Here is a 437,284-nt window from a genome sequence, read left to right on the forward strand (position 1 = left end):
ATCATTTCTTAATATGTTCAACAGTACTGTGTCCAGTACTGATCAATGAGGGATCCTGCTATTTACCTCTCCACTGTGAAAATTGACCATTTATTTCTACCCTTTCTTTCCTATTTTTTAACCAGTTATTGATCCATGAGACGACCTTCTCTCTTATCCCATGACACCTTAAGTGTCACTGTGGAGCAAGCTATGAAAGAATGTTAAAAGACTAGTCTGCAGCCTCTTACAATACATCAAATGAAATCAACTATCCTACTATATGGCTTTTGATATATTGTATTCATAAGAAAATTAGTAGAATGAACAAAATATGCTACACAGCAATATAAGAAAAAAGTGTTTATTATTAGTAGTAAAAAATGACAAACTGGCTAAATTCTGCATTATTACATCAGCAGATACTCATAGTAACTGACTGTAAAAAGTGGTAAGTCAAACCCAACCTTGGTGTAACTTTGTGGGCTTAAATGGAGATAAACCAGAGATTAATTTGGCCCAGTATGCCTAGTAGTGTATGCAATTGCTGTTATTCAAAACTAAATAAAGATAAAACTCAAAGTGACTGGAGGTGTATAAAAGTCTTAAAATATTCCCTGCTACACTTAAGCCTGACATAGGATTCTACCGCAGTTTGGAGGCATGTGAAAAGTGAAATTATTGTTCATTAAAAAAAAGAAAAGAAAAAAAAAGTGAAGATGTAATGGAAAGGGGAAGAAGTAATTGCTAGGAACTATAGTTTTCGCCTAAATTTAACTTTAGCCAGTTCTACCAGTCCTAAAATACTCTGTACTACATAAACATGCTTAAATTTCCACACTATTGCTATTAACTGACAATTTTTAATTCTAATCAGATGTATATGTTGCACAAAATCACGAGAAGTGTAACACTTGTGTAAGTCTGTTTTCTGGCTGATGAAGATTTAACATCCCAATCATGTTAAAAGATGCATTTCAGACATTACGTGCATTTATTAGATGTAAAAAATTATCAATTTAGGACTTAACTGTGCTCTTAAATATGTGGATTTCTATCACCAAAGGGTTAGTAGAGATCATCTCCTATCGAATAGTGTGTAAACCGCAGGAACTGATTTTTACAAGATAGAGGGATTCTTATCCCATGTTTCAGATTGCAGTTGAGGATGAAATTCTGATCCAACCGAGACCAATAGCAAGGTTCTATGATTTAAGTGGGACCAAAATTTCACCCAGATCTGAGATCTCTCTCTGTGATTTTGATTGATGTAATTCACTTCTAATTATAATATCTTGTTCTCATGAAAACACTACAGTACACAAATAATATTTAGAAAATACTGGTGATTCTTCAGCAAAGAGACCATCATTAAACCTGGACTATTCTGTATATTATGAGTTCAACACAAGTATTTTAATTTTTCAGTAATCTGTACTTTTAATGCCAATTTTATAGCTTCTGTTATGTTCTAAAATATCACATAACAGACACCTAACTACACTGTCAGTGCTCATTATAGCTGTACTATGTGCTACAATATTTAAAAAAAACATGCTTAATGCATACAAATAAAATATTAAGTTTACACATATACTTGTACTGTACAAATGCTGTTAGCATTTAAAATTAAAGTTTTCCAATAAAACCTTTATATTTAGAAATATTTAAGAAAAGTATAAAAAATTACAAAAATAGGTCTTCTTAATTCAAGAAAAATACTAAAAGTATTTCAACCACTGTCATAAATAATATACATAGAGTTAAACAGTGTCAGTGTAAAAACTGTTTGGACTGAAGCAAATGTTTGGTATTTGCATATCAGATAGAATATTAACTACAATTTCAAAAAATACTAACCATAACATTCAAAAATTAAATTTCTCTGTTCCAATCTCTTAAGAAAAAGGCAGCCCCTGGCCAGCAGGAAGTCAAGGCACATTTCTGCAAAATCAGATGTGAGTAGTGTGTTTTATACTGGCCTGTCACTGTGGGTTGAATTTTACCCAGTTATTCAGAATTAACTATAGATCTTGACAGCCTGAGGCAGAGCCTTTGTTCAAAAACTCTATTTAATAGCTAAAGACTCCATAATCACACGTAAAAAATTCTGTTTTAATTTTTTTATTAGATGTCAAATGAACACCATCATATCACATTTCTAAGAGTTACCTAAAAACTTAATATATTAGTGTCAAATCCAGAGACACGACAACCAGTGAGGCTAAAGGGCTGTATACTGGGTATCTCTAGTAGGCAGAGAGGAAAAAAATCCTGCACCAGGTCAACACCATAGAGCCACTTCACAGTTATTACCTTAACCAGCCATTTAACCTGCCTTTTGTACTGCAGAACCATGCTGTTTCCATGGTTTCACAGTCAAGCGAGCTCTCAGTGGTCACTGAAATGGGTAATTTGTCCTTTCATCTATGTATTTGGGTTTTTAAATCATATTAGGTAAGTCTTGCTGTTCATTAAGGACTTAATCCTGCACCCATAGAAATCACTAGGAAAACTCCAGCTGACTTTATGTCCTAAAAAAAAAAGATAAATTTTGATGTAATAGACTGGCAAATGTAAATTACATTGTCTTCTGGGGTAAGTGGTTACACTTCAGAACATTATGCAGTGTTCTGTATGGTATAATCAGTGACAAATCTATATAGGCATCTAAAACTAAACATCTTCAACAAAGAAAAATTACAGTAAACAATGCTGAACCAAAAAGTTGTCATAGGAGACTGGTTTCAATATCCAGGATGAAAAGATGCCTGCTGCCAGGGAGCTGGAAACAAAGAAAAATATACTTGAGAAAAGATTAGGGCATAGGAAATAATGATTCCTCTTTCCACCGCCAAAGCCCCCAAACTAGGAATGTTAAATTTCAACTAATCAGCTAATTTGAGTTGTCGATGGATTTTCCATTTGAGTTGATGGATTTTCTGCTTCAGTCCCCACTTGCACCGGATTCCCCACTTGCCTCTGCCTCCCCCCCATGGAGACAGTGCTGGGGGGAACTGGCTTTCAAGCCGGCTCCCCTCAGCACTGACTCCTGCTCTGCCCCCCTTGCTGCCTCTAATATAGAGGCAGCAAAGGGGGCGGAAGTGTCTAGTCAAGTAGTGACTCAACTACCCAATAAGCCTAGGCTTATTGGGTAAGCGATTAGTCACTTACATCCCTACCCCAAACACCATTTATCATTAAGCACAGAAATACTAAATAGAGTGCTTGTCTTCCAGTGTAAATGTAACAGCCTAATAACTCAAATGGAATGTACAACTAGATCATTAATTAGCATTAGACACTGACCGCTAGGAAATTATAAGGCTAGGAATGTTCAACTAGTCCAGGTATCTAATGGCTGAAAAATGCTTAGTGTTATTTTTATAGTAAGGCACTCGTTGGAGGGGGACATAGTGGAGTTCCCATTCCTTAGCCTTTATGTACTTAGTGTATTACTCAATAATCACTCTATATATGGCTAGAAGAGACTTCACAATCCCAAAAGGAAACTGTTAGCACTCCGTCATAATACAGTGAAGCAGTAAATAAGGATGGATTTATGAAGACTGAAACCAGGGGTAAAACTACTATAGATACATGCTTGCGCTGTCCCATTTTGAAGATACTGAGCCAAATTCACAGGTGATTCACTGATTCTTAGAGAGTCTAGTTTACACATCTGTATGCGGCATAGTGTATCATTTGAAAAATCAATTGATCAAGGCCAAGTATTTGTTCTACCCAAGCTTTAGGCAGCAAAGCAATGTCTAAATTTAAATACCTGAGGTCACTGCTATAAAACTATGGAAAAAATACTGAATTTAGTAGTTAGTTATTTACTTACTGCTGGTCCAAACAGCTTCTGAGGATGATTCTGTATTGGAAGGATATAAAAAAGGACCTAATGACCAAGGCTGACTTGCAGCATACTGTGGTAAAGATGGCATCTGAGAGTTGTAAGGAAGGGGCATCTGAGAACTAAAATATCCTTGCACTGGATACGTTTGACCAGAGCTAGAACTTTGTTGCTCACCAAGAGCAGTGTAACTATATGCGTGAGAGTAAAACACATTAGAGTAAGCATTATACACATTATTTGCAACAGCAGACGTCCCAGAATGTTGCACTTCATAAGTTTTTCCCTGGTAACTCTGGGCTGTGGAACTGCCACTGTTATCACTCTGATGACAAGAATAAAAAGAATAGTCAGGATAGAATGTCTCATAACCCTGCACTAAGGAATCTTGCACTGGAAGTGCTGATGGTGCAGGTTCGTTTTGAAAGAGAGCAGAATGTTCAGCGGGGCTTTTTGCTTTTTCACTGGAAGGTTGTTCCAAAAGAGATTCTGCATTTTTATTTTCCGTAGTCACAGTTGAATCTGAAGTCGTGGCTAGCACACTGCTAGGACTCTCTGAGTTCTTCTCATGTTTCGTTTCTTTTCTATCAGGTTTTGTGGCTAAACTGTTAGTTGTACTATATACAGCTAGTAAACTGGATCTTGATATATTACCTGTGGCTTCTGATTCTTGCACATGCTGTAGATTTAGTGCAGCAGCAGAACTATCACCTAGTTTTGTTGACCTAAAAGATTTTTGTGTTGAACATAAAGCATTCTCAAGAGGCTTCTGAAGTAGTGGCTCTTTTTCTGAAGACAAATGAGCATTTTCATGTTTTTTGTCACGGGATGCAAAACCTTCATGATGTTTTCTTGTAATTTTCTTAAAATTACTGTTTCTTCTGCTCATGTGCTTTAGGTTTGCTGAGCTTTGCTGGCTGGCTAAGCCTTTTAAATTAACAGATGAGCTTTTCAAACCATCTGGGGTAGATTTAACATGTGGAGAGCAATAAACAGCTTCTGAATCCTTTGAATGCAAAGGTGAGTTCAGTAATTGGTCTTGCACAGCTTTTTCGAAAGGCTTCTTTTTTCCTATCTTATCCACCAAGATACTTGGCACTGGATCTTTTTGATTTTGGGGATTAATTCTAGCATTCTCTCTAAAAAGAGCAAAACATAATTATATACTTTTACAGACACACTTTTTTTTATCCCACTGGTAATAAAGAATACATATATATAATTATCGAATACTAGTACTAAAATAATTGTTGACAAGAGAAATGCATAAAACATTTGCTTTAATCCTTTAGATAAAACATGGATTAATAACTCATTAGTCCATGCTATTTTTTAATTACAGGATGTAATATTGCATAATATTATTCCTCACAACTTTATTGTATTTTATAGCCCAGGCATATGTTACTCAACATTATAATGTTATTCACTTGGACATTTGTCTATAATTTCCTCAATAATGTATAGTTTGTGCAGCTCAATGTGGAAGTATTCTACCTGAGCAAAACTGAACCATGGTCCAAAATACACACCTTATGCCTCAGGAAACCATGAAGGAACTCTGCTCCTTGCTTTTCTCTGTTCCCTAATTACTGGCCGGTAAAGAAAATGAGGAGAATTCCCCCTGTTATTTTCCTGAAATACCTGTTAAGTTCAGTACCTTTAACTGGTGCTCTGATCTCTGAACTCAAATAGAGAGTGGGGCACCAACTGACGTACTTCATCACCATCTCCTATGAGATGTAGGCAAAGTGAGGTTACATGTTTTGTTAGTCTATAAAGTGCTACCAGACCATTTGTTGTTTTTTTAGAGTGATCTGGGATTCCAGATTAGGGACATCAAATATAAATATTCTGGTTTGAAATCAAGCAGCTAGTAGCCCTATTAATATATTTTAGTAGTCCCGAAAATATTTACTTGCAAGGTAAGAATTTGATAACTCCACTATAAGTATTGATCTATCATTGGAGCACAGAAAACAATAGCATATGTCTCATTTCTAAATTTACTGATTTGATATACTACAGAATTTAAGCTTCAAAGTGTACACTCTCTTCCAGCCTAAAAAATTGCTGTTAATCTTCATTCCTTTTCTGACACTACACCAATAACTCTCTTCTTCCCACCTAGCTCCTTCCCCCATTCCAGATGCAACAGATTTTCTTTCTTTCTTTGAATTTAAGCAGCTGGTTAGTGATTGAACTGAAGATCAAACTGGTATCTGGAGCTTTAAGATCAGTAGAGTCTATGATGGTGTGCAATAAAGTTTAAAAGACTTGTTAGTTGGTGGCAACTGAACCAAGTGTTAAAGACTAATTCCTAGAATGAAGTAGATGTAGCATGTAAGAAAAAAGTCTAATTCATCTCAAATGTTATTTTATTTTTCTTGTTATTCTGATCAAACTGAATTATAGGTAATTAAAATGCCACATAGCTTACTGGAAAATCAGGAGTCAAAACATGAAAATCATTGGTGGGGAACCTTTGATGGTATTCTTGAAACACTAAGGTTAGTAAGTGATGCTACACATGAAGAGATGTCAAGTAAAAAAAGGGCAAAACTGGCTGTGTACGGAAAATGAACACTTCATTTTGATATCAAAGTTGAAAGGCTGTGTTTGTATTTTCGTGCCAATGCCACGGAAGTCAATCCTAAGCCCCAACTCTGGAAAGAGATATCTACAAACTTATGTTTCCCTCAAGAGCTGGATGACATGAACTAAGAGGACACGAATTACTTAAAAACATTAGGTATGCCAAACAGATTTACTAGATAAGAGATACATTTCACTTAAGATGAAAAAAGAAGAAAACAGATCTGATTTTCTGGCTACTCTGAAAACTGTCCATAATTTCTGTCATTTCAGTAATCACTTAGAAGTTCTTCTCGGACTGTTCTGTAATTCAAATCAGAAATCCAAAGTTAAGAGAATGGCTTTGAGCTCATAAAAAGGATCTTAATCTGGAAGGAACAGCATATAGAGCTTTGGTGTTTGCTCTGTTTCTGTAAGTTATCTCCGTTTGAACAGTATGTCTGCTTAAGTGTCATAGAAAGTAAGACAAGCACAACCATCAGGCAAAAGGAAGGATAGAAGTCACTACAATGAGGAAGACGACATCTGCAAGTAGGCATGATCTGTGTTTCTGTTGTTTGGAAACACATCAGCCAGAGCAATGTTCAGCGTCTTTCCAGTGAGCTGAAGTGCAGACGTTCACACAAAAGATCATGCAGCTGATTTATAGGTTTAATAGAAGACTTACCTGGTGTTGCCCAGGTTCTTGAGGGCAGGTGGCTGGAGGTTTGGGGGATGCTCCATACTTCCAGCCCTCTGCCCTCAAGATTTGGGGGACTCCGGGCTGTGGGATGGGAAGCCTGGGAGTGCTCAGAACGCCCCCTGTGGTTACTCTGCAATATAACTGTCCCCCACGCTTGCTCCCTCCAGTGGTCATTGCAGAGCATAACTGCCCCTGCTCTCAGACCCTTCTCTTGCCATGTTATGGAAAACAATCGGATTCCAGGCCATGCCATTTTCCTGGCACAACCAAACCAAGACCTTGCTTTTAGTTAGGATAAAAGGAAGCTACATGCCAAATTTGGTGTGCCTAGCTCTTACCAGTTAGGAGGAGTTTGGGTATTTTACAAATGGATCATGGGCTTGTGTTTCAGGCCACAAAAGAGACAATAGTTATCATTATAAAAAAAATTAATATTGCTTACAAAAAACTTTCAAAAAGTCATGAGTTAGGCCTCAGAAAGTTACGGGACTGCTTAAAATCATAATTGACATGAATAATAAATTCTGGTTTTCAAGCCTTTAGGGCATCAATTTTTTTTAAGAATCAAAAGGGCAAGAAACATACTTAAAAAAAAAAGTAAGCTGATATTTTCATGTGATCAAATGACTCCATGAAACTCCTAATAACAAGAGCAAGCATTGCTGACCAACCAGTACCACACTGTAGTATCCACAATACCTCTATACATTTGAATAGGAAACAACTATGTGATAATTGTATGACAATACTCTACCTGTAGATAATATTAAATTTTAACTATTTAAATTATGCTACCTCCCAAAGGTTCAAACTAACACGTAAGAAACTATGCTCTTGGTAAATGTATGCATTCATTAATGATTCTTAGGTAAGGAGAATAAGAGTCATAATATCAAAAACTTACATGCTAGCATATTGGTTTAATTATACTGCCATGCAGAAGATAAAGGGAACATGAAAAGTTTGGCTACAATGTATTTTTCATGGCCAGAGACCAAAAGGAGAAAGAGCTTTCCATGATATCAATCTGATTCTGTGGAATAAAATCACACAGAAACTATGGACCATCACAAATCTCTCCATCTTCTACATCAAGTTCTAGACACTCTTCTCTGATCAGCCCCACCTAACAAACATCCAGCAGCATGACCATTTTCAAAAAATCCCTGAAACTAGAACAAAATGCTAAACTGCCTAGCATACACAATTCTCCTCCTATGGGACAGGACGAGAGAAAGAATGAACCACAGATGCAATCTGGAAACATAATGCAGTTAAAATCTCATCCAGTGGGGTAAGTTAGTGATAGAAAGGTAAGGGACATGACTTTTGATTGGAAAAAATCTACAAAATCATAATTTTAATGGTGCCATCCTCTGCTGCATGGCAGGGGGGATCACTGCACACATCCCACCCCAGATCCAGTCCTCCGATTGGTGAAAAAATGAATGATATATAATGCCATCAGGCTGAGTTAAGTATTATTTGAAATACTTTTCTCCCACAACTGCAGTAGTACCACAATGTGCTACAAAAAACTACAAGAACATATATAAAAATCAATTATTTTTAGTCATGCTTAATACGGAAGTGCATTGCTTATATTAAAAAAGGACACTGATTTTTGGTATCCTAGAGAACTTAGACTTGATAGGTAGGACTGGCAACTTTTATTCATAAAAGCCATCATTAGTCTCATCTCCTCCTAGGTACCACTGCTACACACACTGTTTCTAGGCGGCACTTACGCATCTCCATACAAGGCAGGCTGCTGGCCAAACATTTATGGGCAGTGAGCATCTGGTCTTTGCACAAGAGAATGTAATTAGCTGAAAGACTAATTCTGGAGAGCAAATGTCAGGTGTTAATAGTCTGAGTTGATGAGAGCTTGCACAATAGCCATATCATCTATAGTCATTAAGATGGGTGGGGTATGCTAGCATAAGGTACCAATCACGATGTTAGTAGGTGTTTGGGGAAGACCGTGCAACGTGTGCATTAATTTGTTTTTCATCTGTCACAGAGGCATTGTTTCATTGCAGTTAGACCCTGACCATGGTATCACAGAGAACTCATACTTTCCCATAAGCTGTCTGCGGATTGCCACAGGTTTTGAACTGAATGGTTGTGTAGATAAGATGAAGTCACTAATATTGGCACAGCTGGTCACTCTGGACATCAGCTATAGATTCCCTGAAACTCCCACATGGTATAAGAAAAATGCTCTTTCATCAAAATGTAGCAGTTGCACACACAGAGTCTTCATATTACTGTTGAGATCAGCATTTATTTCCACTTTTCATAGCACTATGGCTTTTGCAGTTTAAGCACAGGTGCTGTGATTAATTTCTGTAGATAGTGTTGCTAAAAACGAGGTCCATATCTCATAGTTCATCTTCAATAAGAGCGGTAGAGAGTCTTTCTGCTAAGCATTTTTCCTCGTCAGTCCCATTCAAAACCTGTACTTCTCTGTACTTAGCTTCTCATTGGCTATCACCACCACACTAGCATTCATTAGAGCCTCCGCGAGGGAATTTATCAACTCCAGCTGCATTGCACTTGTAAAATCAGTATTTGTTTCTGTTGCTTTTACCTTTTAACACCACACATTATACATGGTGCAGTACTTGATGTGATACACAGTGTTGTGTGGGTGTATTTTGGGTATATACACTCTTTCTGTGCAACATTCTTGCTAAGAATTACTGCTGCATTGTTTCTTTCCTGCTTTGTGTATTCAAACTATGCTTAATAATTGTCTTCAGGCTTTCTGTTTATTGCAGAAGAAGCAGGTGTTTTTAGAAATATAGAAGGTTAGGTTCAGAGCTGATTAGGGTTGGAAGAGACCTCAGGAGGTGGTTCTTGAACTGAATGGTTTGAGACCTAGTAGGTGGTGAGTCTTGCCCACTGCTGACACTTTATTCCTACATCTTTAACTTTTTGCTGATCCTCACTGTACTTCCTTTCCCATCTTGCTAAATTCAGTTAATGGGTGCACTTTTTATAGCAAGTAAGGTACCACAGAGCACTGAGTTTAAACAAGTCCTCCACAGAGTATTTTCCTAAGATTCAGCTACTAGCCAATACCTTTCATCTCACTGTTGATCAGAAGAACAGTGCTATTGGGTCAGACCAAAGATCCAACTGCCCACTACCCTGTCTTTTGACAGTGGTTAATAACACGTGCTCCACAGGGAATGAACAGAACAAATAATCATCAAATGGTCCATCCCCTGTTACCCATTCCCAACTTCTAGCAAACAGAGGCTAAGGACACTATCCCTGCCCATCACAGCTAATAGCTTGATGGAACTATCCTCCATGAATTTATCTAATTCTTTTTTGACTCTGTTATAGACTTGGTATTTACAACATCCTCTGGCAAGGAGTTCCACAGGTTGGCTATGCAGTGTGAAGAACTACTTCCTTTTGTTTTAAACCTGCTGCCTATTGATTTCATTTGGTGACTCCTAGATCTTATGCTATGAGGAGTAAATAACACTTCCTTATTTTCCTTTTCCACCTCCATCATCTCTAGCATAACCCCTCTCATGTTCTCTTTTCCATCCTGAAGATTCTCCATCCTGTTAATCATTTCTCATATGGAAGCCATTCCATATACCCCTAATTATTTTTGTGGCCGTTTTCTAAACCTTTTCCAATTCCAATACATCTTTTTTTGAGATGGGACAATCATATCTGCATGCAGTATACCACAGATTTCTATAGAGGCAATGTCATATTTTATCCTATTATCTATCCCTTTCTTAATGAGTATCACCATTCTGTTAGCTTTTTTGACTGCCTCTCCACACTGAGTGGATGTTTCCAGAGAACTATCCACAATGAGACCATGATCTCTTTTTTGAGTGGTAACGGCCAATTTAAGACCCATCATTTTACATGTGTAGTTGGGACTGTGTTTTTCAATGTGCATTACATTGCATTTATTAACAATGAATTCAATCTGTCATATTCATGGCATCATAGAACTGGAAGGAATCTTGAGAGGTCATAAAGTCCAGTCTCCTGCACTGATGGCAAAGACCAAGCACCATCTAGACCATACCTGACAGGTGTTTGTCTAACCTACTTTTAAAAATCTCCAATGATGGAGATTCGACAGTTGCCCTAGGCAGTTTATTTCAGTGTTTAACCATCCTGACAGTAAAGAAGTTTTCCTCATGTCCATCCTAAACCTCCCTTGCTGCAATTTAAGCCCATTGCTTCTTGTCCTGTCATCAGAGGTTAAGAAGAGTAATTTTTCCCCCTCCTCCTTGTAACAGCCTTTTAGGTACTTGAAAGCTTCTATCATGTCCCCTCTCAGTCTTCTCTTTTCGAGACTAAACAAACACAATTCTTTCAGTCTTCCCTCATAAGTCATATTTTCTGGACCTTTAATAATTTTGATTGTTCTTCTTTGAACCTTCTCCAATTTGTTCACATCTTTAATGAAATGTGGTGCCCAAAACTGGACACACTCTTGATTCAGATTTAGCCTGTGGTCCACTATAACACCTAAATCCTTTTCTGCATTACTCCTTCCTAGACAGTCATTTCTCATATTGAATGTTTGAAACTCATTGTTCCTCCCTAAGTGGCGTACTTTGCATTTGTCCTTGTTGATTTTCATCCTATTTAACTCAGACCATTTCTCCAGTTTGTCCAGATCATTTTGAATTATAATCCTATCTTCCAAAGCACTTGCAACCCCTCCCAGTTTATAAGCATGCTCTCTGTCATAAATCATTGATGAGGATATTGAACAGAAGTGGTCCCAAAACTGATACCTGCCAAACCCCGCTTGTTACACTCTTCCAGCATGACCGTGAATCATTGAAAACTACCCTCCAAGGACAGTTATCCAAACAGCTATGCACCCACCTTATAGTAGCTCTATCTAGATTGCATTTCTATAGTTTATTAATGAGAAGGTCATGCAAAACTGTATCAAATGTTTTCCTAAAGTCTAGGTATTTTCTTGTCTAATCACTCAGTTTTGTGAAATCCCTGTGTAACTCTTTGCAGTCTGCTTTGGATTTAACTATCTTGAATGAAGTGGGTCTTTCCCCACAAAAGCTTATGCTCCAATAAATCTGTTAGTCTATAAGGTGCCACAGGACTTCTTGTTGTTCTTGAATGATTTTGTATCAGGTGGCAAAATTTGCAGATGACTGTTTATCTCTTTTTTCAGATCATTTATGAATATGTTGAATAGGACTGGTCCCAGTATGGACCCTAGGGGACATCATCATGTACGTCTCTCCATTCTGAAAACTGACCAGTTATTCCTACCTTTTCTTGCGTATCTTTTAAGTAATTACCAAGCCATGAGAGAACTGGCCCTCTTATCCCATGACCACTTACTTTGCTTGCTTTGGTGAGGGATCTTGTCAAATGCTTTCTGAAAATCTAAGTACACTGTATTCACTGGACTCCCTTTGTCCACATGCTTGCTGAGCCTCTCAAAGAATTCTAGTAGATTGGTCAGGCATGTTTTCCCTTAACAAAAAAACATGTTGACTCCTCCCCCAAAATCATGTTCAGCTATGTCTGATAATTCTGTTCTTTACTATGGTTTCAACCAATTTGCCCAGTAGTGAAGTTAGGCTTACTGGTCTATAATTGTCAGGATTACCTAATGGAGCTCTATTTAAAAAATGGTGTTACATTAGCTATCCTCCAGTCATCTGGTACAGAACTGGATTTAAATGATGGGTTACATACCACAGTTAGCAGTTGTGCAGTTTCACATTGGAGTTCCTTCAGAACTCTTGGATGAATACCATCTGGTCCTGGTAACTTATTACTGTTTAGTTTATCAATTTATTCCAAAACCTCCTCTACTGACCCAGCAATCTGGGATAGTTTCTCAGATTTGTTAACTAAAAAGAATAGCTCTCATTTAGGCATTTCCTCCACATCCTCAGCTGTGAAGACCAATGCAAAGAATTAATTTTGTTTCTTCATAATGGCCTTATCATTCCTGAATGCTCCTTTAGCATCCCAATTGTCCAGTGGCCCCAATGGTTCTTTAGCAATCTTTCTACTTGTTATGTGTTTAAAACATTTGCTATTATTTTTTGAGTATTTGGCTAGCTATTCTTCACATTCTTTTTTGCCTTTCTAATTATTATTTTTACACTTTACTTGCCAGAGTTTATGCTCTTCTCTATTTTCAATAAGATTTAACTTCCACTTTTTAAAGGATGCCTTTTTGTGTCTCATTGCTTATTATTTAGCTACATTGGCATTTTTTTTGTTCTCTTGCTATGTTTTTTAATTTGGGGTATACATTTAACTTGAGCCTCAATTACGTGTCTTTTAAAAGTTTCCATGCAATTTGCAGGGATTTCACTTTTGGCATTGTACCTTTTAATTTCTGTTTAGCTAACTTTCTCATTTTTGTGTATGTCCCTTTTCTAAAATTAAATGCGGCCACAGAGAGAGGCTGTGGTATTTCCTCCCCAGGAAAGGATTTTATAAGAAACTACTTGGGGATAGTAATTAATCATGTTATGTAATGTAGGTTATGTAACTATGTGCATACAATTTATAGAAGATTCCAGTAATTGCTGTCTGAATACTATGACCCTATTTAGACACAGAATGGCTAACCTAGTGAGGAGGGCTTTAAACTAGGTTCGACGGGGACAGGTGAGCAAAGCCCACAGGTAAGTGGAGAACATGGAGACCTGGGTCGGAAATGGGAGGGAGCATGGGCTACAATGGCAGAGAGAAAGGAGGGTCAGGGCAAAACTTGGAGGCAAGGTCAAATCAGTATCTTAGATGCCTATATACAAATGCGAGAAGTATGGGAAATAAGCAGGAAGAACTGGAAGTGCTAATAAATAAGTACAATTATGACATTGTTGGCATCACAGAAACTTGGTGGGATAATACACATGATTGGAATGTTTGTACAGAAGGGTACAGCTTGTTTAAGAAGGATAGACAGAAAAAGGGAGGAGGTGTTGCCTTATACATTAAAACTGAACACACTTGGAGTGAGGTGGAGATGGACATAGGAGACGGAAGTGTTGAGAGTCTCTGGGTTAGGCTAAAAGGGATTAAAAACAGAGGTGATGTCATGCTAGGAGTCTACTATAGGCCACCTACCCAGGTGGAAGAAGTGGATGAGGCTTTTTTTAAGCAACTAACAAAATCATCCAAAGCCCAAGATTTGGTGGTGATGGGGAACTTCAACTATCCAGATATATATAGGGAAAATAACACAGCGGGGCACAGACTATCCAATAAGTTCTTGGACTGCACTGGAGACAACTTTTTATTTCAGAAGGCTGAAAAAGCTACCGGGGGGAAGCTGTTCTAGATTTGATTCTAACAAATAGGGAGGAACTGGTTGAGAATTTGAAAGTGGAAGGCAGCTTAGGTGAAAGTGATCATGAAATCATAGAGTTCACAATTCTAAGGAAGGGTAGAAGGAAAAACAGCAAAATAGAGACAATGGATTTCAGGAAGGCGGATTTTGGTAAACTCAGAGAGCTGATAGGTAAGGTCCCATGGGAATTGAGACTTAGGGGAAAAACAACTGAGGAGAGTTGGCAGTTTTTCAAAGGAACATTGTTAAGGGCCCAAAAGCAAGCTATTCCGATGTGTCGGAAAGATAGAAAATATGGCAAAAGACCACCTTGGCTTAACCATGAGATCTTGCATGATCTAAAAATAAAAAAGGAGTCATATAAAAAATGGAAAGTAGAACAAATTACAAAGGATTAATATAGGCAAACAGCACAGGAATGCAGGGGCAAGATTAGAAAGGCAAAGGCACATATAATGAGCTCGAACTAGCTATGGGAATAAAGGGAAACAAGAAGATGTTTTATAAATACATTAGAAGCAAGAGGAAGACCAAAGAGAGAGTAGGCCCACTCCACTGGTCAGTGAGGAGGTGGAAACAGTAACAGGAAACTTGGAAATGGCAGAGATGCTCAATGACTTCTTTGTTTCGGTCTTCACTGAGGAGTCTGTAGGAAAGTGTAACATAGTGAATGCTAGTGGGAAGGGGGGTAGTTTTAGAAGGTAAAATAAAAAAAGAACAAGTTAAAAATCACCTAGAAAAGTTAGATGCCTGCAAGTCACCAGTGCCTAATGAAATGCATCCTGAAATACTCAAGGAGCTGATAGAGGAGGTATCTGAGCCTCTAGCTATCATCTTTGGAAAATCGTGGGAGATAGGAGAAATTCCAGAGGACTGGAAAAGGGCAAATATAGTGCCCATCTATAAAAAGGGAAATAAGAACAACTCAGGAAACTACAGACCAGTTAGTTTAACTTCTGTGCCAGGGAAGATAATGGACCAAGTAATTAAGGAAATAATCTGTAAACACTTGGAAAGTGGCAAGGTGATAAGGAACAGCCAGCATGGATTTGTAAAGAACAAATCATGTCAAACCAATCTGATAACTTTCTTTAATACGATAACGAGTCTTGTGGATAAGGGAGAAGCGGTGGATGTGGTATACCTAGACTTTAGTAAGGCGTTTGATACGGTCCCGCATGATCTTCTTATCAATAAACTAGGTAAATACAACCTAGATGGGGTTACTATAAGGTAGGTGCATAACTGGCTGGATAACCGTACTCTGAGAGTAGTTATGAATGGTTCACAATCCTGCTGGAAAGGCATAAGAAGTGGGGTTCTGCAGGGTCCTGTTTTGGGACAGGCTCTGTTCAATATCTTCATCAATGATTTAGATATTGGTATAGAAAGTACGCTTATTAAGTTTGCAGATGATACCATGCTGGGAGGGGTTGCGACTAATCTGGAGGATAGGGTCTTAATTCAAAATGACCTGGACAAATTGGAGAAATGGTCTGAGGTAAATAGGATGAAGTTTAATAAAGACAAATGCAAAGTGCTCCACTTAGGAAGGAACAATCAATTTCATACATACAGAATGGGAAGCGACGGTCTGGGAAGGAGTACGGCAGAAAGAGATCTAGGGGTTATAGTGGACCACAAGTTGAATATGAATCAGCACTATGAAGCTGTTGCAAAGAAAGCAAACATGATTCTGGGATGCATTAACAGGTGTGTTGTGAGCAAGACACGAGAAGTCATTCTTCCGCTCTACTCTGCGCTGGTTAGGCCTCATTTGGAGTATTGTGTTCAGTTCTGGGCACCACATTTCAAGAAAGATGTGGAGAAATTGGAGAGGGTCCAGAGAAGAGCAATGAGAATGATTAAAGGTCTAGAGAACATGATCTATGAGGGAAGACTGAAGGAATTGGGTTTGTTTAGTTTAGAAAAGAGAAGATTGAGGGGGGACACGATAGCAGGGATGGTCTAGACAGAATTTGGTCCTGCCATGAGGGCAGGGGACTGGACTCGATGACCTCTCGAGGTCTCTTCCAGTCCTAGTATTCTATGATTCTTAACTAGCACCTAATTACAACCTTTTGGCATAATAAACAGACCTGACAATACTACTGAACCACGTATCTTTTGCCAATTTTGGCGAATCAACTAGGAATATTCTTTCCATTCATAGCAACCTGTAACATTAACAAAATTAATCAGGATATTGTATCTCAAGCATTAACTGGTAAGGTGGTATCATCAGATGAGGACCACAGTTTAAACTTTGGGAGGGCTGCATGTTTAACACAGACACGTCAAAGTATAATTTTTGTAAAAGTTGATTTTTAAACATTTTCTTGAATGTATCTCTACATAATCATTCTAGGTTTGTCTTGTTGGATACCATTGTGTTCATGGGAGAAGGGCTTTTGAATGATACCCAACTCAACCCATTTCCATTGACATGATATTAACAAAAGATTCATCAAATGTAAAGTCCTTGGAGATGGGAGCAGGGTTGGGGAGACTGACTCTCACATGTCACTCCACAGAGATGTGATACTATTGAAATTATGATTCTGTAAATTTTTATGAATCAAAAGACACCTCCCTTTCCTTTCTATCATTAACTTGCAGAAGTTAATGCTCACAAACTATTACATGTTGGTCACATGGCTCACTATATGACTGGAAAGCAATCAGCGAGTATGGTAATGAGTTTGTTGGATAAGAACCTCTATAGAAATGAAGGCAGTGAACAAAAAACTAATACATGTGCTAACTTTACTTAGTGTTCACCTAAATATGCCATAAAACACTGCTTGTCATTCTGGGAAATGGATTATTTGGCAAAGATGACATTGATATTGCAGAGAAGAATACCAAATTAACTTAGCTGTAGCGAATGCTTTGGTCACCTGGAATAAAGTAGTACATATGGCAATCACTTCTGCTGCCAAGATTGTTGAGGTACTGTGGGCTATCTATGCTCACATGGTTCAGCCAAAGAGACTACTTTAGACAATGGTCTTCAATTGCTGAAGAATTCTTTCCTCAAAAGAAATTTTCCCACACACATTAAGTAAACTGCTTATCATCCTGCATCAAATGATTTAGCAGATTGCATTGTGAAGGCTCCTTAAACAACAATAGAGAAAAATGAGGGAAGAAGTCTACAGTGCTGTTTTGGGAACTTCCTTTTATCATACAACTCTAACACCTGAGACCTTCGCATAGAAACAATCTTGAAAAGCTAACATTGCACGATAAATGTGTGTCATCTACGGCAATGGAAAATGACCAAAGAAACATCACTAAGCAATGCCAGAATGTCACATCATGGTAACATGATATATTCATTTGACACAATAAGCTTCTCTATTACTGTTCTCCTGGTGGCTGAAATGTTCCCATCAACTCTGATACATCACTTAATGCTTCCTCTCCAGTTTCAGATGTGCTAGGAAGGGCAAAGAGTGCTACTGTGATTGGAAGTCCACCCGTTATGTCTGAGAATAGGTTGAGTGTGAGAGTTGCTCATGGACTCTACAAGAATGCCTCAAGAATTAAATGGCTCTCTAATGCTACAAGTTGAGTAGTACTGTGTCAAAGTAAAGGGGAAAGGTATCAGTCTTTTCCCTGTCATTATTCTACAGATCTTGAGATGTTCTGCACAAGTGTTTTTACTATTTTAAATCCTAAATATACCTTATGTGATTGCATGTTTCATTTTCATCTCCATTTTTTGAGACTGCTGCCATCAGAACACCAACCTAAGAGAAAATAAGTGAAATTCTTATACTTTTAATCATTATTTTGTGCACATTATTCCTGTTAGATATTTTCAAAATGTACACACATATCTTTGTTTGAATAACATCCTATCTTTTTATTACAATCACAGTAAAGCACTGCCCTTGAGATCCAGGCATTTTGGGAGTTACAGTTAGGCTATGTCTATACTGCAGCGTTATTTCAGAATAACTGATATTATTCCGAAATAACATAGTCCGTGTCTACACAGCAAGCCATTATTTTGACATAACGTGGAAATAATGTTGAGCTGGGGAACTTCTTACTCTGACTCCCGTAACCCTCATTTTACAAGGAGTAAGGGAAGTCGGCGAAAGAGTGCTCTAACTCAGACTTCCTGCTGTGTAGACAGCACCAAAAGCGAAATAAGCTATTTTGACTTCAGCTACACAATAGCGGCAGCTCAGGTTGCATAGCTTATTTTGGCTTTAGCCCTGCTGTGTAGACGTGCCCTTACTGTATAATGAGAGATTCACAAGAACTATGGTGGAAAGACACCTCCCTGTGAAACAGCCAGTGCCAGTCACTGTCAGAGAGAGATACTGACCTTGATGAACCACTGGTCTGATCCAATATTGCAATTCCCATGAGTAGGCCCAGACATCGCGCTGGGCAGTGCTGTCCTGCTGATATTTTGGACAAGTCCAGAGCACCGCTGATGCTTTCATTTTTCTACATGAGGATTATCTCATCTCATCTCATCTTCAGGCATGCTGCCTACAACATGAGGTTTGCTTCCAGAGTGTGTATGCACAGGTCTAAATTAGGTTTCATAATGTTCTTTGTACTTACCCATAGATGGGACATCAGCATGTGATCTGGGAATAGATGCCCAATTCTGCAGTGCATTTTACACACTGCCACAAGGATTTATCAGATTCTGAATCCCAGAGTTCTCACACTCAAAGTAAGGACTATACCATTAGGCAAACAAGACACTTACTAGTTTAGAATGATCAAAACTTGAGTTTTCAAATTTCTGCCTCCAGTGTCTTTTCTCTTACGATCTATAGGAACTTAGAGAAGAAGTCCCATTCAACAGTGCCTTGCACCTCTGGAACTACTATTGCACTGGCTTTTTAGGTTCACTGTCTAGTTCTCCATCATCTGTGAAATTTCCTTGTATCTATATAACAGTTTCATTTCACCCAGAAATCGCCATTCAGATCTTGCATCTCTGGAGTCTTACTGCATAGCAGGCTGTTTAGGGTTCTCCTTCCTGGAAAAATCATATTACTGCTGTTTGAATCATTCCACAGCAGACTTTCCCTGCAGGAAGCTGCAACAAGGCCCAGACTTGCCAGTCTAACTCAAAAGCCCTGTGCCCTGGCAGCGTAAGGATCAGCTGGTTGGCAGCACCAGGGCATTGCTCACCTTATGAAGCTCCTAAAAAGCTAAACACAATAGCTCCTGGACATGACTTGGTACTGTGGGGATGGACAGAAGGCTGAGGAAGATGACTAGAGAGATTCAGAACTGGAGAAGTCCCACGGGCCTCAATGCTCAGTGACTCTCCAGCAGAGTAAAAGGTAAGGCGCTGGAATATAAACTGAGATCTCTACTGCACCACCAACAAATACAAACTGCCATGCTAGAAGATGAACCACCATCTCTGACCACTACTGGAGGCAGAATTTCTGGGGCTAAGAATAAAGAAGGGGGCTAAAAATTGCAGTTTCCAGCAAAAATTGATTGTTTTCCAATTTCACAACACACACACAGCCCATTAATTAAGAATGAAGTAGTAGCTGAGCAGCAAATACAAGATATAGCTACTATCTATTAAAGGTGGAGATCAAGTGTAAGAGGTTGAGGGCAGAGCCAGATCCCTACAGTATAACAATGGTGCTGCATACTTCCTGTTTTCAACTCTCTTTGGGGTTTAGAGATGAGATCACAACATCTTTTTAAAGATCTGATTTTAAGTATTTTAATAGGAATCTAGAGGTTTACAGAAATAAGGTAGTACAGAAATACAGTTATGTATTGTTCACATTCAGATTTTACACAAATATTAATACAAGAGAAATATGAACACTGAAAATATTAAAAAGTACTTATGACACACAAAAACATTAGTTGGATACCATTAAAATTAAGAGAATAACATTTGAAAATGTTGTAAGAATGACTGAAGGATTTGAAAACATGCTTTACAGTGCCACACTGAAAAACACAACTTACTTCGCCTTCCAGACAAAAAAGAACATTCTATAAATGGCAACCAAGGAGCTTAGCTGATCATCCCCACTTCCAGCAGTACTAGGAATGCAGACTTTTGAGGTATACTAGGAGTGAGGTTTGTTTGCATCTGAGGCTGGAAATAAATCTCGGGTGTTTGTGCCCTCGTTTTTGAATTTTTGGCTTTGCCAAGACAAGGGTTCATCATATTGCACGCTGTGCTGTGAAAAAGTCCTCAGCTATCTGATGCTGATAGAGCATTCTACAAGCAGCAAATTCCAGTTTTTTTAAATTAACTCTCTCATCTACTATAAAAAATTTATTTTAAGGCTGAAAGAAAAATGGCATTTGAGATGTTTTAGCTCTAATACTCTGTTACAAACTAATGACATTTCCTCATTGGTCAATGACAGGACTGTCACTTCTTTCTGACCAGTTTATGCCCTGGTAATAATATATATGAGAGAGTTTTCTTTTTTGCTCTAAATTCAAGCTTGGAATCATTCATCTCCACAAAGCACAATCTGATTGACACATCTGCTTTTAGCTCATGTACATAACTAGCACTACAATTCTCCTTTAACAAAAAAGCATTTTGAAGACGTATTAAAAAATTGTCTTACCTTTTGTTTCTTGCAGCTGGAAGGAGAGCTTTCTGTATGCTCGGGAGTGTCTTTATGTGAGGACACAAAACTAGATCTTTTTTTCTGAGGCTCAGCGCTACTTTTGATGACAGACACCGAAGCTTGAGTTTCACAGACTCTTTTTTTAGTTTTAGTCAGATGCATTTTCATGTTTCCCTTTCTTTTCATCTGGCAGGTTTTTCTCCAGTTATTTAGCATTTGATATATCAGAAGAGAGAGGACTGATTTACCTTTTTTGGCACAAGCAAACTTCATATGCTCAATGGTTTTCATTATTTTCATAATATGAGCCATTTTCCCTAAATCCTTCCTGGCAGCCAACATTAAATTTTCAAGCAACAAAGAAAACTGCTGGTAGTTGTAGTCTAATTCAGCCACCGTGCTCCCATAGTTAACAGATATTGTATAAGGTACACACTCAACATATGTGAAGATAGAAGGCTTCGAATTTTGTATGAATGTTCTTATTTCCGAAAGTTCTGTAAGTTCTCTGGTCAAAAGGTGAAGTGCGTAAGAGCAGTTGATGGTGTCTGCATAGTTGTAAATAACATCCAGCTCACTCTTAAGCTCAGAGATGGCAGACTCAATAGTTTTACGAAGGTTGTCCATTGAATTATCTTTCAGAAATGAAAAGGAAGACATTTTCTCTTGGCAATGTACCAACTCAGGAAGAAGTGATAAATCAAACCACAATAAGCTTCGAAATCTTTGTTCATCTACTTTTTTTGCTATTGAATTTTTAAGAAAGTGAATTGTTTCATACATCATTAGTACTTCAATGTAAGTCTCAACAGCTTCAGGCTTTAAAGTTACAGCATTAATGCCATCATTTTTCATTGTGTCTAGCACATTTTGCTGTGTGATTAAGATTTTATCAATGTCCTCCTCCTGCAAAATCTGAAAATACATTTTTAAGGTTTCTAAATGTTCAGTACATCTGAACATTAGCTGCTCTAACTTTTTGAGGTCGGCAAACTGAGCTTCATCTAATATTTCTCCAACACAGCAAATATCAGGATGTGAAAGCAAAACATTGAGGCTGAGGCAGTCAGCGTTTTCATCTCCGTGTTTGCCTTCATTTTCACAATATTTTGACTTTTCTGCATCATTTGTCTTCTTAGGAATATTGTTAGATTTTTCAGTTCTAAACTCTTCAGCCACATATTCATAAACCTCATACAACCTGGAGAGGGCATCTTGGTTTATTGTGTTCAGAAGCTGTTTTTTCTCATTGGGAGAGACTGTATTTAACACCACACTTCTGTCTTTCCAAACAAGACTTCTGGCAGCATCAAAAAATATATGCTCAAGGCCAAAGAGTGATGCTTTCATATTAATTGATTCACAGGTCTTTATAAAGCTTATCTTTGTAGCGATAATTTCCATTATAATCCACAGATGGTCCTCTTTTTCTGCATAGGAGTGAACATCTGGAAGGTTCCTATACGTATTTATCAGTTCCACGGCACTTTTCCTTACAGTTTCCAAATCTTCTAAAGTATCTCCAAAGTTAACACCACAAGTAAAAGGCACAGAGAGAAAAAAATCTAAGCAATCAGAGTTACGTTGTATCACAGCTTCACACTCATCAAGCTCTCGCCTGAATTTCAAGAATGCATAGTACGATTTTTTTTGCCACTTTGTTTTTTCAAAGAGCTCTAATAACTGTCTACGGTAGCTCTGTAGCTCACGAAAAACATTGTACTTCAGCCTTCTTTGGAAAGCTGGATAGAAATTAGATTGTTGTTGATACCCTGATGGCCTCCCAAACAGTTCCCCATAGAGTGAACTGTCATACCAAAGCAAACTTCGGAAAGTTGGCTCCCTTTCCAGAAAGCACTTTTTGTTTTCAATGAATTTAATTGTTTCCATTATTATTTGCAGTTCCACCAGCGAATCTACAGCATCTGACTTTAACTTAGATTTACAGTTAGTCCATTGCTTTCTTTCAACCAGTAACTCTCGGGAAATCAAGATGTGTTTATATGAGCACCCTTGCTTTTCCTCAAAAGCCTTAATAAATGAAGGAAGAAGGGTGTCACAAACTGTAATCTGTTCCTGTAATATTTTCAGAGATGATGTTTCATCTGCTTTTTGTAAAATCTTTGATATTTCAGTTATAAAAGCAAGAGATTTCAGTTCCATCCCCACTTCTCTATGCTTGTTTTTACCATTGATGCCCTCATATTTGTTCAGAGGATCACCTGCGAGATGATTTACATTCAGCTTAGTGACATGGGCTGTAAAGTTCTGATGCGTTCTGCTTGGTGAGCCACCGCAAGTCTTCGTAATTCTTTGAATATCTTGTTCAACTACAATTCCTGATTTCAGCTCTGAGTTAATCTGGCAATCTTTGTTAGTGCTTTCTTTCCAATCTTTATTACTTTGGGCAAATTTCTTATCCATGGGTTTCCTTAAGATAGGTGGAGTGAGAGCCCTTCTGTTGTTTGAAGAATTCTGAATGCAGCTGTATTCCTTATTACACCTAAAGTGACCTTCTTTTTGTGTTATGCACTTTTGTTCCAAAACTACCATAGCAGAGGATCTCCCAGGTACATCTTTTGCCAGATACAGATTTACAGGTGTTTTTGCTTTCCTTTCCACTGGTCCTGTTTCCTTTCGTTTTAGAAATGTTTTCTGTCTAACTTCTTGTGGAATATATTGATTTGAAAAGGGGGCCAGAGCATTGCATAATAGGGACACAGACGATACATTTTTTAAATAGTTCTCTTTCTCTCTGTTATTTTCTCTCTTATATAAACATTTTGCCAATGGTTCCAATTTCATAGTCTCGGTAACATGTGTCTCCTTTTCAGCTACTTTTCCGTAATTACTCAGACGACCCATTTCTGAATTTGAAGTTTCTTCTCTGTCACTCCTTCTATCTTGAAGCTGTCCACGGAGAGGTAGTGTGGGTGTTTCAAAAGACTGGATCTCTAAAATTCTCTCAGATAAAATGTTTGAGCTCATTTTCAAAGATGCAGCTTTAGCACTAATAATTTGGTTGTCTAATGGAACTTGAGATATGTTGGTCTCATGTTTTCCTTCTGTTGCAGGCATCTGCTTCATTGAGCCTGAAGAACAATTTCCAATATTAATACTCTGATTTGTGGAAATATCTCCACTACTAGCAGAAAACATATTCTCTTTTTCAGAAGAAAGAATACCTTCCAGCCTTTTGTGAGTGGCAGAGAGTGTGGAAACATCTTGCTTGTCGGTGTTTGCATTTAAACAGTGTTCTGCAGCTGCTTTTAATTGTGACGTATGTATGACAGTGTCTATCTTTACATTACTCTTACAAGCTCCATCCTTTCTTTTGTCCATACAAAATTCAACATAATCATCCCTTCTGAGAGGCAAGCTCAAAGTTTCTGAGATATTTTTGTTTGCAGATGTATTTGCTTCAAAGATGTGGTCTTGTCTTATATCTTGTACTACCCTGCCACATTTTCCAGCAGTCCCTTGAATATGAATTTTAGATGAAATGTTTACAAAAACGTTGTGTTTCTTAGTAGTTAGTTCCATATCTTCTAGTCCAATGGTGTCTAAACCTACAGAGTTGTCAGAGACTGTTTGAAGTTCCGTTATTCTTCTTGAATCTCTCACATTGTTATTCTGAAAATCCATATATTCCTTGCATGTGGCAGCTGAAAACTGACTACAAGTTACCGAAGAAGCCACAGTTAAGTCAGATTTGCAATGATGTATCTGACTTACAATATCGTTCAACACAACAGGTGCACAGCTCATAGTAGATCTCACTGGCAGGTCATTCTTTGAAACTATTTTTCTCGTTTTCTTCCCTTTATTTTTAAACCTTTTCTTTACTGGCATATATGTAACAGTGTCACTTGCTTCCTTAAACTCCACAGCCCGTTTATTTTCCTGTATGTTAGACTTTCTTTTCTGAGAAAAGTGAGCAAAAGAATACTTCCCAGATGTCAAGAAATTATGACCTTCAAGATCACAGCTTTCCCATAAGTCATTGCATATTATTTCATAACGTTTTGGTAAAGGACCCTTTTGTCTTTTTTCTCCAACTTTAGTTACGATTTTTAGAGATTTGAGAACTCTCCTCTGAGCTTTCCGTAAGTGAAACAGAGCACCATCTATTTTTTTGGATAGACGCCTACTTTTGCATAAGGATGCTTCATTACAAAGAGTATTTAGAACATTTTTAATGTGTTTTTCAGACTGTGCAAGTGTTTTAATCCGTCCCTCAAATAATGAAGAAAACATCGCAGATGAGCAGCGTTCTCTCTTTTTACCACAACATTTTGAATTTCTATATATAGATGAACATGTTGAAGATTTCTGAGGCTTCATTTGATTTGTTAGAGATGCATTACGTGGATGTTTTCTCTTAACTTTTGATCGCACACCTTTTCTACTGTTACTTTCCTTACTAGTATCTTTTGGTTGTGCACAGTAAAAGCTACTTCTTTTATTCAATACATTGGAAACGGTAATAGGTGCAGTAAAAGTACTGTTCTCTTTTTCAGGCATATGAGGATCTGTGTTATGAACATAGATAGTTAGGCATGTTTCCATTTTATTTGTAAGATCCAAATTCTGCATATTTTCTTCACTTCTTTGCTCTCCTGACAATTCCATATTGATTTCTGGTCCTGCAGGTTCAATTGCACATGTGCACATCTCTCTCGCTGTGTCAATGATTGGGCAGCTGAATCCTGATTTAAATATATTGGTTACTGTAATCTGTAAATCAGGCCACGCAGTTGTACTTAAAGATGCTGTTTTATCTTCCTTTGTGCAAGATTTTTCCCCCAGTGGAAAGTGATCTTCATTCCTCCCTGATATCTTCCGGTTAGTGTTGCCAAACAAACTTTCCCAGTCTATACGATCAGTCAAGTACTGATACAGTGAGTCAACCTCCTCACCAGATTCATCTTCATGACTATGTGGATTTTGTGGTGCTGAGAGAGATTCCTCAGGCTGTTCTGGTTGAATTTCAATCTCACTTTCAAATTCCAAGTCCTGGAGAAAAATATCCTCACATTTTTCCTCTATTGTCTGTTTTAATATTTCCCGCATACTATTTTCAAGGCAAGATGAGTTTTTCTCAGAAGCATATGTTTCCTCAGGTTGGAAACATCCTCTTTCTTTGTGTTCCACATTTCCAGAAGGTATGGATATGGTGGTGATTAGCATAACAGCATTCTGCTCTTCCCATGCATGAGTCTCTGGCAGTGCTGAAGGTCTACAAAACTCTGCTGTGGCAGACAGCTCTTCTGAGACTATTTTGTTATCTGGAATAATTCCCTTTTCCTTGGAAACATCTGTTTCCATCAAACAGGCTTCTGTTAATGCACATCCTTCTTCAAAAGTTAAGTTTAAACCAGCAGCTGATCTTTCAAAATCCAGAATAGGAGGAATTTCACAAACTTTCATCCAGTCTCCTGGTACATTGATAAATTCCTTTTCAAGTCTGCATGTGTGCATTTGGTTGAAATCATGAACATTTATGTCAGTCCTCTTTTCCAGATTACAGATCCGACTCGTCTCCTTATCTAAAGATGCAGCTTCAGAAGCTCCACACTCTTTGCTATCCCCACAGAAATGTTTGTCTAACGACACTGGCTCATTTTCTCCAAGGAAACACAGGGATTCTGTATTGCAGTAATCTGTCAATACATTGTCTGTTCTGCAGACAGCATGAGATAAATATATCTGGTCATTCATTGTGTCTTTGATGAAAGAACTGGCTTTGACTTCTTTTGTAGCATCTTCTTTTTTATCTATGCAATTTTTGTTTGTACTTCCATTTGTTGAACATGTTAATTTATGGGCCATTATAAGGTTTTCACCCACAGTGCATTTTTCTGAAAGCATAGTATCTTGAAGTTTACTCTGGTAAGCGTTTTCTTCACGAATGATTTGATCACTAGCAACAGATTCACAAGTAGCATGACAGGCACACCTGTCTTCTTCCACTTTCACATACTGTTTTCTCATAGCATGTCCAGAAAAATGCATTTTTCCAGGGACATCACTGTCTAAAGTATGATCCTGTGTATTAAAACTCTCATTATTGACTTTATATTCGCTGTTTGAGGTCAAAGTATTTTCAGCACCCGCTATGTTAGAATCTGTTGAACGGTTTCCTATTTCAGAAGTATAATTCTTTTCTTGTAACTGGGTATGCATTTTCCCAGTATATTCATCTGTCTTGCCTTCCTGAGATTTAATACTTTCTGGATGTTGAATGCCCATGTTCATGCCTTTATCATCATGCAAACACTGTTCAGTAGTATGTGTCTGATTATCCTGAAGTGATACTAAATGAATTGATCGTGATTCCTGAAATTTCTGCCCTCCTTTCCCTGAAGCATACTTATCCTGTTTAGAATAATTCTGTGGTGCTGAATCCTGTCCTTTATCATGTTTCTTAAGTGAGTTAAGGCCATTGCCCACTTGACTGAAAATCTTCGATTTTTTATCTGCATTAGTTTTTTTCTGACCTACTGACATTTTTCCCTGCTTCCATGCATGCGACAGAGATAAGTGTGACCTTTGTTTTTTTCTTTTTGGGGGGTCCTCTGCAGGTACTTTCTTAGAATTTTTCTTCTCACAATCTTCAGAGAAAAAAGAGAAAATATTTCCTACCATTGATGGCATATGGTGATCAGAACACTTTTGAGATCTGGAATTCAGACAACTGCCTGAATCTATAATGCTGTCAGGCACAGGTTCAGAGAGTGTGTTGCAGGCAAAGTTAGCAGATAGCACTGATGAAACTGGCTTTCCCATTGAGACAGATTGGCACTTTTGATCAGGAGGAGACTCATTATGCCCTGAGTTTTTAGTGAAACTCAAGTTCTTTTTGCTACCGTGAACAGGTAAATGCTTTGTGTTATTCTTAGGAAGACTGGAATCTTTTTCTGTGTAGCAGTGGTTTGCTTTGTCTTTCATTGACAAACTCTCCTGCGAGTCTGTCTCAGGTTTTGTATCCCCAAATGGCAAAGATGAACATTTCCTCGGTTGTTCTACTACCTGAATCTGGTGCATTTTTAAGTCTTTTCTCTCACAGATAAGGTTCTCATTTGCTGTGACATGCTTTTCTTCAATAAAGATTTTTGAAGCAGGTTGTGTGTGAACATCTTGCAATGGGAATGGCTCCATTATTCCTTTATGAAGTTTTGTTATGCTACCAGCCACTTGCTTGTCTTCCATGGAGTGTTCTTTGTTTGTCTTTAATGTTGACGTAAACTCTTTTATTAAAACTGCCTCTTTCCATAATTCTTGTCCTGCATGTCTCTGTCCAAGTGGATCTTGTTTTGGGTCATTAAGCAGAGGAGGTTCTTCAGGCAAATCTAAATTTAAAGTGGCTGATATTTTCATTTCTGAGTTGAGATATTCCAGCCCATTCTCAGACATTGAATTCCTATGAAAAACTGCTTCAGAGTTTTCTTTTTCTGGGTTTCCTTCTCTTTTCTTCAGTCTTGGATCCATAATGAGTCTTGAAGTAATTACAGTACTTGAGCCACTACTACTGTTGGCAGCAGTGTCAATGCATTTTAGATTCACCATCTGGTCACTGTTGATGCTTCCATTGGCATCTACACCAGCCACAAGTGACAGACTCAGTTCATTTTCTTGTACTTGTGATGAATCCCACCTTCCTGGTATGTTATGTTCCACTTGGATATCGTGGGCTTCAGCTACCAAACCATTCCTGTTCTGTGTATTTTCGCAGGAAGAACGAACTTTGGGGCCAGAAGTATTTTCCTCTGAATTTACTTCACTGCAAGAAGAGCTTTCCTCAGGTCTGAAAGCATGTACATTTACAGGTTTCCTGAAATGCTCATAGATTATTGTAGCCTGAGCGCCTTTACCAATCCTTTTGGCTACTGTGCAGTTTTTCCATGAGCCTCGTCTTCCTGTGGAATCAAGAAGAGAAAAGTGACAATATTTCAGAATTAAGGCTGCAAGAAAAATTTGACCCATTTCTAACTTTTAAAAAAGTGAAAAAACTTTTTTCATGTTCTGCCTGAATCACAGGAGAATTCAAAATAGTTGTCCAATGAAGAGAAAGGTTTTTTAACACTTACATAAAGGCATGCATTTTCTCATCCAGGCCCTTGTCAACTTACATCTTTATTACTGCAACATTCTTTCCTTTGGCCTTCATAAAAGTTTTGCTTTTATTCCGCTATGCAAAGATCATTTTCTTTGTTCCTAGCTTTGATCATATCAACACTTTCTTTACATCCTTCCATTGGTGCCTTCTTTTCCAGTGCATCAAACACAATTTACCTGTCTTCCCTTCCTGGCCCATCCCCATCTTACTTCTCTTTCATCTGCTGTCAGTGTATCCACCAAGACCTCTCCTTTGTTGGTGATACTAGTTTCCATCACCCACTTGTAACATTTAAAACAAGCCCCTTTGTGCTTTCTTCTGTTCTGCCAATCATACATGAGAAGAGTCCCCCAACCCCCTTCCCAACATAAAATCATAGAAATGTAGACCTGGAAGAGATCTTGAGAAAATTTTCAGTCAAGCCATTTGTACTGAGGCAGAACCAAATATACCTGATATCATTTCTAACAAGTGTTTGTCTAAGCTGTTCTTTAAAATTTCCAATGGTGGAGATAGAACTTTCTTGGAAACCTTCTTCAGAACTTAATTACCAGGAGAGTGAGAAGTTTCCTAATGTTTCACCTAACTCTCCCATGCTGCAGATTAAGCCCATTACTTTTTGTCCTACCCTCAGTGGATGTGGAGAACAATTGATCACAGTATTCTTTATAATGGTCCTTAACGTACCTGAAGGCCTCTTAGGTCCCCTCCTCAGCCACCTTTTTTTCAAGATAAAGCATGCCCTGTTTTTTAACCTCTGCTCATAGGTCAGGTTTTCTAAATGTTATCATTTTTCTTGCTCTCTTCTGGACTTTCCACCATTTGTCACATCTTTCTTAAAGTGCAGCACCCAAAACTGACACCAGTGCTTCGCAGAACAGGACAATTACCTCCCATATCTTATATATTTGTTAATACATCTGTTGGAGAAGAAACAGGCTGACCCAGGAGGGATGGACTAAACAGACCTCTTTATTGCAGATACTCATTCCACCTTGGACCCTCAACACAATGTTTCGGGTGAGCAATGATCTGGCACCAGTTACACTCCTGTATCCATTTTAGTATGTTAACTCACATGTCTATCACTACTTCCCCCTAATCCTTACTTAGTAATGTTAACTCCTATACACTGACAATTAATAGGCAGGGGATGAATATTATTATACCTGCCCCCATTTACTGTTTACAGGATTTTCAGTTAGATCAGCACTTTTCAACATTACATACTTTCTGAATCAGCAGGTTACAGAGATTACAAAGGATGTGCCCCTGGAAGTATTTTTACAGAGCAAGTAAGAACAAACAAGAAAAACAAAAACAAACAAAAAAAAACCAAAGACAACACTGTTCTTTCTAGGCTGCAAGGATGAAGGGAAAGAGCATGTTTATACACCAGAAAGGACAATGTCTGCTCTGGCCAGACCCCTACCACTACTGTAGTGCTTTCCCAGACATATTCCAACAACATCCAGAATATTAACCCATTTTGCAACTGCATCCCATTTTTGGCTCTCATTCAACTGGTGATCTATGATAACTCCTAGATCCTTTCAGCAGTACTGCTGCCTAACCAGTTAATCACCATTTTATATTTGTGCATTTGTTTTTTCCATCATAAATGCAATAAATAAATGCAGGCAGGGAGGCTCCCTCCAGGCTGTGGCACTCAAGAGAGTGCTTGGAAGAGGCTACTGGGGAGGGGAGGAGCAAGGGCCCCTCTCCTTCCCCTGCCATGTGTCTCCAATGGAAGAACCAGATGAGACTGGATAAAAAGGGCTTCTCTTCTGCTAGCTCACTGCATGCAAGAAACTGAAGAGAGAAAGTGCTCTGGAAGGCTTGGGAGAAAAAAGCACAAGCAGGTACCAGGGGAAGAGTCTGAATTAAGGAAGGTGCTAGGAAGGACTGTGGGGAAGTGGCCCAGGGGATTGTAGCTGCCATGCAGCTGATATTGGACACATTACAGGCAGCTGATGTCGCAGGGTCCATGAGCTGGAACCCATTGTAGAGGGCGGATCTAAGGTCCCCCACCACCAATTCCCCATTTCAGCACCGGAGAGGACTAGTTTTGGTAAAAGGGTCTGTCCTGCCCATACCATTTGAAGGGGCAGCAGAGACTATGGAGTTTGGTCATCCCTCTTTTCCCTACATCGGCCAATGATGAGAGTGGCTCAACAAATGGCAAGCTGGTGCCCTAGGGAAAGCGTATAAACTGAGGGCTGCTGTGAGCCTCTGAGGCAAGCCATCCGCCTGAGAGTGCGGGATCCAGCAAGGTCCAGGGGTGCTTTTTCACACCTCCAATGTACTTGCAACCTCTCCCACTTTAGTGTCATCCACAAACTGTATAAACACAATCTCCTCTCTACAATCCAAGTCAATAATAAAACTATTGAGTAGTATCAGATGCAAGGCAGAACCCTGCACGCCCCCACTAGATAACCTTGTCAGTTTGACAGCAAGCTACTGATAATTACTCTGAGTATAATCTCTCAACCAACTTTAGAGCCATTGTGGCCCAAAGCACCCCTGTATGAACATCCTACACATTACTGTAATAATCTGCGTACAAAATATGCCTTGTGAGGTATCTTTTGAAAAATTACTTCCTAGTTAATATCATGGTGAAATGTATGTAGCAACAATATAGACACAGTTCTGAAATCTCTCTATATGATATCATTAGCACATGTTCAAAACCAGACTCCCCTGATCGGGCAAAAGTTGTTAAAACAGGCCTATCCTAAACATGTTTATCTCAGTTAACATGTAAAACATAAATAGGCTCATCCAGACTGCAAGGGGATGAGATGGCAGGAAACAGAACAATTTGCATTTCAGCTAACACAAACGAAAGAGCACGGTGCTTCCTTGATCACAAGACACTGTGTTGCCTTCCTCAGTTTGAACAGACTTTACTTTGAGGGGTAACATTCAGAGAACCCATTTAAAAGATTCAATGGACTAAAAACAAAAACAAAACACTCAAGATGAGTAAGGTGTATCAGAGACAAGCTTCCGAGCCACACAGAGCTCTGCCTTTGGGTGTGGGAAAGGTAATCTGAACATCACAGCGAAATGCAAGGTGGAACAGATTGTTTAACATAAATAAGTAGCACATATTCTAGGGGCTTATTCAAGGTCGAGTACACCTTTCCCAGCAGAGTGGAGTACCTTTTCCAGACCTGAAGAAGAACTCTGTGGCTCAAAATCATGTCTCTCTCACCAACAGAAGTTGGTTCATTAAAAGCTACTAGCTCAGGTACCTAAGTCTTTCTAATATCATGGGACTGACATGGCTGCAACTATGCTGCATAAAAAAGAAAGGGGCAGAGAACCCCACATTTTCTTAACTAAGATGACAAAGCATCTTTGGGCCTCTGTGAGAGATCCTGACCAAGGGGAGGGTCAACCACTATCTTGCTGGGAAACGGTGCATAAGAAAGGCCATTGTAAACAAAGCCTTGAACCAAAACTTGACAAAGTACGTTTTAGACTTTTAGATGCATATTTTCATTCTAATTTGCTTGTAACCCCTTTTAAACTTCATCTTATACTTGAACTTATTTAAAATGCTATATTCTTTTGTTAATAAACAAACAATGGTCTGTTATTGATCTAAACCAGTGGGGCTGGGTTCATGCTAATGTGAATGTCAGCTGCAGTTGTTCTCTTTTGCCACAGAGGGCAGGACAAGAGGCAATGGGCAAAAGAGATACATCAGATGTATCTTGAATCTCAGGAAAAACTTCCAAACCGTAAGAACAGGAGGACAATGGAACAAACTGCCTAGCGAAATTGTGGCAGCTCCTTCACTGGAGGTTTTCAAAAGGAGGGTGGATAGCCAGCCATCTTGGATGGTTTAGACCCAACAAATCCTACATGTTGGGTTAGACTAGATGATACTTGTGCTCCCTCTCTAACCCTATGGTTCTGTTATTCTAATTACTCCCAGTTAAAACTGTATATACCTTATTTATAGCCTAAATGTATCTAGTTCCACTTCCAGCCACCAGATCAAGTTACAGCTTTCTCCACTAGTCCTAACAGCCCATTGTTAAATGTTTGTTCCCAGTCAGCTATGTACACTATAACCAAGTCACCCCGTAACTTTCTCTTTGATAAGCTAGATAGATTGAGCTCTTTAGCCAACACTATATGGCACGTTTTTTAATCCTTTTACCTTTATTGTGGCTCTTCTCTGAACAGTCTGAAAAGTCTCCATTTTATCAGCATCTAGCACTACACACTGTATTCCAGAAGTAGTCAAATACAGAGATAATATAACCTCTTCGCTCCTGCTCAAGTTTCCTCTGTTCCCAGGATCCCCTTAGCTCTTGGCTACTGGGAGCTCATGCTCAGCTGATTATCCACACAACCTACACATTTTTTCCAGAGTCCCTGCTTCCCAGGACAGAGTCCCTCAGCATGCAAGTACAGCCAACATCCTTTCTTCCCAGGTGTATACACTGACATTTGGCCTTCTTAAAATGCATATTGTTTGCTTGCACCCAGTTCTCAAGTGATCCAGATTGCTCTGTGTCAATGACCTATACTCTTCATTATTAACCCTTCCGACAATTTTTGGGTCATCTACAAACTTATCAGTGATGATTTTATGTTTTTTGCTAGATCACTGGTAAAAATGTTAATACAGCATAAGATCAAAACCCAATCACTGTAGGGCCCCACAAGAAACTTGCCCATTTCATGATGAATTCCCCATTTACAATTACATTTTGTGGCCAATCCGTTAGCCAGTTTTAATCCATCTAATGTGTGCCAGGTACGATTTACATCTTTCTATCTAGTTTTCCAATCAAAATATGTGGTCTCAAGACAAATGCCTTACAGATGTCAAGTATAATTATATCAACACTATTCCTATTAACACCAAATTTATCATCTCATAAAAAGATATCAAATTATTCAGATATCACCTATTTTCCATAAACAGCTAGAGATTGTGAAATCCCTATTATCCTCCATTAGTTCTTTATTAATCAGCTCCCATTATTTTGCCCAGAACTGATGTCAGACTGACAAGCCAATACCTGCCTGTATCATTCCATTTACCATTCCATTTTAAACACTGGCATAACATTAGCTTTCTCCCAGTCTTCTAGAATTTCACCAGTGTTCCAAGAATTATTGAAAATCAAATGAAGTAAACTCCTCCCACGGATCTTTTACAAAGCTTGGGTGCTGTCTTCACCTGCTGATTTTAAAATGCCTAACTTTAGCAGCTGCTATTTAACATTTTGAGGGAGACTCACTCCAGGTCAGTTTAAGATACTCCGGGCTACAAGCAGATAGAAGCTAATTCTGTACATTCACTGCCTCTCCTATGTTATATCCCTTCATACAATCTCACTGATACAGGAACAAAAGTCAGTGTGGCATGTGCCCCTGAAAACCGCCTTACTGCCTCAGAGATGCACCATCAAATTGCATCTGAAAACCTCTCTCCTTTGCCTCTAGGATTCCAATGTCTCTCACTCTGCTTACTTATTAACTATATACACTGCTTAACTGTGCAGGCCATTCTGGAATATAAATTGAATGAAAAAAGCTATACAAAATACAAATCCTACTGGATAATGATCATATTGTTCTCATGTCCAGAACTGAGGTCCAGAAGCTTCCTAGGGGTAGCCAAGTTAATCGGTAACAGAAAAAAATTAAAACACAACAAATAGACTAGTAGCACCTTAAAGACTAACAAAACATGCAGATGGTATCATGAGCTTTCGTAGGCACAACCCACTTCTTCAGAGGTCATTCCTCTTATTGCTCTTTAAAGCAGATTCAGAGTTTTCTGTGTATAACAGTCACTTGATGCAGAAAAAAAAATCTCAACCCTGCCAAACCACAGAAAAAAACCTTTCTGTTTTGCAAAATGTGAGATAGCATGTCTACTTCTGCTTCATCTACAGCCAAACATTGCTTACTGGGGCCAAGGCAAAATTGTTGAGTTGAACAAAGGGGCACTACTGTGGAAGATAAAACTGTTAAGATCGTAAAATGACCTAACAAATTTGAAAAAAGCATAAAGCACAGAGGGACCTGGAGAGAAGAGAGTTAGAGAGTGGACAGGAGCTGATGAGGACAGCACATAGCATGTAGAAGATCTAGAGTTGCCGGGTGTCTGGTTTTCACCCGGGTAGTCCAGTATTTGTGGCCCCTGTCCAGTTAAAAAAAAACAAAACCAGAAAATACCAGACATGTAAAATGTTTTTCTGGGACGAAATACCTTTTTTGGTCCCCCGGGTTTTTTTTGCTCAACCAATTTTTTTCCTACCGTGTTCAGGATTTTTTGTGAAAGTATCTGGCAATCCTAGGGAGATTGCTGCTGACGGGAAGAGAGAGGCCCCTTCCCCTGGAGCTTTGTGCTGCTGCCAGCAGGGGGAAGAAAACCCCTTTCCCCAGAGCTCCATGATGCGGGCAGGCAGAGAGCTGGGGGTATGTCCTCTGGTCTCAGGCCAAGGACAATATGCCTGCACCCCAAATGCCTCATCTCCAGACCCACCCTAGAGCCCACATCCCCACCTAGAGCCCTCACTTCCCCACAACCCAAACCTCTTCTCCAGCCCCAAGCCCCTCACAACACAAATCCAGGAGAAGTTTGCCTTGGACAAAAATGAAATTGCAAAAAAAAAAAGAAGAAATATTTTAAAATAGATACAAGCAGGGGACCCCAAACAGCTTTTACGAGAAAGGGCAGCAGAATACAGTCCCACGGGCTACTTGTTCATATATGTAATTTTTGTCTGCATTCAAATACCACTGAGATAGGTACATTGCAGATAAGATCAAGATTTTCAGGAGGTAGGAATCTGTGGTGAGACTGTATCTAATAATCCTACAAAAAGAAAATGGGCAAATTTATGTTTTTATGATGCTTCCATTAATTTGAACAGCAGCTTGGATTTTTAACTCTGGCGAACGCTATCTGTAACTTCTAGCCAACCTGTTAAAGAATAAGCATCATTATCTCTTCTAAAGACATTACATCAATATTTGATAGCTGCTGTGACAAAAGCAATAAAAACGAAGTGTACTTATTTGTAGCGAGAGCTTTTGGAACAGATTTCCAAATACTTCAAATCTAAAGGTAAAATCCTTGTGCAGGAACAGTGCAATACAAAGGCTGAGCACTCCTCTTAGACTTAGGCAGCCGCCCTGGCTAACATATGCAGCAGCAGCCCAGCACCCCTAAGGGAAGCATTCCCTTCTCCCCAGTATACTTGTTGCCATCAGCAGCTGGAACTAGGCTGTTCCACTTTGAAGGGGTAGCATGGAGTGCTGCACAGAATAATTTTGACATTAGAGGGTGAGATATCCATGGTGGAGTGTGAACAATGACAACACAAAGCTATTTAGAGAATTAGCTCCCCACTGCACTTATTCCTTTTAACATCCTAAAGTTACTATATGCAGCTAAATGGATCTTACCAGAATACTTAGGAAATCCTTTAGACAGAAACCTCACAGATGTTGTAAGAGGGTCAGTTTCCACCTTCGGCCCAACAAACCTTACTGTTACTATTGCATATGGAAGGCACTGCCTAGGCTTATCCACTGGTTTCGAATGTATATTGTATTCATAGAAGTAAACCTGCAATTTAAAGAAGGAGGTCACAAAATGTAAGTAGTTTGTTTTATCAACAGCTACAACTGCATGAATTGCAGCATTTTAGTATAGAAAATAGGAATGGCCCTACTGGGTCAGATCAGTAATGCATCTAGATCAGTAGCCTGTCTTCCAGCAGTTGCCAACCTCAGGTGCTTCAGAGGGAATAACAGACCAGGCAATCATTGAGTGATTCATCCCGTTGTCCATTCCCAGTTTCTGGCAAGCAGAAACCAGGGACACTCAGAACATGGGGCTGCATCTCTGACCATCATAGCTAATGGCCATTGATGGACATATCCTTTATGAACTCAGCTAGTTCTTTTTTGAATCCCATTATAGTTCTGTGATAGAAATGTAGCCGTATTAGTCTGGGGTAGCTGAAGCAAAATGCAGGACAATGTAGCACTTTAAAGACTAACAAGATGGTTTATTAGATGATGAGCTTTCGTGGGCCAGACCCACTTCCTCAGATCAAATAGTGGAAGAAAATAGTCACAACCATATATACCAAAGGATACCATTAAAAAAAATGAACACATATGAAAAGGACAAATCACATTTCAGAACAGGAACGGAATGCGGGGGGGGGGGGGGGAAGGAAGGAAGGTAAGTGTCTGTGAATTGATGATATTAGAGGTGGGGAGAGTGGGATGTCTGTGAGCTAATGGTATTAGAGGTGATAATTGGGGAAGCTATCTTGGTAATGGGTAAGATAGTTTGAGTATTTGTTCATTCCTTCCCGGAGAGTGTCAAATTTTAACATGAATGACAGTTCAGAGGATTCCCTTTCAAGTGCAGATGTAAAAGGTCTTTGTAGCAGAATGCAGGTGGTTAAGTCATTGAGAGAGTGTCCTTGCTGGTTAAAATGGCAAGAAACTGTTTTTTCTTTGTGATCTTGTCTGATATCTGTTTTGTGGGCATTAATCCTTTGGCAAAGTGTCTGAGATGTTTGTCCAATGTACATAGCAGACGGACACTTTTGGCACATGATAGCATAAATTATATTTCTGGATGTGCAGGAATATGTGTTCTTGATCTTATAACTCACTTGGTTAGGTCCAATAATAGTATCAGCAGAATGAATATGTGGACAAAGCTGGCAACAGGGTTTGTTGCAAGGGAATGTACCAGGGTTGGTATTAGTGTGGTATGTCCTGTGGTTGTTGGTAAGAATCTGGCCTTATAGTTCTGGCCTTCACTACATCCCCTGGCAAGGAGTTCCACAGGTTGACTGTGTGTTGTGTGAAGACGTACTCCCTTTTGCATGTTTTAAATCTTCTGCCTAGTAATTTCATTGGGTGACTCCTAGTTCTTGTGTCCTGGGACTCATTCACTTTCTACATACCCCACATGATTTAATATAGACCCATATCAGATCCCCTCTGAGACAGCTCTTTTCCAAGCTGAAAAGTCCTAGTCTCATATGGAAATTGTTCTATATGCCAACTGATTTTCCTATGGGTCAGTAGCCTGCGACCTGAAAAAGGTCCCCACCCCGGGTCTTAATGACGCTTAGTCCTGCCATAAGTACAGGGGACTAAACATGATGAGCTCTTGTAAAAACATAAGAACGGCCGTACTGGGTCAGTCCAAAGGTCCATGTAGCCCAGTATCCTGTCTGCCAACAGTGGCCAATGTCAGGTGCCCCCAGAGGGAATGAACAGAAAAGATAATCATCAATGATCCATCCCCTGTTGCTCATGCCCAGCTTCTGACAATCAGAGACTAGGGACACCATCACTGCCCATCTTGGCTAATAAGCATTGATGGACCTAACCTCCACGAACTGATCAAGTTGTTTTTTGAACCCTGTTAAACTCCTGGTCATCACAACATCCTCTGGTAAGGAGTTCCACAGGTTGACTGTATGTTGTATGAAGAAATACTTCCTTTTGTTTGTTTTAAACCTGCTACCTATTCATTTCATTTGGTGACCCCTAGTTCTTACGGGAACAAGTCAATAATGTTTCCTTATGTTCTCTCTCCACACCACTCATGATTTTCCAGAGCTCTATCATATTCCCCCTTAGTCTACTCTCTTCTAAGCTGAAAAGTCACTGTCTTATTAATTTCTCCTTATATGGCAGCCGTTCCAAACCTCTGATCATTTCTGTTGCCCTTTTCTGAACTTTTTCCAACTATAAGATATCTTTTTTGAGATGAGGCAACCACATCTGCATGCAGTAACTGACCGTTATTATGAGTCAGTGATAAGCACAAAGCAGAGAGAGTACCACTGAATCTAGCCCTACCATTTTATTCTAATATTGTGCTTCCCATGGTGGGAACAAGGAAAGATGATTTATAGAATTTTATTTAGATCATGAGTAAGCAAATCAAGTCAAATAAAAAGTCCACATACCGATGAGCCAATGGCCTGCAGATCAACTGGATCTTTAAGTGTAGGAGCAATTCTAGACATATGGCAATCAAAGTTTGGTGTAGGATCCAGAGCAATTTTCTTTTTACCCATGGGAGGCTGAATTTTTTTTACTTTTCCAAAGAGAACCTGCCAAATAAAGCAAAAGATTTTAATAAGGATATGCCTAATCAATTTATCATAGTTTAGGTTAAAGCAAATATACATTACTCATTTCTAGTGGAAAGCAGGAAAATTCGGAACACAAAAGGGAACTATTTCCAAGAACTAACAACTAACTGTTAGGAAACATAAGTACTAAAAAAAACAGTTTTCAAGGCTTCTACTGTCAGCACAGCTAGATCCTTAGGGAAGGATCTACTTGCCTACCTATTTTTATTTTAAATAATCTCCATAACTTCTTGTGTTTGTGGAATGTACAAATAGCATAGCTTAAAGAGGCAAAATGACTCACGAGCACCACAAAGCAATTAGCTTGAAATAGTATCCACTAGGGTAAAATCTTAAAAAGCACTTACATGGCCTAGGAAGCTAAGCTTTGTTTTCAGAAGGAACGTAGGCCCGTATGAATCTAACTCCCACTACAAATCAATGTGGCTCTTCAGTAACATATAAAAATAGGATTTAAGCTCTGTGACTTAGTGCTGAGAACCAGCATGTGACCTAGCACTCTGGTCAGTAGACACCAACTTTTCCCACAGAGAAGCCCTAATTAAGAAGACTATTAGCTAATCAGACTGCGGGCTGATGAGCTAAGGAGCTAATTATCCAATCAGATGAGAAGGAAGCACAAGGGGAGGAGAGAAGACTAGCAGATCCCAGGGGAAGCCAGGTCTCTGGCTGGTGAGGCTGCTTATTCTTCCTGCAAAAAGAGCTGAGGAAAGGAGGACGCAACCGGTAGACACATGACGCAGGACTGTCCCAGTGGCTGAGGACGCTGAAGGTGGACATGCTGCCCAAGGACCATGACTGGGTGGACGTGCTGCACGGGGATCCGAATGGCTGAGGGCAGAAGGATGCTGCAGACGGAAGTGCCACACAGAAAAGTGATGGCAGTGGAAGGACATTATGTGTAGAAGTGTTGCTAGTGGACTCTGCGGGTAGCAAAAGGACATGGAAGGTGGAAGGGCTGCATGGGGACTATGACATAAGACTGCTGCAGGCAGACGTGTTCCACAGGGCCAGTGATAACAGAAGGGCACAGTAATTACAAGTGCTTCACAAGAACAGAACAAATAAAAACTCACAGCGGTGTTAGTGACAATCAAGCTGTGCCCAAGACTGTTTGTGAGGAATCCTGCCCTGTTACGGGTGCCTAGAGCACTTGTGCACTATTGAAAATGCCCCCACCCCATCTCTATGCATGGCACCTACCTTGAAAACCAAGATGTGTTCTGCACTGATCCATCTCTTCTTTGCATAATTCAAAGCAACATCAACATGTCTGAACAAATAAACTCCAAGGAGGGGATTTCCTAATTCTTTCATTGTAGATTCGCTAGTATGTATTCCACCCTGGTAAATTTTTGAGACCTCATCCCAAGGCAACACTAAAAAGCAAAAATGTTCCTCAAGTTCTCTGCCTTGCCTTCCTTCTTCACGCATCTTGGCCCTAGCAAAGTAATAAAAAGAGGTTATACACTTTGACAGCTAACACAGCCATCAAGTGTCAAAGGCTTGCATAGAAAAAACAAGTCTATACTATAACTAGCCCAGGGTCTTAATGGCATTGTTTTGCATCCCCCCAATTTGTAACAACTTCTCATGGGGTACATCTACACTGCACCAGAGATCCCAAAATAGCTACCCCGCGTCAACACAAGTCACCCATTATTTCAAAATATTTTTTGAAACAATGGGTTCGTTATTTCACCATCCTGGTAAACCTTGTTGCACAAGAGATAAGGGATGGCTCAAAATAGCATGGCATTTCAAAATTTGGCACTGTGTAGACAGGCAAAATTTCAAAATAAGCTATTTCAAAATAGATTAGAACTAAGATATGCAATTTGCATAGTGCAAGTTGCATATCTTATTTCGAGTTTAGGGTGCTGTGTAGATGCACCCTTAGTGTATTAGGCTCAGCTGGTGTGTTTTATTTATTTTAGCTTAGTAACTTACTTTGATCCATTCGTCATCACTTGCAACTGCTTAAATCCCACTATTTATACTTAATAAAACCACTTTTATTACTAAACCCAGCGTAAATAACTGTTACCTGGTGGGGGGACAACAGCTATACATATCTCTCTTTCATTGATAAAGGCGGCAAACTCTATTGGCTTTCTCTGTGTAAAACCTGTGTATAGCGTAAGATGGATTAATTTGGGGGTTTGGTTCCATTGGAGCTGTGCTCCTGGGTAGTGACGAGTCACTGTAACTGAGCTCTCCCAAAGCTGTGTTACTCTGCTGGGGGGGGCTTCGGACTCAGCAGGAGACAGAGGGCAGGTAGGTGAATCAGGGTATGGCTACACTACCCCGCTAGTTCGAACTAGCGGGGTAATGTAGGCATACCGCACTTGCAAATGAAGCCCGGGATTTGAATTTCCCGGGCTTCATTTGCATAAGCGGGGAGCCGCCATTTTTAAAACTCACGAGGAGTAACGGTAGTTCGAACTAGGAAGCCTAGTTCGAACTACCTAGTTCGTGCCCCGTGTAGCCGCGCTGCACGGGGTTCGAACCAGCGGGGTTTTAAAAATGGCGGCTCCCCACTTATGCAAATGAAGCCCGGGAAATTCAAATCCCGGGCTTCATTTGCAAGTGCGGTATGCCTACATTACCCTCCTAGTTCGAACTAGGAGGGTAGTGTAGACATACCCTCAGTGATATGATCAGCCAATCAGGAGACAGGCTCAGGGGGTTCTCTGTGACCCAAGCTGTCACAGGACAGACAAGGCCAGACTCTGCAAAGCGAATGTAGCAGGACAGAGAACCTGAAGATCTTGTAAACAAAGAACAAGTAGATGAACGGAGGTAGGAAAAGCTGGGACGAGATTTAAAACAAAATAATGCCATGGAAATCACATTACGCAGCAAGCAAAATCACATAGGACACTTTGTAAAGTGAGCCCCATGACATCCCTAACTTGCTACTGGAAGAAGCTGGTCTCGAATGGGAAAGAACGATGGATGACTATTAAGAGTAGAGGGTTAAGTCGTGAAAAGTCACCATGGTGAATTCACTGCATTCACTTCACAATACCCACCTTTTTCCAGCAAATTTTTTTTCCAGATCTGCATTGTGTACAAGTTTTATCTCACCAAACTGCCAAGAAGACTGCAGGTCACATCCTGTGTTGAGACGGGACTGGCTCAGAGTATGATTGATGCTACTATACTCCCTCTCATTAGTCTTGCACGGTGCTAAAGAAACTAGAAACACAACAAAGGAAGTGATGAGTATCTGACACACTGCCCGATACCCGCTGCAGATGGACATAAGTAGATTTTCTTGATTGCAAGGAAATTGTGTCGGGAAAACTCTGTCACTCAGAGATGGGAAAAATCCTCACTCCTGACCAATGCAGCTGAACAAACTTAGCCACCTGTGTAGACAGGCAGGTTGATGGCAGAATTCTCCTATCGACCGACCGACTGCCTCTCAGTGAAGTGAATTCCCCCTCCTGTCAGCATAAGTAGTGTCTTCACAGAAGCGCTGTGCAGCTGTAGTGATTTATGTGGAGACAAGTCCTAACTCTGTTAAATTAATTATGGCAAACATTAGCCAAAGGTGATGCAGTATGGCACAAGTTAAAACAACGTGTTTTCCCTGTCTGTTCTGAGACCATTTGTCAAGCTAATTACTTTGCCCAAGACTCTTGGCTCAGCTGATGAGAAAGTTGTCTGAATATTTCACGTAGCAGCAGAGTTTGTTGCTTTTTAGGAACATTTCTGTGGCACGAGTTGGTGCTCATAGTCAAGAGACTCTCCCAGGTAGCCGGGCTCAGTCCCGTGGAAGGTTATAGTATCAGAATTACAGTCATGATCAATGTTTTAAAGGTACAGTAATTTGGGCACTTGGCAGGAGCAAGGCGCTACCATACCAAGCAGGACAAAGGAAGGGTGAAGCTGTGGGCCTAAGAAAAGATCTGGGTGCCAAATGACTGATACCCCAATCAGGAGTGTTCAATCCCAGTTTGAGGTATTACACTCCATTTTCTCTCCCTTGCCCACAGCTCCTCAGAACTCCCCATGTGAGGGAGACCTGGTGGTGCCCACAGAACCGAGCCTACTTGCACACAGCTTCGCAAAGCGAGGGAGGCGTGCAGCTGGGACTGGTGCTCCACTGGACTGGGCCAAGTTCAGGCAAAGAGGAAGGACAACTGAATATTGCACAGCACAAAGCAATAAATTGGACTATCTGCCTGGCAGACCAGAGAGAGCCTGGCAGGAGGCTACACATGTTCACTCGCCACAGGCATACTGAAATATCTTAATGGACATCACCTACTCAAATTAAACCTTTCTACGTGATACAAAACACCACAACACAAATATGCAACCCCCCACAAGAAATGGTACCATGCTGCTGGTGCAAGGGCAGGCAGAGAAAATAAGGAGGGGGCAATCCCACCTTCTTTTATAGCCAAGGCCACAACCCTGTGGGTAAGTTTCAGGCCAATGCCTCGATAGGTCTGATTCCCACAGAAAGCATATCCTTTATTTCAGAAACTGGCCAACTCTCTAACCCCAATGCATTGATGCTCATATGGTATAGAATACATGGCATTTGAGAAGGGTTTTCTGGGTGTGTTAGCGAAACTAGACAAAAAAAATTTAAAGTCAACGTATTTGTTATAGTCTGAAGAAGCAGGTTTTTCTGAGCTTTAATCAGCTCAGTTCACAACATCTCACAGGTGCTAAATATGAAACAGGTCAATTGATTTCAAGGCTGTGAGGTGTTACCATTTACTGATGGAGTATTGGAATAACATACCTCACTTACACTCAGTTTTGCACTTTTCACTTGACAAAAATGCTCGGTTTTGATGTTGTTACTAGTTTACCATACCTTTATCAGCAGTCCTCCTTATTTTAGGGATGGTAAATGTTTTCAAAGGATTTTTTTCTACCCCAGCAGTTGGCACATAAGGCAGCTTCTCATTTGATCTTATATTTTTCTGCACTTGAACTCTTTTAGTTTCTTCAACTTCCATCTTGTCACCAGCCTAAAATAAGAATGAAAGCCATACGTAACAATCTAAAAAACAGCCCTTTGGTCCTCCTCCTCAGCTCTATCCATCCTGTCATCTCATCTTCGCAGCTGTACTGTGTGCTCAGAGAGACATCAAACTGTACCTACTTAGCAGACAACTAGGGCATCACTTCCTATCCAGAAGTCCCCAACTTTCTTAAGTTCCTTCAACAATAAATCCTCGTGCTCTCTGGAAAACAGAGGTGCAAGGACTGTAAAAGTTTAATTTCCACCTCACTGTTCCCCACCCCATTTGTCTGTCCTGTCATCCTGTTGAATCCTCTCACTGTTGTAAACTATAAGATCTCTGGGGCAGGACTTCTCTTCCTTATGTTAGTACAACATCTAGCTCAATGGCACCCCGGCCCACCAATACAGTAGCCAGGCACTATCACACTACAGTTAATAAATTATTAATAGCCAACTAGCCAACTCCCTTGTCTAAGAAAACTCTGAAAACCATTTTGTTTAGCAACATTTCGGCTAGTGTATCACACAGGATTTTATTTCCACATTTTTGAAGTATGATTCCATACACTGTATACAGGGTCTTTGCCACTTGGGGAATTCTTAGATCAACAGCAGCAGAGACAGGAAAAATCCTATGACATTATACCCCAGAAAGAAATTGTGTTTATCTTATCACAATTCTTTGTTTATCAATTGCTAGAAAATTTTTAAAAAGTAGTTTACATGTCTAGGTGGCTGTTCCTCTGTAATGTGTATGGCCCTGTCCACGCTAGCAGATGTAAAACACTGGAAGTTACAGCGCTGTTCACAGAGAGCTGCAGGGAAACTGCTGTTGTGTGTCCACACTGTCAACTGGTAGCTGTGTTAATCTGTCACTTAAAAAAAAAAAACCCTTAAAAAAAGAGTGGTCCTATAGCACCTTAAGGTATGTCTACACTTGCACCCTCTTTCGAGAGAGGGATGCAAATGAAGACATTCGAATTTGCAAATGAAGCCAGGATTTAAATATCCCGCGTTTCATTTGCATATTTGCATTATGGTGCTATTTCGAAATAGCACTATTTCAAAATAACAGATGCTGTTAAGATGCTGTTATTTCAAGAGAAAACCCTTCTCTTGAAATAACTGGTAAACTTAATTGTATGAGGAATAAGGGTTATTTTGAGAGAAGGATTTTTTCTTGAAATAACCGCGTCTTAACAGCGTCTGTTATTTCGAAACAGCGCCATAACGTGAATATGCAAATGAAGCATGGGATATTTAAATCCCAGCTCTATTTGCAATTTTGAATGTCTTCATTTTCATCCCTTTCTCGAAAGAGGGTGCAAGTGTAGACATACCCTCAGAGACTAACAAAATATGTAGATGGTATCATGAACTTTTGTGGACACAACCCACTTCTTCAGATGAATGGAGCAAGTGGCACAGAGAGGCACAATAACCCCCAAATTTTGGAGTTTCTGTGCCTCTTGCTCCACTTAGCTCAAGAAGAGGGCTGTGCTCACGAAAGCTCAGGAAACCATCTATGTTTTTTGTTAGTCTCTAAGGTGCTACAGGACCTCTTGTTTTTTTAAGTTTTTCCTTACTTGTCTGTATTATTTTAGGGATAAGTCACGAACTATCACACACATTCATTCTTGTTTTTTCAGTGTTATTTTACAGAACACACACACATTCTTACTTAAAAGAAATCTAATGGTGTCAAATTGGTTAATGCACCTCAAGTTGACAAACTACAGAACTAGTTTAAACTATTTTATGTAGGAGTTAATTACGCTTTTTGCCAGTGTGTATGCTAATTCTCTCCCCCAATACACAAGCACAAATCACCAACATTCACTCTTTCCTCCTCTTCCCACAACAATTAAGCATGCATTAAAACTAAACTGTACAATATTGTATAAACTGCCTGACAAGTATATTCATATTATTTTTGCTTTATAGATAAGTCATTCACAAGTTTTCCTAACTTGTTTTTTAGCATTATTTTCTACAACACAAACACACAGCCTAATGAAGGAAATCTGTGGCATGTCTGAAGTGACAATTTGAGATTGCTAAGGTTAATTATTAATCTTTCACATCCCTAATGCAGTATATGCCCAAATCATAGCAATCGATTTATGTGGGTTTTGGTTTTGGGGTGGGATTTTTTGAAAACTCAATAATAAAAATAACGTACAAGTTGTTTCTTTACTGGACATAAACAAAATAGAAACACAAATAAGATGCTTTGCATGTTCTCAGAAGGGATATAAAAAGTATAGTCGATTAACTGATAAGCAAAAGCTTGTAGATTAATGTTACACGCATCCCTCCCCTGCTTCCCAGGAAATTTTTAGCAGGCTGGTCTGCAGCCCCAGCTCAGACCACCCCCTAGACAGGGGCTTCTGCCACCCTGCACTGCTGCCTCTTTGTCAGAGGCAGCAGCACGGGGATAGCACAGGTCCACAAGAGGAGCTGGGTTTTTAACTGGCTCCCCTCACAGACCAGCTCCCACCTAACACCCTGTGCTACTGTCTCTGATATGTGGAGTGGCAGGGGTCTTCTCGGGAGTGAGGCTAGAGTGCACTGGCTGCTGGTCCCGCCCCCAGAGACTATAGAATAGTTGACTAATAAGAATTCATGAGGTTACTCAACTATTCAGTTAACCGATAGTTAACATCCCTAGTTCTCAGCATTGTTTTTGGTTGTTTCTTTTGTTGTTAGTTGTTGTTGCTTTTTAAAAAGACTTGCAAGCCAGTAACCCTGTTTCTGTAAAACACTGTATTTGTATGAAACAAAAAACAGGACTAGGTAGCACTTTAAAGACTAACAAGATAGTTTATTAGGTGATGAGCTTTTGTGGGTCAGACCCACTTCCTCAGATCAAATTGTGGAAGAAAATTGTCACAACCATATATACCAAAGGATATAATCAAAAAAATGAACACATATGAAAAGGACAAATTAAATTTCAGAATAGAAGGGAATGTGGGCGGGGAGGGGGAGGTAAATGTCTGTGAGCTAATGATATTAGAGGCGATAATTGGGGAAGCTATCTTTGTAATGGGTAAGGTAATTAGTGTCCTTGCTAAGACCTAGGTGTAAAGTGTCAAATTTAAGCATGAATGACAGTTCAGAGGATTCTCTTTCAAGTCTGGTGTTAAAAGGTCTCTGAAGCAGGATGCAGGTAATCAGGTCGTTGAGACAATGCCCTTTCTGGTTGAAATGGCAAGAAACTTGTTTTTTCTTTGTGATTCTGTCTATCATCTCTTTTTTTGTGTGCATTGATTATTTGGCGAAGTGTCTGAGCTGTTTGTCCAATGTATACAGCAGACGGACACTTTCGGCACATGATAGCATAAATTATATTTCTGGATGAGCAGGAATATGTGTTCTTGATCTTTTAACACAATTGGTTAGGTCCAATAATGGTATCAGCAGAGTGAATATGTGGACAAAGCTGGCAACGGGGTTTGTTGCAAGGGAAAGTTCCAGGGTTGGTGTTAGTGGTGTATGTCCTATGGTTTTTGGTAAGAATCATCTTGAGGTTAGGTGGTTGTCTATAGGAGACTATGGGTCTGTCTCCCAGAGCCTTTTAATACCAGACTTGAAAGAGAATCCTCTGAACTGTCATTCATGCTTAAATTTGACACTTTACACCTAGGTCTTAACAAGGACGCTAATTACCTTACCCATTACAAAGATAGCTTCTCCAATTATCACCTCTAATATCATTAGCTCACAGACATTTACCTCCACCCCACATGCCCTTTCTGTTCTGAAATTTGATTTGTCCTTTTCATATATGTTCATTTTTTTGATTGTATCCTTTGGTATACAGGCAGTCCCCGGGTTACGCGGATCCGACTTATGTCGGATCCGTACTTACGAACGGGGCTTTTCTCACCCCGGAGGACGCGGGCGGCGGGACCGCCCAGACGCACCGCGGTCCAGCGCCCGCATCCTCCGGGGTGAGAAAAGCTGCTCCGCGTCTCCCTGGTCTGCTGGGGGTCCCCCAGCAGACCAGGGAGACGCGGAGCAAAGCCGCGGAGGACCCGGGCGGCGGGACCGCGGCGCGTCTGGGCGGTCCCGCCGCCCGGGTCCTCCGCGGCTTTGTTCCACGTCTCCCTGGTCTGCTGGGGGCCCCGGGCTTGTTCTGCCCCAGGCTTCCTGGAATCAGCCGCTGATCAGTTTCAGCAGCAGCTGACTGGGGTAGAGCAGCTGGGGTGCTGCCGGTTGGTCCCCGCAGCGCCGAGGTGCGGCGCTGCAGGGACCTACCCGGCAGCGCCCCAGCTGCTCTGTCTCAGGTGTCCAGATTCAGCCGCTGCTGAAACTGATCAGCAGCTGATTCCAGGAAGCCCGGGGCAGAGCAACTCTGCCTCGGGCTTCCTGTAGTCAGCCGCTGGTCAGTTTCAGCAGCGGCTTAATCTGGACGCCAGTTCCAACTTACATACAGATTCCACTTAAGAACAAACCTACAGTCTCTATCTTGTACGTAACCTGGGGACTGCCTGTATATGGTTGTGCCAATTCTGAGTCAACTGAGCCAGACTCCGGGCTGAGTGCTGGAGGGTTTTTTAATGTGATGTAAACATAAGGGCCACCAGAGGGCAGACTGGCAGGGTCACTCATTGCTTCTGCTGCTACTATGAGAAGCAAGGCAAGAAAGGAAAAACAGTGAGGGAGGTAAACAAGGACATAAAAAAGGAACATGGACAGGGCTGATTGGAAAGAAGGAAAAAAGGAAGGAGGAAAAGAAGGTAACACTTAGAATGTGAATACCAAAAATGTCTGCATCCCCTGATCTTCAATGAAAAGGAAGTTTTACATTCATTGTTTTCATAAAAGTCTTTTTCTGCAGAGGCATCCACTAAAAAATTGGTGACACTCCAGCAATTGTTCTATAGAGCTAACCCAGCACACCCAGAGATTCCCTGTAACATCCTGTCTCCCCAGCCCAGGGGCACCAATACCGTCTTCATGCCTTTTGAGCTGTTCAGAAGCCCTCAGTCTGTAAACCTCATTTTTTAAGGAATAAGGGTTCTTGCACAAAAGGGTTTTTTTGTGCAAAGCAGACCCATCTACACTGCTTTTTTTTTTTTTTTTTTAGCAAAAACCTCTTCCACAAAAAGCATCGGAAGAGATTATGCAAATGGAGCGCGAGAAGTTGCTAATGAGCACTTCATTTGCATTGCCTCTTCCGCAAAAAAGAGGCAGTGTGGACGGAGCGTCACAGGGAGAAAAGTAGAATCCTTTTATTGCTACTCAAGGAATTGGGTCCAAGTTTCCAAATTAACATAACTTGTCAAGGTTAAGCACTAACTATTGCTACGTTGTAGTAAGCACTATGTTAGTTAACACAACTCCCTCAAGGCCATGTTCCATTAATGTCATTTTTTATTGAAGCCAAGATTGTGCTAACACTCATCCAGGTGAATAAAACCTACACTTAGTCTTTTGGAAGGAACGTCTCTTTGCCACAGATATACACAGACTAGCCCCGTCTGTGCCAAGTTCTTTGAGCAGGTCCTGCTTCTTGCTCACAGCTAGGGTTGCCAGATGGTTTCAACAAAAATACCAGACCACTTGACATTACATCACAATCTACATGACATCTTATTTAGAAAATACCGGACATTTCTATTTTCTCAATTTGTTTCCCAAACAGAAATCTCAAATACTGGACTGTCCAGTTCAAAACTGGCAAGCCTACTCACAGCTTAATTTTGCTTTATATTAGCCAAATCTTGACTATTGTTGGTCAAGCCTGTGGCTTATGTTTTAGGTTCTCATGTTACGACACACATCAGTGGGCTGATCCCTGCTACACACTCTGACCCCTGGCTGTGTCAATGTGTGTGAGGGGTGAGAGAGAGAGAGAGGCTATTCTGGCTAGTCACATTAACCTAGTTTTCCCTCATGCACACGTGTGAACAAGAGACGAGATGCCCTTCCCCCAGAGCAATTCAGTGGAGTTCAAGAGAGAGCAGGCAATTTGAACAATTCCTTGAAAACGACAAGAGATTTTATATATAAATATGAGCATAGGCTACAATGACAGCTAAATCTCAGTATGCTGTTGGGTTGTCTAGCAAGGTTGTAGTCACACAAATCTGTTTTGTCTGTCTGGAACAGGGGTTGGGAATCTTTTTTGAGTGAGGGCCGCTGACCCACAGAAAAATCAGTCAGGAGCCACACACAAGTGAGAAGCAAATGAAACAAAAACAAAACCCTCGCTGAGGCGACTGTGAAGGAGAAAGGCATTCTCCACATTCCTCTCACATACCAGAGCTTTGGGGAGCCCAGGCTAGTAGACTTTCTGTGCTCCAGCCCTGTGGCGGGACGGCAGGGAACTGGAGCACCAGCGCAGGCTCCCCAATGCTAGGGGGGAGCCTCAAGCCTCGGGGGCCAAATCCAGGCAAGCTGGGAGCCGCATCTGGCCCCCCAGGCCTTAGGTTCCCTATCCGTGGTCTGGAATCTGTCACCACTGCACAACCCGGCCTCTGGGAAGCCGCCGCACACTCATATACTACAGACAGGCTTGACTGACAGTTTACTGTTGTTAACTGTCAATTCTATTTTTAAACTTGCAACAGTTATTTACATCACAGTGTTAAGATCTGCTGAGTCATCACTGTTTACTACCCGTTTCCCGATTATTTGGTTTTCCCGCCCATTTTTAGTGCTGCCTGTCCTACAGCCTTCATCTAATGGTGGAGTCAGATGGGTGCTGACTTTTATTTCTCCTCAGGTGCCCTGCCCCGAGGCCTGTCCCATTCTCTGTCCCCACTCATGAGATACAGCCCTCGCTCCACCTCTTCCTGATCCTGCTGTGCTCCTCTGCCAAGATCCCACTCACCTACCACTCTCCATCCTCTTCCAAGTCCCTCCCCCTGCTGCCAAACTGCAGTAGCTGGCTGGGTACCCACTTGATTTTTTTCTGCTTGAGCCCTGAAACACTCCTGGAGTCGGTGCCTTGCTCATTCAAGAAGGAGGCCAGGGATACAAGATGGAGTCACTCAGTATCTTCTGTATCAGCCAGCACCATCTCAGGGCGCTGAGCTTCACAGCCTGTCTGGCAGCGCCATGCCCTGTTTCCCCAATCCTCCCCAGTCCGTTATGGGTGTGCTCCCCACCACTGCCACCCCCTGCTGGGTGCAGCACACTTGGGGCAGCAGCAGGCCTGGCCCCACATGCCACAGTCAATTGGTGTCAGAATGGGGCAGGGCAGCACCCAGAAAAACCTACTGCGGAGTGGGCACAGACCTGCCCAATGGTACCCTCTGCGCTGTAACCCCATGTCATCCTGCTCTACCCCAAGTCATTACACTGCCACCATAGCTCCTTCCCCCACTGTACCTGTCACTCCACTGCACTGGTGCTGCACCCGCTCCCCACTGCACATTCTTACTGCATTTCTCCCTGCTGTACAACCACTGCACCCCTGCAGCCCACTGGGTCCCTCATGTCCCCCTCCCTTCTGCACCCTCCATGGCATTCCCTCACTGTACCCCCCATGTCACCCTCTCCCCACCTCACTGCACCCCATGTCGTCCCCCTTATATAATACCCCTGGTCAGGACACAGGGTGAGTAGCTTTGGGGACACAGGGGAGTAGCTCCAGGAGCAGGGATGGGGGAGCAAGTCAGTGGCACACAGAAGATATGGGGAGAAGATCAAAGAGACAGAAGTTAGGGGGTCACTCTGCCTTCATGAGCATGGAGCATGCAAGGAAAATCATGCCACCAGATGTGGGCACCCTGGCCGGCATCAGCAGTCCTGGGATTTTCCTCCTTGCTCAACTAGCAGCCCTTCCCCAATCCCTGATCTGCTGGACACTCATTAAACTCCCCGATACCCTGCTCACAAAGGGACAGCTGATTAGTTACACCTTGGACCCACCAGCCATACATACCTCTCCTCCCCCCCCCCCCACACAGATTTCAATTTATTTACAGTGAAAATGGGAATAAGATTCCCTTACAAACAACAGGTTCCTATGAAAGCAAGTAAGATGAATGACCAGAAAGGGTTACAGACAAGATCAATGCCACCGCATGCATTCTAGAGCTCAAACCCAACTGACAAAATGCTTGCCTCTTATCCAATACAGCACTGCTCACTCAAAGCCTTTCCCATCCTTCAGCCAGGGTGGCAGAGACCCGCCTTTCACAAGTTCAAGCGCCTCACCCAGGCAGCTTGACTTCCCAGCTGAAGGAAGCCAGGAGGTCTCAGCCCCCACAGACCAGCAAACTGGGCAGGCCTTTGATGTTACATCTGAAAATTCTCCCTTCCTGTGTTCTTTTGAAAATTCTGTCTCCCAACAACCTCTGATTGTCAACCACACAATACACCCTGCCTAGTGACAGCTGCCTGGAGGCATGTACCTCTGTGTGACCTGCTCTGAAGGCCCTGTGAATAGTTTTTCCAATAGATATGCAACTGCCACTGGCCCTAGCAGTCACACACGCTCCTTGGCCTGATGGCAAAGAGCTCTGTTGTACTGGCTTCCTGCAAAAAGTTGATAGGATGCACCCCTGCATACACATCACACCCAAGGAATACCTGTATCCCAGGGGTGTACAGATGCCTTTCCGGTGATCCTTCGGTCAGACCGGAGCTACACAATCCCATCACCTCATCTCCACTGCACCCTGTGTCACCCCTCCCCACTGCACACTCATGTCACTCCTTCCCCATGTCACCCCTCACCATCGCACCTCCTTCCCACTGACCCAACAAACCCTCACCACTGCCCCTCATCCACCCCCCCACTGCACCCCCATGTCACTCCCTCCCCACGGTACCCCCTCCCCACATCACCCCCGTGACACTCCCTCCCCACGGTACCCCCTCCCCACATCACCCCCATGTCACTCCCTCCCCACGGTACCCCCTCCCCACATCACCCCTGTGACACTCCCTCCCCACGGTACCCCCTCCCCACATCACCCCCGTGACACTCCCTCCCCACGGTACCCCCTCCCCACATCACCCCGAGACACTCCCTCCCCACTGTACCCCCTCCCCACATCACCCCCGTGACACTCCCTCCCCACGGTACCCCCCTCCCCACATCACCCCGAGACACTCCCTCCCCACTGTACCCCCTCCCCACATCACACCTCCCCACTGCACCCCCGTGTCACCCCCTCCCCACTGCACCCCCGTGACACTCCCTCCCCACTGTACCCCCTCCCCATTGCCCCATCACACCTCCCCCACTGCACCCCCGCGTCACCCCTGCCCACTGTACCCCCTCCTCGCTGCACCCCCGTGTCACCCCCTCCCCACTGTACCCCCGCGTCACCCCTGCCCACTGTACCCCCTCCCCACATCACCCCCGTGTCACTCCCTCCCCACTGTACCCCCTCCCCACTGCACCCCCGTGTCACCCCTCTGTGCTAGGCCTCCCATATCGGCCCCGCCCACACAAGCCCCTGCCCCCGTGTCCCGCTGCCACGCGAGCTGGCCCAGACAGACAATGGGGAACCGTGGGGCGAGTCCCTACGCAGGGGCGCGGGGGGCACCGACCTCCCGGACGCGCTGCGCGAGCCGGCCCCTGGGGGGCAGCCCCCGGGTCCCAGATCCCCCCCTCAGCCCCTACCTGCAGCCAGCACCATCTCCCAGCCGCGGGCCGCTGCCGCCGCGCCAGCCGCCCACGTGCGCGGCCCCGGGGTGGGCGCGCCGGAGCCTGGCGGGGCTGGGGCCTCGCTGCCCCCTGCCGTGCAGCTTCGCGCCTGCCCCCCGCACCTCCCGGCGTCACGCGGCCGCACCCCCTGGCGCACCCCCTGATTGCTGCACCCCCAGTGCACCCCCTGGCGCACCCCCTGATTGCTGCACCCCCAGTGCACCCCCTGGCGCACCCCCTGATTGCTGCACCCCCAGTGCACCCCCCGGCATCTTTGCTGTGGCCTAGGGTCAGCTCACTGCTTCCCCGCTGTATCCCGTCCCCCTGCCTCTTCCCCACGGCATCGCCAAAGCACCCGGACCCCTCCCCCGTGCACCCTGCTCACCCCCTGCGGCTGCACCCACTGCAGCCAGGTTACCAACTGGCCTATTCCAACACCAAATCCTTGAAGGTTCCCCTGGACACTGCCCTGCCCCTGGCTCTACTGGACACACCCAACTCCCAGCTGCTCTCTGGCTGAGGGCACTGGGTGGCACAGCCAGCTAGCTATGCCTGAGACCCCAGCTTCCCTCCCCCCCCAGCACCGGAGTCTGTTTAAAGTGAAAACAAGCATAAGGGTATTTGACAAAGAACAGACTCAACTGATAGCAAGGAAAGTTAATGGAAACAAAGGATTAACCCCCCCCCCCCGCATCTCTTTGCACCCACGCCACCCCACTGAACTGCCATTATAGTCCCCTCACCACCCTCACCTCACAAGCAGGACAGCCAGTAGAAAGGCAGCTGGTGCCTAGTGTCAGAGACCAGAGATGGATGGTAGGGAAAGATATGCCAGAAGTAGCATCATGGTCATACAGGGCACTGGGGACAGATGTACAGGACAACTGTACCACCACCACAGTCCTCCTCTCCTGCAGTCACTCAGGGAGCAGCTGCTCTTAAAGAGATAACCCCGATGAGGCCCCTCACCCAGGGTTGTGTGCACATGCAGGAAAGGCTCAACCCTGGGGAGCAGATAAAGGAGATATCAGAAAAATCTTGTGGCAAAGAACAGAAGGAAAGAGCTCAGGCTATGTCTACACTGCAGAGTTTGTGTGCAAAAACTTGTAGAGCATCCACACCTCAAGCATGTTTTTGCGCAAAAAAATGTACAGTGAATCGACAGAACAGGGTTTTTTTTTTTTTTTTTTTTTTTTTTGCGGTATAGGTATTCCTCTTTCTACAAGGAATAACTCCTTTTTGCGCAACAGCTCTTGCGCAAAAAGGTGTATGTGGACGGGAAATGGGTTTTTTGTGCAAAAACAGCCTATCAAAAGACGCACAGGTGCCCCGGCGGACATTGTGTTAATGGCAATCAGAGCTTTCTTGCGAGAGAGCGTCCATGCAGTCTGGACGCTCTCTTGCGGAAAAGCACATCGCTTTTGCAATGAGGATGCGCTCTTGCGCAAGAAGTTTTTTGTGCAAGAAGCCTGCAGTGTAGACATAGCCTCAGAGTGGAATGCAGATGATCTGGCAGAGATCTGGAGAAATGGCTTAATTGTTTAAATACTGTATAGTTTATTACCTAGTGTCCATGACAGGAAGCAAGATGTTTCAGGAGCACTGGATGGTTGTAGAGATGTAAATAATTAATGAAGTGCCAGTAGATGGCACTCAAGTACATACAGAATAATTGTGTGTGTGAGTAGCACTTGTGCACTGCAACTGACTCTTCTGGTTTAGTCTTTACATAAGCTCTTCACAATACTCACAGAATCCCAGCCCACATCTAGCGAGATGAAGGTCCTGGCTCTGTAAGGGTGCATCTACTCAAAATTATTTCAAATCTATTTCAAAATAGCTTATTTTGAAATTTGGCACCTCTACACAGCTCCAGATTTCAAAATAACACACTATTTCGAGCCATCCCCTATCCCTCGTGCAATGAGGTTTACTAGGATGGCAAAATAGCCTGTTATTTCAAAATAATGGGCAGTTTGTGTAGACACGGGGTAGCTATTTCAGGATACCTCTAATATTCTGAAATAGCCATGCAGAGTAGACGTAGCCTAAGGCTTTGTCTACCTAGGCAACTTTTTACAGTCATACTGGTGCAGTTACTTATTTAACTCCCTGTTATTCTCGTACGAGGCCTTGTGTACATAGGAGATTTTTTTGCGGGGGGAGCATCTGTAGGGGTTTTTTTAAGCATGAACTACTTTGCATCCCCACACAATTTTTTTTTTTTGGTGTGCTTTGACTTGTGTTTTATCTAGTTGTAATTAATCCACTTTGGAGATGACATGGCTATTTCAAAGTAAATTATACAACATTAAGGTTTGGGTTGACACAGCCCACTTCCTGTTTCAGGTAGTCCCTCTGCTATCCCATGTTGCATTGCTTCACATCTGGCTAAGCTGGTCTGGTTACCTATGAGATCTCCATTGCTCCAGGTTCATCTTGTCATGATGTCTCCTTCTCCCCTTCTTCCTCCCCCAATTCCAATACATTGCAAGTTCACAGACCCAGAGCCCGTTCCAGCCACTCTGCCTGATGCTCCCACAGAAATTTTGCATCTCCTTGCCCTCTGAGAAGAGAAGCACGTTCAGTCTCATCTTTCCAGTAGGCACTGGAGAGATTCCCAGCAGTTACCACAGTTAATGGCAGAGGAGGGAGACCAAGACATGTGCCAATGCCTGGCCAAAGCCAAGGAATTGAAATTGAATTATAAAACTGCCGGAGGGAGAGGGGGGAAGAAGTCCTATGCTAATGCTCGTAGTACATCTGTGTACTATAAAATGGTGTCCTTGGCCTCTGTTTGTCAGAGGCTGGAGAGGGATGGCAGGAGACAAATCGCTTGATCATTGTCTTCGGTCCACCCTCTCTGGGGCACCTGGTGCTGGCCACTGTCGGCAGACAGGATACTGGGCTAGATGGACCTTTGGTCTGACCCAGTACGGCCGTTCTTATGTTCTTATGTACTATAAGGAACGGCCACGAATGTACCATTACCACCCAACTGATTGATGTTTCCTATCTCCACCCCTCAACCATCTCTGCCACACCCTTTCTTCCCTTACCCCATGGCAAAAAAAATAAATAAATAAAAGACAAACACATAGTATCCAAGGCAGCTTTAGTGTAGCAAAAACAAAGCAAAAATACCACAGTGGAGTATCAAAACTCTAGTTTGAGCATTATTCTTGTAGGCTGCACTAACAGTGTAAGACCAGTAGAGTGAGTACAGACAGTCTCAGTTAAAATGTCCATTGTCTGATCTTTGTGGATCTGCATATGTGCAGAAGGGACCCCTAACCTGAAGAGTGTAGGTCTCAAAGTTACAATTTATGTGAAGGGTATTAGTCTTACTCTGGCTAGCAATAGTTACTAGTTTACCCAGAAACAATTCCTAATGTATTAATCTATTTACCTATCAATAATTCCTCATGCTCTGTACATATTAATCATTGTTCAATCAGTTATTTATATACTGTATCCCATTAGTCACTTCTTTGGCATGACCTGATTAGTAGCTAAGTAGTTGTCTGGCTAGGAGTTATTTGCTAGATGGCTTGTCCCACAGTGAATGACCAACAGAGTTTCAGAGTGTTGTGATTTCATTTCTGTAATAAAAACTTGTATTTAAATGCTTACCTGAGAGTCTGGGATTGGATCTCAAACCAGGCAGTTCGCAGGAGGAATCTGCAAAGGAGAACTAGTGCCTGTTTAGTTTAAGTTTTCAGAAATGTCAAGTTTTAGTTAACAAGTGAAGTGCTGAATGGATACTCTGATTCACAAGGGAAGTTGTTGCTGAAGCTGTTTTAGACAAAGCAATGTGGATAAGACTCAAGGATAAGACTCTTTTAAGGGAAAAAAAACTGTTGGGGAAAAAAAATTTCCTGTGTCGATGAGGCTGCATGTCGTTTTTCCACTATTGGCCAATACTGTTGTTGTGTTTGGGAATACTATATAAGTGCTGGCTGACATGCAGGTATTACCCTAATGGACACTCCAGAAAGACCAACAACAATGTTCAAAAAACTCTTTGTTAGCTTTTGTTATTTAAAGCATCCAGGGACTGACTTTTTTTTTTTTTTTTTTTTTTTTAAAGTAGCAGCAGTGTTCATGGTCAGCCAATCCTGCCGAAGGACACAGCTTCTACACTGCCGTCTCTCAGTCATACCATGTTATGCATGGTGATAAATGCAATGCTTTATCTAGGGTCTTCCTTGTGTTCTAGCCAAGAATTTACAGATTTTTTTCTTTCATTGTAATTGTTAAGTAATTATATGTAATGGTATGGTATTAACTTGTTATATAGAGCTTTCTTAAGGGGCGAAGTCATTTCTTCCTTGGTGTATGATGAGTTGCTCTGGGTTTACAAAATCCCATTATGGCCCACATTCACCACAGCCCTCTGTTGGGTGGAATGGTAGCCAATCATTTCTCCTCTGGTGCCTGTCAACAAAAAAAACATCATTCAAAGGAGGCATTCAAGGAGCGAGGTCTGCAGGCTTTGTACTTCACCATGACACACTGGCTAGCTTTTTCACACTTGAAGAGCAGCTCTGTGAAGCCCAAAAGCTTGTCTCTTCCACTCACAGCAGCTGATCCAGTGAAAAATATTACCTCACCCACCTTGTCTCTCTCACTGTGTTGATCATTTCTTAGAGCAGTGCTACAGTACTTATCAGGAACTGCTTTAAGAATTCTGAGCCTGCCACCAAAACTTATCCTTTTCCCTCTGCAGGAAAGGTAAGCCTATCAACTGGATATTAGGAGAGGTCATAACATCATATCTGGGCTATTGGGGTTTCCTGTGACATCATCCTAACGTTCCTACGTGGCCTTCTTCTGCTGCAGATGTTACCCCATGTGCTTCATCCTGCAGCAATCTATTCCCCTCCCCACCTTCCCAACTGAAAGGGCAAGAAGCAATAGGGAAGGGGGCAGGCTTTTGCGTGGATCCTCTGTGTCTTTGTACAAATGTAGAGCAGGGCAAGGTAACTCAGAGGAATCCAGAAACATCCAGAAGGATGTGGTTAGCACTAGTCATGTTCCATATTTGTTTCTGAAGATGTATAGAAAACCACCGTTATAGGTAGAGCCCTGCAAATCCGCGGCTATCTATGGCTCATTTTTGCTGATACAAAATGTTGTATTTGCGCAGGGCTCTAATTATGGGCATGCAGTTTTGCATGTCTCACATAAGGAACAGCCTGGGAGCTGAGGCAATCAGAGCTTTATACATCTGGGCATTCCTGGATGCCAGAGGATCAGGGGGTGCAGGCCTCAGAGAAGAATCAGCTGCCACGTAAGGGCTCACTTTGAGGACAGTATGGCTTAGTCCAGCAGTCACCAGTTAGGGAACCCTCTTTGACAATCATCTGTGGTCCTGAGTGGTGGATAGGAATATAATTAGCGCCAGTGAACATAGTTTTATGGAAAATGAGGGCTGGCAAACAAACCCATTTTCTTTCTTTGACAAGATTATATTTGGTTGATAAAGGTAACTGTTTAGCTGCCACATCCTTAGACTTTTGATGTTTGAATTAGTACCACATTCTGATCACGCAACTAGCACCGCACAAAATCCATAGGGAAGACGCTAAAAGGTACAAGAACTGGCTAGCGGTCACTGGCGTGAGGCCTATTCAATATTGTTCTAAATGAGGGGTGGCCAACCCATTTAACAAGGAGAGCTGAAACAGTGGCACCAGAATTGTCAAGCAAAAAAAAGAAAAAGAAAAAGAAAAAGAAAGGAGGCTGCCCCTTTAAGAGAACAAGCTTAGGCTTTTTGGCCATATCAGGCTCCCGTCGACAGCTGCCATCTTGGGCACAGGGGAGTCTGGGGTTGGGGGCGAGGGGAAAGGGAGGGAGCCAGGGATGGGGGCTGTTTGGGAGGGAGACATAGGAGCAGCTTTGCGTGCCGCACTTTTGGGGGAGAAGAGCTGCATGTGGCTCACGAGCCATGGGTTAGCCACCCCTGTTCCAAAAGGTCTGAAAGGGAGTGTAAAATCATTGCTGATAAAATAGGCTGATGACTGAAGGAGGTGGTAAATAAAGGCGAGGGCATGGCAGTCCCGCAAAGCAATCCGGATCACTGTGTGGGCACATTCAAACAAAAGGTGTTTTTCTATAGTCAAATGCAAGGTCATACTGCTAGGAACAAAGAATTCAGGCTAAACCTATAGAAACTGAAAGCTCTCTCTCTAACAGTGACTCTGAAAAGCACTTGGGGTCATGGTGAACAAGGAACTCAACATAAGCTCGCATTGTAATGCTTTCCCAAAAAAGGGTGATGGAACCTGTTGATGTATAAACAGGGGAGTAGAGAAGAGAAGAAAGGAGGTTGTATTATCTCTGGTTATGATATTGGTCGGTTACACTGGAATACTACGTGCAGTCCTGGAACCCACATTTTTTAGAAGGATGTTGATAAATTGGAGAGGGAACACAGACCCACAAAAATGGTTTGTGTACAGAGACAGACTTACTAAAAAGATTGAGCAATGACTTGATTCTAGTGTAAGTGCTGGTCCGGGTGAAAATGCCAGATACTTTAAAGGTATTACAAAAATCAAAGGCTGCAAGTTGAAATCAGACACATTCAAATAAGATATAAAACATAGATGTTTAACAGTGAGGATGGTTAACCATTAGAACAAACTCGAAGGGAAGCAGTAGATTCTCTCTCTCTTGATAGCTTAAGACCAGACTGGAACCTTTTCTGAAAGAAATGCTTTAGCCAAACACCATTTATTGGTCTCATTCCAGTGATGATCAGCTGAAATGTGATACACAAGATGACCAGACCAGATGCCTTAATGGCTCTTTCTGGCCTTGAAGTCTTACCAGCAGAAATCCTGTATGAGCAGCTGACAGTGGCCATGGGCAGGGCTTCTCTACAGCACAATGCTTAGTGCTTCATTTATGGGGACCCTTCCTGTAAAAGACGGGTGCTTGTAGTTATACTATTCAGCCACTACATGTCTGTGTGTATGTTATACAGAGCTCTCAGCATGGTGTAGTCCCAGATAACTTGTATTTCAGCTTTGTCTTCTGTTTTTATGTGGAAGCCTATTTGTGCCTGTAGCTATAACTGATTTCTTTGTGGAGGGAAATGGGTAACAGTTGTGTATAACAATGAAAGGAATATTCAACTGTAGGGCTACATCTACGCTGCGGAGCTATTTTGGGATACTGGAAGCATCCTAAAATAGCTATTCCGCATCTTTTGAGCAAGCCCGTTATTTCAAAATATAACGGGCTCTCTATTCCGACGTTCCTGTAAACCTCTTTCCATGAGGAGTAAGGGATGCTTTGGAATAGCACTTATTTCCAGCTCCGGGTGTAATGAAGACACACCCTAGGAGACCAGAACTTTCTTGAAAATCAGCCCAAAACTATTAAACTGTGCCAGGAACTAAGTACCCATCATGAACCTCCCTGCCTTCCACTCCAAATGCTAGGTACGTGTTTTTGACCTGCTTTCTCTAGAAGACATATAACATGTATGTTTGAAAAAAGCAAAACTGAAGGTACTCTACCTGCACACACTTTTCCCCTTGGGGAGAAACAAGTGACAAATATTAGACATTTTGCTCAACTCGTGACTGGAAAGCTCACCCATACCAGTGATGAGCACAGTATAAAAGCCTATAGCCATCTAGTTTTTGTAGGCACTTCTACTGTGCATACCAGTGCAGTATCAGACATACCTGTTACCCAGAGATGCAGGCTCAGTCAACTGCACTGATAACTCTGATGCACCACAGACAGTTCATAGCAAATCACAACCCCAACAGCGTATTTCACACATACCTCTGTCCATTAGATGTCTGGTAAATTTTACAACCTCCGTTCATGAGCAAAATAAATGCATTAAAAAAATCACAATTAACTTGTTCTCAGGGTTGCTCACCTTTGAAGGTCATCTACCAGTACTCAGCACTTCCTAGCTGTGGATGTCAGAGTGCTTAACAAAACCAGGCAGTCAATACCATTTCTATCTTGCAGTTGGAAAAACGAAGGCAAAGAGAGGTTAGTTGGTCCAAGGTCATGGAGTAAGTCCCCTGCAGAGCCTACAAGCGCATGGAAACTATGATGTACAAGGACTTAAAAAAACCAAAACAGATTAGGCTAAAGTGAGAGAAGAATTACTGAAAAGGGTTCATTTGCATTAAAATGGGGAGAGAAACTAAGGAAAGCATGCTCTGTCCACATACTAGGGAAGCTGACCATCCTTGTGATCAACAATGGTCCCCTGCATTATTCCGTGGTGGTCACCTGTCTTCAACAAACCAGGGAACGATGTAGCATGGCCAAAAACTTGTAGACATGGTTAGTCCCCATCCCAAGTGGCCTGCCAGCCTCTGTATGTGTGCTGAACTGGATTAAAGTGGTTCCTGGTCAGTACATAGGACTCCTGGCCTAACGTCTGAAAATGAAGTATTTGAGCAAGGGAAAATGAAACAGGTCAATATTAGATAAAACTGAATCATAACATTTGTCCATGGGTGTTAGCAGTAGGAGTGGGTACCACCAACAACCTCTAGGCCCCCCAACAGGTTGACCTTTAAAACACACATTCTCTAGTGTTCACTAAAATATTTGGACCCTAAGAATTACCTCAGGCTCCACTTCTTTCAATGGTGGATTTTTCCCTCAGCGATTGGTTGTAAAATTCTTCTGTATATATTAGTACAGGAAAGAACATTATATTGTATTTGCATTTTAGACAGATGATTTTGCAAAATCTTCCCATGTTTTTTGTTGTTGATGTTACTCTCAGTGAACTCATTTCCATAAATAACTTAACTACTAAAGCAAAAAAATAAGATTAGAATTTAATCTGAAGGTCTCTCTCAGTAAATATCTCAGTTCTTAACTCATTAAGATATTATGCAACAACACTTACAATGCAGATGAGTTCAATGATGAAAGCTACTGAAAAAGCAGTAAAAGAGGAAAACTGGCAAAATGAATACCAAAAATGCAAAGAGTTTGGTATTCTCCCCCTTCTTAGGCAGATGTGTTTCCTTGTCCTTTCACAGAAAGAATCCAGTTAGATGAAAGACACATACACCCCAATGAATTTTCTATGAAACCCACCCATATACAAATGAGATTCAAAAATAAAAACCAGACAGACTGTTAAGACTACACAAGTAAGCAAATTTATTTTAAGACAGAACAAATATTGTGGCAAACAATATATAAATTCAATTGATAACAGGGGTAAATATCAGACTTTGTTTTCAAATAGATATAAAATATATTTGGATTTTTTTCTCCAAAAAGCAGCTCCTTTTCCTCCCCCACTACTCTAAAACCAATAGACCAAAGGACTCATCAGAATATTGGCTCCTCAGCTGGCAGGGAGTGTTGAAAGTCCTATGGGGAACCTGGAGATTTCCCTGCAGCAATTCTAGTTTCTACTAATTTTACAGTAGTGTAAAATGTATGTGGGCAAAAAACAAGTGCAGTAAAAATGCTATGGAAATACTCTGTGTTCTTAGTGTAGCTTTGGTCATTTCTATATGTACTGTCAAAGGCAAATATATTCCCTCTTAGGTTTAGGTCACCTACTTATCCTTTTCTTTCTTGGCTTCTTGCCCTAGAAACTCAGAAGGAGAAATCTATTACCACTGCAGACACTGCCTTTATTTTGACAGAAAAGGGACACATGATGGGCACTTTCTAGTGATCAAAACTGGAACAGACTTAGCTACATGAGTGCTCAGAGAGATAACAAGATGCATCCAATGCTTATTTGTGGAAAATGAATATTCACAAAGAACCAGGACTATTCAGCTCCAAAAATTAAATTCTCTTGTCCTCTGCAATTCAGCGATGATGGAGCTGCCTCTGTCACTGACTTTGCATCCTACCAATCCATGCCATCCTGAAATGGAAGAACTGATTTTTGAGAGCTGAGGAAATTCATTGCTTAAGCCTAGTTTATATAGTTAAATGGTGTCCAGTGTGACCATCCAGAGCTAGCAGAAATCCACAGAGCCTGGTACTGCACTTTTCCATTTAACCATTAACAGTGTTCTAGTGGGCAAAGCTGGGGCTAATGTAGCTACACAGGCACTCACATGCTACAAGGAATGAGCACAGATTTCAATTGTGTATTGGTAAATCCTCCATGTTGCCAGTATTTACCCTTTGCAATGCAAGGTCCCTGCATTGGGAATACCCTGCATGCAAGTTGACAGCATTACTCCTGCTTGTGGCCAGAGGAGTGCCTGCTGTGTGATGCAGATTATTTTTTTCCTGCAGTGCTGAGTGAGGAGCCCCTAGATTTCTCCTATTCCACTGGCACAAGAAATGAAATATCGAGTGTCTTAGCACTCTTGCATGGCAGAGAGAGCTGCACTGCTGTCTGGTCACTTACCTATCCTGTAGTGGTTGTAAGGACCGTATCCATGCCAGATAGTTCATGTAAGTGTGTGCTATGCAACAGCATATTTGATATAAATCTATAGTGCCCAACCAGTCCTGAAGCAGTAGCCATTAAAGTGGCTACTGCAATAGTGAACGAGTCTCACTCACCCAGTCAAATAGCCACATGTTGCTAGCGTGTTGGACACCATGGATATATAGTGGAACTGGAACGAAAATCAGCTAAGGTTCAAAGAATTTTAAACACCTGAGGAGTAACCTAGATTCTTGGCCTTGCTAGGACTACAGAGCAAGTATGCTGAAACCATCTCCTAGGGGAAATACAAGAGCATGTTGTATAGAAACAGAGCTCCTTTTTGGAAAAACAATCCTGAACCCAAAGAAAGCACACATAGAAAACAGTAGATTGTCAATGGTACTTTGAAACAAATTCAAGTTTATCATTTTGTGTGTTTACTTCATACAAACAGACGAGAGAGACTTTAAACTTCAAGCTTTGTTCAGCATGTGTGCAGTTAGCATCCACAAAAGCACCATCGGGTATGGAAGAATTAGCACCACATAATTTTAGGACCTAACTGGCAACATGCATCATTAAAAAACTTGGAACAAGGAAATTTTTGTGGTACATGGTACAATCTATTATAAACAATACAAGGCAATTTATGATTTTTCATATAGTACAATACAGTCACTGATCAATGAACCCTTTTAGTACAGTACATGACAAGTCACACCTTGCACCCTGTTAACACTAGAATAGGCTGCAAATTTTAAAATGTTTTATGTGAGAGGGTTAGTTTACCTTCTTCCTACCTTCGAAATTCAGGGTCTGATAGTTACATGATCTCAGAAAGAGTGCCTAGATTTGCTGGTCTTTGTTTCAATACGGGCAAATACCAAATGTGTATTTTGCCAACAAAGACAAATTAAATGTCAGAACTACAAAAACAAAAAAACAAACAAAAAAAACCCCAACAACGAAGAGCTGTTACCCTTTAGCCTTCCTGAAATGTAGGCGATGCAGTAGCATCCCAATGTGGAAGTCAAGGAAGTGCCCCAATGGGCATCTGAGTAGATTTGCGGATATAGCTAGGAGTGCTATGGAGTGGGCAGCCTTGGGATGATGGAATGGCCTGCCTCAGTCTGAACATGAGGTCATGATGTGGGGCTTCAACATCTGATGTTACCCAGCATAGGAGGAATACGACTGCCCTGCTCTGCAGCTGGGAACCAGACTTAGGGGCAGAGTTCCAGAGCCAAGAGCTACACTGGGAGGTACCCAGCCCCCTATTCCAGGATCAAATATGTGAATAACCCTGCTGCCATCACTTCCTCCTATGTCAGTTAATAACTTGCAGGGACCTTGGACAACCAAGACGTAAAGAGTCAGGACCTGTACAGTTGTCTCCTCCTTGCTGACCAACTGGCCCTTGCTCTCTCAGCCATGCTCCTCCTCCCTTTCATTTCTCCTCCTCCCATCTCTTCTCTTTCCCACCCCCACAGTCCTGCTGTTCTCTTTCCTCTACTGCTCTCACTGGCACTACTGTATATTGTTGTCCTCCTTTCTCTCTCGCCCTCAGAACGTGCTCCACTCCCTCTTTTGCTGCCTCCTTCTCCTCCTCTCTGGTGACATCTGCCTTGCCCCTACCTCTGCCCTCTCCTTGCTGGGAGCTACCTCTTATTCCAGACATGGATTTGATTGCCACCTTGACCCTCCCACGGCTCACAAATCTACTTCTTGACTGACAAATAATCACCCTCCATCCAGTCCCACATCTCAGTCCATCTATGATAGTTCTTCTGCAATGCCCTGTTGTCTTTTTATACCCAACATGCCCCAGCTGGGCCCTTGATCCTTCTCCCATTTCCCTATGTCACCCTAGAGATGAACCTCCCCTGACTCACGCAGGCCCATAACCAGGGATCTTATTCTGTCTTTTCTCTCCTACTTTCCTGCATATTGAGAGATCAGACCCTCAACCTCCGGCTGTTACTCCCGTTGCCTCGTACCCCTCAGATGCTGCTGCCCCGACTCATCGCTTCAACAACATCAGCTCCCTCCATCGTACATCTACTTCCTTATTCTCCCCAGTTCAGTCGGCCAGGCAGAGTGAGCTGATTGCTCCCGCTCACACCTGTACCTCCCTATTCCTGACACTACCTCGCTTTGACTCTGTCCCCTTTAAAAACCACTAAAAATATCTGACACAGCCATGTCAATTTTTCATCAGATTCATTCCTGGATATTCTCTATTCCTGCCCTTGATTTTTAGTCACTTATCTACATCTGAGCAGCCCCTAGGGCAAAACATGGGCCTCTGGGTATCACCTTCTTATATTGGTCATTGCCGCTGCTGCTAACAATAAAGAGGCTGGGGGAATAGAAAATCTAATTTAAATGGATTAGTGACACCTGCAGGGTTAATGAAAGGTAAATTGCACATGGGTCACTTGACAACATGCGGGAGCTAACCACCCTAAGCATTAGTTTCTATTTTATTGGGGCACTTGCATAGCAGATTTTGATAACCATGAGAGCTGGGATAAGCTTAGTTTTGACTCAGAAAACACACTCTGTGCTATAATGGCCAGGCCCATCTGGTTAGGTGCACTTGAGGATAAAAGAGGTTAAAGGCATATTCACATTATTACTCTAAAGCTAGCTGTATGATTGCAGAGACAGTGGAATGTACCCTCCCCTCCGCCGCCCCCACACACACCAACTTAGCTGGCAATGAAATGTCTTTCTGGAAACAGATCATGCAAAGAGACTCTGAATTTTTAGTTGCATTTAGACCAATTTTGGCTTCCTGCAAGATACTGTATTACAAACAAGTAGAAAGAGTAGCCAGACCCACGCCAGTACCATTTCATACCTCTGACGTAGTGAGAACAGGGTCCAATGGGAAAAGTGCTAAATTACAGTACATTTGCATTTTTATATGTCAACTACTGAACAGCAAAACAGATTGTTTGAAAACAGAATCAGTATCGTACAGTAAGTTCACATTTAATTCTTCACCATTTCTACACTTTTAACACATGCATTTTATTTCCATTATTTTAATTCCAGTAGGACCAAAATCCTTCAGAATAATGATCTAACATTAAACAAAAAAGAAAAATATTAAGCATCACATAAGTTTCCGAAAAGTCAGTTAATTAGCATCACAACATACTCAGGTTTACATTTAAGATTTTTCATGCCATGACTTTAAAACACCTTTTGGTTAATAATATTCTACTGAAAAAGAGTACTGTCGGGGAATATACATATATCTATCTATAGTTTTAAATTACTACCTGCTATACACAGGTTTCTGATAAACTTGACTCATTTCAATGTCATCCTATTAATGTATGTAGCTGTGAAATTAATATATTTATTAAAAGAATGCGAAATGATTATAGTGACCTTAAATGTTGTTAAAAAGATAAATTACAGGAAAACATTGCCTGTGTGCCATTACAATTTACTTTTTGACTATCAACAAAAATACTTAAGAATTTTATCCCTTTTGAAATATTTTTCTGATGAAAAAGGTGCTTTGCTATAAATTACACTTGGGCTTGTCACGTGTGCCACGTACTAGAGAACTTTATGTACTTTCGACATCTTGAAGGAAGAGATGCCAACTAAAAGAGGGCAGCAAGCGTACTTTGAAGATAAGCTGCTCCCTGCTTCCCATATCCTGAGCTAACATAGTATGCCTTCACTACAGGCTGGATCGACAGGCAGCAATCGATCCAGGGGAGATCAATTTATGGCATCTAGAATAGACACAATGAATTGACCACTGAGCGCTCTCCTGTTGACTCCAGGACTCCATCAGAACGATAAGAATAAGCAGAGTTGAAAGGAGAGCGTCAGATGTTGACTTGTCACCATGGTAAGCAGACCTAAGTGCGTCGACTTCAGCTACATTATTCACATAGCTGAAATTGCATAACTTAGGTCGACAGCCTGCAGTAGTATAAACAAGGCTTGAGTAAATGGCACACCATAGTCATTTTAGCTCACTGAGAACTTTCAATTTTCAAAAGCACCTATGTGGCTTAGGAGTCCAAATGCCTTGCAGGTCTATCTAGAGTCCTGAGTCACACCTTTTGAAAATGTTTCCCTCTAACTAGCTATGCCTATTGCTAAGACATGCCAATACTTCCAGCTGTTATGGATTTAAACCTGGATGTGCAGAATGAATTGAGCTATGAAAAACGCCCCGTCCTTAATTTTAGCACCACAGCTAAAAAGATAGAATATAAAAGCATGATCCTATTTGACCACCAATACTTAACATTTTTAAAATCACTTCAATACTTAATCAAGCTACCAAAACAATAGAGAGTTCTATTCCAATGAAAAATCTAATCAGAGCTGAGAGGAAGAAATCATTAAAATCTATGGTTTGTTAGGAAAAATATTTTGATTGCTGCAGCAAAAGAAATGTAACTGATATATCTACTTTTAGAATTAATACACCATCTTCGGACTAGTAGAATTTATCACGCTATACTCTTACAAGATTATTTCTGTTTGTCAGCTGGTTTATAATGATGTATGAAATCCCAATTTACATTTCATACTTTAGACTGAATGTGCAATTTACTACACTAAGCATGTGGCCTTATCTAGCATATTTCACATGGGAAGAACTCTCACTAGGAGCATTGCCAAAATAAGAAATGACTGGACCCGTAACTAGTAAAGTAGGAAAAATATACATCCTGTAGTGATATTTAGATACCCACAGCATAAATGCCTTCACAACCAGATAATTTGTAGAGCCCTGAATGAATACAAAATCTGTATTGACAGCCACATCCATATCTGCAAAAATGAGCTGCGGGATATCCACATCCGCGGATGCGGATACTCGTGGATATAAAGTGGATATCTGCACATTTTCAGGGTACTAATAATTTGTTCTTTACTAGAACAGAACCTGAAGGCTTTTTAAAGAAGCTAAACATCAATCAAGGGCTTGACAGAGTGCAGCGTGTGATGTTAAATATGTACAACCTACATCTGAGGGTATTACTTCATTTTCAAAATCATATAGAATTAATGCTTAGCATATGGTGACAAAATATCATATTCAATGGAGTGTCTTTCCAATCATTCTCTGAACAGTGCCACTCTTCAAATTCAACAGCAAACCCAACAAACATTCTTCCCAATATGCCGTCCTCCAAGTATTCTATAGTTCCTCCCTTTGAAAAAGACCTTTTTTTTTGTATAAGCCCATAAAAGGTCTAAATTGAACTTCCTATAGAGGCACACTAACGGTTTTTATTGCAATGGCTTAAGCACAGTCTGCACTGACAATGCTGTCCAATAAACCTCAAGAATTTTCAATTTGCTTTCCTGGCTACCATTGATAGACACAAAGGTAAAATTGCGATACCAAAAGCAAGAGTATGTAGCCACATACTTAACTGTATCTGTTATTTCACAGCCAGTGGTCTGGGCAATGCAAAGTATAAAATACAGGGTCTTGCGCAGTTCTTCTCCCCCATAAGATTTCACCTGTATCTTTGGTGTTTCTAAAAAGCTATATACTCAATGGCCTCAAAATTTAGAACAATCGCATTTGCCTGGACACCAACAATACATTGAAGATACATTACATATGTTTGGATTGTTTTGTTTCAGTAATGTATATAATTTCTAACATATTTACTGATGTCAAGTGCCAGACAGTGGTCGTATTCACTTAAAATTCTTTGCTGATTGCCACTACATTTTTAAAACATACAGCCTGCTATAGGCTACACAAAGTAGGAAAAACAAATAGCATAAAACTCAGTGCTAATAGTACTTATAAAAGTGCAGTGCTCCATATAGTCAGAAGCAAAATGACTACTAATACGTAAAGTGCTAGCTTTAAAGTTGGTTTGGTTCAGCATCCAAAACCCGGTTAGAACACGTATGGTACTTAGGGACTAAATAAAGAGTAGAGAGCACTGAAATTGCACATGCCACACCAAAAGTGCTCCAGATTACTTCATCATTTAGAGATGCACAAAGCTACTGTTCAGCTAGTGAACACATACAAAAAAAAGCAGCTGACATCTTCTAGTTTACAATAAAGTACATTTCAGAAACTTCATTAGCACAAACCAATTCAGAAAGAAATTATTACAACTTACAAAAACAACAGTCTTTCAGAACGTTTACAAATCTTTGCTACCATGATACGCAAAGTCTAGTGAAAGCTTTCCTGGAAAGCCTGCCAAACGTCAGCAGCAAGCTTCACAAATGCTTTGACATGCAGTTCACAGAGGAGTCGCTTTAGAGACTGCCTCCTTTTTCACACGGTCTTACATTTAAGCCTATTTATTTTTAGCTTTCCAATCAGGCGTTAAACTGACATTGTCTCTTGACCACTGTAGCAGTGAAAAGACAATTAATGAAATAACAAGTTTATGAATGTAATCTTAATGAAATTCTCAATATTAGCTCTTAATTTCTATAAAGCAAAGCATAGCCAGTATGTTTTTGGATTAGCAGGTATTTTCTTTAAGCTTCTAGCATTTCACACTGCATAGCTGTGAGAAATGAAATGACATGAAGTGAGCGTGACAAACACCGATATCCAAAACAATTGTGATACTCCCATGTCATTGCATGGGTGACCTCTAAGACTACTGCAATTTACACATTTTTTGAGATGGTTTGAAGAATACAGCATTCCACTCAGGAAATGACTTTGTCAGATGTCTTGCAAATTAATGAAGCGTGCACCACAATGTATTTCAGTTCTTAGTGCTCGCTTTATTGTTCTCTGTAAACACTTACGTCAAACTAAAAGATCTAGGCCAGCTGAGACAAAAATCTAAACATCAGCAAGTCCAGATCAGAGAGAGTAACAAGTGTATCATTAGTTAACATCTAGTATACCAGCTACTTAACTCTTGTGAGATCTGAGAAAGTCATCTGGAGGAGGAGAAGGGAGTATGAGAACACATAGTACACTGGTATCGTTACTTCTTATTAGTCCAGATAAGCAGAAAGGTTGCTTTTTCTTACCGTTTGGTAACACTGCATTACTTATCATGCCAATGTAGACACAATGAATTGAATGGTAACATAACTCACTTATAATTGTACATTTCAAACAATAGTACCAGTCTGTTGTCTTTTAAACATGGAGAAAATGCATATGGAAACTAAATCTAGAAATAGAAGAAGTTATTAAAGAGAAGCAGGGCTCAGAAATTCAGTGCCTCGCTGGTGATTTAAAACTGTCAGCAGCTCCTCGTCCTGCAGCTTTACCAAGTTATATAGCCACAGACCTGATCCCTGGTGGGTAGCGACACTTCCCTTTGGCAGTGGCCTCACAATACTGGAATTGGAATTATGTAGCTGCTTGCGACTTCCCCTTCCCAGGGAAAAAGTCTGGGACACTATTGTATCTGGCTGTCCCATAGAGCGTTGGGGCTCTGGGGAATTCTCTGGCTTGAGAAAAAGATAGACTGTGCATGTGACAGGTGGACATTTAGGGAGCCAGGAGAAAAGGTGTTAAAGATGAGTGTCCCTGGCTAACTGCCCCTTCTGGAGCCCAATCAAAAAGCAGCCGCAAGCAAAACACAAATAGGGAGAGGCAAGAGCCTTCCATACAGCGTTACAGAAGCTTTTGGGCGTAGTGCTCCCAGGAGATGAACCACTGCTGGCTCCAATAACCCCCTCAGGGCCAAAAAGATTTTTTTTTATTCAATTAAAACTATTTGCAGAGATTTCTCCCATGAATCTTCCCTTTTGGAGCTGGGCAGGCAGCTGGAACAGCTTCACTGTTTTAGTAACTATGAGCTGCAGAGATCCAGCAGGCTGGGAAATGGCTGGGTACAATCAAAGCTGCTGCAGTGAGCTTGTTAATTTCAACTGCAGCAGCTCTGCTCTGGAATTTACGGCTGGTATTTATGGCCTTCTTGGACTTTATAGCTATTTTTATTACATGAAACTTAGGAACCTCAGCGGAGATGCCCCATGTCAAAAAGGAATGGAAGGCAGTGCCTGCTCCAGAGAGCATACATCATTATAGACAGTACTGTCCCAAAAGCCACAGAAATTCCTTCTGGACCAGGCTTTCAATATTCTTAAACAAAAAAACACCCCAAACTCAGAGTCTCTTTCCTCTCACAGCTCTTAGGCAGCGGTTTACAATCTGGGATCCACAGCCTCTCTCTAAGATTTCTAAAGGGATCTGCACCTCCTTTCAAAAATGTTAGGGGGGGTCTGCAAACGAGAGGTTCAAAACCTCTGCTCTAAAAGGAAAGCTCCCTTCCTCTTGCAGGATCACTTCACCAAACAGTCTACTCAGCAGACACAAGACATAGGATTTTTAGGAGCTCATTGTGTATTTATTTATTTTAAAATATTTTTACCCCAACTTTCTATTTAAAATATTGGAGGTGGCTTACAAAATTTTAACAGACAATATATATAAAAAGTAGAATAAAAGACCCCAAGAGGGAGGCATAAAACCTACTAACACACACCAAGAGGAGGGCCGCGAGTATTTGTGCAAGAACACTGACTTTGTAATGTACAAAATCAGTGGTTCTTGCGCAAATACTCCAACGCTCCCGCTCAGGGATAAGCCCTGTTGCGCAAGTATTCTTGTGCAAGAGGGCCAGTGTAGACAGCAACGTTAATTTCTTGCGCAAGAAAGCCCTATGGCTAAAATGGCCATCGGAGCTTTCTTGCGCAAGAGAGCGTCTACACTGGCACGGATGCTTTTGCACAAAAGCAAATCTTTTGCGCAAAGGCACATGGCCAGTATAGACGCTCTCTTGCGCAAATACTTTTAACGGAAAAACTTTTCCGTTAAAAGTATTTGCGCAAAATCATGCCAGTCTAGATGCAGCCCAAGAGTTTTACAAAGACATATCAAACAATAGCAGTCCAGGCTTACATGATTCACACTGAAATCATTCTACAGAGAGAGGAAAGTTCTCTATAAAAATGAATTTGTAGCAATGCCATAAAATCAGGTTCCATGATTTGCATTTTATTCTACCATTTCCCCTTCTGAAAAAGAAAACATCTCTTCTGCCATGGTTAAAAATGCCAAAAGTCTTACTAAGATCTTACTCTGTGGGGTGGCACCTCTGCGCCATCGCTAGTAGTTTTCTGCAACTAATTACAGGCCTGTCACCAGCAATGGAGCTAGAGAAGCAGATGGTAAAAAAGTTTGTGGGATGGGAAACAAGGAGAGGTCACTCTCCCGCAGTAATCAGGCTCTCTTGGTAAGATGGGTGCAATCAAATGATGTGATTTAATACTACCAGACATGATGGTCACATATCCAGGAACAAAGCATGCAAGTCACATTTGGAGGATAGGGGACCATATTCGGGAAAGCAGTGACTCTGAAAAGGACTTAAAAGGTTATAGGGGCCCGAACATAGGTCCCAGCATGAATATGATAGCTAATACAATTCTTGGATGTATAGACAAGATAATACTGAAATGGAGATGGGAAGTGTTATTACCTATGTATTCAGCTATAGTAAGACCATACTGTGTCTGGTCCTGACATCCAGACTTCAAAAAGAAGATGAGTAAGTCAGATTGGATTCTAATAAAACATATAAAAATACTTTGACCTGGAAAATCTGCTTTGCTGAGAGAGACTAGAGGGATTTAATCTATTTAGCTTATCAAAGAGAAAGTTAAGTGGAAATGTAATCCTGATCCAAGTATCTCCACAAAAGAAAGATGTCTGTAGATTAAGACTAACTAATATCACAAGTGACATGTAACAAGATCCACTGTCTAGAAGCTCAAGTTAGGAAAAATGCAAATTGGAAGCAAACTGCAACTTCAAAGTAAGGATGAACTACTGGACAATTGATGACCTGACTCCTCATCTTCAAAGTAGCAAGATGTTTATACTCATAGAATTTACTTTTTTTTTTAAAAGCATCAAAGCTGGAACGGAAGTTTTTTTTCTAAATGAGAAAAATCAAAACACCTTTTTTATTTGTAAAATGCCTTTGCTCTTAAATTGGAATGGTCCATGTGGTAGATTGTGGAAGGAAAATAGTTACTCTCCCCCCTTGATTTGACCCACAAAGTATAGCAGTTCCTTTACTGGAATCCAGAGGTCTGATTTTTCAAACATGGCTGAGCATTTGCCATCCTCTTGCTCTCACTGAGTTGTGTGAGTGTTCAACACCTTTGAAAGTTAAACACAAATGCTTAGTGTCTAATAAAACCGCAATCTATTCAGGGAGTATTTAAACTCTTAACTGTGCAATATATTCACATACACACACGGCTATGTGAAAATATCCATGTGATAGATTAATTTTTTTTATGTCTGTGCAGTTTAACATTTCTGACTGCCTCTGCTGCTCTACTTAGTCATTTACCTGAGGACTCATTCTAACATATCAACCTCTTGGGCAGCCTCAGACAGCTACCATTTAAAACCAAAGTCAGAAATATTTCTATGGCAGGCTTTCTGCTCCCCAATAGTTGCACCTGCCCAAGACTGAGGGGAATGATCAATTTTCTATACTTAAAATGGTGTTGAGGCTTTCTAGGACTAGACGTTAAGTGCTAGTCCCTCTCTCACTCTCTTATCCCATTGGGAAGCTGGAATCTCCCCTCCCAGGATTATAAACTTCCCATTTCCAGAACTGAAGGGCTGTGACATGCAAACTTTAAACTCATGGCATTTTATGTTCGGATCAGCTATTTAATGTATTTTGTAGAGAGTTTTAGGGTTCTGAGCCCTATTGTTTTAGGCATGTGGAAATTATGTCACCCAACACGTGGAGGTAGAACAATACAAAACCAACCCTGATAGAATTTTTAAATGCTAACTGAAACAATTCTAAACTATTGTATTTGTATGCGCTATGGAAGATATGAAATACATGATGCGCTATAAAGATTTTAACCAGCATTCATTTAGGTTCACCTGTATAATTCACTTGTTGCCTTCTCACCCCACCATTAAAATCATCACCAATCCAGCTTGATAGAGATTTTTATCTCACTACATCTTAACGAATCCATGCTTTCTAATCAATGCACTTGAGTTAAGGAATTCAAGGGGTTAGCATACTAATCTGAAATGTAATGACATTTCATTGTTAGAAAGCCTACAAAAAGAGCTGCTATTCTTGGCCTGCATTGGCAGTCTTTTTGCAAAATTATATAAACAGCTGTACTGCATTTTCATGGCAAACCTGAAACAAAAACAAAACACTTGCCACAGATAGGTGTAACACATTTTAACTTGCACTGTTACACTAAGTAAAAAGATGAATATACAGTTCTTACTGCTTAGATAAGGTTTTATACTGATTATTAATAATGTTTTTAGCTTTTTAAAAACACATTTTGGATACTGAAGGTTTACTACTATCAGAACTAAGGTATAAAAGTTATCCAATTCTGCATTTTCCTTCTTTTTAAAGAACAGGAATGATCACATGGTAATTTTTTCTAACTTTTGAGTAGGTATTGGAACATGATTTTTACCTTGTTTATGGCATCGGTGAGACTGACACTGGAATACTGCATCCGATTCTAGTGGTCACACTTTAAAAAGGATATTGAAAAACTGAAGAGGGTGCAAAAAGGAGCCACTGAAATGATGTGAAGGATGAAAATAAGAAAGAGGGAATGCAATTTGTTAAGCTTATCAGAAGGAAGTTTGAGGAGAGACTTGACCAAGAACCAATGGGTGAAATTAAAGATTGACATATTCAAAGCAGAAATAAAGGCACAAGTTTTCTTTGCCAATAACCATTAGAACTGGGTCTGTTGACTGAAGGGTGAATTTCACTTAAGCCACAGCAACTGTAGTCATCACTTTGGATTACTACTGAAGTAATCAAGTAAGAATCCTTAATTTTCTGATTTGAAATGTCTCTTTCTTATTTGCATCTGGCATCTGGCACCTGGACAGCTTTCCTCACTCAATGGAGGGGCTAAGGCTGCAGAATCTAACTTCAATGTTTAAAATAAAAATCTATCCCCTTGGGGAAGTGGTGCAGCATCATGCTTCTGGCTTATGGAAGCAAATGAGACCAATGCCTGTGGTGCTGCCCATGGCTGTCTCAACCAACAGCAGTATAAACAGTATCACAGGAATCATCTGTGGGAAAGCAACAAAAGCAGGCATTAAAGGTACTCCCAGAATGACAGGAAGCACCAAGCAAGCTTGGGAGGAGGAGGAGGAGTGAAGAAACTCTCTTTGCAAAAGCTTGGGGATCAAGGGAAGAGCAGAGGAGAGAAGCCCTCCACTGCAGCAGTCAAAATGGTTGGGGAGGGACAGAAGCCCAGTAAGGATGAACCAGAAGGCTCTTGGAAGACTCTTTTCTTGTCCAACATGTAAAGGAGTGCGTGATACCTCTGAGCTGCAGGTGGATATGAAAGAAACAGCTCAAGAGAAGAGCACAGGGCTGGCTCCAGGCAAATAATCTCAGCACTCTCCTATTCCCGGCAACTAGAAGCAAAGGTTAGGCTTCCCATTGGAATACCGCCCTTGGACCTCGCTGCTTCCCCCCTAGGATATTTATTGCCTATTTACTCCTTCTCGAGAAATACTCCAAAGAAACCACACTAAAGGAATAGAAGATGTAACTGGAAAAACATTCTACATGAATACTGAACAACAAGTAGATGCCATCCATCCAACCGTGGGAAGCTTTGATACCACAAACTGGCTTTACCTCACCTCAATATTTAAAATTTAAGGAATCAATTGAATTTATGGTAAGTAATTTAAAAGCTAATGGGAAAGTTTATTACACATGAAGAATATAAAATTAATGTCAGTTATAGACTATATTTACACACTTACAATTTCTCTACAAGTGCTGAATCAAAGGAACACCCAAAATGTACAAACTCCTCAGGTAGCCTAACCACAAAGGCAGTTCTACAGTACTGACATCACTGAGACAAACACAACAGAAAGAAGTCTCAACAGCTAGTGTCACAAATCAACAGCTTGAGATGCACACTTCTAAGGGAGAAAGAGATGTTCTTCTGAAGAAAAAGCATTCCAAAAGGCAGCGCCTTTCACCACAAGACCACAGGTCAAGATGCTGACAAGTTAGGTGGGTGAGAAGTGAATGTACAAAGAAACAGACAATTTTTCTCATAAAGACGCAAGAATAGGTGACTTTGGAGGTACCTGTCTTAGAACATTGAGTTAGGCATAGCAAAGATCACCAAATGGATCTAGTGAAACTAAGTTCTAGCTCCAGTCAGTACTTGGAAGAATTCATTAGGCATACAAAAAACACAAAGACTTCGTTCATGCATAAATAACGTCTTTTAGCTCTAACAAAAATGCACTCTGGGTATACCTGAGAAAGGGAAGACTGGTACCATGACAAAGGACTGATTTTCAAGGAACAAGAACTTATCTTCAAAGTGTTTATTTACAAGTCAGGTTTATGCATTTACAGAAAAGCCTAATTACAAACTAGACCACTAACCACTCAAATTAAATATGCTTTTTAATATTATATATAAACATTCTGTTAACTGCTATAGAAATGAGCTATTTCCATCAGCATTATTGGAACAATGAAGATAGGTGCCTTAGAAAAAAATATCCATCCTTTTCTTTCTCGTTTCTTCTTTATCTTTTTTAAAGGATTTTTAAATTTTTTTAAGTGTTTCTAACATTTGATGTTTTCATTTCTGTATTGAAATATTTCAATAATTTCCATTTAGATAGTCAACATATTTTTATATCATTGTGGTCTGTGCATTGACAACATGATCCTAAACAAAAGAAAACTTTCAAATGGGTAAAATTGTTGCACCAAGTAATTAAATGTCTTGGTTTGCTACACTGAAAAATTACTCTGTCATTTTTACTTCACTTTTTACTTTAATGCAATGAATTTCCTTTAAAAACACATTCATTATTTGGGGAAGGGGGCCAGAGACTCATTTAAAGTATTTAATTAAACTATTGTAGCTTTTTTTGATGCACTGAAAACAAATTATTTTAAAGGGTCTATTTTGTTAACAAATTGTGAACTGAAACAGGCTCCTTTGTGTACCTTAGTTTTTAGTATGCTAATCCCACTTCCTCTGAATAAATTCCAAAATGGAAAATCTGTAACTTTTTGTACAAAATGAATAAACTGATGTGTCCAATCTGCAAAGAGGTGAATAGACCCCTGGAACTTGGAGAAAAGCCCATTTAACAGGTAATGTTAAAGGCAGCCTTGGCATTAGGAGATAAAGGAGAAAAGCTCTCTGAATATGATTGGCAAGCAGAGGAATCCAAGCATCGCACAGTGCTGCTGCAGACATTGGAGCAAAGAAGAGCTGCACACTAAGATGTCATCTTAGCAGGGTGCTTATGCTTATAGTGATGTCCAAACCTTTTCAGTTTAACCGAGACAGTCTTATATGGAATGTTTAAACTGGAGAAAGTTTCAGAAGGACATTCTGCTCCTCACGCATAATGGAGCTGTCAGGGTGATGCTCCTCTATGCAGGAGACCGAGCTTTCTTGGGGCCATTCAAAGACTACGAAATAAAATTCCTCACCATCTCCATTACAAGTGTCTTCAGCCTACCTTCACTGACATAAATATCCAGGCTGCTATGTGTACGTTAAAAATACAAAACACTATACTGCATGTGCAACTGGGGAGAAGATGAGAGAAAGGACAATCCTTATGTGACAGGTGAAGACACAGGCTTAAATGCACTTCTGAAAGGCACTCAGATATTATGGTGTTGAGGGCAGTCTCTGAACTTGTATCAAACAGAAGGAAAATGTATCTTGTTTTATCTACATTATATTATCACATTACCTTGATTTACACGACTGGATGAAAATTAGACTGGGGAGAATCCAATCAACTTTTCAACACAAATGGGCAGTTGAATTACACTCACCATCACCAAAAGAAAACAAAAACAAACAAACAAAAAACCTAACCAAAACAAAAAAAAACCCAACCCAAACCCAAAAAACCACGTAGAATAGTAATAGAGATGTAGCTGTGTTAGTCTAGTCTAGCTGAAACAAAAAACAGGACTATGTAGTCCTGTTTTTTGTTCCAAAAAGCACTAAACCCAAAAACCATTCCCATATCAAATAAAAAAAATTCCTCAGCTCACAGAATGGGCATTGAATCACAGCTTGAAATAGATTTGGTCATGAGAGTCATGGATAAAATGAAATCACTTCAAACACTTTTTGAATAGCATAAACACAGTATATCACTTGAGACTCAGCAAGAGTTGCCTAAAGCAGTCTTTTGGTTAGAAGCAGTAGCTCAATTATAAAAATGGAAAGTTAATGGGTGACATCCTGGCCTCACTGATGCTTATGTCAAAGCTCCTTCAACGTCTATGCAGTCAGGATTTCATTCAATGAGTGTAGTATATATTGCTTCCAATTGTCAATCAGATCAGCCTGTAATATGTCACTGAGAATGTTGAAGTAGTTGCAACAATATTCTTAAAAGAAAAGTAATTACTTACTAATCTGCCAGAAAAAAGTTTTTTTTCCCCCAATGAAAAACATTGGTTTAATGTTAGATGCCCTAAAGCTCCTGACAATTAAGATCTAACATTCCTAACAGAAGAGTATGTGCAAGGGAATAAAAAAATGCACAGGTCTATCTCCAATAAGCAGAGAAAGTTGTTAGATGCAAGTTACTTGAGATGAAACTGCATGAAGCACTACACAGAAAAGATTACCTCCAAAAAGGTCAGCCTTTTTAAAATCAAAGGCAGTGTTTTCCAAAAAGTAGTTGTGAAAAGTGGGTCCACTTGGCATAACCATTCCCACCATATTTCCCAATCAACTGCTGGCTATCCGAGGTTACTGAAAAAAAGAAATTATAGTATGCTAGACCATGAGCAGGCAGTGTGATAAAACTAATACACCTACAGAAAAACGGAACCTAAAATTTGTAAATATGTAGGGTCCAACTCTCCAGCATGTTTCCTTTTCTTAAAGCAAGGTTCTTATTAAGTTGAGATGACAAGGGTTCTTTTTATGCTGTTTCTACAGTGTAAGACCAGACCATCGGAATGTGGAAGAGTTGAATTTGTTACTGTCTGCTTGGGAACTTTAGTCTTTTAAGACCCCCAGTTATGAAACTAGAGGTACTGGCTTTGGATTTCTGAGTTATTTTTGCAACATTTTAAATATATTTTTGCAAGATGATCCTAAAAAAGATCTTGGTGGATCTCATGACCAAGAAGAGCTGATGTGAATGGACTCAGCCTGTCTGTATCTCAGAATGGACTTGCTCTGACACCCACTGAAATCAATGACAAAGCTCCCAGCCACCTTAGGGTTGCCAGATGGTTTCAACAAAAATACCGGACATGCCTGACATTACATCACAATCTACATTACATCTTATTTAGAAAATACCAGATATTTATATTTTCTCAATTTGTTTCCCAAACAGAAATCTCAAATACTGGACTGTCCGGTTCAAAACTGGACATCTGGCAACCCTACACCTTAATGGTGCAGATTCAAGGGCAGAGTTTGTGGCTCTGCTACGTAACTGCTTGGCCACTGAGCTGCAAAATTTCCAGGACAACAGTTACCAAACTGGGAAAGGTTCTTCACTTCAAAAAGCGGCTATAAATCAAAAACCAGTGGATGATACCAGTAACATAAGAGGGGAAGTGCCAATGAATTCCTGAAGAGCAGGTATGTGGGGAGAAGCAAGCCAGGCCACTATCTTTAGAAGTGGCTGAAAAGATGCAATTGTTGCTTCTGGATTATAAGCAATGTGATGCCACCACTTCTGACCAAAAAAGCTTCTGCTTTCTCCATCGCCAGGCCTGGCCACCAATGGGTACTAGTTCAACATCTTGTAACATCTAAGACTGAATACCTACAAGCAAGCAGCTTCTAGCGAACAAGCAACTCTCTCACATTAACCAGCTGAAACAAGAAAACTACAGGATAATCTTTTTAACGCCTTCAAAACCTGCCTACAACCACAAGAGTAGCACTTGCCTAAATATCAACTTTTTTTGCCCTTCCAATTACTAAATTACTATATAGCAAGGGTTTTCAAAGTTCACTGTACCGTAATCTCACTATAAAAATTACTACGTGACCCTAGGAGGGGGAACTGAAGCTTGAGCCTACCTGAACCCTACTACCACAGGTAGGGGGCCTGTAACCCAAATCCTACCATGCAAAACCAAAACACTCAAGCTTCGGTGTCAGGTGGTGGGGCATGGGCTTCAGCCTCAGGAAATCTAAGCCAGCCTGGTGACTCCACTGGGGTCCAGGCACATAGTTTGAGAACCACTGCCATATTGTTTACTCCCCAGTCCAGAAGACTTTGGCATGCACGAGGAGGTATATGTTAAAAATAAATCCTCACACAAATCTGTACATTCTCCCTAGAAATTTCACTGATACTTAAACCTTTACCCTCTAACTTCCTTAAGACACTGGAAGAATTCTGTGATGTCTTGAAAATACAACAAATAGTCAGTTTATCCAACAAAATTATTTCTGCAGTCTGATCATTGTGAGGTCCTTCATGAGTGAGATTTGGAAAGGCTGATTTACAGGAATAAAAATTTTTACCACATGAAATATGCCCGGTTAACACAAGACTTTCAATGCCTTAAGGAGAGCACACAGATAATACAACAATGTATCTCAAGCTCACGAATGCTGACACAATCTGTATGAGTTTGAAGTAATTAAAAATGGGGTTAAGTGAAAACAACATTTCAATGCCAATAAGACAGCACAGTAAATTCAGTATTTCATATCTGAAAAGCATGGAGAAGGGCAACAGTTAGAGGAGCTAGAAAAACTACAACTTTTTTTTGCCCTAACACCTTTGTAGACAACAGAGTTTTATTATGTAGGTTAATGATAGAATAAATAGATGTAGTGCAATGACTTATGTGAGAATAAATGTTAAGCAACTATAATTCTGCATGCCACCCTTCTTGGTTAGCAGGGAGGAAAGGTCATTTAAGCCTTTGGTAAAAATGCATCAGGCAGATTGCTTGTGTCTGTATCGGAACTCAAGGCAGAAAAAGATCAGAAGGATCCTTGTGATTCAGCATGATCACACTGTTGCTCTTAGGAATAATTAAAATACAGGTTGTGTTATAAAGAGAACATGATACATGAATAAAAGTTTGTGCTAACAGAAGTTTTGTATTAGAATTAGGTTGTGTACCTTACAAAGGCAATTATATCCCTTTGCCTATGTGAAGCAATTACGTAGTTTTTGGGGGTAGTGAATGAGTGAGGAATCTGGGTGTTTGAAGACAGAGAAAAACTTAAAGGCTACCTCAGCATCCAGATGGCCAAAGGAGGAGCTGGAGCCTCAGAGGCATCAAAATACTATCAAATGGCCCTTTGTAAAAGAAGACCAGGGCAGGACAGACAGATGGCCTTGAAGTTATAAGGAAGCACCCCTAACCAAGACAGATAATGCAGCTTGAAACAACACCAGGAAGGAGGCACCAATGTACTGAAACTGGGTTACAATAAAATACAACTTCCAGATAGACAGATGGAACATGAACTGATTGTGACTGATTAAGAGCTGACAGAGCAAAAGGTATAGACCTGAGTGGAAGTCCTATAAAAGACAGGGTATCTTGCATGAATCTTTGGGTCTCATCTCTGGAATAAATTGCCTAGGGTGTGTGGGGGGGGGGTTTGTGGAATCTCCATCACTGGAGATATTTAAGAGCAGGTAGATAGACACCTGTCAGGGATGATCTAGGTGGTGCTTGGTCCTGTCATGAGGGCAGGGGTCTGGATTCGATGACCTCTCGAGGTGCCTTCCAGCTCTAGTGTTCTATGATTCTATGATCTCGTCAAAGCTCAGAGCTTTGATCCAGGCCAAAAGAAGTCCTGCTCTTCTCTCTCTCCCCATTGCATTTAACTCACCTGACCAGTGAGTAAATACGAGCAACAAACTGGTAACTATAAACAATGAAAAGACAGTGTGCGTACGTGTAAGTAAGTGGGTATAGTATACTATATGCGTATTCCAGAATAATGTTACATTATCAACAAATGTGGTGTTTTGCCTTTTCCTCCAGAAAAAGATCTTCTGTAATTCTTTCAAGTACAACACCTTCTATTATAAGAAATTCCCATGACTTGGAGAGGTTCTCACACCTCCATAGTTTGCAACAGGCCTCTGAAATTCAGACAGGGAATACCCATGTGCAGCTGCAATAATTTTGATAAAGGGGATGCTGAGAGCCGATGATCCAAACTGTAAACCCTGGATATAATAGAAATCACTTCAAGCCAGGGGGTACGATAGCCCCTCCCCCTTGTTTCAGCATGTATGGGAACACCTGTAGGCTAGAGAAGTGCCTTTTTTTTGTCCTGTTAAATTCTATTAAGAGATATATACACCTTTAAAAATCAACATTTTCTGGCTGTTGTTTGTATTCTTCAGAAAATTTTTGGCAGTTAAAAAAGTTAATGCTTAACAGTCAAGCATTCAGAACCTAGGAAATACTAGAATTAAGGTTGCTCATGCAACCTTAATTCAGTCCTCTTGTGTATATACAGTATAGTGTTTAGTTTATAAATTTCAGACCATTTTTTCCAGTGAAACCCTTCCTTATTCACAGCACAGGGTGCTCTATGAATGAGGCAACTATTGTTTTTATAATTATCATTCAATGAGCAACTGTAGGCCTAATTTATTACACACTATTCAAACTCTGCACTGAATATTTAATAAATTCCTCTTGGGATTTTCCTTGGTGCTCATTACAGTAGTATTAAGTGCTTTGCAAGTATTAATGAATTTATATTTTACAACACCCTTGTGAGCTAGAAAGATATTCCCCCCATTTTACAGATTGGTAGCTGACGCGCACACAAAATAGAGCCAAAATTGTCGAGTGCTCATTAATCAGTTTCTCAAGATGGATGCCTAAAATTAATGTTTCAGGGGATGTAGTGATGTTATATATAGTACTTTATAGGTTCAGAATCCCATTGACTTCAATTGCAATTGTGTTCTACCCTTCCACAAATTAGGCCCAGGTGTCCCTCAGTGGGCATCCTGAGAACGAGGAACACAGTTAATGGCCACCTGTTAAAAGCTTAATGTAAGTGACGTACATAAAATCACACAAAAACTCTGTGGAGGATAATTGGACAGACACCAATTATCCAGGATAGTATTCAGCTACCTTAACCAGGAAGAGAAAGGATGGTTTTACAAAATCCTCTGCCTCAACTGCACCACATCTTCCACCTTTTGCAACAGACGAGGCAGGGGTCATACAGACAACATTCTCCTTCACTGCAAAACCCTGATTCATTCCCTGTTCCTGGACTATCATGTGTATTGAATGAGGCACGAAATCTATTGAAACAGAAGTATATAATCATGTAATTAAAGACTGTGTCAAAAGGTATACACAAAAGGATACCAAATAGCAAGTGCAACCTTAATGCTGGTATTTATTAACTTTTGAGTACTTGACATTGCAATCTTAACATTCTTACAATGTAGATTTTTTTTTTAAATTTGAATTTCCTACAATTTTAAACAACCAACAAATTCCATCTTTTGGAACTTATTGACTCCCCTCTGACATAAGTCAGCAGCAAGCTTGGAACTTTTAAATCTATCACACAGACCTCCACCATTTGGGTTAATGGAGTAAATGGTAGCAGTAGTAGGCTGCTATTTTCTATGTGGACTACAGGTTGAACCACTCTAGTCTGGCACTTTCTGGTCTGGTACCATCTGTGGTCCAGCGTGATTTTAGTTAGCTGGATGGTCACTTAACATGGGTGTGGCCAACTTTCCCACACTCCCATAAAGTTTTTACAGCCACCAATCCTAGCTCTCAGTGTTCTGTGCTGATATTTAGCTCTAATTTACCCCTAAACATCTTGTAAAAACCTAGTAAGCGATAGGAATGTTAAAGAGTGGGTAACTGGGTAATCGTGTAACCGGTGAAAATCTCAGCAATAACACCGTTACCTGTAGCGTGGGGCAGCAGCCAGGTTCCTGGGAATTGGTATGTACTGGGATCTGTCTTTTAAGCTGGCTCCCAGCATGCCCTAGCAGTTACCTTGTTCTGCTGCCTCTGATGTAGAGGCAGCAGTGCAGGGCAGCAGCTGGCTCCTGCCTGCACCCCGCTCCCGGAGAACTGGCTGCCACCAGCCTGCTGCTTCTGATACAGAGACAGCAGTGTTGGATGGCTGCCAGTGCGTGCTGGGAGCCAGCTTAAAAGCCAGATCCCAGCACACACCAGAGAGGGACAGGAGCCTGCGTGTAACCGTGAACGTTAACTAGTGCACCCAGGCTTATCGGTTAACCGTTTGCACTGTTATTCTTTCACATCCCTAGGAAGCAGTGGAAGCATTGGTAATGCTGATTTGGCAAATTCTCTGATTCGGCACCAGTCAGGTCCCGAGAGACGTTCAATCTGTACAACATTGGGGGGGGGGGAGATGAGGCATTTACTTTTCCATGAGTTACATAACTGTTTATAATCATAGAAGAATGCTGAAACTCAGGAATGCTGGGTTCGAATTCCAAGTTTTAGAGAGTCTCTCTCTCTTTCCCCGGCAGGGTGCTCCTGTTCCTGTCTCCCTCTGTTCCTCTCCAGCGGAATGTGTTATGAATGGAACATGAAAAGTACTTGTATGGGTTTAAAGTTTACCCCCAACTGTAAGTCTATATACTCCTGAATATTTTAATCAGTTTCAGAGATCCTGTTTGTTGTGCTACCATTCTGAGTAAATGTACTTTGTGCATTAACAATTAAATGTTTTATGTTACTTAAAGCAAAGCTTGCTATTTACAATATGTACTGAATATATCTGATTTAATAAACAAACTACTTGCTAGAATATTTAGCATCCTTTTGAAAATTAGTGTATTGTTAACATCAAATCCGTCCCAATCACACATACCTTCTCTCTCTCCCCCCAGTGTATTTGTGTATATACTACATATAGCAGAGGGAAAATGCTTAAAAGTCAGAAGTCTTAGAGTAACTGATATACACTTCGCTTCCCCTCTCAGAGGAATCTAACCATTTTATAATTATCCTGTTTGTGATCCATATGGCACATAGGTTGAAATTCACATAGTTAGATCATGAGGGCTCTAGTCTGCCCACTGTGTAAGGCCGCTGATGGGGTGGGAAAGGGGGCAGTTGCCCTGGGCCTGATGATTCAAAGGGGGCTGCGACACCTGACTGCTGCTACTTCAGCAGCAGCTGGAGCCTTGGGTTCTTTAAATCATCACCTGGAGTGCCATGCCTTTGGCACGGCTCTGAGGTCTGGGGGAGTCCCAGAACCATGGTCAGGGTAGCACTGCGATGGCTTCCCTGGCTCTGCCTCTTCTAGGGCACAGAGCTGTACTCCCCCTCCCTTGCCCGGGACCCTGCAGAAGCTGTCAGCCCCACTGCCACTGTGTGAATTTTTACTCAGTAATTAACAAGCCAATTTAACTGGCGGTATTTAAATTAACAGCCCATATCCATGAGTTGCATGATTTTCTGAGTTTAATATTAAATATAGGTAAGATAGGTGATGCATTTTTAAAACAGAAGTATTTGCACAAGTGTATGGGGTAGAGTTGTAGGTATGTGTGACAACTCTCAATTTCTATCAGAGAGAACCCTGCCAAACGGGGCAGGGAGAAATGTACATCATACAACTGTAGCCGGGTTGCCAACCCTCCAGGACTGTCCTGGAGTTGCCCGGAATTAAATATTAATATTTAATTAAAGGCTGTGTCATGTGATGAAAACTCCAGGAATATATCCAATCAAAACTGGCAACCCTAAACTCCAGTTTGCTAGGTCTTGATATTTTTAAAATACTCCTGGCCTGTATATGTATAAATACAGGTGCTCCCCAGATCTCTGGTGTGGTAAAGTTTCAAGAAAAGCACTTGGTTATAGTGAGAGCTACTAATCCCATAGCATTTAATAGGCTGCCACCAACATTTAGAACGTCCACTGATTTATTTTTCTGAAAACAGCTGGTCTAAAGGTCTGTTTTTAATATTTCAAAATACCTGATTCCAGGGATGCCTTGTCTCCTAACCCAGATGCTTTTATTCTGTGACTACCACAAATTCTGCCATCATTATGCTAGATTTTATACAATAAACAAAGTCACAAACTACAATTAAATAGCACCGATAGACTTCTAACATAATAATGAACTGCAAGTATTTGCCATGTAAAGAGAAATCAACAACTTTTACAAGAATTGTAGTCAGATATAAGTTTTGGTTCTATAAACAAAAAACTCTAATGGATACATCTCATGCTATTGTTAGATAATCAGACTTGCTTACTTTTCATTTTTGTAGCAGTACAATAAAATTTTAATGACTCCAGATGAAAGCAAAAGCAAAATGGGATAACACAAGAGACTACCTTGGATAGTACCCATAATGTAAATAATTATATCCATTACTGAATTGAGAATACAGAGTACAATAATTACTGCAGATGAAGGATTCCAAATTCAAAAATATCTTTTTGATATTGTAGTGCACAGATGCACATAAAGAGAATCCAGAAATTGGCAAAACCTTGTTCCCATTGAAAACTTCCCACCTCCCTCAATAGGATCAGAATATGGGTCAAAGCCTAAAAGCAAAAGAGCTACCATCAAAAAATAATTATTTTATGGGCCCTATTCTGCAATCCTTAGTCATGTGACTACTTGCATTAGGATTACTTCCTTCAGCAAAAGTTGCAGGCCTAGGACTTCATTTGTACTTAAAATTGTCAATATGCCTATCCATGTATTTGATATGTACTATATTACAAATCCATACACACATATACTTGATCCATAAGTAATTTGCTGTAATGCATTCTAGGATTTCTGCTGATAGCATGTGTATATAAGGGTACGTCTACACTTGCTCTCTATCTCAAGATAGGAATGCAAATGTAGTGTACCGAAATTGCTAATGAAGTGCAGGATTTAAATATCCCATGCTTAATTAGCATAATCGCATCAAGGCACCATTTTGAAATCGCGTTATTGCAAAATAAAACGCCACGTTTAGCAGCATTATTTTGAGAGAAAACCCTTCTCTCGAAATAACTGTTATTCCTCATTGTATGCATTATTTCGCAATAACGTGATTTCAAAATGGTGCCCGGACACGATTATGCTAATTAAGCAGGAGATATTTAAATCCTGCACTTCATTAGCAATTTTGGTACACTACATTTGCATCCTTATCTCGAGATAGGGTACGTCTACACTTGCTCCCTAAGAGAATAACTCAAGTTGCTTGTGAAAGGCATTTTAAATGTAGTGTACTTTTTCATTCTCATTTGAATAATGAAAATTGTTCCAAATCTGAATTTTTAAAAAAGAATATAAGAAAGACAAGGTGATTTTTAAAAGCCATGACACACAAAAGGATTAAGAGATTTTTCACTTTAAGAGAAAATATAGAAAATAAAATGCAAGATGTATTAATTTTTAGGACTTACTTTGCAGATTTCATATATAGTTTATTTACAGAAAACATGTATTTGTATCATTGCAACGGGACCATAGCCTGCTTACTAACTCATTTTCCACACTGTGAAAACACTGTACAGTAAAACGAAACAACAAAATAAATCCATTTCCACTGCACAAATTACTACACTTTTGGTTAAAAGGGTTGTCCATCAACTGAGCTAAAGTTCATCTAATTCTCCTCCCCACAGAGTTTAAGTCATTCTAATAGGCCCCTGAAGAAAAAGGATGCAGCTGTTTGGCTAATATACCTTTAGCAAAAAAGTGCATTAAAATTGTTTTTGGTAATTTTGTTTGGGCCTTCACACAAATAAACCAGTTTTAAACTCTTCTAGCAGCTTATTTGGAATTTTACATTTATTCTACCTAAAGATTTCGAGCATTTGGAGATTTAAAGACAGATTTGAAATACTATGGCAGCTTACAGTAAACCTGCATACAAAGCTGCCTGTAAACCTAAGACTACTTATTTCACACAAGACACCTTGAAATAAGTTATTTTATTTTTTCTCATATTTTTCTTCAGCTCTACTGAGAGTCCTATACCATCCCTTTCTCCACCAAACTCCAAATAAATAATACATCAAAACATTTAAATGCAGAAATCCTAAAAGGGATGTAATAAATAATATATGTAAGAGCTCTCAGTGAAATAACACATTTAACCAAACTGTGTTCCTGGCAGAGACTGATTTTTAAGTCCCATCTTTAAACTTGTACAGATAAATGTATTAGATAAATATATTATTTCGCTTTGAGCTACTGTGGATTTACAATATACATATATTAGATTTATACATATTAAATACACATATGAAGCATTTATGATAAAGAGTAGATTGCTCCTACTTTAAAGAACAACTTCTTTCTGGATAAAGTACATGCATATCATTGATCTATGTATGAAATGTGTATTTGCATTTGAGATGCAGTTATATTCAGAATTTTCAAGTTTTGTTACATTAAAATAAATTCCCCACTCTCGTAGGTGCAGGAGTAAATGTTGTTGCTTCTGAACGTCCTTAATCAAGAATTTCTTTTAGGTTTGCTAAGTTCTCTGAATTTCATGAAACTGGACAGTCTATTTGGTCATGGTTGGTGAGATGTCCTACACAGTGCCATGGTGGTAATCCTTACCATTCTAGTGCAGATCACTTTCCAACTCTCTGATAGCACTATTACAACCAACAACATACTACATTTGTACTTTAACAAGAAAGAAAATTTACACACTTTGGGCTGGAGTCAATACAAACTGGCTAATTTCAATACCACAGTAGGCCACCCAATCGCCATTACTCCATACCAACATTTCTCGGATTATGAGGGCTTCTGTGACAGCCATGAAGAAAGGCAAAGTGAGATGGAGTTATTGAACCTGGCTCTATAAAGATTATGAATAGAGAACCTATCTTTACATTCGTTACAAAATGTTTGGAGCTTGACTTTTCAGAGACGCGGTGCACCAACAACTCCAAATTCAGCAAATGGGAGTTATGGGTACTGAGCACCTCTGGGGTGGGGTGGGAAATCAGACTCATGGTTTTGAAAGGAGTTTTAATAGTGTCTGCCTTTTCTATCATACTGATGTAACTGGATCAAGTGATTACAACAGAGCTTTGACAGACATGCATGCAAGAGACCATCCCTTACAGGTTTAGACTATATATTACTGAAGCACATCCTACATGACTAATAGCAGAAATGTGCTTCTATTATTTACAAAATATAAAGTGCATTATTATTTAATTATAGAACTGGCAGAATTTCTGCCTGGATCACACAGCTTTAAAACAGAGGTGAGGGCTTGACTATATAAAATTCTCTCATGAGAACCTATTAATTCAAGAAATTCAGACTGATGCTTTTCACCCTGTCCTCCTGGAATTGTTTTTGGCCATGCTCTTTAGTGCAAACAAGCTTGTGTTTTTCTCAAGTTTAAGGGTCATGGCAGTTTTAGGGCTTAAAGAATGACAATATTTAAAATGCACTGGGAATTCAATATTCCTTTGTGTTATAATGGGCCCTTCTGCACATAAGCAGTATAATACTGCTGCTCTCAAAAGCTGGGAACACACTGCCAAAAATAATGAGGAACCCGTTTCCAAATTTAACCATTATGAGTTTGCATTTTGAGTTTTTTAGCATTACATTTGAATCATAATATTTGCAAACATCAGAGCTTTACAATTTATATAGAAAACCAATAGTCAGTGCTTTAACTGTAGATGGCTGGCTCAAATGTAGTCCTGGATACTCAGGTGCGTATCACCATGTGAGAAGAAGTGGATTAGTTGATTTTACAAAATACAAGGCCACACTTACCTGTGTATCAGAGCTGAGAATTGAGCTTGTTCAGCATCCAGCAGATACTGACTTCCTGGGGTAATAGTTACAATACATCAATGCGTTTCTGAAGGCCAATTAATAAATACAGGAAACCTAATTATGAAGCAGTGGTGCAAAATGACACAGGTCTACATCTTCACTGGCGCACTTTCAATAGCTAAGACGCAGTCTGGCTCTAATTCTCCAAAATGGCAACTTGATAGTAATAATAATGCCACTTTGCACCTGTTTGTTTTTAAAACCTGTGAAGGAAACGTATTTTTTAAATTACTAATTACTTGAACAATTAAAATATTTGTCTCTATTAAGAGCAAAGGAACACATGTAATGCAAGATTATCTGCATTGCACATATTATGTAGGAATAATTTCAACAAATTAGCTTTTAATATTGAGTGCTGAAAAATTATTTTAGACTGGAAGATGCTGAGTATAGAAGGGACAAAAACCACTTGAAGGGGAGAACTGAGTATAAAAAGTTCTTACATTCCTAGCTCCAGACTGGTGGAAGCTTTGACAAGTTCATCATTACTTCAGGCACTGTGATGGGCAGCAGCAATTAGTGAGATGGTAATTTAGACATTGATGAATCATTCACTAATATTCTGCTATCAAGCCAACAATAGTATAAATTGTTATTTTAGTATGATTTGGACTCCTTGAAAATTTTGTTAGTACTTCAAAATCCAATAGGAACCATAAGCCCTAGGACTATGGTTAAAACCTTCAATTGATTGGTCATGGTCCAAATAACCCATAAGCAATTCAAATGACCAAAGAAGAAAACTTTGCTTTGGATAAGAAAATATCTGAAACATCAATCAATACATTAGTGATTAGTTTATGGTATATTTTGACACCATACCAACTGGTTATTAGCTCTAAGGGGATCACCTAAAACAGTGAAATTAACTTCTTTACATCTGTTGTTTTCTGTCACAGGTGTAATATGTTCCTAATAGTTCTTTGGTGACTTTGGTGCACACTTTTTCATAGTTTAATTGATCATATTTAGCACCCAAATAAAGGCCAGATTATTCACTTAATCCCCACATAAAGCCATTCTTGATATTACTAATAGCATGTCAGATCAAAGACTTATTAAGATGTTTGAATTTAGTGTGGATTTGAAGCATGGGGGTAGATTAAACTTAAGACTGGGTTAAATTTTGGTTGCAGATAAATGTGCTTGAGCAGATTAAAATTTACCATTTTGATTAAAAGATAGCTCATCCTCATGAACACTCAACTACATGATTAAAACCATGATTTGGGTGGTGATACTTTTTTATATCTTGGAACACTAAAACCTATAAAATTAATAATTTATAATGCACATGCTAACACAGCTTTAATCATGGCATTGCAAATGTGCTACCAATAAATATGAAAGTCTTAGAGGGGTAGCTGTGTTAGTCTGTAACTGAAAAAAACAACTTATGGTCCTGCAGCACCTTAGAGAAGAACAAAAAATGTAGATGGTATCATGAGCTTTTGTGGGCACAACCCATTTCTTCAGACAAATGGTGTAAGGAGTCCAGGGTACAATGTACCTTGCAGGACCATTCATTGTTTTTTAAGTTTTTTCAATAAGTATGAAGTTAGAGAAGCATTTTTATACCAATGAAGTGGTGCACCAAAATCTTCCAAAGGTTTTTTTCTCAAAGTGAAAGGACAAAACCAGAAGTTATCGTTATATTGTACTATTAACATTATACCTGTGTTACTCGCACATTTGGGAGGAAACCCTAGAAACTCCCTTCGAACAATCATTCCTCCACCAAAATACTCACTCTCCAGCTTCTTACTAGAACCCCCAAACCATCAACAATACAAAAATAGTTTTTGAAATTGAGAACACATTAAAAATCCTCAACCTTGTGTGGTGTAGTATGTAGATGAAGAATGGATTATTTTAATTAATTCTGAATAACCCATCACAATTTAAACACAGTTTTGCTTTTTTGTGGCACTCAAATTATTTGGTTGTCACAAAATTATTAGGTTAAGAAATTAATATTTCACTCTGACAATCCTTTATAAAGGCTTGACCTGCTATCAAGATTTTAACCATACAAACCATTATTTAAAATTCAGTAACTAGTAGACGTTGTTTTAAAATTTCTATCTTTCCTCATACAAGTAGATAAAATTCATACAAAGTCAATTTTTGTGGAAAATGACCTGTAATTAAGCTTTTTCAGACTTTAAACTCAGAATAGACAATATTTAGTTCTGGAAAACATGTCATTAGCAGAAACTAATACTTTTCAGCATAAAGTAAGTCTGGCTTTTTTGGTACCTCATCTAGACTATTTAAAGGTCAGAAAGTCAGATTTTTGTGCTGATACACTTACTTTCATAGTCTTCAATACGAAGCAGCTGATTCATATAGATTTGGGAAGCTGATATTTCCATAAAGATTACAGAGATGTCAGGTGTCATTTAACGTAATCAGACTTCAGAATTATTATATATTTGGAGATGTTACTAACAACAGGAAAAGGACTTACAAAAAATGAGGGGCAACTTCTTCAAATTGCTAATACTCAAACTACCTCAAGCCAATTAATGGTTTTCTGTTTTGCTTGATGACCAGTTCAAATGCACTCTATTCCAGACCCTCTTGTTCTTCACCACTGTCACCTGTGACATCCATTCTTTTCTCTTTATGGCTGTTGTAAATTCTCCTCATTTCTTCTTCATACTTGATAAAGTTTTCCCCAAACCTTGTCCACGCTTTGTATGGGACAGTGATGGTGTTACGGTAAGGTGGTCTCACCTCACTTACCTTCAGAAAAATGCCATACCTGTTAGATCCTACATCAAAGTAGAACCGCTTGTTGTCCACCCTGAAGGAAGTCCCCTCTGGGAGTTCAAGGGGCTCATCATTCCCACCTCTTCGTTCTTCTATATCTCCCTCCCCATATTCTTCAATTAGCTGGACCAAAGCATCCCTGAATTCAATCATCCCTTGGGCTGGAAGGACAATAGTCTGTTCCTGTCCCAAATTGTGGCCAAAATAACCTATCATGCCCGGTCCTCTAATCATGGTTTGTCTAATCCTTAAGAAACGTCCTCGTTGATTCTCCTTCAGGTCTAGATAATACTTCCTGTTGTCTCTTTCTATATACTCAGTTTTCAAGACACTGTGAGGATGCTCTTCTGATTCAACAGATGCTGGAGGAGAAGACAGATGATGCTGTTGTCGCCTTCTCAAATCTTGCTCTTTACCATTACTGTGTTCGTGTCTATGACTATGACCACCTTTAAGGCCCAAATGGGCATAGTGCTCTATGAAATCTCCCAGATAATCCTTCAGCTCAGCAGCCACGGATAAGGAGAGAGTCAGTTTGCTTTTCCTGATATTTTCTTGCCTGCCTCTTCCTATCCAGACCTCCGCTATCTTCAGAAAGCGGCCTCGGGAGCTCTGCTTTACATCCAGATAAAATCGCTTTTTCTGGATGTCCACCCTTTTCGAGGCTAGCTCCTGGATCTCCATGCAGCTCCCCTGAGAGGAGGCAGGATAGTGATACTGTTGTTGAGACTGGGAGTATATGTTCCGGTGCAGGCCAGAGCCCCCCACACTCCTCCTTCCGCCACCTCCTCCTCTCCCTCTCTCCATCTTTATCAGTCAGCTGCAGATGACAAATATAACAGATACAGACCATAACATCAGTGCCAGGTACTTGTGCTGATTCTCAGAATATCTTGACTCAGTGTTACTTTCCCCACAATGATGCTGACACCTCAGTCTCTTACCATGACACACAGTAACATAGGAAGAAATCGCAATCTCAGTGTCTCCTCCTATCATTAGACTTTATGTACCAGCTTCAAGCTTCTCCCACAACCATCCCTTCACAGTTCCCATCACTATTACCCTCCCCCAACAGCCATCCCACAACTCCCCATTTCTTTGATAATCATCCCCACAATTCCATTACTGTCTTCCTTCCCCCAGTATCTCACTAATCTTATTACAACCCCCAGGGCTGGAGGGTTCCACCAGGGACTGGGTGACACTGGCATAGCCCCACTCTAATGCCAAACAGTCCTCTGTAATCCCCCCCCCCCAACCATGTGACTCTACTGCCCCTAATTTGTCCCTGAATGCAGTAAACTTACATCAATCCCCCATTTCCTCCAGTGATGACCCAAATCACCCAACAGTCGTGGAACTGCAGAGCACTCTTCCAGTGACTCCCCCTCCCCCAGGGCGGCAGCCCCCCAATGACCATGCTACCCGCAGGCTGCAGCCTGAACTCCCACACTCCATGACTCATTCCTCGAAGCTGAACCCCACCCAGTGACCCCGATCTCTTCTCTCAGATTGTAGCTGCTCTCAGTGACCCCCCATTCCCCCTAACCCCTCCCCCAGGATGCAGCCCCCCCAATGAGAAGACCCCATAGTAACCCCTGAGGCTACGGCCCCCCCTGACCCTCCCCCCTTCAGATTATGGCCCCCCACTGACCCTCCTCTGCCAGGCTACGGCTCCCCACTGACCCCTCCCAGGCTACAGTCCCCCCACTGACCCTCCCCTCCCCAGGCTATGGTCCCCCACTGACCTCCGCCCCACCACCCTGCTATGGCCCCCCACTGACCTCTGCCCCACCATCCTGCTATGGCCCCCCACTGACTTCCCCCTCCCCAGACTACGGCCTCCCACTGACCCTCCCCAGGCTATGGCCCCCCACTGACCTCCGCTCCACCACCCTGCTATGGCCCCCCATTAACCCCCCCTGCCCAGACTACGGCCCCCCCCACTGACCCTCCCCAGGCTACGGCCCCCCCACTGACCTCCACCCCATCACCCTGCTACGGCTCCCCACTGACCCCCCCCACTGACCCCCCCCTCCCCAGGCTACGGCCCCCCCACTGACCCCCCCACTGACTCCCCCTCCCCAGGCTACGGTCCCCCCACTGACCCCCCCCCAGGCTACGGCTCCCCCACTGACCCCCCCACTGACTCCCCCTCCCCAGGCTACGGTCCCCCCACTGACCCCCCCCCAGGCTACGGCTCCCCCACTGACCCCCCCACTGACTCCCCCTCCCCAGGCTACGGCTCCCCCACTGACCCCCCCACTGACTCCCCCCTCCCCAGGCTACGGTCCCCCCACTGACCCCCCCCTCCCCAGGCTACGGCTCCCCCACTGACCCCCCCCACTGACTCCCCCCTCCCCAGGCTACGGTCCCCCCACTGACCCCCCCCTCCCCAGGCTACGGCTCCCCCACTGACCCCCCCACTGACTCCCCCCTCCCCAGGCTACGGCCCCCCCACAGACCCCCCCCTCCCCAGGCTACGGCTCCCCCACTGACCCCCCCACAGACCCCCCCCTCCCCAGGCTACGGCCCCCCCACTGACACCCCCCCCCACTGACCTCCACCCCACCACCCTGCTACGGCTCCCCACTGACTCCCCCCTCCCCAGGCTACGGCCCCCCCACTCGGCTCCCCCCTCCCCAGCCAGGGCCCCCCCACTGACGCCCCCCTCCCCGGCCAGGGCCCCCCTGCCCCGCGCGGCGGCAGGCGAAGGGGGCACTTACTCCATTGCTGCAATTGCCCTTCACCAACCGCCGCCGCTCGCCGCGCACAGACGCGTCTGGGGCCGGGTAGGAGCATCCCCCGCAGGCCGCGCGGCGACTCCGCCCCGCCGCGGGCTCCGCCGAGAGATACGGCGGCAGAGCAGGGCCCGCGCCTCAGGGCTCGCGGGATGGAGCGGGCGCCGCTTTCCCAGGTACCGATTCGGCCCTGAAACTACAGCCCCCGGCATGCACCGCGACAGGGCCGCCCTGCACATGCGCGTGCCCTCGCCTGACCTTCCCGCCTGGGCAGCGGGAGGGTGACGTGTTCCTGCGCGACGGGCGGCGCGTGAATGACGTTGGTCCGTGCGCCGCCGCGGGCGGAAGGTGTCTGAGGTGAGGGAGCAGCACAGGGCAGGGGACCCCGGTGGGGAGAGGGCTGGGCGCCGGCCTCCCCTCTCCGGGCGGGCGGGCGCTTCCCGGGCCCGCCAGCGCCGCCTGGGTCTTAGCGCGGGGCTGTTCCCTTCGTGGACCTGGCTGAGCCGCGCACCCGCCTTCCCGCCTGCTGGACTTGGCGCGCGCCCGGCGCCCGGCGGCTGCTGAACTTGGCGCGCGCCCGGCGCCTCGCGGCTGCTGGACTTGGCACGCGCCCGGCTCCTTCTGGACTTGGCGCGCGCTCCCCTCCCCTCGTGGCCAGGGGAAGCCGCTTCCTCCCGGGGACTCCAGCTGCGGGCCCCGCGGGGCTTTGCAGCTGGGGCAGGCGCGTCCGCGCTGCTCGGATGCGCGTGCGCTATAGCCCGGGGCGCGCTGGGCCACTTGCCCCTCGCTGCAGTGTAGCCCTGCCTGGATGCATTCCTGCAGCCGTCCGTACCCCGCCCCATGGGCTGGGCCGGGCCGTGGGGGGGCCCGTCTGTCACCTGTTTGCCAGCTGCAGAGTTTGTCTGCCCGATGCTTCGCAGTCAGGAATACTCCCGCAAGCCACTCCCTGGTTCTGCAGAGTGAACTTCGGGAGCTTTTGGGGGGGACTAGGCTGGGCCTCCCGAATTGAGGCGGGAGCAACAGGGATGCACAGTTTGGGGGAGTTGAACGGTCAAGTTCCTCTAGCAGGCCTCGCTGTGCGTGCACACAAATGAAGCGAAATACATTTTCTGCAAGATAATTCTAGCATTTGAACTTACACAGCACATCTGGGTTCAAGCTACTGCTGCTGATGGACATTGTCAGTATACAGTACATGACGGGCTGAGACCAGAAATGTCAGTGTGTAGGTGAGTACATGATTAACCAATAAGCCTGAGCTTATTGGTTAATCCTGTTAATTACACACATTTCCCCCCCTCCCTTGCTGCCTCTGATACAGAGGCAGCAAAGGGGAGGAGATGGGATCCAGTAGTTCCATCCCTGTGCTGCTGCCTCTGATAGGCAGCAGTGCAGATAGCGAGGAGGACAGGTAGGAACCAATACGCGCCAGCTCTGTGGACCCTCCTCTCTCAGAGGCAGCAGTGTGCGTGGGGGGTGGAGAGTGCTGCTTTTCATAAATTATCCTCTTAATTTCTGTTATTTTAATTCTTATTACTATGGGAACTTGTTGTTACATGTGGCTGCTGCAGTATTTTCCATGATATTGGAGTCAGGTGCCTTGCGGTCTAGCTGGGTACATTGTGGCACGTTCTGTTAAAAATCACCTTTTAGCATGTGTTTATAGTAATATTGTAACTTCACCAGCACAGGATTGTGTCAGCCCTTCTTTAGCTCTAAAGCAGTGGTGGGCAACCTGTGGCCTGCACACCCCGTCTGCACCCTCCATCATACTTCTCTTGTGCACTGGGGTAGTGAAGTCTTGCACTTCCTATTTCACAAGTGCTGTGAGGGAAGGGGAGGAGTGCCATGAATCTGCTGAGTCGTGCTTTATCTCTGTGCCTCCCCCTTCATCCCGAGATAGGATGCTGTGAATCAGCTGTTTACAGTTGTTCAAGCTGGGGGGAGGGAAGGAGGAGGAGGAATCGGAACACAATGCGAATCTGAAAATTCATGGTGCTCAAAAAGTGCTGGGAAGGGAAGGGAGTAGGAAATGTGGAGCTCCAAAGGCGTGGGGGAAGAGGTAGAAGAGGTCTGTGGGTCTCCGATGGAACCCCAGTGGGCCACAGTTTGCCCACTACTGAATCATGCAGCCCACTGAGACAAAGGAGGGCCACTCATGCAGCCTACTTACTAGTCTTGGTTGCCCATCGCTGGTCTAAAGCCTAGTATGACTGTTACAGTTGTACCAGCCTCAGCCTGTAAACCTTGCAATACAGTCTTTTGTTTATATACCTATTACTGAAGATTTTCCCACCAATGCTCAGATCCTTAGCTCAAATAATTTTTGTTTTTTTTCATTTAAATCATTCCTCTGGAATAGGGGATGAGGATGAAGTGTTCAGTATGCAGACTGTGTCGGGGACAGAGAACTATCCCAGTTCTCTCACCACAGCAGCTTGAGGCCAGGTGAGAAGTGCCTTTCCATGGCTACTGCTGCTCCATTGGGCACAGCTAGGATGAGGACTGCAGCAAATTCTGCACTTTCCCTGTGTTCAATGAAAAAGGATAACAGCCAGCAATGTTCCCATACCAGGAGAATTGGTTTAAGTCAAGGTGATTTAAATTGATTTGTATCTCAATTTAAATCACACACACAAAAATCGGTTTAAATCAAGTTTCCCGCTGATTCAAACAGTGGTGCATATCTGATCATTAAAATGTTAATGTACAGCTCAGTACAGCATTTTACAGCATCTAAGAGGGTATACTGTGTGTAATTTTTTTGGATAATGAATTTTATTAATTTAGGAAATAGTACATAATACTTATTACCTGTGTCAAGCTGCACATGCAGCAGTAGTACATAAGGAATGGTGAGAACTAAATCTCACACACAAATCAATAGCACTTACATTTTATTAAACTAAATCTTAAATGTTATGTAAATGTTTCACATTTGCAATTGAAGCAGTCTCCTGAGTTGCTGGCTGATGTCAGTTCTTAAACTCTTTTATTTTCAAATTTTATTAATTGTAACAGACAAGTCCTTATACCACTATGGCTACGTCTACACTGCAGGCTTCTTGCGCAAAAACTGTTTTGTGCAAGAGCGTGTCCACACTGCCATGTGCTTTTGCGCAAGAGATGTGCTTTTGCTTAAGAGCATCCATGGCAGTGTGGATGCTCTCTTGTGCAGGAAACCTCTATTGCCCATCCACACTGCCTTCTTGTGCAAGAGGGCTTATTCCTTGTGGGGAGAAGAATAACTCTTGTGCAAGAAGCTCTGTTCCCACGCTTATTGTAAATTTACTTGCTCAAGAATGCACGTGCATTGTAGACGCTCTGCAAGTTTTTGCACAAGAACGGCTAAGCCTGCAGTGTAGACATTGCCTACCTGTACGGTGACCTTAAAACTTCTATAAGTAGCACTCACCTTCCCCACTCCCCTTGTCTCTTTGATGCAGATCTGATTCCAAGTTACTCAAAAAGCTAAGACTGACTGTGCTAACAGTGCACTTAATTTTGGAGTAAGCCCCATTGAAAACAAGTATAGGATGGAGTTCCTTTGGAAAAGCTGAGTTGTGCTAATGTAAAATAGGGAATAGACTTACGGCATTACCATTATGGTCTGTGATCATGATGTTCCAAAATAAGAGGTATTTATTGTTTAATATAAAATAAGAAAATGACACTTGGTGACAACCAGCACCTCTAAATCTATCATATTGCAATTTTCCATATTGTATTCTATGTTTAGAATCTATCACCAAAGTTAACTTATTAAACAAGCCTTAAGGATTAGCTAAGACAAACTTTTTTTTCTAGCAACATCCAACATGACAAACAACTTGGGAATTTACTTGTTAAATCACACTTTTATAATAAAAGGCTTAGCGGGAGTCTTGAAGAATGATTAATTGCAAAGTTGATCCACATTGTTATTCAGACAGATCCACATCATTTTCTCCCAGTAAAGCAGTTTTCCTTATGATTCATTCTTGCAGCGAGGCCCTGCATCATCTTCTTGCGCTGCTTACACGTGTTCCTTTTTTTACCCAGGGAATGAATTTCTTAAAAACATTCCCAGGCACTTTTACACCCAGAAGCCATGATAGTTTTTCTATGGCAAAAGTTTAAGGAAGTATAGGAAGCTGTGTATGTGCTGAATATCTTCCCTTTTTCTTTGCAGTGCACTCCACTGTTCCTTTCTGTATTGCCTCCATCCATTCCTATATATTGTCTCCATCTTTAGACAGTCTTAACTAACTCTGCTTTGCCCACATAAGCACAGAACAAAAACATTTCTCGAGCCTGTGTCTGTCTTTGCGCCTGTTAATCTGCTGAGGAGCGAAATTGAAGGCCCAGAACTTTCAAGAAGCAAGAGCTGGTTGTTAGGCTGCACAGATGAGAGCCATTAATTACTTTTTAAGACTGTATGTGTAGCTATAGCATGTTCATGATAAGATTTAATTGTAACTTATTTTTAAATGAGAAATTTAGTATTTTATTGATTTTTCAAAATAAATTCAATTTAAATTAAAACAGATTTTTTTTGAATTTTTTTAAAAATATTTTTTTTTATCCACCCTATCCAATATGAATGGAGAAGGGGCGCTTTACTCCCCTGCCCTTCCTAAAGGCCACGGAGTGGGGAGGGCAAGAGAGGCTCAGGGCTGAGGCAGTCCCAGATAGGGTGGCAGCATGCTCCCAACCAGCTCCTTTCAACTGCCTGGTGATTGTTTCTGTTCTCTATAGTTGTACGTGTCGCTGTATATATTGGGTGGTGGAGCAAAGCTCTCCCCCCTTCCCTCACTAAAGGGTGCCAGTGCGGTGGGAAGCTCAGGGCTGGGGTAGTCCTGGACCTGGGAAGTGGGGAACAGCCCCAGCTAATCCCTGTCCCCAGCCAATTACCTGTCTGGTGATTGTCTGGTTTTATGAAAAGCAATCCTGTTTCAGGCACATCCCATTTTCCTGGCACAACCAAACCCGTATCTTGTTTTAGGGTTATGATAAGAGGAAGCTGTATTCTAAATTTCGTGGTCCTAGTTTTTATCATTTGAGGCGTTCTTGAACAGACAGAAAAACTCTCAAGTACATCATTTATGAAAATTTGTCCGCCTTACACACCTATAATACTATTAAACTTATTTCTGTACTGGTATCTTCCTCTGATTATCACACATTGATTACATATGAATTAGCCATAGCACAAATAAATGTATGAAATAACTGGATACAGAAAACTACAAAAAATACTTAGCAAAATGTCATCATTTTGTCTTTGAAGGATGTGTTTTTTGGAGACATTGGACAGCTACATTAAAAAGGCAGGGTCACATTTCTGGAGAAAATATAATAAGCCTTAATGATATCAGGCAGAAGATATTTTGAGTTACGCATTATTTATTTCTGTATAATAGTTGAAGATTTGTTGACAGAAGCAGCACTACTTTCTAGCAATAATGTAACAGTGGCATTGAGTGAAAGAGGCTAACTTTCTGTGCATCACAGGCTTAAACTGAATTGTAGGAAATAAATAGCTTCTATATTGATAATTACTGCTTGTTGCTTTCATCGTGATCACAGAAAAGATTTGAAAGAAATACCAGAGTAGCCTGTTAAAGAAAGTGGTAATTACTAATACTGGTAGTTAGACCAAATGTTGAATGAGTTTGATTAAATGAGCCTCTGACTAAATTTTTTACTTACTCAACTTTATACTTATTTCTAACAAGAATAATTTTTGATTGCTGGCATTAAATCAATTGGCGATTTGTGATGTTAGAGGCAGCTGTGCTTGGAGTTTATTTTAACACACAAAAGAGTACTGAAAACATCAGTTTTTCTTCATCAAAATAGTGTTTATTATAAGAAGAAGCAGTAATAGGGTTTTAACAAAAAAGACAAATTTCTTATTTGTACTGTACCTTGAATCACCTTAATACTAGGGATGCTTACTAGTTACCCAGTAAGCATAAGCGTTCCTGGGAAAAGGGCCTGTTGTGGGTAGAGGGCTGTTGTAGCCTTGCTGGGTCCTAATGCAGAGCTGCTGGGTGACTGGCAGCAGGGGCTGGGAACTAGTGCCACACAGGGCTGTTCCAGCCAGGCTGGAGAGATCCCTCACCCAGGATTCTACTTAGTTAAACATGAGGTTAACCTAACACTTAACCAGTTAACTAATTAATCAGGATTTTACATTCCTACTTGATACAATAAACTTCATGTAAAAGGTCTCTTCTCCCAGGGAGTTATGTACATATCACATTCTTCTAGTGCTTGAGGTTAAGGCTACGAAGTTTTCTCACCGATATCACAGTTGTTGTTGAACTGAATTTGAATAAAGTCCATGAAATGCCCCCCAAATTAAGTGGCAGTATGAGCTAGTCCACTCAAGTTCAGTGTGTCTGCTTCTCCATTTCTGACCAACTTTCTGTGCATCAACACTGTGTCGCACAACCTTTCCGAGCCTTGGGCCACACTGCTCTCCTCAGAGGGAGTGAGGGACGGTTCTCTCCACTGCACAACCGCTTGGTCTCCTGCCCTGGCCTCCGCTCCGGCTTTTCCTGTGCGTGCATGCGTGCGCTTCCCCATGATGGGGTGCAGGAGCAGGCGAAGAGTAGGGTGTCTAGTCAGGGGGAGGGGGCAGGAGCAGGCTGTGGGTGAGTGTCTGGCCGGGGGAGGGGGCTGGAGTAGGTTAGGAGTAGGTGTCTGGCCAGGGGGGAAGGGGTTGTAGTAGGTATGGGGTAGGTGTCTGGCCATGGGGGAGGGGGAAGGTTGGAGTTGCAGGGTCTTGGCACAGAAGTAGGGTGGAGGGTGCAGTGTCTGGGTGGCACTTACAATAAATATATCCTGTTACAGACCCTGGAGAAATAAAGTAACAGTCACTCCAACATGACAACCAGACACTGCTCCACACACGGAATAAGTTAGCGGCCCATGGGCCGAGTGCAGAATGGAGGCCATGACTCGCCAGGTGCGCAGGGAATCTGGCTGGCAGGTCTGGGCAGGCTGGCCAGGATCCAGCCTGCTGGCACCTGGATGACAGACTCCAGCAGCCCCACGGGGCATTCTGGCAGGTGCAAGTGCACAGCAGCGGGGACACAGTCTTGGCAGCAGCTCATCTTTCACGGGCAAGAGGGTGTCCAGGTCTGTTTTTGCCCCCCGCTTTCACTGCTCTCAGACTTTCTGTCCCAGGCATGGCTTCCCGCTGCTTCATTGGCCGGATTCTGGCCAATGGAGCAGCTGGAAAAGCATGCAGGCAGTGTGCAGGTGCATGCTTTGTTTCTCCAGCCGGGGGCGGGGGCGTGCATGCACACATACATGGAGCACTTACTTCATGGCTCCAGCTTTTTCCCCAATTACACAGCGAGGCTCGAGGCTTTCTCCGCTCTCCTGCCTCAGTGTGCCACACACAATCATCTTGGCTGCCACTTATGGCATGTGTGCCAGCTGTTACCAAGCCCTGTGTCCAACATGTAACACAATCAAATTTGTCCTTCTGTTCCTCTATCTCTGGAGAAATGGATGTGCCAAACCTGGGTGGTGGTTTAAGTGTGTGGGACAGGTGCAGAGACCTGGGCAAGCTCTGTGGTACAGGAACCATGCTATAGGGTGAATGTGTGACAATCATAGCCCTACTTGTGTGAACTAACAGTATCTGAGAATTAGACACTTGGTATGCTGACTAGCAACGTACGGAGGTGGAGGGAGGTGTTTCTAGTGCAGTATCACACATTCAGACTTATTCTACTTATTTATAAGGGATCTAGAAGAGGAACCAAAAGGTCATCGATGACATTTGTAGAAGATATAACCTTATGAAGGAGGCTCTTTGTTGCTTTAAGACCTCATGTCATGGGCCAAGGACTTACTGTGCTAGGTGCTATACAAACACGCTGAGAGATGGTCCCTGCTACAAAGAGCTTATAATTTAGGACAAATGAACAGGTGAATTTAGACAAGTAGGTGGAGGGGGGCACAAAGTTAGTTCTGCATAGCATGCAGGCATTGGGCTTATCATACCAGCTGCTTGATGGTTGCCAAGAATTTTGTAGGAATTGTTGTGACATGAGAATTGAGAGAAATGAAAGAGGACAGTGAAGTGACTTTGAGAGTATTTGAGGAGCTCATCCCATATGTACAGCATTATGAGAGAGGGCCTGAAGGTGCTTGTTTAACGTAACAATCAGGTGTTGAAGGCTGGCATTGGCAGGATGGAGGTGGGAACTGACATCTTGATGATGTAGGAGAGAAAAGCTGTGAAGGGCTTTGGAATGTGTTTGATGAAATGGAGAACAGGGAGCCAATGAGGGGATACAGTGAGAAGGGAACATAATTCTTGCAAGCATTTTCAAGTAAACACAGGATGGGAGATAAATTGTGTGGAGTGGTGTGAACGTTGAAAAAAACATGTTGGCTGACTCTTCAGAACAACGTTGACACAGTGGAATTGTTGGAATTTGCATTGCTTAAATCTCTCTATATATTTTAAAATAGTGGCAGATGGTAATGACAGGAACTTAAATATTACAAGAAAATAAGATGAAATACAAATATTAAGCTATATGTGTTTGCTGCAGACGTTTTAAAGAGAATCAGACCACTGAACTGAAGGAACTCACTGGCTAAGCAGCTGGAACCAGAGTGTATTCAAGTGCATAACCAGCTTTTGATAGCAGGAATGGTAGGTACGAAGAAAATTTTTCTTAGTTTGAGTTTATTAATCTAATACAGTCAATGACTTTCCTCTTCCAATCTATAATTCAACCCTTCGTGTGAGAGGATAAGGTCCTTTTCCCCCTTCAATTTTACAGAACAAAAATAACAGAAATGCAGCAGAAGTGTTAATCCAATAGAATTGAAAATGACTTCTCCACATCATAAACTTCCTCAATGGATGACTGCACAGAGTAAAGATGATGTGGGTGAAAAAAAGGTAGGATTTGATGTGAAATTTTAGTTGTGTTACATTACACAGATAGTTTGGACCTACATTCAATTTTACTACATTTTCAGCTCGTCCCATTGTTCAAGTATTCTTTGTTAATATACTTACAGCTTGTCTGTAGATTAATTGTATATTAGAACTATTGAACGATTAAAAAATAACGATTAATTGTACTATTAATAGAATCTCATTTATTTAAATATTTTGGACGTTTTCTACATTTTCAAATATATTTATTTCAATTACAACACAATAAAAAGTGTACAGTGCTCACTTCATATTTATTTTTATTACAAATACTTGGGCATTGTATGAAACAAAAGAAATCTTATATTTCAGTTCACCCTAAATACAATTTCTACAGTTCAATGTCTTTATCATGAAAGTTGAACTTACAAATGTAGAATTACTTAAAAATAACTGCATTCAAAAACAAAACAATATCAGACTTTAGAGCCTAGTCTTGTTCTCAGAAATGGTGAACTGTTTGGGCTGAAATTTTACAAAAGCAAGTTAATAAAAGACTGACACCTGCCATGGAAAATTTCAACAAATGGTTAGAGTTTGACAAATTTGTAAGTGCTTGAAACCAGGGCTATGAGCTCTGTTTTAAAGTTTGTAACTTTTCTGCTAAATATTTTTACAGTGGGGGCTGTGTCTAGACTGGCCAGTTTTTCCAGAAAATCAGCCGCTTTTCCAGAAAAACTTGCCAGCTGTCTACACTGGCCGCTTGAATTTCCGCAAAAGCACTGACTTCCTACTGTAAGAAATCAGTGCTTCTTGCAGAAATACTATTCTGCTTCTGTTCAGGCAAAAGTCAGGCGAAAATGGCGATCGGGGCTTTTTTGCGGAAAAGCACGTCTAGATTGGCACAGACACTTTTCTGCAAAAAAGTGCTTTTGCAGAAAAGTGTCCATGCCAATCTAGACGCTCTGTTCCAAAAATGCTTTTAACGGAAAACTTTTCCGTTAAAAGCATTTCCAGAAAATCATGCCAGTCTAGACGCAGCCTAACAAATTAATCCCAAAATTGTTTTGATAGCTAAGACTATTGTGCAACAATTGTGCTAATGAATGTATTTGCAATGTGGCTGAATACACATTATAACAGATCCAGAGGAGTGTTCTGGAAAATGACCTGCCTTTCTTAGAGTTCCATGGCTCTGTTGTTTACAGCTACGATGCCAGCGACTGTTCCTTTCTGTCAGAAGATATCAGGTAAAAGCTTACATGTTTTCTTGGTGTGTCTATCTCTATCTCAGAGAAGGGTTTATGTTTTTAATACACAGATCTATACCTGTTGTGTAATTTTCATACACAGACTGAGTCAGCCATTGAGCCATAGAAAATGTCTGTTGATAGTAGATGTCACGTCTTTAGTGTAAGTAGCAGAATTCTGTCTGCCTTTACATACTGTTAAAGTGCACCAAGTGAAGTTACAGATTCTTAGCTCTAAAATTATTCATAAATGCTACTGAAAGGTGTCTGTAGTGAGTGGATATTAAGCAATAAGCTTTATTTAATTTAGATGACTAGTTCTGCAATTGGTACTCTTTTTCTGAGACTTCATGTCTGGAGACAGTCTTGAATGGTACAGGATTTGCACATTGAAGTGTGTAACTTTGCACAGTGTGACTAGCTGCAGGGGCTTCAATAATTTCAATAGGACTATAGTTTGTAAAGTATGTGTTTGGATCTCTGCAAGATTGGGACTTAATATTTTATCGATTCATTATGTAAATAGTCTAAAATAAATTGGGAAAATACTTCTACACAAGGACTTCCAAGAAATACAGAAGGAAGGAGTGATCTACTTCTCTCTCTTGGGGTGAATTTACTTGCAGCATAGCAGGCCAGCAAAATGGCTGCCTGCCCATTTTTTCATGTTGGCTCTTCCTACTAAGGTGAATTTTACCCTCTGCATGGAGGCTGTTGGACTACAACTCTACTAATTCTGGTGAAATTTTCACAGCCCCTAAAGAGAGTAAGAGAGTTTTTTAGTCATTCATTTTCAAGGAAGCTATTCTGTTGTCAGATGTCATACTCGATATATGTGTAGTAGAATATTTAAATGGGAATTAAATCAACCTATTTTCTCTTCAGAAGAAACTTATCTGATGGAGGAGTGATAGGATTTGACATTGAATGGCCACCATCATTTACTAAAGGGAAAGGAGGGAAAGTTGCCCTAATCCAAATATGTGTGTCTGAGAAAAAATGTTACTTGTTTCACATTTCTTCAATGAGAGGTTAGTACATTCTTTCTGTGCCCTGACTCATATGAACATGAATTGCCTTCCTGATTCAGGTTACTTAATCTATGCTTTTGCCTCTTGAAGAAGTTAGTACTTCCTGTTTCAGCTAATGCAGAGAACTATGCATTTCTACATGAGTACCTCAGTCTATGTTGGCCCATATAAGTAGTTTACATCCTGAAAATACCACCATTAATATAACATTAATGTAATTAAAAATTCCTTATCTGTATTATTAAAATTGTAAATTAAATCCGAATAAATGTTAAGAGCTAGATTTTTTTTTCATAACAGTTTAGTATCTTGCAGGTCCCAGATGGCATCTAAATGAAGTGGTCAGATCTTCAAAAGTGCTCAGTCTCCAATAGCTCCCATTGTTCCCACAGCAGGAGGAAAAGACGTTTCCTTCTCATTTACTGTGCTAATGTTTTCATTTCTCTTTGAAGATGACTATCATAGCTTATTTATGCAATCTCTTTCTTGCGTTTGTGTGCTGCCTGCACATGACTCTTTGGATTCACAGCACAGCTGAGAGTTTTAAATGAAGAAAATAATTTTTACTAAAATAAAAAATTATTTAACAGTCATACCTATTTTGGGGGATTTTATTATGTACCTACTTGCTCAATATAATTTTTCTCCTCTCCACAGAAATGAAACTGTAGGCCTAAATTTTTCTGACAGTGTCCCTTATAAGGTTTTTAGCTAGTTGAGCCAGGATAATGGTTCTTAAAATCTGTGTGTTATACTGTATTCCCATTGGGGAGGTATCAAATATCTGCTGAGAAGGTCAGTTCTCTCTCGCTTGATGTATTTGTGGCAAACCTTATATATACAGTGTCTATAAAATCTAAGCATTTGTGGTTATAAATGAAAGCACCTACATGCATAGATAGCAGACTGATACAAAGTTATTATCATGTGTCTGCAGATGTTCTGAAACTGTGTGTTAATCTCATTGGAGTGTTCACTGATGTTTAACGGTGGCACTTTAAATGTCTGTATTTAATTGCTTATGTTAGCAAATGTGATGGGGCGGTACTGAAGGGTAGGAAAGAGGGAAGAAAGGTACAAAGATATGAAACAGGGAGAGAATGAAAGGAAAATAGAAGGAGAAAAGAAACAAGGGCAAACATGCTGGTGATCATAAAGGTTGAAATTTCCTACTGTGAGATGATAAACGTGATGACATTGAACGTAGGTTGGTTATGAAAGTTGAGTTACTAGTTCTCAACCTTTATGCCAACCTTCTGTTCATACCAGTAGGAGATGCCCTGTGAATTGAGGAGAATATATAGAGTCCTAAATACAAAACCTAGTCCATGAACTATCATTCAGTATAAATTTTGGAGTCTGGGCAGAATGTACACCATAAAAGTACCAAAATTATATCATAAAATGTAGGCAGTGACACATGGTGAAGTGTTGAGTCTTCAGATACTTACTAAGTTAGTGTAAAAGTCAAGTTTGGAATGTAGAAATTGAGCAAGTTTCTAGGTCTTGTGCCCCTGCCTGCAGCCCCCAGCGCTGTCCAGGACTCGCCCCCTTACATAAGCGACCCTCTTCCTCCCCCGCGCTGGCACGCAGTGCCCTGACCCCGCCCTGCCTCCTGCAGCTCCGACACCAGCTGGGGCGCCCCTCCCGCGTGTAACCTCCCCTCCATCTGGGGTCGCACTCCCTCCCTTTCCCCCACCCTCTCGGGTGTGACGCGGACCTATATTTTAATCCCTATAGAAATCAGTACAATTTTTCGACCATTCAAAAAAAATAATGGACTATTGTTTTTCTACATTTTGTTCCTCTGGTTTCCCAAGCAACGCTGGGTAACTCCAGCTAATAGTTTAATAATTTGGAAGTAAATATATGAAAAACATTGAAATAGCACATTCAATTTTAGTGATCATTCAGCTTTATGGAGCAGAAATTATTTTCCAAAGGTCGTTTCCTGTTTTTGCTGGTTGCCATTCATGCTGATGAATGAGGCATTTAGAAGTAAATATCAGCTTGGAAGCCACTTTTTGATCTGTTGTTTCCATAAGCAAAAAATAACTTTTGCGTAATTTCAGTGTTATTTGCCTCCAGATGAAAATATATTAGAACCATTCAGAGCTCCAGCTAGCAAAAAACCTAGAGTGACTGGCCTGCCTTGGAATTGAAGTGCAATAATAGATATCACATGCATTTGTATGGTGGCTAGGTTTACTGCTTTATAGATACATATGTAGCAAGGATTTTGATATTACTATAAAAAATAGATTGCCCAAATTTCTCCTTAATAGGATTTCACCTATTTTCCATGTGAAATTATAACCTGGCATCTTTTGCCATATAGGTGACTATATTTGAACTTAATCTGTTTTAGGTTTTCCCCAGGGACTCAAAAGATTGCTTGAAGATGAAGCCGTTAAAAAGGTTGGAGTAGGAATTGAAGGAGATCAGTGGAAGCTGATGAGCGACTTCGAAATCAGACTGAAGAGCTTTGTAGAACTGGCTGATATAGCCAACGAAAAAGTAAAAATTCAATGTCAGGGTGGGGAGTGTTCTCCATTATGCTAAACAAAGGGAAATTTTTATTATCATAAAAGTGCAAATGTGGCACCAATCATACACTGTAGATGAGTTACCAGAGATAAATATTAACAGGTAACACTTTTTAAAGTTTTTTTTGAATGTTGAAGGAACTCACGTAATACTACAGTATTAAATGCCTTCATTTTTATTGCACAGTATATTTCATTTTCCTACAGATTTTTTTCCACTTCAACTCTGTTTCAAGGCCATTTTCTTCCATTTGGAACATCATTAAAAATCAATTTAAATTTTTTCCCTTTTATGTGTACTAACAGGAGTGGCCAAACTAGATTAGATCCAAGGTCCATCTAATCCAGTATCCTGTCTCCAGCAGTGGCCAGTACTAGGTACTACAGAAGAAGGTGAAAAAAAACTCTACAGTTGCCCCAGGGAAAGTGTCCTTCTATCCCCAATAGTTATGGGCTGGCTTACATGGTGAAGCATGAGTTTCCAAAACTCGCATTTGTTAAAAATTTACTGTCACAACTGTAGCTATTCTTGCTGTCCATATAAATGTTTCATCTTTTTGTGATCCTGCTAAACTCTTGATTTCAGTGATCTCTTGTGGCAGAGAACGCAGTAGATCAATTTCTATTTGTGTGAAAAAGTATCTCCTTCAATTTGTTTTGATTTACATGTGTGTTCCAAATACTTTGTGCTTATCTCAAAGAAATCTTTGAATTTGGGTAAAGGTGAGCCTTAAGCCGACGGCACAAATCTTAGGAACAAAAAAAAAATCAGTTTATATCACGGAGGTCTTCAAAGGGTCTGCTTTTTACACATACTCTTCCAGAGGACTGGAGGATAGCAAATGTTGTACCTATCTCTATAAAATCCTCTGAGGGCTAGTCAGCAGTAGAAGTGATATCTTGTAGTGCGTCTGGAAAAAGTTCTCTATGCTGCTGGGTGAGAACTGCCCCGTAGACACAGTAAATCCATCTTTGCAATACGTGGTAGCAATGTTGCCCAGACAAGGTCACCTGCCAAAAATAGCGCTGTCCCCGGTGGCGCTTAGATCAGTGTAACTTACATCACTCTGGGGGGCAGTTTTACATCCCTGAGCAATATCATCGAAATAAGTGGTATTGTAGACATGGCCTAAGAGTGTTATGGTGAATTGCAGACCTCAGAAAGCCTTAACTATTGCCTGATCCATTGGCTGAAACAATAATTAAAAACAGAACACCTAGAAAGTCACAATAGGATAGGGTCTAACTTGCATGGGTTCTGCAAAGGAAAATCATGTTTGACTAATATGTTAGAATTCTCTGAGATTATATCAGAGAGGCAGTGGATAAAGGAGAACCAGTTAAGAACATAAGGGGGTGCAATACTGGCTGGGATATGGTTCACAGAAAGTAGTTATCAAGTGGTTCACAGTCAAGCGGAAGGGTTTATCAGGTGGGGTCCCAGGCTTAGTGCCAGTTCTGGTGACTTATTACTGTTTATCAGTTTGTTCCAAACCACCTGTACTGACTCCTCAATAGAGAGCAGTTCCTCAGATTTTTTACCTAGAAAGAATGGCTCAGGTATGGGAATCTTGCCCCCATTCTCTTCAGTGAATAGTGACAGAGTGTATCCGTTTAGCTTCTCTACAACAGCCTTGTTTTTCTTGAATGTTCCTTTAGCACCTTGAGCAAACTAGTGGTCCCGCTGATTGTTTGGCAGGCTTCCTGTTTCTGATGTACTTAAATTTTTATTAGTTTTTGTGTCATGTGTGCTCTTAAAATTCTTTTTTGGCTTGCCTGATTATGTTTTTAATCTTGGCTTGCCAGAGTGTATGCGCCTTTCTATTTTTGACAGTAGGATTTGACTTCCCAAGGTTACTTATTGTCTCTAACCATCTCTTTTAGTCTACGGTGCACACTCTACTAAGCATAGTGGCACTTTTTGGTTCTTTTTCTGTGTGTGTTTTTTAACGTTTCTTTTATTTGGGATACACACATAATTTGAGCCTATGTTGTGGTATTTTTTTACATTTTTTTTCTGTGCACCTGGCAGGCTTGTCACTTCTGTGATTATTCCTTTAATTTTATTATAACTAGCTTCCTTGTCTTTGTGTAGTTTCCTTTTTAAAAAAGTTAAATGCTACTTGAAGTGGGTTTCTTTGGCTTTTTCCTCCCTACAAGAATATTAAATTTATTTACATTATAGTTGCTACTGTGGAGCAAATTCAGGTATATTTATCTTTTGGACTAGATTCAGGTTGGCAATAATTTTTTTGGAGGGGCCACTCCAAGACTTTGGAAAGTGATCAAGGGCCGCACTTTTCTGTGGAGGAGATGCGGAGTCTAGGATGGAGGCTAGGTGCAGAAGGGCACCCGGGGTAAGGGACTGGGATGCAGGAGATGGTGTGAGAGGGAATTTGGGTGAAGGAGGGGTTGTGACCTGGGTCAGGAGATTAGGGTGTAAGGTCAGGGAGGGAGTATGGGTGCAGGACAGGATTCTGGCTTGGCGGAGGAGCTCTAGGAGGAGGTGCACAGTCTGGGAGGGAATTGTGACCTAGAAGAAGAGGAAAAGGGGGTGCAGACTGCAGAGGGTTTGAGTAGTGACCTGGGGCGAGGGAATGGGGTGCAGGTTCTGGGAGAGTGCTTGGGTACAGGAGAGGACTCACCAGGAGGGGGAAGAGGCTTGTGCTGCCCCCATCCCCCGGGTCAATATCTCAGTTTCTATTAGCTGGTTGTTTCCAGTCACACACAGCCTCTCCCTCCCATGGAGCAGTGAGCCGCACAGACTGTGCTTTAAACCGCGGCAGCTGTGTGCCTGAGGATCCCAGCAGCGTGGTTCACGGGCCGGATCTGGCCCCCTGGCTCTATTTTGCCCAGCCGTGGGCTAGATCCTGTGTATCACTAGGAACAAACGGAAGACTTGCCTCTCTCTTTATTGGTACCAGGACTAGTTACTCTAAGAAGCTGTCATTCGTTTATCTGCATCCTGTCCTGAGGGGACATGATCTCTGTTAGTAGAGGACAGTTAAAATCCCCAGGTGATGTAGCATTTTTTGTTTCTGTAACTGCTCTGATTTTCTTGAGCATTTCACAGTGACTGTCATGATCCTGGTCAGGTGGTAGGTAATATATTCCTTCTGTTATCCTCTTATTAGTCAAGCATGGAATTTCTATCCATTGAGATTCACACAAGATTTTTACTGTATTTCAGTCTTGCTTTCTTTCACATACAGGGCATCTCTCTTAGAGGTGTGAATGAGTACTTGCATATCAGAAGCAATGGGGGGAGGAGGGGCGAAGGAGCTGGTGCTGCCTCTGCCCCCACCCCTATGTGCTGCTGCCTTTATCAGTGCAGGGGCAGGGCAGAGGCTGCTTTGCGGCGGCAGCCCCTGCATCCCAGCTGGAGCAGTCTCTGTCCGTGGGGAGCTCAGACCCCCTGCAGTTAGGGGCTGATGCCAGAGCAGCTTCTGTCCACTGCCAGCCCAGGCTGCTGTGGACAGAGGCTGCTTCGCAGCAGTCTCCCCTGCCCTCTCCACCCTCACAGCAACCTCTGTCTACAAGGAACTTAGATCCACTGCAGGCAGAGGCTGCTGCCACCCTGTGCTGCTGTGTCAGAGGCAGCAGTGTGGGGCATGAGGGGAGCTAATTTTTAAACTGGCTCTCCTTGTGGACCGGCTTACACCTGCCACCCTGTGCTGCTGCAGTGCAGGATGATAGGGGGCTCCTCGGGAGTGGGGCTGGAATGCACTAGCTGCCAGCCCCTCCCCAAGGGACTGTGGAATAGTTGACTAAGCCTAAGAATTCATGCGATTAGTCGACTATTCTATTACCCACTAGCTAACATCCCTAGTATTTCTCCCCAGCACAACCTACTGTATCTTAAGTGGTTGCTTTGTACCATTAATGGCATTTTAATGTATTTTTTATTCTTTATTGCCAATCTGGAAAGGGAGGTGATTCCTGAAGTAGCACAATTTGCAAACAGTTATTTGTTAGTCATGAGCAATGTAGAATTTCAGAGAGACTTAACCAAGCTAGGTGAAAAGGAAACACAATGTGGAATAAAAGCCAGTGTGGCTAAATGTAAAGTAATGCGCAATGGAGGGTAGCATTTAGAACCCTGTAAAATGTACCAGTACTTTTACTGTATGAACTCAGGAAAGGAATGTGGATGTCATAGTAGGTGTTTCATTAAAGGTGTTGGCTTAGAGTACAGCAGAATTGTGGAGGCCAGCAGTTTATAATGGTCCAAAGAGGGAGCGACTGGACAGTTTTATATGGATAGCAAGAATATTCAGCATTAAAAGAGATAATACTAACAAAAACCAGCATTGGAAAGGGATATTAAGCATACTTCAGCCTTAACTATCAAGACCAAGAAATGAGACCTGTTGTGGGGAGCAGATTATCCCCCTCTGCCCACTGTGGAATTTTGTCTATCTTTCTCTGAAGCATCTAATACTGGCTTCTGTTGGAGGTGGGACACTGGGCTAGGTGGGCTGGGTATCTGTTCCTCTGTGGCAGTTCTTAGGTTTGACACCCTGTTCTTCTGAATAACCATTCTTTCTCGGAACAGGGCCCATTAACTGAGTACTTAATTGCCTCTGTTCCCTGTAGATAGCATAATGCATGAAACAGTGTTTAAATTCCCCAAAATGCTACAACTGATGCAGTTCACATTTTCAAGTCTGAGTATTTACTGTTACAGCTGCCCTTTTCTCTGTTCTTCCAGCATAAAACATTACAATACCAACCTCTGTCCAGAGCCCTAATGTAGATATTGGTAATTATTGATTGATTGAACCCTCAGATATCAAATCCAGATGTGGACATATGTTTGTATTGATGCGTCTGGTCGCTTAGGGAAATACCTGTGTGCTAGATCAGTTGACTCAGGGAGCAATCTGGAGCAAACAGTTCTATATCTGGGACAAGAATGAATTATTGTGGTCTCTTCTGGTCTAATGTCATATTGCTAGAATACAGATGTAGAGAACATAAATTCTGATCACCCTTACTTTTCCTAATGATAGGCACGGCATACAGAATTTTAAGTCTTTTAAGGTGAAGTCTTAATACTTAGTAGAAGGTTGTGCTTTTGGACCTGGTTTGAGAGAACAATGCCACATTAAACTCACGGAAACTACTGTTTAGTAGAATCAGAAACCATATGCTAAGAAGCTGGAAATAGGTATATAAGAAATACATCATCTCAAGAAAGCATCATAAAAGCTTTTAAAGATGATGAAGTGGAGAGGTTAGAATCAGTGCTTTAAAACAGTAGTTTTCAAAAAAAAAATTCTCGTGACCCAGTTGGGAAAAATCATTTATGCCCATGACCCAATAAATTATATCTGTTTAGAGCCCCCCACCCTCATTCTGTGGGGCTCCCCTTGCAGCTTCCAGGGAGCTCCCCCCCCACCACACACACACTCACACAGACCTCCCCTGTGGCTATGGGGGAGCTCCTCCTCTGCCCCCCTAACCCCTCCACAACGAGCTCCCCGCACAGCTGCTAGGGAGCTTCCCTCCCCAAAATGCTCTGGCTGCTGACCCAGTTCCCCATGTCGCAACCCTAAGTTTGGGAATCGCTGCTTTAAAATGACCCTGTATGGAGCACTTGTGTGGTGTATTTCTCTTTCTTGCCATGCTGTGGACACCAGCTCCTCATTTCATATGCTGATGGTGCCCTGATGCAGCATTCTAGTTGGCAAGAAGGGAACGCTGTACAAGACTACTACGTCAGGGCACGAATGCTGAAGTTTTTCAGTTATAACACTGTAGGAGGAGAATCAAGCTGTAAATCTGTAGGTCTGTTGAGAAATGAGTGAATTATGATTTATTCAGAGCTTCCACTTACATTGTTGAATCAGCTTTGTTACTGATTCAACTGATTTGTTGAATCAGCTTTGTTCTGAAATTTTTTTTTACCACATACAATTGCTGTGAACTTAATAAATATTTCTTATTTTTAGCTGAAATGTAAGGAGATATGGAGTCTGAATGGCCTAGTAAAACATCTATTTAGCAAACAGCTTCTGAAGGACAAGAATGTACGCTGTGGTAACTGGGAAGAATTTCCACTCAGCGAGGAACAGAAGTTGTATGCAGCCACTGATGCTTATGTGGGTACAAATAGCTCCGTTCCATGTTTAACTATTTAATTCCTCTTAGTACATTATTTGCTGTCCTTTTTAATGTCTTGCAGTTGTGCAATTCAGATTCCTTGCAGCAAAATTGTTAGAATGAAATCCACCCCACAAAACACTCTATAAAACGTCATAGTGTTGGTGACTGAACTGTGAGCAGTCTGGCCTAGTCTTTGGATCAAGAGGCTGGCCTACCAGTTAGAGCTGAATTCAAATGGTGGGGATAAAGAAATGAAGACAAGGGTTGTATCCGGGAGTCAGAATGAGACAGTGAAGGCAAGAAAAGAACTAAGTGCAGTTGTGGGCTAGGAATATGTAGAACAGCTCCTGAGCTTAAATATCAGCCTGTTGACTCCTTCTGCCAATCAGGTGATGCAGTTGACTCCCTCAACCAACCAGGGCCATCTGTACTCATTAGCTTGCCAGAGGAGTGGCTGTACTGCAGGCTGGCCTCTGACACATTGTGTATGCTACTGCCCAACATTTTCCCCTCTTGATTGCATTTTAACCATGTATTCGTTGGGGGCTGTTCTCCAAGGTACTGCTTTCTATCTTAAAATCTGGGTCTGATCTGTGAATATGCTAGAGCAGTGTTTCTCAACCAGTGGTACGAGTACCCTTAGGGGTACTTGAGAGAAGTCTGGGGGGTACGTCAACACAATTGTAATTTGGAGAAAACTGAATTTTTGTTTTAAATTTGACAGCGCTTTATTATTTTTGTACTTTGTACACTCCAAAATTTCTTCACCTGCCCGCCTACGATTAAGTTGTTTAAACATGTGTTGTAATGGCAGAACAAAAATGTGTGTCTGAAAACTAGAGGTACTGGAGGTACTTATAATTTAAAAAAGGGGAGAGGGGTTATGAAAAAAAAGGTTGAGAAACACTGTGCTAGAGAATTATGCAGTTTAGAATTATAAACCTATAAAAGTCAAAACATTAGGATTAAAATTATATAAACAGCAGCATTGCATAAAGACTTGCTGCATTTTCAATAATAACTTCAGTTCTGTGGATTAGGATAGGAGTGGCAAAGAAAAGTATCTAACTTGTCAATTTCTATTGACCAGAAATGTTACCATCCCAATATACACTTGTATCATTTGGCAGGCTAAGGACATAGTCTATTAGCAGGAAACGTTATCCCTCAGGGTGTGTCTAGACTACAGGTTTTTTTAAAAAAAAGTGGCCTTTTTTCGAAAAAACTTCCCCTGCGTCTAGACTGCTGCCTCATTCTTTCAAAAGTAAATCGAAAGAACGCGGCAGATTTTTCGACCGCGAAAAACCTCGTTTTATGAGGAATAATGCCTTTTTTCAAAAGTGCTCAAACTGTGCTTTTTCGAAAGAGAGTCTCCAGACTGCCTGGGTGCTCTCTTTCGAAAAAGTGGTTTGCTTTTTCGAAAGTACTGGTTGCAGTCTAGACGCTCTCTTTCGAAAGAGGCTTTTTTTAAAGTATCTTTCAAAAAAGCCTCTTTCGAAAGAGGTTTGCAGTCTAGACGTAGCCTCAGAGAAACAGCAAGGGCCAATTTAGTCAGGCATAATATCCAGTTGAATAAGGGTTCTGTTAGTTTTAGAAACAATGCTTAATTTTCTGTTGGGAAAGGGGGCAAACAGAGGAGAGGAAAGGCCTTACTTCACTGAATAATTGCATGTGGGAATGAAGTAATTACAATATCTGGGACATTACATGAACAGATCTCAAAGTGCTTTGTCAAGGAGGTTAATATCATCATGTCCATTTGATATAATTTCTCTGGCCACAACTCCTGCCAGCTACCCAGAGACTCCCCTCACATCCCAGCACCTCAGCTTTTCCCTACACCAAAGCTTTCTCCCTCTTTTCCATGGAAAGTTCATGAAACCAGCCAAACCCAAGAGTTTGACTCCCCCTCTCCCCAAACCTTGCATCCTTCCCTTTGTCCCATACAGGCCCCTCACTCCATCAAGCTGCAGTACTTAGGGAAAGGTGCCTGCTTGGGGTACTTGTTCTCAGCAGCATCAAATCCATCATCATATTTCCATCTCAAACAATGACCAGGCCCCAGTGGTTTGTGTTTCAACATTTCCAGGCTAGAGTATTGTATTTCTCTCTCTGAGGCTTAGGCAAAATGTTGAAAGCAGCTACAGCTAGTGCTTGATGCAGTAGGCTGTCTCCTTACTGAGATGAGCTGAAAAGCAAATTGTGTTCTTCTACATCTAGCTATAACCTTGCACAAGGCACAGGTAGAGACTTATCAAGAGCCAGCTCCAAGAGTGAGGAAGCAGGAACAGTTATTGTAGTTTTCTTTAATATTGTATATAGCACTGTCCATAAGGCTCTTTATTAAATGAAAATAGAGGACGTAGTCTGCCCACTTTTTGTGTGCCATGGAGCACTGAGGCAGATGGTACTAATCTATTCACCATGCCATAGTCCAGTGGCTCTCGGCCTTTCCAGACTACTGTTCCCTTGCCAAGAGTCTGACTTGTCATGAGTACTCCTACATGTTTTCCCTCACTTAAAAATTGTTTGCTTAGAGAATCAGAATAACAATACAAACCTGTCACAGTATGTTATTACTGAAAAATTGCTTACTTTCCTGTTTTTACCGTAAAATTATAAAAATAAATTACTTAGAATAGAGATACTGTACTTACCTGTCAGTGTATAGTACATAGAACATTATGAACAAGTCATTGTTTGAAATTTTATTTGTACTCACTTCCCTAGTCCTTTTTATGTAGCTTGTTGTAAAACTAGGCAGATCTCTAGGAGAGTTGATGTTACCCCCCCCCCAACCCACCAGAAGACCTTTATGTCAATTTTAGCCAGTAGCGTAGACATGGCTCTAACTTTGTACTGTAGACTGCGTCCATGGGTGTAGAGCGAAGGCAGTTTGAGTTACTTATTAAAGCACGAGGTTAGCTCAGCATTTGCTTTGTTTCTAACTTTAAGTGAACAGACCTCTAACATCTTGAAATAATGTTCACTAAAGTCATTGATATGTTCCTGCACCCATACCTGTACTTTAAGAACGTATTAGGCTAAATTGTACTTTGTATCGAGTTCTCTGACTTAATGTTCCATTACTGACATTGTTTGGAATACAAATCCTTCACTTAGTGTTAAATAGATTTCATGTCTTGGATTTGAGAAGAAATGTGTAGCTTGTTCAGTTTTAAGCTTTTCTAACCATAGAAGGGAAAAAATGTAAAATGTGATCTGTATGGAGTCCAAAGCATTACATTTGTTTTGCTTCTCTTTACAGGCAGGCCTCCTCATTTACCAAAAACTGGAAAACATGAATAACTATGGTCAGAGGCTCTGTTGTATAAAAAATGGTAAGTTGCAAATGAAAAGAATAAGGAACGTGTGTGTTCTAATCAGACATTGAATTGTTTGGAGTTTACAGACAGCTTGCAGTGAGAGTATTCTCTTTGGGTTCTTTGATGACCTGTATTACCTTGGTATATGAGTGTTTTCCTATTTAGGCATCTACATATATGCCCAGATTTTTAGAAAAGCTTATGTCCCATTTACATGTTCAGAACTAATGAGTTAAGCTAAAAATCTTAGTGTAGCTTTTGACCATGTTGTTTCCAGGGAAAGCCGCGTGGAAAAAGTTTTCTTCTCTGTCTGTGCAGGCTGTACCCTTCTTTTCACTCTAATGACCATCCAGCAGTCACACTGCCTTCTAGATCACAAGGTTTAATTTTTGTGACCTCTCTTAGTGGCTGTCTCTATATTTGCAGCTTTCATAGGATGTAGCTGCATGTTTGCACACTTACTTGTGAGCTTTAACAAATAAAACACCTTTTAGTTTATGATGCTAAAGTCTGTGGAGATACTCATGTTTAAGTTGCATAAGTCTTTGTAGGATCGGGGCCTAAGAACACTTAGTCTAAATGTGTGGGCTGTTCACTCTGTTTGTGGCACAGTAGCATGCTGATGTGCTTGTTTAAATGAAACAAGTTTCCTGTCCCAAAGAGCCTTGTGTCCAAATTCTTAAAAAATAGAACCTTAAAGCTAAACTACTTTAATTCCATGCTGAAGCACATACATAAGTGGCCACACCTCAAAAGTGCCATGATGCAGCATCTCCCATTGCCTTAAAGTGAAGAGACCGTGAGTGAGGGGTTGGAGCAAACAACTAATCACCACGGTGCAGAGAAAGTCTAGAGTCAAGACTGTCTGATGACTGTGTTGGTATCTGCTGGTCACTGTGGTAATACTTAGAAGGCTACTTCTGTGTCTGTTCCTGCTGGATTGAGTTTCTTTCACCCTTTGGCTAGCTCCCACATGGCTCAGGACAGAGGTGCGGGGGCTGTGTGAGACTTGCTGTCCCTAGGAAGCAGTGGAGATAACCTCTGGGCCCTTCTGGGCCTCCAGATGGTGCTCACAGGGATGGTTTGTCTCTGCTGGGTCCCATTTTCTATTGTGCAGCACCTTATCAGGCTGCTTCTGAAAATAGGAAGTAGACAAAGCTAATTATTAACTAAAGCATCCGTTGTTTTTATTGGATCAGTAACTATTTAGTAAGTGTTTTTGTACATGTAGAGAAGAGAAGTGAGTTATAGGTAAAGGAACTTCACTGACATTGACTTTTACAGATGGGGAGATGTTGCCAAATGAAGTCAAGAAGCAACTGTCCTCATTAGCTGAAGAAATGATGGAGCTGGCTAATCATCTTCCCAGCACTTTTGGACAACTTAAAAATACACAGAGGTAAGATGTTGCTTAAATCTGTTTTATCTTTGAAATCCCTGTCAGTGGTATGCTCTTATGTTTGTACTACTGGTATCCAATCCAGTGCACTGTATCTGTATTTACAGATCCATGTGTCTGTTGTGGTGGATGAGGACTTCCCGGGGTCCACACCAGACCACAATATCGGCTGCTAAGAGTCCTTCCTTGCTTAAAGCACATAAGGGATTCTCCCAACAAAACAAACAAAAGTTATTTTTCTTTGGCCTGCCCTGGGAGAGGGAGAATCAAAGAAAAAGATAAAAGGTGGTCATTCTGGTCACCCTTGCTTTATGCCTGGTCCATAAGGTCTGAGGAGTAGTAGAGTTTGTGACGGTCTCTTTTTCTTTGCCATTCTATCCCTGTTGCCAGCTGTGTCCAAGGCAAAGCAGTCTTCCCCTAGTCTCCGCTCTTCCTGTTCCAGGCTTTCCCTTTTTAAGCTTCCTGCATCCAGGCAAGTTTTGCAGTTTATCTTGTTAGTGCTGGCTGACTCCATAAGAACATGTTGGAGCACCCCGTCTAGTCCTGTTTAAAAAAAACTTCAGCCCATGAGAAAGCTTCACTTTTCAGAGGCAGAATTAAAACTTTTCCTTGTGTAATAGCAGAGGATTTGTGGTTTAGCCTCCCAGCCATGTCTTGTAGGAGTCTGAAATATACGATGAAGCCTGTGACCCTTAACTGTGACAAAGCCCACCTTAAGCAATTGCTCAGATGATCAATGAATTTTGAATATTATTGCAACTTTTAATCAGCGTGGGTATAGCTCTGCTCAATATGTTTGGGAATTCTTTAGGTCTCAGGATAGGTGGGAGCTTAAAGTGGTCTTGCACAGATTTTAGTTTACATAGCTAATGGACAATTCTTGCAAGCAAAGTCAGCTAGTTCATGTCTGCATCCCGATTCTCCTCATGCTGTACTCCGAGGATCAAAGGGGTCGATAGACTGATTGCCCTCCCGGTTCTTTCTCACTGCATGGCCTGTGTGGGAGCCTATAATGCAAGGATGGGCAATAATTTTTGAAGGGGGGCCACTTCACAAATTTCTGAAGTTGTTGTGGGCTGCCCTGGAAGGGGTGGTGCCTCAGGCGGAAGGGGTGGTGCCAGGAGGCTTCCCATGCTCCCCTGTCTGCAGACCCTGGTTAGCTTGGGGATGGGGGGAGCATGTGAAGTCTTTGCCTCTGTCCCCCAGCACCTAGAGACACCCATCAGCTGTTTTGAACAGCTGGTGGTTCCCTCTGATGCCGTGCGCCCCTGGCAGGAGGAAGAAACTTCGCACACTCCCCCATTCTCAAGTCTCAATTGACCTGGGGGCAGGTGAGCAGCGGGGCAGAAGCGGGCCGGATTAATTGGCTTGGTGGGCCGGATGCGGCCCACAGAGGCTGTCTTGCCCACCCTTGCTCTAGTATCCGGAGCTTATATGTTGGAGCAGTGTAACTGCATGATGAAAACCATTTTTCCTCCAGAAATATAAGTTGTTTGTATTTATTTTTGGTTGAGGAGAATTTTGTATACATGTAAAGATTATTTTTTTTACAGCTGAAACAACAAATCTGCATCTGTGATGTTTTGAGGAAATAGAACGGGTTATTTTGCTGTATGTTAGCATTATCTTTAAGGGCAAGAAGTGCCTTTAAAAAGCTGCTGCTAAATTAGATACAATAACATGTATTTACTGCTTTTTTAATTCTCCTTTTTCTCCAATAGAGCTGTAGAAATATTAAATGATGTGACGGAAAATATAGGTTCTCTAAGAAACATGTTGCTTGGTGATCCCAACTCCCAAGCAGAACTGGGGAGCGACTGTGTTGCAGCTCAAAAAAAATCTGAAGTGGTGTCTACCATTCTTGAAGAAGAAGAGGCTGAAATGCCTGAATTTCATGCAAGATTTCAAGATGATTTAAATAATTACATTGATGATGATATGTTACTCAGTGTCAATGGGGGACACCTGAATGGAAGTGAAATGGAAATTAGTACGCCTGAGCAGAAAGATGGAACTACAGACACAGGATCTAAGGATATGACAGAGAGAAACTGCCTAATGTCACTGGACATTACTGAATATGATCTTCAAATGTTGGAACTTAAGGCCAAGGAAGAAATTCCAAATGAGGCTGCTATGTCTGAGGTAATGGAGTAAAATACATAAAAGTGATGAACATTACCAGAAAAAGTGATCCTACTGTTAATTTAGCAAGGGATTTTAAAGAGTTGACTCACAGAATGACAGCTAATGTGTGGGAGAGAAAGGAATATTTAATTGCTTCCCCAAAGCTGAATGTAAAGCTATAGTTTGGTCAATATCTAGGAAACCAGTCAATCTCTGAGCCTCTCTTTAGTGCCACTACCACTTAGCTCCTGGTTACTTCAGTACATACACAAACTCTAGATTCGTTCTTTCTACTGTGAGTATGAATTTGAGAGGGTAGAGGGCCAAATTCTGCCTTTAGTTGCTGGAGATGAGCAGGGGTATCACAAGGCACAGTTTGAACTACAGAGTTCATAAATTTAGAGACTTCTCCTTAATAGAGAGAGATTCCCTTTAATTTCTGTAAGGGTACGTCTACACTGCACAGCTATTTCGGGATACTTCCAGTATCCCGAAATAGCTACCCCGCCTCTGCACAAGCCGCCCGTTATTTCAAAATATTTTTCAGGATAATGGATGCGCTATTTTTCCATCCCGGTAAATCTTGTTGCATGAGGGATATGGGGAGGCTTGAAATAGGGTGTTATTTTGAAATTTGGTGCTGTGTAGATGTGCCAAATTTCAAAATAAGCTATTTCAAAATAGATTTGAAATCAGATACGCAATTTGCATAGTGCAAATTGCGTATCATATTTCAGGTTTAGGGTAGGGTTGCCAGATACTTAAAAAAAAAAAAATCAAACATGGCGTGGCAAAAACAAAAACAAAACAAACAAAAAAACCCCCCAAAAAACCCACCATACACACACAATAACTGCACCTTTAAATCCCAGCACTCCCTGCTCCCCCCGCTAAATGCAGCAGGGAAGGAATGTCCCAACCGGCCTTCCGGCCGACAAAAAAACCAGAAACTACTGGACATTTTATAAAACAGTATTTTCTGTTTTTTTTACCGCACAGATACCGGACTGTCCGGGCGAAAACCGGACACCTGGCAACCCAAGTTTAGGGTACTATGTAGACACATCCTAATTGATATAACTGTTTTCTTTTGAGTGCTTTGTCTGTATCTGGGTTAAGTGGACTCTTATAACATCTATGGCAATTTTCTGTGTTTGCCTAAAATATTTTTTAAACATGTTTTATTATGGGAAGGTCCAGACAGAATTGTTTAGCTAAGAGTTATCTCCAGCTAAAGCTTGAATGATATATAAATAAGGTGTCTGTTAGAGGAATGGATGGGTGGTGGACTTCCAATAAGATAAAGACTTATTTTGAATCATTCCTTTAGGACCCGTATTACAGAGAGAATGAACAAAATCTTGGTTGTGTCATTGAAAGTGATGAAGAACTGGAAATGGAGATGCTTAAAGTAGGTGCCATAATGTTTGTTTCTCTCACCGAGGTAGTTGGTAGTCATTTTGGTTGGGGGACGGAAAAGAGGAAAGAGACTGTTTATTACAGTGTGGAGGTTTTCCAGCATATTCCAGATATTTTTGACAAAAATCAGAAATCCTCCTGTCAGACCTATTCTCTCCCTCTCACTGTGGCCCTGATCCAGAAAGCACGTAAGCACAGGCTTAAAATTAAGCCTATGAGCCATCCCATTGAACTACTCACATAATTAAAGTCAAACAGTGCTTTCCTAACAAGCACATAAGATTGGCCGTGCTGGGTCAGACCAATGGTCCATCTAGCCCAGGACTGGCTGATGCTGGATGCTTCAGAGAGAGTGGCCAGAAAACAGCAGCTATCTACTGATCTATCCCTGTCACCCAGACCCAGCTACTGGCAGTCAGAGGTTTAGGGACTCCAAGAGTTGCATCCCTGATCATCCTGGCTAATAGCCATCGATGGACCTATCTTCCATGAATGGATGAATCCATGAATTCCATGAATCAAGACCTTTGTTGTGACTCTCATATCTCTTCTGTTCTGCTCCTGTCTTGATTTTTCCTCTTTTCCTTTCACAAGCTGTCCCTACTGTGTTCTTTTCTTTTGTATACATGTGGCAGAGTGAGCTTTATTTACATTCTAGTCTTGGAATACTGGCTGATTCGTGTTTTCCTGAGGAAGAAGGGATATCTTAGTTGCAAAGTACTAGTAAACTACTCAGTAAGCTTTTCATGTTTTACTTGTCCCATTGAATGTCACACTACATCACAACGGCATCCTTTCTCCATCTATTTTGCAAATCGTTAATAAAAAACAAGACTTTCTCCATAGAACCTCTCCTAATCATATTCATGAAACAGAATCCCAAAGGGAGGAAAAGAATCAGAAATGAGAGTTGTTGTCCAGCAGCTTAACCACATGTCCTGAAAGAAGCTATTTACAATGTAACATGATGCTTTTAAATTTTTGAAAGATCACCTCAGAGGAAGGATTGGAGAGATTGTAATGTAACTGGCAAATGAAAATAACTATTTCTTCTTCAGATGGTGTTCTCTATATGTATTCCAATTATCATTGTATGTCAGCTCAGAGCAGGAGGGATGGAGGGCAGGTATTGGAATACAAATAGAGACCACACATCTCAAAGAACCCCCCAGTTACAGGTAAGTAAATTCCTCTTATAAAACGTCATATTTAGTGGAATTTAAATTAACAAAACAGTAACACTTGAGGGTATGTAGCTGTCTACTAATGACAGTTTCTCACATACATGACCTGATTTGTGCCTCATGATGAAGTGTCTAAGGCAGACCATAATTGGAGTATAATTCACATGGCCTTGAGCAATATTACTTAAAACAAAATGGCAGGTTCTGTTCATTATTATTTCCCCTGCATGCAATAGTGGTTAACTTTATGCTTCCAATTTTCAGTCTGTAGAAGATGTAGACGATTCTAAAGTCAGTCGAACTGACTCTGATTCCACTGAAAGCAGGAGAATTGATGGCACAAAATTGCACCTTTCTCCTGATGATGATGAAGATGAAGGCATTGAGGAGGAGGAGGAGGAAGAGGAGAGTTGGGGTAATATTGAATTACAATACCAAGTATGAGTAAAAGTTGATGACAACTCTGTATTGTGTGTGAAAGCGGATTCAGGAGGTAGCAAAAAGCCCTGTGTTTGGTTTACTGCAGACAGGGACACCAAACAGACGTTGAAGTTCTGAAGTAGCGCTCACTGGTACTATTGAGACCAAAAAGATAAGTTGGAGTCCAGTTTTGTCTTTGGCTAACTGTAGGTGACTCCTTACAAACTAAAACTGGAAACATATTGAGAACAAGGGGGATAGCGTGAGGAATTACTTGTCCCACACTGATGCCCTCTTCGCAGCCTGTCTTCCTCTCATCACAGCAGTCTCACTGTTCCATCTGTGGACCTTGGCTGGTCAGTCTTCTCCCAGGTGATTTTGCCCCTGTGGTTGGGAACTGGTGATGTGGAAACAAGTCCTGTGGGGAGTGCTGGCCTACTCACCCCTTGGTGACTGAAATCCTCCCTTCCTCTAGCCAGTCTCCAAATTAACCCCTTGACCAAAACCCAACTATTTTCAAGGAGTTATATTTAACTGATGTGTTACAAATAGAAATTGGCAAAAATATGCTAAGTTTCTTGGTTGCTAGTATTCCATGTGGTTATATAGGTTGAGAGAAATAACCTTATCAACTTGTCATGGAGAAAGAGATTCATGGTTTCATTCCTGACAGTGTCTTGCAAATTTGCTAGATTTTCCGGTTAGAGCTGCATGAGTCCAGGGTTCAGGAAATTAATAGCAACAGACTTCCTGATCTCTTTCTGTCCATTGCTTTTCACTTCCCATAGAGCTAAATATGCATGCGTTGTTTTTCTTTCAGATCCTTTGTTGCCTGTACCTACTGAAATACAAGTCACGTGCTTAAAGACATATTTTGGGCATTCTAGTTTTAAACCGTAAGTATGTTCTCAATTATCATACATATATATGTCCAGTTCCTTTATTTGTTTAATTTAGACTGATTTTTTTAATTGCTTATGATAAGCACCAACAATAAGCTTATTGGTCTAGAACAGAGTTTCCCAAAGTGTGGTCCACGGCCCAGTACTGGTCCTTAGAAAAAAGATACCTGTCCTCAGAAAAATGTTTGTGCATGATTCTTGGGAGAGAGCCCGTCGCTGCAGTGTCTCTGCTGGGCATGTTTCCGGGCGGCGGGTGCTAGGATCCAGGGAGAAGGCTGGGCACCGTGCACATCGATGCAGAACACCGGATGCAACGGGGGGGCCGGCGCTGGCCGATAAAGCGGCCGGGATTGGGGCCAGGAAAGGGGGCGGAACAACCCGCCGGCCAGATAGGGCCAGCAACACACCCGGGGGCAGGTACGGCCTGCGGTTTCACCCACGAACGCAGGCGTGACTGGGGGAGAGAACACGGGACTACTCACCTAACATCCAGGTCCCATTCAAGCTGAGTCACCCTTCAGGCCTGAAATGGACTTTCTAACCTTACCGGTCCCAAACTGGAGTGAAGTAGATACGTTGGGGTTGGGGTTGGGAAACCGTCCAGGGCGGTCGACCAGGCCTGCTCCTGTTGGCACTGGGGGCTTTGGGAGGACCAGAAACAATTTATTTGCATATTCATCATTTGCTTAATAAATATGCAAATGTGCAAATAAATATTACCGGTCCTCCAAAAGCTTGTGAATAGGTTTACTGGTCCCCAGTCTCAAAAATATTGGGAACCACTGCTCTAGAACACGCACAAATAGGCACAACCCCTCTGTTGAGAAGCTGTCAAAGTAAACTTCATTGCGAGGTGGCTAAGGATGTAAAATCCCATTTAATTAGCTAACTGTTTAAGCGGGGTGGGCAGGGGCTGCTCCAGCCCAGCTGTGACCCTGCACTGGACTGCCGGCTCCCAGCCCGAGCAGGCTTGTGGACTGGGCGTTGTCAGCCTTGCACGGGGTGGAAAAGGCAGCCGAGGAGGATATCCCAAAATACTTCAAACAAAAAAGCAACAATAAACTTTGACTGAAGTTTTGTATTTGCACTTTTTTTATATTTGTCTTAGACACATAGAGTATGGCTACACAGTGGGTTGGTTTTTTTTTTAAAAAGGAGGTATGCAAATCTCACTCGAATTTGCGTATCTTCTGATTCTTTTCCTGGAATAGGTTTTTCCGATATTTGACCCAACTACACGGGGCCAAATGTCTGGAAAACTCCCTCTTTCGAAAGCTCCCTTATTCCTCGTAAAACGAGGTTCACAGGGGTTTTCAAAAGAGGATTTTTTTCAGACATTTGGCCCTGTGTAGATGGGCCAAGTATCAGAAAAACCTCTTCCAGGAAAAGAATTGGAAGAAGATATGCAAATGTGAACATGATTTGCATGCCTCCTTTTAAAAAAAAAAAAACCCCACAGTGTAGCTGTATCCTATATAGTATGGAAGAACATTGTGGTGATGCATAAATGTCAGTGATAAACAGATTGCTCTACAAATAGTGCTAGTATACGGAGGATAGATTTCTAGTGCATCGTAACTGTGCAGTATTGGTGTACATACATCATATAACAAATTATGTAGTATTTCAACCCATTGGCATGTAGCAACTACTTGATAACCTAGATATCTGCCTTCAAAATGAGCAGATTCCTGTGCTGGTGTAGTTATGGGTGTTCAAGGATACTAGAGAGATGGGTGAAGTAATATGTTCTGTTGGATCAATAAAATATATTCCCTCACCCACTTCATCTTTCCAGTAATGTGTATAACTTCTGTGTACTGCAATGCCTCCAAAAATCTATCAGTGTTATATCATTATATGGTGGTATTTTCAATATAAATAGGGTAAAATAATTCTTAAAATGCTGTGAGGTTTGCAATTTGCATCATGCAGCAAGTTTTATGAAAACTTTGGGAAAAATCAGTTTTCTTTGGGAAAAATCAGTTTGGTAGATTCTGAGACACAATAAGGCAAATCTGGAGTTTTCTCAACTTTATTTATGTTAATACCCTCTCTCACAGAATGGACCCAAAGCTGTGTTTGGCAGCCGAGTTTAAGCATTTCCCTACTTTTTTTATGGTGAAAATGACTGATAAGCCTATCTGAGGATCAGCTTCTAATAATCTACTGGGCATCGGCTGCATTTGTAGTCTTTCATTAATGATTGAGACAAATCCTGCTTGCCTTACTCCTACACATAGTCCCAATATGACTTCAGTGGTATTGCTTTTCTCCAACAAGAAAGTCCGGTTTGGCTGTGAGTAGTGTGTGAGGAGAGAGAGCACACTGAGAATACTGAGGAGATGATTTCAACTGTGGTTTTATGACCTGACAGATTTACTTAAGATCTAACATTACACATGTGAATGCCAGATACATTGCATGGTAGCGCAAGATACAGTTGCCTATAAGCAAATAAAAAATAATCAATATGTATTTAATTTCAAGGGTCCAGTGGAAAGTGATCTCTTCTGTTTTACAAGATAAAAGAGATAATCTTGTTGTCATGGCAACTGGTAAGTACACACCTTATGTTAAAGACACGTATGTGAGCTTCTTTTCTGACAGGGTTGAGGGTTCTAGTCACACCTTCTCCCCCGCCCACCCTGGGAGAGACCGAACAGTCAGCACAGGACAAGGGACATCCTGAAGGTAGAGAGAGGTGTGTGGGTTCTGGCATGGCTTAGGTGATAGGGCATTTGCCTGGGGAGTGAAGGGTGGTGGATTCGAGTCTCGCCCCTCCCTCCCCATCCTGGAACCATCGGACTGCCAAAACTGGATAAGGGATGTCCTGCTCTAAGAATGCTCTAAAAATTGTCATGCATTGATCTGTTGGGTGTTAGGAGGTACAATAATGGGGAAAGCGAGATACCAAATAAGCCTGTGGGGAGGAATTAGACTTTCAGTATTTAACACTTGTGGCATTAGGGGGTGTATTTTCTCTTTAAGGATATGGGAAGAGCTTGTGTTTCCAGTTTCCACCCGTTTATACAAGCGGCACAGGAATAGTCATCTCTCCTCTTATTTCTTTGATGGAGGACCAAGTGCTGCAGCTTGAGTAAGTAGTATAACAGTAGCAGGCACGTGCCATGTCCCCACAGAAACCCAGGGATGCTTTTTCTGCCATTTGTTGGTGTGAAAGGCTGCAGCTTTGACACTCCCGATTAGGCCTATCTCATCTGACCCCTGCATAGCACTGGCCAGGAAACCTCTCCAGTGATTCCAGCATCCTGTCCAATAATTTCTAGTTGAGCAAGAGCAGATCTTTCAGGAGGCAGCATCCAGCTGTGATTTAAAGATGTCAAGTGATGGAGAATCCAACACATCCTTCACTTTCCCTGTTTCAACCTTGGGAATAAAGGGCAGTGTGGCTGCACCTATCTCTGTTCCCTCCTGACATCTGTGACGGTCAGAACTCACCAGTGTTTTCCCACTAGAGAATAATAAGTGAATGTTCTGTAAATAATGCATTGTAACATTAAATATTAGGCTATAATTAGTTAGTTTAGCAGTTGTTCTGCTCATTTGGCAGCATCAGGTCCCCCTTTTTTTGTCCAGTGAGTTTTTTTTCCTGCAAATGTTCCCACCTTCCTGCTCTTATGGTGGATACTAAGCCCTTGAGGTTTAAGCTCTGCCTTTCTGGTCATCGACTGATTCCCTGGTTTGATTATGAGTGCTGCAGATGCTATTTCTGCTTAAGGAGTTCTCATGGACCATATTGCTGTTCAGTCTTCAGCTTCTGTTTCACTTGGGCCAGAAAATCAAGAGAATCTCTCATAAAATAACTCCTGCTAGAAAGTGCACGAGGGATACTTCAGACCCTGAAAGTTCTTCTCTGGACTCTAAGCAATGATGCCAGAGCCAAAAGTTGTTTGGAGACATTCAGACTGCAGTTAAGGCACAGTTTTTTAACGGGGAGGGTAATTAACCATGTGGACAACTTACCTGGAGTGTAGTGACTTTTCCATCACATGATGTCTTTAAATCAAGATGTAATGTCTTCCTAAAAGTTTTATTGATTTCTTGAAAGAGTCACTGGGTGAAATTTTCTGACCTGTGCTATGCGGGAGGTCAGACTAAATGATCACAATAGTCCATTCTGCTTTTAAATTCTATTAATATTAATGTTGAATTTTCCTCAGGTAAGTGGGTTTAGCCCACAAAAGCTCATGATACTTTATATATGTTTTTGTTAGTTTCTAAGGTGCTACTGGACTACTTGTTTTTTTAAGTTACAGACTAACATAACACAGATACCACTCTGAAATTATCAATATTAATGTAGAATATTCTGGATTTACGCTGCCTCTTTTTTATATAACTACAATACATGTGCCATTGTTTCCCCTATACAGTATTACTGAGCTGTACTCTCAAGGAGAATTATGCTTGCTCAGTCTCTTCCATCCTTTGCAAACCAGACAGGGAAAATGCCTTTCCCAAACATGGAATTTTTGTATTAAGCACTTTCCTTATATTTGCTGTTTTCTGCTGCAAATTATGGTATTATGTAGATGAGAGGCTCGACAGACTTCCCTTGCTGCCCACAAGCCTCCAAGGACAAATATTGGCCAGAATATGTTTGTGTGTCTAACTCATTATCTAGACATTTGCTCCCATCAATGTAAAATGAGTGTCTGTTTATTTACCACCTGCTCACTGGTTCATTAATTTTGGAGTCTGAAGGTATTGGATCTCTGCAGTCTCATATGCCCACTAATTCAACTGTCAGTTTGGATGAGGTGCTATCGGAGATTGAAGTGTTCCAGAGCTGGAACTAATGGATCATTTAAAAAGCAATAAATCCCAGGCCCAGGTGGTATACATCCAAGAGTTTTGAAGCCGCTCAAGTAGGAAGGAGTTGATCTGGTAGCAGAAATATTGAATTGCTCATTTAAAAAAAGCTACTTTAATGTTCCTGTATGTTTTAAAAGCATCTAGAGAAGACTCAAAGAATTATAGACCAATAAGCCTTACATCGCCATCGGGTAAATTGGCTGAGACAATAATTAAATAGAATAGTAAAACACCTGGATGATCATGGTATGAGGGGGTCTAACCAGCATGGTTTCTGCAAAGGACAGTTAAGTCTCACTAATCTGTTATAATTCTTTGGTTTGTAAAGTAGGGGTAAATGAGAGCTGATTGACATGTATTTAGGGTTTCAAAAAACCTTTGATAAGGTCCCTTACAAGAGGCTAATAAAGAAAAGTAGTTATGAGTAGAGAGGCAAAACACTGTCACGGATCTAAAACTAGCTAAGAGACAGGAAACAAAGAAATAATTTCACATGAACAAACCATATCTTGTTTGTGCTTTCTTCATATAGAATGTCAGGCATTCCAGCTTGCTTACTCGGATCAGCTCAGTCAAAAAATGTGAGAGGGGACATCAAAGCGTAAGTTTCACTACTTTTTAATCTCTCAACTATCAGGTCCTGAATACAGATACTTGAATTACTGGGAGGAAAAAGGAAAAGAATCTTGCTGATTTAGCTGAAGTCATTGAATCATAGAATACTAGGACTGGAAGGGACCTCGAGAGGTCATCGAGTCCAGTCTCCTGCCCTCATGGCAGGACCAAGTACTGTCTAGACCATCCCTGATAGACATTTATCTAACCTACTCTTAAATATCTCCAGAGATGGGGATTCCACAACCTCCCTGGGCAATTTATTCCAGTGTTTGATTACCCTGACAGTTAGGAACTTTTTCCTAATGTCCAACCTAAACCTCCCTTGCTGCAGTTTAAGCCCATTGCTTCTTGTTCTAACCTCAGAGGCCAAGATGAACAAGTTTTCTCCCTCTTCCTTATGACACCCTTTTAGATACCTGAAAACTGCTATCATGTCCCCCCTCAATCTTCTCTTTTCCAAACTAAACAAACCCAATTCTTTCAGCCTTCCTTCATAGGTCATGTTCTCTAGACCTTTAATCATTCTTGTTGCTCTTCTCTGGACCCTCTCCAATTTCTCCACATCTTTCTTGAAATGCAGTGCCCAGAACTGGACACAATGCTCCAACTGAGGCCTAACTAGCACAGAGTAGAGTGGAAGAATGACTTCTCATGCCTTGTTCACAACCAGGGCTCGACAAATAAGGCAGTCTACTCGCCAATGATGAGTAGATTGCAACCCGGAAGAGCCAGGTTCGGGCGATCTGCGCATGCGCAGAACAATCTGTGCATGCGCAGATTGCTGGACAGCACGGCTGGCAAGCAGGGCTTGCCGCAGTTCAGCGAGCTCTGCTCACAACACACCTGTTAGTGCATCCCAGAATCATGCTTGCTTTTTTTGCAACAGCATCACACTGCTGACTCTCATTCAGCTTGTGGTCCACTATAACCCCTAGATCCCTTTCTGCCGAACGCCTTCCTAGACAGTCGCTTCCCATTCTGTATGTGTGAAACTGATTGTTTCTTCCTAAGTGGAGCACTTTGCATTTGTCTTTATTAAACTTCATCATGTTTACCTCAGACCATTTCTCCAATTTGTCCAGATCATTTTGAATTATGACCCTATCCTCCAGATTAGTCGCAACCCCTCCCAGCTTGGTATCATCTACAAACTTAATAAGTGTATTTTCTATGCCAATATCGAAATCGTTGATGAAGATATTGAACAGAGCTGGTCCCAAAACAGACCCCTGCGAACCCCACTTGTTATGCCTTTCCAGCAGGATTGTGAACCATTAATAACTACTTTCTGAGTACGGTTATCCAGCCAGTTATGCACCCACCTTATAGTAGCCCCATCTAAGTTGTATTTGCCTAGTTTATTGATAAGAATATTATGCGAGACCGTATCAAATGCCTTACTAAAGTCTAGACTTTACATTGGGCTCATGTTAATGAGCAGTGAAACATGTATGACTTTTTCTTTAAGAGACAGAAGAAGAGCCTCAGAGAGGAGTGCAGGTAGAGCATCGGACTCTTAATCTGAGGGCCCAGGATTCAAGTCCCTGCGTTCCTCTCTGGGATCTTCCTCGGGAGTCTTCTGTCTCTTTCTTCCCCCTGACATCTAGGGAGTTTTTCTTTAAGTATTGACTTTGTGGCTCCCCCTTGTGATGTCCTTGGCCTCCACAAGTCTTACTGCGTGCATCAGAGAGTCAGATGGCAATGGTGTTCACTCTGCTGCCTGCACTGTTTGTTCTGTCAGACTTCGCCTCTAGCTCTGAATGAGAAGGAAAGGTCATTACTCAGCATTGGTAGCTTTCTCTGCTTCGTTGGCAGATTTTAGTTTCCCTTATTGCTTGCTGGTCATGTAGCTCTCATCCCATTTTTCTATCTTCTGGTTGAGACAAAGGCTACTCAGGGTTGTGTGATGAATTAGTGACTGTTATGGATAGATTCACAAGGTGAAGGCCCTGTCCTCAATAGAAAGGTGGGTTGCCTATTCGTCTCTTCCAGGACATGATGTAGTAGAGCAGCTGCCTGAAGCACCATCTCATGGAGTGTTTTGATGGGTGGTGTTGGGTTGGGGGTCTGAGCCTGTGCTGAGACAAAATCCCTTAGTGCCTGGTGAGCAGGTGATTCTGCTCTGCAGTCCTGACTCTGTGATCCTCAAACCAGAGAAGTTTATGGGAGTTGGTCAGTTTTGGGGACTGGAAACACTTCAGCTCTGCTCAGGCCAGCTCCTTCACCATCCTTGTCAAGCTGCCACGGGAGGCCTGAATGCCATTCAAAGAGGATAGTGGCACTGGACCTCCTGCTTGGAACCAGGTGGGAGGAAAAGAGGAGTTTTGAGCCGTGGGATTTCCCTGCCCCAGAAAGGCTGAGTCTGATTGCACTGTGTCAGCCTGTGCTGTGCAGGTGACAGCTCTCCATCGCCAGGGTAGCACTGACTTTCTTAAGGGAAGGCCATTTCAGGGTTGCTCTGCCAAAGAAACAGTGCTCATCTTCAGCTGAGTGCAGTGTGACTCCAAAATTCTGACACGCATCAGTCTTGGATCTGTGTTTGGAAAGGTGAACCCTCCCTGGTCTAGGACCAGGTTACCACACAGAAGGCCCTGGTCTCCCTCTCTGAAATGGTCCATGAATGCATAGGCTCCCAATGAGCAGGAGAAACAGGGAGAACATAAGAATGATAAATCTAGCCTGCAGGGCTTCTCTTCTCTAGCTGTGAAGGGCCTTGCTCTTCAAGTCCTGGCAGATAATACCACAGCAGCTTTGGCAATTGCATATCCATGCAGCAGGGAAAGGTTTGCTCAGCCCCTGGGATGCTATGTGTGTAGTCCAGTCAGCATATAGGAGCTGCACGAGGATACTGTGTGCTCAGTGAGGACAGAGCCTTTGAAGAACAATGCTGCTAGTTCCTCACCTCTGCTGACGGGCATGTGCAAAATGAGATTTTCAGACACTCATAACGTGGTCACACTTGAGGGAAGTTTCATGAGGATGGCAAAAGGCATATCATTATCCCTCGCACCAAATTTCTAATCCCTGTTCCAGAGTGTGGAGACACTAGAGATTCTGTGAAAATAGTCGTGTTTTTTAACATGGGGGAAAACATTGTAATTTTTTCTAACCTCTTTCTCAGAAGTGGTTGAACTGTTTTAACTAAACCATTCCAGAAAATTGAGCCTGAGACAGCGTTGGTGTAGGGAAAATTGCCGTCTGAATGGTTAAAGCTTGTCAAAGGTATAAGCAACTGAAAACCGGGCCTGAACCTGGAGAGTGTTAGGCAAATTTAAGTTTATACATTGCTGCCGCAACGCAGCCTATGATTTTCTTTGTCTTTAATCTATATTCTCTTCAGTATTACTTTTCTGTTTTATATAATATTTGATCTTTCTCCCTTTCCCCTTTGGAGTCTTGAAATCAAGATTGGACATCAATTTCTAATGCTTTAACTCAACCACAGGTTATTGGGCTGAATGCAGGAATCACTCAGTGAGATTTTCTAGTCTGGGGTATGAAGAAGATCAGACTAGATGGTCAAATAGCCCCTTCTGGCTTCAAAAATCTAAGAAATCCATTTCTTTTTTCTCTTCCTTCCTTCCCTCCTTTGTTTCCATTCCCTCTCCCTGCATCTTTCCTTTCCTCTCGTGTTCTCCTTTCACAACCTTTCTGTATTGTCCCCATCTTCATTTTATCCAAGGCACTCTTTCATTGCAGTTTAATTAATTGTTTGAGATCTCTTTCATCTGCTGCATATGACAATATATTTTCCCATTTTGTAGTGGCAACTATAGAGTTGTGTATATAACTCCAGAGTTCTGCTCAGGAAACTTATCATTGCTTCAGGAACTTGACAAAACCATTGGTAAGTTATGATAATTTAATTTTGGGAGCTTGTGGGGAATTTACTCCTGAGGAATTCTGGGCTACTGTGCAATGAAGAATTTGCACCAAATGAATGTTTCCCCCAGAATTTTATTTTTTCACACAGAGTTTGTGATTTCCATCAAAATGCTTGCTCTTGGTAAAAATCACAAATTTCAGTCTCTCACACTGTGAGGTTCTCTCTGACAGCCTGAGCCCCGATATGTGCAGGATTCATAGCAGGGGCCCCAGCTTCCTGGGGCAGATAGTCCTATTCCTGTCCTACATGGGGCTGACATCCAGAGCAGCATTTTACAGTACGGATTGAACATCTCTAGTTTGGCACTCTTGGGACCTCACTGGTGCTGAACCAGAGAACTTGCCAAACCACGGGAATTCATTATTGTCTAGCACAGGGGTCGGCAACCTTTCAGAAAGGGTGTGCCAAGATTTAACTTATTCACTTCTATTTATGGATCTGTGTGCTAGGCGGAGGAAGGGGCAGGGGCAGGCTAGGTATGGTGACCATATTTACTGAACCAGCTACAGCTAGAGATAACGGTTTAATTTAAACTATTAAACAGATTAAGCATTTTTACTTTCTCATGTTAGTTTATCACACTTCATTTTAAATAAAGTAAAATATCAATTTATGTCCAACAGAAAAGGTTTCACTGTTTTCTTTATTTGTGGTGGGTTGGGAAACCTTTTTTGGGTCAGGGGCCACTGACTCACAACAAAAAAATCAGTTGGGGACCACACAAGTGAGAAGCAAAAAAAGCTTCCTCCCAAAACCCCTAACCCTCACTGATGAGGTCCCCAACTGAGACACCTCACTCTTCTGGCGCTCCAGCCCCATGGGGTGAGTGGGAGGAACAAGGAGGACTGAGGTTCAGGGCTTCCCATAGGCCAGAATGACTTTTTCTGGGGTTCCAGAGTTAGTGGATTTTGTGGACCCCCTTAGGCTCTGGGGTGGGGACAAAAATAAGGGGTTCAGTGTGCGGGACAGGGCTGCCAGCCAGTGGGATAGTGATGCAGGAGGTGGGGTGCAGGAGGGGTTGAGGAAAGCAGGGTCTGGAAGGGAGTTTAGCGGCAGGAGAGGGTGTGGGGTGGGAGTATAAGAGGGAGTTTGGGTGGCAGAAGGGGGTTGGGGGATGAACGCAGAAAAGGTGAAAGGGTGAGAAGTAAGCCAAATAGCTAGTTGGGGAGGTAGGCAAAGAAGTGGGGAGTAAAGGAAAGTGCAGCTTCTGCAAAGTAAAATTGTATCCTTCCCAACACATCTTCCCTCTGCTCCAGCTTCACTTCCCTCATCCCCATGATCCCTCTCCCCCCCCCCCCGCAGCTTGATCCCCTCAGTGTAACCCCTACTCCCTCCCATCCTGCCCCTGCATCCTCCTTCATCCCCCCTTCTACCCAAACATTCCTGTGCCCTCAGCATGCACACCAGCAGGGCAGCAGCGCTGGGACTCGCAGCCCCCCCGGGAGCAGCGCTGGTGTGGAAGGGGACAGAACCACTTCCCTACCCAGCCCAGCGCTGGGGCTTACCCCTCACCTGCAGGCTGCGGTGCTGGGGTGGGCAGAGCATGGGGCTTGTTTGAGCTCAGTCAGGCGCAGCAGGGCACTGGGAAAGGGACTCCCCACCCCCGCACACACCGTGTGTGGAGAGCAGCACAGTGCAGCCTGGGCCCTGGTACCTCATGGAGGCTGCAGCAGCTTGTGATCGGCCACCCTGCCCTGGATCTGCAGAGCAGCTCCAGCCCCACTGCTTCTGGAGCAGGGAGCAGAGTGTTAACCCCTTTGCTTCTGGGAGCTGCACACCCAGGCTAGGCAGGGACAACCCCAGGACCGCAGAGCCAAGTGCAGGGTCATGTTGCCTGCTCCGCTTGCCAGGCTGTCTTGGCCCCTGCGTGCAAACGCCTCCCCTTCCCCTGCTTATCCTTCCAGTAGAAAGCCGGAGCTGGTTCTCCAGCCTCCAGCTATGTGGCAACTGCAAGACTCCAGCCCCTGCTGGGGGAAGGAGAGGGGGTGCTTTAACTCAAGCTCCCACTGCGCACACCACTCAAAATCAGCTCTCATGCCACTTACATCAGGTCACATGACCCCTGGTCTAGCAGCATTACCCACACTTCCACTGCTTACTTAGCTCTTGGAAGACATTGAGGAGTAAATTAGAGTTCAATAGCAGCCCAGAACGGTGACAGCCAGGACTGGTGGCTGTAAACAAACTTTATGGGACTTAGGGAAACTTGGTCACACCCATGATAAGTGGACATCCAGCTCACTAAAATCATGCCACCGATGTTGCTGGACCAGAAGGGTTCAACCTGTATAGGGCACAGAATTTTGTTGGCGCAGAATTCCCCTGAGAATAGGGAATGGATTGTGTTGCTTTTATTCAAATGTCTTACCAACAATGTGTTTAGGTGGGTCTTTTTCCTCTGCATTTGTTTAATATGCCCTGTTTTGAGAGTTTCTCAGCAAGTTCTGAGTCCAAAATGGCAATCCTCACTAACTGGTGTCGGTACACTCTGTTAGAGTAAGATAATTACCTTTACTAGATATACATAAAGAGAGAGAGGCCCTGAGCAGATACTACTCATAGGGATAACACAAGGATGAGTATAGGCTGTGCAATATCAGCAGTTGAACGTGCATTCAGCATTTTCAGAAGTATCTTCAAGAAATTAAAAATAAGCACATTTTAGCATTCTAATTTTTCAGAATATTACACTTGATAAATGCATGTAGCATGAGTATTGTGGTTAACGAACTATTTCTTACAAAATACGCTAATGCAGCTGATGCCCCCAAACAACCACTGCAGCAACTCAAAATAAATTAAACTTCAAAAAAATTTTTTTTGATTCCCCAATTTAGTACCCAGTGTTTGTGAGCTGCAAAGAGCTTCCTGAACTTCATGGGAGTCAACAGGAGTTGAGTGTATTTCGTACCTCCAGGACAAAGCCCTTAAATTTCAGAGCCTTTATATTACAGGTTGATGAAGACACTGGTTATAAAGACAAAGTGACAGAGTTCAAATCAAAATATATGATGCATGTGTTAGAATGAAGAGTTGCTTTAGAAGTTTCTCTCCATCAGATTTACCTATGCTTACATTTCCTCTTAAAAGAGATGGAGCAATTCTGGGAATCTCAGGCCTCATTTTAGTACTAAGCAAACCAAATAGAGAGTATCTATAAACAACTAGGTGAACAGCCTGAAGTCTTTATTGGTACCAAAGAAGAGAGAGGAAGTAGAAGGGGGGAGCTGTTGTTCGACCCATCTTATGAGCAATGGGCGTGAAAGCCAGGGACATGGTGAAGAAAAAAGGGGAGTAGAGGAAGAAGGTCTGTGACATCTTTCATTCTGGCTTCATATGAAAAAGGTGAATGTGAAAATGGATTTCCACTGGTCATTAAGCTACCAGCCATTTTAGAAACTCAAACAAACTTCTCTGGCATTCCCAGGGCTCCCATCTGGGTAATAGCCAAGGGCTGATCTCCACTTGCTCAGACTTCTCACTGTAAAGTTTTAACTTGAGTAAATGAGGCTTATATTTTCTAGAACATTTTGTATCCTTTCCTGAAATTTCTGTGCTCATTGCATGTGTGTGTTTTTCCACCCCCAGGTATCACGCTGATAGCTGTTGATGAGGCTCATTGTATTTCAGAGTGGGGGCATGACTTCAGAAATTCATTTAGGACTTTGGGTTCATTAAAGAAAGCACTGCCTTCGGTGAGGCTCCTGGGTATATCTCATATTTACATAAGATAACTGGATATTGCAAATTATATTTAAAAGTACATATGTATAGTAGGCTTAGGACTTTTCTTTCTGACGTTACTCTTTATGCATGCTTGAAGCATTGAGAAATTTGAAAGAGACCAGAATGCACACTAGATATATTGTGTGCTCAATGTTTTTGAAAATTAGGCCATTTATTCAGGTGATAAACGACCGACTATCTGCCAAAATTTCAAAAATAGAAGTCTCAATCTAGGTGCCTAAGGGTAAGATTTTGAAAAGCACCCCATGGATTTAGAAGCAACAGTCTCATTGACTGCTGGCCTCACAGGCATATTTGAAAATCCTAACCATTAGTGGCTAAAATATGGACTTATGAACCGAACATTTGACTCCTCTTTCTGTAGATTCTGTCCTAATGTACTTAACCTTAGGCACCCATATTTGAAAACTAGTAGAATCCTACTGAAGGTTCGATAAAGACAACTGGCCAAATCTAGTTTGGAAAAATATGTTTAAACGTAGTTTCTGTTTCCTTTGTGTAGACTGGTGAATGTCAGTTTGTTTTTTATGGAAATGCCTCTAAAATCTATTTCTTTGTGACAGCATAAAGCTCTAGCAAATATAATATTGTCTCTTCTTCTGGGGACTGTAAGCAGAATGGGATATCTAGTCTTACCCTGTTTTCCTTAACTTTGAATCACAATAAAATAAAAAGGAGCAAGAATGACAGGTCTCCATTTGAGTCCTCTTCCTCCCATCATTTCCCTCTTCGTTTCATTTCAGGTTCCTATTGTTGCTTTAACTGCAACTGCAAGCCCTTCAGTTAGAGAAGACATTGTGCATTGTCTCAACCTAAAGAATCCTCAGGTCACATGTACAAGTTTTGACCGACCTAACCTATACTTAGAAGTTGGACGAAAAACTGGAAAAATCCTTCAGGATTTAAAGCCGTTCCTTATTAAAAAGGAGAGGTGAGGCTTTCCTAGCTTGCTTGTTCTATCGGCTGTTGCTTTTGTATCTCAGATATTATCAAAGGTGTGCTTGCCTGGGAGTCAAAACTAAGAACAGCAAAGTGGTTCTCTTCCTGATTCTGCTGCATGACCTTGGGCAGATAATTTATCCTCCTACCTTTTGTGTTGTCTTTTTAATAAGCTGTTCAGGGTGTGGACACAAGCCTTAGTGTAGTGCAAATACTGATTTCAGGTTGGACCTCCCTTATCCAGCACCCTCAGGGCCTGACTGGTCCCGGATGAGGGATTTTTCCAGACCAGGGGAGATCATTTCAGGCCCCCTGCTGTCCCCCCTCTCCTCCTGACTCGCCTCGTTGAGCCACGCACCGGTTCCCAGGCTCCCACCCCCTGCAGCACACCAAGACTTTCTGATCCTGGAACATCCGTGGTCCTCCCAGACCATGGATTTTGCTAGACCAGAGAATCCCAGATTTTAGAGGTGCAACCTGTATTTAGCTGCATAGTGAATGACTTCCTATACCATATTAAATGGAAAATAAGGCTAGGGTTATGCACAGATTTGATTTTGGTGTGGCGATTTTGATTTCTAGCATTATGTTTTCATTTGCCTGGCTGAAGACAAAAAATCCCAAATGTGTTTCTTTACAGGTAGTCGGGTACAGATAGCTTCTTTGTTTTTAAATTACTTGCAGATACAGAAAAACCAGCATGAAACTATGGAGTGGTATGTAGAGTAGGAGGAGGAAGGTTGGACTTGAGAGGCAGCCTTTTGAGTTACTGATGGATCACTACTGTTCTGTTGTGATTTCATTCATGAAGTTATTTTCATGGGAGGGCTCAGTTTTGTTTCGAAGGGCAGCATGGCTGGAGAGTTGGAAAACAGAACATGAGGGCTGTTGATCTGAGAGAGATGGGGTGAAGGGTGCCAAGCAGAGTGGGTTGGAAGGAGTGTTTGTTCAGCAAGGGGAAAGAGAAGAGCGTGCAAGGCTGGGTGGGTCGGAGTGAGGGGTTATATTTGTGTACGTGGGATTAGGGAGCATGCGTGGTGTAGAGAAGGGGAGTGAGTTGAGAGAGGTGAGAGGCAGGCTGGTTGCCGCTGAAAAGATTTTCATTCGTTCTTGGCTCTTTTTAAAAATGCTGAACATCCTTTGTCACAGCAAGTGTACGTGAAAATAGTACTGTGATTCACACGAGAAGTGCACTTGGCAGAACATCACTGAAGAGTTGTAATGTGACAACAAGATATGATATTGGTAAACCTTTAAAATCATTCTGGTACCAAATACTGTGGAAATGAGAGAGATCTTCTGAATGGCTTTCTGTCTGACAAGATCCTACCCTTGTTGAGAAGCCAGGAAGAGATTTTTAGCTGGTATTAATTGTCAGAGTTGTATTGAAGTCAGTGGAGTGGGGACAGTTTAGATCAGCTAGAAATCTGCCTCCTAGAGAGACCATATGAAAACAACAGAGAATAATGAAGAGTTGCAGCAAAATCTGCAACCTGACTGTCCTTAGTCTGTTGACTCAGGTGTTGAATGTGTGGTTCACACACGACCTTCTTATCATTTATAAATATATTTACCTGTTATTTTATTTTCCTTAGCTCTAGGTATGAGTTTGAAGGGCCCACTATTGTGTATTGCCCTTCAAGGAAGACCACTGAACAAGTAGCTGCTGAGCTGACGAAATTAAATTTGTCCTGTGGCACATACCATGCTGGCATGGGAATCAAAGCAAGGAGAGATGTTCATCACAGGTTCATGAGAGATGAAATTCAGGTATAACTGTGTACTACAGGACTATGTTCTGTAGGAAATGGGTTAGTTAATGCTTTGACATGTACAGACTGAGAGAATTTTGAAATATCAGTCTCTCTTTCACAATTACTTTGTACCTGTCACAAAATGGGCAAGAATGGGCATCCTCTACCTTCATCAGTCTGTCTGTAGAAACAGTGACATAATTTGTGACCTTCCGGTCAACACCATGTACTTTATTCTAACATATTTCAGTCTTTCCTGACTGTACAATCTACAGAGTATGAGAAGAAGTGACTTTTTCTCATGCTGATGTGCAGTCACTCTGTCACATAGACCACAATAATGTTGCAGGAAATTAAGAATAAGCCACCCCACTATTTTGTATGATTCTACTTAGGGCTGTTTGGTGTATAAATTGTGTGTTTTTAAATGAGCTCCTCTGTGTATGCTCAGCTTCATTCAAATATATTCTTTCTTGTGTCTTTTTAGGAGAAAGGCAAAGTAGGAGATGCATTTCAGTCCATGATGATATTTTCTAAATAATACTGTATCTTCAGGCTTTGACTAGTCTCTGAAGTGGAGTATTATTTTGCTTTCATGCCGTGCATTTCTGCAACAGTAAGATCTTCATGTTGCCATGGGAAATCATTAGAAGTCTATAGAAAATGCCTCGTGAATTATTCTGGTTTAATGACTGGAACATTTCTGATTTATTGTGGTTGTGTGCTGTGGTGATAGTTAAGCCTACAACTTTATCTGAATTGAGCTTCACTATAAAAAGTGTAAAAACTCATAAGGCATATCAGTAGCCTGTAGTAATGTATGCTAACAGGAAAAAAAAGTGTAAAAAGGAGACAGAATAACTGCATTAGTTTAAACAAAATGGCCAAGTTGATATGATTCAAAACCTGTGTTGAAATTATGCTTGTTAAAAACAGAAGATGTGGAGCTGAAAGTTGATGGGCCCAAATTGAGATGTTGAATATTAGGCCTAATTGGTAGACAACATAATGAATACAGGGGGTATTTTACCCATTACTCCCCTTTCGAGTCCTTAAAAGAAAAAGGTTTGGTAGAGAAAGTATGACAAATCAAAAAGAAAAACAGACAGAAGCTACTGGAGCAAGCTTCACTGTCATGGCCGCCACTCCTGCTATTTCTTGGGATCCAGGGCTTTCCTTATTCTGATTTTAAGAGGTGTCCTGATGAGAATGGGCCGAACAGATAGGGAACCAGCTGACATCACCAGCTTGTGCTGCATCCCAAATACCACCTTGAATGGCAATTATTATCGTCTTCAAAGTCATCTAAGACTTTCAAGAAGGTGTGGGGGGAGTCCTTCTAAGATTAGACTTCAGCAGCTGCAACTACAGCTTCTCTTTTTTTTCCAAAATACACGGTGTGTCTAGACTGCAGGTTTTGTCGACAAAAGTGGACTTTTGTCCACAAAACTATACTTGCGTCTACACTGCCGCTGAGTTCTGTCAACATAACATTGACAGAACTCAGCAGTTTTGTCGACAGCTGTAAACCTCATTCTACGAGGAATAACACCTTTTGTCGACAAAAGGCGGTATTGTATCTCCACTGTCCTTTGTGTCTACATTGTCATGTCGACAAAGCAGCTTGCTTTGTTGACAGAACTGGATGTAGTCTAGACGCTCTTTGTCGACAGTGTCTGTTGACAAAACTTCTGTCAACAAAAGCTTGTAGTCTAGACGTACCCACAATTATTACCATCTTTGCTCCTACCTAAAAGACTATCAAACAATGAGGGGAAGAGGGCGTTTTCCTACTAAAAACTGTTTACAGCTAAACAAAAAGGCAATAAGCTGTGAAAATGAAAACCTTACTTAACACTTTACATTTCAAAGGCTTTAATTGTTTTTCTGTATCTCTAATTAAAGGTTTTTAATCGTTTATTTGCTATGGTGCCAAGTAGGGGGGTAATTGTGATTTGACACTACTAAATTTGGGGCTGATTTGAATCCCTGGCACAAAAGTCATTACACAATGTTGGCATTAATAGACATATTTTTACAGCTAAATTAAATATGTTTGTTGTGATTTTTTTCCCAGTGCATTGTGGCTACTGTAGCCTTTGGAATGGGTATCAATAAAGCAGACATCAGGAAAGTTATTCATTATGGTGCCCCTAAGGAAATGGAGTCCTACTACCAAGAAATTGGAAGGGCTGGCCGTGATGGGCTTCCTGCTGCTTGTTACATATTGTGGACTGGTGCTGATATGACTTTTAACAGGTATGGTACTGGGAGCAGCCTGGAGCATAGGAAATATTTTCATTCTGTAGCCAGAATTTATTATTATGAATGAGCAGGAGGGAGTGGGTTTAAAATGTTTGCCGGTAGCAAAGCTACCTTGTTGTTTTGGTGTGTGGTGCATACACTTAATATACTTGAAAAGGCTTGCTTTGCAATGAGCTCCTCCAGGAACGGTGTATGCATCCAGCAACCCTGCGCATCATCCCACCCAGGGTCCATGATGTGAAGGCAGGTAGTGCTCAGGATGCTAAGTAGAAGGCCTGTGGTTATTTTTGGAAAACCTTCACTGTACTTAAAAGCAATGTGGATTCAGTCTTCCCCTAAAACCGACCAGTTCAGGCTTGGACTTCTAGCCAGCAGGTTTGAATTCCAGAGGTGAGCAGCCCCACTCAGATATTGCCTGGCTCACACAAGCTTTGTGCTTTTGTGACCAATACTAGTAGCTGTGACCTGACTTCCAAGCTCAGTTGTTACCAGTGGGACTCAAGGACAGAGGTAATGTATGAAATAACTATGACCTTAGACTTGTTCTTTGAGACCATTCAGCAGTGATTTGGCTGCCAGGGTATAGAGCGTGGAGCACAGGAGTCGAGTGTGTTCATTGGTTTGTCCTACCTGGAAAGATGGCGTGGAGCTGCATTTTGCAGTATCTGATGTTTGTGTGCGAGACCCCAGATAAACTGCATTGCAGTTCTCTAAATTAGAAACAAAAGCAGATGGATGACAGTGGCAGGGACATGAGTGCAAACACTTGGTTATTTAAAGGTGAAATGGAAGATGTTTCTAGCTGCTTTTACTGCCTGGGGTCCAGGAGCAGAGGGATTTGGTTCCCTGAACTGTGAACCTCTGTGTTGGTCTGGCAGAGGCCTACAGAGGAGATAATGGTTGTAATCTTTGACTTGTTTAAGAAATATCAAAAGTGCCAACTCCTTTTTACTTCCTCGGAGTCTAAACCAGCCAGCTTTCTTCCTGGTCCCTCTCCGTGCCAGACACTGAGAGAGCTGTTCCTTCCAGGGTGGCAGCGGAGGAAATTTAGAACTGTGCATTTTGGGCATAGCGATGCTATTATAGGCCCACTATGCCTCACAACTTCCTCTCACTGCTTCACAAATATCCGGTTAATGAGAAGAGTGGCAAGGCTGAACGTCATGGGACTCAACAGTTGAGAGCTCTCTGGGAGGAACAACCGTTGCTCAGTGCTTCTCTAAGAGGAAGGCCTGGAGCCTCTTAGTTCTCTCTGCATTTGTCGGGCCCTCCTGTGCTTATTAATGTCAGAGGTTGCTGGAACAGAATTGGCCTGACTGTGTGATCTCCCCACCTTTTGCTGAGAAGTCTGACCAGTGAGGCTAATAGTGTTTGCCATCTCCTGGTCTCAAACATGCCTCTCAGGGATCCAAAAATTGAAGGCTATCAGAAGCTCCTGGAGCTGGGCCTAATGCCCCTCACTTGGTTATCTTCCCCAGAAATAGAAGGGTATAAACTGGACAGATATTGGCATGGTCATCCTTTATTGTCAGCCTTTTTTGTTCTGAACAAGCACTGGGCGACATACAGTTCATGAGCCGCTATCAGCTTGTCCTATTTTAGGGACGCCTCTGAAGATCCCAGTCATGAGATCCCTGCTTATCCATAGCTTCTATCCAGCCACAAGAGGCAAAGATACATCTTGTTGGGGACTGAGTAGAGTTCCCAGGGTGATAGTAACTTCTCAGTGTGAAAGTGAATGAAGCTCACCAGAAAACAAAACCATTTCTCCTCCCGCTTTGACAGGCCTCCATTGGTTCCAGGGTATCCTTGGAATCTGTTCAGCTTTTCTGTGATGAATAACAGGCTCCCTGCAGTGGAGACCTTCTCCTTAATAGGTCCTTTTGTCCTTCACTATGGTCAGTGTAGGATGACAGCAACTTCCTAAAATGTAGTCATTTAAATTGTAAGCCACCGAGCTGCCAATGGCACTGAAATCTCCACACTTCTCGGTTCATCTGTTGTATGTTATCATTGGCTTATGTGGGCGGTGCAAAAATGGGGGGCACTGTTGTTTGAAGGCAGCATCCCACCATCTAGATGCAGAATGGTGATGTCCTTGAGAGTTTTGGTATCCAGCTGGATCCATACAACTCTGGGTATGCCTGCATACACTATTTCTTTTGGCAGTGTGTAGCATATGTACCCAGGTAGCCCCCTTGCCTGGGTATTAAGAGAAAGGTAGGTGGTGAGGCACATCTTAGGTGAGTAACGGGTCCCCTGAAGGTTGTGGGCATGTACCCAAGTATGTGCTCTACACAATGCTCTACTCATCCAGGCCACATCTCCACATCTGCACTGCCTGTAGCAGGAAAAGACTCTGGGAGCAGGGACTAGCTCTGCCAGCTTCCTGCTTCTGGAGGCCTCTCCCTTCCTTTCTGCAGGGAAAGATTCTGCCAGTGAAGAAAGGCTCTGGCAGGGAGGAAGTAGCAGGGGAAAGGTACACACATAGCTATAGACCTGCGTGTTGGCACACTTGCTTTTCACTGAAGCCTGCAACTGCACATTCTCTACATACTTCAGGAAGCAGTGTGTAATGTACACGTAGTCTCAGACAGTACACCATACTTGCATCCTCTTCGTCTAATTGCCACTGATGATAACAAAGAAGCCCACAGAAAGGAAGATGAAAGAAAGGTCTCTCCATCCCAATACCACTTTGCAGCATTTCGAAGGGTTAGTGTTTTTGTGCTGAAGGGAAAGACATTTTGTGGAACAGTGTCCAGCTACAGATTGAGAACCACTGCTGTGTATGGAAGAGGTGGAATGCAGTAGGTGGTGAGGGTATGCTGTCACTATAAATTCAAAGAGAAACTTGTGGACAGCTTTAAAACAAGTGGTGGGTTTTTTTCTTTTAATTTTTCTAGATTTTCAAATTATTTTTCTTCAGATAATTGAGTGGCATGTATTCTGTTTTCTTAGAGGGGAAGGTAGTGATCAGTGTTTGTTTATTTCTTTTTCGTTTTAATGGCAGACATCTTCTAAGTGAGATACGCAATGAAAAATTCCAACAATATAAGTTAAAGATGATGGCGAAGATAGAGAAGTACCTTAACTCAAATAGCTGCAGAAGAAGGTGAGTATTGTATTTTACTGCACGTTTTCTGTAAGTCCACAGTGCGCAATTGATGTTGGCCGTTGCCATTCAGTCACAGCTGAAGTTGTAGTCAAGTAACTGAAACTCTTTGCAAAAATACAACTCTATTTTTAAAAAATGATATTTACCAGCTTCTAAATAACTAAATACCAGCATTAGGAACTACTGAATTACATTTTAAAAACAAACGCCTTTGTCTCTGGTGAAATCAAGTGCAAATAATTGGTTCCCAGGTGAATCAATTAATGATGATGATTTCAACTCATTGTTTTCTGCAATGAATTTAACATGTAAATTCTTGTTCTTTTATTTAATTCTCAATGTTCCCTTGGGTAGAATCATCTTGTCTCATTTTGAAGATAAACAACTCCGGAAGGCTTCCTCTGGCATCATGGGAACAGAAAAATGCTGTGATAATTGCCGGTCCAGGTAAATGTTCCTCCCTAAAGACTACAGTGTTTAGAATATCTACCTTCCTATAACATACAAGACAAGTGAAAATAAGCACTTAAGTAATTTCTACTAACACAATAGTCTGGGTTTCTTTTTTGTGCACTTAGTTTCTGAGTATTCTGATCAATACGAAACGTCTCCTGACATTTGCTTTTATGTTTGAACAGCGGTATCTGTCATTATGGGCTTACTATATCAATAGTGGGGTATGACAGGTGGAATTGCATACACACGACACCAAACCTCAGATTTTAGTAAAGCTGGAATAAAAGATGACTGCTGGTTTTAAAATGTTTTTTTTTTAAAGTGACTTCTTAAGGCTGTAAAATAAATGTTACATTACACACATTTTTTTAAACTTTCGATATCTGCCTATTCCAAAGAAAGTTTTAAACCTGGATGTGGCAGCGTATTTTTTCGTATAGCTTGACTGTCATAAATTCCAAGGCCACAAGTGACCATTCTGGTCATTTAGTCCAATCTTCTGTATAACACAGACCATACAACTTTTGCAAAATGACTCCAGAACAGGCCTTGTAGGAAACAATCTCAGTCTTGATTTAAAATTATCAGTGATGGAAGATCTATCACAACACTTGGTATGTTGTTTCAGTGGTTACTTACTGGCAAAAGTGTATGCCTGATTTCCAGTCTGAATTTGTCTAACTTCAGTTTTTAGTCATTGGATCATGTTATACCAGGAATTTTCAAACTGGGGGTCATGACCCCTCAGGTAGTTAGTTGCGAGACAGCCCCGAGCCCCAAATAAATTAAATTAAGCCCCCCCCCTTTTTAATTTATAAAGGAAGCCACACTCACAGACTTGCTGTCTGAAAGGTGTCACCAATACAAAACCATTGAAAACAATTATGTAGTACGTTTCTCTGCTAGATTGAAGAGCCTAGTATTAAATATCGGTTCCCCGTGTAGATACTTAAAGACTGTGATCAAGTCACCCCTTAGCCTTCTCTTTGTTAAGCTACCAGATTGAACTGTTTGAGTCTGTCTGTATAAGGCATGTTTCTATCTTTTAATCATTCTCCTGGCTCTTCTCAGAACCCTCGCCATCCTTCTAGAATTATGGGCACCAGAATTAGATACATTATTCTATCAAGGGTCGCACCAGTGCAAAATAAAGCAGTAAAATAACTTCTCTTTTCCTACCTGATATTCACCTGTTTATGCATCCCAGGGTGACATTAGGTTTTTTGGCCGTAGTATCGCACTGGGAGCTCATTTTCAGCTGATTATCCACCACAATCTCCAGATTGTTTTCAAAGTCACTACTTCTCAGGCTAGAGGCCTCCATTCTGCAAGCTTGGCCTACCTTCTTCTCCTAGGTGCATACACTGATGTTTAGCATTATTAAAACTCATGTTTGTTGGTGCCAGATTCCAAAGCAATCCAAGTTGCTCTGTATCAAACTTGTCTTCATTATTTATCTCTCCCCCAACTTTTGTGTCCTCTGCAAATTTTATCACTGACAATTTCATGTTTTATTCCAGGTCACTGATAGAAAAGTTAAATTAGCATAGGGGCAAGAACTGATCCATCTTGGACCCCACTGGAAACACAACTGCCCAATGGCTATTCCCTGTTTATTTATGTTTTGAAACCTATCAGTTATCTAGTTTTTAATCCATTGAATGTGGCATGATAATTTTATATCTTTTTAATTTTCAGTCAAAATGTCATGCAGGGCCAGGTCAAACGCCTTCCAGAAGTCTAAGTATTTTACATCAACACTGTTAGTTTTATCAACCAAACTTCTTATCTCATCAATAAAAGATACCAGATTAATTTGTCATGGCCTATTTTGCATAAATTCATGTAATTAACACAAATTGACATTATCTTCCTTTAACTCTTTATTAATCAAATCCTTTATCAGTCACTCCATTATCTTTCCTGGGACTGTGGTCAGACCAACCAGCCTATAATTACCCAGATCATCCCATTTACCATTTTAAAAAAATTGGCACAACATTAGGTTTCTTTCAGTCTTCTGGAGCTTCCTCAGTGCACTGAGAGATACTGAAAATCAATATTAATGGTCCAGCAAGCTCCTCAGTCAGCTTCTTAGCTCTTTTAAAACTCTTGCATACGAATTATTTGGACTTCATGATTCAAAATGTCTGATTCCTCCTGAGATATTAGTGGAATGAAAAGAGTAGTGTCATTACCATATGATGAAACTAATAGTCAGTTTTTTCCCCAAATCTTTTGTATTATTGATCATTCTTCCTTTCCATCTAATAAAGGACTAATACCATTCTCAGGATTCTTTTTGTTCCGAATATATTTTTAAAACTCTATCTAATTGTCCTTAACTCCGCTGATCATACATTTCTCCTTGTGTCCCTTTTACTTCCCTTATCAATCTACAATTTCTGTCTTCTGATTTAAATTAATTACTATCAACTTCCCTTTTATCCATTTGCCACACACACACACACACACACACACACACACACACACACACACATTCTCTCTCTCTCCTTACATATGTGCAAGCTCTATAAAGCAGGTTGGTTTTTTAACCAGCACAGTCTTCTTTCTTGACAGTGGCTAGTATGGTGTCGTTAAGTCTGCTCTTTGGGATTTACTCTCCTGATGCTACAATATATGTTCCATTAATGCTCGTATTAGTTACATGAGATGAGAGCACTGAGTGTTTGAGTAACATCAATAAAAGTAGAAATGTCTTACATTCTTAAACTTGTAGTAGACTGTGTATGTCTGTGTTCCCTGGCAGTGTAAGAACTCTGGTATAAGTAGTCTAGTCTTCACTATGTCGCCTTCCCATCAATCTAAGCTACGCAACTTCAGCTATGCAAATAACTTAGCAGAAGTCGGCATACTTACTATAGTGTCTTCTATGTGATACGGTCGGGCGGTGCTGCTCTCTCAGTGACTCCAGCTACTCTTTGTGTCCTGGTGGAGTACCAGAGTCAATAGGAGAGCGCTCGGAGGTGAATTTATTGCATCTAAGCAGAAGTGATAAGTCGGCTGCCAGTGGATCGATCACTACAGCATGATCCACTGTGTAGTGAAAACAAGCCCCTAGAAGTATTACACTGTTTTGAGAAGAATGTAAACAATTCAGCTTTGCTTTCTGTCCACAAATTATGGGATAATCCCTTAGCTGCACTGTAGTTATGATTAGAGTAGATCTTTATTTTAGAGATGATTTTTCATTGTGTTCTAAATCTACATGCAAAGTCACATTGGCTTTAAAATTGCAATACCAGTAAAGGGTTGTGGATTGAATGTGTTTTAATGTTGGGGTTGTTTGGGAGAGACAGCCTTCCTCATGCCTACCAAATGACCTGCATTTAATCTTTTCTGGTACTGTTTTTTTCCATATACCTGAAGAGAACTGTGGCTATCTTCCACATGAAACTTGTATCTCAAAACTTCCCTAATCCCAGGGTAGTTAAATGCAAAAAGAACTGTAAAAGCAACTTTAAATATGTTGGGTAAAATACTAGAATACTCAAAGATATTCAAAGGGTTAAGATGGTTTACACAGTGTTAACTCTGCTACATGTCTTCTGGCACAATCTAATGGTACCAACAGTTTTTATCTCTTGGAATTTTGACTTTGTATCTTCAGCACTATATTTGTGCATTTAAAGGTGTACTTTATTGCATATTTAAAAGTTATAATTCAAATGCAATGCACATTTACATTTAAAATCTAAATACATTTTAATAATTCCCATTATTTCTGAGTGTTCAGCTCTTTCAGGTTTTTTTTTTTTTTTTTTTGCATGTTAGAACTCACTGCTGCACTATTAACAGTGACACAGAAGAGAATTTGGAGGACTTTGGTCAGCAAGCATACCAGCTGATGTCTGCTGTGAGTGCCTTAAACGAGAAGTTTGGAACTGGAGTTCCGGTTTTGTTTCTCCGAGGATCTGTAAGTATGGTTAAAATGTCATGTGTATTTTCGGGGTGGAGGGTTAGTGTTCCTGTGATAGCCCCGATTCCTACTCCCCAAACCAATGTGCACATTTTACTTTAGAGTTCCTCTCTCCCCATCCCCAGCAAAGGCCAGTTTTACAGTGTAAAGAGCCTTTTTGTAGAACACACTAACTCAGAAGCATTGATGTGTTAGCCCTGAAGTTGCTCTTTATTATTATGGTGAATTACTTGTATTTCAGTAATGCCTATAAACAGGGCTCGCCAAGCAGCGGCGAGCCCCACTCGCCAGCCGCACAGTTTCGTGCAGTTCTGCGCATGTGCAGATCACTCTGCGCCGGCTCTTCCGGGTTGTATTCTACTCGCCATGGGCCCTTACTGTGTACAATAAATAGGCCTTGGAGGAAAGGCCAATCCTTGCCTACAGCCTCCAACCACAAACAAATTCTTTCCAGTAACCACACAGCACACTTCCATCATAATCATGCAGGAACGTACCCTGGTGCCAACTCTGCCCACACATCTACACAAGCGATTTCATCACTGGACCCAACAACATCAGCCACTACATCAAGAGCTCATTTAACTGCACATCCACTAATGTGATCTATGCCATCAAATGCCAGCAATGCCCCACTGCCATGTATATAGGCCAAACTGGACAGTCTCTATGGGAAAGAATTAATGAACACAAATCAAATATCCAAAAAGGCAATACACAGAAACGTAGTGGAGAACACTATAACCTGCTCGGGCACTCATTAATGGATCTCCAAGTCACCGTGTTGTTTCAGGCCAATTCCACAAGCCAAATACACAGGGAAGGGTTGGAATTTAACTTAATTTACAAGTTTAATTCTTACAAGAATGGATTGAACAGAGACCTCGCACACTATCTTTCACATCCTAAAACTTTACCTACCAACCAACCAACCAACCAACCAATGGAGGTGCTAATTGTTCTTATCAGCCTCTTGTATCTTGAACAATCTATTCACTACTTTTTTTTCATTCTCCCCTTCCTCCCTCCTTCCCTTATTTATTCTTGGATCTGGACTTTTAAAACTCCAGTCATCTGCAGAAGTGGGTTTTGCCCACGAAAGCTCATGATACCATCTACATGTTTTGTTAGTCTTTAAGGTGCTACTAGACTATTCGTTGTTTTTAATTAATAAATTGATCATCTCTGCCCCAAAGTGTTTATAATTTTAGGCTCCTTTTTCTAAAGGTTAAAAATTCAACATTCTCAGGCCTTTCTAGCCCAAGAGCTTGGATCCATGCAAAGATCCTATATTTAGCAGTGTAATGAGTTCTCTCTTAACTGATAGACTGTCTCTTTCTGATTTGTTTAGAGTTGACTTTTGAACAAGTAGAAGTAATCACGAATACTGCAGGGGTTACCAAAACTTTTCCAGTGGTTATGAACACTTTACCTTGGATTTAATCAATTGTATTGTTAATAACAGCTGAAATATCTTTCCAAACGAAGGAGATATTCCTTTCTTCAGCAGTTATGTAACTGCCATTAACACTAAAAGGGATTGTTTTTGTATAGTGATTGAGTGGAAGAGAAGATTATGCTTGTGATGATAAGCACTTTTGTCCTGCTGACTTAATCTGGTAGCCTTGTTGAGGCAAGACATTGAATGATCCTTGCATACAAAGGCTTTTTAAACATCCTGGGAAAAAACAATCCTTGAAGAATGAAATATAAAGATAGTCACAAAACAAACATTTTGAAAAAGTTTGGTTTTTAGCTTGGAAGAAAATTACTTTTAATAGTATGGAAATCCCTACTTGATTAATTTTTTCCTTTTATTAGGAGTAAATTTTGTTAAAAACTTGACATTGATATATATTTAATAAAATATCAGGATCACAGTTTATATGCCTCTGGACTTTTTTAAGTTAAAAGGCTATAATGCAAAAATTGAAGACTACTTCAAATGGCAATGAAAATAGTAATGAAAAAAATATCTCCAGCTGTAAACCTCAGCTCAACTGCTTTGTTTCTATTTTTTCTAGAAGGTGTTTGTAAGACTTTGAAAGTTGTGAGAGGGCTAAATATCCTAGAAAATCCTAGGAAATGACCCATCCTTATAAGATATGTACATTCTTTAAAAGGTTTGTGTAATGTCCATGAAGAATTGTTTTGTCTTAGATTTTATTTAACCTAGCAGTGTCTTTTCATAACAAATAGGAACAGGTGGGCTCATAGACAGACTTCAGGTGGTCACAAGAGAGATCAGATTTCACCTATTATTTGAAAACTGAGTCAGTATACTGTACTGAACAAGTCCTCCTGGGAATCTTCAAATTAAGAAGTTGCCTTGACTGAAATTTTATACCACCCCTGTTAGAAAAATATGCAACTTTAGAACATGACCACATTAATCAACTCAAATAATGCAAGACGCTCTATGCTCCATCTTTTTGGCCACTTATGTGAATGTCTTTTAATCATAATTCTAGTATTTTATAATATCTAAGATGTTAGTCATTATTTTGGATAATTCCTTGTTGAAATACTCTTAATCCTATTTAAATGGCCATATCTAGTAAAATTCTACATGAAAAATCCATTGTATTACATATATTTATGTGTTTTAAATGTAAATGTTGTTTTCATTGAGCATTTTTTTGAAAGAATGTATATCATATTACATATCCTTAGCATATATATTTTAGCAAATAATGTATTTGATGCAGTACCTGTTAATAAAAACCCATTCTTTTGTATTTCAAAAATCAGTAGATTAAAAAGTTTTAATGAAGGCCTTATAAAAATAAAACCAGGAATATAAAAGACTTGAATAAAGATAGCCCAGCATAACAGTATGAAAAACTGGGAGAAACGCATGTTTCAGTGATCTTTAGAGTGTCACATAAATTTGGTACTCTGTGCAGTCAGTTATCCAATTCACAGTTTATTAAGTATCCGTTTATCCCAGAAATTGTTTGAGGTCCTTTTCAATCTTACGTTTCTCTGATTCTGTGTCTGTTGCTGTGGGTGATGTTTGAGTTCCACTACTCTGGCAGCACATGTGCATTTAAACAAGGCCACTCTCATCTGGTTTGTGGCTAATCTCAGATTAGGACAGGTGAGTTGGAGTGTGCTTAATTGAGCAAAATGCTCTTGGAATACAGAGTCTCCCACAGGGCCAGATAGGGAAATTAGAAATGTCTCTTGTTTGATTGTCCTGTGATTTTATGTTTGTATGAGTTTGCCTAATTTGGTTTGTTTGCTTAATGTTTATAAAAATAATATTCCCTTTTTTCCTTTCGGGCACACACAGTTGCAACCATTTTAAAAACTGAAACAACCAGTAGTCAACTCTTGGAAGAACTGCTTTATCCCCACAACAGAAACAAGCCTGTTCAGGTGTCCTCCCTGTGTGAATAGTACAAGTGCCAGCTATGCCTGTGAATTAACGACATCAGGAAAGCAGATTCCTGTCATGTCCTCCACTGACAATGTTCTGCTTCCAGTCTCTTGAAGTTGAAATCTGGGGACAGCACAAATGTCTGAAGTGTCTGAAGATGGTGCTTGGAGGGGTGGGATGGGGAGTCAGTGATGTTTCTGAAACACATACCCTAGAGGTCTTTTGTAGGTAAAAGTCAGCACCTTGCATTTTACCCAGAAGCAAATAGGTAGGTTTCAGCACAGTTTTCAGGTGGGATTTGCTGCATGTGGCAGTGATCACTAAATGAGCAGGTATGTAATGCAGCTTGCCATAACTTAAGGTAATCCAAGATGCAAGAAGGCTCACTGAAATAGTTCAGTTTGGATGTGAAAGGCATAGAGGACTGTGATACAGACATAGAGGAGGTATCGTTCTCTTTTCTTCTCTCTATTGCAGAAACCCACACGTCACTCACAGAGTCCTTGGTCTGTGATGGTCCTCTTTGTCAGTTCTGCCCTCCACACAACTAGGCCTTGACTCAGTCCCCTGGCGAGTGGAACAGTACTGTTCCCTTGTGACCTGGTGCACCGTGACCTTACCCTTGCCGCCCCCTAGGTCTGCTCTTAGCCTGCATTCATCCCAATTACACATAATAGCAGGAAGTAATAGGAGCTAACTTGGAGTAGGAGACCTTAGCCCGTACCCAGAAATGTAGACAACGCCATCATCCTACCTGTCATCACTGTAGACATTGCCAGCATCCTACCTGTCACTCAGACCTGTGACCTGGGTGTCATCTTTCATTCAGACCACTCTAGATCTTCACATCTGAGGTACGCCTAAATCTTGCCTATTGTTTCTGCATAATATGTCTCGGATAAGGCCTTTCCTGTCTGTTCACACAGCTAAACTCTCAACCAGGCTCCCATCCTCTCATATCTTGATTACCGCAGCATCTTTCTCTTTGGCCATGACAGATGTGATCTTCACCCGTTGACAATGCTGCTTCATGGATCACTTTTCTAGCCCATCACTTTGACCAAGTCAGTTCTCTCTCTGACTCCCTGCACTGGCTTGCCCTTTCTCTATCACATCAAACACAAGCTGCTTGTCTTCACTTTCAAGGCCCTATTACCCCGACCTACTATCTTGTATCCACATTAAGGATGTTGACTGCAACTTCAAGTTGGGCCATGATGTCAGCTTCCATCATCCACTTGTTAAGTTTAGAAGCACATACCTTCGTGCTTTCTCCCATGCTGCCCATCGTGCTTGGGAAGAACTATCTCATTAGCTGCCTTCAAACTTCCTTAAACCTCTCCTCTGTGGCGCTGCCAACAAATGCAATCCCCTTCCCCTCCCCCTCCCCAGGCCACAGCCAGTGGTCCTAGTGCCCCAGAGAGTGTGTGTAGGATCTCCCCTGAGCAGTTCTCGGTCCACAGGGGTGCTGAGAGAAGACTGGCCCCAGCTGAGACCCATTTTACCTTTTTTACCCATAGTGCAACAAATCACTTTTTTGGCTGCTTTTGCCTCTACCGGCTGGAGTCTCTGATTGGCTCTTTTCTGCAGCCCACACAAGGGGAAAAGCTACCTGAGTCCTTCTGCCTTTAGAATTGGGAGTCTTGGGTTCAGGAGTTGCTGGGGGAGAGGTGGCCCTGGATCCTAAAAGACATGCAAATTCTGGCCACAGTCCTTAGGAAGGCCCAGAAGTAGAATGAACAGGCCCAGAGGAAGAAACCTGGTCACTACTCGAGGTGAAAGCAGTGAGACACATGATCATGGACCGAGCTCTAACAACGGACAAAGGGAAGGATTCAGACTCAGCTGTTTCAAATTCAGCCATTTTAAGGGGTATTAAATGACTCTGCCAAACATACTCAGACTTGGAGGGGTTCTCCCATATTTCTGACATTTTCAGTTCCTAATTTTAGTAACGATGGCTTTCGTTTGTACAGGACTGCATGACTATTTCTGTGCTTTGTCAGTTATGGTTGAGTACTTTTTTAGGAACTCAGGAATCTGACCAAAATGTTTGAATGATTTCAGAATTCTCAGCGTCTCCCAGACAGATACCGAAATCATGCCCTCTTTGGCAGTGGAAAGGATTGGCCAGAGAATTGGTGGAAGGCTTTGGCCCGACAGCTCATCACCGAGGGGTTTCTTAAAGAAGTTTCTTGTCGAAGCAAATTTGCAACTGTGTGTGAGCTTACTAAGAAGGTAATCTTGTGCCTGCCCCCTAAGCTTCACTCTTCTCCAGACTTTCTTCTCCAAGGTTTCTTTTGGCAATGTAAAGTTGAGTGGATTGCTCTGTATCTCACAGGGTAGAGACTGGCTCTGTAAAGCTAGGAGTGAGCGCTGTCGGACCCTTCTGCTACAACTCAGTGAAGAACTATATCTAAGGAAACCTCATACCCAAAGGTAACTACAGCCATATATATTATGCATTTGTCACTTGTATCTCGGGAGAACAAATATGTGAATCCCACTATTGAAGACTGCCTGTGCATAGGAGGAGATTCCCACACTAAGTTTTTGTTTGTATGGTTGGTTCTTTTGGGGGATGGTCTCTTGGGCACAGTCTTGCTTGCACAAGAAGGACTATACCTCTCAGAATTAGTGGTTCCCTCCTCATTGGGACCATCCCAGTTTCCATATTACCTCTCACACAGGTCTTACTGGGGCTGTGGGATCCATATACGTGACATCCAAAGTCTATACAATCACACTCAGTCTAGACAGCCCTCATCATGCAGAGGATATCCTGAACCTCAAGAACTAATGGAGGAAGAGGAGGAACCGTATCATGTGGAACCGGCAGCTCCAATAAGATGGTCATCTTCATGACCACAGAAGGGTTGTAGTGGCTTTACTGACACCCCCTTATGGCTCCAGGCAATTTCAGAATCTTCTGAGGAGTGTCATGCACATGCTCCAGACCCTTCTAAAGGTAGTGTAGGACACCCCGCATAAACAACTAGACTGGAATTCTCCAGTCAAATGACACTGATCTACAGTAGAAATGCTGTAGCAGCACTGCTCTGCCAATAGAGCTACACTGTTGTAGCATGTCTGGTTAAGATGCTCTATGCTGACAGGAGAAGGCTCCTGTGGGCCTGATAAAATTATCTCCTTGAGAGGTGGTAGCTGTGTTGGTAGTAGAACCTCTCCCACTGACACTGGTGCCCAGGTGGGTGTAACTTACGTCGCTTGGAGGAGGAGGGTGGGTTATTCGCTGCCCTGAGAGACATAAATTATACTGACATAATGTATATGTAGACAAGCCCTTAGAACCAGCCAAGATATTTGACCACTTGTGCTCCTGCTCCACATACAACAGAAAAGTGGTACTTTGTGTCATCTAAGGAGGCACCCTTAGCTTTCATGTTCCTTAGTCCACCTGCTGATGAAGGTTGCTTTTCTGGTTGCCATCTCCTCAGCTAGAAGAGTAGATGCATTTGTGGCCCTTAGGGCTGACCCAGCCCTTACACATTCTTCCATGGGGATGGAAGACCACACTCAAAATTTATCCCTATCTATTCCACTAACCTTCCACATCCCTTCTACTGTGGAGCCTTCTGCTAGGTTTATTTGCAGTAGAAAGGTAAATAGAGAGATATTCAGCGCAGGCCACCCCTATGCCATCAATTTGAAGCATGAAGAGGAAAGGGGCCAATTGATGTAGCTAGCAAAAAATCTATGGTGGACCACACATTGTAAAGAACTCTAGTTACTGCATATGGTATGTAACCTTTCTTTGCTCTTAGAGTTCTAAACCATCCTCTCCCAAGGTTTATTTTGAAATATCAGCCTTTAAGTAAGAGTGATTATTTTTCTATATGTTATTACATTTGAATTCATTTTCTTACAGCAAGAGACAGACAACATTGGATGCAGGATCACATTCTCCAAATACGATGTTGACAAAGCTGACACCAGCAAAACAGGTCTGTATTACAGAAAAATAGTACTCATCGTACACTTCAGTATTTTTTTTAGTGATGAGCAAGTGAGGAATGCAACAAACTTACTGCAGATCAGCAAGTTTAACTACAAAGTTTTGTTCACATGTCTGAAAACTTAAGGTGCACCATAAAGCAACACAGTCTAGAATTTACAAATCATTTGTACGACAGTTGTGAGTTGTCTGGTGAACAAAATAATTGAATACACTGGAATAAACTGTGAACACATTAACGCGTGAAAGTAAAGTGTAGTATTAACACCCAAATATGCATTACGTGCCTCACAAAAGACATTGGAAAATCACAATCCCTTCTTCGGGATTTCATAATCCAAATGTTTGCAAATTACATGTAACGAGGCAATGAGAAACAGCAGTAACATTGTATATTGTGTGGTCTCAGCCATAACTCTGGGTGAAATTATTTATCTGGGATTAAATTAAATGTAAACTAAATGGAAAGAAAGCCCTACAGTTTCTAAGGAGTTTCAAAAAATGGGGTGAAATGTCAGTGCTTACATTGGTGCAAGAGCTAGAGATGGAACCCTTTATTCCAAGTTTTGTAGCTTTTCTTAGTTTTTTACAACATGAACATATTTTACCATAGTGACCTGTTTATATGAAAGCATCCATTGTTTCTGTAAATTGTTGTTTTATTACTATTTCCTCTTGTACGGTGACTAAGGTTAGAAATTGTGAATTTGTTTTCTAATGAGAATCAATATACTGTAACACACCTGCTGTTTACTTATGTATCGTGTATATTTGTAATAATATACTAGAGGGAAGCCAGGTATTAAGAGGGAAATATTTTTCTATCATGCAACAGACTGCAATGTGTTTTTTAAAATATCAATCTCTTTCTGCACTGAATATCTTTAAACAAATTGGTATAAACATGTAAATTAATATTTTACTGCTAATATTTGTGTTGTGGTTACCTGCTGTGATTTTCTGACTTTTTTTTTTTAACAGACATATTTTCATGAAATGTTTTCTTATCAAGGAGCAGGTAACATTTCTTCAAGGAGAAATGTTTCAAATAAAAGGTACAATGTACTAAATTTTTTCTACTCATCTCTTTATTACTTCTTTCCTGTGTTGCAAAAGTGGTATCTGTAAAGCAACTGTCAGAGAAGAAAGAAAGTAATTCTATTTGTGGTGTAAACATGACCTTTGTTTTCAATGTTTAAAATCATTTATATGAAGAAAAATGCTGTGCAGGAGCCAGACTTCATATATCTTTTAAGAAGCCAGGTATAACCTCTCTGCCTGAAACCTTAGTTCTAAAACTGCTGTAAGAGAGCAAATAATTTTGATAGGTAAATTAGGTACACGGTTTTAATTTTGCCTCACATGACATGCTAAAATGCCACAAAATATACATTAGATCATGCTTGGAAGTAGCTTATACATTTCACATTAATTTCAAAAAGTGACAGTAAAATGCATTTATTGCTGATTACCTGAGCTGAACCAGTAATTGAACATTTATATCATACTAGAAGATTTACCTGGCATTGTTAAGATCCTTAGCTCAATTAATTTTTGTTTTTCTTCATTGAAATCATTGCTCTGGGGTGTGACTAGGGATGAGGGTTCAGTATGCAGGCTTCCCCGGTAAGAATGGAGAGTCCCCTCCCTGTCACCCCAGCAGCTTGGAGCCAGGTGAGAAGTGTCTCACCATGGTTGCTGCAAGTCCAGTGGGCACATCTGTGGGGAGTGGGTCTAGGTTTGTCTGCCCCCTGTGCTCACCAGCCAGAGTGAGGAATACAGCCAACTGTGCACTTCCCCTTACTCCCTGATGAAGGGGAACAGCCAGCAATATTCCTGTATGAATAGGGGGAGGAGCTGAAGTTCCCCCCCTTCTCTCCCTAAAAGGTGCTAGGGTGTCAGAGGGTCAGGGTTGGAGCAGTCCCAGATAGGGAGGTACCACAGCCAGTTTCTTTCACATGCCTGGTGATTCTGTCTCTTTTTTGTTCTTCCACCTATGAGAAATTTGTCGCTGGAGTCCACGTACCTTAAACCGAATTCCTGGGACGGCCCCACTTCAGGAGATTAATGGGAGAAACTTTCACATTGACCTCCTTTACTCCTTGCGACCCCATAGAGTACTGGAGTCAACAGGGTCACCCTCAGCATTCAATTTAGTGGGTCCTTTCCAAATCCCCTAAATCGAACCTCGGAAGATCAATCTCCAGAGCATTGATCTTCATATAAGTGTAGACGAGGCCTTAACCTGGAGAAGTTAGAAGTTAAGTGAAGTCAGAGTCCACTCTTCACATCAGAGGGAGAAAGAGCTTGTTCTCTGGGAAAAGTATAGAATTAAGGTTTGTCTAAATGGAGAGATTTAGTAGAGTAGCCATACTGGTATAATTATACTGCTGGGCTGCGTCTACACTGCAGGCTTTTTGCGCAAGAACAGTTGTTCTTGCGCAAAAACTTGCCGGGTGTCTACACTGCACGCGTGTTCTTGCGCAAGTAAATTTACAGTACAGCGTAGAAAAACAGGGCTTCTTCCAGAAGAATTATTCCTCTCCCCACGAGGAATAAACCCTCTTGCTCAAGAGCTCTTTCACAAGAAAGCAGTGTAGACAGGCAACGTGAATTTTTTGCGCAAGAAACCCCTATGGCTAAAATGACCATCAGAGCTTTCTTGAGCAAGAAAGCATCCACACTGTCATGGATGCACGTGCGCAAAAGCACGTCTCTTGAGCAAAAGCATATGGCAGTGTGGACGCGCTCTTGTTTTATACCAGGATAACTGTCACTATGGATTCTGGTGTATCTTTGGAGATGTGTTTTAATGCAAACCTGCTGAGACCACATGTCTGTCTGGCTCATCTACATTAGTGCTTTCAAAGCTTCTTATCTCAAATGAGCCTAGCTGCTGTAAAGTAAATTGATCATTTGGAACATGAATATGATATTTGATTTTTTTTTAAATTTAATAGTGACATGGAGCAGTCACCAATCAAACTTCTTCCTGTGCCACTGAAGTCCCCAGAACCTGCTGTTTCATCCAGAGAGAAGGAACTGCACGTAAGTAGATTAAATTGAAATGGTGTCTGATTGTGTAAGACATGTATTTGAATTGTTCGTGTGTACATCTAACACAGTTCTAGAGACCATTCCTTGTTCCTCCAAAAGATCACCAGAGAAACTGTTGGTAACTGGATTTCTCAGCTTTCACATCTAACATTAGAAAGGTGCCTTGAACTGAAGTCCTTGATGAGCGCTTAAGCATGTTGAGTTTATAGTGTGGATATGGTTTAGATTATGGCTGCTTATCAGGTTTGGATTTGTACTGTAGTTTGCTTTCTCTTGTAGAAGTTTTCATTCCATACTTTAACCACCTCTAAGTTCTCGACCTAAAGTGTTTTTTTAAAGTAATGTCTTACATGTGTTCATACATTGGCTTTGCTCTTTACAGACTGTTCTGTATGGCAAGCTGCTGGCAGCCAGGCAGAAGCTAGCCAGTGAGAAAGATATTCCTCCAGCTGTGTTGGCAACAAATAAAATACTGGTGGACATGGCAAAAATAAGGTAAAGTCTTCAGTTCAGAGGGGCTCTGGCGTCTTCCCCTCATACCTGTAAGCCAAGTTAGTAACAAAAAATGACGACTCTTTAAGTGCTTACTCATTGCCATTCCTCGTTAGGCGTGTGTGCTCACCACACACTGGTGACAAAAGCTTCAAAGAAGAGAAAAACACAAAGAAACAGGAATACATTGTAAAGGAAATCCCTTTCTGACCTCTGCAAGTGACTGGCTGAAGCCCAACTTTTATAGCCAGTATGTCATGATAAAACATAAAAAATACATTAGATATAGTTGCAAAATAATCTGCATGCCAGAAAACATGAAGCACTAGCAAAAAGCCACTCACTTTTTCCACAGTCCTTATTATAAGACCTTTGTCTGCGTTTTAGTCATGTTATTTCTCAGTGTCATGATGGCAGAGTCATCCCTGTCCATGTAATCTGCGTAGAACAGGGATTGCCATTCCTGTTCTGTACTACATATAACTCAGCACTACACTGTAACTCTCCATTGTTTTCTTGTTCCACCCAAAATAGGCCGACGACTGTTGAAAATGTGAAGAGAATTGATGGCGTATCTGATGCAAAATCTGCCATGTTGGTTCCTCTCCTGCATGATATCAAGGAGTTTTGCCAAGAAAATAATCTGAAGGTAAAATTTTTTCCTTAGCAGGGCCTTCAGCTTCCCTGCTGGAACCCTTGTGATTTACCAGTCCCATTTTTCAGGCTTTCTGGCATGGTCCCCATCCTTCCTCCAGTTACAGGACAGGACTCTTGTTGTAGCCTGTGAAGAATCCTCCTGAATCACCTCAAGATGGTGGTTCTGAGCAAAACCTGCCTCTCATGCCTCCTCAGGGCTGGTTCTGCTTCCTCTGCAGCAGACCCAGTAAATGCTGGCCCTGGGCAGTGGCCTGCAGCTCTTCTGGTTAGCAATGTGAAGGATTCCAAGCAGAGCAGAGGAGGTGTGCTTCTAAGCAGGCTTCTTAAGAAGTTTTCAAAATACACTCTCAGATCCTCTCTTCTCATTTCTTCTAGCCCTTGTTTTTCTCTTTGGCTGTGTCTACACTGGTACCTTTTTCCGGAAATGCTTAAAACGGAACAGTTTTCCGTTATAAGTATTTCCGGAAAAAGAGCGTCTACATTGGCAGGATGCTTTTCCGGAAAAGCCCTTTTTCCGGAAAAGCATCCGTGGCCAATGTAGACGCGCTTTTCCGAAAAAAAGCCCCGATCGTCATTTTCGCGATCGGGGCTTTTTTGCGGAAAAGACTACTGTGCTGTCTACACTGGTCCTTTTCCGGAACAGTTTTCCGGAAAAAGGACTTTTGCCCGAGCAGGAGCAGCATAGTTTTTCCAGAAAAGCAGCTGATTTCTTACAGTAAATCATCACTGTTTTTCCGGAATAAGTGGCCCAGTGTGTAGACAGCCTTTGTGTTCCACTGTTTCCCATCTTCTCTCTCTCCCACTTCTTGCTAAGGATTCTTGCTTTCTCTTGCCCAGTCTGTATGTGGCAAATTAGATGCCCTCCTGATGGTTGCTCCTGAGATTCTCATGTACGTCATAGCTAAGTATCCTGTAGGTTACTCAAAAGGCTGTCTTCAACACTTCTTCGATAACTGACCAGGCTGGCGACTGGGATGTGGGGGAAGATTGGTCTTCCTCTCCCTAGACGTGTCATGTCATATGATTACAAGCTTCTCTGTAGCCGAGGCTGCTGGAATAATTTGTAAAGTGGGGGTGGTGAGAGCCATTGAACAAACTATATGTGACAGAAACTACTTCAAGCCAGGGCATGTGGCAGCACCACTAGTTCCCACACCTATGTTTGTAGCTGTTCATTTTTTCACATATGCAGTGGAAATCATTGTTATCTAGTTCCAGACGTTCCAGATTACACAGTATATGATGATACTAGATATGTGCTAGGTACTGTGTAAATACGTGTGGAACCTACTAACAGCCTGGAGAACAAGGAAAACACAGTGGTGGTAAGAGCCTCATTCCTCATCTAAATCCCATGTAGACTTCAGCAATTTGGTGCTTGGCTTGATCTCTCTGTCTGGCAAAAGGGCTACTAGAAGGTGAGGAAACACTTGGCCTAATCCTCCTCCTCCTGACAGCTGTGGAGTAATACTTGCTGTGAGTACACCAGCCCTGTTGGTGACAAGAGTCCAAGTTTGTTTATTTTGTTCCAATGGAACCTGCTAATGGAGACAGCAGCATGCTCGTGGGTTGCTGGTAACAAAGAAAGGAACCTCACTGTTATTTCTTCAGGAAGAGAGGCCAGATGGCAGCACAGGAGAGGTTGGAAATTAGTCCATGCTTGATACACCAAGGTTGTTTGGCTGTAGTTCCCAGCCAGACAGTTCTGGGAATGAAATCTTCTGAGTATGGGATAATTGGGTACATCTTGTAACACCTAGAAGAGGCCTGATTATTCACCAGTTCCCCAAGTTTGCTTTCTATTCTTTTAGAACCCATATATAAACTCACTAGTGTGTGGCAGGCATCCAGTTTTTCTTAAAATAGCTAGTAAATATTCAGCCTAGTTTTAGGATTCATGGTAAATTGCAAACTGAGCTCTTTTTGTCATCAGTGCTTTTTTTTTTTCAAAATGGCTTAGTCTTAAATAAAATCAGCATTCCAGCTCTTGAATTTCAATGGCCCATATTTGCGAACAAGCAAAATGGACTTGGTCAGCCATCATTTTTAAACAATGTATTCATTTGTGGTGCTAAATGTGGATCAAAGCCTGCACTTAGGCAAAACTCCCAGTAAAGGCAGACTGCAGAATGTGGCCCTAAACAATAGTGTTTGGAAAATCTGTAACTGAAAGAAATGAATATTTCTGTTTACAGTTATCTGAATATTCTGATGTAGAGAACGCTAGAGGAAAAGCTGTACAGTTGAGGGTATAATTCTTAGATGTTTGATGGGAGCCAGTTAAATTCACAGTAGGCGAATGTAGGCAGCTGCCATTAAATTGTCAGTAAATACAATGCACAATTACAATCCTTTGGTACAGCTTAAAATTAGGTTTTAAAATAAATTCCCATCTTTACTTCTATAAAAAGAACATACAGTGGTTGAGTATTGACCTACTGAAACCCTCATCAGGTATTCTAAAGAAAAATTTTAAAAGCAGACTAGAGAAGTTAAATTATTTTGACAATTGTATTCTTTTGAATAAAGTGGAAAGGATCTTCTTATAAACTTTTTTTTCCAAAAGCCATCCAACGTGGGTTGAAAACAGCAGTAAACTCAGTGGAGAAGGTGCAGATGGACAGGATGAGGCTGAGAGGTTACAAATGAATAATCACCATGCAGTTAACTGCAGGGAAGCTAGACCCATAGTGTGATACCCCAGAAGTGGATTGCTAATGTGTAGTGCAGGCTATTTAAGGCAAGGTCACAAGCTGGTAAGGTTCTCTTGCTGTGATTTAATGATGGAAGAAACATGGCCTGGAACTTGCTGAATGACTACTCAGGTCCTGTCTCCTTCAGGACAATTGCTACGTCATTTCTCTTTTGTTAGGTACTTACCGTGCTCGGTTCACCATGCTCCTAGGCAGGACTGAGGAAGTCTAGGACTGTGCACTTTGCATCTGATCTTAAATGCAGGAAGCTTTCCATCAACTGCCCAACACACACCCTTCCCCCTAAACTTCCTACCCCATAACTGAACTCCTGACAATGTCCATCTTGAGTCTGAGAGCCAGTCTAATATGTATCTGTACGTGCCATCTTTCTGCCCGCAGGGTCCCTTGCTGAGCTGATTGAATTCTGTCTGGTTGGTGCTTCTGGCACTGAGCTGATTGTCCTCAGGGTCATGAATGTCCTTACAAAAATAATAGTCTGGATGGGTCCATTATCTCATGGCTGCCATGACAACCATAGAACTGTTTCAGATGTTTCTGGCTCAGCACATAAAGCTGATCCAGGTTTGATCTTCCATTTGGAGATTTGGGCATGTGGATTTTGCTTTTGTCGGGGTCAGAGTATTGCCTGTTCTGGCTTGAGGGTAGGGCTCACTTCACTTCCTATTTTATGGGCCCATCCTGGGAGACTGGTGGCCCTTACTCTGCTGAAGGATGCTTTGGCCAATGGACACACTGTTTCATGGAACATTGTGATACCCTCTTTGTGGTCTCGGAGACAGAGCACTGGACTTAGATTTGAGAGCTCTGTCCCCAGCTCTGTTGCTGATCTGCTGTGACTTTGGGCTAGTTGTTTCACTGCTCTGTGGCTCAGTTTTGTGATTTGTAAAATGGAGATCATGATACTGACATCCTTGGTGAAATGCTTTGGGATTTATTGATGAAAAGCGCCAGGGAACAGCTCCATATGGTGGCACCCTGGCCCCGTGTACTTTCTTCACTGATCACTGTGGCAACAGACAAAGCACAGAGGAGATTCCGTGCCACCGGTGACACAAATCACATACTGAGTTTTGGCACCCTTATGCTACCCTGAAGGTGAAAAGATTCTTCTCCTCCATCCTAGCGTCTGTAGAATCCAACTAGCAGATACATCCAGGCAGGAAGAGTGTCTGCTGAATTGTCTTTGCTGGGGTAGAAATAACTGTTTCTCACTGTTGCAGAGAGTTTTCTCTCTGCTTCACAGATTAGGTTGCTGGGATGCACGCTCTGTTGGCTACTTCCATGGAGGCAGAACCGTGTGTGTGTGTGTGTGTGTGTGTGTGTGTGTGTGTGTGTGTGTAGTGAGGGTGAGAGAAGGCGTCTTGTCAAGACATTTTAAAAAATTCTTAATTTAGAATATATAATAATACTTATTTATTTAAAAATAAGACAAGTCTGCACCTCTGTATTGCAGCACACATGAGCATCAAACTCTCTTAACAGTGCAAACTAATTCAGACTCACCAACCAGTCCAGTGTGTGCCAGTCCAGACACCAGTTATTTTGTGACCCCCTTAGGCAACGTTTCCTCTAATTCAGCCATAGCCAACCCACAGCTCACGAGCCGCATGTGGCTCTTCCTTCCCTCCCTCCCCCCGTAGCTCATAAAGCCAACCCTGTGCCCCTGAAAACGGCCTTCTCCTCCTGGCTCCCTGTTCTCTCCAGGGCAGAGGAGCTGTCCAGTGCGGCCATTAAAGACAACTTTGCCCTGGCTCTTCATGCTGGATCCACTGATATATTGGCTTGCACGGAATGGGTTGGCTACCCCTGCTCTAATTTTTCCCACCTGTGTGCGGAATGAAGTTTATTGCGCACATCGGTAGGGAATTAATGTGTAACACATCACCTCACTGTTGTGTACATAATAGAATGTGGTGGGGATGTGGTCAAGAGGTTTGGAGTATGGGGAGGGGAAGCTCAGAACTGGGGCAGAGGGATGCATTGTAGGGGGGCTGAGGGCTCTGGTTGGGAGTGTGGGTTCCAGGGAGGGCTTGGTATGGAGGCTGCCTGGGGGCCAAGACAGGGAGAGAAGACTCCCTGCACCTGGGCTGGTGGGGGGAGAAATGCCATGGCAGCAGCTGCAGGTTACATGTCCCTCTCCCAGCCATGGCAGGTCTGGTGCTAGGCTGCATTGGGGTTGGGGAAGAGGCGTCTCTCCCTAGGCCATGGCAAGTCGGGAACTAGTGGGGAGAGGCATCTCTCCCCAGAGCAGTAGGTCCAGGGCTCATGGAGAGACCTCTCTCCCACCCAAGCGTGAGCGCCTGCATAATCACACAGCATATCGCAAACTTAGCACTCGACTAAGTTAAGCAAGATGAGAGTTTGCTTCAGCATCTGTCTGTTTGTGCGTGTGCGTTGAATTATAAGCACTCGCCTTGGGCTTGTTCTTCTCTTTATGTGTGGAGCACAGTCTAGTTTGCTCAAAGTCTAGCTCTTCCATTTCCCACTGTAGAGCAGATGACCTGACAGGACGATTTTGCAGGTGGCTGTTGCTGGGTTTTATTCATGCTAACTCTTGCTTGTCACTTTACAGACTGACACATTCCCTACTTGCGGATCTAGGGAAAAGCAGCCAGAAGCCCTGCAGAAGAGAGGTGGGGGCCACCCCCTTCCGCAGTCAGAGCTCATAACATACAAGCTGTTCCAAGAAAAGAACCAGTCTTTGGTGAGTTATTTCCCAGTGGCTGGGTGTCTAAAATAGAATGTAATGTATCGGGGGGTTGCACACTTGTTAAAACATGAGACTTGGGGCCAGACTGGATCAGTTGCTGTTGTCTCTCAACTCCTCCCTACACTGCCAATGAGCCCCTGCTTTTGGAATACCAAATCCTTGCGTTATCTGGAACAGAAGGCCCCATCCATACTGGCTGGCCAGGCAGCACTGGGAACTGTTTTTTGCTATAATTGTGCCATTTCCACCTTCCACTGGACTTCTCTCTGGATCCCATCAGACACAAATGGAAGATAGCAGTATGGCTTAAACACGGTACATAGGGCTTCATGTAGACATTTCTCCTGGGCTGGTGAATACCGTGGCCCTGTTCTGGATACAAAAACAGAATCAAACCATTCGCATTGTATCACCATGTAAGATTTGAATGGCCTGAAAAGAGCCCACAGTACAAAATTGAAAGCCTAAATATCAGTGCAACTTTCTGATTGCTGTGACGCTGGCTGCACCCTGATCTCAGCCATGTTACTCACATCTGCTAAGATAGGTGCTTGGGAGATGGAGGTTGCACCAAAAACTGCATATGCATGCTTTTGGGAACTGTGACTTGGAATTACCTTTTGTGCATTGAAGGGCAAATCTGCCCTTGCAGCAGAGAACGGTCCCTGAACATCAGACCAAGTATAGTTCTTCTACCCAAGAGAGAGGATCTAGAGGTCTGCTCACCAGATAGGCATCTCTCTGTGTGCATACAAGCGGTGGGCAGATGGCATCAGGACAGTAAAAAGTGAAAAAGTGTAAGTGGAGAAGATTAATTATTTGGGCAGCAGACAGGAAAGGTGATCCAGATTCAGCCCTTATACCACTGGTTTTGGAATACTTGTTATGCTTAAAAACAATGGGTTCAATCATCTCTATTAAAGTCTACCTAGCAGCAACAGCAGCAGTCCATAGTCAAGTGAAGGGTAAAGCCACCTTCTCTTACAGACTGGAGAAAAACTTAAAAAAAAAGTTTATTGAATCCATATCCTTTGGTTCATGACCCAGTTCCACTATGGAATTGGAGTTAGTATTAACACAACTTATCTTTGCTGTTTGAGTCTCTGTGGGATTGTTCTTAGTTTCATCTTTCTATAAAGATAGCTGTTTGTTATAGCAATTTGTTCCAATAGAAGAATTATTGAATTATATACATTGATGGCAGACTGCCTGCCCTCTCCATACTACTTTTCATAAAGAAAGTGATCTTAGACCAGTGTTTCTCAACCTTTTTTTGCTCATGGCCCCCTTCTGAGCCTTGTTTACTTCTGTGGCCCCCCTCAGAGCCGCTGTTAGTTGGGAAAAAAAGGTGCGTCATTTACCTAATGTTCCGTTTTTTCCATGTGGCTCCCTAGAGGTAGGGCGTGGCCCCTGGGGAGCCATATTGGCCCACGGTTGAGAACCACTGTCTTAGACCACATCCTCCATTCCTTCCAAAGGTAGTCTTGGAGTTCTGTATCAGTATAAATTTACCTGTGTTTTTTCTCTAAACCTCATTCGAGTGAAAGGGAGTCTAGGTTACATTGCTTAAGGGTGCTCTTAGTTTATATTACATGGATAGAATGAAGAATTTTATGTTTTTGTCTAAGTTATTTGTGTCATTTGCTAGTACTTCTAAGGTTCTGGATATTTCAGTCCAGTCCCTATCCAGATAGGTTAGACTTTGTATTGAGGGATTTTATCAAAGAGTTTCCCTTGCTCCTTCTGGTCCTCTTAGAACGCATTGTACTAGAGCAGGAGGTACATCTGTAGCAGTCTCCAAACATACTCCTTTTATTGAACTATGCAGGGCTGCTCCATGGAGTCCAGTTCACACTTTTATAAGACATTATGCATTGGAACTGGCATTCAGATCTGAAGCACAGTTGGACAGAGTCGTGCGTCACTCATTCGTTAAGCTCCCTCCTTCCTTATACTGTCTTGTCAGACTTTCCCAAGTGTGGGAATATGCATAGGATATGCAAAGAAGTAATGAAGCTTGGGTACTCCTAATCAGAGTTCTTTGAGGTGTAATCTGTGTAATCACATTCCCCACTGCTGCAGCGTCTTAACTTCAGTGTTACTTGGTATTCTGCTTTAGTAGACAGAAGGAACTGAGGTTGCAGTAGCCCCAAGCCCGCCTTTTATAGCCACACCCACAGAATGCTCACCAATGCCGGGGTTGATGGTGGGATGTGCACTAACATGTAGAAATAGAAATAGAAGATTGCACAATCCTGGCTTCATCGCAGGAGTGAGCATGCAGAGTCTCTGGCAAAGAACTCCACTTACAAGGAGTCGACCTTCATTTCCTAATTGTGATTAAGGATGTTAAATAACAATTAATTTTCTAGTCGATGGAATTTCCATTGTCTACTCGACTAGTCAATAGACACTTCCGCATTCCTCTTTTGAAATGTACAAGAGCCCCAACTGAGGCTCTTGTGCATTTCAAAATTGGAACTCCGCGTGCAGCCCAGGGCCAGTGGGAAGTACCACTGGCTGATCCCAGGCTCCGCTCGGCATTTCAAAGCGGCAGCGCCTCACAGAGCCCAGGATCAGCTAGGGAATCCCGACTCCATGCAGCGCTGCCGCTTTGAAACGCTGTGGCAACATTTCAAAGGGGCAGCACCGCACAGCTGATCCTGGCCTCTGTGCAGCGCTGATCCTTTGAAATGCCACCATGGCATTTCAAAGTGACAGCACCGCACGGAGCCCAGGGTATAGGCTCCGTGCAGCACTGCCGCTTTGTAATACAGTACCCCCTCTTCTCCCACTTGCTGCCTCTATCTGATAAGAGGCAGCAAAGGAAGGGAGTCGACTAGTCCTTAACATCCTTAATCGTGATGTGACCTTAACATGGACTTGGCATTGAACTCTTTATTAATTTGTTGTATAGTCAAAGAACCATAATACACTCGCTGAAATACGCACTTTGGTCTATGCCCTTTGAAGGCGTGTTCCGTAATCCATTACTTTTATATGGTTTGTTAAGCAGCTGACTTTTTATCAACTCTTTGATCCTTTGGCATGATGCTGAAATAGCTTCAAGCTTCTGTTATCCCTCCCAAGAGTGTAAGAGTGAGCCTTGTCAGGTAGTCACTAAATTAAAATGCCCAAGGACTAATTAACAAGACGCAATAGTACAATTAGTGTTAGGTAATTTGATGCCCAGTATCAAATAACCATTATTATTGCATTTCCCCTATGTGTATTGTCTGGGGAAAAGTCAATAAAAGAAACATAAAGCCTGATTCTTTCAGGGAAAATAATTAATTTTAAATCTGTTCTTTAAAAAAGTCCAACTTTAGTAAAGGAAAATCAAAGAGGTTCTCCTAAGACTGTGGTAATGGAGTCCACTTAAAAGAATGTGAAATAATCAATTTTGTGTTGGTTATTTCTATTCTGGTAGTGCCACCCGTGTTCTTCAGCGGCATAAGGACTTGGCAAAGGTTGCTAAATTCACAGATCTCTTGCAGTTAAGATGTGGATAATTAGCTGCTTTATGAGGTGATGTTTTAGGCTTTAACAAACTGACCATAACATGTGAGTGGAGCTGATTACACAGCAGAGCGACTACATTACCATAAAACTCTCTCTCTATGACAACGAAGTCCTGGAGTCCAGGAACAGCTGTGGAAGGCCCCATATACAGTGACAATAGGATTCCCTTTGCATGGTGTAGATTGCCATGCTCAGGGATTGATCCACTTCTTCCAGAGAGCAGAGCAGACCCTGGTGATGTCTGTCTCCATAGCCATGTAGAAGGGATTGTGAGCAGGCCAGAGGTCTGGAGCCAACCATAGAGATGCAGCCTCCCAGAGTAGCATATAGATCCTGGCAACAGCTCGTTGTCTCTTTTTGCCCTAACCCCAGTGTAGCAGAGTCTGGAGCAGCTCCATGGCCACTGCTAAAGGATGGAGCTCTGGGTTCTGCTCCTTCGACATACCGAGCAGCACCGTTTCTATGTCTGGGGGTCTCAGGGCCACAGTGGGAACTTGCTCTCCAAGCCAGAAATAATATTTTGAAATGAAACCTTTTGACAAATTGGATCCAGTATCTGAAAGAGATCAGAAAAATGTGCCCAGCGAAGTGGTTTGGCATTCTTGTTTTGCAGCCAAAGGCACTGGTCTCCAATTCATGCTGTTGGTTTGTGAAGTGGCATGCACCAGGCATTATCATTTACTGTTTGTGTTACCACAGTGCCAGACTACAACACTGCTGTGCTTGGTGCCGTACAGACACAGAACAGACAGACAATCCCTGCCCTAAAGAAATTACAATGAACATAAGAGAAGAGACAACTGATTAATACTGACAGGCAGGGGAGTACATGTAAACATCAAGGCGTGACAGGCAATGGTCTCAGTGAACCATCAGCCTAACCATTGTCATATTTTTTGTAGGCATCTTAGTGGGAGACATTTGAGGGCAGATCTGCACTACACATTTATGTCGGTGCAGCTGCTGTAGCATGCTGCTGTAGCATGTCTGGTAAAGAAGCTGTAAGTTGATGGGGAAGTGTTGTCCCGTCAGCTTGATAGCACTGTATCAGCAGTTCTTCCCTGTCAGCGTAGCTACCACCTCTCGCAGAGGAAGCGTTCTCTCCCCAGGGGTTTAAGGTCGGCATAACTAGTTTGCTTAGGTGGGTGGATTTTTCACACCCCTAAGCACTGTAGATAAACCAGAGTGAGTATGCCGTTTAGACCAAGCCTAAGGAAGATTTTAAAGGAGAATAAGAAGATAGTTTCCCAAAGGTTTATGAGGAGCAGCTCCCAGGCATGCAAGGCAACATGGGAGAAAACACCAAAGTGCTAGTTTGAACATTTAGCAATTGGTGATAAAGGGTCTAGCGGTGGGCCAATAGGAGGCAGTGAATGAACGATCCAAGGTAAGTAGGAATAGGCTGTGGATGGTCTTGGAAGTGAACACAAGAAACTTGTGTGATACAGCAGAGAAAGGGGAAGTCAGTGATGGGATTCAAAGAGGGCTTTGGTTACTTTTTGTTAGATCTCATACACGTTACCACTTCAGATTTCTTCTCTCATTGTTTCCCCAGAAGAGTATAAGTGCAAGCAGGTCTCTGCCTCTCTCTGTGGTTGGCACTCATTTGTTCCAAGCCATGAAAGCTGGCTATCCAGTCGACCTAGAACGAGTGGGTCTGACTCGTGAGATCCAGAAGGTGATTACTGATGTCATCCACGACCCTCCCATAAACTCAGGTGAGAAGCACAGCTCCAGTCTGAAGGTATCAGTGACTGTCATTGGGAATCTGCATATCCTGTTTCTTCTTTTGCTGAGAGTCCGTCATTCAGAGGACTCATTTCTGAGCCCAGCTGAGCAGGGCAGGGCAAATAGCCTGCCACTTGGGTTTGAAGTCAATGGGGGAGAAAGGGTGCATGGCAAGCCACCGCCTCAAGCCATAGAAGTAAGGAAGAAGAGAGCTTTCTTTAAGAACTTCTGAGTTGAGTGCAGACAGAAGATTGGTGTCTTAACAATACGTAAAAAGATCCAGACATAGTTGTGTCCATATTTAGGCACCTAACTTCAGCTTCTGCCTTTGAGAATGTTGGCCGTAGTGAATAGCTAGGCACTAGTGGCATGCCAAGTGAATCCTTGAAAAGTTCTTAAATTTCCTCACATCATAAACCTGGGTCAGTTAAGATACTTGGGTGACAAAGGGAACCACATGCATAAATTAATAAGTTACGTGCATTTTAAAACTTAGCAGAATTATGTAATGTTATCTAGGCACCTGATCTAGTGATTGAAGTCTATAATGATAGCCCAAAAGCAGGGTTTCAATTCCCAGTTCTTCCACTTATTTACTGCATGGTTTTGGGCAAGTCATGTCATTTCTGTTGTTTTGGCTGAAACAGATTAACATGGCTACCACACTGAAACCTGAGCTATGTACTTCTTAACTAGCACTATCAAGATAAGTTTCTTATGTGTACTACAGATAACCTCATCCAATCTGAATGACTTGCACAGTGTGGTGTGTTCACTCAGCTGGGACACCTGACTGCTACCTTCATAGTCCTTTATTTCCATGTGCTAACACAATGCTGTGGTGTTTCGGCTGCTACACTCTTGTCGCAGAGCTTATTGAAGAATCTAGTTTCATTTAACTACAAAAATTAGGAAAACACTTCTGTGCATATTAGGTTCGGTTAAGTGTCTCTTTAAGCTAGGTTTTGGATGTAAACTGCTAATGTCCCTTTTAAGTAAAATGAAGAATATTGGCAATATTTACCAGAGATGATTCAGTTGTATTCTGTAATTACTTTATTTCTAGATAGCAGATTGAGAGCAGTTGTTAAGTTATAAGCAAATATCAGATTAGAAATAAAATACTTGCTCAGGCACTCACTAGCGGATCTACAAAGCAATTTCAAAAAAAAAGCTGGAGAGAGAAGCTGTGGAACTTGGTTTCATTTACAAGTTTAATACATATAATCAGGGCTCGCCGAACCGCGTCAAGCCCCGCTCGCCAGCCGCTCTGTCCAGCGATCTGCGCATACGCAGATCGTTCTGCGCATGCGCAGATTGCCCGAACCCGGCACTTCCGGGTTGCAGTCTACTCGCCACAGGCAAGTAGATTGCATTATTTGTCAAACTCTGCCTATAATCAAGGTCTGAACAAAGACCTGAACTGGATGGGCCGCTACATGTCACACCCTAATGACATAAAAAGCTAAATTCTGGGTACTTACAGCCCACTCTGTTAGCCTCATTTAGCACAGAAACTCTAATTGACAATATTTGTTCCTATTTTTTATCCTTCTCTTTACCTCCCGAGCCTCTCTTCTCTGCTATTTATTTGTACCCTGAACCTCTTACTCCATTCATCTGAAGAAATGGGTTGTGCACACGAAAGTTCATGATACCATCTACATGTTTTGTTAGTCTATAAAGTGTACCAGACTTTTTGTTGTTTTTTCAGTTTACGTCTACATTTTTGTTAGTCTCGAAGGTTCTGTAGGACCATTGGTTGTGTTTTAAGTTTTTACACTTTTAACAGTGAGGGAAATCACTGGGTGGAGCAATTTACCAAGAGAGGTGGTAGATACTCCATCACTTGGCGTCTTTAAATCAAGGTTGTGTATTTTTTAATCATAGATCTGCTCTATTCAAACAGGAACTAATTCAGGGACGGTCTCTCCCCTGTGTTCTACAGGGGGTCTAACTAGATGATCATAATGGTCCCTTCTCAGCTTACCTCTCTGAAGCTGTGGCATTGCTTATGAAGGGAACCAGTGCCACCTTGTGGCATGTAATGGTTAGAGGGTCAAGGCAGAGTTGAGGAGGAGATTGCCAGTGACAGCACTCGACCACTGGAGGTGTGATGCTGAGGATGGGGGAAGAAGCTGCAGGGGGTGCCTTAAGGAGAGTTCAGGCAGACCTGTAGCACGACATTGGGTTTGTAGGAAGTGCTGACACGAGGTTGGCTGACTTGATGACAGAAAAGTCCCCCTTTTATCAAAATAAGAGCAAATTATATTTGTGACAAATGAGGGCCTTCCTCTCGGGCCTAAATACAAAGGAATCTTAGCATACTAGCCCTGTCACCCATTATATGTGATATACTGCCTAAGCACTTGGCTGAGTTGGAAGTGGTCCTGTTGAAAAGTGCCTTTCATGACCTTAACATGTGGTTAAGGAGAACATGTTACTCTGGTTAGTTTGCTATTATCTGGTTAGTTTGCTATTATCACAAATACTTGTAGTGACAATGAACTCTGGTAGTTATTGAGGTAATGCAAAGAGCTGCCATGATGCAAAGCTCTGTATTCACTGTCAATGCTAAACCTTTGGGATTTCAAATATACCTCAGGAAGCTGAGCACAAGACTTCTTTGGCAATCCCAGCCTGTGTCTAAGTGGGAATGATAAAGCTCACACAGCGCTGTGAGAACGTCGGGTGGCAAGCATTCTGGAAGTGCTGTTATGTGTTGCTTATGCTGCGGAAGCTGATGGCTGTTCCGAATCAATCCAGGGAGGGTCGTTCTTTATCCCAACACTGACTTGGAGGCCTGCTGCTGGCTTTAGGACTGCTGTCTCTCTCTCTCTCTCTCTCTCTCACTTTTAACTGAGAAAATGACCTCTGCTCTGGATGAAAATGAAGAAATAACAGACGTTTGTTATTTTGTGTTAAAATTGATACTGTGATTGAACACGGTCCTTTTCTAATCTATTTTGTTTAAATAAAACAATAAAAATGCCATGCCATCTTCTTAAACACCAATTTAAAGGTACACATTCTTACGCTATGAGAACAAGAGCAAATATAAAGGAGATAGTTTTATACAATTTTAAATGTTAGGTGTAGACACACACACACACACACACATACTCTGTCTCTGTCTCTGTCTGTATATATATATGACCTGTTAGCTTTTGGAGAGGTTTTGTTTCTCTGCAATTTCCAGACTCCTTCATACTTCTGGTGTTTTCAATGCACTGAGAAGTATTTTTAGGAGCAGTTAGAGGGAGCTATCCAGGCACCTTCAACTCACTTTCGGCTGCATAAACTCAACGGGGTGCTCAGAGAATCCCAATTTCAGTGTAACAGAAGGTGAGGGTTGCAATGGCCAGTGCTGCAGAAAAGCAGCAAGATCAGTGAGAGAGAAGAGTTTGAAATGACTTGTTTTCTGCTGCTGTCTACTACCAATCATAGGTGGCCAGACTCCTACAATACTCCTCTTTGGCAGGAAAATGAATTCAGAGTATTGCCAATGCAGTGTCTTAAAATAAGAGGAAAACTGTAGAAGAGCCTAGCTGCCTTTAAAGTACAGCAACAGGCTGGAATAGGGGTAGGGAAGATGGGGAGAAGAGTGCTAATGGGATGAAAGTTGAATGCAGTGGGGTTGCATGATTGTAAATGAGGCTAATATTTTCCTTTTTGATGAACATAACGCTGCGTATTGTATTGTATTATTTAGTCCCTTCCATGCCATAAAAGATGCTGTGCTTTAATGTGGGGAAAATTCAGTGGCTATTGATGTGGACTCTTTCTTCCCCAAAACTCAAAGGAGTGCTCTCTGAACTCTAATTTCGTGAAACACTTCAGGAACTTGGGGAATTGATCACAAATGTACATTTTCCCTCCAAGATGTGACCAGAATGACAGCAATAAAAGAACTTGTTCCTGCAAATATCGAGCTGTACCTGATCAGGATGGCAATTGCCCTGCTGCAGAAAGGGAGTGAAAATGTGCATGTGGGCCAGCCGGGTAATTCCGGCAAGAAAAGCTTATTGTCTGAGTCCGATGGGCTGCGAGCCAGTACAGGGCCAGCCCAGAAAAGCAAGGAAAGAATCTCATGGACTGAAACAGAGGTTAGTAAACAAAGTTATAAACCAGTCTGCTTCAATAGCCTGTTAGATTTAAGGTGTTTTTATAAAGCCATTAAGTGGTGTTCTAATTAACCTCTCAAACATCGGGTACCAATGAAAGTAGTTGCATTATTATTGCAGCTCAAGTTCTGAACCTGTGGTTGATCACTTAAATCATCTTTGTACCGGAGAAACATCCAAAAATAATGTGTTTAAGATTCCAGATACACCACAGAATGGAAGTGTGTTTCTAGAAGACCTCACAGCGCTGGGCAATATTGGAAGTGCCTGTAAGTTTGCACTTCCTGATAGCTGCTGCTTTAAGTGTGTGTGGTTTGCTCAGGGCTTGAAAGTACAGGTGTCTAAGGTACAAAAATTGTAACTGACATTGGATGGCAGCCATATTGGCGGTATCTGAGTAGCTAATGGAGACCGGTTTCCCCCATTACCTCTGGGAGTGATCCCTCCCATTGTAATTTCAAGGCATATGGGGCCAGATAATGCCCCCAGCAGCCACACATGGAGGGGGACCCTTCTTAGTTGACAGCCTCTTACCAAGTGGAAAGGGGAAAACCAAACATCTCTGTTCCTCCCTCCTTCAGCCAGGTGGCTCCTGTGTTTTCCACGAGAAGGGCTGTTTGGAGTTTCAGGTGGAGAAAGGAAGCTTTTGCGATCCCATGTTCTTTCCTGCCCTGAGGTTAAATGATATGAATGCTCAGAAGTGTCTCTCCTGCATTGTTCATACGCTACCTTCTTCTGGCTGGAATTATGAAGATCTTATACAGACTTCCTGTGTGACCTTGGCCAAGTCACGGAGGCTCCCTGTGCCATGGTCCCCATCTGTTAAGCAGGGATAATGCCCTACCTCACAGCGGCGCTGTGACGGTAACACATTAAAGATTGTGAAGTGCTCAGATGCATAGCGCAATGGAGCCTTATGAAAGCCTCGGATAGATTGAAGACTGTGCTGGGCATTTGGGAGCACAATGGACTTTTGGACACTGTGACCCTCTGGCAGCAGAGATCAGAAGCGCTACATGACAGGTCATTCATAAGCACGGCCACACTGGGTCAGACCAGTGGTTTGTTTACTTAAATACATTTTAACATCCCTAATTTGTTATTGTTTTTAAAGGGGAAATCAGTGAAGCCAACCACACACACATACAAGTTTGTGTCCAGGAAAGAAGAAGATCATCCATATATTGATTCTTCACCTTGGGTAAATCTGTCTAACACATGTAATTGTTTTGCTGGTAGTGAGCGAGATGGGTAATCTATTTCAGCACCCTAGTTTTGATTGTGCGTCTTTCTGAATAGCTTTATTTTGGGCTGAAATTTCCCAGCACTTAAAGAGTAGGGTGATCGTTGTTGTACAAAAGCCTTAGTGGATAGAAACATCTCAGTCAATCTCTCTGTGTTAACTAGGGATGTCAACCCGCAATTGACTGCATAATTAACTGATAAGCCTGGGCTTATCAATTAATCCTATTGACTACACCCACTCCCCATTCCCCCACTTGCTGCCTCTGTATCAGAGGCAGCAGCATGGAGTGGGGAGGGGCCGGCAGGAGCCGGCACACTTGGGGAGCTGCCTGTCCCCCACTTGCTGCCTCCCACATAGGTGGGTGGGGAGAGAGGCAGGCAAGAGCCAGTGCTTGCAGGGAGTCAGCTTTTAAGGGGTTATACGTTTACACAAATACCCAAAAGTTAATATCCCTAATATTAACTATCCCTTTCACTGAAAAAAACACCTCTGAGCAGTAAGAAGTGGATACAGTACCTAATGTTACCAACAGGGCTGTTGAAACACACATTTCAGCGGCTAGTATTTGAAATAATGGGGCTCCATTTCCCAAAGTTCTGATTGGATCAAAAAGTTGTAAATGAACTAGCGATTTAATTCATTAGAAGGCACTGTATAGCCCTCCTTTACTACAATGTAAGCTTATTTTCAAAGTAAAGAACTTTCCACATATGCAATATTAAGGATTTTGAGTCTTAATGCTTTAAGTGGAAAGCTTGCTTTAACAGGCCATGTTTTCTTCTAAAATGGGAAGTTTGTGAAGAGCAGCAAGATGGATGACAGACAACTCCCGAATGCAGTACGGGGTGGACCAAGCCATCAAACCTCCCTCCATTTAGCCTCCTGGAATCAGCCTGCCGTGGATCCTGATGAAGAAGAACTGTTCAGTGACTCCCAGTCCAAGGTACTGCTCTGATCTGTAATCTGTTAGGCTTCGTGGGGTCCTAGACCTCATGCCCCACCCCTACCCTGGAGTGAAACAGCCCTGCAGCCTGATTCCTCCGAGCCTGACTTGACTGGCATGGGCCAGCTGCAGGTTTTTCTTTGCTGTGTAGACATATCCATACAAATTACTATTTTTCCCTTTGAGGTAGACTCATAGACTCAAAGGTCAGAAGGGACCATTATGATCATCTAGTCTGACCCCCTGCACAGTGCAGGCCACAGAATCTCACCCACCCTTCTGCAGTGCACTCATCTTCACAGAAAATAAGGCCTGCCTGTGAAATCACCAAAATGAGATATGGTCACTCTTGTGTGTGCAGCTTCACCCCTCTCTGGCTTGGCTGCTCCTGGGTGGAGCTTGTACATGCTTATGGCTCTGCCAGACTCTGTGGGCTTGGTTGGGAGACATGCTGGTGCCTCTCTCAGGCCACTGAAAGGAGCTGTCACTCACAGGGAGTGGTACAGAGCTCTCCCTCCCCTTTGTTATGTGCCATGACCAAAGAAATAGTTAATGTCAGCATTTAAATCAGTGTTTTTTAAACTTTTTAAGACCAAGGAACACCAAACAATAATTTTTTTTATGGAGAACACCAAGGATTTTTTTATGGGGGGAGGGGGAGAAAGAGGCTTGTCCCTTTAAGGGTGGCCATTTTGAATTCTATTCTCTCTGCGGCACACCTCCGACTGTCTCGCGGCACACCGGTGTGCCACAGAACACACTTTAAGAAACGCTGATTTAAATTGTCCTCTCTAGACAGCTGTGTGAACCCCTCATTGGGCTGAGTGGGGCAGAGGGTTGTGCCAGGCTCTGAAGACTCTCATACAAGTTGTTGCCCCAGGGACACTTATTCATATTTTTGAGGTTTTCTTCGCAACCGCAACAGCTAGAGGCTTTTTTTAAAACACAAGCTGAGATTCTGAAGAACCGCTTCAGAGAGATGCTGGTATGCTGTACTGCCACGTCCCAGCGCATTCTGTTGCTCTAGTGGTGGATTGTACTTTATGTTCACCAAGGTCATGGTGAAAATATGGCACCTTTTGCTCATACAGCATGTGTAGAGTCTGATAGTGATGTAACATCATTGCGTTTCTCCACATGCACAATTCAGGTGAGGTGTGGAATAGTCCCTATTATTACTGTAGCACCTTGTATTATACTATACTAACTTCTCTCCTTCCAGACTCAGCTTGCAAAGAGGAAGCTACCAGAATGGTTTGAAACTTCAAAGGGAACTGAGTCTTCAGTTACTACTGGCAAGAAATCCAAAGTGGGAGCAAAAAAAGGTCTTTTTGGTTGAAGTTGGAGATAAACAACCTTCTCTTCTAAAGAAGCTCTGTGAGATCATATATATAAGTCTTCTGGCTCGATTGCCATTGAGAATCGAATGGAAAGCACTACATGAAAGATGGGTTATTTTTAGCTTCCAGGACAACTACCATTCTGAAGTACATCTTTGTTCAACGCTGAAACTACAACTGAGCTTGGACTGGAACTAGAGTCCCTCAGTTTTTGAACCTTGTCACTTTGTGGGAAGTGACTACATCTTGAATTCAAGTACATAAAGGACTGACTCAAGGGTTACATTAGCTCACATTAATATGGTTTATACAGGCTGTTACTTTCACTGTTAGGATAAAACTTTCCAAGATTTTTACTGTATCAGTTTATTTTCTATTACCATCTAAATGTGAATATTTGGGCAACTTCTGTGAAGTCATTTCCAGATTGTCTCAAGTGCTATTGTGTTCAGCGGAGGATAAATGCACATGTTCATCATCTTATTCTCGTCAATTCCCATTGAGCAGATGCCAACTTTTTTTTCTGAGGATGGTAGTAGGCATGGAAGAAAGTGGAAAAAATTGGAGGACCTTGCAGCTGCTTCAAAACTGCAAAACAAGTAAGTGTTATGTTACCTTGCTGCTAATCCATATTGGACATGTCAGATCAACATTCTGCATCTATCAAAGTTAGATCTGCTCTGATCTGATAAGATGGTGCAGTATATCTAAATTAAGAGGTAGTGTATAGAACCCACTGTATTATATGGGGAAACATGAGACTAATACCATTTAAAGTTCTGTTATGCATTTTCTGTGGTGTATTTTTTATAATAAAATGTTGCATTAACAGTCCTTACAGTAGATGTAGTTTATTGTTCATTTCTTCCTGTAATCCTGTTCGCTTACCTTTTTTGAGAAAGCAAACTTATTTGAAATTTTATCTCATAAGACTGATGTTTGGAATTTCAGTTTCTGAAATGTGTGGACAGCGTGGGTTGGATTTTTTAGGGAAGCCCCTTTTTTCCAAGGTCACAGGTACTTCAGGATCCAGAGTCTGTCATGGCTCTTTCTGGTGGACAATTGATCACAGGGGTCATGACAGGTGGAAATGAGTCTCAGTTCATGAGAGTAAGCACACCCTGGTGTGCAGCTCACAGAGTTAGCAGGGGATCCTGTGTTACTTCCAGCAGAGAAGTGAAGGAGTTCAGACTCTCACTCCTCCAGCCAGTCAGGTGGTTAGTGCTCAACAGACTGAGGCAGAGCTCTGTTCTTCGAAGAGGCAGGGCCTGACACTGCATTGCATCTACTGCCCTGGCCAAGGTCGATCCACAGGGGCACAGCTAGGACGACAGACTGGGAGATGGATCTTTCAGTCTCTCTTGACCAGTCTTCCTAAGATCTAGGGTAAAATTGCCCCCGCCCCTCCTTGTGGGGCTTCCCTCCAAGATATTGTGGAGTCTGTCCTATGTCTGGGGACTCAGCCAGCCAGGATCTCTGGCAAGATCTTGTTCAGGGCCTGCAAAGCAAGGGAGAGCCAAGGGTCAGTTACGGAAACTGGGGCTACACCTGCCACAGGATGTGGGTCTCTGTGGTCTGTGGGATGCATTATTGAACCTTCCCTTCCCCCCACCCCACCAAACACATGGCCTGGCCTTGCTCGTTCACACCCCACTGCAGGCAATTAGCAAGGGTTCTGGGCAGGATGTCAACTGGTTCGTCAACCTATGACCTTGGCAAATCTCTATGGAGAGTCTCGTAGGCAGCAGAGTAAGGAAGCGCTAAGCTGCTATGGGTGGCAGTTGGGCAAAACACAAAATGTGCATGGAAGGAAGGGATCCCCCAGGAGATAACTTGATCCCTTCTGGAGGGAAGGAGCCAACCCTGCTGCTGTTTCTTCCATCTCTGCCACCCAACCGTCTCTGCAGCTACAGCCAATCAAGGGACCAGGGAGCTGAGGCTGCTCCTGGCAGAAGGGAATCAGAAGAGGCAGCTCTACCTGGCCTTGGGAGGTGTCCTGTTCTGTGTCCAGGACCGTGTTCAGAGCAGCTCTCAGGAAGTGCATGTCCAGGTCTGGCTCTAGGGTGGGTTTCATGGTGCTGGCAAGGGAGAGGAGCTGATATTAGACTGTGCAGTGCAGGGGTCAGACTGTATCTGACCTCGGGAGGGAGCCTCTCCCCAAGGTCTCTTTGGGTATGTCTAAACTACATCCCTTTTTTGATAAAGGGATGTAAATTAGACATATTGAAATTGTAAATGAAGCCGGAATTTGAATTTCCTGTGCTTCATTTGCATAATGGCGGCCACAACTTTTTTTTTTGAAGCCACTTTTTGAAAAAAAAAAACGTGGCTAAGACAGGGATCTTTCGACAGAAATGCCTCGTTTCGAAAGATTCTGTAACCCTCAAAAAATGAGGTTAAATAAAATGTGACAAGAAAAAAAAGACAGTATACAAAGTTTGTGGTTAACAATAGGTAGATTTACACAGTAGATAGTAATGAGGTCACTTGCTTTTCAATTGTATGTATCATGTTAGTTCTGTTTAACAAATGTAATTGATTGATTATAATTGATCTTGGCTTTCACAACATCCTCTGCCAAGGAGTTCCACAGGTTGACTGAGTGTTCTGTGAAGAAGTACTTCCTTTTATTCGTTTTATTTTTAGAAACTTATTTTAGTGGCATGAGAATGAGGACTGACACTGAAAAAAGAGTCAGAAAAAGAAGTGCTCGGAAAGCTGAAATGAGTGTATTTCACTTTATAGTATTAAATAGTAAGCAGCATATTTTTAAAAACATAATCACGTTTTATCAGAGTGCAACCTCACTACAGTATCCTACTTTTGTTTTAAATAAAAGTATTTAAGTTTGTAGTTTAGCAATGTGACAATAAATGGAATTCTAAAGGAAACTAAATGTATTTCTAACTCAAATTGGTGATAGACATATAAAAGAGGGTGAAAACTGTTGTAGGAAGGAACAACAGTGATGCTATCTGACCTCTTTTCTTTGTAGATCAGTAAAACAGTTTTAAAATATGCCATACTGGTCCCAGCATTATGGATAAGGAATATCATCTTGGAAAAGTATTACACGGTGTAATAAAAGTTATTTTGGGAGTGAAGATTCTTTAGAAACCATGCTCTACTAGCTATGCCAAAACTTTTTTTGTATGGGGCTATCTCAGGTGATTGGATCTCTGCTGTATACAACTGCTCCAAACTGAAACTTGATGTACAAGATCTTATCTTCCCCTATTGAATGCAAGGACAGTCAGATTTCTTTTTAAACAAAACTTCCTTTCATACATTAATAACATTTTAGCTTCTTAAAACAGGGAATTTTAAAATATTGAAAAGATTTTACAGTATTTGTATTGTTTACTTTTTGCACTTCACTTAGATTGGTCAATTTTTGTTTATAGTCAGGTTCACTTAAACATAAGAATGGCCATGCTGGGTCAGAACAAAGGTCCATCTAGCCCAGAATTCTATCTTCCGATAGTGGCCAATGCCAGGTGCCCTAACGGGAATGAAAAGAACAGTTAATCATCAATTGATCCAATCCTAGGAATGCGTCTACACAACAACGCTGTTTCGGAATAATGGACGTTATTCCGAAATAACTTTGCGAGCGTCTACACAATTCTGTTATTTTGCAATATCAAAATGACGGGCGGCTTATTCTGGATTCTGTAAACCTCATTCCACAAGGAGTAATGCCTCTTTTGAAATAATTTTTTTTGGAATAGCAGTAGTGTGAACACTCCACTGCTGCTATTTCAAAATAGCTCCTCCCCCAGGCCCATTCAAAGTAATTACTCCCTAGTGCTTCCTGGGGCTCTACATTGAGGTAGTACATCCAGATTAGGGGAGCCTGCCCGAGACTAATTTTGAGGCTTCCCTGTAGTGTACATGCACAATCTCGAAATAAGCTATTTCAGAGTATTTCTTCCAAAATAGCTTATTCCAAAATAAGTGTGCCGTGTTGATGTAGCCTGTTTGCCCAGTCTCAGTTCCTAACAGAGGCTAGAGACACCATTCCTACCCATCTTGGCTAATAGCCATTGGTGGACCTATCTTCCATGAATTCATCTAGCTCTTTTTTGAACCCTGTTACAGATCTTGTACTTCACAACATCCTCTGCCAAGGAGTTCCACAGGATGATTGTGTGTTTTGTGAAGTACTTCCTTATGTTTGTTTTAACTTGCTACCTATTAAGAACTTTCTTCTTCCCCTGCATAAGCACAATATTTCAGCCTTTAGCTTTCACACATTACCAGAGGATGTTTAAATAAAAACAGGGAGTTAGTATTTTGGTTCTGAGTAAATGTAGACCATTTTCTTAAAGTATTACCGGTAAGACTTTTTGTAATAGAGGCTCCAGTAGTGAGTGATTCCATAAGTCAGGTTGAGTTGCACTTAGCATTTAAAGCAACTTCTCGTTATGCATAAAAAGTACAACATATTCTCCCCAAACTCACTACACTTAATATCTGAGTTTTTAGTGAATTTTCTAAGAATGTGCAAGTAAATTTTCTAATTAGAGTTAAAATTGTGCATTAAAATATTCCACATTTTACCAGTCTTCACTGTGACTTAAATTATGTTAATCATGGAATATAATATAGATTCTTCAAATTTTCCATATAGTTACAATTATAAAATATAGGAACATGAACTTTTGAATGAATCGATCAATTGTTATTAGTGGCCAGATTCACCAGTACAGTTCAGCTGCTTTTGGATGCTCAGCTGAATTGATTAATCTGTTCTTAAAACTAAAATATATGGGTTGACCCACTCTAGTCTGGCACTGTCTGGTCTGACAACATCCACAATCTGGCCTGATTTTTGTTATATGGATGGGTTATATGGATGGGCATAACCAAGTTTCCCACTGTCCCATAAAGTTTGTTTACAGTCACCAGCCTTGGCTGTCAGTGTTCTGTGCTGTTTAGTTCTAATTTATCCCTAAATGTCTTCTAAAACCCCAATAAACAGTGGGGCTACGTCTACACTGGCACCCTTTTCCAGAAATGCTTAAAACGGAACAGTTTTCCGTTATAAGTATTACCGGAAAAAGTGCGTCTACATTGGCAGGATGCTTTTCCAGAAAAGCACTTTTTCCGGAAAAGCGTCCGTGGCCAATGTAGACGCACTTTTCCGGAAAAAAGCCCCGATCGTCATTTTCGCAATCGAGGCTTTTTGCGGAAAAGACTACTGTGCTGTCTACACTGGCCCTTTTCTGGAACAGTTTTTCCAGAAAAGGACTTTTGCCCGAATGGGAGCAGCATAGTTTTTCCGGAAAAGCACTGACAATTTTACAGTAGATCGTCATTGCTTTTCCGGAAAAGCAAACGGCCAGTGCAGACAGCTTTCAAGTTATTCTGGAAAAGCGGCTGCTTTTCTGGAATAAGTGGCCCAGTGTAGACACAGCCTGGAAGTGTTGGTCATGCTGCTAGACAATACTGACCTTCTATCAGATCCTAAGGGTGCTGGACTAGAGCCACTCAACCCGTATTAAGATTACCTTTACTTATCCTCAAATCATTGGAAATATTGTTAGTGCTTTCAATGGGCTGCTTGTTTCGTACTTATATAGGAACATTTAAAACAAAACAAAAATCCAGACCATACCCTTTCTCTTCTCTCTCCCCCTCCTCCCCCCAAACAAATACTTTCTACATGTTTTCAAGTATCAGAGGGGTAGCCGTGTTAGTCTGAATCTGCAAAAGCGGAGAGGAGTCCTGTGGCACCTTATAGACTAACTGAAGTGTTGGAGCATAAGCTTTCGTGCATCTGAGGAAGTGGGTCTTTGCCCACGAAAGCTTATGCTCCTACACTTCTGTTAGTCTATAAGGTGCCTCAGGACTCCTCGCCGCTTTCTACATGTTCTGTAAGTTTACAAAGTGCTACCAGACTATTGGTTGTTTTTTCAGTTTACCTTCTATTGTGATTGTTTTGGTCTGGGGGTTTAAATAAAAGCTCAAATGCTTGGCTCGAGCAAAGCTGCCCTTACAATGGGTCACCAGGAGGGGCGTGCAATTCAGGGCATCACAGCAACAGCTAAGACAAATTTAGGAGCTATGATGAGACTTCAGGTACAAATGGATAAGAGACTTTTAAATCCTCCCGGGGGTTACAGGCTGGCTCCCTCCCGCGCTGCATGGCCTGGGGGAGACGCTTAGGGCATTGCGGCTCCTGTGCTGCTGGTACGAGTCCCCCCTCCGCCCCCAGCCCGGCTTTGCACAATCCACACGGGGCTCCCTTGCAGCCCCTGCTCTGCCGCTCGCTACAGTTAATTGACGCGCCGCGAGCCACGTGCGGGCCGAGGGAGGGCAGCGGCTCTCACGGCGCCTGCGCAGTTCCAGTGCGCACCGCGCAGGCTCCCTGCGCCCCACGTATGGCGTTCTGAGCTGACGCTGTACCCGGCCGCTGGGCCAATAGGAGCGCAGCAGCCGCCGAAGCCAGCGTCGTCCCCCCCTCCTCCTGCTCCCCCGTGCCCCCCGCCCGCCTTCCCGCGTCGGGCGGCCTCGCGCGCCGGTGAGTTCTCGGGCGCGAGCGGGGCGGTTGGAGCGGGGCAGCCTGGGAGCGCGAGGGCGCCCCCCTCCCACCCCGAGCTGCGTAGGCGGATGGGTCCCGTGTCTGCCCCTCCCCCCCCGAGCTGCGTGAGCCGGGGGGGGGTCCCGAGTCTGCCCCCCTCGAGCTGCGTGAGCCGGGGGGGGGTCCCGTGTCTGCCCCTCCCCCACGAGCTGCGTGAGCCGGGGGGGGGGGGGTCCCGTGTCTGCCCCTCCCCCACGAGCTGCGTGAGCCGGGGGGGGGGGTCCCGTGTCTGCCCCTCCCCCACGAGCTGCGTGAGCCGGGGGGGGTCCCGTGTCTGCCCCTCCCCCCCGAGCTGTGTGAGCCGGGGGGGGGTCCCGAGTCTGCCCCTCCCCCACGAGCTGCGTGAGCCGGGGGGGGGTCCCGTGTCTGCCCCTCCCCCACGAGCTGCGTGAGCCGGGGGGGGGGGGGTCCCGTGTCTGCCCCTCCCCCACGAGCTGCGTGAGCCGGGGGGGGTCCCGTGTCTGCCCCTCCCCCCCGAGCTGTGTGAGCCGGGGGGGGTCCCGAGTCTGCCCCCCTCGAGCTGCGTGAGCCGGGGGGGGTCCCGAGTCTGCCCCCCTCGAGCTGCGTGAGCCGGGGGGGGGTCCCGTGTCTGCCCCCCTCGAGCTGCGTGAGCCGGGGGGGGGGTCCCGTGTCTGCCCCCCTCGAGCTGCGTGAGCCGGGGGGGGGGTCCCGTGTCTGCCCCCCTCGAGCTGCGTGGGCCAGGTGTCCTGCTTTCTAACCCCCCCATTGCATTGGTTGGGGGGTTCCCTCCCCCACCAGCGCTGCACTCCATGGCTCGGGAGAGTCTCTCTCTTGCCACCGAGCAGCAGGGGGGTCCCTGCCTTCTCACCTGCCCCTACACAGCTGCGGGGGCCACAGGGGGTCCCTCCTTTCCCCCTCTTGCACAGAGGCGACTAGGCCCGCCAAGAGCTTCCTTGCACCACCCCCGCTGCCCCCAGCTGCATATTCCCAAGGAGAGCCCTTCCTTCCCCTCCTCCCCCAAGGGTTGCAGGGCCCAAGGAGAGCCCTTCCTTCCCCTCCTCCCCCAAGAGTTGCAGGGGCCCAAGGGGATCCCCCTTTCGCCACTCACTCACAGTCAGAATTAGTTACATTGAGTCAAGCTGTTGTGCAGAACTGGCCCCAGGGATGCTGTAGTCCTGTCTCGACAGCTCTAATAGAAAACAACAGCAGGGCTCATGGGTTTGCTACTTATTGCCAAGTGTCACTCAAACCAGAGGAGCTAGAATAATTTTTATAATGTGGGTGCTGAGAACCATTGACTTTAACTGTAAGTCCTGTGTAGATATAATGGAAACCACTTCCGTACCCTCTACTTCCAACATCTGATTCGATCATCATGTTCCTATCCGAGTCTCTCACCAAGTCCATGGCTTCTTCCTGTAGTGGTGGCTTGCTCAAGTGTTGTGACAGTAGACAAGTGATTAAACTGATGGTGTCCTGTGTAATTATCCATGAGCACTAGCAAGGGGGAAGCACAGAGTGTAGGGAGTCCCCTATCTATCCTTGGTAACCTATAGCATAAGGTAACGAGGTGCTATTCCATACCATTGACATCTTGAGTCCTATAGGGGTCTTGGTTATTTAGACTGGGACTTGGGCGTCTAGTAACATTTTCCAGTTGTATGGGACCATGGGAAACATGGCCACACTCATGATGAGTGGACATCGAGCTAACTAAAATCATACCAGACCAGAGAGTACTAGAATAGGTTCAAGCTGTACACATTTCAGGAAGGCCAGGGAACCTTCCTCTCCCCACCCTCCAATCCAGTCACGCACACACCTAGGTGTGCAGAGGAAGGGAGGTGGGTGTGCATCTCTCCCTCCAAAGTCTATGCATCCGCAGTTTATAGATAGCAAGTTGCTAATATAGTTGTAAAATATCCTTTGTCTTTTGTAAAGGTCCTAGAATGGGGCAGTGGCACATGAACTATACTTGTCTTTGTTGTAAGATATTTTCTACTGTTTGTTTATTCATATTCCCATAATGCTTAGCAGCCCTAATCATTGAGCAGAAGCCTATTGTGCTAGATGCTGTACAAATAGAAGAAAAAACAGTCGGTACCCCCAAAGAGCTTCCTTTCCAACCTTACTAACAATTTAAATAATCAAGCAGAAACCTGGATGTAATTCAGTTTTCGTTGTCCATTTGTACTTTTAGTTATTTTCCCAAAGAAAAGTTGATTTTCCGTTTACACTAGATGTGGTGCTGCTTATTGCTAACTAGGGGTATATGGTGTAGCTATTTACATTTAAGCACTTATATAGCTTGATTTACATTTAGTTCACATTTTTAGTTTTTACATTTTGATTGTTAGAAAATCATGAATGATACATTTATTGTTTTACAAGATGATTATTTTTTTATTATTTGTGCCAAGCTCTATTGGCAAGGAAATTCACATTTAAATTAAAGTGCATTAAGTGGAAATAGCATTTTAAATTGTCCGAAGTGCTGAATTCATAAAAAATTAAATTTTCTCAACATGTTTTGTATTTAAAAGTAACTAATATATTAAAGGAAGTTGTCTGTAGTTTATGCATTGACTTGTGATCAGTTCTGGTCACCATGTCCTTGTAGAACCAGTACATCCCATCCTCTCACACTTTGCTTTCCTTTTTCAGTCTATAAATAAAAACTAGCTTTTATTCAGCTTCAATTCCCATTTGATTTATTAACATTGAATAGACTAGTAATTGAACTGAACTAGTTGAATAAATTGACATAAAGATAGATTTTTTTTTTTGCGCCTGTATCAAAGACTATTACTGTCAAAATCTGGTTTAGCAGTTCAGCAAACTTTGCTTCCAGCTGCTTAACCAGTGACTTTCACTGTTGCAGTGGTTAGACTTTCTTTAAATAATTTGCTGGTTAATATTATTTTTGTATTTAATTTAAATGATTGTAATAAGTTTATTGCTTAACATTGTCATCTTCAAATGTAATTGTAAATGTTTATTTAAAAAATAAACCTTTAAATTTAAAAATATAAAAAATTCGTGTAATTTTTCTTAATCGTTGATTTTTTTTTCCTCTCTAGGTTTATGTTAAACTTTTAATCCTACTCTTTATATTGTACTTCCTAGTTTTCAGGCTTTGTGAATGGCTTTTCTGATAAAGCGTTTTCTTTAAATTATTGATACATAAGTAACAATGTTTGAGACCATCCTTTGTTTAGGGCATTTTCTTTGAAAGCCTGCCTGGTCCGGGCTTTGTAAATTGTACCAGAGTCCATGCAGATTTGTATAATATGTTCATGGAAGCTGGCAGATGGACTCATTTAGGACCTAGCAATCCCACAGAATAGCACCGATATGCAGTTCTAGAACCTTGCCAATATTGTTGTTTATACCTAAATAACACCACAAAACTAGAAGACACCAATATAATATTAGATCTGGAGTATTTAGTTTCTGACATATGAACAAGAAAATGTAAAGACTACAGAAAACCTTCTATCACAAATAATTTGTCCAGTTTTCTTTGTAACTTCCAGAGCCAGAAGACCCAATGTCATCATTAAGTCTGTTCTCATGTTTAAGAGATGCCATAGAGTTTCTCTAAAATAATTCCTACAGCATGTCTTTCAGAAAAATATCCAATGTTAATTTAAAAATTGTGAGTGGCGGAGAAGCCACCACAACTCTTGGTAATTTTTTCCGCGGGTTATATTCGCTAAAATACGGTAGATATCTAGACTGTGTTGAAATCAAATTTTCTCTTTATTAATCTAAATAAAGTGAGCACCTCGAGAATCTCACTACATGTAATGTTTTCTAACCTTCTTGAATTTATTAACATCATCCATTAGCACTGGATGCAGTATTCCAACAGTGGTTGCACCAGTGCAAAATATGGAGGTAGAATCTCTTACTTCGACTCAAGATTCCCCTGTAAGGAACACATTAGCCTTCTGGGCTATAGCATTTTACTGGAGCTCATGTTCTGCTGGTTATCTAGAATGATCCCCACATCTTTTTCAGAGTCACTGCTTCCCAGAATAGAGTCCCCCATTGCATAAATATGGCTGGCGTTCTTTGTTCTTGGTGTATGTACATTGTGCCATATTAAATTGCGTATTGTTTACTTGTGTCTAGTTTACCAAGCAATCCAGATTGCTTTGAATCACTGGCTCTTTTTATATATTATTGCTCTGAATCACTTCTCCACTTTTGGAGTCACATGCAAACTTTATCACTGATGACTTTACGTTTTCTTCCGGGTCACTGATGAAAATGTTAAATAGCCTAGGATGAAACCTGATCCCTGAAGCATTGCATTGGAATCACACTTGTTTGATGATTTCTTCTTTGATTATATTTTGAGACCGAACAGCCAGATTTTCATCCATTTACCGTATGCCATATTAAAAAATGGAAAGTTATAAAATCAATCAAAATGTTCTGTAGTACCATTTCAGATGCCTTACGGAAATTAAATATTACACCAACACTGATACTTTTCTAAATATAACTTGTAATGTCATCAGAAAAAGACCTTGTTATGTTGACAGGATCTATTTTCCATGAACCCATCTTGATTGGCATTGACTATAGTATTCTCTTTTAATTCTTTATTGAATCCTGTATCAGCTTTTCTGTTCTCTTACTCAGAGTCGATGTTAGACTGACAGACCTACAATTATCCGGATCATCCCACTTTACCCTTTTAAAATAGTTCGAACATTTACTTTTTTTCTAATCTTCTATAAAGTCCTGGGTTTTCCATGACTTATTAAGAACATTAACAGTCTAGTGAGCTCTTGAGCCATCTTTTAAAACTCTTGGATACAAGTTATCCAGAGCTGCTGATTTTAAAATGTAGCTTCTGTTTAACATCCTCCTGAGAGAGTGCTGGAAAGGAAAGAGTTTTCTGATATGATATATAACTACAATAGAATCTCAGAGTTACAAACACCAGAGTTATGAAGTGATCAATCAGCTGCACAATTCATTTGGAACTCAACGTGCAAAGGCACCAGTAGAGAACAAAAAAAACCCCACCCTGTACTTTGTTGAACACAAACTACTAAAAGTAAATGGAAAGCAGCATTTTATACTGTGTTGTAAAGCTTCAAAACTATTAAGACAATGTTCAGTTGTAAACTTTTGATAGAACTGTTTTGTTCAGTTATGAATAACCTCCATTCCTGAGGTGTTCGTAACTCTGAGGTTGTATTGTACTTCTGTCCCCCCACTTACCCAATACAGAACAGGAATATTTATTGAACACACTTGTCTCTTCTGCATTGGTATTGATAATTCTAAATAGCAAAGTACAAGAAAAGAGACAAAAAGGCATCTTTTAAAAAAAAATCAGGAATTCAGGTCCTCATGAGGATGATAAAAAGGAGAATAAACTCGGGCAAGTTAAGTGTAAAATTTTAATTAGGTAGGCCAAAAGAATATGAAGAGCAACTAACAAAGGATTAAAAAACTTACAGCAAAATATTTAAGCAGAAAGTCTTTCAATCAGTGGAGCAACTGGATGATCAAGGATTCTGAAGAAGCACTCAAGAAAGAAAAGGCCATTGCAAATCATTAATTTAGCTTCTCCTCATTGGTCTTCTTTACAGAGGCTGTGTGTGAGAGTCGCATACCTGAGATATTCTTTTTAGGTGATGAATCTGAGGAACTGTCCCAGACTTAGGTGTCAGTAAAGGAGGTTTTGGAACAAATTGATAAATTAACAGTAAAAAGTCACCAGGACCGGATGGTATTAGCCAGACAGTTCTGATAGAACTTGTATACGATGTATCAGTAGTACTACCTGCGATAGGTAATCTGTAATGTAAATGATCCTCAGTACCAGATGGGATTCATCTCAAAATTCTGAAGGAACTCAGATATGAAACTGCAAAGCTAACAATTGTGGTATATAATCTGTTGCTTAAGTCAGCCTCTGAACTAGATGACTGGCAGATAGCTAATATGATGCTGAGTTTTTTTAAGAAGTTTTCAGAGAGGTTCCTGACAATTACAGGAAATGGTGCTGGAATAATCTGTATAGTGAGAGTGATGAGAGCCATTGAATCAAACTATAAACCCTGGATATAATAGAAACTGCTTCAAGCCAGAGGGTCCAGCAACGCTGCAGAACCGTTAGTTCCAGCACCAATAATTAGAGACCAGTAACTAATTTTAGTACCTGGCAATTTGATTGAAATATAGTAAAGAACAGTATAATCAGAAACATAGATTAACATGATTTGTTGGGAAATATTCAATGTGACTTTTGTAAAAGGAAATCAAGTCTTGCTAATCTATTAGAATTCTTGGGGGGGGGGGTCAGCAAACATGGACAAAGGTGATCCTGTAGATATAGTGTACTTAGGCTTTCAGAAAGCCTTTGCCAAGGCTCTTAAGGAAAGTAAGAAGTAATGGGAATAGAGGAAAGGTCCTCTCATGGATCAGTAACTGTTTAAAAAATAAGAAATAAAGGGTAGAAATTAAGTATCAGTTTTCATAGTGGACAGAGGAAAAAGTGATGTCCCTTTGGGATCTGTACATGGAGCAGTGCTATTTAACATATTTATAAAGTGTCTGGAAAAAGGGGTGAACAATGAGGAGGCAAAATTTGCATACGTGTTAATTTACTCAGGACAGTGGCCCAAAGCATTCTGGAAGAAGTTACACCAGGAATTAAAAAAAAAAAAGTGACTGGGTAACAAAATGGTAGAGGAAATTCAGTGTGGGTAAATGTAAAGTTATGCACACTGGAAAACGTAATCCCAATTAGATCCCATCCTTTTGTATATATAACTTAGCTATTACTACTCAAGAAAGAGATCTTCGAGTCATAGTTGTCTGTAAACATCTATTCAATGTGCAGCACCAGTCAAAAAAGCTAAGAGAATTTTAGGAGCCATTAGGAAAGGGATATATAATTAGTAGTTTAAGTACAGTGTCACTATATAAATCCATGATATGGCCACATCTTGAAGATTGCATGCAGTTCTTGTTGTCCCATTTAAAAAATGATCAATTAGAATTGGAAACGTTACCAGGAAGGGTAGCAAAAAGCAGTAAGGGTATGGAACAGCTTTCATATTAGGAGAGATTAACAAGAATGGGACTTTTCACGTTGGAAAAGAGATGAATAATGGTGAGAAGGAGATCTCTCAGAGGTCTATAAAATCATGACCGGTGTGGAGAAAGTGAATAAGGAGGTGACACAAGAATCAAGGCTCACCTGATTAAATTAGGTTTAAAATGGAAATACTTCTCTACAAAGTTCATAGTCAACCTGTGGAACTCCTTTCCAGGGGATACTGAGAAGGCCAAAAGTATAATTATGAAAAGAATTAAGTAAGTTCATGGAAGATAGGTCCATCAAAGGCTATTTGTCAAGATAATCAGGGATCTAATATTATATTCAAAGTGTACCCAGGCTGTGACTGTGGAAAAACTAAGTTTGGACAACAGGGGATGGATCACTCAATAATTGCTCTGTTCTGCTCATTTCCTCTGAAGCAGCTGGCATTGGTGAATATCTGAAAACAGGCTACTACGTTAGGTGGACCATTGGTCTGACCTAGCATGACTGTTGTTCTACTTCTCTAGTAATGGACTAATAGCATTGTCAGGAATTTTTTTGTTCCTAATATGCTAATAAAAACCTCCTTCTTGTACTTAGCTGTCCATAGATTTTTCCTTGTGTTCCTGTTTCCCTTATCAATTTTCTGCATTTTCCATCTTCTGATTTATATTCATTACGCTCCATTTCTCGTTTCTTTTGTTTTAGTATAGGTCTCTCACCTAAATCTGACCAGTTTTTTAACAAATATGGCCACCTTCCGTGATTGTGGTTTTTTGGGCATCTGGTATGGTGTTCATAAACAATTCCCAATTATAGTTCAGAGTTTTCTGATTAAATTCTTCCTCCCAGCTGGTTTGTCTCAAGTGTTCATATGTTCCATAAAACAAATAAAACAAAAAAGAATAAAACAAAAAGATTCAAACACCATACTTCCAGAAGTCCACTAGGTTTAGCATTAAGAAATGCAGTTTCCAGTGAGTTAGTTCAGTTGTTGTTCATTATTTGTTTTGTGCTCATGCTTAGGAATCTGTTTTCCTAAAGTTATTAGGAGGTGGTAATTCAAAAATTAGGGGAAGATTTATAGTGGAAAACTAGCCTCAACGGAGAGACTAGTATCCTTATCCTACCATACATTATTGAGGTGAGATTATTAAAACAACAAGATTGTGAAAATATCTAATTTCTTTTTTACCACATATGCTAATCATAATGGATTTCCCTAATTCTGAATAGTGAAAATCGACATGTCACTTTCACTTTTGTTTATAGTCAGTCTTGGTTTTTTTCCTGCAATGACACAGTACTACCAAATAGATGAATTGTAAACAAACCCAAAATAAAATTTGCTTCATTTGTACGATAAAGATTATTAAAATGTTTTATTAATATTTTGTTTGGAAAAACCTTTGTTTTTTGCAAAGCCTGAAATTCAAAGTGAAAACTAAGATGTCTGTTTTTGTTTTCTGCATATTTATAGACTCAGTTACTAAGAGTTATCTCAGAAAATCATACACTAATGTATTAGCTTTTCAAATGCTTGTTTTGGAGAATGACATCTTGGTACATTTTTAAATTGCATTTTGAAATTACTCCTCTTCCTGTATTACCTTTCAAAAAGAGGCAAAATATGAAAATTTTGTACACTTTAGATACCCTGTTGACCTTTTTGATTTTCATTTTCCCTATTCCTTTTTCTTGTGACAGAATTATGGATCCAAGCTTGCTAAGAGAACGAGAGCTATTCAAAAAACGAGCACTCTCCACTCCTGCTGTAGAAAAGCGTACAGCAGCTTCTGATTCAGCATCTTCCAAAAAGAAAAAAGCAAAGGTAGAGCAGGGTGGATCATCGAGCTCAAAACAAAACACAGGTTGGTTAAAGTTCCTCTGATTGTGTGAACTTCTACAACTCTGAAGTAATTTTGACTCTTGAGGATGGAGGTAGAGTGTGGGTGAGGCCCTCTGGATGGTGTAAATCAGTGGTGGGCAACCTGTGGCCAGCAGGGGTCTGTGTGTGGGCCTCAAGATGTTTTGTTTACCGTTACCCACGCACAGGGTTGCCAGGTTCCACTGTTTTCCATTTACATAGTTTTTTCCTACTGGTTATTATTACAAGCAAGGGCACATGAAATGAGGTGCTTGCTGATTGCATGCAACGTTGACTGTGAAAGTCATGTGCTCCCTCTGCATCCCATTCCAGCGCTGCTGTGGTACAGTCAGTACAACCTGCAAATTCTAGGTACACAGTCACAGGTAGCAAAACTACCCTATCCTGGGAGACCATCTTGGTAACGACAATTTTGCAGCCCACTAAGATGGAGGGCATTAGCCTTGGTTGCCCATCACGGGAGTAAATGCTGGCTTCTGAACTTTGCAGCCAGTTTATGCTTGGCTCTGCTTCATGAAGAAGCTTCTGGTGTGCTATGGTAGAGTGTCATTCTAGCTCTTTCTATTGAATGCTTTTTAGCATTTTCCTGTCTTCTCCTCACCCCATTCCCTTCTTTCCTTTTATCTAGGCTTTTATATGGGGTGTTCATAGCCGTACCATTTCAGGTCTGATTTACACTTAAAACATAGATCAACAAATCTACAGATCTCCTGAATAACATAGCTATGCAGATATAAACCCTCATTGTTGACGCAGGTATGTTGATTAAAAAACACTCATGTTGACCTAGCTATCCTCATTCAGGGAGGTGGAGTTAGTATAACAATGAGAGAACCCCTTCCGTCAGTGTAATGTATATCCAAATCATCAGTTTACAGCTGCATAGCTACAGTGTCATCACATTGCCACTGTAGCCCATAATATAAACAGCATTTGAGTGTTTCCCAAGAGTAAAGTCAATAACAATGTGGGGTGTCTCTCCCTTTCTTGCTAATAGGTAGGCTGAGAATTTGGATTTTTTTTACTAAGAAGATGGGAGTTTGACCTAGTTTCCACTTTTTGTGGGGCTATTTTTTCAGATCATTGAAGATCTCCTGTTTGTCAGTATAGTTTCTTACCATACTTCCTATCTTTCCTGCACAGTGGGATAGGTTGTTCTTGTGCCCTTAATAATGTCTTTGGAAAACTACTCACTCTCTTGAATTGTTAGACTTGCTTCCCTTGGAAGCTTACCTACTACCGCTGCCCTGAGTTTGCTAAAGTCTGTCTTCTTGAAGTCCAGACTCTTTATTGTGCTGTTTTCCCTCCTGCCATTCCTTAGAATCATGAACTCTATCATTTCATGATCACTTTCACCCAAGTTAGGACCTGGGATCTGTCAATAATACATTTTATTGCAAAGAAAGATTGATAGGAGACTATAAAATAGTCAAAGTTAGCTGACTGTGGTCATCGGGAGCTTGATCTATGCTACAGAGTTAGGTCGACCATAAGTAAGCTTACATTGACCTACTTCTGTAAGCATCTGCACTAAAATGTAGCTCCCACTGATGCAACTCACCCACTGCACCAACTTAATGACTCCACCTCTGAGTGGCATAGTGCTTTCATCAATGTAATGAGGTTAATGCAGTGTCAGTGTAAACATTGCGTTGCTTACTCTAACTGTTCCTGCCTCTCAAAAGCCACCCCACAATTCCCTACACTGACAGTTAAATCGTTGCAAACTCTCCTGGCGAGGATGTGCATCTCTGACACAAGGAGAGTTGTGTGGACATGCAAAATACATTTAATTACTGTGGTGGCTGTACCTCAATAACTTAATCTGTAGTATAGACTTGCCCTAAGACAGGAACTCAATTCATCTAGTATGAAGGTGTATTCTTACTTCTGTAGCCAAGAACAGTAGATCAGTAGCTCAAAAGACAATGCCCCTGACTACTGAGGAGTGTGTAGTCGAGGTGGAGATTAGAAATGATCTGTGAAATCACAATCTCAGAGACAAGAAGATGGAGGCAATCTCTTAGGTGAGATGTTCTTGTTTTGGGGGTGAAAAGGCACTCATTTGCGTCAAGACAGAACTCTTGACTGAGCACTCCTTTGTGGAATTTATGGAGGTGACCTCACTCTGATGTGATAACAAACTCTTAACACTTAGGAATTGATAAGCAGTTTGGGTGAGGGTGGGGCTTCTCTGAGCTACAGGGAGAAACTGTCTGGTGCTACCAAGAAGTGACCAGAGGGGTACTTCTTTTCTAGGGATGAACATTTTTTTCTATATAAGAAGAAACCCTGCCTTATTGGGCTTTGCAAAGTATTCAGATGCAATATGTAATGAAAACCATTTATTTTGCTTACTGAGGTTTTTTTTCTTTTTAATAAATTCGTTTTAAAGAAGATTACTATTGTTTGGGTAAATGTCATACCGACTTTCTCCAAAAGGAGAGCTGCTAAAGGGTAGGGAGTTTCTGGAATTGTAGCCCCTCTCCCCTGATTTCAGCCATGCATGGACAGAAATATCCTTTCACATTGAGGTGTATTGCTTGAGGCTGACAGACAGACAGACATATGGAAGAATCCAGTAGACCAAGGAGGAGACAGACATGAGATGGCAGGAGTGAAGGTGATAATCAGGTCGATCTGTATTTTTCCAATTATACAACATTGTGAATTGTTCTGATGAACAAATATTTACTCTAGTAATTAAATATAGATGACAAAAGTTCATTTAAAACAAAAAATCTTCCCACATAACATTCAAACCGTATACAGATTTTGCTAGCCATTCAGGTTCACATCCAGAAGTGAAATAGTTGCTGCTTATAATGATATTTAAGGCTCAAAAAGCACACAACTTGCTCATGAGATGCAAGAGGCTTCACTTTGTTTGTGGATTCTTCTGTGATTTCTAGTTATTACACCACTTCTGTTTCTCTCTTTCTAAAGGTGTCCATCATGGTTCTCACCGGGTTGGATTCATTATCTAGGTCTTTCATTGTTTTATTTTTCACACAGCAGCAACAGTCAAGCAGCTCGTAAAGGAAGGCCAGTGCCACCAGAGAAACTACAGTAAAGATAAATATAACCAGAATAATAAAGCAGGCCGTGTTCCAGTTATCATGGAAAGGGTAAATCTTTTGCACTTGGAAACCAAGATATTGGTAAAGGGATGTAGTCTCGTTCCAGTGACTGGTGTTGAAGGTTGCCATCCTTGGGGAGTCCTTTTATTGTGCTCACTGCAGCAGATCTGTAGGCTAAAACAAAGATAAATATGATGTTTTTAGCTTCTAAAATTGTCAGATTTGTTTTTTTCTTTTTCCAACTGAGTTGGAACTCAGATTATTTTCCCTAGTTGGAAAAATTTACTTTCAGAATGGCAGCTACTTTCCTGTGGCAAGCAGTGAATATTTTTGAACTGGGGAGCTTTGGCTATGTACGTTACCTTTGAAGTGACGCTGCATTAACCTGGCTCTTTATTTTGCTTTAACTCAAAAATATATTGGATCAAAATGCACAGCTTGCCTGCATGATGACTTTTTAAAATATATTTTATTGCAAGACTAATACACTGTAGCATGCATCAATATAAACGCTAGTAAAGTTTAAGAGCATCTTTCATTTATTCCAAGGATATTGCAAAGAAGCAGTCTTGCAGAAATTATTTACATCTACATGGGATGACTTTAGAAACATTCTATTTGCTACTCTTAGTTTTTAGTGGTTTGAAAACGCACACTGTGCACATGACATTTCTAGCAAAACAAAGTACCCATGTGCTGTTACAGAATGCGTGCAGCCGAACGACTAGAACGGTTAGCATTTGGCATTCTTTTGAGTTCTTCCTTTTTAGGCTTATTCTGTTCCAGCTGTGTGAAAGTGTTTGTAGTTTTAAATACAGTACAGTTCTGTTTCTTAGAATGGTCTGTGGGGCATCTGATTCCATTGGGTAACTGCATGTTTGGGTAAATGGACATGCTTTGTTAAGCTGCAGGATTTCTGGGGAGGTGGCGAGGAGAATGGAAGACAAAGAGGGGGAGTAGTAGCTGCAGGAAATAGGAGCCTTGTTAGTGCTACTTTAGCACTTCCCAGCACAAACAGCATTAGGGGAGGGAGTTGGCTGTTCCCTCAGTATTTATATTGGTGCCTGAAGAGCCCAGGGCTGTCAGTGTTGGGAAGTGTTCAAGCAGCATCAAGGAGCATCCTGTCCCCAGCAGCTCCTCCCCCTACTCCCGTTGTCTTTCCTTTACCTTCTGTCTCCTCTGCCCTCCTCTTGGCCTCTTTTCATTTCCATTCTCGCTTTCTTCTTCCTATTCAGAAATCTTTCTGTGTCACAGTTCCCACCGCCATAACGTTAATCAGTTGGTATTTAATCGACAGGGCTATGTGGGGATGCAATGTTGTTTTGCTGTCTGGGTCATTTGAATTTGGTTACATGGAATCCTATTGCACTTAGAAATTGTAACTGTTTTGGGAATGAGTTTCCAAAAGCAAGATTGAACTTTCAGTTGCTCTCCTAGTTTACAATACAATTTTCTCCTTTGTAAGTGCTATTATTGCCCTTTCCGTTAACATGCACGCTTCCTAACAAGCCCCAGTCCAAATTTTCATTGCTTCCCAGAAGTGGCTGGCATGTCTCTGCAGCTCCTGGGGGAGGGAAGACCGGGGGGTTCCTCCATGCACTGTCCCCGCAACTCCCATTGGCAGGGAGCTACATGGGCAAAGCTTGTGGCAGGGGCAGTGCACAGAGGAAACCCCTGGCCTTTGCTCCCCCTAAGAAGTAGGGAAGTCTCCTCAGGTAAGCACCACACCACATCCCAATCCCCAGCCCTACCCCTCTCCCAAACCCAAACTACCTGAGCAGTGGCCAGTATGACTGATCCGGGGCTGCCTGATTGGCTCAAGCAGCCTTGGAGCCAGCCGCATCATGGAGATCACAGAAGTCAAAGAATTCTAGACCTCTGTGACACAAATGTAGCCTTACTTATGAACAGTTTTAAACAGCAGTCTTTGTATAATATTGTAGCTTTTGCATAGTACAGAGGACCGGGAGTGACTCCATAGTTAAGAGCTTGTCTAGGGACATCCAGGAACATTAATAAGAATTTACTAACGGTAGGAATTTAAAGTGGATTAATCAAACTGCATTAAGCCCCTGAGTGAACAGCCTCATTCGAAAGTGAAGTGGTCTTAATTTTGTTTAAATTAATACACATTATAGCCCCAAATTAAAATCATACAGGCAACTTCATTCTGGTATTTTAGAACTCTCGAGAGCATGATTGTGCAGCCTTAAAGTTTTCTTAATATGTATTTTGTATGTAAATTAATATATAAATTCTCCTACACAAACTTGGTACAAGAAGACTGAAGATTAGGCAAGAAAATCTAAAGGTCTCTTGCATGCTATACTCACACAGGAAGGATATGATATGACATTAGTTATGTAGCTCTGATATTAACCAACTAGAAGATTTACTCAGCATTGCTCAGGTGCTTAACTCAAATATTTTTTGTTTTTCTACATTTAAGTCATTGCTCTGGGGTGGGTATGGAGACGAAGGGTTCAGTATGCAGGCTGCCCCGGAGAGAGAGGGCAGCCCCAGCCTTCTCTCACTGCAGCAGCTTGTAGCCAGGGGAGAAGTTCCTGTTCACGGTTGCTGCTGCTGCAGTGAACACAGCCAGGGGAGGGGAGCATGTTCCCCGGGACACACGGACAAACACACACAAACAGACACGTTCTCTGAAATGTATGTTAGATAGCTGTCCCTTTTGTCACCTTCCCCCTGCTGCCCCAGCGGAGTGTTGCTGTCCCTGTCCCCATCCCCATCTCTGGCCTCTTGCTGTCCCCTATGGTCATTCTACAGTATAACTGTCCCTACTGGCAGAGCCCTCCCTTTCCATTTTATGAGAAACAGTCAAATTCCAGGCACATCCCATTGTCCTGGCACAACCAAACCCTGACCTGGCTTTAAGTTAGGATAAAAAGAAGCTGCCTATCAAATTGTGGATCTTACCGCTCAAACATATAGTAGACTAGAAGACTTGCCCAGCATTGCCCGGGTCCTTCAGGGCAGGGCCTTGGGGATGTGGGGAGGCTGGGGTATGGGGGGGTGAGGGAGGAGCTGAGGGCAGGAGGTCCCATCTGGCGGAACTTTCTCTCCCCTCTCTTCCTTGGTCAACAGAGGCCTTTTTCCCCCCCTCCCTCAGGCTCTGTGGCCAAGGGGGAAAGGGTTTGAAGAAGGGGGGCAGACAAGATGGTGGAGCCCCAGCCCTGCTGGCCACTCGCTTGATGGTGCGGCTGCCCCAGTGGCCACACTCAGTATCACATCCCTCTTCTCTCTGCCCCATGGGCAGTTGGTGCAGCTGGGGGTGGGGCCTGCCTCCCCTAACCCCACCTACAGCCCCGCCCCCCCCATAGGGAGGGGAGGAGGTGGGGCAGCATACTGAGCATGGCCTCCCCAGGGAAGGAGACGAGGCAGTGCACTGAGTGGTTCCAGCCTTCCCGACTGGAGCATGGGAAGGGTGGGCACTCTGGGTGGACTGTGGGCCAGGGCCAGGCTGGCAGTTTGGGAAGGCAGAGCCTGTGCCACCGAACGCTTACATTCTGCCCCTCCCTTTCCATGTTATGGAAGGAAGATAATCCCATTCCCTGCGCTTCTTGTTTCTTTATTACAACCAACCCCTGACCTTGCTTTAAGTTAGGAGAAGAGGAAGCTGCCTACCAAATTTGGTGGCCCTACTGCTTCCCATTTAGGGGGAGTTCTTGAACAGACTCTGACAGACATTTCTAAACTATATAGATAGATTAATGAAAGATGACTGTAGAGCTGTGTTTTATACCATATGCAATTACACTGAATATGAGGCAGATTTGCTCACTTAAAATTTCTTACAAAAATCTTCAGATACATTTTTTGTTTGGTAAATAAAACAATGAGTAAAGGTATAGCCTGCCAGGAAGTCTGCCTGGCTAGGGGTGTTAAATTTAATCAACTAATCGGATAGTCTATGGAATGTCCATCAACTATTTGATTAGTTGATAAGGGTGCTTCTGCTTTGAAATGTAGCAAGAGCCCGCCCGGCTGTTGCTACATTTCAGAGGTGGAGGTGCTACTTGACATTCCGCCTTTGAAATGTACAAAAGCCCCAGTAGGGTCATGCCGCATGGAGTCCCCCATTGGCCCTAGGCTCCATGCTGCACTTCCACTTTGAAATGTACAAGAGCCTCAGAGGGGACTCGCGTACATTCCAAAGGTGGAATGCCACCGCTGCGCCCCTACCCTCTCCCATGGAGGTGGAGCTGGGGGGAACCGGCTTTTAAGTCAGCTCCCTCCAGCACCCTGCCTTGCTGCCTCTTTCTGATAGAGGCAGCAAAGGCGGGGAGAAGCAACTAGTCGATTAGTGTGTCAGCTATCCGATAAGCTTTTATCAGATAGTTGACTAGTTGATTAGTCATTTACATCCTTATGCCTGGCTACATTTTATTTAACTTTACTTAATCAAAATGCTACACTACCAGAAAATGCTTATTGTAAAGAAAGCAGTAATAGTTTGTTTACAAAATTGAGAACCACTATCTATAGATAATTGAAAGGAAAAATGATAAAGCCCAAATTTCATATTACTTACTCTAAACAGTTTGTCTATATGAATCTACCAATAGATTGTAAATTTGGGCCATTATTAATTTAAAACAGGAAACAGCCAGTATGCAGTTAGCTTACGTTGTATTGCATTGCTATTTTGTATCTAGTGTACATCATGTGATTTGTGGGCTTCTGTTTGGCCGAACTGAAAACCAAAATGAAATTATGACATCAGTGAGATGTCAGAGTTTCCCTGTCAGGACGAGTACATCGATGGAAAATGTGTTGTGGGAGCTGAGGATAAAGGCTAACTAAGAATAAAGAAAAGGACTATTTACAAATATTAATAAAAGTTTTTATAAACTGAAATAATTATTTAGATGCAGATTTCTTCAGAATATGATTTTTAAGATAACAGATAAAATAAGATTTCAAAATTCTTTTTCATCTTGCCCTTTCATCTCTTTTTGGGAGGATGTGTGGAGAATGAATTGCAGTGGTAGTGTTAGCCAGTGGTGCCGGAGTGGCACCTGGGAAGTGGAATATGTCTATTCACAGGGCTGTAACCGTGGTGGGAGGTAAGTGGAGAAGCTACTCGGGGCACAAAGCGGAGGATGGGACGTGCAGAAACATTAGGGGGGAAATAGTAGGGGATAGAGCCAGTAGTGGACATGGTATTTCCATCTTCACTTCTGTGCTGCTGTGGCAGTAGCGCTGCCTTCAGAGCTTGGAAGCCAGAGAGCAATGGTAGCTGGCCAGGTCCCAGCTCTTGAAGTCAGCTCTACCCCCAGCAACAGTGCAGAAGTAATGCTGGCAATCTCTTACCTCAGCAGGGCTCTCCTATTCTTTCCCTAATTTTTTTCTGTGCCATTTTTGAGCCTCTTGTGCCTCCCCAGCTTTGTGCCCTGGCCAGCTGCTCCATGCAGTCCACCCTGATTACAGCCGTGGACTTGCACCAAAGTGTCTGATGATCCCCCCCCGAAAAACCAAATCACAAGCACAGCATAATAGTTGAATGTTTATATTGTTCCAGCAAATTTTTCTTAAACGAATAGGTCTACGGTGGTTTTTCTAAATTACCGAAATTAATACAAGTCCTTTATTACTTTCCCACAGTTTTCCATGTCTTGTCCACAACTCAGCCACTATTATTTTAAGATCATCCCATGATGCAGCTCGGGTCTTAGCTATAATTAATGTAATAATGTAAGTTGTAAGACAATATTTGTTAACCTCTTTGATATTTGTTAGCTAGCAATTCAGGTACATGATATACGAACTGATGTTCTGAAGACAGTACTTCTTAAATGGTGGCTAGGAAAATTAATTTTATCCATTGAAGAGAGAATTTCATATAACTCTACGTTATAAATACATTTGGGGAAGGAGGCCAGTTACTCAGCTGTGGGCTGATTTTTGATAGAATTCTAGAGGTGCTGGCTGTCTAATAGAGACTATAATCCCCCAGACATGACTAAAGCCAAGGCAGTTGTTTAGTCATTTTCAAACACTTGTAATCATGAACTACCAGACTAAAAGCTTCATTGCAGATCCATCAAAATTAACTACAGCACTGACAAGAGTAAGAAAGGGCACATCTTTGAAAACTGTCAGATAAACTGTGTTTCCATTTTTTTTTAGGAATATTTAAAATTGACGTTGAGCCATTTTGATTTAGTATGCATTGCAGGTATTGTGTGTGAACAGAATTTAGTAGCAGTTAAGTGTTTAATGAATTGAGTTCTATAATTTCTATTCTAGGTTTTTTATTCAAAAGTCATTCTGTGGATGCTGTGGTAATAATGTAAGCTTACTTGGAATTGTATTCAGAGGAGCAGAGGCAAAATGACTCATTTTAATGCAGTGTTGAGGAAGTCTCAAATAAAAAACAACTAGACAAACATCTTCGGGTGATGGTATCTAGAAACCTCTCATGGACTCTGACTTGTCTGCATTGTGCAGATGGATTAACTATCATATATTTACTCTAGTGATATGTTAGGTGATGAGGTTGATTTTTGTGCTAGTCTAACAAACCAGTTCTCTAGAACACATTTGTAGCCTAGCTAGGCACCATGCACTGTCATTTCTAAGCCATTTAGTGATTATTTTATTGTTTATATTTGAAAAATAAATACTCTAACATATTTTGTTTTTCTTTGTTCCAGAATTAGCTTTTTCTAAATAAAAATATTTCTATTAGCATCTGCTTAGAAAAAATTGACTAAATAAGGCTGCAAGAAATTAGCTACTAGCTAGCAAACATCATATACATTTTATTTACTGTGGATTGGCTGGGTGTGTTGGGTTTCTTGTAAGATGGAGTGGTCATCAATTTTCCATTAATGCACAGATGGTAAAAATGCTTGTCTGATAGTAGCAGATTAAGGATTGAAGCAGAGTAAAATCCTGCTTAAAACACAAAGAAAATTTGTGCTGTCTTTTATAGGAGAAAGGCTTTGTAGAATTCTTTTCTAGACCAAAGATATATTTTCTTTCAATAATCAATATAAACATAAGACAATTTTTAAAAAAGGTACAGACCTACCTCTTATCTGAAAGGATGCTGAAAAAGCGCTGGTCTGCTCTGTATTTTAATGCAGCCTATTGCACAGCTAAAATGGAGCTCTACTACTATTGGCTAGGGTAATGCTGCTGACAACTTCCTTTATGCTCATTTGCATCAAACCCACCACCCCAGGTGTAAATCATTCATAAATTTAAACGTTATTGTGTAGGATAACAAACAGTCTTATCCCATCCCTTATCTTATTCCTTCGCCATATGAGCTGATTAACAGTGAGTATGTTAGAAATACAGTGATTGTGAGGACATGCTTTGGCTTTGAGCTGGAAGACAGAGCATGATATTTGAAATGTTAATACGGTACCTGCTGATTTCTGTTTCCATCCAGTGTTAGGTATACTTACAATACATGATAAATGCGCCATGGCCAGGTAGATTAAACAGGTTAATAGAGAACAACGTGGTTGCCTTTGATTTAATTCTTTGACAGGATTTTTACATAATGTGGTGTTTGAACCGTAAATTATCAGTTGTGGAGATAGAGGTGCTCTCTGATCTTGATTTACTGATTTATTAGGTCTGTAACCTTTTTGGTAAATTTTCTTCATACAGAGGATTTTTATTTTTATTCATTTTTTTTAGTGATACAAAATAAAAGCAGCTTGCTTTTATTTCTTTGTTTTCCAACTTTTCAACTGAAGTTTCTGGAGATGGTCTATTTTGTTATATCTTGACTTATGCTATGTATAAACACTCTTATATCATAAATAATATATAACAATTATTTGATTCCACTTCCTATTTTGGTCCATGTCCTTCTTGCTAATCTGCAGTGAAGTCCTAAACTTGGAGTTATGACATGAGAATCTGTTTGAGTTTTTGACATGGCATTCAATTTTAGTATGTTTATACCCTTTTGTAAAATCTTACCTAAGCCCCTGATTTTAATGTTAAGTCTCTACAATAATTAGCAAATGTGTCAAGGAAATTATATATGAAAAACAAAAAAAGTAAACACTTAAAAAATCTGACAACTTTGAAAGTTTGTTTCACAATCTTTTTATATAGTGACTCGCAATTAAAATTAGTACATAACTAGTGGTGTGCCAAATGCTTCCCGCCTCTTCTGAAAAGACAACGTGGATAGTGTGGGTGTAGTCGTAGATTAAATTTTGAAACTTAAATTACAGTTCCCTTTAATGAAGCAAGGGGATGCTAAATTTAAACACAGTGAATAGAATATGTTTTCTGTGAGTCTACCACCTAATGTGATAATCCACTTTCTGAGTCTACCACCAGTTACTGACTGAGAATGATGGGTCCTTAGCAAAAGTCTTAAATTTATTACAATATGATAGTGTGTTAGACTGGATCCACAAAATATAACATTGCTGGTACCCTGTTGTGGTGCCTTAATGAGGGGGTAAAAAAAAAGACTTTCAAAAGTTGTTGATTTTGAAATGCCTTCACTTTTGGATAGGCATTACGTTGCTTTTCAGTGGTAGGTTTTGAGGACTGGGTTCAGATTGACTTGCTTATCGGTGAGTGTGTTTTGCAGATTGTTGATGTGTGCCAAGGCTTAGAAGAAAGTATTCACCAACTATAGAATTCCCAGTTGGAAATCAAACACTCAGAAATGGTACTAGAGAGTCGTAGGCCTTGTCTGTGCCAGTGATTTTGCTAGCTACCACTCCTACACTGCACTTGGGCAATCATCAGTCAAAGCAATGGTGGAGCCAGGGCAACAGCATTTTACCATTGTATTGTATGAGCCTGTTTGGAGCATTGTCAGACTTAGTTTTTAGTCTGGGAAGGTCTCTGCTGGAGTGAATTAAGGCCAGTTATAAAACAGTAGGTTACTGATGGAGTTGAATTGAATCTTCTCTTTCTGAAGTGCTCTGTGTTTTGAGAATTGCATCAATTTATTAATTTATATTATGTCAAACAAAGATTATGTTAAGTGTTTACAGTTACATAAGTGCATATACCAGCAAGCCAACTGTAAGAAAGACTGGATGTTGCTATTTAAGTTCTCCCATCCCCATTGCAACCTACAACTACAAATTTGCATCCTTTACATTCTCATCCATACCACAGATGACTTTTCCTTCCACACAAAATGTGCAGAATTTAACTCCAGCCATGATGACTAGTTGTTTAACATGTTAAATTGGTGCTGTACTAATTTGGAATCTTTGTATCAAGAATAGATGGCTTTCTAAAAGATGTGCTATAGTTCAACCTGTTAACATTCAGGAGTGACTAGGTGAAATTCTTTGGCCTGTGTTTTATTCCAGATGTCAGATATGATTAACAAGGTGGGCCCTTCTGCCCTTAAAATCCATGAATTTATGTGGTAGTAATATGTGTGCATACTTGAGGGGTTTTGTATTGGTTGGATGGTGGATTTTTAAGTAGCAGTCGTTTTAGTTTGTTGATCTTTTGGGGACATTGTTTGTAACATATCTGGTAGTGTTATTGAGTAATGTAATGAGGAAGTGGCCTGTATTTTATTTCTTCAGTGCCTGTTTCTGTGAAGGACTCATAATTGGCTGAAGGGAAGAACATGTTGTGAGGGATATGGGGCAACACGTTGATTTACATCCTTGGGAGGGCAGGCAGTGGGGGCCCGTGGCCATGTCTGGGGGATAGGGCAGAAAGAAAAGGGGAAACTGGGAATGGAGCACTGTGGGGGAGGGAGAAGAGTTTTTTGCTGAAGTGGGCTTGAGAGAGAGAGAGAGGTTGAGAGGCAAAGGACGGAGGGTCTGTGGCTGCCTGAGCAACTCAGGTGTGTGTGGGGCGGGGGGTACTCGCAGAACTACTTGCCTGCCTTCCTAGCACTAATGCCTTGAGGCAAAAACACTTTGCTCCCCATAAATTGGGAGGCAGGCACCGTAGTAGACAAGGAATGTCTGCACCAGTGTGTCTTCACAGAGCCACTAGGTTACCTTGAACAGATACAAAACCGTTATCTTGAATAAGGGGAATAACTGTATGGTTGTAAAAATTCAGAATTGGCCTGTGTCTCTGATAAGAATGGATTTGTGAGCTCTTGTTTGTGGGACTGTAGGATGGGGTTTGACTTCAGAGCTTACGTTCTAGACAGAAAATCAAAGAATCAGGGGAAGGGAGGAAACATAAAGCAAAGTCATGCTGTGGATATGTTCTCTCCTCTTTCATCACTGAAGGTGGGTTAATACTCCCACCTATGGACTGCCTCCAGATTCTAGGGTTTTTGGAGTCTCTAGGACTAAACCCTACCCTTCCATTCAGGCCAGTAGCTTTTCTGCCTCCAGCTGAAGAGCAGGTCTGTGGTTTCTCCCAAACATTTTGTTTAATAACTTGAATTTTTCTTCATTTTCCTGAAGTAGCAATTTATAATCTTTCCTTCTCCTCTCCTGAATCAAGTATTTGGTAGCACAGTAGATTCAGCCATCCAGATCTGTCACTTCAGCATCTCCTCTTTGGAGCGCCTTTGGCCCTGCTCAGCTATAGAGCTGTTCAGGCTCTAAACAATAACTTCACGATAGTGTGTTGGGGCCAGAGTTCAGGTAGTTGATGGATTAGGGCTGAGAGAGAGAGAGATTACATAAAATAACACACAATTTAAAATGCAGAGATCCATTCATTTTTTTCCCATCATCCCATTTTGCTGCTTATCTGTGGTAACTGCTGTGACTGTTTACATGCAAAAGTAATAGGAAAGTACTTAATGTATTTAACTGTCTTTTGGTTAAATTTAGTAGGTAGAAATTAAGAGCCTGTGTCATGGGACCAGCCATCTAGCTATGAAAATTGTTTAGTTTGAAAACCTCTGCTATAGTTATTTTTAATTTCTATTTCTCTGGCTGACATTTGTGCATATGTTAAATTAGACATTTATTTGCATAAGACAAGAAGACTGAGTATTTTTAGAAACTTATGCATATGTATTCATTAATGTACATGTTTGATGTAACGTTCATTAACTACTGTGCATGCTACAGTAACTGCTGAGAGAGCTGTTCATTTGTGTGACGGATCCTGATACCTAGTACTATATAACTAGTTTTATGACTGATAAAGTGGCCGATGGTTAAGAGGAAAGCTTTGCTAGAACTGCCTTGTAGTTTAATTGTAAGTTTCTTTGGTCAGAGATGGTCCTTTATTCTGTATTTGTACCGCACTTTTTATATTAGAATCCTGGTGTATGATTCGGTGCTTGGGTACCACAGTAACACAAATGATTATTATAAATAATAAAGAGCTATTAATGCAGTAGTAGATGGTTGTTCTGTACACAAGTAAATTTTACAGTCAAAAGACTTAGATGGAAACAGTGCCAGCGATTATTGAATCACAGTAATGTCGATTGGGGGGGAGGGGATGGACTCAGAAAGTCCTGTCCCCTGAATTATGGCAGAATCATAGGGTTCTGACCGTTTGGTTGAAAACTAGCTACCCTACGTTTATTTGGCAAGTAAACATAGAAGTACAACTCCACTCGCACAAGTTTGGTCCAGTCAGAGGGGCTGGACATGATCAGGGTCTGAGGTTTCAATGCCCAGAACAGAAAGCCAAGCTGAGCGCAACTAGCCTTCTAGCACAGGAACGTCAGGACTGAACCCTCTTCCTCCCTCAGGGGCCAGGACTTAGCTGACCAAAATCATCAAGAGCCTCTCTTTACTGGGTTGTGGCAGACCATAAACATTTACAAACAAGTCCTGAGCCCAAAAAGGTTAATAACCATTAACTTAGACCATCCCTGACAGACATTTGTCCAACTTGTTTTTAAAAGCCTCCGCTCATGGGGATTCCACAGTCTCTCTTGGAAGCTTGTTCAAGAGCTTGATTACCCCTATAGTTAAAAAGTTTTCCTAATGTCTAACCTAAATCTCCTTTGCTGTACATTAAATCCATTACAGGCAGTCCCCGGGTTACGTACAAGATAGGGACTGTAGGTTTGTTCTTAAGTTGAATCTGTATGTAAGTCGGAACTGGCGTCCAGATTCAGCTGCTGCTGAAACTGACCGCCAGTTCTGACTTACATACAGATTCAACTTAAGAACCCCAAGCGTCCCCAAGTCAGCTGATGCTGAAACTGATCAGCGGCTGATTCCAGGAAGCCCGGGGCAGAGCAACTCTGCCTCGGGCTTCCTGTAGTCTGCGCTGGTCAGTTTCAGCAGCGGCTGACTTGGGGACGCCTCGGGCAGAGCAGCTGGGGTGCTGCTGGGTTGCTCCAGTAGCACCGCTCCTCGGCGCTACTGGACCAACCCAGCAGCACCTCAGCTGCTCTGCCCCAGGCGTCCTGATTCAGCCGCTGCTGAAACTGACCAGCAGTGGCTGAATCAGGACACCTGGGGCAGAGCAGCTGGGGTGCTGCCGGGTTGGTCCAGTAGTGCCCAGAGTGGTGCTGCGGGACCAACTGGCAGCGCCCCAGCTGCTGTGCCCCAGGGTCCACAACAATAGCCTGGTCTGCTGGGGGGGGCCACACTAGCTGCGCCCCCCGCCCCCCCCAGCAGACCAGGGACACGGGGAGCAAAGCCGCAGGGGCAGCGGGGTGCCGCGCCTCTGAGGCTTTGCTCTGGCAAAGCCTCAGAGGCGCGGGACCCTGCCGCGGCTGCGGCTTTGCTCCCGGTGCCCCTGGTCTGCTGGTGACCGTCTCCAGCAGACCAGAGATACCGGGAGCAAAGCCGCAGCCGCGGCACGGTCCCGCGCCTCTGAGGCTTTGCCAGAGCAAAGCCTCAGAAGCGCGGGAACCCGCCGCTACTGCGGCTTTGCTCCCGGTGCCCCTGGTCTGTTGGAGACGGTCCCCAGCAGACCAGGGGCACCGGGAGCAGCTTTTCTCGCCCCGGAGGTCGAGGTGACGGACCGCTGCCTGCGAGCTCTGGGGCGAGAAAGCCCCGTTCGTAAGTGCGGATCCGACATAAGTCGGATCCGCGTAAGTCGGGGATTGCCTGTATTCCTACTTTCTGTGGACAGAGAGAATAATTGATCACCTTCCTCTTTGTAACAGCCCTTAACATATTTGAGTACTGTTATCAGGTTTGTCATTGGTCGTCCTTTCTGAAGACTAACCATGCCCAGTTTTTTAACTATTCCACATGAATCAGGTTTTCTAAACCTTTAACATTTTTAATGCACTCCTCTATATTTTCTCCAGTTTATCCCCACCTTTTCTAAAGTGTGTTATCAGAATTGGGTGCATTATTCCATCTGAGGCCATACTCATACCAGGTAGAGTGGGAATTATCTCCCATGTCTGCTATATGGCAGGTCCTGTTACTGCACTTTAGAATGATTTTAGCCTTTTTTTACAGCTGCATCACGTTGTTGACTCATATTCAAGTTGTGATCTACCATGTCCTCCAGATCCTTTTCAGCAGTACTACCACCTACCTAGTTATTCCCCACTGTATAGGAGTGCATTTGAGTTTTCCTTGATGAAGTACCTTGGATGTGTCTTTATTGAGTTTCATCTTGTTGAATTCAGTGCAATTCTCCAATTTGTTAGAGTAGTTCAGAATTCAAAACTTACCTCCAAAATGCTAGCAACCTCTCTCAGCTAAGTATCATCCACAGATTTTATAAACGTATACTCTCCATTCCACTAGCCAAGTCGTTAATCATATTATCTATGTGAATAATTGTTTTCATAACAGCCACTTAGCAGCTGCTACTTATAAACAGGAAATTGGTCATCTATTTCATTCTTCATGAATAAACATGGAACGTTTTTTTAGATTGTTTAGAAGTTTGGCTTCAGAGCTCCCTAAATTAATGTAAATCTGAAAAGTATAGATAGTATATTGGGTCTAGTTTGCCAGAAGATTACAAATTCCAGTCTGAAGATTGGCTCAGGTATAGAAACCAGTAACGATGGCATTTGATTCTGATATAGATGATGCAGTTTTTGCTACAGTGATCAGTTTTAGGTGGAAGAAGTTCAGATTAGAAACCACATGGGAATAGAAAAGGGAAGAGGTGCTGGACTAGGATTGCTGTGGGCTCTGCTGCCCCCTGTGGCCTGACGTGGATTCCACAGTACCCAGGGTTTATAGTTTGTTTCAGTGATTCTTTTCACCCCCACGAGAACAATTGTGAATAAGGGTCGAAAATTAGGTTTCCTGCTTGGTCATTTTGATTATGAAAAACCCCCTCAGTGAATATGAAAACAGTGAGACACTGTGGAAATTGACTTGTGGCTTTTCTTAATGGATTGATTATAATTATGCTGAAATGTTACATTATGAAGTTAATATTCATGAGTTAAAAACAGTTATTGGGGCATGTGTATAGAACAGTGTTTTCACAAATTTAAACTTTAATTTTATTGAAACAATCTTTTTGTTCTCTTGGAGGGGTATCCCTCCTCTTCTCCCCCCCCCCAAAAAAACCCCTTGTTCAGATTCATACTACATCATGGGTTTGATCACGGCATAGTGTCTTGAGCACTCAGTCCCTGATCCAGCAAAGTACTTTTCTCTTATGTTTCTTGATAAATTTTCAACTGGACCTACTTTCAGGGCAGGATATGAAACTGAATCTCAACTTGCTTGCCCTAAAATCCTTGGATACGTTTTATTTGGTATTGTATTGCTTGCCATTTTAAACTAACATTACTACTCAGTCAGGTGGGTGGGAACCATGACTGCCTGTAGATGATATTCAGTGAATACAAGTTTAAAAATTGGTTTAAACAAAAGTCAAACATGAGCTATTAAGCCTAGGAATTAAAATTTACTTCTTTGGTATCGATTTATGCTTCAATTGCTTACTTCCTCCTTAGAGCATAAATCTGAACATTTCTGCTCTTACAGAATTACATGGGGGCCATATTTTCACTCACAAAGAAACCTCTGAAAATGCCCACGTCTGACTTCTGAATTATGTATACTTTTTATTTATGATAGTAACTCCAAAAAGAGAGATGTAATTTAAATAGGGTTAAGTATAAAACTAATAATCTATGTCTGAGAACATGTTCTGCTTCTTTCGCAGACCACAACAATGGGTCGTTTAATTTGAAAGCCCTCTCAGGAGGCTCTGGCTACAAGTTTGGAGTCCTTGCTAAGATAGTGAATTATATGAAGGTATAGTCGTTTTATTTCAAGTATAATTTTTCATCTCAGAAATGTGTATATATATTTTCGTGTGTGTCTGTGTGTTCGTCTTGAGAGTCTGTTTATTCAAGAACTCCTCCTAAAGAGTAAGCGCAAGGGCCACTAAATGTGGTATGCAGCTTCCTCTTCTCCTGACTTACAGAAGGTCAAGGTTTGGTTGTGCCGGAAAATGGGAAGCACCGGGAAAGGGACTGTTTTTCTATAACATGTAAATGCAGGGCTACTGTTCAGGGAGACAAGATACTAAGAGTGGCTATTGGGGGCAGCAAGCCCGCAGGGGAGAGCTAACCTGCAGAGTGTCCACTTGGCACAGCCATACCACTAAGGGCCTGGGGCTCCACCATTTTGCCTGCCACCACACCAGGTAAGTAGCCCCTCTGCCCCCAAACCCTTTCCCCCCCTCTTGCCCCTTGGCCAAAGCAGAGGGTATGGGGGAGAAAAAAGGCCCCTCATAGCTCAGGGTGGGAGTGTGTGGAAGAAAACACCTCTGGTGGCTGGGGGAGGAGAAAAACCCTGCAGCAGATACTCTGCTCTACGCCCCTCCTCACTTCCCAACCCTCACTTTCACGCTCTCCCTGCCCCCAGCCACCTCCTACTCTGCCCCACAGATCCCCAGAGCCCTGACCTGACTCTTGCACCCTCCACGCCCTCAGCCCCATGCCCTGAAGGACCTGAGCAGTGCAAAGTAAATCTGCAAGTATTTATGTAAGCTGATCTTTCAATGTAGCAGTAGTATTAAGAACTTTATCAGACATACAGAACAACTTGTTGAATGTCAGAAATGTTGTTGAGACAAAAATTATCTTTGTCTCAGTGACTCTAGCTCAAGTTAACAGGTAAGTAGATGGCCAAGAGACTGCTGACTTAAACAGAGATGGGAACTGAACTGCTATTCAGGAAGCTTTTATCAAAAGCTTTCAGAGCTAATTTCTATCATCTGTTTAGGAGTATCAATTATCCTTTATACTTAGACTCATTTTAAGTGCTGCCTTCATCACAACAGACATTATAGATTCATTTTCTTACTACGATTCCAGAGCACAATTTCAAAGATTCCAATCCTTGAAGTAATATTTATTTAAATACCGTGTGTCATGTCTTTATTTAAAAAAAAAAAAACCAGCTAATCCTGACGGCTGGAGGATTGCCCTAATATGTTATCAGTGTTAATAAATTGCTATAAAGTTCCACATTTTACTAAGTGCATGCAGCGCAATAATAAACAATATTTATTTTATCAGACACGGCACCAGCGTGGTGATACACATCCATTAGCTCTAGAAGAAATTTTGGATGAAACGCAACACTTAGATATTGGACTCAGACAGAAACAATGGTTAATGAGTGAGGTAAAGAAAACAATTTTTTAAACTCTAAAGATGGATTATAATAATTAAACTCATATATATACATACTTAATGATACACATAATACAACTGTTCAGCTAAGTATACAGTGTCCGCTTTACCTGTATTACTTCTCAAGAATAACCCAACGCTGTTGCAATGCTCACTCTGAAATTAAAATTATTGTAAACTTGTGAAAGATTGTATAAAAGAATCATGTGAAGAGCATTTACTAATCTAGGTATAAAGTTAAATAATTTTTTACTAATGCAATGCAATGAGCCAATAGTTGTCAAAGAATCTTCATGCATATGTTAAATGCAAGACTGTTTCATGATTTGAAAATCTTATACAGGTGTTAATAAAAGAAAAAAGTTTGACTAAAATAATATCTATATATTCACCATTATTTTCTGGTCAAAAGCTTTTTACAGTTTTCATAATATTGGTGAGCTAAGGACACAGTGATAGCATTAGTTGGGGATTTTTTATTTGTTTTGCATGACAAGGGTCTATTAGGAGGTTACTGTTTTGTATGTACTCTTCCCTTTTATGGAAATACAATATATGTTACCAACTTGCTCCCATCCTCCTCCTTGTAACACACTTTTTACCTAATGGGACTGAATGTTTTTATGATCCTTCAGAATGCTTTAGCAAAGTAAAATAGCAAAGTAAAATTCCATAAAACACAATGGTTGGAGTCTGTTTGATGTCTTTAAATGCAATCAGCATAATACAGCACGGCTTCTCTTCTTTTGCTTCTTTTATTTAATACCACCTAACATAGACAAATAGCAAGAAAACAATCAGTAGTTACATTAATAAGACAAGCTATAGTAACAGTAGTGTGACTGTAACAAAAATATCTTGCAACATTTCACTGGCACTATACCCCTGCTAAATCCCAGAGGATGTGCACCTGTAGAGTAAAATCCTGGCCCTGATTAAGTCAATGGGAGTGTTTTTTTATGATTTCACTATTAGAGCATTATTCTGTAGAGGCTAAGAAGAAAACAGTTTGTGTTAAATTATTATTGCATTTGTACATGATCAAGTATGAACAAAAGCCCCAAGAGCATGGTGGTCTAGTAGGCTGTTAACAATCAAATTATGGCAGTTCACCTTAAAGTTTGAGGCTTAAAGCTTTGGTGGTTTACATAATCTCCTGAAAATTTGGTAGGCTACCAAAATTAGTTAACTTTTTTTTATTATGACTGTGTGTTTTCCCTCCTTTCTTCTTTCTGTGTCTCTTCTCTTTCTCCTTTCAGGGTCAGGCTGGCAGCTGCAAAAGAAACTAAGTAGAGTTGCTCTCTCTTGCAGAAGAACTTTCTTTGTGGTACTGGCTGTGAAACAGGAACATATCGATTTCATTTCAGTTGCCCATGAAATCAGTGTTCAATTTCACAATGAAGCTGCCATCATGGGTAAAGTTCTTCTGTGCAGGAGATCTGCTCTTCTAAATTTCTTCTACATCTGCCGGTGCCAGTTGACACCACTTGGGGAAGACTGACTACAGATTTGTTCATCCCAGGGTAATGTCTTTCACATTTGTAACATCAATATAACATCAGTTCCATGCAGTAGGTAAATAGTTTTCTTTGGAATTTATACCCAGAAAAATTGATTTTTTTTAATCCTCTGATATTTTTATTCCTCTCATCTCCTTTCAAAAAGGGAGTCTGCAGCTTTTTGTAACACAGCTGCCAGAAGTGTCTTTATGGAATTTCCAGCCTAAGGTGTATTGTATAAATAGTACACAACCTCCTCTGTGAAGTATAAAGTGCCATCAGGATGAATTCTACCAGTACTGGATCTGAGATCCTTAATCCCTCGTCTACTTCCTAATTAAGCCTGTTAATTGTCAGCTACGATATGTTGCTGTTAAACTTGTCATCTTTCAATGACGGCTTGTTGAGTGAAATATACATATACGTGCATGTTATTTCTTATGTTTAAAATTTATGTCCCTATTCCAGGCTCTAGTCAGCAATCCTAAAATAGAAGTTATAGATGGGAAATATGCTTTCAAACCAAAGTACAATTTGAAAGATAAAAAGGCTCTGCTCAGGCTCTTGGACAAGCATGACCAACGGGGACTCGGAGGAATCCTTCTGGAAGATATTGAGGAAGGACTGCCCAATGCACAGAAAGCCATAAAGGTAAGTAACACTTAAGATTCACTGTTCAATCTATTCGTCTTATCAAAGAGTGGGCTAGCGAATGACTTGATCACAATCTATAAGTTCCTATATGGGGAGCAGAACCTGTGCAAATTTGGATGTAGATGCTCCTATTTTGGTTCTGTAGTGGTTTATTTTGATTTAGCTTAATCTGGTTTCTTAATCCTGTATTTTGCATTATTCGCTGTTGTCTGGTCCTAAAAAGTTAACAGTTTGCCAGCTATTGTAGTTAACCCTTTAGTTCAAGTACTTGAGGTCAGTGCTGAAGGTCCTGGAGCGCTCCCCTGCCCACCCACTTTAATCGGTTAAATGTTGTGTTAGCCAGTTAAACAGGATTTTACATCTGTAGTTCATAATTTTCTGGGTGCCTTGCTTGGGACACCTGGGTTCTTATTTTTTTAAGTGCTGAGCTCTCATGATGGATGGCAGCTGAAATCAGTGAGAACTGAGGACAGTCAGTACCTCTGGCAGCAGAGCAGTGTGGTCTTGGAAGAGTGATCATAATAGTCGAAAGTTCTGCTACGGATTCACTCTGTGACCTTGGTCAAATTACTTTGCCTCTCTGTTGCAGTTTCCTTGTATATAAAATGGGATAGTACTATACCCTCCTCGCACCCAGGAGTACTGGGGTGACTGGTTAGTTAATGTCTGAGCATGCTTAAGCAGAGAAATACGAAATTATCTCCTACCTCAGAACTCCCTTTGTAAAATAAGTTCCTCCTGAAACATTTTCTAATGCTCTCTGGGAAGTAGAGGAGCAAGAACTCCCTGTCTCTTAAATTGTTAATCCTTGTGGATCAAAGAATGTAAATCAGTGAGCAATTGAAAATAAAAATCAGATCTTTTAAAACTACATATTGATATGTCATCTTACATATAAATAGTGCCTGCATTTTAAAGAGCAAGTCTTTTGTGGGAGACCATATTCTCACTGAACAGGTTCATGTGCTGGGACTTACTTTCTGACAAAGTGCTTGCAGGTTCAGGGGTCTCTTTGTTACAGCAGAACACGCTGCAGATAAAAGCCCTTTTGTCACTGCCGCACTTTGTTGTTGAATTTTCTTGTTTCTCCAGTTTCCTATGGAAGTTGCCACAATGATCTAATATAATCTAGACTCAGTCTTGCAGGCTCTGGCCTTGGAATGCTTTATTATTATTATTATTATTATTATTATTATTATTATTAACTACTGCTGGTTCAGTGACAATTTTAAATTAAAGCTTTCGCCCATGGTGTCTTTTCTACTGAGGATCTTTACCCTGCCATTGTGAACTTATTATTAACTGATACCTTCTCTTTTTTGCTTGCACTGTTCTTGGTGGCCTGCATGGCATTGCACAATGTCCCGTTTTGTGGCATCCCTTACCCACTGCTTCCTTTACTGGACTTTGTTTTTTCCAGATGTGAATTGGTATCTTACTACATCTTTCACAATTTTCCTGTTCTTTGCTATTTATAAAAAAATGTTGACCTCCCATTCTCTAGTTTTATACTGTTTTTACATTGTGAATTTAATCCCATTGCTCTTTTCAATTTGTCAATCTCATTTTCACTTTGTCATAGTTGTCAGATGTGCTGTTCATTTTGCTGCTATGATCTAAGTCGGTGGTTTTCAAACTTTTGTTCTCATGATCCAGTTGAAGAAATTGTTGATGCTCTGCAACCCAATATACTTTCAATAGAATGAGGAGCTGAGGAAGAGAGCTTTGGAGCTTAGGAGGGGGCTCTGGCTTTTGGGGAGGTCAGGGCTGGCGCAGGAGGGATTTAGCTTGAGTGGCTCCTGATCAGCTGTGCAATGGGGGTGCTGAGGAGCTTCCTGCTTCTCCTAGCACTGCAGACCGTGCTCTTCCCCAGAAACAGCCAGCAGCAGATTCCCAGTCTGGAAGTGCCAGAGCCCTGTGCACGCTCTCCCCACCCCACCTAGGAGCCAGGCCTGCTGCTGGTTGCTTCTAGGGTGTAGCACAGTCTGCGGTGCCAGGAGAGGCGGGGAGCTGCCTTAACACCCCCACTGACCACCTGATCCCCCTGCAGCAAGGAGCCCCAGTGCCTGACATTCCACAATCCAATACTGTTTCATGACCCTACGTTTGAAAATCACTGATCTAAGTCAGTATTCGATTGTGAACCTTTGAGAGAACAACCGAAACCAACTACCGTTCCCAAGTCATTCATTTCTGAGGTTCTACTGTAGAACCAACCTATTTAAATTGTTAGTAAGTTTTTGAAAAATTCTTAAAATAAAGATTTTTGCTATATAATTATTTAAATGAAAGGAAATTTGCATGGATTATATTTTATTCAACACATTGTTCATTAGTAAGCAGAAAGGAGAATTTTGGTATGATAATGAGCATATAATTTCAGATCTAAATCTACAAAATATGTAGATTCCAGTCATCTAAATACCATAATGTAATAGAAAAGTCACTCATCAATGTAGTGAAAAGACATATCAAGCTCATGATAATATAAAACAGATAAACCTCTAATAATCCAGTAATAAGTGTCTGACCAGAATGTCATTTCCACTTGTATGGCCTTCTTCATCCTCTGAATTGTCCTCCATATTGTCAGACCCTCCTCATCCTCATTGATGTTCTCACATGTTTGCAGCCTACATACAGAGAGCATTTGGCAGGTTGGAGAGCAATGAGGATATGGGAAAACATTATTGAGCTTCCCTATTTAAACTTCAAGTGCAAAGTATCTTTCATTACTTTGACTTGTGTCAGGAAAATAATTTGGAATTCTACCAGGTGAAACAGGAAAATGATGAGTACTTTGGGGATGCTTAATAAAATCCATGGAGTCATGTATTGTTAGCTTGGGCAGCAATTGTTTTTTTCTGGAAGAGAATAGATTAGAAAATGCATTCGCATTCCAAGTATGTTCGGATAGTAGTTGTCAGATTCATCAAAGGGGCAAGAGTCTTTTGAGCAGAGGGCAACCCCTCTGCCTCTCCACTTCCTTCTTACCAACAGTGAGGAGCATTGGAGCAGTTCTTTTGCTATGGCAAGTGATCCTCTAATGGTCTCGTTCTATGTAAAGAGTTGAAAACGTAGTATCAGTTCCTTTGAGTAGTTCTTAGTAATTGATGCACCCTAGCTGAGGGATACCATGTGGTATTCAACACTGTATGGAAGAGGAATGGGTTTCTTTGCTGATGGCTCTATCTGGCCTGCCTCCTTGCTGCTAGCCAGGCTCTTTTTCAAAGTGATGCACAAATCCAAAGCTGTCTCCCTTGGGATTAGTTTGGGGAAGGTCACTCTGTTGAGGTGGAAAATGGTTTTCCCTCCCTTGGAGGACTGTAGATTGACAGCTGCAATATTCTTACCTTCTCATGACTGAATCTTCTAAAAATTCCTACATTTGTTTTTTATTTCTGGGAATAAGTTATTTTCATTGTCTCACTTAGGGATATTAATGGGTACCCAATTAAATGCTTACCCAGTAAGCATCACTCTTAAAGGGCAATGCTTACTGGGAAATGGTTACCCAGTAACTGGGAGCAATCCCACTTGGATCCCCTGCATAAGGTTGCTGGGAGCTGGGAGCCAGCAGCCCCTGCTTGGGGAGCTGGGAGCTGCAGCGGCAGCCCCTGCAGGGGCGCTGAGAGCAGCTGGCCTGGAGCGGCTCCTATCTGCAGCGGGGGCTCCACTCCTGCCCACCCTGCTTAATTGGCTAAAAGCAGTGTTAGCACTGTGTCGAACTGTTTAACCAGTTAAATGGGATTTTACATCCCTAGTCTTACACAGCTTCTTAGTACTTTACACAAAGTATTATTTTGATCAAAATAGAAACCCACGTAAGCACACCAAGTTTGTGCTTGGTTCCACTCTTGTTTTGTACATGTTTTGTACCCAATCTAATGCCATAATAATTTTCCAAAAATGATATTTCACTGCAAGGTGAGGGTTTTTCTTACCAGATATAATGTTGAAGGTGGTGGCATTCCCTCTCTGGATTGTGCTTTTGGGTTCTAGTGTCTTGAAGTCGTCACCCTGGGCTTTCCCTGCTCGCTAGCTAGTTTGACACAGCAACAAATAAGGGTTATGTGCATTTTATAAAAGGAAAGGCAAGAAACAACTAGTAGTTTGACTTCTTTTTTTATTTGCATTTGAGGCTTTAGGGGACCAGATTATCTTTATTACTCGTCCTGATAAGAAGAAAATCCTTTTCTACAATGATAAGAGCTGTCAATTTACAGTAGATGAAGGTAAGTGTGTCCTTCATAACTTTTTCATTTGTAATTGGTCTGCATGTGTATTCCATTTGTATTTTTAAAGCACCTGTTTATAAGAAATCTGTAAGTATTATGGTCTCTTAAAATGCCTTGATTAATTAGACTGGGATTTACTTAGTATTTTATCTCCATTGCATGTTTTTTAAAATCTGCATTACCTAATAGGTCGATGAGTGGGTTCACAACTCAGAGTAGCAAGTCTCCAGTTCTTTGAGAGGTTGCTCATGTCAATTCCAAGTAGGTAGGCGCACACTGCATGCCCAGTCGCCGGAAGGTTTTTCCCTAGGTATAATCGGCTTGGCTGTGGAGCCCCCTGGAGTTGTGCCTTCCTGGCAGTGTATACAGGTCTCTGCGACCCTCTGCCTCTTCAGTTCCTTCTTACCCCCAGGGACAGTCATTTAAGCAACACACCTCTAGCTATGGCAAGCGATCCCCTAATGGTCTTTTTCTACTTGTACATCTGTAAATAGTTGAAAACGTCGTATTAGTTCCTCTAGGTGGTTCTTAGTTAGATGAGTTTCCCCTCACCAACACATTTCCCTTCCTGTAATGAGCAACTTCTTATGCAGGAGGTACCAATGCTTCTACCACTAGGGACAGTAGAGGAGGTCAGAGGGTTCTGTTCATGATATTTCCTAATCCCATAGGCCGGGTGGTCTCAAATCTGTTCTAGACCTGCAAAATCTCAACAAATTCGTGAAGCAGATGAAGTTTGCCTTGGGTGTTCACCATGTGCATGTTAGTCATGGCAGCCTTCCTGCCCAAGTGGAAGTGCAATGGTTCCATATCTCTACAGCTGGCTAATCAAAGGCTGTTTCAGAGCCCAACAGGGGTATCCATGTAGCCTGGTTTGGACACGTTCCTCAGGCTCAGCCTAATACTGAATGTGGCGGAGTCGACCCTCACCCCAGCTCAGAGAGTAGAGTTAATCGGCGCTTTCCTAGACTCCGGGCCTTGGATATATACTCAGAGGGAGCAGTGAGTAGGGGCAGCTGCAAAGGAGGGGAGCATTGATTTAACCTCTGTATAAGGCACTGAGGAGATCAGTGCTGCTTACAGTCCATGTTCCCTCTTAATTTTTTCCATCCATCAGCAGAACAAATTTTGTTCTGTGCCCCAAGGCACATAGAGATGTGCACCATCTGTAGAAACACACGCTGCGGGCTGTGAGTGGTTGCGGGCGCTCTGCTAATCAGCTGGGTGGCATTTGAATCTCTTCTGGTCAGCCCCTCCCCCCCCAGCATTCAGCTGTTGGGGAACGCTGTTTACAGTCCTGGGGTCCCCGTTTGAAAAGGGTGTTGAAAAATTGGCAATAGCATGAACATTTCTTTCCACTGCAGAGAAGTTCCATAGGTTTGGTACTCTGGGATAGAGCAAAGGCCTGGCCATCTTCACAGTGATATATAGCGTATGACTCAATTTAACAAAATGTATGTGCTGAGCAGTTTGAAAAATAAGCTTTTTACTAAAATCAGGTACCTGGTGCTGAATTTTCCCCTTTTCTTAGATCACACGCTCCTCCCAGTAAGTGATAAAAGTGTCTCCTGAGAGAAATTGTTTAGTAGATAGGGGGAAGGAAGCTTAAAGCTAGTTAAGATCTTGTGGTGATGTCTGACAATTAGACATTTAAAACAAATCTATGATAAATGGACTAAAATTGACATTATGACAACATGTAAAGTTGGGGTCCAAATTAGCATTTCTGACTTCGATCTGCAGGTGGCAGTCTAACACCGTATTTTCATACAAAGGCATATTTGTCCTGCCCTCCACTTTTCTTGTTAATGCGATGGTGTTCTGCAGTGATCCCTGGAAACTACATGCATGTGCGGCCCTGCAGGAGGCATTCAGATGCTGCCCAGCTGCTTAGCAGAGTGCCCACAGCGAGGCTTTTTATTTCTGGTGGTAGTGCACATTCACACATGCCTCGGTGCACAGAAAAGTGTATTCTGCACGTAGATAGAAAAAATCCACCCATGAATGGAAGAGATTCGAGGGCGCAATGTCTGGGAGAGACCGAGCAGTTTCTCATCTGTGGCTTTTAGGATACATCTGGGCAAAATTAATTTAAAAAAGAAAAAAGGTAGAGCTTATTAGCCAGCCATTCTATGATATTTCAGGGGCATAGCTGGGGTGGGCCGTGGCCCACCCAAATCAGGACTGGAGTCTCCAGAATCCACAGGCTGGGACTCCTGACCCTGGCTAGGTGCCTATCAGCTTGGCCCCATCGCTTTCCTGCCTGCATCACGTGCTTCAGCCGCCGTCTCCAGCCCTAGTGCTAACCCCTGGGGTGTGTCCGAAGGTCTGGGCGGGGCTAATGCTGGGGCCAAAAACTGGGGCAGAAGTGCATGACAGGCCGGCAGGAGAGGGATGCAGCAAGGCTCGCAGACACTGAACTGGGGGAACTGGGGGTTGGGAGAGGTGGGTGGTGGGGTCCCACTCTGCCCCATGAATGCACCCTGCAACCTGTGCATTCCAGGTGCCTGCTGAGCGGTAATACGAGTTGAAGGGAGATGCAGGATTCCTCATTCCTCCCACCCCCTCTTGCTACAGCCCCGGCTCCCTTCTGCGCCCCCTCCCCATAGCACTGGATCCCTCCTGTTCCCTCTCCTTCCTGCCTCCCCAGAGCACCAGATCCCTCCCACCTCTTCCCAATGGCACTAGATCCCTCCCCCCTCCCTCTCATGGCCTTCCATTCCTCTTCCCCACCCTCCATCATTGCCTGCCTACTGGAAAGCTGGGACCACCCACTTTTTCTGTCCTAGCTATTCCACTATATTGCGAAACCTGTACAAGAGACTGCTTCTTCTTGGGCAATCTTTTGACGTGAGACTGCTTTAGTGTCCTCAGGTGTATTTGCTACAGTTCTTCTCAGTGATGAGAGCCACGTCTGTTATTAAGGGGTCAACAAAAAATGTTTTGCATATGTGGTCGCTTAAGACAGGTTTTACTGTGCTCACCATCATATTTCATCTAATTATGTACATGTCAGTAGCCTTGATGTTATAAACCAGTTCAAAAACCAAACCCTGAAATGTTGGCAGACTCAGCCTGACTAATTTTTTTTATCCATTTGGTGACAACCTAAATCCAAATTATTAACATATATGGGCATAGAGAAGGGGTGATAGGAGCATACTCAAACTCTTCTTTAAATTGTAAGCTCAGAACTAAACAAACCCATTAGTGTCGGCTATTTGCAGTAGAAAGCATCTGCAGGAATTCTGACTGTCCTAAACAGTGCCAGTATAATTTTGAGATGCTTTAGTGCTAAGGTTCATCTGCAAATAAACATGGAAAAGGCAGCCTGATGTAAATATGCAATTAAAATAATAACTCTGTATGCAATTTGATTTATAAAGCTACATAGTCTTAAAAGGAGATGCAGTATATTACAGACCTAGTCTTCAAGAGCAAGTTCCTTTATTAAATTATCTGTTTGCACGCAATGTCATTTTTTGTTTTACAGTTGACTCCCAGTTGATTTTACATTCTTGTTGGTCATTTGCTTTAAAAAGATGGGCATGAATTTAAAACCATGTTATAAAAAGTAAAGAAACATGAAATATAGCTGAAGAAGAACCATAGATGCCAATTTTTTGTTCTGATCTTTGGAACATCAGAAGTTGTCTATTTTCCGGTGTTATTTTTTCACTTTGTTCTTGAAAAGATTGTACAGTGTACTTAACTCTTCCACCCGGCCTGGGGACTCTTCTTCGCCATAATCCATCACTGAACTATTAATAGATTGTGTACTTGTATTCTTCTGTCTATGCAATGTGAACCCTGATATGGAGACAAATGATGTGTATTCGTTGTAGAAATAACAGTACATTTTCCTGTGAAAATTTAGCATTTTGTCTATAAAGAAGGGGTGTATGTTTCACATAAATGATAAAAGCATTTGATCCGCATGCATGCAGTCTCCGTAGCAGCCATTTATTGAATAGCCTAGAAAGGCAGTATAGCATACCACAACCAGGCTCTGCGTATTTAACTGGTATTTATTCTGTATGCTTATTACGTACATTTCTAGATTGCTTATTCCTTGGCATTGTGGACAAATAAATGATTTGAGGAAATAGTTTCTCACAAATTATAGAGTAGTACTTTGCTTTCCTGTTCACATCATTCAGTGCTACTTTCCTAATGAGACCATCCATGTTCTGGTATAGCCAGCCAAGAGACTGCTGATCAGGGGAATCACGCAATGGGACACAGCCAGAGACACTTATTTTTCCATGTTGTAAAAGGGGTAGGATTTTCATCCACAACAGGCTTCTACTGAGAATTCTATTGCATTGCAGAAGTGAATGCCAATTATGATTGTCATCAGATCCTTACTAGTTGAGTGAATCAGGAGACCATGTCATCTGAGGAACTATCCCAGATTGAGACACCAGTAGAGGAAGTTTTGGAACAAGTAGGTATATTAAGCAGCATTAAGTCATCGCGACCCAATGGTATTCACCCAAGACTTCTGAAGGAATTCAAATATGAAATTGCAGAACTATTAAATGCGGTGTGTAACATATCACTTAAATCCACTTGTGTGCCAGATGGCTGGTGGATAGCTAATGTGACACAGTAGGTTAAAAAAAAAAAAAAGAGGCTCCATCGATGATCCTGGCAATTTCAGGCTGCTAAGTTGAACTTCAGTACTAGGCAAATTAGTTGAACTAATTAGTTTTAAATAGTTATCAGATGTATAAATGAATAAGATTTGTGTGGAGGAAAGCCAACATAGCTTTTCTAAAGAGAATTCATGCTTCACCAATCTTTTAGAATTCTTTGAAGGGGATCACCAAACATGGAAAACAACAATCCAGTGGCTAATAGCGTACTTGGACTTTCAGAAAGCATTTGATAAGGACCCTCAATAAAGACTTAAGCAAAATAAGAAGTTATGGGATAAGAGGAAAGGTCAGTAGCTAGAATCAGTAACTAGCTAAAAGACAGGAAATAAAAGGTAGAAGTAAAGAATGGTTTTCCAAATGGAGAGGGGTAAATAGTGGTTTTCCTTGGAATCTGTAGAGGTGTTGACCATTGGAAGAAGCACATAGATGTAGGAGACAGGATCTTTCCAGGGTATGGACCAAGACAATGGAAATCATTCTTGCAAAAAATTAATGATTGTGGATTTCGCTGGCAGACCGGGAAAGGAGAGAGAGAGGATTTCTATTTTACTTAATTGGGAGGTACCTGTGAGGGCTGTATAAGTATACGGTCATCAGCTTCAGCCTCCAGTATGACTGTTATTGCCACTCTGGAAAAAAATGCATTGAAGAAATTAGAGAAATTTTACTGAAATACATTCTATGGGCAGTATCACAAATGACTTTTTCAAGTTTAATCAATCCATTTGTAGTGGGATTCTTCATCCCACTGACAGAAAGTAGGATTGCTTTAAAACTAAGCTTGATTATGCTACCAGACGCAGTCATCACTTGGTGACATGACCAGAAAAAGTTACTTTGTATTGTTAAAATGTCTTATCTTTGTTTTATGGAAAGCTTAAAATAGTTCCTTTGTTACTGGTGGGGAAAAGAAAGAAAACTGGTACTAGAGGGTGTATGATGTAGTCTTTTAACAGAAATGTTCATGTTTCAGTAACTGAACTTATGAAGTGCTGGAGGCCTTCCCCCTCCTACCTCAAAGCAACCATATTCTGGATTTAAACAAAGTAAGGGCTAATGGAGCCAGTGTGTCTGAATCAGGTAATGTCACTGGCTGTTTACCAGCATCGGGGTTTTAAACCACACTGCATAAAACAACTTTTTAGGGACTTAGGAGCTGCAGTTGTTTTGACAACCGTATATTAAATATATCTGGAAATTCAAAAAATCTAGTCTTGCACAGCATAGTGTACCTTCTATTTAATTTATGGTTTGTTAGCTGAACCTGCTGACAGGGTGTATCTCACTTAATGCCCATGGAATGAAGGGAGGAAGAACTGTACCAGTCGCTTCGTGGATAAGGCATTCCAGAGCATCTATTAAACTTCATATGATGCACAGTGTTTTCATTGTGGATGACAGCTGCTCCAGTTAGAATAGAGGGGCAAAGTCTTTTTATTTTCGTCTTCCAGGTTTCCAAGGGTAGCTTTTCACACTCTTAACACAAGAAGGATTTTAGAAATCCATTAACTCTATGGCATTGTTTATATTATAGTGGTAATATCATCCAGCAAATTGATGCAGTAAATGTCACAAGTCTTCAATAAATTAGAGTAGGAGGCTGACAAGTCTCCCATGATAATGGCAACCAGCTTTCACAAAATTAAGCTGCTATCTCTGGCTGGAGTTAATGGGTCATCAGGTTATATGAACTGAGGTATGTAAAGTGCATTGAAGATCTAAAGATCAGCATACACAACAAGCAAAATTCTAAAGTAATTATTGAATTAATATTAAAATGTGTTGTATAGAGTGCTCCTCACTGTCCAGGTTCCGGGGTGTAGTCAATACAGAAGTCGGTTTCAATTGACCTTTATCATTTAATCTTTTCCCTCAGAAATCCAGCTGCCATTTACAGAGTGGCTATCTATGTGCTCATTGTGTTTTGCTGCTACTACTGTGGTTTTCAATTAAGACTTATGGTATCTGAGTTGTCATGGCACAATGTGGAGGAGTGTTGGGGCATTTGATGGTTGCATATTCATATTTTTCACAAATTGGATTGAGTCCTTTGTTTTGCATTTTAGAATTTCAGAAGCTGTGGCGGAGCATTCCTGTGGATTCTATGGATGAGGAAAAAATAGAGGAGTATCTGAAACGACAGGGTATTTCTTCCATGCAAGAAGCCGGACCAAAGAAAATAGTAAGAGTTATAAATCATAGATCTTTTCCTCAACTGCCACTGTTTTAATTACAATGGAAAAGAATCAGTTGAATGGGATGGTGCATATGCACAATTACTGTGTGTAACTCTTGCTTATGTAGGGCTGGACCTAAAGATTTCTGCTGTTGCACTATGAACTTCCCCCATCATGTTTTTAGAGCTTTTATGACTTTTTGGGGGTTGGTGTTTCCACAAGACATCAAGGGAGGAGGGGGCACAGTAAAAAGCCACTTCACATTTACAAGTTGCTTTTTCTAAAAGTTGTACTGTTAAGTAGTGAGGCAGTGCAGTCAATCAAAATGGTGGGGAGAAGGATTTTCCCCAGCTAGCCAGCTTAAGCATTGATACAACTCCACCGCAAAAGCTGGGGTTCAAATACCAGTGTTTTGTATGGAGCTATGACCACTCCATAATGGCCGTCAAACTTAAAATAAGCTTTTGACATTGATTCATATGTAGCAGATTGTGTCTCTGCTCTCCTATCTTAGGCCTCAGACTTAGTCCTTCTGGGGAGTGATTTTTAATGTGGTAGTGAAGAAAGAATTTGTCCCTGGTTTTTGTTCATCTCCACATTAGATGGTTTGGTGCCTGTCAACACATAGCTGTTGCCATAGGTTCATACCAGTCCCTTAAAATTTTAAATGTAAGGTTGTTGGGAATAATCCGTGTTGCCATTGCCATTATCATGTTGTAGATTTAGAGAGCATCTGTAACATTTTCTATGCAGTGTACGGTATACTCTATATAGACATATTCACTCTGCTCTGGTGCTCAAAATGGAGAGGAGAATATTCTGTATGGCCAGTACTCACTGCAGATAATTAAATCAAGTGACATTTTGTATGTACCATTGCTTGTTTTTAGAGATAACATGCTGTTTTCCCCACCGGAGCACTGGTTTACCGCAGCATTTCAGATTTTAGTGAATAATGTTGAAATCTGTAAGGACGTCGGACCCCGTGTACATCTGGGTGGCAGTCTTGTGATAACTGTTCCCTTCTCTTTTTAGGCTCCTATTCAGAGGAGGAAGAAACCTGCTTCTCAGAAGAAACGGCGGTTTAAGACTCACAATGACCATTTGGCTGGAGTACTGAAGGATTACTCTGATGTTGCTCCTGGCAAGCAGTGAAGTTGGTTCTGGAACAAACGTTTTATACAGGCTTTTTGCCGCTGGGGTTGAATGTCTGCTTGAAGGCTGACTGACTGTATATAGTTATGTGGTGTGTCCCCATCCCTTCATCTGTCAAGATGAAACAGTTCTGTTTAAGAGCACGTACACATTACCAAATGTAGAGTTTTATTTTAATTTAATTAGCTAATGAGAACTGTGACTTTGCAAGAGGTCTGAATGGGCAGCCTCTTGCCACTGGGGGGGTAAAAGGTACACAGCATGTAAAGCTACAGCTCCTGGTGTGCTTCTCAGTGATTTAAAGGAGATTTTTCTGGTATTGCTTTAGAGTGGACTTGTAGGTAGAAGTGAATACAATATTCATTTTATTTGTTCCAAGAGAACAGACAACATCTTTGCAGAAGCATTTGTTTTAGAGAGGCAAGTGCACTCTGAGTTTGTATATTTCTTCTTTGCTTTGGCATTGAGCTTTAATGAAAGTTGATGTTGTCTGAGACTTTGGCATGGAAAAACACCACCAATATTCCCACCAGGCTGTGTGCTGGAAATGTGGCTGCAACCACACAATATTAATCAGAGATTGCCCTCAGGACATTGCTGATGACATTACTGTAGTGGATGCATATGTGTTGCACAATTCTGTGTTGTGGGTTAACAGGTCACACGATAAACACAATGACAATGTAATGCTAAAAGGGACTTTTTTTGTAAAAATAATAAAGAATATAAAGCTTGTGTGAGTACATTTCTTCTTCAGATACAACCTGGATTAAGAGAAAATCAATATCTGTTGTGATGGGATGTTTTCCTTCACAAGTTGAAGGATAGGAACTTTTGAGTTAAAAAGTCCAAAGTATTAGTTTACTTTTCAACGACTTATTGTTCAGGACTAATGCCTTTATTTTTTCTTTTTGGAAAAAAATAACTCCTTAAATGTAAATATGCATAAGATTCTATATGTATGTGTTGGCTTTTGTGAAACTTAACAGTGGTATGTAGACAATTGGCTAATGTACAATGAATGGGAGGGCAATCATTGTCAGTCTCTCTTGTTTTAATGGGATCACAAGTGAGCTGCAGATGCCCCGCCCCTTAAGAGGTAATAGTCGATCTTCTCAAAATTAAAAAGTTGGGATGAAGGAGCAGACTGGTTTAAATCAGTGATCTAAATCAGCAAACAGTAAATCTTAATTTCATTCATCAGTTTTAATTGTATTTTGCATTTGTACTTTTTAGTTAGTTTCCTAAAGAAAGATAGATATGTGGTTACTGTTAAAACAGTATTTGTAACTAAAAATAGCCTTTACACAAAGATGGTGCTTTTTGTTGCTAACCTAGAGGATACTATATACATTTAGTAAAGAAATTGTAACATTTAAGTTACATTTATTCAGCTTCTCAATTTTTGATTTTTTGGTTTAGAAAAAGGTGAAATCCTTATTTACTAAATTACTATTAGGTATTTACTTGTAGCTCGTGTCGTGCTCTATTTGGATGGCAATTCAAATGCACTGAACAGCATTTTAATTTTGTATTAAATAAAACTACATGAAAAGTGCTAGATACATAGGAAGAAAATTGTCTAAGTTTATCTAAAATCTTTTGTATTTAAAACTACATAATTTATTAAACAAAGAGAATATTTGTCGTTAGTTAATTGAATTGATTGATCCTACTTAGCAGGTCTTTCAAAATTTTAGAACTAGTAGATCTTATCTTCTCACACATAGGTTTTATTCATATATTGGAAAACAAGCTTTCCTGCTTTTTCAGCTTTCATTTGCGCATTAACTTTCTTTAAAACTTGACAGAAAACATGTTCTGCTTAATATTAGGTATTGTGTTTACTTTAAATTATTGTAATATTTTAGATTTTAATGCGTTGTCATAATTTCAAATTTAATTTTAATAGATTTATTTTAAAAATCTGCCTGACTTGAAATCTGGACTTTTTACTTAATTAATTTTTATCCACCCAGAGAAGAATGGAATTCTGCTGCAGGTAATTATTTGTTTGTATATACATGTAAATATATTTGTAATGTATGATGTAATATTTATGCTTTACTTTTAAAAATCATGCTGCCAGTTTAAACTTTTTTCACAGCACATACGGAATTCCACATATCGGTCCTATCCAGTTTTGCGAGTTGTTAAATGATTGTAAGAGTCTTCCTTTTTCTCTCTGAGTCTCACAGGCAGCATGAGAGGTTCTTTTGTCAGTGATTCCCAGTGATGGATCATACAACCCCAATAGGGTCATGCCCTCAGAGAATAGGGTTGTAGTGATCCTGAGTGTGCCAAGTATGCCATTTTACTCCAGATGGCATGACCTCACCCACACTGCACATGAGGTCATGCCTTGTGGAGAATGCCATTTTGTTCTACAAAATAGGGTCCTCCAGGCTGTCTGGGGTTACAGGAAATAGGAAGTCTGAAAAAATGGAGTCATGCAGGCAAAAGATTTGCCGTGTGCTTGTGGAACTAGAGGCACATTGCTGACTAGTCCACTGTTTCTGCATTGAGAGGCAGAGAGACTCTGTTTAGACTGCTGCATTTTCAGGCAAACATTTTTTAGTTTTCCAGGTGACACGCCCCTTAGTAGGGAAAAATGTATGGCCCTGTGAGTTAATGACATTATTTTTACTCATTTAAGTTCCTTTTAATGATCTCCAGTATAATTTCTTAGTGAGCACCCATGCAAGTTTGCTTTATAGGGACTCCATGGGCAATTGTGTAATATGGAGGTCTCTTGAGCTCCAGAATCATCTATTAATAACCATTTCCATCTTGTGTCCACAGCCTCCAACTGACACCCCCTGTAAAGGAAGAGGTATCCCCAGATCTTGGAATGTCTGCAGAGAAATATTTTATTCCTGTGGGCCCTGCAAGAGGCCAAAAGGTGAGAACGAAAATCTTACAGCCCTTGCACAGAAGGCCCAGGGCGATGACCCAGGCAGAGAGATAAGATGATGCAGACACGTTACATATCAAGGCCACAATACAAGTGCTTTTATCATCTCAATTAACTTCTCCACCAGCACTAGCAGGATGGGTGAATGAAGCAGAAGGGAGAATATCATTGGTGGAAGGTCAGGTACAAGGGTCGTTTGCTCAGATGCAGAGAAGCCTAACCAATTTATCTTCTCTGAACTCTGTGGTGGCACGCCTCAAAGGGAGTTCTCATTGCAGTAATCTGAGACTTGCTGGAGTCCCTGAGGGAATAGAAAGAGACCAAGCCCTAGAATTTGTTCCCTGGCTCCTTACAGAAGTGCTCAGCCTGTCATATTAGTTTAAATTTCGTTTAGAAAGAGCACAGAGATCTGAGACTCCTAAAACAGTTTCAGATGACCACTCTGGTGTAGTGGTTGTAAATTTTGAGATTATCGTGAAAGTAAAATAAGGCACTTAGTGCATGGAAAGAAGATAGTGAACAACTGTTTTGGGGAGGCCATAAAATAAGATCACAAATTTCCAAGATTTTGCAAAAAATGTGGCTGAACAGAAATCAGCCTTCAGAAGGTAGAGGGGACTTGGCAAGCAACAAGTTTATTTCTCAGTTGGTATGTCTACCCTTCCTGCAGTTCGGAATGTATCTAGTGACCACCAACTTATTTATTTAGATTATCTTTTGTGCTCTACACTTACACTTTATAAGTGTAGTCTGGGACATGTATATCAATTCTCATCAAATGGCTGAATGTGAAGTACCCTGGCAGGGGAGTTAAAAGTGAACAACTCATCCCAAATGGATCTCGTGGGAGTGAACTGACTGGAAAGGATTTATTTCAATTGTGCATTAGCAACAGTAAGTGACTTTGTTCCTGTATTTGTGTTGGGGAGTTAATGAAACATTTGACAACATCCCTAACTGGACAGATCCACAGGAACCCTTTGTTTGTGATTATACAAGGTCTGTGAGTTAGTGCGGCACCAAAACACACCAAAGAGATGGTATTGTGCCTGTTACTCCAGCAGGCTCCAATTCTACTTTTTAAAAGTGGAGTTCTTCCTTTGTCACCACATGTCTGCTGGGGGGGTCATCAGATCCTGGTGGCAACTTGACATTGCAGGTGCTGAAAGTGTGAGAGATGGCTCGTCTCCCCTCAAGACATTGTGGCACTCTGCATAGGTCCTGCGCAACAGAACCATCCCCCCCCCCCGCCCCCGAGAGAGAGGAGCAAGGCAGGTTGCTGAGCTATACAAACCAGTGATTTCTGCCTTCTCCTTATCACCACCTCCTTTTGCCTGGTCCTTTTCCTCACCTCCCTTCCCTTCTCTTCTTCTCCCCTCTCTATCCTCCCACGTGCCCCACCCCTTGCAACTTCTTCAGCCCCTAAACCCTTTTATCAACTCAGGCCATGACTGCATGGGCAAGGAGTCTGACACTGGACTAGAAGAGTGACTTGCGCCGTTAGAGTGCTATGTTCTTTGGCTCAGACACGGGCAGTTTGTGCGAGCAGTTAGATTTCTCCTGTCAGTTAATATGGAGGAGGGAAACTTAATGTTTGTCTGTCAACCAAAGGGAGGGGACTATGTGACCTCAGGAAAACAATTCCCGCAGCATGCCTCTCCTTCAGTGCAGCAAGCCACACCGACAGTCCCCAGGGCCAGTGGGGGAGGCCAATGCTACAGGTCATCCTGATTGACAAGGCAGGCAGGCCAATGAGGGAATCAGGAGGAATGAGCAAGAGCAGGGCTGAGCTAAGGGGAGAGCAATAGCTGTGCTGGAGACAGCAGCCGCAGCAAGTGAGCTGTGCTGAGACAGCTGCAGCAGCATAGTGGCAGAGCGGGGTTGGGGCTGGAGCAGTCCAGAGCCATGTGCAGTGAGCAGCTGGCCAGAGAGCCCAGCACAGGGAGATGTCCCCAGCCAAGAGACTTTGCAGGTGGCACTGGGAGAGAGTTGTGACCCTGACATTGGGAAGACAGGTCCTGCCGCCTGAGGGCATGTGGCCATCCCCAGAGCAAGTGCATGACCTGCAGCATCCCTGCCACACAGCCAGAGCCTGGGGGGAGGCTGTAAACATCCCTTGTGTCCCAGGGAACATAGAATTCTAGAACGGGGACCTCATCAAGGCCAGTCCCCTGCCCTCACGGCAGGAGCAAGCGCCATCTAGATCATTCCTAGCAGGTGTCTATCCAACCTGCTCTTAAATATCTCAGAGGAGGGAGCTATCGCAGCCTCCCTGGGCAATTTATTCCAGTGCTTCACCACCCTGACAGGAAGAGATGTCCGGTTGCGGTCTCCCTGTGCCTGCAGAGCGGGGTTATTTCTCTCCACTAACTTTTCCCATTTTCTTTATTTGTTACTAGTTGCTGTTTAATGAATGATATTTGCTTTGAACTGTAGTGATCAGGGAAATGTCCAGTGCAGAGAGAGCATACTGGAGTAGGGACATCCTGGCCTCTGCCTGAGGTGACCATGGTAAGACTGGGGGTTGAGCCCACCTCCCGGCAGCCTGGACCCAGCCTTTTTGGGGTTACAAAGACTCTGCCACATTCAGAAGAGTGGAAGGGAAGCCCCTGAGGTCAGGCAGGCCTCTGGGTCAGGGGAGTGTGAGCGGAGAATCGGATACCTTGGCTAGCCAGTTCCACTGGAGTAGCATATAGGCCAGGAAAGTCCCCCACAATAGCAGGACCATTGCCCCGCTTACACTTGTTGGAAAATGGAAATAGTGACTATTGGTAGAGCTCCTGGCCTGGAGCAGGGTTTTTCACGTCCTTTGGAATGTCTAGTTGGTTTGGTTTTGTGTGTAGTGTTCAGCACATGACAGCTGCTGCTTTTTTATGCTGATTCTTTGAGAGGGGAGTGGCAGAGAGAGCACTCGGGACAGAGTTGGCCTGCGATGCCCAGCAGTACACAGCCAAGACAGCTAGTCATGTTTGGCAGTAGGTCAAGCTGTCGTGTATGGAACGATCAGGCGTGTGTTATGGGTTTACACTAACCTGTCTTTTTGTGCTCTTTCCTCTCCCTGTAAGGATCCCACTGATCCCCACGTTTAACCTTCTCCTAGATCAGCAATGTTCAAGAAACTTGCATGTATTCAGCGTCTGCAGGTGGCTGCAATTAATGCTGATTTCCCCCCACCCACTCCCCCCAAAGTCTCCTGCGTCTACCTTATTCCCTAGAGGCTTGGCAAACGGTGAGCATCTGGTAAGGTGATCCAAAACCTGGAATAAGTGTCGGAGGCATTTCATCCAGACTCCTCCCTTCCCATCCACCTGGTGTGGGCTTCTGTGAGGGGAGCGAGTGTGCCCGCATGCAACGGAGCAAATGACAGATATTCCATCGTCTCTTCTATAAAGTCACACGTCACAATTCTCAAAACAGCCAAAGGGTCCTTGGCTCTCAATTGAATTTTCTGGAATGTGAAAGAACTCAGCCCTCCAGAAAGGTGAACTCGTCCCCACTGACTCTGTGGATGCTCCAGGACGAGTATTCAGGAGAAAACACAGCCCCCGACTATTGCCCCCACATCAGCTTCTCCCCTTATCCCCAGAGCCTTCCATCTGCTGGCAGCTGCCACCCCCCTCTCCCTTCAGCATCTCTTCCTTCCTCTCAACACCTTCCTCCTGCCATGGATCAGCTGTTTTGTGGGATACAGGAGGCGCTGGGGGGGGGGGGGGAGTGAGGCTGTGGCATACTTGGGGGGCAGGGTGGATTCTTTGAGGAAGGGGTGGGGCAGAGAGGGGCTAGCTCAGGAGAATCCTACATCCCCCCCACCCCCACATTGGAACAGTGGTAGGCAGCCATTGAGCCAGGTGCAACCCATGGGGTTCTGTGTGTGGTCCACGAGACATTCTGTTCACCGTTGCTCATGCACAGGATTGCCAGAGTCCACTGGTTTCTGTCTTAATAGATTTTTTTCCTACCAGTATTACAAAAATGACATGTGTAAAGCCAGGGCACATGCAGTGAGGTGAGGGTGCTTGCACACAGCACTGAGTGAGAGCCGTGTGCTCCCTCTGCATCCTGAGGGTCAGAAGCCAACAAAAAATAGAATGGCTCTGGAATTGCCCATTAAAGACTTGGGACCATATCGTACATCTAGTGGGGTGGGACTATTTATGCTTTTCTCTGGTACATGTGTCCTGTTCTTGTGTGGATTCCTTTTGGACCTCCACAGACCGAGTAAATTCTGTAATTGGTTTCTCCATTGATTCAGTTGCTGTCCCTCATCATGCCCTAATAATTCTTTGAGTAAGATCAGACCTAGGTATGAAATAGCCTTGTAGGTGGAAATTGATTCCTTCACTTTTTATATAGATCCCTATTCAAAGCATTTATTGAAAGAGAAATTGGCCTGTTCCTATAGACCTTTTGTTTTCAACCTCTTTTTCATTAGTGAGCCCCTAAAAAATTCCAAATGGAGGTGCAGACCCCTTTGGAAATTTTAGCCAGGTTCAAAACCTGGTAGGGACAGCCTTTCATGGACCCTTAGACATAGTCCACAGACCCCAAAGTGAAAACTGCTGCTGTAGATAAATGTACCCTCAACATAGAACTAGAGAACACTAGAATTGGAAGGAACTTTGAGAGGTCATCAAGTCCAGTCCCCTGCATTAAAGGCAGGACCAAGCACCATCTAGATCATCCCTGACAGATGTTTGTACAACCTGCTCTTAAATATCGCCAGTGATGGAGATTCCTCAGCTTCACTAGGCAATTTATTCCAGTGTTTAACCACCCTGACAGAAAGCTGTTTGAGTGTCCATCCGAAACATCTCATGCTGCAATTTAAGTCCATTGCTTCTTGTCCTCTCCTCAGAGGTAAAGAAGAGTCATTTTTCTTCCTCCTCTTTGTAATAGGCTTGTAGGTACTTGAAAGCTGCTCTCATGTCCCTTCTCAGCCTTCTTTTTTCCAGACTCAACAAACCTGATTCTTTCAATATTCCTTCATAGGTCATGTTTTTTAGACCTTTGATAATATTTGTTGCTCAGCATCTTATACCATTCTGTTGCAGGATGTGCTCAAAGCTGATCATTGGGACACTCCACTAGAAACCGACCGCCATCCTGACATCGAGCCATTGATCACTACCCGCTGGGCCCTGCCTTCTAGCCATCTTTCTATCCATCTTACCGTCCATTTATCCAATCCACATTCCCTTAACTTGCTGGCAAGAATATTGTGGGAGACCGTATCAAAAGCCTTGCTAAAGTCAAGGTGTGTCACATGTTTTCAGAGAATGTCCAGATAACTCCAAGATCTCTTTCTTGAGTGGTAACTGCTAATTTAGGTCCCATCATTTTGTACATATAGTTGGGATTGTTTCCCAATATGCATTACTTTGCACTTATCTACATTGCATTTCATCTGGCATTTTGTTGCCTGGTCACCCAGTTTTATGATATTCCTTTGTAACTCTTCACAGTCTGCTTTAACCTTAACTATCTTGAGCAATTTTGTATCATCTGCAAATGTTACCACCTCCTTGCTTACACCTTTTCCCAGGACATTTATGAATATGTTGAACAGCACTGGTCCCATGACAGATACTTGGGAATCACACTATTTACTTCTTTGCATAATGAAAATTGACCATTTATTCCTACCGGTTTCCCCCTATTGTTTAACCAGTTACTAGTCCATGAGAGGACACTGACATGCTGCAGTAAAAAGCTTACTTTGCTTAAGAGCCCTCGAGGTGGGACCTTGCCAAAGGTTTTCTGAAAATTTAAGCACGCTCTATCCACTGGATCTCTCTTGTCCACATGCTTGTTGATCTTTCAAAGAATTCTAGTAGATTGGTGAGGCATGATTTCCCTTTACAAAAGTCACATCGACACTTCCCCAATGCCTTGTGTTTATCCATGTGTCTGATAATTCTGTTCTTTGTTATAGTTTCAGCCACTTTGCCTGGTGTTGAAATAGCCTTTTTAAAAAAAAAAAAAAAATTGGCAACACATTATCTATCTACCAGTCATATGGTACAGGGGCTGACTTTTCCCCATGTTGACACTTGGACTGTAATTGAAGTCTCCCTTTAACCTTCTCTTTGTTAAGCAAAATAGATTGAGTTCTTTGTGTATGTCTAAACTGCAATAAAAGACCCACAGATGCATTAACTACTTCTTGCAAAGTTGCTGCAATTGAAGAATTCTTCCGTCTCCTCCCTTGTCTACAGAACTGCTTGGGAGTGCAGGGAACAGCTGGATTTTACACGGTTGAATAAGAATACTAACATGCCGCAGTTTGTAGTGCCTCTGATATATAATTCATCACAATCATTCCAGGTTCTTAGAGAAAGTAGGAGACAAGTTAGCTTAGAGTCAGCCCAGCTATGGAAAGAATACTCAAGTGGCTGCAGTAGGCCTGCTCCTGTCATTTCTTATATGTGCAGACAGATGTAGGCCAGGCACAGGGGGCTGCTGAGGAGGGATTGCAAGCTAACGCTGATTAGAGGAGGTAATGGCAATGACACCTGATTATTTCCTGCTTTGTTTGCTCGCTGCTAATGTTCCAGCCTGGCATTCAGGCATGTGCGGTTGCCTGGAGAGTGCTAGCAACAGCAGCCACATCCTGGGGAGGGGCGGTGGCAGTGAAAATGGTGTTTGGCTGATAACTTTGTTTAGCTAGTTCCTGCACACAGGGACTGCCCTGACTGCCTGTCTTCACCGAAGCAGTGCACAGGATCTTTTTCAGGGAAAGCAGCAATATGCAGCGTTAAGAATACTTAACAGCTAGTGTATGCTCACACACACACACACATTGGTATATATGGTTGTGACTACTTTCTTCCACTATTTGATCTGAGGAAGTGGGTCTGGCCCACGAAAGCTCATCATCTAATAAACCATCTTGTTAGTCTTTAAAGTGCTACATTGTCCTGCATTTTGCTTCAACTGTCCTACCAGTCATTGTTCTTGTAACCAGTCCAGGGTCTGGATCAGTCTGGTGGCCAGACAGGTTGATCACGGGTAGAGAGGAACCAGGTTGTGTCAGTCGCAACACGATGCTCTAGGGGAAGGCTTGGCGCACAGCTATGGTTTTGTTTCTACTGGTGGTGCACTTTTGCACATGGAAAAGATTAGCACAGCGGTTCCCAACCTTTTCCAGATGAGGACCCATTTTGACAATTCAGGAAGCCTTGGTGACCCAAGGCAATTCAAAAACAGGGGGAAGAGGAAAAGCAGAGCCACCTGGGAAGAAACTTGGCGACCCTTTTGAAATGTAATGGTGACTCATATTTGGGTCCTGACCCATAGGTTGGGGAACCCTGGAGCATTGATCCGAGGCCCAATTGCAAAGACCTACTGCTACTAAGCTTCCTAAAGGGGACTGGTATGTTTAATTAGCATTAGTCTGTATATTGGTGATTTTTTTTACACATTGGGCAGATTTATATCTGTATATATTGTGTGTAATAATGTGGAGCCTGTCGGGGGCTGTAAATATGTAGGTGGCGTAACAATGACTTGGGACACTTAATGAGTGTATTTTTCTTATGTACAGATGTTCCAGCCTAACCAGTCTCCTGGGATTTTACCTGGTGTTAAGAGGCCAGCATTGGCCCTGGGATTCCAGCTTTCCACCGCATCCTGCTGTCATTGGGTAAGTACCCCTTTTTCCAATACAAAAAAATATATAAGTACCCCCAGTACCTACCGTTTTCAGACACACATACACACAAAATCTACCATTGCAACACATTTGTTTAAACAACTTAATCATAGCCAGGCGGGCGATGAAATGTTTGGGTGTCAAAAGTACAAAAATAATAAAGCGCTATAAAACTTAAAACAAAAATTCAGTTTTCTCCAAATTTCAGTTGTGTTGACGTTACCCCTCCCCCCCCGAAGTCTCTCAAGTACCCCATAGGGGTTCAGAAACACGGGTGTAGGACATTCCAGCAGTTCCGCAATGGGTTCCCTTGGTCTTTCAATACCACTCTTGCTTGTGGAGACCCATGGAGATGTTAGGTTTTATTAAATGTGAGGCATATGAGCTCTTGCAATGCCAGGCATTGGAACAGCCAGTGCCAGTCGACTACCTAAGCTGGTTACCCCTCCTATAGAATTAGCAGTTTTACCTCATGTGACTTGTACTTTGCTCTAGTCTAATGACATGCCTAACCTCCTGCTCTGTGTCTGCCAAAAATTCTCTTCTGAATGGTAACTCTCCTGTTCACCTTGGGGCTTCCTTAGTGTGTTACAGTGAGAATAGCTTCCCAGATCCTGATTCTCAAGTCCGTCTGTAATGTGGCACGCGCAGTGCTTTCCCCACAGGCGCAGGCCACGTTTTAATCTGTTTTGTGGCATGCCAAATTTGTGCTGTGGGTCTCAAGGCTCTTTCACCAAGATGGCTCTTTTCAGCAGTATGTTGTTTTAAGCATCTTAGAGCCTGGTGGAGCACATAGGGACACAGCCGTTGTCAATCCCTTTTATAAGAGCAAATTCTGGTGCAGATTTACGGCCAGTGTTTGAAATGTGTTTGGCTCCCGGGGGAACACTCCCAAGTTGCTTTTCTCAGAGGGAACTGCTGGGCACTTTTGAAAAATCTGGCCCTTAGGGGCAGATATTTACTGATATTTATGTGCCTGGAGATACAGGTCGACACATAGTGGGTTTTCTCCAAATTGCCTCTTACCTAAGTCCCACTGCAGTCAAGTGGAGTTAGGCACCGAGCGCTAGCTATATGTGGGGTTCAGGGCACTATGCACAAAAGGTGGGTCCTCAAAACTGTTGCTCAGCTGCCACCTAACTCTTTATGCACCAGGAATGTCCATCAGCGAGCATATGCAAAGACTTCTAAGTCACGTTGCTCGGTGCCTGCTCACACCGAAACCCCGAAGGTTTCATGAATGTGGCAATTCCCGTGCTTATCTTGCCCACTCGAGTAGGTGTGCTCAGATTTCAGCCTGTAGCCTTCTGGTTAGGGCACTCACCTGGGATGAGGAAGACCCTCCTCCAGCTGTCATGATGTAAAGACTTGAACCTAGATCTCTTGTATCATGCATGAATTCCCTACCCACCGGCCTACCAGGTATTCTAGGGTGCAGCTTTCTCAAACACTCCTGTGGATGATGCTCCACTTTGTGTGACTACTGAAATAGTCACTGGAGTAGAGCCAAATAGTGCCCTAAACATCAGTTTAGAGAGTCCTTCACATGCTTTCTGTGAGTGTTTAGGCCTTTGAAGCTGGCCCTTAGTGTATGTGTCTATGCATTTACCACGGCTAACACAATGGGAAATCACATCACAGCCAAGCCAAATGGGCCTTAAAAATCAGTCCATAACCATTTTAAAAACATGACCTCCATGATGTACGTGGACTGGCCATCCTGCCATAAGTAAATCAACACCCAAAGCTGTGATATGTTATAATAATAGTTTTATTTTTTAAAAATTACAATAGAAAAGTACCTTTAAACATATTTCAAAAAAGCAGAGTAGACAATGGATGTTTCTTTCCCCTATTTCCCAAAACAAGTACAGAAAATCAGTTTTCTAAAGAACTAGTCTATTGGTTAGAATGGTTAGACCCTTCTGTTTAGATTTCTTTAAACATGTGTAGTAGAATTTAATTTGTTCTCTCAAGGTAGAATTGGTATTTTTCTGTTTTCTGCCTTCAACTACTATTGTGGTTTTAGGAATGAAGAATTCTCGACATCTGCATTTCCACAAAAAACTATTGTGTTGTTATAAAAACACTGACATCACTAGGTGTTCAGCACAATCTGACCAAAACTATGGGGGAACTTGTGAGCACGCTTTCACAAAACTTGTCAATAGTCAGGTCCTTCTTGAACCAGTCAGTACAGTCTGCAGCACAGCATTATGGGAGAGTGGTCAAGAAAACAAGAACTCATTTTTATATTATTCCTATGCAAAGGGAAAAGCAATAGGGAAAAGGAATGTACTGTTAAAATAAGCTTCTTGTTGCTAATACAGTATTCTCAGTAAACATCACAAATATTGCTTCAGGATCATGACTGTAGTAAAGAACAGAGTTAGCAGAAAATGCCAAAGCCTCCCTTCTTGGCTTCACTTTTTCATTGAAAAATACCAGTATATTACCTAGATAACAAGGAGCTGGACAGGAATAAACTATTTAGAAGGCCACAATTCAACACAGCACTGAAGCATAACTAAGTATGCACTTATTAACTTCAACTAGACTCTAGCACGTTCTTGAGTGTGTTGCTGAATTGGGGCCAATTTTTCCCCATTACAAACAGTTTACATTGCCAATACAAATTTCAAGCAGTTACTGGAACCAGCCCTCCCTGCCCCTGAAAAGATGTGAGCCAGCAAATGTAACTGTGCATGCAGTAAGCACAGAGAAAGTTCTCGTTCATAGCAGTCTCCATGCATGGCTTTTTCCAGCTCTCTGCTATACTAAAGCCTCATGCAGCAAGCTGGAACTGTACCCGTAAGGTAGAAAAAGTATACTAAGTTGTTTTCTGATTGTCCTGCCTGAAAGAATATGGTACACTTGGGACTAAAACCCTAATACTGTAAATACACTCAGATCTGTAGTTCAGCACATTTTAACTCGGCTCTCGCCGAGAACCAGGTCTATAAAACTAACAAGACACTTCTTTAAATTTGAACGAGATTTAAAAACATGTCTTGAAACATGCAGCTTAGAAAAAAGAAAAAAAAAAGAGAATCTTAATTGCACGCATTCAAAAGTCAAGCACAAAAACTGTGATCCATCCCAGCATTAAGATTGCTACACGCATATTTAGTATAAAAATACTTGCTCTTTTTGCTTTGATGGTTGGTTTTTTTTATGTTCTTGTTTGAAAATACTTTTCAAACTCTACAGCAATGACAGTCCAACCATGCTTTCACAAGTAACACTCTCTTCCTTACAATAATACAGTGTAGAAAAGGAAAACGTTATTTTGTATGCTTTTTTTTCTTCTATGAGAGCAGATGTGTGATAGAGGCTGTGGCAAAGTCTTGAAGGAATCAAAACTTGTGTGAGGTTTTTCAAGCCTGCAACAATGGAGAGGAATGTGTGTTAGAAAGGAGTTTGAGATCTTGGAATGGGGGAGATTAAAAGTAACTCCATTTGAAGAATGCTTCCATGCATCTGCATGCCAGTAGTATGTGTCTGAAGAGCTGTCAAACATATCTAAATGAATGAGCTCTCTGGGCACCTGTAACAGGGAGAGAATATTTGTAAATGAAGACATGGGTATGTTGGGGGGAGGGGTGTACTTATGTACAGGGAATAGAAGGCTGGTAGAGAGGGAAGGTATTACCATATAATAGACACATACACTCGAAGACCAAGTTTTGTTTTAAACTTGCTGCCTATTGATTTGATTGGATAGTCTCTGGCTCGTGTGTTACGTGAAAAGGTAAACAACACTTCCTTTTTCTTTATACCTATTGTGAATGTATAAAGCTCTAGCATTGTCTGCTTAACTGTTTCTTTTCTATGCTGAGTATTCCCAGTCTTTTAATCTTTTCTCATATTTTCCCTCCCCCCAGGGTGGTAAATGTACATTGTGGTTATTATTAACATATCTGCGTCTTGGCCCAAATGCTGTGGACCACTCAGGACTAAATCAAGAACTGCCTCTCCCCTTATGGGTTCCAACACCAGCTGCCCCAAGACACAGTCATTGCTGGGATCTAGAAATGTTACCTTTGCATCCCATCCTGTGGTGTGATACAGAGCCAGTAATGTGGGGACAGTTGAAATCAGCCAGTATTAATTACTGAGTGTTCAATATTTTTTAGCCTCTCATCTCCTTGATCATTCAGACTCCATCACAGTCCTGGTGAGGTAGTCTGTAGTATACTCCTCCTGCTGTACTCTTTATTATTCAAGCCTGGAATTTCTATAGCGGTTCTGTGATGCAGTTTCATTCATTTAAGAGGTTTACTGCATTTGACACTATGTATTCTTCCTTTCCATATAGTGGGAACTCTCCCACCAACATGACTTATTTCTTACTCTTCCCCTGGTATTACTCTGTCATGTAGATTATCATCAATGTCACCAAGTTTTGGTGATGCCTCTTCTAACGCCATTCTCATTTAGTGCCAGCTGGTGAAGTTCACCCGTCTTAGTATCGAGACGTGTAGCATTTGTACAGAAGCACTGTGTTGCTGCTGAGTTGTCATGTGATGTAACTCTTTTACTCTTTAATAGGATTCTTTTTTCAAACAACTTTCTCTTCAGTGGTGACTTACACTTCATCAGCTTCTATCCTCTCTGCTTTAGCAGACTGTACAGAATCCCTATTTAATAGAGTCTTCCCAAAGGGTAGCTCTGTCCGAACTGTGAGCGCCTCCCCATCTGTAGGTTTTCTCCAGCCCCTAGTTTTAAACATCCTCTACTGCCTTTTTAATTTTCCATGCCAACGGTAGGGTTCCATTTGGGTTTAGGTGTTGCCCATCCTTCCTGTACAGCCTCCTCCTTTAAAATACAGCTGCAAAGTGCTTTGCATGGCAGACAGGTGGCTGTCCAGCTCAGCGCCCAGCACATGAGCTAATGGAGTGTATCTCCTCTCCGGGCCCCTGCTACTGCCTCTGTGCTGTTTGCCACACTGAAGCAGAAGCCCGGTGAAGTGCCAGTCCCATGATTCACTGCACTGGACGCTACATCCACAGGGCAGACCCGAGACACTACTACTCCCACGTTCTGACTGGAAGCACCACTGCAGCTTAGGGGGTGAACAAACTGACCCTGCTTGTTTGCTGCCAGGAGAGTTTCATCTCCAAAGCAGAGTGTGGTTTCACGACTGTCTCTAACTTACCAGCACACTGTAGTTTTGCAGGCAGGCACGAGAAACCAGTAGCCATGTTCATCAAAGGCTCCATTAATACCCACAAGACTGATTGTAGCCACCATCACACACCTGATACCTGTGAGAGGAAAAAACAGTCAGAAACTGCAGGGGAACCATGTGTGTCCCTGAATTGACCCTGAGTCTGGAAATCCAAGAGGAGGAGCACCAAATAACAATGAACTTGTTGCCATTCATACTACACTGACTGTTTCCACACTGGGCTTGAATAAGATATTAACTGATTAACGCACGACAAAGCCAATTTCCCCTGCCTTTCACATTCACATTTTCACATCAAAAACTATGAATGGGACACAGCCAGCCCCCTTAACTTAGCTTCATTAACACAGGACCTAGAGTTGGCAGGTTATACACACACACACACACACCCCTCCCCCCCTTTGGATTCTGTTATTTCCACGCCAACTCATCTGGTGAAGTGGCTTTTACCCACAAAAGCTCATAATCCTGTATATTTCTGTTAGTCTCTAAGGCAGGGATGAGGAACCTTTTTTGGGTCAGGGGCTGCTGACCCACAGAAAAATCAGTCGGGGGTAGCACACAAGTGAGAAGCAAAAGAACCCAACCCCTCACTGAGGTGGCCTCCAACTGAGAAGCAGACTCCCAGACTTAGGAGGGCCATGGTGATAATCCTGGCCGACTGGCTGGAAAACAGGGGCCACAGAATGTCCTGTAGGACATCTAAGCAATTCCCAAGGAGCGCTGTCAGAAAAACATCCCCCTTCACTGAAAAACTGCCAGAGATGGAGAATCCATCACAACCTCAGTAAACGGTTTCAAATTTCCCTCATTATTAAAAATGGACACGATTTCCCATCTCAGTCTGTCTGGCGTCAACGTCCAGCCGTTGGTTCCTCCTAGATCTTTCTCTGCCAGATTGCGAAGCACATTATTGAACTTTGGTTCCCCCAGGTAGGCGCTTATAACCAGTGATCTAAGTCATCCCTGAACCTCTCTATTAAAATCAATACATTGAGCACTTTGAAGTGGTCACTGGAAGGCATGTTTGCCATGAATTCTTCTTGGAGCTCTTCTCCGACCCCTCTCCAATGTATCAACGTCCTTCTGGAACTGTGGGCCCAGAACTGGACACAGGTTCCAGCCGCAGTCAAACTAGTGCCAAATGAAGAGGTAAGTAACCTCTCTGACTCTGCCTAAGCTTCCCTTGTATGGATGTTCCAAGATGACATGAATTCCCTCGGCCACAGTATCCCGCGGAGAGCTGATGTTTAGCTGATTACCCAGCACGACCCTCACTGCTATCCAGGACAGACTCCTCCATCTTGTAAGTATGGCCCACATCCTTTGTTCCTAGATGTACGCAGTTAGATTTAGCCATATTAAAAGCACACTGCTTGCACCCGACATACCCAGCAATCTAGATAGATCTGATTCAGGGACTTGTCCTCTGTGTTTATCCCACTCCCCCCAATGTATGCCAACTTGATCAGAGTTGGTTATATATTTTCTTCAAGGTCATGGGTTAAAAGTGTAGGGCCAAGAAGTGATCCCTGAAAGACCCCACTAGACACAGTCCCACTTGAGGATAATTCAGTGCTTACTATTAGATGTTGAGGCTTGTCAGCCAGGTAAAGGTTTTATTCTAGCTTTTGAATCAAAATGCCCTGCTGGGTCTACGATTACAGCAACAGTGTTACCTTAACCAAAATTGTGATCTCATCAAAAACAGGAATCAATCAGTTTGACAGGATCTATTTTCCTTAAATCCATATTGCTTGGTATTCATTATATTCTCCTCCTTTAATTGTTTATTCATTATAATAGTACAGTATTCTATGATTTGACTACATCTGTTTTTTCCCAACTACAGAATGGATATATTTCTTGAACTTCTTTTTTATGCATTCTTATTATGGCTACTGTTTTGATCTAAAAATGGTCTAGAATTCTTTTTGTTTCGAATATACTTAAAAATCTCATCTTATTGTCCTTAATGCTACTGGCCGTGATTTCTCCTAGTATCCCGTGGCTTCCCTGATCATTTTTTTACAATTCCTAGTCATTACTACCAACTTCCCCCTCCTGCCACTGTAATGTATTTTTATTTTTGACACTTGCCTTTCTTTCCCCTCTAAACCAGGTCAGTTCTTTAACCAGTATGGTTTTCTTCCTCTATTGTTGGATTGTGTCTTTTTGTGCATCTTGTTTGGACTCTCTCCCTCCCTCCTCCTCCCCCAATATCCCTTTCTCAGTCTTTCTGTGCACACGCCTCATGGCCATGCCTGCAGTTTAACTCTGTAGCTGTGGTGAGGGCTGCTCGAATACTGAGGGGGAGCATGTGCTGTGCTGTGTCGGGCAGTGATGCCAGTGTGTGTGAGACAGACAAAAAGGCCACCTTGAAATGGACTGTGTGCACAGTGGCTGCAGGGGGAAGCTTTGCTGCAGATGGTGCTTTGCTGCTTTTCAGGGTTTGCTGTTTTGTGATAACAGCAGGCACATGATGTTCAGACAGAAAAGTGATTTTTATGCCTTGGTGGAGCGTAGTTTTCAGATGTGCGCAACCCCTGCAGCTCCCGCCTGCTAGCCAGACACCTCACAGCAGCAACGCTGCCCAGCTCACAGCGTTAGAGGAGCAAGCTCTAAACCCAGAGGCCTGCCAGCAGCATCTGTCCTGGGCCTGCCAATCCTCACACCCTGGCCACAAGCACGGGACACTGGACCAGTATGGAACACGAGTCGCTGGCCAGATCAAACACAGCAGTGAGCCCAGCCGCCCTGTCACAGTGCAAACCTCGGGCAGCCTCTCCCCAGAAACCATCAGTGGCTACACAACTGAGGTACAAATCAACAAGCTGAGCCCAGGAGGAGCAGCTGTGACTCCGGGTCAGTAGGACACAGAGGAGCCTCCCCCAGGACGAAGTGGGAGAGAGCGACAAGTGGAACGTCAAGTCGCTGTCTCCTGGGCAGCGCAGCAAGAGGAGGGAGCCGGGACTGGAGAGGGCTCCCCATGGAGGCGGCCTGCAGAGTCTGGACATTTACCGCTATTGCTCGCTTTGAATGGCAATTTGGGCCTCTGTGCCGAGGGCATCCGCAGCTGTCCTGCCCGCACCCCATCACCAGGCTGCTGTTTCTCTCTGCCCCTTGTGTGCGGAAGGAGACGGGCTCCCTCCGGTGAAGTGCAGGGGCTTTTCTCTTCTGGGTCAGGTCGTGCCACAGCTGCTGGAGGGCGGCAAGGGAACTGCTAGTACCCCGTTCCCAAATACGACTTTGGGTCCGTTCCGACCAGCAGTGCAGGGGCGAGCATTCAGGCTGCTTCCCGAGCATTCAAACCCAATTCTTCATGCATCCCTTTCGAACGGGCAGGGATGGAAATAGCCCCGGGACACTGTGTTCTTTTCTACAAAGTACCAGGCCGTGGAGGCTTAAATGCGACAGCCATAAATTGAGGTATCCGCTAAGAGACGTGGGCCTTTGCCAAGTGGGGCTCGTTCCAGCAGTGCCAGTTCTGATCTGTTCCCAGGGCTCCAGCTGGCTGAGCAGGCCTGAGAAGAGCCAAGCTACAGCTACAGGTGGGCGGGGGCAGGCCGGGACTGGGAGTGGCAGCATCTCGCCAGCTGTTCTGCAATCTGTCCAGCTGCTGAGCTTTGATGTCTCACTGGGGCACAGGACCCGCACCTGCATATTACAAGTGAGTGGGGGGACAGGGACAGCCCCTCTTGTTCATTTCTGTGGGGCAGGCCAGGAGGGTTTTTTGGAAGGTGCAGCTAGATGATGGGAAGGGGTAGGTGGGTTTGGAGCGATTTGGTTTAAAAGTACCTCCCAACATGTGCCTTTGCCACTGGCATTTCATCTGTCACTGCCATGGCCGTGTAGGCTGGCTGGCTTGTAAGCTCTTCAGGGCATAGGCTGCTGCTTACCCTGTGTCGCGCAGGGAGGCCCCTGCAGGAGTGCTATCCTGCCTTGTGGGCATGCTGGGATTGAGTCTGGAAGGAGCTTGTGAGTCAACAGTGTTGTAAACTGCCTTGGATTGGTCCTTGCGTCGGGCGCTGGACAGGGAACGAAGGCCCCATGATCTGAGGAAGACCATCCAGGAACAAAAGGGACAGAGAGTTGCCCGTTGTACCAGGGCCGTCTGCTCCTTCGGGCAACCCAAAAGTGGGAGGGGGTGCGACCGGGAGAGCTAGCAGACTGATGTGGGGAAGCAGCCCATCAGCACCTCATGTTTGTCCCAAACTCAGCTGGCCAATCTAAAGGGGGAAAGCCTGGAAGAGGGGCTGGTAACCACAGCAGGCAGCTGCAGGATCAGAGAGGGCCCGAGCTGTAACCAGACTTGAAACCGGACCGTCACTTGTGTGGCTTTTCGCACACTTGTCTGTCCTGTGTGTGAAGACACTAAACAGAGCCCTGAAGCCGGAGCAGGGCCCTGGGCATGGCTGCTTGTCTAGTTCCAGCTGGTGCCTGAGAGCTGCCGGAGGATACAGAAGGCAGAATGCGAGGGTAGCGCTCCACGGCCCCGGGAGAAGCACAAGTCCTGGAGGGGCTGCAGCACAGGATCACTGGGCGGGACGCTCCGCCCAGACTCCAGGAGCTGGCAGCGCTGGGTGACCTGGACGTGTCTGGTGAGACGACTGCTGAACCCTTCGATCTGAGCTGACTTGCTAGGAGCTTAGGCTGACGTGCTGTGAAAGAGGCTGAAACCTGGGAACAGCTGGGTAGAGGCACCAGCAATTACTACTGGCCTGGTCGTCTCCCTTCTCGGTTTTAATTTCCACCGTTTATTTACCCACCACTGGCTGCAATATTTGCAGACTCTGACTGCTCTTCCAAGCCTGACAGCATCAAAAGACAACGCTGGTATAAGAAAATCAAGTCCCCCCTGTGCTCAAGGAACCACATGTGGTTTTCATTTGTGGGCACTGGTCTGATCGGCTCCAAGAGAGTTTTCATTAACTTTTAATAAGACACGCTGGTTGTCTTTGGTCAGGGATGATGTAAAGGGGAAGGAAGGATCCAGGCATTTCAGGGACAATGGAGCCTCCTGGCTTCCTTTGCAGAGTCTGTCCAAGCCGCATTCTGCATGCAGACGTAGAGTCAGAGATTTTGAAATGGTCTCCTAGCCTGACCACCTCTCTGTTTGCACCAGAGCACGTATTTTAGGAGAGCAGCCAGACGTCAAGTGATGGAGAATCCGCCTGCCCCTCGGTGGTTTGTTACAGCAGGCAATCCCTGTCGCTGTTCAACACTTGCGCCTTCCTTCTAGTCCGAGCTGCCAAGCTTCAGATTCTCGTTCTGCCTTAAGGTTAGAGCCCCCAGCTCTCAGCAGGTGCCTCCCCGAGCAGGTACTCCTCCGCCTCCTCGGGAATGCGCACACACGCCTGAGCTGTTTCAGTATCTCGCTGACGGTACATCAGTCCTGGGGCTCTTCTGTGAACCCTCTCCAATTTGTCAGCAGCCTTTGGACACCGTAAGCAGCCCTGGTCTCGCTGGTGTCACAAGCAGAGATCGCTGTGTGCTCATGCAAGGATCTTCAGCAGGGTGGCGTTGGTGGTCTCCATCCCACTAGAGCTGCTCCGGAAGATTTATGCGACTCTGCATGAGTCTGGGCTGTATCCCCCCAGAGCGTTCACGGTGGCTCTGTCTCTCAATGAAATGTGCGCCGTGCTTCCTTAGCAGTGGAGGTGTGGGGAGAGGGGAGCCATTTTCCAGCACACTATGGTGCAGTATTGCTGAAATGGGTATTGGTATCTCAGGTAGGCTGCCTTGGATGCTGGGGCCATTGGCAGGGAAAATCTCTTCTCCTGTCGTTCTCTCCCCCCCGAGCTGGAAAACTACATGAAGGGCTGCCCAAATATGTCAGCCATTGACCAGGGCAGCAGCGTGTGGGGTGCCCCTCAACAGGGCAGGGCCTGCGGTGGGCACGCGGGGTGAACAGACCCCACAAGGGACTCCTCATGACAGAAGTGTTGAGCACTGCAAGCCCCTGCCCATGCACAGCCCTCTCTGTACCTCCCCACAGCCTCCTACCAGGTGCCAACAGGAATGTGACCGGGGGTCCCAGCTGCGCATGGGGCACAGGAACCATGGTGCTACCATGAGCCCTCCGCACACCCCCGCCATGGTCTCCGGCGCCCACCCACAGCTGCGGGTGCTCCTTGTACAGCTCCTCCCATGCCTGGGACCTTGCAGCACTGCCAGGAGCAGCGGCACAAAGGCTACTGTGGCAGGACATGCCTTCCCTGTGGGGACTGGGGCCAGGAGCGCTGCCCGCGCCAGACACTCACACAGCGTTCAGCAGAACTGACGGGACTTCCAGCCCTGAGTAGCAGCCTCGGAGGGAGGGAGCCAGCGCATCTGAAAAGACAAAGCGAGGAGAAGTGAGACGTGAGCTGGAACGCCCTCCCCCCACACCTCAGCTCCTGCCCAGCCCCCAGCCTGGGTCTCAGCCAATGTGGCCAAGAGCTAAACACCCGCCCCCCCAGTTGTGGCAGACCCCGCATTACAGCGTGCAACTGTTTCCAGTGGAGCCCTGTGGCACGGCTGATTTACCCAAGGGCCAAAGGCGGCACTCCCTCGGGGGGCGGAGCTGTGCCGGTGCCCAACCTGCGCACCCTGAGTTGGAGCGGCGCCTTACAGGTCATCTTGTGCTCGCTCCCCTCTTCCCACCGCCACCGTGTGCCACAAGGGCCCCTGCAGAGCCCGTGCCTCCTGACGGCAGCGCTGACCCAAGCAAGAGGCATCGGGGTGGTGCCTTGCTCCCTTGCCTTCGGCCATGCCCCTCCCTGCCCTGCCAGCAGAGGAAAGGAGAGCAGCAAGGCCTCTACCACCGCAGAGGCCCCCTTTGCACTGGCTGACCCGCCCGGTGCCCGTCACGCCAGCCTTCGGGGTGACTGCCGACACCGTGCCCTGCCGCAGGCTCCCGCCACGCTGCGGAACCTCGTCTGATCGGCCGAGTGCCTGCAAACAGGCTCCGCTGACCAGCACAGAGGCTCTGCCATCTCATGTTGAGCTCAGGTCTTGGGGGGGGGGCCCCCCCGAGAGCCCAATGCTGCAAAAACCACCAGAGAGACTGATTGATCTGGGCCGACGCTTTTGTGGGTCGGCTGCATCTGATGAAGGGGTTCTACCCACCAAAGCTTAGGCCCAAATCCATCTGCCAGTCGACCCCTCGCTGTTTTACTCTACGCCCTGCCAGCGGGCAGGGTCCGTTGTCACTTGCCACACACGTGCTGCTGTCCTTGTAGCCACGGGCCAAGCCCACCGTCTTGGGTCGGTTTGCAGAGCGGTAACTCCCTGGCACTCCATCCGCACCCCCTTTCCTGCTGCCCAAGGGGGCAGGGATTCCGTTAGCTCCACAGGGCACACGGGACTGACAGTGGGACACCCTGTTCAGCGACTACAGCCGGGCTCTGCAGAGAGGGCAGATCTGCTGAGCAAGGAGGCGGCATCATTTTCACCCGGCCCAGAACTGACTTGTAGCACGTACAGGTGACTGCAAGCTTGAGGAACTCTGGAGAAGCTAGTAAAAGGCTGGCTTCTCCCTCCTTTGCTGGTGGGTGCTCCTCCCTCGAGGGTGGAGCGTCTTCCCACGGAGTACCCACCACTACTCCAGCACCGGGTGAAGAAAGAGGGAACACACCCTGAAAACTGCTCCGGAGAATTTTGTCAGGGTTGGCCTGGAAAGTTGCTTTTCCTCTCAGAGAGAGAGCACCACGTCCCACAAGGGCTGCATTAGGACTGGACTCTGCCGTGTGAGGCGCTACCCTCATGTCGCCGAGCCTGCTGCAGTAGACTGTGCTAATCAGAAGAAGGCCCCGTCTTGCCTCAGCGTGTGCCTCTTGCTCTCTGTCCCCGGCCAGGCTGTGAAGAACAGAGCCCACCGCCCCCAAGCAGAGGCAGTGGAGGGAATCGAAGGACGAGACAAAATCCAAACCTGCTGCCGTAGCTTGCGCAATTTACCTCTATTCGAGGGTCTGAAAGTCTGTGTCCGAATCCTAGCAGTGGAGGCAGACTTTCTAATACAGCTTCACCCTCCAAGTATAAAGCTTGCAACCAGCCCCGGCTTTTCTGGGTTTCGTGCTAAATGATGACCAGGTCACTCGGGTGAGTTCGGCGCTTCGACTTCGAAAAGGCCTATGGTAGCTGTCTGATGCGGGACGATTTGGACTGTGTGGTTGGGTCACTGGAAGCCAGGGAGTCACTGAGAGATGCCAGGATGTAAACACTGGTGAAGTAAAACAGGTGAGGGTTTCAGGGACCCTTCCACATTGTTCTGAACCTTCATAATGATGCTGCCAGCTGATTTCATGACTGCCCCGTGAGGCTGCTGTGCACGAGTGCTGGAATTTCCAACTTGAAAGCACACTTGTGCGCACACAATTTGTGCATGCAACTACCCTGCTAGATGTCTAACGGCTCATTTGGATAGGCAGCAATTACCTGGACAAATGATGAGCCACAATTTTGTGCATTCATTTCCAAATACACCTTTTGATATTTCATTGTTCTCCCTTGGCACGCGTCAGTTTTTGGCTTGCAGGTCAGTGGCACAGAAGGGAAGGAGACGCTGAGGGATAATGGGACTCGGAAGAACCTCGGTACCATGTGCAGCACCTGACATGGCCGCCCCTCTGCAATGGAGGGCAGAGATGTCAGGAGGCTGCTCTGCTCATGGCATTGACTATTTGTGCCCAGGTGAAAGCCACGGATCTCGCTGAGAGCGCTCTCCTGACGCAGATGGCCTGGAAAAACATTGGTAAACTCTGAAGTATCCTGATAACCACTGGCCTGAAAAATGGGGAAAGCTGCTCTGCCAGTCGAAGCAGTTGTGCTCAAGAAAGGTGGCACCGATTCGTAGGTCATGAGACGATCTAGCCTAACCACCTGCAAAGCACAGAGGAGACACCCTCCCCCCAGGGAGTCCTGCAACCAGCCCGGTGGTGGAAATGGGGCATGTCTCTCTGAAACCCAAGTTCTATCTTAATTTAAAGACATAATGTGAGGGCGAAGTCACCATATCCCTGGATCAGTTGTTGCAGTGACGAGTTACTCTGGACAGAAGATAGACATTTTTAACAGCAAGTCTGACTTTGTCTAGCGCCAGCTCCCAATCATTGGCTCTTGTTCTGCCTTTGTCTGCAGGACTGCAGAAACCTTCACTATCCGAGGTCTTCACGTGTAGGCCTTGATTAAGTCACTTTGGAACCTTCTCTTGGATAAATTAAATAGCTTGAGCTTCTTCGCGCTCTCCTGTAAGGTTGGTTTCCTAGCTATTGTCTGTGCCCTCTCTGATGTATCAAGATCTTGTCTGGTTGGTTTTCTTCCCAAGTGCAAACACCATCTCCTGTAATGGTCTTGTTGAGGTCACAGACACAGGTAACATTGTCTCCTGCTTGATACTCCCCTGCCTACATATTCCAGGCTCATGTTCGCTTTCAGACCACACCCCATACCATGAAGTCTGGTTCGGATTGTTTACACCAGGATTAACAAATCCTGTTCAGAGTCAGTGCTTTCCAAAATAGCGTTAAGCGAAAACTCCATTTGGCTGTTAACACGCCTGTCATTTTACATCCATGATGTTATACAATTGCTTTTATCAGCTGATCTTGTCAGCGCATCCAATAGCAAGGTTGTTCGACAATACCTGTTGTCCATAAACTCGTGCTGGTTGGTCTGAATTCTGCTGCCAGCCTTTACTGATTGATGTCGGGCTAAGTGGCCTGTAGTTACCGTGCTAATATTAATACCGGCTCAGCATTCGCTATTTTCCAATCGCTGCAATGCTCCCAGTGTTCCAGGGATTGTTAAAATGAATAGCAGTGTTCCCGAGAGCCTCTCATTCAACTCCTGGGTGCAAGGCAGCTGGTCCACCTGACTTCAAAATATTCAACTCAAGCAGTTGCTGTTTGTGGTGCTTTCGCTTATGGAGAAAGGCCCCAGGGCAGTGTCTGTATGTAGCTGGGGCCGAAGTTCATGGTCGTCTCTGGGCGTAGACACGGTGTCCTCAGCCCCGAGGCTCTTGCACAGCCCGGAAAATCACCAGGTGTCCTGCAGGTGCTGGAATCCTAGGACAGAACCCTTTGCAAGATGCCAAGCTGTCTCGTGCTGGCTGCTCCCGACCCCACCCAAGGCGGTGGCATTGCCATTTGATCCCATCCTTCTCCTCGCCCCATGTCCTTGCCACTATTAAATCAGGCTCCCGATTCCCTTCACATTCTCCCTCATGGGGTCTCTGCTGCTCCTCACAGTCCCCATGCCCATCAGCCCCACAGGCAATCTCACTGGAAACAAACAGCAGCTCATGCTGCCTGGCTCCTAAACAGCAGCCGTATCCGTGCTGAGGGAAACCCGAGTGCCAGTCAAACATTCAGACAGGGCACCCGGCGTCTGGAGCTAGGGTTATTGCCATCGCGTCTCTCCTCTGCCTGGCCTTGCTCCCCAGAGGGTGAGGTCATGGCTGCGTGTGAAGCAGCAGAGGAAATGGGAGCTTGGCTGGCTGCTTGGTAGAAAAGTCTGGGCTGAAAGGAGATGCAATTTGTTTAACGGCTACTGAGCTTCGCGGGCACTGCCTGGGCCCCCCTGCAATATTGGGGGGGGACCTCCCCCTGACTTATGGCTTGCTGCCTCTGAGTCCAGGAATTCAAGAGCAGAGCTGGTTGCCTTGCTGGGAGGGGGCTTGCGACTGCCGCGGGGAGGATAACGGTGTGTAACTGCTGTCAAGTGTCTGGGCGTAGTGGGTGGAGGTCGGTGCCACGCGGGGACCCAAACGGCTGAAGAGCAGATGGTGTTTTACAGCGAGGCAGGGCGGAAAGGGTGACGAGGCAGGCTCCTGGCTGAGTCCCACGGCTGTGCCTGTGACAGCTCTCTTCCACCACGCTCATCTTGGGACCTAGCAGCAACAGAAAGGGGTCTCGCCCTGGGTACGTGCTAGCCCTGAGTGAGTGGCTAGAAGCCAGCTGTTCTTGTGTGGGACTTGGCTGCCTTTAAGCACCCTGCAGTGTCCCTGCATGGGACAGGCCGGTGGCTCTTTTACCTAGCGGGGGTGCCATGCCGTGCAGCTCTGACCACCCAGCCTCCGAGGGGGGTGCGCAACTTCTGCCCCAGCCTGCATGTGGGTCGCTAATTATGGCAGCTGCTAATTACTGCAGCACTGCTGGGAGCCCATGTCGTGCACCCGGCACCTCTCTTCTGCCCTCAGCATGTCCCCTACACCGGGCATCACTGGGGCTCCTTGCCCCCCGACGTAGGGCTGTTGAGGCCCCGTTATGGCACTGGCCTTTCTAATTGGCATAAGGGCGGGCGTGAGGCGCTCGCCCTGGGAGTGTGGCCAGGGCCTGCGCGATTGGTAATAGCCCCAGGAAAGGCTCCAGTGTCAGGACAGTCGGTTGCTTAGTGAATACAAATCAGCAAAGTACTGGGTGGGAGCACGGGCACAGACGCGGCCCCTTCACCTCCCAGTCACACGGGCCCAAGCTTCTGCTCTGGTTTGCCATGGGCCCAGCCACACTGCTCATGTGAGCTACCTTTTCCCACAGGCAGTCAGGGAACGTTTTTACCCCCGGGTGGGAATTAAGGGAGGCATGGGACAGTTTTTCACTAATTTGTCATTCCTCTCCTGGGGGCTCTCAGCAGCTCTGGTACTCACTTAGACGGCGACTCCTCAGCTGTTCGCCACTAGGAAATCGTGTAGCCAGCCGCATCTGTAGAAGCTCTTGACCATTAGCCCTGCAAACCATTAGGGCTGCAGCTGTGTTTTCATTATGCTGAAAAGGAGCTTACGTGAAGAAATACCAGAGATAGCAGCAAACGTTTTGGCGCTTTCCCTTCTATGACGACGACTGCGGCTGTAAGTGCCCTTCAGCTTGAAGAATTTCAGGCATTTGCACAAATTGAAATGCTGGCACAAGGACGATTTTTGACAACACACGGCAACGCTATACAACAGTTAAAGACAAGAGGAAGCAAAGGATTTCCACCCCTAAATGAGTAGGTGGGATGCCTAATTCTGCCAATTAAAATGTGGGACATTAGATGTGAGCTCTAATGGCAAGAAACGACCATGATGCTCTGACACCACACCCGCTAGAACCAGACCTGTCCACAACTGAGCGACAGCATCCCAGGGCCACACGTAGGCATGTGTAGTCAGGCTCCTCCTCCAGCAGTGACCCGGCCTAGTCATGCTTCACCAGTGAGCACTTGCTCAGTTAGTGCCAGAAGAGTTGTGCAGAGATCGTGCTGGCTTTTACATTCATCTGTGCATGACCTACCCCTGACTCTGCTCCATTTCCCAGGACTCTGTACAAATAAAAGCTGTGAAGTGGCTGATAAAGGAGCAATAAAGCTCTCTCACACACGGTTAGACTTGCCGAAGGTGTCTATTAAATAATTCTCGAGAGAGAGAGAGAAGGGAGAATTGCATTGCTATCTGTAGTCCCTTGTAATTCACTAACCGAGTAACTTTTTTCCTTTTTTTCCCTGTGTCTCAGCCACACTGCAGATGCTACCTGCCAAATGCTATTTGACAAGGCAAGAACATATCTGCAATAATATTTAGCATCTTTCTTCCTGTAATTAGCAGTATCTGAAAATATGGACATGCGGCCAAATCGGAAGTTTGTTTTTAAAGCAAAGCCGCTTGCGCAACCCTATTGTCAAATAATGTTGGAGTCAACTCTCCTCCACACAAGTGCTTTCAGGTCACCAGCTACCCCACTGCAACGGTCTCAAGGGCTCTACGTTATTTAACTTTCTTATTTAAGTTAATTGGGAATTAAATACTAGCTGAATGTTGCTGAGCAGCTTTAGCCGTTGTTTGCCTTGACAGGATAACAAGCCTTGTGGATGGGGGGAAGCGGTAGACGTGGGATACCTAGACTTGAGTAAGGCTTTTGACAGGGTCTTGTGTGCTGCTTTCATTAAACGAGGGAACTCCCACCTCGATGGAGGACTATAAGGTGGATGCAATAACTGGCTGGAAGCCTGTTCTCGGAGGGTTGTTCTCAGTGGTCCACAGTCACGCTGGAAGGGCATTAGAAGCGGGGTGCCAAACAGATTAGCTCTGGCTCAGGGGCGCTTCAATATCTTCATCAATGATCTAGATGACGGCATAGAGCAGCAATTCCCAACCGCCAGGCCACGTACTGCTCACAGCCAGGCCACGGCAGCTGTTGGGAGGGGTGTGTCCTGCCCCGCCTCTCAGCCAAACAACCAGCGCCAGGATCTGTTCCTGGACACGGAAGAGCACTTTGCTGCACAATGGGAGGGCAGCACAGCATCCTTAGAGCAGCTGTGACCCAGGCAGCAGTGCTCAGCTGGGAGGCAGCCCAGGGATAGGTGAGGGGAACAGGGCAGCCTCTGCAGATGGGTGCTCTAAGAGGCGCTGGCACTGGGGGGCTCTGAGGGTGGGAGGCTGACACGGGGGAGGACGGGTTGGGTGCAGAGGATGCTGGGGTCAGTGATCTGCGCTGGGTAGGATGCTCGAGGGGTTAGGGCTGGGGCTTTTGGTGGGCTGGTATTTTATTTGCATAATGAATATGCAAATAAAATGTTGCCAGTTCACCCAAAGTTTGTGAATGGTTTTGCCAGGCCCCTGTATAAAGAGAGTGGGGACCACTGGCAGAGCGAGTACACTTACAAAGTTGGCAGCTAACACCAAGGGGAAGGATTGCAAGTGCTTTGGACGACAGGATTAAAATTCAAAATAATCTGGAAAACCAGAGCACTGGTCTACAGTAAAGAGCATGAAATTCAAAGTCCTCTGCTTAGGAAGGAAGAGTCAGTTGCACAGGAACAGAATGGAAAATGCCAGCCCCCCAAGCAGTACTTCTGGAAAACAAAGCAATCCATTCTGGGCTCTGTTAGCAGGAGTGTTGTGAGCAAGACATGAGAAGTCCTCCTTCCACTTTACTCTGCGCTGATTAGGCCTCCAGTGGCATATCGTGTCCAGTTCTGGGTGCCACATTTCAGGAAAGATGTGGACAAACTGGACGGAGTTCAGAGATGCACAGTAAAAATAATCAAAGGTCTAGAAAACATGACGTATGAGCAAAGATTGATGGAATTGGGATGATTTCGTTTGGAAAAGCGAGGGGACCATAAGAGTTTTCAAGTACATAAATGGCTGTTACATGGAGGAAAACTGTTTTCCTTCACTGCTGCGGATAGGCCAGAAGCAACAGGCAGCAAGAGAGGGTTAGTTTGAACATTCAGAAAAGCTTCCTGTCAGGGTGGTTAAACACTGGAATAAATTGCCCAGAGAGGCTGTGGAATCTCCATCGCTGATGATATTTAAGAGCAAGTTATCCAGGCAGGGATGGTTCAAATCCCTGCTGTCCAACAACACTGTAGTTACATGTGGCTTTGTGGAGGGAGCTATGCCAAGCTGAGCAAGGGGCAGCCAGGCGTGCTGAGCCTGGTGGCAGGCCAAGCCCACAGCGAGCACTCGTCATCCATATTTAATTAGTGCTCGCGCTGGTTAATTTTTAATTACTGCACTCCTGCTGTCGAGGGCCATTAGGGGCTCCAGCTGCAGGTCAACGAGCAGAAAAGTGACTTGCGCCAGAGCCTACGTGCGGTGGCGTTTCCGCCTTCCACTTGGCTGCGTTCGCCCGCTGCCCGCGCCCCCAGCGGTGACTAAAACATGGCTCGCCGCACAGCCTTCCTTTTCCTTTCCATCCCTGGCGTGGTCGCTTTGCTTCAAACTCTTCATGCTCTCGCTGGAGTTCCTGCGTTTCCGTCGACTCTCTCTGTTTCCATAGGCACGGTCCCAGCCTTAGCAGCTGGAAGTGCTGCACTGGGCAAGCCAGCTTCAGGGATGTTAAGTTGCCACGGGGCAGGAAATCCAGGGTCAAGTGTTTTGGCCCCTCCAGGGCCTGCTAAGTTACGGAGTCAGCAAGCAGTGGAGCAGTCCCCAGGGGCAGCTTGTGCTTGCCGTCAGCCCTGGCCTGTGCCCCGGATCATGGCGTCCTGTTCCGGCTCTTGAGACTCGAAGAACCAGCCAAAAGCTGCCCATCGCCCCCATGGGGCGCACAGTGATTAGTTATGGGCTAGTTTTTCAGAAGAGCTCATCAGCGTGTGTATTTAGAGCAGGGCTGGGGAACCATTTTTGGGTCGGGAGCCGCTGATCCACAGAAAAATCAGTCGGGGGCCGCACACAACGCTCACTATGGGCCCCCGACTGAGAAGCAGAAACTATTCGCCTCGCACACCAGAGGTTGGGGGGTGGGATGGTCCAGGCTAATACATTTTGTGTGCTCCAGTCCCACTGGGAGATGGCAGTGGGGCCAGAGTGTCAGCGCAGGCTCCCTTAGCTGAGGGGCGCCCCAAGCCTCAGGGACCAGATCCTGGCAAGCCACAGGCCACATCCGGTCCCTGGGCCTCCTACCTCTGATTTAGAGCCTCCCTCTGCAACTGCCATGGTCTGAGCACTGACCTCCGCCCTTCCTAGGCCGAGGGAAGGAGGGAAGAGCTGGGGTTTTACACCAGCTGGAGGGCATCTTGTCGAGCCTGCAGCCCTGCCGGACACCCCAGCATGGCTATTTGTCCACAGTGGTGCAAGTTGGCAAGGGGGCACCAGCCAGCCCGTCCCTTTAAAGCTGCTGTGTGGGGCAACAAGAGACATTAACGTTTCATTGCTTGAACAGCAGCATTTCCTCTAGGTCTGTTTTAGACGCACACACACAGCCTGTCACCAAAGCATCTGTGCACCAGGTAGAACGTGAAGCAAATACACGTCCTGTCTGCAAAGGCACAGGAAGGATAAAGTACTCTCTATGGTGCTGGGTCCAGGGGTGGACGAGAAGGGAGTCGCAGACGGCACTCGGATTGGCCTTACTGCTTCTCTCAGTGTGAACGCTCCCGGGCACTGTCCACACACCCTCTTAGGAACGCAGGCCACTCTGTAATACGTTGGAACAGGGTCTCTGTCCCTCCACGAAATGCTCGGACTGCCTCTGGGGCTGTGGCCTGCCCACAGGCGCGGTCACAGAGACCACGGGGGTCTCCCGCTACCCAGATGCTTAGCTCCTCGCATACTCCTTCCAGGTGGCCCACTCCGAACGCACACAGCCACCCCCCCCCCACACACGAATTGCCTTCCGGAGAACCAGCCTGGAGTGCCAGCGTGCCCAGAACACATCTCCAGGGAGAAGCCAATGGCCGGGGCTCTACGCTACCCAGTCGATTCTACAGCTGCCTCCTGGGCCCTTTGTGTGAAGGGAAGCGAAAGGGTTAGGAAGAGAGGTGTCTGGGAGACATCAGGCAGCAGGTGCTGTCCCCGCCCGCCCGCCCTTGAGGAGGTGAGATCATCCGTCTCCTGGAGTCGTGTCTGCTAGCCGGGCAGGGGTTAGTCGTACAGTGTGCCCAGGGGCCCAGCGGCAAGAGGCCTGGTGGGAGAGTGAGCGCAGTTGTGGCCGGGTGGTCTCCGTTACCTGGGCATGCAGTGAAGCGGGGTAGGTGAAAGCAGGAGGAGGCAGAGCAGGCGCTAACTCCGCTGGGTACAGAGGGTACGGCCCCCACACTTCAGGGCTACTGGGGTAAAGTGCAGGTACTGTGAGCTCATCTGCAAGAAAAGAATAAGGAGAGGTCACGGTTACCAAGCAGCAGCGTTCAGAGCGCCAGCGCGCGCATCCCGAGCCACAACGCGGCCCTGCCGGTGGCTCTGCCATCAGAGCAGGGCTGGGCGCGGACGTGACAGGGCAGCTGTGGGGGAACAGGCGAAGGGGGGTGGCAGCTAGCTGAAAAGCCTCCCCCTCGGCCGGACTTCTCCGAATAGGCCACTGTGCGGGGACCATTTACCTGCCATGACGTAGTTCACTGTCCATGTCCCAAGCTCAGAGAGCTAAACTGGGCAACAAACTGACAGGTGAAATTCAGTGCTGCTAAGTGCAAAGTAATGCAGCTTGGAAAACAGTCCCCACTGGACATGCAAAGTGATAGCTGGGGGCTAAACGAGCGGTTACCCCTCAGGAAAGACGCTGGTGTCTCTGAAAACATCGGTTCCAGCTACAGTGACAGACAACTGGCAGCCACCATTAGGCAGAGGCTAGCTAGTAAAACAGAAAAGTCACACTGCTGCTGTACAGACCTGGGGCACACCCACACCCACACCCCCAACAGTGACAGCCCTTCGCAAAAAGCCGTATTGGAACAGGTCCAGAGAAGGGCAGTACAAATTATTACAGGCGTGAGCCGTGTGAGGCGAGACTGAAAAGACGGGGATTGTTCAGCTCCGAAAAGGGGCAGCTAAGAGGGGGAAAAATCATGAATGCTGTGGAGAACACGAGCAAGGACGTGTTATTTACCCCTCCCCATAACAGAAAAACAGAAAAAAGGGGACTTTTGTCGACAAAGCTATACCTGCGTCTACACTGCCGCTGAGTAAACTCAGCAGTTGTGTCGATGTCTGTAAACCTCATTCTGCGAGGAATAACGTCTTTTGTCGACAGAGTTCTGTCAACAGAAGGCGTTACTGCACCTACACTGTCCTTTGCGTCTACACTGTCATGTCGACAAAGCGGCTTGCTTTGTCGACAGAACTGGATGTCGTCTAGATACTCTTTGTCGACAGAAGCTTTCTCGACAGTAGCTGTCAACAAAAGCCTGTAGTCTAGATGTACCCCAAGATACGTTCCAAAACACGAGGACTGATAGCAAAACAACTTATAGCGGGAAATTTATTTCCTGCAGCCAACTTGCATTTGCACAAACTGTTTGGGGTTGGGGTTTTTTTTGCGCGACTTAGCGGAAAATGGGAGGACTTGTAACGCATCAGTCCCTACAAGCATCAACGACTGTAGTGTGGGACGGATGTATAGCAGGGCGACTGAAAGCAGGGACACCCTGGAGTGTATACCTGGCCTGTGATTACAGCAAGTAGCATTGTGCTCTAATAGCCCAGCCTATCTGGATCAAAATCCCCATGTCCAACTTTCTCCCATGGACAGTTTATTTATGCTTTGGATCCAAGTGGCCAGCGCTGAACCACGACAACTGTGCACTTAGCCTGTTGTTACCCTTCCGTACAAACGCTCTGTGATAATCCAAGAGTGCCTGACGGCAACCCTCTGCCAACAAGTACAACACGTGCAGGGAGGAGTGGGGGGGTGGATTGACGGGGCCAAGGCCGGGGTGGTAGCTGGAACAGCAACCTGGCTGAGGTCACACTAAAGCAGGATGCAGGAAGCAGGTGGGTCCCTGGGCAGAAAGTCAGCTGGGGAAGTGAGCGCCCAGATGCGGGTTGGGATCTGCCATTTGGGAACCGCACGCTGTAGAGAGTCACTGCACGCTGTAGAGAGTTGCTCTTTGGGGCTGGCAGGAAAGGACACATCTCACGGCCACCTTCTCTCACGGTGACCTTCTCCTGCCCATTCCCTCTCGGGCACAGCTGCTCACCTGCATAAATACCGCCTGCTGCTCAAAAGGAAGTGGTGGACACTTTCTGTCTGGCCCCCAGGTGACGAGGCCTTGCAACTGGCTCACTAGGGAGGAACAGGCCAGGCCCCCTCAGCTGGGCTACCAGAGAGCACCCACTGGAACGTGTTTTTCTCTCCTCCGCCGTCCCCACCGCCAGCGTGACCTCGTTTCGCCCCCTCCTGCTCACCAGGCTGGCGTGGGCGCTGACACCTGTAAAGCAGCGCTTGCATTTTTCATGTGTGCCCCACCCGTAAAAAAGGCTCCTGCACTACCAGCCGCTGCCTGGGATTTTCAGGAGCCGTTGCTTCCGGGTGTTTAATTGCCCCAGACCCGGGCCGGGCCACCCCACCCCACAGCTCAAGAAAGCACAGTCTGTTCCCTGTGAGCACTGGCGCAGGGAAATGCAGAGCACTGTATTCCCCATGCGTGGGCCGGTGGGCAGAGGGCTTGGCTCATACAGAAGTGATGAAAATGGCTGCTGGCCAATATTTTAGGGGCGGCTTTGTGGGTGCTCACAAACACCTTCCTCCTCAAGCCATACCAGGGAGGGAGACCGTGGAAAAGTGCCCCCCAAATGAGCCCTACTGGGTTTAAAATAAGCTAAGCTAAGTAGGAAAAGATGCTTCCTTCCACCAACACCGCCGCCTCTCCCCCTCCAGCATGACCTACTTGCGCACGCCAATATAGTCTGGTACCTGGCATTCCTGTGCCTCACTGATCCTGTTGTTCCAAGTTCTGTTCCCAATACCCTCAGCTAACGCCAGGCACTCACCATCGTCCACGCCCTCCGCGTAGAACTAGTTTTGTCTCTATTCAGTCGTAGGGTCTAGCGACGTTCCGAACAGGCGTGTGATGTGTTACCGACGTGGTTCTAGGCGTGCAGCGGCCGTCGCATTGCCCTGGTACTGCTCATTCCCTTCCCAAGCCGGGAGTGTCTTTATCCCTGGATCGTTGCAGCCATGCTAGGGATTTCGCTCACTTCAGCTACACCCGTACGGTTAACGCAGACAAGCCCTAAGAAACCTCTCCCGCCACCGACAGTCCCTCTCATCTTTTCCGTCCACGCGGGTGAATAGAATCACAGAAGGGAAGGGACCTCAAGAGATCATCAAGTCCAGCCCCCTGCTCTCATGGCAGGACCCAGCACCATCTAGACCATCCCTGACCGGTGTCTGTCCAACCTGCTCTTAAATATCTCCAGAGATGGAGATTCCACAAGCTCCCCAGGCAACTTATTCCCGTGTTTAACCACCTGGACAGCTATGGCAAACGTTGGGGTGGCTATAGCCCCACAACGCCCCCTCCCCTCCCCCAGCACCACTCCTGGCAACCGAGCCCAGTGCTGCAGCAGAATGAGGGCCAGTTGTCGCAGCCAGCCAGTAACTAGAACAACTGGATGTCGATTTTAGCAGCATCCTGCTAGAATCCTTCAGCTGCCCCCACAGCCTACTAGGGGCAGCCTGCTGTCCGCCCCCCCCCCCATAATGGCCCTGAAATCATCATGCACCTTTGTTCCTTGCCTTGCTCCAAATCATTTTCCCTCCCCCCCCTTACTCCCAGCCAGAACAGCAGAAAGGGCCCCGGCAATACCCTTCCCCCGCAAACCGAGGAGGAGCCGGGGAGGCCTTTGAATGACACAGGAGATTAAAACTTTACACTGTTGACTTTAAAGTAAGATAAACAGTGAAAACTTGGCAAGTGCTAGGGTAAACAACTCCCTCTCCCACCACTCATTCCTCAGGCCCGGCTCATGGTGGGGGAAGCACACGCCAAAGCCATAGCACCCTGACCTTCCCCAGGGGGAATGAGCCTGAATGCTAGACAGCCAGATGGAACGGGGATTGGAACAAGCCCCTGGCGGCCCTGCCTGCGAGGGAGCCGAAAGCCCCCGCAAAGGGCTCTCCCTCCAGGGCACGAGGCATGACTCAGCCATGGTGCTTGGAGAAAACAAAGGGTTGGGGGTTTCCACCAGACGATGAAAACGTTTAGGGTGAAACCGAGCCCCATGCAGCATGAGCACGAAGCCACGGTGGCATCTAGCCCCCACGTACGTCCTCCATGCAAGATGCGTGCCGCTCTCTTCACAGAGAGATGCTCACTACACGGCCACGTCTACACGAGGAAACTGTTTCGAAATAACTACATTCGACCTAACTCCCGCTATAACACATTCGAAATGGCACGTCCTCACTACGAGGAAGCCTCGAAATGAGTCCTGAGGCAGGCTCCGTTAATGTGGACGCGCTACCTCAGTCTCGGGGCCCCAGGAAACCCGGGGGAGCCATTCGCTGGAATGACTCTGGGGAGTTGGTATTTTGAACTGGCGCGTCCCCACTACCGCTATTTCGAAGTAACTCTTTCGGAATTGGTGCTACTCTGATGAAAAGCAGGGGCACAATTTCAAATTAAGCGGTAGTGTGGCAGCTCTGCTTAGAAATTCAACCTAAGGGGGGTTTGTTCAGTAAAGTCCTAGCATGGACCGCAAAGGTAAAGGGAAAAATGCCTCCCTTCCATCTGAAGAAGTGGGTCTGGCCCACGAAAGCTCATCATCTAATAAACCATCTTGTTAGTCTTTAAAGTGCTACATTGTCCTGCATTTTGCTTCCCTTCCATCTGTGCTAGACAGCATTGCCAGATGGTTTAACAAAAAATACTGGACAACTTCTCCCTCCCCCCTGAAAAAAAACACAGGGAAAAAATTCTGTTGAGAAAAAAAAAGGAGAGAGACCAAAGTTGTCAAGCAAAAAAAGGGGGGGGAGGAGAGCAAAGTTGTTAAGCACTGCGCCTTTAAATAGCCCTGTACTCCTCACTCCCCCACTCCTGCCAGGCGCAGCAGGGGAAAATTGTCCCCGCCAGGCTTCTGTCCAAGGGAAACAGGAAATACCAGACGTTTCACGTGTCCGGTTTTTTCTTTTTCTTTACCGGACGGGACAGGGAACCCGAATAATGGACAGTCCAGGTGAAAACCAGACACCTGGCAACTCTAGGTAGCAATTACACTGTTCTCCACACTGACTTCGAAGGATCTGAATCCACAGCGGGTCACTCCTACATCAGGACTACCTGCGAGGCACTCGGCTGAGGCTAACCAGCCACACAGTTCAGACAACTGGACTCCTGTTGAAATTAATGGGACTTTTGCCTGGAGCCAGGCCCAAGAAGATGCTCCGTTGTAATCTCTTGCTAGCTCACACGAAACTGAGTTGATTATGACTAATTGCATCACTCGCGGGACTTGTTTACACGGCTGAAGGAAATGAAAATGAGTGATAACCATTTTGCACATGCTCTTGATAACATCTGGGTTACAAACATCCACACAAACGTCACTGAAACATCCACGAAGAGAGGCAGCTGGCTCCATTCTGGAACCTGCCCCGCAGGTTTGGAAGGCCGATGTTCCTCATCGAGCCACATTTCCATTGTCCAGCTGCGGCTGCCGTGTGCTTACGCTCGGAGTCGGTTCAGGTTCGAACCTGTGGATGTTACATGGTGAAATGGGCCCCTTTCACGGTTACATGCTGGGGGTCGGAGAGCACAAAAGGTAAAATGATCTGCTCCAGCTAATTCCTGGACACAGGAATCCCTGGGTGAGGTTCTCCCTACCTTGTGCTGTACTGGTGCTCCTATTGGATGATCTGAGATCCCTCCTGGCCTATACAACTACAGATATTCCCGACATACTGCACCACGCCAGGCTGCTCACAAAACTGGCGTTCCATGCTAACCGGAATATTTATCCACCTTGCTTTCCCCCTCACCCATGCTGGCGTTAGAGCATTCCACATGAAACACCCCAGCGTTTAGGCCTCATTGAGTTGCCATCTTCAGGCCCCAACTAAACCCTGGGGTTCACAGGCCTTTCAACTTCAGAGAGCGCAACGAAGATGGGAACTGAGACCAACCACTAGCTGGGAAGAGCTCCCGCCTGCTAGTTCTGTCCAAAAGGATTGTTTAGGAGAGGAGAATGGGAATACAAATTGCTCAGCTGAACTCTTTATCTCCATCTCTGCCCAGCATGCTGTATTCACCAGGGATTTGTAATCCCTTTTGAAAACTGGATTTTATTCCTGGATTTAGCAGCATAATTCCATTTTCCACCCCCGCCCCTAAAGCAATGCGTATTTTTGTTGCACAGAAAAGTCCAATCATCCTTTTAAAAAAATTGAAGCGCTATATAAAAGTCATTCGTGGTCATTTTTGTTTTTCATTCACTTTGTCTCTTTCTAATGTAGCCTGGGAATTTCTTTGCTGTTTCACAAGTGAATTCCATTTGTTTTCTACATCAGCTGCCCCTTAAAATACCTACTTGAGAGGACAGGATGAAGCTTGTACTTGGATTTCTTTTTACATAATTTAATACTCCTTTTAGTGAATTTTAATTTTTTTAAGATGATTCTGCTTCACTGCACTTGTAAAAAAATAACCAAAGTATTTCCAGACAGTAGGAGTTTGCAGTAACTGGAGGTTCTCATTTTTTAGTGTCCTCGTTCTCCAATATCAGAAATTTCTGCCTGAATTTGCAAAGAGCCTGCAACAGTAGCTCTGAGCTGTGAACTGCCCCATTCAGAGTGTTAATGCGGATGCCAGTGTATGGATACTATACATGCTAATAGTTCTAACAATTTCCCTGAGCAATGCAGCCTGTTAGAAAGGAGATTGTCATGTTATGCATGTTGTACACCATCTATTTGCAGCAAGAGCTCATTCTGGGGGCAGAATTCGTTGGCCTACAACAGGGGTGAGCAAAAGGGCCTCCGCGGGCCAGATCCACTCTGCCCCCAACCCTGCGAGCATGCAATCAGGGCCTGGGGGTAGGGGAGTGCGGGAAGCCTCCTCCCACCTTGCCAGGAGCATGTGGCTCTTTAAAGCACCGTGCACTGCGCACAGGGCGGGGGGGGGGGGGGGGGAGAGCGGAGGCTTCGCATGCTCCCCCGCCCCCCAGACCAATCAGGGCCTGGGGAGCTGCAAGAAGCTTCCTTGAGCCTGCAAGGAGACCATAGCACATCAAAGTACCACGTGCTACCCGCAGGGCGGGAGGAAGCTTCCGGCGCTCCTGTGCCCTGATTGGCCTGGGGGCGGGGGAGCATGCCAAGCCTCTTCCAGGGCATGGATGCCTAGTGGGAAGGGGGGGCAAAGGGGCTGCCCCACCCCCAGACCAATCATGATTGGGGGGTGGGGTGGCCCCGCCCCTTCCTGTTTAGACCCCGCCCCTTCCACGGTGTCCTGGGCAAAAATTATTGCCACCCTGGCCTACAAGAAACCATCATTTATTTGTGTCTTCGATCAAGAAGCCAGGCCCAAGAATCCCATGGGCCACCCATGTCTCAGACTCATAGACTAAGGTCAGAAGGGACCATTATGATCATCTAGTCTGACCCCCTGCACAGTGCAGGCCACAGAATCTCAACCACCCCTCTTAGAATAATCCTCTCACCTAGGTCTCAGATATTGAAGCATTCAAATACTTTGAAGGACCCAACATGCAGAGAGTCCTTCAGCTGTGATCTGTGCCCAATGCTACAGAGGAAGGCGAAAAACCTCCAGGGCCTCTGCCAATGTACCCTGGAGGAAAATTCCTTCCCGACCCCAAATATGGCGATCAGCTGAACCCTGAGCATGTGGGCAAGACTCACCAGCCAGACACCCAGAAAGTTCCCTATAGCAACTCCTATCATCCCTCCATTGACCTATTTCCAACTGATAATGAATGGTCAATTAGTTACCAAGATCCTGTTATTTCATCCAACCATCCCCTTATCATAGAATCATAGAACTGGAAGAGACCCCAGAAGGTCGTCAAGTCCAGCCCCCGCTCTAGGCAGGACCAATCCCATCTAAATCAACCCGGCCAGGGCTTTGTCAAGCCGAGACTTAAACACCTCTAGGGATGGAGACTCCACTACTTCCCTAGGTAACCCATTCCAATGCATGTCCTTACTGTGGAGCGGCCAGGCCCAAGGACCTCACAGGACATCCGAGTGCGGTGAGGACCCGAGGACAGCAGTGCGCATCGGAGAGCCCATGTGATCATCATTTGACCATGTGCACAATCTCCTGACAGCAGCGTCCGATGCTGGCATCTGGAGAGGGTAGAACTTGGTTTGTGGATGGACTTGGACGAGTTCCACTTCCTGCATCCTCCCAATCTGACCTTGGGATTCATCTAATATAAAGAGCTAAGCAAAAAAATACAAACCCAACTGACTTCAGAAATTGTTTCTGAAAAACTTCCCGGAGGCCAAAAGTTTCCACGTAAAATGGGCAACGAGGGCATCAGTTGTGGGTGTTTGTTTTTAGCTTCGCACGTCTCCATTAACCACTTGCAAAGAGTACAAAAAATAACATGACAGTGTCGACCTTCATCTGACAATATTTGCGTTTTGCAGGGGGGAGCCTGTGTGAATAATAGCCGATGCAGAACCATGGAAGCACAGAAATGCCAGGCTAACCGGAACCTTGAGAGGTTATCTATTCCAGCCCCCTGCACTGAGGCAGACCCGTGTAAACATCAATAATCCTTGACAGGTGTTTGTCCAACCTGTTCTTTAAAACCCCCCAACGAGGGGAATTCCACAACCTCCCTTGAAAAACTATCCCAGCTTTTAACCCGCCTCGGAGTCAGTTTTTCCTAATCGTTAACCTAAGTCTTCCTTGCTGCACATTAAGCCATTTACTTCTCCTACCTTCAGTGAACATGGAGAACAATTGCTCGTCTTCTTTATAACAGTCTGTGACGTATCTGAAGATTGTCATCAAGTCCCCCTTCACTCATTTTTAATCAAAACTCAACTTTTTAAAACTTTCCTTACAAGTCAGGTTTACTAAACTTTTTGCATTTTATTGCTTGCATCTGGTCTTTCTCCACATTTCTAGAAAGAGGTGGAGAAACGGGATCGTCCGGAAAAGAGCAACAAAAATGATTAAAGGTCTAAGAAAACATGAGGGAAGACTGAAAGAATTGGGCTTGTTTAGTTTAGAAAAGAGAAGACTGAGAGGGGACATATTGGACATTTTGTGTTTTGCCCGATGTCTTTTCCAAAAGATGTCTGGGAAGTTCAAGTCCCTCATCCCTACCACATCTTGTGTTTTTGTTATTTCTATTATCCATTCTAGAAATACCCCATCCACCTCCTCCTCCTGCCTGGGTGGTCTATAGTAGACTCCCTACCACGATGTCATCCTGGTAGATATTGACAAGTGTTTGTCTGGAGAGACTTGTATTGGCTAAGATTTAATGTCACTATTAACGAGATTTACAAATTAAAGAGAAGTAACACTCCCTGGTACCCCTGACTGAGTATATCCAAACAGGGTGTTTTTAGCTTGGCTGTTCTTTCACAGCTGTGTTCACAGGGGAGAAATGGTTTGTAGAGATTGAAAACTTAAAGTGAACTCCAGCTGATTTACAGAAATTCAGACAAACTATGTTTACGACGGTAACGTGTGCGACTGTAAAAAGACACCCATCCTATAGAAACAATGATACTGACACTATAGAGTCAGTTTCAGTGCAGCACAGTGATTAAGACATATGCTTATTGACATCACTAGCTCCCTAATGGCACGATCCTTCCACTAACAAACCAGTGTGATAAGGAAGTGCCTGACCACCAAACAATGCCACTACACCCAGATTTACTGCAAGTAAGCAGGTGTGCAAACCATGCCTCGCACACGAGCCACACAGCAGAGTGGCTGCAGGGTAGTTCCTCTATCAGGGTCGAGAGTCTGAGCAAGTTCTGGACTCCCAACCTTCCAAATTTAAAAAAAAACCCAGCTTGGAACTGTTCTCAGTGCGCGGCACCAGGGGAACATCGGGACAGGGCAACCAAGCGCAAGGAGCCCAGCTGAGCTCATGGGCATGTTCATCTGCATGGTCGTGACTCCTTGGTGCTGCTTCCAGGCGGCACAGAGGGAGCATGCTGTTGCCAGTGTGCCCTGTAAGCTGAGCGCTTGGGCGGGCACCCAGGAGAGATTCTAATGCTGCCCAGCTGATTAGAAGAGTGCTCACAGCTGGCATATGTGTTTCTACAGGCGGTGCACATCTGCACATGCCAAGGTGCAAATAACTAAATTTATTCCGCACATGGATGGAAAAAATTAGCGGGAACACTAGCTGTTACCTCCTCGGAGCGTGTAACACTCATTTTGCACAGGGTTGCACAGCTGTACAAGATGCTGGGGAAAGCCGGCCTGACCTGTGAAATGCCAGTGGGAGCCAAGAAGGGACCGCCCCCATGATGGGGTAGGGATGGAGTTACAATCCCCTAAGAAACGTCCACCATTGGCCACTGTGGGGAACACAATCCTGAACTGCACAGCTTGCTCCAGTGTCCTCCTATTAGAATCCCAGAAGATGCGGCTTTCAACATCCCCTCTTGATTTAAAAACGGTCCGCGATGGAGAATCCATCAACTGTTCTAACGGTTAATTACGTTCACGGTTAAAAATGTATGTTGCATTTCTAGTCTCAGTTTGGCTAGCTCCCACTTAGACATTACATCTGCTATACCTGTCTCTAGGCCTCTTAAACACCTGTTCCCTAGGTAGGCACGTGTAGACTATCACGTGCTCCCTCAAACTTCACTCTGAAAACACACTGAGCCCTGAGAATGTTTCTAAGAGGCAGGTTTTTTAACCCTTCAATCATTTTTGTGGCTCTTCTCTGAACCCTCTCCAACACCCTTCTCGAACTGTGGACACCAGAAGTGGACACCGCCTGCCAGCAACGGGTGCAGCAGTGCCCGACACAGAGGTGAAATCACCTCCCTGAGATTCCCGTTTGCACAGCCCATGACTGCGTTAGCCCTTTCGGCCCCCAGCACAGCCCTGGGAGTTCACGGTTAGCTCATTATCCACTATGACCCCCGAATCTTTGTCAGAGTCACTGTCCTCAGGATAGAGTCCCCGATCCTGCAGGTGTAGCCTGCGGGCTCTGTTCCCAGATGTACACACGGACGTGTACACCATTGCGTCTTCGCTGTGGGGTGGAAACGTTCTAGATGTGACCGTGCATAGATCCACAGAGCGCCAGTAGCAACAGCCAGAAAACAACAGCACAGGCACCAAGCGAGGCCACTCGTTTGTACCTACTGCCTAGGCTCCCTTCCAGAGGAAGATGATCCCCTCTGACTCCTGGTCTACCAAACCGCCTCATCTTCCCACAGGCGTGAGGGGGGCGCGCTCCAGTCACACCGAGCATTGCTCTGCACAGACACCGGCCTAGCGCAGCCATTTCTCCCCTGTCCGGTTGTCTACGTCACCGAGTGCCACACAACCCGGCTCCTTGGCCATCTCTCCCCGCTGTCTGAATTCAGAAGAGCATAAAAGCAAACACTTACATGACTCCCTGGTAATGAACTGAGGTACAGCGCTGGGGAGAGGCGTGCTCGGGTTCGGGGTTCCCACTAGCTTGCTCTTGGCCATCTTGGTGTTTGCCTTGGCGAACTCTAGTCGTAGCGTTTGTGGGATTTCGGGGTCAAAGCGAATTCCCTTGATCAAAGCAAGAAAACAAGAGAGCGTGTCAATTATCCGTACAGCCAACAGGGAAAACTGCTGAATAGAATCAGCTGGGGGGGAGGGGGATTCCCGACACAGGAGGGAGAAGCCACTGGGGGTGGGGACACGAGCACCTCAAAGCAAAACACAAATCACTAGGTTCTCCGAGCCGGCAGTGAGATCTGCCCTGGCAGGACCAGCACCTCCGTAGGGATTCAGGATCCAGGTGCCTGGATCTGACTGCAGGATACGGGCTTTCCCCCACTTTGCAGAAAGGAAAACACACCCACATTCCAGTTTTAAAGCTGAAGCTGATGACTGGTTTGCAAATTCGTATCTTTACTGACTCGGCTGACACAACCGTCACCGGGAAGGGCTCGGTTTTCCTTCCTTTGCTACAAAGAGCAGCACCGGCCCTCCTCCGGCTCACAGAACAGCTGTGACAAGCTCACAAGGCAGAGAACGCTGCACACACACACCAGCCTTTGTAGGCTGGCACCTTCCAGCCAAGGGGTGTCCAAACGCAGCAGCATTCAGTTACATGGGCAGTGTCAAGGACCCAAGGCCGGGACTGGTTCTCAGGACTCCGGTGATCAGTAACCGCACTGCACAGCGGTAGCGGAGCTGGCCAGAGGCTTGTGAAAGCAACGGCAAGTTGGCCACACGCAGAAGACAGAAACCCTAAAACCAGAGGAATGGAGAGCAGCTGAAAGGCTCCGAGTTTGCCCCGAGGGAAGGGCTGTTTGCAGAGTTATTTTGAGAAGTCCGGGGATCAGGAGAAACAGTCACGATTAACTCAGGCTGGGCTCCCACACCGCAGAATCAAACCCACGCGGGATGCAAAAAGGCAAGGAGGAGAGAGGGGGCGAATAAAGGGAAAGAGAAACACCTGTCCCCTGGCTGTGAACAGTTACACGTCTTACGGCCAGGGCAGAGGGCTCCGGGAGTGGGAAATGACGGGGTGGACAGACCCTTCCCACTGAAAGCAGTGAAGGGCACAGCCCCAAGCTGGACTCAGAACCACTCTGAAGTCGCTAAGACCCAGGTCTGGACGTGGGAGCTCAGGGCACCTCTAGCTGACATGTTCTTTAGCTACAGCAAGCAAGGGAGGTTTAGGTTGGACATTAGGAACAAATTCTTTCTGTCCGGGTGGTTACACACTGGAATAAGTTGCCTAGGGAAGTTGTGGAAACTCCATCCCTGGAGATAGTTAAGAGCAGGTTGGACAGACACCGGTCAGGGATGATCTAGACAGAGCTTGGTCCTGCCGTGAGGGCAGGGGACTGGACTCGACAACCTCTCGAGGTCCCTTCCAGTCCTGGTGTTCTAGTCGTCTATGCTGATGCTCAGCTTCAAAAGAGGTGGATTGCGCAGGACCCAAGGGATGAGAAGGTCTCTGAACTCCCAGCTAAGCAGAAGGGAGCATCGTATGGGAACAGGCTTGCTTGTGAGGTGTCTCCAGAACTCCCAGCTGAGGCATGGCCCACAAATACCCAGCCCCAGAACCGCCTCCCCTCTGGAACTGTGGCCCTGTCACCGCTAGGCGCTCCCGGGAGGGCAAGGCGTGGGAGCAGGGTCAGGAGACGGGAGCGCCTCCTACAGGACGCACAGGGCGTTGGGGACATTTTGCTCCTCATGTCTCCGTACCTCACTTCCCATCTGTAAAATGGGGAGAATGTGCCTTCCTTCCCCACCCCCTGTCTGGCTCATCTAGCTCCTTGGGAAGTTCCTTGCTCTGGAACCCTTGCACAATGGGGCCCTGACCAGTGACCTAGAGCCATGACTCCCGCGGCTCGCTGGCGATCTGTAACGGGAGCGCCGATCCTCTCTCCTGCATGCTCAGCAGACCTGCGTCCACCCCCCCGACCTCTCAGACCCCTCGCGGAACTGGGTCTCCTGCCCCCTCTGTAGAGAGGCCAAGGAGCGGGGAGGCAGGGAGAAGGAACAGGAGGGGGTGGGAAGATGCCCATCACTGGCCTGCCCTGCATAAATAAAGCTGTGTCACTTCCAGAGCTACGGTTCTGGCGTCGCCCGCAAGCCCGGCAATTCTTTATTCGGAGGCCGGTGTGCGTCCGCGGGACATGACAGTGTTTATTTGTACCGGTCCTGCTGTCAGAGAGGAGTGAAAACCACGCCCAGCAGGAGAGGGGGCCCCGGTCTCTCCAATCCGTAACTCACAGGACCAGTGGGGCCGTCTCAAAGTCCCGTCTTCTCAGGCAGTCAGACCGACCGAGGAAGGAGGGGCTTTCCCACGCAGACCCACCCCTCCTTTTTCAAGTGCCCTCCGCAGTCCGTGCACCTTCGGCAGAGTGAGAAACTTCCAAGGCCAAGTCGCACAGCCAAGCGAGTGTCGAGAGAGAGAGAGAGAGGAGAAAAGCGCAAAGAGGCGGGTGGGGAGCGTGGCGAATGCTGCCACGGCTGGGTGGCAGGATGCTCCTAGGGACACAGGAATGTCACCGCTCCCTGGCTGGCCAGCCCCAGGGAAGGCCAGGGAGAGCCAAAGGAGCAAGACGGATGCAGCGATAGCGCAGGGCGCGCGACAGCAACTTTTGCTGGAACTAAACTCCCAGGCATAACCGCTCGGGCATGGCAGCATTCGGAGACGCTGACCCGGGCATGCACTGAGTGTCACGGTGGTCTCCTCCCTCCTGCGCAGCTCCTCAGCTTCTCGGCTACGTGGCCAGACGCTCCAGGCCCTAACCAAGTCCACATGAAATGAAAATTTACCGTCCCCCCTCATCTATCCTACATGGGGGAATGGCTGCTGCAAACTCCCATCTTGCTGCTACAGACTCGCCGGGCCTCGGGACAAGGCAGGGGAGCCGCCTCGTGCCCCATGTAAGATGGAAGGGGCAGGGCTGGGGCTAGCCCCCCCTAGACAGTCCTCTGCACTGTGGGGGGCTCTAGCAGGGATTTCAAGAGCCCGGGACCCTTTTGAATTGCCAGGCCCTGGAGCTACTGCCCTCTTTGTCCTGCTCCCCGCCCCTCTACCGGTGGGCCCGAACTCCAGGTATTATCCACAGCCATTTTCATCGAAACGTGAGCAGGATATAAAGAGCCTCGCTCCCAAGAAGTCCGATAAGTATTTGCGCGTGTAAATCCACTTGTGCGTGTGAACGGGTCAGCTGTGCACCTGGCTGGCCGCATCCACGCACACACAAACGTGCCACAACAGGGCACATCCACGGGGCTTGTGCAGAGTCTGCGTGTGCTCAATGGAAGTCAATCCAGATCTTACTCAAGCTGGGACCGATGGCCACACGGGGGGAAGTGCCAAACTCAATTCCCCAGCCCACTACGTCGTTGAGCAAAACAAACCCCCGATTTCTTCCTTCCAAATTAAAGTCCCGACGTCCTTTAAAGCCTCCGAAGTTTAAATGACCTAATTTGTTTGGCAGCAAATTCTGAGTCGACAGGCTTAGAACAAGTCACATTCCTCTAACATCTCTCGCATCAGCACCATATTTGGGTCCTGTTCCACAGAGCCCTTATCCTTGGGGATTAGCCGAGCCAAAAATACTTTACATTTAAAAAAGACGACCAGGAAAAACAGAGAAAGAAACTAGAGACGGGCTGTTTGCCATTATCCCTGCGTGATGTGATTACCCCGGGCACACAATGATTTCACCCAAAATGGCATCAGGAGATGAACTCTTACGGATAGCGGGGAGCTGGGCTCGTTGAAATCCATTTTTTTCCATGTGAAAAAGCAGGCTAAAAAATGAGTCAATCGCTAACTGGGAGGTTAGAAAATGGCTTCCTTCAGGGCAAGGTTGCTGCTTTTTGGGGTCCGAGGGGAGTCAACAGTGTGCCCTTATAGCCAAGAAGGCTAATGGCATATTAGGGTGCATTAGGAGGAGCATTGCCAGCAGATCCAGAGAAGTGATTATCCCCCTTTATTTGGCTCTGGTGAGGCTACATCTGGAATACTGTGTCCAGTTCTGGGCCCCCCACTACAGAAAGGATGTGGACACATTGGAGAGGGTCCAGCGGAGGGCAACCAAAATGAATAGGGGGCTGGAGCATATGACCTATGACAAGAGGCTGAGGGAGTTGGGTCTGTTTAGTCTGCAGAAGCGAAGAGTGAGGGGGGATTTGATAGCAGCCTTCAACTTCCTGAAGGGAGGTTCCAAAGAGGATGGAGAGAGGCTGTTGTCAGTAGTGACGGATGGCAGAACAAGGAGCAATGGGCTCAAGTTGCAGTGGGAGAGGTCCAGGTTGGATATTAGGAAAAAAACTATTTCCCTAGGAGGGTGATGAAGCACTGGGATGGGTTACCTAGGGAAGTAGTGGAGTCTCCATCCCTGGAGGTGTTTAAGTCTCAGCTTGACAAAGCCCTGGCCGGGTTGATTTAGTTGGGATTGGTCCTGCCTAGGGCAGGGGGCTGGACTTGATGACTTTCTGAGGTCTCTTCCAGCTCTATGGTTCTATGATTCTGTAACTAGGGACAACGATCAGGTCTAGATTTGTTGCCCAGCACAAAGCCAAGCAAAACGCCCCCGTTTTAAATTTTCATGGCAAGGTTCAAGGGAGGAGTCGCTTCAGGGTTTGGCTGGGATGCCCATCCAGATGCAACTCAGCTGTTTCAACTGGGTTGGCTTTGAGTTTTGGAGCCTCACTGTCCCCAAGCTGGAATTTCAAGGGCTAAGCTCTCCGGCAGGAATCAAAGCAGAGCCAAGGGCTGACTCTGCAAGGGGGGTGCTGGGTTTTCACTCCAGTTAGGATCCTATGAAACCTGGGGGGGGAAGAGGGGAGGGGTGTCCAACAATCAGGGTCACAGACAGCCCAGGCCACCACTTGTGACCCCACCTGGCACTGGGTGGAGCCAGCACACAGCCCCCAGTCCAGGGCTGCCTCAACTGGGGCAAAGGAGGAGGAAGCTCGCAGGCCTGCTAGTGCGTGAGGGAAGGTGCAGGGGAGCAGAGCTAGAGAAAGGCGGAGCTGCGCGGAATTGCATTTCCTTGCATCTGGGCTGAATCCTGGCCCGCTTCCAGAGGGACTCCGTCCACACGCCCGTGCCCCGCTCCCTGCCGGGGAAAAGGCCGATACACTGAGACAGGCACCCCACTGCACCGCAGGGGTGAGTTCGGGTTCTCCCCTTGGGATGGCATGGCCATGGGCTTACGCCGGGTTGGGGGGACGATGACATGGAATTCAGAGAGCTGTAACCGGTGGGTGTCCTGCGGGACAGCGCCCGCTTTGCAGAAAGACAACACCCCTTTGGACCTTGCCTCGTATGGGAAAGGTGGAGGGATTCCGGTCTGCAGGGAGGCAACAAGATGAGCTAGTCTAGATCTGGGCTGCTCCGTACCCAGCCGCCTTCCACCGGAATGCACCGGATACCCTGCATTCTCGTTTTCTGGCCCATCCCATCCGATGAGAGAACCAGGCCTCGTGACTGACGGGAACGCTAGGAAACGAACAAGGTGCACGCGAGGGGGATTAAAAACTGGCTGGCAGACAGTGATCGCAAGCAGGGAATTTCTAGCACGCGGGCGTCCAGCATCTTGGGCCTATGCTATGGAATATTTTTATCAGTGACTTGGAAGAACACATCAAATCATGGCCGAGAAAAGTTTGCAGGTGACAACTGGGGGACTCCGTGCTGACAAAGATTTAGGGGCTGGGGTGGGTGATACGCAACCCCGGTGCGATGCAGCAGCCAAAAGGCTAATGCAGCCCTCGGATGCTCAAACAGGGCAATCGTGAGCAGGAGCAGAGAGGTTATTTCAGCTCTGCATTCGGCACTGGCTATTGCGCTGGGGCTGAGAGAGCAGAGCTACATTCATGGTGCTATAACCTTGTTTTACTGCTTCCCTTGGCTTTCCCTTGCTGCTTTGCTCCATTCATCCCTCTGTACATATTTCCCACTCTGTGTTCACTGTACTGTTCTGTTGGGGGGGGTTACTCCCAGGAGGAGTATAGGGAACAAGAATCCCGGGGGGGGGGGGGAGAGCGGGAGTTTCCTCGCTTCTTTCCTACACATCCTTTTCCTGGTCAGAGCCACCTGCAGAGCAGACTCATCTTGGCCACAAATGTGTCCCGTGCTGGTGCCCACAATGCAAGAAGGATGCTGATAAACTGGAGGGGTCAGAGAAAAGCTGCAAGAATGAATAAAAGGCTAGAAAACAGCGAGGGATGTTCCATCTACTTCACTTCCCAAAGAGAAGGCTAACAGGAGACTTGGTTACAGTCTATAGGTATCTACAAGGGGGAAAATATTTACTAACAAGCTCTTCAGTCCAGCAGAGAAAGGTATAACACCGTCCAATCTGGACACTGAAGCTAGACAAATTCAGACTGGAAACACAGGGCGATTTTTTACAATGAGAGGCGGGGTTCCCTGTAAGATGAGCACTTGGACGTCCACCCAGGAGAGAGTCAAATGCCACCGCAGCTGATTAGCAGAAAGCCCACAGCTGACAGGATGTGTTTCCACTAGCGGTGCACATGCCTCGGCGCACATAAAATTTATTCCGCACATGGATGGGGAAAACTAAGAGGGAACCTTGGTGAGTGTAATTAACCTTTGGAACGACTTACCAAAGGCTGTGCTAATCCAGCACTAACCAGTTTTACACCGAGAGGGGATGTGTTTGTAACTCATCTACTTGAGGCACGATATGGGTGAAGTTTCCTGGTCTATGTTCTACCCAGGGTCAGATTTGATGATCCCAGTGGTTCGTTCTGGCCTTAGCACCTACAAAAGTATGACTTAAAGACAGAGGTTTTTAGAGCAAATAAAAGGGTCAGGCGCCGCTCTCGGGTCCAGCAGCCACTCCCGGAGCCGGATTTTAGCAGGGGCTAGATAATTCCTTCCCACTAACAACATTTGTATTTCTCTTGAAGGCTGAGGCAGGCAAACCCCATTGCTTAGGCCTCTGCTGAGTCTTGTCCCTCCCGCATCTATTGTACAACTTGCCTAGGGCATTATGGGTTACCGGGGTGTTTGCTCCTTCCTCTGCAGCGTCAGGCCTAGGCCGCCGACGGTATCAGGCAAGATTAGGTCTGGTGCCCAGCCAGTATTTAAAGGAAAAGGCCCGACTCTCTGGGATGGGAATGCAAAGGAGAATGTGAGGGGGTGGGAAATTGTTTTGTTAGCTCCCCATCACGCCCAGCGCTGCCTGGGGGCCCTGTCCCGGGCTCCCCAGGACTCTGATCCTGCCTACTGGGTCCAAGCTGCGGCTAGATTAGCGAGAGAAGGTGGGAGAGCAACTTATGCATCAGTGGATGCTTTGCAGGGGACGGACAGTTCTTATGGGCATGAGCAGCGGCGGGGAGGCAGAACGTGACACATGCACGCAGCCAGCCAGCTCGCCGCACCGCTGCCCCAGCTGGCAGAGGTCACGGGGACTAGCACAGGACGGACCATTGGTCCCATCTGCTATGACGGCGGAGGGGAGATCCTAGCAGGTAAGGCAGGCCGCCGTGCACGCTATCCCAGTGAATGGGGGGGAGCAGATCCAACGCCATCTCTCATTCGTAGGAGTCTGGATAAGACCTTCACGAAAGAGCAGTTCTCTCCTCCCCCCTGCCCACCAGCCTAGTGCAGGGTCTTTTGCACCCTGAAGTACGTGGTACTGTCACGGTCCGAGGACACGGGGCTAGATGGACCGGGGGTGTGATTCCGTGTGGCTGTTCCCACGGCTCTTTATTTCCTTCCCTGACGGAGCCCCAGGGCGCTGGACGGGATGGGACACTTATCGGTGACTAACCTCCTGGCCCCACTTTCTGCTGCCGTGTTCCCAAAGCTACAACCACCACAAAGCGCGGCGCGGCGAACCCTGCATTCCCGGAGAGGAAGGGGCTTTCCTACCTACATGGACTAGCCTTGGCATCGTCTGCTTTTACCTCATTTCTGGTGGCGCCGTGCCCGTGAAAGCCAGGGCAGCCAGCAGGAAGTGCAGAGTTCTGCCGACTTTCCTCTCACATTTTTTCCTCCCTCTGAAGCTCTCCCACAGTTTTAACCCCTGCGCGGCCAACAGAAGACATGTGTGTGAAAGGAGCCTCTTACTCGCTAACGCACACGGCTAACCCGACCGGAGAGGAAGCTTTGAGCCGCTCAAGAGGAGAAAGATCGGTGAGCTGGTCGGATAATTTTATGCCCCATAATGTTTGCACTTCAACGTGCTCAAACAGGAGACATCTACTCTCATGCTTCAGGGCACCGTTCCATTCCACGCATCAGCTGATCAGCGTCAGGGTCAGGAAGGAAACTCAACCCCCTGCTCCCTTTATCCTGCACAGGGGAGTGACAGAATTGCTGGGCCTCTGGACAAGGTGGGGGGCAGCTCTGCACTCCTGGAGGGGTGGGGCAGAGGCTAGTCTCTCCCAACGCCTGGAGTACCCTGCCTGGCACTCGGGCGGCGATTGAAAGGGCTCTAGCCACGGGCGCTGCTGCAATAGCAGCCCCGGGCCCTTCAGAATTGCTAGGCCCTGGTGCAACAGCTCCCTTCCCCCCGTCCATCGGCAGGCCTGAGCCAGCAGTGTAGATATGAGCAAGTGCAGCTTGCTGAGGTTACAACCCTTGCGGCAATTGAGAGGGGCTGCTCTCAGAATACTCTCTCAGTATGGCGGGGAAGGAGCAGCGTCGCCAGACTCTTGGGCTATGTCTACACTGCAAGCTTCTTGCGCACAAACTTTTTGCGCAAGAGTTCTTGTGCAAGAGCGCGTCCACACTGCCATGTGCTTTGGCGCAAGAGTGTCCACGGCAAGGAAGCTCTGATGGACAGTTTAGCCACAGGGGTGTCTTGCGCGAGAAGCCCCTGTTGCCCGTCCACCCTGCCTTCTTGCACAAGAGCTCTTGCGCAAAAGGGCTTCTTCCTTGTAGAAAGAGGACAGACCTGGCCCAAAAAGCCCTCTGCTCTTACGACCAACGTTTTCTTACGATTCTGTACTTGCGCTCGTAGTACGGACGCGCTGCACGTTTTTGTGCAGAAACTCTGCCGTGTAGACGGCGCCTTGCAGAGAAAAGAGAGCAGAGATTTAAAAAGCCCCCGGGCGCGTCTGTGGCGAGGCGCCCCCTGGCGAACAGGTGCAGAGCTGCCAAGTCTCGTTCACTTACAGGACTTTTAGGGCGGCTCTACAGGTTTTTCTCCCCCCAAAAGAGGACTCGGTGCATGGTTCAGGGGATTGGCCTCCCCTCTTGCTACAAAGGCCAGCCACTGCCTTCAGAGGCAAGCCACGGAAATCCACGCTCTGACTCACGGCAGCGCTCTGACTTTCTCCTAGGGCCTGAAACATGGCTCCCGTTTCCTCAGAGCCACCAGCCTCTCGCAGACACACCGCTGTGTCCTGGGACCAGCGCTCTGCCGGCCTGGCTGGCTCAGCCGCGCCACGAAAACAGGCTTCCCGCAAGCAAGGGCAACCATTCTGAATTGCGCCCAGCGCCCCATGTGAACCCCTTCCACGAGGGGACTAGCTAAGAGCACTAGGAGCGCGCCCAGCGCCATTGCCGGGCTCACACTGGCGCTTTACAGCGCTCGGGGCTGGAGAAAGGGGAGTGTTTTCACCCCCGTGAGCCAGAACGTTACAGGGACTGTAAAGTGCCCGTGTAGACGTGGCCTGAAATAGAAACCCAGGCAACAAAGGGAGAAATTCTGATGTGGAGCGAGTTAAAAAACAATGACTGACACGATTAAAGCAGCGATGCTCTATTAAAACCACGGCGGGCAGACATTATTTCAGAAGTATTTCTCTCTTAAAACAAACAAATGAATCAGCATTGATCATGTGAGCCTAGTTTTAGTCTCTGTAACTGCAGGTGACCTCTCAGAACCTCTCTACAACTCCAAGCCTGTTGCTTAGCATGCAAAGAGACTCACTGGGAAGTTATTTGTGGTGATTAACTTACATAGGGCTGCGTGGGGGTGGCACTTGGGGGGGAAAAGGGAACGTGGGGGAGGTGTTCTTTGAAAAGCCCAGCTCCTGAAGTCAGGCGATTCGGGCGGAATCTCGGTTTTATTTTGAAAAAGGAAAGTTTCCAGACCTCGGAGTCGCAGAGAAAGCCTGGAAAATGTGACCTCCTAAAGGCTCAAATGCTGGGAAATCTATAGCAACCCACTGATCCTTTTTTCCAAACTCATTTTTTAAAGTCACTCTCTTCATCGGGGGGGAAGGGGTGTCTGACTCCTACTTTGGGAACCGCATCCAATATCCAGCTGAGTCCACATCACTGGTTTCTATACCAGCATTGTAATAGTCTCCTTCCCATTCCTCCTGCGTACGGACGGCTTGTTTGCTCCTTGGACTGCAGCTGCAGGCTGAGCCGAGATCCCCACTGGGCTGTCGCCCCCCGCAAGCCCAAGGCACTCGGGGAGCTGCCAGGATTGCGGCAGATCTGCAGGGAAGATTCAGGAAGCAGATGTGGAGATGCTGCTTCCGGCGCCGGGTGGAGGCTCCCTTCTGCAGGTCTGACATCTGCGTGGCCCCTTGTCTAGGCTAGCCATGGCCTGTGCTATGTCTCCGCGGTGCGTCCTCCGCACAGCTCCACAGCTCACTCTGCAACGCTCCTCACACCCGGGTTGTTCTCCTCCCCTCCAGTTTTCACTAGCGCTCTGAGCCCGGGGCTCCAGGTGGCGGAGCCGGACCGAGCTCGGCGAGGGAGCAAGGCGGGGGAACAGCTGTTCTCCCGGGCCACCCGCATAGGGCTGGGGAGCACTTCCCCGGGGCGCACGGCCATGCTGGGCCTGAATCGGGGCAGGCGACTCAGCCGGCGCAGAAGCTTGAGAGAAACCTGATCTGGGAGCTGTCACTAGATCCACTTGGTCGAGATTTATTGAGTGTTTAAGACACTTACAAGGCTTGGCCCTTGAGCTCCAGCCCCGTCTCCTCCCCGAGGCTGGGACGGAGCCCGCCCGAGCCAACGCGGGGCCAGGCTTACGCTAACGCCGGAGCGTGTGAACACCCCAGTACCGAGTGGGGGGCAGGGCTCTGGGCTGAGTGGGAAGAGCTCCGCGTGGCGGCTTGGCCAGCAGGACAAGTGACAGGGCTGCCCAGGTGTGCCGGCCAGCGACACGCTCCTCTGCAAAGCGGCAGGAGCTGCCTGTTCTCCTCGTCGGGAGGGAGGTGGCAAACAAACCACCATCCTCCCTCCTGACGGGACAGGCCGGGGGCCAGATCCAGCCCAGCTGAAGGTGGCTTCAATTCCCGCCCACCCCTGGCTCCCCCTCTACAGCCTCCACTGCGGTCTCTCCCCCTTCCCGGCATCTCAGCCTCGTGCAGTGCCACGCTGGCCCACAGGCAAGTCACAGCCCCACAGGGCACTGCCGCAGGGCAACACACAAGCTGGCGCGTCCGCACAGAGCCTGGGACCGGGCAAGTGCCTCTGGGTCCCCACCCCCCGTGCAAAGACCCTCACCACGCGCCCAGGATACACAGGGCGAGGCTGAGCCAGCCACAGGGGACGAGACCGCAAGGAACTCCTAGGCAGAGGGAAGGGTTTCCTCAGAGCCTACGCGAAGCCACAGCGAGTCAAAACACCCCTTTGCCCTCCCTGCAGCCCTACCAAAACCACTGCCGAGCTGTCTTCTGCTGAGCGCCTCCAGGGAGTCGGGGCCACGCGTTCCAATTTCTCCTCGGAGAGGGAAGAAGAAATCCCTCCATTCCTTCAGATGTGGACCAACACTTCCCCGGGCGGGGGGGGGGGGTCACAGGCCACTCCGAGAGAGAGCAAGGGCCCCAAACGAAGTAGCGAAGGAGGGAATATGGTCTAAAAGCTGCCTGGCAATGCGGGCACGGCTATCTGGGGTCAAGACGAAAGGGCCATTTCTCCCGGCAGCCCCCTCTCGCCAGCCCGGGAGCCGGCTAACCTCCCGAGAAGGGTGCCTGTGAGCAAGTGGCAGGCATCAGGCATTCCTGAAGGGAAACTTTCCCCACCCCCAAATGACGTTGCTACCAAATACACCTCCCTAGCCGGGGACAGCCGCATCCGGGTCCCCAGCGATGGGGAGCGCACACGAGCTCACAGAGCAAAGCAAGATGCCATGGGGCTGAAGACGGGGTGGTTTAGAGTTTCCTCGCTGGCACTTTGTGGGGTGGGCAAAATGAGGACAAAAGCAGAGGGGGTGGGAGAAGGAGACAGGGTGTTGCATTGAAGTGGGTGTTATGGACTCATCTGGATAATGGAAGGGGCTTGGGTAGGAGCAGAAACAGGGACTAGGAGCGAGGACGGGGTGGGCACTCAGTTTTAAAAATTTACTCATTTTCAGACATTTCTGAAGTGGCCTCAGGCCACCCCGGAAGGGGCAGGGCCAGGAGACCTCTTGTACTCCCCCCCCCCCCATCAGCCACGTGTGGGGGATTGCGAGAAATCTTCCCCTTCCCTCCCCGCCCCCCAGAGAGAAACACCAGCTGTTCCCTCTAGACACCTAGCGGAAGGAGGCCTCGTGCACATTCCCTGCCGGCGCGTGTCTCTAGCCCAGGAGCGGGCAAAGGGCCCTCTGCGAGCCAGCCCCGGCCTGCCAAAGCCAGTGGATCCAGCCCACGTCGCCCTGCCGCTCCCCCAGCCCCATGTCAATCAGGGCCTGGGGGCGGGGGAGAGCGTGGTGGCTAGAGACACACCCCGGCAGGTTTAAAACTGCGGGGGCAAGGAGACTCGGCGCGCTCCCCCGCCCCCAAGCCTTGATTGGCCTGGAGGTCAGGGAGCAGCAGGGCAGCCACGGCCCAGATCCACTGGTCTGGCAGGCCTGGTCTGGAGGCGAGGCAGGGACAACATCAGCCTCTCTGCTCGCCTGACCCTGCACTAGTGGGAGCCAAATAAGCTCTGGTACAGCCCTTCACGGGCAGGGGAGGAGCTAGTGCTTAGAGCTAGCGTTAAGCCAGCTCTGGATTTCCCTCTATCAGCACACTCGCCCTGCCCCACAGCTGCCTCTGGGGTCACAAACACCTGGACTGGGGCTGAGTCTGGCCTAGCTATTAAAAATACCAGACGTCTAGCCCAGTATCCTGTCTTTGACAGTGGCTAATGCTAGGTGCTCCCAGAGGGAATCATCAAGTGATCCTACCCCTGTTGCCCATTTCCAGCTTCTGACAAACAGAGGCTAGGGACACTATTCCAACCCATCCTGGCTAACATCCTCCATGAATTTATCCAGCTCTTTTCTGAACCCTGTTAAAAGTCCTGCCCTTCACAACATCCTCTGGCAAGGAGTTCCACAAGTTGCCCGTGCACTGTGTGAAGAAAAACTTCCTTTTATTTGTTTTAAACCTGCTATTATTAATTTCATTTGGTGACCCCTAGTTCTTATGTTATGGGAACAAGTAAATAACTTTTCCCTTTCACTTTCTCCACACCAGTAATAATTTTACAGATTTCTATCATATCCCCCCTTAGTCTCCTCTTTTCTAAGCTGAAAAGTCTCAGCCTTTTTAATGTGATACTAAATCAAAAGCCTTACAGAAGTCTATCACATCAAAACTATTGCCTTTATCAAGCAAACGTATCTAGTTGTAGATGCTCACATGGTTTTACCCACGAACGCTCATGATGTTCTAATGTGCCACAGGACTGCTCATTGTATATACAAAAAATAAAATGTTAAACTTTAAAGCCCACAAGTCCATTCAATCCTATATCTTGTTCAGTCAATTGCTCAGACAAGCCAGTTTGTTTATGTTTGCAGATGATAACGCTGCTAACTTCTTGTCTACAATGTCACCCCCAAGCAAGAACTGGCGTGTTCACAAGGCACTGTTGTAGCTGATGTTGCAAAATATTTACATTCCAGAGGGGCTAAGGATTCGTATATTTTTCATGCTGATGACAGGTTCTGCTCGACAACAATCCAAAGCAACACAGACAGTCTCATGTTCATTTTCCTCATCTCACTCAAATGCCACCAGAAGGTGGTAGATTTGCTTTTTTGGTGGTTCAACTGCTGTAGTTTCCACATCAGAGTTGCTTTTTTAAGACTTCTGAAAGCACGCTCCACATCTCTTCCCTCCCAGATTTTGGAAGGCACTTCAGATTCCTAAACCTTGGGTTGAGTGCTAGAGCTATCTTTAGAAATCTCATATTGATACCTTCTTTGTGTTTTCTCAAATCAGCAGTGAAAATATTCTTAAACACACACATGTGCTGGGTCATTGTCCAAGAATGCTGCAACATGAAATATATGGCAGACTGCGGGTAAAGCAGAGCAGATTTACAATTCTCCCCCAAGGATTCAGTCACTAATTAATGCATTTTTAAGTGAATGTTATTAGCATTGAAATATGGCTTCTGAAATGCTGTCTGAAGCATGAAAGGCCATACAAATGTTTAACGTATCTAGCATGTAAATATTTTGCAATGTCAGCCACAACAGTTCCACGTGAACACCTGTTATCACTTTCAGGTGACACTGTAAATAAGATGAGGGCATTATCTCCAATAAATGTAAACAAACTTGTTTCTCATAGCAATTGGTTGAACAAGATGTAGGACAGAATGGACTTGCAGGCATGAAAGTTTTACGTTGCTTTGTTTTTCAGTGCAGTTATGCAATAAAAAAAAAAATCTACCTTTGTAAGTTGCACTCCATTCAATAAAGAGATTGCATTATAGTACTTGTATGAGGCGAGTTGAGAAATACAAATATTTACACTGTAAAAATGAAAGTAATAAAAATATAGTGAGCACTGCATGCTTTGTATTGTGTTGTAATTGAAATAAATATTTGAAAATGTTGAAAAACATCCAAAATATTTAATTTCAACTCATATTCCCATGCAGTTAAACCTGCAATTAACTGTAATTTTAAAAAATCACGATTAAGTTTTTTTGGTTAATTGTCAGAGTTAACTAAGATTAAGTGGCAAGGAGTCCTGTGGCACCTTATAGACTAACTGAAGTGTAGGAGCATAAGCTTTCGTGGGCAAAGACCCACTTCGCCAGATGCAGATTCAGACTAACACGGCTACCCCTCTGATACTAAGATTAAGAGATAGCCTTAAGTTTTTCCTTGGGGGCTTTGGCAGGGGGTGGGGATGTCTGAAACAGTCAGAACCTAAATTCAGTAAATGTTTCTGGTTGACATGAATCTGCATTTTTTAGCCAAAAAATGAGTAGAAATTTTCCAAGCATGGAAAAATTTCAGCTTCCAAAGTGAAGGCTTCAGAAAGTCCGAGAAAGTGACACGAGGCGTGGACTGGCAACGGCTACTCGCCTCTCACAGCAATAGCTGTTTAGCTCCTTTATGTTCTATTACAGTTTTGAAAATAGGCGGATGCTGCTTTAATTCGAAGGCCAGGCCCTAGTCTGAGAGCCCCACATCTGCCCTCTGTGGGACTCGCTTGCCACCCTATGCTGAAGCACTGTTCTGAGGGAGGGAGGCCTAAACTCAGTCATTCCCTCCTCTGAGTGTTAACAGCTGGGTGACGGGGACGACCCTTACATCCCACAGGCCGGCATGGAGAACACAAATCCATTTCAACAATCCCCATGTCGATGCCCCCCTGCCTTGAGGCAGAGTCTGGATGACTCTGACCACAACTCCCACAAGCACTCAGCCTGAGAGGGGCAAAACGTGTATGGCAAACGTAGGGAGCAGCAGGAGCAAACTCTGAGGCGCGGGGGGAAGCGAACGGGTCAATGAAAGCCACAAGCTACTAACCATGGCGGGGCAGCCTGTGGCCCATCGGGCTTCTGGGTGTGGCCCACGAGACGTTTTGTTTGCCGCTGCCTACGTGCAGGGTTGCTAGATTCTGCTGGTTTCCACTGGCAGAGTGCAAGCGCAGGGAGCAAAACTGCCCTCTCCCCAGAGACCGACTTGGATACCACATTCTTACAGCCCACTGAGATGGAAGGCTACTCATGTGGCCGGCTCACTCATCTGGGCTGCCCCTCACTAGCCCAGCATGCAGACAGCTGTTTGGGGCGGACACATGCTCCATGCAGTCGGCACACTTGGAGAACTTTGCACCACAACTTCAAACAGCTCAACGAACCAGGCGCCACTGGCTGTTTTCAGAATCGCTTCATCTGGCCAGGTCTGGCCTTACATAGGAACAAGAGTGCACAAGGCACATTGCTGACCCCGGGACTCTCCCCTCACAGAGGTCAAGTTTCTGCTACAAAGCATGTCAGTTTCAGAAACACCCACGTTCTCAGAACTGGCTGAATCATTTTTGCAGACTCGTAACAGAAAGGAATTTGTGGGGGTCAGAGAGCTAACAAAAATAATCTCGGCCCAAGTGGTTAAAGTTTGGCAAAAGTTAGCAACTAAAAATAATTGTGACGACGGAAAATGTAAAGCAACATTTAATTCAGGAATCACAACTAGCCCCACCCCTAAGAACTTGTACATGGGGTCAAAGCTAATGGAAATTGGCTTCAATGAAGCAGCTGTGATGAATAGCAGCTGCAAATAGACAGGGTACATCTGTAACAGCGTCATCTCTCAGGTGAGTTCCCGGAGTCAGCAGACAAAGTATTCCTGAGAACTCCACGGGTTCAAAATTCAAATCACTGGACTTAGTTTTGGTTGTAGCCATGGTTTGAAAGAGTTGGATCGTGATCCAACTGAAAGATTCCTAGAGTAAATCTGATTTCTCTCTCGGTCTTCACATGCCTGATGTCAAAGATCTCCTTGCGAACAGCCCCCTGATTTGCACAAAACAGCAGACCGCTGATTTCTGACATTTTTAGGAAAAGAGGCTGAGTTGAGTGTGTCCCAATAAAGTGAGGAATTAGGACAGCAAAGGGAGGCCGGAATAAAAATCGGAAAGAGACCGACACTTAGGAAGTAGTGAGGGCTGTACCAATAGCAGCTGACAAACACCAGAGCAGGAAGCGCTCGGGAAAACGGGATATTTACAAATCAGCGAGTGCAGAGGATGCACATCCCCGTGTTGAAGGAATTGAGAGAACTATTGGCAATCATTTGGGGAAAGTCCTGGACAGCTGGGGCAGGAGAAAAAAAAATGTTGATCTTCTCCAGGACTCAAACACCATGTGAATCAGTAAATCTAACTAAAATCCCTGGGAAAAAACAATAAATCTGTGAAGCGTCACGCTGGGGGGGGAGGGGGAGAAATGAAATCATGGTCAATCAGCAGCGTGTCTATGAAGATAGGAAGAGCGACCAGCGTACCATCCATCGCTCTGCTACTTTGGATACAGACATTGAGCGGAAGAGGAGAACGCGATCAGTATCAGCGCTTAGCTAAATGCTGGATACAGCATCTCCCTACGCCCGTAGCAGAGGAGCTCCGTGTTCTGCATGCACCACTCAGGAGTAACTTTAGAAGGAGACGACACTCATCTGCTATCATGGGGCTCGCTCACCCCACAGACGTAGAAAGGTATCCAGATCCTCAGTTCACTCCCTTGTCCATGCTGCGCCCCTCGCCCCCAGCCCTCCTCCACAAAGTGCTGCTGCAGCATCAGGTACTTACATTCAGGGCATTCTTAGCAGCTTCTGCTTCGGAGCGACTGTCAAAGCTGACAAACCCGACCGGCTGAGGAGAAAGGAGGAGAGAGGGTCAGGGGATGACTCAGGGAAGGAGCAGCATCCCTTGCAGACAGAAACAGGGACCCTGCTCACTACCACCCACCAAGGGTACTTGGGACCTGTCGTCTGCACCAGCCATCTCTGTTTCAGAGCGGAGAACTACCCTGCAGATCTCCAGGGGCTGTATCTACCCGATGGACTTTGCTTTGGGCATCGATCACCACCTGGGCTGCCTTCCCCACCTCCCTGAGGAAGGCCTACGTGGGCGGTGTCTGGGGCATGAGTGTGGGGAGGCATGCACTGTGTGCCCGAAGCGGGGCAGAAATAGCAAGGGCTTCAACAACATCCTTCCAAGTGTAGCCTTCTGAGACTCTCCAGCCTTCTTCTAGGTCTAGCGGGAGTGCAGCCAGCAACGCACTGGAAGGCCACAAAGCAAAGACTAGAAGGTCTGTGCTGCGACTGTGCAGGAAACCTGTATTCGGGGGCACACACAGGGATCTGGCTCTTTTCAAGGGCATGGGGGAGAAGATGCATCTGGACTCTGCTGGCTAATCCTGCCTCCTTGCTCCCCTCCATTTTCCCTGCTGGGTAATCCCGGAGGAGCTCTGGCCCAAAATGGTGCACTCTGCCCTGCGGATGCAGCTGCTGGAGCCAGCGGCTGAGTGCCAGGCCGCTCTCCCTGCACCGGGCGGGGCACCGGGCTGCTCTCCCCACACTAGGAGAGTTAAAGGGACGCTCTCCCCGCATGCACGGAAAAAAAAATCCCATGATGTGTGTGGCTGGACGGCAGCGCTTTTCAGAAGGCTGGCGTCTGCTAGGAGCGCGAACCAAGGCAGGCTCTGCCCTCGGCCGGTCACCCCGGCTGGCCTGAGTAAACCCGCTGCTAGCCAGCAGGGAGGGTGGAAGAGGGGAACTCCCCTAACCTGGCAGTGGGGTGGGAACGCGAGGCGTGGCCGTTTGCTGTTTGTAATCAGTGCTCCGCCCCTCAGCATGGCCGCTGGGCCCTTACCTGTTTGGAGGTGAGTTTGATGAGAGAGCCTTCGTAGCCCTGCAAGGAAAGAGAAGGGCACGGTTCAGCCGAGGCGCGCGCCGGACCCAGGCCAACAGGCCGCACTTGGCGCGAAGGCGGCCAAAAGCGCAGGGTTCTGACTGGTGCTCACCGCGAACCGTGTCGCGGGTCTGCCTGAAAGGGCCAGCACGCCCCAGGGCTCAAGGTGGCAGCCGAGAACAGTGCCACGCTGGGCACGGGGGTGACCAAGCCATACGGGACCATAGGCCCACAGCAAGGCCCGCTGGGAGGGGACGCTATGTGGAGGCAGCCTCCTGTACCCTCAGTCAGGGACAGGCCAGGGGAATGGGCCGAGAATGGAGTAAGCAATGAAGCTGGGGCGTAAGTGCCGGCAGGAAGCCAGTTTCCGGGGGGGGTTGCTGCAGAACCCTGAACTGAACATAAGAACGGCCAGACGGGGTCAGACCAAAGGTCCATCCAGCCCGGTGTCCTGTCTGCCGACAGTGGCCAATTCCAGATACCCCAGAGGGAGGGAACACAACAGGGAATCCTCATGTGATCCCTCCCGTCACCCACTTCCAGAGAAACAGAGGCTAGGGACACCATTCCTACCCATCCTGGCTAATAGCCATTGATGGACCTAACCTCCATGAATCTATCTAGCTCTTTTTTGAACCCTGTTCAAGTCCTAGCCTTCACCACATCCTCTGGCAAGGAGTTCCACAGGTTGACGGTGCCCTGAGTGAAGAAAAACTTCCTTCTGTTTCATTCAAACCTGATGCCTATTAATTTCATTTGGTGACCCCTAATTCTTATATTGTGGGACTAAGTAAATATAACTGACTCTTGGTCTGCCACATGAGTTCCCTAACCAGCCGCCTCTGGATAGAGCCCTTGGTGGATATACATCCATGTCTGCAGATGCAGATATTCACGGATATACATCAGCAGAAATGCAGGGCTGTCTGGGAAACTGCAGGGGTGAAAGGCACAAAACAGGGAGCCACCCACCCCCCAGGAGCTAGCACCCCATGCCGGAAGCTCCTCCGGTGTGGTTCTAATGCTCCCAGACCCACCCTCAGCCCTACCCTATCCCGTCCACACAGCTGTCTGCATCTCCTCTCTGGGGGCATGCCAGCAAGCCAGAGCTGGGGCAGTACAGCCAGGCTAGAGGAGCTGCTGGTGCAAAACACTGGCTCCTGGGAGGGGCAGCTCCATGTTCTTCTCCTTTTGCAGCTGCACTTCCTGGGAAAGGCCTGTGGTCCCGCGGGTAATGATTTACACCCATAGGTACATTTGTCTCTGCTCAGGGGTCTGCCTCTGGAGCCCATCTCTCTCGCTTTCTCTGGCCCAAGGACAATAATTCCTCCAGAGTGGAACCTCTCCAGCAGGAGCGATTGAGGCCTGTCCCAAAATGGGAACAGCCTGGTGGCCTGTAGCCCCGTGGCATGAGGAAGAATGATGGGGGGGTAAATCCCTGCTCTGCATCTCCTACATCCCGGCTGAGTGCCCCTGGGGTTACTGGCTGCTCTGGGGACTCTTCCACTTCTGACCCGAAATTCCACCCTGGATCCAAGACGCCTCCCTGTCCAGAGTTCTGTCAGACCCGGTACATGCTAGCTAGAAGTTTTAGTTTCAACAATATCTCCTCTGACAAAACAATTCCTGGCCAGCTCTGGAGGTTAGGTCCACGGAAAACTAGAAGTTGGAGTGGGGCTTTTGACAAATTCCTCTTTTGGTTGATCTGTCTTGACTTTTAAACTGCTGAATCTTTGGGGCAGGATCTGATCTGGGAGCGAGGGAGAGGGAGGGGGAGAGGGAGCGAGAAGCTGTACAGATCTGCTTTCACGTTGAGGTGAAGTTCACAGATCTTTGGGTTGGTATCCCAACGGGGTGGACATCTGTGTGCTGGGGCAAGTCCCTTACACTGAGTCTTCCCAGAGCTGATCTCAGTGTCTGTACTTCTGCAGCTGGGGAGGGTGAGCTTTGCTGGAGGGGGCTTTAGTGCCTGGCTCAGCAAAAGAGGGTTTAAAGGGGATGTTAAGCTGGCAGAACTGACTGACTCAGTGATGTTTCAGCACCTCAATTGGCATCCTAGGGATCCCAAACTGCCACTGATAGAATGAGAGCCCCGTTTTCCAGATGGGGGAAATGAGGCACACGTTAATGAAGGGCTAATTATCCCCTGACTCAAGTCAATGGGAGCTGCAGCTCCACGGAACATCAGCCCCCCCCAATGACTGGTCCAATGCCACACAGGGAGTCCATGGCTAGTCCTGGAACTGACCCCCAGCTCGCCTGAGTCCATCCCAGGCCTTACCCACAAGCCCATCTTTGGCCAACTGGTGACCTCCCCACTCTGTACTCAGACATTTGGTTCTCCCGCAGATTAACATCGCTTGCTCCCCTTTTCGGCACCGGCTGTGGAACAATGGGGCCATGACAGTGGAGAAGGGTGACAGACCCAACAACACGTTCCTGAGGGGCCCTGGTGGTTTCAGCTCCCAGCGTTCCTGCAGGGCAGGCCAACGGTACCTTGAAGGGTCTGAAGAGCAAGTAGAGCTCCCGTGGTTTGATGTCCAGGGGCAGGCCGCTCACAAAGAGTGTCCGGACCTAGACAGCAACAAAGACAAATGTTCCATTGAGAGCCGCACCCAGAATCAATGACAGGCTGTGAAATAACCCAGATATCCCCCCCGCCCCCCAACAGAACCTAATTTAAACTCAGTTCAGGGGTAAACGTAAGTGCCTCCTGGGTGGGGAATGAGAGAGATGCACCAGGAAAGATTCTTTTGACCTTTTTCTGAAGAGCTCTAAGACTCATAGGCTACGTCTACACTGGCATCCTTTTCCGGAAATGCTTAAAACGGAACAGTTTTCCGTTATAAGTATTTCCGGAAAAAGCGTGTCTACATTGGCAGAATGCTTTTCCAGAAAAGCACTTTTTCTGGAAAAGTGTCCGTGCCAATGTAGACGCACTTTTCCGCAGAAAAGCCCCGATCATCATTTTCACGATCGGGGCTTTTTTGCGGAAAAGAAATCTGTGCTGTCTACACTGGCCCTTTTCTGGAACAGTTTTCCAGAAAAGGACTTTTGCCCGAACGGGAGCAGCATAGTTTTTCCGGAAAAGCACTGATGATTTTACAGTAGATCGTCAGTGCTTTTCCGGAAATTCAAGGGGCCAGTGTAGACAGCTGGCAAGTTATTCCGGAAAAGCGGCTGATTTTCTGGAATAAGTGGCCAGTGTAGACACAGCCATACTGTTTATAGGAGCAATTTGAAATCTGGCAGGAGGGTGTTCCTTGGGTCGGGGAGGTGCCTTTTGCAGGCGTCAAGAAAATCTGTCCAGCTGGGGCTGCTAGAAATGGCTAATAATGGCCAGTGCCTATCAGGCTGCTGACCTAAGCTACACAACCACAGCAGTAAGTCAACAGCTGATGCTCTTCTATCGACTCTGCTCTTCTGTTGACTTTTCATTTTGGTGGAGTAGCAGAGTCAACAGGAGAGTGCTTGGTGGTTGATTTATCACATCTATACTAGACGTGATAAATCAACCCCTTCTGGATCGATCCAGTCTGTAATGAAGACGTGCCCTGAGGTTCACACAGTATAGCTTGTTTATGGTAGCACATGAAAATCCCCCACTATTAGGGAAGCTGGTGGCTGGCTACTCCATAGGGCTGAGTTCTAAATCAGGCTTGAAATGGGGGATGAATTCCTGGGTTCCCCTAAAAGAAGGCTGTCAATTAATTCCGCACAGGATTCATTTGTATGGGCTGATGAATTTTCCATAGTTAGTTTGGTTCTTCTACATAAATCTTTGACCGTGGGCTCAGGTCGGAAGGGGCGCTGAGCAGGAAAGATATTACTTTAAACATAGCGTTTCTCCATGCAGCATTTTACAGAGAAGTGGATCCTGAGTAGATGGTGTGTCACTGCTAGCTTAAAAACACCGTTTGGACTGATGGTCGCTTTTAATTGCTACGACTGAACATTTATGTACCGTGCACTTAAACCTGATTGAGCATGGCTGGGCACACAGAAACATGACTGGGGCCAGGCGCATGCAGAATCTTCTCCATCAGGAGCTGCACTTTGCTTTGAGATTCCGACAACGGAGAAGTTTTCATCGGCAGCTGGATAAAATCTCCACCAATAGCTGCACTTCTCTCCCACCGCCCCAGAGGTGTAGCCCCCTCCTATCCAACCTCCCTCCAATTTAAGCATTTAAAAAAAAAAAACCAACCCTTAGAAAAATACACAAAAATGTGTACCCTTAACTCTGCCCACAGAATGCAGCCTTCCATCATCCCCCTTCACTGCCATTGTGTAACACCCACCTTGCCAAGCAACCAGCTCCCACCAGAACCCATGGCTCTGGGAAAGGGGTGCGTGCGTGTGACGAATGGACAAAGGGAGGCAGAGTTAGGATTACAGGGTGTCTCTGGTGGGGGGTAGCTGAGGTAACGGTACGTTATGTGCTTATATGATTGTGCTGGGTGCATCCCATCAGCACGCCTCTGATCTTGCCCTGTTCTGCATTCCACACCCGGCACGAACAGTCAGCCTGGTCCCTCCTCTCCCCTGGCAGATGCTACTCCCATCACAAAGCTCATTGGCCATGGGGAAGTGTTCTGTGCGGGGGACCACCAGTCGTACCTCCCTCCCCAAGGAACATAGGCATCTCAGCATGCAGACAGGTGCCGAGTGACCCCGAAGCAGATGAAGGCGCCTCACTCACTTATGCGCTGCAGGGAACCCTACTACGCTCTCCGCTGCTGCTGGCGTTACTGAGCCTGCTCCCTGCACACCGCTCAGTGCTGGGCAAGACCTCCTGGGCGACCCAGGCTGGGACTAGACACCCACTCGCTCATATGGCAGACCCTCGTTGCAGCCAGATAGCCACGCTGCATTCGGCAAGAGCAGAGTGTTCTCTCAGGCAACACGGATGGGGGGTCGCCAGGCCTTAAGACTACACACAGGGGGTCTTCAAAGGGCCCGATTCCCTCCCTCGTCTCCAACAGCTTTCCGCTACGGTGCTCACTCCCTGCGAGGGAGAGGGTGGTGTAAGAATCTATCTGGAATGCAATGGGATAGGGCTACACCCTGCCTGGCATGCGGTGCCAACCGGCCAGCTAAGAATGCCCCAGTATGTGGGAACGGTCAGTGGATGCAAGACCAGTCTAGCTGGCCTTCTGCCAACTGCGCCTCCTGGCACCCAGCATAGCAGTAGAGCGCCTCTCGGTTGCATCAACATGCAACCCCAGCACAGACCCTTGGGTGCCACAGCCAGCTGCCACATGTGGAATAACTCCTCGGCGGTCAGACCTTATGCTGCTACCCAGGACCTGCGCCCAGCCCAGCTAGAGAAGAATTCCTGAGTGCGAACAGATGCCCCTTCTGAAACATGGTCATTCGTAAGCTAGCGAGTGCGATTCATTCATCAAAAACGCTACGCTGCTAGAGATCATCTCAGGACAGGGTGCGACGCCACAGAGCGCAGGCTTTCATTTCCGTTCCCCGTGCTCCTACGCGGTCTGCGAAACAAGTTGCCCTGGGGACTCTAAAGAAAGACCACTGTTCTGCAAACAACGCCCACCGGCTCTTTGAAAATTAACCGCTGAACAAGTTCATTTTAGTTCCCATCCGCCGAGTCCACGTGGGGGAGATACAGCGTAGTCCGAAACGGGGGGCAGGTTCTGTCCCCTGCGACTGCCAGATCTGAAAGGTCACAGCAGCGCCCGTTCCTCCTCGGCTTTCCCAGCAAGTTAGCTCCAAATCGCTGGGACATTGATTGGCCTTTCCCGTGCGTGTCCAGCCAGCAGATACCAAACCTCCACATTTCCTGGCCGACAAACTCGAGGGTAAGGAAATGAAACAGTCCCAGCTTGTGTGTCCAGTGTGTCCCCCCCAGGCAGATAAAGAGGGGAGCTCGCTCTCGCTCTCTGAGCGCCTCACTTTTAGCAAATCACACTGGCCAATCGCTGAGCCAGGTCCTGCGCTACATTATAAAAGGCAAAGGCACAGCGCCTCTGCCTCTCTGCCCCCCCGCACTGCGGAGACAGTGCTGGGAGAAACTGGCTTTTAAGTTGGCTCCCCCCAGCACCGGCCCCTGCTTCCCCCACCCCCAGAAGCAGCAAAGGGGAGGAGGGAAATGTAAGTAGCCGACTTGACTCCTCTTTTCCATCCCTAGCCACACTGCTGCTCAGATGCCGATACACCTGCCAAGCCAGGGCAATGTCTCTCCTTTACGTTTGCACCTTGCCAGGCAGGTAACGGGACTCCATCAAAGTCTCCGGCGCACTCTGGAGCGGGCGCATTCCTGGTTCGGGTGACAAGCGACCCCTGGCTGGCCTACAGGCAGACGTCTATTAAACAGCAGTGGGTATCCCAGCCTGGCTAGGCAGCCCCGGCCTGGTGAGCACAGCTCTTACGTCAATCGTGAAGGGGTAGCTCATCCGATACCGGATGGCAACGGCCAAGTTAGACGTGACCAGGCCCGCTGACAGGAGGGAGGGGGGCAAAGGGAGGAACTCCCACAGGACCTGGCGATTCTAAGGGGCTTGGGGTGCCTGGAGGGCAGCAGCTGGAGCCCCAGCCCCCTTTGAATTGCCACTGGAGCACCCCTCTATGTGGCTCTGAAAGCTGGGGGGGAGGCGCTGAGGGCTGGCTGCCCCTTGCCCCCGCCCCTTCTGAAGTCAGCACCATTAGCCCATCGTGGAAAACCCTGTGGAGCCCAGAGCAAGCCCACCGGCTGTGAGGAAACGTGGAAGGAGATGGGCAGACGGGCGCGGCTGCTGTTCTCGGTGCCAGCGCAACAGGCAGAGGGAATCTTTCACCCAGTGCTTCACAGCCTCTTTGCAGTCCGGTAATGAGCTTTTATCAGGGCCCTAAAACTGCCCTTAACCAGAAAGCTTCATAGAAGTGCCCGCAGGGGCGGCAAGGCCGGGCGGACACCAACAGGCCTTTCTTTCTCCTGCATACTCCTCCATCTTGCTTTCGACTCCCAACCCCAGGTGCTTAAAGCCAGGTGCCTACGTTTCCGTGCAGGTACCGAAATGACGTGGCCTCGTTTCCAGAGGCGCTGAGCTCCCAGCCACTGGAACGTAGCTCGACGCAGGCTGCCAGTTGTTCTTGCGGCTCCTCCCAGAGCCTTCTCTGAGTTTTCGCTGTCCATGTCCGAGCCACGTAGACTCCACTAATGATCTAACCCACTGCCGCATGCTAAGGTAACGCCATCTCGTTCCTCCTGCTTTTACACCCGTCTCCTCCCTTCCAGCCGGGCTGCTACGTGGAACGCAAGCACGTCCCTGCACCCCCCGCCCTGTCAGCTGTGTGCTAGCCGGGTCCGCAGGGACACCTAGTGTGTGGCAGGCTGGTGCACTGCCGAGTTACCCCCACATCGGCACAGACTCTCCCGGACAGGCGCCCGGAACTGGAAAAAAACAGCCTGGCCAGGGGTCACCTGACAAAAATCACTAGGAAGTGGGTCTTTGCCCACGAAAGCTTATGCTCCAATACATCTGTTCGTCTATAAGGTGCCTCAGGACTCCTTGTCATTTTTTGCAGATCCAGACTAACATGGCTACCCCTCTGATACTAGGAAGAGGGGCACCCTACCTCATCCACGATGCAGCCTGGTCAGCAAGTGGGGCAGAACTGTGATGGATGAAGTGCTCAGGGAATGAGCAGGGGAGGGACACACAGAGGAGGGGAGAAGGGCAGAGTTAAGCTGATCTTGGCTTTTCCGGTATCCAAGTAACGTACAAAGGGAGCAAAGCACCGAGTGCTTTACGAGCCCAAGCCAAACTCCCTGAAACACACACAGGAGCAACCACAGGTTCTCAAGTCTTGGCTACAATTGCAGAATGGAAACCTCACTTCCAGTGTGGACAAGCCACGTGGGCAATTCTACCTCCTCGCAAGCCACTGGGAACTCTGATATCACTGGGGTCCAGAGCAGTGTTCCCTGTAAGCTAAGCACTTAGGCGGCCACCCAGAAGAGATTCAAATGCTGCCTAGCGGATTATGAGAGCACCCACAGACAGCAGCATGTTTTTCTACTGGTGGTGCACCTCTGCCTATGCAATGGTGCATGCAACAAAATGTATTCCACACTTGGGTGAAAAAATTAAAGGGAACACTGGTCCAGAGCCCACCCAGGATGCCCAGGGCCAACGGTGTACTTTGGAGGAAGGTGGACAAGAAAGAGCCATCTACAGCATTTCAACAGCGATACACCCAGGATACAAACTCAGTTGGTGCCCACTCGCCCAAACGCAGCCGTTTCCACAGGCAGGGCCTTAAGCATAGTGTGCAATTCTCTCCAGTGCTAAGGGGAGCATGTGCACCCGGAGCCCATGGCTGACAAACTCATTCCTCGCCCAGACAGGCCTGGCCGGATTCCTGGCTCAATCATCCCTTCCCCAGCGACCCCGAAACGAAGCCTCAGGAGCTGAGTCCAAGGAGCAAGACTCGGTCCTTTGTCCCCCGCCGCTACTGCTGCTCCGGAATGCGGGGCTTCACCTCATGCCCTGGGAGCTGAAAAGCGAGAGGGAGGCATTGGCTGGGCAGGCTCCTCCGGCCTTTGATGTGCAACCGTTTCCACTTGCAGCACACAGACCAGCCAGACTCCAGTTAATAGCAGACCCAGCTCTTCCCCGCAATCAGCAGCCAGGGTTACTGACCCCTGACGACCCCGGCCCCTTGTAATTACGATCGTACCGCCAGTCACAGCCCGCGGCGCTTCGCCCCGGCCACCAGCTCTGCAATAGGTACACTAGCGCTGTCCTTAGTAACCCCACATGGAGACGACGGCTGCACTCAGAGAGCTGTCCAATGCTTTAGAACAAGTTCATGTAGGCCTAAGCCCCCAGCCCAGCGGAATGCTACCGCATTACATGGGTTACAGAATAATCGATATAGAGCACAGCAACGGGAGAAAAACGTAAGATCAACCAGACTGGCTCAGACAAGTCCATCTAGGCCAGTATCCTGCCTTCCAACAGTGGCCAGTGCCAGGTGCCCCAGAGGGAGTCAACAGAACGGGGCAATTATCAAGTGATCCCTCCCCTGTTGCCCATTCCCAGCCTCTGACAGAGGCTAGGGACTCCATTCCTGCCTATCCTGGCTAATAGCCATCAATGGACCTATCCTCCATGTATTTATCTAGCTCCTTTTTGAATCCTATTCAAGTTTGGCCTTCACAACATCCTCTGGCAAGGAGTTCCACAGGTTGACTGTGCATTGAATGAAGAAATTCGTCCTTTGGTTTGTTTTAAACCTCCTGCCTATGAATTTCATTTGGTGGCCCAAAGTTCCGGAGTTTTAGAAGGAATAAATAATGCCTATTTACTTTCTCCACACCTGTCATGATTGTCTAGGCCTCCGTCGTATCTCCTGATAGTCGTCTTTTTTCCAAACTGAAAAGGGCCAGTCTTACTCATCTCTACAATATCCTCCCTTGGCGGTTCTCTTTTCCCAACTGAACCGTCCAATTTTTCCAACTGAACCATCCAAGTCTTGTTCATTTCTCCCCACAGATGCCACAAACATGGGAGACCCAGCTGTTCGGACTCATGCCTTGGCTAGACCGTTCCTTACGCTGGAGCTGAGCCATTGAGCACTTCACACCTGGAACAGGCCTGGGCTGCCTTAGCCAAGGAAGCCCCTGGTCCAAAGGGATTCCTTGGCAGAGTGCTTAAGGCTGCTTTCTGACATGTACTGATGGGCTACGCTCCTACCTGGACATTAGGGCCAGTTTCTGCCACATTCCCTGCCTTCCTCCGAGCAGCACCTTTCTCGGATGGGGGCAGAACTGGGACTCTCTTCCAGATCGCAGAGCCCCAGCTCTGTGGGTTCTCGCCTTGACCCCCAAAAGGGTAGACAGCCCAGGACTGGATGACAGCAGCAGGCACAGCCTGGCGGGCGATGTTACTCTGAGGACTGGCAGCCCGGCCCGACAGACAGAAGCATGGGTTCAGACATCAGGCAGCTGAATTTTTCCACCAGCTCCACTGGCTGCTGACCCAAGCATCCATACAGCCTCGTTACCTAACACTGCAGCTTCCCTTCCAAGGAGACCCCGGCCTTGCGTCCTTTCTGCAGCAGGAACTGGAGAGCGGGGGGGCCATGCTGGGGCAGGCCAGGCCCACGCAGAAAGGATCTGGGCAAGGAACGCAGCAGCTTTGGGCAGCAGCGCAGGAAGCATTTGAGCGAGCGAGTGTGGACAGCCCTTTAAGGAGCAACACTTCCAAACTAAAGCAAGTGGCTTGAGACTTGACACTGAAATTCAACTACATTGTATCTTTGTTGCAAGCTTATTTTCCTTTCTTCTTCCTTCCTTTCTGGAGAACTCCAGAGCATATCTGGACAGGAGATGAACAGCTTCAATGAAATGCAACGAGATGGTCAGTTTCTTCCAGGAAATCAAGAATCACCAAGCTAACCAAGACAGAAAACCTTTCTGGCCTTCTAGCCTGAGCTCACTTACCCAAGTGGTCAGTCACTCCAGATAATTAGGGAGGCCTCATTAAACAACCCTGTCGTTAGGGGGCAGTTGAGATGTTCAGTTAAAGCAGAGTTTAAAACCCTTTTTTGCTGTTCACATGCTCATCACGTGAATGTGCAGCACTTAGACCATGTCTTCACTGCAGGGACACTGCCGTGGTCGATTGTCTGGCGTTGTACTTGGCAGGTCTAGGAAAAGGGCTTGGTCCCCACATTGTCACCAGCTGGCCAGAGAGCTCGGCTAGCATCTACCTGAAGCGGCTGGTTGTCAGATGTGTGGGGACCCAGGGTCTCCCAATGAGACCAAAGGGGGATTCCCTCCTCCTCCAGTGAGCGTCCTCGCTGCTGCTGAGTTCTGGCCTGCCCTGCCAGCACCACTCGCGGCCAGCCGGACCGAGGTGGCAGCAGAGATGTCACAGAAGTTCACCGGGGCCCATGCGGACACAGCCCCGGTGAACGGCGGCTGGCTCGCAGAGAAGCTGGCGGGCTGTAATCTCCTCTCTCATCTCCCTGGCCCGGGGCCAGAAATACAGGGCGAGATGTCAGAATCCCCATAAAAGGAAAGAGAGCCAGTCCCGGCGCCTCTGTCAGCGGGCACGCGGGGTGTGCGTTGGCCAGGCTCGCCTCCGTGCAGCTGTGCACTTTGACCTGACGTTCGATCGCTTGCCGGGACAGCTTCAGCCGCACGGGTCCGCATCCCATCCCCGCGCCGACCGCACGTCCCAAGCGGGGCTTCAACGAGCTGCGTGGACACAAGCACGAGGCACGCAGGGCTCAGCCACTGCAAACTGGTATCTGCTGCCGCAGGAATTCGGACTCCAAAGTGGCCCGGTGCTTGGGGGAAAGGGCGAGGCACCTTGCACGGTGCTAATGGGCAGCAGCCCTCTCCCGCTGCTATTCCTCACAGGGGAAGACCAGCTGCACAAAGGGGTGTGCTGGAGGGCTGCTGCCGTGTGTGAGCTACACAGCTGGCTCTAAGCCCTGCCCTGTGTGCACAGTGGCTGCTCTGCTCCATTTGGCGCTAATGCAGGGGGCTCGTTTGCAATCTAAGCTCACCCCACTGTGTTTCACTCGCCATAAACGCTGGGCCAGGGCTGGAGGAGAGAGATCTGTCCCGAGCAGCCAGAGATGCGTGCTAGGGCCACACAGCATGCGAGCCAGCAAACCGGACTTTGCATGCCAGGAGCCAAGTGCCACCTCTTCACTAGCACCCTCCAGAACCCCGCTCCTCCTGCCACTACCTGCGGGGTGAAGGTGTCACCCACACCCCGCTGGCTGCGCTACACCGTCCCATTTAGTGGCACTGAGACCATCACAGAGAGAAGACTGAGCCACTCGACAGCCTTAGCTAATACAGCTTTGAGCTCAAGCGATAGAGACTCGTGCACTAAGCTCCAGAGGTCCCCGGTTCGGTTCCGCCCACAGACAATCGGGGTCTAACAGCATTACAAAGGGTTACAGCACCTGGGCAAAATGTGGCCAACCCACCCCGCCCTTCCCCCCCCGCCCCCCCCTTTCAGCTGAATGGAACAAAGCTACAAGCAGGCACTGGAAATGCCACGTGCACTCCAGGGACACGGCCAGGGTGGGTGGGCCTAGAAGCAGCCACTGTTCGGATGAATGGCACGTCCCAGGAGTCGCAGCGTCAGGGAGTGGATGGGGGTCAGCACCCTTTGGCCGCTCTTAGAAATCGGAGCCCAACAGCCGTTAAAAGGTGCAGTCAAAAAGAAAAGGCAAACTTTGTAACCCCAATTATTTAAAAAGCAGCATATCGTGATATCATGTACAAAACTCGGACCCTCCCCCTCCCTCCCCCCGCTTCCTAATTGGCCCTGAATTCTTTCATGCCTCATCTACTCACAAGATAGACAGGAAGCAGCTGGCCTGACAGATCACAGTTTATCATTAATTTTTTTTTTTTAAAAATCAATCAGTAATTCAAGCCAGAACTTGTTCACTCATCCTGCACACTTTGTTTTAGTCATTCCTTCTTCTTTGCAATGATTCAAAGTGACTAAAATGTCTTCTATCACACCAGAGTGTTCTTTCAAAACCACGTTTACCAGTGAGCCCCCTGCAGTAAATTGCCAACCCCAGACATTCAAAAATCATGAGTCTATAAGGTTGCCAGATACCGTCACAAAAAAATCCCGAACAGGCAGGGAAAAATTGGTTGGGGGGGAGAGGGGGGAGGGAAGGTCACTGTGCCTTTAAATTACCGCACTTCTCGCTCCCCCCCCTGCCCTCGCAGACACCGCCGGCCTTCCGTCGGAGGCAAACAGAAAATACCGGACATTTTACGAGTCTGGTATTCTCTGTTTTTTTACCGGACGGAAGACCAAAATACCCAACTGTCTGGGTGAAAACTGGACACCTGGCAACCCTATCAGTCTACCTGCAAAAATTTAAAAGGGACCGGCTAAAACAGGAGTTGGGAACCTAAGGCCAAAGGGCTGGATGCAGGTCCCGGCTTGCCTCGATCTGGCCCCTGAAGCTCAGGGCTCCCCCTCCCCAGGACTGGGGAGCCCGCGCTGGCTCTCCAGTTGGAGCACCCAAAATCTACTAGCCTGGGCCCTGCAGGCTCTGGTGTGGGAGTGGGATGTGGGGAGTGTCTCTCTTTTGCTCGGTCAGGAGCCAGACACCTCAATGAGGGCTTGGGAGGTTTTTTACCCCTCTCACTTTTGTGCGGCCACCAACTGATTTTTCTGTGAGTCAGCAGCCCCCAACCCAAAAAAGGATCCCCATCCCTGTGCTAAAATATCACAAGATGTTTTCTAAGCAAGAATACATTTGGGTTCCTTTTCTTCGTCCTCTGGTGCCTGAATGTTTAGATCACAGGTCACATTTTCAAGCTTTCCTCTGCAACCACAAAGGCTAGAGAAACTTACTTTTTTAAAAACGGAAGCTGAGATTTCCACATAATCCCAGGACTCCAGGAGCCACGACTTCACGGAAGTCACCCAAGAGCGTACAAACAAAATACATCCCATATGGAAAAACACACGTCAACGTGACATTATAGTCCCTCTTTCTCCTCTCCAGTCCTTACACCCTTCGGTTTAATGCTCCGGCTAGTTAAAAACACAATGGATAGATGGTACTAAGAGAACCAGGTTCTACCAGCCTTGCTCATGATGAATGGAACCTCATTTTGTTATGAGCACAGGCAGCAGAATCAGCCCCGTATGTAAGGGAGCGGCATACAAAAAACAATCCCCCAGAAAATTCAACTGTTCTCTAACACTCTAAAATCTGACACTTGGCTCGCTACTGCAGCTGCGGCACTGGAGAAAACAGAATGGGTTTTCCCCGAGAAGCGTTCAGATAGTAAGACTCTATTGTCCTAAAAAAGAACCCCAGGGACCCACGGAAATCATGAAATTCAAATCCTCCACTCCTCAACTTCTTGGAGTTTATCATTCTGGCCCACAGTGATGTGGTAGGTATTAGAGAGAAAAGTGCGGAGAAGTCCTCTGCAATTAGGCCTCAGAAAGCCATGGCATCTCCTTAGTAGTGCCTTGTTTTCTTTGAGAGTTCACAGTCAGGTCAGCCAAGTTTTAAACTATAAAATTATATTGCAGTGTTAATCAAGGAGGGGAAGGGGGGAGGACCGGTTAGGAGCGGTATTTAAAAGCTCTCTATCTAGTGTTTCGACTGAAAAGAGCCTCTCTTCTGAGCCCATCAGATCATCCACGTTTGGGGCAGGAGGGGACAGGTATTTTCTATGGCCTCATTTAATCAAAACGCCACATTCCCCTTCTACAGACGCCCCCACAGCCTGCGCACCCGGACGTGAAGGTTAGTTTCTGGGCTTGTCTGGCTTTGTTTGGGCTTCCATGGTGCAGACGTTTGAGGAGAACTTAACCGAACCTGCAGACACGGCCACCCTTCCCTCAAGAAGTGACAAGAGGAGCAGCCCTAGAAGCGAGACGATGGCCGTTACTGCACCGTAATTTGCTCCGTTCCCTCAACAGGTGCCCGGGCCGCTCAAACTCGGGAGCAAGCCGGAGAAACTCTTCTTGAATCTGCCCCTGCTCCGTAGAGCCAGGAAGTAAGGTACGCGGCCACGTGCAGCAAATCACGTTAACACTACGAAAACGAGCCACAAGGAACAACTACATCCTGCCAGGGCACAGACATTTTCTCACAAATGGCTGCAACTTTATGGGCCTGATTCTCCACTTCCTTCCGCTGGAGCAGAGGGGGAAGCTGGGTGGCACAGATTGGAGGAGCAGGGACCTAGTCCGGCTTTGTACTGCCGCGAGTGAGCGACTGCACTCCAGCCGGGGCGTGGCAGACGGGCCCTGCGCATCTGGCTCAAAGTGCCTTCAGTGTACTGGCTATAAACCCATGGAAATCAGAACTAACTGGCAGTGTTGGGAATTTGTTTCGCGTTTTCTAATAAAGAGACACCTGGCCAAGATGGTAACAGCATTATGTTACGGTAGCGGAGAAGACTGGAGAACATTACTTCTAATCTAAAAGGGAAACTCTCAGATCTTCTAGACCTCACGCTGATTCAGATTTACAACAGAAAACGTGTTCTTCATTCTCCGGTTGTATTGCACAACCCTATCCCCTGCTCAGATTCAAACAGCAATTAGTGTAGGTCCTACAAAAACAACCCTCTGTGAATCTGCGATACCCAGGTGCCAACGCGGTGGGAAGCTGGCACCTAGAAAAAACGAGGGGGAGCCGATACCGAAATGGCATTTCTCCACAATAATTCTTGACCAGATGTGCAGATGTTTTCGCTAAACACCGAAAACATGGAAATTAGAGCTTCCAGGGACTTCGGCATCCACATGAAGGGAGTGAAAAAAGTTCCAGAGATAAATCTTTTTCCAAAGCCTGATAAAAATAAATGGCAAGTCTGACAGCCCCTGTCCTCAGAGCGGTGTTAACTTAACCTGGGAATGAGCCAGGGAAGAGCGTGACTAATTGTGGCTCCCTCCCCAGACAGCCACTGAGCCCTAGAAACAAAACAGGCGCACAGAAACCAGACAGAGCACAGGTTTGCATTGGCATCGGCTGGAGGGAGGCGGGGGGAAGAAATCCTGCAGTTCGTGCTCCTTTTCAGGAGCCCGCAGAAGGGATCGCTAGGGGGCCTAGTGCAAGGAGACCAGATGGCACTGCAGACCTGGGACCCCGACCTCCTCTCCCGACAACTCACTCCTACCCTGGCTACCTACTCGGCATCTCTTCTAAGTCCTGGCTGAGACAAGGTGATTGCAGACCCCACTACAGGCTACATTACGTTACCCAAGTTCAAAGCCATATAACCGGGCGGGGAGGAGGGGTTGGATGGTTCTGTGCCCTCACCGCCACCAGGTCCACTCCACCCCCCAAGTCAGGCCTTAGCTCCGCCTGGAGCACGGCACCCACAGCTCCAGCGGTGATTTCAAGGGCCCGGGTCTCTGGCAGTTGCCGTGGTATAGGAGGTGGCAGCTGGGAGCCCTGGGCCTTTTTGAATTGCCAGGCCCCAGCCCGGTCCGCGGACCTGCATCCAACTAACCCCACAGGGTTGGCACTAGCACAGCTCCAGTTCAGCAGTGAATTCAGTGAAGCTTCAGTACGGGCAAGCGCCCATGAACCGAGGCCGCCATGCTCTCCCTCATGCCCCAGCCCCAGTCGTGGGGGCTCACGATTCAACAGTGACAGTTCCGTCCGTCCCCAAGACAGATGCCCTGCCTGCAAAGTGGGGCAATCGCCAGCATCCGGTTGGGAAATGGCTTGTTGTTTGGAAGCCTGTGGTATTGGAATCAATTATAAAGCCATATAAAGAAAGAAAAACAGTGCAAACGGGAACAAAACATTTTGATTTTTCGTGTTTCCATTGGCCCGAGGCAATTTCTTTTTCACAATTTTCAGTCCATGGGCCGTTTGTTTTCATTCCCCTTTGGAACAAACATCAGTGTCAAAAAGGGGGCCGTTCCCATGGTGCCGAGTTAGGGTCATTAGGTCTCGTAATTACACTGCACTATCCGTTGCCACATGTTTGGTACTACGGGGCCCGACGTTACTCGCATCCAGCATGCTAGTGTCTTTCTATCCCTGTCCCCAGCGGGGTCTCTCTGCCCCGTTTCTCTGTACTGAGCTCTGCCCTGCATGGGATCGGCGGGGAGGCTGGCTGCTCCCAGGTGACCAGAGACAGAAGTAGCAGTTTGCATGCACAGACCTCGGACATGAGATTTCCCATTATTCCCTTCACATGCTGGGGCTGGCTCTCTCCTGTTCTGCAGCTTGTTATGGCCAGGTCTATACTACACCCAAAAAGGCTGCCACTCCAACTCCAACTATGTAAGCAACAGAGCTGGAGTGGACAAACCTTAAGTGGAGCTCCGTCTTCACAGAGGGAGGTTGATGGGAACAAACGTTCCCATCAACTTCCCTTACTCCTTGCAAATCGAGAAGTACAGGTGCTGACCGGTGGGAGGGGGTGCCCTCAGCGTTCGATTTAGTGCAGTGTTTCTTAAACTTTTTAAGACCGAGGAACACCAAGGATTTTTTTTTGAGGAACACTAAGGAATTTTTTTGTTGAGGAGCAAAAAAAAGAGGTCAGAGGAAAGTAACTGAGGAAAAAAGAGTCGGGGGAAAGTTATGGAGGGGAAAAAAGGGCCACCTGCCCCTTTAAGATGGCCATTTTGAATTCAGTTCACCACAGCACACCAGCGTGCCACAGAACACGGTTTAAGAAACACTGATTTAGTGGGTCCTTACTAGACCCACTCAATCAAATACCAAAAGATTAATCTCTGTGGCATGAGAGCAAAGGCAGTGAAAAATACTTCCAGATCAGAACAGAAGCATTTGTCAGCCCTATGCACAGGCCTCCGTGGGACACAAGACATTTGTCAGCCCTGTGCAAATCCTGCTGGGGGTTCTCAGAGCACGTGCTAGGTAGCTAGACAATGAGGAGGCCCAACCACCGCAAATGCAGCCAGAAGGTCCTAGTATCAGCGGTTGCCATAGCAGTTGACATCCGATAGATCACTTGGAAAGCCCCTCCCTCCCACCTCGTCTGCATTTTCCGACCCTGGGAGCAATTGGCCATCCGCAAACAGCTCCAGAGACATGGGGGGGGCGGGGAGATAAGCTTGTTTGCCAGCTTATCCCAGTAATTCTGCCACCTCAAGCAGTCCCCCAACACACAATTGACAGAAAAAACACCATCAGGCTGCCTGGCTCGGTAGGACATGCTAGCAAGCAAGCTAAGGGAAAAGGCTGAAAGGTGAGTATGAGTCACCCGCCAGGCACTTCCTTAACTATTCCCAACTAAGACTGTAGAATGGCCACACTTCAGCAGAGCTGACTTTAATCTTCTACTTGCGGTTTAACAGGTTGGCTGCCCACTGCCCGAGAACAGTGACCGGCAGGTCAGAAGCCGGGCACCCTGGTTAAAGAATACCACGTGGGCAGTGGACTATTTAACCAGAACGGCCCTGCCGTCACGCGGCCTGGCATTTGCATTTGTCCACCTCAAATCAATTTAGGAGGATGCTCCAGCGATTCTAAGGTCTGCGTTCTCCAGTGGGACCGACAGCCTTGCCAGGCTGCTGGGAAGGAGGGGGGGGGGAGCCGGGATCTGCACTGTGCCCCCAGACAGGGTAGAACCTCCAGCAGAAGGGGCAGGACTGTGGCTAGGCAGCCCCACCCGCCGGCAGTCCTCAAGGGTGCGAATGCATGCGGCAGGCGGGAACCGAGCAAGCCCAAAGGAAGACACAAGATTTGAGCCCTAAAGGGCTGGCAGGTCCCTAATGTCTGGCAGGCTTCTCTCCTGTCGGCAGACCCGGGGCCTGAAATGGACTTGTAAAAGGCGTGGGATTTCACAGCCCGGCACGGCATGCCCGGCGCTCTCCAGCCGGGACTTTCCGTCCCCGGGAAATGGCCCTCACATAAATACGCTGGTTTAGATTACCAGGCTCTGTGTAAGCACGTCGCAAACCCACAAACGCACGGACATAAACAAACCCGCCTTCGCTGGGGCCCGACTGGGATTTGCTGCTCAGTGTTGCTATGGGTTTGGGTGCTGGCCTCGGGTCTCACCCCGGCCAGCCAGGGCCTGATGCCTTTAGAACAGGGGTGGGGAACATACAGCCCAGGGCCCGCATCCAACTCCCAGCTTGCCTGGATCTGGCCCCCAGAGGCTAGGGGCTCCCCCCCCAGCATTGGGGAATTGGCACAGACCCCACACTCCCAGACCCCACACCCTAAGCCCCCTTCCCAGCAGCCCTCTCTCACACACACTGAACTCATTTTTGGCTTCACCCCAGAGCATTGGGGGGCCCCCACAAAATCTACTAGCCCAGGGGGTCCGCTCTGGTGCGCGAGGGAAATGTGGGGTTTTGGGAAGGGGGGGCGTCTCACTTGTGTGTAGCTCCCAACTGATTCTTCTGAGGGTCAGCAGCCCCCGACCCAAACAAGGTTCCCGAGCCCTGCCCCACAGCCTCTGGCCGACGGACAGGAGTGGGGCACTCACCCCAGGGTCCTCTCTCAGCGCTCCCCACATTTACCCGTTACAGCCTGTGCCGTAGTGGGGGGGCTGTCTGCTCTGTAACCTGGAGTTCCCCTGCGCTGTGATGTGTGATTGCCGCTGACTCACCCACATGTAGATTAGCCCCGACACCCAGGATCAGCCTGACCAGATAACAAGGCTCTTCCCAGGGGAGAGACAAAGGAAGGAGGCGGAGACGAACACCTGGTTTGGGGGCAGGGTCTGGGAGCCAGGCAGTCTTGGGCTGGAGCCATGAAGGAAACAGACTAAGGAGGGGGCTGGAATCTAGGGGCCCTGGGACCCCATCTCAAGGGGGCTGAGATATCCTGGCCCAGACTCCTGTAGACACATCACGTCTGTGCCGTGCTGTATCCCGGAGAAGCAATAAACCCTCTCGTTTCTACCGGCTGGGAGTCTGTCCTTGCTGCCACGGGGCTGCAGGATCGGGGGGGGGGGACCCTGACTTGCTGTCACACAACATATGCCAGGAGAGGCTCCGTCAGCCCCTACCGGCTCCGCCATCCCAAGGAAGCTGATGGAGGATTGTACAGCATTCTACAAATACCGTTTCAAGGGCCTGGTCACGGGCCCTTTGTACAACGTCAGAACTCTCGAAGCCAACTCCTGGACAGGATGCCATTTAGGTTGCTAGCCAGCCAAAGGTTGGGGGCTGCTCCGTCTACTGAGTGTTTTGCTTGATGGCTTTCCTGGAAACAGGGTTAAGCCCTCTGTGAGTAAAAAAACACCCCAAACCAATCTATAGCCCATTTAAATGCAATGAAAGCCAGGCATATCTGCAACTCCCTGAGAAGACAGATGTGATGCAAAAAAGAGAGAAAAGCATTTGGTCACAGCCTTGCAAAGGTCCCTTGCCCACTCACCTGGGAAGTCCTGGTTTTGTGGACAAAAGTAAAGCATGATTTGTTATTGATATCATCCATGCAAAAGAGTGGGCAAGTACAAGCCAGATTTACAGCCTGCTTCAGAAATAATGCATTTGTCCATGTAATGCGTGTTTGTCTTCTATGCTACATTCCAACTGAACACAGAAAGTTTGGGGCTGGAATGACCACCCCAAAGGCTGACAAGTTTGATAATTACTCTGCATTTGAATCTAAATTATAATCATCAGGTGCCCATTGAGAAACAAACAGCTTAAGAATGCTGCCATTATCACGTTCGTTATCTCGGTGTTCCACTGACCGGAGACCTTGATGCAAATGCAGGGGAGCAGTGGATGCAGATTTGCTAATGCCTAGCAGAGAAAGGGATAACATGACCCAGTGGCTAGAAGTTGAACCTAGAGAAATTCAGGCTGAAAATGACACACCCATTTTTCACAGTCAGAGTTTTAACCTTTGGAACCACTTACCAAGGGTCAGACAATTTTCAAATCAAGATGGTGAAGAGGGTTTCCCTAAAAGATCTGCTGTAGGAATGATTTGGGGACAGTTCTCTGCCCTGGGCTATGCACGAAGTCAGGCTAAAGGTCTCTGGTGACCTTTGAATCTATGACTCTGTCCAATACGACAAGACACATCCTTCCTCTGCTGACGGACCTGGAGGAACTCACGCCTGGCTGCTGTTACACTCCGGATACCTAGATCAGCCTGGCTTCCCATCCCAGCTTAAAAACCCACAAGCTTATTGGACATCTAGAAAATATTCCCTGTCCAGTGAGCCACGAAGGGTCTGGATTTCACCTCAGTCTAGGACCGGTTCGGGAACCTTCGCAGGGTACATTTAATATTTAAGTATTTTGCTGAGATGGTTTCAGATCCGGACACACACACAGCATGGGGGGGGGGGGGCACATACACACATGTAGGCCATTAACTCAGTAAGCCACTCCCAAAACAAACCTCGGTATTTATCCTTTAAGTGGGTGAGTCTGACCCAGGGATGGGAGCCCTCTCCCAAGCCGGGTGATTGCTTTGCAGAAAGCCACAGCTCTTCCAGCTGGCAAATCTTCTCTATGATCTACCCCCCCCCCCAGCAAAACTGGGGGAAGAACCCAGAACTGCCTGCTCCCCCCTCCACTCCAAACCCCGCTGCTACCCAAAAGACAGGCCCTGAGATTTAAACCACTCCCATTTATACTCCTATCAGGGTGACCAAATGGCAAGTGTGAAAAATTGGGGTGGGGATGGGGTAATAGGCTTCCATATAAGACAAAGCCCCAAATTGTGGGACAGACCCTATCAAATAGGACATCTGGTCACCCTCACTCCTGTGTGCTAGAAAATAGCACTGGCCACATGGGCGGACATGCGGAGTAGGGTATGTTCAGGAAAACGGAGCTGCTGCCTGAGAGTGACTTCATTATATGAAACTCCTGCAAACTCCTTTGCAGCCCTCTCCTGGACCTGGGCAGGAACATATGCCAACAGCCTACTGACCAAAAGGTGGGTGAGAAAAGAGACGGGAGCGATGGGCCTGGCCAGCAGGAATCCCACCCTCTCCAGAGCTCTTCCTTCATGCACCGCACCCTCCCCAAGGTAAAAAAAAAGCCCAGAGGTGTGTTCTGTTGACTGGGAGCAGCTCACAGCTCCCACTGGGCGTCTGGGGCAGGCAAGCAGCTCTGGACAACAGGAGAAGCAAGGCAAAAATGAGCATTTCTCACTTTGGACAAGAAGGCCCAGAGCCTGCCCTGGATAAGCGGACACAGCCCAGCGGAACGGGATGGCTCCTGGGGGAAGGGTTCTCTTTTTGCAGCAAGCTTTCTGTCCAGTTTTTAAAGAGCAGGAGGAAAGCAGAACAATGGAACCGCGCTGGCAGACAGGGTGGGTTGCGGGGCTTAAAAAAAGTGAGGTGGGGCTGGTGAGCCTGACCTGGCTGGCCCCAGAAACACACTGAGAGGAATTAAGCAGAGTTACCAACCCTCCTGAAATGCGGCCAGGCAGTAGGTGCGGGGTGTGCTTTGAGAGAGGCCTCGCCTCCCGGGCGTGCCTGCCTCTGCACTCCACTGCATGGAGACCCTATGTAACCGCACTGCCCTGGCAACGCACAACAGCATGGGCCTCTCCCCTGCTCACCCTGCCATGCAGTGCTTCCTGGAACGGGCGTATGGCACTCCCCTGCACTGCTGCTGTCTGGGTGCTGTCCTGGGATCCCCCAGCCGGGCAGGGCAGGCAGTGCCAGCCAGGCACACAGCCCCAGAGCGCCCGGGGCAGGGCAGTGCCAGCCAGGCACACAGCCCCAGAGCGCCCGGGGCAGGGCAGTGCCAGCCAGGCACACAGCCCCAGAGCGCCCGGGGCAGGGCGGGCAGTGCCAGCCAGGCACACAGCCCCAGAGCGCCCGGGGCAGGGCGGGCGGTGCCAGCCAGGCACACAGCCCCAGAGCGCCCGGGGCAGGGCAGTGCCAGCCAGGCACACAGCCCCAGAGCGCCCGGGGCAGGGCAGTGCCAGCCAGGCACACAGCCCCAGAGCGCCCGGGGCAGGGCAGTGCCAGCCAGGCACACAGCCCCAGAGCGCCCGGGGCAGGGCGGGCAGTGCCAGCCAGGCACACAGCCCCAGAGCGCCCGGGGCAGGGCGGGCAGTGCCAGCCAGGCACACAGCCCCAGAGCGCCCGGGACAGGGCAGTGCCAGCCAGGCACACAGCCCCAGAGCGCCCGGGGCAGGGCGGGCAGTGCCAGCCAGGCACACAGCCCCAGAGCGCCCGGGGCAGGGCAGGCAGTGCCAGTCAGGCACACAGCCCCAGAGCGCCCGGGGCAGGGCAGTGCCAGCCAGGCACACAGCCCCAGAGCGCCCGGGGCAGGGCAGTGCCAGCCAGGCACACAGCCCCAGAGCGCCCGGGGCAGGGCAGTGCCAGCCAGGCACACAGCCCCAGAGCGCCCGGGGCAGGGCAGTGCCAGCCAGGCACACAGCCCCAGAGCGCCCGGGGCAGGGCAGGCAGTGCCAGCCAGGCACACAGCCCCAGAGCGCCCGGGGCAGGGCAGGCAGTGCCAGTCAGGCACACAGCCCCAGAGCGCCCGGGGCAGGGCGGGCAGTGCCAGCCAGGCACACAGCCCCAGAGCGCCCGGGGCAGGGCAGGCAGTGCCAGCCAGGCACACAGCCCCAGAGCGCCCGGGGCAGGGCAGGCAGTGCCAGTCAGGCACACAGCCCCAGAGCGCCCGGGGCAGGGCAGTGCCAGCCAGGCACACAGCCCCAGAGCGCCCGGGGCAGGGCAGTGCCAGCCAGGCACACAGCCCCAGAGCGCCCGGGGCAGGGCAGGACGGTGCCAGCCAGGCACACAGCCCCAGAGCGCCCGGGGCAGGGCAGTGCCAGCCAGGCACACAGCCCCAGAGCGCCCGGGGCAGGGCAGTGCCAGCCAGGCACACAGCCCCAGAGCGCCCGGGGCAGGGCAGTGCCAGCCAGGCACACAGCCCCAGAGCGCCCGGGGCAGGGCAGTGCCAGCCAGGCACACAGCCCCAGAGCGCCCGGGGCAGGGCAGTGCCAGCCAGGCACACAGCCCCAGAGCGCCCGGGGCAGGGCAGTGCCAGCCAGGCACACAGCCCCAGCAGCGCGCAGGGGGACTCAGCCCGCACACGCTGGCTGGGGGCTCTAGCTGGAGCCGAGCGGCGCGGGGCCACGGGAGCTGAGCGCTCCAGGGCACCACGAGTCCCGCCGGCCGAGCCGCCCTGCGCGGCGGGGGGCAGCGGGAAGGCGCGGCCCCGGAGGTGGCGCTCCGCGGCCCGGGCGCCGTCCCCGCAGCGGGCGAAGGCGGGGCCCGGCCGGAGCGGAGCAAACACCTGAGTGAGCCCGGCGGGGCGGCCGGAGCGCCCGGGACAGACCGCGGGCACCTCCGGAGCCTCCTAGCTACTCCCCAGCCCCGCTCCCCTCCGGGATCCGGCCCCTACACCGCTCCCCCCGCCCGGCCCCCCTACACCGCTCCCCTCCCCGCCCGGCCCCCCACACCGCTCCCCTCCCCGCCCGGCCCCCCTACACCGCTCCCCCTGCGCCCCAGCCCCGCTCCCCTCCGGGATCCGGCCCCTACACCGCTCCCCCCGCCCGGCCCCCCTACACCGCTCCCCCCAGCCCCAGCCCCCCACACCGCTCCCCCTGCACCCCAGCCCCCCACACCGCTCCCCCTGCGCCCCAGCCCCCCACACCGCTCCCCCTGCGCCCCAGCCCCCCACACCGCTCCCCCTGCACCCCAGCCCCCCACACCGCTCCCCCTGCACCCCAGCCCCCCACACCGCTCCCCCTGCGCCCCAGCCCCGCTCCCCTCGACGCCCCGCCCGGCCCCCCTACCCCGCTCCCCTCTAGCCTCCCCACACACCCCGTCCCGCTCCCCGGCCCCCGCACCTCCTGCCCCGCTCCCCCCAGTAGCCACACTGCCCGCCCGCCCCCCCAGACCCTGTGCCCCGCTCCCCCGGGGCCCCGTCCCGCACCTCGTCCTCGGGCAGGCTGGGCTCGGCCGGGCCGCTGTCCTTGTCGGCGGGGAGGCTGTTCATGCTGCCGTCCCGGGGCGCGCGGAGCCGGCTGCGGAGAGGCTGGTCCCTGCCGCTGGCAGCAGCATCCAGGCGGGGCGGGCGGCGCTGCTCTGAGCCCCCGGCGGCCCAGCCCGGCCCGGCCCGGCAGGGAGCAGCGGCGCGGGGGCGGGGGCAGCCAGCGCGGCCGCCGCTGGGGCAGGAGTCCGGGGGCCGTGCGCCTTGCGCGCTCCGAGGCCAGCGCCTCCCGGCCCCCTGGCGTGGGGACGGGGCGGGGCCGGGTGTGGGGCCCTGCGCGCCCGGGGCCCGCTCCCTCGTGGGCTGCCAGTCACAATGGCGCAGCCCCGAGGGCAGCCTCACCGCCGGGGGGTGGAGGGTTCTGCTGTTGTGGCCACTCATTCAGCCCCTAACCCTGCTCCCTTGGGCACCAGCCGCCAATGGGCCTCGCCCCCTGGGGCCCTGGCACCTCCCCCCCATGTACTGTTCTAAGGCACCAGGCACCCGCCGCCAATGTTGCACATCGAGGTGCCCCACTCGCTAGAGCAGAGGTGGGGAACCTCAGGCCCGTGGGCCGGATGCAGCCCCTGAGGCTCAGGGCTCCCCCCCCCATCAGGGAGTCCCTGCCGCCCCACCATGGGGCTTGAGCGCACAAAATCTACCAGGCCAGGGCCCCCTAGACTCTGCCCAAGGAGAACGTGGGGACTGTCTGTCTCCTTCTGAGTGAGCCCCCCATCAGTGAGGGTTGCTCAGGTGTGTGGGGGCTCAGGTGTGAGGGCCTCCCCAGCTGCCATTGGTCAGGAAACAGCCAATGAGACTGCAGATCTGGTGCCCGGGGTGGGGACAGTACATGGAGTCCCATGGCCACCTGGCCTAGGAGTTAAACCTTCTGCTGGCCGCTTCCGAGGGCCCAGTACAGTTTCTGGTGCCAGGACAGACAGGGGGCCTGCCTCAGCACCCTCACTGGCCACCCTACAGCACGGCACCCCAGTGCCTGGCATCCCACGACCCAGCGCTGGGCTGCAACGTGTACTTTGAAAATCACAGGATCACATTATAAGGAGCAACTTTACATTGAACCAACTTTGCACTTGTTCTGAGTTTCTCCTCTTGCATCCTGAGCAGGAGAGCACTGGTGCAGTCCTGGGCTATGCTGGATCTACACTGAGCCCCACTGAAGGCTGGGCACTCCCCTGACAACAGGCTATGCCTCCACAGATCCCATTGCAAGATCTAGCCATAGCCCCCCACATTCACATATTACTTCCCCCTTACCAATGTTCCCTCTTTTTCCATACCTGTGCAGAATAAATGTTATGTGCACCACGTCACGAGCAGCTGTGCACCCATCAGTAGAAACACTTGCTGTGAGATCTCTGCTAATGAGCTGGGCTGCACCTGAATGTCTCCTGGATTGCTTTCAGGAAACACTGATTCGCAACCCCCCTTGGTCTCAGCTCAGCCCATTGAGTGCAGTCCAGAGGTGACAGTAAGCAGGTGTGCCCGGGTGTGCAGCTCCAGCAAGGAGCTCTGGAAAGAGCTGGCAGGGACCAGGTTGCAATAGGACAGTCCCTGTAAGACACTGTCAGTTGGTTTCAACGCTGGCAGTCTGAGCTCGGACCAGAGTGGCTGTGCCGGAAGCAGGGCAGAGGAGAGACTGGACAGTCCCCCCGCACTCCAGTGCCCTGACACCGGGGGCAATGGAGAGAGTCCCTCAATTGTCAAGGCCGAAAGAGGCACCTCATTGAAACTCAGCCGGCCCCTGCAGAAGAGAGAGATGTCACACAGCACAGTCCCAGCACTGGGGTGGGGACAGACAAGGGTGACAAATGGGCCCGTGGGCTCCCCCCCAGCATACAACATATGCCTCTTTCCCTAGAGGGGTACCTATCCACCCTCCCAGACCCCTTCCCAGCACCCAGCTTCCTTGGTACACTGGTGGCACTTACAGAACTTGGCCAGCACGGCAGATACACAGGGCAGCACAGGCTGTCTGTCTCCATGCGCCAGGGGATGCTTGAAGGAGGGTCCAAAATGAAGCATCTTCCCCGACCTGTGGGTGTTGCTTTGTTCCCTTAGAGGTGACTGTTGGGGGTGACCTGCCCTGGGCCCCAAAAACACACTACTCTGCTTTATCTTGAATACTGCATACAGATGTGGTCACCACATCTCAAAAAGGATATCTTGGCACTGGAAAAGTTCAGAAAAGGGCAAAAAAAATGATGAGGGGTTTGGAACAGATCCCATATGAAAAGAGATTAAAAAGACTGGGACTTTTCATCTTAGGGAAGAGGAGATTAAGGTGGGGAGGATGATAGAGGTATAGAAAATCATGACAGGTATGGAGAAAGTAAATAAGGAAAAGTTTTTTACTTGTTCCCATAACATAAGAACTAGGGGTCACCAAATGAAATTAATGGGAAGCCGTTTTAAAACAAACAAAAGGAAGTTTTTCTTCATGAAGTGCACAGTCAACCTGTGAAACTCCTTGCCAGAGGATGTTGTGAAGACCAGGAATTTAAGGGTATGTCTAGACTACATGTCTCCATTGACAGAGCCATGTAGATGAGTTTACTAGACATAGGAAAATGAAGCGGCGATTTAAATAATCACTGCTGCATTTACATCAAAATGGCCACCATGCTGTGCCGATCAACTGTTTGGCGGCACAGCGGGGCAGTCTGGACGTGCCGCGGTCGATGAGGGAAGCCTTTGTCAACCGCTCCGGTAAACCTCATTTCATGAGGCATACCGGGGTGGTCAACAAAGGCTTCCCACATCGACCGCAGTGCATCCAGACTGCCCCGCTGTGCCATCAAAAAGCTGATTGGCACAGCGCGGCGGCCATTTTGATGTAAATGAAGCAGTGATTATTTAAATCGCCGCTTCATTTTCCTATGTCTAGTAAACTCATCTACATGGCTCCGTCGACAGAGCAATGTAGTCTAGACATATCCTAAGGGTGCATCTCCGCTGCACCCTTACCTTGAAATAAGCTACGCAATTTGCGCTAATTGTGTAGCTTATTTCGAGGTAATTTCAAAATAGCTTATTTTGAACTTTGGAAATAAGGTACTATTCCAAAACATCCCTTAACCCTTGTGGAACGAGGTTTACAGGGATATCAGAATAGCGAGCCCATTATATTTCAAAATAATTGGCGCGCTCAAAAGACACAGATTAGCTATTTCGGGATACTACCGAAATAGCTTTGCTGTGTAGATGTAGCCTAACAGGGTTCAAAAAAGAGCTAGATTAAATTCATGGAGGTTAGGTCCACCAATGGCTATTAGCCAGGATGGGCAGGGATGGCGTCTGTTTGTCAGAGGCCGGAAATGGCTGACAGGAAAGGGGTCACTTGAGGATTCCCTGGTGTGTTCCCTCGCTCTGGGGCATCTGGTATTGGCCACGGTTGGAAAACAGGCACTGGGTTGGATGGACCTTTGATCTGACTCAGCGTGGCCGTTCTTATGCTCTTGTGCTCTTCTCTCTCACATTGTGTGCACACGCTTCTGGGGCTACCTCTCTTATTGCACCTCTGCACAAATGGACGAAAGACAATTCGCATCCCATACAAAATATTTCTCCAGGCCTAATGCAATCTCAGGCCCAAGCACATGGCAGTATGCTGATTGGGAGGGGGGTCGTGTGTGTAGGACTGTTATGAATGATATGCTTGACTCAGGGCTAGCCTTACCCATATGCAGAATATGCAGCTGCGTAGGGCCCCCAAAAATGTGGGGCACCAGTGGGTCTTAATATCCACCCACCTGCCTCTTCTTAGCGCTGTTCTGTGACTCCGCTTCTTCCGGAGAGGATCTAGTTAACGTAAAAATGAAAAAGCCAGCGCAGTTAACAGACATTGAAACTGTGAAAGAGCCATTCAAGGGAGAATGAAGTAACTGAACAGGCATTTGTCAACTCCAGGTATATACTGTCAGGTTCTGAATTTACTTTCATTCGGGTGTTGCTGAAGTGTATAAAATTCACAGCTCTAAAAGTTCTCCCCCCCCCCCGCTGCTTTGGGGCGTAGGGCCCCACAAGTCCTGAGGACAGGCCTGCTGCGGCTCGGAGTGGCTACCCCACAGGCATAGAAGGGTTAAGCAGCTGCAGTGGGGCAGAGCAGGAGACGCGAGGTGTGTCTCTTACTTCCCTGTGCTGGCGGGAGGGGGGATGAATGGGCGGATTGTGAGTGCTCTGGCTGAAAGGACCCCTAGTGAATTGCAGAGAGCTGCTCCTGCCCTGTTCACTGGCTGGGCAGGATGCCTCTGCTGTCCAGTGTTCCCCGAGCCGCACGGACCACCTGGCAGGAGTGCAGGACGCCTGGGGCTCTATGGATCACAAGGGGCAGGGGGGAGGGCTGTGTCTGCATGGGCAGAGGCTGTACCACTGGCTTCTTCCATACTGTACGTTCAGCGAAAGGGTCGGCTTCACCTTGTCTCTGGGCTCTTTCACTAACTTTCAAGCCGTAGCGTCCTATGGTCCCCTGGCTGCCTTCTTCTTAGCCAGGAACTCCTGTGCTGCTGCTGCTGCCCACGCCACTTAGAACAGCCCCTCCGCGCCAAATGGAGCCCCAGCCTGTTCAAATTTCCTCTCCAAGCCCGTCCACAGCCAGCGCAGCTCCACACGCGTCATGTCCTGCTCCGGAGCCGGGCGGCCTGCCCTCTCTCCCATTCCAGCCCTCCTGCTGCCTCCGCCCTGCCGGGTGCTGGTAAAGGCCTAACCCCAGAGGTGACCTGAACTGCCCTTCGACGCCAGCCTCTAGTGCCACCTCCGGGGGTGCAGAGACAGCACCCTGACGGTACGTGGCATTCATCGCCCGACGGGGGGCAGCCAGCCTGTGCCGCGAAGGGCAGGCTAGTGCCGAGCAGAGCCTCCCAGCAGCTAGGAAGGACAGCCTGATGAGCAGAGCACAGGCCTGTGACTTCCAAGAGGTGGGGTTCAAATCTCAGCTGTCAGCCTGTCCCACGGAGCAGATGGCTGCGGGCCCCACTGGGGTAAGAACACTGCCCCCCAGCACAGAGGTGTGCCTGCGCTGCAGCTCGAAACCTGTGGCAGCCGACTCGGGGATGTGGGGTTGGTTAACTGCGGGTAATCTGGCACCTTACAAAATCCTAGAAGCCTGCCACTGCTTTTTGCAGCCATGCCCTCGCTGGGCCTTGTGTGTGGAAACAGCATGAGCCAGCCCTGCATTTTAACAGCGTGTTCAGCTACTGCATTTCCTGAGCAGAGCAGGGGCCGATATCTCCCCCTTCCCCTCCCCGCCTCCTCCTCTGCCTCTCTCAGTGACCCACACCCTGGCTGGTAGCAGATGGCTGAGATGGGCTTGGTTTCAATGCAGTCCAAAGCTCACGGCTGCCGGCTCTCAGCCCTGTGAGCAGGTGATGACAGGGCCTTTGTGTGAGCAGTGGAAGCCAGCATGCCTGGAATCTGGGCTGACCGGGCGGGGAGCGGAGAATTCCCTCCGCCTTGACTTTGGACAAGGAGAAACAGAGCCTTGCCGTGGTTTGTAAGGCTGAAACCTGCCCGGCCGCCATGCCCTGGAGCGCTGAGCCGTGCAGGATGCGTGAGGAAGGGGCACCACCAACCATGCCCCGCTCTGCAGCCCCCACGGTGCCCCCTGCAGCCATGCTGAGTGAACAGGGAGGCAAATGGTTCATGGCGGCACAGACTGACTTGTGATTCAAGCACTAACACGGGCCTGGGCTCTGCTCTCCCCTCTGCCACAGACTCTGGGCTGCTGGGTGAGCCCCCCCACAGCTGGATTTGCAAAGGTGTTCAGTGCCTAGAGCTGCAGCTAGGTGCTGGGGGTAGGGGGGTGGATTTCCAGGCGAGTTAGATGCCCAACTCCCAGGAATTCTAGAAGGAAGAAAGAATGGGTGCAAATGTCCAGTTAACCGTAGCGAGGAACGATGGCTCAGGGCAGTTCATGCCCGGCTTCCTCCTGCCCACGGAGCCTAGCTAAGCCACAGCTCAATCAAGACCAGATGGAAGTGTGTCCCCACAGCACCCCGTGCGCTTCCTGGCAGCTCTCCGTGCACCCAGGAAGGACGTCAGCTTCTCTTGCCCATACACCTCACACCGGTCTGGTAAATTCCTCAATTGATAAACCAGAATAACCAAAGCAAGGTTGCAAGTCAGCAAGTTCCCTTGGGCTGGGGGGGGCTGCCCTGAGAAAGCGACCCCTGGCATTTGGCTTTGTCCTCCTTTGTGAGGCCGGTCGGCTTTCTTTCTCCATCTCTTGGCCACCTCCCCTCTCCCCCAAGCCCCATGCCTACACCCAGCATGATCAGTGTCCAGCTTTCCCATGAAAGCAAACGGAACCAGGAAGCATGAGGAAAGGGAGAAGAGAAAATATCCGAATGGCGTTCTATAGATCTGCGGTTCTGCTCCTGGAATGCTATAGTATACGGTGGTGGTCACCCCATCTCAAAAAAGGTCAGTCATAATTCATTCTGGTTAACACTACCTTCCCGTCCTCCCCTTCATTTCTGGCTCTCTCCCTGTCTCTCTTTTTCAGACTCTGCCTCTCTCCAAAGGCCAGTTCTTATCCCATCCCCTGACAATCAGGCCATTGTCTTCCTGCAGAGCTGTGTTTTGTTAGATGGGCTTCCATTGTCTTGATCCTCCATTGATATGGATTGGTTTCAGCTGGTCCTTTAATGACCCATTCATACCCCACACACACGCCCCCCACAGTTTCAGGACAACACCTCATATCTCTGGCTCTACCTGGGGGCATGCATTTAACCCTTCTTCCCCCTTGGATAACAATGCCAAGTACAGAAAGAAATAGAGGCACACATAAAAATTACTGAAAACCTCATGCTACCAAGTGAAAAATATTTTCAACTGTTGGCACAATTTTCTTTATGGATCTAAACAGAGCAGTCTCTGGAGCAAATTGTTGTGTTTTTTTTCTGGCTTGCCAAAAATGCAAAGATACTTTCTCCTTTAGGTTTTTTTAGACGGAACATTGAGTTAAAAAAACAGTAGGGTGGGCACATAACATTGCCTTAGTGATAGAAATGTAGCCGTGTTAGTCTAGGTTAGCTCACAGATATTTACCTTCCCCCCCCCCCCCCCGCTTCCCTCTTCTGTTCTGAAATTTGATTTGTCCTTTTCATATGTGTTCATTTTTTTTAATTGTATCCTTTGGTATATATGGTTGTGACAATTTTCTTCCACTATTTGATCTGAGGAAGTGGGTCTGGCCCACGAAAGCTCATCATCTAATAAACCATCTTTAGTCTTTAAAGTGCTACATAGTCCTGTATAATGTTGCCTTAGAATCTCTGTTATGTCCTTCTACTCCAGCTCACCAGGTCCTTGTGGAAGACATAAGGTTAAGGTGGTAACTGTGTTTTTTCTCTTCAGTGTTAAACCAAAGGCTGTTTTCCTCTCAGTATTTGCATAAAAATGCTGCTCAAGTCTGTATGTTGCAAAATTCTTTTCATTACATTGGAAACTGGCCTTATCACCATGGGCAGCCATTTTATCTTTACTCTCTCCTTTATTTTTTATAATCAGATCCTTGTTGCCAGCTTTTCTCTGGTGTGTGCACGCACAGAAATTAGATCATGGAATCCTAAGGCTGGAGGAGACTTGAGTCATCAAGTTCAGCTCCCTGCCCAAAGCTGGAAAAACATAAATACCTTGCTGAAGGTTGAAGTAGAATTCAGAACTACTCGAGTATCCACAAACCCAAACATCGCAGAGAGAGAAAAAACAGGCTGCTGCTTAAGACAGAGGCACAGCTCGTCCCACCTGGCTTTAAGGGCTTTTTCCAGATTGGCTGCTGCTAGCATTGCCTTGCAAACAGCCCAGGAAACACCCTCTAGAAATGGAGTTTTTACAGCAGAGCCGGCCAAACCCATCGCTGCCTCGCTGTGCTGGGGAGCCAAGGCTCCTTATGGCATTTACAGCCTGTGGACCCAGAACGTATCCGCCCTAGAGCAGGCCTTTGTGACCTCATGGAAACCGAGCAGAGCATCCTTCTCTGCCGGCCGGTCGCTGCTCTGAAAAGTGGTGTCTTTGTTTTCTGCCAAAGGCTCGTTGCAAGCCAGTCCGGCTGGAGCCTCAGCCTGGTCACAGAGCTCCAGGCCCACCAATTGGGGGTGTAAGGGGAGGGCGGGGAAGGGGGCAGCTACTCAGAGGACCAGCAATTCAAAGGGGCCCGAGACTCTGGCCACGGCTGCTGCCGGAGTAGCAACAGCGGCAGCTGGAGCCTGGGGTCCTTTAAATGGCAGCTGGAGCTGGTAGTGGGGGTGCTGCCCTCCAGGCAGTGCTGAGGGCTGGCCTGTGTCAGCCCAGCCCTCCACAGCCTTGGGATTCAACCAGCAGCCTTTGCAGCAGGACCCCCGTGGCTTGGGCCTTTACAGGGTTTAGTTCCAGGGTGCGTCCGTGGCTGGTCTGAGGAGGGCAGGCAGCTAGGCAGGGTCTGCGCAGCCTCCACGGTGGGTTAGTGGGGCAGCGCTAGCAGCAAAGGGGCAAGAGACAGAGATATGGGGAAGGGGGGAAAGGGGTGAGTGAAAAGCACCTTAGGCAACACTACCCCCCAAACGTCAATTCCCTCACTGGATTCTGGGCCTTACGAGAAGGCCGCCAGGCAATGGTGGGGCAGCCCCAGTGGAGATGGATGTGACTGTCCTGTGAGCTCACCTATCCACTCCCATGCCCCAGCATCCTGCTTCCCTGGGAGTTCAGAGCTCTTGGCTCACTCTCCGCAGAGTCAGACTGGAGGGGCGGGGGGCACCGTGCACACTAGGGGTGTGTTTAGACTACAGGGGTTCTTTGAAAAAAGTGGCCTTTTTTTTGAAAAAACTTCCCCTGCATCTAGTCTACTGCCGCGTTCTGTCGACAGTAAGTCGAAAGAACGTGGCGGTTTTGTCGACGGCGGCAAGCCTCATTCTACGAGGAATAACACCATTTTTCTAAAGTCATCTTTCAAAAAAAGGCGCTATTGCACAAAAACAGGGCTTTTTTGAAAGAGAGCATCTAGACTCTTTTCGGAAAAGCGAACTGCTTTTTCGAAAAATCTTCTTGTCTAGACACTCTTTTTCGAAAGAGGCTCGCAATCTAGACAGCCTAGTACTCCAGCCGGCCCCAGCGCCAGAGAAAGGCTGATTGTGTGAGGCTGCCAGAGATAAGGGAGATGAAAGGCAGCTGCTGCTGTCACCCCGAGGGCCTTTCCCCACATGTGTGCTGGCCTGTGCTAGGACTCAGAGAAGGCACATTTCAGGCAGAGGCAGCTCAGTGTAGCTCTGCGCAGGGACCCGGCCTTTCTCTGGTGCCCTCCCTGGGAGCAGTTTTCAGATGCAGGGTGGCAGGAAAGAAGAGAAGCAAAGATCAGGATTGGCTGTCTTCCTGCAGGGAAAAATCCAGCCTCTGAAACAAGCCCACCCTGGCCTTGATAACTGACCCTTACAAGCAAAGCTAACCACTGCAGCCAGACCTGGCACCTGAGAGCTTCTCCTGCAGCCTCTGAGGTGATAACCCAAGGCCTCTCAGGGACCCCTGCACTGCTGATATCATCAGCAACAGTGGCCTAAGAAACCACATGGTCCGACAGCCTGTTCCTAGCTCTCCTGCCCCTACCTCACAGGATAGACACTGAAACAAAAAACAGGACTGTGTAGCACTTTAAAGACTAACAAGATGGTTTAATGGGTGATGAGCTTTTGTGAGCCAGACCCACTTCCTCAGATCTACAGAGTGCTACACAGTCCTGCTTTTTTGTTTCAGCTGCACCAGACTAACACGGCTACATTTCTACCACTATTCTAGGATAGACACTAGCGCCAACATTATGAAAATGGGGCATTTCAGCTGCATATAGCGGAAATCAGATCCACAAAACCTCAGGAGATGGTCTTAAAAGTCATGAATTTGTTGCTGTTTTTGTAATTAAGACACGTGGAGGTCCTTTACTTCCCCTTCTAGCTTCTGAGTCCCAGGCCACACCAATTTTAAGCTTTGTTTTCTCTGCAACCAGGAGGGCCAGAAACATGCCCCCCCCCCCTTTAAAGCAATGAACACTGATATTCCCTCATAAACACATGACTCCAGGAACTGGAGCATTAAATAAAGTACCAAAATAGTGAGACTTGCTTTAAGATTGTGCACGTCGTCAACCTGTTAAAGGGAGGCCTTGAAATCCATCGCGGACGACTTCGTAAAGATTGAAGAGCCAGATTTTTAACAGGATTTGAGCATCTAAAGATGCAGATAGATTCTGAGTGCTTGGGAAATCCCTTCGGGCCTTAAAATATGAATTGGGAAATGGTGCCACAATGTTTTACAGGGGAGTAATTCTACTGTGTCATGTCTCCATTCCCCTACGGTCTGGGCTCCCTAGTCAGACATCTTCTGGGATGTGATCTACTGCATCCCAACAAGAGGGGAGAGCATCGTGCGTCAGGGGAGATGTAGTCTCCTCCTTTGGCCAGGCAGCTTGCCACAGAGACTGAACGCATGAAGAGCCAGAACTACAACTCCCAGGAGGCATTTTACTAGGAGCAGCGTTTTACTAGGGACATAAACTGTCAGTGGGGGACGGACTGACTCTGCCCCAGCCTGACAGGGCCATGCTGCCAGGGCTTCATCTTGTTCACGGGTGGGAGTGGGCCCCTGGTGTATTTAATGCCAATAAATGCCTGATCACGTGGAGAGATGAGCCCCTTCCACCCCTGAAACCTCTTCACAGGATCAGGCCTGCGGTGAGTGATTAAAACCAAGCAGGGAGCCAGACCCACCCATCCCACGTCACCCACCCCGTTTGCCATGACCAAGCGTGTGCCCCCGCCGGCACATACCCAACCACACGTCAGCGGCAGCCGTGCTTCTCCCCCTCCCCTCGCCAGGCCTGGCCGACAGAAACCAGGCAGGGCTGCTTTACTAAGCGCTGGCTCCAGAGTGCCCTGGCCTCCCAGTAAACACACAAAGGTGGAAGATGCCTGAGTTGCCGCAGCAGCAGGATTCAAAGCAGCTTCTCAGCCTACAGATCCCCCACGCTCTTGTTCTTCCTCCTGCTTATTAGTCAGCCACATGAAGACAAAAGTCTGGGAAGCGGGTCCCCAAATCCCACTGAACTGGGTGCCCGAGGCACCTTGAGAAATCCCAGCCATTTATATCCCAGCAAGCACTGCCAGTCTGCCTGGGCCCTGGACATCACCTGGGGTTGTCACTCCCTGCCTGGCCCTGTGCACTCACAGCCACACCACACGGTTCACTAGGGAGGCCTAGCACCTCCCCAGCAGTGCTGTACATCAAAGCACTAGTCAACAATGGACAAATGTCACCATACACTTGGGGAAACTGAGGCAAAATTAAAAAGGGACTTGCCCTAATCCACAACGTGATTCATATCTAAAAGTGCCCGCTCCCCTCAACCTCTCTCAGGCTAGTCTGGCTTTCACTAGCATAATTGTTTGGAGGAAAAATATCCCTCGCCATGTTGCAGGCCTACCAACAGCAGGATTTGGGGGGGGGGGGGAAGGGGGGGAAGAAAGGGGGCAGTTGCTCCAGGGCCCGGTGATTCAAAAAGGCCTGGGGTTCCCGGCTGCTGTGATGGCAGCCAGCGCTCCGGGCCCTTTAAATCGCCGCTGGAGTGCTGTGTGGTGCGCTCCGTGCAGCTCTGAGGGCTGGGGGAAGGAGGGGAGCCAGCACGGAGGCAGCCCTGTTGTCCCTTATAACGCTCCCCCAAAAATGCTAAGTTGTATTGTGCCACGCCTAGGCATAATCAGCCGTCTTGGCGAGAACTATGATGACTGACATCCATGTAGGCAGTGTAGCTGTAGCCATGGAGAGACAAGGTGGATGAATTCATCTCTTTACTGGACTAAAGGCTGTTGTGCGCTTTCAGGAAGATCGATGCTTTGGAGGTCAAGCTTTCTGGTGTTTGATTTAGTGGGTCTGGTAAGGACCTGCTTAATCAAATGCTGAGGGCGACCCCATCAACCTCAGAATGCCCCACAGTCACAAGGAGTAAGAAAAGTCAATAGAGTTTCTCTCCTCAACCTCCCGCTGGGGGGACGCCTCAGAAAAATCAATGCCACAAGTCACATGGCTGGAGTTACCTGTATCTTGCCTCTATTTTCTCCTCCTGAGAGAGACAACAAGCTTTCGAGCCCCACACAGCTCTCCTCCGGGTGTTGGAAAGGTACTCCCAGCATCACAGCAAACTGCTAAGTGAAAGGGGTTGTTTAGCATAAGCAATTAGCACCTATTGTAAGGGGCCATTCAAAATAAGACTGGCCTGTTAGCATCTCTGCAGTCATTGGACAAAAGGCGGTGGGTGGGATGGTTAGTAGATTACAGAGTGTTGTAATCAGCCATAAATCCAGTGTGGACTGGGCCTCTGCCAGGGATGTTATGTATAACTAAGTAGCTTCAAGGGGTAGCCGAGTTAGTCTGTAACAGGAAAAACTTAAAAAACAAATGGTCTGGTAGCACTTTATAGACTAACAAAACATGCAGATGGGATCATGAGCTTTCGTGGGTACAACCCACTTCTTCAGATGACCAGAATAGGTGAGAAATTAAACTTCAGCAAAGCTGTTCTGAGACAGAGAGACCTTGGGGGCTTTGGAGTTCGATCCTCACAATTTAGCCTTATTTTTTTAAGATCTGCATGAACATAAACTTTCTCTCTGCTCACAAAAGCTCACAGTACTATATATATATATTTGTTATTCCCCAAGGTGCTACAGGACTACTTGTTTTATAAACCAATGAGCAAGGGGGAAAAAATGCAACTCTGGGTAGTGCATGCCAGTCAGTCCTCGCCTGGTAATTTTACCAGAGGTCACCATGAAGAGTGAGATCTCCTTGAAGTACATTTACCTTGGGACTGTGGTCCAGTCCCTGGGCCAGCCTTGGAGTTTGCAGGAAACCTGACCCCAGAGCAGTTACCCTGTCGTACACCCCCACACAACCCTGTCTGGTTACTTACCACATTTAGCAGCATCCTGGGTAAAACACTGTCGCTGAAAGACGGACACAAATGTCTGTAGCAGCTAGTGACATAAATAGCAAGTGTTGGAGAGTCTGACTGTGCCCATTTCCAGGGCTCGCAGGGTACCCCACGAGCATAGGCTGACGGGTTGAGCAGCGCCCCCAGGTGCAAGTACTTTGCTACGGCATTGCTCAGACAACAAAGCAGGCACCATGGGAAGGGCAAGATTCACTCTAAAAGTCAGGGGCTGGCACGATTCTTTGTGAGGCCTAGTTCGATTGGGGCACTGCGGCCCGGGCTGCCGACGGCCACATACTAGGCCAGGGGCTCCAGCTCTGTCCACGTGGGGCTGTGGCACGTAGTGTGTGGGGCCGGGCTGCCCTCACCACCAGCACCCAAGGCAGCCTCTTCGTCTTCTCCTAGGCTATCGGCTGGAGGCCCTACTAGGTGGTGGGGCCACCACCGCCATGCGAATGCACACGCCTCACTCCAGTCCTGCGAGGAAACAGGAACTCAGCAGCCTCTGGTCCAACAAGAGGCAGCTCTGACAGGAAGATTTCTCTGTCACTCTGAATTTAAAAAACATAATAGAACCCCCAAAGCACTACTAAGGCTGAAGAACAGAGTGAAAGAAGCAGTAAGAGGCAAAAAGGCATCCTTTAAAAAGTGGAAGTTACATCTTAGTGAAGGAAATCGAAAGGCGCATAAACTCTGGCAAATGAAGTGCAGACATATAATTAAGAAGGCCGATAAAGAATTTGAAGACCAGCTAGCCCAAGACTCAAAAAAGCAATAGAAAAAACATTGTAAGTACATCAGAAGCCGGAAGCCTGTTAAACACAATGAAAATGCTAAAGGCACACAAGGAAGATCGCAGAGAAAAAATTCTTTGCGTCGTTCTTCACGGCTGAGGAAGTGAGGGAGATCCCCAAACCTGAGCCGTTCTTTGTAGGTGATAAATCTGAGGCGTGGTCCCAGACTGAGGTGTCAGTAGAGGAGGTCTGAACAAATTGAGAAGTTAAACAATAACAAGGCCCTGGGACCAGATGGCGCTCACCGGAGAGTTCAGAAAGAACTCAGATGTGAAACTGCAGCGCTACTAACCACGGTCTGTAACTAACCGGGAATTAACTCTGTCCTTTGGAGGGTGCTGCCTGCTGGACGGTGTCTTGCTCTTTCGTTCTCTTTGCTCCACTCTCCACCGGCTGTAGCCAGACCCATGTCGCTGGACCGTGGCGTCATCTTCTGGATGTGATTGATCCACTATTCTGAATCCTGACACAGAGACCCTCTAGCAGCAGCCATCTCCTGCCCTCCCTCTCTCTCCCCCCCAGACTGCCAATGTTCCCTGGGATACTTCCCCCTCACCCTTGCATCTTCTTGGCCCTTGTGTCTAGGTCGCAGCCTGGGAGGTGTCAGGCTGGGGCTCTTCTCCAGCGCCCCGGAGCCTGCCCAGCACTGTTCCCCTGAGGTCCTTCCCCATCACTAGTCAGGGCTCAACTGCCCTCTGCTCTGCTGAGCAGCCCCTTATAACAGGGCTGCCCCAGCAAGCTTCCCTTTGATTGGCCCAGTCTTCTAAATCTGTGTATCCTATTTTTTTTTTGCATGTATCATTCTTGTATGTGAAGCTAGAACTATGAAGTATGGATCTGTGCATAGTTCTAAATGTGCTAACAAGGCTCATTAGTGGTACTTCAGGTACCTAATGGGCTAGGTCCTATTCTTCCCCCTGGATTTCCTCCTGCTTCTCTGCTCCCAAAGAGCAACTGCAGCCCTCCTACTGCTCTTAACTTCCTGGTTTTAACCCACCTGCTCCTGCCCAGCTTGGCTTCATCCACAGTTAGGCCTGGTCTCTCTCCAGGAGCCATGTTTAGTCTACCAGGAACGCGTTAACCCTTGTGTGGGGTACACTCCACTATAGCTCCATATCAAAACCCCTGTTTGTTCAACCCAGGGCGACCCCTTCCTGCATCATGGACGTTGTGGAGAGGACCTGCTGGGGCTGGCACAGTTGACTCTGAACTCCATGAGCTGCCTCTCCGTGACTGGCAATCCCACGCAGAGAGGCTAACGATGCAGTAGGAGACTTCCTAGCTACCAGGTGAGGCAAATACTGAGCATGCCAAAAGAGCCAAGCCCTGGCTTCTCCGTGGGGCTGCCTGGCGCTGCGGTGTGCACAGCAATCCCTTCATTGAGCATCTCCTGCCTGGCTAACGGCAGAGTTTGGGGTTCTGCAGTCCCACGCCCTAGGAGGGCAGGAGCAGTCGGCCCCGCTGTGTACGAACTCCAGGGACAGGAGCCTTTTGTAAGTGACGGTGTCTCTCCACATGGGACAAATGGACATACTCCAGCTCTCAACTAGCCACGCGAGAGCGAGGCACATCCGGCCCCAGGATAAACACGTTGCCATGGCGAGAGGTATGTCTACCCAACGATGCCACCTCCCCGCTAACCATTTATAACTCTGTTCAAAGAGCATGTAGGGGAAAAAAATGCCCTCACATTTTACTGAGCTTACGGCCACAGAATGAGCCGCATGCTCACTGCTCGGTGTCACATTGGCCCCAAGCAGCCTTGGCCGAGACCATGGCCCACTGCACCGTGCGCTGAACTTAGTGCCACACAGTATTTCTGGTCCGAAGAAGACACACAAAAGCAGGGTTGCCTGTCTCAAGGCCATCTCCAGCATCCCCTTAGCAGCAGCCACACCCGGAGGGAGGGTGGCTACAAAGATGAATACCAGCGCTATGGAGTAGGTGCAAGGAATGGGCGGAGAAACATGCCACCGATTTCACTCTTTGCAGCATGGGAATGTTGCGTCTCTGTGCGGGGCCACGGTGTTACAGAGCCTGCTGCGTGTACTGCTCAGTCCCCTCCCCGGCCAGGGTCTGGAAAGGAACCACTCCAAGCAGGAGGAAGACTCGGCAAAGCAAGTTGCTCTATGTCTCTTTCTTCCCTTTGCCGTTACCGGCTGCTCCTCTGGACCTACTTATTACAACATCCTTTTCTGCAGAGAACTTTTCTCCTACGCTCTCCACCCCAAATATGGGACAGCCCGTCCCCCTCTGCCTCACTGCTAATCTCGTCTAGAAGCCTGACTTAGCCTCTGCGTCCGACTCCCTTCTGCTTGGCAGCCGCCGTAGCTCTGTTATATATTTTCTAGAACATGCCATTCCTTATTTATTTCTATTTACTTCTGTAATTTATTAAACCTGTAGTGTCCTCTGGGATGCATAACTACCCAACTGCTATACAAAAAGTTATTATTACAACCCCGGCAGTGACAGCTGGTAACTGGTCCGTCCTTGGAAAATGATTTATAATTTAATTAAATAACTCCACTTATAAAGAAGCCTTTCCTATGCTCCTATTCAATTATACAGGAATGAAGGCAGAGGCACCAACCAATTATAAAAATTTCCTTGGTAGTTTTTTTTAAGAATTTGAGAACATCCAAGGTTTGCAGCAGGCCTTTGAAATTTGGCAGGGGCCTGGTCCAGGGGTCAGGAAGACGCCTTCTGCTGGCCCAGAAAAATAGGCTCAGATTTGAGGAAGTTGTAAGGTGTCAAAAATGACCATTTCCCACTTGTGTTTTGTTCTATACACAGTTTGCTAGAGGCAGGCCAGTGAACTCCCCTCCCCAGTCTAAGCATACTGTGGGTGCATCTACACAGCAAAGTTATTTAGGAATAACGGCCGTGATTCCGAAATAACTATGCGAGTGTCTACACAGCAATTCCTTTATTTTGAAATAATGGACGGCTTATTCTGACTTCTGCAAACCTCTTTCTGCACAAAGAATTCCTGCCTTGGGCAAAAGGGACATAAGGGAGGGGGAAATTAAACAATGGGGCAGTTGTCAGATCACTTGATGCTGCACCCCATTTTGGACCTGGTACTTTTCCACTCAAAGTGAGAAAAGCTAGAACCATGGCTATTCAACTTTGGAAGCCCTGGGGGCCACAATGATACCCTCAGCATGTGCCGAGGGCTGCAACTTAAGTGTGGTTGCATATACATGCAAATATATGCAAATAGCTTCTTTCACACAATATCCCTGTGTTCCCAGCACCTCTTCCATGGGGGCTAGAAACACTGACACCATGTACCCATCTGTTCCAGCCAACCCGTATGCTTGAATCTTTCAAATACTTCCCCTGAAAGTAGGAATAAGAAATCCTCCGGAAAAGGGCTTATTTTCCGGAGAATCGCGTCTAGAGTGGCGCTTTTCTCCGGCTTATCCCCAAGCCGGAAAAAAGCGGCAGCCATGCAAATGCAAATGCCGCGGGGGATATTTAAATCCCCCGCAGATTTGCAATTGCGACTGGTCTCATTAGCATCCCTTTTTCCGGAAAGGGATGCCAATGGAGACACAGCCCCGGAGACCATCCTCTTATCACCTAAGATGCTGCTGGAAACATCTAAAACTGAACAGGGGAAGGATTGGGGCCAAGCTCTGAGCTGCGGAGATTGTGAGAGGTGTAGATCAATTGTTTAGGGTAAGAATGTGCACGTAACAAATTTCTTAGTATATTAGAATTACCTGGAGGGTTTTCTTTATTTTAACTCAGTAACTTACTTTGATCTGACTGTTTTAACTTGCAATCGCTTCAATCCCACTTTTTATACTTGATAATAAACAAGACTGTTTTTGTTAAGGCCAGAGTAAATAATTGTTTGGGGGGGGGGGGGGTAATGGAGGAAAAGCACAAACACTGTGCATCTCTTTCATTGATGAACAGGCTGGACCTCAAGAGCTTTCCCCATGTAAAACTCTTCCATAGGATGAGAACTTTATTTGGGATTTTGGTCCCTTTCGGAGGTTGGTTTCCTGGGTGCCAAGCCTTTGTGGCTGATCCCCCCCCAGAACTGGGCTAGTTCAGTGTTTATATTGTTTTGTGGGTGGGCGCCTACCTCAACTCCGTGCCTTGGCTGGAGGAGACCAGATTTTCCAGCCCAGCAGGACCTGGTGGCGGAGAGCCCCAGTGAGCAGGAAGGTGGGCACCAGTGGCTTGATCAGCACATTGGGGGGCAGCCCCAAGGGGCTTTCTGTGCTCTGTCACAGGCAGGCCAGCTGGATATTATGCAGCTGATGCTCCAGGGTGGCAGGGGATGCTCATGGGGCAGGGGCCTGATGATGAGGTCAGGCTTGGAGGGCTGGAAGTCGTGCTGTGAACGAAGCAGGGGATGGCAGGCAGAGAGAGGACAGATTGGTGGTGAAGGCAGCTGCCCCGGTGATCTGGTTTCTGTCCTTACCTCTACCCCAGAGTTCCCGTGCAATGCTAGGCAAGTCATTGCCCCAGACACTTCACAGGCGGTCCGTCACCCACTGCGTGTTCCTCATTTCCTGAGCCCGACGGGAGACGTGTCCGGAGTGCGATTTACAGCAGTGCTGAGCACACACACCTGCAGCCTCTTTCCTTCCCCCACAGCCTGACCCCATAGAGGCTAGTACAGCCTGCGTGGGCAGCTCCTTCCCAGCCTGCCCCCATGCAAGCAGCATAGCTAGAGCCACCCCTCCAGGGGCGGATATAGGGCAGGGCGAACGGGGCGGCCGCCCTGGGCCCCGCGCTTCAGAAAGCCCCGCGCATGCGCCGTGGCAAAGGGGAGGCCCCGCAAAACGGTCATCTGCCCCTGCACCCATCTACTCCGCAGCCTGACCCCACACCCTCCATTCTTTGCAGCCCCCCTGAAGCCAGCAGGCCTGCCTCAGCCCCTCCTGAATCCACTGCCTGTCTCTGGGGCAGGGGCCCCCACTTTGTATTAATTTCCAAAAGGCAGAGGCCGCTCACTGCCAGCTGTATTGACAGGGCCAGCTAGGTGGGGCACACAAATTGATCTTCCTTCCTTCCCCCTGCCTGTCTTTTCCTCCTTCAGTGTCAGCCCCCTTCCCGGTTCCCACCCTTTTGTTCCCTCCACTCATCTCACAGCCCTTTTCCAAAGCACAATGACTTTAATCCCCCTCCCCTGTCCAGCAAGACAGGCGCAGGACTGTCCAAGCAAACCCCAGTCCCATGGTAACCTGCCCTGTCCCAGGGATGTAAAATCCTGTTTAATTGGTAAACTGGTTAAACGTGATGTTTAACCAGTTAACTAATTAAAGGGAGGGCACCCACCACAGGAACTGCTCCAGGCTCCCCCCTTCCCCATTAACCAGCAGTGGTAAGCAATACCTGGTAAGGGTGATGCTTACCGGTTAACCTTTCACCTCCCTACCCTGGGAGCAACATCTGGAGGGAGAGGGAAGGTCAAATGCCCCCACGTGTGTATGTCTGTAGCAGGTCCCGATACCTGAGGCTTGGGGAGCCAGCGAGCAAACAAACAAGCTCCATGGCGTACTACTAGTCCCAGAGAGAACTAATGTAGAGAAAAAGCACCTCAGATGTGAGAGGAGAAAAGTCCCTGCCCGGCTTGCAGCCCAGCTGTCAGGGTGATATGGAACACACCAGGCCTCTGGCAGCGGGCTGGGGAAAGTCAAGATTACTAATGGTAGGACAGAAAGTAACAGCAAAAAATAGCCGGCTGGCAGGAAAGACGGGCTAACGAGAACACTCTAGCTACATTCCACAGACGGGGAACCAAAAAATGTAATCAGCGTCAGCACTCCCCTTCGCTGGAGCCAAATAAGCCAGGCCGCGTCCGGTGTGTGCGCGCTGCTGCAAGGGCAGGAGACAGCCCAAGGTTTGCGCAGCTCTCTCGCGTCTCCTAAGTGGGAAAACCTAGAAGGCTCACGAAAAGGGCCCGCCGCTCTCCTAGCGGGGGAACAGCCCAGCCCTACTCTAACTGCCCTGCCTAAGGACAGAGCGGCAGCTAAACCTCGGTTAACGCCTCGTTACATGCCAGTCATTGGGCAAGTCCAGTAAGTTTAGCACAAGTGCACTGCAGTGAACAGGGCTCACAGGGTCTCATGGCAGGTGTGCACCCACACCACAGATTCATCTGATGAAGCGGGTCTTACAGTGGCATAAGCCCCTTTAGCCTCGTCTGACAGTGGCAGGAGAGTTTTGCCACCTTAACCGCAGTAATGCTCTAGGTAGAATTAAACTGCACAGCTTTTGGGAGTGGGCAGCTTCTGTAACATGAGGCAGAGAGACAACCATGAAGGAAACAGGTAACAGCCACACTTACGGGGCCTGAGAAGTTCTGTCAATACAGGTTGACCCTCTCTGATCCGGCAACATCTGTGGTCTGATGTGCTGGACCAGAGAGCACCAGTGGCTGTTAACTGGAAGGCTAGCAAGTGGCCCTCATCTCCCCAGATCCAGCAAACTCCCTTGCCTGGGACCCGTCAGGTACTGAGGGTGCCGGACCAGGGAGGTCCAACCTGTAGCATGGGAAAGCACAGGTGGCTTGCTGCCCAAACCCAGAGAGCTCCACTGGGCGTGTTCCTGAGCCCTGCAGTGATGGAAACCCACAGCCTAGATCACGCCCTTCCCACCCAGGTTCTCCCGAAGTAAACTTTCTGAACGAGCAGGAGCCACCGAAGGGCCTTTCGCACTCGCTGCCACGCAGTCCTCACTCGGAAGCTTTTATCATCTCTGGCGTATTAGCAAAGCCTGCCGTGTTACACCAGGACAGGGCAGCGATCGGTCTGTCTGCCACTGCCCCAACATCGGCCCTTGGCACCCTGCAGGGCCACAGGAGCTGCACACAAAAAGACATTTATCCTGAAGCGTGGCTGAGAGAACAGCCACCCACCTGAGACATGCTCAGCGCCATCCCCTTCTGCGGGAATGCTGCCGAAGCCAGAAAGACGCCAGGAAGATGGGGACCGCACTCCCAAGAGCTCTTGGCTCCACATTGCAGCACTAGGCCCACCTTGGGCTCCAGCAGCAGCATACAGAGGAGAGAGTACTCAAGTGCATGTCTCCCCTAATGGCTGGCCCGGAAGAGGATGGGTGCTGAGGGTGCACCTTGACACCAGCAGGCAGAGAGCCATGCTGGGGGCTGGACGGTTCTATTAGCACAAAAAGCCAGTGACCATAATGGGATGGGGAGATAGAGTGACAAGACTTTCTCTCTATTGCAGCAGCCCAGCATTAGATTGGTCCAAAGTCTTATTCTCCACAGGGCGGCTTCAGGGAGCCCCGGATTCTCTTTGGCAAACCTGCTGCTCGTCCTTGCATATAAAAAGCCCCTGGCAATTTTCCTCACTCCTTCTTAGGCTCCAGGAACTTTGGCCACAACTCAACCATCTCCTGCTGTAAACCTGCAAAGGAGACTTGGGGTTGTGTGGGAGAGGGAGGGTGCTTAACGCACCCCCAAAATGTCATGGATAAGCTGGCACTCCCTAAAGTATTCAGGTAGATCATTTCCAAACTGACCGAGGGTCTCAGAGCCCCAGATCCCATTAGAATTCATCTCCTGCTCTGCGAGGCAGCTCACACCTAAAGGCAACTTTTCACCAAGACAATGAATTCCGGGTTGAAGGGGTGGTGGATGTCCTAAGGGCTAAGGCTCTGTTCCGGCTGTGAGCACTGTTCAATATTAAACCCAGGGGCCCTTCCTCCAAAGGCTCTTTGGTTTCATTGTTCTATGACTCCCTGTGAGCGCAGACACAGTTCAGTTCACACACCAGACAGGGCTCCTTTTGTTTTAGAAACATCGTTAGGACAACTCATTGCTTATCGAGTACACCCCATTTCCTGAGCCAACTTCTTGCAAATGTGGTAACTCACAGTTCTACAGAAAGGTACCAAATCTTCAGTCGGAAAGCACCTGTGACAGGTTTAGGTTCAGAAAGATTGAAAACCAAATGACTGATTTCAGATCATTTAAAACAAACAGCAGAACCCCCCGCACCAGTTATCCTTGCCAGCCATTCCCCCTTTCTCCCCCCCGACTAGAATAGGAGAGGTCCATGTGGCTCTGCTAGGCCACAAGAGTCAGGGCAGCATCACAGTCAATAAATGGAGGAGCTGCCTCAGCTGACTTCTCTAAACTACATAATCTGTGAACACGAACATGCACGCATAGGGCTATGCATCCACCACACTGGGCAAACTGTCTGCCTTTCCCACCACCACACGCAGGAAGCAGAGCTGAGATAAGATCGCAGGAGTCAGTCCATTCAGACCACTGACTTTACTTAGATTGCAAACTGTGGGCCCCTGGAGGTGCTAACATAACAGCAGTAAATAAGAACAGGCATTATTGACTGTCCTGCTAGGCCCGGATGCCACTATTCATTGGAACATTACTCTTGGCTGAAAGTCTTCAAGATGGAATAGGATCATTAAAATCACAAAGTTGGGAGGGTAGCATCTTTATTAATAGCATAACACAAGCCCCGGAATACTCTCTAATCCTCTGCCACTTCTGTGCTCCTCTGAAAGACAATTTCTGTCTTATCACAAGAGGAACTGGTGACATTAGAAGGAATCCCTAGAAGGAATCGTGCACAATATTAGAACTCAGGCAATCGCCAGACTTCAGATCCAGATATTTTACTAAATATAAATAGTCAAAACAAAACAGAACAGTTTTCCCCGAATGGAATGCAGGAGGAAAGATCGGCTACTTCCTGTGTGCGTGGGGAGTGCTAGAAAGGGAGGGGAAATTCCCAAATCAACTCCTTCTGCAGAGGAAGGAATGATACCTGAGGAGGGTGAAAACTCTCAGCTCTTTGCAGGAGTAGATGTCATTTTCATGGTCTTCTTTAGATGGTGATAATTTGGTAGGATTTTCATCAGGAAATCCAGCTGCAGCGTTTGTGGCTACAAGGAACAACATGTGATTAGCAAAGTGCTGGCAAGGGGTAAGAAACAAAGGCGTGTTAACTCTACAAGTCATTTCAGGGACACAAGTCACCTGACTTAGGCCCCAAGCCTGCCCCATGATCTGTATGGGCAGGCTCCCACCGACGCTGGAGCACTTCACTGGGGTGCTAGAGTCTAACAGTGCACAGCCAACTGGTGCCAGCCGCACAATCTGCATAAAGCCAAGGCGCCTGGACACCAGCATGCTTTAGAGAGGCCCTGGGCCAAAGCCCTTTGTAACCCCAATTAAAAGTGGCTTTCAAATGGCTGGCCTCTGTGCTTTCAAATAGGAACACTGCTAACTGCCTGGAATTAGAGACGGTCAGGAATGTAATCCAACCCCCTGCAAGGGCAGGGGATAGTCCACTTGGAAAAAAGGTGCACATTACGGAGACAGAACGGATGGCTGGTTGAACACAGGCACGCCGAGTGGCCTAACCTGAGTGCACAATGCAGGTGTTTCTGCTGAATTGGGCAACTATGGAGACATGCTGCAGGTATTTCCTAGGTGAAGGGCCCTCAATGTTTGGCCCTGAGAGTTGTGACATATTGCAGACCAACTGTATGGAAGGAATTAAATGAAACCTCCCGGTTGGTTAAAAAGCTCTCAAGACTAAATGTGCTTCCAGATGAGCAAAATGGTGAACCTGAAATGGTGCCCCAGAGGGACTGTGCCAGGTTGTTAAGGAGGGCCAGCCTTTGGAGTGCCAAGGTGCTTTCCAGCTGAAAGAAACCCCTGCACATCTGACTTCGCTTCCCCCTCCTCGATCACACTGAGCTGCTCTCTGTTTGTGTCTGGAGCAGCACACCCGCTTTAGGCAGATGGGAACGATCGGCTGCGGAGCGCGGCAAACGGTTTGCCCTGCCAGGAGGGCACCCCCACCTGTGGCCGTTCGGTCTGCACTCGGCGAAGGCACTTTGCATCGTAGATCACGGTGTTCTCCGGGATCACTTCGTGCGTGCTGATGTTGCAGCAGGCCCCGATGACGCAGCCACTGGTCAGAATCACATTCTTGCCCACGAAGGCTGCAAAAGACGACAAAACCCTTGCTGTGACTGGAAAGGGGAGGCAGAAACAATCAAAGCAACCAGAGCGCTGAGAGTCAGGAAGAGCAATAGTCACATACATTCAAACGGCCATCCTGGTCTCAAACACCCCTTTTGCTTGCCCAGCCCCCTCTACTCTCATTTCTACTGACCTTCCTGCCAGCTGACAGACCTGCCTCCCACCCTGCTCCCTCCTGTAACTGCACAGGGCTCTCACTTCCATGCCTCAGTCTCTCTAGGCAACTCAGCCTTCCCTGCACTCCCACCTGGTCCCAGGTTCCCAATACAACATGCAAATCAAATCTCTCTCACTTCAATCTCACAGGAAGGAAGCTGCATACACAGTTATCGAGTGTGCACGCAGCTGCTCTGGCGCGAGCCAATAATCCTGCGAGGTGCACACAGTGCAGGGCCACAGAGAGGGAGCACCCCACAGCTTGCTCCAAGTGATCTTTGAGCCCTTCCCCAAACCTGGGCACAGCCAGGGTGTGTTCTGGCTCCCAGAACAACTAAGTCTTAATTTCATTCCCAGGTCTTCCTTGGTTACCAATCTGTTTCCTATCCATGTACTTATCAGATGTGCTTGAACAGTTTAGCTTTTATATACTAACATCCAAAAGTTCAAGTCATCAGGAAAGACAACTTGAAACTCTTGATCCCAATTCAGTAGCTCTGGAGCAAGAATGGAATCTACCAACTGCACTCTGTCCCTCTTCACCACAATTAAAAGTGGCTTTCAAGCTGCTGTGCTCTGTGCTTTCAAATGGGAACACTGCTAGCTGCCTGGAACCACAAGAATTAGAGGCGGCCAGTAATATAGTCCAACCGGCTGCCAGGACCGGGGATAGTCCAAAAAAAAAAAAAGTGGAGTGAATGCCAAACTGTTATAATTCTAACGCAGACAAAGGCAGTTGTAGTTTTAACGTGCGCTGCTTAGTCAGATTCCTCACCAAAGTTTATCCTGACCAGCTACCATGTTTAAAACATACCTTTCCCCTTTTCTTTCCTACTGGACATGCAGCCCGAGAGAAGACATAACAAAAGCTGAATCAATGCTGCACTAGATCTTATACCACAGGCAAATATACAGAACACCCTCCCCTCCCCAGCCCTGGCTTTAACAGAACAAAACAATGTAAGCAGCATCAAACCTGCCAAAGACGCATTTGATGATTTCAGCAGGAAGACACAATTAGTATCACTTACCTTTCGATTCAATTACATTGTTATCTCCCATTTTCATCGCTTGTGAACCTACAAGTTACAGCTGTTAAAGGAAATACATAATTCTAAGCCCTTAGGCATTTCCCTTTCCCCAAACTCCCAGCAACAAATATCCCCTCCTTCAAAAACAAATATAAGCCCCTAACCCATGACAGAAGGTGCTCATGGACACAAAGGTATGTGTCCTATACCAATTTTCGTTGCTCAGGCAGTACGCAGAAGCTAATGGCTGTTGTACTCCAAGAAGACACACAGAAAGGCCTACTGTTTGACAACCTAGGAAATTACTACTGCTTAATGGTTCACCTTTTTTTTTTAGTCACATTGAATCCAGAAAGGGATTTCATGCTTCCTGTGTCCTGAAAGCCCTAAAGCGCCATGTTATTTCATATAAAGATGCGTGTTTTCAAACGACTAACTGGAGCTTCAAACTGAAGCGTCAAGAGTCGCCCTCTGCTGACTAAACAAAAATTATCTCCACATTCTTCAACACTGCAAACGAGAGGTTGTGGCTCCCGCACCAGGGATGTTCCATTCAGGTTAATTAACTAATTGAATAGTGGATGGGGTTTCTATCCACTATTCCATTAGTCTATAAGGGTGCCTCTGCCTCTGAACTGTAGCAAGAGTTAGGGTTCAGTTCAAAAAGCGGAAGCCCCACCGGGAGTGCAGAGCTTCCTTTAGAAGCGGAATTGCAAAAGCGGAATTGCAGTGCAGGAGTGGAGACTGCTTCAGTCCCTGCTCGCACTGTTTCCGCTGTGCCTCTGCCTCCCCTACCCCCCACGGAGAGGGTGCTGAGGGGAACCGGCTTTTAAGCTGGCTCCCCCCAGCACCGGTTCCTGCCCCCCGCCTTGCTGCATCTCTCTGATAGAGGCAGCAAGGGTGGGGGAAGCGACTAGTCGCATGACTAGTCGACTAGTGTCTTACATCAAATATACCACGCACATATTTGTTTTCTTTCTGATTCTTCTCTCTAGCGCCCAAGCTGGTGTAAAAAAGCTATGCAAGGACTTACACAGCACATAAATAAAACTCTTGGGTACAAGTCCCAGATAGGCAGATGAGCTAATGGACTTTGAAGCCCCAAATTCTAACTCTTGTTTGCTCAGACTTGTTATGATATCTTGGGCAAGTCACTTGACTCTTCTGTGACTATTTTTCACTTCTGGATGGGTGTATCTAGACTATGGAGTTTTTTCGAAAAAAGTGGCCTTTTTTCGAAAAAACTTCACCCATATCTAGACTGCCGTTGCATTCTTTTGAAATTAAATCGAAAGAATGCGGCGTTTTTTTCGATTTGGTAAGCCTACAACTTATAGGAAGAACGCCTTTTTTCAAAAGAGCTCTTTCGAAAAAAGGCATTCTTGAATGCAAACAGGGCTTTTTCAAAGGAGAGTGCACAGATTGCCTGGGCGCAATCTTTTGAAATAGTGTATTGCTTTTTCGCAAGTCTTGTGGCTGTCTAGATGATCTCTTTCGAAAGAGGCTTTTTCGAAAGACCCCTTTCAAAAAAGCCTCTTTTGAAAGAGGCTTGTAGTCTAGACGCACCCCAAAAGGGAATGAACTTTAGCTACCTCACAGGAATGGTAGTTAACGTTTGTATAATGCTTTGAAAGTACAGAAGCTCAACGTGTTCAAGTGTTATTTACATCACTGCTTAGCAAGGATACAGCAGCCAACTTCAAAAACATTATAGGTGCCAATGATCATTGGTTTTGGTTCCACATCTTCCATGTCTGGGGTAATGTTTTCAGGATATCTGCAAGAGGATTGAAGAATATATTTAGAATCTGATTTCAAAGGGGAGTGTCTCCTTAGAGATCAAGTGAAAGAAAAGAAGCTTCCTTCCCTAAAATTAATACAGCATTTATGATTGTTTAAATGTTTAGGATTTAATAATCTCATTTACTTCTAAACATGATGGTTTGTTTACTTGTGCATTTCTCCCAGCCTTGACAATGAAGAGTGACTAGTCAGCTTAATTTCTAGATTCCCACATAATGCTGCTGCAGTGCTGAAGATGCAGGCAGAACAGAGGAAGGAGTTAGTCTGAAGGAGAGCTGGAAAAACTGGAACTTTTAATAATCATAGAAATATTTCTAATGAGCTTCGAGAGTTTTGTAAAATGTTCTCTTGACCGCACGCCTGCAGCGAGGGTCAAGGTGAACCTCAAATTGAATACAGCAAACAACGTCAGTTTTTGAATCTCAGTAGTGATGAAATACTGAGAATACAGAGAGGGATGAAAAGAGCTGTTTCCTAAGTCCTACCCTCCTTATACTGCTTTTCAGAGAGGCCATTTCAGAGTGAAACAGAAAACAGGCAACGGCAACTTATAGACCCCAGTTTTGCTGTGTGACTGCTGCTCCCCAATACTGCTATGAAGGCAAAAACTGCTCATGCCCAGGCCCTAACTACACGCTAGACAAATCTTAAGGAACATGCTACAACATTGTAAGCCAGCTATTTTTAAAAGGGTGACAGTCTGGTTTTTAGGGCATATCTCCCAATTTTATCATGAAGCTGACAGAAAAATCTGAGACGAATTTTTAGGCAAAGTGACAAATGTATTCTATAAGCACAAATGGAAATAATTCATGTTTCTAACACGGTGATGAAAGTTTCTCTCTCTTTCGGGGGAGGAGGAGGAGCGGGAAGGGTTTAGACCAGCAGCCACACCTTAAATAAACCCAGGCCATGTAAACATGACCTTGTAGTTGAGGAGCTGGATAACAGTACTGGGATGAGAGAGTTGTAGGATCAAATGCTGTATTGAAACCTAGGCCAGCTCTCTCCTGTCCCCAAAGGTTATAATCAGTTCTGACCAGATGGTATGTGCAGCTGTGGGAAGTACCCCCACTTCTGGTAAGCAAATTGCAGTCCTTGTGTGAGATGTCAGTTTGACAGCCCTGGAGGAGCCAGGCCTCTGCTTAGGTCAGAACAGGTACCACACCGGGAGGCAAAGCCGAGGCTTCCCATGCACTGTCCAGTTCTGGACTGACACATTCTAAAAGAAAATCTATCTTCTATGTTCTTTCAGTCCTGAGCCCCCCACTGAGACTACCAGTGATGGCGTTAAGCAGAAATATTAGTGCCTCCAACAGCATTATAAAGATTCTTACTAACCCATTTATGATCAGTGTCTGCTCTTCTATGAGGTTGCCTTCACCAATCACGATTGGTCCTGCTTCTGCAATGATTCGCGCTTTAGGATGAATCACTGTCCTAGGTCCTGTGGAAACAAGATAAGCTCATGACAAGCAGAATCTAAACAACAGATATTACTGAAATCAGAGAGAAGGCCCCAAGTGGGGAAATGGTTTGAGGATGTGTCATGTGTGCCTCACCACCACAAGAATTCCAGAAACAAAGGAGAGGGATATGGAAATGACCACTTGAAACATAGGAAAAATATATTTCAACTCCTCTGAAAGGCAGTATGGGCTTGTGGTTAAGGCACTGGACCTGCCAGCCTTCCGGTGTGTCCTTGGAGAACAAGCATCCCTGTTCAAGAATGTCAGAATTGCAAACAAAATCCAAATGCTATTAAGAGTTCAGGCCGTGCTTCTGAAATAAGAATGCCAGGCAATCTTAACCCTGCCCCAAGAGTTATGATCTGAATAAATACGCTCACCCCACTATCTCCGTCCACAACAGTTTCATTTTATCAGTGACGCTGGGAAAGCTAGACTACTACAATCTGTACTGGGTAGTGGGTGGACTCTGCGGTACTCTTTATGGTCAGACAAATACAGGATTCTTCCCTCTGCCCAAATTTCTGATTGGCAAAAAACATACTGAAGGCAATAACTGCTCACTTTGTATTACAGGCCTAAACCTGCCATGTTTTGTACAAAGAGAACTGAACCCTACAGTTACAATGGCCATTACCCACAGAGATGGCATGTCTCCATACACAGGATTCATGCAGCTCTGGAGAAAAAGCAAAGGCCAGGCCCAGATCCTGCTTGCTGTTCTGCACATTTATGGGAATCTGCCTGCAGAAGAGTTAGGTAGATGGGGGTTTAGGACTAGCGGTGTAGATACCTGAGGCAAACAATAAAAGCAATGTTCTGGGTGCGAATTTGTGATACTCTGCAAGAAGAGATGGTAGGGTGACTCCTTGACAGGGCCAGAGTTCAGGATTCGAGTTCTCGTTTGACAGGGCAACCTTAATTCAGCATTCCTGGGTTTCCACTTTAAAACACAAGAGAATCCAACTAATTCTTGAAGGGCAGATTTCACAGAGGTACGTACATGCATCCTTAACTTCCACTAACCAAGGTTAACTATGCAAACCGTGGTGCCATAATATAAAGAACAAAAAAGAAAGATCCTAGCTCTCACTTCTGCAAATGCTTACATGAGTCACTTCATGCATTTGTATAGTCCCATGAATTTCAATGGGCTTGTGTGTAAATTATGCACGTGTGTATGAAACCATAGCTACTGTTTGAAGCCATAGCTACCACTTTTCTTCTAAATTGTTCTCTAGTCTACACTGATATATATTCATAACTTTGAAAGGTATGAGTAGCTCAGACTGAGGGCACTGCAAGGGGGTGCTGTGTGACAAAATGTGTAATGCTTTTCATGGTGAGCCAGACTACATGTGTCACTGCTGAGGTCTTCACTGCATCAAAGGAAATACCAACAGCACTTACATCAAGACAGAATTTAACATACTAGTTTTCACTTCTGGCTAGATTACCACCACAGAGGCCAAATCCATCAAATTACTTACTGGAGAACATATGGTATTCGGCCTCTAAATCCTTGGTATTCATTCTCTTCCAGAGACCTGGCGCTCCATACGCTACCTTCCCTTTTCAGCAGAACTAATTCAATTCAATAAGGACAGTGCTTCTGGGGAAGAAGATGGCAAAAAAAGAAATGTCGTAGTCTCTCTTACCAATAGTTACATCTCCCTTGATTTCACTTTCCACGCAGACAACAGCTCCAGGAGCAATCTTCACACTGCAACCAAAGATTAACATTAAAAGAAATAACACATACTGCTTTTTAAGGCCAAGACAGAAACTTAATCTGCATGGGTAGATATTTTCTAACAGATCCTACCGTACTTGCACCTATCCCCTCAACATTTTCACTCAGTTCCATAGTTCAGAAGATCTCACACATTCAAAAAGACACTCGAGCACCCCAATTTATAACTGTATAAACCAGTGGGAAAAAATCCCCTGGGCTTTAAATGTGAGTTTTTAAAATCCATCACTCCGCCAAGAAACTGATATTTAAAAATAGCCACTCTTTCTAGATTCATGAACACCTCTGCTTTGTTTTTCCTCCAACCTCTGAGGAGGTTTGTCATGGACAAGAGCTACTCCAGCCCTGCCGGTGCAGCCCCTGCCTGTGGCAGCAGGGAAAGGGGGGCACTCCAGCTCCCCCCACCCAACTTCCCCTTTAAACCATACATTTAACCAGTGAACCAATTACATGGGATTTTACATTCCTAGTTTATAGGGAACATTATAGTCACACATAAAGAAAGGAAGCTTCAGGGGGTAGCCGAATTAGTCTCTACAGGATAAATTAAAAAAAAACAACAAATGGTCTGGTAGCACTTTAAAGACTAACAAAACCTGTAGATGGTATCATGAGCTTTCGTGGGTACAGCCCACTTCTTCAGATGACCGGAGAGTTTAGGATGTGCAGACCCAACTCAAAACTCTGGTCATGTGAAACAGTGGGCTGTGCCCACGAAAGCTCACGATACCATCTACGTCTGAGATCTCCAACCTTTCTAAGCACAAGATCACTTTTTGAATTTAAGTGCAATCCAGGATTTACCTCAAACCCAAATACCCTGGCCCCGCCTCCTTCGTGGAGGGCAGAGGGTTGGGGTGCAGGCTCTGGTCTTGGGCTAAGGGATCTGGAGTGTGAGGGGGCTCTGAGCTGAGCCTGGGGCAGGTAGCTGGTGCAGGAGGGGGTTCAGGGTGCAGGCTCTGTAAGGGAGTTTGGGTTGGGGGGGCTGTGGGCTATGGCAGGGCCTTGGGGTGTAGAGAGGGGTACATGACTGGGGCAGGGGTTTGGAGATGGCTCCAGCTGGACACTATTTACCTCAGGTGGCTCCTGGGTGGTGGTGCAGTGGGGATGAGGCAGGCTCACCCCTGCCCTGGCCCTGCACCACTCCCAAAAGCAGCCAGCAAACTCCCTCCATCCCAGGCCCTGTTGTCCCCTCACCTCATTCTGTGGAGATATACAGGGTGGGAGGGGGGCACCCTGACATCAGCGCCCCTCCTCTCCCTTCCCTGCTCTGTACCGCAAGCAGGAGGCTCCCGGGGGCAGGGGGAAGCTCCCAGGCAAAGGGCAGGAGATGTGCAGCAGTGAGGGGACGAGTAGCTGAAGTGCCGGCACTTGAGAGCCTCTTGGTCAAACCAGTCAGGATCCCCTGCCAGAGGCTGCAAGATCGACTGGGAGATCCTGATCGACTGGTTGGTGACCCCGAGCTACGTGTTTTGTTAGTCCCCTGAGGTGCTGCAGGACCCTTTGTTGGAGACACAGAAGCACCCTGAGAGGGCTGGGGAGTGGCGGCTCCACTGAGCAGGGGGGCAGGTCTGCAGGGGGGGCAGTGCTGGGCCGAGGGTCACAGCTGGCGGGGCCAGGCGGGGGGGGGGGCACTTGCCACCCCTGTGGGGTCCCGACCCATAGGCTGGGACCCTGATCAGACTGTTACCCAGGCAACCCCGCTGGGGGGGCCCCCCCGACTCGCCTCAGGCTGCGCATGCGCCTAGACCGGTTGCGGGGCCCGCGCAGCGCCCCCCCCTCCAGGCCTCGGGGGGTGGAAGGAAGCTCCCCCGCCCCGCCCCGCCCACTAGGCCGCAGCTCCCAGGGGCCCGGCCCCGCCCCCGCGGGGCTGCGCTGGGGGGCGGGGCCCGAGCGCGGCGCCGCGTGTCGCTCCCCCTCCCCCCCCGTCGGGGGCCCCAGGCCGCCCCGCGCCCCCCTCACCTGCTCTGCGCCCGCTCCGCCATCTTCCCCGCTCGGCCGGCGACGCCGCAGCCTGCGCGCTCCCCCGCGGCGGCCGCTCTGCGCTCGATTGGCCGCCCTGGCCGGCAGAGGGGCGGGGCTCGCGGTCGCTCGGCGCGCTCGCCCGGCTGCGGGCGTGGCCCCGCCCCTCCGCGGGACGGGGCATGGGGGGGGCAGCGCGGGCGGGGCGGGCTGTGTGGGCGGGGCATGGGGGGGCGGAGGACAGATTGGTGGCCCCTGGCTGGCAGGAGTGGGGGGGGGGGGCATGGTCCCTCCGTCCTGGTGCAGATGTTTGACATCCACGTGGGGAATAAATTTTGTTGTGTGCACGAGGGCCGGTGTGCACCACCCGCGAAACCTGGCTGCGCCGGCTCTGCTCATCAGGCGGGCCGCATGGGGCTGGCGCCTGAGCCTGCACAAGTCCAGCTGACAGGGAAGGGGGGGGGCAGACTGGGGCTCCAAGCAGGAAGAGGCTGTGCTGGCTGCCTGGGAGGGGTCAGAGGCAGGCTGGAGCCCCCAGCAGGGTGGGGCTATGCATGGTGCCTTGAATGAGGCCATGCAGCCCCCTCTTCCCCATCCCACAGCCCGTGCCTGAAAGTCTCACACCGGTCCCCCAGGAGGGACCAGCCTGCACACTGCACTGAAATCCCAGATAGGAAGCTGCTGCTCCATGGTCTCATTTCTCACTGCCAACAGCTTCCTGCCCTCCTTGTGTAACGTAGAGGCAGACACCACTGACTAGGGAGAGCAAGTCTGCTCTACAGCCCTAGCTGAGGGCCAGTTGCCTTTTCGCTCACCTGGTAGAGGCACATGGCTTTAGCCCCTAAGGTCGTGGGGTCAATCCCTTTGCACAGGGCCCTCAGCTCCTCACCTGCATGCTGTGAATCCTCTTTAGAAATTCTGAAGCAGGACATCCCATACCCTTTTCTGTTCCATGCAGCAACGTCAGCTGACTAAATGCAGGCCAGGACCTCAGACCTTCCCTGGAGTGAGGGACTCTCAGGCCAGTGCCCACGGGGAGCAGCACAGCTACAGAACAGCCCATGGGTGCTGGGTGCTGGATGCTTGGCCCCAGGAGCTCTCTGTTATACCCTCAGGCCCATGTTTTAAACCACGGAGGAGGGCTGGTGAGGCTAGAGTTACACACCTATGTCATACTGAGAGTAAACTGGCCGGGGACACAGCCAAGCTGTGGTGAATAATCCTAATATAAGCAGGGACTGCGTCAATTCTCACCTGACAGTTAGCTGGGACACAAAGAGACTTCAGGAGCAAACTCTGTTTACATGCAGGGCCATCCCTTGCGGAAGCACGGGCCTGAGACTACTCCCCCCATCCCCAGTGTCCCAGGCATGGGGCCCAGGACAAATCCCTCCACCGCAGGCCCCTTCCTGCCCTTCCCCCAACCAACCAGAGCCGGGAGATTACAGGGGCCTGGAATGGGGTGGCAGCAGGAGTCAGCCCCCTCCTCACTGCAGTGGTGGGAGCTAGAGCAGCCCAGCAGCCTACTCCACCCTGCCCCGCTTCTCCATGGTGGTGGGGAGTGGCACATGCTGAGACTGCGGCACTCTGCTTCTCAGTGCCGCAGAGAGGTGGGGCGCAGCGGGCTGGGAGAGAGCAACGGGGCAGGAAGGAACAGAGCAGGCTGCTGGGCTGCTCCGGATCCTGCCACCACAGTGAGTGTGGGGGTAGTGATCCCTGCTGCTGCCCCAGACCGGGTCCCTTCCCTCAAGTAAGCCCCTGGACCACCCTGGGACCCGTCCATAGGATGGTTGAGGTGGCCGCTGCGGGGCCCCCAAAGTGCAGGGCTTGGGGCAGCTGCCCTGAACCATCCTATGGACAGGACAGTTCTGTCGACATGAATAGATTTACTCTGCTTAAATATCCAGCAGACAGAGCAGTGTCGCTCAAAGCAATCCACTGTGGCTGGTGCTGGGTTACAAATCACTCCAGTACTGACTGCAGGGGCAGTGAAATAGTTAGCCATGTTGTCATTGCTGTATGAATAACGGGGAGCCGAACTGTGCTCAACCTATCCCAAACGAGGGGTCCCCCTCAGCTGAAAGGCTCTTGTTAAGCCAGGGCTCAAATACCAGCACACTCTGAAAATCCAGGGTGTCCCAGCTAGGGGACGTGGACTCTCTCTAAAGGTCCCTCTGCTTTAACTCTTCCTCCGGGCTTCATTAAGAGCCTCCTTGTTAAAGTGGAAATCCCCGTGCGGTGGGGCAGTGGTTCTGCCACGCCTGCTAAGAGCTGAAAATCACCTAGACTGACACGCGCAGGTCACAGCAGGAAGGCAGGTGGGAGTAGAAGGTAACAGACAGTTGGCTGGCAAACAAGGGGGTAGTGAGCGGAATGAGCAGCTGGTGAGGCGGCCAGGCTGGTGAGGCGGCCAGGCTGGTGGGGTGAGCGACCAGAACATGCTCTCTGAGGGCAGAGCAAGCAAAGAGCCTTCTTCACTGGGTGGGAGGTGAGCTCACCCAGCTGCACCCCTGAACCCTGGGTTCTCACCGGCCAAGGACAGCCACGGAGAGCGGGGTGTGGGGAGGTAGCAGAGAAGGAAGTTTTGGTTGCAGCACTCGAGAACATGAGGCCGAAGGCCCTGCCCCACGCACTCTGGGGTAGGGCTCCTACTCAGTCTTGATTAGGAAGCCTGCTTGTGGCATGTTCCATAACTGATGGCAGGTGTCATTCAAACTTTCTCTTCTGCACTCTGACTCTGTGCTTGGGAGTGGGGGAGCATTGCCTTCCAGAGGCACCCAGGGGCGTGTGCCCAGGTTACTGGGTGGGGGCTCCAGCCAGCTCTGTGCTGGACTGTTGAAAAGGAAACACACAAATGCTACTGCCCCGCTTCGGAGAATTGCTGACCTCGCTTCGCCCACCGCCAAGAGCTCGGTGCTTAAGCTGCGTGTGGGGAAAGGTGGCTCTCTTATCGCGGCGGGTAACGCTTCCTGTCAGCTAAAAGCAGGGAGGTGGCTCAGGAGCGTAGCAGCCGAAATATGAAGCAACATGTTTTCCAGGTGAACACCGGTCCTGGGGCTTAGGCACTTAGCAGAAAGAACATTTACCAAATCAAAGAGAATGTTTTCCTTTGCCTCGCCTTGTGTGTATCGCAGAGGGCCAGGCCCACGAGTCCCGGTAACCTCGTTTCCTTAGCATGCTGCCTTTGCTCTCTGCCAGACCCATCTGTGCTGCTTATCTGGGGTTCCACTTGAACTCCACCCGCCTGCCCCCTATAAAGAGAAGGGTGAACGATGCGAGTTTCAGTTCTTCAGCGAGGTGCCCTAGGAGCTGACGACCACTGCGGGATTAACACTTGGAAGGCAGGCCCTCTCCATGGACTGGGCAAATCCACTTGCTCTTCACCCTACAGCTTTCTACCAGCTGCTTGCGTTGCCATTTGCCCTTTTGTTTCGCTCTCTCTGCACCTCTGGCTCTCTCTCGCCAAACACCAGGTATGTGTTCACGTTTGCTTTCATTTCATGCTCCTGATCTGTGGGGGTGAATTCTATTCAAAGTGCGGGTTTCACAGGTGAAGCAATTTTGCCCTCCTCTTTCCTAGGGCAGGAGGACAGGTTGCAACAACGGTCTGGGAATGAAAACATTGTATCTCCTCCTGACTGTCACCGATTTACACTGTGACCGTGGGCACATCACAACCTCTCTGTGCCTCGGTTTCACCCTGTGTAATTAATGTTTGTAAAGTGTTTTGAAATCTGTAGATAAAAAGCCCTAGAGAATCACAAAGTATCACTTGCTTAATGTCCTGCGAGCGACAGGAGATCGGGCAGGAAGATGCAGCGATGATATGCACCCAGATCACAGGCTAACTCTCTTTCCAAGGAATCCGTGAAGAACTTATGACCCACAGGTGGGATTTTCAAAGGCCCCCAGGTGACTCAGAAGCACAAGTCTCCCACTTGCAGAGAGACTCATGCTCCTAAATTAATTGAGTTATAAAATCCCACCCCAGCAGTTGGGCATGTAGGTAGCAGGGACAGGTTATCATCTGAGGCAGGAATGGTGAGAGGAGACCAGTGCAAAAGTTCACACAACTCTTCTGGAGTTAACGGGACTTGCGGGTCAGGGAAACGAGATGACGAGCCAGACATAAAGCGACATTTTCAGAGCGGCCAAATGCCCGCTCTCCCAACATGAGCATGAGCAACAGGGCACCAGCACCTTTAGAAATCGAATCAGGTTGGGTTGGGTGCCCCAGTTAGACAGCTTGTCGGCACTGGGGTCGGGGGCAGGGCTGAGGGAGAGAGGACTGCACTGGCGGTCGTCCACAACAGGGAGATGCTTTCCTCAGACACAAAACTCAAATCACAGGACTTCATTGGAGCCCTTCCTGTGTATCCACCATGGACTACTGTCCTCTGGAAAGCAGCCTGGCTGGCCAGCGGGACAAGGTCCCAAGGGGCACCTGTCTCATTGGGAGGCTGTGAGCATTCCCACGGGGCCGACGGGTTAGTTCACGGATACCTGGCCTCTAATGCAGGGGTGGGGAACCTAGGACCTGGGGGCCAGATGCGACCCATGGCTTGCCTGGATCCTGCTCCCAAGGCTCAGCACTACCCCCACATTAGGGAGCCTGCGCTGGCGCTCCAGCTTCTCACGCGTGTGTGGCCCCTGACTGATTTTGCCGTGGGTCAGTGGCCCCCGGCCCAAAAAGGTTCCCTGCCCCGGCTCTACAGGGTGGAGGGACAGGAAGAAATGGGCAGCTAAAGCCAAGACAAGTGTCAGATGAATCAGAGAGCTGGCAATGTTCAGGGTCTTTGTGCTTGTGAAGATCAGCAGCAGGGGGCTCCGTTCGGGTTAGGGGCCAAATCTGGAGCAGGAAATGTACCAAATCCCCGTGCCCCTGCAGGCTTCCGGGGGCCTGATGAGTTCCCTCTGTCGTCCCCTGTGTGAGTGCCAAGCACTGCCGAGAAGAGCTGAGCCCCAGCGTGGGGCTGTTTTGCCGGCTGCCCCGGAGACTGGGGCAGCAGGAGTTCAGAGACAGGCGCGTGGGCAAGAGGGGTAGCGTCAAACCCAGCAGCACGGGTCCCCTAAGGCTCCGTCAGCCTGGGGACCACATGGTGGCGGGGCTGGCCAAAGAACAGGCCTACGCAGATGAGTTCTGAAAGCTTTGGAGACAAGGTGTTTCACCCCGAGACTCACGTGCTAGGCTAGGTACTGGAGTGCCTCCAAGGAGGGAGCCCAGGAGGGACTGGGGTGGAGGGAGAGGAGAAAATGCAGCACTTTGCCAGGCCTGCTTTGGGGCTGACAGGGGAGGGGGGGATGAGTCCAGCAATGAAGCAAGAGGAAGGCGTTACCCTGAGCTGTGTGGCCCTCAGGTGCCTGCGGACACAGCCCTGACTGGGAAGCAAGGAGAGCTGTGGGAGGGGCAGTCTGTACAAGGCTATGTCTACACTACAGAGTTGTTGCAGAAAAACGCCCGTTTTTCCGCAAAAACTCACGGCACGTCCATGCCTCAAGCGCATTTTTGCACAAGAGAATCAAAAGAACAGCGGGGGTTTTGCGCAGTGGGTGTTCCTCTTTCTACAAGGAAGAAGAGCTTTTTGCAGAAGAGTTCTTTCGTAAAACGGCATGTGTGGATGGGGAAGAGGGTTTTTTTACGCAAAAACAGGAAAGAGGAAAAAGCGCAGGTGCCCTGGTGGCTGTTCTGTGCGTACCAATCAGGGCTTACTTTCGAGAGAGCGTCCATGCAGTCTGGATGCTCTCTTGCGCAAAAGCGCATCGCTTTTTCGATGCGCTTCTGCAGTGTGGATGCTTTCTTGTGCAAGAAGCTTTTGCAGAAGATTTCTTCCAACAAAAGCTTCTTGCACAAAAAGCCTGCAGGGTAGACATAGTCCACCGGAGGGCAAAGCCAGCCCAGGAGAGAATCAAGAACCTCACCTCCTCCGTAGGCTATGAGCCTGTAGCGCAGGGGCAACCCCCACCCCACTGAACCACCGTGCCCTCGGAAAGCCTTTGCAAACCTCTCTGCTTTCTTGCAGGTACCTCTTGCTCCTGGCGGGAGGCGGCCTGCTAGCGTGCGCTGCCATGGGACCGTACGCCTTGCTGCTCTTCCTCCCCGCCGTCTGCTCCGTGGTCATTTTCCACTCCGTCAGCCCGCGGCAGGTCCACACCTGCGCCTTCGTGCTGCAGATGTCCTGGCAGACCCTCTGCCACCTGGCCTTGCACTACCGAGAGCATTATCTGCCAGGAGCCTCCTGCCTCAGGTATCAGGCCCCACGGCGCAAGCCCGTGATTCCTTGAATGAAAGGGCCCGGCCCAGCTTTTGCATGAGACTAGTCAGGATGATTGTGGGCTGTGTGGGTGTAACAGAGCAGAATCGGCCTGGGCCTTAGGGGCAGTCGAACTCCCAAATCTGCATCCCTTAGCCCCAGGGCCATGCTGATGGTGTTGGAATCGCTTCTTGTCCATCGGGGTATCAGGCTGCTCCCCTCCTTGTCCTGACTCAGCTGTCCCAGGAGGGCAGCCCAAACTGTGTGTGTGGACTGGGACCGGCTGGCTCCTCCCGGCAAGAGGCAGATGTAGGGATGGTACCAGGCACGTTCAGGGGAGCGTACAGACGCAGAGCAGGCCCACAGCAAATAGCCAGGCGGTGGCTGGGCATGTTTGGGACGAAAGGCCCGGGTGTGGGGAACATGAGTCTGGTGCTGCATGTGGGAGTGCCACGCTGGCTCGCCGCGGCCATAGGTTTCGGCTCTTGTGAGGTTTTTGGACATGCAGCAGGGTGGTACAGCCGCCTCAGGCAAGGAAACAGGAGCAGCAGGCCAGGCAAGTGGTTAGTGGCTGCGTGCCGGGGTGGGGAACCTTTTTTGAGTCGAGGGCCGCACACAAGTAAGAAGGAAAAAAACCCCAAACTCTCACTGACGTGGCCCCGACTGAGGAGAAAGACATTCCCCACATTCCCCTCACACACCAGAGCCTAGGGGGCCTGGAGAGTGGATTTTGTATGCTCCAGCCCCACAAGGGGAGGGCGAGAGGGCTGGAGCACGAGCGTGGGCTTCCCAATGCTGGGCGGGGAGGCCCCGAGACTCAGGGGCCAGATCCAGGCAAGCCGGGGGCCACATCTGGCTCCCGAGCCTTTTATTCCCCACTCCTGAAGTGATTCCCGTTAGCAGCACGGAGAGAGAAGCCAAGGGAGAGCTCTGCCTGCTATGGCCTGACGTTTGTACAGGTAGGGTAGAGCCCCGTGTAGCCAGAATGCTCCTCCATCCAACCCCCCATGGACGGGGGCGGAGCTGGAACAGTGCTCCTGCACTTTCCCGAGGCCGTGCCTCCAAAGGGCACCTGCCGCAGAGCGTGACCCTGTCCACACCCTGGGCACGCGGCTCCATGTCGCTGCAGGCGACCCCCAGCCAGGGCGTACACCACGGGACTCCACTCGCTTCCCGGCCACTTGCTGTCTTGCTCTCCCTCTCGCAGGTTGACAATCGCCCTCTCTTCCCTCATGCTGCAGACCCAGAAGGTCACGTCGCTGGCTCTGGATATCCACGAGGGGAAGGTGACAATTGCCTCTGAGGGCAGGGAAATGCTGCTGCGGGCACTGCCTCTATGCAGCTACCTGCTCTTTTTCCCGGCCCTGCTGGGAGGCCCCCTGTGCTCCTTTAGGAGATTTGAGGCGCAGATCCAGTGCTCAGGTGCTTCCCGCCCCGCGCCCGTGCTGAGAGCTGTGGGCCAGAAAGTCCTTCATGCCCTGGCTCTGCACCTGCTGAGAACGGCCCTGAGGGACAGCGCGGCCCCACTGGCCCGCATGACGGACTGCGCTGGCTTTGGCTGCGTCTACGTCATGTGGCGTTCCGCCCTCCTCTTCAGACTGGCGTATTACTCCCAGTGGGCGCTGGACGAGGCTCTCCTCCACGCAGCCGGCTTTGGGCTGCAGCTTGGCCACCACCCCGGCGGAGGGGTAGACCTCTCCGACGCAGACATCTGGACCTTGGAGACGACCCACCGCGTCGCCCTCTTCACCAGGACCTGGAACAAGAGTACGACCCGGTGGCTGAGGAGACTCATCTTCCAGCGCAGCCCAGCCCACCCCCTGGGGGCCACCTTCGCCTTCTCAGCCTGGTGGCACGGGCTCCGCCCAGGGCAAGTCTTTGGCTTCTTGTGCTGGGCCGCGGTGGTGGAGGCCGATTACCGGATTCACCCTTTCCTCCGCTCCCTCGCAAAGTCCTGGCAGGCCACAGTGCTGTACAAGGCCCTGGCCTGGGTCCAGACGCAGCTGACCATTGCGTACATCACGGCCGCCGTGGAGACGAGGAGCCTCACTGCGCTCTGGCTGCTGGCTGCCTCCTACAACAGCTTCTTCCCTCTGCTGTACGGGGCTTCGCTGCTCTGCCTGCCCGCGAGAGCAAGAGACAAATGAGTCTGACCCACGTTGTTCCCCACAGGCCACTCCCCAGGAGCTGTCGCCATCACACACACAGTGTGGGAGAGAAGGCGATTGCCCCATGGGAGGGAGAGGTTTGCGCTGGGTCTAGGTGTGCCCCATGTCCCCCCTAAACCCACGGTCTCATCACATACAGTAGACTCCCCCATTCTACTGTAGCCAGGCAGGATCACTAGACCATCCGGTCAGAGCTGCTCCATAGCACAGAGCAGGGAACTTTATTCTGTGGTTCCTCTGCATCCAGCAAATAACGCTGAGTTAGCCGGAATGTTTCTTTTAAGAGACTCCCGGCTGGCTTGCACTCCCGGGCGCTGGGGCTCCGCGATCCAGCACCATCCATGGCCCTGCCAGACCACAGATGGTGCGGGATCACAGAACCCCAGCCCAGACAGTCCCGGATTTAGGAGGTTCCGCCTGTACTTTGCATTTCTCTTTCTGGAACTTCATCCTATTCAGCTCAGACCATTTCTCCGGTTTGTTCAGATTATTTTGAACGATGGCCCTGTCCTCCAAAGCCCTTGCAACCTCTCCCAGCTTAGTCTCATCTGCAAACTTGCTGGCTGTGTCTAGACTGGCAAGTTTGATTTTGCGGAAAAACTTGCCAGCTGTCTACACTGGCCGCTTGAATTTCCGGAAAAGCACTGACAATCTCACGTAAAATCATCAGTGCTTTTGCGGAAATACTATGCTGCTCCCGTTCGGGCAAAAGTCTTTTTCCGAAAGACTTTTGCGCAAAAGGGCCAGTGTAGACAGCGCAGTACTGTTTTCCGCAAAAAAGCCCCGATCGCGAAAATGGCAACCAGGGCTTTTTTGCGGAAAAGTGCTTTTGCAGAAAAGTGTCCTGCCAATCTAGATGTGCTTTTCCGAAAATGCTTTTAACGGAAAACTTTTCCGTTAAAAGCATTTTCGGAAAATCATGCCAGTGTAGACGTAGCCAATAAGCGTGCTCTCTACACCATCATCTAAATCCTTGATAAAGATATTGAACAGAACCGGTCCCAAAACAGACCCCTGCGGAACCCCACTTGTTATGCCCTTCCAGTGTGACTATGAACGGTTAATTACTACTCTCTGAGAACTGCAATCCATCCAGTTATATACCCACTTTACAGTAGCCCCATCTTCATTGTATTTCTCTAGTTTATTGCTAAGATCATGTGAGACTGTATCAAATGCTTTCTAAAGTCTAGGTATGTGGGGTGCATCTAGACTGGCAAGATTTTGTGCAAAAGCGGCTGCTTTTGCACAAGAACTTGCCAGCTGTCTACACTGGTTGCTTGAATTTGCACAAGAGCACTGACTTGGTAATGTACAAAATCCGTGCTTCTTGCACAAATACTTTCACACTCCCGCTTGGGAAAAAGCCCTCTTGCGCAAGAATACTGAACTGTTTTGCGCAAAAAAGCCCCGATGGCTAAAATGGCGAGCGGGGCTTTCTTGCGCAAAATCACGTCTAGACTGGCCACGGATGCTTTCGCACAAAAGCATTTTTTGCACAAAAGCATCCGTGCCAATCTAGACACGCTTTTGCGGAAATACTTTTAACGGAAAAACTTTTCCGTTAAAAGTATTTCCGCAAAATCATACCAGTCTAGACGCAGCCATCATGTCTACCACTTCCCCCTTATCCACAAGGCTTGTTATCCTATCAAACAAAGCGATCAGGTCGGTATGGCATGATTGGTTCTCGACAAATCCGTGCTGTTACCTATCATCTTATTATCTTCCAGATGTTTGCAGGTGGATTCCTTAATTATTTGCTCCATTATCTTTCCTGGCACAGAAGTTAAGCTGACTGGTTTGTAGTGTTCTGGGTTGTTCTTATTTCCCTTTGCATAGCTGGGCCCTAGATTTGCCCTTTTCTGGTCTCCTGGAATCTCTCCTGTCTTCCGTGACTTTTCAAAGATGACAGCTAATGGCTCAGACACCTCCTCAATCACCTCCTTGAGCTTTTAGGATGCATTTCACCAGGCCCTGGTGACTCAGAGGCATCTAACTTGGCTAAGTGATTTTTAACTTGCGCTTTTCCTATTTTAACTTCAGAACCTACCTCCTTTTCTTGAGCTTTATTTAAGTTAATCTCAGCCCCAGCCCCAGCGCATGAAAGGATCCAATGAAGACGACACTGGGTGTGCTCTCCCCTCCGCCCACGCTGCCAACCCTGGCACAGCAAAGTGTGCGCCCCTTTGGAAAGGAGCCAGAGAGCTAAAGGCACAGAGCAGCTGCACGGGGGGGGGGGGGGGGGGGGGGGGGGGAGGAGACAGAGGGGGAGGGAAGCCCAGCAGATGGCAGCATGGAGCTATCTGCAGAGCACTGTGCAAGGGACCTCTGAGTCCAAGTAGACAGGCCCCATGTAGGCGACATGGGGCAGCCACCCCCAGCGCATGGCCCGGAGTCAGGGCGAATGCACAGCTCTCTTCCACTCCCTGTCTGACAGCCAGCCCAGGACACCGGAGCTCCCTGCCCTGTCTCCCTGCTGTTTGACTGCCCTCCACCCTGGGCTGGCATGACCAGTTCTGGGACTGGCTGCCTGCACCAGCCTACACGGGGCAGGACAGGACCAGTCTGGGGGACGGGTGAGCAATAGCCCTGCGTGGGGCCGGGCAGGACCAGTCCAGGGGGTGAGCAATAGCCCTGCGTGGGGCCGGGCAGGACCAGTCCAGGGGGTGAGCAATAGCCCTGCGTGGGGCCGGGCAGGACCAGTCCAGGGGGTGAGCAATAGCCCTGCGTGGGGCCGGGCAGGACCAGTCTAAGGGGTGAGCAATAGCCCTGCGTGGGGCCGGGCAGGACCAGTCTAAGGGGTGAGCAATAGCCCTGCGTGGGGCTGGGCAGGACAAGCCCACCCTGCCACAGACCCCTGGGTTGGTGTTTGCCTGCTCCTGGCCTCCTGCCTCTTGGTAATGTGGCCTGGTTCCTGCCCTCCCATTTGGGTCTTGCTGCTGAGCTCCTGGCACTCCAGCCTGGCCCGGCCCCTGGTAACCGGCCCTGTGGCCAACACTAAGTCCTCGGCCAGGCCACCCATGCCCGGCTCCTGGTAGCTTGTGGGACGACCGTAACCACAGGAGAGGGCCTGGTGTGAGAGGAACGGCTCCAACAGCCCAGCCAGCAGACGCACCCGATTCACCCGAACAGGCCGCCCCCCTTCCGGTGATCAGCCACACCCTGCAGGCTGGGTTGTGAGACCAGAGAGAGGCAGCTACCCCAGGAACAGAGCAGTGGGGTGCAGAAAGCGCCACCCCGCGCCCTGCCCCGAGCCGGCGCGTGGCTCTTCTGCCCGAACGTTTCGACGGCGCCTGCCCGCAGCTCTGTGAAGCCGTTCCTCTTCCTGTTCCCGGGGCGCGCCAGGCCTGTGCCTCAGATCGGTCCCAGGCGGGTCTGAACATCCACCTGCTGCCAGCAGCCTGCGCCCTTGCTGGAGACCGAGAGCCGGTGACGCTCGACAACCTGCGCTGGGCTCGATCGCCCCAGGCCACGCTGAGGCAGCACAGGGGGTCTGCTTGCACAGCACCCCCTCACCCCACCTCAGCCCAGACACCGAGCTGAGCGAGACGGTGGCCCCTGTAGAGCGAAAGGCCTTTGTGCAGACAAGTGGATGTTGTAGGAAGAGAGAGGATTAAAAGGGGGCTCGCTGCAGCCACCCTGACAGCCTGTGGGTCCCTGCACTTCCCCCATATCGACGCTCCCTCCGAGGAAAGGGAACATCGCCGCCAGCGCTGTCCGTGCTCCTAGGGAGCGGGCCGGGCGCTTGCCGTCAGTCCCATGCGAGGCCCACAGGACCTGGGAGGAGGCGGCCCAGGCGTGCTGGGGGGTGGGCTTGGCAGGAAGGGGGTTTCCCCACACCTCACGCCTAAAGGGCACGCAGCCTGCGCCCCCTCAGGCGGCACTTTAAGACTCCTGCGCCCGTGTGGCTGTGCAGCGGCTGACGGATGCTGCGCGTGACGGAGCACGGGGTCCTCCTGTCGGCAGGCGGGGCAGCGTTACTGTTTGTCAATCAGGTGGGGGCCCGTTGTGCTAGGCACGGCACAGCGCCAGGGACAGCCCCTGCCCCCAAGCTGTGTGGCATTGCCTGGCCCGGGCCCCTCAGGAAGTGCCTCCGGGGAGGAGCTGTGGTGGAGGCTCTCGGTGTTTCCTCAAACCTCGCTTCTCCCACGCGAGAGGCTCCTCAGGGCCTGTCCCTGCTTCCTGGGCGTGGGTCTGGGCAGCACACTGCCTGCCTTCCCCTCGCCAGGGCCTGCACAGCCCGGCTGCACGCTCAGGAGGGAGCCGGGCCAGGAGCTTACGAGACGCAATTCTAGCTTTTGTATCGCAGCCAAATATTCCCCACGGGGCTCCGTTCCCAGCAACCAGCCGCCCTGGGGTTGTTCCCTAGTGGAAAACTTGGTGAGCACACACCTATGGCGCGCTCAGCCTACCTCACCGCCCAGGCCTGCCCCGCGCTCAGCAAACAGCGAGCCTCAGCCACCCCTTGCCCTGAACTATTGCACAACATTTGCTCTGCGGCTGAGCATCGGCCCAGCCACAGCCTGCGGCCTCCACGCTGCGGGTGGGCACACAGCCAGGGAGCCGTCAGGGCCGACCAACGCACCCTCCACAGCTTGGGGCCTAGGTGCTTTCGCCAGTGCAGAGAGAGAGCAAAGCCGGAGGGGAAAGATGGCAGGGAAGGGGGTGACAGGAGGCCTTGGGATCCCACTGATTAAGTCTAGGCCGTTGAGGCAAACTCTTTCAGTGTACAATGGCGCGTGTGGTACGGTTACAGTGTGAGGTGACCTCACACCCTTCAGTCCAGAGCAGCCTCGCAGGTGCTACAGCACAGCTTGTCTGAGCAGCCTTTCAGAAGGTGCTGGTTAGCTCCCAAGGCTGGGCTCAGACAGGGGGTACCACAGGGGTGCCCCTAGCCTTGGCAAAAAGGGCTTATTTACTAAATGAGTGACCCGGGCTAGCTAATATGCAGTAAACCCAGCCTACCCTACACCTCTTGGGCTATGTCTACACAAAGGGGTTTTCCTTGTGCGAGAAGGGGCAGTGTAGACAGCTCCTTCTGGTGCAAGAGCCTCTTCTGCAAAAATGGCGGCTCATTAGGTATGCAAATGAGGCTCGGCGATATTCCACGCTTAGCCTCATTTGCATATTACTGGCGCAAGAAGCTGCGAGTGCAGATATGGTCTTGGAGTGCAAAGGCGGCCTAGGGGCATAAACAGAGAGATAAGGAGAGGACTGTGAACTCCAGGAGACCCAAAGCTAGAAGGGTTTCTAGAAAAAGGTGCACACAAGTCACCAAAAAGGCCAAACCAAGACAGCACATCAGAACCTGCCGAATGGTGGCCTCCACACCGCTAGGGAGAGACACGAGGAGCTTTGCGCCCTGTGCTATTTATGCCAAACACCGGAGTCTTCCAGAGGGCAGTGTTCAGCGACTCCCTTCCCCTTCCTCGCTGTGGGCCAGGCCTTTTGCTCCAGCTATCCACTAAACCCCGTGCAAGGCCCGGGCTGCCAAGCGTGAACCATGTGGGGGGGGAGGCGAGAATAAGACCACTTCCGTTCCTTCGTCTGGCCACAAGACAGGACACGTTCTCAGGCCCAGCAGATGAAGGGTGAGGGCCTCTTTAAAACTGCCCTCTTCTGTGGCAGTTAACCCACTTCATCCACCTCTGACAGTGGCTGGTGTCACAGTTCAGGGCAACTGGGGAACACGAAAACTGCCATTGGGCAGATTTGAACCTGGGAAGTTTAGTGTAGAAGCCTCTAAGGCTTGAGTTATAAAGCCAGCTGGCTCTTGGCTTAGGCTGTAGAGCTCCCTCGTCCTTCTCTCTCGCTGTAAGTGGTCTAAGTGCCATTGCATGGGACAGTGAACCACACTAGGTGTGTGGGTTACATAAGGGCAGCTATTGTTGGCTTTCCACTCTCCAGCTGTTCCCCGCCCCTTGCATCTTCAGAGGGAGAGTTTGCATTCCCCTTACCTCAAGGTATGTTCTAAGGAAATCCATCTCTCAGCTATTGTTCCTAAAAGACCTTTGAACTTCCTCCCACCTTCCAGAGACAGCCATCATCTTATTTTCCTGCTGAAGTTCCCTACAATCTCCCAACCCTACCTAAATATTGGCATTTGTCATACCACGAACGTCACGGGTGTTGACCCTAATTCAATAGAGATTAACTTCATTCCTTACAGCGTGTTCAGGACATTACATAACGTTGTCCATCTGACACCACTGGCCCCCCGTGTAAGTAGAAGGTGTAAGTAAGAACGCTATATAGCAGGTCGCTTCCTGGTCTCCAACAGCAGATCTAGTTAAGCCCTGAAGCAGGTTTAATATCCTGTCGGGAACATTCATTTGTTACGACAGGAACATAGTTTGATAGGAACAGCAATGACGATAGGAAAATTGGGATTATTGACCCTTTTTAAGCACAAGGGTCTTGTAAAAAAAAAAAAAAATCCAGCGCTCTTTTGAATTATAAACGTGGCTCCAGCACCATTCTTAATCCTCAAAATAAGGGCCAAGCTTTTCAAAAATAGGAGCCTAAAATGAAGGCTGCTGAGATGGTGAGCTGATTTTCCAAAATGCTGCAGAGCCAGCAGCTCCTGTCGGCCTCCCCGGTCCAAGCTGCCTGGAAGAGAGGGAGGACGTCCAGGCCAGCTGTGCTGAATGGAGCAGATATGGCGTTCCGCCTGCTGCGAAGGAATTCCATTGTTCCCCACCTTCCTCTCTGGGCAGATTGGACCGATAGATTCTGGGCATTTCCTTCTGCCGGTCTGGTTTACGAGGACTATTCCAATGGGCAGGATGTGCTGAGTCATGTCCTTGTGCGGGCCAAGCGCGTTTATTTGTGTGGCCGTGACCGGTTCTTGGTGGCGTTCATTCACTGCTGTGCTGGCACACAGCCGAGCCGCCCAGAGGACAACGTGCAGCGCTTGTGAGAAGGGCGCCCCGCACTCCCAGCGAGAGGGGATTTGTGTTACCCCGCGAGCGCCCTGTGTCTCCATGGTGATTTAAGGCTTTTTAGAGATCAAATGCTTTTCAGATCGACCCAGCTCTTCTAGCTCAGCCAGACCCAAGGGGCTTATGCAGGAATCACAGCGGTTAGATCCTGCGTCCTGTCTCCTCCTGGACTCGTGGTTTTCAATTTGCGACTCAGTGCTGGAGGGATGGGGAACCTAAGGCCAGGAGCCGGATGCGGCCCCCGGCTTCCCTGAATCTGGCTCCCTCCAGCATCAGCTCTGGCGTGTCAGGGGAACGTGGGGAAGGTGTCTCCTCCTCAGTCGGGGGCCACGTCAGCGGGTTCGCTTTTGGTTTTGCTTGTGTGCGGCCCCTGGCTGATTTTTCTGTGGGTGATTGGCCCCTGACCCAAAAAAGTTTCCCCAGTCCTGCAAGACAGGGTGGTAGGATGTCGGTCACTGGGGCTCAGTGCTGCATTGGGTGTGTGAAGGCAGCTCCCTGCCTGTCCTGGCCCCACAGACTGTGCAGCATGCCAGCAGGGGCCGGCCCTAGCTCCTAGGTGCGTGGGGGGTGCGGTGGGGTGGGGGGAGCACTCCTGGTGCTGCGCACTGCCCCGGTCCTGAGCACTAGCTCCACACTCCCACGGGCTGGGAACCAGCTGCCGGCTGCTTCTGAGATGGAGCCTGGTCTGTGTGCTAGGAAGCTGCCTTAACCCCCTGCTGCACCACTGACAAGGAGTTGCTCAAGGTCAGCCCCACCTACCCCAACCCTGCCCCCCCATGTCAGAGCCCCCTCTTGCACCCCAAAACTCTCAGCCCCGCCCCGGGGCCCACACTCTAGTCAAATTATGTTGTCGCAGGCATCAAAGATTTTCTTCACCTAGGTCATGAAGAAAAAAGAAAGTTTGACACCCACGGGCCTAGACCCCAGTGACAGGCCCCAAGCAGCTTTGTCCATCTTCCTCAAAGCGGGGTGAAGCAGCGAAACGAACCACAGCGTCTCCTCCCTTCTCTCGCAGAGCTCTCCGTCAGACCCCCGTGGGGCTCGTAGCGCACCGCCACGGACAGCCAGGCAGGGGCAACCAGCTGCCCTTTGGGACAATTCACAACCATGTGGCTTTGGAGAGGGGGCAGAGGTGCCTGATTTCCTGGGAGTCGAAGCAACCTAGGGCACTGTGTTCGCTGGCAGAGGTGAACAGAGAGGGCATTTTGCACGGTGTCTCCCTAGCCTGAACTGGGCTGCAGGGAGGCCTTTGGTCTTGCTCTCACCAGTCTGGTTCTTGGTCAGATTCTCTGCCTTGCCCAGGGTGCCTGATCAACTAGAGCAGAGTCAGCAGCAGGTGCATTCGGACCTCTAGCCCAGGCTGGACACTTCTGGGACATCTCACTTGGGCCCACTCAAACCACTTTTAAGCTCAGTCCAGTGAAAACAGAGTCACAAGAAAGTAACAGGACTTTCCCAAGCCACAGGAAGTCATATTTAAAGGGCTATTGGTGCTAAGGCCATGTCTTCACTAAACGGAAGATCAACGCTGCTGCAATCGATCTTCCGGAGCTTGATTTATCGGGTCTAGTTAAGACTCGCTAAATTGAACTCAGAGGGCGCTCTGGTCAGCGTCTGGTTCTCCTGAGAGGAGTAAGGGAAGCCAATGGAAGAGTTTGCTCCTGTCGGCTTCTGAAACTTGAAACAAGGTACGTCGATTTTGCATATCTTGATTCGACCTCCCCTTTTAGTGTAGACATGGCTAAGTAAGAGCCCCCTTGCAGCCTGGGAGTTAATTCGCAGCGTGGCTGGTTGCAGGATGTCCTTTACTCTCTCAAAGAGGGTTAAAAAGTTGCACGCTGCCTTCGCTTGGTTTGGCATCAGATGGAGCTGAGCTGGCCTGAGAATTTGGTAACCCTTCAGAATGTGCAGTCAGGTCCCCGGGGGTGGCTGCACCAGACTTTTTAAACAGCAGTAGGCCTCCGTGCCTAGCTCCCACCTGGGCTCCCTCATCACTGGCCACCTGAACTGGTGGTCACAACGCCAGGAAATTGTGGGCTCGCCCCTCCTTCCCTGGGGTAGGCAAAGGTTAGCTTATGTATGAAAACCTGTGACTGCTGTAAGCTGGTTACAGAAATGGGGAGTGTGCCAAAAAGAACTGTTCCTACAGGTACTCACGTCTGGACCGTTACGTCTGGTGCTCCGGAAACAATGCCTTTAAAATCTGCAGTGTCTCTAGTCCCAGCCCCTGCTGGGGAAGAGGGGTGTCCTACCTGCTCCCAATAGCATTGGCAAAGCCTGAAAACAGCATGTCTGGCTCATTTCTGCTGGCATTTTGCATTGCTGCGATTTTTGTCGCATGGGCCTGAGAACCACGTTGCAAATCTCGAGATCATCTAAGAAGCAAATTGCCTTAGATGTTCCATCTGTTATGGGGGGGAAAAATCTGGTGCCAACATGGCTCCGTGTCTGCCACGAAATTCAACACAAACTCATTCCGCTCTGTAAGAAACATACGCGTGCACAAGTTTTTATTTGCCCACAGAGTTACCATACCAAAAATAGCAGGCACCCGCTTTTGTTTGTTTGCAGTGTACAGCATTCAAGGCAATGTAATCCACCTGAAACTTACAGATTTTTTTTGGTGGGGAGAGAAAGATCACCTGCTGGGTTCTTAGTCAGTCACATGCTATAAGCACGAAAGTGATTTGTACCATTGTTCATGAGTGAATGTCAACCATGGAAATCTCTCACGTTCCTTATTGCTGCTGCTTCGGATGGCGATGCTTTTGAGATCAGAGAAGCTGAAGGAGCTTCAGTGTATTGAGGAGGGAAGCAGGGTCCGCAGAAGCTAAATACTGACAGCAAAGCCAATCCTCCAATTCAACGCTCCGCTCCGTGTCCACCGCCCTCTCTGCAAACTTCATCATCAGCAGGGCCCGTTTCATGTCGATCCAGTTCTGGAGAGCACTACAGAGCACTTCTTCATGGTTCCGAGGCTGGTCCGTTAAATCTTTCCGGGGACCCCAGAGCAGACACTGCAGCATCCGCTTGGCCTCCGTGATGCAGACGCGTTTGATCGGATCGGCTTCCAACAACAAGTGTGCGAGCTGCTGGAGCCCGCGGGAGTAAATGGAGAGGGAGGGGAGTGGGGGGAGGTCATCTCGGCTGTAGTCCTGTTCCCTGAGATGGGGCCTCACCTCGAACGGGTTGGGCCGGTGGAGAAGTTCGTAGATGAGGATGCCCGTTTGAAATTCATCAAACTTTTTGTACTGAGAGGCAGAGACGATCTCCGGGGCCAGCCGGGCCTGGTTCTTTTTCAGTTTGGAGTCCCCGGTGCCCGGCTTTTGCTTGGCTTTCAAAAAGTTGCTCACAATGAGCCTGGGCAAGTGCTTTTCCTCTTTGGCTTTCCCGCCGCCGGCGAGAGGTTTGCAGTGAACGAGCAGCAAGTTCTCCAGACACAGGTCCCGGTGGATGATGCTGTGGTCTTTCAGATGCTCCAGGCCGTGGCAGAGCTGGAGGAGCAGGAAGGTCACCCGCCGCTCGTACAGCTCGGGCTTGCTCTGATGGTACGCGGCAGTCTCCCTCACGAAGTCGGCCGCGGTCTGCTGCGGCACTTCCCGCGTGATGACGACAACGCAATCCTGTTCGCTGGAGGAGCGGGAGAGGCCGGGGCCGTCCGAGGGAGGAGTGCTGTTGGCTACGTCAGCCGACAGCAACATGCTGGAGGGCACCGACGCCACGAAGTGCCCACAGTCCTGCTGGATGTTGAAGTGAACCGGCACAGAGGGGCTGTGGTAGGAAGCAGACACTTTGGATTCTGGAGTTTTGCAAATCTGTCAAGAGACAAGAGATCACAAGGTGGGTTAGGGGGGTCCCTCACTCAGACTCTGACTGCTTGGCAAAATGTGCTCAGGGGTGCCTCTGGCTTAGCAGGGCATTGATCTTCAGGGCCTAACAAGAACGGCCATACGGGGCAGGCCAGAATCCCAACTTCCAATCATGACCAATGCCAGATGCCCCAGAAGAGATGAACAAAACAGGGCAATCATCACATGGCCCATCCCTGTTCCCATTGCCCAGCACTGGGCTGGCGGAGGTATACAGATACTCAGAGGGGTTGCAACCCCGATCTACTTAGCTATCAGCCTATCCTCCATGAATGTATCTAATTCTTTTTTGAATATACAGGTTGAACCTCTCTAGTCCAGCACCCTTGGGACCTCACCTGTGCTGAACCAGAGAATTTGCCAGACCATGGAAAGTCAATATTGTCTAGCAGCGTTACTAGCACTTCCACTGCTTGCTGGGCTCTTAGAAGACATTTAGGGGTAAATTAGAACTAACGAACAGCACAGAACACTGAGCGCCAGGACTAGTGGCTGTCATCAAACTTTCTGGGATACCAGGAAACTTGGCCACACCCATGATAAATGGATATCCAGCTCACTAAAATCATGCCGGACCACGGATGTTGCCAGACCCGAGTGCCGGACTAGAGAAGTTTAGTCTGTTTTGGCCTTTACAACATCCCCAGGCAAGGCGTTTCACAGATTCATTCTCCGTTGTGTGACGCAGTACTTCCTTTTGTTTGATTTAAGCCTGCTGCCTGTTAATTTCATCAGGAGACCCTCCCCCCCCCCCGTTTCTTGTGTTATTTACCCTTCACGTAACATTTCCTTATTCACATTCTCCACACCAGTCATGATTACACAGACCTCTCTCATATCCTCACTTAATAGTCTCTTTTCCCAGTTTAACAGTTTCAGTCTTCTTAATCTCTTTATACAGAAGCTGTCCCATGCCGCTAACTATTTGTGTTGCTCTTTGCCTCACTTTTTTCATGTACAAGGGGTCTTTTTTGAGATAGGGTGACCAGAACTACATTTAGTACTCAAGGGGTCAGCGTACTATGGATTTATAGAGCAGCATTATATTTATTTTCTTATTATCTATCCCTTTCCTAATGGCTCTTAACACCGTTACCTTTTTTGACTGCCACTACAGATTAGACGAATGTTTTCTGAAAGCCATCAGCGATAACTCCAAGATCTCTCGAGTGGTACCGTCTCATTTAGGACAGGGAAGTCCTGGGGCTATATGTACAACACGAACACTGGCAACAGCCCGTTGTTACTGCTCAGGGTGTGTTTTCAGCTCAGAGGATTCGCCCATCTATCCCTGCCCCTCCTCCTTCTGGCCAGCAGCTGGATCTACCTCCAGTTGGCTCTGCTGGTCAGAGGGGCAGAAACAGGAGCTGGGAAATGCTCCCTGATATTCCACAGCTGACGGAATACGACGGTTTCCCCGGGAAATCACAAGGAAAATGACACACAAAATACCCAGCTTAAAATACAAGTCTACAAACTATTTGTTCTATTGTCCACTAGACCGACCATGAACACCTAGTGCTCTACAGATGTCAACTAATGCTCACAATGCTCCAGGAGGTATGGAAATAAATGGCATAATCCCCATTTTACAGATGAAGAAATAAAGGCTAAAAGGACGATGGACATGACCAGAGCCGACTTATCCATTAAGCACAGTAGAGCCCACAATACTACTAGGGGCCCACAAAAATGTTTTAATTTCCTTTAAAATCAGAAGAAAAAAAAATGAACTTTTAGGGTCTAAGAAAATGTTTAAATTTTTTTCTCACATCAGAAAAAAATGAAACTTTTAGGGCCCACGAAAATCTATTAAATTTTTGCCTAAAACAGACAAAAAAATAAAATGTTGAAGTATTTAAAGTTATATCAAAAATCATTTTTAATATTTTTTTTTATGGAGGAGAGGGCCCACGAAGGCAAACGTGCCTAGGGCCCACAAAAGTGATAATGCGGCCCTGGATACGACCACACTTCTCAGGCATGGTTACCACACCGTTCTGTCCTGCAACAGAGACAGGGCTTTGACTACGTTGAACCTAGGTCCTCAGACATAACTGATTTTGTAGTGAAGACAGGACCAGAGCGTCCTGTCTAAAGACCACAGAGGAATACGAGGCCAGAGAACATCTGGTCCTCAGTGAGCAAACTGGGATTATACCATCCAAGGCTACATTTAGAACACAGCTCTCTCCCAGAAACTCAAACTATTTTCACTGTTCCTTCTCCCTCCACTTTGGTTCAGGTCCGCCTGGCACATACTAGCAAAGCCCTGAAACTGGGGCCAGAAAAAGCCAGCAAAAGTCTCAAGTATTGGCCTGATGGAAAATCTAAAGCAGCTATTAGTACAAAAGGCAGCTCACGTGAATGGCCCTGCCTCACAATAGCCATGACAAAAAGAAAAATGAGGACTATACCGAGACAAGAAACATCAATGGAGGACTAGAAAGGATTGGCCAAGGGGCAAACAAAAGAACCCACATAAAATGAAAAGGGAGGGCATTATGTAGCTTCCCGTCCCACCATCCAAGTCAAAGTTCACCTAAATCTACACTCAACTTTTCCTTGTGTTTTAAACTTTTCCCATTGTGACAGCATGAATAACTGCAGAAAAATGGATTTATCGTAGCAACATCCATTAGCTCTGCAACAATGACAGGCCTCTTAGCATGTCCATTGCAAGCCTTTTTAATGCAGAGATTTATTTGTACCTCAGCCACATGAATTTGCTCTGGGTTAGAACTCAGCACAGGAGGTTTCAAACCCCGGAGCAAATTTCTCCCTCTCCTAAAGTGCACACAAGCCCGGGACACGATATCCGTTGGGTCATCTAAGCGAAAGTGAGTGCAAAAATAAATCGGCAGGACTTCCAGGGCAGACACATTTGTGTGCTCCCGGGGAAACGTTTTAAAAACTAAAATTCTGCTGGGCATTCATTCTAGTGGCTACATACTGCGGGGAGAGCTATTAACATACATTTATTTCTTTTTCTTAGTAAAAAGGGTCTGCTGCTCGTGCAGATGTATGCTGTTAAAGGATGGTTTCAAGGAAACTGGCCCAGGGATAGATTACAGATTAAACACTCCAGCCCCTACAGAACCTTAGCAAAGAGCTATGAAGGAGGGAAAGGGCTTTCAGTTTTATCGCCCATCAGTTTGCTAGTGTAGGTGTAAGTATGCCTTTTGCTAGTCCCATGTTATGTACTGGTTGTTATTTATTATAAGCAGCATACAAATTATATGGGCCTTTTTTAGTGCAAGTGCCTGCATGCATGCTCAGTAATTAAACGACAACTTCTTTGATGTAGCCAGTTGCAATCCATGGGGAACATTCTGCATGGAAACACAAAGTCAGGATCCAATCCTGTACCCCTACTCCTGCTAGAGGGGTACACAGCCCTGCTCACCTCAGGAAGCGAACGGAGGCAGCAAAATCAAGCCTCAGTGTGGCGTCTGTCCGGTTTCTCCGGCGCCAGGACAGAACGGTAGGCCAGGTCCGTTTGAAACACAGTGAGCATGGCAAGGAGAGATGGGGCTCAGATCCGGTCTCTGGCTTAGCACCGTGGGCTTGACTGAAGGAATAAGCCAAGGCCGGGAGCATATTTTGGCTTGATTTCCCTGCAGTCGGTCTGACCCCAGAGGAGCATGTTCACATGTGTGTGCTTGCTATAGCCAATGCCAATAGCTCAGCACAAAGTGTTGGCTCCAACGCCTCAGCAGACACTTGGCTCAGCTAAACCTGTCAAGTTGTCTTGTTTCTCTGGGTCTAATTTTAACGGCAGGCCTGTAATCTCTTTCCCGTTTGAAACCCTGGGCAATGGTACAATAGGCAGGGAAAGAAATCCAGCAGCTGCTAAGCCTCCCAATTACAGTCCCTCCATCAGTCTAACAACGACAATGAAAGGACTCTGGAAAACGGCAGAAATCCACTTGGCACTAGTGGCCAGCAAAGCTACCTCAGCGTGTTCTAGCTCCATTACTACCATCTGCCAGGATTCCAGAATAAACACAGGTTCCCTATGGCGGTGTTTCTCAACCAGTGGTACCAGTACCCTTAGGGGTACTCGAGAGACGTCTGGGGGTACGTCAACACAACGGAAATCTGGAGAAAACTGAATTTTTGTTTTAAGTTTTACAGTGTTTTATTTTTGTCCTTTTTACACCCAAAATTTCACCACCCGCCCAGATACAATTAAGTTGTTTAAATAAATGTGTTGCAATGGTAGAAAAAAAAATGTGTGTGTCTGAAAACTGTAGGTACTGGGGGTACTTTTTTTTTTTTTTAAAGGGGGTACTTTATAAAAAAAGGTTGAGAAATACTGCCCTATGCGGGACATAAGTAAAGTCCTATTATGTAAAAAACAAGGGTTCTGTCCTTTACAACACTCCATTCCCTCAGGGGACTTCAGAATCAGGTCAGATTGGTACAGACAACAGAAAGGCCTAAATTCTTCTGAGTAAGTCAGGCCAGGGGGAGTCCGCTGTGTGCGGCGCCATGAGACGGGTCATTCCAATTCAGTGCACTGACTTTCCTTTGGGGGAAAGGTACAGCCAACTCGGACTTGTGCACGGCTCTGTGAAACCTGCACGTCTCCACGGTTAGCACTGATCGAGGCGTCAGTCTGTCACTGTATTCTGCCTACTTAAAACCCTCCTGTTAAATTCGATGACGGATGTCCGGTTTGTTTGGAATGTGAACTGCAAACCTACTTTGGCCACTTTTCAACTAAGACATGCTTGGAGCTATTTCCAGTCTGACCTATCTGTAGCTTTTTTTTGGCTTGGGCTGACCTCTGGACTTGCGCTCTCTGTCTGCAGGCTAGCAGGACTGTACAGCAGGGGGCCTAATACCAAGATTATGCAAGGGGAAAAGTCAGCCCACCCAACGCCGGAGCACTTTGGGATTAGGGGCCACACCACTCTGGGCCTGTGCAGGGTTCAGAAAGCCACACTTTCTAGTCTAAAAGCCAGCTCTCAAACAGAGACACTAGACTTGAGTGAAAAGCGATTGGCCACTTGCTAAGTGTGTTAACTTTCTAAGATACCTCTACCTCTTGGTTTCTGAGGACAGGACAAGGAGTAATGGGCTTAAAGTGCAGCAGGGGAAGTTTAGATTGGACATTAGGAAAAAATTCCTAACTGTCAGGGTGGTCAAATATTGGAATAAATTGCCAAGGGAGGTGGTGGAATCTCCCTGTCTGGAGATATTTAAGAACAGGTTAGATAGACATCTGTCAGGGATGGTGTAGACGGAGCTTGATCCTGCCTTGAGGGCGGGGGGCTGGACTCGATGACCTCTCGAGGTCCCTTCCAGTCCTATTATTCTATGATTCTATGAATTCCTGGGGTTCATAAACAATGTTCCCTCTAATTTTTTCCATCCAAGCGTGGAATGAATATTCTTATGTGCACCAAGCCATGTCGGACGTGCACCACCAGTAGATACACATGCTGCCGTCTGTGGGCGCTCTGTTAATCAGTTGGGCAGCATTTGAATCTGTCCTGGATGGCTGCCCAAGCACTCAGCTTACAGGGAACACTGTATCATAAGGTCGAAAGACAGACTGCTGAGGTAACATGGGCACTCAAAGGTGTCTCGGCCAGATGCTTTCAACTAGAGAGGAAACAGCCTGTCTTTCATGCTACTTTTAATCAGCTTGTGTATGTTCGAGGCAGACAGGTCCAGTACGGAGTGAAAAGCAATCCTCCTCATTATGCAATCAAGAAAAAACAGGCTGTGATGAAAACCAAGCACTGCCGCTATTTCGTTGTAAGCCCCTATCAACCAACGTGTGACTGGCCTTCGTGGCAACCACATGACGAATGATTTCTCCGATTTAAACTTAGCAAGGGAGACAACAACAGTGTTGACGATTTATGAGGGGGCTGCTTCAATGCGACACCCATTTACGTACCTGCACCCTGGCTAACTTGGATCCAGACAAAACCAAGAATTCATAAAACATGACACCTTACCCTGAAACAGCAGTTTACCAAGGTTTTACCACACACTCTAATGTCCAGTCTTAGCACACATGCAGAAGCAGGCTTATTCCAAACAGACAACATGCTTTAGAGCAGTGTTTCTTAAACTTTTTAGACTAGGGAACACCAAGCAATATTTTTTTTTTAATGTGGAACACTTAGGGTTGCCAGATGGCTGTAAAAATTTGTCGAGTAAAAAGAAAGGAAAAAAAAAAACCTGCCAGGGAAAATATTTGTCGAGCAAAATAGTAATAAAAAAATACACCGGGGATGCCACGTATCCCGAGTGGGCTTCCGTCAGGCACCGGGAAAAGCAGACAAAAACCATTGTCTCTCACACACAAAAAGTAGTAATAGAAAAAAAGAAGAGGTCGTGGCACACCTGCGAGTTGTTCAGGGAACACCAGTGTTCCATGGGACACGGTTTAAGAAACACTGCTTTAGAGGATGACATGAAGAGAATTTAGGGCCTCCTGCATTCCAATCTAGCTCTGCTACTTCCTCTGTGGTCGTGGACTGCCTCAGTTTCCCCACATATAAAATATCACCTCTCTCACAGAGGTGCTATTGTAAAGACGACGTAGGTGCCAAGTATTATTAATGAACACCTATGAGGCTGATGCCATAGCTGTGCAGCAATGAATAAAGCAACGAACCCTGCATATTTGAAGGATTACTATCGGGAGGGTAAAGCTATTGGCTTTATAGAATTGTGCTTCGCATGCTAACCAGGCCTGGAATGATCTCCCAGAAGTGGACTTCGGTGGAGCTGGGCCAGTTTATGTAGCCCACGTGCCCAGAGGGTATGTTCCTGCTTGACTGCAGAGACAAGAGCCGAACAGCCAACGCAAACAAAACAACCGTACCTTCACGGCATAGGTGCTGGCAGGGTCCTTGGCGCAGGTGGCGCAGTAATAGACGGCATCGCCCGAGACACAGCAGGGTTTGTTGCACGTCAGCTTAAAGAGCGACCAGTTCTTCTCGTGGAAACGCAGCTCGGTTTTCTGATCCCGCATAAAACAGTCTTCGCATTTGGCCACGAGGCGGCGCAGGGATTCGGCATAGAGCCCCCCTAATTTGGCGTACACCCCCTCCTTGCTGTCGATATTGTGCAGCAGAGTGTGGAGCTGCAGGCTGGAGACGGAAGGGACCGGGCCAGACGCAAGGAGCGGAGAGGATGGAAACGCCTGCCCAGCTCGGTTCGGGAGGCGGGCGCGGCCACTCTGGTTGGACGCTGGACCCCACGGGCCGTTCCCTTTGCAGGCCTTTTCCAGCGATTCGGAGGAGGCGGCGGGGTGGCTGCCGCCCACGTGAGAGGAGCAGCTGAACGGGGAGTCTCTGCGGACGCAGACGTTGCTTTCGGAGTGACTGAGGTTCAGTCTGGGGCTGGAGGGATTCGCTGTTCTGCCCGGAGAGGCTTGGCCCCAGAAAAAGCCATCGGGCGACGAGAGTGCCCGGCTTACCGTTTTCTTCTGTGGCAGAGGCGGCGGCTGCTCAGGCGCATCCAGAGACCTGTCCTGGGTGGAGCCTGCAGGGAGAGGAACAGAAAAAAAGCTGGCTGGTCAGTGCAAAGGGCTCTGTTCAGGTGACTGTCCGGATGACACGACAGTCAACTGCTTTAGCAACTGGGGCTCCCCGCTGTCCCGTATTAGCATGGAAAACACCAGGGGAGATCTTCAAGGGCACAAGTCACAGTGAGGGGCCTGATTTCCATCCCCGATCCAGCAATGGGAGCTCGGGGGTCTTATTAAATAATTCACCACAGATGCAGAGCAATGACACCAAAGCGGCAGGCATCATCGCACATGCTCCACCAGTCCCTACGGGTTGCCTCGGGTCCCTCTTCTGGAACTCAGTCGGCGAGAGCGCCTCTGTTTGCAGTAGGAGAGGAGTCACTCTCGGGGAGAGATGCTCGGATGCTGCAACAAGAGAACTGGGCCACAAGGCCAGACAAGTTGCAGTGAAAAAACCATCAAAGCCATGCAGCGATTGCAGGCAGGGAAGCCTAGGTAGTTTGAGTGGAAGCTCTCCTTTTCGGAAGCAGGACTAGCTAGGACGTAGCTATATGTGAATGTGATGGACATATTCTATTAGAGCACCTGTCATGCAAAGGTTCCCCCTGGCTCCACGGTGCTGCCTCTCCCCCCCCCCCCCCCGTTGCTGCTTCTCTCTCAGGGGCAGCAGGGCATGGCAGCAGGCAGCCGATCTGCGAGGGGAGCTATTTTTTAAACTGGCTCCCCTCACGGACCAGCTCCTGCCTGGCACCTCATGCTGCTGCCTCGGATACAGAGGCAGCAACACAGGGTGGCAAGGGGCTTCTTGGGAGTGGGGACGGAGCATACTGGCCAGGCCCGGCCGAAGGGTTTGCGGGGCCCAAGGCAGGTCACTGGGGGGTGGGGCTCCGGACCTGGCCGGTGGATGTTGAATACTCAGCAACGCGGGCCCCCAAAAGCGCAGGGCCCAAGTAATTTGCCTTGCTCGCCTCGCCCTAGGGCCAGGCCTGTGACTGGCTGCTGGCCTTGGCCCCGGGGACTATAGAATAGTTGACTAACCGCTAAGAATTCATGAAGTTAGTCAACTACTCGATTAACCGACCCCTTGATCCAGCACATGACACTGCAAGGGAGAGTACTGTAGCAGATTCATTTAGCATGTGTTTTGCTCTCCAGTGTGCGGTACGGCTCCACAGATAGACTTCTACAACGTTAGATGTGTTTTACAATGTAATTGCAAACACGCCAGCAACATACTATTTATATAGAAACTGGTCTGCAGTTTATCGTGAGTTATCGTGCAGATAATTTTTTAATCACAATTAAAAAAATTAATCACCCTGGGAAACAATAGACTATCAATTCAAATGTATTACATAGTTTTGGATGTTTTTCTATACATTTTCAATATTGATTTAATTACAACACAGAACGCGAAGTGTACAGCAGTCACTGCATACTGTGATTTTTTATTACAGATATATGCACTGTAAACATGATAAATAGCATTTCTCAGTTCGCCTCATACAAAACAGTTGGGTAATTTCTTTGTTGTGAAAGTCCAAATTACAAATGTAATTTTGTTTGTTATATAATTGCGCTCAAAAACAAAACAATGTGAAACTTTAGTGCCTACAAGTCCATTCAGTCCTACTTTCTGTTCTGCCCTTCGCAAAGACACACAAATCTTTGAGGGGAAGCCATGTTTCTTGTATCTGCAAAAAAACAACGAGGAGTCCTGTGGCACTTTAAAGGCTAACAGATTTGTTTGGGCATAAACTTTTGTGGATAAACACAGTTCATCAGGCACATGAGAGTAGAAATTGCGGAGGCAGGGATATATGTGTGCTACTGTATCAAAAGAAGGAAGTTACTTATCAAGTATAGAACTAGTGTTCAGGAGATCAATTCAATCAGGGTGGAAGTGGCTCACTCCCAGCAGCTGATGGGGAGGTGTGAATACCAAGAGGGGGAAGTCAAACAACTTTCTTTACACTGACGGGAGATACTGCAACCCGCCTCTTATTTACAATGTCACCGGAAAGTGAGAACAGGTGTTTACGTGGCAGTTTTGTAGCTGGCATTGCAAGGTATTTTACTGCCAAATATGCTAAACATTTGTAAATCTTTCATGCCTCTGCCACCATTCCAAAGGACATGCTTCCATGCTAATGATGCTGATTAAAAAAAACGTGTAAATTAAATCTGTGACTCAGCTCCTCGGGGGGAAGGTATGGTACATCTCCTGTTCCGTTTTACCCGCAGTCTGCCATATATTTCATGTGACAGAAGTAGCAGATGATGATCTAGCAAGTTAGTTTAAATATCACTTTCGCTGCATTTTTTTGACACAAGCCAAAGACGACAGTGTGAAATCTCTAAAACCAGTTACCGCACTCAACCCAAGTTTAAGAATCTGAAGTGCCATCCAAAATTGGAGCGGGAGGAGGCGTAGAGCATACTTTTAGAAGTCTTAAAAGAGCAACATCCTGATGTGGAAGTTACTGAACATGAATTAAAAAAACCCAACAAAATCACCATCCTGCTGATTAGAGATGTTAAAAAGCAGTTAATTAGGTAACTGTAACTTTTAAAAATCTTTGCAGTTACAAGCAGCAGGCTCTGCAATAGAAAGCTTATACGGAGGAGCCCACAGTGCAGCCGGCTCCAGGGGAGTGGGTCTGGCAGCAAGCACACACCAGAAGCCAGCTCCCAGCAGTCGGCCCCACTTCCAGGGAGCTGGCTACGCTGCAGATTCTGTAGTATACGTTTTATACCGCAGCGCATGCAGTGCATGGTGGCAGCTGGCTCCCTGGGAGCCAGTGCACCCTGAAAACTGGCTTTTAAGCCAGCTCCTGGCCCTGCTTGCAGTGAGCTGGTTGCTGCCTCGACTTGCAGGCTCTAAAACAGGGTCAGCAGCATGGGATGGCAGCCAACTTCCCGGGAACGGGAGCCAGCGTAGAACAGTTATGGTAACCAATAAGTTCATGCTCATTAGTTAACCGTTTAAACGGTCACATTATTATATCCCTAACTCAGATGAAAGTGACCACGCATCAGGCTGCACTCTATTATTGAGCAGAGCCCATCATCAGCATGGAAACATGTTCCTCAGGAACAGTGGATGACAGATGAATCTTTAGCACATGTGGTAAGTAAATCTCTTGCAACACCAGCTACAACAGTGCCATGCAAACACCTGCTCTCATTATCAGATGGTATTGTGAGCAAGGAAGACTGAGTGGACTTGTATGCACTAAAGTTTTACATTGTTCTAGTTTTGAATGCAGTTACCGGTTTGTACAAAATTCAACATTTGCAAGTTCAACTTTTATGATAAAGAGCTCTCACTACAGTACTGTTACAAAATACAGGACTATGTAGCACTTTAAAGACTAACAAGATGGTTTATGAGATGATGAGCTATCGTGGGCCAGACCCACTTTATGAGGTGAACTGAAAATGACAGTTTTTGTTTTTGACAGTGCAAATATTTGTAATAAAAAATAGGAAGTGAGCTCCGTACACTATGTTGTAATTCAAGTGAATATTTGAAAATGTAAAAAAAAAAAACCAAAAATATTTAAAATAAATGTTATGCTATTATTGTTTAACAGCGTGATTAATTGCAATTCATTTTTAAAATTGCAATTCATGTTTTGAATCACTTGACAGCCCTCGTTTATTCCCCAAGAGCCCACTGTGGTGTTTTTATTTTGCAGTGTGGACATATCTTACGTGGTTTATTAACTCCCTGTTGTTACAAACACTTGTGATGTTTATAAAACCTTAAGAAGTCCTACAATATAGCTGGCCTTGAAACCCAGAGGTGGACAAAAGAATTAGACCCAAATCCAGTGTGCATTGCCAGTTAGTTATAGCAAATCTACGGTGAAAGAGATTTAATCGGAATCATTCAACAGTGTTTTGAAGGAAGAGGTTGATAGTCGATGGTAGTTTGAAGAAACACTGGCATTTCCTCCTGTACTAGCTGCCAAACAGTAGTAAAACTGGTATAGGGTAAATAGCTAAACTCTGAAGTCACTTGAGAGGCGTTCAGAATGAAATACTGAAGGGGACTTGTTCAGCAACAACTATTCAAACAAAGCCTGCTTATTTCTTGTGCCACAGTGGCTCAGCAATTAAACGGGATAGGCGAGGCAGAAGAAAAGAGAGACGGACTCATGTGACGTGCAGCTCGGCCCTGCAGATTAAGCATTGTCAGAGCAGTGAGAAAGAGGTGACACACTGAACTCCATGGCTTGCTGCACACAGGGCAAGGTTCAAGTTCGGGGGAGGAGGGAAGGCGCAGAATTCAGCCAACTCCACCCGGCTACAAAGTCCTCCACTGACTCAGTTCACACAGTCTCCCAGCGACGCGCTTTAAGAATGGAGTGCTGTTCACATGCCTCCGCTGAACCGTGGGCGCGCACCAGAATGTGGATCTTGGCACCCGGCTCCGTTCACTCAGTTGTGCTTTATGAACGTTTTCCTCTCTTGTTAAATCTGGCCCGGAGAAAGGCTGGTCATTTGTCATGAGGGGGGGGGAAAAAGAGTTTTATCAGAGCAAAAAATGTAAGAGTAATAATTGGTGTCGTTCAGAAGGGATGAAAAATTACAACCCATGGTATTTGATTATTCACATGCCATGAGGAATCATGAGAATAAATAGTCGTACTTGGCAATATAAATATTTTGAAATCATTTAATACTAGGTTAAAAACTTCCTAGCCAGCATGTGCCGCTACATCTGTGCGCACAGAGCCAGATCGGGGAAGCCTCCTGGCAGATTTTTGCATTATCAAGGGCTGGGCAGCAATAAATCCTGTTTACTCTTTGACCCTGGTCTGTGGTTCCAGGGCTGACATTAGCGGGTCCTTTGTAGATTAGCCAAGTGAATCACTGGCCATGCATTCATTAAAGAACTTTTCTATACACAGAAATTCATGCAACGGCAAGACACCGGGGCCTGGGACTGGGCTAACAGAGCACCTTTCACCTGTAGGTTGCTCGTTCAAGTTCAGCTAGTGACGGAGCAGTGACTGTCCATAGCCTATCTTTGGCTTATATCACAGCTATGTCGTCACTATCAAGTTTAGTCGACACCCAGAAGTCGACAAAACAAACATCGCCAGAGGGCGTTCATGCTTGCTTCCTCTGTCGACAGATCATGCCCACACTGTGAGCACCATCATCCATGAGAGCAGTGCATTGTGGGTACGTAGCCTACAGTGCCGTGTTGTGGGGAGGCGGAGCTGACCACATCTCAGGATTCCCTCCAAGTTCTCCCACAGTCTCCTCAGCTGCCGAGAGCAGCATCACGAGTAGCTCTGTGAGCTCTCGGTGCAGGGGAACATCAAAACAGCACAGCCGTCTGCCCCCACCCGCAGCAGCTGCCTGCCTGCCGCTGTGTTCCGAGCAAAGCTCAGCCGCACACAGCAATATGGCCCCAGGTTTTTGCCCTTCTGAGTGCAAAGGAATCCTTCAAAGAGAGCAAATGTGGACGCATTGGAGAGGGTCCAGTGGAAGGCAACCAAAATGATTAGGGGGCTGGAGCATATGACCTACGAGGAGAGGCTGAGGGAGTTGGGTCTGTTTAGTTTGCAGAAGAGAAGAGTGAGGGGGGATTTGAGAGCAGCATTCAGCTTCCTGAAGGGGGGTTCCAAAGAGGATGGAGAGAGGCTGTTCTCAGTGGTGACAGATGGCAGAACAAGGAGCAATGGGCTCAAGTTGTGGCGGGAGAGGTCCAGGTTGGATATTAGGAAAAACTATTTCCCTAGGAGGGTGGGGAAGCACTGGGATGGGTTACCTAGGGAGGGGGTGGAGTCTCCATCCTTAGAGGTGTTTAAGTCTCGGCGTGACAAAGCCCAGGCCGGGTTGATTTAGTTAGGTTGGTCCTGCCTTGGGCAGGGGGCTGGACTTGATGACCTCCTGAGGTCTCTTCCAGCTCTATGGTTCTATGATTCTAAATCAAGATAGGTGGCTTTGCCTGAGTCAGCAGACAGCCTGAAATCAGTTCCCAGAGGTGTGATCCACCCCGTTCACCATCCAGGGAGCCATCAGCTTTGAAAGTGAACGATGGGGGCAAGACTCTTCGGGTCCCCTACAGGCCTATGATTCTATGCTGCAAATTCCAATGTCCACATGGTTTCCTATTTCACTGTGAAGTATTTTAACATCCCAGTAACATGCTGAGTCCACAACCGCAAAGTGTCTCTTACACCTCCCCCGTGTGCCATAAAGGTCTCTCTGGGTACTGCCTAACTACCAAAATCTCCAGCTTTCCCTCGACTACTTCCATAACCATCTGTAGCGCTAAGATCTAACGCAGAATGAAAAAAATCAACAGCCAGAAGCAGTGTAAAATAAATCAAATGTAATACCCAGTACTCGGGGCAGGAAAGCTACACTGTCTGGATTAGCCATTTCAAAATGTTCTTTAATAAAACTCCCTTGTTTTTTAAATTTATCTGAAGCTAGGTCAGAGCCTGCTTTGAACCACTTCCGAACACATAGATCTTGCTACTGAATTTTTGGTCAAGCTTGCCTGGAAAATCAACTGGATCTTGGTTATTCCTACTCGGGCCTATGTGATCAGCTCTTCATTTACATTAGCAAAATCACCCAAGCAGTTAATTTTCAAATTTCTCAAGAAAATTAAAATTCCGTGCGTCACTGAAACGAACAAGGAAACCCCTTTCCTCTTCTGGTCACATCTGACAGCTATAAGTTAAGGTACCGAGAGAGCACAAGTCTGACATACAATAAGATTTTTTTCTTTTATAATTCCTGGCATGTTCTCCCTCTTAAATAGAGAGCCAGGCTAGGAAAATGTCATTTCCAGACAACTAGCTCTGAATTTTATCGCTATGAATTGTTGCTCCTGGAGAGGCAGAAAACTTCCATGATATGAAAACGGCTATTTGAAAAGGAAATAGTTGTAGGACTGTGTAAGGTGTCGGTACGTGTCTAAGCTAAATATATGTAGGGAAAAAATGACTGCAGAATACAGGCCGTCCTCGCTATAAGTCCAAGATATGCTCAAAAAAAACTTGGACTTACAGAATTCTCCCCCCCCCCCCTTGGCTGACTTCCATTAGTGCAAATCGTTTGGGTTTTTTTTGTGTGTGACTTAAGAGCAGGGAATGGGAAGACTTATAATGGATCAGTTCCTACAAGCTTTGACTTTAGTGTGGAACGGATGTATAGCGGGACACCCTGCATCTATTTTTCAAAGAAAACCCAAACTAATTAAAGAGGGCACTCCCCCCCCACTCCTCCTTTACAAAATACTTGTGCACACCACATCACGCTAATCTCTGTCCCTCTTGCTATCTTTGATTTCCTCTAGTAGAGCTACAGGATGTGTTCTGCCTCCCTGCAACCCACCAAGGCAGTCACATGTCAAAGATGAATGCTCCTCTGTATCTCTGATCCTGGAGCACATTCGGCAGGTCTATCCATTGGCCAGGGAGGAGGTGGGGGGTTGATGGTCTGGCCTGGTGTCTAAAAACCCGCAGCAGGCACCATTTTGGCATTGGCACATTACGAAAAGCGAGCTGCTGTGTCTCGGCCCAGATTGTCTAGAGAGACTCAACAAGAGAGTTGGGGGAAGTGCACAGCTCAGAGGCTGGTCACGGGATACACCATTGTTCACGGGAGATCACCCGTTTCCAATCCAGCGTGTAATGACAGAGCATAATGGCTGGGACCGTGAAGACAGCAAGTGACCTTCCCCCAGACCATCGACATCGGCGCGGTCAGAGGCAAGATCCCGTGTGCACAGACATCCATGGAAGCATTGCCACCGACTACAGTAGGAGCACAGGTATGGAAGTTGAACTCAGCCTAGGGAAAGCTCGTATTGCCAAAGCTGTGCTTGTTCTGGGGTCTGGATGCTGCTTGAACAAGGGATTTCAGCCCTCGGGCTGTGGATTGCCCCTTCCATAAACCCAACACGCGCGCACACGCACAATGGAGCAAGGGTCAGTTACCTTCCTCGCTGGCCGTCCTGGTGTCAGAGCTGAGGCTGTCTGTGGAGCCAGCCACGAAGCGGACGTGGCTCTCCCGGAAAGGCGGGCTCTCCGCAGAGCCATTGCTGACCTTCTCCAGCTCAGAGCTGCTCTTGTTCATTTTCAAAGCGTGCCTGGGAAGTGAAACAACACACGGGATCACGGCTTGCCCGGGTTAGACCTAGCGCCGCCCCGCTCGCAGGCAAACATCGGACCCATTTGGTCTGACCTCTTCGTCCCACAGGAAAACCAGGGAGGCAGGGCTGTCCCATTCAGCAGAGCGGAAGCCAAATTTGGGCGCCTACATATGCCCCTACCGGAACATCCCACACGTTCCAGCGGCCCAACGTGGAACGGACATGCTTCCCCTACCACGCTGCTGGGGAGGAGGCGAGTTTGCCTGCAGGCGTAAGGCCGGTATGTAAATAGCCTTGGCCCCAAGGGGTTCATCTGGGTAACACTCCCGTTTACACACTGGAGAATACCTGTCATTTTGTTACTGCCCTGGTGGGCGGGAACGCAACCCCTGTATTCACACTCTCCATTGTTGTAAGCATCTTGGTGCAACACAGGTGTGGTGCAGTATCATCCAAACCCTCATCGCTCACTGGCCAACCTTATCACCAACAACATTATATGTCAGGTTACGAGGTGCCCCGCATGGTTTTGGTAGCACGTTTAAACCTGCAGAGCGCTGATTAATCTGGACTGGTCAAGCAGCTCTGGAATCTGTGGTGGGCGCACGCAGCCCATCGGGGTTCGAGGTGAGGCCAGTGAGGCATTTTGTTGACTCCTGCCCACGTGCAGGGTTGTCAGGCTCTGCTGGGTTTTGTCCGCACTGTTTTTCCCTACCAGGATTGGCCCGGGAAGCGAGATGCGTGCTGACTGCACACCACCCTGACTGTGAGCGCCGGGCGCTGCCTCTACAACCAATCACAGCGCTGCTACGGTTCAGTCGGCACCCTCCAAATTCTAGGGATGCACGCGCAGGGCCAATTCCTCCCCCCCAATCCATTTCTCTCCTTTTCACCTAGGGCAACAAAAGAAACAGCTGTTGAACTTTGGGAGCCGATCCTGACTCAAACATGGTCTGCTATGTTACTGGGAACTTGGAAGAATTTCACATTGAACCAAGCCCAGTTTAAGTTTTAAAAGAGTCTTCTCACATAACCGTGTAGTGCAGGGGTCTCCAACCTTTTTTAAGCATGAGATCACTTTTTGAATTTAAGCACAATCCAGGATCCACCTCAAACCCAAAAACCCTTGCTGGGCCTTCTTCATGCCCCTTCTCTGAGGCCCTGCCCCTGCTCACTCCATCCTCCCTCTCTTTCACCAGGTAGGGGCAGAGGGTTGGGGCGCAGGCTCTGGTCTTGGGCTAAGGGATCTGGAGTGGGAGGGGCTCTGAGCTGAGCCTGGGGCAGGGAGTTGGGGTGTCGGAGGGAGTCTGGGTGCAGGGGGCTCAGGGCTGGGGCAGGGGTTTAGGGTACAGGAGGGGGTTCATGACTGGGAAGGGGTTTGGAGCTGGCTCCAGCTGGACACGGCTTACTTCTGATGGCTCCTGGGTGGTGGTGCAGTGGGGCTAAGACAGGTTCACCCCTGCCCTGGCCCTGCACCACTCTCAAAAGTAGCCAGCAAACTCCCTCCATCCCAAGCCCTGTTGTGCCCCTCCCCCAGCTCAGTGGAGATAAGATACAGGGTGGGAGGGGGGTACTCTGAAATCAGCACCCCCTTTTCTCCCTTCCCTTCCTCTTGGCCAAACCAGTCAGGATCACTCGTCAGAAGCGCCAAGATCCACCAGTAGATCCTGATCTAGTGGTTGGTGACCACTGATGCCTTATACTTGTTTTACTTAAAGCCTCTCTCCTAGTAGTTAAATCAACTTTGTTTTATTCTTTAAAACAAACCGTGTGTTGTGAATTGACTGGGTAACTCCATTTAAGGCAGCAGACTGTTACGGGGCAAGGAACCTAATCTATCGGGACTGTCCAGGAGTGGGTGGGACAATGCAGAACACACGTTTTGAGCAGAAAATTTGGGACTGGGAATGTGTGGGGGTCACCCTGCACGTGGTCACCTCAGGCTGCTGGAAGCCAGATTGTAGCGGTTGTGTTGCAAACAGGCTGCTGGACCAGGGCTGTGGCTACACACTAGGGCTGTGAACGTGTAGCCGTTATACAATTAACCAAATGAGCCAAGGCTCATCAGTTACCATGCACTGTTACATGCAGCCCTCTGCAGCCCCCCTCCCCCACTGCTGCCTCTGTATCAGAGGCAGCCACGTAGTGGCGAGAGAGGTGGGAGCTGGTGCATGTGGGGAGCTGGCTTTCAGCCGGCTCCCTGCATCCACTGGCTCCTGCCTACCCCCCACGTGTAACCATGCAAACGCTGAAATTTACAGAATTAAAACGCATTGGAATGTCCCTATGACACACAGATGCTGCAGGTGGTTTGCGAGCGACCACGGGGGAGTTACAGCAGCAAAGCGTCGGGAGGCATCCCAAACCACAGCAGCACTTCCCTGGTCTGGATAGCACCCTGGAGTGTCATGCGTTGCAGGGCAAAAAGGAAACGTTCACAGGCTCCAACCTGAGCCCGGGGTAGCTTTACACATGCCAGGAAAAGGGGGAATTAATTAAAAAAAAAACAACACTCCCGCTCACCGTCAGTAAAATCTCTGTCCCAGTCCTGGAAGCTGGTGCTAAAAAGCCTTTCAGTGCCTCACTCTGGACACGGGGAAGCTTTCCCTGTCCACACAATGCTACAGGGAAAGCTTCCTGCTTCCCAGCTGTGGCCCAAGAAATGCCCCATGCCAGCAGGTCAGTGCAGGGACTCCACATGGACACGAACCTGCCCCTGCTACACGGCAGCCCACAGAAACAAATGCACCAAACAAACAGCCCCTCCTTCTAGCTGCTCTTTTCGCCACCTACAATCACTTCTGGGCTCCTGGACAGCACTGCATCCGCACTGACCAAGCCCTGGGTCAGTCCACACCCAGAGTTCAAATACTGCATGGAGCGGGCAGACGGTGTGTGGACCTGAAAGCTGGCACTTGCCTTTCATCCTGCGTTTGATGTGCAAGTCATTACCTAGCACTTTTCACTGAGAGATCTCAAAGCACTTCACAAAAGAGGGCGGGAACATTAAACCCACTCTACAGATGGGGAAACTGAGGCACTGAGCTAAAACACATCTCCGTAACTGTGAAGGGCTCCTGGGTCTGGCACTGAAAGCTGCTGACATAATGATACTACTTAGCAGGAAGCCGAGTCTCAGGCCTATTTTGAGACAAAGGAAGTATTGCACAGAGAATGAGAGCATTACAAGATGAACACTTGAAAAAATATTTTAAAGTAAGTGCCATTATTTTCTAGACACATTTCTATCTAGAAATATAGAAGCATTTTTTATAGTATCCCAAAGTTAGAGCTTAAATGAATGATTTATAGTAAGGCGCAAGCTAGGATCTATTCACTTCTGTTTAAGATAAGCAATGCACACTGTCTTTTCTACATATTTCTCCCTAGCAAACAACAGACTTGAAAGTTGTTCATTTTACAATGGTGTAAATGCATCTGGCTCTAGTCTAGTTCTTACTTTTGGATCGTATCCAGACTGTCGGCTGAGGGTTAGACTATTTGTCAGTAATTGTTAAATAAATTAAAAATGTAATTGATGAAATTCAATCAAATATTTCTTAAAATCAAAGTACAACAACAAGTCATTTACAAAAGGAGAACTGATTCCATGGTGCAAACTGACTGACTAATTAAAAACCCTAAATAGCCAACATTTCCTATTCAAAAAGCTGAATAAATCAGTAACAAAACACATACCCAGCGGTTTTCCTACCACCCTGTAACAGACTAGCCACACAGAGTTTCTCTTCTGCATTGCACCACTGAGGCACTTGGGCAGAATGCAAGAACTGCTTTTATACGCTTGCTTTTTCTTTAGAAGGACTGTGAGCACCACGAATAATGTGAGCTGTCTAATTTGTTCATGCTTTTTAGAGACTGTAGTAAGCCCTCTCTCTCTCCCCCCATCAATCTTCTCCTAGCTATGCTGGCAGGAAAATTAAAGAAAAAGGACAGAAAGAAACCATTATCAGAGCTCTCCTTTTGTAGGAACATGCTTGATCTAAAAATATTAAAGGGAAGTTAAGAATAAAGGGCTGAGTTGACCTTGGGCATAATTCCTCAGAAGACAATGGCCATATGTCCAGGATGAGTTTGGCACATATAGTTTGTCATTGTAGCGGGCTTCCTGGTCTAAACAGTTTATGAAACGTCAGGGGGATCTAAATATCACACTTTCCAATTTAAGTTAACTTACAATAAATCATGTAAAGATACCCACACACAATATGTGTATTTTTACGTTCATTGTAAAACACTTAGCTGGGCATTCCTGTCAGCACATGATACCAAGACACACACATACACATGAATCAAGAAGTTAGTTTAAATGAATAAAAGCACTAGATGGCTAAGTGATATTTTGGGAAAGATTCAAAGGAAAAAAATGTTTAAAATGTAAAATTAAACTTTGATTTGTACAGAAGATAAACACACATCTTATTGTAACAGAGCCAGGCTTTTAAACATAAAATTGAAAACAAAGCTATTTAATCCCCTGCCTTAGATTTTTTTTTCCTTCAGTCAACAGAACCAAAATCTGCAGAGGACTCTTACCATTATGAGATGAAACTTTGTTCAGCAGAGTCCAATGTCCTCGCACTGAGCCTCACCAATTCCTTCAATACCCAGAGCCTCCATTTTGGGACGGAGTGGCAAAGGCGGTTGGAGTTGCACAACCGAGCATCGTAGTAAAGCCAGAAGTGCAGAGAGTGCTCTATTTCCTCCCGGTACCTCAGTGACTTATGCAAAATGCACTTCCTGAATAGGCACACAACCGAAATAGAACTTGCTGCCTCCTACATGGCATGCAGCTCTCTGCCTCAGAGATGACTGCTTGGGCAGCGACTTATCTTCAAGATGGTCTAGATATCGCTGCTCTACATCCCCCGCTTCCGTAACCAGGGTTTGAAGAACAGCTCACAAGGCCAGACTACCCACGCAATGTCAGAGCAAAATAATGAAGGATTATGCAGACTATTTGCCAAAAAATTTAGGGCCAAATCCAATATTCCTGCTAATTTTTTCCATCCATGTGCAGAATAAATTTTGTTACGGGCGCTGAGGCATGTTCAGATGTGCACCACCAACAGAAACACATACTGGGAGCTCTGCTAACCAGCGGGGCAGAACTTTCAGACCAGTTCAAAATTATGGCCAAACCCTGTCATCTTAGTTAGGCAAAATGTCACTGAAAAATGATATCGGAGGGCACTCAGAGCTAAATCTGATTTACAAAATGATTTAGGTGTGTGCGTAACAGACCCTTTCAGCACCTAAATCCAAAACTCAGAGCCTCAAAATCCTAGCTCAGCAGCTAAAAATCGATGCTACCTAAAAATCTGCCACTGGGCAGGTGCACAACTGCCTTGGTTCTGAAACCCAGGCACCTATCGCACCGTAAGGCCCGGCAGGACCCTCCAGGGAGGTGGTCCTCCATCTACCTGACCTGCGGGCAGAAGTGGCCTCCAAACGAGGGCTTCTGGATTCCATTATGTAGCCGGGTGCCTAAAAGTTCGGAGCTGCAACCCTGAGCCTCCGTTTCCATTGCGGGTCTAACCCTCAACGATAAAGTCCAGGAGCAGAACTCTTAGAAAGATGTTTCTCTGAATTTAGACTTCCAGGGATGGAGAACGCTCTCTCCCTTGGCAAAGTGTTCCAATGGCTACCTATCCTCCCTGTTGAGCATTTGCACCTTACTTCATGTTTGATTTGATCACGCTTCAACTTCCAGCCACTGAGTCTCCTTCCACCTTTGTCTGCTGGACTACAGCCCTGGTGGGGTTGCTTGTAGATTGAGACTGGGTCACCTCTTAACCTTAAACAGGCTGCAAGGCAAGTCTGCCAGACCTTGAATCATAGGAAGGGACCTTGACAGATGTATTGCGTGTTGTGGGTCATTGTAGCAGTGGAGATACATCAGCAGGGTTGGGGGCAGGGGGTTCCCAGCCCTGGCACCGGCAGGGGCTAGTGCAGTTTTGAGTTAGTGAGTTCTGGTCGGTGGGGAGTTTGCTTCTGAGGATGAGCTTGGAGAGACTAGGAATTTGTTTGAAGGCCAGGAGGGGGGACTCAGGAAAGGGATCCCCTTTGAGCATGGACCGTAGCTGTTTGCTACCCCAGATGGGTCGCAGGTGACAAGCAGTGGTGTGTGGTCGGAGTGGATTTTCTCTCTCCTCTGAAGCAGGTTCTTCCAGGTTAGCTGGGTGGCCCATTCCATGACGCACTGTTCTCTGGTGACAGCATCCTTGTCTGGAGGGTGAACGTGTATCCTCACACTTTCTCCTCGGAGCGTGTTCAATGGTAGCTGAGTGCCTGGCTGTAATAATGCATTTCTTCGTGTGTCTGGGGTACCAATGTATAATCTATGAAGGTAAGTGATCCGTGGGTTTCTTGAATACAGGGGGCTGCAGGGTTCCATTGCTGAAGCTGAGCGTGGTGCCCAGAAGGTGATGCTAGTGTGGGAGTGTTCTGGAGAGAGTTTTGGATGGATGATAGTCGCTGACGTTGCGGTGGAAATCTATGAGGGAGTTTGAGTCATCTGTCCAGAGGACGAAAATATCATTGACTTTTCTCAAGTATATCATTAGTTCCGGGGGGCATTTGTCCCGACATTCTTCAAGGCAGCCCCCCAAGAGGCTGGCCCACTGAGGAGCCATCGTAGTTCCCATGGCTGTTCCCATGATTTGGGCAACGTGTCGAACTGCTGTGAGTGAGGATGAAATGGGTGAATTTGGTGATGTGTTTGGGGTGGAGATCGGAGGGTTGTCCGTTGCCCTGTACATACTGGCCTCGAGCAGCTGTGCCGTCAAGGTGCAGGGTGCTGGAACGTTCCATGGTGGCAGGGAGAGGATTCTGGGGGAGGGTGTTGACTTGGTGCAGTTTGTGGAGGAAGTCGGTTGTGCCTCGGAGGAAGTGGTCCCTTCACGTGGTCAGTGATCTGAAGATGGGTTTGATGCATTCTGACAGCCTTTCCAGGAGAGTGTCACGGCCAGAGACAACGGGCCCACTGGGTTCCTTTCTTTGTGTACCCTGGGAGGAAGATGGGGACATTGTGGCTCCAACGGTGGGCCAGACAAGCTGCCCAAATCCGAGCCGATTCAACCTCGTGGATCTGGGCTTGGGAGCTAGTCCAAAGCTTTCCCCCGCACATGTTACGTCCACACGGCTACTGGTAGCCCACTCTCTCGAGCTGACACAGCACAAGTCTGTCTACTGGTGCAGAGAGTCACACACCCGTACAGCATCCGCACCAACTAAGCATTTCGTACTGGTTTAATTTATTCGGTTTCGGCACCCACCGTTACTGAAACAGGCGCAGCTTTGGCTTCCAAGAGGTCTCAGTGGCCGGCAATATTGACGTCACAGGATATGTTTCACAATCCTTAAAGAGAAATCCTTTTTTTTCAACTCTATGTGTGGACATTTATTTTACCCCCAATGGGGATTTTTCAGGATTTTTCTTCCATGGCGGCTTTAACGATCGGACCGAGCGTGAAAAAGCTGACACAGATAAATAACTCCATCGGAAATGGAAAGAACGAAAAACAAAATCCCAGGATAAAAGCTGGTTGATATTTGTGAAGGGGGTCTCTTGAAAAGGGAGGAGGGAGAAGATACGTGGATACACAACAAAAGGGGAAGCAGCAGCCTGAATAAATTAGCCAGCCCTACTACCCCAGGGCAGAACAGCACAGCCTTGGGGTCATTATGACACAAAGCGGGAGATTGTGCTGCTGCGTTTGTCCACCTTGAAACGCTCACACATGTTAACCTCCATCCCCTTAGTTGGGGCAGCTGCTGCTTTCTGGATCTATCAAGATGCGCAACCCACAAAACACAAGCTGCCTGATTTTGCAGGCTGGTTTATTCTAAGAGTTCAGGTTTACAGGCGTAGCCCAGAATGCAGGCACTGTGCAAAGTCAAGGGAGTGCAGGGCTGGCTGCAGTTTTGGGGGACACCAACACAGCCCGGGGGGGATACTTCCTGGGGCAGGTAGACAGGCAGGCTCTAGCTCTACATGAGTGAGCATGCTAAAAAACCCCTCTAGCTCTACATGAGCGAGCATGTGGCTGCTGTGGTGGAGGGAAGGGGGGTAGCTCAGGCTACAGCCTGAGTACCTACCGGGGGTGCGGGCGCGCGTGTGGTCAGACAGTGTAGTCTGAGCCACCTCCGAGCTGACTCAGCAACCCTGCTATTTTAAACCTACTTGCTCAAGCAGAATTGCTGCATTGTGGTGTACCTGCACTGGGAACCGTGCTGCGGTGTAGACAAAAGGAGCTGGTCCCACCGCTCAGGAATGGTACAGGTTGAACCTCTCTAGTCCAGCATCGTCGGAACCTGAGCGATTCCGAACCAGAGAATTTTCCAGACCACAGGAGGTCAATATTGTCTAGCACTACTGCCAACACTTCCACTGCTTACTGGGCTCTTAGAAGACATTTAGGGGTAAATTAGAGCTAAATCACAGCACAGAAACCCTGAAAGCCAGGACTAGGGGCTGTAAACAAACTTTATAAGACCGCGGAAAACTTGGCCACACCCATGAAAAGTGGACATCTGGCTAACTGAAATAATTCCGGACGACGGATGTTTCCGGACCAGCGTTCTGGACTAGAGAGATTCCACCTGTACCTGCAAGTTTTTATAGTTTACTCAATTCTCCCCTTCTGTGTAAATACCCCCCCCCACACACACACACTTTTCTTCCTGTTGGGAAGGAAAGTTACACCTTCCTGTTGGGAAAGAAAGCTGCACTTTCCTTCCTGTTGGGAAGCAGGTGCTGTCACAGGGAAGAAGACAGAGGGCACACCAGGCGTACAGAGTCTGAAGAGCTACGGGAAATTTTGGAGCAGGGCAAAGACACTTGCAAACATTAAATCACTGTGCTTTCCAAAGGATGCAAAAACACCAGGCCCCAATGACGGCAACAACTAGCAATTTCAAAGCACTACTTTCTAAGTGGCAAAAAAGATGGGCAACCTGAAGACAAAAAAGAGAGGGCATTCAAAGAAGATGCCTTTCCCAAATGTCCTGATAAATCACAGGCTTAAAAACAATAGTCCCCTGGCAGAAACACACATGCACACGCGCACACAGTGTGCCAGACTCTGTCAAAAGAGGAATCCAGCGAGTGGTTTAAACAGAAACTGAGTTGCGACCTCCAGATGGTGAGTTCTCCACCATGGAGGCCAATGCACCCGTCTGGCTTGTTCATTGTGCCTAAGTGGGGCCACACAGTTCTGCTGTTGTTCCTTCGTACAGACGGCACTGGGAGGCTGGGGCGCAGGTTTTAATAGCATCACAGCATTAGGTGCTATGCATAAGAAATAACTCCCCCCTATCCCCGACGGGTGAGTTTTTAATGCTGTCAGCAGCACATTGCTGTGTAAAGCACAATTCAATCGCAAAGGCCAATCTGTTCAGCAGGATACAAACCCTCCAAGCTGGGCAGTAGGGGGGAGGGATGGTTACATTGTATAGTGAGATTGATTCAGAGGCTTAATATAGCTGCTTGGCAGTTCAGTATGGGGAGCTGTATATATGTCATCTGTAAAGCCAAGGAATCGTTTCATTTCCCCATTTGCAAACAACTGAATTCAAAAGCTGCAGGGGTTAGCCGAGTTAGCCTGTACAGGATAAACTTAAAAAACAAAAACTGGTCTGGTAGCACTTTAGAGACTAACACCACATGTAGATGGGATCATGAGAAAACTCCGGTTATGTGAAGTGGGCTGTGCCCACGAAAACTCATGATACCAACTGAATTCAAGGTAGAAGCAGATCCTGCTACCGGTGAATAAATACACTTCTTGTGACAGTGAATCTGAGAATCCATATAAGATTTGTCAATGTTTTAGGAAGTATCTCCAATTTGACTACAGTATTACAAAATAAAACTGAAGCACAAACCTTACAACAACGTTAAAACTGGGTTAAACAGGCAAGAAAGCGCCATACAATTCAAAGGTCTCTGGTTAGGCACACTTAACCTAGATCACTGTACCTAGGAATAACAGGAATAGTGCTATGCTGTTAAAACACATGGCCAGCATTCAAATTCAAACAGGTTATTTCACACCCAAAGTTTGATTTGAAAGAAACACCATTAATTTTAGCAATTCATTTTTTACTTCTATTATCTACCATCTATTTGAGAAAACTTAAACAACAAATAGTCTAGCAGCCTTAAAAGCTAACTAAACATGTAGATTGTATCATGAGCTTTTGTGGGTACGACCCACTTCAGAGTCCAATTACAGACTAACTTGGCTACCCCTCTGAAGCTTTTTATCTATTTGAGAGTTTGTCTGTTTGGTCAAGAACTCCTCCTACATAATAAGAGCTACGACCACCAAATTTGGTATGCAACTCTCTCCTATCTTAACTGAAAGCAACATAAAGGTTTGCTTGTGCCAGGAAAATGGGATGTGCTTGGAATAGGATTGCTTCTCATGAAACCAAACAGAATAGACACAGAATCACCAAATCAAGTACAATCCTCAAACTGACATAACTGAGCAAATGTTGAAAGAGACTGAACCAAGATGGGCCAGAAAAATAGGATGAACATGGAATAGGATTGTGTCTCAAACTTTACAAAAAATAAAAAATACAAACAGAGAAATTTGGGGTAGTGCTCTGTTTTGGCACAGCTAAATCAATGCTTACGGTTTGAAAACTTGAAGAAAATGTTATTGGAAATCACATTGATAGCCCTTTTTTGTTAAAGCATAGCAAATTATAACAGTTTATAGGGATGAAGAAAAAATTACACTTGATAGAATTCCCATTACAAAAATATTACTAACAAAAATTAAATGGAAAAAATTTACAATCCTTTTTAAAAGAAAATAAAAATTCACGTTAGCAAAATAACACTCATTTAAATAAAATATGCACATTTTCCTTTTATTTCCCTCCTCCAAGGGAAGCACCATACAATTCAAAGGTCTCTGGTTAGGCTCACTTAACCTAGATCACTGTACCTAGGAATAACAGGAATAGCGCTATGCTGTTAAAACACATGGCCAGCATTCAAATTCAAACAGGTTATTTCACACCCTTAAGTGAGTTAAGGACCCGAGCAATGCCAGGCAAAGTTGCTAGTTAATTATAGTTTAGAAACCTCTGCCGCTTAAGTCCATCTTGCAAACAACAACGATCCAAGACTGGTGCTGAATGAGCATAACCAAGGGGCACACAGGAACAAATCACACTCAGCGAGTTTCTGAAGCGCTGGTCAATAACCCCATTACACAGCTCCTACGGGGGGACGGAAGTAGAGCAGCCATTCAAACAAGGGATGAGGCACGAGAAAAGGGTAGCCCCGTGTATATCCTTCATAGGCTGACTAGCAGCCCAAGTCAGTAAAGGGTGCATCTTGTCCAGAAAGCCCTTGTAAAGAACCACACGCAGAGATACCAACATCAGATTTTACATCACACACAAATCGCTGGGCCTGAGAAGTGAGCTTTGCCCCGCGGCTGTCAGTTGCTCTTTCCTTTCTTGCTCATGCCTGGCCACCACAGACATGAGTGGGCGTAAAGTCATTCAACCGCAATTTCAACAGAGGTCCGTTAAAAACCTTTTTTTAAAGTTTCCATTTATTCTGATCTACCGTTGACACAACCTCAGCCAACAATCATCACTCGCCTGTAAACAAAAACCAAGATAGTAGTTGGATTTCCCCTGCCCGTTCAATCCCCTCCCTACAAACATGCCTCATACCTTGCCCCCAACCAAACCCACAAACACACACACAGGGGCAGACTATGCCAAGAGGTCAAGAGACCACTTGTACAGAACTGAAGTTCTCCAGTGACCCAAATCCCCTTAAATTAAGGAGTATTAATGTTCCCCTTTATGGTTAGTGATTATGGATTCTTATTTGTACTAGTGTAGCGTGTCCATGTGCCTAGTGGGACCAGATCCAGAGAGACCATTGCAAGTCAGCCATCGCCCTGCACTAGAGTAACATCTTGCCTTCATTTGTCCCTTCACGTCAGCGAGGGTCTTGACAACAAAATCGGACACAGGGTCAGAAGCGTTCCTGGTTTCGTCCCTCATTCTGCAAAGCACGGAACCTCACACTCATGAGCGGTGGGTGAAGGTAGGGCTAAGAGAGGCAAGCCCCACCCCTACTCCGCCCCTTCTGACCAGGCTCCACCCCCTCCCATCACAGGAACACGGGGAGGAAGGAAGGTGCAGTCTGACAGCTGAGCAAGTCTGTGGTCTTTGGGGGATAAGCAGGGAGCCATGGCAGCTTGGATCAAGGCATTTGCAAGTGAAACGTAACGCCCACTGCCAACCAGATACAAGTAGAACCAGCAACCACCCCTGTAACGAGGGCTGAGTTAAGGCATGCCTAGGATCTTGGCCATGGGAACGAGGCAGTAATGATGTCAGAACTGCAGCCTTTTAAGTACTTTCTGGCCCTCACGGACGTGAAGAAAAGCTTAGGAGGAGACTCAAGAGGAACAGCTGCAGTGACCTTTGCCTGACTGTGCAGAGAGCCTGAGACAATAGTACTTCTGAGACCAGGGAGGCCCAGGCCTCCAGCGGGTATTAACTGCAAGCCCTGAACAGCAGGAGGGGAAGAAAGCAGCAGGCCTGGCTCGCCCAGCCACACAACTATCCCAGCAAGCGAGGGGTCCTCCTGCCCCACCCCAGCCTCTCTTGATGGAAAGACCAGGCCAGCGGCCCCACACTTCTGCTCCTGCCTCTCTAGGCACAGGAGGGAGCCGCCCGCCATTGCAAATGGTCAGGAAGGCCACAATGGAGGGAGCGCGACAGGAGGACGGAGGGTGCCCCAGGACATGAAGCCCTGCTAGGGACTCCTGTTTCTCTCGCCTGTGAGCCATGCCTATAGGAATTCCAGCAGGCTGATGTGCGACTCAGACTGGTCCTCTCCAGTAGCAACAGACCCCCCCCCCCCCGCCCCTTCTCTGCTTCCTAGGCCTGAGCTACGGGAATACGCTCCCCAAGCCCAGCTCAATGCAAGATACAGGGGAAAATGCCCCTCTGTGTGGGCCTCAGCCTGTGCTATGTAATGGGAGGGGAGGGGCAGAGAAGACCTGCCCTGTCCCTGCTCCCATCTGTGCCTGGAATAGCTCTTTGGGCTCACACAGGGCAGTGGGCTGCCCCATGAGAAGAGGGGAAGGAACGGCCCCAGGGCAGGCAGAACTGGGATTCTCCGAGCCTTGGGGAGAGAGTCCGCTGCCCTCCTGCCTGTTGGGCGGCCCTATACTGACATTCATGGGACGGTCTGTGCCGTAAGGAACCAGCCCACGTCTGGCTCGCAGCTTGCTCTCGGCGCACCGCCACCTCCCCCGATGCCGGTCACACCGCGCCTGGATCACCTCGCACTCAGCCACGTGGCGCAAGCGGGACCGTCCACCAGCCAGGTGTCAGGTGTGGCAGCGACCCTCACCAGTGGCAGTTCTCACCTGGCCCGGGGAGCCGAGCTGGCGGAGCTTTCGGCTTGTGCCATCCCAGCGAGAGATTTGGCATCAGGCTGAATTGCTTAGAATTGCTCTGAAACCAATGACAGCCCCTCGGCCTCAACTCTTCAATGTGATTGCTCCCCAGAACGAGCGCAGGGGGGCACGGGAAACAGGTCTGCGAGCTTCCCGCTCTCCTCGGCCAATACATAAACCTGCGCCCTGAGCTGAGAGCGCCCCTCCAGGCGCTTGCCAGCTAGCACTCCATGGAGATGCCCAGGTCTGGTGATGCAGTCACCCGGGCACCGAGATGGACAGAAACCACCAACTGCATTTGCCAGGCCGCCAGACAGCAATCAGGTGTGAGTACTTCAGTCAGTATTGACCTGGCTGAATCCAAACCCAGCTCTGGAAGGGGAAAGATCTACCCCTCTTTACTAGACGGGATTTCAGGTTTTAATTTTGAGGGACATGCAGCTGCCAATTTCACACATTTTGAGAGTGTCAGTTATAACAGTGGAAGCCTGGTGTTAGTTAACACCTTGCGACTAAGCCCTTCCCAGAGGAACAGCTCTCACTCATTTTGCAGAGAGAGAGAGAGACAGAGAAAGGGATAATACCTCTCCCCACAATGCAAAACATGTTAAAAAGAAAACTAGGGTTGCGAAGTCAAGCACTCCAAGGTAGGAAATGCCAGAGTTAAGGTGGCATGTGTAATCTTATTTCTCCCTTCTTGTGTGCTCAACCTCATGACAGTCTTTAGTTACAGTGCACAGTCAACCTGTGGAACTCCTTGCCAGAGGATGAGGTGAAGACTAGGACTTGAACAGGGTTCAAAGAAGAGCTGGATAGATTCATGGAGGTTAGGTCCATCAATGGCTATTAGCCAGGAAGGGTAGGAATGGTGTCCCTAACCTTTCTTTGTCTGGAAATGGGTGACAGGAGAGGGATCACGTGAGGACTATCTGTTGTGTTCCCTCCTTCTGGGGCACCTGGCATTGGCCACTGTTGGCAGACGGGATACTGGGCTGGATGGACCATTGGTCTGATCCAGTATGGCCGTTCTTATGTACATGATCACACGCTGTACCACGAAATGGCAATGTTAGGGATGTTATCATGCGTATTATTAAGTAACCTTGTAACCATTGACATTTTCAGTGGTTACAGGCAGTGGGGAGGGGTAGGCTCTACTACCCAGGATCCTGCATGTTACCTTGAACATTAACCAATGATCTCAGGACCATCAGTTAACCGTGCACACGGTTACACTTTCACATCCCTAGTGCCTGTTTCACAGCCTGGAGTGCTCGTGCCTCCCAGCCTGATTGCAGTACACAACATACACAAAACAAGTTATTCCCCCATCACTTCGTTCTTGGGAACAACCAAAGCATTCTAGCGGAACATTTCCAAAAGCAGACGCCCAACGTGGAAAACATTGGCGCAAAAGGCTTAAGTGTGGCAAAGTTACAAGCAACTGACCATAAAGTCCTAATTGTGGAACCTGTTGGGCAATTTTATCGACAGGCAGTGCTACCAGCTTCCTCCTCACAGAGACAGATAAACACTCTGAGGAGCGTGGTGTAAGATCCTAGCATGTACCTGAGTCTACCTGCGCATGAGGGGGCTTCGCTGCCCATGCCAGAGGTGGGAAAGGCTGAATCTCCCGGATCGTTAGATGCTTGGCGTATGAATACAATGATCAAAGGGGAAACAAAATGGGTTATTTCTCCATCGCAGCCCTGAACCACTGCCATACCAGATCACAGCATTTGCGCAAGGTCATCTACCAACTGCCCTACGGAGAAAGCCATTACACAGCTACACAGGAATTCCCTATGTCCTTGAAAGTCAGGTTTTATCAGGCTGGTTAGATTTTAAATAAGGACAAAAGGAGGAAAACCACTGCAGCAGCCCTCTCTGCGGGAGTGTTTAGACCAGTGGTTCTCAACCAGCGGTACGAGGACCCTCGAGGTACCCGAGAGAAGTCTGGGGGGGGGGGGGGTACGTCAACACAACTGAAATTTGGAGAAAACTGAATCTGTGTTTTATTTTTTACAGCGCTTTATTATTTTTGTGCTTTTTAGACCCAAAAATTTCGTTGCCCGCCCAGCTACGGTTAAGTTGTCTAAACAAATGTGTTGCAATGGTAGAAAAAAAATTGTGTGGGTCTGAAAACTGTAGGTACTGGGGGGTACTTATAATTTTTTTTTAAAGGGGTACTTTATAAAAAAAGGTTGAGAACCACTGGTTTAGAACGTACAATTAGTGACTCTCAGCAGTACATACGGTAGCACATGCATACTCACACACACCCGTCTATACCTGGGCTGTTTCTTTGGCGGGGGAGGAGGAGGTGCAAATTCCTCAGTTTCACTCCTGTCTTTAGGGAAATCAAAAGCAAAAGAGGCTGATTTGCTCATCCCGGGCTTTTTTCCCTGCCCAGAGCAGCCTTCCACGTGCTGGAGACAAGCTGCTCCGTTCTCCGCCTCCCTTGCCTGCATGCCAGTTAAAAAGCCCGGTTCTTCCTCCTCTTCCTCCTCTATCCGGCACTGCCTGCTCCACGTGGTACCGGAGTATTTCTGCCTCCTCTCATAGGCCGGGCCGGGCGCGCCCCTGCTGGGCTCCTCCGCAGGAGAGCAGAGAGATGGCGGTGCTCCAGAGGGACCAGGTTCGGGGCAGTTCTGGGAGGAGAACTGGGTGCTGGCATCACTGGGGTGGTTACCGCCCCAGATTTCTGTCCCAGGACAGCTGACGGAAGGCACCTGCACCCCCTCGCTGCCGGGCGGGCTGCTGGTGGGCAACTTTGGGGGAACAGTGGGACTCTCATTGGCGATGCCCTGGGTCTGCGTTGGCTGGTGAAACCAGGGGCTGCTTTCCCCCGAACCCATCTCTCTGCCGGCTTGGGAGCCCTCTCGGTGCCCGAAGGAAGGCGAAGGCATCGCAAAGTCTGGATGAGAGGTGGGGCTAGTGCAGGGCCACTGGACCCCGACGGCGGAGTCTGGGCTGCTCAGAAATATCGTCCGGTTATCCTCCTCTGTGTGCGCTGCCATAATGGTAATCTTCGCTGCTACCTGCGTGGCTGGGTCCTGGTACTCCCTCCCGTTGCTTGGGCCCTGCAGCCCTTCTCTCCACAGGCTCCAGGCCTGCTCCCTGAGAGGACTGCGTGCCGGGCCCTCTCTCTTGCTCGGCGCACCAGAACTATTGGGCTGCACCTTTTTCCTCTTGGTGCTCTCGGCATAGATGGGTTCGCCGGGGGCAGGCTGCGTATGCTGGGCAGGTCGTGAGGCAGGGGCCGGGCTCGGCGCGTCGCTCGCGTTTTCCACGGGGCTGTCTCTGGGGAGAGGCGATGGCTCAAGAAGAGCACAGTAGTCATTCTCCTGAGGCAAAGCGAGCGGGCTGCTGCTCCCGCTGCGGCTCAACACGCCGTCGGAAAGGGCGGCGGCGCCAGGGAGAAGCGCTAACGGGTTTCGCTGGGGACGGGCGTTCTTTTGAGGAGAGTCCCGTAAACAACGTTCCCTTTGAAAACCAGAGTCTACGTCCAACCGCTTGCCTTCCTCTTCGCACCGCTGGACGGCCCTCGCCTTTGCCTGAGGACTCGCCGCAGCGTCCTGCCACCCCCAGAACCGCGGGGCTGGCTTCCCGCCGTCGCTCCAGGCCACCCGGCCCTGTGGAGAGGGGGCAGGACTCTCCACGCTACAGCGTGCAATTGAACAGTAATCCCCACTTTCGCTCTCTGTGCCGGGAGAGCTGCGGCCGTCGCTGCTCACCGACGACAGCGTCGTGCCTTCTCCTTGCCCAAGGCGTGGCCAGCCGGTAGAGTCCGGGGTGGAAGCAGGGCTGCTGTCAGCCAAGGCTGATGGCGGCTGGCAGAGTCCCCTCTGAGGAAAGGCAAACTTCTCCTTGTTCCGAAGCACAGCTCTGTCCTCCCAGCCCCCCTCCAACGCCAGACTGCGGAAGGGGACAGCTCTTTCCCCTCGGCTTTCCAGGCCCCCTCTGGAGCAGCCCTGGCGGCACGGAGGGACACAGTCATTCGGTGTGGCGTGAAGGAAGGGTTTCCTCACAGCACTGCTGCTGAAATGGTCGAGGCCCGTCCGCTGCGCTTCCCCCGGCTTCGCGAGGGGCTGGTTTTCAGACGCCATTCTCCAGCTGACCTACGTGGGCCAAAGGTAAAAACACGTGGTCAGGGTATGCGTTAAAAGAAAGAAAAAGGCGGATTGCGGCAGACCCCCCTCCGGTGCATGGTCAGTTCTGTCCTGCGCCTGTGGATTCATTAGGGAGCTAAGAGGCTAACCAGTTAGCATTAGACTTACCGCTAACCAGACCTTACCCGTTCACTCCAGTGGCTGGCTGTGCCAGCCGGCAAGAGAGACGCCACCTTGGTGAATGATGAACTGGGATCATTTTAATTGTTTAACCGGTTAACAACCCCAGTACTCACCACACAGGTAACTACTGTAACCTTGTCGGCTAGCAACACATGTCCTGCTTTCTGCGCCCTTTGCAGTGCTGGCGTTATTCATTGTGTCACTGTAACGAAGGTGGTATCCCTTTTCCTTCGTAGTCCAGCTCTTACCCAGGAGAGGCAGTAACAGCTTCAACCTGCCGTACGGAACGGGTGTATTCGACGTAGAGTCATCAGCACATAATTGAATGTTCTCAGATTACAAAGAGTAGTTCTTCCATGTGGCATTATTTCTCCTTTCCCATTTATAAACCATAAGAACGGCCATATTGGGTCAGACCAAAGGTCCAGCCAGCCCAGTATCCTGTCTGCCGACCGTGGACGATGCCAGGTGTCCCAGAGAGAGTGAACTGAACAGGTACTGATCAAGCGATCTCTCTCCTGCCATCCATCTCCACCCTCTGAAACAGAGGCTAGAGACACCATTCCTACCCATCCTGGCTAATAGCCATTGATGGACAGCTTGGGGGCTTCTAGAAGGAAGGGGTTCCCCCAGGAAAACACACTTCATTACACGGGGAATTTACAGTGTAACTGGCAAGGGCCTATCTGGCAAGAAGCCCTTCTAGTAGCTATAGCAGAACCTCAGAGCTAGGAGCCGAGCAGTCAACCACACACTAGGGATGTTAAGAAGCGATTCATTTGCTAGTCGAGTAGTCGATGGAATTTCCACGACAACTCAACTAGTGGATAGGCACTTCCGTGTCCTGCCTTTGAAACGTACAAGAGCCACAGCGAGGGCTCTTGTGCGTTTCAAAGCAGAAGCGCCGTACAGAGCTCAGGGTCACCTTAGGAGACCCCCCACTGATCCCGGGCTCCCCACGGCGCTGCTGCTTTTAAATGCCGCACAGACCCCAGGCATTTGCGTATGGGATAGTCAACTAGTCCTTTACATCCCTACCACACACTGCATCGGGAGCCCGAAGTGTGACATCAGACCGTGGCAGAGACAACACAGAGCAGTTACCGTACACTATGGTGTTAAATGCAAACTGCCAAACAAAAACATTAAACTAGACGTTTTCAAAGAAGATTTGACAAGGTGGAGACCCCGTTTCTATGCGTCTTTCCTTTAAGATGGCTAAAAAGTGGCATTCTTCTTCTGCGCAGTGAAGTTTCAAAGCTATGAGTCAAGTCCAGGTTCAGCCATCAGCTTTTGAAAGAAGCCACCAGTCCACTTTGTCCAGCGTGAGGAACGGTTCAGAGCCCGGAACAGCCCCCGTTCCGGAGGTGTTCGAAACAGAGGTTCTACTGTACGCAGCTGGGGGCATGACCCCCTTGCTCTGAAGGGCCGTATCTTTACCCCTACTGGAGAGCAGCCTTAGCAAGACCAGGAATCCCGGATCCTTCCTTACCACCTCTCTCCGCCATGGGCCAGTGACCATTTTTCTTATAAGGGATAAGAAGCGAGATTCCCATGGACTGCAGAGTGCAACGTAGGCCCGCTCACTGCTCACCAGCTACTTCCCTAGGGATCGGAGATGGCAGAATCTAGTTAGAGGGGAGAGAAACTTCCCCGTCGGCCAGATTCTGCTATCACCAGCAGGAGGAACACCACTGTAACTGCACTGGCTTGAAAGCAGCTGAATGGCATTGAGGCGACCACACCGGGGTGAGAACTCGGCTCTACGCAGCCGCAAGGCAGGGTCTGAAATCCTAATAAAATACAGCCGAGCATTTCTATTCCGCTCCACTCTCAAGCGGCTCGCTAGTAGCCACTGACACTCAGGGGCGGCGCGTGGGGCCACGTCCCCTCTACTCTCTTCCATCCGCGGGCGGAATAACTTGTGGGCACCCAGACAGGCGGAAGCACAAGTCTCGTGGCGGGGCGGAGCTCATCAGCAGGGCGGCACTGAAATCTCTCCTGAGCGGCCACGCACGTGCCCAGCGAACTGGGCCCCTGGCCCTCCAACAGCATGGGCGGGAGGGGACGATGCCTGGCAGCCGCAGCAGGGGTCTGGGCTGCTCACACTCACCAGCAGGGGAAGCATGGCAAGGTGGTCCCAGCTGCGTGGGTCTCCTGGCACGCTCCCCGGGGCTCCCCTTCTCCAGTCGCCTCTGTGTGGCTGTATGTGGAATGGGGATGTAGGCGACTACCCGATGAGCAAATGCTTATCAGATAGCTGGGTAGTGACCCGACTGGTCGCTTCTCCCCCGCTGCTTCTATCAGAGAGGCGCAGCAAGGGGGGGGGGGGGCAGGAGCCGGCTTACAAGCCAGTTCCCCCCAACACCATCTCTGGGAGGGCAAAAGAAGCGAAGGCGTAGGTAGCGGGGACCGGCGTGAGCTGGGAATCAGCTGATTCCTGGCCCACATCCAATCCCAGACGTTGGAGGAAGAGGAGGGGCGGGGCAGGAGCAGTCCCGCTCTCTCCCACTCCCCCCCGGCTGTGCGGCTGCTTTTTAAATGCATTAAGAGCTGCCTGGCTCATAATACATTTTAAAAGTAGAGGCGCAGCGGGGTGGGGGGACCGGGAGCGAGCTGGGAATGAGCTGTCCTGTCTCGCTCCTCGTCCCTCCACCCACTCATCTGCTTTTTAAATGTATTAATAGACGCCAGGATGATTCCCGGCTCACGCCCGACCCTGCCTGCGTGCCCCCTCCCCCCCACCGCCATGCATGTGCCTTTTGAAAGTATTAAGAGCGTGACAGCTCTTAATACATTTAAAAGGCAGAGCCACAGTGGGGTTAGCTCCCGGGGCTGGGAGCTTAGCCCTTCTGCAGCTCTGCAGTCTCCCTCCTTATCGACTAATCGATGGAAATTCCATCGACGACTCGATTAGCCAATTACCCGCATCCCTAATCCAGAAATAGATGGGGGAAGGGTACAGCTGGCTGTCTGGCTGGGTGGGAGCAGGCTTTTTTTTCAAAGCAAGGGCTGGCTGGTGCAGGATAAATGCCACAACGCTGCAATGATCAGCCACTGGAGGAAGAACTTGCCGGGCCGCTGTAGGGCAGACACCCCTCCTCGGCTCAGTGGGGCTACACAACCAGTCATCAGCTTGCTAAGGCAGGGAATTCAGGGATAGCAGAGAAGTGAGATCAGGCAAAGATACCGTAACCCGCACACGGTATTCATGGTCCTTACCAAGTATTTATCTGGCAGAGCCAGAAGGGCTCAGAACCAGAACTCCAGAGCCGGACGCCCACAGATCTTGGGAGAAACACAGCTTGGCTGCTCAGTCCCATCTCCGGATGTGACCATTGCTTAATACACCATCCGCCCTTCATCCACCCTACTGAGGAAGATAAGGGGGACTGAACGACTCAGGAGATTGACAATGGAACAGCATCACACTCACATCGAGGCTGCTCGGTTATCCGCCCTGACTGTGAGCCATTAACAGCTGATGGGGCGGTGGGCGGTGGGGGGGAGGCGTTGACAATCTGGGTGAATGATAAAACTGGAAAGAACCTTGAGAGGTCATCAAATCCAGTCAGTCCCCTCCCTCATGGCAGGACCAAGCACCATCTAGACCACCCCTGACAGGTGTCTGTCTAACCTGCCCTTAAATGTCTCCAATGATGGAGATTCCACAACCTCCCTGGGCAATTTATTCCTGTGTTTAACCACCCTGACAGTTAGGAACTTTTTCCTAATGTCCAACCTAAACCACCTCCTTTGTTGCAATTTAAGCCTGTTTCTTAATGTCTGATTATAGGACAAGAAGCAGAACAACTTTTTCCTCTGTAACAATCTTTTAGGTACTTGAAAACTAGTACATCCTCTTTCAGTCTTTGCATTTCCAGACTAACCAAACCTAATTCCTGAAGTCTTCCCTCATAAGTCATGTTTTCTAGATCTTTCATGATTTCTGTTGCTTTTCTCTGAACTTTCTCCACAATTAAAAATTAAAAATATAACAAGAGCCCAAGTAACACTATTTCAAAGTATCAGCTTTTACAGGACTATTCGAAGTCCCACAAGATTTAGCGAGTGGTGTCTCGAGAAGCCAAGCATTTTGCATCAGAAACACAAATCTGGTGTCAAATGTTCAAAAATCAAATGGAAAACATAGGAGGCAGAAAATATATTGGCTTAAAAAAACCCCACAGACCCCCAAAATAAAGAGCAATGGAAGTAGACACACACTAGCCTTGTCGGAGCAAATATCTTTTTTGCTCCCCACCAAAAGCAAATATTATAACGGGTGCAGCACTGTAAACCACCACACCCCTTATTAATCATTACCTGCGAGATATCTGCATTCATATTCACATCCGCCCATGCGTCAGACACATCTGGGTTGATTCTTGTTGGCTTCACGGCAATCGTTGGCTTCGAGTAAGGCGAGGCAACTCCAGACTCATCCTCCGGAGGTGCAGCCTCCTCTTTGGTTCTAATTCCATTTAGGTTGCGTGAGGGCAAGTTACTCGCTTCCGGTTCCAGGGACGCCTGCAGCCGGTGTGAACGCTTGGGGCAGAAACAGTTCTTGCAGGAGCCAGGTTTCCAAACGTGCTCCACAAAGTGACTGCACACAGACATCTTCAGGCCCTCCTGGTTCACACAGATGGCCCTTTGCATCCTGTATGCTGAGCTCCGCGGTTCATCTTGCGTGCAGCCTCTCGAGCTCGTCCGAAAGACACGTGCTGTCCTGCGGCTGAGCCCCCTGGAAAGGCAGAACATGTTATCTGTGAGAACTGGAAGATTTTTATTAAGTGGGGGAGGGGAAAGGTTATAATTACACTTACTCGGCTTTCACTACAAAGGCTCACTGTTTATAAGGCTTCTTTCGTTGCTTAGGTAAAGCCCACACAAGCAGCTAAAACACCTCAACTTCTATGCACAACTCTACCACGAGGATGGAGGGCAGAGCAAACAAGCGGCACCCCTTCGAGAATTAATTCATTGTTTAATGAGCACATACAAACAGGCTCGCACTGGCTCCGGATCAAGGGTAAGGGGCAGCTGATACAGAGGGTTAGTCTGGTCACTATGTATTCATGGTTGTGAAAATGGGATCGGGGATGAGGAATCTCAAGTTACAATGGGGGAGGTCTAGGTTGGATATTAGGAAAAACTATTTCCCTAGGAGGGTGGGGAAGCACTGGGATGGGTTCCCTAGGGACGGGGTGGAATCTCCATCCCTGGAGGTTTTTAAGTCTCGGCTTGACAAAGCCCTGGTTGGGTTGATTTAGTTGGGATTGGTCCTGCTTTGGGCAGAGGGCTGGACTTGATGACTTGCTGAGCGCTCTTCCAGCTCTATGATTCTATGAATCCCCTTTACAAAATAAAATTACTCCTAGAAAAACCAGGGCTGGGGAAACAAAGAAGGATGTAAAATCCCAGTTAATGAGTTAACCGGTTAAACGTTAGGTTAACCCAATGTTTAACAGACTAAGCGGGATCCTGGGTGGGGGACCACTCCAGCCTCTCTGGAATGGCCCCAGGTTCCCGGGTTTCTGTTCCCAGCCCCACACTGGATGGAGCTAGCTGCTAGCTCCCAGTCCCCTTGCCAGCTCCAAGCCCCTGCCAGATCAGCCCTTTGTCCATGGCAGGTCTGACTTCCTGGGGACAGAGGCTGTTCTGGAGGAGAGCAGCCCCTATCCGCAGGAGGCCTGCTGTGGGGCTGAAGCAGGGGGTTAACCTTTTACATCCCTAGAAGCAAGTTCTGTAACCTAATGCCCTGGCAACTATCATCCTCTCCCCACCCTGAAATTTAACAGCAATTACACCCTAAATCAGGATTATATGGAAAAGTAACAGAAACCATTTCCTGACAGAGATGCTGTTAATCTGCTCTTGGATCCAATTTGAGAGAGAGAAAGCTCTGGTCTGTTTTACCTATAGTTACAAAGAATAGTGCCAGTTAACTGAAATAGCCTATTGTCTGCAAGCTTGAAATTGACCACACACAGATTAACCACTCTCTGCTCCTGGATTACTTACAGACAGGAATCCTGCCCCTCTTTCCTCTCCGGTAATGGAAAGAGGAAATCCCCCAAGAATGGCTTCTCTATTTTCAGTCATTCTCCTTTCTTTACTGCCAACTTTAAATTCTATTTACATTTAAATTGTAACCCCCCAAGTCTCACAACAGACCCCTGAACCTAGCCCCCTAGGGAAATCCTTGGGACTGGAGTCCCAGAAAGCAGGCACAGTTTAGCTATCCCCAGGAAATCCATGGGGTAGCTGAGAAGGATGCAGATTTGGTGCATTACACTAAGCTCACAAGACTCAACAATGTTTAGCCATGGTCCAAATTTAAAAGTTCACTTTGATCAACTAAAGTTTGGTGCATCTTTTTCTCCACTCATCTGAGGAAGTGGCTTTTGCCCACAAAAGCTCATGATTTATATACACACACAATTTTTTTTAGTGTCTCTAAGGTGCTACAGGACTACTCTTTTTTTTTTTTTTTTTTTTTTTAAAGTGGCAGACTAACACAGCTACCCCTCTGAGACTTTTACAAATTAACTATGTTCTATTTAACTGCGGTCCAGTGGCAACAAAAATTAGGATATTATAGCTCAGGGACCACTTGTCTGATCTGCGTCTCTTGTTTTTAGAAAAGCCTACCTTAAAATTGGTAAACTTAGGTCTGGAAGTAAGTCAAACATTACTTTTTGGTGGATTCCAGAAGGGGGCAAAATAGGATATGAATGGACACTTAAGTGCAACATGAACTATAGGGCGAATGCCAGAGCTCCATAATTCACCATAACATATTACTGTAGCCTAGATTTTTTTTTAAATAATATATTCTTTTTTACTTTCCCTTGAGATGTTTCAAATTGCTTTGGATTTATAATGCAGGAGTTACCTGTTTTAGAACTTAGAATGTCTGTTTGGAGGTGAGGGTGTCAGAATTTCCCTTTCACACCAGTAATGGGATCAGAAAGTTGACAAAAGGATTATCACGGGAAATATGTTTAATACCATGACAAAAATTGCTGAAGTGGTCACACATGAACTATATTGTCATATGACGTTTGAAGATAAATTATCACCACCATAAAAATAATTAGAGGGGGCAGTAACAATGAAGTTTGCTTAAATCCACATCAAAGACTCCACAAATTGCTTCCTGTCTAGTTTTCATTGTCAATGTAATTAAATTAAACTCCAATAATAATTTGGTATGTAATTGCCCTAAGAAATACACTCATTGGGGCATCTCTATCTTTTTTCACCTGTGACCCACAAACCATTCCTCTTTGTTCTTGTGACTCTCTATCCCAATATCCTTTGCAGTGTGTTAGGTAAAAAGAAAATCTGCAAACAATAATAATTAGTTAATTTTTTTACCTCATTGGGCCTGTACTATTTAAGCCTCTGCATGTACATTTCATAATTCCACATTTGAAAATATGTGTACATGATCAGACATTTAATTAGTCACACATTCCCTGGTATTAAATAAATAGCCAAAAGTAAAACTAGTTGCATCCATTAAGTTATCTTCAGAGTCAAAAGGACTAGACTAGAAGATCACATTCTATTCTGGTTGGAAGCTTTTAAAAAAAACCAGCTTCCTGAATCACACTGAGAAGCACTATTCTCTATAAAGCCATACTGCTGTAATTAAACTGTTAGCAACACTTTACCTTTTACTGGCATTACCTAGTACATAAGGCTTACTTTTTAAATCAACGGGAAATTCCACATTTGGATACTATCACAGGTCCAGAAGAGCAAGAATCAGTCCTGGAGAAATTCTACAATTTTACTAAGGCTCCAAACGCACCAACTGCAGAATTTCCCCCAGGGCTACATGATGGGACAAATGGAAAGCTCTCAAACTCATGCAAACTCTGGAGAAGGGTGACACCAGCTGCAACTCCCCCCCATGCAAAATCCACATTCTTCAGCAGGCGCCTCTCTAGAACACGTTGTTCCCAGCAGCTCCCCTGATGACAAGCCGCATGGCGCTGGGAAGCGAAATACAAAGCGAGGGGAAAGTCACCGTGCGCCCGGAGAGCGCGATCTGCACGGGTCTGTTCAATGCAAACTTCCCCCGCCCCACGAGTGTGAAGGACGTTTCACGCCACCGGGAGAAACTTGCTCCCCCAAATGCGCCCGGACCCACTCGCGGGTCGGTCCAGAGGCGCAGACCTCCCCAGGGCCACGGCGCGCCCAGGGGCTTTTGCGGGGCAGGTCCGGCAGAGCAGGGCTCAGCCCGGCTCCCGCCCGTGCAGGTACCGCCCAGGGGCTGGCGGCCAGGCACAAGCCGGGGAGCGGCGCCCGGGGGGGCTGGGGCTGGTCCGTAAGCGCCGCTGCAGAGCAGCCAGGCGCGTCCGCAGCCCCGCTGCGTGGGGAGGGCTCGGAGCAACCCCCCCCCCCTTTGCAAACAGCGGGGGGGGGCAGAGCGACCCACACCTGCCCCCCCGGTGCCCCGCTGCGGGGCCAGGTGCGCGGGGAGACTCACCTGGCGCGCGGGGCCGCCCGGTGCCTGCGCCCGGCCCGCGGCTCCCGGCAGCGCAGCGCAGCGCTGGCTCCAGCAGCCTCCCCCAGCGCAGCGCCGCCCCGCCCCGCCCGCGGGCTCCCGGCCCCGCCTCCTGCGGCTCCTGCCCCCCCCCCCAGGGCCTGACCCCGCCCACCCCAGCCCCAAACCCTGACCCACCCCCCAAGCATGCCCCTCCCCTGCCTGCCCCTCCCACCCCCGGACAGCCCCAAAGCCTGCCCCTGTCCCCCAAAAGCTGACCTGCCCCCTCCCCTTAGCCCCCCCAGAGCCTGACTCTGCCTCCCCCCCAGTGCCTGATCCCCCCTTCCCCGCCCACAAGCCACAGTACCTCTGCTGGGGTCCCAGGGCTAGTGGGTTTTGTAGACCCCCCTAGGCTCTAGGGTGGGGCCAATGCGGGGTTCAATGTGTGGGAGGGGGCTGTCAGGGAGCAGGATAGGGATGGGGATGCAGGGTCTGGGCAGGAGGTGTGGGGGGTGGGAAAGGGAGTAGGGGCGCAGAGTCTGGGTGGGAGGTTGGATGCAGGAGCGGGCTGAGGTGGGGTCCCGGGCAGGAGGTGTGGTGAGGTGTAAAAGGGCATGGGGTGCAGAGTCGGGGTGGGAGGTGGGGTGCAAATGGGGGATGTGATGTCTTGGCCGGAGGGCGGGTGCAGAGCAGGCTGAGGGTGGAGTTCTGGGCAGGAGGGGGGTGCAGGAGCAGGGTGAGGATGTAGGGTCTCAGCAGGAAGAGTATGGGGGTGATTACCTGGCTCCATGCATCCCATTACTCTCAGCCCCCCCCCCCCCCCATTGCTCCCATTGGCTGTGATTCTGGCAAGCAGTTTCCTGTGCTGCCCTTCCCCCAGCTGGGAGAAGGGAAGTATCACCACATGGAGACACTTCCTCCCCCATGGACCCAGCCTGCAAGGCTCTGGCTCCCTCCCCACACAGGGGGAAACTGGTGCTCCAACTACAGCAGGGAGGGAGCTGTAGAGCTGGAGCGTGGGCTCCTGGCTGCTGGGGAGGTGGGCGAATCTGATCTCATGGCCCACCTGCAAGACGGTCATGGACCACACTTTGAGAACCACTGACGTAGCGCCTCCCACAGCAATTTCACTTAATAAGTTGTTTAAGAAAAAGAAAAGTCAGTGATGGCAAGTGCAAAGCGCTACACTTCGGAAGTTAAAAATCAAACGCCCAACTCCAAAATGGGGTTTGACTAGCGAGCCAGCAGTACTGCTGAAAAGGGTCCTGAGTTACAGTCGATCACACACTGAATACGAGTCAGCAATGTGGGATCGTTGTGAAAAAGGCTAAAATCGTTGTGGGGTGTATTGCTAGGAGTGTCGGGTGCACGTAAGACTCGGGCGGGAACTGTCTCCCGCCGCTCAGAACAGTTGAGGCCTCTGTTGGAGAACTGTGTCCCATTTTAGCTGCCACATCTCAGAAAGATGGGGAGAAGCTAGAGAGACCACAGAGGAGAGCAGCAGCAAAAACAATGAAAGGTTTCGCAAACCTGACCTCGAAGGAAAGGTTAAAAACGCTGGGCATGTTTTGTCTTGAGAAAATAAGGCTGAGGGGGGAATTGGCAACATGTTTCCAGGCTGCAAAGGGCTGTTATAAAGAGGACAGTTATCAGTTATTCTCCTTGTGCGCTGAAGGTGGGACGAGAAGGTAAGGCTTAATCTGCCGCAAAGGAGGCTTAGGTTAGAGATTAGGAAAATCTTTGTATGATAAGGTTCGTTAAGCTCTGGAACAGGCTTCAAAGGGGGTTGTGGAATCCCATTGCTGCCCAATTTGTTCTTAAAAACCTCCAGGGACCTCGCAGGGATGGTCTGGGTGTACTTGGTTCTGCTTCCCTGCAGGTGTTTCGAGTAGATGAGCTCTCAAGGTCCTTCTGAGCGCTTACGATTCTGTGAAAACTGCCGATAGCCCTCCTACAAAATATAAACCTATCACAGTGATAAAATGAAATTACAGCACCTCTGGTAACCCTGTAGTTCTCATCTGATGCACCGTTTCCTTGAGTGCTGAAGGAACGGTGTATCGTATGACCCGACGCAAGCCCAGAGACACGTGTCCGAATGACAGCTCCAGTATTCCCACTTTGTTACTAAAGGAGAGCGGCTGACAAACTCCTTTTAGAGTATCAGAGACAGCAAAGCTGAAAAAATTAACAACCTAACGAGGAGTGCCCAACTGGCCAGGTTGGTAACAGTGAGGAAAAGCCTCAAACAAACGCACGGACAGGTGGAGGCACATTTCTAAAATATATCAATAGCTGTTTCAGATATTTGTGCGTCTGTCTGTCCGTGAGTCCGTCTGTCTGTCTGTCTGTGAGCCTGTTTGTTCACGAACTCCTCCTAAATGGTAAGAGCGAGGACCACCACACTCGATAAGCAGCTTCCCTCTCACCCTGACTCAAAACAAGGTCAGGGGTTGGTTGTGCCAGGAAAATGGGACGTTCTGGGAATGGAACTGTTTTCCCAAACATGGAAAGGGAGGGACAGAACGAGGAGGGATACGATACTCCCAGTCACCAATGGGGGCAGTGAGCACAGGGGACAGCTATACTTCACAGTGACCACTGGGGGGAGGCGCACGAGTGAGAAACTGGCCAGCTGGGGGCAGTATAGCAACAGAGTTGGCCCCAAAACAGAGTTGGCCCCACCCAGAAAGCCCCCTCCTCCAAAGAAAGATGAGGGCCAGGAACCATGCCTCAGCCCCAGACAGAATGCAGGCCTGCAAGTCGCAGAAGGCGGGGTGCTGCAGGCCAGGGCCAGCTCCTAGAGCCCTGCTCCCCTGCAGACAGGCTGCAGGCCATGGGGGAACTGTTGGAGGCAGGGGCCAGCCCTCAGCGCCTGTCCCCCCCCCAGACAGCCTGCAGGCAAGAGGGGGGCACTGGAGGCTGGGGCTGCCCCTCCCAGACAGCCTGCAGGCAAGAGGGGGGCACTGGAGGCTGGGGCTGCCCTCCCTCCCCGCAGACAGCCTGCAGGCCATTCATTTTATTTTCCCAAAACCAAAAATGAATTGAGCTAAGGACCCAAGCGACACCAGTTCAATCTTCTTGTAAGACATAAAAAGGAAAATATTCAATTGGTCTCTGAATCATCCCTCAGCAAAGTTAGCTCCCTGTTGACAGCACTGTCATTATCAACGCTTTGTGTTTTACGTAGCACGTCCATGTAGCAATTCATCAGGAGAGGTGGGATTAGAAACCAAAGCTCCTGTCTGCCAGAGCCGCGTCCAGTCCATCAAACCATGCTGCGTCTCAAACCGTCTTAACACATCTGTCCCCGAAAATCCAAGTTCCCCTCTCTCTCGGGTGGTGGTCCAGTTTGCTTCTGGTGCTGCTGCAACCTATCCTTCGTAGGAGCTGGGCAGCATTACTAACGCAACATCTGGCGTTTGGCTACCCCTCCAGTGTCATCGTTGAAACAATTGTGAGGCTTTGGCTAAAATTTGGAGCTGGCTCGAAGCAGCGATGCGAGGAAGCCTGGTAGAAGAAGAACTGAAGATAAGAAGCTAGCGGATTGCTGGTACAGTAGGTCCCAGCTGAATTCCCATCTCTGCCCAGAGTGCTGAGAATCGACAAGTCGATCAGTGACCAACGCAGCAATTTCTTGGCTCGGGGGCACATTATCCAAGGGGGACGCCTCCTCTGCTTGCTGTAGAGTAACAGTGGTGGTTAAGAAATGCTAGGATAATAGCTCTTTTGACCGGGCGTCCGGTTTTTGCTTTAGGTCGCGGCGGCGGGGGAGGGCTCCAAACGACATATCACAGAGCTGATTAACAAGGGGTCTTTGTCAGCTGTGGGGACACCTGCAGCTGTTTCGGCTTGCCTCTCCCAGGAGGGGTGGCTTTGTCGGAAAATAGTCTACAAAAGATGGAGCAAATTGAGCATAAAAGAAAAGCTTTTTCTGATTAAGTCACTGAATCGCCTTGAAATAAAGCTGTGTCATATCCCATTCTCCCTCAGGGCCATTTTGTGGTAACTCCTGACGCCTGAAAGGCCAGTCAGGTCATCCTCACTGAGCTGTCCTCTTGGAAAGGAATGTGCCGATTTTAAACCCTGCTCGGTTTTGTTTATTTTTAACTGGCATTCTCTTCCAGCACATCGCTGACAAACAGCGACTTGCCAGGGCAGCCAGCCGCCCTTGACTGATGGCTGCCAAGGAACAGGTGCCCTGAATGAAACATGGCTTTTTCAATCACTCCACAATGAGGCTTTTGTCAGGGAAAGAGGGGGGCAGTGACAAAAGTGACGCTCCTATTGTCACGCCGAAACAGTCAGCCACTGTCCTTGGAAGCATCAGCTCTGCATTTATGGTTCCCTTGCTGTCATTTTTATTTCAAGTGGTGCTCATAGAATCACAGAACAGTAGAACTGGAAGCGACCTCTAGAGATCATCAAGTCCAGTCCCCTGCCCTCATGGCAGGACCAAGCGCTATCTAGACCATCCCTGACAGGCGTCTGTCTAATCTGCTCTTAAATATCTCCAGAGATGGAGATTCCACAACCTCCCTAGGTAATTTATTCCACTGTTTAACCACCCCGACAGGTAGGAAGTTTTTCCTAATGTCCAACCTAAACCTCCCTTGCTGCAGTTTGAGCCCATTGCTTCTTGTCCTGTCCTCAGAGGCCAAAGAGAACAATTTTTCTCCCTCCTACTTGCAACACTCTTTTAGGTACTTGAAAACCGCTATCATGTCCCCTCTCAGCCTTCTCTTTTCTAAACTAAACAAGCCCAAATTTTTCATTCTTCCTTCATAGGTCATGTTCTCTAGACCTTTAATCATTCTTGTTGCTCTTCTCTGGACCCTCTCCAATTTCTCCCCATCTTGAAATGGGGTGCCGAGAACTGGACACTATACTCCAACTGAGGCCTAGTCAGTGCAGTGTAGAGTGGAAGAATGACTTCTGGTGTCTTGTTCTGTTAATGCAGCCCAGAATCATGTTTGCTTTTTTTGCGACAGTGTCACACCATTGACTCATATATAGTTTGTGGTCCACTATGACTCCTAGGTCCCGTTCTGCTTTTTCCTAGATCCTTCCTAGACAGTTGCTTCCCATTCTGTAGGTGTGAAATGGATTGTTCCTTCCTAAGTGGAGCACTTTGAATTTGTCCTTATTAAACTTCATGCTATTCACTTTAGATCATTTCTCCAGTTTGTCCAGATCATTTTGAATGTTGACCCTGTCCTCCAAAGCAGTTGCAACCCCTCCCAGCTTAGTATCATCTGCAAACTTAATAATCATACTCTCTATGCCAATATCTAAATCGCTGATGAAGATATTGAATAGGACAGGTCCCAAAACAGACCCCTGCGGAACCCCACTTGTTATGCCCTTCCAGGGTGACTGTGAGCGGTTAATAACTACTCTCTGAGAGCGGTTATCCAGCCGGTTATGCACCCACCTTATAGGAGCCTCATCTAAGTTGCATTTGCCTAGTTTATTGATAAGAAGCTCATGCAAGACTGTGTCAAATGCCTTACTAAAGTCTAGGTATACCACATCCACCACTTCTCCCTTATCCACAAGACTCGTTATCCTATTAAAGAAAACTATCAGATTGGTTCGACATAATTTGTTCTTTACTGTTACCTGTCAACTTATTATCTTTCAAGTGTTTGCAGATGAATTCCTTAATTACTTGCTCCATTACCTTTCATGCCCTCAGAAACAGCCAGATTGACAGAAGCGGAGCGGGAGTCACTGAACGCCAATGCGGTCAGCCAAGGAAACACCAGGCTTTCCAGATACGTCCTCCCTTGCGAGGGCCGAGGTGCGGCACCCCCAGTGCCCCCACTGAACATCAGAGAGAGCTGCTGTGGGCACCGCACTTCTGATCAGTCCTCTCCTGAGAAATCGAAATACGGATTTACCGCCTCTGCTAGACACCTGCTTTGGAGAACATTGGCCTCTTTCTGCAGACATGTTGTCGCAGGGGCTGGCCTCTAGATTGGTGGTACTCTGGTGCGCAGCCCATTGGAGACAGACAGGTTAGAGTTGGTGGAAAAGCCACCAAATCACCTTCAGCGGCCTGCCCCGGGGTATGGTCAGCCACAATAACCTAGCATGCTCGGATTGCTGAGAAGCCCAAAGTTGTGACTTTTGTGTACCCATCCAACATGACATGAGGGAACCACATGGGCACAGCCTAGGGGAGGGGGTGAAAATAACCATATTTACTAAATACACAATGTGCCAGGCCTAGCTACACACACACAGCTGCTCTGCCTGGCTTCTAAAACAGAGAGGGTGTCCACAATGCAATTAGGGCCGGGATACGCAACTATAAATAGTGAGTGGGCCTCATGAGTGGCCCTCCTTCACCTCGGTGGGCCGCAGCAGCCTGCAGCTCACTGGGGTTCCACCTGCCGTCCCACGACCTCCCTAGCTGCATCTCCCTGCCACGAACCTCTGGTGCACGCAGGCACGAAGCCCCACACTTCCCTGCTTTTCCTCCTCTCTCCCAGCACTTTTGGAGAATGTGAAAGTAAAGTGTCCCCTCTGATTTTTCCCATCCATGTGCAAAATAAATTTTGTTATGTGTGCTGAGGCATGTGCCGATGTGCATAGAAACACACGCTGCCAGCTGTGGGCACTCTGCTAATCAACTGGGAAGCATTTGAATCTCTTTTGGGTGGCTGCCCAAGCGCTCAGCTTACAGGGAACACTGGTCTCAGTAATGTTATACAGAATCTTATGACTTAACGTACAATGCTGCCACACATAGCTTACAGGGACAATAATGGTCAGCAAATTATGAATTTTCTAATGGCCTGCTTTGCATATATGTAATGTAGCACAGTCTTGGAAAAAGGGATGAACATAGGGTGTCATACTGATTGCCACAGGGTGTGATGGCAGCAGCAACTTTAATTTAACCACCCACCAGCAAGACTAAAGCTACCTTTAGAGGGTCATTGCCCCAAATTACTTAGCAGTCAGTGAATAATAGGGATGTTGTGAAGCCTAACAAAGCGCCCTTTCCCCCTGCAGTATAACTGTGATGTGCAGAAATTAGAAAAAATACCCCACCGCACAGAACAGCAGCGACACTATTTTGCAGAGTTCAAAAGGAATAATCAAAAAGGCCTTTCAGTCCCGCAGCTTATAGTGACTGCGTGTCAGTACTGAGCTTTGTGGGTGCCCTTTCCCCTCTTTTCGTAATGCCCTCTTGTGCGCAGACATACACATTGCATTCCTATGAAGTGGGACAAACCAGTAATGGTCAGAAGGACGGATTGAATAACAGGGTGGCCAAGATATCTGGGACACGCTCTGGCCCTTCCGCACCACAGCACAATGGTGGTTTTCTTTTCCTACGCATATGGGGAGACAAGCGGCGATGCAGCATGGTTTTACAACTATCATGTGTTGGCAACAAGCATACATCCTGCCAAGTGCATGCCTGCATGCCCCTGCCCTGTGCTCTGCCTATGCACACACACGCACACAGACTCAGTGGAAAAGCTTTGTAATGAGAATTGCTGGCAATGGAGAATGCTAATTTGACACATTTTCTTGAGGAACATTTCCTTCCATGTGCCAAGGGAACAGACTCCCTCCTGCAGTCACATCCCCGTCCAGACATGGGAGCCAGGAAACACGTAACTATCTGACCGAATTGGGGCTGCTGTGCACAGGTTTGAGGCAAGCACACCTGTACACAGTATTCAAGGTGTGGGCATACCCTGGGTTTATACAGAGGCAATCAGATGGTCTCGGTCTTATTCTCTATCCTTTTCTCATTGATTCCCAAGCTTCTGTTCGCTTTCTTGACTGCTGCTCCGAGGGGACGTTTTCAGAGAACTACCCACAATGACTTCAAGTTAGGGTTGCCACCTGGGTTAGCCAAAAATACCGAACCACCAAAAAAACACCGGGAAAAAATTCTGTGGAGGGGAAAAAAAAAGGGGGAGACCAAAGTTGTTGAGAAAAAAAAATTAAATTAAAAAATAAAACAGCTTTAAAACAGCTATACGTGCCTGCAGAGTCAGAATAGGGATAGCAAGAGGGGAGAGGTTGAGCTCTAAGACCCAGGGAAGGCTTCAGTTCCTTAGGCTTTTTGTGGCAGCCATTTTGTTTTCTTCATGGAGCCAGAACACAGCTTCCCTGCGGAACCAGGTAAGCAGGGGGCCCAGGGGTGGGGACTGGGCCCAGTTGCTGAGTGTGTCGTAGGGTTGCCAGGTGTCCAGTATTTTTGCCTCCTGGATGGGAAAAAAAATCAGAAAATACCAGACATTTTAGGTGTTTGGTATTTTCTGAATTTTTTTACCAGACAGGAGGCAAAAATACCAGACTGTCCGGGTCAATACTGGACACCTGGCAAACCTACTTCAAATCCCTCTCTTGAGTGGGAACAGCTAGTTTAGACCCCCATCATTTTATGCATATAGTTGGGATTATGTTTTCCAATGTACATGATTTCCTAGGATCATATTTGCCTTTTTCACAGCTGCATCACAAAGGTGTTTCATAGACCCACACGCCCAGGTCTCTCTCCTCCTCTAGCCCTTCCAGTTGAACCCACAGAAATGCTTATGATGAGACCCATAACACATGACCTTACGCTGTGTGCTATTGAATTTCATCCTAGTTCCCTCACTCCAGTCTCCAAGGCTATCCAGATCTCTCTGTACAGTGTTCTGGTTCTCCCCTGCATTGATGGTACTTGGTGTCTCGGCCAGTTTCGTTAGCACACTCCTACTTTTGGTGCCACGGTCATGAATTAAAATATTGAATCGGATTGGCCCAAGATCAATCCTTGAGGAACGCCGCCCCAGCCCAGCTGTTCACCTTTCATTTAAGACAGGACTGGCCTGGTGCAACGAGAGCCCCAAGGTCGGTATGGCAGGGTTCCTGGAGGCAGGCTTCCCAATAGCCCGGCTCCTAAAAGAAGGGCTGAGAGAGCGAATCCCTCCTGATTCCCTCTTGCCTAGCGCCCCTCTGGTTTGTGGTGGGTGCTGAGGGAGCAAACAACACTGTCGTGGGGCTGCCCCATTCCGGCCAGAAGGGATTAAAGCAGGCTGGAGGGAGCCTGCGCAGAGCCCTAGACAATCAGACAGAAGTTTATAAGAAACCAATCAGAGGGTGGCTTGCTGGAGCAGCCTGTTTATAAAGAGTCTAAGCAACACTGTAGCCTTGACACAAGGGCCAAGAAGGTGCAAAGGGTCAGGGGGAAGTGGAGGGGAGTAAGGAGGCAGGCCCAGGCTGCTGCTAGAGGGTCTCTGGGTCGGAACCCAGAGTAGGGGGTGATCCTGGGTCCCTCCTTCCCCCTTGGACCTCACCTCACCACACTGAGGAGTCACCTTTATAGACTGTAGCTTGCCCCTGAGGTGAGGGGCTAGGCTGGCACAAGAGATCAAAGTGGTGGGCACGGGCAGTAACCTGAAGAGGACGCCATGGGTCCTGAGCAATGTGGGTCCTGAGCTAGAGATAGGGTTGCCAGATGGTTTCAACAAAAATACTGGACACACTTGACATTACATCACAATCGACCTTACATCTGATTTAGAAAATACCGGACGTTTCTATTTTCTCCATTTGTTTCCCGAACAGAAAGCTCAAATACTGGACTGTCCGGTTCAGAACCGGACACCTGGCAACCCTAGCTAGAGAGTGGAGAGAGCGCAGGCCGAAAACGGGCGAGACCCCGGCTAGAAGAGGGTGAGCTAATTCCCAGAGTGACCAGCAGGAGGCGCCATGGCCGTGAGTCTCAACTGCGTTACAAGCACTTCCTCCGTGTCTCCCACGGCTTCCTGAGGCCGCCCCTCCACCCGCTGCAGTGGGGAGGAGGGAGAATGGCCAATCAGTCCGGCTGAAATTCAGAGGCCCTAGCATGGCTTGTTTCTGCAGAGAGGATGACTTGACCCTGGGCATTAACACAGGGACCCTCTAACGTCAGACAACAAATTGAGGTCTCAAAGAGATGCATTCAAAAGGCAGGAAATGCCAAAGTTCTGGGGCGTCAACCAGCTGAAACCTAACTCATTCCACAATAAGGTACAAGTAGCCCCAGGCCCCGCCTCCCCCTGCATCCCATTGGCCAGTCTTTGTTATTGACAGCCACCCGCTCTCACTCTGAGACATGTTTTCCCCATCTCAGTCACAGTGTGAACGACCACGTGACCAAGAGGGGAACTAGTGGGAAGGAACAGTCAGACCACAGGGGTACATCAGTGCCCAGCACTCACGGACAGAATGGTGTGAAATCCGATTGCCCTCCAATCTCTCAGTGAATGTTCGGTGTCGTATGCACCATTAGAAGATAATATATTTTCTCAGAGTGTTTCAGAAGGCGTACAAAGGGATTGTAAAAGGAAAGATTAAAGAAAAGCAGGCGCCCCTCCTGATGCCAAGTTCCAATTCCCTTGCGTAAGCACAGATGAATTACAAGCTACATCTCAGATGCCTCTTGGGTATTTCCACGTAAACGTGACACTATTTTGACGTTCCCATGATGAGTCTCTTCCCTGCATGGCTAGAAGTCGGGTTAACTGCAGTTCTCCTGGCAATTCAGCCTTACAGGGAGGAAGGGAGAGATTTACTGTGGCATCTCAAAACATGCAAAAGACTTCCTCTTGCAAATAAGCGTGTGGGCTGAGACCCAAGGCTTGTGGTCTCAGCCCACAAGCTGAATTTCTCTAGGGACTGGGGCGGGAGGAGTGTTTTTTTTAAAACAAAACCACATGATTTGGAACCCCAGCTGCACACCAATATTTTACTACCATGTTGCCAATGCTAATAATGTTATTGCAAGCACCATAGTACTTGAGGTTTTCTCCTGCAGCCATGTCATTCAATAAGACTCAACATTCCTTTAAAAATACTGAAGCTCAGAAAAAAACATCTAGGCGCTAGGACCTCATGAGAACCAGAAGGAAAGTCCAGGTGTGCTGAATCCACCAACCAGAATGGGTGAATTTGTCCAGCATTAAGAACAACACCAGTCGGGTGCTGCCTAATGCACTATGATGTGTTATGAAAATGTTGAGCTGCACTCCTTCATACCAAATTGTGCCGACAGATGCCTTGCAGTGGTACCATGCTGCACTGCAGCAGAGGAGGAGAACTCATAAGGAGAGGAATATGACAGTCTGTACCCTTATAATCCCTCTTTTTATAAGACTGTGATATCTTTTGTACGAGGTATGTCTAGTGAGGTATCACTTGAAAACTAATAATCTGCTGAACATTATTGTCCTGATAAAATATACATGGCAATACTGTATGTAAATCCAACACCTCAGCCAAGTGTTAACATAATCAAATGGACTATCAGCTGGTTAATGGACTATCAGCTTGGCAGGAACACACACGCCCGCCCACCTGTGTGCACACACACCAGCCAGAGTAACCACAGGCGATGCAGTGGTACCAGGCACCGTGCAGTGAAGTCCCTAAATCTGACTCAGACCTGTGAAGCTGAAGACCTCTGGGGCAGCCCTGCCGGCAAGCATTCCTGTGCACATCGAAGGAGAGCTTGTGAGCGAACCTCGGGACCCCCCTTCCCGTGGCTGGAGTCCCAGCTTACAGGGAACACTGCAGGCACCTCAGTACTGCTCAGAACCTGGCCCAGAGTCACTTTGGAAAATGGGATTCAGTCTCAGTGTGTTTGTCTGCACTGGAGCTGGAGATGCGACTTCCGGCCCGAGGAGCCAGGCCTGCACTAGCATTGGTGGAGCCAGCCTGCTAAAAAGAGCAGCACAGTTTGGCTGCACGGAGATGGGACAGGCCAGCCTCCTGAGGGGCTCAAACAGGACTATATTCGGGCAGCGAGCCCTCCCTGCTGCTCGCGTTGCCATGCCAACACTTTTACTGCTCATGGATTCATGGGCGCCAAGGCCCAGTCTGACCTGCAGGAGACAGGCCAGAGAACCGCCCCAATACAATCCCTCTAGAAACACCCCCCAGCTTGTTCTAACCCTTGAGGCAATGGAGAACCCACCACAAAAGTTGTTCCAGGAGCTAATTCCCCTCCCTGTTACCAAATGAATTAGATTTCCAGTCTGAATGTACCCAGCTCCGGTTTCCGGCCACTGGACGGTGTCAGACCGAGAAGGCAGAGCCCCTTCGGAAGTGTTTGTTTGTAGCGGGGTAGCTCACTGCACGCAAGTGCCGAGAGGGCTGCTGGAGCCGGGGGCGACTCTTCCAGCGTCGGTCTCGGGGAGCCCTTCGGCAGGCTTGGGAACGCTATTTTACGTTGCCTTGGGTTCACTCAGGCCTTTGCAACAGGGACGTTCTCTGCCTGGCTCCGGGTACCTAATGGCTAGCGCTGTGACGCGCAGGCCCAGTCAGGTTCCTGCTGAAGTGACATGGGGGAAACCAACCGGGAACACTCGCTGTCCTTCGGCTTTCCAATGAAGACTGAAACCAAGGTCAGACTGAAGCCAGAGGCGCTTTCCTGAGACGTGAGACGGTAACCAACATTTCAAAGACTTTGGGCTAGCAAGCCCCAGAGGACCTGATAAAAATCAGCAGGACCCATGGTCAGGGGCAGGAGCGCTGCCTGATTACAAGGAGGAAGCGGCTTCTTTCACTTCCTCAGGAAACAGGATAATCCAGTAATGTTTTCTCGGCCTTCCTTGGCAGTGGCAGTGAGGGCCCGGGTAGTGATGGAGAGCAGGGTTGGCCAACAACCAATTCTTTAGCAGCCAGTTGGCCGACAACCAATTCTTTAGCAGTTCTTTAGCAGCCAGAAACTCTTCTTGGGGGGCTGATTTCAATGGCACATTTCTCCCGCTCTTCCCTTTCAAGCTGCCCAGCGAGGAATTCACTCCAGTTTTAGGGCAGACGTCCAACCACTGCAGAGAGTGTTTTAGGGCAGCTTTACATGAAGCCCTCTCCTCTCCTCTCCTCTCCTCTCCTCTCCTCTCCTCTCCTCTCCTCTCCTCTCCTCAGGAACTGCGGAGTTGCATTTTTATGAAGAGAGCATTGTTTTGAGGTAAAATTAGCTTTCAAGTGACCATCCATCTGTGTGCAAGAGAGAGGCACTCGAAGGGCCCTTTGTAAATGCGTCCCTGTCAAGGTCTGGGCAGCCCGACTACCTTCCCCCGAAGCTGTTGCTGGCGCCATGGGTGTCACCGTTTCTCGTGCCGCTGCCACCGTGTGTGCTCCGAAGATGTTTATCTGCTTCGTGCTGAGGTTTCCTGTTCAAGGGCCCCAGCAGGGGCAAGTCTCCTGACACCCTCCCCGATGGAGGCCTGTGGGCACTTCGCACTAGCAGCGGAGAGGGCAAAACAACATGGCGTTTGTTCATGGCCAGTGCCAAGCGAAAAGCCTTTCCCCGGGACAGTGGCTAACCTCTCCGGAAATGGTGAATTGTGGGAACAATCAGGGGTCCCTTGCACGGGGAGAACTGTCCGGGCCAGCGCAGGAAACATTACCTCACGGACATTTGACCAGCTGTCCCGATTTTATAGAGGCAATCCCAACATTTGGGGCTTTTTCTTCTATAGGGCCCTATTACCCCCCGACCCCATCTCAGTTTTTCCTACTGTTATCTAGTCACTGTACCTGCCACATGCTTCTCTGATGGTGCTGGCCGGGCTCACCAAGTCTCTGCTGATCCCCCCCTTGTCTAAGCAGGAGTAAGGACCCTGAAGTAAAACTGGTGTGGAGGATACCGGGCTCAGGCCCAACTCCCTGCTGCCCTGGGCCTGGGGCAGCCACTTACCTCAGTGCAAAGTGGTGTGCAACACTCCACTTCCCAGCCTGGTGTGAACGCACAAAGTCCAAGGCAGTGGTGACGTGGACTTTCTGGACCCGAGTTTCCTCACCCTGACCACAGGGACAGTAATATTGACCTGGGGGTGGGGCTGCTGTGTGGCCTGACCCTGCTGGTGTTGCTTCCCGGAGACGCTGAGCACGCTCTGGCTCTAAGCTCCCCCGCTTGAGGAGGGCCTGGACCCCTGGGCGTCTAGGGCTGCTGGTCCGGAATAAATATTGGTGCCCGCCAAAGCAGCTAGTTCTGCCCCGAGTTCTCTGGTTTCCTCGTTCTTGCTCAGCCCCACACACAAAGAAAGGCCTGGCCCTGTCCTCGCGGGTTGGCTGACCAGCCAGGCAGCGAAGGAGCCGTCGCTATGAGGGCTGCTCGAGTATCCCAGGCACGGAAAAAGGGAGAGGCAAGGACTAGCCCGTCCCATGCGTGTCTCTCCCGGGGAGCTGCGGGCCACATCGCAGAGCAGATGTAGAACCACGCTCTCGGGGAAACAGCGCTCGCCACAAGCTCAGCGGATGACTGCAGCAGCACACCCAAAAGCGACACTAACACAACGGATAATGCACGCGCAGGTGGGACGAGCAGGCCACTGGGCCAGGCTGCTCCTTGACGCACACACTGCCTTGCGCCCGACGGCTGCCAAACAGCCGGCATCCTCTCCTCTCTCTTGCCCTCAGCCGGCACGCTCACTCCCGGGGCTCGCTTGGCGGGGACCCAGTGGGGCCTGTCACCCAGCGGGTTCAGCTCTCCTCGGCAAAGTGACTCTGACGACGCCTTCGAGGGGAAGTAGCTAGCTGGTGTTCACTAGGGGTGCAAAGGGTGAACCGGTTAACTGCTTCACCAGGAAGCGTTGCCTTCCGGGCATGCTGGTTAACCGGTGCCCGGCTGGGCTGGGGCAGCCCCCACTGTGGTGCACTGTGGCAGGGCATCCATGCTGTGCCGCAGGGGGCACTCCCCCTCAGCCGGGCTGGAGCGGGCCCTGCCCAGCCCACGCAGCCCCCCACCCACGGCGTGCCATGGGCAGAGGGGCTGCTCCCGCGCCCCCCGCCTGTGGCACGAAGCAGTGAAACCTTCCCTCCCTTCATCTCGAGAGGCATGTGAGCCTGCCGTTCGCCTTTCTCAGCCACCCTCAGGAAGGGGGTAGGGCCCAGGAAACGCTCCCGCCCTGCTTTCTTTGGGAGGCCGCCAGCAGGTCTCCCGGCACGGCTCTCCTCGTGAGAAAGCAGCCCCTGGCCGCCGGCCAAGCTGGGCGGAATCCGACACGCACGTGGCGCGCCGAGACCCGGGCCCCTCCTCGCCGAGACGCTTTCCGCGGGCAGCTCCCCTCCCCGGCGTGCTGGAAAGGGAGCCGGCGAGCGCGCCAGGCTCTCAGAACGGGTCTGAAGCGCTCCCCCCGGCAGGGGTATTTCTCTCCGCGAGGAGAAGAGGGGGCTTCCTGCCGAGGGGCCTGCGGAGCAGCACAGCCCCTGCCTGAGAGACGGGGCAGAGGCGGCGTGTGGGCAGGAAATCCCCCGGGCAGGGCCACGCCTGGCCTCAGACGCATGGGAGAGTGGAATCCAGAGGTCGCCTCAGCAGAATGAGAAGGATCCTAGGCAGACCTGGGCCCGTAGGCCCAGAGAGCCGAGTCGGCCGACCAGGGGTCCAGCGAGCGCAGTTCAGGCCGCGCTCTCGGACCCTGTCCCATGAGGGCGCTAGGTCTCAGCCCTAAGGGAAAGGGGCTTTTCCAGAAAGAGAGGGAACGTTAATGTCCTGGCTGGGGGCCTCTCCCTTTCCAGAACTGCCCTGGTTCAGCAGCACCCACCTGGGACATTCCCCATGAGCGGTCGGGCTCTCGCGCCCTTAGAGCATCCAAGCTGTGGGGGACGGGGCATTCGCCATCCCGCCAGGCCTCAGCACCCCCCCGTCACCACCCTACTGAGGGAGCTCCCCAGGGATCCCCCCCACATCTTCTGTGACCCCACTGCCCTGCCTGCTCCCTAGTGCTATAACCTGCTGGCTCCCTGCCCGCAGCCGGCTGGACGAGCCTTTCCTTTTCTCCCCACAGGGGCCTCTGCTCTGCCTCTCGTTTCCCCCAGGGGCAAGGGCGGAAGTGAGCTGATGCGCCCCCGTGTGGGGTGCCGGTAAGGAAGGGGCCAGCTGGGGGTGGGCCCTTAATCCCTCCCCCAAAGTTGAGGGGGGCAGCCGGGACCCCAGTGCGCAGTGCGGCACCGACAGCAGGGGTGACCCTGGCACTCGGCACGGGGCCGGCAGGGTGTGTGGGTGTCAAAGGGGCCTCAGGCATGCGGGACCAGTAGCTGGAGGGCCCCGGATGTGTGGGGCCCTCAGACAGGACCTCAGGCACAGGGCCAGAGGCCTGGGGGTGCTGCAGCCCCCTGCCCACCTTAGCTCTTTCCCCTGCCTATGAGCGCTGCCCCCACGGCTCCCAGATGGCTGAGAACAGGAGCAGCACAGGGCAGGGTCACCAACGGGGACTGCCCCAGCCCTGAGACTCCCGTCCCACACTCCAGCCTGCACACCCACCCCAGCCCCCTGCCCTGACTCCTGCAGCCCACCTCCACTCGTCCAGCCCCCTGCCCCACACCCCCATGCCTCCAGCATCCTGCCTCGCATCGCCCACACCACCAGCCCCCTGCCCTGCACCCTCCACGCCTCCAGCCCCCTGCCCCACACCCCCATGCCTCCAGCATCCTGCCCTGCATCGCCCACACCACCAGCCCCCTGCCCTGCACCCTCCACGCCTCCAGCCCCCTGCCCCACACCCCCATGCCTCCAGCATCCTGCCCTGCATCGCCCACACCACCAGCCCCCTGCCCCACACCCCCATGCCTCCAGCATCCTGCCCTGCATCGCCCACACCACCAGCCCCCTGCCCTGCACCCTCCACGCCTCCAGCCTCCTGCCCCACACCCCCATGCCTCCAGCATCCTGCCCTGCATCGCCCACACCACCAGCCCCCTGCCCTGCACCCTCCACGCCTCCAGCCCCCTGCCCCACACCCCCATGCCTCCAGCCCCCTGCCCTGCACCCTCCATGCCTCCAGCCCCCTGCCCCACACCCCCATGCCTCCAGCCCCCTGCCCTGCACCCTCCACGCCTCCAGCCCCCTGCCCCACACCCCCATGCCTCCAGCCCCTTGCCCCACACCCTCCATGCCTCCAGCCCCCTGCCCCACACCCCCATGCCTCCAGCCCCCTGCCCCTCACCCCCATGCCTCCAGCTCCTTGCCCCACACCCTCCATGCCTCCAGCCCCCTGCCCCACACCCCCATGCCTCCAGCCCCCTGCCCCACACCCCCATGCCTCCAGCATCCTGCCCTGCATCGCCCACACCACCAGCCCCCTGCCCCGCACAACAGTGCCTGTAAGAAAGGTAAGTTTTTTTCACCCCTGCTCAGGGGTCTGACAGTGCAAGTCAATGGTCTCTCCGGGCCCCCAGCAGGGCTGCTACCCGCCGGGGCAGGAAGGGTTCCGCCGGGCGCGGGTCGTTTCCCTGCTGGTGATGTCGACCACTCCTGCGCCACGTGCGCTGGTGTCCCCTGTCTGTGCCCTTGCAGAATGGCCAGACGCAGCACGGAACCCGAGGAAACGTCGTTCCCAGAGGGGCCGCGCCGCGCGAACAGGCCGCTCGGGAACAACGAGACGCCGTGGTCAGCCTGAGGGGACGTGGATTGACCCTCCACACCCACGACACGATTGTCCGGAGTGAATTTCCCACCAGCACCCACGCGCGGCCGAGCGAGGCCTAAAGAGCCGCCTCGGAGTCCCAGCGGACGGCGCTCTCTGCGTGTTCCCCTCCCTCTCCCCCATCGCTTGTCACTCCTCCAGCGGCCTCGGCTCTCAGCCGGGCCTGGGACTGACAGAGGCTCCCCGTCGCCTCAGGGCGTCCTTGCCCACGGCGGGGCACAAAGCTGGCCGGGGCCGGGCCCAACGAGAGCCAATCCTGCCTCGCCGGTTCGCTCCGGGGCTTGGACCCCTGCCCCGTGGGCATCGCCGAGAGCCGAGAAAACCGGCACCGGGCTGCGGCTCAGCTCCCGGCTCACGCGCTGGCTGTGCTCCCCCCAGACAGCAGCGCTCCGCTTCAAAGGCCCTTTTCCCACCCCGGAGGAGACTTTCAGAGGCAGAGAGCGCCTGGGGAGGCTCGCAGGGCGCGCTGCTTTGAACCAAGCCCCCACCCCCCGGGGATCCTTGGACGGCGCGTTGTTTTTAACTCTGCACGCAGACTTCAAAGGGACGGGAGGGGAACGGAGTGTCAGCACCATGGGACAACAGGCCTCCCAGCACCCCAGCAAGAGCAGCCCCAGGAGCCACACTCGCTGGGGGTGGGGCGGGAGAGGGACGGCGGGCGAGCAAGCGTGTGAAAGTTTTATCTCCTGGTTCCCACCCTTCCCAGGAGCCAGATGTGGGGGTGGGCCCTGCCGGAGGGGCCCTGCCACGGGGGAGCCCTTTGACGGGGGCTCAGCGTGATGGGGACCGTGGGGCCGAGGCCTGGAGGGGAACAGATGGCTTCAGTCTGGGGAGATTCTAGCGCGGGGAGCGAGCGAGCTGCAGGCCGGCGAGATGGCCCGGGCTGGAAAGCTCTCCAAAATACCTCGGCCAGAGCCCTGTGTCCGCGGCACGGCCTGCCAGCTAGCCCAGCAACTGGAAAGCCACAGCAGGGACCGGGCGGAAGCGTGAGCCAGGCAGGAAGGCTGGGGGGGATGTGCCGGGAGCTATGCCCATGCTGGATAATGCCGGGGGTCCCCCCAGCCTCCTGGGGAGGTGGCAGGGTGAGCGGGACAGCCTGCCAGCTAGCCCAGAGGGAGGTTAGTGGCCCACAAGCAATGCCGAGACCCAGCCTGCTGTTCTCCTGCGGCAGATCCTCTACCAAGCACATCCCACCCCTGCCCCACGCCCCGCGCAGGAGCCAGCCTGCCAGGAGCACAGCTGGCCTTCCGGTGCAGGAGCCCTGCTAGCCAGACCTGCTGGTCCCTGAGTGGGGTGCGACGTTAGGCCCTGTCGGCGGCCCCCGCGTCCCGGCGTGCGGCTCCGACTCGCTGCACCCACAGGAAATGCTGAACGATCGCTCAGGGCTCCAGAGGGTGCCGAGAGGGGGGAGAAGCCAGCGTCTCTCCCTGGCCCCCGGCCACGGCTCCTGCGCGGCCCAGGCTGCGAGTGGCCGCCCCTCCTGCCCGGGCTCAAAGCTCAAGCCACTCTGCAGATACAACACGGGCCGGGCGACTCGGCCCTTCTGCCCCAGCCCTCCCGCTGTCACCCGGCGCGGGACACAGTCGTGCAGCCAGCGGGGCCCGTCCTCACCCGCCACCGCCCGCCCCGCCAGGGTTGTCCTCCCGGCCCCGTTAGGGACGACGGGAGGGTCTCCCATCCAGCCAGACGCCAGCTGCAGGTCCCAGGGGGCAGGGTGTGAACGCAAGCCACGTGCCCGTCGTGGGGCAGTGCTGTGGAAAGCCCTGGGGGCGCAGCCCAAGCACCGTGCCCCCGGGGGGCTGCTTTGCAAGATGGCCGCTCTCCCTAGGGTTAAGACGGGGGTGGGACCTTTTCTGGGTCGGGGGCCACACCAAAGTGAGAAGCAAAACCCCCCAAAAACATCCCCGCCTCTCTGACCTGGCCCCAGACACAGAACAACACGCCCCACATCCCCTCACACACCAGAGCCCGGGGGGGGGGGGTCTGGCTTAGTAGATTTTGTGGGGCCCCCTAGGCTCTGGGGTGGGGCCAGAAATGAGGGGTTCAGAATGTGGGAGGGGGCTGCCGAGAAGTGGGCTTGGGGTGGGAGGGTGCAGGAGTGGGCTATAAGGTGGAGGAGCAGGGAGGGGTGGGGTGCCTGGGTTGGCTCCCTGCTGCTTGGCCAGGAGCCCTGAGCCGTGGGGGCTGGATCCAGGCAAACCGGGGGCCGGATTTGGCCCCAGGCCGTAGGTTCCCCACTCCTGGGTTAAGGCGGGTGGATAATTCTGCCCTGGCAGCGGATAAGGCCTGTCGTGCCCCCCCTCTAGGGCGGGACTCGGTGTATGAGGAGGCCCTGCTGGGAGGCTGCGGAGCGAGTCCGGTTCCAGTGGCCACTGGCAGGAATAATTCCCTGTGGGATTTGTCCCTCCTGCGTCGGGCTACCCTGGGGCTCCTCGGGCCCAGACCCGGCCCCACTACCTAGTTAGCCAAAGGGGAAGAGACCCAGGGAGCCGGCCCCACACTGTCCCCTCGCTCTGATTTATTAGCCTCGCTGGCTGCCCCGGGCTGAGGCAGAAGGGGCAGGACACCGCCCGGCGGGAGGGCTGAGGGCCCCCTCCCCACAACTCCCCGCAGCTCGGCCCCTCACTCCGTGAACCCCCCCCCCGCCTTCCCGTCCAGTCGCAACCCCTCCCCCTCCTGCTGCGCCTGGGGCTGGCAAACATTCCCGGCGCAGGCGGGGTGCTCCCAGGGCTGCACCGGGTGCAAAGTCCCAGCCGTGTGCCAGGGCGCGGGGGCAGGGCGGGCTGACGAGCCTTGAACCTGGCGGTCCCACAACAGCCCCCGGATCGCTGCAAGGCCCAGACCCTGGGACGGCCCCTGGCCGCCCACAGCCTTGCCCTGGCTGATTTCCACCCCTGCCCGGGGCGGTGCAAACACACAGCCCCCAGGGAAGCATCACTGACCTCAGCCAGGCCCCCGGGCGCATGCCGGGCGGGGCAGAGCCGCACCCCCACTCAGCAGGAAACACACCCCAGCCCTTGGGTCCGTCCCTTCGCCCCCAGGAGAGACCCAGGCCCGCCCGCCCTGGCAGCTGCTATTCAAACAGGCGCTGGGGGAGTCCCCTTGCTTCCCCAGGCTGCAGCCCCTCTGAGGAAACGGGGACTCCCTGGACGCCACATTTAGCCTTTGGCAACAGCTGCTGATCCAGCTGCTCTGGCCTGAAAGTGGCTCCCAGCGAGCGGGCAGAGCAGGGGCAGAACCCCTCAGCGCTTTCCTCCCCGGACCCCAGCCGCCAGCGCTGGGAGGAGCGAGCCGTGGGGCTCGGCCATGTGAGCCGAATCGTCTCCCAAGCAGCCTCTCTGGGCTCAGATCCTCCCCCTCCCCCCAGCCGGGCCTGCTTGCTTCCAGAGCACCGAGGCCCTCCGCTGTCCCCAGGCCCACGAGCAAAGAGGGAGTCGCTTTGTACCCCTGCCCTTCCCCAGAGCCAAGTCCTGAAGCAGAAGCCTGAACCTCTCCCCTGTGCCCCCCTCCACGGGACTTCTCCAGGCGGCAAAGAGATTTCTCATGTCCTCCAAGAGCTCTTCCCTCTCCTCCCCCCTCCCCCCCCCACACTGCCCTACTCCAGGAGGGGCGGCTGGGGGTGTTGCAGCTGGAAAATTTCCCGGCTGCACCGGGCTGGCTTAGTGCAACGTTTCCCCCCCTCCCCGGTTTGGGACCAGGGACCAGCTGGCTGCATTCCTACGCTGCGTCAGGGGCAACTCAGCGACTGGCTCCGGGAAACGCTGGAGTCAGTGAACCGAGCCGCAGCGCCGCGGCCCCTGGCCTGCCTGGAACCACACAGCACGGTGGCAGAAACGGGTCTACACTAGGGCGCCTGGGCTTGCAGGGGTGGGACGCGCTGGTGAAAAAAGGGGAGTGCCGACGAAAGCTAGGAACGAAGGCCACCCGCCGCACCTGGGCTCCTCAATCCCAAATTACAGACAACGGGCCTGATTTCAGAGGGGCTGACCCCCCCGCCACGCCCCCGGGAGCCAGGAGATTTCGGAGCTTAGCTGTGGGCCTCCAGGCTGAAGGTCTGGCTTCCCTTCACGTGGCTGAAGTCCACGACCTGGTCCTGGCAGAGAGGCAGCGGCGCTGAGCTGCGGGGAGAGCGACTCTTACAAGGAGCGGGGCAGAGGTGAGGGGAATGACCTCCCTGACCTAGGGAACGCAGCGCCCACGTCACCGGCAGGAGTCGAGACACGGCCGCGCGGCTGAGTCAGCAGAGAACGTGCCCTCCGTGGGGCGGGGGCGCCCTGCAGGCATGCATTCCACCACGCCGGTTACACCCCGTCCTCCGGCACGTAGTGACGCACTCCCCTCCCGCCGCTCCAGCTTCCGACGTGCCCTGGCAACCGGCCGAGCATCGGCAGCGACATCGACACGCCCCGCTTGGGCTCAGCATCTCCCGGCAGGGAACAAGCCCCGTGCTCAGCGCAACACAAAAAGAACCGACCCGGTTCCCTCACCCCCCATTGTTCTCAGCACACGCCAGCTGCACCCCCCGTCGGCTCGGCGGGAACCAACTGCTCTCGCTCTCGTCAGTGGCACGGAGCCAGGGTTCATTGGCTAGCGGGCAGGCTTTTCGTCTGGGGTGGCTCACCCACCCCCGTACGCCTAGGTCAGGTTTTCCACGCGCAAACCCTCCTTTTCAGAAGCAAGTCAGTGCGGTTCCGCGCCCTCCCGCCAGCGATCACGTGGCCCCAGCTGGGTGTGACTGTGTGCGGCCCCGCCGGGCTCTGCCAGAGCAGCGACGAGGATCTCCAGCCCCTTGCCTATGCAGGTGGATCGGCAGGGTGTGTGGCAGCCGGCTCCTGGGATCACACACGGTACCGTCCCCCAGCGGTGGAAGTAACTGACAACGTCTTACAGGGGCTGTCCTGTTGCAACCCGGGTCCCTGCCAGCTTATTCAGTAGCTCCCTGCTGGCTTTTGCCGCAGCTCGGCCAGCTCTCGCTGGAGTCTCGCACCTGCGTGCCCCCGCTTCCTGTCACCTCCGCTGCCCTGGGGCTCGGGGGGGGGAGGGGCCTTTCACCCCACATCCAGCAGTGTCGGCTCTCTCGCATGAGCATGCAAAGAGATGGGCTTGGCCAGTCACCAGCCCACGCACCAAGGCCAAGGAGGTGGGCTCTAGGGCGTCGCAGATGGCTCCCTTATCCCAGCAGTTCATGCTACCTGGGAGGGGACCTTGCTCCTTGTCTGAGGGGCTGCTGTGTGGGCCCCCTATAGTGCACCTGTGATACCCCGACCCTGCTCGGTGTGGGGCAGATAGGAGCCCTGCGTGTGCGCTGGCGACGGAGGCGCTACACAGACGTGTCCTGCGGGGATGAGCCACGCCCGGCAATGCCTGGCGGGCAGGCGGGATACAGAGCCACTTCCCTGCCAGGCCATCGGTTCAAAACCGACCGGTGAGCGAAAGGCACGGCCTCGGTTCCTGGGCCTCCGTGCCCACGGGCTGCAGCGCACGCCACCCACATCCGCCACTGGGCCCCGTTGCTGGAGGCCCTAGCGGAAAGGCAGAGCACTGGCTCGTGCGCAGGCCAAACACAGAACTGCAAGGAGATGGTGCCTGTGGACTTGCACCAGGTCTGAATTTAGCCCAGGACTCTCTGGGCTACACTGGGCACTCCTTACTGCCCCCAAGAGCACACTAGGGAGCGAGCGCTCCCTGACACATCCTAGGCATGCAGAAAATGGGTGCCCTGGGGGTGGGCAAGGAGAGGCCACATGCGCTAAGAAACAGCCGTGACGGACCGTAAATAACATCAGCTCTCTGGCCTGCTGGGTGTAACGTGAGCAGAGCCAGGTCCTGCATGGGAGCCCTCACTTGCAGTTGGCTCGCCGTAGGCAGGCTACTGAATATGGCTGCTAAACACCGTGTGCCGTGCAGGAAGCTACTCAGTCATGCCACTGCAAATCGGTGGGGGCTGCCAATGAAATTTAGCTGCCTGGTAAGTGTCGAGTGTGCACGGTGACTGTCAGAGGGGATCCACATGTACTCACAAAGCTTGTATTCACTTTCCCTGAGACTGACGCTCCGGAGATCCATCTCCCGGGGTTCCATTTAGTGGGTCTAGTAAGGACCTGCTAAATCGATCACCGATGGTGCCCCCGTCGATCCCAGTACTCTAGCCCGTTGTGAGGAGTAAGGGAAGTTGACAGGAGAGTTTCTCCCATCGACCTCCCGCAGTGGGGGCGCTGCAGAAATGTGACCTTCGATAACGAAGTGGTGCATTTTAGATCGACTTCCTCCAGTGGGGTAGACCTGGCCACAGTGTATCATGTCACAGAAGCAGGAATGAATCCCTTGGAGAGGCAGGCGCTGAACCAGTGGCCTTGCAGCCATAGTAGAATTCCACCTCTGTGGCGTGTGAGATAAGACACCGAGGTGGCCAGCCACAACCTGCTCACCGGCCTGATTGTCATCCCCCATCCTGTGGGGAAACCAACATACCAGAGACGCCTCCCCAGGCGGTAGCATGTTGCCGACAGACAGAGAACCCTGAGGACAGCTCTGGAAACACACAGTGCGATAAAGCAGCACGGCCCCTTGCTATCTCCTTGCCCTGGAGTGCCAGATAAGATTTGACCCAGCAGAGACCGTCCCAGGCCACAGTTTATCGCTGCTCCACCGTTTGTGGAGCCGCACGGTGAGAACTCCGGGCAAGCTCAGCAGAACAAGGTGATGACGTCACTGCACAGGTCTAAACGGGATCCCGGCTGGTTTTGCAATCCTGGCTGTCGACAGCTGGACGTCTGTTCGCCACGACCTGCACGAGCTCTGCCACAAGTCCCCGGCCCGGACGTGGGAACCATCGGGTAAGGTTCTCTGCCCCAGTGTTTCTAGTCCGGGCACGGTTTTTAGTGTCTAGCACAGTGAAGAGCCTGGGAGCTTACATTCATCTTTGGACAGTGTCGTGCAGGTTTCCTTTGAGGGTGAGCACTGATAGGGCAGGTAGGTTGTCAATCAGAACACGGGGCCAACCCTGAGCCTGTTAGGTCGCCAACAGTCTGACCAGCGGGGCCAAGAGCTTCTGTGGATCCCTTGGCAAGGCCAGAAGGGGCGGGGCCTCAAGAAGAAGGGGCGGGGCCAGGACAGCCAGCCGTCAGCGCCGCCTGGGCTGTGGCACTCGTCCCCCTCAGCCCTCAGAGCCCCCTGGAGCGTGCAGCACAAAGCTCCAGCGGCAATTTAAAGGGGTCTGCAGCTCCGGCTACTGCCCAGTAATAGCAGCGCTGCCCTGCCTCCCAGGGGCATGTGAGGGTCAAGACGCTGAGGACTGGGAGGGGCTTTTGTGATACTGTAGGATACTGAGAGCCAAGATGTGGACACTCACTCATGGCCAGCGGCCCCACAGGGTGTTCCAGTCCCCCAGCCCACCCCGAGCCCAGCCGTGGCCTTGGCCCTGCTCATGCTGAGCAGAGAAGGTTACGAGTATCCTTATGTTGTTCCCGCCATTGAATGGTTTTTATTTTGGTTTTTCAAAGGCCCGGTTGGAATCTCGGCTGCCAGGCAGGACTCTGGGGAACGGGACCTGTGCCCAGGAGCAAAGCTGGCAGACTCGGCCCTGAGAAGGCTAACCAGCACTATTGCAACTAGGGATGTGAATGGGTAACCGGGTACCGATTAACAGGTAACAGTTACTGGGTAATGGGTAACCAGGTAACGGTTACTGTGTAATGGGTAACTGGGTAACGGTTACTGTGTAATGGGTAACTAGGTAACGGTTACCAGGTACCGGGTAACCGGGTAACCGTTACTGTGTAATGAGTAACCAGGTAACCGTTACTGTGTAATGAGTAACTGGGTAACGGTTACTGGGTAATGGGTAACTGGGTACTGGTTACCGGTTACCAGGTACCGGGTAACAGTAACCAGGTAATGAGTAACCGGTGCCTGGGAGCAGCCCCCTGCCTGCAGCCTTGCCATGGGCAGAGGGCTACT

The 437,284-nt window shown here is 46.8% G+C and overlaps 9 protein-coding genes across 38 annotated transcripts; 3 read left to right on the plus strand and 6 right to left on the minus strand.

The window, feature by feature from the left end:
- Window positions 1-329: 329 nt before the first annotated feature.
- TEX15 (testis expressed 15, meiosis and synapsis associated) lies at window positions 330-54,084 on the minus strand. 9 transcript variants are annotated; one of them, XM_075929318.1, is made up of 10 exons: window positions 53,948-54,084; window positions 44,203-44,359; window positions 42,398-42,563; window positions 40,566-40,803; window positions 39,174-39,320; window positions 36,631-36,793; window positions 21,057-28,978; window positions 18,148-18,212; window positions 3,827-4,977; window positions 330-2,513 (listed from the first exon to the last, which is right to left on the minus strand). In XM_075929318.1, exons 2-10 carry the CDS (start codon window positions 44,345-44,347, stop codon window positions 2,428-2,430), a joined length of 10,083 nt encoding a protein of 3,360 aa, XP_075785433.1. In that variant the 5' UTR covers window positions 44,348-44,359; window positions 53,948-54,084; the 3' UTR covers window positions 330-2,427. The 9 variants fall into 9 exon arrangements, with proteins under 9 accessions (XP_075785433.1, XP_075785431.1, XP_006125435.2 ...); XM_075929316.1 differs by lacking the exon at window positions 53,948-54,084 and adding an exon at window positions 52,906-53,036; XM_006125373.4 differs by lacking the exon at window positions 53,948-54,084 and adding an exon at window positions 52,906-53,035 and having other exon boundaries at window positions 330-2,764.
- Window positions 54,085-63,106: 9,022 nt separating this feature from the next.
- PURG (purine rich element binding protein G) lies at window positions 63,107-96,961 on the minus strand. 2 transcript variants are annotated; one of them, XR_012903946.1, is made up of 3 exons: window positions 96,767-96,961; window positions 93,577-94,857; window positions 63,107-91,462 (listed from the first exon to the last, which is right to left on the minus strand). XR_012903946.1 is itself a non-coding variant. In XM_075929333.1 (2 exons), exon 2 carries the CDS (start codon window positions 94,842-94,844, stop codon window positions 93,831-93,833), a length of 1,014 nt encoding a protein of 337 aa, XP_075785448.1. In that variant the 5' UTR covers window positions 94,845-94,857; window positions 96,767-96,961; the 3' UTR covers window positions 63,107-93,830. The 2 variants fall into 2 exon arrangements, 1 of the variants encoding a protein (XP_075785448.1); XM_075929333.1 differs by having other exon boundaries at window positions 63,107-94,857.
- Window positions 96,962-97,011: 50 nt separating this feature from the next.
- On the plus strand, window positions 97,012-183,679 carry WRN (WRN RecQ like helicase). 11 transcript variants are annotated; one of them, XM_075929326.1, is made up of 38 exons: window positions 97,078-97,138; window positions 97,925-98,010; window positions 105,343-105,450; window positions 105,577-105,698; window positions 106,821-106,927; window positions 107,813-107,958; window positions 110,327-110,475; window positions 116,459-116,608; window positions 119,881-119,953; window positions 121,223-121,337; window positions 123,059-123,482; window positions 124,795-124,875; window positions 126,332-126,482; window positions 127,308-127,383; window positions 129,880-129,947; window positions 130,381-130,489; window positions 132,761-132,829; window positions 136,611-136,693; window positions 140,321-140,427; window positions 141,223-141,410; window positions 143,014-143,188; window positions 145,250-145,431; window positions 148,451-148,552; window positions 148,910-149,002; window positions 152,807-152,948; window positions 158,401-158,571; window positions 158,675-158,772; window positions 160,223-160,298; window positions 161,291-161,364; window positions 163,270-163,357; window positions 163,749-163,861; window positions 164,393-164,507; window positions 169,805-169,936; window positions 175,020-175,182; window positions 179,075-179,298; window positions 180,431-180,517; window positions 181,356-181,505; window positions 182,728-183,679. In XM_075929326.1, the coding sequence occupies exons 4-38, from the start codon at window positions 105,627-105,629 to the stop codon at window positions 182,842-182,844; spliced, it is 4,470 nt and encodes a 1,489-aa protein (XP_075785441.1). In that variant the 5' UTR covers window positions 97,078-97,138; window positions 97,925-98,010; window positions 105,343-105,450; window positions 105,577-105,626; the 3' UTR covers window positions 182,845-183,679. The 11 variants fall into 11 exon arrangements, with proteins under 11 accessions (XP_075785443.1, XP_075785437.1, XP_075785444.1 ...); XM_075929331.1 differs by having other exon boundaries at window positions 106,886-106,927; XM_075929323.1 differs by having other exon boundaries at window positions 105,343-105,446.
- Window positions 183,680-189,205: 5,526 nt separating this feature from the next.
- GTF2E2 (general transcription factor IIE subunit 2) lies at window positions 189,206-233,046 on the plus strand. Its single transcript, XM_006125382.4, has 8 exons — window positions 189,206-189,371; window positions 198,175-198,338; window positions 216,448-216,539; window positions 217,811-217,918; window positions 219,895-220,077; window positions 224,222-224,315; window positions 231,046-231,161; window positions 232,192-233,046. The coding sequence occupies exons 2-8, from the start codon at window positions 198,179-198,181 to the stop codon at window positions 232,309-232,311; spliced, it is 873 nt and encodes a 290-aa protein (XP_006125444.1). The 5' UTR covers window positions 189,206-189,371; window positions 198,175-198,178; the 3' UTR covers window positions 232,312-233,046.
- SMIM18 (small integral membrane protein 18) lies at window positions 201,271-208,660 on the minus strand. Of its 3 annotated transcripts, none has more exons than XM_006125381.4 (2): window positions 208,490-208,660; window positions 201,271-201,609 (listed from the first exon to the last, which is right to left on the minus strand). In XM_006125381.4, exon 2 carries the CDS (start codon window positions 201,562-201,564, stop codon window positions 201,271-201,273), a length of 294 nt encoding a protein of 97 aa, XP_006125443.1. In that variant the 5' UTR covers window positions 201,565-201,609; window positions 208,490-208,660. The 3 variants fall into 3 exon arrangements, with proteins under 3 accessions (XP_006125443.1, XP_025041588.1, XP_025041587.1); XM_025185803.2 differs by lacking the exon at window positions 208,490-208,660 and adding an exon at window positions 205,985-206,113; XM_025185802.2 differs by lacking the exon at window positions 208,490-208,660 and adding an exon at window positions 203,209-203,313.
- Window positions 233,047-244,629: 11,583 nt separating the features above from the next.
- On the minus strand, window positions 244,630-320,833 carry RBPMS (RNA binding protein, mRNA processing factor). Of its 4 annotated transcripts, none has more exons than XM_075929337.1 (9): window positions 320,765-320,833; window positions 296,941-297,018; window positions 294,406-294,444; window positions 293,341-293,403; window positions 275,808-275,958; window positions 264,480-264,610; window positions 254,331-254,400; window positions 248,035-248,143; window positions 244,630-246,259 (listed from the first exon to the last, which is right to left on the minus strand). In XM_075929337.1, exons 1-7 carry the CDS (start codon window positions 320,816-320,818, stop codon window positions 254,338-254,340), a joined length of 579 nt encoding a protein of 192 aa, XP_075785452.1. In that variant the 5' UTR covers window positions 320,819-320,833; the 3' UTR covers window positions 244,630-246,259; window positions 248,035-248,143; window positions 254,331-254,337. The 4 variants fall into 4 exon arrangements, with proteins under 4 accessions (XP_075785452.1, XP_075785449.1, XP_075785450.1 ...); XM_075929334.1 differs by lacking the exon at window positions 320,765-320,833 and adding an exon at window positions 318,780-319,225; XM_075929335.1 differs by lacking the exons at window positions 264,480-264,610; window positions 320,765-320,833 and adding an exon at window positions 318,780-319,262.
- Window positions 320,834-341,019: 20,186 nt separating this feature from the next.
- DCTN6 (dynactin subunit 6) lies at window positions 341,020-350,918 on the minus strand. Of its 5 annotated transcripts, XM_075929339.1 has the most exons (8): window positions 350,769-350,918; window positions 348,712-348,776; window positions 346,926-347,031; window positions 345,470-345,558; window positions 343,782-343,829; window positions 342,412-342,554; window positions 341,369-341,486; window positions 341,020-341,154 (listed from the first exon to the last, which is right to left on the minus strand). In XM_075929339.1, the coding sequence occupies exons 1-7, from the start codon at window positions 350,789-350,791 to the stop codon at window positions 341,388-341,390; spliced, it is 573 nt and encodes a 190-aa protein (XP_075785454.1). In that variant the 5' UTR covers window positions 350,792-350,918; the 3' UTR covers window positions 341,020-341,154; window positions 341,369-341,387. The 5 variants fall into 5 exon arrangements, with proteins under 5 accessions (XP_075785454.1, XP_075785453.1, XP_075785457.1 ...); XM_075929338.1 differs by having other exon boundaries at window positions 341,020-341,486; XM_075929342.1 differs by lacking the exon at window positions 348,712-348,776 and adding an exon at window positions 348,544-348,665 and having other exon boundaries at window positions 341,020-341,486; window positions 350,769-350,892.
- A 4,232-nt stretch (window positions 350,919-355,150) lies between these two features.
- Window positions 355,151-359,193, plus strand: MBOAT4 (membrane bound ghrelin O-acyltransferase MBOAT4). The gene is made up of 3 exons (XM_075929180.1): window positions 355,151-355,230; window positions 356,789-357,013; window positions 358,227-359,193. The coding sequence occupies exons 1-3, from the start codon at window positions 355,151-355,153 to the stop codon at window positions 359,164-359,166; spliced, it is 1,245 nt and encodes a 414-aa protein (XP_075785295.1). The 3' UTR covers window positions 359,167-359,193.
- Window positions 359,194-368,613: 9,420 nt separating this feature from the next.
- On the minus strand, window positions 368,614-412,018 carry PRAG1 (PEAK1 related, kinase-activating pseudokinase 1). Of its 2 annotated transcripts, XM_075929344.1 has the most exons (6): window positions 411,900-412,018; window positions 407,723-408,140; window positions 401,394-403,222; window positions 385,472-385,623; window positions 376,851-377,512; window positions 368,614-369,946 (listed from the first exon to the last, which is right to left on the minus strand). In XM_075929344.1, the coding sequence occupies exons 2-6, from the start codon at window positions 408,053-408,055 to the stop codon at window positions 368,906-368,908; spliced, it is 4,017 nt and encodes a 1,338-aa protein (XP_075785459.1). In that variant the 5' UTR covers window positions 408,056-408,140; window positions 411,900-412,018; the 3' UTR covers window positions 368,614-368,905. The 2 variants fall into 2 exon arrangements, with proteins under 2 accessions (XP_075785459.1, XP_075785458.1); XM_075929343.1 differs by lacking the exons at window positions 407,723-408,140; window positions 411,900-412,018 and adding an exon at window positions 406,619-406,755.
- Window positions 412,019-437,284: the final 25,266 nt, after the last annotated feature.

The sequence above is a fragment of the Pelodiscus sinensis genome, chromosome 5, assembly GCF_049634645.1.
Source record: "Pelodiscus sinensis isolate JC-2024 chromosome 5, ASM4963464v1, whole genome shotgun sequence".
Taxonomy (NCBI): Eukaryota; Metazoa; Chordata; order Testudines; family Trionychidae; genus Pelodiscus; species Pelodiscus sinensis.

What these genes read in the sequence shown, in the direction of transcription:
- TEX15 (XM_075929316.1), bottom strand. Translation starts at nt 52,974, where the DNA reads ATGGGATTGTGTAGCTCCGGTCTGACCGAAGGATCACCGGAAAGGCAT. An exon ending in TGCAGGCCATTGGCTCATCG is followed by an intron (nt 36,794 to 39,173) that starts GTATGTGGACTT and finishes TTTAAATTGCAG; the next exon opens with GTTTACTTCTATGAATACAA. An exon ending in AGGATTTCCTAAGTATTCTG is followed by an intron (nt 28,979 to 36,630) that starts GTAAGATCCATT and finishes TTGATTCCACAG; the next exon opens with GAAGACGAGGCTCATGGAAA.
- PURG (XM_075929333.1), bottom strand. Translation starts at nt 94,844, where the DNA reads ATGGAGAGAGGGAGAGGAGGAGGTGGCGGAAGGAGGAGTGTGGGGGGC.
- WRN (XM_075929328.1), top strand. Translation starts at nt 105,627, where the DNA reads ATGACTTCTCCACATCATAAACTTCCTCAATGGATGACTGCACAGAGT. An exon ending in ATGCAGCCACTGATGCTTAT is followed by an intron (nt 116,609 to 119,880) that starts GTGGGTACAAAT and finishes TTCTCTTTACAG; the next exon opens with GCAGGCCTCCTCATTTACCA. An exon ending in TCATGAGAGATGAAATTCAG is followed by an intron (nt 143,189 to 145,249) that starts GTATAACTGTGT and finishes TTTTTTTCCCAG; the next exon opens with TGCATTGTGGCTACTGTAGC.
- GTF2E2 (XM_006125382.4), top strand. Translation starts at nt 198,179, where the DNA reads ATGGATCCAAGCTTGCTAAGAGAACGAGAGCTATTCAAAAAACGAGCA. An exon ending in AGATAGTGAATTATATGAAG is followed by an intron (nt 216,540 to 217,810) that starts GTATAGTCGTTT and finishes TTATTTTATCAG; the next exon opens with ACACGGCACCAGCGTGGTGA. An exon ending in AAGCCGGACCAAAGAAAATA is followed by an intron (nt 231,162 to 232,191) that starts GTAAGAGTTATA and finishes TTCTCTTTTTAG; the next exon opens with GCTCCTATTCAGAGGAGGAA.
- SMIM18 (XM_006125381.4), bottom strand. Translation starts at nt 201,564, where the DNA reads ATGGCAACCTTCAACACCAGTCACTGGAACGAGACTACATCCCTTTAC.
- RBPMS (XM_075929334.1), bottom strand. Translation starts at nt 319,217, where the DNA reads ATGAGTGGCCACAACAGCAGAACCCTCCACCCCCCGGCGGTGAGGCTG. An exon ending in TGCTCTTCAGACCCTTCAAG is followed by an intron (nt 294,445 to 296,940) that starts GTACCGTTGGCC and finishes CTTTCCTTGCAG; the next exon opens with GGCTACGAAGGCTCTCTCAT. An exon ending in CCGCTTCACTGCATGCCCAG is followed by an intron (nt 254,401 to 264,479) that starts GTAACGGAGACC and finishes TTGTCTTTTCAG; the next exon opens with ATGCGCTGGCTCCCTCCCTC.
- DCTN6 (XM_075929339.1), bottom strand. Translation starts at nt 350,791, where the DNA reads ATGGCGGAGCGGGCGCAGAGCAG. An exon ending in GCGGAGCGGGCGCAGAGCAG is followed by an intron (nt 348,777 to 350,768) that starts GTGAGGGGGGCG and finishes CTTTGGTTGCAG; the next exon opens with TGTGAAGATTGCTCCTGGAG. An exon ending in CAATGTAATTGAATCGAAAG is followed by an intron (nt 342,555 to 343,781) that starts GTAAGTGATACT and finishes CGTCTTTTGCAG; the next exon opens with CCTTCGTGGGCAAGAATGTG.
- MBOAT4 (XM_075929180.1), top strand. Translation starts at nt 355,151, where the DNA reads ATGGACTACTGTCCTCTGGAAAGCAGCCTGGCTGGCCAGCGGGACAAG. An exon ending in ACCTGTCTCATTGGGAGGCT is followed by an intron (nt 355,231 to 356,788) that starts GTGAGCATTCCC and finishes GCTTTCTTGCAG; the next exon opens with GTACCTCTTGCTCCTGGCGG. An exon ending in CCAGGAGCCTCCTGCCTCAG is followed by an intron (nt 357,014 to 358,226) that starts GTATCAGGCCCC and finishes TCCCTCTCGCAG; the next exon opens with GTTGACAATCGCCCTCTCTT.
- PRAG1 (XM_075929344.1), bottom strand. Translation starts at nt 408,055, where the DNA reads ATGCAAAGGGCCATCTGTGTGAACCAGGAGGGCCTGAAGATGTCTGTG. An exon ending in CCGCCAAAGAAACAGCCCAG is followed by an intron (nt 385,624 to 401,393) that starts GTATAGACGGGT and finishes TTCACTTCCCAG; the next exon opens with GCACGCTTTGAAAATGAACA. An exon ending in CCAGCACCTATGCCGTGAAG is followed by an intron (nt 369,947 to 376,850) that starts GTACGGTTGTTT and finishes GTCTCTTGACAG; the next exon opens with ATTTGCAAAACTCCAGAATC.